We start from the raw sequence: 538,981 nt of genomic DNA on the forward strand, positions 1-538,981 counted from the left end.
CACAGAATTTTAGGACTTCAGAAAAAGATCTTTTTTAAAACAAAAACTAACGTTTGACTGTCTTTGCTAGGACGGCGCTAGGCTGTAAAGTGTGTTTTTGTCTGAACACCGTAAGGTACACCTACACTGAGTATTTTACTCATATGTGCGCAAGGTTCATGTGTACTTTACTGTTCAACCTGGTGTTCAACACCGGATCAACCAGCTAGTATTAAAAAAATAAGCAAAATAATTATAGTACAAGCAATAAAAGTAGACAGATTATTTACAGCTCTGCACTCGTCAACAAGTTGGATGTGAAGCAGCAGTACGTTCCATGTCAAGGAGTTTTGGACAGGAATATATGGATACCTACATCCTGTGGATGTATTGAATGTTTTTATTCGATTTGTGTGTGCTGTTACTTAATCATTTGCTATCAACTATTGTACTACATCTGCTCGCCTGTTTAACATTGGTGGAATAGAAATTTCCTTCGAAAAGGAACACTACAAGGTGATCCAACATTTATGGTTACATACGCCCTATCAACGCTTCCTCTTCTATCTGTGATATAAAAACTGAAGGCTCATAACCCATTGGAGACTTCCACTATATATTTTTCGCTGTCTTCTTTCATATCAAAAATGCAAAAACCTGGAGGATGAGGGCGCTTACCCCTACTCCTACAATTACACTTTTGGAAGAAAAGTTGCGAAATTGAAAAACTTATCAGAGACATACATACATAGACATTTTGTGAGAACTGCCTGAGCCTGATTATGTAAGGTGGGTTGACCCATTTGTGGCTGTCACTCGCTTAGCATGATTCAATTAGTTAGCTCAGGATAATAGTGGACCACTTCTAAAAATTTCTTTAAAATTTTATGAACCAAGTGGACCGTTCTAAGGCCAGCTGGTTCGTTTTTCCAACCCAGAATGAGTTGATTAGGTAATTTGACTCGATTCATATATTATAACTTTTGCGAGGCAGGGCTATGATGAAAAAGCAAAAACATGCGCATTGCGAGCCAAAACAAAAGAAAAACACAATCATGTTGATGTTTTATATGTCTTTATCAGTTTTGTTTTGTCAAAAATATGTCAGTATTTTCTTATTACCAGTATGTCATTCAAAAAGACTTGCCCATTGAATAGAAACGCTAACTCAGTTTAGAGTCTAATTTACTAAAAAGACACATGCTTCAACAAGGATACAAGTGTTAAAACCACGGCGGTTTTTTTATTAACAACCTCGTCCTCAGGGCATCTTGTATCTTTTCTGACATCGGACGAATATGTTCGTCTCGCCGTCCTGGTTATAGAAAAGAGATAACAGGCGCTTGGAATGAGGTTGCCTTATCAGGTATATACTTTTATTTATTTCACTATAAAGAAACTTAATTTTGAAAACTAGAAAGGATTTTTCATAACTAAAAACCTTACTTTTGTGGAAATTTTAGCTCCTCTTGCAGCAAAAACAAAAAATGCAATTTTACTTCGCTAAAAAATCTATCAAATTTTGCCTAACCTGAAAAAATTCTAGATCCGCCCCTGGTCTGCATATTTTTTAGCTTTTCGCAAGAGGTTTACTTGGCCCAAACGTGCTCAATTTACCAACAGCTTATTTTAGCAGGTCTTGAAGCATTTGCAATCATAAAATTATATCACAAATCAATTCAGATCAGTAGCAGAGTAATTAGTTCATGGTTAGAATTTATTCTTATACAGAAAGTATAAGATAAAACACAATATATTTTTTATCTAAGGTATATCGTCTACTACACATAAAATGTTCGGAGAGGTAACAATTACCTTGTAGGAAGAAAACATAGGAAAAACTTAATCTTTTTCGTGCCCGGAAGCTGGTGTGTCATTTATTCACCCTTGTCTCCAGGGAAAATCCCTGGCGACGAGGGTGGTCATTTATTTATCAACGTGAGTTATCAAATTCCAGCTCAATCAATATTCTGGACCAGAAATGGGCCTGGAAATTTTTTAAGTTTATGGAAAAGAAATGTTTCTCACTTTGAAAGAGAAGTGTTTCGAACGGATTGGAAGATTTGGGAGAAAAGAAGAAAAGTGTTTTAATAAAGAAGAGAAGTGAGTCATAAGGCCCTCGTATGTAAGGGTATAAATTTTTTGTGGAAGACATAATATTTGAAAAATCTCAACTTTTGCGGATGATCAAAATTAATGCAATATGCAATGCACACGCTTCTGCAAAAAAAAAAAAAAAAAAAGAAAAGAAAATTGCAGACAAACTTTAACATATATTTAACAAATTCATATTTATTAAATTAAACACAAGCTTATGCTTGAGGTAAAATACAAGCAGTTTCGCCGAATGTAACCGTTCACGGAGGTTTTCTGATTTCATTTTTTTTTTCAACTTTAATAAAGTTTTGGGTCTCTTAAATTTTATTTCATCAACCTTGAATTTTATTTCATTAAAATTCAAACAATGGTTGCAATCAACTTCGTTCCCAAGGCTTTTTCTCTCTTTTTGATATAAGGGACAGCGAGAAAGAAATTTTGCTGTGGTTGCAATCACCCTTATAACAGCAACCAAATGATTGTAAAGGTGTTCGAGAAGTGACTTGCTATTAAATTAAATAATTATTTTATAGGTACCTTACGATAAATAATAATCATTTTTTAAAAAATGTATATATACTTTATTTTCGCGAACTAAAATTCTGTTTACTACAATTCCGATAATCTAGCCGGAGTTTTTTTCACGCAAGTTTTTTTTACCGCCACCATTTCTAGTCCTTACATTAAAAAAAACTCGAAAAACTTAGGGCATTGTAATTCAACCTTGTCCCCAGGTTGCTCGTCTTGTTGAGTGTAAATGAACAAATATAAAATATTTCGCAAAAATAAACTTTTGCAAGATTGCTTCAAAATTTCCAAAATAATTAACATTCTTAACTCGAAATTTTCCTTACAATTTGCCTATAAAATTCCTGACAATCGCTAACACATTGGACACTTTAAAAAAAAAGCTGACTTGCATGTGCGATTTATTAAAAAATAAATTTGAGCATGCTTGATCACGTGCCATCTCACGGCTCTCATGATAATGTTCATGTACAAAAAATAAGTTTTTTATCCAATTTACGACAATTTCTTTATGCGAAAATTGGTTAGAAATTCGATAATTAAAAGGTGATAGGCAGGTCGAATTTACTAAGAGAGATGAGATAAGATGGTAGGAAATCATAAAAAAAAATAAACTTTGGCAAAAATTCCTGCAAAAATTTTTCCTCGCGAAGTGAAAAATTTAAAAAAATTTTTTTGCGAAAAAAAAAGTTGCGGATCCCAAGTTATTGGGGCATTGGAAATAACCTGAGACGAGCAAACGAGTGTCATTTAATATTATAAGTCCAACAACCTCGGGTTCCCTTAAGACATATAAATTTGCCCTCAAATGTTACGTCTTGAGAGAAAAACAAGGAAGTGTATTGGTAAGAATAATGTATTTATAAACGCATTCAAAACATTACATCAATAATTCCAGTTCGTATAAATGAAGGTTATTTTGATCGTTTCATCTTTCCTAATGCCATGTATATCATCATGGACATAGAACCAGCAATGGCCACGTAAGTCACTGGCATGAGAAATCTAAAGATAATAAGAAATAGAAATACACTTTTTTGTCTTTAGTTTGTATTTGCATGGAATAGCGATTTCATAACGTGACCACCAGATCAAAATTAACTCTCTTAATCTATTAGTACTTATTAAGATTTTACAGGAAAAAAACTAATCCCTTTATCAAGATCTCACAAAATTAACAGCCAAATACGTGAATGGCAGTAGTGCTGTGCAATATATAATAAAGAATGAATCTCCATTTCACCAACAATTTATGTTATATACTTTCTTGATATGCAAGATTGTTAATTTTTAAATGATTTTAAACATGAACGTTTTACAGTGCCCACAATGTATTAAATATGTTTCCCAAATTTTACAAGCCCCAAAAACTACAAATATAGAAGGTTAAAAGTCATGCTTTTTTAAAAAAAGTAACATCCCATTAAAAAATATTCCAAATTGGAATAATTAACATGGACAAAAAATCGAGGAGGGGAAAAGTGTCTGTGCTATTTTCAGTATTTAATTTTGTGTTAGGAGATATCTAAAAGTCACTTACCTCATGTATTTTTTATCAAATGCAGTTTTTAAATGTACAGGCTCAGGACCAGTCTAAAAAAAACAAAATAATCATAAAATATCGAAGGCAAATTCAAAACACTGCTTATCCATGTACTTTATTTTCTTTGAAAATTGATCAAACTTCGAAAGTAAGCCAATTCAAAAGTAGGTCGAGAAATTATAAAAATAAGAAAAATTGGTGGACCTCAAAAATAAAGCCATTGCACTGCTCATTTCTTGTAGTGTCTGGAACATACACAGTCCGTTGTAAAAAGAAGAACCATAGATATTTTGCAAACAAAACTAATATCGAATTTCTTTTACTACTTTTACTTTTACTCTTTTTTTTAGTTTTTTAGGGGGAGGGGGTGGGCTAAATAAAGGTAGGGGGCTAAATAACTTTTGAGTTGCTGGAGTGGGGAGGGAGCTTATTAAAAGGGGGGGGGGGGGGATTAAAGAGGAATTACGTTCATTTCAGCCCACACAATGTCCTTTATCAACGCTCACTCAAATTATTGGAATGGGGTCTATCTAGATACGTAAAAAAACACAACAGGCTCTAGGAACCAGGTTTCTGATTTGACAAACTATGGTATGTGCAAAAGTCATAAACTTTCAAAGCATCACATAATCTACATTGTCTTATGTCAATACAAAAGAACATTTTTAACTTTCACTTTTGATCTGATCTAGAAATCATTTTTATTCAAAAAAGAACACAAAGCTGCCTGCTTGAACAAACATTATTTACAAAAACAGTGGGTTATTCAATTAATTCTACAAAAGCGCTGAACGATCACGTTTACTTCATAATTTGGTATACATAATTTTTTACATTTTTCTTTCATTCAGGCCGTCATTACTGCCAAAAGCAGCATATTTTAATAAAATAGCAAAAAAGAATGCAATATTTTTATGTGATATTATCGAATACATGGAATCACAGTCCCGATATTCACGCATATCAGGATTGTGATTCACATCTATATAATCATGCAATGCCTGATGCGCGCGCAAATTTGGAGGTAAAAACGTAAAGAAACTGAGTGGACACGGAGGAAAACAGTCAAAAGATGCAAAACCAACAATAAAAACGTGGGGGAAATTTAGGTTTTGACATTTATTCACAATATGTTTTAACCATGCTGTACTATACTGGCACAATTTTATTTTAACATTCACAAAAATAAAACATGCATTCAAAGACTTACTTTTTTTGTGTACCGCTGTAAGCACAGCATCTATGTGCAATCTTTGTTGTCCCTTTTGTGCTTGTTTAGCAAAGTAATTTTCAGAAACAAATTACGCAAAGTAGACAGTCTAGTCTATGCTTTGAGAAAGCGATATTTTGACTATAATTTCAACCATAACATGTGCCTTAGCCAACGGTGCTTTGCACAAGCAAGAACTATGACATAAATCTACGCAAATCAAACATTTAATGGTTTTCAATTTTTCTAAAGAAATTGGCTGTTTGTGCATTCTATAACACAGCAGTTAGTCGATCTCCCTTTTTTTGCTGTGTTAGCCATATTTTTTACAACACTAATGTTTTCGTTACCTCAATTCTTGCGCAGGTATCTTTTTAGGATATCATTACGTAATGTTATATGATGCGTGCGCAGGAAAAACTCGGAACTATGATTGAGTGTATTATGTAAAATAATTATTAAATTTGGTAATACAGTACACTCCCGATAACTCGAACCCCCAATAACTCGAACATTCGTTAAGTTAACCATTTTTCCTGTCCCCTGGACAGAAATTCCCCCGCTAACTCGAACTTCAGAAAGAAAATGAAAACAATCTCACAGTAAAAAGTGACTACTTTTCTTTCAAGAATAAAAATTGTTCTTCCAAAGTTGACAAAAAACTTTTTTTCTCCTGTAAATTGTAAAATGCACGGAACTTGTAAGCCCTCACCATTGCCAAGGTTTAATCTTGACTGTATACCTTTATTGTTAGAATAGAAAAGAAAAAAACTTTTAATAACTCGAACTATTTTCACTTATCGGCCAAAGTTCGAGTTTTCGAATGCCCTGGTAAGTCGAACATTCGATAACTCAAACTATTTTTTTGGTCCCTTGGAGGTTTGAGTTATCAGGAGTTTACTGTTAGTTTAATATAATCTAGCTTTTTGTGTGAGGTAACCTTTAAAAATGTGAACAGGTTATCACATTTGGTAGCTAGGATTTCTTCCCCTGGCTCTTTAGATACAGCGATAATATATAGCTGAAAAATTATTCTGGTGTTTTCAAGATTTTGTATTTTCAATAAAAAAAGTTATAAGGAAAACATTAAAAGATTTTAAAAATTCTCGACTTTACTGAATGAAAACGGATGTGTGAGTAAGAAAACAACAAACATTTAGCTAGCTATACATACCTGAAAAACTTTTTGCAATGCTTGAACTTTCGACATATCTGCAGCTTCTTGCTTAATTTTTGCAGTATATGCAGCACGTAGATCTGCTGACATTCCTAGCCACTAGGTAAACCTAGGATATGTTCGTTTCTCCTTTTCGTGCTACCCAAACAAATCACACAGAACGCGGTTTAGACAAAAAATAAATTTCCTGATCAATCTCTGTCCCAGGACCCTTCATTTTCTGGCTGACGAAGTTATCGCAGGGTGCAGAGTGCAAATATGGCGCGTATTATTTGAGTTCTTCTTCAAATTTAGTCACTTTTAGCACTTTGTTAATCGCACCCTTTTTCTTTAAAAAAGTTTGAAAAGGGATGCGGCACAGCAGAAAAAAAAACAAATCGGGAAAGGTGCATTTTATGTACAAACGCTTGTTTCTCTTTTCTGACAACTGTTTCGAAAGTATCCGTCTTATAAAAAACACGGCATACATTCTCTGGGCATGAGATTAAGTCATGTGAATACGAGGGGGAGTAGATGAAAGTTTATCATGTGATATCCGTGTGTCAATTCTCTACTAAGATGAGATCACACCGATCGGACTTCCGATTGTGACAAGCGAGTATAATCAGCGTAATCAAATTGAAGTAGAGATACTTTGTGTACACATAACATACTGCTTGATAGTCAGCGGGCTTTGATTCACGAGCCCTGAAATGACAGTCACAAACGAACCCAATACTCTACGTGCCGCACTCACGCTCCTAGTTCTTGGAGTCTATTAAAACTTATTGCTGATGTCTAGCCTCTCATTGAATATCTCAACTTGTGTTTGATTTCAAAAAAAAATATGTGAATCATCGAACATTTTTGAGAGCTTTGCTTAACTGATTCACGAGTGAGAGTATCTATTGTTTAATAAGCACACATTATCTGTCGCTGATCAAGGCCTCCGAGAAACCTACTATCCTTTATATATGTTTATATCAATTCCACTGCATGGCTTTTTGAAAGTTTATTCTGGCTTTGTAGTCAATCAAGACTCTTCACTTTGAAAACTACACATGATGCAATGTAACCGATGCACAAAAATGAAGCAGTTGTACCACAATTCGATTGAACAATAAACCATTTTTGTAAACAGACATGCACAGAAAACAAAGGGAAGTTGCTCAGAAAAGGTTCTTCTTCAAAAATTATGTCAAGTGTTTGATCCAGTGATCTTGACCCTTGTGAAGAAATTAAAACAGATTTTTTGGATGCCCTTGATATTTGTGATACCATTAATTTTTTTTACAAATTTCGCTGGCATGTTTCGACCTTTTCTGAACTTAAAGAATTCACGTCCTATTTTCTTCATCAATTCAATTTGCAGCAGCTTCAAGTTGCTGATCGAAATGCACGACCTCGTACCTCGAATTTGAAGCCCGCAAATCCCTGATGATCTTGTAAGTGGTACATTCGTCCTCCGGGTGGTTATACGTGTTTTAGCAGAATCTATAAATCTATCGATCTCCTTCGTCGATGTAGACGTACCACAAACTTCTTTTATCCCACGTCTCTAGCTGATTATCTTGACCTTTTTTCTTGGTGGTTCTGCTTTTAAAAGACAATTGTACAACAATTACTCAACACTTTTTATGTTAGTGAAAACCAAGCCTTAAAAACCAAGCCTTAAAAACTGTGGGACAATATTCGTGTATGGTTTTCGTCGAGTCGTAATGCTTTTCGTTGTTTCGTATCTTTCCTCGTGGCGTGGTTTTCTTTGACTCGTAATAGTTTTCGTCGTGTGTCGTATCTTTCTTCGTTGTGGTTTTCTTCTTTGCAGCGTAATGATTTTCGTCGTGGCGTATTACTCATGTTGGTGCGATCTCATGTTTCGTCGCGTCGTATGTCACTTCGTGGGGTATTTCACTTTGTGGCGAAATAGTTATGTTTTTTTACACGGAATTACTAATTTCGTGAAGCTCTTACACAATATGTTTCACTTTCTTTCTAATGGCTTTGGTCTTTCTACTGGGTAAAGCTAGCTATTGTTTTTTCATTTTCTTTTAATAAACGATACATTCTTAGCTATAGATTTAGCTAGCTAGCTATACATTTTTAGCATGCTACACTGTATAATCTATTATCTATTTTGTAGTTTAAAGGGATTCTGATGAAAATATCAAAAATCAAGTAATCTAACTACATAAACATAAATTATTACATAAAACTCTTACACAACACATAATATTTCTTCATAATCACAAATGTAAAACTAACTTAAAAATAGAATATAAATTTTAGCACTAACCTAAAGGTTTTGTTTATTTTACTACACCTTATTCATGTGACTTGGATTTCTTGTAAGCGCTACACGAATTTAGTAATTTCGTGTTGAAAAAACCATGAAAAAGTGAAATACGCCACGAAGTGAAATACGCCGCGAAGTAAAATACGCCGCAAAGTGAAATATGCCGCGACAAAACACAAATATGACTCGACGTAACGTTAAACCACCCCACAAAAAAAGATACGACGCGACAAGAACCACACCACGAAGAAAGATACGACACGACGAAAAGCATTTACGACGCAACGAAAACCATACACGAATATTGTCCCATATATAACTCCATATAAAAACAAGTCGTTTTGTCGTTGCGGTTGTTAGTTACGTCATTTAATTGCGTGGTCTTCTGCAGAAAAAGAAGTCTAAGAACGAAGTTGATTCGCGCAATTTTGTTGATAATGGCACTCCGTACATGCTTTCGATTTTCCCATTATACCGAAGTCTCCTGTTCTGTGGAATCCATAGTATTTTAGCTCCCTCATAGAAAGCTATAGAATGCAGAATAAACAGAAAAGTCCCCACACACAAAAAAGCCTGTTGGAATACAAGAATTGCAGTAGAACTGCTATTAAACAATATATCTCGTACCGGATCGTGTCGTATCGTGTCGTAATTTGTCTCAATGTTTGCTTTATTATTTGTTGTAAAAGACCTACGAGTATGACTGGGTAAAGAAGACTATTTTGATTCACACTGATGTTCTGAATCGCACTTGATGCATTTTTGGGTGAGCATTCAATGCGAAATATTAGGATACAGCTGGCTACATTGTGTCGTAGTCTCTGTTATGTTATAGATAAATTGATGTCACATACTTTTTGTTTTTTTAATTTTTTTTGTATCAGGGTTGTATATTAACATTATATTATATTAACATAGTTTTCACACACAAATGTTTATGCTTTAGTTAAGGTTTTTAGATTAGGCCCAACTGTAATAAGGCAGACTGCAGTTTGGGTCAAGTTAGCTATACATCAATATAGCAAAGGTTGCGCCTAGGTTTTCAAGCGAAAATTTGTTGGAGTCTGTTATTCTAAAAGATGCCTTGAAGCAAGACAAACAAGTATTCTTGCGGTCGGAATGTTCTCCTTCTTTGATCTCAAATGTAGGTACAAGTGGATTTGTCACTGGCAAACCTTCACGGTAGAAATCTTAATTAAACTTGATAAGACATTTTTGTGCTCTATAAATAAAAGTGATAAATGTATGCAACTCTCCATTCTACGACTTAAAGATTACCTATTTTTATATATCCTCAATATAGATGAATTCCAGCATGACGTTATTTTTGTGCTTTTTTGTGATAAGGTCTGTGGATCTGGTATTTGCGTGACATGAAAAAAGATGCTAGGATACACCTGTTCACAGTCACTACAACCATATATATTTAATTTTTCCAAAAAAATGCAAGTTAGACTTTGAACCCTCTGTTCTCGGTAATGAAGCATACAAGAAGTATTACAATGGAGAAGCTCTTTTGAGAGATTTATTGCCTATCCTAGCATTTCTTTGTTTACATTTTGGCACCATTATAAAATCCTAAACTCCCAGTACTGTCGTGTTGTAATTCGCGAATTTCCAACACACCTTGGATTTTGCATGTTTTAGAAAATTATATAATTTTGGTACAAACATGCTGATATATAAAAAAAGAACAAAACCATCTCAAGGTATACTGCAAATCTCTTAAAAGAGCCTCTCCATTTTAGCATTGTCTGCAGGCTTTGCTACAGAGAACTGGGGGTCTAACTGGCTCTACTTGCTGGAAAATTACTTAACTGTTCTAATTCCAAAATGATGTATTTGTTGAAAACAGGTCTTCTATGAATTTTTTCTCCCAGAAACATTGAGGTTTATACTATTATCAAGTTTAGATTGATACCTTCTGATTTATTTAAATCAGCTCTAACAATACCTTTGTGTGAAGAAATTGCTGAATATCTTTGCTTTGCTTAGCTACCCCATCTTTTTTCCTGCCACACAGATACCAGAGCCGAAGGAGCTTACTGTTGAAAGTGTAAACAAAGAAATTCATCTATAGGTATATATACAGTACTGGAAAAATGTTGTTTAACATCGCGCTTTGTGTATCGTGACTGTATTCTCGATACGTGATAGACCTTTTTTACTTTCAAATTGTATCTAGAGGGCTTCGCGATGCATCCGTCTCGATATCATTCTCAAAGCTATCGAGGCCATTATAATAGAACTATTTTAAACATAAGAGAGTATACAACCATGATCGTGGATGTTAAAGTATTATTATACTTCCTTTGTGTTCTATTTTTTTAACTTACACAACAATCTAGGGTATATAGCTAGCGTTAATATTTCTTTAGAAAACAATACACAGAGATTGTGTGTATATAATTAAATATTTATATTAACTATATTTCCACATGTCTGGCTGATCTTACACACTTTTGATCATCTTGTTTACGCAGCAAATGTTTTTATTTTACACATGCTTCTAATAATGATAGTCGTTAAAAAATGTACCCAGAGGCTGCATATATGGTCAAACATCCTACGTAAATATTTATTATAGCTTCTTATTTGTTACAACTCTGCCATTTGACCATAAAGCTCATACTCAGTGGGCACACTTGCGCAAGTAATCTTGACGCTCATAAACAAGATACTTTTTTAACGAATATTTATACTGGATATTTATGTCAACTAAAAACTGTTATAAATATGTGTCCAGTTAAAATAAAAAAAAACATTAAAATATAAATATATATACATAAATATTAAACCCAGTATGATGGACACAAAAATCAAGAACTGGTCAAAAAAGATTTAAGCAGAGACAAACTGGGAAAATTTAAACCAATCGATTGTACCAAAAATTATTTGTACAAAATAAAATAATAAACAAAACCAAATAAAAAAAATTGTTGTAACTCCCTTCTTCGTTATAATAAATATAATACATCATATGTTATATAATGGTGAAATAGTTGCTTTAATTTTTCAGTCTTTTTTAAAGTGGAGGAGAATAACCTGCTGTATAAAATTTCCAAATAAAACAATCTTAACCTGCTGTATAAATTTTAAAACAACACGTTATTCTGTATAACTTTTAAAACAGCAAAGAATAATTTTCAAAACAGCACACGAAAACTTCTTGCTGCATAACTACTTATTTTGCTAATTATTTATTTTTTAAGAGAAGGCTAATTATTCTTATTTTTTTACAACAATTATCTGTGTTCATGATGTGAAAATACACAAAAAATATGTTTATCGTAACACCCTCATCCGTTGTATAGACTGCTGCTAAAGTTTTTTCTTAAGTTTTGTTTAAAAAACAATAAAAGATGAAGCAGCGGTGTTTGAAACCAAAAAAAACTTTCTAACACCTACCATCGTGACACATCGAGACAGATTTTGTCAAGATACTAAATTCTCAATAGATCGCTACAATTTATTTTAATTGCTTCTTATTATTATAAACGCGGTACATCGCGTATCGAGGGAGTCAGCTCACGTTGCGCTAGATAAGGTAAACAACCTTTTCCCAGTACTGCATATATATCATATCATATACTCATGATTACCTGGTTGTTGTAGGTGCATGATAATTATGTTTTTCCTAGCCCTGACCCCAATATGAACCTGAAACTCAGAGTTAAGCCACAAGTAACTGTGTTACCTGTCATTGAATACCTGATATAGTGATCAATAAGAACTGTAAACTGTGGCACATATTCAGATGGAGTGCTTTGGTACAGGCATGCAGTATGTTGTAAATCGAGTGAAGCGCACACAACATTAAGGTGTTTCGGGTGTAATATATATAGTTTTCAAAAAATTTTATCACAACTTTAACTGAAATAAAAACAGTTTACATATTGCCCTGTCATAGTAAAAATAGTCAGCCCATATTTTTTATTTTTCAAAAAATGACCTCAGTCATTGCACCGACCTCGCGAGCTCGGTTGGCACTTAGACCTCGGATGATATTTTGCGGTACAGCTCGGGGTAATCAGTTATTATTGTATTAGAAATGATTTTAAAGTAATGTTTAATTTTTTGAAATTGTTTCAAATTGTGTGGAAATCGTTTCACTATTTTGTAAATCGTTTCATTAAAAACTAAAATCGTTTCATAATCGTTTCAAGATTGTTTTATTATATTTACTTAAAATCGTTTCACATACCATAATTCGTTTCAAAATAAATTGTATCATTATGATCGTTTCAGTATATTTATTTTAGATCTTTCAAAATTGTTTCAAGGTGTTTGTTTTACATTCTTTTACATAAAATGAATAAATAAAATTATTAATCTAATAATGGTCTCTCAATAAAACCTACGCACTGTCACTTAGGTAAATTTCTACATCGTAAAAAATCGCTTATATATAAAAAGCATTAATAAATACATAGATTTGCTTATTTTTTTGTTTATCTATTTAATTACTAAACGTAGCTTCTTTTTTATTTCATAAACTTATTCAAAACGCACTACAATGACATCCAGAATGTTTCTTTTTATGTAAATCTAAATTTTCTTGACATAAAAATGAACAAAATAATTATCACAGATTGTCTGTAAGGACGACGCATGGAATAATTTTTCTATCCTTTATAGAATTTTGTTATCTATTTATATCTCAGCAATCACAGTATGCATAATAAAATGAATTGCAGAGAAGATAGTTACCTGTGTCTTATTAATTGTATTTTTTAATTTTTTTTTTACATTTTTGTGGCCACCTGTTGTTTAAATGTAGCAAATATAAAAAAAGAAAAAAACATAATGAAAACTTAATTTTAATTTTTTTTTTTGCTGATTTTAACAGCATTTATCAATTTAGTCCTGGACACTAGGTTTTGAAATACATTCCAATAACACCGAAAAATGGTACCTGTCATACTGCTCCATTGCCAGAAGCAAATTATTTCAATATGCTCAATGTGATTGCAAAGATATTAATAGATTAGAATAACATTCAACTTTGCAGGGACGTTTTTTTTGTCACCTTGGATTAAAATGCGGCAACTTCAAAGCATTTTACAGTACTGTGAAAAGGTTTGTTAACATCGTGGTTCGTGTTTATTTCAAGTTACGCACGAACCACAATAGCCCAAGATGCGTATTTTTTTAACAATCATGGACTTCATGATCATGTTTTGTGGACTACACGAACGAAAATTAAATATTACATCATGGCTTCCACAATAGATAACTTCTATTGTAAAACAACTAAGACCGTTAGTTTATCAATTAAATCAAAAACCAATAGAAAAAAAATAAATTAACACTTGTTGTTTTAATTTTTTGTCAAAAAGATAGCTACATAATAGATTTTAATCGTTCGTAAATCAAAATGCGATGTAAAAAAACATTTCTATCGCCGCTTTTTGTCTATAAACTTTTAAAATGTGATCTTAAAAAACATTTCTATGGCCGCTTTTTGTTTATAAACTTTTAAAATACGGTCTTAAAAAACATTTCTATCGCTGCTTTTCGTTTTTAAACTTTTAAAATGCGATCTAAAAAGCATTTCTATCGCCGCTTTTCGTTTATAAACTTTTAAAGTGCGATCTAAAAAAACATTTCTATCGCCGCTTTTTGTGTATAAACTTTTAAAATGTGATCGTAAAAAACATTTCTATCGTCCCTTTTCGCTTATAAACTTTTAAAATGCGATCTAAAAAACATTTCAACACCGCTTTTCGTTTTTATAAACTTTTAAAATTCAATCTAAAAAAGTATATTGGCGCAGACAAATTTAACTTTTCTAGACAAATGACATTTCGTAAAAATACGATCGCATCCATGATGAAAAAACCAAGCAAAAACTACAAATATGCTTTTTTAACTTGATAAGACCTGAAACAAACTAATTAACTTTAATAAAAGACTTTTTTGAAAAGAATAAAAATTAAATTATACTGGCTATAAAAATCGTGGAGCTCGCGAAAATAATCGTGGGACACACAATCCTTCGTGCAGCAACCTAAATGTCTCTGTCAACCAGAGTCACCTGCCACCCCTTTACTGAAGCCACCCAAAGCTAAGCCAGTGGCAATATACACAGGTGCTTCGAGTGAACATTCAAGACTGGGTTTGCATAAAAGCAGCAGCATGCTATAGGCAATAAGAGCTTCGTTCCGTTGACTCATTTTCCAAAACTTAGAACCAACACGAGTTTATAAACTTTATAACTGCTGTGGAGGACATTTTATTCAATGCGAATATATATATATGCAGGCTTGGAATAAAAAAGTAATGTTGGTTCCAAAAAATTTGGCACTCTGTAACGAAGTAAACCACCATCTAGATGTGGCCTGGGAACACCGTAGATCAATTACCATTGACTTGTTCATTAGTAGCTACTTGTTTTTCCACGAGAATTTGTATTTTTTGTGACCTGCGAGCTTTACTTATTTCTGTGTTTTTTTGTTGTTGTTGGAGACAAGTGGGGGACGTTTAAACTCATGAACCCGAAACATGAGAACTGAGCGTCTGAGCTAGCGACTTTTTCAGTTTTAACTTTCTTGTCTTTAATAGCTTTATACTGTTGCAAAAATGAAATTAACAAAACACCTAAATATACAAAAAGCATTTAAAACGACTATACATAACAAAATGATAAAATTAATAAGTTTTTTTAAACTACAGCCAACACTATAAAGCCATAATGTACCTTCTATCCAGGTTCCTGTGAAACATTTCGCCAGTGGTGTTCATATTTTTTACACAGAACACAATGTATTTTTTTCACTTAACCTCCTCATTTTATCCAAAAAGGGAATCATGTATCAACTTTCAAAGAATCACAATGTCTAAAAATAAATTTACTTTGTAGAAGCAGCTGGAAGAAACAGTTTTGAACTTTGGTGAGGAAATGAGCAGCGTCAGTGGTAGTATCTGTTAACTATACAGTATATGTAAAAATTGACTCTTTCCACGGATAATGGTTACTCAAAAAAAGGTTGGGTAAGCGTTCAACAAATACACCGTTTTATAGTGGGATATTCTTCATGCAAAACGGCTAGCTTTCCTATAAAGATCCTTTCTACACTTTATGGGTTGTTTTTATATCTTTTGACGTATTTTTCTATGCATGTCTGAACCTGGTTGTGATAGATATTATAACTTTGCACTTATGCTTAGTATTTTGCATGTTATGTTTTATTTTCAAATATAAGAATTAGAAGAAAAGGCAAGATGATTTGTTATGTATGTCTTTATGATGGATGTATATAAGTATGTTTATTTGTTTTTTTGCATGCATTGGTAGTGTGTTCTTATTGCAAATTTTAAGAGGATTATGGGTTTGTTTCTAATAACATGTTGCGTTCTTAGATGTAAATATATATACATATATATAGCATGGTCACTTGACATGTGAGATGGCAAATATAGTTGAGGCAGAGCACCCCTACTCTTATCATGATGATGATGGGTCAGAAGTTTCATTTAAAGTTGGTGATAGATTTATTTTGTTAGCAAAATCCAGCGAAGACTGGTGGAAAGTTCAACGTACAGGTGTCTTCAATGGCAAGAGTGTTTGCTACGTTCCAGCCAGTTACATGAAAGAAATTAATGTGAATCCCAGGGGTGAACGAAATTACGGGAATCAATATGTCAATTTGGATGTCTATCGAAAGATAATTAATAAAGACTTTGATGGTCTTGCTAAGTTGGGAAATCAAACAATGGTTGTCAGCAAGCAAATCTCAGTCAATGATGCAATTAACAAAGAATATGAAGAAGAGGAGCAAAGTATTTCGGTAGGTCTATTGATCTATACTTAATAATTGTGCTTGGCCAGCAAGTTTGAAATGTGTAATAAAAGCTGTTTTATACCTAGTTATAACCTCCCTATCATCAAGTATTTGTTACCTTCATTCTTATAACTGTTGTAATATAAAAAAAACCTTGGCTATCTTATATATAGTTATGCTGTGTGGTCTCACTACCATGTGTAGCAATTAATTTTTAATTGTGTTATACCTTATATTGATAACTTTATATTCTGTTATACAACTAGGTTGTCAACTTTTATATGTTATTCTAAGCTAAGCATTGCACTATACATATCATTATGATTGCTAATACACTGGATCAGAGAGTTTTAATAATTATTTAGCTATCCTTACTGTTTCAAAAAGCAAATTTTTGGCTTCTACAATTTCCGTTGGATGTGCGTGATTGGTGTTGTATAAATACAATAAATATATATAAAAAAATAATTTTAAAGTTTGATGTCTGCATTACAGATTGAAGATGATGAAGATGATGATGCTTTTGCAAACAGCCTAGATGACATACCAGAAGATATACGAAGTTTGAATTTGAATGACTCAAGTGATGTAAGCTTTGAGGTTCATTGCATTGTTTGCTATTATTATTTAGCTTTTCAATTTTTTATTAATTTCTTTGTTTCTTACCATTATATATCTATTTTGTTTTGTGCTTGATTGTTTGTAGTTTATTTAATGTATATTTATTAAGGTGACGGTATACCTTTTGAGCATGGTTTTTTAAATCGTGACTTTTTCAGCGATAGTTAATCAAAGTTTATTCATTCATATATCACGCAAAAGCATTTTCAACCACCTATCAAATGGTATAAAAATAATTTTAAACTTTTTAACTCATAAAAAGTACAGAAACATTTAAGTCCCCGTTTTTGATTTATTTTACTTTTCTAAAAAAGATATTTTTTAACTTAAACTTTTGTCTTTAAGATGTAATATGTAGAGAATCGTTAATTTTTTAAAAAGAAAAAACAATCGCTTTTAGATAAACCCGTTGGCTCAGCACAGTAGCACTCTCCCTTTTAGATCTTCTGTAGTTTTGTAAAAGAGATTTGAAATGTAATAGATGGTATACGAAAAAAAAACACTACGAAGTGTTTTAAAGATTTTTCAAAATATCACACCTTTTAAGCATACTCATAATGATGGTGATACTTTCACACTTCCGAGGCGATGAATATTCAGATAGTTGTCCTTTTTAATTTTATTATTCGCAAAGACGTGACTGAGAATACCATAGAAATAGAATTTCCTAAGTTGTTTAATATTTTTCTTTGACTTGCAGAAACAGAACAGGACGGCATACATTTTTAGAAATGAAAGAGTTTTTTTCAGATGGCCATTTCTTTTCGGAAAGGAAGTAAAATTTATTTTTAAAAAAGTTATACTCAAGAGAATGATAAGTGTTAAAACATTCACTCTTAACTCTTATTCAATTTAAGGTGTGAAAGACTGAGCAGAAAAGAAGTTAGTTATTTGGATAAAGTCAATATTCCCCTTCGAAAAATAAATAAATAGTTTCACCATTGGGAAGATCGTTGTTTCTTTAGTATAAATGGCTAATAAAAAAAATCGATTTTTTGATACAATAAAAGTATACCGTCATCTTAATATAATTTTCTTTTTGTTTCTAGTTATCCCCTGCTACTCCAACTTCTCCCCTCTCTTTTGAAATATCTCCACGCCCAGCTCGAATGAAATCATTCACATTGCCAAAAGGATGGAAAAAATGCAATGACGACAATGGTCGTTCTTTTTATTTTAATGAAGAGAAAAAAGAATCGATGTGGAAACCCCCAAGAGCTTCACTTAAAGAAAGCAAATCACCTGGAACTGAAAAGTCCTCTGAGGTTAGTTTTGCAGTATTTACATTATTAAACTCTAAACCGTTAGTATTTAGGTGTTTATAAGCTGTGTTAAAAAAAGAAGAAGTAAAAGTTATTCTTTTTTATTTATAGCTTGCTTCAACTTTTACATACTTGGATTCTTCCAGTGATGTTAGTGTTCCTAATGGTTGGCTGGTTGAAATAGAAAAAAATACAAATGAAGCAATATTTGTAAACTCAATTACAAAGGAGAGGGTAGGAGGGTTCTTTCAATATTATACAAACCATTTGAAGTTAAATCTGTTCCCAGTAAATCTGAAATGTTTCCTTTTTGCAAAAGTTTTAAAATAACACTTACTTAGCCAAAAATACCTGTCTATTTAAAATCTTATTATTTCCTGTTTTTTAAAGATATAGTTTATTTTTTGTGTTCTTACTTGTCTTTAGTGGAAATCATGCACAGATAAAAATGGAAGGGCATATTTCTATAACTTGAATGGACCAGGGACAGTTTGGGAACTACCAGAGGTGTGCATATTAATTATACATTTTATGAATAAATAATCATGGGATGAAATACTACTGTGTTTCTTTCTTAGGTTGACAACACAGGAAAAAAATCTGCACGAAGAAAATCCTTTGATGAGTCTCTTGAGTCTATGATACGTAGAAGAACTATAAGCAATAACTCACCATCACATCGAAATTCAAAATGCCAATCTGTTGTCCTGCGATCATCTTCGAGTTTGTCTTCAGAAGAAGGGAGCAGACACAGCCCAGTCGTTTCACCTCGGATGAAAGATAAACATAATGGAGTATGTTCTTAAAGTATTTTTAGAAATTAAGTCTATTGAACTACATAATTTATATGTAAAACTGAAACGTGTTTTGCGTGCTACCTTTTTACGCCTCTACATTTATGTTAATCTAAATGCTTTCTACATACATATATGTTTTGCTATGTTGATTTCTTGAGAAATGTCAAATAAATTTTTTTAACAATTATTTTTTTTAAAAGCAACACAAATACTTGGAATTTTTTTCTATTTAGTTTATTTTTCCTATTTTGCTATTTAATTATATATGTTTTGTTCAAACTAACAATTTTTAATAATAACTGTTTGTTTATGCATGATTTTCTAGATACACCTTAACTTTCCAATCATTGTAAAGACATTTTTATTTAATAATTTCATTCAACACTAATATACGCACATGCATTATATTTACAGAACCACAAACGCTCTGATTCCAATCAGTCTTTTGAGATTATTGAAATGACCCCTGAGTTGGATTCGCTGGTAATGCTTCTTTCACTGTTTACTAATAAAATGTTTTTAACTAAAAATTGTATATACAGCTTGTGATTGTGTTGTTTTATCATAGAATGTCAACAGACCAGAAAAAGAAGGGCTGTTGTATCAGAGGAAAGTAATGGAGGGGGGCCGTCATGTAAAGAAGGCAGTCTGGCAACAAGTCTACTGTTGCAAGTATGGATCCAGCCTGGTGTTTTACAAAGACCAAAAAATGGCTTGTGCTGTAAGTAAATGGCCTATATATTTGTGTTTTTTTATCTTTTTAGCATTTACAGTTTATTTTAATGTTAAATGTCAATTTTATCTGTTTTTATATATATTTCTTCTTTCTTATATATTGATGATAATTTTATAACTCATAGAAACCTGGTTATCCCACTGGTAAACCAGAATCAAGCTTAAACCTTCTGGGTTCTGTACTTGACCATGTTTCGAAAGACAAAGCAAAAGGAAAAAAGAACGTGTTTCAGGTGATTATTTATGGATACAACAAAGTTTTTGTCTAACACATTTTTAAAATTGTTCCATTCAAATAAATTTATTTAAAAACTGATTGTAGATTTTGTGTTACATAGATTTCGTCATATGGTGGGCAAACAGTGCAGCAATTCGTTGCAGAAAGTCAAGTTGACATGGGCGAGTGGTTGACATTGGTGCTCACCACTATAAAACGATTGGTTAGTACTTGAAATGTCTATTTATTAACTTTGACTAGCTCTTTGTAAATAAAGATTTGATGCACTAGATTTTGTGTGCACTACATAAGTTAACATACATGTTGTGCACAAAATATTTTGTGCGTGCAAATTCATCTTGTGCACGCCAATTGTGTATGTAATTTTAACTTTCCAGGTCATTTATGCTAAAAAAGAATTTCTTTAATCTTCCTTATGCTTGATTTCTTTGACGCCATATAATTACTCCTGCACTACCCTGCTAATGTACATGAAAAAAAAATTGTTAGCAACAGACAGATTGATAACATGATCAAACTGTCTGTTCTGAAACAGGTGGTATAGCCCAACTTTCGGAATTTACCTAATTTATCTGCTTTTAATATGCTGTGTATTTTGATGGTGTTGTTTTCTGTACAATATCAGTGTCAAGTACAGCTGTCATGTAACTTGTGTAATACATGTGAAGCATCACATGAATTATTTCTGACAAATAACTCTTCAAAACATACTTTTTCAGGCCTAATTTAATGGGATAAGAAAGCCTATTTAAGACATTCTTGTATTTTTTCTAAACACTTTATCATATTAAGACCCTGAGTGTGATGCAGGCTTCTCAGTAACTTCTTCAATTTTTTTTTAATTGGAATCTTTTTTTAAATATCCTAATTAATTAAACTGAAAACAAGCATTCATAACCAATGTTTTAGAATAGGGTTTTACTTTGATCTGAAACCACTATTCACCGTTTGAAAAATAAATTGTATGTGTGTTCTGTGTTGAATTGTTGAATTGTTGTTCTTGAGAACTATGAGACATTGAACTATAATAATGAGCTCCATAAAATTCTCATTCAGTACCTAATAGGTGTAAATTAGAATTTCAAGATTACACTTTCTCAGCTATAACTACAGAGCCATTATGTAAGAATAGAGGAAGTGATGTCTGGATATTTTGTGCAAACGTGAAAGTCAGAAATATATGTTAAGATATTTTTGAAAAAAATTCTTGTTTGATAGATTCCAGAAAATGGCCAATTGCAGCCAAAAATAAGTTAGGCTAATAAAATGTTTGCAACTTCGAATTTACATATCAGACTGGATGTTGCTTTAGATAGTCAACTTTAAAAATTTTTTTAAATCAGATGTCTGGTTCAAATCATGAGAATTTTAACTTTAAGCTGTTTTTTAGGTCAATTTTTTCAGTGGCTATTACTTGGACATGATTGTTTTTAGATGTTTTGAAAGCTAGTAAAATAGCATCCTTAATTTCCTTTATCGTTTCGTCTTAGCACAATTAAAAAACCCATAATTGCTGCATCTCAGATTTGTTGTTTTATATTTCTTTGGTCTATCTAATTTCCATTATAAAAAAATCCATAATGCAGGTCTCTCTTCAAAGTTCAATGAGCCATTAAGTTTCTTCTTCTTTTATATTTTTGTAATGAAAGTTTACCTAGTAACCAGTGTTGTCCCTAGTAACCAGTGCTTACCAACCAAAGTTTTGCATGTTTTGCGTTTCTGGAGCATTGTGGGATGGCAGATGTTGCAACATAACACCTTTAAGAACATAAAACAAAATGTCCTCTAAACCAGTATTATAATGCCTAATTTATGGGAAGATATACAGAAAATGTCCTTTATCTTTCTTTTCTTTCTCTGATTGCGTTGTTTACTGCCTCTTATTGGATTTTGTCTTCTTTATAATTCGAAAACCCAGTATATATTTTGCAAAATGAGAACCCTAAAGGTGTCATCTTTTCTGTCCCAATGTTTTTTTTTTTTATGGCTTTATCATTTAAGATAACTGTCACTTTTAACAATGTTGTAAAGCCATTTATTCCTGCAGCTGTTGTATCATCCAACACTGCTAACAATTTTCTCTATGATGGGGTAATAACATACAAGATTCCCATACGATGAATCAGAAAATGGACCGGAACAAATGTTTGTAGTACATTATATTTTATTGTGGAAATGACTTCTACTACGTTCCGTTTTTCAATGTTAGTTAAGCAGTATTTTGAATATGAAAAATATCCAAAATGAAACAAAATCTGAAGACATCTCTTTCTGGCTCTGTTTATTTTTCTCAAGAAATAGCTCTTAATGGAAAGTTCAATCCTCCTTGTTGCCCAGACCGCTAATTTTCAAAAGTGAATTTCAACTGTGGTATATCTTACAAATAAATACACAACAGTAAACCTACTTTTTAAAATCAAATTCTTTGCTTCCGTTGTTTGTTACCCTTCTCAATTAACACTGTTTTCCTGAATTTGTGATTCCTACCAGTTTCTTTATTTCGTATGTTTTATTTTTCCAATTTAAACAGTTTCTCTACTATCACTTTTATTTTCCCTAATTAAGAATTTTTATCTATTATTGTTATTTTGGTAATTACCAGTATTAGTGTGCTAAACTAGCTGTATGGCCTGTGTAGAAATCGAGTTTAGGCAATTAAATGTAAAAAAATTAAAATAAAAAAAACATTTATGAAATAAGTTTAAAATTTTAAAATGATGCCATATAGGCAACAGTTGAGAGAAATAAGCATAAATTTTTAAAAATAAAACAAAGGATTTGTCTAAAAAAATACAAAAAGAACAGAATCAGATTTAGCAAATGTGACAACATTGGCCAACACATCCACTTTGCCAGACACAGGGAACATTCTCTATTGTTAGTATATAAGGCGATGTCAGTAAATGGCCTCTTATTAGTCAAATTTAGCTAGATTTTTCTATCAATTAGGAGAAACTACGATGTAAGTAAATGTAAACACAACATTAAAAATTAATTTAAAAATTTAGGTAGTTCTTTAAAAACTCCTTTTTCTCAATATCTCATTTGTACCCACACAAAACTCAGTCCATAGCAGATGTTTTTGCGGCTAAGATTTTGGCTAGGAGAGTGTGATCTTTGTGTAAGCAGTAACTTTCATAACCCCTCATCCCAATTGGGCCATGTAAGTTGATAGTTTTCATAAAGTGATCAGCTGATATTGAATATTTAGCTGTTACACAATTGTTTAGGGTGCAAAATACTACTCTTGTTTTATTATTTACCATGTGTTAATTCAATTTGTTTTTATTCCTAATTATCATTTTTTTTTTTTTTTTTTTTTATTTTCAAATTTTGTTTTTATTGCCAAAATAAAAGAAGTGCGTGTATGGTAAATCATGGTGAGTTTAAAATGACAAAATTCTTGTCATCAGAAATATATGCGAAAAATGATGTGTTCTGCACATGTTTTTTTTAAATGGGAGAAGTAAAGACTTAATTATGTTTCCATAGTGATGAAAAATTTAAAAATACGGTGATTAGTGGTTGCTTTGTATTTTACTTAATTAGTTGCGTGGGAGAAATCGAAAGTCCCTCTTAAAAAGCTTAGATTGTTGATCAAACTTTTGTTTCCAACTTCATGCAGAAACTAAGTGAACTATTTTTTTGTATAAAAAACTTTATAGTGTGCTTGCTGTAAATTTAGTTATATGAAGAATGCTTGTCGATTTGGCTCTGTATTTTAATTTCCTGTTGGTAGAAGTACTGCGAATTAGGAAGGCTAGTTGTGACATGTGGCTGTTTCGTATAAAAAGTTTGCCTATATTTTTCATTCTATTGCAGGCTGTGTTAATTATAACATTCTTTTGGCATTTATCGTAATTTTACTCTACTGTATAATGCTACCTAAATTGTATTTTTAAGTAATAACTATAAGCTATTAAAATACTCTATTATATTCTATGTTGTTCTTTTTTTTGATATTTTTTTATTCCTTTGCACCTAGATTTTGATCAATTTCGAAGTCTATTCACCCTTGAGGCTGTTCTTTTACATGGCCTTTTATTTTTTCAAAACAACAATACATGACAATAAGCTGTAGAAATTTATTCATGACTTGAAGGCGATCCACATACCCATAGCAGCACCATGCATAGTTTCTATGGTAAAAAAAAATTCGACTAAGTGTACCTACATAGGGAAGCCACACCTTCTAAAATCTTCGATAAAACCTTCAAAATTTGGAGGAAAATATGATTCCTCTTAAAATGTCCTAAAATTGTTTATCCTGACATGCAGTTTTTTTTATCCAAGTAATTATTTTTTACCACATTTTGGAAGAAGATTGACCAGATATGTATGCTAAAATAACTTTGTTGTTATTAGCTATATGTTCATTCCCTCTTTAAATTTTGTCAAAATCTCCTAAAATATCGAATGATTTAACCTTTTTGTGTTTTCTTCTAAATTTTGACCCCAAAGCGTCCTTAAATCTCCTACAATTTTATTTTAAATCTGCAGTTTCAATCTGTCCCTTTCTACATTTTTTATGTATATATACTTTAGTGTATATATACTTTAGTGTATATATACTTTAGTGTATATATACTTTAGTGTATATATACTTTAGTGTATATATACTTTAGTGTATATATACTTTAGTGTGTATATACTTTAGTGTGTATATACTTTAGTGTGTATATACTTTAGTGTGTATATACTTAGGTGTATATATACTTTAGTGTATATATACTTTAGTGTATATATACTTTAGTGTGTATATACTTTAGTGTATATATACTTTAGTGTGTATATACTTTAGTGTGTATATATTGTAATGTATATATACTTAGTGCATAAATACTTTAGTGCATAAATACATTAGTGTATATATACTTTAGTGTGTATATACTTTAGTGTGTATATACATTAGTGTTGTATACTTTAGTGTATATATTTTTTAAAGTATATACTTTAGTGTATATATTTTTTAAAGTATATACTTTAGTGTATATATACTGCATGTATGTTACAAACTTCATATGTACTGACATTTGTTTGTTTACATTCAAAAGCAATTGTTATAAATCCTGTTATATCACCATTTGTTTGTTATTTAAGGCGAAACTGTTTATATTTTTCTAAAAGCTTTTGGTAATATATAATATACATATAAGCTAATTGGAGCAAGTCTTAGCATGTTAAATATGTAATAGTCAAGCGTATATGAGTATATATCTCGACAAGGAGAGGATATTTCTTCTTTGTTCGCCTGTTGTAAACTTTAAATAATTTTATTTTCAAGCATGTTGTTATCAGGGCTTTGTATACTGTAGAAAGCTTTTGTTAAAGATTCAGGATCCCTTTCTTATTAGCTTTGTTACAATTCTGTGCCTGCAAGTAAATTATTGACAGAGCGTTTGTTGTAATAATATTTATTTAACTCACACATGAAGCATCCATTGTAGAAAGCAAACATGACCTCACAAAACGAAATGATTCTGTTCTTTGACAATTTCTGAATATTCTTATGAAACTTCATTTTTTTTTATTTCGAAGAATGAAAGAAAAACAAAGAATGAAAGAATTTTTTTTTAATTATAACAATGTTAAGTTTCAGTTTGCACTAAAATAGTAAGTTTCGTTCTAAAGCTTTATATAAAGAGAGGAGATTAAAGTTGTTATGCGTTGGATAAGAAAGAAAAATAAAGGAATTATTATGTTACAATATTATTGAAATGTAAAACATAGTGGTATATTCAAATTAATATGGTATTTTTTATTAGTCATTTTGTTTTTTTGGAATGATGAGTCCTTCTACCAACTCTTTCTTTATCTGATCTTTTGCTTAAACTTGTTGTCACGATTCAATCTGTCAGGCTTTTTTAATCTATTACCTTGCTCTTTATTCTGGCTAGCTTTTTGGATTAGTTTTAGATTGCTAGTCTTAAGCTATTGTTGTTAAATAATATTGTTGTTAAAGTTTAGTTAACATTCTTTGCGAGTATATATATTTTCTTATTTATTTTTATTATTTCCTGTGAGGCACTGTTTTTTTTAACCTTATTGTTCAATAATTCGTTTAAAAGAGATTTTATTTTTAAATTTGACATTCTGTTCTTTGTCAGGAAACACTCTTCCACTGATAGTTTTTTATTTTATTTCTTGTTTGTTTATTTTTTATTTTCAGCAAGCCACTCTAGACTTCATGTAACTCCTAAAAACGTTTGACAGCAGCTTTTGTAATAACTTCATTCTTAATTAGTTTTAATAATTCACAGCGTACTTATAATAAGCATCTTCTTCCGTTTTTATTTCCTTCCTGTGCTTATGAAAGAGATACTTTTTATTTTTATGAAAGCTTCATTTAAAAAAAACTCATGTGTGTTGCATGTTTTTTGTAAACACAAAATTTTCATGTTGTAACACAAACTTCTCGATGTAAACAAACTGTTTTTGAAAACAAACTTTTAAAATTTAAAATTATAACGTAAAGAAGGAAGTACTCTCGTGTTTAACTCAGTAGCATTGGTAATATTTTCAACTCATAATGTTCTGTAATGGAGAATATTGTTTATATTCAAGAGGAGCATACTATAAAAAGATGTTTAAATTGTTTGGACAAAGAGAGAAAGAATCTGCAGGACCTGTTACGTTACTAGTGTATAACTGTAACAAGGTAAGACCTAACGAACATATTTTATTTTACTAAAATTTATATTCATGTGCATTTATTTAGCCTATATTTTTAATTCTGGAGAGATATTGAGCTTATATTTATAATCCTGGATGATTGTTTAGCTAAAATTTATATATAATTCTTAGGTATTTTTCTTTTAAAAGTACAATTTTTTTATTAGTTTTCACAACCTGTTGAATTTTTCTTGTTGCAGGTGTTACACGCTATTCATCAGGATTTTAATTTTTGTTACTTAGAAGTTAATTAAGCATAATGTTTAGAAGCTATCCAATTAATAGATCATGCCAAAGCATATTATGTTTTTTAAATTTTGAAAGTGTTTGTTAAAAAGATGAAAGAAAAAAGATTGTAATAAAGGACGTAAAAATTCATAGTATTAAGATTAGTCCTAGCTAGTAAGGAAACTTTAAATTGTGTTGGAAATTATAGTTGAACTTCCTGGTAGGAAGTGATAAGGTCGCTATGAAGAAAAAATATATTTCAACTTACCAAACTAATTCTAGGATAATCCTTTTAGCAACTTTTCGCAACTTTCAGCACCAAGTAACTAAACACGTTACCACACTGATAATTTATCATTCTTATACGTAATGTGTATCTTGTATTAACTGATGCATTTAGCAATGTCACGTTCTGAATGTGTCCTGTCATGTTCTGACATATTATTTGAATGGCACCCTACACGCCTTACCAAGAAATTTTACTGAAGGTTCTGTTGTTGGTGCTATCTTAAAAAAGGGTTGTTTGAAAAATTGACAGAAGCGTAAAAATGATACCAAAAGTGTGTTTTAAGTATCTTTTAGCTAAGTAGTTTATTTAACGATGTGGTTCTTAGCTAATCATTATTATCTTTTAATATGTTATTATGTTATTATTTTTCAACTTCATAAGATTTTTAATGTCCGCGTTTTATGATGTTATTGTCAGTGTGCCGTTTTAACCCTTTTCAGTCCGGTGTTTTTCAAAAATATTTTGAATGGATGAAAAAATTCCCGAAAATCCGATTTTCCCTATTTTATGGTTAAATCCGAAAACCCCGGAAAATCGGATTAATGATGGGCTCCAATTTTAGGGGTAGTTGCGTGTAATAGCCAAAAGTTAAAGCTCTGGTATGGGAAATCAAAATTTGGCACGCTTAATATTTGAATACTAGTCGTTAGCCCGTGGAAATATCCACGGGTTCGCCTATCCTTTAAACTTACCCGTCGCAACAAAGTGGACAAAAATATATCGCATTTGATATTCGTGTTTAGGTAGCACGATTTCTAACTCAGCGGGGGGTTCCCGCAGAGACTGACAAAATACGGCTGTTATTATAGAGACGAAAACTCAGTAAATATAAAACGAATAGGGTTAAATTTGAACACAATTTGTTACCATTTTCAGGAAGAAGAAGAACCACTTCCGCCTCCACCGCCTATGATAGACGTTACCGACAATGGGTATCTTGATAATAAAGCACCGCCAAAGGTCTCCTATTCTCCACCTACAGATTTACCATTGCTTTCACCAATATCTGCTGGGGGCCGACCGACAACGCCGACGTTGCCGAAGAAACTACAGCAATCTGATAAGGAAAAAGCCAGCTTCAGAGGATTTAAGAGAACATTTTCAAAGAAAGGTAATTTTTTTTGTGTGTTAAATTGTGATTCTTTTGATCGTTATTTGTTTGTCAACACAGTAATCAGAGTCAAAAAAAAATTTAATCGGATCAAGAATTTCATTGGACATTTGCTCTCCCTTTAGTTTCCCCTTTGAATTTGTGAATAATTGCATTTCATTATTTTTGCCGAAGTCAGTTAACCTTCTTTAAATCCAAATAATGCCATTTGCGAAATTTTATAGATTTTGCGAGCAATTATTTTCGCCGTTTAGACTTTCCCGTAATTAGGAAATTATAGAAATGTCTTAATTCAAAAGCTTTGAAACAAACATGCTAATATATTGGCTGTGGTTTGTAACTGGGAAGCGATGATTAGCTACACTTTACGTTTTGGGTATTTTTTTTTCTAAAGAATTACTTTTCCGTATAATTTTGGCGTAAATGTGAAGTCAATATTTGCCTAAATTTCTCAATTTTACAGTAAATTGCTTTTTCAAAATACTATATATACAATTTTTTGCTACTATATATTAGTACTATATATTAGTACTATATATTAGTACTATATATTAGTACTATATAGTACTATATACTAGTATTATATAGTACTATATATTAGTAGTATATATTAGTATTATATAGTACTATTGACCCTGTTACTCCAGAAGTCATTGACAACGTGGCCAGAACTCATTAACCACGTGGGCAGAACTCTTTAACCACGTAGAAGCTCTAAAGAGAAAGTATATAAACAAATCAACAGAACTCCTTTGTGATCCAACATACTAAGTTTTAAGGCTCAGTTTTTACTGTGTGTTACAACAATAAAGCGAATACGTTTCTATTCAGTTTTAACGTCGAACAACAACGAAGAAGAAAAAGAAAAGAAGAAGATCAAGGACAAACTTAAAAAGTATTTGGTACGCAGACCAACCTACTCAGACTTGGAGAAAAATGGAATAATAAAAGGTGGGAGAAAGTAAAAGTGATATTTGTGTGCATTGCGTGTGTGGTGTGCGTGGTGTGTGCACGTAACGGTTGTGTTTCGTGCAGTCCATCACTCTTCGTAACAAGAGCTCTGAAAACCATGCCGAGCTGAGAATTTTCTTTGTTATTCTACCTTTATTTTATTTTTAAAACTCTTTTTTTTTGTAGATTATGTGTTTGGAGAATCTATTACTAAACTATGTGAACATGAAGATACACTCGTACCACAGTTTGTTATTCAAATTATCAGTGAAGTTGAACGAAGAGGTGTGTATTTGAGTTAAAATGATTGTTCCTATTAGAAGTATGATTCTAATCGAAATAGGAAACTGTATTTGGAGTTGATGTATATGCACTACTGTAACAATTAGTTTTTGTAATCACGGTGTAAATATTATATTTTAGGTTCTTTCATTCTTCTTTTTTTATTTGTTTAAGATACAAAAGATTTATCTACCTGTTGCAACTTTTTCAAAAAGAAACATTAACCATGCCATAAGCAAACAGTATTAAGTGATAAGTACTAAATTCTAACTAAAGGCGCTTTCATGGAATTCAAATTTTTAACAAAGTTGCTCTCAAAAACTCCTTTTTTATCTTATTATTTGTGATGCAATTCCTTCCCACTCACCTTCGAAGCCGAGTACCACGCTTAAGCTATGTTGTTGTGTTTCTAAAAAAAAACTATATATGTTCGTTAAAAAGGCACATGAATACATGCGTCTGGCGTCCATCGTCTGTTCTTTAAACTCTGTATCGAACCAATAACTTGCGGTTGACGCTGTAAAGATCTTTTATGATAACGGTATCTATAATGTTTAGGACTGGAAACAGATGGTTTGTACAGAGTATCTGGAAATCTTTCTTCCATTCAAAAACTTCGAGTAATGGTTGACCATGGTAAGTGCAATGTAAATCCAGTTGTTGCGTTGTTGCATGCTTATCAAGTTGGTGGAAAAATTGCTGTGTTTTCTGCCTAAAGGAACCGATCGGATTATACAAGCAAAAGGCAAAACTTGATTAAACTTGCTAGACCCTTTAGCCTCAAAAAGGTTTTGTCTTAACTGAAGCCTGTAAATGATATTGTCTCTTTCAGAAACGTCGACGTTTTCACAACAATACAAATTATCGAGCTTTTTGTGATATAAATGTAAAGTTTTAGGCCTGTTTTGTGAAAAACACAATTGTAGACTTTTGATCTCTAACTTTTGAGCTAATTTTGAATATGTTTTTTAAGTGAAGCTATATGCGTTGTATGTATTTTTTAGGCGAGCATGTCGATTTCAAGCAACCGGAGTGGAATGACATTCACATCCTAACTGGTTCATTAAAATTGTACTTCCGGGAGTTACCTGAACCTCTTTTTCCGTTTGCATTGTTTGATCGTTTCATAAATGCTATGAGTGAGTGACTTCGTTTTTGTGAAGAGTTTCGTTGTAGTAAGATTGCGCACAAATAAAAATATATGAACGCATTTTCTTTGTTGTGTCACAGCTTTCTTAACTTTCATGAGTGTTTGATGTCGTACTTGGCCTTGGTATGAAACCGAGGTGTACTATAACAAGTAAACAGCGAAAAAGGTTTTGTCATAACAATAACAAACGAGTACTACATAGGTGAAGTTAAAAGGGCTACGGAACGGTTGTTGATTTTCGACTTTAGTGACTTACACGAAAGTCGAGTTGACTTCAGCGGAAATCAAACTGGTTATTTTTCCGGCATGTGTGTAATTTACAGACTCGAACATATAGATATATCTAGAATTTTTATCTTCTATAGCCTTGGTCATGTTTTTATCCAGAGTGAGTCTTGGTGAAATATTTCTTTGTAATATACTTTTCGAAAAAAAAATATTAACCAGCGAGCAAAGTGCGCTGGTCTGTTCATTGCGCAAAACGCGTTTGCCAGATTTTTAATATGTGCGCGGGATATACGGAATGTGAGCCAGTTCTTAAAGCTGAAATTACGCTTAAGCTGAATTTGTCATGCAAGTCCAGAAATAAGAAACAAGTTTTTAAATCTTATGTTTCAAGCCAGTTGTTATTTGGGAGGTTTTTATTGCATGTAGTGGTAAGTGATAATATCCATCTTGTTTTATAGAAAGTCCTTTCAAAGCCGAGAAGCTGAAACTCATAAAAGCATTAATAAACGAAATGCCAAGAGAGAATCGAGAAACTTTAGAAGTTCTTATCTACCATTTGGACAAGTAGGTTATGCGTACTGTGGCGTGTTGTTAAGAGTGAATTTTCTTGTGTGATTGGAAACCCTTTATATATACTTTTTTAGACAATATGGTCCGAACTATTTAGCGTTAAATTATACTGAGCGTTGAATTTTACCTTAATTTAAATATTGACCAAAATGTCAGAAATCTTAACGGTTTTTCGTTTTTGGTAAGATCAGCTTCATCCATTTTTAATTTATTTTTTTAACGTAATAAATTTCTCTGATATTATTACCGCCCACAAATTTCGTTAAATCGCAAATTTCTCCCTTTTCCTTCAAAAAATGTGTCAACAATAAAGTATCAATTTTTTTCATTTTTAGAGTTATCCGAAACAGCGACAAAAACCGCATGCACGCTCAGAACTTAGCCATTGTGTTTGGTCCAACACTGATGTGGCCTGAACATGAATCTTTAAATATGACGATGGCCACTGTATATCAAAACCAAGTGGTTGAATTTATACTGACTGAATGTCGCCAGCTTTTTACAGGGCATGTGTAGGGAATTTTAATTGTGGAGTTGCGACACCCATACATACCTTACAAGAAAGTCTATTATGACTTCAAATTTAGCCATGTTTGTTCCAAAAGCTGACGTCTTAGCATCTTAGCATCCTATCATTCTGACGGGTCTTTGTCACGGGCAGTTACCGCTTAACGACAGGTTTATGCGTTACAACCAGTATTAAACCGACATTTGGACAGGGTCAGTTGAGTGAAGAAACTAGATCATACACTCTTTAGATGAGCAGCTGAGAAGATCCCTTCAAGCGGAATGGTAAGAAAGGAGAAGGAAATTGGAAATATGTATATATATGAGCTTTCGTACGAACATCCTTTTTTTATCCAGAATGAGTACCGTCTGATTAATAGTAAGTTGGTCGGCAATCCTTCCGTCGCCTGGTGTGGAGTTTATCATAATTCAATTATCTTTTTGTGTATATTGATTTAAATTAATTGTTTTTATCGCTGTTTTTGTATATTGTCGAAGGCGAAAATACTTTGGTAAAACTGTCGTTCCAATAATGTTTCTTTTTTCTGTGCTGTGAAATAAAACAGAGTGGAAATTAACTTGACGTATATATTTTATAGCATCTTCAACGTTGTTGGCCCTACCTAAACTTTTCTAAATAGAAGTAATTTATAATTTATTTTTTTCGTGTTTTAGAATTGTCTTTCGTGTTAGTTTCGCTTCGTTTTCGGATTCTTTCTCTATAAAAAGTTTGCAGTTGTTTCAACCTCGTACCCAGGACAGTACAATGTGATTCAGACATTTATTTTCTCAGCCTTTTACTCCGTTGGGATTTTATGCTAAGAAAAAGGCGCGTGACCCTCTGAAGATGTTAAAATGCCTAAGTCCGAGGTTGTAATAATAATTTTTTATTATTTGCACGTGTTAGATATTTTTTCTAGTTTCATGTAATTTAAATCGTGTTATTGTTTCTTGATTAGTAATTTTTGTTCGGTCGTGTTTGCGGTCCAGTTTTCCACGCGCGTCTCTCGTATAGAAACCACGGTGTTTTCATGGATTGTTTGTGTGTAAATTTTTGGAAATGTCATGTTTTATATATATATATATATAAAGATAAATATTGCAAATAACAAATATATGGTTGGTGTTTTTTTCATTTGACAACCTTAAGTTTCAATTACCCCCTGGAGGCCATGAAGAATGATCCGAAAGTGATCTTGCCAGGGGGAAGGCATTGGTAGAGGGGTTATCCAGTCACATGTTTATAAAAATACGTAAATCAAACATATTTTCCGCGCATCATTTTTATAAGTGCACATAAGAAATTAAACTCCCAATTTTGCCAATTTTTATCAATTTCGTGAAATGTTAAAATATTTTTGTTTTACAATCGAAAACTTTAGTTGTGGCGAAATTTCATCAATTTTGCATTTCAAGAAATAAAGTTTTTGCGAAATTAGAAAAGCGATGATTTGTTTTTAATCTTTAAACTCTTTAAGTAAAGTTTAAGTATCATATTACAATGTTGGGCTTAATTTTTTAACTGTTCACGAAATTCAATTCTCGGGAATTTAGCTTCTTTAGCTAAATTCCCGAATTCTTTTCTTTAGCTTATCCTGTTGTCAAAGTTTCGCGAAATATAAAAAATAAAACGTACTTTTTATTTACGAAATCGCAAACAATTAATCGCTTTGCTAATAATAGTAATATAATAATAATAATCGCTAATAACTTTTTTTATAGGTGTTTTTACAGGTTAACCTGCAAACGTTCAAAGCTACGCACAACAGTCATTTAACACTGCTAACGAAGCTGATTTCCATGAGTGTTTCGCCGTGAAAGGCTTGTGTTCTTGCCACCCCCACGCCCTACAAAATGGATCGGGGTTATTTTCCACTCCCCCCCCCCCCCCCCCCATGGATTAAACCTTCACGATAAATTCAATGCGGGTCAAAAGACCGTAGTTGAGAAATTTAAGATGGAGGAGAGATTCAGTGTGATGGAATTGAACTTTTAACTTTTTTTGTTTACTTCATGTTTTATTTTGCTGATCTCTTAAAGGTTCTATTTACAAGAGATCTGGCCGTCTGAGCGTGTTGTTTTGTGAATGATCATCATAGCTAAAACGAAAATGCTTTTATGAATGAATCAATTTGAAAGTCTTGAACTTTTAACCAATATAGCTAGACCTTTTTAAATGTTTACATTTTCTGCAGTAAGCCTTTCTGGCTCTAACTACTTAATTAGTCGAGGGTAGGCTAATTAGGGCATACCACCTATTTAGGCAACTCATTGTAGCCTAGTAGTTAAGCCATATGTAACCTAGTTAAGACATTACAATATTTAATGGCTTTTCACACATTCCTAAGAAAAAATCGCAAAAAATCTTGGTTCAGAATGGATAGTCTACGCGACCATGATTCCAAAATTGTCACTCGTGCCTCGATATGTTCGCGCGCAAGTAAGAATTATGTTGAAATAAAATATATAACCCAATTAGGTTAAGTGTCGCCTATTTAGGTGAACACTGCCATGTTTTTGTCTGCCATATTAATTTTTTCCCTGCGGCGTGAATGGCTGAAATCCATTATTTAAAACAACAAATAGTGCCACACAAGGTTTGGGCCATAGGTTACCAATGCGCGATGCAAATAAAACAATAATTGGTCAAAATTATCTGCAAAGTGGACAGATTTGATTCACATAATATTGTATTGCGAAACACAATGATTTCGGCGTATTTACCACAGAAAGTTTATTTTTGCCTAGTTAGACTACAGGTAGCTTAATTAAACTAGATCACGTCGCCTAACTAAACGACTCGCCTAATAGGTCATGCCGCCTAATTAGGTGTTTACCCTGACGTTCTATATAATCAACGTAGTAAACGCGTTTTTCTTGCTTTGATAACCCTTGTATAACTCCTTGGTTTCCACTCTCTTAAAAAAATGACATCAGCTTCAAAAAACATAGTTTTTATTTTTAGCCTTCTATACAGAAGAGAGGGTGCTGATAAGCCGCAAACGCCCGACTATATACGGGCGAGTTTGGGCGACTTTTCAAATAAAATTGGAGGTTGGCCCCGAAACCACCTGCACTTTCTTGAACTCGCCCGGAACATTCCCGAAATGCAATTCCTTGTAACAAACCATGCGGACGATAGTTGGGAAGAAGACACTTGAAGGGAAAGGAGTTAATAAAGTTTATATATAAGTTATTTATAAAGTAAACTTTATCAAAAACCATCAAAAACAGTTCTTTCAAGAACTTATAGTAAGTTTATTTTAATTTTTATAGTTTTTTTGAATCATATTAGTGTCTGTTGTTTTTCTTTCTTGGGCATTGTTCGTGCCTATGCAGGTTTTTTCGGGCGAATACTTGAACTTTTTTCAAAACGCCCAACTCACCCAAAAACACCCGCACTTTTTACGGCGTATGCGGCTTATCGTATACAGAAATATCCGCTTTTACTAAAAGTAGGAACCAGCTGTAACCAGCAGTATTTTGAAGTAACCAACAGAGAACCGGCTATTTTTTTAAGTAAGGGGTCGTCTACAAATTTCATATGATATTTTATACTAATATATACGAATTTAATTGCTTTTATTTCGTATAAAAAACGTATACAATTCGTATGGTGTTAAATAGTTATATGATTTTTAAAAAATCTAATACGAATTTTATATGATTTTCATACGAATTTTCATACGAATTATATTTTCTTTCATACGAATTGTCATTCGAATTATATTCTCTTATTTATACGAATTTTCATACGAATTATATTTCGTTTTTCAACTTTTAACATGCGATCTAAAAAACATTTCTATTGCTGTTTTTCGTTTTTAAACTTTTAAAATGCGATCTAAAAAAACATTTCTATTGCCAGTTGTCGTTTTTAAACTTTTAAAATGCGATCTAAAAAAACATTTCTATCACCGCTTTTCGTTTTTAAACTTTTAAAATGCGATCTAAAAAAACATTTCTATCGCCGTTTTTGGTTTTAAAACTTTTAAAATGCGATCTAAAAAAATATTTTATTTTGAAACTCATATACGAATTTAATACAATGTCAAACAATTTTCTTTTTTTTAAAACCATACGCATCTAATTAAAATCTCATACAAATTTTTTGTTAAACTCGTACAAATTTAACTCACACGAATTTAATTTAAAACTTATACGAATTTAATTTAAAACTCATACGAATTTTTTTAAACTCATACGAATTTAATTTAAAATTCATACGAATTTAATTTAAAACTCATACGAATTTAATTAAAAACTCATACAAATTTTATACGAATTTAGAAAAATTTCATACGAATTTAATTACTGTATGGCAAAAGAAAATTCGTATAGCATATACAAATTTTTTTGATACGAATTGCTACGAATTTTGTAGATGACCCCTAACCACAACAGAACGACCAGTTAAATAGATAAAACGAAATAAACGCAACCACCGCTTCAAATGCGAAACATTTTATAATGTGCACAACAGTTCATGACTTATTTTACTGAAATGTTTATGTCTGGTGTGACTTGGGCTTTATGCAACAGTTGATTGAAAGACAGAAGGCTTTTTGAAAAAAACATGTGCTGACTGTATTAGTATTTTAAATTAACAAAAACAAAATTAACAAAAACAAAATTAATATTAAATAACGAACTAACATCTGAATTGTAAACCAAATATAACAAGTCATCTGAGACATCTTCTGATAGACACAGGGTTTGAATTAGCAGCTTGCAATTCGCAATTTGCGAATCGCAAATGCCATTTTTGCGAAACACTTTAAGAAGAAAATGATAAAGTTTTAAATCGAATATTTTTAAGTGGCGATAGATGCTTTTTTAGGTTGCATTTTAAAAACTTAAGAACAAAGACGGTTATAGAAAAGCTTTTTTAGATCGCATTATAAAAATTTAAGAACAAAAATTGGCGATAAAAATACTTTTTAGACCGTGTTTTAAAATCTTAAGAACGAAAAGCGGCAATAGAAATGCTGTTTTAGATTTATTTTAAAAGTTTAAGAACAAAGAACAGCGATAGAAATGCTGTTTTAGATCGCATTTTAAAAGTTTAAGAATGAAAAACGGCAAAAGAAAAGCTTTTTTAGAACTCGTTTTAAAAACGTAAAAAACAAATAACGGCAATAGAAAAATGATAATTGATCTAAGGTGTTCCCAGGCCACATCTAGATGGTGGTTTACTTCGTACAGAGTGCCGAAATTTTTGCGAACCGACTTTAATATTCTAATTCAAACCCTGAAAAAGTTAAAGTTCAAATGAATTGAATAAATTAATAAACTGCACAGTTTGAAGTCATCGAGCGTGAGAGATACCTCTACTGCCATTGTATCCACTGTTGATGGAATCCATATTAAATTTTAGTTTATTTCTTGCAACGATTACACACTTCCTTCAGCGCTTCCAAAAGTTTATTCCTCTTAATCAGGTTATGTAGTTAACCGAAGGATTTTTTATTTTGCAATTCGTGTTTTGTAAACCAAATATAACGAAAAACGCTATGCAGAGGAGGTCCATAACGAGACATTTTTTCTTTTTGGAGACAAAGTAAAGTTCGAATAAATTGAATAAACTGATAAATGTTGTGGAAAAACATCGTGGCATCGGGAAAAAAATATACGTTTGTTTTTCTGACATAGTTTGTTAGTATAATATTAAATATTGAGACAATGTACCGAAAGGAACACAGAATCTGTTAGCTGTTTCCATTATTGCCTTTAGCCGAAATAAATAAATAAATAACTGAAGTTAATTAATTATTGCGAATTCCGCGAATTTTATTCATATTTTCAAAAATTAATCTTCGCGGAATAAAATAAAAGTAGCTAGTTAGCAACGGCATAAAGTATCAGAAAAAAGCCCTGGCAACTAAGATGCCCTTTTATTTATCAAATTTGGTAGTTTTAAGGTCATGAAGTGTTGTGCATAAAATCAGAACACCTTGGGCCGCTGTTGCTGTCTTATCTGGAGTAAACTAATCATAAATGCTGGTTCTGTTGTGGTTACTTAAAAAACAACTGGTTCTCTGTTGGCTACTTTATAGTACTGGTGGTTCTCTGGTGGTTACTTGGAAATACTACTGGTTACTGCTGGTTACTACTGGTTTCTACTTTTTGTATTTACAAGAAATATCTTGTGTAATAAATAATTGCTGAAGCATATAGTACCAGAAAAAAAAATAACTTCAAAAGGCCTTAACAGAAAAGATGATGAATACAATAGGCAAAAGCCCTAATACAAGCCTCTGCGACTTCGAGAGGCTTCAGTATTTTTTTCAGCACTAGTTTAGTTTCAGGCCATTTCTTAAATAAAACTATGTCAGAGGTACAAAAAGCAACCGCTAAAAAAATTAAGAGTGCCATGGTGTACGAAAAATCGCACATGAAGTGAAATTTACAAGTGTGATGTGAATATTTGCAAGTGTGTTTTACACTTTAATTATTCTTTGTTTTCCATAACATATGTTATTTAAGCTGTATAGAAATGTTGTTTGAATACTAAGGAATCGTCTTCAAGATTGCTTCAATTCGTATAATATTTTATTTGAATTGATCTCTATACGATTTTAGAAAGTGAAATACAGACGTGGATCGTTTAAAAATCATAAAAACGACATCATAGAAAGCAAAGAGATCGATGTAGATCATTTAAACATCATGAAAACGGGATCGTAGATGGGGAAAAGATTGATGTAAATCGTGTAAAAATCATAAAACAGCATTGTAGAAAGCGAAAATATCGCTGTAGATCGTTTACATATCACAAAAGCTTTTTTCATCACTTTATAGCTAATATTTTAGAAAAAGAAAAATTTCACAAGTGCGAAAAAAGCGCTCATAAATTTTTTTACGAGTGTGCAGGCGAGTGCGCGTGCGATCGCACTTGTCTCAAGGAATGGCCTGTAGTTTTGAAATTTCTACACAAAGCCACAGCATTTTGAATATTCTCTCAAGAAAATTCCCTTGTTGTGAGCATGTCTCACTATAGTAACCACTAGTCACTGGCATTTTCAGCTACAGTGGTCACAACATTTGTTAGTATCATGTTGTCTACCTTCATGTGATGATCCTGTTATGGCCAATCATCTAGGGCATTGAGACAACAAAGTTTTAGTAGTCTTTATTGATTCTTATACGGTGCTCTTTGTTTGTGAAAATAAATAATTGTAAAATTATGGAACAATATCACAGTGGGAATTGATTTAGCATTTTTTTTCTAAATTTTATCCCTTTTGGCCAAGTCGGCTCTGGTTACCCACACAGAAGTTTGAACCGGTTACATATTTCTATCTGTTTCTAAGTTATTTGGCCTTAAAAAGTTGTAAGTGCAATTCATTGGCTTTACTAGACGTCCATCTAATGTAATAATGCTGTGACATAAATATCAAAATAACTAATTTATTGTTTATCTAATAGACATTATTTTTAGGGGAAAAAGTGTAATCCATTTTGCCTCTCACAAATGCACCAAAGTAATGTATATATTATAAGTGATAATAAAGATGTCAGAGACCTGTTAATTCTCCTTGTTGTTTTTACTCAATTTTTTATTATATAGTCATTAAACTTGTAGCTATCAACATGATATATTTCAATAATGCTATATGTAGCTCTGAAAATTTAGATAATGTATAAATTATAAATGGCTCGTTCCAATTCCTGGGAAGTGTTATGGTCACCAAATAACCCAAACAAGTTCATAAGATATAATACTAGTGATGTGAGCAGTGATGTTTGCTTATACCAACTGTATCAAAGCCAGGTATGCATACAGCTGTAAAAGTATTTATGTTTCATTGCAAATGTGACCAAGAACTACTAGCTTCTTTGCACTCTCGACTTATTATTTAATCTCAAGGTCTTATTGTATGTCTAAATAGCTCATGGGTTTCTGATTAACATTAAACATTGCTCTTATATTCTTCAATTTGTTGACTTTTGATCATTTAATTTTGTTTTCCGTAATTATTTTCTTAAAATATAATTTTTATATATACTTAATGTTTTAATTAAATGTGAAAATGTATTATAATTCTAATTCAATTAGTTTTTGCATCAGCTATTCCACTATTTTCTAAATCATTTTTTTTTTTACATTTTATTTCTCGTAAAAATCCATAACACATTTGTGATGACTCATTATTATGTGTTTATTACAATTTTCAGGGAAAGGTGATTTAATTTGTATAATTTCATTTTTTCTAGGAGTTGCTGCCCTCAAATATCAGTAAAACTCAAGGTAAAATTGCTTAATTACTCCTTAAAATATATGAACTTTATAATGCAAGGAAAATTTAATCCAGTTGTTAAAAGCTCATTTGTAAAAGCTAATTTGTAGTTCCCCTTAATGTGCACTTTTTAACTTATCATGAAAGCTCAAATAATAAACGCCCATACTAAAAATATTAGGGGCTATTTCTTCTTTCACACACAAAATTTGTTTCCGCATGCTCCAAGTGCTCCATTTATCATTTATTTAGTAATTTGGGGCAGTTATATCGAATCTGGATGAACTCCTGCAAGAACAGTTCACTTGGAGCATTTAGAGCACCCAGTACTATAATAACTGGACTTACTACAGTCAAAGCTTTCTTGCTCTGAAAATACATTTCTTTGGTCACATTTTTTGTTTTTTTTATGAAATCCTTGCAGTAAGAAACTATTTGGAATAATTTGCACTTCTTAAAAACTGTGTGAACATTTATGAAGCAAGTGAAGCAGAAGTGTACCAAAGCAAGAATATCAAAAAAATTTATATTCTGCTTCACCTGTGTGACGCAACGCACGCAAGAAATGTTTTAAAGATGCAAGAGAAAAATGTCTTTTAAACTGAAAAACAGCAGGTTGAACAACAAGAGGACAACTGTATGATATTTTTTTTTAATAATTAAAAAATGAAAAGCTATATATTATATGTTAAAAGCTATAAAAAACAATTTCTGGGGTAGAATGTCTTCGTAGAATTTCGTTAACCCGTCGCATCTGTTGTGAGGAGATTGAAACTTTGGTCACAATAATGTATATGAACATTTATATTTAACAAACAGATAAGGAGATATACGCATTTAAAAATTTTGCTGACGTCAGCAAAGACCTGGCAAAATACATAAGTTATTTTTAGAAAATGATATACACATTGCCTTCATTGTATAGATCTTAAAACGCTGATCAAGAATATGTATAGGATCATGTACTTTTGACAAATGCTTGTAGAGACATTGGGGTTTTAAAGGCTTTTGACGTCATCAACTCGTTCATTTCAAAACGTATTTGGAGACACAAGTTTACGAAAGTTACCCAAGTTGGTCCAAAGGGTGTCCCTAGTTACCCATGCGGTGAAAAATCACTGACATCACCACCCTGTTTTATAGTTATTTGGCCTGGTAGTTGTGGATTGCATGGCTTCATTTATTTTAATTTAAGCTATTGACCCTACTATGTTCATGTTATTGACTTATTGACGGTGCCGTAACATCAGAAAATTTTAACATTTGAGACATAATTTTTTTGGCTACATCAAAGGAAAAAAAACACATCCACTTTGCCTGTTGCAAACAGACAGAAGACAGACAGACACAGTCTTCTATAATTATAAGAGATATTGTTTGTCCCACAATTAGTTACAAAGTTTAATTAGTGACTCCACCGATCTGTATATGAGTTGAAATTTCTGTCTGTAGATTTTATTATGTCAACGTCACACGCGCACTGTTGGTGCAGAATTTTTGAAGTGTGCAATCCACCACACATCTACCTCAAATTTTTTGAAATGGCCTGAATTTCTGTGGATTTTTTAATGGGTTGAGGACAAGTGCATAGTAATGCTTATAGTAAGGTAGCATAGTAAGGTTTAATATATGGGCAATGTAAACTTAATTTTATTTACTTTAGTTGTAAAACTTGCTGAATCTATCTATGTATGTCCTGTAGCAGCGTATTCTGAGTTTTCTTCGGTCAAGGTCAGTAAATACAGAAGTAATAGTTATATATTACCCATTGATGATGCAAAGCGTGCAGAAAGAAAGTAAAGAACATTACACTTGTTTCGTTACATAATGAATGTATTAATTTAAACCGTAATCATATTTTTATTTTAGTCAATAGCATGGTGTCCTCGCAAAGATCTTGCTGACTACTGCATTTTAGCTGTTGGTCTCTCCAATGGCCGTGTTTCTGTTCTAAAGTATGTATAGGAAAACTAATTTTTTGTCTGTTTAGGATTTGACAAAGCATTTAAGCATTAAGTCAGTAATATGTGATTTTTTCGAGAGTACGTACAAGTTTTCAATTGTACCCCACATTCCTAAGGACATGTTTCAAGAAAATTCTGGTTTGAGGTGTTTACTCATTCATGTTTCGGCAAAATTGGCCTAGTTTTTAATTACTTATTGGGTTTTGAGAATATATATCTCCATTAATATATAGTATATATCTGTAACAGTAGCCATTAAAATTAACATTGGCATTCGCCACTGCCGACATAATTGCCAACGTAAAATGCCCTAATTGCATCTGCAAAAAAATAGCTGATGTAATTCTGTTGTGAAATTTTTAAAAAACAACTCATTTTCAACATCAACGAAGAAAAAATTTAACAAAGAATTATTTTGATTTTGTCCGACTTTTAAAAATATGTGCTTGTGTATATTTCTGGTTTCATTTTTTTTAAAACAAACTGTTTAGTTGGTGTCGTATTATTCTTTGGATTATTAAAGCCTTTGTGGTTAATTTTTAAACCACATTTTCTCTGCCGAAATATGAAAACTGGCATACATTTTTCTTGAATTCCTTATCCTAAAAGAAACCAGGTCTGCACATGGGAATGCACACAGTATTCGAGGGGTGGTTTATTTCATTTGAAACTGATTAATTGTGGTATTGTTTGAGCTACTCCCACTCATTGCGACTGAACAATAATTACAATCGATTTTCAGTAAGTTAGGTCATTATCACTAACTTAAATCATTCAACTACGGAAATACCGTGGTGCCATTCGATTCATAATAGTAATCAAAAAAAATGTATATCGTATTAAAAAGAAGTCTAGAAGTTTTTTCTCCCGCAGGACACAGCAGGCAATAAGTCAGCCCTGCCCTCGGTTTTGTGAGGAGAGATGTTCTGCGAAGACTCTATAAACTAAGTCTCCTGTACAGTTCTGCTTCGTGTTGAACTGTACACCAGTACAGTTAAACATGAAGCATGAAGCATTTTCGAAGCATGTCACCAGCGACTTCTGCGATATACATCTTAATTCCCTAATCTTCAGTTTGTAAATAGCACGTGCACAATGTACTTTCTAATGAGTTCATCTCGAAACATTGAAAGCCAGTTAGCAGTGAACTATTAACTTAAAAAAATACACCACCAGGAAGGTATAGGTCAATGGGACTTGTACTCCATTTCCATTTGTCATCGTCTTAGAAGATCAATACTTCGAATTCATGTGAGGTCTAGCCCCAATACAAGGTAAATGAAAAAAAAAGTTGAAATGTATCTCATGTTGGCAGTTTTATTGTCGGCGTAAAAAAATTCTAATTTTAAGGGCTGTCTGTAGGAACGCTGTTTAAAAACATAATTCTTTTCAAATGCTTACATTGGGTGTATCATTTTAAAATAATGTAATGTCATTGAAAGATTACACCTAAATTTACAGTAGCTGAAGTATAATTTTCTGCAGGCTCTGAACACAGGCAAACTTCCTCCCCTGTTTATACCACAATTGTGCAAGATTGTATTCTGTTGTCTTCCAAATTTTATTTTCTGATAAAAATTGTGAGACACTAGCTACATCAGTAACTCTTATTATTCTATTACTTTTAATTTTACTAAATATGATGACAAAGATACAAACACACGAAGGGGAGGGTAAAAAATATTTCCATGATTTTGTTAGCATTTTAGATAGCATTTTCAGTAGAGTAGAATCACCCTTGCATGTGTTACAACACAATAGTGCGCAGATTTTTCTTAGCTATATGATAAATCCAAGGCCTAAACCACACGTCTAATTTTTAAATTCTCAAATATCATTCTTGAATAAAGTGACTGACTATGTTTAATTGCTGAGCCTGTAAAAATCTCAAAAAATTTGGGAAAGTATATTACTTGCATGTCAAAATGTCCACACCAGTATGTCAATATTGAATTTCCACTGAATATACTACTGCTATTTTCATTTTATTTAGTGTTGGATCAGAGGTACCTTCTAACACATCGTTATTACTGAACCAGGAATTTTGTATGTCCTTTTCTTTATAATACATTCACGGTAGATATAGGTTTATGTGCACCAAAAGAAGTAACTGCTGGTTCTTTTGCTTAAATTTTATGTGATATTTTAATTTAAATCAAAAAATGTTAAATAATTTACTGCAGCAAAACAATACATTATTATGCTTTACTCTACTTTAATCAGAAAGGTTTAGATTTATACTACGTAAAAATCCTTGTTTGTGAATGAAATATTGGCCTGGTATAGAAAACAGAAATTTCGTCAGTTTGATAGTATGCTGAATTTCATGCATTCCATAACCCCTAATTTGTCTTTGCTTTTATCTGGAACAGATGGTGCAGTAGCTGTGTTGTCAGTCAGTCAGAACTTCAATCTTTTTTTCTCTGTTCAATGACAAGCGATCACAATCTTATGAAAATTTCACCTGTAATTTGTAATATTATTTTCCTATGAAAATTTAGCTAATTATCTGCCATTAAAATGTATGTGGACAGATACAATGGAAAGGTTTTCCTGTAAGACTGGGATTGCATAACTCCTAATTACGAATTATTATCCTTATATATTTTTGTTCAATTTTAGCACCAAAAGCCGAAAGGACTTGTCATGAAATCGCTTGGAGTGAAGATGAGCCAAACTTGGTAAGCTGGATGCTCTTTCAGTGTTTTTTTTTTGTAAACTAATAAAAATTAGAAAGAATTGTTCTTATTTTGATGTTGAATAAAAAAATTATTAATATTATTGTGTCAAGTACATTAATTCTTCTTAAACTTTTATTTTGTTAATGCAGCTGGCTGTAGGCTTGGACAAAACAAGATACGATAATTCATTATTAGTTTGGGATGTTGAAGCCAAGTCAAGTATGTAGTTTATATTTCAATACACATGGTTTTCCTTATTTTATTCAGTATATATACATCTAACGATTTTATAAAATGAAGGTAACCAATCAAACAATTTTATGGATTAATTTAGAAAATTATTTTAAGCATCGGCAGCTTCTACGTGTCACACTACACACTGCATTAGTATAAGCATACTGTGTTCTTTTGTATAAAAGCATGTTTTTTCATAAAAAATACAATCTATCTATGGTGAAGCCCTTTCACTATATAGAAGGAATATAACGACACAATTACCAAGCACCTTTATACTTTTGTCTCCCTCATTTTGAAATCTGTTGATAAGTAAAGAAATAAGTTTAGACTGAGCATTTTAGTTTTAAATAATAGAACTGCATTTTAAAAACGTTTTTGTTTTTCTGCTATTATGTGTGGCTGACCAAGCTGTAAACAGGACTGCTTGTTTCAAAACTCTTCTCAAAACCTCCTAAATTTCCTCGAAATGTGGATTTTTAAACAACTTTCTCAAATCTCCTCAATTTTAATTTTACAACCTGTCACATGTTTTTATTTTCAAAATGCATAGAAATGTTTCATGAGTACAACAGTAAAATTTATTCAAATGTTGTCAATTTTTTTTGGAAATGTATGAAAATTTCCTAAAATCTCCTCATTTTTACATAATAAAACATCTGGAAAAAAGTTGAACATTCTCATCAGAAGTCCTCAAATATGACTCTACAAAAAGAATAGCAACCTTGTGCGAAATGTAAATGATAACTAGTTTATTCTTATGTAGGTATTACTCAATCTCCAGGCTTTGATTCAAGGTAACCATTTTTTTCATGTGTTGTGATGTATAATTTCTTATCTTTTGTTAGCCACAGCTCTTTTGAAATTCACTCAGAGGAATTAACAAATAATTCAAATTGATATCATTAATCTAACTATAACTATTTGGAGTATACATTTTCTAGTCAGATATATAGCTACAACCCTTATTTAGGGATTGTCCATTTTTAAGCTCTTTTTCAAAAGGAGCGAACAACATCATTTAGCAAGTGCTATGCAACTGGTAGGCTGGAAATTTTTTACTTTGGCAGCAGTGTGAGCCAATAACCAACGACGACGTGGTATCTTTAAAATTTAGTCCTTTTCTCAATTATTATGTCCTGAGTTGTAGTTCATTTTTTTTACCAAAAAGAAGGTAATATAATAAAGTTATATTCTCTCTGTAGATCATTTGGCAGCATACGGAAGCCTGTGTTTGAGCATGGTATGTTGCATATGTATTTCAAGTGTTGACAGTTTTTATTAGTTATCTTGCTTCTAAGCAACATCAGAAAAAATTGAAAAAAAGGACTTATACACCTTTGAAACAAGAAGAATAAAACTCACTTTGTTGATGGCACTGTTTTGTTTTAAAGTTTTTGACATTTGCAACACATTTTTTTTCAAAATGCCTGAAATTAATAATCTAGAATTCTAGCCTTAGTTGTTAATTTTTCTTAGCCCAACCAATCACAGTCTATGTTTTAAAGTGCCAATGCTGACATATATTTTGTAATAAGCTTCTAAAAATTGAGTTAAAGTTTTATTTGGCAAAGTAGTAGGTAATAGTTGTTTTCATTCAAGGGCCATTGTACTTGCAAGTATGAATTCCCTTCTTTAATAGATTATTTCGTTTAATATATACTACAGACGGTCTGATTGTACATTACCACTATCACCATGAATCATAGCTTCCATTTTTTCCATTTCCTTCCACTTGCACATATTTTGCCACTTAATTTCAGAATAATTTCCATGGTAAAACGAACAGTTTCCTAAACCTTGTTTCAAACCTAAAAGAACCTGATTTTAAAACAAAAGTCATAACTTAGGAACAATCTGTGACAAGCATTCTAAAAATCACACATTCCAGTCTGGTTGGATTTTTAAATTGTTATGAAAATTACAATTTAAAAACCTAAATTTAAAACTTGATTTATAAAATAAATGTTAATTTAAAAATTAATCAAAATTGACCCTTCTCAGCTTTATGTGAGTAATTTTTGCAAACAGAGAATAAGCAACTATTTACCAGAAAAATAGTTCAAAAAAATCGTGAAACCAAAATCTTGACGCAGTTAATTTGAATAATGACATCTTCTGGATGGTAAAAGCTGAATGTTGTTTTGAATTTGAGGACTGGAATGTGTGATTTCTAAAATGCTGAAATGTCACAGAGCCTTCAAATAAGAATTACTAACAAAATTCTTTGGGGAACGTTAAGAATTATCAAAGTTAAAGAATATTACAAAGAATAAAGAATATTACAATTTTTGGTCAACATTATGTCAAATTTAAATGAGGACATTGAGTAGAACATTGTGATATTAGATTTGTTATTGTTATTTTTTTTATGATTGTAGGTTCATCTGAGCAAACTGTATCTGTGCAATGGTTGCCACATAAAATACTAGTTGCTGGTGTGACAAAATGGCTTCGTTTATATGACATGAGAGGTGTGTTTTCTTATCGCAATTATTTAAATTAGCACTTTTTTATTTTTATTTAACTTTGGCTGATCTAAAGCATTTGTTTTCATTATCAAACTATTGTTATATCATGGAAATGTTTTGATTACCTGCGATTGTAAGCAAAGAACGACTCAGCTGTTTGTTTCAGGGAGTAATGTTTACAAATTTCTTTACAAGACAATGTGTGTTACAATAACCATACCATTTCCCCTTTTAGAAAAACAAAATGGTAGGCACAAGTGGGCCATGATACTGCAGTCTAGCTTTGTTTACAAGAAAAAGAGTCTATCTTGTTCACAAAGTTTTTTATTAACTTATAAGTAAACCAAGTTTATATTCTGCATAACTTTCTGTCTCAACAGGTAACTTGCCAAAGTATTAGAAAACATGTGAACATGTTTACCCAACAGGATAGTTCTAAACTTTGGTGCTAGCAATTTATTCCTTGGAGTTCATTTATTCTAAATATATATTACACGTGCAAATGTATACTACATTTATAATGTGATACATCTCTGTTTTTGCAAAGTGCTGATTAAATAGATTTATGTGATTGTCGATGCACAGATTGCCTCATTGTTTGTTTTCACCATGCTGTTATTTTTAAACTTTTACCTTGTGCCATCAGATCACATGAGCATTGTTCCCCGCTGCTGGTCATTATTATTATTTTTAAACATTTAGTCCCAACTCCAAAGGTTATTGCAACAACAAAGGCCTTGTATGGTATTTGTGTTGATCCTCACAATCCACAACGAATAGCATCATTTGCTGAGGTAAGGCATTGTTATCAAGTTTGAATTCCAGGTCTCAATTCCAGGTTTAGAAGCAAAGCAAAACGTACTAAATGCTCAGATTAGTTCTAGTTTCAATTGGTTGAACTTACTTCCATGTACTGTGCTCATTCATTCTTTTAACATGATTTTACTCTTATTTTTTTATGTGGTATTTTTTTAAAAATTTGTTCCATTAACGCCATTGTATCTTTTTTTTATCCTTTAGGGTCCCCAAGGTGCAGTTTTAGTTTGGGATATTCGCAACAATGAAAAACCTGTATCTTTTAAAATATGAAGCCATCTCCTTTGTTTATGTACTATTTTACAACATTTTAAAATTTTCTTCTTTTATGGCATTTGTGTGTATATAGGTTATTGCAATACTTTTAATGTATTTTGTCCTTGATAATGATTGAAAGTTGGTGACCATCAATCAATCAAAACCAGTCTCCAAAATATCCTGGTGCCCAACCAGGTATGTTGTGACATGATTTGAATACTGTTTGTGATAAGTGAAATAAAAAGAATATGAATGCAGTTCCTATGAGGAATTTCCATAGGGTGTTTTCTTCCCAAGAAAAGACTTACCAGCATAATTTGCTTTAGAAATCATTTAATCTCAGTCCTTCAAAAGGATAGCATGGCTGTGAAGTATTATGATCTTCAACACACATTGTCAGGTGAGTGGAAAACGTATGGGAATAAACTGATACGTAACTTTCTTAAAGACCTCTTTACTTTACTTTTTCTTCATTATTTTTTCATTTCATTACCTTTAAGTATTCTAATCATTTTGCTTATGTTTTATTTCTTTGAATTTTAGGTGGTGTGGTGCAATACAGCAATAGCATTGACGAGAGTGGAGACAGTATCCCATTCGAAAGAAATGCTCAATGTATATAAAACATCAGTATATCATATCTTTACTTTTTCTCTTTGATTCTGTGTTTTAATCCTGCACAATGCCTTAATTACCCTAAATGATGCTAATTTGTGTAAAAAGGGTCAATATTAAACATAACATTGGCTGTGACAGTTTGATTGAGCAAGAATAACTAATAAGCTCTAGCATAACATGCACTGACTGGGTTTTGTGAGAGCACTTGTAGAGCTTAAACAAAACTTTTTTAATGAACTCTTTTCCCTTAGTACCGAAATCTGCAAAGTATAATATATCCTCATACAGTTGGCATCCTTCCATAGAAAATAAAATACTAACGGTATCAGCGACAGGTATGGTTTGTGGTTGCAACAAAATAATCTTACAACATGAGTTTTGTGGTCTTGCTAGTCAAAGTGGAGATTTGATCTTTAATCCTTATTTTCTTGTCGTAATTCAAGCATTTCGCACTTGTCTTTAGGTGGATTACATTACCTTGAAGTATTTGAACGTATCACAATGGTAAAATATTGCTTTTAATTTGTTTGCTATAAACACATGGCACTGTCGTACTTGAAAATAGAGTATGTTAGTGCTCAGTTAACAATGCCATGGGTGAAATAGGTTATATTTATGACTGACTTTCGAATAGACCTATTTCATCCATTTCCATTCCGCAAAATACACAGCCGGAATAGACCTACTAACATGAAAACAATGTTAGTTTAGAGACTGTTTTAATTTTCAGCGAAGTAATGCACATATAGTTTGTTTACCTTTATTATTTCTCAAATTTACTTGTCAAATGGGCAAATTATGAACTTTTGGTAAAAAAAGTACAACATGGCACTTATTTTATATCTATTGGGCTTATTAAAACTGCTGGTTTAAATTTTTTTTTAGTATTTAGCTAGCTAGCTAAGGTTGATTGGTTTGGATTTTATATTTAGCTACACTAGTAATAGCATTAGTTACTACTAGCTAGCTAGTTGAAGCTTTAGCCAATGTTGTTGACATATATAAACACTTTATTCTTTGTTATTGGATATCTTTTATTTTTAAAACATATGTAAATAACATTATGACTTATCCTAAGCATGTTAGGTTGTTGGTATTAGACTGAATATTGGTCTTCATAATGTTATAATATTCAACAAAATGTAATAAGAGCAATGTAATCACCCAAGATTCTTTAAAAGCTAAGAGAATTGTAGGTAAACAAACCGCTCACTATTTGTTTTAAGTCACATGGTGTTTTAATGCAATAATGTTAAGCTACTCAGCACTCCCTTAGACATGTTTAATCGATTTACCACAATAACTATAACAGATGGCCTAAGAAAGTTTAGAAAGTTTTAAATATATACAGACGGCCTTACAACTAATAAATGGCTTTGTTTTATTTTTTTGTGGATAACCCAAACAACATAACCTTACAAGTTTAACACTGTCGTTTTCAAAATAGTTGATTGAGGCCTAATCTTGCTGTCAGGTAATTCCAAAGAGATTAAGAACAATTTTAAGAAACTTGAATCAATTTTCTTAGAGAATAGAGCAACACTACACCTACGAAATATTTTAATTATGTAAATTTGTGACCTGTGATAAAAAACATTTTCGTAAGAACAGCAACATTTTCAGTTCTTTTTTCACTTTCTGAAAAAAATTGGTTTATACCAGAACCGAAAAAATAATCAATTTGTGATTAGTATTGTTGCATGTTCAAGAAATGATAAACCTACAATACTAATATGAACCTGAACAGACAAACCAAAACAATAAACAACTTGTGATTACTCTAAGTACACTGGGTTGAGCCAAAATATGTATTTATAAATGTATACTAAATGAAAAGGTTAAAGCATATGCAGGGGAGTGTGACTACAATAAAGATACATAGCTGTACAGCACATCATCCGTGAGTACATGCTAGCTATAACATCCAACCTATAACATCTGGCTATGAAAAGCTGGGTATAACATATATAAAGTATAAATAATAATTATATAAGTTACATGAAGTTTCAGTAAACTAGGTAAACATTTTATAATTTACAGTATAGAATATAAACCTTTTGTAGGAGTAAGAAATAAGATGTCTGTTGGCTAGCTAGCTATAGCTAGCTAGCCAACATTAAAGTTGCTATAAATACACACTTAATATCAATAAATATTCATAATTCTTGTCACATTACCACTAATAATACCCTCAATATAATTGTATCCACTACGATCCTTTCAATATGGCAGTTGAAAATTATAAAACCAACATTTGTTGATAACTAAGGTCAGAACAGCTAGTAAACAACTTGGCGTCCTGAACTTTATCTAAGCTAACCTCCTTTTCATGCAATGTTTTGATTTTTTGCCACCACAGCTGATCATGAAAAGGCGATATTGAAATAGGTCTATTGATCCATATTGAGTTTTTTTTGATTGATGGTTGGGTAAATTTGAATTTTCATTCTTATAGCACATCTAAAATTGGGAGTGGGAACAACCAAATACCCACTTCCTTTCTCAATCTTGATTAAATGTTGCATGAACCTTGACATAAATATGTAGTTTAACATAAAGTAGCAGTTTTAACCTCAAGTCTATGTATCTACAAAGACATACAGCCTAGAAAAAATTTGTCAATGTTTTATCCTATCAATCTAAACACCTTAGCTGTATTTCTAAATATATTGAAGAACTTCCTACAATTATTATGACATTGACAGAGTAAAAAATTGAAATTGTGAGTTATTGTGTGAATTTATTTTATAAGTTATTATTATATATTATAGAGTTGGTCGCCAACACTTGATTTAGTATGGGGTTGCGGTAAACACATGTTGATGTGTTCCAGGGATGTAAGTGATTATTATATGATCTGCTTTGACTTTAACAGACAAAAAGTATTGAAGATCTTACATTTGTTATTATTATAAATTATTATTAAAGAAAGTGTTTTTTGACTTTATGTAACAAGATTATTTTTAATTAAAGGGAACTTACACTGGTGAAGAAGAAGATATTTCTTCTGCGATGCGTCAGCGTGCCATTATGGGTTATGGTGAACCACATATTGTAATTATAAACATTTTTCTGCATGTTGAAATTACTTGTAAACCAAAACAATGTGTAATTTTTTTATATCTTAAGAAGTAGACCTCTTTTATTATTTCTTCTCAAATACCAAAAATTTATGTAAATTTTACAACTGCATCTGCTAAGTCTAATATAATTTCGCTAGTATCCAGTTTTAGCTATCTTATATACACTTTATTGTATTAATGATGATAAAAGAAACCTCAAAACAAACAAAAAATCACAAATATTCATCCGTGTTTAAAAAAAATGGATACACAACTTCAGTTTTTTTTAATAAATTAACTGCTTCTTTAACAGAACAGAAGAACTGCATGTTGTTCTGTTCTGTTGGCAAGCTGTACTCCAGGCTTTCTATGTAATCACAAACATGAAAACGAAATAAAGTCAATTACATGTTTATTTCATTCTAGATGAAAGATGAAAAAAAGTTGAAAGACGTTGTAAAGGATCCCTTTTTAGTTAAATTATGGTTATGGTTAAAACGTATCGTTTCTAAACTTAAAGAGTTATATTAAGCTACACTGGCTGTTGACCTGTTTGCAAGATCTCAATATACCAAAGTGTACCAAACCTTATCTTTCTACCACCATTGACTTGAATTAATCCTTAAGCTTTAACAAAAAGATACATGTACTGTTTGATGTTCTAAATTCGAATAAAACACAGTAAACTTTCAAATTCTATATTTTTTTTATTGTTGCTATGTTTAATTTCCGCGTATCGTAGCTTTTCTTGACCATGTAGCAGGTTCACGAAAACTGAAAGACCATGGTAAGCACATTGTGTTAGTAAAATAAGGTAAACGTTAAACTTTTAAAACGTTTAAACATTAAAAAAATTTGTACACTTTAGAGTCTAGAAAGCTCAGACGTTTTTTTGGAGTGAAAGCTATCATCAAGGGAGAATTAACCACACCTGGTAAGATAATCTATCTGTAAGTTTTAGAATAAATAATGAGGATCCAAAAGCTCTGATCAAAGCTTTTGTTAATTTTTGGCCTCAAGGTATTTAAATTAAAGAAATTTCAGAAAATTATGGTGCATAAATCGCAATATATTTGCAATATTTAGGTTTTTGTCATCTGAAAACTTTGACTATTTAACATTGATCATTGTACAGATATTTTATAAGTGAATTAATTAGAATGAGGGTGCGTTCATGTTTTATCACTTCTACAACATAACTTCAACGTCATTTCTCACTTAAAACCCAATTTTTTTGTAAATTACAAAATAGTTTTGAACATTATTTGTTGTTTGTGTTCGTTGGTTAGTTGTTTGTTTGTTTGCCAGTTGTTGTTTTGTTTATTAGTTTCTTACTTAGCATTATCTTTGCTATTCATTCATTTTTTATGTTATTTTATTTTTCATCAATCATACAACAACTAACATACATACAAACTTTCTATTAGGTATCACTTTGTTATGCCTTACCTTATAAATCCAAATACTATTATGTATTAAGTATGTGACCAGGCACTTATTCATTGTTTTTTGGTCTGGAAATTATTAAAAGATGGTACCCAAGTACAAATGTGATATGAGGGGAGTTACCTGAATTATTCAAACATTTGAAACTTTATGCAAAAAAATCGCTATAAAAATTGTTAAAGAATTAATTTGCAGATTTTTGACTTGTCAGATGAAGTCATTTTGTTCCAATATGACATTTAAATGACACGAATGACAACAATACGCACTAAATCATAGTAAATGTTAATATATCAACGTTGCAAATCTTTTTTTGATTAACATAACAGTTCATCATATCTAAACTGTGATTGTAACTGTTGTTTGAGTGGACAAATGTTAGTCTCTTTTTACTTCAGTATTTTATAACCCTATTTAGTAGGGGCTTTTTTAGGTCTTGGAAGCATTTGGGAGAATAAAATGTACACAGTCTATAGCTTCTAACAAAGTTATTTTCACAAAAAATTGGCACAACTGTAGAATTTTTGCTGACGTCTACATTTTTCTGCATGTGTCATGAACAATTTTAATGTTGGGTAAATTCTATTAGGTATGAAAACCGTTTGAGAACGTTTCAGACAATGTTTTTCCATTCTATTTCCATTTAATGTTAGTAGTATGAATGGCCGAAAAGATATTTTCTGGATTTTTGCACATAAAAATGGATAAGTATTAAAAAATTGATCGGAATAAAATCAGAAAAAACGGGGAAAATGGATTCGACTGGTGGAAAAACACTTTTTGACATATAATGTTCATTAGATCAGAATTTCTAATATTTTTTGTTTTACAGAGTTTGCTATGGTGGTTTTTAAGCAATGTCTAACATCTTTTGATGTCATCAAGATCTGGATTCAAAATGTTTGAAAAAGGTGTCAATCGTAAAAATATTAATAGTAACAAAAAATCATAACAATTGAGCAAGTAATTTCAGAAAAAATAAAATTTAAGTTTGTTGTGGGAATTTTTTTCTTCCCACACCAAATAGGATGTTTTGTTACGTAACATCCTATTTGTATAATGTAACATGATAATATGTTACCTTAAACATCCTCAATTCATAAATTAAGTTTCAGGGTCGGATCTAGGAATACCCTTGTATGACCTGGATAACAGAAACAAAACATTTTCGCCGCAGTATCACATAAACACTTCAAATAAGAAAACAAGAAGCCCTGTAGCTTTCCGTCATTAGCCTGGAAGATTCTAAAATTTATAGTAGACATTGAAAACGGAGAATAGGGTAAACAAATCATTGAGCATGCTATAATTCTTAATTATTGTTGTAACTAACCTGCAATGTTAAAATACGTCCTAATAAATAAAAAAATAAAAATAATTTTTTTACATATAATAGTATACTCTACTATTAGTAAAAACTTCAACTGGATATTTTTAAAACTGATCTTGAAAATTCTGGAAATTCCTGGATACAAATCTTGTTATGTATGAATATGACGATTTGAATATAACTTCTGAACAAGTTCAATTCCAATGAATTATTATTCAATTAATTTAGAAATAAATATGTATTAACATTTGAATATTTCAGTTTTTAGGCCTTTAAAATTTACTGTTATTGAAGATTTTTTGAAAATGTTGATGGTGCATGGTTTGATACAGCTGATCTAAAAAATAAAGTACTAACTGAGAAACATAAATACAATTTTACAATAATAAACACTAGGTTGTTCAATTATTGTCTCCTTGACCTCTCTTTGCCTCTTTGATTTGAAGAGGGAATTTATCAAAAAGATGCACACCAACGGCATGTGATGCACAAGGTATAATATATATTTCTATATATAAATACATGTGCATAGATTTAATTAAGCTGGCTTTGATAACTTTGTTAACTAAGTAACATATTAAGCAGGTGATAAATGACTTTGAAACCTGTGGACGATATATACAGAATGCATTTTGTCGAAATCGATTAATATTGAATTTAACAAATTTTATTGTTATTATCCAAATTCTTGAATTTGAATTTCTTTTTGGAGAGTCTGATTAGTTGCAGTTTTTCATTTTGAAGAAAATAATTGGTAATTTAAAGTAGCATCACAAAGTGTCATTTGGAAGTTATTTTAGTCCTCCTTTTCCGAAAAGAACAGGGGTTACAACTCCTCGTGGAAAATTTCGCAAAGCAGGACAACGTTTTTTTGTTGCTAGCGAAAAAGGCACACTAATCAGAGCATTATTTTGTGTAGCTAGCTTGATAGTTAGTGAAAGTTAGCACCAATAAAAAAGAGATCCAAATCAGCACCAAAAATTGGGATAGCTAGCTAGCTAGGCAGCACACTTTTTCCACTTGTATATAAAATAATTCTTACCTGAAAAAATACATGAATTTAAAATTTAAAAACATAGTATTTAGCTCCCTAGCTAACTAGCTACATCAATAAAGCTACTACAACATAGTTAGTGGTAATAGTAACAAAAACACATAGCTATTATAGAAACAACAAAAGATAACATTAACAACTCACTTCAACGTAATTGCACAACTATCCTTCTTTGATTTAACATACGCAGGAAGGCAGTATTCTGCATGGCAATTTCTTCCAATAAAACCAAAAGTTGTTTTTACAACACGTCAGTAGATGGCAAAACAGAATTACATTTAACCTTTTTAATTAATTCAGCGTAAATTTAAAGTAGCTCTTCAAAATTTTTGTTTTCGAAAACTAACTTCTTACGCTTTCTCAAGCTCTTGCAAGCCATGTTGAGAAAAGAAAGAATCTTCCGTGCTGTACTGATATTTATACCAAAACGTCTACAGAGAAACTATTTTGTCAGGGTTGTTCAAGATTTTCTGACTAAAAATAGGTCAGGCCCACATAGGTTGATTCTACTCCACGGTGAAAGACTTGTGGTATAACCTATAGTCAAGACTAACTATTACAGGTCAGGTCCAACATAGGTTGATCTAATTCGCGTTATGAGATAGTAACGAAAAGTCCTCAAAACAAGATGGAATTTGGATCTTCAGATTCCGGTTAAATTTGACAGAATATGATTTCGATCCTCAGAATTTTTTTACTAGGTTGCGTGACAAGATTGACCTAGTCTAAACCCGCACCTGAGTTTTGGAGTTTATTTAAATTAAATTCAGAAGTACTTTTCATGCATTTATGGCAGCTGTGTTGAACCTTCTATTGTCTTTATGTATCTTTACCCTGCACTATCTAAAGGAAAGAAATTTTAGAGACAAGAAATCATTGCGGAATATAATTTTGCAAATTATGCTTCCAAAAATATTGATTTTTGGGGAAGATATTTTTGCAAATCAAGGGTAGAAAATTTTTCCACTCTTGAAATTGCTCCAACCTCGAAATTGCTCCAACATCATTCATGGATTACTCTTTTTATTGAAACTTTCAAATTTTCAAAAAATTATGAACAGGATTGTCTGCTTGTTTTTTATTTTAATGGTTTAGTAGTTTTTAGTTCGATTTCGCGGAATTTAATTTTATGAAATCGACTTAAGTTCGCAAAAATTAATTTTTGCGAAAATTTCTTTCCTTAAGGTACCCAATAACGTAAAAACACAAATTCCTCTCTTGTAATTTGCACTGTTATACATGTTAGAGTCTCAGAAGCAGAAAGGAAACGAAAAGCATACCAAAGGAGGTAAATTACTGAATTTCACATGTTCCGTTTTCTAATCAGGTGAAATCCTTTCTACTTTTGTCTGTGTTTGTGAAAAGGGGTTGTGTGTGCGTAAAATTGTTTTTATATAATCCGATGTGTGTTACTTGAACGTTTAACAATGTGTGTAGATTATTATAGCATTTTTATCAACGGCACTACCCTGCAGACTTTGACTCGATGTAATTATAATAGAATTTTGAACTTAGGGATTGATTGAATGATATTGTTCTTGGCTGACGCTCCCAAGGTGTTACATATTGCTCAATAATGCCTAATTTCCCTAAAGATGACAGTTTTTCTTATTTTTGATATGCCTAAATACTGTATTTATAGAAAACCATTAAGTATTTTTAAAGTATTTAAAAATCTAAAACAATACCTGGTTCCTTATGATAAGTTCTAAGTGCTGAGTTGAGAATTTGAGACTGTTAAAACAGTAACCAAAAATTCAAAAGCTGCGGATAAGAACTTACTTATGTAAACAAATCATTGTGGAGTTCGAAGTTTACAACTTGTGAAACAGAAAAGTGTAAAAGCCTAGATGCTGTTGATTGAATGAGTTAAAAAAGTTAGAAATGCAGAAGAGCGTATATTCTCATTCATTGTTATGTGCTTGTATTTTTTAAAAAAACTGGACATGTTATGTATTTTACTGAAAGGAATGTATAAGTGGTAGCTTGAGTTGACACAGAATCTAAAAAATTACTTTGACAGTAAGATTATGGAATTATCTTACTTCATCATGATTGCTGTTTAAGTTAGATACGGAATTATCTTACTTCATCATGGCATCTGTACATTTTAAGCTACCATTTTTCTTTCCTGCGGTTATCTTTAGTCTTTGGCGAGCTTGTCGTTAAGAATGTTATGCAAATCGGAATAGGTAAAAGCCTCGTAATGCGGACACTAAATTGCTATTGTGGATAATTTAATTCACCTCAGCACCTTCGAAAAATAAGCATGCTCCATCCAGCCCGAGCTAAAATTTCATGTTGCTTAAAAAAATGGCATTGGATTGTAATCTTTAAAACTTGCAAAAAGCTAGTCCAATTTTCTATTGATATGTCAAATCAGCATCCTTGTTGAAAGCTCTTTTAGCATTTTTTTTAACTTGTTATTTCGAAAGTAGCGTAATGATACAGGCTTCTACCACAAAATATAAAATAGCTTTGCTTGTGTTTTTTCTTACGTTTACAATTATTGTGCAGGTCGCTTCACAAAGGCTTTTGTTGATGGTAATGTGACTGAAGATTTTGTATTTGCGAAGAGATACACAAGTGATGATAGGTAAGTGGAGAGTTTATTTATCAGCAATTGGTTGGATTGATTTCTCTGCCTTATAATCTGTCTTAGGCCTGTTGTGAAATAGTTGTAGTCTTTAAGTGCTTTGAATTATTCGATGCATTTTATTGGTGCAAGAAAACGGAGTTTATCATGGCAGAATCAAACGATTTAATGATGCCAGTCTTTAGTTGTTACACTTTTTGATTTTTGAAATCAGATTTAAGTGTTTCTAAGTTCTCATTGGATGTCTATATTTTTTTGTTGGTAATACCTTGCTTTGCAAAAGGCTTCCTATTTTCCATTTGATGAATATGTTTAAATTATGTTGAATGCAGCAGAAATATGACAACACTAGTTGTACGCCGTTAGAGAAATTCACGGTAAATTGCCCCATCGCTATTCGCAGCTACCATTTTTTACCCACAGACAGAAAAATAGTATGATCATTTATAGAATAATAAATACTACCCATTCTCCATTTTATCACTATTGCCACTTAAAAAAAAAATATTAAATCTAGTTTTAATAAATCAAAATATGAGAAATAAAAAAATGACTTGTTTTATGCTTTGTAGAAACTTAGCAATGCACCTGTGCGACTGGGATCTAAGTGAACAATCACTGTTTGAACGATTGAATAAACTGTCTGCAGATGGAGAGCCAGAAAGGGCGGCGGCTATGGCGTTATTTTCAAATAAAATGAGTTGGACTATAGATATATTAAGTGGTGTGAGCACTGGTAAAAAGAAGAAACAGAGTACTCAACAGCCTGATGCATGTAAGAAAGATTAATTCAGGTTTTATACATGTTACCATATACATACAAGAAAGATTGATCGAGATTTTATATATGTTATCATATATATATAAGAAAGATTGTTTGACATTTTATGCATGTTATCGTATATATATAAGAAAGATTGATCGAGATTTTATATATGTTATCATTATATATATAAGAAAGATTGATTGAGATTTTATATATGTTATCATATATATATATAAGAAAGATTGATCGAGATTTTATATATGTTATCATTATATATATAAGAAAGATTGATCGAGATTTTATATATGTTATCATATATACATAAGAAAGATTGATTGAGATTTTATATATGTTATCATATATATATATAAGAAAGATTGATCGAGATTTTATATATGTTATCATTATATATATAAGAAAGATTGATCGAGATTTTATATATGTTATCATTATACATAAGAAAGATTGATCGAGATTTTATATATGTTATCATTATACATAAGAAAGATTGATCGAGATTTTATATATGTTATCATTATATATATAAGAAAGATTGGTCGAGATTTTATATGTATGTTATCATATATATATAATAAAGATTGTTTGACATTTTATGCATGTTATGATATATATATAAGAAAGATTGGTCGAGATTTTATATGTATGTTATCATATATATATAAGAAAGATTGTTTGACATTTTATGCATGTTATGATATATATATAAGAAAGATTGGTCGAGATTTTATATATGTTATCATATATATATAAGAAAGATTGTTTGACATTTTATGCATGTTATGATATATATATAAGAAAGATTGGTCGAGATTTTATATATGTTATCATATATATATAAGAAAGATTGTTTGACATTTTATGCATGTTATGATATATATATATATATATATATATATATATATATATATATATATATATATATATATATATATATATATATATATATATATATATATATATATATATATATATATATATATATATATATATATATATATATATATATATATATATATATATATATATATATATATATATATATATATATATATATATATATATATATATATATATATATATATGCCATATATGAATACCTGTTTAAAATAAGAAAAACATACTTTTTGATTTCCAATTTTCTCAGAAGTCTTCTGGTAATACAGGTACGAAACTGTCGAAATCCATTATTTCCACCATTTTGTTTATTTTTAGATTCTTATTTACCTCTTGTTGCCATGGCACTATCAGGTTACTCAGACAGTAAACAAACGTTGTGGGCAGCCAACTGTAAAACGTTAAGTGCTCAAGTAAGTCGTGGTCCAACAACCCCTTTTTAACTATTGTGTTTTATTAGGGTTTTTCCTTAGCATGAGTGTATTACCAAGTACTGATGTGAATGATACAAGTTTTGAAATAAAATTTTATTCCTCTTTTAGCTAAGGAATCCATACCTTCGAGCTATATTCGCTTTTCTGACGGCAGAAGATGAAGACTTCGTACATGTCTTGGTAAGTCATCTTTTTTCCAGCAGCATAGACTCGATGACCTATTTGGGTACATTCTAAAAATACTGCTAAGACCTCGTCCTGTGGTGGAGCATCATTAGTTGTAAGCATTTCTTTGATAGTGCTTTTGTAATGTGGGATGATTTAGTCATGAAAAAAAAATTGACCAGCGATAAAAAAAACTAATTCTAATTTTCTAAAAATGATTTTGAAGGTTGTGGAGCGTTGAAGTATTTGTGGAGCTTTAGAGGATGTATGGAGCGTTGAAGTATTTGTGGAGCTTTAGAGGATGTATGGAGCTTTAGAGGATGTATGGAGCGTGGAAGTATTTGTGGAGCGTTGAAGTATTTGTGGAGCTTTAGAGGATGTATGGAGCTTTAGAGGATGTATGGAGCGTTGAAGTATTTGTGGAGCTTTAGAGGATGTATGGAGCGTTGAAGTATTTGTGGAGCGTTGAAGTATTTGTGGAGCTTTAGAGGATGTATGGAGCGTTGAAGTATTTATGGAGCTTTGGAGGATGTATGGAGCTTTAGAGGATGTATGGAGCGTTGAAGGATTTGTGGAGCTTTAGAGGATGTATGGAGGTTTAGAGGATGTATGGAGCGTTGAAGGATTTGTGGAGCTTTAGAGGATGTATGGAGCGTTGAAGTATTTTGTTGAGCGTTGAAGTATTTGTGGAGCTTTAGAGGATGTATGGAGCTTTAGAGGATGTATGGAGCTTTAGAGGATGTATGGAGCGTTGAAGTATTTATGGAGCTTTAGAGGATGTATGGAGCTTTAGGTATGTATGGAGCGTTGAAGGATTTGTGGAGTTTTAGAGGATGTATGGAGCGTTGAAGGATTTGTGGAGCTTTAGAGGATGTATGGAGCTTTAGAGGATGTATGGAGCTTTAGAGGATGTATGGAGCGTTGAAGTATTTATGGAGCTTTAGAGGATGTATGGAGCGTTGAAGGATTTGTGGAGCTTTAGAGGATGTATGGAGCTTTAGAGGATGTATGGAGCTTTAGAGGATGTATTGAGCGTTGAAGTATTTATGGAGCTTTAGAGGATGTATGGAGCGTTGAAGGATTTGTGGAGCTTTAGAGGATGTATGGAGCTTTAGAGGATGTATGGAGCTTTAGAGGATGTATGGAGCGTTGAAGTATTTATGGAGCTTTAGAGGATGTAAGGAGCTTTAGAGGATATATGGAGCGTTGAAGGATTTGTGGAGTTTTAGAGGATATATGGAGCGTTAAAGGATTTGTGGAGCGTTGAAGTATTTGTGGAGCGTTGAAGGATTTGTGGAGCTTTAAAAGATGTATGGAGCGTTGAAGGATTTTTGGAGCGTTAAAAGATTTGTGGAGCGTTGAAGGATTTGTGGAGCGTTAAAGGATTTTTGGAGCGTTGAAGGATTTGTGGAGCGTTGAAGGATTTTTGGAGCGTTGAAGGATTTGTGGAGCGTTGAAGGATTTGTGGAGCGTTGAAAGATTTGTGGAGCCTAAAAAGCTGGTTAACAAGTCATGTTTAAATTTTTAAAAACAAATATTTTCGTTCCTCGCGATATTTGCCTTTAACCTAATGATTTTCTGATTTTTATTATGCTGCATAAATTGTGATGTCATAGGTATAACAAAACTGGTCATCAGTTTTTTTAAATCTGTAAAGTAATATGCATTCAACTTTTACATATTATAAAGGTGAATCTATGAACATAAAAGTTTATTCCAAGGGTTCGTTTTATCAGGCTGTTTAACTTGGGATATGTCATAAGGACATTTTATAAGTAAACATAGATCCTACTGTTGCCTTCGGTAATCGTAAAAGAGAACTAAATTTTCCCTCTATTATTTCCTAACAAGAATTTAATCTTTTTTTAGAGTTCGGTTTTTTGTTTATTTTTGTTAATCTAACTTTATTTAACCAATAGGAAGGTAGGTTATTGTACAAGGAAAAGGGTAACTACCAATTCGATTTTAATAGTTCTTGAAGTTTTTGTATTTTATTATTCCAGCCAACCTTGTTCGTTTTAATTTTTTTTATCTTCAATTAACGGGAAACAATGTATTAAGCAAGTTATTGCTAATCTTCTTAGTGTCTTTTTGGTCATATTGTATGATTCTTTAGTAGCTAACACTTGTTTGAAATATAAAGCTAACATGGAATGATTTCTTCTCTTGAATACAGTATGTACAAACAGTAACAAAACTAAACATCTAATATGATTTGTGAGCTATTTTAAATGAAGTACGTCCCAAAAACTAGCTTCACAAAGATCTTTATAAATATATTTAACACTTGAGGTTTTCATCTCGTTTTAAAATTTCTGTCTCGTCTTTATACTGTGAGATGTACAATCTCTCTAACATGTCACTAATTTCTTTGGTATTAATTGCGAACTTTTTTCCTATTTTCACTCGTTTTCGGCATGATTCGCAATGAAAATCGAAATTCTGTCCCATCCTTTTGTTAATGTGTTTTTCTGATTTCTCGCATATTGTAAACATCGATTCCTGCAGTCCTTGATCGTGTAAGTACTTTACATAACCATCATAAGCGCGATTGTAAATATATTCTACAAAAGGTTGAACGGAATTTTTATGTTGAGAGATAACTCTCTCAAGATATTTCGCTCTTTTTGTTATTATTTCTAACTTGGTGCTATCGTGAAGTACCTCAAAGTCATAGTTTTGTAAAATTTGTTTGTTTGGGATTTTCTGTAATTCAGTCAAGCATTCGTCATCCAAGTCTTTTATATCAAATCGTTTTATTACATTCATATATTTCAAAGCTGTAATTCCTGTTTTGTTGGCCAACCTGATATGTTTAATGCATTCATCACGTAATTGGTCTATTTGGAATTCATCAGCCAATGAAAGTAAAAAGCAAAAGTTGTCATCTAAAAGAAAAATATGAACTTTATTTAATCGGCGAAAACATTTTCATAGTTGGATAATATTCTCGAAAAATATTAATCGATATCCGTTAAGAAAATATGCTTCAAATTCTTCCTCTGAACCTTAAAGGCAGTCGTTAGCTAATCATTGTTTATTGGCAATTTCAGGTCTATTTTTGTTTTGAAAAGTCAAAATTCAGTTAAAAGATATTGTCAAGTTACTGGGATCTTTCGTTGAAAGTTAACCAATTTTATTTTAAACAATATCCATGCTATAAATCTTTTCGCCATTGCTAAACTAAATTTCTTGAAATTGTTAAAAAGTTCTTTTATTCACATTTTAATTAGAATAATAAAGGAAGAATGATAGTGAGGATTTCAATGAAAACAAGGTAGCTAAAATCAGAATCAACTTCTACCTGTAATTTCTTTTCTTCTATCATAAATAACCTGCAACATTTCCACAAGCTCGTTGTATTTCTTTCCAGGAAGCTCTATACGTTTGCATGTCTTTTCTTTGAAGTCCGAATTGAACATCCGATCAAAAACGGGCGAACACAACGACAACACACACCGATGCACGTGTAGATCTTTCTCTTCCACCACCAAGACTTGATCACTGTTTTTCCATGGTTGAGTAAACTCCATTGTTACAATATTCTTCTTATTCTATCTGCATCTAGATGTGTTTGATTTTAGTATGATAAAAAAAAAGTTGAAGAATAAAAAAACCGTAGAAATTTATGGACCGTAAGAAAGCAATCAAGCGATCCTGTTGTAATTTCCATAATGGCAGATGTACAGTGAGCTTGTTGGCCGCAGTGATGATAGCTAGGAAGAATTTTTATAGGAATTTTTAAAATTTTCGGAGTTAAGTGTCCTGAGTAAAAGGAATATACACCAAGCTTTTTCAAGAGGTAGTAGCAGTAATAAGGCTAATATATGCTCGATTTCATGGAGTGGTGTTACTTTCATGCCCAACATGACAAAAATGTCGTTACGAAGTACAATACTTTGCATTCAAACCTGTGTGCATTGATGGAATTATAACCATTTTTATTTAATTTGTGTGCTGACACATATCGTGTCTCAGGATGACATGCAGGATTAGATATCTTCGCTTAGGATGTTTTTTTTGGGGTTTAAAAATATTAAAAATAGCTAATTTTTATACTTTTTATTAATAAGAATCATGTTTATAAGAATCATAAGTCTGATTTAGTTAAAATGAAGAATCACGCTAACGCTTTCTCATTTCACCTATCAAATTTTAGATACAGTGTTTATATTCACAAAATTTTCACAACTAAACGTGTTTAAAAAAGGTATTTTTATTTGTGCGTGTTTTTAGTAAGCTACGAAAGCACTATGATCTCGCGATAGAACGTATTACATAAATTTTGTTCAGTTACCAATCATCACAAACTCAAAATGTATAAATTGGTGAAGCCATAAAAAAAGGATGAAAGAATCTGTTTAAGCGAAACGTTGAGATTGAATATTTTAAGTCATTCTGAAATTGTTCTTATATTTCGAGCATCTATGCTACAACTGATTCTTCGAAACGTTCTGCGTTACTTTTTTAGGAATATCAGTAAAATTTCAGCCCTTCCATTGTTCTTATTGTCTTTATTCTCTGTCATTTCTGTTCTTATAAAATATTTTTTTTTAAAAAAGAAAAGAGTGTAGTCGTTAAAGAGTATTGGATAAGTGTAAAAAGATTACTCGGACCGATGGAACCATGTTAAATACGACACTCATAAAAATGTTTGTAAATGCAACATTTCAAAAATTACGAGGGTCGGGGGAAAGATGTATTATTATACAGAAAGTGATGTTTTTCAACATGGCTACCCACCCCTTTTATCTATTTTTGCGAAAGCACCAATTATTTCACTTGAACTATAAGTAACAAGAGAACTACGTACCACTTTTGAATTCTTTTTCACCAATAATACTTTGTATAACTTCCGCTGTGTTAAAAACTTGTCACTTCGTGTGAGAATTATAGAAAATCACGGAAAAAGGTTTTAGCGTATAGTTCAACTACACAGAACCTATTAAAAACCTTCTGCCAAAACTTCTCATGCATATTTTATCTTGAGTATAAAGACAGGTGGTCTGAAAGAACTACGCATAAAATATGTTACTTTTAATTAATGCAGAAGAAAAATTTGCATAAATTATTTAGTGTTTTTGTTCTAAATTATATTTGCTTCCAGGGAATTAATAAATAAATAAAAGATGGAAAACATGTTGTTGTTTTTCTGTTATTTTTATTGTTTTCAATAGTTATTCCCTTCTTTATTGTTTTTTTAATTACGATATATAATATTGAACAATAAAAGAACAATAGAGATATACATTTCATTTTGTTGAATGGAGCAGATTTTTTTCTTCCTTTTGCTAAATATTACAAACTGTTTTCCTTTATAACTGCGATTTTTGCCTGTTATAACTTTTTTATTGTGATCTGTAAGATAATACAGACTTTTGCACGAAAATTAGTATGGTTATACTAGGATATGGAGTTGTAAGCTCTGATAAAGGTTGAAAAAAGTTTAAGAAAAATTACCTTACTTCCCTAACTGTTGTCAGGAAAATTAAAAAAAGAATTCAAACAAAAAATTATTTTGGGACAATACAGCAGTATTACATATTCACTAAACATCTTTTAGTATCCAACGCAGACAAGAGAAAATGTATTAAAGGGCTATTTCATTTTATAGCAGACTACACCTTTCCAAATTTATTATTGTCGTTGTTGTTGTTGTTGTTGTTGTTGTTGTTGTTGTTGTTGTTGTTGTTGTTGTTGTTGTTGTTGTTGTTGTAGGTGCCGTTGTCGTTATTGTCGTTGTTGTTATTCTCTTCCCTCTTTAGCTAATATTTTTTACTCACCTACCCAGATATGGATATAACTCCATCCCCTTTTTAATAGGCTCTTAAGTTAGGCTCAGTGAAAGAATAAAAAATAAATACCTTTCATCACGTCAGCAGCAACTGCACCTCCCAACACTTGAGTTGATTAACGTTAGGAGAGTGTTTGCCTAGATGTTTGCAAAAATGATATTTGTTTTTATATTTTGTTTTCGCTTTTCTGATGTTACAGTGCTTTTTTATATGATTGAGGTTAATAAAGATGTGAGGTTAGAATAGCCCACTTATTTCCATTTATTATCTTCCGAAAAATTTGAAATTATTGGCTGTAATCTCTTGTTTTGTTTTTTGCCAGAAAGAAATATGTTTTCAAAAAAAAGCATGTTTTTTATACAAAAGTATTTTTTTCTAAATACAGCACCGACCAAGAAACCATTTTTTTAATGAAGAATAAAAAGTTGGTAGTCAATCAGCTAAAGCTGTCACCCTCTTCCATGCTGTGGCATTTATTGCCACTCTCCTTCTTGGTTTTTTATAGCACAATTCGTGTGAGTTCGCGCGAGTATTAAGGGGGATTTTCACGAATCGAATTGAACGGCGAATTCGCTTTTTAATTATCACGACAAAATAAATTAGACGCCATATTCATTGTTTACATTGGTTAACCGCGTTCTGATTGGTCTAAAACTAGCAGCGAAACCTTTAGCCGCGAAAACGTAGGAACTGTTTCTACTTTTCAGTGAAGCGAATATTTCGATGCAAAATCATAACAAACAAAACTGCGCATGCTCAGATACAATTCGCCGTCGAATTCGCCTCTCAATTTGCTTTGTGAAAATCTCCCTGTATGCATTATTCTACTTTTTTCGTATTTATTCGTGGCAGCAATTGTTGAAGCTATACCGTTAAAACAAAAATGATGGAAAACAGTTTTGACCACGTCACCGGTTTTCATATTAAAAAAAAGCAATGTGACACGCTTGTTTAACCAACCAACTACCAAGAAATTGTTTGTGGATAAAAAGACATTTTTATTGCAATTTCGAATTAAAGATGGCGAAACATTAATTCTGCATTATTTTTTTCACCAATCTTTTCTTCAACTTTTATTTCTTTCCTTAGCTAACCAACCTTTTTTTACTTTTTATTTAACAGACGGTGTATAAAAAAAATTAAAAGGTAGTTTCTGCTACAAAATAACTAATATTAATACACAAATAAATTGAAAACCTTTTTTATCCATAATATCTGGAAACTTGTATAAACAAAACTCTTTTAGTTAGCCTAGAAAAATTATTATGCGTAATTATGCGTTTGACGTCAGTGGTGGGTTGATTCTAAGGACCAAACATACCAAAAACACAACAGCCCCCCTGGAAACAAATACATGCTTTTTTTGTTTTTGAGACGAGGTAAATTTTCAACTAAAATGTCACTAAAATAGATAATGAACTGTTTACGTGGTTAATATCCGGAAATCCCTTGTTCTGAGTACAAATGCACTCACTCACCTAAACAAATATAATTAATTATTAAATTATTTAAGAGGGTAAGACGTAACCACATCGACGTTGTGCTGATCGGTTGATTGTAATTCGGGGTTTGCTATGAGGTGGATTTGAACTTTAGGGATTTGCTCTGACATTTGTTTAACGTCTAAGTTTTCATTTGGAAGAAACTAAATTTGATATCCTAGTTAACTAGGCTAGATTTTGTTTTATTTGTCTCAACTCTACATTGTTAGGCATTTTCTGTGATAACAATGCAATGATTAACGGCCTTAATTCACCAAAAATTACATCTCCTTGTAATCGCTATTTACCTTAATATCGTGTTTTACTGTCGTGAAATTGATGACATAAAAGTACGCCCACTTGAACAGTAAAAAGTACTATTACATATTTTGTGATGCGGGCAACTTCACTATGAAATTGTCGCTTCAAATGTCTGAGTTTTTTTCGTTTAACGCCGTAACGTTAGTGTAAAAAAACTTTTATCAACCTACGCCGTGCTTTTTAAGATATATTTTTTTTCAAAAACGACCGCAGCGAAAAGGTTTGACAGCTTTTAACTAATATACGTTTTTTTTGTAAGTAAGATCTGTCCTGACCTTTTCTGTTCTTATTTGTTTAACCTTTTTCAGTCTGATTTGTTCTTATTTTGTTGTCTTAATATCAAGGACATTGTTGAAGAAATCGGCTGACGTCGCTTTCAACAGACGTATTTCATCCCCATTATGTTTTTCGCTCCAAATCTCAGAAAATTAGGTAAAAATGTGGCGTTTATATTTCTGATGCAAATCTATAACCGTTTTAATGAATAATCGCGCTCATATAAATATTATATTGTAGTTACTGTAAATTCTGTAATGAACGCCAGTCATTCATTTTTGAAATTTTTATGAACGCTAAAAGCGCTACAGTGTATAATAACTTAATTTCTCGACCACTAAGTTTGTTGAATCGACGCCATTTTGAACTTGAGTACATGTTTCTGTTATCAGCAGCTATTCCAAAAATACTTACAGGAGCGATAAATTATTTATTTAAAAGTGTCTAGCTCGCTTTAAATGTGCAGATTTGCAAATTAAATTCCTTTTTTATTCAGTCTTTCGGTCTCGATTTCGAACTTGGCCACTGACTTAGACGAAAGCATATTAGATAAGCCTCATTTTCGTGTCCATTGTGTTTACAAAATAGAGAACGAAAGTAGCTGCACGAGGAAGGAAGCTCTGAAAGTTTGAAAAACAACATTGCACTGGTACTTTTTAAAAAATCATATTAAGATTTTAAATTTAATCAAACGAAGAAAAATGAAAAGAAATTATTTTAATCGAGCCGCCAGGCTGATCGAGCATGCGTATTTTTTTATTTTAATATCAAATGTTAACCTTCGATAATGTGGACCAATTAAAATCTTAGTCGGATAACATTTAAATTTCCATATTTTGTCACCATTATTCAAAAACATAATTCAGATATTTTTATGCTAGATTATTTTCGCTTTTAGTAAGTAAGTAAGTAAGTAAGTAAAATGTATTTCAAATGACAAAAAAAAATATTCATGGGGGAGTTAGCGCAAGCCAATGGGAAACACATCGCAAAGAGAAATTGGCAGTAGCTGCGAAATATGGACTGAAAGAGAAAACAAAATAAAAATAAAAATCGAAAAGGAAATAAAATGCGTGAAAAAAGAAGTGATTCGATAAACTATCAGAATAAACTATCGGACAAGCGAGCAACGGACTTATCTAGTAGATATGATTTAATATTTCTAGAAAAAATATTGAAGGAATCAGCAGTACGAAGGTTAGCTGGTAGACTGTTGAAGACTCGCGCTGCTTCATCTTTTTTTCGCTTTTAATTTAATTCCTGTGCACTGTTTTCTTTTTCGCATGAGAATGTCTTCAACAAACTTGATTATTGTTTACTTGTCCAATGTAACACAAATTTGGGTGGAAAAGCTTATCATAGTATCATTCGCGCAATTTGATTTTCTTGTAACTAGGTCGTAAATCTTAAATTCATTATTTCCCACAGGGTTAAATGTATCTCGCCTTGCTTGAAGTTAAACCTCATGCCAGAATTCGTGTGTTAAAATGAATAACCCATCATTGCATTCTAGTCCCCAGAGCTCTTTGAGATAAACATCAAAGTTTATCTGAAAGAACTCTGGAGACGAAAATACCATCATTCTTGTTTTTTACAATTTGTTAATCTTTTTATGATTTAGAAAGAATCTGGGATGGAGTTAAAAGATCGAATTGCATTTGCATGTCGCTTCCTGTCGGACGCCAAGGTAAGCGTATTTCAACGGTGCTTTTTTCTAAACTGACTTCTGGTATGACCAAACAATTAAAATATTTATTTTTAGTTAACAAATTACGTTGAAAATGTGACCACGAGTTTGATCACAAGTGGAAGCTTAGAAGGATTACTATTGACTGGCCTCACGTCTGATGGCTTAGATTTACTAGAAAACTTTATTACCAAGGTTTGTACGTTCTTTGTGTCTATACTCAGATGAAGTTCTTCTGCTGCTTTTCTGTACGCTCTCCATCGCCGTGATACAATGGAGATCGTTGGTTAATTGCACAGGAGCATTTATTTCTACTAGTCGTTAGCCCGTGGAAAAATCCACGGGTTCGCCCGTCCTTTTTATACCGCATTGCGTGCTTCTGGCTATTGCGCAGCTAAGCTACCATTTTGCGTGATGGACGGACGGACGGACGGACGTATACGGGTATTATAATATAGATTATTCAGATTTATCATTTTTTATAAGATTTGCAGTTTTTGTTTGAGCCTTATAGTCGTTAATAAATTCTTAATTGATTCTTAAAAATCGCAATTGTATTATATTGTAATTTTATTTATAACAGACTTAAAACAACTTATTTTACTCAGTACATGTGTAGAACATAAAATTTTCAATTCACTAATATCACTTTAAATATATACCTGCCTTCAAAAATAGATACTTCTCCTTTGAAAAAACATACAGGCTGTGTTAGTTTTCCTAAGAGTAGGGGCTCTTTAGGTGAATGCGACTTCTATAGGCGTGTAAATGAGTCTCAGTTAGAAATTAGTCAGGTTGCTTAGAGCATTATTAAATGGAAAACTATGCATTACTTTAGGACAATTTCTAACTTGCATAAAATCAAACTATAAATAAACAAAAAATCTTTACTGGACACAGTAAGTTAAACAGCATTTCACATTGTCCTAAAGTTTTCCAGTAAATCGATGCTCTCAGCTACCTGACTAAATGCAACTCAAGAAAAAATAAAGATTGGCATTTAAAAGCGTCGCTGTTTACATGATACTGCCCTTAAGTTAAAGTTGTCTGCGTGTGGTGACCTTGAACGGACTAATCCTTTTGTTATCTTAATCTTGGGCATGCGCAGTGATGTTTATTTTAGTTTTTTTAACTTGCCCTGCACACAGCAATGAAATGGAATGAGTTTTATTCAACGTAAAAAGTTACCTAAATAATTGATGGTCAGATAGGGAAGAGATTTGTTTGTAGTCGTTGTGTTTTTTACTTCGTGTTTATTTGTGTAACGTGTTCTTTGTGCTATATTTTACAGACCAGCGACGTACAAACAGCTATTTTGATTATTCTGCATATGAAAGTCAGTGAAGTGTTCAAAGACCCCAGGGTTTCCAGTTGGATAGAGAAGTAAGTAGTGTCTCGTCGGAAATGTGGTCTGGTCTGTCATTTAAACAAATGATATATCATACCTTTCTCTTCAGAAGTGTGTTATTCGTGTTTTCTTTGAGATGAAAATACACTTTGTTTGAGCCTATAACACATTGATAGAGGACTGAAACCATGCGACCTGAAACAGTAGAATGGTTTCTTTGAGCGCCATTATTTATGTTGTTTCATCTCTGCAAATGTTTCAAATTTTTCCATGGTGTATAAAGATTCGTAATTTTTTTATATCAGGGTTGATTTATTTCTTTTTCAGCAAACGCGTGTTTCTAACTCAAACTTTCAAAAAAGTCAAATTAATTCCGAATATTGTACTTCAAAATTTAAAGTAGAATGCCTTTGCTGACCTAGCTAAAACATGTAGAAAAAAATCTGATTTTCCTACCAGAAAGTATTACGATAATCGTGTTTGGCCTTTTTAGCGACCTTGCTGTCTCTCCTCCGCAGAGATTCATTTATCGTTGAGATTAGTTGTAAGTAGTAATCAAGTAAAATATTAATATCATTTATACTTCTTATATAGTTATCGAGACCTTCTCGACAAATGGCGACTTTGGCATGAAAGGTAGATATATAATTGCTTTCATTTATTTAACAAGGCTTTACTTTTTGTCAGAAAATGTCAAGGTGAGGCTTGTCATGTCAATGGTTTCGTGTTTCTATTGTTACTGCCTCGTTTGCATAATATATAAGTAGCCTCTATCTGACTTCTATTAACTTTTTGCTTATTTATTTGTTAGAGCACAATTTGACTCGCTTGTTCAAAATACAGACTCTCGAAAAATTCCGCAACAAATCAGCGTAACATGCACTTACTGCAGCAAGCCGGTGTCGAACAATTTTCTATCTTCCGGTAGGTATTGCATGTAGTTTCCACCACGACGTTGGAATATTGCTGGTTAATCATGTTTAAAAAAATTGTTTAAAATTTAAATGAGTTTTTAATAAAGGCTAAATTATTGTTAGTTGTTTAAAAACAGGGTAAAAAAGGTCAAATATCAACGGTTTTTTTTTATTCAATTCTCTATTCAGACAAAATCAGGAAATTTTTTTAAGTCTATATTTTTTTCGTGAATGTTTATAAGAAAAATGCGATGGGAATTATTGTGTGATCTTTTACTTAAGTTCTTTGATCCTATAGAAACTGGCAACCTTTAAACAAAAATCAGTGAACACTATGAGATTTCGGAAATTTTTTAAAAAGAATAGAAAACTTTTCAAATATCTCACGTATAAGACTTAGCTTTATATCCACTCTTGATATTCTCTTTCTCTCTGCACAGGTGGCATGCGAATGCCTCGATTCCCGCATGGTAATAGTCGACAGAATAAGGTAATGCTGCGTTGTTTTTTGAGACATAACTTATTGTCTTCCTTTGCAAACAGGTGAATCGTTTAGCGCGGAGGATAAAACTTCAGAACAGTAATTCACTTAAAACTATTCGTGCACTATTTCAAATGGTTAAGTTATTTACAGTAAGCAAAACATACTTCGTTCTGTATTAAAATTCTCGCCCTGTTGAATTATTTAGGCAATGGCTTGTCCTGGATGTAAGCAACAACTTCCACGCTGTTCTGTGTGCTTAATAAATTTGGGTTCGTTATCTTCGCATTTGCCGAAAACAGGTTGGTTAATTATTTTATTTTGAACACACGTAATTGTCTTATGGTGTTTGCAGTCGGGTGGTCGGCAGGGGAGAGGTGTGGTCTTCATTTTGGCTAATCGGTCGTTAACCCGTGGAAAGAGCCACGGCTATCTCATTGTTGTACTATTTCGTGCATTTTCAGCATATTTCGTGCGTTCCGTAGCACAGTTTATTCTGGCGCACAAATAGACAAAATATTTATAGACATTTTAGCGGAAAATTTAAGACACCATATCGTGTTTTCCCAAATAAACTCACTGAGCGTTTAAAATATTTTATGGCGGCATTTATCCGAGAGGCGCCTTTCTTACACCAATGAAAATTGAAAAAATGACTTTGAGTTATGATGCCAATATTTACAAAAGTTTAAAAACGGATTTTTTTACAGACACTGAAATTAAATTTTCTGAACGGTGTTCTTGTTTGTCTTGTTTGTTCACCAGTTTAAGCGAATATTTCATTTTTTAATAACTGGATTCATCTAACTTTTGTTTTTTGTTATTTATACCTACCTACAGGAATGAGTGCGCATGTCAAAACTCTCACTGAATATGTGTGGATAACATAAAAAAATGTACTTTTTCTTTCAGGAGCAAAACCTAAACTCGACACGATTGTGAACTCGTTTCAAACGTGGTTTACGTGGTGTCAGTTGTGCAGGCATGGCGGCCATGCGGCTCATCTTATGGAATGGTTTTCGTAAGCTCCTCTTACTTTTTGTTATATGCAATATGTTGCCTTGTCAGAGGTATATTGGTAATACCATCTCTTTTAGGGGTAATTTGGAAATATTTTCTCTCAATCTGCAAAACAATTGTCCATAAAATTACATCTGCGTAAAGAAACGAAAATTTTGCCAGAATTATAATGTCCATAAGGAAATCCATTTACCTATTTTTGATTCCCGTTGACTGTATCATATATTCTCTGTATAGTAGCTTCTGCACCTGTTTTATTTTATCCCTATCTTCTCTACTCTACTTTCTGTTAGAGAACACGTTGAATGTCCTGTCACTGGATGTGCTTGTTATTGCAACGCCCATGATAGTATTGCTATGGTTACACCAAAACAAACAGGACCGATAGACAATAGTGAAGAACGAAGATAGCGCACTTTATATTGGTATTTTTTCAAAAATGCCGAATTATCCTACAGCACAACTCAAAAGGCAAATAGTTGCGTGGGTCGTCAGGAAAAATAAAGTTGAGAATATATTTTGGAATTTGGAATAAAATTTTGCTTTTGTTTCGTACCTAAATTATGTCCCTAAATTTTTGGTATTTTGGATTTTTAATATCTAGAACAAATCCTTCGGCTCCTTGCAGTCGCTTACGTTTTATCGAATTTAAATTACGTTCTCTCGTTATTTTAAAATTTTACCAAAGCATGCATTTCGAAAAAAAAAAGCTGTAAAAACACTAGTTCTAACTAAAACAAAATTTTTGTCTATAGCTCTTGTTGGCCATTCTCCCAAAAGATTTCCTTTGTAGGTTCCGAAGTCAATTTTAACTCTTGTTTTTTTGGGGTTTTTTTTTGCATATCTTTCACTGAAATTTAGAGATGTGATTTTTTCTATTTTTTTTTTCACTTTTTCTTTATATCAGATTTTTATAAGTAACGAAATGTTCACATTTCAAAGATTTTTGTAAATACTCACTAGAGATTAGATATATTATGTTATACATGTTTAAATTTTTCTTTCCCTTATGTAAGCATGGAAAAAGCTTCAAACAGATATATATATAGTGTTTGTGTGAACATAGGGTGTTTTGCCCAAGTATTTGCCATTTTGACCCTCTCCCTCCCCCCTTCCCTTTCCCTTGTCTGTTCAAATTCGTTTTTGGCAATACCACGGTAGTAAGAAAAAAAAAGGAATCGAACATGCACAAAATAAATAGATCATTAATTTCGCAAAACTTCACAGGAACTTATTTTGCGAAAGATTTAATCCTGGGTGACTAGTAATAACAATATTGACGTAACAACTCTTGTTCTTTAAAACGCAATTGTACTTCTTTACTAATTTTTGTGACAGACGTACCTGTACTAAGCCACATGTTTTGATCAGTTTACGGCTCTATGAAGTGCTTTGTTGTTAAGAACTCAAAGTGGCGTTTAACACTGGGCCATACAGTTACTTGTGGCTTAACCCGGCGTACTAATTGATTGATCGATCAATTAGTTGGCAATTTCACGGGTATTTCCCCAAAACTAAGTATGGTAAGCGATTGTTTTAGCTTTAACCCAACCATGGTATCACGATGATTAAAGTATTTGTTCCATTTCTAAAGTTTCATTAATCAATAAAATGCAACTAGGAAATTTGGAGAAGTATTTTAGGTTTTTTTATTTTTTTTAGATGGTAAGCCTAAAATTGTTTTTAGACCAAAGTCTTAAAATTTTAAGCGATGCATTACAAACATTTGCAAACCCCCCACCCCACCCCAAAAATCCAACCTCGTCCCCAGGGTCTTGTGGCCCCTGAGCCGTTACTACGGAGAACTTCGTCAACAAGGCAAAATGCCCTGGGAACGAGATTGCCCAAAATCGTTTTGCAAAAATCCTTGATGACATTTCCTGTAGGAATTCAGTAAAATTCCATCCGTCTCATTGTTCTTGTTTTTATTTTTTAACAATTTCCAGCCTGTCTCAAAAAAATTTTACTAGGTAACAGGCTGAATTTTTTTGAAAATAAAACATGAAAGTTAAGGTTGAGAAAACAAAACAGGAAATTACCATTAGAATAATTCAAAGTAAAATTGCCATCAGTACTTGGACCTGATATTCAATGCTTTTCGTAACGAAAAAATTTATCGTATTTTGTCTTGCAGTCTTGTAGGTTGAAGAAGTATCTCTAAATATTCGTTTGCCAGGAAATTGCACAATAGAAATCTCAATTTAAATTTTTCTAACGACATTTTAAGCCTGGCTTGTTAATGAAGACGATAACGAAGACAATGACGGCGACCGACGACGACGATGATGATGATGATGATGATAATAAAGAAGATGAAAAAAATGAAGAAGGAAGAGGGAAATTAACTTTTTTTTTCACTATTATGTTATTATATATTTCGTGTTTCAACACTTTTTTACATTTTGCTTTTTGGTCACAGGAAGTGTTGCTAGAAGAAAATCTGCTTTCAACGAACTTCACTAACTTAGAATCAGACACTAACCAGAATGTATCTATGGATTATAAAAGGAAGCCTGTAACAGGCAGGGTTTTAGTTGGTTTGTGAAGTAATGTAAAATGCCAAGGATTTACTATCTCTCTGAAAAGCCATAGTTTTTATTTTCGTACCAATGTTTTTAACAGGCCTCTAGAAAAATGGTTATATGGTTTATGCTGTAATGTCAAGAAATGATTCTTTCACACCTGTGATATCTACCTTTCTGCTTGCGCCTGCATCGCGAAATAAATTATATCCGCGAAAATCGAGTTTTTTTTCTATGATGTAACACGCTGTTTTATTCGTGTGATATGAATCCTCCTCCATTCTCCACACGCTAAAAGCATAACTTAATTGTCTGTTGAAAAAGTGAAAATCGTCTACGATGGGGTGCTCGTTCACTTCGTTGCACTGTAGAACTTGTCGTAGGAAAGTTATATACATCGTGGTTAATCTCAAGGTTTGTATTTTAGACACTTTGTCTGATGGTAAAGTAGGGATAGTTTTTCTTAACGTGTTTAATGATTCGTTTAAGGCTTGAGTTCTTTGTCGTTCTCGCGAATTTGCGATAATTCTATGAGCGTTCTGGTAGCTGGATGGATACGCGACGTCCGCACGACTCGTGTTCTTCCCGTGTTTATATCGCTTTTTATCGTGTAAATCATCATTTGGGTGGTTTCGTTTTCGACGAGTTTCCGATGAAATGCAAAGTTGTTTTCGTCCTTGCATCATTCAAGGAAATCTAGTAAAATACAAAAAGAAAAGTTTACCATCAATAAGACGTCAAATCTCAACCTTGACATTCGCAAAGTGGTTTTTAAGAGTGAAGGAACATAAATGAACTTTTACGTCTGAAATTAATATCTTATTTTTAGCTCTATCACTTCCATAGAATTTACGGTGGACAAATGATATGACTATATGAAACTTCGCACAGTAAGTAATTAAAATTAACTGACAACTGATTTGCCATCAAAAAATCAATGTTGACGTCATCATTATTTTCTGACCTCATCATGTTTTCCAACAAATCCTTTTTACCATTTTTTGTCGTTTAAATATTTTTTAAAAAAAAGTATAATTAAATCCGAAAAGCTTTCTTATGAGATTCTATGGGTGACGTGTTTAGGGAAAACTCCTACAAAACGTACAAAAACCCGTCACGCCTTGACAAAACAAGACACGACTGCGTAAACCATAATGCCGAGCGGTGCTATAGCATGTACATAACGTTTTAAAACGGGTTTTTTGGCAACAAATTTTTGTTAAATACAGCTATCATCCTGGAGATTCTAATAGAGTACAGTTTGGCTCGTCTTGGTTCGACTTAAAACGGTGTGCTGAGCCGTGGAGGTAAAAAAAAGGCCTCTCTCCTTTTATACTTCTATGGCTGAGTCGAGCTGAACAAAGGCGTACGGAAGATTTTATGAATTCACTTTGGCACGGCACAGCTTATATAATGGACCTCGAATCCTTTAGAAAGGAAGCAACTGATAAGCAATATTCCAGCCTAAATTGGGTGAAAAATGTTAAAAAAGAGGAAAAAACGTAACAAAAAAGTGGACATTGAGCAAACTGTATATTTGAATGTAAGCAAAATTGCATTGAGCAAAATGCAAATTTGATCTTCCCAAGAAAATAATCAAATAGCAATGACTAAAGGAGAAGTGTTTTGCGTCACTGCGATCGAAAAAAAACGCCACCCTTTATGGAAACCCACCTTAAAGCCTGCACAAGACTTTAACAAAGAAAATGTTTCTCACTAGTACACCTGCTGTCTTCGTTCGTGTCTTCCTCTTCTTTAAGAGAACAGACAAAGTATATTCTTGTCTTTTTTCACAAAAATAACATGACGCGGGATCATTCAACCATTTATTAGCACCAGTGCTCACGACAGCTATACAGATTATAAATTTAAGATTTATAGGGAGTTATAACCAGAAAGTAAACCAAAATACGTAAATAGACAACTTAGAACCGTGTGCCCTGGAAGTTTGTATGCAGAACAACAACATTTATGGTGTGTTGACCTTTTTTCACAACGGTCAGGTATGACGTAAAAGATGTCAAAAAACAAAAACAAGGAAAAATAATAATAAAAACTCTATAAATAAATAACTTCATACCCAGTATTTTTGATCTTTGCGTGTTATTATATCTCTATGCTAGGGGTGATTCTACATACTCGTGCATTCTTCTTGTTGTAACTTTCTTTCTAATAAACGGATAAACACACCTTTCTAAATTTTTCATAACTCTTATTAGGAATTTTTTGCAACTATTTCTAATTTTAATGCCATTGCAATTCTGTCCATGTTTAGATGCCGAGAATCATGTTTCATTTGTATTTAAAATGTCTAAGATAAGGATTCCCCTAAAACTTTTAAAAAATCAGTTATCTCTAATTTAAATTGCTCGCATTCACATGCTTTTGTTTGCTTGCTGTTGTTTTTAATAGAACCTAACAGCAGTTAAAATAACATTACAGCCCATCGCAGCACTGCACTAGCAAAAACAGCCATCCTATATATTCCATTAAAAATTGAATTGCTACTTCAATTTTAGTAAAAACGCAGGTCTTTGGCCGATATAGCTAACACGATCTCCTGATAGTTTTTGTGGCAAAGTTTGCCATAAAACTTTAAGAATTGCATTGTAACTTCGATTTAAATAAAAATACAGGATTCAAATTGTAGTTACCCTATCATTCTACAACAATCACCTAAAATTTTGTCTTGAAACTTCCAAAAATTAATCGGAAGCAAAATTTAACTCGAGGTGTAAGTTTCACTGATTACACACCGATGCTGATGTATTCAGATTGGATGCCTAATATTCAGTGGAGGACTCGGAATGTCGTTATGGAGAAAGAAGGATGTAGTGTGGGTGAAGGGATGAACTACAAACAAGGATTTCATCACACACATACTTTATTTCTAATAAACTCTTTTCTGCTCAGATAGTGAAATTGATCCATGATAAAATCAAAGCTACCTGACTCAGCGTTAGTAGTGATTCATTATTATAGTCCTGAGTTAGAGCATATAGTTAACCTTTATTTAATTCTCTTGTTTAACTTTTCTACAGGAATAAGTGCGCATGTCCATTGTTCTTAATGCAAAATTACCTTACCTTAAATACCTCTGATAATCTTTAAGTCTTTGTAGACTTCGACTACATTAAAAATTCCAACTTTTGTTTCAAGTGCACTAAAAGTTAGGGCACGAGTAGCAGCAGAAGCATGTTGATTAATGTCAAATATGTTGTTGTAACAGCAACTCTGGTGACCTGGTAGGAAGGGCTCATCAGGAATAGTGCACAAGATTTATAGGTTTATAAAAGACTTGACATTTCCCTCTAGAATGGTCACACAAATGTCTAGTGTGTTAAGCTCTGGGGACACGAAAACAAATTTTCATGTGGTTGAAACAAAAATACCATTTGTTGCAACACATGAAAATGTTTCCGGGTGTCCCCTCGTTAAATTACTAGAATTTGCAACATTATTATTTATCCTAAAAGTTTTTGTTGCTGAAACAAAAAAAAAACGTACAAGCAAGATGGCAGAAATTCAAAACGTGTGCAACCAAGCAAAAGCTTTCTGATGAAGAAAAACCTTCTAAATCTTTTTCTTTGAGCTCTTTAAACAAATTATGGTAATTTCCATCAATTTGTCGGCGAAGCAACCATGGTCTTGTTCAAATAGAGCACCTTGTGTGTCTTTTCGTTTCTTGTTTTTCATCAAGAAGAAGTGCTATTGATGCTATTACCGCATTTTTTTACAACCGCCATCTTTCTTTGTGTAGCTGCATGCATATTTGTTTCATAAACTAGCATGCAACACAAGGAAAAAACCATGTGCTTGAAACAAAAAAAATTTTGGTTGCAATTGCATGAAAAATGTTTCCGTGTCCCCGAAGCCTTAAAAAGTTAAAACATGTCGCACAGAAAGTAAAATACCGAAATAAAATACCGAAATGCCTTGGCAGAACTACCATATACAGGTCATATAAAACTTTCCTTATATCAAATTAGTTATATATACATCATTGCACAAAGCTACAATCGAACTCCCCCTAAAAAAAAAATAGTTTAAAGGCTGTGTTCAAGGGCGGCGCCACAATTTCCAAAGTGGGGGGGGGGGTAGCCTGCAGGTTCTCTGATTGGCAGACACTTCTTTGCAGAAAATAAAAAACATTATTTAGCCCCTGGTGTTTCGATTCCTACTAGAATTGTGTAAACGCTCTGTTTTGCAAGTTTCAAACCATCTTCCCGTTTTCAAATACCGTATTTCCTCTAAAGAACGCCGCCCTCTAAAGAACGCCGCCCTCCAAAGAACGCCGCACTTCTATATGAAAATTTGTAATAAACGCCGCCCTCTAAAGAACGCCGCCCTCCAAAGAACGCCGCGCCTTAGATGCGGCGTTTATTAGAAAAAAAACCATTTTAATAGGGAAAGTAAAAAAAGTTGGTATTTATATGAATTTGATCTGTTTTCTTTCACAAAATTCTTCTACATCTAATGACAAATACGAATATTTAGTTTTACGCTTTAACAGTTCACCGTGAAGAATTTTAGCATGACTTTTGCTAGATGTAAAACAAATGAACTTTGCAGGTACACTCAAACCAATCTCTCGTTTTCGTTTCCCAGTAACTGTCGCATTTACATGATTATCTCCAATTTCAATAAAAAACGATATCAGCTTTGACAACGCTATTGGCAAATGTCCCACTAAGGTTTCGTTGCCGTCCATGAGTTTGTACGTTCCAATTGCATTCTTGTCCAGTTCTTGAGCCTCTACCCTCTTGTCTTCTTTGCAAACCAAAGATTCTCCTATAATGGGTGTCCATATATTTTTATAAACATGATGTCCGCGAATATTTGTAGAGAATTTAATGATGAAATACATTTCAAATGTTTTAGGAATCACTCGAGCCATGTTCTTCTCAAATCTCTGACTTCCACGTGTAGCTATCATATATTTCTTATGAGCGTGCAATCAACGATTGATAAAAATAGAACTTTTTCTTATAGAGAAAAAATTCTATTGAAAATCATTTTCCGCGCTTTTGATCTCGTCGAAAATAACACTCCCTTGGATTGTTAATAGTGTTTAAAGAAAAAGTTGACACCAGTAAACAATACTACAAGATAATTGCTCCCAATCTGTATATATCAACCTTACACACTTTTATGTTTGTAAGTGAAAGTTCATTAGAAAAATGTCGCACAACGAGGAGAAGCAGTTAATATCCCATAAAGGGGAAAAAAGAAGAAGCTTTACCTTTGAATTTAAGACAACAGTTGTTGATCACGCAATTAGTACATCAAATCGCGAAGCAGGAAGAAAGTACGGTGTCGATGAAAAAAGAGTAAGAGAATGGAGAGCGTGGAGAAGTTGAAACAAGGAGCAGCGAAAAGATTCAAACTAGAAGGAGGAGGTTGCAAAATCAAGAATCTTGATTTAGAAGAAGATCTGCTCGAATGGATACATGATAGGAGAGCTAATTCTTTGCGTGTTTCGAGAAAACTGATAATGAGAAAAGCAAAAGCAATGCACGATGAAAAAGCTGGAGATGACACTGTTGCAAAAAATAGTTTCCAGGCTAGTCGAGGTTGGTTGGAAAAGTTCATGAAACGAAATTGTCTTTCATTACGTCGTAGAACGACAACAGTTTAAAAGGATCCAGCGTATCTTGTGGACAGGTTGGTGCAGTATGTAGTACATGTCCGCCGAATGTCAAAGAAATACCAATTCAACGCCGGTTCGATTCTTGCAATGGACGAGACTGCTGTTTGGGCGGATATGACAGCACCTACAACGGTGTCACAGCGTGGCAAACGAGAAATTATGCTTAAATCGACTGGTCATGAAAAGGTCAGAATTTCTGTATGCTTGACAGCAAAGGCAGACGGAAGTAAATTTAAACCATTTATTGTTTTTGGTGGTGCAAAACGCGAATGCAAAGAACTAAATACTGAATTCAAAAATAAATGCGTAGTTGTGTCCTCAAAAAATGCATGGATGAACGAGGAACTCACCTTACACTATGTGCAAACAGTTTTAGGAAAGTTTTTCTTTAATCGACGCTTGTTAGCTTGGGATTCATTTGAATGCCACATGATGGATTCCGTGAAACAAGAATTGTCAAAAGGCAGAATTGAGAATGTCATAATTCCCGGTGGCTGCACTAAATATATACAGGCACCAGATGTCTCATGGAATAAACCATTTAAGAGTCGGATGATCGATCTTTATAACGAATGGATGGTTGAAGGTGTTCAACAGTTCACAAAAGGAGGAAACCAGAAACCTCCATCGCGACGAAAGCTAGTGCAATGGGTTTTAGACGCATGGAATGGCTTGAGCACGGAAATGATTATCAAATCTTTCAAGTCGTGTGGTTTAAATTTAGCTCTTGATGGATCAGAGGATGGACAAATCCATTGTTTTAAAGAAGGATCGTCCTGTTCATCTGGTGCTACCTTAATGAAAAAAGCAACTGAGGCATTGGAAGAAGACCAATCTTCTGACAACCCATTTGAAATTTACGATTGTGATGTAAATGAAAGCTATGAGTCCTTTCATGTTATCGACGAAGACTCGGACGGAGATAGCGACATTGACATTGTTTAATAGACTTTTCATAGCTTAATTCTTTTGTTATCTATATTTAATCTTAAAGAAAATACTTAACGTCAACTTCTGCTTTTTGTCTCACTCATGGTTTTGTAATAAACGCCGCCCTCCAAAGAACGCCGCCCTCTAAAGAACGCCGCACCTAAAAATTGCATTTTGTAAAGAACGCCGCGGCGTTCTTTAGAGGAAATACGGTAAACCCCTAATCTGACAAAAGAGACGAGGGGAAAAGACGCGTAGCGAAAGCAGCCCTGCGCGGAGCTATATTGGCAGGCGATTTGCTCACTTTTGGCCTATGCATGTTGGTGTGGTAAACAAAAACAAAGCAAACCGTACACAGCACTTTTTCTCCAGTTTTTCATAATTATTATTTTATTCTATAACATTGCGACCAATTTGATTTCATATTTTGTTTTCTTACGTGGCTAGCTAGCTGATTTTTTATTCGCTACCTTTGAACTGGCGGAAAAAGCTAGCTATATACTAGAGACAGCTGTATGTAATATATTTCTCATACAAAAACACGTATAAATTAAAATTAATATGTTTAAATAGCTAGTCTATACTATACCGTCCATATTACGTGAGATGATACTAAAAAGGAAAAGGTTTCACATGTTGTAGCTATAGGAAAACGGTTTTTCATATACTATAGGAAGCCATTTCCTAATAAACTAATACACTCAATCATAGTGCTGTGTTTTTCCTGCGCACGCAGAAATGGAGGTAACTTTTCTGCTTAGTTTGTTTACATTTTTACCTCCATTTTTGTGCGCGCATCGGGCATTACGTAATCATTTAGATGCGTGCGCAAGAAAATATCGGAACAGTGATTCCATGTATTTTTTTGATTTCAATTTTGGTTGCCCTTTTGGGAAACTGTTACCCATTCTCAAGACCATTTTACGGAATTGTGGAAAGAGGCCACATTGATTTTTTTCCTTAGGTGAAATTTTGCAGGGAAATATTCCCTTTCCATTGGTGAAAAATTTGTTGTGCACTTCTTAACCACCTAGTGTGCAGACCCATAGGTGGTTTCTCGACAAGGAAACCATTTCCTTTATTCTCGCCCGTTTGGGGAAACAGTATTTCCTAAATGGGAAACTGTTTCCCAGATGAGTAGTGGTTTTCCTTTTTGTGTCAACTCCCAAACTGATATTTATGATAAATGGCTGGAATATATTACCTGCTGACATGCCTTTTATCCTTTTCTCTATCCTTTTATAGAAAAATAGCAATGTGTAAAACAATACAGACTACCTTGCAATAGACTAAAGTATTTTGAATTATAATTTCATCTTGCACCCTGGGCCATCTTCTCTTCCATGGCTTCCTCCTTGTCAACCAGAAAAATCATAATGTTGCATAACATATACGTCACGACTAGAATCCAGATTTGAATATTATGTAATTGCCTGCATTATTATCTTGTCAAATATAACACAAACATGAATAAAAATAATTCTCAGGAGAAGAATTAAAATATTCTAATAATCAAAAAAAAATGTATATCGTATTAAAAAGAAGTCCAGAAGTTCTGTCTCCCACACGACACAGCAGGCAATAGGTCAGCCCTGCCCTCGGTTTTGTGAGAAAAGATGTTCTGCAAAGACTCTAACAATTGAGTCTCCTGTACAGTTTTGCCTCATGTTAAGCTTGGCAGTGACAAGCATTTTCAAAGCATGCCACCGGCGACTTCTGCGATATACAACCTAATGATTTCATCTCGAAACATAAAAAGCCAGTAACATTCGAAAAGAACAACAGGTGTTATTACGCAATGTAACGTATTTAATTTCTCAAAATAATTCATTTTTAAACGTGCATGTTTTTCATTCAAATTCCGAACTTTAATTCATTTTTTTCTTTGATTTTTAATATATAGTAAATAATTACTTTATGCAAATGACATTTCAGGTGCGCATTATTGAAGTGACTAAAGTGTTTTTGGTGCGCGATTGAAAACGCTGCTCCATTGTCTATATGAAAAAATGTGTATGAACCAATCACCAATCAGATTGTTATCTATTCCTAATAGTAGATAAATAATTTTTTTGGCAAAGCAAGGAATCGATCGCCGCTCAGTCTGACCACTGGTAACGTGATCCTGACGGTCAATTAACAAAATTCGGCAGTCAGTGACCGTTGACTGGCTGTTATTTTAAGCACTGCCACCATCCAGATATGTCATAATAAATAGAAATTAAGTCAGAAAAATAGTACCATTTAACATTTTGGATTTGCTAAACTAATACTAAAGTTTACTGTGAATATGTCGTTGTCATATAGCACATTCGATCGATAACTACCTTTTAAACCCTTCCTCATGTTCGCATTTCCTTTATTTGATGCTACTAATCAATTTTAAAAGCAATAAAAGATATATTAGAAACATTATAACTTGTCTCACTTTCTTTTATTTTTTAGGCTGTAGTATCCTGACTATGTAAAATTTTTGCCAAGGTAACATGCAAATTTTTGTTACGCCAGCAATCACAGCATTTGTTCTCTAAGCATTGTTTAATTGTAAAATTCAATGTAGTTTTTAGAATATGTTTCAAACAATTAACTTTTTAGATTTAGAAAATGCTACAAAAGTTTTAAACGAATATGCTAAAATCTGAAGGAAACGTTGATTGTAACACTCGCCAGTCATTTGAAAGACTTGTAATAGATAGTTATAAAAAGGTTTTACCAGCTGAATCTAAACTGTACAAACTTGGATGTAAAATAGGTAGTTAATTTTGTACTAATGTTAATCAGTATAGCAGTTGCTTTATTTCATTCCTTTTTGCTTTTTTTATGCATAATTTTTGTTTGTTTGATTTTTACTGCCATTTTGTTCTTAATCAGGTGTCTATTCGTATTGTTAAGTTAAGATCCTTGCTACTGAAGAAATCCTCAACTCAATATATTATCTTTTATCATTAGGAGCTGGTACTTTCTCAACACTATGGCTTGCTGAGTGTAAAAAAAGTGATGATCGAAATCTGTATGTTATCAAGAAGTTAGATGTTGACAAGCTCACAACAAAGGATTTAAAAAACTTGCAGGTATAATTTGAATAACTTTTAACAAAAAGTCATTGCCGATGCGCAGTGTTTTAAATAACAGTAAATGGAACATTACAGTTTATTATATTAATGATCAATCTCTTTTAATAAAAATTGTCCAATATCAGAATTCATTAAAGAATTTCCTTTATCATGTTTTCATGTAAAAGATACTATGAGAACTACACAGCTCCTGAGAAATGTGTTTCCAAAGCACATTAGGTGTGGCATGACTATTGTACGACAGGTTGCACGATATAGTTAAACATGGCATGGCAAGTGTTTTCATTGCTTTGCCAAACCAAAGTATTATTTAGGGCAATAGTCACTATAGTCACGAGAAAAATAAACTTTATTGAAAAAGAAGCCATAACGACATGTTGCTTGATGTCTTTTTTAATGCCGACAGGAATTCTCTCTTGAAAAAACATGTATATACAATTGATGAAATGTGTGCATTTATGCATGTGATTACTGGATATTACTAAAGAATTTTACTGGATATTGTTTTTTCTTATTTTTCTGCCAGAAAATAAGGAATCTTATCCAGTTTTTGTTTAGATTAGAACATTTGTCATTTGAATAAAATAGTATTAAAAAAAAGTTTGTAGTCCATATTCAATTATCCAGCCAGGAAAAGTTAGGAAATTAGGCTAAATTATGAAAAAGTTAGGCTGAATTTCCCAAAATTTCATAAATTATAATAATTACATAATTTTATAATGGTTCTGTGCTCTTCAAATAAGCATATTGAGATTGAATAATAAATTATTATGACAAAAATGAAGCAGTTGGATTTCATTTAGATTTAAAGAAAATAATTATTTTGAAAACGAGGCTATTCTTAGGAAGCTCGGCTATATGAAGGGTTTGACCGTAACTTTTAGTTGGAATTGAGGCACTTAACAAACAGAAATATTTACGAAGTTAGGTAATTTGTTATAATTTTTGCTAAGGAACTTAATAAAAATCATTTTTAGTATTGACTATAATTAGGAAATTCGGGAAAGGTCTATTATCAATTTCTGGAATTTTAAAGGCTCCTCAAGAAGTGTTGTTGCATTACCTTAAGCTGGTTTATTCATTTCACATATTATATAAAGCCTTCTTTTCCTTTTTTTAAAGGTGTTGGTTAAAAGGTCATAATGTTTTTTTCTTCTTTAGTATGAGGTACAATTGTCAAGTCAGTTAAATCATCCATATATACTTGCATTTTATTCTTCTTTTGTTGCTGATCATGGCTGCATATGGACTGTATATCCGTTTTATAATTTTGGTGAGTCGTGATATACTTTTGTTGACATTTAAAACGGTAAATTTGAAGTAGATTCACACATACTGTAAATTAACCAAAAATTAGCTAATTAGCTATGGTTACCCTGGCCAAAACCTTAAGTTTGACAATTTAAAGCCAATTAAGGTAACCCTTTTAAAACCAGAAAAATAAGTTTACATAATAAGTTACTATTTCTATTATAGTTCCTATTATAACACTCTTTTTAGCTATAATACTATTATCTTTCACCAAAAATATTCAGTTTCGATAATTCCTCTTTAAACTCAAAGCGTCATAAATAATTATTCCTGTTGAACTTCAGTGCTATATACGTGCTTGTAAAATTATGCGGGAAAAAGCTAATTATTAAAGAGAAACGTTATTAACAACTAAGATGACACTTAATGTAGAAATTTGTGACAATTTTATGCCCAAGCTCCAATTTCTAATAGGAAAATGCTATTTTTTTATTTTTTTTGGAAAAAATTTAACATATCTGATAAATTAATCAATATTAAGAAATATTTAAAAAATATTTTTATTCTAGATATTTTACTTTTACCAGCGTTTAATGCATCAGATGTGCTACCTTAGAATCTTTAAAAAAAACTAAAGCCTATTGTTAAAAAAATATCAATAAAGAAATTAACTCTGTGTACCCTTAACTTATTACACCAAAGTTAATTTTAAAACAGAAGCAGATAAAAATTCATTGGGTAGTAAAAAGTTGGAGCTTGTAAAAACTGTTTTTTTTTCTTTATGTATTATGCATTTTTAACTAAGAATTTCTGCTGCTCTAAACAATTCAAATAATAATTCAAAATCATTTTGATACATGGGCTAACATTAACACTGAGATTTTTTGGTATAGTCTAGTAGTGCATGAAATTACAATGACGTCATTAGGATGAAAAAATGAGGTCATATTTGTACGAAAGTTACTTATTTAAACAGTAAAGGTATAAAAAGATCAATTTCCAATATTGATATTTATGTCATTAAACTTTGTACATGATTAGAATATCGCATTTATAGATTTATTTAGATTTCATTTATAGACTTGATGACGTCATTTGGATTAGAATTGAACATACATGCAATAAATAATTACATAGCGTATATAATATATAATATATAATAATATATAATATATAACCAACACAAAAATTTCCTACAACACTCATATATGCATGTCAAAACTTTTTTTAAAAACACAAAATATTACCCCTGTCCAAAAAGTGCAGTACCCCTTAAATTTGCAATTTTTTTAACATTTTTTTTTTTCATTACAAGCGGTAATAAAAGTTAGGGAAATTCACAAAAGTTCAGCACTCGACTGCATGCCAAACAAAAGTTATGCCAAGTGAATTTCGGGAAATAGTAAAAGAAATTTGTACACTCAGAATACTGAGTAAATGATACAGGTGTTTGGACAGCTAAAAAAGGGTTACTGCCATTTTAAGTCACATTTGGCTAATATCGTTCTTTATTGTGGTTGCTAAAGAAATGCACACAAAAGCTTTTAGCTGGTTGTAGCCAGCTTTATTTTGACTTTGTTTCTCTGTTTTGGTGATGATTTGGTTTCAATTTAGTTTTTGATATGGATATATATTTTTTTTGAAATGTTTGATTTAAGGTTTGTAAAGTGGTAGAGTTTTTCTTTCCAATACGTATCCATGCAGCAAACGTCAAGGCTAATTAGTATATTTCGAAAGCAAAGAAGGCTTTGTCCATAACGATAAAACTACCAAAAATATAGTTTCCTATATGTCAGAGGGATTGAGTTGATAATTTACGGATATTCTTTTATTTTAAAAACATTTAATACTCAACATTTTATGGTTATTCTAATGTTTCCTGTTACAGCTAGTTATAGGTTTTGCGTATTGTTTTAGGGTCGTGCCGTGACGTAATTGCTTCTGAATTCAAAAATGGTTTACCTCTGTTGTTTGTTGGCATGGTATTAAGATTTGTTGTGTTAGCGCTTCAATACCTGCACCGGATGGGATTTCTCCACAGGTAAGAGCAGAATCAAAAAATGAACAATATATATACGTAATATATATATATGAAATTTGCACGCAGCATATATAATACATTATTTAGGGCAATGAAAATAAGTTTGGGATATCACGCATAGAATATAGAAAATTTATGTATAACATATAGAAGATAAGTTTATATACTTAGCATATGTAAATAATACTAGCCATATAGTTATCACTAATGCGTCCCGTTTTCCAATAAATTTTGTAAATAATTTAGGTGACTCTAAAATGTAAGAAAAAGGAGGTTCTGTTTTTACACAGTCAGGCTAAATTGTATTTTCTCTATAAACAAATCCATAAAATTGACTCAATTGGAAAATATAATGACTCATTCCGAATAGTAAATTTGCCAGAGTTTTTGTCAAAACTACCAAATCCACCAAATTTTATTTCGGAAAAAATAAGGTAAAGGCTGTTCTTATAAAAATATGTACATAATGTATATTTAATACATATATACATAATGTGTATATGTATTAAAATATAGTAACAAGTAAAGCACATTGCGGTGATACACAAAATAAAAATACAGAAACAATTTAATAGGTCAACGCATAACTAACTACCCTATTCTGACATTCTTTGCGTGAATAAAAATTGGTAAAATTTGATTAAAAGATAAAATTTGAGAGAATCAAAGATCTCCACAAAATTTAAAAAACCATACTCACTTAATAATATTGAGTTAATCAAATATTTACTTGATCATCATTTTTTGTATATCAGACACGTAGACAGGACATATCAAAATCGTTTTAAAAATGAAGTCAAAATTCCTCTCGGAGCCGACTCTGGAAAAAAAATTCTCCTGTAAAATAGAAACGCTATAATACCTGTGATCTGCTAAATATGTACAATTATGTAGTGTGGGACATAATATATATAATATTTTTATGTAGCATATAGAACATGAGTTTTCAATTATCTGTCAGTAGCAGATAATGTATATAAAAATATTGTTTAAAGCAGACAAAGAGTTCCAAAGTAATACATTGTATCTGAAATTATATTTGGTCATTTATCTAATAACAAACAAAAACAAAATTGTTTGCAAAGTGGAAATTTTAAACCGTGTCTTCTATCTTAATCTGATAATTCTTTGTTTTTTGTATTATCTTTTAGAGCCGTTAATGCTAGTCATATTTTATTAAATTCCGATAATACCGTTTGTTTATCGGGTCTTCGGCACTGTCTAATGATGCCAGATGACGGATCAAATGCTCACGACTTTCCTGATAATGCCATCCAAGTTCTACCCTGGGTGGCCCCAGAAGTTCTTCAACAGGTATGTTCAATGTTTTGATGTGTCCACATTTGGTATTTTGTTGAGTTTGCGTGTAAGCAATTTATTTGAACTGTTATTTACCTCTCAATTGGATTTGAGCTTAAGTTGGAAATGGGAAATAATGGTTTTGAATATTAATTTGGAGTTTATTATAAAAAAAAGCAAAGATTGTGATGTAAGATTTTTAGACCAGAATATTGAAAAGACTTTTGAACGAATGGGTAAATTAGGCTATTTAAAGTTGAAAGAGTATTGGGTTATAAAATTTGTAAACATGTTTAGTTTGGAAGTTATATTATTGGTATTTAACGAGTGACTTATGCACATAGTAAGTTTTCACTGAAGAAATTAAACATTGTGCGCGTAGTGTTTTTGGTGACACGCCATTCTATATTCTAAAAATTTATATTCACTTTCCTGTAACTTTTGCTTACCTTAAAAGAATTCATTTTCTTGTAATGGAATCAAATTAAAAATGTTAAAGTATATATGTATTAAAAGGGGATAATTAGGCAATATTTTTCTGAGAGATATCATAGGAAGGAAGATAGGAAGTAGCGTGAATGTAAGAAGTTTATTTTCTTCATCCTCATCTTCGCAACAATTAATTCTTTAAAAAATCCCGAAATTTTCTTAGCGCCAAAATTGTTTCTGTTAAGATGCTATTATGCGTAAATGAGAGTACACAGGAAAATTACTCCAAATGAATCTATAAAAAAAGAAGAAGCATGGTGGCGCTTCTTCCATAACCGATATTAAGATCAAATTAGATTGTTTTATGAAGCTTGTATAGCAAGTGAAAATATACGTAACCTCTGGTCAAGTTTGAAAAAAACCCCAAAAAACTAAGCGTAACTTCACACTGAACTTTATGAGCTACAAGAGACTTGAAAGAAACCAGAATAGAGAATGGGGTTTTAAAAAGGAATCTATCACTTTAACCGCGAAACTTTTTTTGAAAATTTAAATGTTGGCTAATATGTTGCTCTCCTGCGCAAACAGTACAAACATGAACAAGCAAAAACACGAGTTTTAAAAATACAAGCATCTAATGCTTAGAGAAAATATATTATACTTATAAAAAAAAAACATACTATGTATTGGTTCTTTATAATTCTTCTGCTTTTACTTTTCCTAAATATCTCTTTCTCAGAACCTAACTGGATACAATGACCGTTCGGACATCTACAGTCTTGGCATCACTGCAGTTGAATTGGTTACTGGAACCATACCTTACAGCAAACTACGACCAACGGAGGTAATGTTTTAATTCAGAGGTTAAATTTGACTTTGTGAAGGCCAAGGCTAGGAATTACGATACGAGGAGATTGAAGTAAAGTGTTGCTTTTAGTTTGATAAAGTCAGAGTGGGTTTTTGTATATGGTTAATAGGAATCTTAGATAATGATGTTGAAGCGATGTTGAAGAGCTCAAAAAGTTCTTTAATAAGCCTTTTAAACATTTTTGGAATATCTTTTTAAAATATACACGTTTGAGATTTTAACTTAAATTTTGATTTAGTTGCATAAATTAGGATGTAATAATGTTCCAGGAACTGTAGATAATTTTGACTATAAAACTTTGCACATTTTAAAACAATGTCATTACCAATAATATTGTCAGGCTTGTTGATCAAATTATTTTTGTAAAAACTTCTTTACTTTCAGTTATACAGCGTGGCCACTCACACTGGAAAAACTGAAAAATAGTCGAATTAAAAATTGGTGCTTTTTGTCATTCTCAGTATAGTGAAAAAAGATATCCTTCAATATACTGGAAATTTATACTTGTAAGAATCTTTGATTCAATATGTGAAAAGATTTTCCAACTCAACAATTAGATAGTTCGACTATTCAGTTTGATAACACCAATATTTTATTTCTTTGATATCATCAAGTACACCATTAGAAAAATGAGAAAAAAATTCTGGGAATTAACTTTTCAGAATTAATTTTTTTGTATTATACCTGTTCTTTCTTATTCATTGTGTTATTGAAGCTCTTCACAGTTTTTTCATTGAAATTCTTGCTGAAAAAATGTCAGAAATATCCTGGAAAACTCCTGGAATTGACTTTTTTAAATTTAATGGCCAACCTGTGGCTATTAGAAACTAGGAAACACACTTATATATCTTGGAAGAGGTGAATGCAAAATAATGAGACTTCCTCATGTTGTTAGACATCAACATCACACTTGGTAATTTGACAATACCGGATTTTCTCTGTGAAAGCTACAATTTTAGTGTATGCGATATCAATTAATGATTCAAATTGCCATCCTGGGCGCTAATTAATTTTTTGATTTTTTGCATGGACGCTTAATCAAGTGGGACAATTAAAAAGACTAATGGTACAGTATTCTATAAGGCGTTTCCTTGTAAATGGAACGCTCACTAAGATAAGGGCGGTTATTGCGCTTTGAGACTTTTACATGCGAGTGGGGCGCTTAAAAGATGTGTTCTACTTTGAGTCATTTTAGTACTTAAAAACTGAAAAAATATATTTAAGAAGTTACTGGAATATACTGGAATTTCGAGTCAACCACCCTGCTGTAATTTGTGACCTGGAAAGCTCTGCTAAACTTTAAAACATTATCTTTAAAAGTGAAGAAAAAAAATGCATCGTATGGAAAGAATTTTTTTTCGCGAATGATGAGAATCACAACAACATGATGAAGAGAGCACCATAAATGTAAATGTTTGCTATTATTAGATTTTACTGCAGAAGATTCGCGGTGTTATTCCGCAACTCCCAGATAAAGCGACCATTGAAGAATTACATGGCGATTTCAGCAATTCACAGTCGTCATTGGATGGTCTGCAACAAACCAACGATATGTTGTTCTCTCCACAAATTACTGCAGCCCCTTCTAAGAAAGTCAGGAATCTTCACCAGGTAAGTTGCATTTCTACGTTTGGACGATGTGTCATATCTCCTCATTTTTTTCATCTTATTCTTTTTATTTTAGTTTGTCGAAGTTTGTTTACAAGCTGATGCTAGTTCAAGGTAATCTTTTTGCAGATGGCATCCACCTTTTCCAAACTCCATTTTCAACCCCGTCTGACACCCTACATGAATATGTAGGGTGTCAGACGGGGTTGAAAAGACAATATGTGTCTTTTCGTCATATTAAAATAGTTATGCTGATAATGAATCTTTCTTATTTATAAGTCTACATCAAGTGATATCGGATTGTAAAGAATATCTATATATTCTATCTCAGCCAACAGCATAATTAATATGAAAATAATATTTCGCTTTCCTACATTTTTTATTCGGTTTTAGGCCGTCAGCAAGTCAACTGAAACAGTCTTCTTACATTAGAAATGTAGGTATACAAAACCACCTCCTAATTATGAACGTAGCATCCTCTACAGCATCTCCAAATTATACATTTCGCACCCCCTGCAGCACCACCTAATTATCAAGTTAGCATCCCCTACAGCACCCCCCTCCCCCAATATTATCAAGTTAGCATCCCCTACAGCACCCCCCCCCCCAATATTATCCAGTTAGCACCCCCTACAGAACCTCCTAATTATCAATTTAGCATCCCCTACAGCACCCTCTAATTATACAGTTAGCACCCCCTACAGCACCACCTAATTATCCATTTAGCACCCCCTGCAGCATCCCTAATTATCCAGTTAGTAACCCTACAGCACCCTATAATTATCAAGTTAGGCGGAATTCTCCTTTCTTTCTAATGGCGCCATTATTTTGTCTCTCATAGTATAAGGAAACGAGGGAAACTATTTTATTTTTTTATTTTTTAGGACATTACCTTAAAAAATTTATGTCTGAAATTTATTATTGGCTATTAAATTCACTTCCCTTCTTGCGTTGTACCAGTGTTAATTTCTTCTTATAGGTGAAGAGAAAGATGAAGGATAAAGATTGTCAGGCCTTCACAGATTTGTTAAAACCGCTAACGCCTATTAATGAATTCATAAGCGACACTGAAAATAAAGGTACTTTCGTTTTATGCGTTTAAAAAATTTGTCATGAAAGCGGATGATTATTTTTGGCGAGCATTTCGCAAATTGTGTGCTAGTTTATTACCAATATAGATAGACATAGATAAACTTTGAATTTCATAAAACGCCTAAAAAAATTGTTAAGGTCCGTACTTTTAAAATTGGAACCCTTCTGAAGGAAGTTAAATTTTTTACCTAATATTTATACATTTGAGGTTGTTTTGAGAACAAAAACAAGAAGCAAGAAATTCTAATTTTTATTTTTGATTCTCTTAAATTACACGTCTTTTTTTTTATAAGAAACACGATTTTAAGAAACATTAGGCTTAAATTGCGGACTAAGTAAAGCAAAAAGACAACATTTTTTTCGTGAAAGGTATATAAAGTTTAGTATTAAACCAAAAATACATGTAGCAGCTTGGCTGATCAAGTGAAAGATATTTCGATCACAATCTTCCTGATCTACTTCCATCTCTTCTAATGAGCTTTTGTATTCTCCTTCAACTACAAGTGAACACTACAAAAACGTCCCCGTGTGAAATTTAAGATGAACAAGACGTATGATATACGCAAACAACCTCGCGAATAATGTTTGCAAAAAGCTGTCTATCAAATTGGGATTTTTGTTACGAAGTTAGACACGACATATTTTACTATTCAGATACGCAATAATATTTGTTACACACTTATTTTTCAAAATTGATTTGTGAGACCTTCCTGAACGGAAAATTCCTCGAACTTTTAATTTTCGATGGGTCCGTCTTGGGTGAACCGACTGACAGGAAGAAGAAAGACCACAAACCCACAAACCCCAAAATTTGCGAAATTCATTAATTCAGTTAATTCTGCCTACATTCACTTTTAAAAAGTTTGGTGGAAACATCTTTATTTACTAGTTAGTTAAACAAGTGTTTTGAACACTTGTCTTATCTTTTTAAAAAAGAAAAAATAGTTACCAAGATGAGATTCGAACACACGACGACTCCCGTGTCGGTGCTCAGAGAGGCAAAAATTTCCATTCTTGTAGGACACATTTGCGTTTTAATACAAGCTCACGAGCTTGTAATTAATTTTAAGAAACATATTTCAGGCTTAAAGAATAAAAATATTAAGAAACAGGTAGACTTAACTCAAATTTCAATTTTCTTATGAAAAAAGACGTGAAAAACAGCTACAGCTCGACTGTTTTCATTCGCGAAAAAATGGAACTTAAGGCCCAAGACAACTAAGCAATGTGCATCTGACGAGCTTTTTGTGTTGTCTTTAGGATTAGAGAATGAGATGGAAATTTTAGAGAAAGTACCCAATGTTACTCTATGCGATGAAACCAGGTGGAATTTTTGAATGGAGCATGATGCTATCTCTCAAGTCGTGGAACGTTACAGATATCTGGCCCACCAGAGCATGCCCGCGCTTTGCCGGTCGATTGTCTTTGTGGTGAAAACAAAGTTTCGTGAGGATCCAATTTTTTGTTTGTATCAAACAATTTATGTACATTTTATGAAATTGTTATTTGTTGTATATTTTAACAGAATTGGAAAAAAAAAGAACCTTCACTCCAATTTGAATCAGTTTTCTCGAATACAGTTTTCTCGAATACAGTTTAATTATTGATATACATTGTTTTTACTCCATTTGGACTTTTAGTTAGCGTCTCGATAAATTTTATTTTTCTCGCAGTTTCCTAAATGACTGTCAGGAAAATCAAGCGAAACTTTACCACACCATCTGGACCTAAAAAAGCTATCTCTTATAGATGTCCGCTACTTGAGGTACATTCCTTCGGAGGCAAGGTGTGTCAGGAGCCTAAAGACAATTACGCTTCTAAAAAATAAAACAGACTTAAATATTTCTGCGAGGTTTCGATTTTATAGCCTAAAGATTTCAAAAGTTAAAGAATCTATAAAAATATAGAGAAAAATTCTAACAAAATTTTTTTTTACGTGCCTTATTGTTGGATGTGTCCGCTTTAAAGAGGTCAGTTTTAGGGAATGATATAAATCGGGACATTGAAATTACGCTCGCACTATAGGGGTGTTCGCTGTAACGTGTCCCCTAATTTATAACACTGGCATTTATAGTCACAGGCTAGGGAATAAAACTGTAACCGAATTTTCTTTACACGACATACTCTTTCCTAAATCCGATAGATTTCTTAAACAGCCTGGTGTAACACACCTTGACATAGATAGAGATGAAACACAGAAGCAGAAGTACTGAAAATGATTGCCGCATAACTGTTTTTGCGTTAACTGCAATAATGTCTGAAAATCGTAAAAAAAATTATTTAAACTAAAAATCTGTTAAAGTTGTCGAATTAAATTTACAATTAATTTTCCTCGTGTTTTGTAAAATACAGCTACAGTGCTTATTGGTGTAAGGAAAACAAAAGAGGACAGAAAGGAGAGAAAAATTAATGCAGGACATTAAAGTAAGAAACAAAATCTTTGTGGCAGAAAATTAAGGCGGGAAAATTGTAATCGATAATTACCTGCAACAGTCAGTCCAGTCAGCATTTAAAGCTCTTCCAGCCTTTTTTTAAAATAGGATCGTCCAGACCTTGGATGAGCTATCTTCCATGTCAGTTCAGGGAAAGGAGTTTGCAGACAGGTTCGAGAATCCTATCAAATTTCTTAAGGAAGGTTAACTACAAGCAGTGGCACATTAAGACAAGTTACCAAATTCCAAAGTTCGCTCCCACAAGTATTGATTAGAATGCTTACTGCGGACCTAGGACTTAGAAGCTAAGGTTATATTTTAGACCATGAAAAATATGCTATTGTTGCTGGCGTCAGCTTGGCCTTTGTGGACCCCTGACGTTGATCATTCCGTGAAGCGGACATGTTAGAAAGTGAGACTGGCGCTGCTTACCTGATCTACGAATATGAAGAAATGGCGCTTTCGCAGCTGTTTGCCAACTTTTTAAAAATGGCTGACAAAGTATTCAATTTTTTGGTGAAAGATTGTAGTTATCATAAAAAAGTGAGTAAAAACATTAAAACGGCATAGGAATATAATTTCATCATAATTTACTATTTCGTAATAAATAAATTTACAATAATTCACAAAATCGCCGCCATTCAGAGCAGCTACGTGCCCCTAAAGTGTACTAATTTCCTGTTTATTTCGCGTATGTAAACCAACTTAGTGATCAATCACGAAATTACTCGATTAACAAAAAAAAGACGTTTCGGTTTATTTTGCATCAAGTTGATATAATTGCTTTAAGTTGTGACAATTTATCGCTCTTTAACCATTTGTAAAAATGTGTAGAAAGTCCCAAAAAGAACTTGTCATTTGCAAGAATCAGCGAATTACGAACAAAACACAGGCGAAAATTAATAAACTTAAGGTATGCTGTACGTCAAAATGAACAACTTCGAGTAACGGTAACGCTATACAAACCAAACTGTCAACAAAACTGTAGAAATGAGTATAAAAACATTAGTATGTCCACCCTGTAAAAATTACTTACCAATTTACGAACACTAGTAAAAAAAGTAATTTATAGAAATGATTTAAGACAGCAAGCCCGATATGGAAGTTAACTCCCTAAGATCGACAACCCGGGACAAAATATATTGACAAAGTGGGTGAAATTTCTAACATCTTCCAAAGATATTTCTATGATGCGAGCTTTTAATCCATGTTGGATTATTTGGTTTATTTAAAAATCTTACATGATATAATTTTTTCCGACCTCAACAAGCCACATTTTTTTAATTTTTCGGCCTTCACTGGCCAGCAGTTTGGTTAAATATTGTGGAAGTGTGCCCTATACATCTGATGAAGATCTAATAGCCTGTCTTTGTTTTCAAATACATAAGGCCGTTAAAATTTTGCGTTTCTAAAAATTTAACGAAATAATCTTCATATATATTATATTTATAATATATTTCTATATTTTCTTTGCATTTTATGTATAGAGATTAGCAACTTTGAGGCGAGAATTTGAATATGGTAGAAAACATCTGTTTCCGTCAAGTTTATCGCTTGACTTTTCTTCGAATTAGCACGTAGTCGCCAATTTTAACGGCCTTTTTGATGCTGAAAATCTTACCACGTCAACCAATAAAAACTGGTGATGTACCTGCTGTGAGAAATTAATCACAACCACGAGGAAGTACACCGCGCGAAAATTTGACTAACCATTACACAGGATTTTCCCAGACAAATAAACTATCCATTAAAGGGGAACTTGACTAGCGAAATGTCCGACATTTGGCTGCTATTTCGTCGTAACAAATAACGCGGTGTGGCAGCTCTGGAGGCTTGTATATGAACATCTGCGCGAGTAGACGCGGGTGTTAAAAGAAAGTTTGATCTTCTCTCGTCACTTTCCGGCGCTTCTACGTCGTCTACGTCGGCTTCTGTCGTTAAGTCGGTATGTAACGGCACGTCGACATCTAACGACGATTCATCGACATTCGACGTTACGCTATCTTGCGGATGTAACAAGTTTAATGTTTCTCTTTTCTCATTTATAGTTTGGAATTTTCTTCTAAGTCTGGGACTGTCAAAGAATTCTTTGGAAAGCATGGCGCTTCCACGGCGCCTGTGTTCAGGATGTTGTTTACAATAATGGCGGAGAAAGGATCTTGCGGACCGTGCTCCACTCTATAAGGAAAAAAAATGGATGTAGGAAGAAAAAGAAAGCAATTGGACAACTTGATTAAGTAGATGTAAAAACAATTGTTTGTTTGCTTTAGTTTGTTTCTTGTTTCCACCTTATTCGTGCTCATTTACGCGCGTCAAAATTCTCGCGTTTAATTATCGTGCTTACTAATTTTCGCGCGAAACGTTTTGCGTGGAAATTCTATACTAAATTTTATGCACTAACAAAAAATTTTGCGCGCTTGGGGGAAAAATTAGTACAAATAGGTTATGTATACAGAGTTCGAGTCTGTGTTATAGTTAGTAGCACGATACGGTATGTCCTTTGTGTGTGTTTCTTTTTGGTCAATATAAATTAGTCTAATGCCATTTCGTCCAAGCTTTTATTAAAGAGAAACCCAGACTTAGAAGGGAACTTGTTAACTAAATACGGAAATTTATGAATACCTCCAGCAGAAATGTTTTATCCAGCTCTTCCAAATAAAAATCGTTCGCTTCAATGTAATCTGTATCGATACCAATAGTACGTTCAATATCCCGATCCTGTGAAAATCCACACAAAAAAGAAATAAAAAACACATCATGAAAAATGTGCTTGCGTGAATGTCTTACCATGATGAAAAGACGTTTCTTTACAAAACATTTAAATATAATTTTACTCAATAGCTGCGAATTTTCAGCGTACAGGTGGAAATCAAGTCCCGTTTCGCTAATTGTAACTTTTTCAAGACGGCAAAATTAAACACTTGCACAAATTCTTATTAGACAGGAAAAAAGAAACAGAGTTGGGGCTGTGTTAACAGTTATTACAGAAAGAAACGTAATACTCAGTTCAATCGATTTCCAATCTATATAATAACACACACCTCTACATAATTTCGTTTTACATTGATTGCCAACGCAGTCTAAAATAACGGGAAAAACCATTTAAGGGACTACACTGAAAAAAATAGCGCTCAAAGTAAGAACAACGATGAAATTTGACTAAAGCACTATGAAATAATTTCAAATGAGACTTCCGTTTGAACTTCTAAGCGGAAACATACATGTAAATTTGATTGGTAGTACAATGTTACTGGTTAAATTTTATTCCCTAACTTTTGAGTCTGACGTCAAATTTGATGTCTACCGAATGAAAGAGATAAACGAGGCGAACAAATAACCACCTGATACCTCAAGGAGTGTTAGCGAGATAAATTTTTGTCATTAAAATCTTGCTAAAATATACCTTAGTTCTAAAGTCCGGAATAGCGAAAATCTACCGTATAATTTAACAAAAATTTTTTTTTTTTGCGAAAACAAAATTCTTTAAAAATAATCATCTCAAATTGAAAAAAAAAGAAAAGAAAAGATTTGACTCGCAAAAATATATTTACGCAAAATTTTCTCTCCATGAGGTATGCCGAATTTCGGTATTTTAGAAGTTTATAGACGATTGAAAAATTATTTCAGTAAAAAATATTACCTGCAAAGTGGCAATGAAATCACCTAGAGTCCGAATTTCTTTTCTTGTGTAACCCAAAAATCGCGTTTGTATGTTTACCCCTTTCTTCTCGACGAAAGACATGAGTTCTTGAAATGTGATCTAAAACCGAAAGCATATTCTGAAGTGAATTTCCACTCAAAAGCAAATTGGATTGCAACGGAACAAGAAAAATACTAAAATTTGATCGCTAATGCTAATTATTCTTTTGTTTTTATAATTTTTCCCGTTCCTGCCTGCGAGAAAAGTTAAAATGATTAAAAGTTTTGGTTCGGACCGGAACGGAAAATTTTATTGACCAATTAAATTCCAGATACCTTAATAGGCAAGACAAAAAACAAGTAGGGATGAAACGAGGTAATCATGAAACATCCATTATTTTTTGGAACGGTCCAAAAACTTTTGTTTATCTTAAATGGAGAAAAGAAATAAGCGATTAAGAAAGCGAGGTTTGGCACCAAATTTAATTCAGGTTTATTGTTCTCCAATGTCAGTATGTTCCACAAATTCAACAAAAAGAGTGTCCGTAAATCGCAGCAACAGTAGCTTCTATAATATCACAATTTAAAAAAAATTTGATTATTCAATGTCTGAGCCGCAAGATTTTCTCTTTGAAATTAGATAATCATAAAATTGAGCATACATTAGCATACCTAAAAATACACTGTCGATTTTTAGAAAGCTGAATAGAATTTAAAAACTCATAGTAAAACCTAATGGCTAAAAATTGTTAATTTGTATTAAAGAAAGAGCGATTCCGGAAATGTGTGCATGTGAAAATCTGATGCCCGGATACGTTTAATGGGCGAATCCATGGATTGTACCACGAAATAACAACTAGTTGAATTGTGGTTCCCCTTGAAATAGCAACACATCACACTTATAACTACTCTATACTAACCTCGCCATCATTATCTGTATCCAGTTCTCTGAACGCTTGCTCGATGTCTGCATCACCAAATAATAAAGAGCGATCTTCAGCTGTAAATTCTTTTGACTGAAAAAATCACAACATAGATCGAGCAAAATAAACGAGCAAAATAACTGGAAAATTAAGTGGGAAAATTAGCGAGCAAAAGTGGCGAGCAAAAGATACAGGCGATCAATGACATTTTACACAATATTTAACAACGTTTTTGGAAATAAATCGACCAAAGTCATGTTCACACAAACGAGAACTAAAAACACACGTACCACCTCAAAAACCTTTCGTAACTCCTTTAAACTTACTATACCATCCAAGTCAAAATGCAGGAGATGAAGTTCCTAAAACATAACCATATCTAACTGGAATTTTTAGAGAAAATTGTGTGTCGACGCAAAAAACACAAACTTGGATTAATAATATTCGAATTATGTGCGTAATTAATTTTTCGCAGCAAATTCAAGTTTTAAAATGGTTTCTTTTGTTTTATATGTTTGCTTTTAATCAATCACTTTAGTCCCTATAATAATGCTTGCTCAAAATGGTTGCCATAACACTATTCGTGGTAAGGGTGCACGAAATATGTAAGACGGGCGAATTTCTATTGAATTTTTTGTTCTAAAATATGTACCTAGAGGGGGGGGAGGGGGGACAGTAGATTTTTCCACGAACTAACAATAGTTATAAAAAAGACTGTGACACACACGTGATCTTTTAATATTCAAACAAAAAATATTTTTTGTAAACATATAAACAGAAAGAAAGCCTTCACCCTGCAACACATGCTTTCTACTTAAGCGTGCCAATTATATGCATTTGACAGATGAAAAGATAGCCTGTTCCTGTTCTTTTTAAACTTAATTTACAATGATATCTTCCCCATGTACGCTATAATGCACAGAACTTGTTCTATAAATACTGGATCAAGCGCCTGTTTTTTTGTTGTATGTATTGAAAGTAAACAAGACAAATGGTAGAAAATAAGGATCAATTATTGCAGTTGTTTTTTTGCTGATCAAAATGAAAGTTTTTTTTATAATAACGCCGCACGCCCTATTATTATCTTATTATTAATATTCATACTCATTTAGGAGGCAAAACCAATGTCAGCTTCACAGTCTATCCCGTTAATAGATTTTTTCAGATAGATTATTTCATCAACTGATTCATTCACTATACTGGCCTATTTTTTTTTATCCACTGTCATTCTTATATAAAAATGCTCTACTTTCTCACCTTCATAAATCGTCCAACTGCACTGACAACAGCTTGATGTTCTTGAGTTGCTTCAGCTTGACTAATTCTCAATTTGCGACGTTTTCTGAAAAATCAAACACAAACATTGTAACGCTTCGATTATAAGTGGAATGTCTAGTACACTTAATTAGATAAAAACTTTATCACACGTATTTTCTTATTACCAATGTATTATTAGTGACAAGCTGCTAATTATTCTAATTATGCGATCAAAGAGTCTGCTAATTATGCGGTTTAAAGAGCCGAACCCACTTTTCATAATGAATCCAATACATGGCCGTCATTTGACAAGGTGTAAAATATGCAGTCAAACATAAAATGAGCTTCCTTTCACACACTTTATAGGACGAAACATTCGCGGGTTAGAAAAAATTGCAAAATTATGAGAACATTTGCAATAGGCGTAGGCGTTGATGTTTAAGGAGATGTTAAAATAGTTTGAAAAGTTTCAATAAAATGTCATCAACGGTATAAAAAACACATGAATGTGAATCGATTCAAAGAGTTGATTAACAAATAGTGCACGAAAACTTAAACAATAAGGATGAAAGTGATATAAAGGATTTCTTTAATCTCATAAAAAGAAAATCAAAAATAAATAAAAATTCGCAAGAATAACTTTCGCGAATAAGCTATTTCAATATCTTTTGAGAAGAATTAACTTTCGCGAAGAGTCTATTTCCACATCTTTTGAGCGAATGAAACTTCGGGGCCCGAACTTTCGTAAACTAAGCCGAAAAAAAGCTTTCTTCCTTTAAAGTACATAGTATATAAGAAGCGTGTTTGGGAGGCTCGAGAAAGCATCGACATTTTGGTAGTGATACAAAAAGAATAAATGACCTGACAACTCACCGGTATAGTTTTGAGTTTGGTGGAGGAGGTGGTTCATTTCCAATACGCTGTGCCAACTTGGTTTTCATTAGTTCAGTTTCAGTATGGGAATACTAAAAAATAAACATTCAACTATCATATAAATTAAGGATAAAGGGAACTCCTGAAGAAAAATTTTTTTATCGGTTGCGATGTTAATAAAGATGTATCGAAATATTAACTGTGTGATAAAAAACATACAGTAGATTTTTTTCGGATCTTGGCCAAATTTGCGAAATTATGAGATTCTCTGAAAGTAATACCCGCAATAATCCAAATGGCAAAAATTCGTTAAATTTTTACCTTAGAGTACTTTAGAGTAAAAAGAAACGCAATGTTATGCACTGGAGCACTGGTGCAAAATCATAAAGATGAAAATTCATAAAAATTCATACACTCAAAATACACTCAAAAATCATTGTTCAATCAGTAATTTAGGTCTCTGGGCCTAAGTTTATTTAAATTATTATCTTTAAATTTAAAAAAAGGCCTAGGTCCAGTAAAAGAGCCTAAGTTCATTGACACTGCAGCTCAGAAGGGCTTAAGTCCATTTTAATAATATTCAAATATATTCAAATTTACCTACACAACCTTACTATGTAAACGTAACGGACTTAAAGACCTTTTAAAAAGAGAAATATAAAGATTTTTTTGGACTTGGCCCACTTACTTACAAAATACCTTTGTTCTTTAATGTGCTAAGACGAATACTATTTAAAAATCAACTCAAAAGAAATTATATCAAACATACGTAATCGAAAAACAACAAGGAGAGTAAAAAATTGAAGAGGGATTTTAACAAAACAAAAAAAAGGTTTTTTGACTTTTTCTCAAAATCAATAAAATGGACTAAGGCCTTTTTGAAATTAAAGGTTTTTTAACTCGAGCCTTTTGAAAATTAAAGCCAAGTGAACTCAGACCTTTTTTAAACTAATGGGGGAAATATACATTCCATACCATCTTGGTTGTCAAGTAATTAATAAATTTGCACTAACCAACATAATACCGATTGTACGATGATTCCAATTGCCAAATCTTTCATTCTTTGCGAACAACTTCGCGTAGTTATCAAGAGGCTGTAACTTTTTAAAGAAAGTATCTTGCGGATCCATCGACAACCACCAACCTATCACAAACATGCGTGATAAACACAACTGTTTACTACACTTCCCATGATAGCATAAAACGGGTTGATTATACTTTAAAGGTATTCTAGAGTACCGAAAAATCATTTATTATTTTAATTTATTATTTTTCGAGATAAGAAAAGTATTTAAGTGATTTGAAACAACATTGGGTCGCTTTTGCATGATTTTTATCAACTTGGAATTGACAAAGCATATTAGAATGTAAGAAGTCTAAAGAAGAGAATCACAAACGCTATGCATTGCAGTAACATGTCACAAAACGCAAAGAAATGTTTTTCAGAATATTTATGTATTATATTTCTGACTGCCCCTTTATAGAAGTGGAGAGCCCTTTTCAAAAAAAAATTGATAATCTTCAACCCCCTCTTCCAGCGGTTATTTGGTACTCCCCAGCGCATTTTTAGTCCTTAAGCACTTTTTTTAGTCCTTAAGCATTTCTGCTACAAATCTGACCCAACAGCTCTCTATTATAACCACCTCCCCAACTTCTTCATTTACAACAACTCAACTAACTACTTTGACTTCAGCTAATATTTTCACTTAGACTAGTATCATCAACAAGCTAATATCTAAAGAACGAGGCCCTCTTTCTTACCACTAATTGTCGCAGTCTTAGTTGTATTTTCCTGGTTCCCTTAACTCATTATACATAAAGAAAAGCAAACTCTAAATAACATCTATACTTTCACAATATTCTCTGGAATTACTGTAACCTTACACCTAAAAAATTGAATGAACCAAGCTCTTAGTCGTTTTCTATGATAATGCGCACATCAAATTATTACTACCTGCGCCCTCTAGTCAGACTTCACATGGCCATCTCTACATATAAAATACTCCCTTCTTGCATGTACAACTGCAAATTATAACTACAGTTAATGTAATCTAGTCTGATGTAATTTTTTATCAACAAACTTTCAAAGACAATTATAAACAATGCGGTACTTGAACTGTAATCAGATGGATACCAACTTTATTTCTACACTTTTTACTTCAGATCATCTGACTTCACTTCTAGCAGCATCTGTTAAGATTACATAAAATTGGCCAAATAAATATTCTTATAACGCTATTCTTACAAAGTTGTTAGCTTGCCAAAACCTGACCGACCCAACCAAAAAAAAAACAAAAAAAACTTTAATTTAAAGATAACCAAAAAAAATCAGCTCATGCACCAAATGACTTAACATTTTAGGCCATGGCAAGCCAACATTCTTAGGAATAGCCTTAACTGATAAGTTTAACCATTTTTTGAAAATTTATTGTTGCATTTCTTATGCTGTGATAGAAAAGAGTAACACACGTTTTGTACGAATGTGGATAACTATGAAAAAACCACATACCATCGAATGCATGAATAGGGTAATTACACAGTAGTCCACCATCTACATATACATCTGTATTTTCTTCGTTAAGTTTGTATCGCACACTTTGAAAAACACCTGAAATCCAAATAATGCACCATTATAAATAAGTTTAAATAACTTCTTAAAACTTTGGAAATTTGAAAAAACAAGGTACGATGACAAAAAAATTAGTCATGGCGTTTGGCAAAATTATTACCTGGTAATGCTGTTGACATTCTTACAGCTGTACGTATTGGAGTATTGGGTGTTGTTTTTGGATGAAAATATTCAGTAGACATCTGACTTAAATTTGTCACCACCACACAAAGTTCTCGTCCATACTGCTGCATAACCTAAATAATAACATAGAATATCTAAAAGAATATCTTAGATTGTATCGCAGTTGGCTTGCAGTCGAGAATTATTAGTGGAAAGATATATATGTATGTAGGAAGTAGGGAGCTGAAGCTAAAGTTTGGTTACTGACGTGGATGTTAATTTTTTAGAGTATGAGCATTACAAACAAAGAAAAGCACAGTTTTTCTTCTTATTGAGTGATTTCATATGCTTTAGTATACAATAAGGTTTGGCACCAAGAGGATGGGTTACATTTTCATTAGCATGTGCTAACAGCTCATGATATGGGGTGTATATTTGAGTTTAAGTCTGGTTTTACTGGCAAATAAAAGCAAGCATTGTTTCAGCACCAATTGCAAATGACAAATTAAATTTTTTTTGTTTTACTTGTCGAAACGTGATGTCTGCATTTCCAGTTTGTTCTTTTAATTGTTCGCCAAACCATTTCAACATTTTATTGCCAGGATTCCATCCAAAACCACTCAGTAAATTTGGTAGCAGACTGCAATAACCACATTTATGATCTAAAAGAAAAAAATTATAATAAAAAATATTATTAGAACTAAATCTGTTTTGACCTAGAACAAGTTGTAAGATATATTTAACTCAGGAAATGTCTTGAAACTGAAATCTGTAAAACACTGCGAGGGGAAACAATATATATTATTTAGTATCAAAGTTTTGTTGAACTTTCTTTGCATTGAATAATAAAAAAGAGCAAAAGATTTATTACACCTAAGAAAAATATATAGGAAAAACCTAACATATTTGTAGGGAACTTACCAACTAAAACCTTTCGAAGATCAGTTTCCATAAATTCTTTTAATTCATTTGCAGTAAATCCAACAGCAAATAAAGCAGCAGTGATGGCTCCAACACTTGCTCCTGCAACACCTATTATCTTCCGTGTAATTCCTGCTTCTTCCAATACCTATTCACAATAATCACTGCATATATATAACACATAAAAATGTGAAGTGTGTATACTTGTATTAATAAAAGGAAAAAGTAGCTATTTAGCAGGAATCCAGTAATATCAGCAAAGGTACAGAGCTATACCTTTTGTTGGATTATGACTGAACATTTCTAAGTCATAATATGTACTACAAATCAATGCAAATTATCTTTTGAGTATGGATTGTTATAGCGTTTAGTCGTAATTCAAAATGGTAGCTCTACACCGTACACTGTATATGATCATCTTAAGTCATTGCATATATAAGCCATTGCATTATACTAATTATCTACAGTTCGATGTCTTTTTGTGTTAAGTTTATATTTTGATATAACTTATAACTTGGTAGCTAAATTACTTGATAATGATTAGGAAAAATTGATTCCTTTTATTGCACCTAGGACTGAACCAGTAACCATTTTACAGCGGACTGGTTAGGGTATATCCCAGACCCCTACAAATTTTAAATGTTCTTGTGCAAAGAAAGCAACACTATATTTTTTCGAACAACAGTTCAACCTCTCCACAATAGAAGCAACATGTAAAAATTCCTGACATCAAAATATTTGAAGTAGTCATTTTTTTCATTGTACTTTTGCCAAAGTACAATTTTTTAAGGAATTTAGCTTTAGTTTTATGTTACGAGAAGGGAAGAAATAAACCTGAAAGAAAAAAATTGTGGATAAAAAGAATTATTATTTATGAATTTGATTGTTAAACAAGTACAGTTATTTGCAATTTTTTAAATCATTTGGCTCCTTTATAATTTTCCTGTAAAATTGACATAGCATTACTTTTGAAATAATTCTGCAATTTTAATAAAAATTAGAGCAAATTATTTATTTAACATATTGCAAAATCTCAAGGATTTATTTGCAAACTCAAATTCTGCAAACTTTCTTACCTAATAAAGTATTTCTATAAAAATGTGGCTACAAAAAAACGAACAAAAAAAAAATGACAAAAAAATGGCATTTAAATTTTATAAATTGCAATTCAAAATTTTTAGAATCAAAATTATTGAAATTTTCTGAAAACACTTTCTCAGAACATTTCTTTATAATAATAGCAGTGAAAATAGCTACACACCTTGAGTGCGCCGACATAGGCCATTCCCTTATTTCCTCCTCCTTCGAAAACTAAATTGGTAAATGGAAAATCATAATTCTTCAAAATATCCTCATCAACAGCTTGTTTATCATCATTTATAGTAGCTAGCAACCTTGAACTAGATAATGAACCGATAGTGCTTCCAATCGTTCCTGCAAACAGCATCTCAGAGTTAACTTCGCCGCTAATTCTTGCATTGCTTTCATTTATGGGACTAGTAATTTTAGGATATGTATCTAACTTCATGAATTCCTTAACTGCGGTTGCCTCCACAGTATTTTCTTGTTTGCCATATCCATTACTGACAATTATCCTATTTTTTTGATGTATATCTGGAAAGATATTTTTTTCTTCATAAACATCTTTAACAACACCATTTTTGTTGGTGTGCGAGTGAATTTTTGCTTTTTGCTTTTTATGGAATATGCAGGTAAAACAACCCATCACTGAATAAAAGAAAAACAAAAACTCATCTGGCCATGCTTGATATGTTATTTAGACTATTTGCTTTATCCTGAAAATAAAGTTATGTAAAAATGCATTATACATGTACTAGCATTGTACAATATAAAATTGTTCAAATTTTCTCTAAATTAGAAATATTTATAAACAGTTCATGCATATATTTGCATACTCATGTTAAGTCTAAAAATACAACAATTTTATTCTAAGCACAAATTCCATCATCTATAAGGAACAATTAAATGTATATGTATGAAAAAAATTAAAACATCTACAACTTTAAAAAGGTGTACAAAAAGAACAATTTATTATATTCACATATTTATACTCTTGAGATACACAGTACAGAACTAAAGCAATAAATCAAATTGTCTTGAAGAAGCATTGAATTTTTTAACATGAAAACTTGGATACTGACATAACTAAAAAAGAGCTATATACAATCCTTGACCAAAATATTGATACAGTGGCACTTTTTCAGCCACTTGGCAAAAAGTGTTAATTCAGTTACTTTAGGTAGACAGCATTCAAATTGCACTTGTCTGACTTCAACACACCTGTTCTACGGAATAGTTTAGCAGAACTTCTTTGTGTTCGAAAGATCTTTTGAAGGAACAGTTTTGATTATGTTCTTTATATATACAAGATGAGCATATGTATAGAGGATAATAACAAAAATGTGTTTTTACAACATTAGTAGGTATATCACTGCACAACATAATACCAAAAGCAAATACACTTTTAAAGATTTGCGATTTAATACCTAGTTTTTAAAAAACACATTAATTTGCCTTATTTTTTCTCTAAAAAGTGCAATTTTATGGAACTTAATTTTTCCTGTTCTGCAAAAATTTAGTCCTTTCAATGTATATATCTTTAGGGTTAATTAAAAAAACAACTTCACTGCTCGCTGCATTTTACAAATTTGACATACACAAAAAAATACAGGTGTGCCACATGTTTGATATGCATTGATTTTAAATACTGTGGTATAATAAGATATTTAAAAATAATATTTATTTAAGGAAACTTGCGTAACCCAATAACCACTGGGGAAAAGCCAGATTGTTTTTCCTGTTCTCTCCCCTCTCCACTGAACTGGTTTCTTGGGAGTATTTGATTGAGTTGGTCCACTTAAATTTTTTAGACTTTTTCTAAAATTTAATTAGAAAAAGTACTCTACAAATATTTTCTTAATTAGGAACAATGTTTTTGCTCCTTTGGTAGTTAATTTCAACAGGAAGATCAAAATTTGTCACATTTTAAATAATTAAAATATCCATCTGTTTATACATTCTGTGAATAATTATTGAGGTTCATTAATCACCAAGTTATATATTGACTATAAACATGAGTTTGCAAATAAGTGTCAATACGGTTGATCAGAAGTTATAGAAGAGGGCACAATCTTCTCTTCAATCCTCCTGGAATAATGGGTTATCTAAAAGAAATATAGCAAAAAGTCAGTGACCCGTGAAAAAAACCCTAGGGTTCACCTGTCCTTTTCAAAACAAATTGCATTTAGCATGACAGACAGACGTATATGGGTATTATAATATAAATTATAATATAGATGAGGTTAATACCTTCACTATGATTTTGTGAGAGAAAAATCTTATATATGCTGGATTGTTAGATTTAAAAGGGAACTGGAAAAGCACATAATCAACCTCAACATGAATGCAACATACTTGACTTCTTTCCCCAATCAATCACATGAGACAGATGAGATTTTCTGAGCGTCAAGTAATGATTACAGTTAAAATGCCTAATTGTCAGGTGGATCTCAACGAGCATTAAGTTTGTTTCTAAGTACACAACTCAGAACAGCAATCATATATACATGTCCTGGGTGTCAGGTACGCTTTCAAGATTACAGTGATTTGTATCAATACATTACTTGCCTAAACGGCTGACAAAGGAGGCCCAGCATACCTATTAATTATTAAATAATTTTGGGTTGTACTTTAAGATCATGTATATAGAAGTAATTAAACTCTGTTGGAAAAAGTGTAAAATGATTATACATAGATAGCCGCTTCTAGACAACTTTCTGTGTGATGTAGTGTTTTGCATTGCAATGGGCATGCACATGCACACACATTGTCATGTAGAAAATTTAAACAACAGATCTTGGTAATTAAAGAATTTTTTTTTTAAATGGAATAATGGTACCTAAAAAAAGCTACAAAAAAAAGCTACAAACCGTTTTACACTGCATGGTCCTGCTTTTTACCTAGATACTGAAATTTGCATGCATAACTATCACTAAGAAGAGCTCAACAACATCTGCAACCTTTTGTAAAGTTTTGAAGTAAACATTAGCAAGTCATCATCATACATAAATTTTTTTTAACTGAAAATGTATAACAAAAGGCGTAGAGAAGAAATGCCGTACAAACTTAGCTAGCTAGCTATAAGCATTTATGACAGGTTTATTTTTTAAAATAAATGTGATAAAAAAAGCCATAAAAGCCAATAATCAAAGCTAGCTAGCTGAAAAAAACTGTTGCTTTTTTGGAAACAATAATGATTTTTGGCAATCTAACTGAAAAACTGTATCTATGTATTCTAAAAATCCTAGCAAACTAGGATAGTTACCTTGCTTGACAAAATATTTTGTTGTTGTTATGATCAGTCGACTCCGTCTACCATCTTTATTGTTTTCAGATTTATCAACAACAAATTGCAGAATTTTTTTGGCGCAGACGTACCCCGTACGTACCCTCCGTCGCAGACGATCAAAATAGGGGTTTATGTTACTTAAGAAGGTAAATGAATACTCTTCCCCCACACATAGAGCCTGTAAATGATAGGAGCCGATTGCTAGTGGCAAAAGTAACTTAAACGTTTACGATTCTTACAAATCTACCAGAAAATTTGAAACAGGTTATGGTGAAATAGTGTACATCGCTTATGTATCGCATAGAAGGTATTTTGCCACACACGCCTGTATTTCTCATATTTAGCATAATCATCGGTATCATCACCATCTGGACAAAAACGCCCACTTTTTTAGCTATTATATATATGAAACAACCTTCCTTTCTTTCGCCACCATTATTGCAGTAGTCGGGACTAATATTTCGAATAACGCTGCTTGATGAGAAAAAACTGCGTTTGGTCGTGATATTTGCAATCAGTGGAGGTCGATAAATCTGCATGCAGTCCGCTGTTTAAGGTAGTCGTCAGATGAATACATCTATTGGCGGAAATAATTACCAACGCCTCACGTTTTGCTAAAATCTGGTCGTACCCATCTTATTTCTATCGCAAAGTTCGAAATGAAATTTGTTATTAGGGGATGTGAACCATCCCTCCGAGATATGTAGGCGAGCTGGTGTTTTTAGATTCGATGCGATTACCTGCTAATTGCTGAGAGATTTCCAAAACGGTGCTCCTTTGTAAGGTGGTTCCTTTTTTCCCGACTTCTTTTATACACTTTTACTTATTTTCAGTAAAATTATTGCTGTAGGCGGGACATAAATATAGAGAAATATAAAATTATTTCAAAGCTACACAATCTCGTCCCAAGGAATTTTTGAGCTGCGTTTTTTGATACATATGATGATGTTCGTCTCGTCGCTTGATATGCCAAAAGAGACAACTGGTCCTGGGAACGAGGTTGGGGTCAAATGCAGATGGTTTCTGAATTTACGATGGGCTAATAGGACTGGCGGGACAGACTTGTGTGACAGAATTTGGAATGTATACTTTTGGTCACCACTTGGCTTGTGAAAAACTGAAAGTATATTTTCCAAAAATCACTGTTTTGCTTTAATCTAAATTCAGTAAATAGTACGGAATAAACGGTGGCAAAAGTTTAATAATTGGGGGAAGGCTTTTAATAATTGAGGGTGTGGAAGCAGAAAATATAAATATTTCAGAGAAACATTTAAAGTTTTTTCAGCTATGACATGCAACTACGGCGTAACACCGTTCTTGATTCTCTTCTTCAGACTTCCTGCTTTTTGATATGCTGTGTCAATTTAAATAAAAACATTCATTTGACTTACTGCTTCAAAAAAGCTCAATACATTTCTCAACTCAATGAGATAAATAAGTAGGAGGGGTTTGGCATAAACGCAAAGGGTTTGGAATTAACAATCGATGGCGTGGACGATTATTCGGTGCGCTAGATCATATTAAATATACGCTTTTTTGTTTTTATAAGAGACATCCTATAAGCAACACGAGGTAAAATATATAAAAAAGAAACAACTTTGAACAACATCCAGCCTAGAATGAGAAACTAAAAAGTCTCATCCAAAATTTTATGTTGCTTTTAAAAAAAGCGGTTTCTTTTTTTGTTTTTTTTTTCATACTACTAAATTTTCTGTGGCGTCTTCTTTAATGTGATTGACTTTTATAACAAGCTGAAATGATATACTTGATTTATCAGATTACTTTTTTAAAATAAACAACCAAACAAATATAATTGTTTTACACCCTAACGGTTAAACATGGAAGGCCTCCCCTTTTCAGGTGTTCATTATATAAATGTCGTTCAGAAATGATTATTCTTCCTAAGTGTATGCTATAAGTTTTGATATTTTTGCACCATATAACTGTGCTATAAGCTCAACAACTCTTTCTCCATGAGAATCCCTTTCACAAATTATATAAGTTTATTTTTAATTGCACCATTTAAAAAAAAAAAAAATAATTATTATCCTTTTTCTTTGCGGTACACCAATATCCCGACAGCGATATCAGAACGTCTGAAATGGTTTGTATGGTTTACGAAAATACCAACGTTGTAATCAACTTCAAATAACAAAGCATACATGCTTCTAGTTGTGGCTTGATTATCTTAGGAGATATAAGATCGTGCACTAAGATACAATAAACCTGCCTATCGCCAACAGAAAAAAAATTGTGATTGAAAGAGAATGTCGTCTTTAAGGTTAGTGTGGAGAATATAACGAAATCTTACACCATTACAAACAATGAGTACAGACACTCAAAATCATTGTAGGCGTATACAGGCTATACGGCATTTCTCCATGAGGTTGATAATCAGCGAGATGCATTAGGCTGAATACTAGGTTTAAAAAATTGATTAAAATTGCCCGATGCTGAACAGTAGGCTGGGGTTCATAAAGTTTTTCGTATGACTTAATCCATACAAATTATAGCCGGACTCTTTTTTTATTTAAAGCTGAATCTTCTGGTCCTATCGAAACACTGTATAATGCGTACTCACAGCTCTGTGACGTACAACCCTTACTGCCCCCATATTAGACATATTTCCTGAGATATACAAACCGTGCCGTCCATCTAAAAGGGTTTCTTTGAAGGTTTGTTACACCATGAATAGTGTCTTGAAGATTGTATATGTACTCAAGTGAGTCATAGAAATATGAAGAGAGATAAACCGAACATTGTAGCAGTGACAAAGTAGCTAGCTAGAAATAAAGTTAGAAATATTCGCAAGTTAACAGGTTCTGATTGAAATTGTTATAGAAAAGAAACAGTTAAACCTGTTGGTTTGAACACACAAGATGGTATGAACATTTACCTCTGCAAGAAAAAGAGGAACATGAAATAGCCTTCATAAGATGAGTAATATTACGCTGAATAAATGCAATTTTTTTGCCATTATAACTACCGTAAATGCTTAATCAGGCGCCCACTCTCGCACAAGCGTCCCTCCCGAATAAACGCCCATCCTTTTTTTGTAATTTTTTAATAAGCGCCTCTCTGGAAAAGGTGCTCAGGGCTGTTATTTGATTATATTACTAAAGTCAAAGGGGAATTTTATTTGAATATTTTGGAAACTAGAAAAAAAATTTCTTCTTAAAATTATTTAGACTTTTCACAGTTCGCTATTAAGAACACTTATCATTTTTTATACATACATTTACGCTCAAGAACTCGATTTACTTCCCCTCTAAGCGCCCACCCTAAGCGTCAAAATTTTATTCGAGCATATGCGGTATGTATTCTATTTTAGAAATGAATGAGCAACAAATTCTTTTGTTTATTCCATGTATTCTTGCTTCTTTTCTAGATGTTATTGACATTTGAGACGACTATTCCAAAATTTTATATGGTCGTTTCTAAAAAACCACCAACGTAAAACGTACCACTGATAAAATCCAAAATGAGACACTTCCAATAACAACCTCTATATGAAAAAACTGCTTTTTCTACCTGCCTGGGTGAGCGCAAAACTCCAGAAGTAAACCAACTACAACTTCTTTATATGCATATTATAAAAAGCTATGCAAATGTATGTTTTCGATACTTTCAAATTTAGCTTCAATAAGTTACAAGGAGGAATCATTTGTGTAATTTAAACAATCTAAATGTCTCAAGAGATAACTTCTACTGTAATATCTTTCTTTTTGTTCATCGTTTCTCAAACTTTCAAAGCTTTTTATTGGGTAAAAGTTACTTGATTATATCACCTTCGCTGATTAGTTTATCCTTTAAAATAATTTGGCATATCGATATATCGATTATACTTTGCCAGCTTTATTTATTAAAGCAAGGTTCTATAAAAATTCTCTGTACAGGGAAAGTAATACACTTTATTCAAAATATATTTATTTGAGCAAACTGAAGTTCCTAGCTAGCAGCAATGCAACATTTCAACATTTCTTCACCTAAAACAAAGAGAAAATGCAGAGTTCACTATTGACTTTCTACTCATTTGCCACCAAGCTAACTACAAGCTTTGTCAAAATATGTTGAGACGAGACAAGAACTTAGATTTACTCATTTTAAACTCCTCAAGTCTAAACTGTTAAAGTGTGCTAATTATTGCTTACATCAGCATGGCTTTTTTTGAGGACCTACGTGTGTGCAAAAGTAACAACTTTGCAGCCTGCCGAAACTTTGCCTCAATCTCACCTTACTTACAAACACTTTAGGCTTATTTTCTTCGTGTTTGTCGTTTAATTTCGAGAAAAACCTAGCCTCACTGCAAACGTTACTTCACTACCCAATGGATAAAAAAAGTTTCGGGAAAGTGAGTTCAGGGGAATAAAAAATTGCCAAGCTGTCCTCGTGTTATATATTGTTTATTAAGAGCCGAAAAAAGGCTAAAACTGAATACACATTCCTGCAGATTGTGTGAAAAGAGATAAGGTTGGAGATAAGGTTGTTTCACAGAAAATAAGGAACAAGATTTCGTTTTGATATAGACGATTTCCGTGCGCCAAAATACTTTGATTTTGCATTGGAAACTATGCACATGCGCACGCATTTTAGTAGGTGGAAAATATAAACCACAGGAATTAAAGAAATGCATTTCGAAAATAATTATTCGCATAAATTAGTAAAAATTTTTAAAATTTTAAAAAAATAAGAAGGATATTGTCACCAGCCTTTTGCATATTTCTAAAAACAAATAAAAGAAAGTCTTGTCACATAGAACAGAAGAATATCTTTTTACATTTATATTGTTTTGATACAAAATATATATTCTACTACGAAATGTACACACAGAAATATACAACTGTTTATACCTTGATGTCATATGTTTCGCCTACTTTTTAATAGTACGTGTCAAATGACAAAAATAAATACTCGCACAAGAAAAGTAATTATCTGAGAAGTGATAAAACAGAAAGATTTTCTTGTCTAGCTTGCGCTGATACCCTAAGTTTGAATTCACAAAATCTATGCGCAGTAACTTTTGCGCAGATTTAGTATAGTTAGGGTAGGATATTTCAATGCCCTTCAAGACATGGCAAAAAAATATGTCAATTAACTTATCTAATATAATATACATATTTACAAAAACTTTTTCTTTTTTTCAAATATATTAAATAAAGCCTGGGTGTTTTTTGTTTTTTGGCAGATAAACAGCGATTCTTCGGAACTATAATCACATGCACAATTTTTCACCCAGCCTATTGAAGCATCAGGGACGGAGCTCTCTTTTTTTTGTTTCTTTATAAGCAGCAAAAATTATTTTATCACAACATCTTTGCGTGTGGTTCCAAATCACATTACTTTCGCGCCTTTTGTAGCAGCAAGTGTAGCAAATACGATATCGCTGCGCCACGATGTTGGCAACCACAGTAGTACATTCTTTTTGAAAGAAATATATCCAATTCTCTTGTCATACTTTCACATTATAGAACACTTTGGATTGGGCTTTCCATTAGCTTCTCTTATGCGAACATCTTTCGGTATTTTGCTCGCTTGACCAGTCGCTAACAAAGCAGCAACACGAAATATTTTATCAACTTTGACATTGTTTTCGTCTGTTTTGCAAGAGCACTCGATGTACGCGTGAGCTCCTATCGATTTAGCTACAAGCATTCCCTAAAAAAAAACGCAAATTGCAAATCAAATTCCGTTCTAAGGAAGGAGAGCGGTGTAAAACAAGAACATCGAAAAATCGTCAAACAGGTGCATCGAATCAATCCGATGCACAACACTGTCTCTCTATAATAAGTACGTGTTTTGTCTGTCGGTTAAAAGCGTGTCGTGCTAATCACGCATGAAATCTTTACGCTACAAATAACAAATGCATAGTCGCATCGACTTGCTACGGCCAAAGAACTAGTCTATTATAGTATTAGGCCGTATTATTCGTGCGTAATAACCAAATGTTGCTACAGAATGCACGAATTTGTTACAGACGCACGAAATTTGACGGCGAATTCCTATGGATTTTTTTCTGGGGGTTACAACTAGTTTTTAATAAAGTTCGAAAAATATAGCTTAGTACCTGTGGACAGGCGATTGAATATTTTCCATGAGTGATTTTTGTTTCCACTTTCAAATCTAACTTGCAACCAACCAGTATGACAGGTTTATCTCCATTACAGCTTCTCACCTCTGGAAGCCACTAAAAATGAAACATAGAAACAATACAATTAACAAAGTATATTGACTTTTATTTCCCAGATTGACATAGATGTAAAAAAGGGCATAGGAGGAAGATACAAAAAAAAACATAATCTCTTTTAAAGGCTGCTGCATTAGATACTTGGTAAGTATAATAAGAAATTCACCAGAATACAGGTGTGCTCTGAATTCAGCAAAGTTAGCTACCTTTTTCTGCACATTCTCTAAACTGAGTGGCTTGTCAATATCAAAGCAAATAACGAACGCTGCAACTTCGGTGAAAGATAATGGACGGATGTGGTCAAACTCTGAAGAACCTATAAAATGCAATTAAAAATACTATATCAACTAACTGTTACTAACCAAATTCGTGCCCAGAGCTTGTTAAGTTTTTTATAGTTGGGCCGAGGTTAGTTATTGACGTTTTTATTGATTTATTGTGTTGTGTGGAAAAAAGATTGTACCTGAAGTGTCCCATATGTTTAACTTGATGTCATTGTTTTGGTCAGAAACGATTTCCGCTGATCCTGAATCAAACACAGTTGGCACGTAATCCTAAATACGATAGGAGAACAACATTAATAAGTTATATCATCATTATTATTTAGTTTCGTCGTTCTTTAGTTTTTATTATTATAATTGTTGTTTTTTCAATGTGTTGCTAAAACAAGGCTACGCAGAAACGTACACTTGACACTCAAGGCTAATTTTAAATACTTATTTTAAAAAATGTCATATTGGCAGTAAAAACCAATTAGAATTTCAAAGAAATTGGGATAACAAAGACAAATATTGTGGCGGTGAATGGTCTAAAAATAATAGCCAGTTGACAGCTCTATAGCTACAGATCTAATCGATATCGATTTAGATTCTGCTTTAAATGACATCACATTTTCAAGTCACGACATGGCTACACTTACCTTGACAAAATCAGACTTAAATGATTGTAAAAATAAGCTAGACACACCAAAAATTTCTTATCTCGGAAAACCACTATACATAAAAACCCTTCTCTTACTTTTGAAACATATTTCGTTTCCAGTGTAATTTATACATTTTTTTTTGAAACAGATTATCTCACCTCGGAAAAGGTTCTCCTTGTGTGTCTTCTGAGTAAGGACGATTTTCCACACTTTGAATCGCCCAACAAAACAATTTTATGAGGTTTACTCTCTACTATTTCTTCTCTCATGACTAATGAAATCAATTTGAAAGCTGGCTTTTATAATGTGTGATCAATTTGTGATTGGTAATCAAAGTTGTGACGTCACGATCAACAACAAATCAGAAATTAGATTTTTTTTGCTTAATTATTCAGCTATGGAATAAAAATAATTAAGTTATTAATAGATAAATAAATAAACAATGCTCTCCTACGTAATTTTTTTCTAATCATTACAAGCAATCTTAACAAAAAACTCGACGACGGAGAACATATCGTAAGAGCAGGAAATAGGGTGTGTGTTTGATCGTATGCCTACATGACGCTGCAGTCAAATACTTGCGTAAAACCTGCACAAACAATAGACCGCCACGCAGTTAAGACGCCATATTTGTTCTGCTGGATAACGTCAATGTAACGTTGCACGAATTTTTAACCTCGATCCTAAGATCTGTTGTCTTTTTTTGGTTTAATACCATCCCATCCTAAAACCGAAGTACTGAAGTATTTATGCCGCAAAGAAGCCCTTCTAATCAGTCTGTCGCGCTTAAAGAGTTATTTAATGATCCTTCTTGAAAGAAAACCCCACCATCTGGCAAAAGATGATGGGGTTTTCTTTTTTAAAAAAATTACATTTTTATGAGTGCAATCCACAAACATATTGGCAAATGCGTTCGCACTTATCTAACCATAACGACTGAAATATATTGTTATTGTTTTTCTTTTAAATGAGCTCTCTGTTGCAGAGATGTTTTGTGCGACAAAAACAGAGATAAGAAACAAACAATACTTTTTCGTTTCATAACAAATAAAAATTAATATCAATTTATTTGTTTTTATTATGTAATACCACCCACTAACACCCACTAACACCCACTTTAGTACCATCATTCTACTATGAAATGCAAGTTTTCTAGAAATATGTGACTGAAAGTATAAGTATTGCCTACACTAACTAGTAAACTGGTGACGAAATTGCACTAGTGAAACTAAAAATGACAGGGAAACTTTTAAAATACATTTCAGAGTTGTATTGACACGTTTGTATCATTTACGAGCATTTTAAATCAACTGAAATGTCAATGTATAAAGTGTGGAGAGTAATTCTATTTTTGCGTTTATATATATAAATATACATATACATATATATTTAGATATATATTTAGATATATATACATATATACTTGTTACCTTATGTATACCCCAACTTATTATCTTTCATTTATCTTTGACAGACAGGTTTTAGTAAATCGTCGAAAAATGAACGTTAAAGGAGGTGCAGTGGTCACTCTTGCTTGATAATAAAATCTGATGTTTATACCACATAATTAAGGTAACGGTCCAAACTGTAATAATTTAAAAGTCATTTGTGTAATCAACAAAATAGTTTTAATTATTGCTTCAATTTGACTTCTTACATGACCAAAGCTATGCTACGACGAAATCATTCACTTGCATAAAGTTAAGGAAGTTCGTTACTTCCAATGTTTTTGTATCTACGGTATGACCTATTCATCTCTACGATAACAAACAATATCAGGAATTAAGTAAGTTATCTTCAATGAAGATTGCTGATTGTTTTAATTACACATAGCTAGTGTGACATTAAAGAAATTTTAATTTTACGTAACTGTTTTTGTTAGAAATAACCTTAAAGCAAAACAGGATAGAATTTTAATTGGATGCTTATAGTTGCATGTACAAAATTAAAGTGTAGCTAGGCCTAAAATTTAACCAATGAAAAGCCTAAAAAGGATACGTAATAGAGTTCTATCTATGGTAAACATGAAAGTTAACTTCTTTTTTTAATTTAAACACTTGCCACGGAAGTGTATATAAATTTTGGCATTGTGTGTGTACAAAAAATATTGTGATGAACAATTCTTATTTGAAGTAAATAACAACGTTCAAAAAACAGAGTTTTTAAAATAAAAATTATCTACGAAATATTTAGCTTTCAAACCCCCCTACTTCTATCAATTCCAAAAGATAATTTATTAAGTAAACCAAGATTTATATATAGTAAATATAAAAATAACAAACAATAACAGCCATTGTAGTAAAAATTTAATGTAAAGCATCATTCTGTTCTTCAAAGCCATACAATAAAACTTTACTTCTCTTTTATGTTAGAGCACCTCCTCACGAGCCATCACACGTGAAAACAGAAAACCACTTTCAATGAAAACACACCACAAATTTATATCAATATCAAAAATATTACTTCTCTCTTAACCAAATCTTTCTGATTATTCTTTCTGACAACAGCTATTGTTCATATCTGTGTCACGTGAGTCCCGTGTTGCTAATTACCCGTCAACAGCATGGCTTTAGTGAACTTTATGGTTAATCGAATTGTCTGTAACGCAATATTCAATTAGTCATAGGGTTGGTTTCTACAAACGATGGCATAAATTCCATCATTGTGATTTGATCATGCCAACCATTATATAAAAACGCGCCAGACCACGTTTTCAATTTGGAAACCACGTTTTTTGGGACGGCTTATTTTTTTCCAGCAAGAAAATTCATTTTGTGTGGTCAAGAGATTTGTTACTTCAAAATTGTGTAATTAGTTTTACACCTCTGATGTGATATTTTTAACACTTTTTTTTGTCCTATGGGAAATGAAGCTATTCCAAATATTAGAAAATTTTCAATAACAAAAAAAATCAAATGAAGTTTAATGGCATATTGGACTTGAACATTTTCGCTGGAGATTGCGGATGTAAAGTGTCTAAATATAGTACAACACTAAATCTCCGTTTGTGGGTTTTTATAAGAACAAAGATATATAAGAATAAACAGCTCACGGCGTTAAAGTTTGAGAGGATAAGTAAGGATAAGTTTTGATTGACACAAAACAATTTCTTTTTTTTTAAAGTTAAAAGTTATATTTTTTTGAAGTAAAATGATAAAATGTGTAGTATTGCCTTAAAACTTTTATTTTTAAGAATTTTTCATGTAATCTAATGACGCTAATAATTCCAGAGTCTTACATAAAAAACGTATAAACAAAAACAAAATCTTTAAACCAAAGAAACCAGCTTCACTGAAATTATTTCTGATGACATCACTAATTATGTGTCTGAGAACAATTCACGTGACAATACACATAATTAGCATTGTTAATATCGTAATTATGCTGAGAACATGCCTCATTCGGATTAATATTTCGCATTACTCATTTCGTTACTAAAAATAAAACACCAACCAAATTCCATATCATGTTATACTTAACGAGTCGATGTGTGTTCCCTTTGAATGCTATGGCAATATAATTATGCTAATCAAAATCTTGTCAAAATAATACCTTTTTTTCTTCCTTTGTTTTTATCGTGAATGTAAAGATATAATACTAACCTGGTGATGATACTGGGTGCATGCATCTGGCAGGACTAGTAAGAGTGTCTCGCTGACAACAGACATTGAAAGCTCCTCCCTCAGCCTTGATTTGGTGTACTAACTTATGGTTTATTTAACGTCGTAACGTTGACAATTTAACCCTTTTTATATTGGTCTTGGTGGTATCAAACCTCCTTGAGGTGTGGTTTTAACCACGTCAAAAAACTTTTGGATAGCTTAAGCCATGTTGATGAAACTTGACAGGAATGTAGCATAGCATAAAAAGAAATTGATTGGTGGAGATAAAAATTTGATGACTCATGATATAACTCATTTTTTCTGAGTAAAAACAATGGAACCTCGTTGAATAACACGGTTGCCATGGGAACTACAAAGATTTCAAAAAGTTTTCCAAAAAAATTGCCAAAGGGAAAAAAAATAAACGTCACTAAGTTTAGCACTATTCGAGCAGTGTGTTAGGAAGAACTGAGTTGTTATGGAATCCCCCAGGTTTAAAAGGGCAAATAGTGAAGAGCCAGGGGTTTGAATCTCATCCGTGCAGGAATAGTAATAATACTTGTTAGGCTACAATTCATTTGTTTTAATTTCATCTTGTTAAGAGATCTAAAGTTTTTTAAGATAACATAAATTATATTCTATTAAACGTAAAACTAAAAAAATACTCACATGAGCCAGCTTGATACTTTTTTTTACAAATCCTTGTGACTTGTGAGCATTTTAAAATTATCTTATGTAATCATTCTTTCTAAATGAGTGAAGCATGATTTTCCCTATGATTTTGTTTTTTAAGATGATGTTTTTGTTTTTCTGCAAAGTCAGCAACTTTTGACACCCACTTAAAAGGAGTAGTAGCTACGCATCCAACATCTTTTTGATGACGTGTGTACATATCTGTATTTACAATTTTGCTTGTGATGAAAAATTTATCTTATGGTAGGCGAATTTAATTGCAAAAAAAATTTAGAACAGTGTAGATGAAAATCTAGTGATAATCCCTCTTGCACAATCCTTCACTAAAAGATGGAGACAATGGTATTTTTTAGCCATTTTGAAAAGTTGCCGAAGGCAACTAATCGCGAATTCTCCACAGCCAGTACAGTGCGAAAGTACTATTTTTACAGATGCATGACTTTAATAGAGACTTAGTGTTTATTAGAGCATTTTCGGTATAACTTTAAATCAGTAAAAGTTGACGCAAAATTGAGACAGCAAAAAAGAAGTGTTTATAAAGTGCTACATCAAAATAAAATATGATGAAGCATTACACGTGCCGCCATTTGCGGTTACATCAAGTTGTCGTAATGTCATGTGATAATTTAACAACATAAAACCAATTTTCCTCCAGCAGCAGATGCATTAGGTAAATCAATTTCATCATCTTATTGGTCATGTGAGTACAACTTGATTTGAAAAGAATTTCCTGTATTATTTTTTTACGAGGGAAATTAAGGTTTTTTTTACGTGGATTACGTAATCCTAATAAAATTTTCAATTTCACAGAATCAAACAGATGGCCAAATTTTTTCCCTTCGTTGATAATTTGAAACCAATAACTTTGTCCATTTGCAACTTTTTAAGTAATGGTTCCACCGGCTGGTGGATTAATAAGTAGAAACGTATTGAAACACCTTTGGCGCTTTTTCAAAATTTCTAACACGTGTTATATTTTAAAATTTCAGTAAAACGCAAACTTTTAATATTCTCTATCCAGACTCCAGTTTTCTTCACAGTTTAGACGCTGTGTTTTGCTAATTTAGAAGTCCAAACATTTTTTAGACGATTTATAAATAGAAAATTGGATGACCAAGTATTTTTTGTTGATCTCTAAGAGAATCAACCTTCTTAAATACAACGTTGCGTACAGCTTGTAATATTTTTAATTTGTTCTATAATTTTTATCGACGCTTCAGATGGCCATTCCACTAGTATTCATATATAGTATAACCTTTTAAAACGTGTATTTGACGTGTGTTTGACGTGGCGTCATCGTAAGAAAGTGCCGGAAAAAATACATCCATAGCAACTAAAAAAAGCATTGAACATGTAGTGAACTTTCTATATTACATTTCAATTTTACGAATTAAATTATGTCCCTCCTTTTTTAGAAACTCATAAAACCCTTCAATATAAGGAACTCTTATATCTATAACCTTTACGGACACTACTTGTAACTTTAGGGTTCCTTACATTGCGTACAAGATTTTTCTAACAGGGCTGGCCATTATTTCTCCATAGTTCTATTGTTTTTGACCAGAAACAAGGTAGTTTCACGTTTAAAAAAAACAACTTAGGCAGGTACACATAAAATCGTTAAATTTAGCATGTACCATTTACTGACACGTGTCATGTAAGCGTGACACGAAACAAGTTGCGAAAAAAAAAACAATGCGTGGGAGAGTAAGAGAGAGTAAAAGGATAGCATTACGTCATGTCATCAATGACAAAGTATCCTGACAAATTATTTTACTATATTGATATTTCTTCCCTTAATATCTGAAAATGAAAATGATAATTTTCTTACCAGAGTACAAACTGCAAATTAAACTTTTTCTTGTGTCTTATTTCTGTTGAGTAAACGGTACTTTAGCGTTCACAAGTAAAGCCTCATATAATACCCTTTAAAATACCGAAGCATTAGTCACAAACGCGTCCGGTTAATTATAATACAGCAATCTTTGCACGTAAGATCTAAAATAATTATCTCCAGTCGTTCTTTATATATCTCTTTAAACACATTCTCTATGTTTTGATAATAAATCATTTGTTCGTCCCATATTTTCCCACCATTACATCAAATGAATATATCGAAAGGACATTGGGAAATGCTATAGTATTGACCATACACAATTCTTTCATACAACAATCTCCTGAATTAGTTGAAAGAAAGAAATTAATTATTAGAAGTATTCGAACTGGAGAGGAGTGCTCCTTTAACTGCGTGCGCTAGACAATATTGACACAAGAAAAATGATCTTTTATTTGTTCATGCCATTGTAATGGTGAGAAAAGGGAATATCGTATTGTCAGTTTTAAGCTTGTGCTGTTGCGATACAAAATAGTTTTAACAAGTTTTTGACAACTTCGTGACGTTTGTGCGAATCTAAAAGCGTGCGGATGAAAAATTTAACACTCGTCAACTTCCTATATTTCTGTCCAGATGTAATGTGTCGCACATTATTGCTGATGTCAGCTTAAAGATTTTAATTTTAGCAATTTTATTCAAACTGAAATTAGGTCTTCAGAACATTGCTTTTATACGAAGAATTGTGATTCTTAATTTAAGATCTTCAATATACATGAATATTAGCTATATATTAGTATTATGTATTATGCATTATATACCATTTGAAATTAAATGTATGGTGATCTACAGGAACCCAAAAGACTTTGGACGTGGTTCTGTAGTTCTTAAAGTGTTCTTAAATTTCACGATTTCCATCATCTTATGGAAGATTCTTTATGAATAACACACAGTATTTTATTGTATCGTGCGATTTGAGAATAAATATTTTAAAGTAGATACCAAACGTAAACAGTTCTCTGCTTTACGCTAAAAACGTGTATACGAGATCTAGTTGAAATCACGCGTCAAGTTGCTTCAACAGAGCCACTTTTTGTGTATACAACCAAATCCATTGAAATATGATATTATATCTTTCTTTCGTTGTTGTTTTTTTCTTATATATAAACTAGTTTAATTTCTTAAAACAAAAAATTTATGGCGAAAAGCTGGTTTTTCAGTTTCCTAAAGGTAAAAAAAAACTAGAACAAGTGTCTCTTTAAATTCGAGCGCCATTAAGCTTTCATATTATCATGGATTTCACCAGTATTGGATTTCGATAAAATGACACCCTTGTTGTCCATAAAAAAAATTCGAAGTTGTTGTGTCCAAAAATACTGACATCAAATTCTTTACGTTTTGCCCTCCATAAAAAAATTACTTTTATGAATATAAAGCCTATGAAGTCGTAAGGTTAACTATCACGTACCTAACAGCATCCTCGAATCATCTCACCATCACATAAGTTTTTCTTGTCATAAAAAATTCTCACGTTCAGGTATAAAGCTCTTTTTTATAAATAATATCTATTTTTATAAACTGCAGCGCTATATAAAGCTACCACTTTTTCTTATTAAAAATCAAATAAAAGATTGAGCAGAAGATAATTAAAGCTATACCTTGACACCTCCGTGTCATAGTGGTGGATTATAAAAGACTCTTCACCGTAGATGTTATTTTCCAATGTCTCCAGCTTGTTTACTTAGCGCGCACAGATGTTATTTACATATAATAGATTTTCAGACTTCACACATTTAGAGAAGTGTTTTTTAGTTGCACTTGCCAATCTTGAGATTAAAACTATTTTTGTCAATGTTAAAAAGACTTTTCTAATGACTCTTATGTAGCTATGCTTATTAGTACAACCCGGAGTTGAGAAAAATATAAGATGCGACAAAAATCAGGTCACCTCTGACGTCATTTATAAAGTGCAGAATTGACTTGGCAAGAAGGAAGCGATCTTATCCTTTTTTATAGATAATGTTCGTAGACAATACAAAGAAACCAGGTTGTTATACTACAATTAAGTAATTGCCAACATCGAGATGCATCGATTAAGCTTTTATTTAATCTTTAATCCTAACTATTCGGGCTGGGGGAGGAGGAAGGAAGGTGGAAGAAGGCCAGAGGAAGAAGAAGGCAGGGCAAAAAGCCCTGTACCAGGATTTTTGTAACTTTTGATCACCTTGCAGAATCCACTTCAAATTTACAATCGCTGAGTTTTAATCTATATGGCGTTGACTAATAAGTAAATAAATAAATAAACCTGTGCCTATTTTCTAAGTATTATTATTACAATGGATGAGCGAAAACACACCCGAAACAAAGCTGAAATTTCTCAAAATGGTCTTCTTTTTTTGTATGCTATGCCATCTAGAACAGAGAGCCCAAAGTCAAACATGCATGTGTATCAATGCCAATATAAATAATTTCACATAATTTGGGCCTTTTAATATAACGTCATTTTTTCTAAATTTTTGCTGACGTCAGCATTGAACTACGTGACCAACCATAAGGATGTCATCTTAGTTTCTGTCAATTCAATTAACTTTGAAAGTAAGCTTTGTGTAGAAGCTAGGGAGGTAAGACTTTAAAAACAAATGAAAAATAACAAGCACCACACTCGCATTCAAATATTATTCGTGCAAGTAGGCACCTAAAAGTTTCTTGCTTCTATTTTTAAACAGCTGTTTTTGTTTTTGTTTTTGTTCCCTGCGACAGACGCAAAGCTTTTAACCAGATTAGTGATTAGCATTTCAACACTTTGGCAGCTGTAAAATTGGATTTCTGAGTATGTACTTTCCTGATGCTAATGATCCCAGATTAAATTTGAAGTAAATAAGTGAGCTTATATTAATAACGAATACAATATAGTCTGTAACTACAACAAAAACAACAATAAAAACATTAGAAACAATTAATAACAACATTAAACAACAAACACGGTCACAACAACGAATGACGACAACAACAACCGCAATGACGACAAAAACAACGACAACGGCGACAACATACACTTTCTTTTGAAAATATAGCCACGTTTAAAATACGGTATTTTTATGAAAGTGTATATCTAGTGATAGCAACAACCAAACTTGAAGTTAAAAGAAAGGACCCACCTTCGTGCAGCGCAATTGCAAACATAAGATCATGATCAACTTTTCTTTTCTACAACACACTTTTGTTTGTCTTTTTTATTCAATATTCAACTTTTTTTATATCTTTCTTTTTTTCGGGTTTTCGTTTCAAAAATTCTTACAACAGCAGCAGATGTTTTAATGTGAAATCTTTTAAAATAAAAACTCGGATTTTCTCGTTTTTAATTACAAATTTTGTTAAATGAACTGAAGAGAAAAACCAATATGGTGTAACCATGGCAACGTGCTTTCTTGTTGCTAAACCTTTTTGACATTTAAGAATTAGAATCGTCTGAAAGCCTGTTTAAATTTCTTATTTAGATCATAACAAGAAGCCCTGGGGGCTCTAAGAATTTCCGCTCGCTACCAAAATATTTGATGAAAACCTGCTAATTCGTTGTGTTATTGTGCCAAACATTCGAAGGGGTTTGGTGCATGAACCTCTGAAGATAAAGCACACCAGTGACATTATATCTTACAACAAACGCAAACAAAACGAAACATGTCATAATAAACTCACATTTTAAAAGAAATTGCTAACAAAAAATACAGCCTATCATTCATGGCTGAAAGTCTTGCGATTGAAACGTTTATGGTCTTAAACGGCATTAGTTGACAAAAAATCAATGTGTGACCATCATTTTTAGCATACTTTTTTATTAACTGTGTCAATTTTTGTCGAAAATAAAGCAGTTTTAATTTTTGGATAAATTTTGGCCTGAAATGACATTTAGGTGACAAAAAATCAACCTTTTGTACCATCATCATTTTCAGCATACTTTACTTGTTAACTGTACCAGATTTAGCCGAAAATGAAGATGTTTTAATTTTTGGACCAATTTTGGCCTAAAATGGCATTTAGGTGACAAAAATCAAAATTTTGATGTCACCATTATGTTCAGCATACTTTTTTTGTTAACTTTGCCAATTTTTGTTGAAAATGAAGTAGTTTTAATTTTTGGACCAATTTTGGCCTAAAATGGCATTTAAGGTGGCAAAAAACCAAAATTTTGATGTCACCATCATGTTCACCATACTTTTTTTGTTAATTGTGCCAAAATTTGTCAAAAATAAAGTAGGTTTAATTTTTGGACCAATTTTGGCCTAAAATAACATTTAGGTAACAAGAAATCAAAGTTTTGATGTCACCATCATGTTCACCATACTTTTTTTGTTAATTGTGCCAAAATTTGTCAAAAATAAAGTAGGTTTAATTTTTGGACCAATTTTGGCCTAAAATAACATTTAGGTAACAAGAAATCAAAGTTTTGATGTCACCATCATGTTCAGCATACTTTATTTGTTTACTGTGCCAAATTTTGTTAAAAATAAATTAGTTTTAATTTTTGGACCAATTTTGGCCTGAAATGACATTTAGGTAAGAAGAAATCAAAATTTTGATGTCACCATCTTGTTCAGCATACTTTATTTGTTAACTGTTCCAAATTTTGTTGAAAATAAAGTAGTTCTAATTTTTGGACCAATTTTGGCCTAAAATGACATTTAGGTGACAAAAATCAAAATTATTATGTCACCATTATGTTCAGCGTACTTTTTTTGTTAACTGTGCCAAATTTTGTCGAAAACAAATACCAATTTTAGCCTGAAACGTCAATACGAGACTTCCCAGTAGTTAAGGAGCTTGAGTACGAAGTTTACATCTGTGACGGACCAACGTGAAATCCCAGGGTCGATTTTTTCTCAAAAAATGCTCCGAAAGAAAAAAACGACGGTTTTAAAGAATTTCCTACGCCTTTGGGCGCGGAAATTCAATTAAGTCTTTACAAACATTTGTCTGTTAGTTTCATTCTTTTAAAATTTCCCGCTAAAAATCAACAGTGAAAATTTGTGGGCCAAAACATTTTTGGACCAAAATTTTTCCTCAGCCTTAAGGTTGCTAAAATTGAGGAACCGACTTTTATTTTTCCAAGTGTCACGTTAACGTTTTATTTGAAAACAATATTGCAAAAGTTGAAAAATAATCACTCTCAGACACACATAAGGGCGTTGTAGGAGGCACCCCCCCCTTCTATGTTCGCCTTCCGGTTCATCGAAATGAGGAACAACTGTCTAACAATAGTTAAATTGTTACGCGCCACGTAGCTTTTCATCAGTAAAGCTAGAGCAAAATTTGTGAGTTTTCTGGGTTTTTTAAAAATTTCAAAAATTCTTGTGCATGAAAAGGTTAACAAGCACAAACGCAAGATGCAAATTAACCACAATACTGCAGCAGTGTAACAACACATTGCATTTAACCTTGTGAAACCAAAAGCCGAAACGGAGAAAAAATGTTTTGTAACAATGGTCATTGTCACCAAGGAGGTGCACAAATTCAATTTTTATATGTTGAAAGTTTCAATTATCATTTTAAACAATAATTAATACATGATCAAATGCTCAATGACAATATTTATTAACAATGACTGGAAAAATACTAGTTTATTTGAACCCGAAAGTTATATTTTGTTGTTTCTTTAAATATAATCCTCAAAATAATAAATGAAAAATACAAAAAACAACTCACCACTCTATCGTTACCTCCGATAACTCGTCAAGCTCCATTTGAAAAAGCGTGCACGTCAGAGATTTATATTCCTTTTTGTCTAATTGCTTGTGGCTTCAATAATGACATTCAAAAACCTATAATGTCCGATTGCACTGATTTGATTGCTGGTAATTACGCCGCATGTCATTCATGCGTTTCTGTAAAGCAAAACAATATTTATCTGTTCTTAAGACTCCCAACTTTCTTTTTGTTGAAACGAAAGCCTCTAGCTCTTCTCAAACAGAAATACGTATTTCGGAGGTCGTATTGTATTAAAAAGTACACGTGTATTTTTTACATATTTATTTTATTTCTAAGGCTTATCCTGCAAACTAGGACAAACTAACAGATTTAAAAGTTTAAGGTTTTCCGGAGCTGCATGAACGCAAGATTGGGAGGGTGGAATATCAGTGCGATATCAGTAAATTTTGACGAAATACACGTTTTTTTTATAAGCAACATCTTGTAAGCAACATAGGGATTACGACAAACGTGATTAAAAGAAAAGTTTGATTTCGATCTTGCTACATTTGGTCGTCCTGTCAACAAGCAACATCTAAACAACAGTTAAGCCTGTAAAATATAGAAACTTGTGTCTCAGCTAAAATTTTATGTTGCTTATAAAAAAAGAGTGCATTAATATTCTTTTGCTGGGCGCTGTATTGTATTTCGTTTACGGTTATAGAATAATGCATTCGTGAAACACATTTACCTAACCTGGATCCCAGTACCTACCGCAAAGGATGGCCTGGAACAATCTCGACTCTTTTTGGACTTTTATTAAAATCCAGGATAACCTTAGGTTTTACCTCAAAGGATTTTAGGGACGAGAATGTATTTTTTAAATTTCTTTGAACATGCGTTGTAGTGTGATACATTTATCAATTTAGGCCTAATAATCTTGTTACGTTTGAACCTCTTAACCGACTCCTCAATTTGTTGTTGAATGACGCTTAGTCACGTGACTTTGCAACCCCCATCAGTCATCCTAATTAGGTACCAGCTATTACTATGTTGTAAACCACGAAGACACTCACGTTTTTCGCACCCCTTTGATGGCACCTGTACACGTGCAAGACAGCTATTAAGATGCGGTAAAAATGAGCACATTTTATCAGGGTATTATTGATCATATTCCGACAGACTGCGCTTTAAATAACGATTTCATATAATTATATGTGGTTTGTTTTGGGTGATTAAAATGTTGTTTCCGCCCATAAAACAGGTAATTTACTTCTGTTATGATCAAAGTTTCTTTTCATTAATCAGATTAACGATACAATGAAAGATTTATTCATTTCGAATGGCTTACCAGTTTGTATACAAAATGTCTTGAAGCATTTTGATAACACTACTCTAAGCAATTTTGCGTCAAATACGACAATGCAAATAAATTTCTAAACATTCATATACTATTTTCGAGTTACTCTGATTGGCTAAAGAATCGGGGCAAAGTTATTCACTAAAATAAAAAATTGAATTTTTTCTCTAAGTTTGGTTTTGCGTAAGAATGATACAATTCCATTGTACAACTCTCCACCTTTATGTGCTGCTTTGTTGTTACAATGTCATCATGTTGTTAAAATGCAATGTTTCTACTGTATTTCATGGTAATGACATTTTCTTTTGCGGATACTGTATCAATCCGAAACAGTTACTAGCTCGCTCCTGGATTCTAGAAATTAATTTGCTTTAAGAACTATCTTCTTGACGTAACCACATCGTTAGCTTGCAATTTGGTTGACCTTAATGCCGTTATTGTGAAAAATTTCCATAGTTTCGAAACTTTCCGCTGACGTTTTGTAGTTTCCCTAATGCGTTTCAAGAAATTAACTATCGGCCAATGACGAAATGTCTGTCGAATACACAATACAGTGAGTCGAATTGTGTAATTTCGTAAAAATTAAAGAGTATTAAAAGTAGTGATTGCATGGTTTGTAAACTATTTTCATCGAGAAACACAGTTGAAAACTAAAAATTTAGTAAAAAGTTACAAATAGAGACAACTATTTTCATTTCAAAGACATCATATTCAACAATTACTAAATTTTCCTATTTGTAGCCATTTTTACAAAATTAGTGCCCTTATATTCCGGTCACTTCTGTGTTTTAGTATCTTAATAACGACGATAACCATGACTGTCCGCGTCATCATCAGACTCGGACAAGATGGAATAATAAACAACAGAAAATGTAAAGAGTATAAAATTGCATGATGTTCTTAAAAAATAAGAACCAGTTTTTATAATTAATTTTTTAATTTTTTTATAGTGAGTTGGAAAACAATACAATCATTATTAACTGTCATAGAGAATACGTATCAGCTTCTACAAACCACAATGTTCTATGTAACTACTTTCATTAGTTTTATTTTTTATATTTTCTAGCAGCTAATACTTTCTTGATGGTTCCAGGACAACTTTTATTTGGTGCAGCTTTTATATGAGCCCACACAAATACTTTAATAATATCTTTCTAAATAAAAAACGCACTACATCTAAAAATTGCACAAATTTTGAAGCTGCTCGCTAGCTGTCTTAACAACGATGCTAAGATTAATACTAACATAGTTAAATAAAATACAATGACCACAATATTAATATTCTTTATATCATTTAATAGTTAGTTAAAGTTTTTACTTTATATTTCTCTTTCTTGTTATAAGACCATGATGGTATAAATTCTTTTATACATCCATATTATAACTAGATCCAGATCTGTGCAACTGACGTCATTCACAAAAAAACATCTCTTGTTGATATTCTGCAATTTTTGTCTATGTTTACTTAAACAGCATCACTATCCTCATATTCATCATCATCGTCATCATCATCATTACTTTTGAAAACGTGATCATCGCTATAGCCGTATGCTTCTCCATTGATTGTAATACTAGCTGCTATGGAAGAAGTTATATATCAGTATTAAATATTGGTTACAAAATTGAAAATAAACAAAGCTGAAGCATAAATAATACAAAATTTGGATATTAAGAGCGCTAGATTCTAATTCTCTCTTCTCTCTTTGATAAACGGAATCTCTAGTAGGCGGCACCTCTAATTAGGGCGACAATTTCATTTTCACTTAAAAATAACCCTTTCAGTCCTAAGGGTTTTTTTTCTCTATTCCTGCGCAATATTATCACATTTTTACCATAAATTACCATAATTAAATTGTTCCAAATTAAGCAATTGGTAATCTTTTTTGGCCCCCAAAAATCACCCTTTTTCATCAGACAATTTACTACTAAATGTTTTAAAAAAATTATATATGCATAATTATTTCAGGTCACGTGGTCAAAAATGGCAGGTATTTTTTGGGGAAAATTATAAAAATCTTAATTCATCAACTGCTGGCACGCAACTTCCTTCTTCGTACTCCCATTCATTACCTACATCATTTTTATCGTCATCACCTTTCCCAAGTCAACATCAGCATCACTATCATTTAATATAAGTTCAAGAATTTCATCAATGTGTCTAAATTTGCCATTTTGAGTTTCTGTAAAAATGCATTGCAAAATCCTATGGACACGCGGTTTTTTCTCTAATAATGTTATAAACCATTTAATATAAAAAGAGAAAATAAATTAGTTTACTTTCCAAACAGTGTCATCATATTTTAACCGGTTCCTGGATAACATGTCCCCTGTTACATTGCAAGCTATATTTATAGCTATAAGTCTACAAGCCTTAAGTTCTTACATCGTTCGCGCTTAAAGTTATTCTGTAATGAAAAGACTTCGTAGTCGACGCAAAAATAAGTTACTCACGTTCATTTTTTGTGTTCTTCCTCTGCAACATTTTCATACTACTTGTATATTTCTTTTGGCGCGTTAAACCACCGAATATTCCTTTCCATACCTTTCTTGCTTCCACGTTGAATACAACAAACATGAGAAAAATAAAGAAGCCTTGAAACGAGGATAAAATGCAGAACAGCCACTGAAATACATCTCGTAAATCACCAACAGCTAAAACACCGAATATCCAACTCAAACCCAATACAATGATCACTGCGAAAGATGATTTCGCTCGTTTTGCGTTTATCATTTGACGATCTTGGATGGAATCTTTTAGTAATTTATCTCCCGTTGTGATCCCTTTTATAACAGGAACAAAGATGGCGCAATTGATCACCAACACCACACATACTGGCAGAAGTAAGGTGTAGTAGAAGGCGACTCCTTGCACAATACAACTAGTAAGAACGAAGGATGTCTTTTAAAAGAAGTACTGCGATGGAGGTTAACAAGATTTAGCAACAACTTTTAAAAGCTATGCCTTTTAAGTCAAACACAATTTGGGATATGATCCTCAGTAGAAATACTGACATGTACAAACAAATTGAGTTGAACCAAAGTCAGTCTTTAAGTAACATTTTGCCACTTAAAGTCAAAAAGTTTAAAGAGCTATCACTGGAGTATTTTTTTTACTTCACGGTCACAAACTGAATAAGAAGACCGTAACGTAGATAGGTAAATAATCTTTTTTTTTTCGTAACAAGAGGCAGTTTGTAAAGTAATTAGCTAGCTGAGATATTCATGCATTAACAAAGTTACCAACTTGATGCTATCGCTTAGCTAATTTAAAAACAAAAGAATAAGACACTCGTATTTTTCTTTGTTAGATCACAACTTCCAATTATTAAGATAGAAAAATACTTACAATTGAGTATGGTAACCAGGTCTAAAGTTTGCACGTGTTAGATATCCAGTCACACCCACTATTACAAGAGGAATACCTAAAAGAAAACATTCCAGATAGCAGTCGCTGTCCAATGCAACTTTGCAAATTTCGTAAATTTTTGAGGAATTTTTTAATATTGGTTTCAAAAAGGTTGGTAAGATTGGTAAATTCACTTTGTTTACCCTTTTTTCTAAGCAAATATTAAGCTACTAAAGAAATTAAAAACGCGCAAGTAGAGAGATTTGCATGTCAAGAACAACTGCCAATATTACAAGCTTAACCCTTTCATTTCTTGCCACGGGAGGGTGTCTTGGTTGTAATTTTGTCCACATCTATCCTGTTGCATCTATCAAAATATTCCACATTTATTCACGAATAATTTTTGTGATATTCCTTAACAGCAAGTCAAACCTCTTACCCCATGCATAGAGACACATCCATTTAAAGAATCTAGCGTCATTGCCACGTGTGAATACTTTTACTATCGTTCGATACAAGTTTAACGCTTCCACCAGCATCCATGAAAACGAGGTTAAGGTGAAGTAATGCAGCAAACTTGCTATTATATGGCAAAGAGCTGCGTGTTTCGTTTGGTTGATACCCGCAACAAATACGATGAATAAAAACATCAGTGACACGCATAAACATATCAAGATTTTGGCGGGAATCTTTTTGCGTAGTTTGCTAAAAAAAAGACAATAATCAAAATAAATTATAAAAATTATCAAGGATTGATCATATACAAGGCAAGCTCTTTTTACCCTTAGGCTTCGAAAAACGCACATTTGATTCAAAACAAAGCCAAAATACCGACACGTCTATTAGCGATAAATCATGACCCATTTGTGTAACATCAAAGCATAGGCCCATATAAAAAAAAAATTAGCTTTTTCTTTTAGTTTTCTTGAAAAAAAGCTTCGGGGTCTAAAGGTTTAAACCCATGTCCATTTTGTTCCATTTTTGCCCCACTTTTAGTTTTTTTATTTCGCAATGTTCACACAATAGTCTGTGAAATCACTTTGGAAACTTAACATACAAAAAGATTTCAACGTTGCGCAAATCGTAAAGGCAATAAGTGTGTAAAAAACAGAACACTAAACACTTACGCAAAGCAGACAAATGTTATCAAAGTTAATCCCAATCCAAGTATAGAAACTAAGCAGCCCACAAAACTATATACTCTTAACTCGGTTGGGTTTTCATATTGTTGTAACGGATCAAGCAACAAAGCAAAGTTGGTTAGATGGTTGCATTTGCATGTTACAATACCATCAGCAGATGTACTGGCCTTGTAGCAACCTTCTCTTGACCATGTAGCGTATGAAGAATTTACTAAGAAAACAATGTGGAGATTCTGATGCACGTTGAACAACTACTGTATATAATGGATTTTATATTTTATGTATGGCTAATTTACAAGTTTAAAAATTTCATCGCAGTTATTTTTTGGGTGCTTTAACTTAGTGTAGATATTTACAGCTACAGTAGTCTCTCTGTTTAAAAGTTAAACAAACAAACAAACAAACAAACAAACAAACAAACAAACAAACAAACAAACAAACAAAACAAACGCATACCTATTTTCCAAAATCGGCATGATATATCTCCTTCTCCGTTTCCTTTTCTTTTTAACTTTATTACCACAGGTTCTTTTAAATTTTTGATTTTATTCCCTACTATAGTAGCGGAGATGATACTACTTTGTATGTCAACATTTCTATGAAACAATGTTTGGTCTCGTAAAACGTAAAAATAGGCTTGTGTGTCTTCTTTAATGTTTTTTACGGCGGACGAAGGTACGGAGATTGATTCAACGTTCTTTTTATCGTTATTGAAGGAACCAATCATATCAGTTTCGGAAGAAACAGAAAACTTCACTTCTTTTTTATCAACCTTGGTCACACCAAATGTTATATCTTTCTTAGCAACAACCATAAAACGTTGACCTTTTTTTAAGTTAAAGGAGCTGCCCAGGGTGTTAACTTGCTGGAGTAATACAGACGCTGAATCAGAATTCAATTCTTTTTGCTGTTGTAGCAAGGAATCAATAACCGTCAATATATTTCCAGCAACCTGAAGCAACATAATCAATTACCCATTGATGTAGTGGAAAAAGATGATTTTTTTAATAGACTATAAAAGCATGTGGAAAAACGATGATGCAAGCAGGATAACTTGACCACGCAATAAGGTTACAAAACTCATAAACGCGTCTGGGGCGAGTTTTTTGTTTAAAAAGACAAAGAAAGGGGTTTTTGGTGGGTGATAATCAGGACAGCAATGGTTAACTGACCACGTGACAAGTTCAAACTTGTAAGTTACCTGTTCGTCGGATCCGATTAATTTGAACATCTTGCTTATCAATCCAGTGATCATTTTGATTTGCTTCTCTTTGATTGGACCACGATTCTTTTTGGAAGCGATTTTCGCAAGAGAGCTGGATACTTTTAAAATATTGCTTTGGTTCACAGTAATCTAAAAGTAAGGGAAGAAGTTTAACTCAAAGCTTGTGCATTATTTACATAATAACAAACCATATTTCATAGGTCTTTTATTGGTTAAAAAACACTATTTTAACTTTAATTGCTTTCCTCCATGTTTGACATCGCAAGCAGAATGTGAGTTTGTGAGGTATTTAATTGAACTAATGAACCATATTCATGTTCTTAGTAAAAAAGACGAGATTTTTAAAATAAAGATATTTTGAAACATTTCCAACAAATCCAACGAAATATTTTCTTTTCAATTAGTATTTTCGTCGGAAGTAATTTATTACAGAGATTGTAGATAGTGAATTAACTCTGCAAAAAACGTGAAGATGCTTATCAAATAAGACAAAATGAAATCCTACCCTTTCAAGGTTGTTTAAATCCAAATCTTTGGGTGCACATTTACTTAAGTCTAATTTAGACCAGTATGCACCTTTAAACTTGTCATACAAACAAAACCTTTCGAAATTATTTTTTCCATGTAAGCCACCATATATGCAAGTGCGGACAACTTTTTCGAGAGCTTTCGTTTTTGGAAATTCATATTTTCCTCTGCTATTAGCATCACCAACAAGTTGAACTTCACAATATCCTAAAAAATTCTTCAGCGCTATAGTAGTTATCATGGGATAAGAGCCAATATAATGAGAGTCAACAATGTAATGACAAGGTAAATCATGTGAGAGGTGGTTGAGGGGGGAGGTGGAGAGATATATCATGCGGGGCGGAGGGCTTTTGAAACTGACAAAATTACACCGTACCTTCGGCTTTGACTATCACTGGTTCGTCTGTTTCTACAGAAGGAGCTGTAAAATAAAATATGTTTGAAATCGCTAATAAATAGCTACTTCGTGTTAAACCTTCACGAAATTTCGATAGCGAGAAGTATGTAAAACGTACGAACCTGTGGATTTTTCCACGAGTAACGACTAATTTCTTAGTATTATTATAAACTAGTCGTTGCCCGTGGAAAAATCCACGGGTTCGCCCGTCCTTTATGTTTACCCGTCGCAACAAAGCGGATAAAAATATATCGCATTTGACATTCGTGTTTCCGTAACATAATTTTCTAACTCAGCGGGGGTTCCGCGCAGAGACAGACAGACGGAATACGGCTATTATAATAGAGATTGACCTACAAATGTTGTATTTGTATCAATCTAGTGTATAGCGTACCTGGTGTGCTTTCCAACTTGGTTTGCACTGTCAATGCACGTGTTTTGTGACAGTCTCCTAAAACAAGATAGCACCGAAATAGTATTTCCTGTAAAAATACAGAAATCTTTTTCCCATTTTGTCCGTTATCTCCCATGCATTCCACAGTAAGGCAACAACATTTTTTAGTTTTTATTTAAATTTTAGTACTATTTATGTTTTTTAACAGATTCTTAATTCAGTGATGGTAAAATATAAATTTTTAAAGCTGATTTCTAAGGCTCGCAACTTCTTGTCCTAAAGCTCTTTAAATTAAACATACCAGGCTTATCTAAAAGGAGTTTTGACAAAAAAATGATGCCACGTAGCACTGAGCATGTATCTAGACTACATTAGTAATGGAAAACATAACGGTCTATCATAACGTTGAAAATTTTTCAGAAGGTTTTTTTTTTCAAATCGTACAACTCAACAGTTTCTTAAAGCTTTGGAAGTGCCTGGAATCTTTGAGCTGGTTGCCTAATAAAAAGCATTCACCAGGAGTTACTGTTTACTAGACTGGACGTTTATTTCTTGAGTTACTGGCTTTCCCATATAAGCAGCACTGTAATTTGAGGCACAAGTTGCCATGACTTTTTAATCACTTTGTACTGGCTGTTGCGTACAAGATGCTTCGTTTTTTAAAAGAGATCAACCTTATGTTGCTTAAAAGATGTTGCTTATAAAAAAGCGTGTATTGTCTAAGGCATCAATTCGCGAAGGCGTTAATACACGTTTTCTTCGTAAGTAAGAATGATAAAAATCAGATCAGGCTGAAATATTCTTAAATTTTATCAATTTACAGGCTGAGATTATTCTGTGTATGAAGTTAGAAACCAGTTAGAAGATGTAGAGACAGACTTGCACGTGGAAATTGAAGAACCCGACCCATTTGGTGGTGGATGCTTTATTAGTTCTGATGCGCAGTTGAAAAAAAAGCTCCATAATAATTCTATCTTTGAAAAATCAGCATGCTTAATAAAGTCTTAATTTTTGCGTTAATCCCAGCCTGATATTCTTTTAAAAGATATTCTAAAGCGCGTATGGTCACATACCTTTTAAATAAGAAAATAGTGTATAACATATCATTTTTTTAACAAAAAGATTAATAATAATAAAGTTTTATGGAGCATTTACACTTACTGGGGTTTGGTTCACGAAAGCATGATTTACACTTGGCAACATAAAAATACGATTTCGGTCGACAACATTCCCAATTCTGTTTACCATTCGAGCATTGAATAAAACATTTTGGATGGTCTGGCCATGTGTAGTTACCGTCGGGTTTTGCAGTCTTGTTTCTATAGTGACATAGGCGGGTTGCTAAGAGTGAAAAACAAACAAACAAATGAATTAACTGTAGGAGGAAAACGAAAGTATTGGACTTTTCGTATTAAACATTACTTACTGGATAGTGTCGGAACTTCATCTATCTGTAACGAATGTTCTTTCGTCACATGTGTTTTAGCCGGTGAAGCTTTTTGCAGCGTCATTTTTTCGTCGGTAGTTATGCCCATTGACGTGGATGTGCCGCTATTTTCCGTCAAAAGAAATGTTTGGGTTGGTGTTTTTCTTGAACTTTTTACTGGAGAAGCTTCCGTCGTATTTTGTTCCGTTTGTGTCGACAGCTTTTTTATCGGTAAGTTGGTTTTTGTGTCCGTTGTTGGTATGATTGTCTCCAAGGCCTTTGTTTCTGTTGCCGTCGTTTCTGCACCCATCGTTTCTGAGTCCGTTGTTTCTGCAGTCATCGCTTCTGTTGTTGTTGTTGTTGTTGTTTTTGCTGTTTTAGTTGTAGTTGTAGCTGCTAATGCTATTCTGTTGATCAATATTTCATCATTTGCTTCAGTTGACGAGCTGGTTTCAGTAGAAGAACTTCTGCCAAGGAAGTCAATGCCAGTTGTGTTAGATAAAGCAAACTTTCCGGTTGTTGTATTGGAAGTGACGACTAAATTTGATGTTGTAGGTAGGACTGACTTCCATGCTGTGAAAACAAGATAAACTATCCCTGCTAATATACAGACAAAATCATTATTTTCTTTATTTTTTAAATAAGGAACAAAAGCGTCAAACGGTCAAACGGTGACGAACTTTGAATTTGTTGTCTTATCTCAACATATTGCGCCACAATTGTGGGTACAATACTATGAAAGGGCTGATAAGATATTTCAATGCATATACAATATGAAGACATGTAGCGTTTTAAATTTTGGTTCAAACTGCCTTAAGTTTTTCAGGCTTTATAAAAAAAGAAAAAAATGGCTCACATCATTTTATTTCATTCATTTCCACATATAATGTAACATAAAATAATTATGTTCTCAGAAGTTTTCCAGGTTTTAAAAACCTTGCAATAGCTCTCTTACCGTTTTTCGCCTCACATGTGTACGTTATTACGATACTGTTGTTGAACATACCACATGTATCATCTATCTCTGCAGATCTTGTTATTCTACACTGAATCTTCCTATCACAAGTTTTGATCATGAACTCGTGAAAAGCTAATAACGCGCTGCATTTGTTATTACTTTCATTATTGCTGGAGCATTTGAATGGCGTTATCTTAACAAGATTGCCGTCCCAACATAATAAGATAAATTTTCGGGAGCAGACATTTCCTACAACATAAAGATTTTAAAATACATTTAAAGATATCTGAACTTGCAATCAGAATTACCGTAATGCAAATAACTCTTTCAAAAGAGACTAGGCACAACAATGCATGTGAAAGAATTCGCGCCAAAATTATTTACGTAATGAATGTAAAGAAAGAATTATTTTTAAGTGCAAATATATTTACGCATTACCTGTTATTTCTGTTGATATTGATTCGAGAAGTGCTAAAATACAGATAGAGAAGTTACCAATGAAATAATAACGAGGAAATGCCGCAATTTATCACGATTTTATTCACGATTTTTAAATCGTTTTGATGTTTTCACTAGAACTGTATTTCGCTTTTTTTTCAATCCAATTTTTTCAAGGATCTGCATTTTAAAATAACGTAGCCAGCTAACGCCACCCTTACTGCAACATGTGAACCTGCGACGGAAAAAGGTGGTCAAACCCCATTAGTACAAAAATCGGTGATAAAGTGACCAAGTGATTTTTGGTTATTTGACAAATATTTTGTACCTCTATGATTCCAGACTTCACCTTAAAATTGTTAGCAACTGTGTTTAACGTCTATTACTGCTACTACTCTTTTTAATAGAAAACTCTGCAATGTAACCAAATTAGGTTGTAAAATGGAAAATACATTGTTTTAGCTAACTTTGATATTATTACACTAGCTCGCAGATGCTAGGGTATTCAAATACAGCTGTCCGCCCCAAAATGGAAATTTTTGCCTCTCTGAGCACCGACACGGGATTAGTCGTGTGTTCGAATCTCATCTTGGTAACTATTTTTACTTTTTTTTTTCTTTTTACTATCTCGCCTGCGAGGATGTGTTTCCAACTCGTAACTAACTAACCAAATGGTCAATTGAAACGTCACAAATTTAAACTTCATACCTAAACTCTCTAAGTACTTAGAAGTCATCGGCCAAAATTGGTATTTGTTTTCGACAAAATTTGGCACAGTTAACAAAAAGAAATAATGCTGAACATAATAGTGACATCGAAATTTTGCTTTTTGTCACCTAAATGTCATTTTAGGCCAAAATTGGTCCGAAAATTAAAATTACTTTATTTTCAACAAAGTTTGGCAAAGTTAACCAAAAAAGTATGCTGAACATGATAGTGACATCAAAATGTTAACTTTCAACCATGAATGATAGGCTGTAATTTTTCTTTTTTCTAGTAATTTGTTTTTTTTTAACCAAAGCTATTTCCTTTTTCGAACAATTAAGATCGTATATTATTTTTCTTTATTTTGCTTTTTCTCACTAAGTGACTTTCTTATAACCCGTTTTTTTTTTTTTTTTTTTTTTTTTTTTTTTGGGGGGGGGGGGGAGGGTTTACTGAATTTCAAAAATTTTAGGTGGAGCTTGTGGTCTTTCTTCTTCCTGTCAGTCAGCATACTCCAGCTTCGTAACAGAAATCACAATTTCATAGACAGCTTTTTATAAACTTTGTTGGCGAGCTAGTTTACGTATATTATACGTCTTGTTGTTATTATTGAGAAGTTGTTGGGAACATAATGAAAACAAATAACACTCGAATAATAAGAACAGTAGGCTCGGCCTCTAAAGTCCTACTAAAAACTGCGTATTCAGTTATGTAATATTCGCCCTCTAATTGAAAACGAGACTTAAAGCGAATGGCAAAAAGTTTCGAGCTGTCAAATTATTAACTCCAGAGAAGCATTTTCTCAAAACAAACTGTGTCCAACATTTAAATTCACATCAATATGATGCCACTTAATACGATTTTAAATTCAAAAATTTAAAGTATAAATATAAAAATTATATATATATATACCAAGCTTGGTGGAAATAATCAACATCAGCAGAAGTTTCATTCTGTGGTATCAATTTCCTCGGTTTACATGAACGGCGGCAACTTTAAAAAAGCTTTGTCGTAAAAAAAATATTTCACGTCGATATTAAATCTTCAAATTAATGAAATATTTACCTACTTGCCACTGTGTATAACCCCCTTGCAAACCGTACGCCTTAGTAGAAAAAATGCCCAACGCGTTTTTATTCAGGGGGATATATATTCTCAAACATTAATATTTATAAACTGAAGAGTGCAAAAAAACCAAGTGAGCAACAACTCGTGGTTAAACAGTGTTGAATAGACTGACATAATTAATGAATGTGTTTGCATAATTAATAAAAAGTTGGAGCATGATAGTATACGATGGTACGAGGTTTGACGTCATTTTACATGACTCACTTTGAAGTTTTGTTTTGTTTTTGTCATTTTAATATACGTTATTTTATAGGCAATCCACTTTTTATAGTATCAGAACGTCTAAATTTCAGCAGAAGCTGGACGTGCTTATTTTTTTACACTTTTTAATCTCAAATGTTCTTTTTTGTGATCTTCAAAAAAAATTTGTGCGAAATTAAATAGATAGATAGATAAGATATATTTCGCAGTTAAAAAAGAATACAATTAGGTTACTAAAATTATAAATACATTGGCCGGAGCAAGTAGAAGACGTGGACCGTTTTATCATCAAGCCCCGTTGGTTGAGCTATTTACAGCTTACAATGTGTTAAAAATTTAAAAATATTGAATTAAATTAGGATAAACGATTAAAAATATTGAGCTACATCATTTTCAATTTTGAGCATGAGATTCTTTGATACCTTTTTAAATTGTTCTAAACCAATATTCATTTGACAATTATTGTCTAAAATTCTCTTCCACAATAGTGGTCCTTTATTTTTTATGGAATAGATTCTCAATTTCGGAGTAGTTTTTGGTATAACAAAGTTATCTTTCGAGTACCTTGTGTCATACTTAAATGAATGTTAAATGAGGGAAATTTGTCAGCAAATGCTAACGGACATGAAGCGATTTTTATCTTAAACATAAAGAGTATATTTTGATAAGAATGGGAATTTGAAGTCAGATATAAAGATGGTGACGAAGGTTTTCTGATTGGAAGAAATGATGGTATTAAAATTCTGATGTAAAAGTATACATTTTAATTTCGCAGACTACAATATATGAGATCCATTACTAAAAGTTAAGCAGGTACTAATAGGAGATTATATACGTGACTAGTCGTTGCCCGTGGAAAAATCCACGGGTTCGCCCGTCCATTATATCTTCTCGTCGCAACAAAGTGGATAAAAATATATCGCATTAGGTATTGGTGCGCATTATAAAAATTTCGTGATTTCGTTACGGGACGCGGCTCTCGCGGACACACAGACAAAATACGGCTATTATTAAAGAGACGTTTGGGTTGTTTATTTAACCTCTTATGTATAAAGTTTTTGGAAAGGTTTAAGATATTTGGGCTTAACTCATGCACTACCTTTGTCACTGCATTGTTACCGGTGGTGTTCATGAATGTTTTGTTTGTTATCCTTTACAACAAATATAGCAAAGATCCTCGGTTTCTCAGTAGACGCATGGACGTGCCTTGATAAACTTTTATCTGAATATATACGCCATCCAGAGAGTTTACTGAGAACAAGTACGGTGTGTTATAAAAAAGGGTCCCTTACTACGAAGTATCAACTACATTGTTATTGAAAATTATTAGTTATTATTTATCTATTTATTTATGTAAATAGCGTAATTTTGACAATGTTAGTTGATATTAAAAGGTTTTCTCGTCACTCGTAACACTTCTTTACATTTCGCCAGATACTAAAGAAACCATTGAAGGTATTTTATTTCTATACAGTTAGCTCCTGGTAATTCGAAAACCGGATTACTCGAACTTTCATTATCTCAACCCATTTTCTTGGGTCCCTTGAACTTGTTAATACTTTCTTCTTTCTTATAAAAAATTCCGGCCTGCTCGAATCTCGAATAACTCGAACATTCGAACATTGGACCCATTCTTCGACTTGGACTTTTTACTGGAGAAAAGAAAATCAAAGACTACATAAATGTCAGATTTTAAATTTTTTTAATTTTTATTAATGTAATACAGATAGATAATGTTGTCTGTAAAGGAAAATTCAATTTACAAGGGACTTGCATGCCTTTTTCATAGCCAATGGACCTCTTCCAGGTAACTTTAACTCAAACTATAATTTCATTTTAGACTAAATTCGACTTAACAGAAGCTTCGTTTAACTCAAACATTCGTTAAGTTGAACTATTTTCCTCGGTCCCATAGAGGTTCGAGTTACCGGGAGTTAACTGTACCTGTTTTTTTGGGGCATGTTTATTGTTCGGCTGTACGTGTTTAGTACTTAACATTTTCCATATAAAAATACTGTTGTTGTTTTCAACGTGTCTTATACACCCATCTTTAGTGTTTCCATTAAAAAGACACTTTCTGTAGGAAGAAGAAATTTTTTCTTTAACAAAATTTTCTAAAAACAAAAGTGTTCTAAAATCTTAAAATTTAGGAGTGAACAATCTACTATACGTGGGCGGACCACGTTTTTCTAAGTATTCTTTCAACTTGCCAGCATTTCTCACTCTTTCATTGTAACTTTTAAGTACAGGATATTTATCGATAAAGTTTTCGTATTTCTTTAAGTTGTATGGCAACTGCAGCGTCTCGATACTGTTGACGATCATAACATCTCCCAGTGTCAACTGAAAAAAAAATATTAATTGGTATTAGGGGGAAAATCGTCAGTCAGCACAATATTTCATCACCACTTAAGGAATATAAAAGATATTTATGGAATATTTGTATATGATTACGGTCTTCTTCTAGATTTTTTTTTTTTTTTTTTTTTAAAGGAATGTTAAATCTCTCTTAATAAAAGCATGTACAGTAATAAATAAAAGTAATAAATTTATTTATATATTATATAAAAACGAGTTAAAAATTTTTCGTGAAGATGATGTAGACTAAAAAGATTCGAGAAGGAGATAGCTGCGAGAACGATCGATATCTTCTATATAAAATGTTTTTTAGAATACACTGTGTCCTTATTGTGGGCGTCATAAAGACCAAAGAAGTGTTGCATAGGAGGCTGACTGGAAAATAGAGGTCCAATCCCTTCAAAGGCTATAATCTATCGATGGGTGCATTTGATGTTTTTTGTAAGCTCTGGGCACATAAAATAAATAACTAACGACCGCTTTTCACCGAAAATGGTCGTAACGATGGACGTAAAAAAAAGTTAAATATGTTAAAAATATTGAAATTAATGTTAATATTAAATCTGAAAATCTAAAAAAGGCATATATTGGGGAAAAATTTTAGCTGTCTTTTATTAACGAATATTTGAAAAATTGCCCGTTATGGTGGTGTGTTTCTTATAAACAACATATCCGCTAAATAGAATTCCATCATTAAGTTTTTAATAATTATTTTTTTAATAACACAACTTGAGATTTTATTGCAGTATGATTGTCTAACCTGCTGCCAAATTACCTCCGCAAACTTTTTAAACTTGTTAGCTTTTGGTGTTTCTGTGAAATTAATTTTATAAAGAAAAGTATATTCTACAAGGTAAGTGAAAAGAGAAAAAAAAGAATAAAAGAAATAACAAGAAAAATAAAATAATTTTCCCAAAACAGGTATTTTAAGGCCGCCCAATATTTGCTTTTTAGTATGCGCGTTAGATTTTTTTTTTAACTGCGACGCGTGTTTTAAAGCTGCTTCCTATTACGGTTTATGACTGTAGCTCCCAACATTTGAATGTCGTCGCTCAATATGCTCAATTTCCATTACATTAAAGATGGCAGCGTCTTCTGAATTTTCATTGGTCGTTAAATTTGACCAATTGTAAACGCTTGGAGGTTGACTCGTCTTAACTTCAAAGAGTGCCAAAATACAGGTGTTACAGTCAGAAAAAATTGCGCATGCTCAGATAGGAGCTTGACTGCTAGAACGCCGTAGCCAACAACTCTAATAACCTAGAGATTTTAAGCATCGACATACAAAGTGATTTATTAGGAAATTGCTCTTCATGAAAGCCATGCGAAGAAGATAGTAGAGAAGAAATATACTTACATTGTTTCCAACCAAGAAACTTTTTCCATCATTGTTTTTCTTCAAAAACGTTTCCAGCAATTTAAATGCTCGTGGAAGGTAGTTGTCAAATAGATTTTCCAATTGCTTGTTCTACGTGAAGAAAATAGTCAATTGAAAAAGTGGAATGTATAATGCTAGGTACAATCAGGCATTATCACACTTCAGTCTGAATTTGTTTCGTAATCTCTATTTTCTATTCTCTTATACATTTAACTGACGATAGGGAATATTCAGGGTTTTGGAAAAAGGTGAATCAGGTTAAATGACATTGACTTGCTTTGTCTCGTTTACTGATTTTTACAATTAAGTGTCTTGATAATCCTTCCGACTTTGTCTAAATTCCGCTATTACTATTATATGAGATTCTATACACGCAGTTAGCTATCCATGTAAAGGTTTTTCTGTGAAGGCCAGCACTTGTTACTTACATTTTAAAATATTTTTTTATAACTTCGATTTATACAACCTGTATTTTTTTACACAATCTGTATTTTTTGTAAAACCTGTATTTTTTATATACAACCTGTATTTTTTATACAACCTGTGTTTTTTATATAACCTGTATTTTTTATACAACCTGTATTTTTTATACAACCTGTATTTTTTACCTTCTCCTCCTCCGTGTTTTTCCAGAAGTATGCGCCCAATGATTGTTCTTGCGAGTGTTTCAATGTGTCCAACACCTGATCGATAATTGCTTTCTCTTGATTGGTGGAGCCATATAAATCATACGCATTTGCCAGATATCGCGTAATGCTATGAGATTGGCAAATTACCTCATCATCAACCTCGAGGGAAGGAAGTTGTCCCATGGGAAACAATTTATCTAGTAAATAAAAATATTATTAGTGAGGTATCTTTCACTTAAAAAGATTGAAGCTGTATTATGTATAAATAAGAGTTTCTGACCGCATAGCATAAATGAGCCATTCTCAACTCTATCACCCAAACCCTCTCTTTTAATTTCGTCACAAAAATTTGGAGTCAATGTTAAGAATCTGTTTTATCATAAATTGTTTACTTACCGTTTTCTTTTATCGAGGGAACGTCAGTAAAGCCGTATCTCTTATCTTCATACTCAACACCAGCAACTGCGAAAAGCATTCGAATAGGCTCGCCACGAGCTGGTAAGTCGAAGTAGTGAAGAGTGTATTTTGGCGCCATTTTGTAAATGAATACTCTACGAAAAACAAAACATTGATTTCTCTAGTGTAAACGCTAGGTGCGTAATTATCCTGCATAAAAACACTTTCGAGTCTCCAATCACTTTATTATTATTATTATTGAAATTATTTACTCGGGATAGCCTCTTCAGTTCCTATTTGTATTCCTATCCACGAGGGTCCTGCGAAGGAGGTCCTAGCGCATTTAGATTCCCCATTTGAACTACGAAAGGCGTGCAAGCACAACAAGATCTCCCGCACTGGAAGCGACTGTTTTACAGTGCCCCCCCCCCTCCGCAATATTAATATTTAAAGTTCATGCCATTCAGGTTTATACAATTTTTTTTTTGAATTTCGTTTATTAAGTAGATTTACTTCAATTGGATTACACACATACCCGCCCGTCATGATAGGAGATCCGATCAGGGTGAACCAATATCAGTAGAGAATGGTAAAAGGGTGTGATGTGTTGAACATTTATCTACCTGTATACGCCTACCGCTAACAAGTCACATGTAGCGTAGGGACCACGGATCGAGCACTGCACTCTACTGATTAGTATATTAGCGACGCATAAATAGCTTCACTTCAATTTGTTCTTGTTTTTTTTCTATATTTTCAGCGTTCTTTATTTATTTTCTAGTACATTCTGAAGTACAAGTTATGCTAAGTCGCAATAATTGATTCTTCAAAACTTCTGCCTTGACAGTGCTGTAGGAAGCTGGGGGCAAGTACAACAAGACGTATGATATACGCAAACAACCTCGCCAAAAAAGTGTATAAAAAGCTTAAGTTAGACACGACATATTTTGCTATTCGGATAGGCAATAATATTGATAGAAAATTTCTCGAAATTTCAATTTTCGTTAGGTCAGTCTGTAAACATGTCCTCGCGGGCGAGATAGTAAAAAGAAAAAAAAAGTAAAAATAGTTACCAAGATGAGATTCGAACACACGACTACTCCCGTGTCGGTGCTCAGAGAGGCAAAAATTTCCATTCTTGTAGGACACATTTGCGTTTTAATACAAGCTCACGAGCTTGTAATAAATTTTTTTTAAAGGCGGTTTTGTCGCCCCTTAAAAAGCCAATTCGTAGCGTTGATTTTATTGCAAACTAAAATAGATTTCAAAACAAACTTTCTTCCTACGGCACTGTGAAAGTTGTATTTATCCAAGTCGTTGTTTCTTGTTGTTGTTGTCGGTAAAATTTTAACCTTACCATTTTTTTCTTACTTTGTTCTTATTTGTAAGCCTTCATCATTGTTTTGTTTCTATTTTTAAGCTTTTTTTGGAACTTTACATAATTTTGATACGAAGTCCTAAAAGACTTGAAATATGACGTCGAAAAATAAGCAAAAACATTCAAGAAAAGCTGCAATCTCTCAACAGAACATTCTAGCACTTTTTGTGGGTTTCGCGCCATAAAAGAGGGTTCAAAGTCCAATTTACCTCACTGCCAAAAATTAAAGATGGTATGCTAATTCTGAAATCGCGTGCCTGTCGCAGAAATATGAAAATAAAATATATCGTATTTGTTTGTTTTTTAAAAAACGTACTTGCATATAAATATTAAACTTTTCGTTAGGTGTTTTATTTGCACAGGATAGCACAGCAGAGAGGACCTCTAAAAAGTTGCCCTGGGTTTTTATTTCCCTTGGTTTTACCCAACATAAATAGGAATGACGTTTTTATCGTTAAATGTTTTAAAAAGAAAAAAAGAAAATTATACATTTGTTTTTCTTACTTCTAGTTGTCGCGTGTCTCTACTGCTCTCTTGTAAATGTGCTTAAGGAATGTTACATATCAAGTATTTCAACAAATAAGATTCAGGTTTACCCTGGTTTACATTTTCGTTCATGAATCAAAAGGTTACACTGCAGCTAAGTGTTTATACAAGTTAAAATGCGTGGAAACCGGGCCTTACAGTCAGCACTTATTCTGTTCATTCAAGATATCATTAAGATTAATTGATCACATTTTTGCACAGCTTTGCAATACTCGTAACTATCTCGGAGAAAATAAGAGACCAGCAGAGAAGATCCAAGCCGAAAAATATAAATAAGTCCAACCACAACCTCGTTCCCAGCGCCTGTTGTCTCTTTGCTCTAACCGGGACGGCGAGACTAACATGGCCCTGGAGGAGTCTCGTCACGTGACCCTCAAATGGACAGGTTTTCTGGGTGTAAAATTTAATGAGATTTGTCTCAATAAACCAAAGTTTTATATATAGCGTTGCAGAGGTAAGCGATCTTGGCGTTTGACGTCACAGATATGTGCGACGAGCGTGTTTTTATTTCTCTCCATACGCTGCGATGACAAACTGCTTGCATATTGCTCGTGATTGTTTTCCACATGTATAAATATACAATCATGTTATTTAGGCTGCTGTTTGCTTGAAATTCAAGCAGTTTAGTTATGTGTATTTTACTGAATCTATTGGTTACCAACCACTGGGTTGCAAAATTTCGTTGATTTTCTAAGGTGCAAAAATGGCTAGCTATATATAATCTTTAAATAATAATGTGGTTCTAGGTGTCTGAATGAAGGTAGCTAGGCAGAAATTTAATAATTCCATAACAACTTTTAAGTTAATAACTTTGTTTAATTCTTTGAGCTAGGTTTAATAAAGGCGGATTTCCACCAGTGCGAATCTTTCTATCGCTCTAAAATTACACAAAATTTTAGTGCGACAGGAGTTCTACGCTGCAAATCAACCTCGAACCCAGGGCCTGTAGCGTTTTTTGATATGAGGATGAAACGCGTACGAGGCCCTGGTACAACAGACTTACTCAACCAATGAGAATGCGTATACGGCTTTTTTAAATTATGCTAAAAAGATAATAAATGCAGAAGTATTTTTTGCAAGCACAGCATTTTATAGTAACAACAAATATGGCGATGAGCATTACGCAGATTTTTTGGTAACTTGTTTATGAAGAAAATATTTATTAATTCACGTTATTTTTGACTTTCCTTGCATCGTTACAAATTTATCGGTGCTGTTCACAATTTTTAAACATTATTTTTGTTGTTTCACTGATGGGAAAAAGGCAGCTGACAAGTCAAATGGAATGGTGCGATGAACATCTGTCCTAATTGCGTTTAAACAAGTGATTACAATGACAATTGAAGATTTTTCGTCTTTGTTTCTCATGACATCTGGTAACAGTTGAAAAATTAAAGATTTCCCATATCCTGTTGGAAACACCCCAATGACATCCTGTCCTCTTACTATGGACTCCAAGCACTTGACTTGTTTGGGTTTAAAGTTAAGGTCAGGAAAATTTCGACACTCCAGAGATCTTTGAATTTTCTCCAAAATTGCGAAGGGTTCCATCGCATCATCTGTTATTTTTGACGTAGATGTAAAATTTAGAAATTCTATTCTATAATATTTAAAATAAGAATAATAATAAACATTTAAAGTGGCTATCCCAGAAAATCACAAAAACCTATAGTTAGTGGATTGTTTCCACTATACAATACTATATGTATCATACACCACAAAATGACTAGAAAGCCATTAAGGGTTGTATTTACTCTGTAATTTTACAGTGTAGCTATAGGTAGCGCTGGCTAAAGTACCCTCCCGCCACTAGAACACCATCTTCGATCGAAAACGTCACGCATACATTACGTTTCTCTGCATGCTTAATTTTGGGCGAATTTCAGTCTGTTGTACCAGGGCCTCGTACGCGTTTCATCCTCATATCAAAAAACGCTACAGGCCCTGGGTTCGAGGTTGGCTGCAAATAAGTTTCAGTTCGATAGCATGCCAATACAAATTATTTTTTGTGCGAAATTTTCTTATGTGAACACACACATTTCAAGATGGCAGACAGTTCAGAAGAAGAAGAAGCTGTAGATGCCTTAATAGTCATTAGAAGTATAAGGAAAAAGAGACGAAGAAAATCGCCATTTTCTTGGGTTCGTCAAATTTATAGAGAAAGAGAATTGAAAGGAGTGTATAATCAACTGCTTCAAGAAATGAAATTGCACGATAGAGAATTTTACTTTAGGTATCTAGTAAATTTTAGTTCCAAGATTGCTTCCTTTTGATAGTTATGGAGAGCATTTCTATTATTTCTTTCTTTGAAACTTTATTTAATATTTTATTTCATAGATTTCTTCAAATGTCTCCTGATAGATTCGAACATTTATTGTCTCTGGTAGGTCCATCAATCCAAAAAAGAGACACAAATTTTCGAAATTCAATTCCTGCAGCTGAACGCTTGGCTCTTACTTTACGTTATCTTGCCTCAGGAGATTCTCAACAATCTCTATCATTCAACTTTCGCATTAGCGCGAGTGCTATTTCACGAATTCTGTCTGAGACAGCTGCAGCAATTTGGGAGAACCTAAGCGAATATGTAAGACCCCCTATGTCCAAAGAAGAGTGGTTAAGAATCGAAAATGAATTCGAAGACACGTGGAATTTCACACATTGTATAGGGGCAATCGATGGGAATCATATTGCCATGGAAAACCCTCCCAATTCAGGATCGCTCTATTACAATTACAAGGGGTTCTACAGCATCATACTATTAGCAGTCTGTGATACTAAGTACAACTTCATTCTCGTAGATGTAGGACAATATGGAAGTAACAACGACTGTGGTGTCTTATCAAAGAGTCAAATTGGAATGCAACTGGAAAATCAATCCCTTCAAATCCCACCACCTACGTCACTAGCTGGATGTAAATTTGACCCATTACGTTATTTTCTAGTTGGAGATGAAGCTTTCCCCTTAAAGAAAAATATGATGCGCCCATATCCTGGCAAGCTGAACGAGCCTGAGAGAGTATATAACTATCGCCTCTCTCGTGCCAGGCGTGTTATTGAAAATGCGTTCGGCTTATTGCGGGCTAGATGGAGAATATTTAGCCACCCAATAAAAGCATCGGTAAAAATGTTGAAAATTTTACGCTCGGAGCAATTGCTTTACACAATTACTTACGCCAAACTGAAGCCGCAATGTATTGTCCAAATGGTTTTGTTGATAGCACAGACACGAATGGGGAGATTACGCCTGGGGAATGGAGAAGACAGGTGGGGCAGAACGAAGGATGTCTTTATGACTTATGTAATGTACAGAAATGCGGGAAGCAATCTAGGATTTTGTGAATAGTGAAGAGGGTGCTGTTGAATGGCAGTACCGACATGTAAGGCGTACATAAATATTTTGAAAAGACCTTTTACAATGTTGTATTTACAGTTTTGTTTTATGCAAAAAAAAACTATTGTTTTTCATTTAACAAATTTGTGTAATACCCTTTATGATCGGTTTTATCTTCATGCAATGGCTGCTGTTGCTGGTATACGGGACTTCCATAGGCGTTGAAATGGAGAGAATTACCAAAACTAGGAGTTGAGGGTGGGGACATCATGTGTAGCTGTCGTTTAGGCTGCGACCCATTCCAAGCCTCCATTTGACATTCATAGATTGCGGTTTGAATTTTGTGCTTTAGCATAATCTTGCTTCGCCCAGATACTTGTCTTAATTCTTCAGCAACCATTTCCCCAAACAGGCCATCTGCGTCCTTTTTAGCACTACCACGTTGAGTTGCTTTCAATGCAAAAGCCTCGCCGATGCTCTTCAAAGCAAACGTTTCTGTTTCTTCTTTCGTACTCTTACGCCCGCTCCTCTTTGTTGAAGTAACAGATGGTGGATCAATAGTTGTCATCTTGGCCAAACTTGGTGATTTTGTAGCAGGGTCATTCTCGTTATTTAAATAATCTTCAACCGCTGCCTCCGAATAAGAATCAATATCTTCCTCATCCTCCGGAGCCGCTATATTTGATTTTGTGTCTCTCATTTGATAATGCTTATCAAGCCAAGATAAAAAAGAGTATTCTTTCAAATCTTTGACACATGATTCAACGTCAGCCAAACCTGATCCCGATGCAGATTTCTTTTTTAGGTTATTCTTTTTCTTGCTGTGTCTTTTTTTCAAGTTGTCCCATCTTCGAATAGCTTCACCTTAAAACAGTTGAATTTAAAAACATTTTTTTTCCAAATAAGTAATAGAACAAGCTGAATACGCTCAAGTTTTAACAGCGCAAAAATGTAGCGCATTGAACTGACAAACAAGATAAACTTTACCCTCTTCACATCCTAACTCCTCCTCAACATTCTTCCAAGCATTTGCCACTCGATCTTTTTCTCGATACTCTTTGCAACTTTTGTCGTACAGACATGAAAAATTTCGAACAGCCTCTGCTAAATATTTATCTTCCCTTAAGTCGCACCTATTTGTTTTTCCCATTTTATAAAAACTTTTTTTACAACACTGCTCGGTTCACAACACATATGAAACTATTTCTTGTACTCAACACGTGTAAGCATGTGCTGAAGTTAAATTTCAATAGAATCTATTCAATTTTTTTAAATGGACATTCGGTATTTCTTTGAAGTTGCACTTTTGGGCGAAAACTCAGAGCGATAAATATCAAAACTTTTTGATAATTGTCGCTCTGACTATCGCACTGAAATTGGGCGATTAGAGCAAAAAAAGTGTCGCTCTGCAATTTCCACTAGTGTGAAAAAAGATCAATGGGTCAAAAAAGCCAGAGCGATAAGAGAATTCGCACTGATGGAAATCCAGCTTAAATGTGCATTGAATGATAAAATGGCTCTGATGGCTAACCTTCTGGCTTTTTATATATTTTATATTAACTAAAACATATAAAGTAATAAAACATGCTTGCTAACCACAACCTGTTATGAAAAAGTTCAAACATGTGATATATACATTTTTAAAAAAACACACATTTGTAAAAAAATGTTTTGCTTATAAAGAATATGGACGACACCGTGTCTCTCAGCTAGTACTTTTATGTAACGCCATTCTCTGCATTAAGCTACAAATCAAACCTTGCCACTTGGAAACAAGTTGATTTTCTTTTCATTTAGCCTTAACTTGATATAGTTTGTTAGGTATAGTGTGCTAGTTAGCTACTTTCCTAGTTATTGAACTTTGTCAGCTATTAAAATATTTCTTTGTAATCAGTATCACTTTATGATGGCTTTTCTTGTACTCTCATTGCTTAGTAATGATTTTTATTAAATTTTCCACTTTGAACAAAACATGACACAGCTCCTCCCCCATTTTAATACGAACAGCTTCTTTTGCATTTATGCAATAATTATGTGACACATGCGCACCAATCAAGTTTCATATGAGACCAGCCTCTTCTAGGGCCATGTTCATATCGAAAACTCCCACTTTTGTTTGAAAACTTTCACGCATCACGAATCCTACACTCTGAATTACATGTGTTTCCAAAAAGGTTGTAACGGTGACTGTGCAACAAAATTTAGGCCATTGGAAACCAATTTAAAGTAAAATAAAAACTCGTGATAGGATTGGTAAATAGAAGCCGTCCGACCTGCTAGTTTATAAAAATTAGGAAACCATTTTTTATTTTAGTCAACAAGTCAAAACAACAGAAACATGTTAACGCCTTCGGGGAGAATTTACTTAGATAAAAATTATTATTGGGACATGTTATGATCGTCAACAGTATCGAGACACTGCAGTAACAATACGAAAACTTTATCGATAAATATTCTGTACAAAGTTACAATGAAAGAGTAAGAAGTACTGGTAATTTAAAACAGTATTTAAAAAAAACGTGGTTCGCCCACATACACTAGGTTGATAACGCCCAAATTTTGATTTATATATTATTTTTTTATGTGTAATCTTTGCCTGTTTGTAAATTTAATAAATACAATTTTCCTGAAAAACCTTTTTGTTTTCGATGTAAACACTAATACAATACCAAAACAATAAAGCAGCGCTCCAACTTGGAACATCTTTACTGAATGTTATCAAGAGTAAATTGCTGAACGAACTCTTTAGAAATAATTCATTCCATCTTCAAAAAAGCAAAGATAGTTTTTAAGTAAGTCCTGGGAAAGATTTCTCTACACTTGATTTCCCGCCACTGAATATTTACTTGTTTAATCATGTTTTCGACATATAACACAGGGTGAGAGACATTAATATAAATATGAGCCGTAAACATATATATGCCTTGTAGGGAAATTTTCTGACAATTGTTTTATACCCTTAAAATTCTTTTTCTAAGATTTCTGTTGAAAGAACGTATAATTTCAGCCTCGAGTTAAGAAACATTGTGTTTCTTATCAAAAAATACGTGTGTATGTTTTGTTGAACTTATATATAAGTCGTTATATATGGCTTGTAAAACGTATATATATAAGATTTGTTTATAACATAAATGTCGCTACAGACAACACCATTGAATAATTTTAAATTATTAATATTATCCAAATCATTTCCAGTGTCTCTTTTTTGTAGAGACTAGGTAAAAAAAAAGAAACTGGAAACAAGACGACTGTGTCTCTTCTAGAAGATTCTAGAGAGTGTCGTCAAATTTTTCCCCGTGACCTGATTAAGATTTTGTGGAAACTTTTTTATTTGGTAGTTTATAATTAAGACGACATCTTGCGAGAGAAACGCTGTACCCCGCTTTTTTAAAAAGAAGCAAAAGAAGTGTATAAAGATAAATTTGTGGAAAATAAAGTAAGAAGTACGTGTACATTTGTTCCTGAGAATCCTGAAAGTATTTCTGCATTGGAAATATGATTTTTTGTAACTTATAAAAAGTTGTTTATCAAATCTCCAAACTTAGAACCTGGATTTTATTTAATGAAATCGTGAGAATTTGCTAAAGAAAAAAGATTTAAAATTCATTACACTTGATAGACATCCTTTTTAATGCAGAAATCCCTAACACATGTTTATAAGAACATTTACCTTTTATGGATTATTATTATTATTATTATTATTATTATTATTATTATTATTATTATTATTATTATTATTATTATTATTATTATTATTATTATTATTATTATTATTATTATTATTATTATTATTATTATTTTATTAGTAGTACTATTCTAACATTAGTAGTACTATTCTAACATAGTAGTACTATTCTACCTTTTAGTAGTACTATTCTAACAGAGTAGTATTATTCTATCAGCAGGACTATTCTAACATAAAGTAGTATTATTCTAACCTGTTGTGATAATAAGACCTCTCCGTCATCCATTTCAAAAGGGTAACTTTGACAGATTGTGAAGTACAAAATTGTGCCCTGAATTGTTTCTGGATCTGAATTAATGTCTGCTGTCGACATAATTTGGAATAGTAAACAAAAAAATGTGTTTTTTTCACCTAAGTATCGCTTTAAGCACTAATTGGTCGAAATAATTGAAAATGATTTTTTAGACAAAGATAAGCACAGCAAAAAAAAAGTATGCCGAACATGATGATGGCATTAAAAACTCCTTTTTTGTAACCTAAGTACCGCTTTCAGCAAAGTTTAAAAATCATTTTTCTTTTTTTCACAAATTATGCAGGAAACATAAACACAACAGACCTATATAAGTGTCACCTATCTTGAATTGTGATGTGTGGTTCTAATAGACCATTGTACTTATTCAGGTATTAGTTTTTAGGAGGTCACAGGAACACTGTTTGAAAAGAAAATTTTGTTTTTAAACATAGCAGTTGTAGGCTCTTTATTGGATGAATTGCTTGTGATTTTTTCAGGATTTATGTACTTTTTCACGGAGAATAAACTTTGTTATTTGGTGGGAAAATGGCGAAAAACGATGCGACAGACATATGAATTGCATAGAAGAAAGGGCTAGCGGTGCAATTTTTTTTTTTTTTTAGTCTGATAAACCAACTTGTTTTTCTAAAAAAAATGTTTTTTTAGAAAGAGAGAATTGGTTTGTCTATTTACAAGTAAAAATAATAGCCACACCACGTAATTAACACCAGCCCTATAATATTAATAAAGTACGTTAAGAGGATATGGACAGTATTGGGGTTTTGGGTTTAGAATTGAAAAGATAATTAGAAATTCAATCATAACGGTTAATGAAATAAATAAGCGTTGCTGCAACAAAAATTTATTTGTACCACAAAGCCACTAAAACAAAATATTTTTTAAACAGGGGTAAACATAAAAAGCATTAGTTCTTAATCGTTACTATTTGAATAGTATGTGACGCAAACTGAACTGGACCTAAATGTGGAAAGAACTTATTGTTTCCTTTCGTAATTAAGTCTTGTACGCGGTTGAGCAAATAAGTATTTTTCCAGCAATTCGGAACCTTCCAAGCTTTCTAAAACTCTATACTCTGTAATTGGCCTAAATCTTATTATTTTAGCACATTTGCTTGCAACTCTTTAATGTCACTACTTGAAAACATTTTTCTTCATGTATTGGATTTTTTCGCCTCGACCTCGCTGTCGGATAAGGTGTCATCGAAGTTATCGTGATGTTCAGGATCTACTTCTATTATTTCTCTTCCAGAATGTTTGGTATGGTGAAAATCTACATCACTTACATCGTTGGCGTTATCGTCGGCTTCAGTGTTTAGATCAAAGTATGTCTATAATATCTAATGTGTTTAAACAGAGGATGACACCTTTCCTGCACAGACAATTTATAATAAATTCTTTGTACGATGTTTCGACGTCTTTTTGGATACACTTTTTTACACACATTTGATTTTGCCATGCATTTTAGGCGAAAGGAACCGAGTGCTAAAAACTTCACAACTTTAGTAAAGGAGATCACTTTGTATTTTTCAATGCATATTAAACACAATCGTTGAACATACAAAACATACATATCGTATCACCTTTCCATTTATCTTACGTCAATGCAAGCTCTACCTAGCATACTTAAGGATTAGCTAACCCAACAACCCTGAATTTCTTAGTAGCTCATTTTTTTCATTTTGGAATTCAAGGTTAAAAAACGCCCTGGGGCGTTAATGTTTTTCTGCAGTCACACCCATTTACGACCAAAAATACACGAAATATCTCATTAAAAAATTGAATCAACCTTTTCGGACGTTTTGTCTGGCACCTGAGTAAATCGATAAATAGTGATTAAATAGTTGAATGTCATTAAAGTATCAAAATAATACTTTATTTGAATAATTTTAAACAAATCTTGATAAAAATATCTGTCGAACAATAGATCTTCTTTTTAAAAATATGCTGACGTCAGCAAGAAGTAATGCTGATAGCAATCATTTAAGGCATGGATTTTAATTTTCATATGACAGACATAATTTATACCAAGTGCGCGAGTCAAAAAACGCAAAATCAAGGGAAAAAACTTTAGCGAATGACACCCTTCAATTATTTTCGCGGGAAAAAATTTCGCGATCTGTCATTTCTATAATTTTTTCGTAAGAATTATCTTTTGCGATGGGCGGTGGTGTCGACAGCATTTGTCCTATTTTTGTTTCTTGTCTTTCAGTGAAGTACATGTTTCTACAAAAAAAATTAGCTACACAGCAAAAAAATTCGTGAGGATTAACTTTCTCGAATAGGCTGTGTCAACATATTTTGCGGGAATAAACTTTCGCGATTGGGGCCATAAATTTCTTTCGCTAAAGTTACTTTCTTTGAAGTAACATCATTTCTGCTTAGAAATAAATTACTAGATCTAAATTTTAACATTCTGTTTAAAGTTTCTGACAGCCAAATTAAAGTTGCTTAACAACATATCTTCGTTTTTTCATATTTCGTATTGCCCGAAAATGCAATTTTTCCTGATTTTTGGGTAAAATCCGAAAAAATCCTGTTAACCACGTGTGAAAACTTTCTAGAATGATTTTTGTTAATAAAAAAAAGTTATGTTGTTAGTCACAAGTTTTAAGTATCATCATAGCGAAAGTTATTATATTTTACGGATCTTGAGGACCTCATAGAAATTTAGGGGTATTTAATATTTAAGGCTCTGGGAGGTATGTGACCTAAATATTTGGTAGGCAGGTGTCTAATAGATAAATACGAAAACTCATAAAGTATCATAGCTATGCTTCATAGCAAAAAAAGAGGGGGAAAGGGTGTTAAAAAGAGGGGGGGGCGGTGTTAGTCAGGGAGCGAACCGAATAGTGTTAATCCCAAAACTGACTGAAATGACACAAACAGCCATGCGAATACCTAAAAACTATTCTGAATGCTTACTTGATTGAATGAAGTTTTTTTTCTTAAGAAATATCATTGATAGTTAGTTCTAAATAACAAAATCACGTTGTCTTCAAACAGGGCTCTGTAACAAAAAAGGGTAAAAATTCATATAACTGATATAGAAAACGTAGCCGCAAAATAGCGCTAGCTGATCACGTGGCATTGTAACTTAGATTGTCGATTATTCTCCTGTCTCTGAACTCATCTGCAAAATAAGCTACACCTCCATTGCATAGCTTAACAGAGAAATATTACTGTACAAACTTTCGATTTTTTGAGTAGTATTATTCTAACATTAGAGATAAATGCGTCGCAGCAGGTACCTGTAAGGAAAAATAATATAAAAAAAAGTTTATCATTATACAGCTGCAGTCATGTTACTTCTATTTCCAACATTATTTTTTAATTATTTTACTATATTTCAACGTAGGAAGAATTTTCGCTGAAATGTTGAAACTTGCTTCCGTGATTTTGAGCATCGAGTAAGCTGAGATATGTTTTACTTGAATTTTCGGCAAATTGAAAAATAATAACAATAAAACAAAAGAGACTCCAAATCTTTATTGTAGTGTTAAAGGACATTTAAAACTTACCCCAAAAAATATAATCTGAGCGTGAAAGGGATTATGGGTAAGAATTTATTGCCAATTTAATGTAGTAGTACTATTCTAACATAGTATTAATTTTTTAGCGTTTAAATAAATTTTAGACAAATTCCCTTGGTATATGAAATAAATAACTTATAAGTACACCATATATGAAAGGTTACCACTTTTAATCAAATAGAAAGAAAATTATGGCAATTTAAATTTCATGATAGAATAGTACTACTCAATAAATATAATTATTATTATTATTATTATTATTATTATTATTATTATTATTATTATTATTATTATTATTATTATTATTATTATTATTATTATTATTATTATTATTATTATTATTATTATTATTATTATTATTATTATTATTATTATTATTATTATTATTATTATTATTATTATTATTATTATTATTATTATTGAAATCACTTAGCCTCTTCAGTTCCTATTGGTACTGCTATCAACAAGGGGTCCTAGTGCATTTAAATCTTCCATTTGAGCTACGAAAGTCGTGTAAGCACAACAATCGCTCAACTAGACAACCGCATATGGATTTATAAGCTAACTACAGTGGGAAAAGTTTCTAAATTGCTTGGTGCATGCGACATGTTGATATTTTAAAGATCGATTTTAACCTGAATGACAATTGGTTGCTAAGTATGTGTTACATTCTTTGTCAAAATATGTGGTAAAATTCAAATAGTAGATTTCTCTCTTTATTCCTTGACTTACTTACAGCGTAAAATTCAATTTTAACACTTTTTAAGATCTTAGTGTTTTTAATTACAGACCGGTTTTTGTCTAAATGGTAATTTACAGATCTAAATAAATTTCAGCCACATCAAATATCACCCCCATTATAAATAAATATAAATATAATTTTCTTATGATTGATTGGTCTGTAAATAACACAAATGCTCACAAATGCTATTTTTAGAAAATGGTCTATTTTACCCAAATTTTGATGATATTTTGAAATTTAAGGTGTACTTAAGACACATGGTCTCTGTTCACTAAATTGAGAATAAATAGCTCTACTTAAATCCTGACAAAATTTTTTATGTTTGTGTTAAAGCGGTTAAAATAGCAAGTGAATTTGAGTGTCAGAGCTATCTGCCTAAGCCATTTTGTAGTAGAAATCCTCTGTTGATGATAATGATACTGCGATCTCTACTTTCTTAAAATGATGGGGAGTGGGAGCAAACGAAAATTTTATTTTTGAAACTAAATCTATTCAAATATTAAGAAAAGTAGAAACGGAAATGGTCAAACCCGGCCGAAGGGTTTTTCTTTTCATTGATTCAAAAATAGGTTGTATTTTTTTTAAGAAAACTTCAAGGGAATATGGAAAGCAAAAAAAAAGAATAGACAGTTCATCTAAATATAACGAAAATTTTACTCCTTTTTTGGATTTTTTAGCGTTAAAATATGCATTGCAATCATCATTTGGACATATATGCCCACCTTGCTGATAACTTTCAACAAGAATGTGCAGAGCATGCTTTCGCACTGTTGCTGTTTAATCATTGCGAAGAATGTAGATTTCGTTTCTGCTCTGACTATTTCCAGCATGAAAGCAGCAGCACAAACCCACCGATGATTTCACTTCGTCAAAGTTGGACTCTTCAAAAAAACCTGCAAAGAAAAGTTCGAAATATCTTGTCGGAGGAGAAAGTACGCAAAAATAAGTCAGCAATGGTCATGCAACATATAAAGCCTGTCATATCTAATTTAATTAACCTAGATGACCGCTGTGGTACGGATTTAAGAAAAGATACAATCTACCTGACACCAGACGAATATAAAGTCCGCTTGATTACCTCAGTACAAATTCAAGATAGTGTCGTGCATAATATGGTATTCTAATTCATGTTTATGATTATTTAGCTAGGGAGAGAGGTTGCGACGGGGCGCATTGTGCCGCCTTTTCCTACCCATTGTTGTCTTTTTCCATAACTTCTTACATGCTTCTTAGCGTAATGCTTCGAATAAACGCACTCATTCAATTACTCGCCCCCTCCATTAAACGCTCCTCGTGTTATAAGGTTGTCAATAAAATCGTTGTTTTCTTGTACATTACTTGCAAGTTTTTTGATTCCAGATTCATTCGCTTAAAATTTATCAATCTCGGATGTAAGAGCTTTAAAACAAATAGATCTAAAAACCGTTATTATAATACATTTTGCGCAGAAGAAGACTTACCCGTGCAAATTTGAGGTGGCAAAATTAAATATGGTACTAGTCTACAGACTATTTACACAAAGAGTCACTGAGTGAATACACCCGCATTGCAGTTGTTAAAGGGGTTCTTATATCATTTACAAAAATACCGCTCCGTCAGCAATTTACGCGCGAAAATGTCTGTTGAGTAAAATGGCTGAATATGTGATTATGTAGTAAAACAACAACACAGTTGCTGGTAAGGAAACCGGGAAGTCCGCTTCCTTTTGCTTCTGCTAGCTATATCTATATCTCATGTCCTTTTATTACCATTATATAGACTCCGGAGGGTCATGTGGAACTTTATACCCCAGGAGGACCAATCATGGCAAGTGAAGTGCTTCGCAATTTGTTTCCTGAAAGTATGGCAAGATACGAAGGTAACGTAAAAACTTAATAAGAAATAACGTTTGTGTCCTTTTACACTCTGAAACGTAAAATGTATTCGTTATCCTAAAGAGAAATCACAGAAACCAACGCTTTGTTGGAGTGGGAATGACAAAAATACAGTCACATGCTGCTGATTAATGTTTCCGATATAATTGTTGTTTAGGTGTAAGCCCTGCAGTTAACATGATATTCAATACAGCTGAGTTACCACGCATAAATGTTGATATAACTGCATCTGTTACAGCGAGGGGTATCAACCTAAGTAATTTCGGATGGCAGCCAGCAAAACTACCTCAGTGGATTGTGGAAAAAATACGAAACACAGACCTGTATTGTGAACCAAACAGAGGTATGTGGTATGTTTCTACTGCACCCGTTGAGAAGCTGTTAATGAAAATTATAGATTACGATAACGGTTGCCGACGAATATGTTACAAGCTTCTGAAAGCGGATTTGCAAAATTGGAAACAACAATCAGGAGATGAATTGGCTGGCATAGACAAAATGTTTTTTAAGGTACGATTTAGCTATCCAACTGTTATACTGCAGCAGGTTACGTTATAAGACATCACATAATTCGAGCACGCGTTTCCCCTTGTTTATTATCAGTCTTTGTTTTTTGTTTAGCATATATTATTTTGCATGAACGAAACATATAAATGGGAATGGTCTAACAACTGCTTGTATGAATGCTATTCTGCTGTGCTATGTGAAGTGAAGAAGTCTTTTGGAATTGGCATCCTGCCCAACTACTTCAGAAAAACAGAAAATCTTTTAAAAAACACAGACGGCGGAGTTCTTTTAAAAGTGGCTGACTTGGCTCGTCGAAGAAGAAACAAACTGTTAGCCCCATGTCATTTGTTAATGTCTTCTTTCATTCGTTAAGTGTCGTCCATCATTTGTTAGTGTCGTCTGTCATTTTTAGTGTCGTCCGTCATTTGTCAATGTTGTCCGTCATTTGTTAGTGTTATGCGTCATTTCTTAGTGTCGTCCGTCATTTGTTACGCCGTCTGTCCCTTTGTAAGTGCCATCCGTTATTTTCAGTACCTCCATCATTTCTTGGTACTGCTTGTTATTTGTTATACCGCCCATCTATTATTAGTGTCGTCCATCATTTGTTAATACCGTTCGTCATTTGCCATTACTGTATGCTACATGTTCAGTAACTGTATTTTCAGCCTCGATCTTTCACCGATTTGCATATGGAAGAATTTATGGTGTCCTGGGGTCTAGGTTGTCATTTACTCTTCCCGCACATTTATTTCAATGTGGCGTTGCCTATTACTTTCTTTTTTTATTTCTAACCTAAATGTAATCGTTTTATTGTGTAAAATTATAAAATTAAGATGTAAGTAGGAATATATTTGCTGTGAAAACATATAGTCTAAAGGTGCTCAAATGTGGTTGAGCGGGAGACGGCTACTATGTTTTCATTTTTTTCATTCGTTTTTATTTTTAACATTAAAGTAATTGTATTGTATTAGTAGTATTATAAAGAATTTTTCTGTGAAAAACTTTTTTATTCTCCATCCCTAAGCTCTTTGGGGGAACCGACGTTTTATCCCAAAAAGCTCTGGAGACAAGAATGTGTCTTGTTTTTACACTAAATTTCACGCAAACGGACGAGATATGGCAAATTCATACACTCTGCTTCTCTGTAGAAATTTTAGTCCTTTCATTTCTGTTCCAACTATCAATAGCTTATTAACAGCCTTCGTGCAATGTGAAAATCGTCCTTTTTTCCTAGGTACACATATATATTTTTAGGCAACTTGATTTTCAACTACTTGCGGTGCTCAATATCAGAGTATGGCTAATAAATTACTTGTGTTCATTCACAGTTTTTGATTTTAGTTCAAATTTTTTAAAGCCAAGATTTAAAGGACATGTTCTATTACAAGACTGTAGCAACTTAGCGGTCCAACATTTTATCAATCGTTGTTAGTGTTGGGGAAATTTACGCAGAGGTTGCGTTTTTCCCCAATCCGAGGGTGAAAATGTCAAAATTTCCCTGTAGTACGTTTGTCCGAGACTTGTCTCTCGTATACATTTACGCACTACATTTAAATGGTAAATTTTTAAATTCCTTGACCCCCACCCCTTCTTTCCATTGAAATGAAAGTTGTTGTGCCTTCTACGGCCAGACTATAAACGATGCAAAAAGAAGGTACGCAAGGTAAGAATGGGCAGCTCAAAAAATATTTATCTCATATCAAATATCGCTAAAACTAAAATCTCTGTAGAATCTTTTAGATTTTAGAAATATTGCATCTGCTTGTCTATACAAAAATTACGTGTACAAGAAAAATGTGTACAAATTATATATATGCAAAAAATATGTGTACAAAAAACGTGTGTATTGGGGTTGTGTATAACATACCAGCATGCAGTATGTGCCTGCTAACAGAGTTTTCATTTACGGAAGAGATGGTGGTGGATTTAAATGTGGACCTTTTATTAACCCACAATAACATAAGGAAAACTTCCCATATATTTCTTCACGTTACCGTCCTAATTACTGCGCACTTACCTTGTGTCCAAAACTTTACCGTCACCTTTGTGATATGTCGTATAAAATTAGCTACGGGGAAAGTATATAAAAACTATACGGCAACGTGCGTAGAATTATAACGTTAACCAACCTCGTTCCCAGCGCCTCCTTGGGTACGAGGTTGGTTTAAATATCAGTATCATCGCAGATTGTTCCTTGATAAAGAAACGGGAATATAGGCTTTGTGATTATCGGCCTTGTCACAACAGCGCTGCGCAGGGGTATTTTTTTACGTGTCCCAAAACCTAAACGTGATAGTCCTAATGCTGTTCCAGGGTCTGACTTGTCTGTAATCGCGGGCAAAAATTTGGTGAATTTTAGCCAACTTGCGAATGTTTGTTACGAAAAAACATGGTAATTCGCAAGTTACTGCTGACAAAATGCAATAACTTCTCAATGTTTTGCCGGTCAATTTTCTCCCAACATCCTAAATTAACTGCACATCTCATGCGCCGCTTGAACGTACTGATTTGAGGCTTCGTATATTTTTACAGACATTATTTTCCAACCTCACAACATTGAGAAAGTTTTCTTAACCGGTATACTTCTTTTTATAAAATATACACCGAACAGAAAACAACAAGTTTGATTTTCTATTTAAATTTAAAATTTACCACGTACTAGAAACATATATATATCGAAAAACAGTTATTTAACTTTCTTCTGCCAAACGGTTGGCTTTTTCGACAACATCGTCTATATTCCCAACCATATAAAACGCAATTTCTGGTAAATGGTCCATTTCGCCGGACAAAATTTTCTTGAAACCATCGATCGATTCCTGAAAGTAAGGATAAGACTTTACTAAATGCATAAGATGACAATCTCAGGAAAAATGCAAAGAAAAAGCCAGCTAGTAGGCCTTTTGGCCTAAAATATTCAGAAAGCGAAAAACAAATTTAGTCCAAACAGCAGGACGAATTGAAAAGAAGAAATACCTGTAGCGTAACGAGTTTTCCAGCATGACCAGTGAAAACTTCAGCAACTTGGAAAGGTTGCGAGAGGAACCTTTGTATTTTACGGGCACGTGCTACAGTGTTCTTATCTTCTTCTGATAATTCGTCCATACCCAAAATGGCGATGATATCTTGAAGTGACTTGTGGTCCTAGATTATAAAATAGAAGAAATTACAACTAAAACGAAACCAAAAAAGAGAACGACATTAAATACAAATAAAAACAAACACAATATGGAGTTGCTAAAGAAAACAGTATAATAGAAGTCATTACATCGTACGCTTGAACTTGATTATGGATTAGAATATGTGCAAATGTTTTCATAGACATGAATTGAAGATTACGCAATCTTTTTTTTTATAAAACAAAATTGGCATTCGAGGGCTGGCATAACCGTCTCACTTTTTATTCTAACACATAAAAATTTAGAATATGAATATCCATCGTGTTTCAGCTATAGAATTAAAAACTCTATTTTCATAAAGAATTCGGCGGCCCTATTGCACTAACGTACCTGCAGGATTTTTTGTACAGAACGAGCAATATCATAATGCTCTTGACCAACTACATTTGGATCTAAAATTCGAGAGTTGGAATCCAGAGGATCCACAGCAGGGTAGATACCCAATTCTGCAATACCACGAGACAATACAGTGTTAGCATCCAAGTGAGCAAACGTTGTGGCTGGGGCAGGATCTGTCAAATCATCAGCTGGTACGTAGATGGCTTGTACTGATGTGATGGAACCCTTTCGTGTTGTTGTAATACGTTCCTGCATACTACCCATGTCAGTAGCCAAAGTGGGTTGGTATCCTACAGCTGATGGAATACGACCCAGTAACGCTGATACCTATAAATTACACACAAAGGTTTTTAACATCCATAATTCTAATCAAACATTTTCAGTTTCAATGACAACATGCAGTGTGAAACTTGCTACATACCCACAATGGCATTTCACATGCTTTACGTAAACACAATTATTATTTTTCATACCTCTGAACCAGCTTGCGTAAATCTAAAGATGTTATCGATAAATAGCAACACGTCTTGTCCTTCTACATCACGGAAATATTCGGCAATTGTCAATCCAGTCAAGGCGACTCGAGCTCTTGCACCTGGTGGTTCGTTCATTTGTCCATATACAAGGGCGACTTTAGAGCTATCATCGTTGAGATTGATAACACCGGTTTCCATAAACTCGTGGTACAAATCGTTTCCTTCACGAGTACGTTCACCAACGCCAGCAAATACTGAATAACCACCATGGGCTTTTGCAACGTTGTTAATCAGTTCCATGATCAGGACAGTTTTGCCAACTCCAGCACCACCAAACAGACCTAAGACAAAAAAAACCCAGCTTTTGAATAAAATGTCAAAACCAAATAAAAAATCTAGCAATGAAGACGAAGTACCCTTGGGTACAGCGATATCTAATCTGGATTCACATAACCCAAGAAAATCACAATTAACATATAAAAATAAAAAAAAATAGAACCTACCGATTTTACCCCCTTTAGCATAAGGTGCTAATAAATCCACAACTTTTATTCCAGTCTCCAAGATTTCTTGCTGGACACTCATTTCTACAAATTCTGGTGCTTCTGTGTGAATTGGAGCTTTGGATTTTGTGACAATAGGACCTCTCTCATCAATGGGCTCACCAATAACGTTCATAATTCGTCCTAAAGTTTCTGGTCCCACAGGAATACTAATAGGATCACCCATATCTATAACAGATTGTCCACGAACAAGGCCCTCTGTACCATCCATAGCAATTGTCCGAACAACATTTTCTCCTGCAAGTGGGAATTAAAAGATGATTTGCTGTACCTTGTTATAAGAATGTTAAAATCCACCACAAAAGGTGATAGAATTGTTAAAAGCTCTTATACAAAGCTTAGTTTTACACAATAATTACAAAAATATATTAAAAAGTTAAGCATACCTAAATGCTGGGCTACTTCTAATACTAATCTAGAATCACGACCTTGTACTTCTAATGCGTTAAGAATTGGTGGTAAACCATTATCAAACTGGACATCTACAACAGCACCAATTACTGCTACAATGTGACCAACAAAACCACCAGCTGAAGCAACTTTAGTACTGCCAGACTCTGCTTTCTTGGCAGCTGCAGCAGCTTTACTTGGTGTATCAGTAGAAAGTAATCTTTGACCTACAAAAAAATGACCAAGAAAAATGTTAACAAATATGTTAATAGTAAAATAAACAGGTATGCTCATGAACGTTATTTATAATACACTGTGCACTTATGAAATTTAATAAGAATATTGATCTTTTTCTTCAGAGTCTTCAGAATTAACAATGTTGTCAAGTGGTGTTTATTAAACTTTTCTTTACATTGTTTTTTAAACCAATATCATAGGTGGATCTGTGTATGGTGAAAATAAAATTATAGAATTTTGGAACAATATCACAGTGGATGATTGAGCTTTGACAGCATTTTGACAACACCACAGGTATTGAAAATGACGTCACACTCATAAAATAGGCCATTTTCCCCATTTTTAATATATACTTTAATTTCTGATGTGTTACTGATGCTATGACTTTGATTCTCAATAGACTTGTAAACTGTGTACCAAAATATGATTCAATATTTAAAATAATAATTTTAATGATGTTATTGGGATCAATAATCACATCATATCTGCAAGAAAGTTTGCTATTTCAAGAATACAGATAAAAAGCTCCGTTTCTCCAGAAATATTGACACTTATGTCATTCAAAGTTGGTGCAGCATATGTAGGGAAACAAAGTAACAACATTATTGGGACCAGAAATGATGTTACTCCTGTTGGATTAAAATTTCTTTCAAATCTGGTATTTAATTTATCCCTAGAACCCAATTTTTAACCACCAGTGACCAACATACATGTAGTAAATATTTATATAACAAATATAACATTTTATAACACTCTTATCATTAATATGTCAACGCTTCTAAAAATTCACAAAAATTGACTCGTCTAAAAAATGCAATACCCTCTGCAAAGTATAAAACTTTCCAAAACTGATTTTTTTTCATCATGAAGCCAATTAAAAGTCACTTGATATCCGACTGACAAAAGTTATGTCTACTCAAACAGCCATGCACAAAGAACTGCACAACGGTCTCATCAATATCCGGAAAGATTAGGAAACAGAGATTATGTCTGGTTGGACATCTCAGTAAGCACTTATAACTTGGGCAATATTTTGTGCTACAGTCTAGGATAATCGATTATTTGCAAAAGCCATCAGAAAACAATATTCAAAAATGTCATAGTTCATAAATTTTGTATTTTCACTGGGAAATATCAACAGTTTCATAGACAAATTTTGAGTTTCTGATTTCCAGATAAGTCCTAGAGTATTTAATGCTCATTTTGAGCTACGCAGACCCAATTAGGGCCTGCGTTCTACTAGACAACTCCCGGCAACATCCAACGGCCCACACAATGTGCCATCTCCCCAATTTTCCTCACATGGCTTCGGTTAACCCAAGGCTATGGTAACATTCACATTCAGAGCATCTTGTTTATATTTAGTAAGACTTGGTTGGCTTTCTTAAGATCAAATTGTTGAAATCAAAGATGTTTATATTTAGCTAGCTAGCTAGCTAATCTTAGCTTTATCACAAGACTGGGTGCTATTTATACATCATCATCATTCTCGGCTTAACGTCCGTTTTCTAAGCAGAACCTATCCTGCAAGTAACACTTCTTCCAACACCTTCACTGCTCAACATATCACCTAAGTAACAGAAGTTCTCAACTATCTCTAACGAGCCACTATTGTACATCATTGAAGCTGGAAATACTTCATTTTCTATAATCTCACCTTTGCAACCCTTGCATACAAACTGAATGTCAGCTCTTAACCTTCTACCAATACTACTGCACTTCTTATGTACCCAATGCTTGCAAGTCTGACAAAAAAATGAGTTACTATCAACCCATTTCCTGCAAACTTAACAAGGCCACTTTCCAACTACAAGGTTGCTGCAATGCTACTAATCATGACTTTAGACTTTGCTGTGTTCACCCTTAGCCCTTTCTCTTCTAGTCCTTTCTTTCACTTCTCAAATTTTTTAACTAATTCTTCCACAATTTGCAAGAAACACAAACCCGTAGACTCTGAATGACGTTTGAGCTGACATTCAGCCTGTTGACTCTGTATGGCTCTAAAAGCAACTTTTCATATATTTGTCAGGCCTTAAAATTTCTGGAGTCTAGGGAAACGATCCATCGTTACCGTGATTATTTGCGGAAACGATATGTTAACAAGTGGAGAACCATTTCATAATCACCCTAGTTGGTGAAAAGACCTACTCCATATTATAATATAAATATATATATATAATATAAAATTATTATAATTTGAAATATTGTATAAAGGAAACGATTAATCGTTACTGTCTTTATTGATTCGCGGAAACGTTGCAATCGTTTCCACCAAACTTCCAGGCCTTTCTACAAGCTCGTGAGCGTGTATTAAAACGCAAATGTGTCCTATAAGAATGGCATTTTTTGCCTCTCTGAGCACAGACACAGGAGTAGTCGTGTGTTTGAATCTCATCTTGGTAACTATTTTTACTTTTTTTTAATCTTTCTCGCCTGTGAGGATGTGTTTCCAACTCGTAACTAAGTAAGTAACGAAATGGTCAATTCCAACGTCACAGATTTAAACGTACCGTACCTAAACTCTTTAAGTACTTAGAAGCCATCTAAATGTTTCAGGCCAAAATTGGTATTTGTTTTCAACACATTTAACAAAAAAATTATGCTGAACATAATAGTGACATTATAATTTTGGTCACCTAAATGTCATTTTAGGCAAAAATTGGTCCGAAAATTAAAACTACTTTATTTTCGACAAATTTTGGCAAAGTTAACAAAAAAAGTATGCTGAACATGATGGTGACATCAAAATGTTAATTCTTTAATAGTGAGATAGTTCAGGCAGCGCCTGCATCTTGTGTATTTTTTAAAAAAATAAGTGTTGAAAAGCTTTATTTAACTAACTGGTAAAGTAAAGGTGTTTGCACTAAGGTTTTTCAAAGTGAATGTAGGCATAGTTAAGGTCTGCCCAAATCCTGGAAAGTAGTCTGAAACGCTCCACCATATATAAATAATGACAAGAACGAAATTCTTTTCGCTACGCTATGACACGCCAACATAGTGAAATATGATTTCGGAAACACTCCAAAAAAAACGTAAATTTTTCGAATCCCTGCTTGTTATTTGTCTCCACGCCATAAGTGTACAGGATAATTTTTTAATAGTGAGATAGTTCAGGCAGCGCCTGCATCTTGTGTATTTTTTAAAAAAATAAGTGTTGAAAAGCTTTATTTAACTAACTGGTAAAGTAAAGGTGTTTGCACTTAAGTTTTTCAAAGTGAATGTAGGCATAGTTAAGGTCTGCCCAAATCCTGGAAAGTAGTCTGAAACGCTCCACCATATATAAATAATGACAAGAACGAAATTCTTTTCGCTACGCTATGACACGCCAACATAGTGAAATATGATTTCGGAAACACTCCAAAAAAAACGTAAATTTTTCGATTCCCTGCTTATTATTTGTCTCCACGCCATAAGTGTACAGGATTCTTTTTATCGAAGTTTGCTGTTTGTGACAGTTCTGGTAATATGGTTTTTTTTAACTAAAGGTATTTTCTTTTTCGAACAGTTAAGATCGCATAATATTTTTCTTTATTTTGCTTTTTCTCACTGAGTGACTTTCTTATACCCCGTTTTTTTTTTGTTTTTTTTTTTTTTTGGGGGGGGGGGGGTTACTGAATTACTGAATTTCGAAAATTTTAGGTGGAGCTTGTGGTCTTTTTTCTTCCTGTCAGTCAGTTTACTCCAGACTGATCTAACGAAAATTGAAATTTCGAGAAGATCTCACAAATCAATTTTGAAAAATAACTGCGTACTGCATAACAAATATTATTGCCTATATGAATAGCAAAATATGGCGTGTCTAACTTCGTAACAGGAATCACAATTTGATAGACAGCTTTGTGTAAACTTTATTCGCGAGGTTGTTTACGTATATCATATGTCTTGTTGTCACTAGGACCAAAAGTGACCCTTGGACGATTTTGGACTGTTTAATATTTCATCTACATCCTCTAAATTGCCTTAAATGCCAAAGTAATGTGTTTTATTCAGTTAATAAACAAACTTAGAGCAAACAGTGAGGCTCTAAAGCCATTTCAGAACAGCAATAAAATGAAATTATTTTCATTCCAGATATTTAACCCAACCTATGGACCATAAAAAAAGGTGTTTTCTTAACTACATTCCGTAGATATCTGGAATGAAAATAATTTCATTTTATTGCTGTTCTGAAATGGCTTTAGAGCCTCATTGTGGCGCCGTAGATTAGTGGTTATAGCTTTCGTACTCTGTGCGGGAGACCGGGGTTCGATTCCTCTTGACGGCGATTCAACATGGGCGAGTGAATGTTACCATAGCCCCGGGTTAACCCAAGCCATGTGAGGGAAATTGGGGAGATGGCACACTGTGTGAGCCGTTGGATGTTGCCGGGAGTTGTCTAGTAGAGCGTGGGCCCTACTAATTGGGTCTGCGTAGCTCAAAATGAGCATTAAATACTCTAGGACTCTCCATCTAAGCCATGGCCCCTCCTGGAAATAATAGACAGGGTATATCCCTCGATATTTGTGAGGCTAGCCATGTAAAATATGCACATCTATCTATCTATCTATCTAGATACTGTGGAAGACATTCATCTAAATGATAATTTTTTACAGAATATGAAAATCTTATTTCGTTCTTGAGATATTCTATTTTAACTGAGGGGGTAAATCGAATCATTTTCTTCCTAACATTTTTAGACGGTGCCGGCGATAAGCCGCAAACACCCGCATATATAAGGGCTAGTTCGGACCATTTTTTTGAATTAAATTAGCTGTTGTCCTCCGAAGCATAATCGAAATGCAATTCATTGTAACATACCACGCAGACGATAGTTGGAAGAAGGCGCTTGAAGAGGAACTTTGCTACCATATAGTAAGTTTATTTTAATTTTTATAGTTTTTTGAATCATTAGCATCTGTGTTTCATCTTTGTTCAGGTATTGTTCGTCTATTTTCAGATTTTTTGGGTATGCGAAATACATTTTCTTTTTTGAACGGGAAGTAAAAAATAATAATAAATATTTTAAAAAAATTAAATGAACTACTTCATGCGTTGGTAAAGATACAAGCAGGCGGCCGACAGTAAACGGAGGTATGATAACCTTGTCGCCTTGCACTAAAACATTTTAAAGCAAACTATATTAAGGAAAAACTAATACTTACAGTTAGCAACACATGCAGGAAGTAGTCTATATGAAGTTTTTTGTGCAGATTGGCCCAAAAAGGCGCGTTTTGTGGCTTCCCTGCTGAATCTTCTTACTGCTTGTCGTAACATCTTGTCTGCAGCTAACAGAGACGGTCCACCAAGTGCAATGGACATGAGCATCCGCGATAACTGTCCTACGCATGCGTATGGTGTGAGGGACAAAAAATGCATGGCTTAACACACTTTGAAAGCCAACCTAGTTCCCAAAGTTAAAAACAACTTAGTTCCCTGTAGGATAAAAACGTTACTATCACATTTTGCTTTGACAACTTTTTTTCCTTCAAGGAAAAAAACTGACCTTTTTTCTGTCTTATTTTAATAGATACTAAGCATATATTATATGCTTAGTATCTATTAAGTATTTGTGTCAGGCTAAGATCAAGGACATAATAGATAGTCAGTAAAATCTATGGTAAAATGGACCTTGTGCATGCTTGCTCAAAACAAAACATTGTATTGTGGCAAAGATGGCAGCCAAGCGCGAAATTATTTTTTTCTGTTGTAGTGAATGCTTTCTCTAACTCTTTTTTATTACGAATATGACTTTGTTTATTTGGCCAGAAACTCTGAAAGGAAAAACAATCATCTGCAATCCAATCAATCAATGTACCTAAGGTATCTAAGGGATTTATGCAGAAGGACAGGCCATCTCATAAGTAGAGTATAATACATGGAGTTCACATGTTTTATGTCAAGTCAAGTGTTTTTTTTAAATAAATCTTTTTTTTGTATGCCCTGACTGTGTCATTAAGGATATAACATAAATGGTGCATTAACTTATGTGAAACAAGTAGTTAAATTTCAGAATTGTGGTTTAATTACCATTGGTTACATTCAAGTTTCATGTTTTTCCTGCATGCGCAGAAATGGAGGTATATAACGTGTCGGAGCAAGATAGATAGATAGATGTGCTTATTTTACATGGCTAGCCTCACAAATATTGAGGGATATATCCTGGTGGAGGGCCATGTTTGGGGAGTCCTGGAGTATTTAATGCTCTCTTCGAGCTCCGCTAACTCGATTAGGGTCAGCGCTCTGCCAGACACCTCCCTGCCACATCCAGCGGCCCACACAGCGCGTCATCTACCCAATTTCCCTCACATGGCTTGGGTTAACCCGGGGCTACGGTAATATCCAATTGCCCATATTGAATTAAAGAGGGAAATCTAATAGACTTTTTCCCAAATGATGTTGAAAAAACAAAGGTAATTTTAAAAGCCCTTGTTAATCAGCATGAGTGTGTTGAACATGAGAAAAGTTAATGGAAAAAGTATCTTTGATAGTGTCAGGAAGGCTATTATGAGCTAAGTTGTGCAGAAAAATAATATTTTGCATAGAGATTATGTCGGGAAACTTACAGTACAGTCCAGATGTAAGCGTACGCGTACGCTCAAGTTTCACACCTTTTTCTCCGAGGCGGTAGTTGTTTGTCTTTTGTTCTTATTAATTATCTTGCGAGTCTTGTAAGTCATTAACTTGCGCGTAATAAACAAAAGATCATCGAAGGAAAAATAGCTTATTATAACTGCGCGTAACTATTGTTAAATAGTGTTAACATAACTATTCCCAATAGCATAATTGCAAATGTTATCAACCCTATCAATGTGACACGAAGAGCCATTGTTTAATATTTTTATTAAACAAAGGTTTTGCGTGGAAACTAAATAAACTAGCGAGAAGGCATTGTTGGTTGCGCGGGTTAAATAAAGCTTTTAAGAGATAGAAATTATTATATTTTAACAAAGATTGAAACTTTAATTTTAATAGAAATGTTTTTTTAGATTGCATTTTAAAACTTTAAAAACGAAAAACGGCGATAGAAATGTTTTTTTTAGATCGCATTTTAAAATTTTAAAAACAAAAAACGGCGATAGAAAAGCTTTTTAGATCGTATTTTTAAAGTTTAAAAACGAAAAACGGCGATAGAAATGTTTTTTAGATCGTATTTTTAAAGTTTAAAAACGAAAAACGGCGATAGAAATGTTTTTTTAGATCGCATTTTAAAAGTTTAAAAACGAAAAACGGCGATAGAAATGTTTTTTTAGAAACTAAAAACGGCGATAGAAATGTTTTTTAGATCGCATTTTAAAAGTATAAAAACGAAAAACGGCGATAGAATTGTTTTTTTAGATCGCATTTTAAAAGTTTTAAAACGGAAAACGGCGATAGAAATGTTTTTTTTAGATCGCATTTTAAAAGTTAAAAACAAAAAACGGCTATAGAAAAGATTCGTTATATCACATTTTAAAAGTTTAATAACGAAGAGCGGCGATAGAAATGATTTTTTAGAAAGTTACAGAACGAAGAACGGCGATAGGAAAGCTTCGTTAGATAGTGTTTTAAGTATTTAAAATGTTATCAACTTTATCAATGTGACATGGCGATCCATTGTTTGATAGTTTTATAAAATAAAAGATTTGCGCGAAAACTAAATAGACAGCGAGATGCATTGTTTAAATCTTTTAAGAGATAGAGCTGTTGCGCTGAAAAAAAACAAAGACAATGTTTTTAACAATAAAATGTAGGTGATACTATAAAACGTCAAAAGTTATATTTTTAGATTTTTTCTTTCTTCGGTATTAAAATTTAATTTGTTTTTGAAATCTTATCGCGAAGGGAAAAGTCCCGAACGTAGGGTTTTCCCGTTTGCGTTGCTAAACGTTGCTTTTTATAAAAAGAACTTTAAAGTTTCGCATGTTAAAAAATATGTTTCGACGATAAAGAAATATTACTAAAAGTTTTAAAAGTAGCATTAGTTTTTTTTTAAATATTTAGATCATTGCATTTCTTGTTTTTTAAAAGAGCTTGTGTTTTTTAAATATATCAGATTAAAATCGCGTTACTATAATTAGTTTCGTTGTTAAAAAAAAATTAAAATTCAATGGCCTTCGCGTTTAATTTTTTCTCGCGCAGAGTATTGTTTTAAAACAATGTTTCTTGCTATGCTTTTGTTTTTAACACGAAGCAATTATTCTCGCGCAATTTGAAAGGAACTCGCTATCCTATTGTTTTTTTTAATGAAAGCAATTATTTTTGCAAGTTGAGCGTACGCGTACGCTTACATCTGGACTGTACTGTAGAAGTCCGAGATTGGAGTAAAGTGAACTGTGTGGTGTGTAGGGAGTTCCAAAAGAAATGAGTCGGATAGCATGATTTTGGAGAATTTCAATACGATGTGTATACGATGTGCGTGGCTATTTGCTGCTGGTATATTTGTTAGTTTATTTTTTTTATTATTGCGTTGCTGCGTTGCAGAGTTTTATAGTCTTAATTTTTTTACGGAGGGTATTCTATAGTTTAGCCAACGTGTCTGCTTAGTTTGTTTACATTTTTTACCTCCATTTCTGCGTGCACATCCAGCATTACGTAATCACTTAGATGCCCGTGCAAGTAAATATCAGGACTGCGATTCCATGTATTGGGTTAATTTAATATAAAAAAGAAGAACATGCCTTCTGAGAGTAAACCACAAACCTTATCCTCTTAGCAATTTTTTTCATAAACTTCCCAAGAAAATGCCTTGTTTTAATGATTAAGGTCATATGCAGAGTTTAACAGACAAAGTAATTATAAATTTTCTCATTGTATACCAAGAAAATTTTCCTACATTTTTAATATCATTCCCATCATATAGACATTTCTTCAACCCAGAATAAAAGTAAACCACATAATAAACTTATTGATAACATTCGAAAATTCTTTTAAATTTTGATTTAAGTGTGTATTTCATTAAAGAAAATAAGTGGCAACTTTTAGTAAAATTGATAAGGTAAGCCTCAATTTCTACCTTTTTATTGATTTTTGTGGTCAAATTAAAGATTTTTAGTAAGAAGTTGATCTGCAAGTAAAGTAAAACCAACAAAAATGGCTTTACTCTGGCCTTAAATTAGAAAGATAAGATAAATCAGGCCTGAAAATAAATTATTCAGAGTTTATTTATTTAGATTTTACCTATTTATGCTTCCCCTTCAAAATGGTTGCACGGTGCTTTATTTTAGAAATTCCTGCAGAAGACAATATTTACAACCTTTGTGTTTGGTTGCACGCATCTTAATTTCGGAATTAAGGCAGATCCCCAAATCTTATTAAGCTCCCAACCTGGCATTTAACAGTAGCTCACCATTTACTTGTGTGACTCGGCTAGTACATAATATTGATCTAACTATTAATATAAAATTCTGTAATTTCTTGGGAAAACACCATGGTTTAAGAGAAGTTGTTATTAATTTTTATATATACAAAATCTTTTTAAGCTGCTGACATAATTTTTTTTTTACCTTTTTATTGAATTTGATCAACCTTAACCATTTTCTAGCTCAATCACAAGTTTGCATTTGATTTTGGTTATTTTAAGGGAAATTATCCCAAAAAAGTCATGTTTGGGCTGTTTTTAAAAACCTCACAAACTTTTGTAACTGATTGTATCTGTTTTATGCATATGATGTACCTTTTGCCTTTTTAGTTATTAAAAGAAAATATGATTCACATGTGTTTTGTATCCGTTGCAATTGCAATCATATTTTCTGTTGTTATACGATGGGTGATAAAGAAAACTGCACATGATAAGCATTTGCTTCGTCATGTAGATGAGTTCATTGGAAATTTCATATCTGCTGTTTTTATGCTGGAGCTTTTTGTCATCTCTTCAAAACGTGGATCAAACTCAATGGAATCAGTTGTATGTGGATTTATTCATCTATTTTTTAAGCACATCTATTTTATGAACAAGAAGTTATATGGCACCCCTTTATCATTTGTGGACATTTTTTATTCTAACCGTAGAAAAAGGTTGTTTTCAGTTTTCGAGGTGATATCCATCATTGCGACACAGATTATAAGTCTCTTGGCTGGTCAGCGTTTTGCGAAAATTATTTGGTCCTTGTCTAAAGATGACTTTCACACAGTTGCATTAGAAGGTGTCTGCAGCTCCACACTTTCTCCATCCTTTACATGGCAATATGCTTTCAGTATTGAGGCTGCTGGTATATTTATTTGCACCACGATTGACTTTTTTACTCCTGTGGTATTGAAACCACTGGTAAGAAGCTGTGTCACGCTAACATTGCTGTGGAATTATGGTCATGTGTCTGGCCTGTGGATGAATCCAGTTTTGGCCACGTTGTTTACCTTTCGATGCAAAGGTCATAGCAGTGATTGGCAGCATGTGATGGTGTATTGGGTTGGACCAACTATTTCATTTTTTCTTGCATGGGAGCTCAAATTGCTGTTGGATTCAGTTTCTGTAAATAAAGAAGTAAGTGCACCCATAGAGACAGTCCCAGTATCAATCAACAGTCGTCCAAACAGAAAAAATGAATAATCTCTATAAGGCGACTCCAATTTAATTAGTTATTCTACGGGCCCGACCGACCCTAATTTTCACGAAAACAAAATAATATCAAGCAAAAACGTTTTAAAGAAAAAAACATGAAAAAAAACACAAACAATTTCTCATCCCATCTCGTGAAAATATAACGAGCATAGAAGATATGTTACTTTAGGACCACCATTGGTAAGACAACTGGAAGTTTATTCTTTGTTCATGGTAATTTGTTGCAATAAAACTAGCATGGTAAGGGGACGTTAAGCCGAGAATGATGATGATGAAAACTAAAATGTGAGGTGCGCTAATTTTGTAATTACAAAAATAGATACATGGTTACACAAAAGTTTAAATTTTTATGTGATTTATAAGAAAAATTAGCTACTTTCGCTAAAATAGTTATAATACAAGTGAAAAACAAGACAGATTATTGTCATAACACACTCCATCGTTATGATTAATATATTTGTTTAAAATTACGCTAGCTAAACTGTAATACAGCAAGAGTTTGGTCAATACCATTTAGGAAAAATAATTAAAACAAGATAGAATACCCTTGTCGTAACACCCTCCTCCGTTATAAATTTAAAAAAAGATTTTAACGCTGTGAAAGACTTCAAATATTCTCAACTAAACAACCATAGTCCGAAAAAGAATTTGCACTTAAATTAGATTTTCCTATAAAACTGCGCAAAAAACATTAAAAGAACACTAAAATTGTTTGTTTTATTATTTTAAGTAGGAGAAGAATAACTTGCTGTATAAGTTTCCAAACAGCGCAAGTATAACTTGCTGCATATATTTCAAAACAATACAAGTATATTCTATACAACTTTTAAAACAGCACAAGAATAATTCTTGCTGTATAACTTTCAAAACAACACAAGAAAAATTATTGCTGCATAACTTTTAAAAACAAGTTTTTGATCATGCAAGTATTTTTATCTTTTCACCTTGAGAACTAGTTACATATTTTTTAGTGAGACAAATTATTATTATTCGAAAATACATAAAAAAATTGTTGTTGTAACACCCTCCTCCATTGTTATTTTTTATTATTTTTTTGTTGTTCCGACTATACATTCTCAATAAAATTATTTTTATTTTGTTGACAGACTGTAAGTTACTATCAACTTTGCCCGTAGAACAACTAATTAAATTGGAATTGCCCAATATTTATTTGATGTTTTATTATATATTATATGTATATCAAGAATTTCTTAGCTTACAAGGAACCTGTCAAGTACCTGCCAATAAGCATGTTGCGAAAAGAAAACAGAATCCATTATTTTGAAACTTTACTAAATTATATCTCATTTTACATTTGTGTAAAATGAGATATAATTTGTGCAGACCATATATCCGAGAAATTAATTCCATCTTTTTATATTACTTAATTTGAATATCACGATTAAGTAGAAAAAAAATTTAAGGTACTTTTTAAGCCTGTAAAATAATTATTTTTAAAGCTTATAAAAGTGATTTGTAACTTTTTATCATATTCATGCAAAAATAAAGTAATTTATGTAGCAATACAATGTTATTTAAAAATGTTCCATCTTGTTTTTAAATGACTGTAATCCTGTGTAATCTCTAGTCATCTGAAAACTACAAACAAATCTTAAAAATCACCAACCTTTCCCTTAGGTTATTTTGTCAAGAGGCATTTATTAGAGATTTATAATATTAGTTTAATCTCAGTTTTTAGTTTTTAAATTCAACTTTAAAAATTTTGTTTCTCTTCTTTTGCTTAATGTAAAAATGATTGTATATTTTATTGAATAATAAACAAAAATAAATGTATCAACACTAGTTATTGAAAAAAAAAAGTAGAAAAATGTATAACTGTTTTTGTCTTGCCTTCTACCTCCAAACCTGTGTAATGTTACACACAATGAATTTTCTCATAATTGGATTAAAGTTTCATTTTGTGTGAATTAGTTTTTAAAGTTTTAATCTTTTACTGAAAACTGTTGTATTTTAAAGAGACTAACATTCTTTCTTCAATAAAATTTAAAGCAGTATTTTTGTTTAAGTTAGAAATAGAACTTGAACTTTTAGATTAATTTTTCCTAAAATTTAAGTTGCAGGACCTACTCAGTTTCGACAAGTAATCTATGGAAAAGAGAAAACTATTTATCTCTAATTTTGAAAACAAAAGAAAGCCTGTGTGTATTCCACAAAGGTATGTTTGAACACTTCACAATATTTTCACATAGAGAAAATAGTCATTTTTGTAGTGGGAAAACCAAAATAATATTTTTTTAAAACAACCTTGAGAAATATCAATTTTGGAGGTTCAATTTTTTCAGGCTATATCATTACAATGAGTGAATTTTTTTGAAGACGATGTATATAATAGTAGCACATATACCTTTAATTACAAAGTTGAGTCTGTACTCAGTACCACTTTCTGTGCAGTGTTGTCAAACTGTTTGAAGCTATCTACTGACTGTCAATTTGTGCAGCAGACAAGCATGTTAGAGCAATGCTATACACATCTCTAGCAGGTAACGTATATTATTCAGTTACTATCAGAGGAAAGAATACCCAGCTGTTAGGCTGGAATCCTTTAAGGACGTTAAAACTTTCTGTTACAAACTATATGGATACAGCAGGGTTAGTTTCATGTTACTGTTGAATCAGTGATTCTGCTGAAAAATTGATCATATTTAAACAGGATCTGCTATAACGTAATCTTCTGAAAAATACAATCTTGAAAAAAAATTTCTGTGGGTCAGCCTTTCATGGTATACTGTTTTAAAATTGTGTATAATTATGCTTTTTTTCAGATGTAAAATACTAAATGTTTTGATAAATGGATGTTGTGCCTATTAATAATCAGGTTGTGCATTTAGCATCTGCAATATCAGAAGCAGACAATGAAAGTATTCCTGTGCTGCTACTTAAAACTCAAGGTAAAAATTTAAATCTATTTCTTCTAAACCTTGATACTAACTTTATATGATTCAATAAAGTCTATCGTGACCTTACATTAGGTGGTGCAAAAGTGTGCACAAATTAATTCGAACCTATGCAAAAGATGTTTGAAAAATACGATATAATTATAGGACCATAAACAAATTTGTTTGTCCCCTTTACTTAAGACGTTAAGATTATGCGAACTGACCATGATGAAATTGAACATCAAATGAACCATGTGTTTTGTGAAGGATTCAGATTTTTTTTTAAATGAATTTTGAAACTGGTATGAGAAAGGGGGGTCATTGTACTTTTCTTTATAAGAACTTGAGCCTCAGATTTTGCAAAAACACATGACCAACATAAGAACAGCCTCAAGTTCATGTCGTTGTTTTCAATAATAGCTACTCAAGTTTAAATTATGCCGTAAAATGTAAGCCATTTAAAGTATTATATTTTCTTTCTGTCTCCAGTAAAGAACACCAATTCTCTCTCATGTTACTGATGAAAATTCAGCTCTATTATACCATAAAAACATTATTTTTTTCATATAATCACATGCATTTTAGAGAAATGAGAAAGAAAAAAGCCCGTAATACAAAATCAAGTTGAATTCTCAAGAAGTGTGTTCTTACTGTTTTGAACAAAATTTTTAAAAGGGGCAAAATAAATGTATCAGAAATATGCTTAAAAAGCGAGAAAAGCCAGCCTCAGGTTAAATTTTACTGGTTCTTAAGACATGTATAGTTACATTTCACCAAAAAGTTTATTTGACAACCTGAAGGATAATTGGAGCTGATAATAGTCCAGCTCCAATTATCTTTTTATCAATTCTGTTTTATAAAAAACTTTTAAATTTTTTTGTGTCTCAAAATGCTTATTATTAGGCTTAATGGGAAGTAAACAGATTATATGGATGGTTTAAAGTAAAATATGATTATTTTTGGCACTTTTATTCTTTTTTATTTTTATTCTAAGACATTGTTATGATTACGGGCACTGAAAATTATGGTGACGGTATACCTTTATTGTATCAAAAAATCAATTATTTTTTTAATAGCGATTTATAAAAGAAACAATGATCTTCCCAATGGTGAAACTATTTATTTATTTTTCGAAGGGGAATATTGACTTCATCGCCACGGAAGTGTGAAAGTATCACCATCATTATGAGTATGCCTGAAAGGTGTGATATTTTAAAAAACTTTTTCGTAGTGTTTTTTTCGTATACCATCTTCAAATCATCATTTCAAATCTCTTTTACAAAACTACAGAAGATCTACAAGGGAGAGTGCTACTAAGCTGTAGCCAACGTGTTTATCTAAAAGCGATTTTTTTTTATTTTTAAAAAATCAACGATTCTCTAGATATTACATCTTAAAGGCGAAAGTTTCGGTTAAAAAATGGCTTTTTTAGAAAAAGTAACTTTGGGGACTTTTTGGAAAATAATTAAAAAATCATTTTTACATACATCTTTCACGATTCTATAGAACATCGAATGAGATTTGGAAACGAAGTAGTTTTGTTCACTTTTTTGAAGGCGGGGGTGTTTTAGAAGTGTCTCTGTACATTTCACGAGTTTCAAATTATTTTTGTACCATTTGATAGGTGGTTGAAAATGCTTTTTGGTGATGTATGAATGAATAAACTTTGATTAACTATCGCTGAAAAATTTGCGATTTAAAAAACCATGCTCAAAAGATATACCTTCACCTTAACCTGCATTAAATCAAGGCTTTATAAATATAATATATTTTTGTGTGGTTTAATCAGGCAAACATTTTATTTTTATGTTAGTGATGAACTCAGATAGATTGACCAGATGATGTGTGTACATAGTTGAATCTATCATAGCACATTCGTATTTTTCATTCTCAACAGAGAATGTTTCGCCCCGATCGGACCTCGATTATGACGGGCAAAAATAATACATATTGCGGATTTTATTTTTAGTTTATTAAAGTATAGTACTTTTTGTTACCTATTTACACGTTTTTTTGTTTTAATTTACATGTTTTAAAGTGTAATTTTATTTTTTTCAAGACATAATCCTACTTGAGAAGAATGATTCCAAACGGTATTTAGCATTAATATCTGAACTTTGGAAGTATGAATTTCCTGGGATGATTGTGACAGGTATACACATTTGTATTTTTAAAATCGAGTGACATCTACATTTGAAATGACATAAGAATATCATCTCGTTTTGGGTCTAAAATGGGAACATGAACTAAAAAACTAATATTTATGTTACTTTAATTGACAATTATTTTGTATGAGACGACTATTGGTATAAGAAAGTTTATTTTTCCCTTTGGTCCTGTTCAGAGAGAGGATATAAAAATTTTTGGTCAGGAAAAGCGTTATTCACCATCATATTTGCTTTCCTTGACTAAAGTTGAGTTTCGGGTGGAGAGAAAAATTTCGGATTCACCTTTATATTTGCTTTCCTTGACTAAAGTTGGGTTTCGGGTGGAGAGAAAAATTTCGGATTCACCATTATATTTGCTTTCCTTGACTAAGGTTGGGTTTCGGGTGGAGAGAAAAATTTCGGATTCACCACTATATTTGCTTTCCTTGACTAAAGTTGGGTTTCGGGTGGAGAGAAAAATTTCGGATTCACCATTATATTTGCTTTCCTTGGCTAAAGTTGGGCTTCGGGTGGAGAGAAAAATTTCGGATTCTTTAGAAAGAAAACATAGCTGTGTATTTCCTTCCTTTGTATCTTTCCTACTCCTGTAATCATCAAACCTTATTAGTTAATATGAAAACTAGTCGATTGATTTTAAGTAGTAACAAAAAATGGACATTTCAATGAAACTTAGGCTGGTAGTAAAGTTCTCAGGAGATTCGTAGTATAGGTAAAAGTACTCAGAGAAAGTTATTAAACTTTAATCACTCCATCTTCCAAATTAGTCACTTTTCTCTTTTTCCCCATTATTAAGGTATTTTACACTATGTTCTCCTCCTATATCTCTGGGTGATAATTTATTTAGGTAAAATATGATGTGGCTGATAAATAACTCCTCCTAAACTTTTAACCAAAGAGAACTACATAACGTATAAGTTTTCCTTTAATTTTATCTTTTCTAAAAAAGAGGGGAAATGTTTTGGTTCCACACAGTGTTGCTGTTTTTTTAAGTCTTTATTTTTATATTCAGCCTTAAAACAGGACTTCAATCGAATTTCTGGATCATGGCTTACCGCATGCCAGTTATCATCCATCGCAGTCGAGTGTTGTATCGGAGCAACGTCAGATTTAGAAAATTTGAAAAAGCAATTCCTTCCAAATCTTACGTACACAATGTTGCAAGTAATGAGTAAAATTGTAAATGAATATAATAAAGCTGAAAAGGTCAGTTTATATTTCCATTTTTAAGTTAAATTAAATTTTTCTGTGTGGAAATATGTCATTTTTTACAATAATTCAGGAGAATTGTTTTTGTAGACTTTTTATAATTGTTCGAATTTTTTTTTTTACCATTTTTAATTTTTTTAATTTCTGATTAGCTGTTTAAAGCCAATGCCTTGGATAATTTAACACTAATGGCAACATCTTTAAAGAAAGTAATGGAACACTACGTATTCACTACAATTACAGGTAAATATTCATGTTTGCAAGTAGGGTTTACAATGTCAGTACTGCCAGTCGATAACAACAAGTAGGTACTAAGCAACCAATAAAGCATCGTGAGAATCAAAAAGACCATTCAGCATTAGCAACATAATGTCTAGCCCAAAAATGTGTTTGCTTATATAAGAAAAAACAATGTTTTAATTTATCTACAACTAATTAAGTTTATTTGCTTTTATTTTTTATCTTTAGTCCTGTCCTCAAAACATTTTATGCAACTACTAATGACTGAAGATGAAAAACTTGCACTGTTTTGTTTGGCTTTGTTGAAGAACATTCTTGTCATCAACAGGTCTTTTGTAATTTTAATATTTTATTAATTTATATATAAGCTAGTCTATTTTTTATTTTTAACCTCTTCAGATTTATGCTCAAGGTTGCTAAAAATTTGATGTCTATTATTTAAGATTTTCAAAGTTCTTTTTATGGAACGTTTTTGTAGGTTGCCTGTCAGATTATCAATTTTCAGGTTGTTTAGATTTCACACAAATCCAACCCTCGCTATTTAGTTGCTTATAATTCTGGATTTTTTTTACCTTTTATTGTTCTTTTTCCGATCTTTTTTATTCAGGAATGTTTTGGATCATGTTGTCGAAAGTCGTTCGCACAGTACTGTGGATGAGTTGGCTTACAAAATATCATCCACAGAATCTCCGCAGTTAGCTCAGTAAGTTTGTGCTTCCATACGTAAAGAGAAATCACAGACAACGTAAACATTAAAAAATCGTAAATTTATGAAAGATTAATTTTTTAGTTTTCATTTATCTTCAGCTTTTTGTAAGTGCAGATGAAGAAAATTGTGTGTCTCGGCCTTATTTTTGTCATCTTTTTTATACCCTTAAATTTAAAGTCCAGTGGAAAAGAGTAGAACTGGCAATTCAGAACTTGTTCAACATATTCGACCTAGTGGAGATCGGGCACAAATTTCTGTTACTGTAACACTTTGGATTTTTTTTACAAAAGCCTTTAATTGTTCTGGTTAGCTGTATAAGATTTGGAGTTCTCCCAGGCTGAACATAATCTGTGGATAATACGTTCTAAAATAGTGTTTATATTTATTTGTTTATTTTTATTTTTAGAGTATCTGTGTCATTACTTCTAACAGTTATGGATGTACACCCTCCGTTGTTGGAGTTGCTTTCTTCAAAACGTTACCGGTTCGTGTTAAGAGTGTGTTATCATAGTTTTTTGCAGCTTTTTTCATAATTATACAACCTCCTGCATAAGGCCACAATTATGCAAGAGTAAGTAATAATGCACAAAAAAATTATTCACCCAAAAGAAAAATAGAACATGGTGTTTTGTATTTTGTCGACACTATCGCATAAAGACTAATCATTGCTTATAACCATTGAACTATGATAGTATAAAGCTTAATTATCACCTCCTTTCGATATCAAAATGTTAGACAGGGATGACGTAAGGCTTAGGGTACAAGAAACACCTTTTTACCCGTGCTGAGAATAATATTGATTTATGTTTTGTAGACTGCAAAATAAAGGTACACATTTTCTGAAAGCCAGATAATTTTCCTATCGAGTAGTTTTATTTTTTGTTATAAAATAATAAACTGGGAAGACGTAACAGATTATTGAACACCTGTTTCAAATTGGCATTTGAAATGGTATTCAAATTTACTTAAGTACTAAAACGGTCTCGGTTTTGCTTTTTAAGGTTCAAAATTTAGAAAATTTAAATCTAGTTCAAAATTTTTGTCGACAAGTAGATTTTTGTGCCTCTCCGTTGAATTTTTTCCTCTTTACACTATTATAAAATCTTAACAATTTATTTCAAAGAAAAAAAGACACCTTTTGGGAGCTCAGAACATTAATATTTTAGATGCAAAATCAAATTTTTTTGCCTCCAAATTCCAATAATTTTTATCCTCTTGTTAGAGAACTCAGTCATCATAGAATAGTATGAATGCTTCTATACTGTGTTTTCAATTGTCCCAACCCAAAACCATGTCTCATCCTTCATAATTTTCCGTATCATTACACTACGAAACTGAGCTTAACCGTTCTCACTTACAAGGGAATTATATAGAAAGGATTTTGAGCATTTTTAACAAATTCATAAAAATTTAAATTCTAGTGGTTTCAAGATTTATTTAAACAAATGGAAAAATCAAGGCTTCGACTTTGATCTAAATCGCCTTGTGAAAATTTTGGATTCACAATCTGAATATCAAGTAGCTTCCACTGTGAGTTGGTTTTCAATTTCTTTACATTTTGTTGGTCTATTATTATATGTTTATGTTTGTTTATTTGTGTGTGTGTGTGTTTTTGCGAAATTGCTTATTATTGCTTAAATTGGTGTCTTTCTATTTTAGAAATTCAACAATGCCGCCATTATGATTCAGTCTGTTTATCGTGGGTATCTTCTTCGCGAACGCTTGAAGCGAGCTGCAGCCGCAATATCATCATTTCAAAGGCACTACCGTCTAAAGAAGAAGAAGCAGGCGAGATTAAAAGAAAAACAACAGTTGGAAAAACTGAAGCATGATTATGCGGAGTCTAATCGCAGAAAGGAATTTGTTGGTTCAAGAACGAAACAGTTAAAAGTACACTTTTATATGTATTTATATTCTGATAATTTTCCCTGTGATTACAAATCATTAGGCCGTTGTAACATTACGGTCCATGAATATTTTCATAACAAAGGACTGAACTCGACCATTATTATGAAAGGAAAACCATAACAACATTTTATTCATTCTCTCATTTATACGTGCAGTCAGTTTGTTTTTCAACTTTTGACAGTGAGAGAATTTTTATGTAAGATTATACGCCGTATTTACTGCCTCTAAAATTACAAATTTAACTAAACTTTTCATTTTTTAGATAATTGAGAATATTCCTGCTAAAACTGTTACCAAATTTTTTAACGAACTTGAGGAAAGATCGGCTACAAAATTACAAGCAGCATGGAGAGGTTACCGTGCACGAATGTTGGTGAAGACACATAAACCTGAATTAAAAAGATTTAAAGCTGCTGCAGTGATACAGAGACAGGTAGCTTCTATATTTTCCTGCAAGTAGGAGGGGGATGGGGAAAAAAGTGTATTTTTTCGTTTCCCCTTATATTTTTTATGATTTACTAAATTTTTTGTTATTTACTTAGTGATTTATCTTTACCAAATTGTCGCATTATGCTTTGTAAAAAAATTACTGCAGGACTGGTTTTAATGACAGGTTGCACTACGAAACAAAAATCTGAATGCGACATGATCATGTTTTGATCAATCACTGTATGTGTTTTTACTTTAAGGTACGCAAATGGTTGGGATATCGAAGAAAACAGAAAGACGCATTGGTAGATCTTATACCGTCTGGTTTAACAGACGAGCGGAAAGTGCAATTGCAAAGTGTCATCTCTAACATTCGAGAAAGATTTCCTGTATGTTTGTATCATCTTGTGTGCTTTATTGGCAAATAGTCCCTCTAAATGCAAAGTGATTATTTCATTTTACTCTTTAGACAACAGCACGTAGTGATAAAGACTTGAATGAACTTCATGAGAAAGTTAGTTAGTTTTAATCACTTTGAGTATTTGATGTTGTGACTTGGTTCACAATGACTTAATTCAAGATAAAATGTAGCTGAATAGAATATTTCAATTTTTGATGTTTAACCTGATTTTTACTGCTTGACTTAACGCAAATTTGAAGGTTTATAATGTTCTTTTCGTATGCTACTTCGCATGCTTGCTAGAAAAAAGAGTTTTCTCCTTGAGCACAACATTGATAAACCAGCCCCTTCCTGGTTTAGGTAATGACGTCAGCCTAATGCTCTCTGTCAGATCTGTCCAAAATGCTTCTTAGTTTTTTTCAATCTCCATGAATACGTGAAGGCTCTGCAGAAAAAAAAAATTAAATCTGTTTACTCTGTTTTTCATTGGGTTGATATTTCGTTGCTTCCGTTACGTTGTGACAGATATATTGAAACATGTTGATGTCACGAATGAATTTATATTTGTAAAATTTTTGTTTGCAGGCGTTTGGAATGTTAAATGCACATGTGATGACTTTAAGAAAAAATCGACGTCACGACGAACACAAAAAAGCATTGCTGGCACAACTATCTATCCAAACACGTCAGATGTCTATTTTACCATCACTAAACAACGTCGAGTCGATTAATTTAGAACAGTATGTTTCCCATTCTACGCCCATAATGGTAGCTGCGCGGGAAAAACATTTAGATACGATGAACGAATTGCAAAAGCCCTGGTGGAAAAAAATCGACTCCGGTGGTGAAGAGCATGAAGAACGTTTGCCATATGAAACTGAATACTTACTAGAGAATGAAAAATTATTTTGATACTTCCGTTGTGATTTCTAATATATTACTTGAATATTATTTAAATTTCATATTACAAGCATAGTTCATGCAATGTATCATCTGTTTTAATGTTTGTAGATCATTATTATACAAGCTACTGATTTGTTTGTATGAATACGTCTTCGTTAAAATGGTAATTATGTTTTAAAAACTTAATTGAAATACTTGCCGGCTCGTGCAAAAAATTTGATATGACTTCGATAATTGGTATTATCATATGATTGAATTTTTCTCGCACTTTGATTGGCCAATCTACACGAAATATATGATATATTGTTATTTACTAACAAAAAAATTATTCCAAAATATTAAATTTTCTCAATTAAACAATTTTGATGAACCAAGTATTCACAGTTGAATTATCCTTTTAAAACCAGTGCTCTTAACCACACTGAGAGGGGTCACGTTTATACATTATGTCTTGAAAGAACTCTTTACTATTGAGAAGAAAAAATTATGATCCATGACTGAAACTGTATAATTTACAATGATTTCTGCTCGGTTTATATTAAATTTTTTAGTTCTTGTACATTTGTAACATGTTAAAGTAACAAAGGACATAAAATCTGAAAAAATATTTTGAATATTAACTATTTCTCATGTTTAATATATTTGTTTTCATTTTTAAATTGTTATGTTATAATTACCTAACTTGGTGAAGAAGAAAGGTAAAACTTATTTGATGTATAGGTTGAAAAAGTTGTTTTTTGTTTTTGGGATAAATTATTTAGCAGTTCGTATTTTCATGTCCTAATTTTAAATTTTATAGAAGTAAAATTAAAGAATTATACCACGTATTAAATATTCGCGATCCTATTTGTCTCGACACATCCCAGCAGGTCTAATTTTCAATAAGACAGGTTGTTGTTAATCATTTCCTACCATCCTCTATCTATAATGCTTTCGCGCCACGTTTTTTATTCATTCGTATTTCTTAGTTTCCTCAAATAATTATTTTTTAACAAAATTAACTTGAGACACGTAAAAAAGTGTAAATTTCTTTCTTATCCGTGTCTCGATTGCACACAAGGATAACTGTGCTAGCCTCATCAAAATGTACAAACGATGTGTAATGTAAGGCCTAGACTGGATCTCCATATATATACCGTAAACAGACCATTTATTCTGATTTATTGCGTTCCCTATAGTCCTGTTCCGAATTGTAAACTAAATTCGGAAATTTATTTAGTTAAGCTTTCATATCGCAGCATGTCAGGATGGCCGAGTGGTTAAGGCGTTGGACTTAAGTTCCAATGGACGAATGTCCGCGTGGGTTCGAACCCCACTTCTGACAAAATTGTACTTTTCTCTTTTTTTACACTATTATTTGCAACGGAATATTTGCATTTCAAAACAATTCAATTCGTTTATAAATACCAGAAACAACTTTTTTCGGGACAAAAAAGTTTGGTGCGCGGAACCGTCTCTTAACGCTTTAAAATAAACCTTACTAAAAATTCTGTTTTTGAAAAGTATCGTTCTTTTTCCAACGCGAATATCGCCCGCTATTGTTTGCAACATCCACCACAAGATCAATATCATTTGTTTGCCTTTTTATCAAAAACCAAAAAAAGGGAACGTGGCTGTTTTGTTGTGAAAATTAATTATAAAATCAAATATCATCGGTAATTCATGTTAGTTTTAATTTTTTAGCGAAAATTAAATAATAAGCCCGTACAAGTGCACGAAAATTAAATTGAACAACTTACTGAGGTTTAACGGGGTCCACTAAAATAAATGCGGAAATTTTAACTCGTGCGAAAATTTCTATGGTATTAAACCTTCAAGTATTAAAAATGGGATCCATGTTTTGGGCTTGAATAAAAAAATTAATTTGCTAAGGAAAATACCAACTATAATTAAAAACAATAATGCAGGGCCATATCGAGTTTTTTAATCTTTACATTGGAAGCGATTTATGTTAATAGAAGATTTAGGTCGCGCTTTTGTAACATTTACGGTTCTTTTATGTTATATGCTTTTTGTGAACACCAATGTAAATGTAAAATTTAAACAAGTTGTCCAATGGAAAGCTTCTCTTATCAGGTAACTGTATAAATTACAGGGAGAAAAACAACACGATGACAACTGGTTAAAATGTTCACCGTTCTTTGCAAATCAATGCTTTACTTTTTTTCAAAAAACTTTGTTTCAGATGAATGCGGAATTACCACATTTTTTTAAACTAGGACCAGTATTCGCAGCCTTTTAATTTTATATTTTACCCTAACACTTTGCAATTTTCCTTTAAATTCAGCATAAATATAAGGTTCACTTTTAGACAGTAATTTAAGTAAATTTTTAGTAACCTTTACTTCTGCAATTTAAATAAAAATTTGCACATTCACAATTTCGCAGTTCTAAAGGCCCTATTCGCAAACCTAAATTTCTCCCACAATTTCTTCCTCAATTTCTTCCCTTAAGTCATATTTTTCGAATCTAATAGCATATTCTATTCATTTAAAAAGCCTTCGTGTTTGTGGCCAAAAACCTTCGCCAATAAGGTACCCTTTTGCCGTAAATGTAGGAACCCGATCATTTTAAAAAAAAAATTCTGTAAGCATTAATTTTTGCAAACGTTCTTCCCCCAATATTCAGGGAACATAAAATTATTTTTTTTGGAAAAAATATTTCCTAACATAACAAAAGAAATGTACACATGTGTTGTTTGCAAAACTGCCAGTCAAAATTATTTTCTACTAATGAATGACTAAATGTCCATTTGACACTTAACGTTTATTCTCTTTACTTTCTTTACTCTGAAATCACAAATCACACGCAAGCATCCTGTTGAAAGTTTAAAACAAAAATGGATGCTTAAACCCCCTCCATTCTCTCAGTTTTTCAATTTAGGACTCTTCACAAAAAAAGCTAAAAAAGTTTCAGGTACAAAACTTCCTAATTTTAAACCTCAGCAGGTCCCTGAACCCCCATACAAAAACAAATAATATATTTAGAAAAAAAATAGAATAAAAAAGAAATCTGGTGAAGTTTAATGTTTAAAGGGTAATTTCATTAAAGATCTTAAGTACACAAAAATTTTCTTTCATCATCAGAATCCATTGATAAATATTATGCATCTGATACTTCTTTTTGTTGCTTTGAAACTTCAAACTTGTCATGCATTTCTTTTTTACGCTTTTGTGTTCTCACCCACTGTCTGTAATCACTTAAGGACTTTATTGTCTCTCCATAATAATCATCCTCAAATTTGGAATCAGCACCAAACCTATATTGATCTAATCGTTTTAAAAAGTCAACATCTCTTTCCTGGAGATCGTGTGCAGCTTGTTTGTTCATGGTTTTCCAAAAAAGTTTAAACGCATTTGTTCCAACTACGTAACCAACTCCAGCAGCAACAACACCACTAACCCCAGAGAACACAAGAGGGTCCAACCCCAAAATCAACTGGACATTCTCTGGTGTTGCATCAAACATGTCAGGGTACATATATGCCATGGTTAATGAAGCAGCTGTCATACCGCAAAAAGCAAATGGAATTCCAGCTATGCGCTGTTTTGTTCTTATCGAGCGTTTTAATTTTTGATACTCATCAAAACTGAGATTAAATTGCTTGGGAACTGACGTGTTTGCCTGAAGGGACGTCGAACTGACATGAAAGCCACGTTTTTTTCTTTCACGACTCGTAGTTGAAATAGAACATACCAATGGTAAACCAAAACGTTGATGAATTTGTTTTAATGCAAAAAATCTGGATGTATGTGATGTTAAGGTGGATGCCATATTCTGTTTACTAATTCCTGTGACAACAACATGTAGAATATAAGTACATAAAGAAACAAGCATAAAATTTTGCATATATATGAAAAATAATGGACAATTCAGCCCTTAAGAAACATTGCATCTTAATGGCACAAAAGTTTTACATAAAGTAGGCTTTTGAAAATACCAAAAAGTTTTACTTAGACCAAGAAATACTTTTTTTTTACAGTTGCCAGCCATTTTTATTATTTTTTTTAGAATTCTTGCCATGGAACTTCTACCACTTCTGCCATGGAATTTCAAGATTTTTTCTAACATGACTTTTCCCAAAGACATCTTTGTTCACACAACAATAACAAAACAAAGAACAAACACTTAAGAAACTGCTTCAGATCATGCCTGTTGTCTTCAGTGTTAGTAACATTTTTAATAGGTTCTTTCAAAACAAGAGAAGAAGTAAACCTGTCTCTGTAAGAGTAAAAAAACCATATCAATATTAAAGAAAATGATGTTGGACTTATATTATGTAGCTAAAAAAGTTAGTTACCGTATTTTCCGGTATATAACCAGTGGGTTATATGTTGATTTTTACAACTTTTACTGATGGTGTTATATGTGATGCGGGTTATATGATAAGTTTTATTTTTCAGTCGTTTATTGTGAGATTTAAAGTTTATACATTTACTGGTGCAAGCAAGTCAAGGTTTCCTTTTTTTAACAGGATCTTTTGTGCGCTGTCTTTCGTTTATTTGTAGTACTAACAACCTTATAAAATTGCACAGACTGAAACAAATCAGATATAGCGCAACTCAGACAGTATATGTGGGGGTCTGGGAAGAAAGTAGGGTACACAAAAGATTAACAAAACTGCATCCGCGATTCTACACATAGTCCCCTAACTTCACCAAGGTGAAGTAAGGTTACTACACAGTGAAATTGCTTTACATTTCTATTGCTTGCCAGTGCCCCTATTACGACCTTTCTCCAAAACACAACTCTGGAGATAATTTTTTTCTTTTGTGTTGAATTTAATTCTAATCTAGTTATATCTTTGCAATCACATTGAGCACATTGAAATGATTTGCTTCTGGTAATAGAGCAGTGTTATTGACATGTATGGGCAGTGAAGGAGGTGTTGGAAGAAGTGTTACTTGCAGGATAGGTTCTGCTTGGAAAAAGTTCAGAGAGTTACCTCCTTTGTTGGCTAGCAGAGTCTTGTCAATTGAGGTAAAAGATAGGTTGTATGAGGCCTGTGTAAGAAGTGTTATGTTGTACGGTAGTGAGACATGAACAGTGAAGCAGGAAGATCTTGACCGTTTAGAAAGGAATGATATGAGAATGGTTAGGTGGATGTGTAACGCCAGTCTGAGAGACCGAAAGAGTTCAGATGAGCTAAGAAGCAGGCTAAGTATCCCTAGAATTAAAGATGTTATGCAGATTAGAAGATTGAATTGGCTGAGACACTTGGAAAGAATGGAGGGGGAAAATTGGGTAAGAAAGTGAAGAGACTTGATAGTTCCTGGGGGAAAACCCAGAGGCAGAACGAGAAAGACTTCGCAGGTTATAAAGACAGACTTGATACAAAGGAAATTGAGTTTAGATCTAACACAGTCTAGATCAGATTGGAAGAAGGTCATTAATATACCCCGACACATGCAACTATACCTCTCTCCATTTCTGCAATTTATTTTATCATGCACATTGTGATTGCTGAGATAGAAATGGATAACAAAATTCTGTAAATATTAGAAAAGAATGTTCTGTACATCGCTGCTACAGACAACCTGTGATAATTATTATGTTATTATTATTTTGGCAATCAGAGACAAGGAAGTTAAAACTGAGAGAGTCGCTAGTTCAGACACTTGGTTCTCATGTTATAGGGTTCACGAGTTTAAACGTCCCCCACTTGTCCCCAGCATGAAAAAAGAAACAAACGGAAAAAGTAACCACACAAACATGTTTATAAAATGATTTGAGTAAGTAAAAAAATTTTCTTAATACGATGCAGGTTATACGAAGGTGCGGGTAAGTAAAACTCACAGATTAAAAGTTTATGCGGGTTATACGAAGGTGCAGGCTATCTAATAGCATCGTGTTTGTAACTAAAAAGCTCAGCTGCAGGTTATAAGATGTGCGGGTGATATACCAGAAAATACAGTAACAAGTCTTTTTTAATTTTTTAAAAAGCTCTTTTAGTTCTCAAGATATACACATTTAAAGAATTTCAGATTTAATTATGTTGCATAAATTATGTCATATTTCAGTAATAGCAAATTTTGACTTTTTCTGTCATCAGTGAGTTTAGACTTGTTAAGGGATGTGCATTCGAACTTTATCAATGCATAGATAAAAATTTTCGCCAAAATGACACTGGTTTGCTCACTCGAGGCCTCTTAATTTTTTGTTGATGACTCCATAACTTGAGATCTGCATGTCCTATATGTGAGGAAACATATATATAGGGCCTATACAAGCTTACCCGAAAAATTTTATTGCAAACCATTTGGAGATCCAGAGTTATTGGGTCATTGGAAAAAATATAAAAAGGCTTGGGATGAGCAAGAAATTCTTTAAATGTGAACATCTTGAGAACAAAAGGAGCTTTTTAAAAAATTAAAAAGTCTTTTTAAGCTTTACAATAAAGTCCAACATAGTTTTATACCTTGGGTTCCCTTTAAAGAATCTAAAAACACTGAATTATTTGGGCTAATGTCTGGCTTTAATAAGTTAAACTTCAAACGCATTAAAAATACATTGTAAATAAAATACCTAAATCCAATTCACCACCTTTTTTTACACAAAATTAATTTTTTACACTTCGGTCAAACGTTTTTCAGCAACATAGTGAAAAATGCTTCCAAAAATGCCTTTTTGGAGTAGTTTAGCATGCCAAACTATACCTCTTTTTCTTTTATAGACTCACATTTTTAATTTTAAATCATCGAACAGCGAATAGAACAGTCAGGGTAAACACTTAATTAGGCGATTAGGGCATACCACCGACTCATTGTAGCCTAGTTAGGCCATATGTAACCTAGTGAAGCCATTACAATATTTAATGGCTTTTCACACATTCCTAAGAAAAAATCGCAAAAAATCTTTGTTCAGAATGGATAGTCTACGCGGCCATGATTCCAAAATTGTCACTCGTGCCTTGATATGTTTGCGCGCAAGTAAGAATTATGTTAAAATGAAATATATAACCTAATTAGGTTAAGTGTCGCCTAAGGTGAACACTGCCACGTTTTTGTCCACCATATTAATTTTTTCCCTGCGGCGTGAATGGCTGAAATCCATTATTTAAAACAAGAAATAGTGCCACACAAGATTTGAGCCATAAGTTACCAATGCGCGATGCAAATAAGACAATAATTGGTCAAAATTATCTGCAAAGTGGACAGATTTGATTCAAATATATATTTTATTGCAAAACGCAATGATTTCGACGTATTTACAACAGAAAGTTTATGTTCGCCTAGTTAGACTACGGGTAGCCTAATTAAACTACATCACGTCGCCTAACTAAACGACTCGCCTAATTAGGTCATGCTGCCTAATTAGGTGTTTACCCTGACTGTAGAAGGGCACTTTTACATATAGTATAGTGTATTCTGACAATAATTTCAGGTTACAACAACCTCTAGGGTCAGCTCATAATAAATAGATAAAAAAACAACAAAAAAAAACAAAAAAAAAACAGAAAATAAAAATAATTAAATAATAAACTCCCTGGACGCCGTAGATTAGTGGTTATAGCTCTCGTACTCTGTGCGGGAGAGACCAGGGTTCGATTCCTCTTGACGGCGATTCAACATGGGCGAGTGAATGTTACCATAGCCCCGGGTTAACCCAAGCCATGTGAGGGAAATTGGGAAGATGGCACACTGTGTGGGGCGTTGGATGTTGCCGGGAGTTGTCTAGTAGAGCGCGGGCCCTAATTGGGTCTGCTTCGCTCAAAAATGAGCATTAAATACTCTAGGACTCTCCATCTAAGCCATGGCCCCTCCTGGAAATAATAGACAGGGTATATCCCTCGATATTTGTGAGGCTAGCCATGTAAAATATGCACATCTATCTATCTATCTACAAGAATGGAAGCTCGGTAAAGAACATGGATAAGATTTGAATACATATGGTTGTGTGTGTGTGGAAAGATGAGACTGGTGTGTGCTGTCTTTTGTTTCTTTATAGGGTGGCATGAACAATAAAATTTCTAGCCACTAAAAGAACATGTTGTGAGACTAATTATTTACTCCAGAAATGAGAAATATGCATATAGCCCTTTCTTTTTTTTTAATACTGAGGAAAGAACTGTAGCTTAAGGTAGCTAAAGGGGTAGCTAGCTATAGCACTGGGGTCTCTTGGCTATCAAACGTCTATCATTGTCACTCTAAATCCTTTTTTAACGTTCCCTTAATTTGTGGAGTAAATGAATAAAGTAGAGCACAACATATGGAACTGAAATGTCCGTTTCTCCTCAAGAAAACGGTAGAACGATGTAGCTAGACATTAAAACATTTAGGAAAAACTTTGAAACTCAAAATGTCCTGGTTGACATGCTTACCCCACGTTTGCTTCTTTGCTGCCATGCGCCATCTTTTGTCTCGCTGTGCCTTCAAACGAGGATGCGCCGATGCGCGCACTGTACCCTTGGGCGTACCCCTTTTTATCGCAAGTTAAGGGTCAGCAGCACGAGAGTCACACAGTGGGGCCTGACATGTTACGGCAATCAATGAATGAGCCCCATGGTTTCTTTTTGTTATTTTTCTTTGGAATATGTTTTTTCTAAAACTTACTATCCAGCAAAAAAAGGGGATGCGTCGACTCGGATGTAGCGAATGATCTTTATCTAAACCCTGACCTTTAACGCATTGTATTTTCCTCGTAGGCATCTCAAACTATTTTTTGGTTCTGTGCATTTCAGTTATTGTGGAAGTAGCGTAGGAAGAAAGAGGTAACTGCATCGAGAAAACATATACGATTTGTTTTCAGTGTTCAACACGTACAAATCTAAACCAAACCCATAGAAATCCCATTTATCAAATATAATAACGTATTGATTTGTGAATAGATGTTAAACAGCGCAAAATATTCTAACTACCCAATTGTTCTACACATATTGACTGAAATTTTCGCAGGACAAAAATTGCTAGTTCTTCTGCAATGTTACAGTGGTCAATTATATTCTTTATTGAGCCATGCCATCTCATAAAAACACATAAAAACGAAAAAACGAAGTATTTGTTTTTCTGCAAAAACTTCCCTGCATAAGTAACAAACGCAATCTGACACCATATTATACCGAGTTAAAAAAAGGTTAAGTTTATTTACACTGAACAATACGAAAGTGTCAAACAAAACTTGTAGAACACGAGTGACTTACACGAAATAGATATATCAAATGCTCCGCTTTAAACTGAAAGTTCTGATGGAAATAAATAATTACAATTGTCGACAACTTTATTTGAAAAATTTTGTCCCCTGTCGCATGTATGGCTTAAAATGCACGATGTTAACCAGTACGAAATCATACACATGGTCACATCTTTTCATTTTTTTGAAACATACGCGTCTTCTGGCAACAACTGTATGTGTCAACAGCCTCTAAAATGTCGGCCATAACTCGAAGTGTAACGTTCAAAGAGACGGGTGTTGATTATGTTCTTTCTCAGTTCTTGGAGAAGAAAAGACCATCTAATTTTCCCATTTTTGCATAGCTTTCGGCTGATTAGCGGGATCAAAATGTTCCCCCGTGCTTCCTTTAACACCTACATCCATTGTGGAGGATCCAGATTCCGAAGCCTTCGCAAATCTGTTGTATCCAGACTAAAAAAATCAATAACTAATCAATAATAGGCAATCAATAATAGTCAAAGTCACCCACTTTCCTCATTACATAATAACCACTAACACGTTCTACATGGTGACGCAAAGAACAACTTTCCACTGGTTTCATTATTACTCAGAGTTTAAGGAACAATGCATGAAAAGTTTACTTATAAGTCCTTTTTCGCCAACTTATTACGCGGTCTATTACGTGACGTTACCTCAAAACATAACGAAATAATCTTTTTAAAGGATGGAAATAAAACTTCGGAAGAGACGATATCACCTGCATATAGAAGCATGTGCAGTTGATTTCGTTTTTTTTTGTTGTTGATTTTTTACAAGGAATTGAAATCATAACGACGTGATTATAAAAAATAGTTTTAATGGTGAGGTCTAACATGTAATCAAATGTATTGAATGTAAAGAAAAAGTGGTTGATGGAATTTAACACATGAAGAAATTGGCAAACACTGAGGTAAGCACGTTTGCACTTAACACAAATAAACAAATAATAATAACAACAACAATGGCTACAACAACAACATTAACAACAACATCAACAACAACATTAACAACAACAACAACATCAACAACAACGTCAACAACAACAGCAATAAAAACAATAACAACAACAACAAGAACGACTGCAACGAAATATCAACATGAATTGATTACCTTAAATGCTGACTTTAAGTTCGCAAGTCGACTATTTCCCAGGGTAGAGGCCGACATTGAATACGATGTTAACAACGATCTAGACGGTCGTTTGCCGGCAGAATTTCCAACGGTTAATTCTTCTTCGTCTGCTAGAGATACCTTTGGAAATAAAAGTTGGAAAATAAGATTTGATTTTTTGTTGTTGTGAGAAAAATGTAAGCCTAGTTTTTAAGGTTTTGAAAATTCTTTAAATATCCAGATGATCTAAACTGCTATTATTATTATTCTGAATATTTATACAGGGTATAGCCACTTCAGTGTTGGAAACAGTGTTATCAATGTGGGTCCTGTGCTCGGAATGTATACATTCAGAATACACACCGGCAATACCTACCCAATTTCCCTCACATGGCACGGGTTGAGCCGCAGCTGTGGTAAAGGTTGTTTAGTTGCACAAGAGAATAGAGTATTTACATTGTTAACGTGATAAGTTTTGTCTTAGCAAAAAAGTCTAATCTTCTCATTCAGCACACAACGTAAATATTCTGAGGTTTCAACTCGAGTATTATATTTCGTTCTAGCATGAGCCAATTAAATTTTTTTTATTTTTTTTTTCTCAAATATTTAAATTGGAAAAATACACTTTAACTTCAGCAAGAAAAAACCAGCCAACAAAAAACAAACATACCTCATCATTGCCACCACTCGGCTCCTCATGACCTAACCCTGGCCGATCACGTGGTTTGAACTCTTTATTTGCAGCTTTTTTATTTTGCCGAGCACGTGTTTTGCGGAACCATGGGTTCTAAAACATTACGAAAATTAGTAGGATATACGCTAAAAACTTGATCGCGTTTTGTGGAGTTTTATGTAAAAAGGAAGTTGAGAGGGTAATAACAAAGAAAATGAACAGCGAGGGATATTTTACACTGCTTGCCTTTTTTAAGACGGTAGATATGGCTTGCGAAAAAAAATATCTTAGAAGAATTTAGGCGGTTTCGGTGTCCACATTTAGAAGAAGACACAAAATAAAACGCATAAAAACATTTCATATAGATTTTGCCGAAATTTTAGAAGGTAATAAAGAGACACATTAACACTAGTAATCAAACATTTCGTTCCCAGAGACCAACAAGTTAATTATATTAACCTGATATGTAGTAATCATGTAAATATAATTCATTGCTTTATACTGACCAGCATTGGCAGTTGGATAAAGCCTCGTTAATTATTTTTAACTTTTAAATCGATAATTTCAAAGTTTTACGTTATTTAAGAAATTTATGGAGTTGTGACCAAGAAGTGTACAAAACTAGAAAAAAATAAAACATCTAATTACCTTCATCGCTAAATCCAACAATTCATTAGGGACTCTTTGATTCGCTCCTTCCTACGACGAAAATGTACGAAATAAAATGAACACGGTCTAAATTGTAAAGTAAACACTTATTTTTCGACCAACCAGAATTTTATTGAATAAAATAATAAGATGTATTTTCTCTTTTTAATTTAGTAGTTTTCTTCTCACGCAAAAGCTAGCTTTGTAATATTGGAGATTTCACGAAAAGATTTTTGGTGAGAATATTAATTTTTAATTGTTTTTTTGCGTAAAACGAACGCGGCTGCAAAATAGAAAAAAAAGATTAGTTAGTGCAAGAAAAAATCCAAAATTAACTTCATAATCCACAACGATTACTTAGATCGAAGTGTGATGCTATTGAAGTATGCTTATATTAACCAATCAGAACACACAGATAAATGCATGGAACATCAATGTTTCTCTTTTCGCACTTTGTACTGTACAACATCTGTTAACGGAAAGAACGATACGTCTAGTGACGTCATTGACGAGAAAATTACATATCACAAAACAGAACAAAACTAATAAGCTTTATCGAAGGTGTTACGTCTTCATCCAAACGATGTTGAGATCTTATTCGAGAACTGTAAAACTTACTTATTAACCAGTGTAGATAGCATAAAATTAGAAAGTCTTAAACGCGACAAAGACGGCGACGAAAACAACGACGAGGACGATGGTAACTATAGCAACGAAAAATATTGACAGCAGGAGAATTGCGACCTATTTTCAACTTTTAAAAATGAACTAATCACAATAGACAATTAGGAAAAATACTCAAATGGATTTACGACATATTTTTAACAAGAAAAATCTCGCTATTATAATTTACAAAAAGTTATAACTGCTCATCATAATTATTCACAAATAAAAAAACCCGTGACAATTCTACTCTTATTGATGATTTTTTTTCTCTTTTCCAATTTAGTTGTTTAAATCCCAGCTAAGCGAGAGATTTGTGTCTGTGTGGAATAAATTGGAACAAATTTGACCAACATTCGGTCCGTACTTTGTTTATTTCCGTCTACCTCCTCCTCTTTCCTTTACACCAACAATAACATGTAGCCGATAGATGGTTTTTTAATGAAATATTGAAGTGCGAAATAAAGTTAACACATTAATCTATCACGTGGTTAAAAAACAAAAATATCAAGCATATGGAAAAACTTTGCAAACTAGCGAATGGCCACCTTTTCTTCACAACTATCTTCTGATTCAATTTTGCTTTCCTTCGAAAATAAAAATGTGAAGAAAAAAATAGACGAGTTGGTAAGTAAACTTTTGATTTGCTTATTTATTTGACATACTTATACATTACTACGTCTTGTTGATCCTCGATAAATCCATGTTCTTGTGAAAATTTTATTTAGTTATAAATTTTTCAGCACTTTCAGTAAAAACAGTTCTCGTGAGATTTGCATATTGTCGTGTCCAGACCTGATTTTCATTGGTCTCCTTGATGACGGCAGGATTACACATAATCAAATTCTGTATGACGTCCTCAAGTCATACAGAAAATAATTTTTTACCGCCAGTATTAAATATACAGTCAAAAACAAATCACACGAATCACAAAAACGAAACACAAAATACAAAACACTATCTAGATCAATAAGGCGCATTGGGCAAGATAAAAAATTTATGTTTATGAAAAAGAATAACAAACACAGTGAAACGTATTTACAAAATGATAAAAAAAAATTTATCATGCACATTCAACAAAGAGAAAAACATCTCTCTAGTTAAGTCTCTAGACAGCCATAAAGTATTTACTAGAAGAAACCATTTAAATTATCTTTGTTTTGTAAATAATATATCGAATTAAAGCATTGAATATCAACTAAAAATATGTACGCAAGTATTATACGTTTTGTCTCCATGAAATCCCAATACTGTGACAGACATGCACGAGGTTTATTATTTACAAAACGAAAACTACGCGGAGTCTGTATAATTCTACTTGTTATTCGAAATAGTTACGTTTGCTTGTCGGAATAGTTGCATCTGCTCGTCGAAACAGATGCAGTTGCTTCTTGAAACAATTGTAGTTATCTGTCGAAACAATTACGTTTTAGTGTCGCAACAGTTACGTTTGCTTGTAGGAACAGTTACGCGGGTAGTTCTTCGTAAATACTTATTTAATTTTCGGTATTTTGTTTTTGCGTGGAAATAATTAGTCTGTTTACAACATTATGCCATCTCATATCATGACAAACATTCTACAATTTCCGAAAAGAAAAAAAACGCGATAAGAAGGTTACGGTAGCGCGCAAAAACACCACTTGATGTAATCATACGTGCTACTTTATTGTTTTAGATAAACGAAATAAAAAGACTCAGAAAAACGAACTGGATTTAACAAATAGGAACACAAAAAAACTTTAGTGAGTATGAGCTGTGTCTACATATGGCCACACGTGAGTGGAAATTTCGGTCAAATTGCACTCGTTATTCTTACCTGTGTTGCTATGACAATTTCTATACCTGGCAACATCTTAACCGGTTTTATTGTCATCCGAAATGAAACGTTACGAAACGAACCCGCGTATCTATTGATATGCTCAGTGTGTTTAGCAGACATTATCGTGTCTACGATAACTCAACCATTTTTTATCGCTACCATGCTTTTGGGAACGCGAAAATCGTGCAACCTTGATAATACGTACTTCTCCTTTGCTTGGGTCTCTTCAGTATCATCAGCACTAGGCGTAATAACAATCACATTCGATCGCTACCTTTACATCGTCCATCCTCTACACTACCGAACATACATGACACAACGTCGCGCCATTATGATGATAACCGTTGTATGGGCGATCGCCATTATGTTTGGCACGCTTCCACTGTTATGGCACAACTCCTTGGTACTTCACACAATCACACTAGTTGTGCTTGTTGTGATATCTGTTTTCATGGCTTACACTTACGGGCGAGTATACATAAAACTGAGAACTACCAAGGAACCACCAACACTAAACACTGCGTCGAAAAAGCGGAAATTAAAAAGCCAGAATCAAGCCACTCGAACAGTTTTACTTGTCGTTTTGGCATTTTTTGGATGTTGGTATCCATGGAGTATCATAAGTTTCGTGATCGCCCTACACGATGCTATGCCAGGCTTGCAGTCGTACGCAGTTAATTCGTATGTGTTGAAGTTACATTGGATTTCGCTTACTTTTGGCTACTTTAACAGCGCTCTTAATGTTTTTATTTACAGTCGAAAAAATACAGTGCTACGTTCCGCAATAGCAAAATACTTGCGCTGCAATAGCGTTCGAGCAGAATCGAATCTCGCCGAACACAAGTCTCCGAAAAAAGACGATACGACAAAGCCGCGCGCAGCTAGTGCTTTTAGCATATTTCTTAAAGACGAGAAAACAAAACAACCTAATCGTAAAGATAAAAGAGACATAGTGATGATCAATGATATACATTGTGCCACTCAAATCGTTGAGTTCACGTCACGGATGGCGAAATCTCAAATCAATCAGATGCCGGCGATAAATCTTAGAAAGAAGGAAACATATATATGGCCGACAAAAATGACAACATATAATTTTAATCATAAACGACGTTCTGAGACAATGATCACAGTCTTGTCTCTAAGTTAGAATGTGGTTTCATTGCACACACCGATATAGAATTACACGTGGAAAAGGTGGGGTGAACAGAGTGTATGAAATCTTTAAGCACTTGAGTCTTTACACAGAGAAATAAAATATATATAAATGAACAACACTTACCAAGTTTCTGACTAGATCAGCAGCAAAATGAGTATCTTGCGCTGTGATTAGCGTGTATGCAATACCCTTTCCACCTAGAATGAAATAGCAAATATGTTATTTTTTTATCTTAAACCACCCTCACTTTATAAAACAACAGTATCTGAACTTCCAACTAAAAAAATATATGTAATTTTTAGTTGATTTGTTGCTTAACAATAAAACCTTTTTCGGACCAATCTGCTAATCCAAGCTAATCAGAAATAATACAACAACAAAATAATTGGGTTAAGGTTAGATAATATTCACAAAATTCTGATGCTTAGAAAAATTCACTAAGTTATTCCGTATCTCAGGTTTTCGTTTGACAAAAAAATTTACCATGTGTATACAACGTTGTTTAGCACTAAGCATGAGAGCGGAGGAAAATAATGCTCGCAACTGATTAACATTTGGACATAATACAATCCTTTGCGCATGCGCACATACCTGCTCTTCCTGTCCTTCCAATCCTGTGTGTATGCGTGGTAATGTCTCTTGCTACGTCATAATTGACCACAGTTTTTATTGATGGAATGTCAAGACCACGTGCTAAGAAATCATGGAAATACATGTAAGAATTGAACCCCAACGAAGTCAGATACTTCAGGGCACAAGAAGAACACTAATAGGAAAATTGTTTTTCTGAAGTCAATTAGGTCCTGAAATATCACAGTCCTTCTTACCGTTTCATTTTGGAAGAAAGGCATAACTGTCGTACACCTTTTCAACAAAAAGCTAGAAACACACATCACTGTAAAAGCAATTTTGTCACTCCATCTGGCTTAAAAAACTGACCGGGGTTGTGCATAACAAATAATGTACGATTGTAATGGATATTTTAGTTTAGATCGCGATTAAATAATGGTTCAATTTATCCACAGAAAAACAGATTGTTACGTTTAAGCAAACCTAACAATCTGTTTTTCTAGGGATAAAATTGAAACACACATAAAACTAGAATGAGATTAGCGATGTTACATACCTTACTTGTATCAATTTAACAGCGGTATTAATTTACCCTTTTTTAAATTATCCTTTTTCGCGCGAAACAAGGAAATGTGGTTATTTTCGTGAAAGATTTATGAAATATGGTTATTCCTGTGAAAGATGTATAAAAGGACCTAACAAGTGGTGAATCCAAAATGAGTGTGAAAGATAAATGAATCGATTTTTATATCATCGTTCTGGATCTGTTTTGTTCGTGAATTTTATATTTAGAAGACGTTTGTGTTACATGAAAAGAAAAAAAAACATTATATTTCTTACTTAATTCATAAATAATTATACATAATATACAATATATATCTTAAATATTTTATTTTTCAAGTTTTAAGTGCGCGAAAATTTAGGCGCGCGAAAATTTGGGTGCGTGAAAATTTAAGCCGCGCGAAAATCAACACTAGCGCGAAAATTAATACAGTTGCAAAAAGGTAACTCGATGGAAACTTCATGTTGACAGAAGCTCTTACATCAGACGATAAAATTTCTTCAATTTACTTCGGATTTACCTTGATTGCTATGCAAATTTATTAAGTCTAAAATACTGGCTACACAGTCAGATCAAAATATGACGTCATACCTGCAACATCAGTGGCCACCAAGATTGGAAACTCTCTGTTTTTAAATTTCTTTAAAATATCGTTTCGCTCAAACTGATCAAAATCACCATGAATAAGACCCACTAAAACAAAAGAAAATACATTTTATGAGAAGAAGAGAAAAACTTTTGAAGGATTTAGCATAGCGAAATCAATACACTACTTGTGGCTGAGGCTAGATGCTCTTATTTTTTTTAAAAGAATTGAACCTAAAATTGTTATCGTGTTCTTAAATAAATATAATACAATAACTGTATGTGCAAAAAACGAAAACTTTCCTATTACATGAAACAAAAGAAACGTCTCATTGTCAACATTAATGGTTACATCTATTTGTGACACCAAACTTTTGTTTTATTTTGGTTTTAAAAAAAATTGTAACCAAAGACCGGCTTCTTTTTTGGTTTAAAAAGAGAAAACTATTTTCCTGACATTTTGCTTTTTGTATAAAATCAAACTAAATGCACCCACGTTGATGTCCGTTCTCTTTTAAATTCTTTGCAACTTCTTCACTGTTGGTTTTCTTTGTAACGAAGATTAAAACACTTCCTCCTGCAAAGAAAAGTTGAATTCATACAGAAGTCCCTGATAGAGACTTTACGACACAAGAACTGAAACTATCTGTAATGCGGTGTTGTCAATGACTTTTTTGAAACCCCTTGTATAAATTAAACGAAAGCGACAACGTGAAACTAAAATCAAAACAACACGGCTACTGTCAAAATTGAAAAATTAAACTTATATTTATATATTTATTTATTGCCCACTTTTATCAGTAGTATTTTTATATCACATTTCTACTTCAGTAAAATCTTCTTCGTTTAACCCACAACCTTAAGATGGTTCGCTTCAAGTCAAAGGGAGGGTTACCCTGATCTGCATAATATTCCCTACGTCGTAGACGACACAAAAATAAAACAACAAAAACAAATTAACAGCAGCAACAACAATAACAACAACAACAATAACAACAACAACAACGACAACAACAAGAACAACAAGAGCAGCATCAATAACATTTACCTGAAGTGAATTCAACAACGTGACTAAGCAACCACGTCCACTTTTCGTGTCCGTTCCTCATCACTTCCACGGCTTGTACAACATCCTCGTTCGCCTATGTTAAGAAAATCACCTTACATTCAGCTTCGTTGTAAAAAAAATCTTTAAGCATAATAGGAATGGTGAGCTTCTACCTGTGTAAAGTTCTCACACATTCATGATCTTAAACAGAGTTGGATTTAAATCTTACAAGTACCCCATGCTTAGACTGAACAGCTTAGTGGTAATATTTTTAAAATTAAAACAATCTTCCAACTTTTTTTTCAAAAAAACATGCTGAAGCATACACAAATGCACGCCACATGGCATTACAAACCTCTCCAAGTTCTCCCACGACTATACGAACTGGATCGGATAAAACATCCCGACAAAGCCACTCAATCTTTTTTTTCATGGTTGCACTAAAAAGTAAACCTAAAATTGAAAACAAACAAATTAGGCTGTTCTAACCAACAGTCTAATCTTCACAAGCAAAAAAATCTAGTCAAAACAATAATATAAATAACAATATAATTTTCAGGATAGATAGAACAAGACAAAGTATATTATTATGAGAAAAACATCTCAAAGTAAATTTAGTTTAATATTACATGAGATGTGTTAAAGTTCTTATTCCAAGATAACAATAATACACTGTGAATTCCAAATGCTTTAATCCTCACTCTCGCTCTGACTCAAAACTACATTTGGTAAAGCATACATCCAGGCTGGAGAAAGTTTAATTCTTTTCTAACGCTAAACTTGATAAACAATGCAGTTGTAACACTCGTCCCAAAAAGAACCTGGATATCTTCAAAAAATAAATGCATTTTAAATGTTTTTGAATTTTTACAAAAATCTTTTTACATGTTTGAAAAAAGAGTTATACTTTCTCCAGGATGAATAGATGTGAAATAAATAAAATATCTTTTTTTATTTATTTTTTATTTATTATTTTAAGAAATTAAACTTACATTGGCGATCCGGTCTAACATTGGTTGCAATTGAACGAACTTGTGGCTCTAAAGTTAAGTTAAAAGAATTAAAAATATATTAGTTTATTGCAAACTTGACTACAGATTAACAAGAAGCATTGGGAAATAGGTTGTTCTTTTGACTGACATAAACCTTTATTAAGAAACCTGTGCACAAAAATTAAAAATAAATGGCAGTTACCAAAACCCATATCAAACATCCGGTCGGCTTCATCAAACACTAGATATGTCACTCTAAGAAAATTGGTTGCCTTTGCTTTGATCAAATCAATTAGTCGCCCCTGAAAGATGGCATAAAACAAACCAGTAATTATTAATATGCACATACATCCTTAAGAAAATAAAACCGTCAAAAAAGGTAAGTCCAGCACATCACTTACTGGAGTACAAACTGCTATTTCAGCACCTTGTTGGAGTGCCTTTGTTTGTTCCCATTTGCTCCCTCCACCATAGCATGCAACAGACTAAAATTAACAAGAATTTTTTCCATTTGAAGTAATAACATTTTTGACATAAATACATTTTTATTAAAAACTACAGTATTTTTATTACTGCTGGAGATGCAGAGAGGTTTGTCTCAAGAAAAATTTTTTTCCCTCATATTTGCAGAATTTTTTTCACAAATTAATTTCACTGTAGAATCCTTCTTATGCATTTTAAATTCTTAAACAAATGTAGTTTTAATGGATAATTTGGTTATTAATAGATTATATTCGTGTCTCAACAAATAAGGCAACGTGACTTGAAATTCCTTTTTGTCTTCAAGATGAAAAAATTAATGCAACTAGAAAAGACATACCCGCAAATTATAACATTTTCCAAATCGTTTACACTCTGAGTGAATTTGCTGACACAGCTCACGAGTTGGTGCACATATGAGTGCTATTGGACCGTCTCCTGGTTTTAATTCTGCTTGTGCCATTACATGGACTAACATTGGCCACACAAATGCAGCTGTCTTTCCACTTCCAGTTTTGGCAATGCCAATAATATCTCGACCACTCAGTGCAACAGGTACTGCCTGTACAAAAAATGCATGCTATAGCAACTAACCAAATTAAAAGCATGCTGCAAATGAATTAAAATTAATAAACATATAGTGGAGCTTTGCAAGGAATGTGATAAAAATTTCCTCAGCCAAAATTTTGACTTCTTCTCTCTTCAAACATTCCGGTGTGGTATGAAAAAGCATTCCAGCATCTAGCAATCCTATAATGCTCTTAATATAAAACAATAGCATCAAGATTGTTTGTGCATTAAATGACATAATTGTACTTAAATAATTTACCTGATATAAAAATTTTAACAATATTTTCAGGTGAAGGCATACAAGGTTCATAATCACCAGTAAACAGCATAAAATTACAAAAAATCTATATAACAGATTTTTCTAAGCAACTTCCAGTGTTTACATATGATATAAAATGTTTTTCTTAAAAAAATTAATCAAAATTTTATCTACCTGAGCTTGAATAGGAGTAGGTGTTGAATATTCAGATTTCCTTATAACACCCATCAGATGTGAATCGAAACCAAAATGAGCAAAACTTATAGCTGGCCTCACTGGTCCAAAACCGCTCACCTACATTACAACAGTTTTATAAAACATTTCAACAATTTATTAAGCAACCATAGGATATGTTTGGAAAAATTCTATTTACAACCAGAAGTAAAGCCACCTATATCTGAAAGTTCGTTTACCATCATTTCACAGCTTTAAACAGAAATGCCAGATGCTTACGTGGATATTTCCCCCCATTCTATCGTTCATGGAGATAATAAAACAAATGTTGTATTATTTGCCTTATTGGTGGTTTTTGAGTTATAAAATTGTTTTCCTTGCTGCAAACTAGTTGATGACTGATAAACAAACTTTTAAATATCAATTAGTCTATGGTCTGAGGGTAAAAATCATCAGCACCTTAATACTAATTTTACGTCTCAACTCTGCAACTGATGCTTCAGGCAATGTACTTATTTCCATATGTTCCTCGTAGAAATTGCGTTCAAAAGATGGATAATCAATCTGTAAAAAAACACATGTGAAAAATAAAGCTACATAATTGATTTTTAGATGCAGGTTGAAATAAAATGGGTACATACCTCAAAGTGATCCACTGGAGGCAATGGCACAATAATCTATACATAAAATGCAAAATATATATAAAGAAATGATTAAAAACACAAAACAAATATGCATCTTTCATAAAATGTCAATGCAAATTTGCAGAATTAGATAGCATTATATATATTGCAAGATCTTCAAGAAAAAATTGATACCTACAAGAAATCAATAATTTTCATAATAAAGATGAAAAAATAGTCTTAACTTAATGAACAGCTGCTAGTTAATAAGCCTATGGACAAAGTTTTGGTCTGACAAATTTTTGGTCTGGGAGCCATTTTGACCAAAATTAATTTGAGCTATTAATATGAGACGTATATTTGGACCTGTGTTTTTAAAAAATATTGATATAAAAAAAATTGGTAAACTGAACAAAAATATTTATTACCTTTGACCTCTCTGGTGCAATAGGATTTCCATCACTATCGTATTCAATCTCGTCTTCATCTTCAGGATAGGGTATGAGTGGAATATCTTTACGAGCATTGAAATATGATTCCTGGTCATCCTCCTCATCAAATGCCATGTGCTTTTCATTCTTCTTTCTAAAAAATATATTTACCTTAAGAATGAGCACAGATTATGCATACATTATTGCAATGCATAGCATTGAACACCAATCTTCTGCAACAACTACATAGTGGAGTGAAGGCATTCAAGATAAAATAACTCCATATGATTTCATCCATAGAAATATGGTAAAAAAGGCTGCAGTCAGGCAAATAATCATTCGTTCACAATCAAACAAATAAATGATTACGCTAGCGGTAAATAATAATGCTTAAAAGTTTGTTATCAAGATTTTTTATTAAATAAAAAATCGATCTAAAAGTTGTTTATTCTCATTGCAAAAGCCTAAAGTAACAAAATTGTATCATGAAATATACAAGAGAGATAACTAGTAAAAAGAATTATTGTTTCAATACAATAACTTAGAATAAATAAAAATCTCCTAATAAAACAACAAAATAAAGCATCTGTAATGAAGATTTTTCCCTTACTTTTCAGGATAAACAAACTATTTACTTGTTCCAGACACTTTATTTGACCTATTTAGCACACCCTACATTATTATGGGCTTTCTTACTTTATGCTTACACTAAAAGCTAAAAGGTGAAACAAACACCCCTTGCATTAAACACGTTTCTCCCTTTAGTTAGAATTTGCAACACAAAAAAAAAAATGCCCAATTTCCAATTTCTAATATAACTTATATTCTGTGTGAAAGGCAACAACAATCCATCAAATTTGATCCATGTATCAGAATAGTATAAATGCATATTTCTATCCTTGGGCCTTGGTCGCGTGGAAGGAAACTTTAATAATAATTACTGTACTATAATTTTTGTTTTATGTATACTTTAACGGCACAGTTTTCTTTTTTAGGGAAAATACGCACAAAAGATGCAATCCACATTGGCCATGGATACTGAGAAAGTTTTTAATCCACTACTGGTCACAAGTCGGTCGATGTCAAATACAAAGATTTTTGAAGAACATGAAATATGTTTTATAGAATATATCATGCGATGTACCACTATACCACACACCAATATACCAAATTACTCCAATACTGTTGTTTTTTCTGTTCTAATTTATTGTTAGGAAGATATGCAAAGAGATATAAAATACAGTAGCACACGAAAACTACATGGAACATTAAAAAAGAAGAGTAATTTTAGAGAACAAAGGCTTACCGAGATGATTTTAACTCGGCTTCCTCTTTCTCAAGGGTTTCCTAAAAACATAAGCAATCAACATAATGTAGTGTAAACAAAATAAACAGTGAATGGTTGAAACTAAACTAGACAAGTATAATTAAATTAGTGTGTTTTCATAAATATATGTTGTTTTAGAAGATTTATTGCGTATTCATGCAATACTTATCACAAAAACATGCTATTACCCAGAATACAACAACAGAACCTAAAAAGTATACTTAACAAAATAAAGGATCAAATGAAAAAAATTCATGTTTTTTAATATACAAAACACATAGTATAAACTTATTTTCTGATTTTACATAAAATACATTAATCCACAAGTTCAAAAAACGAAAACTGATAAATTTTATTAAAAGTATATACTCATTTGTGAAATATATAATGAAGATATTTTAGATTTCATATGCATGTTTCACTAACATTCAAAATTTGAATAAAGTATTTTACCTCCACACCTGCCATAAATTTATCAAGTTCATCTTCATCGCTGGATTCCTCAACTTTTCGTTGAGGTTCAGGACTGTCAGCACCTTTTTGGTACATACAATCATCATCTATAGTTATCTTTTTAGGTGGTGGAACATTGATCGGTCTTGTTGGCATCACTTCGTCATCAACATCCCAACGACTAAAAAAGCAATCTGAAGTGAATGAAGTTAATCAAAATTTCTAAATTCGTTTAAGTAACTAACCAGACACATATGGGAAATTAATTCCAGCATGTAAAGCGTTATTCATTCCTCTTGCTAAAAAACAATCATACGTTTTCTTTCTTTTTTTCTTTGGCTTTACTGGTTCAGGCTCAGACTCCTCGGTTGTAGGATTCAAAGGATCATATAAATCATCCTCAGTAAAATTAGCACCAGATGCCTGTAAATATTTTTTTTCACTGTCATCAGTACGAAATTTTGGTAAAGATGATTCAGAAGAAGAAACGAATTGCTGAAATGGTGCAGCTTTTCTTGAATCTGCAGAATCTTTCTTCAAAGAAAACCCAGAAAAACCGAGTGGTTTAAATTTATTACGATTCATTTTTAAAACTAAAATTAAACAATCATAACATAAAGAAAGCAGCTCACAAAAATCATTGTTATAAGTCAATTTGCTAACACATCTGGTAAAGAAGTAATAGATTCCTCAGACGTAATACACAACAAGGCTTGATAAATCTTAGTACGTCTCCTTGTGTACATTGTATGTTACTTAGGTGCGTTAGTGTGTACCTAAGTAACATACAAGCACCTTCATGCACCTCAAAAACTTATAGGCACATGCTCATGCCATTTATGCACCTAACTATACATGCATATAGCAAAGTAGACATGTCTCACAGCACCTCAATATTAATTGTGTTAATTTTTATTTCTAATAAAACATTTACAATCCATTTTAAAAAATGCAAAATACATTTTCAATAAAGTTTATATCTGGCTTATCAACTTTGAAAAGACAAGAGAAGGTATAGGATCAAAAATAAATAGACATATTTGACAATTGAACTTTTAAAGCAGCTTGAAATTGACAATATTGATTTTTATGTACACAGACTCACCCATGTTGTGCAATGTGCATGCCAGGTGCCCACACACAAGTGTGTACATAATTCCTGAAGCCCTGATCTTTTCTTTCTAAACAGTCAAGATCTTTCTGTTTCACTGCCCATGTGCACAACACAGGGCTTTTTACAGAGGCCTCGTACAACCTATACATATAAGTTGCTTAAAATGTTGTCACCTGCTAAGTTGCTTAAGATGTTGTCACCTAGTGTGACGTGATTTTAAATAATACTAAAAGTCAATTTTTTGGACTGTGCATTAATATATTAAAAACCCCTCTGAGTTAGTTCTTAATGAGCAATCCAGTGAAAAAATACTTATCGAGGCCAAAACAACTTTTAAGTGCTGCAAGATAGGGACAAAATAACGCAAGTACCACAATTTTTTTGTAACATATGCATCAGGGCTTTAAAAATTCAAAATCTCTTGGTACACGTCTTTTTGTATACCTCTAGTATGATCAGGTACACGAGTGTGTACCCTAAATTTTTGTACACCTCAAAACCTTGTAGTCATTAGTAAAACACATGCCATATTTAATTCTTGTCCCAATAGAAAATTTGCAAATGTGAATCTGTGACGCGCAAGATCAAATCATGTTGCTAGGGTCGCGAAAAAGAGAGAAGGACCAGGGATTCACAAGCCTACCAATAAGAAAATAATAAAACGCTGGTTTATCAACAATGAGAAGAGAAGATACAGGATGATGATTAAATAGAAATGTGATTTCATTGATGGAAACCACATACAATTTCAATGCTTAGTTTAATGGGGTTTTTTTTGTACAAAAGTAAGCACTTTACCCAATGCCATTTAGATTTCCACAAGGTGTAACCAAATTTGGGCCTCAAAAGTAGGGAAAATTGGTCAATTTTTAGGTAAAAAGGTCAGAGAGGTGGTTTCAGGCTATAATTTTTCGCTAAATGTAAAAAAAATCTGCAAAACTGGTACATGATGCATAGAATTTATGAACTACAGTACAGTCTGAATGTAATCTACCGCGTACACGCTAATATCACACCTTTGCGTGGAGGACGGCAGTCGTTTGTCTTTTGTTATAATTAAATCCCTTAAGCGTTTTACAAGTTTATATTTGCGTGTTAAAAAACAATGCGCTCGCGAAGAAATATCGGAGCAATTATATTTCTCCTAATAGCGAGATGCATTGTGTAAATGTATTGATAAGCTATTCCCTTAAGTATTAGCGTGAAGTAATTAAATAATGAAAATCTTTCGTGAAGTTTTATAATACATTGCACGAGAATGTATTGTTGATTTAATTACTTAAAAAGATTCCAGCGCGTTTAATCTAAGCAACATACGAGAAGCATTGTTCACAACTATTAAATGCCTCTTTTCGTTTTTAAACTTTTAAAATGCGATTTAAAAAATATTTCTATCGCCGCTATTCGTTTTTAAACTTTTAAAAAGGGATCTAAAAAAACATTTCTATCGCCGCTTTTTGATTTTAAACTTTTAAAAAGCGATCTAAAAAAACATTTCTATAGCCGCTTTTCATTTATAAACTTTTAAAATGCGATCTAAAAAAACATTTCTATCGCCGCTTTTCGTTTATAAACTATTAAAATGCGATCTAAAAAAAATTTCTATCACCGCTTTTCAATTTTAAACTTTTAAAAAGCGATCTAAAAAAACATTTCTATAGCCGCTTTTCGTTTATAAACTTTTAAAATGCGATCTAAAAAAACATTTCTATCGCCGCTTTTCAATTTTAAACTTTTAAAATGCGATCTTAAAAAAACATTTAATTACTGCAATTAAAATTTTCAAAAGAGTTCGCGCAAAATAGATTGCTAAAATTAATCTTGCAACCTATTATGATTAAACAATCGATCGCGTGGGGTCATTGTTTATCAGGGAGGCAATTATTTTCGTAAAAAACAAAAGCTATCCCAATGTTATTGTTCTGTGTAACTATTCATCCGAGTTTCGCGTCCGCGGTAGATTACATTCAGACTGTACTGTATACAACAGAATCCGTATAAAATGAAAGTATATGCAATCTAATTTTATGATTTATATAATTTCAAACATAAAACCCAGAAATTTGTTAAAAATGGCCCGGAAAGGTCCTAAAAGAACAAATATTCAAACAATCATAAAATCTTAACTGATAACCAAAATCGAACAAAATTTTCAAAAAATATCTAAAACCATAGTATCTTTAACATAAGTAAAAATCTAGTAATATTGGAAACCTCACTTTCTTTCCTTATTGAGTATTGCCTTATTCTTACAGAAAATGGCTCTTAAACATTGAACTTTGTGAGATTTACTTCCATTTTAAAAGTAGCATGAAATTGACAGCATCGACTTTTATGTGCACCTTAGATAAAGGTTTAGGTGCACACTAGGCTCTTACAAAATTAAGATGTCCAAATGAGTCCAACGCTATATTTTAATAAAAAACAACAGTATTCCTGTCCCAAATGGTATATAGTATATATATATACTCCACCACACATAGTAAGATTCACTGGTCTGGAGGTCATTAAACATTGAATAGATTTTTAGTGTTGTTTTCTGGTTTTCAATAATTTTACTGCTCATATTTTTATAATATCAATAACATTTAATCAATTTGAACATAATAAGAAACATTCAACCTAAGTGAAAGTTGTCTTACGCAGCACAAAAAGTACTAAGTTTTACTCTGAAATGTTGGTGAACTTTATTACAACCAAATGTCTTGTTCCAAGTAATGCAAAGTCTGAGTTGGTTGGTTGGACGGTCAAAGTTTCCCCCAAGAAAAGCCTGCATTCAAATATAAAACATAGTTTCCGATTGCAGTAAAGAATCAAAGCCTTATCTTAGCCTTATCTACCTTTTCCCAGCTATTCAGGTCCATTCAGGGAGTTGTAAGTGTAAGGAGAGAGGTACAAATATATGAAAGGCAAAAACAATAGAGTATAAATAAGGTATGCACGATATAGCTACCTCACGTATTGGAACTATAGCTAGCCTAGATAGCTACATCACAATGAGTTGCACATGATTATCCAGCTCACAGAAATGCCAGCCATGCAAGCATAACTATCCGAAGACCGCCTAACCTTTTGCCGCAAATATACCAGCTTTGAAGATACAACGCGTTTTTTGTAACTGTTGTGAATTCAATACTGGTGTTGTTAACAAATTTCTTAAAATCGACAGTGACCGTTCCGACCCTTCGTAACCCTGTGACCCCGGACGTTTGTACCCCAAGGTCGCCATAAAATTTCGTACAACAAAAATTATGTTGTAACGGTACTAGATGTGCATATTTACATGGCTAGCGTCACTAATATCGAGAGATATACCCTGCCTATTATTTCCAGGAGGGACCATGGCTTAGACGGAGAGTCCTAGAGTATTTAATGCTCATTTTGAGCAACGCAGATCCAATTAGGGCCGTGCTCTACTAGACAACTCCCGGCAACATCCAACGGCCCACATAGTGTGCCATCTCCCCAATTCCCCTCACATGGCTTGGGTTAATCCGGGGCTATGGTAGCAATCACTCGCTCATGTTAGAATTTTGACTGAACTGTAGAATTACCGAAGAGGAACAACGGAAGATATAGTTAAGTATTCTTATATTAATAAAAAGTCCGCAAAAGCATGGAAAAATAAAAAAACATAAAGGCGATCTTTTAAATAACACGGCAAAAGGATGACACCTTATAGATAGATAGATGTGCATGTTTTATATGATTAGCCTCACAAATATAGAGGGACATACCCTGTCTATTATTTTCATGAGAGATCATGGCTTATATGAGGAGTTCTAGAGTATTTAATGCTCATTTTGAGCTACGCAGACCGAATTAGGGTTTTCGCTTTACCAGACAATAATAATAATACTAACAATAATAATAATAAAAATAATAATGAATATTTTTAATGGGATGCCCAGAAGGATCCGTGCAACATCCAACAGCCTACACAAGGTGCCATCTCCCCCAATTTCATCCACATGGCTTGGGTTAAACCAGGGAGAGCTATGGTAACATTTACCCCCCTCCCTCCCCTTCCCCTCCATATTGCTACGCCCAAAAGATGTCAAAACCGTCTCTTGCATAATGTGCGAGAGTTATAACCACTTAGATACGCGCCACAAATGAATATAAATAACAAAGTAGCATCGTCCTGTCCTGAAATTTACATTTTTTTGGTCATTTTTTATCATTAAGATTTGCTATTTCAAATGGCAAAGACATCTCTACGAAGAAAACTCTCAACTCCTATTTCTTGATGCTAGGGTTAAGTGGAGCAGTGACAATTCGATATCCATAAATGCGTACCGGAGATCAACATATATATACCAATAGAACCACTTTGAATTACATTTTAAAATTTGTTAGTAAGAAAATATTGTAAAAGCACATCAAAATATCGTTAGTGATGCGGATGATTTTTGTTACTAAAATTAAAAGTATCATAAATTTACAAAGAACAAGAAGATAAATAAAAGAAACAAACAGCAAAAGAATGTACAACTGTTTTTGTCTCCCTTTAAGTCCCCCCGAAAATCTTCCTAGTATGAAAGGCTTTGTTGGATTCACCCCCTAACACTAACATAAGATGCTATTCAAACGACTGATTTCATTTGAGTGAGTCCTTTGAGATTTGCTTTAGTACGCACCTATTGCAGTCTTAGCTACGTCTATCTTTTAATTATTTTTAGGGGACACTAAAATTACTAGACAGTTTTATAAGAAATATATATTTTGATTAAAAATTACATAACTTTTTTTTAATAACTTGTACACTTAGCATACTAAAAACTCACAAGAGTAGCAAAGCTCTGATAAATCTCTTAATAATAGATAATGAGTGGGCACGCAAAAAATCAAGTTAGATCTTTTATACTTAAGCACGAAAAAGATTTTAGCATCTTTCGTATTTGCAATAACATTTGCACTTCCTAATTTATGATAACTTGTTTCGAAGACTTTCCTTGTTCGAAATATTGTGTCAGGTCTCCACAAAACCATAACTTTTCCATGTTGTTATCATAGCCTTCTATATGGATATGATACAAACCCTAAAATATATTATGGAAGATATTGTTTCGGTGTGTCTGTTCAACATTTATATTATTGTTGAAAGTTTATCATATCTTAAACATAACAGTTTAAACTGCCATTTAAGAAATGATAAAACATCAACAATGACCTAAAATATACGTTAAAATATTTAATTGTGGAAAAAAATTTATAGTCACTTGACTTTTGCAAACCTGTGTTGTGCTAAGACAAAGCAAAATTCGGTTAAAGGTAGAATACAATCTTTACTGTTTCTTTACCGTCTTAAATTACGTAGGCAAAAAACAATAGAATTTACTAATCAAAACGCGTAGTCAGCATTCTGACCACATAAAAATCGTTTGAGACCCAGCGTAATTTTTCACACTTTAAGTATTCCGAATTAAGGTAAGAAAATTTATGCTGGGTCTCCTGGCTACATTATGTGACAAAATCAACATTTTGATGTAACTGTTATGTTCAGCCCCCTTTTTTTTGTTTACTTTGCCAAACTTAATTCCTGGTGCTTAGCGGCATTTATGTAAAGCAAAATCACCATTTTGGTGTCTGTGAAACGACAGGAATTTTATTGAAGCGCTCACAGTGCGATTTTCCACTTTGGTTCAGAGGATTACATAAACAGTTCACCAGTCCATTTTCTTCACTAGAGCTCATTGAGATAAAACCTCAAGGTCTATCTCATAAAGCTCTTGAGTCGAGAATGTTTAAAACTGCTCTCCTACGAGATACTATTTTGTTTTTGCTTTTTTTCAATTAGTGAGTATTTTTGACCTGATGACACATTGTTCAGATTAAGAAAGTGAAACCATACAATGGAAATACGCTCACTGCGTCTACGCCCACTACGAATAAACGCCCTCTTTAAATAAATACCACCTGAACTTAGTAGCTTCTGTTCCTGAACCTGAAACTCTATTTTAGCTAGAAAGATGAGAGAGTCTTTAGTAGTACTAGTTGTGATTTTTATTTTATGTGGTTACTAATTCCACAAACAATAGGTAAATTGTTTTGTTTAATAATAATAATTGTCAGTCTTCGTGTATCAGGGTATCTTTAGAAGAAACCATCCCTGTTGCTGCTAAAAAACGATAATTGGTCCAAAGGACACCCCCTCACATAAACATACTCGTGAAAATTACGTTATTGTTGGCGGTTTGTTATTCGTTAAACGTTAACCGCTTCTTTTGATAAAAAAACTCACATCAGTCAGCCATGACGGAATTGGAAACTTCAAAGTAGGAATTTGCAAATGATAATTTTTATAATCCCCAGGTTGGATAGGACAGGTTCCATTGAAACCAAAATCAAGAAACATCTCGCATGGCATCGGATTGATACTAAAACAAATAAAGGTTACTTCGTGTGAGGTCATTTTTAATAAGCTTTAAGATATTTACTTGTTTTGTATACACTTGCTCCTTCCAAAAAACGTTTTTATCAGCACGTTCTGGTTTGATCGTTCGTTTGGCTGTCTCATTCTCAATCTTCCCTTACCTACTATTAGACGTCTACAAAAGTACAATTACCTTATTCCACGAAGTCAACGCGACCATGTTTTAAATGGCCGTACGCAGCTTCATTCCGCATCCCCCGGCAGATTAAATAATTTACTGACGAACGATTAATGGGTTTTACAATGGGCTAATATCTAGTTACGACCAGGAAAAGTATATTTTGAAAGTGTGTGTATAATAAAATGGATTATTCCAAGTTCCATGTACGCCTTGTTTAAATAATATGTTACAAAATAACACAAAATCCAAAGTACTGTGGTGTATTCATTTTCATTTTTTCAGTTTGCGTTAATTTCATGGCTGATAGCATGAAGTAAGGCAGGACGTTGCTTCTACTTTACAAACAATTTTCTTTAAACAAAGTACCACCTTTCTATGCACGTTCTAGTCATTTCGTCTTTTTTTTCTCAATTTGATTATTAATATATTTACACTAAAACACTTTTATCATCAAATAAAACAGATCAGATTGTTTAGAAACCAAGGCGAAAAAATACCACAGAATACAATAATCACCAAAACAGAAACTTACCAAGTTCCAAGCTTTCCAATGCAAGGCAATGTCCACCATTCCTTTCCGAAACGTTTCTTCATTACATGCTTAACTTGAAATTCGCTTGGAAATGTTTCATTAACTAATGCTCCACCTATTATATTTATTGGCTTCCCAAGAATGACAACCAATGGATCAGGAAAGGTGAAGTACATCAAAACTGGTACATTGTTATCTGCAAAATATAAAAAACAAAAAGCAAGTAGCTTAAGGTAAAACCACCAAGACTGTACTTATGTCCTTATTATTATTATTATTATTATTATTATTATTATTATTATTAACGTTATTTACCCAAAATAGCCACTACTTGTTCTGTTGCCAATAAGAGTCCTGCGAACCGGGTACTAGTGCATTTAAAGCTTCCATTTAAGCTATAGCACCCGTGCAAGCAAAGAAACATCCCAGCTAGACATTAACTTAAGAAGGAATCTCATTCTCATGCTGAACGTTAAGCAGAACCAGTCGATTCAGACTTCATAGTTTCTGGCATGACTAGGCCAGGGATTGAACCGACTACATTTTGCACCGAAGAACGCTCTACTACAAGTCCACCAGTCTATTTATAGTATACTAGTCGTTAGCCCGTGAAAAATCCACGGGTTCGCCCGTCCTTTTTATACCGCATTGCGTGCTTCTCGCTACTTGCGCAGCTAAGCTATTATTTTGCGTGACAGACAGAGAGACGTATACGGGTATTATAATATAGATTGTGACAACTTGGTTGCTGTTTCTTTGGTTTTTCCAAAACGAAGGCTTACACCAATGGTCTTTTTCTGACGTTGGGTTAACTGCTATGTGCAATTTGTCTCAACTGTTAGCTATCTTTAAATATTCGACACACACTCGAGAAGTAATTGGACTACATATCAATGACCTTTCATGGTCAGCGTTATACAGAATCTCCTTGTTAATGTTAAAGAAGCAAAAACTACTTATTGTTTTGAGACTTTTAAGGGGTTTCATTTTTAAACGCAGACAACGAGGTACTTACCGCAATTTTTAAACTCAGCATTTTCGGCGTAGTGCATTCCACTACTGATGAAAAAAACGAAGATCCAAAGATGTCTCAAATTAAGCATTTTCTTTTTGTTGCTTTGCAATAGAGAAAGTAATAAAAAGTGTTATTTCCGTTCCGTTCGTTTAGCAACGTAATGAAGAGAAATATGGAAACACAAACAGTATAAATTGTTTGTTCTCTGTATCATGTTTCAACAAAAAGCTACACGCAGTACTTGGCTGCTTAGAAATCTTTTTTACAGGTCAATGATTTTTACCCATATAAGGGAATATGTGATTTCACATCAATGGATCATAATCTAAAAGCCAAGTAAAACCAACACATTTAGAGCCGTATTTCATTTTTATTTGATCAGCTTGCTTAGCTATAACTTTCTGTGGTCACATGAGATGTATTACTGCCGATGTTTATAAAATGTCAAACGTCAAATTATATCGGTCACTCTTTTCATGTTTAAGTAAAACATTATTTTTGTTTGTTCCTACGTAGGCAGGACACCTTTTTGTGTCATGTTAACATCACCTGTGTATTGTCACGTTAGTCATAAAAACAAAGTGTACTTGCAACATGACTCCAGTGTATATTGTAACGTTGATTTATCGCCTTTGCAGAAGGTCAATTAACTATCAATCACCACGATCACGAGACAAGTATATTATTACACATATCATCATTATGGCTTTTTTACATAAATAAAATATTCATCATGTCAAAGAAATCCTCTAATTTTATTTTGGAAACAAACTTACGTAATAAGTAAGAAATCAACCGAGTATGTACATACTGGCTATCTGGAAGTCATCCGTTGAAACCACTGCGAGTGGCAATAGGGCTACTTTAAGTATAAAAACTTTCAAGGACAGAAACTTACGTGCATGAAATAGCACTAAATTTTCGCGAATCAATGCTATTAAAAATTTGTCGAGCATTATGACTTTTGCGAATAACATGCAATACTGATAAAACCTGAACAGGGTTGGAAGAAGATTTTCTTTCAAAATTTAAATTAAATTTTCCACTCTTTGCACATTGCACTTACGAGTTAGATCGAACCATCATTTCGACGCGTGTGGTGTGGACGTGTGAAATTTTCTTGAGTTTTCTGAGAAGCTATCTTAAGTAGAATATTAAACGGCTCTCTTTGAAAGTCTTGCAAAAAATTTACGCGACTCTTGAGCTAGAGGCTGTTTGCTCTTCTCCGGTGTTGTTTTCTGATCGCACAATCGACGTAAAACACTTTCTCACTTCTGTTAATCTTGAAAACAGGATACAAGTGTTGAAGAAGGAGTTCAAACTAAGGGAATAATAAGATGTAAACAATAATATGGTCAATGTTTTAGGATTAATGTCATCGTCAGCCATTATGGTAATGTAAAAATGAATATTCATATATATTGAGGAAAAGGAAAAATAAGATATTAAAATCAATGTGATTGTCCGGTTAGCATATTTGCTGTAATGTGATTGGTTGGAGGTTGTCTGCCTTTTTCGAATATTTTTCGTTAATTTCTTTACGTGGTAGAGTAAATGGACTTGCATAATGACACCAGTTGATATAATTGTCAAGCCAAGTCCAAAGATCATGTAAAACGAATTTCCTTTATAATAATATTTCCTAGGAATATCTTGAAGATAATTGTTGTAAATTTCTACACCTGCAAACATGATAAATACAACAGAAGCTGGAATAATGAACCAAACCACGCGAAGCGAAATGTTGTGCACTATGGTTAGATATCGATCGATAGCAAAAACCAAGGTCACACTTATTGAAATAAGTAAAGGGATTTTCCACAGACATACCAACATGACACATGCAAACTCGTTTGCAGTTAACCACTTGAATGAAAGATAAGCTCCTACTGAAATACCCCCAACACTCAAATCTGAAAGAGTTAGTGCAATAAGGAGTTTATTAGGCTTCCCTTTTGTTCTTTTTGCCTTATACAACCCAAGTAAAAACATCAAATTGATAGTAACGATACCAAACATAAGAATAATTGTCAATATTTGTTGAATCGTGTAGCCGGTATCTGTTAATAACCAAGCATTGGCTGTAACAAGGCAATTCCTTTGGAGTCTGGACATATTTTTGTTCATTGTAGCAATGCTGTCCTATTGTGCTGATAACCAAAGATTTTAGTGTGTGAGCTGAAACAACAGATCTAAAAGAGAGTTCTCTCTAATGAACTCCAGTAATAGCACTTTTGTATAACGCTGGGAATCGGAATTTCTGTAAACCCGACATGGAAATGTGAATGGTTTCATTGGATAACACAGGAAGAATGTAAAATATAAATGGTATTGTTATGTTTTAATGGTTTCTTTTATTATTTAGGATCAAAATCTTTAAAACTGTACCTATATTTAAGAATATTTTTTCCCTAAGAGTTGCAACTAGAACAGCTCGCGTGATGAGGTTACATAAATAGATATGAAAATATGAAAGACATGTTTAATGACATGGAATAATTGTCTATCGTCTGCTCTGTTACATAATTGGTTAAGAATAGGTCACAATAAAGTTTGATCACTTTGACCTTAGATGACACGACATGTAGATAATGAGCAGAGCTGCTCCTAACAATAAAAAACTTTAATGGACTTCCGGAATTATTTAAAAGTTGTTCAGATGCCAGTATGATGAAGAAGCGTTCAGTAAAATTTAAGGGTTCCTAAAACTCCTGCATTTCATACACAGAGATTCTTGTCTTTTTAACATTCGAGGCCAGCAACGAAGAAACTTGTTAGCCGCCAAGTAAGCACTAACGGCTCTGACATCAGGAAAGAAACCCAGGGACGAGTTTTATATAAGACTGATTGCCACAAAACATTCTTGGCTGCGCTTTCTAACATTTTGGCATTGCTGCTAAATATGTATAATCTTCGTAATAAAAATAGCAAAATTTTCGAAATATTAATTCTTCAAATACAGACGTTGCCAACCGGAAGCAATCTCTAATGATCTTTTCCAGATACTAAACATTTGAAATTGCGTTCTAAAATTTTAAAATATGGAAATACTTTTAAATACGCTGTAAACATGGTAACAATACGAAACAAACATACACACCTCTTGATAGTGATTTAAAACTTACTGTATTCAAAAATGATAGAAAATATGATTTCTTCATGCAAGTCAGGTTCCAAGCAAACGAATCTAATGTTAGACTTTTCCATAAATGCTATTGCCAAAAAATGTTTGAATAGTACCAGGTTAATTCGTATTAGTAACGCTTTAATATGTGTTCAGACATTTCTTGAGGATGATTTGCTAATATCGTAATGTCAAGATGTCGATACCGACTGGTAGCCTTGTGGTAGAGCGATTGCTTCCAGTGCGCGAGGTCTTATGTTAAAAACACGGCCGAGTTATACCAGAGACTATAAAAGTGTGAATCTATCCTTTCTGCTTAGCGTTTAGCATAAATATAGATTGATATTTTTGGCAGTTGTCTGTTTAAGCGGCTGTTGTGCTTGTACGCCTTTTATAGTTTAAATGGAAGCTTTAGATGCACTATAGCAGTACCAATGGGATCTAAAGAGGTTATCCTGGATAAACAATTTCAATTATAATAATAATAACATACCAGACATAGATGTAAAAAATAATTTTTGTTGTTTGCGTCGATTTCATAAAAAAATGTTCCTTTTTTGGTAGTAAACTTTGCATGGCTTCGACATTTAAAGTACTACCATTTTGACCATAGTCAGAAAGCACAGGGTAAAAAGGTCGAGAAGAAAGATATGTTCGTGAAAACTTGAAATTTTTATTTCTTTTTTTATAAGTTGAAATTTCAACTTTGGTCGTAAAGCTTTTTATAGTTTTCGTTGTAAGTCTAAAGCAACAAAAACATAAAATTGGTTTATCAGAAAAAAAAAATTCAGTTCTTTTTCGCCATATTTATTTTTGCAGAATACTTCGAGTAATATCAAGTAAACTTGTCAGAAATTTGCCCGCCATACATATATCGCGTTTGCTATTCCGGGATTACATAGCATGACTTTTTTCTTTCGCGCCCTTCATTTATATAAGAAGGATTAGGCGTTAAGGTTTTAGTGGCATTGAGTTTGCTCACAGTGTATATTTCATGTTTTCATTTTTTTAAAAAACCCGCAACAATTGTAGGCAAAGCATAAACCTCAAAGCTCTGCATTTGTGTTCGATCTATTAAATGAAAAATATCTTAATTGTTTTTGTTCATACGTAGGTGTGGCGTGGTCATGTTAGCACGGTCCAGTCCCCGGGGAGGAGACCAAAACGCACTTAAGAGAGAAGAACGTACTGATGTTAGTAGCAGCGCACATGTAAATATATGATATTAGTAACGTAATCCAAAATATATAATCCTTATTTTATAAAAGTAGTTTATACTGTGTAACGTGACATAGATGCTACTTTAGCTGATAGATTCGTCAAGAGAACAACATCTAATACTCCGAAACAGAACTTTAATCCATTACCAATCGACATAATCAATGTAATGTGGCAAACATTAAATAAACTTAATGACTCATCCTCAAATGCAATGTGAAGTTATATAGGATATCTATTTTATTGGGATTTTGAATGTACATGCCTATCAGGGAATTACATAAAACTGAGAAGTTATAATTGTCCCTCCTGGAAAAAACAAGGCCCAGAAATCGTGACTCAATCAACCACGCTACCAGTAAAAGAAGCATAATTTATTTAAAAATAGACTATTTAAGAAACCCTATTTAAGAAAAGAATTCGGGAAGATTTCAATCTCGTCCCCAGAGCTTCTTTTTCCCTTTCTGATATGCGTGCTGGCGCGAACAGCCACATATCAGAAAGAGAAAAAGAAGCCCTGGGAACAAGATTGGGAAGATTTAAATTTGTAAGTTGAACCGTTTTAGCTTAGTGGTAATTGCTTAGTAGCTTAATGGTTATAACTCTACCACTTTGTGCGGGAGACCGGGGTTCGTTTCCCCTTGGCGGTAATTCAATATGGGCGAGTGAATGTTAACATAGCCCTGGGTTAACCCAAGCCGTGTGAGGGAAATTGGGGAGATGGTACATTGTGTGGGCTGTGGAATTTTACATGGAGTTGTCTAATGACCCTAATTGGATCTGCATAGCTCAAAATGAGCACTCTCTTTCATTCAAAAAAGATCGTGTTTGATGCATTCAGAAATATCAAAAAACAAAATTACAATTTAAATGTAACTAATAGACTACAAGAAAATAATATTAATAAAATGAAATGTTAATAATTACAAGGCGTGCGAAAAATAAAAATTATAACTCCATTTTTTTACCACTGTGGAAATCGACTTTTTCGCCATTTTTGTCCACGCTTGCTGGTTTCTCTGCAAAATCAGGAATGTCTGTGGACGCCGCTAAACAATCTAAATGCAGAGAATAAAAACAATTATTTTCCTAGACCGGATCCAGTCGGTATTAAAAGTTGACAGCTACTGATAGCTACCATTTTTGTCTGACAGAAAGTATACCTATGCTTCTTGCCTACATATCGTTCTTAAGGTATTTTTCCACTTCGTGAGAGTGCCACTGACTGTACACAGAGGTAGATTTTATAAAACATGACTTGAAAGATGTTTTGATAAAAAACATGTTTCATGCATTAAATGCATTATCAAATAAATAAATAAAGTCAATAAACATAAAAAAAAAATAAAGTGGAATATACCATGTTGTTTTGGATTCAAAACTCTTTCGGCACAAAGAAATTCTAATGGGTCATCTTTAGGTTTGTGTATGTACCAATCCATTATATCGTCCTCGTATTCTTCAATCATTTGATTGCACTAAAAACGTGTTAAACTGAATCACACATGGTTTCCCTTTGAACACGCCTAGTTTTAAGTTTCTAGTTTTAAAAACGTTCGGCAAATTACACACTTGCTGGTATTATAACCAAGGTTTTGCGTAGGATAAGGGTTGGTTTTAAATTTTTAAAATGTGCTGAACATATTCTTGAATCTTTTCCAGGTTCAAATAACTTAGTTTTTAAGCCTGGCTTTAAGCGATTGACAAGGTTGACCCAGATCTTTCTGGAAGCTTGATCTTTTTTGATAGTTGGAAACGGTGTCAATGAAAATAACTCACACAAAATCCACATTTTTGTTGTCTGGTGTACTTCACAAAAACTTTCCTTTTTTAGCTTGTAGCTATCATTGAAGCAATTTCCTACTGCACAATGTAACCCTATTCCACCAACAACAGTGAAAACATACGCGAATGCTCTATTGTTTTGGTGCATTGATATAAATCACACTGTTTGTTAGAGGAAATAAAAATATAGTACAACCGAAAAAAGAGTGAACAGAAAACAACAAATAAATAAATAAACAAGCAAAAAACAACAAACGAACGAACGAACGAACGAATGGTTACCTGGAAATACATTCTGCTTATTTCAAACGTTGGGTCCTCCACCATAGATTCAGGGGCATCTAACTTTAGTTTTAACCCACTTGTTCCCATCATGTCTTCCAACTGTTGTCTAAACATGCTTTTCACTAAGCAAAAAAAGTTAAATTCCCGATAAACTACCGCTCTTGTTCGCTCGAAAAATACTGTAATATATAAATTTATTTCATTATATCTGCATATGACACCATCGTGAGATGAACTGTCTTGGCTAATCCCTACTTTACATCTAGAGCTCCTTTTATTTACCAAATAGATGAGAGAATAATTGTTATAATTTGAGCGAATGCAGCAAAAAAAAGGTTCAGACAGATTTCTTGAGGTTAACATTTGCCGAAAAGGTCCAAAAATAACATATTTTTTTTTTGTACAATAATAACTACGGACCTGAGCAATGAAAACTTTAAAAGTCGGAAAGCCCTATTAGCAGGACAAGAATGTTTTTCGTGGAATAACTCTAGGTCAAATATTTATACGCAAATCTTTGAAACGCAAAGCCCAGACAGATTTTCTATGCAGGATGATATTCTAATTAGTGGACGAGAGAAGAAAAGTAGTTGAAAATTATTTTATCATGCTTTAAATTTTTCAAAAAAAAACATGTAGTATTTTTTCATGAAACAATTTTTTTTTTATTTTTTATAATTTATTAAAAATACAGAAGAAAAAAATATTCCCAGGCGTTTAGGGCGTCAAACTGTGACATACTCCTTTCCTCCGCCCGCCCACCACGTTTGCGCCTCCCCTTTTGAATTAGCACAGCCAGTACTAATAAGGGATATTGACGGTCAAAAAAACAGTGAAGCTCAATAATCTATGTTTCCAATCAAAAAAGAAGCGATCTTTCGCGTGTTATCGCTTGTCGTAGCTAATTGCTGGAAAAGTTTTAAAAAACCAGCGCACTCTTTTTTTTCTGCAATTCGAACTCAACAAAAAAAAGCGAGAACAATCTAGGGACGAGATGTTATAACTAAAAAAGAGTCATAACGGGCCACTTTTATTGTGTAACATTGTGTAATATAACATTGTAACGTGAAGTACGTTGAATGAGCACTAACCAAGTGCTCACTCTGATTTTCTGATGTTTGACTAATATGTTACATGTTTAACTCTGTTTTAATCTTCGCTACAACAAGAAAAAATATTAGTTAACTTACCTCCTTTTAAATATGGAAAATCAGGCCCAGCAATTGATCGATATTGTTCCACATTTTTACATACTTTTTCCAAAATGTCCATTAACCTCAGCTCGCTAAATATGAAAACACATTTTTTCAGTTACATGGACAATAAGTTACGGCAAAGAGACTTCATTCTTAACACTTAGCGTAATACATCAGCGAGCGGGTTTCCATCCGTGGTACTAAAAGTGGAAGCCGCAGACGAACACACTATATACTCCGTTCACCTTTTGCGCAAATGCATCGAAAGGTGGGCAGAGTTAGCTGTGTGTCCTCTTACATTCACGTGATATCGAGCCTTGCGTATGTCTTTGTAGTCATGTAGCTATCAAACTGTTTGAGTCCCTATCCAAAGAGCAGAGGGTCAATCAATTTTAGTTCCTCTTTTCCACCTGCAACCCTCTTAGTAAACACAAACAAACAAACAAACAAACAAAAGCAAACAAACACGGAAATAACCACGCTCAGATTTCTACAGAAGCTTTGTTCAAACCGACAGCAGTGTATGGTAGTATAAAGTGCGCCTTTAACAATCGCAACAATGACAACAAACAACAAACAACGACAATGACGACAATAACAACAATAACAACAAAAATAAAAACGAATACACGACGCCGATAACAACAACAACAACAACAACAGAACAACAACAACAACAACAACAGCAAAAATACTAACGAAGTCTTGTAGTCAATTTTCTTTCCATTTCTTTCGTCAATTTTTTCTTCTCCGTCCAGACGATTTGTTAGCCACAAGCTTTCTTTCACATCTTTAGTTTTGTTGACTTCGATAGATAATTCTTGTGCAAGCACACGACACACTGTTAAGAAAAATAAGTTACCGGAGTCAAGAAACGTCGAAGGGCACAAAAACCAGAAAGAACTTATAATTCTTCCTCAAATAACCCAAGGCGGATCTTGATCAAAATATGTTAAGGCATGACTGCAAAGTTCTATATTCATTTTCACAAGTAATTATATCGGCTGTTTCGATATTAGATCAACGCATTTGGACAAATCCCACTTCTAATCAAATGTGGCTAAAAAGCTGTCCTTGTTTCAACAATTTTTTCTGCAGGCCATCAAGTCGCGGAATTAACCTGTTCGTTTTGCGCAGTGTACGACTTGACATTCATTAAAGATATGATCTTTGTCAGTAAATAGGAAAGGATCCATTAAAAAGCTCTACATTGATAGAAACAAATTTTACCTTGGCATTTTGTAGGTCTTTTATGAGCGTTTTTGGAGTATTCAACTAATTTTGGATGTCTTGGTTTTTTCTCTTCTGAATTTTCTTCTTCTTTTTTCGTATAAACAGCATAAAGAAATAAGAACAACACAACAATATATTTTTGTATCTCCATCTTGATGTGGAATGTCTGCGGGGTGAAACAATCCTCTGTGATTTATTGAATGTTACTACACTCTTTTGAATTCGATTGGATATTTTTTAAAATTAAAACTATCAAATGCTCAGTGAATTTTGAAAACAAAAAACATGCAGCGAGTGAGTTCTGCACAAAGATCACGCTGATCAACTCGTGCGTCGCATACTTTTAACTCGAAATTCGAGTGTTTGTTTTGTTTGTTAGTTTACGATCCACTGCGTCGCAAGTTACACTCACGTGCGTAATATGCAAGCCAGATCTATCATAGTTTAAAACAAAAATCCCTTCGATTAATCATATGTTATGAGCGACTAAATCAATATAATTTTAATCGATACACATTTTGTAAATAAAACGCATGCGCGAGATAAAAATGTTGACACAACTGAGCAAAGTGAACACGTGTACACAAAACACGATTATTGACAGACAAAAAATGTTAGATTATGTTATCACTCACAGAAAAAATATTACCACTTATAGAGTTTCCTATGAGAATATCTTTACAGAATGAATTGTCGTAAAATTATCAGGCTGCTAAGTATTAGTTTTATAACCAGTCAAATATTTCAACTGACGTCAGCAAATATAGATGAAAAATACATTGAAGTAGATGGGATTAAGGTGCTGCGGGAAGATTTCGAAAGTGCACAAAGAGAAAGGGAAAAAAACGAAAAACGCAAAAGATCTGAGCCAACAAATAATTTTGATTTAGAAAATATCTTAGAGTCAAAAGAAAGTTTACGTTATTCAAAGAAATTGCCGAAATATTGTCACGGTAGGCAGCCTCTTTCCCAGATCTCATTTTATCCAATGTTATGGCTTTATTTTTTGTTTTCTTATTTTTCAAAATTTAAAATTTAAATTGGAGAAATTATATTAGCAACAAACAACTCGTCGCCAGGACTCTTTTACAACTATATGCTGATAGGAGCTCTTACAATTCCAGACATAACTTTTCTTGCCAAAGGCCGTTTTTTGGCTATTTAAGGAGCCAAACGGGCTGCTAAAGTTGTACTTCTTTTAAGGTGTGTAGGCCAAGTAATCAACGTTGAAACTCCCTAGATGCACTTTTAACAAAATCCGCTAACGTCAGCGAAAAATATCATTTAGGATGTAACCAAAACCAAAGATCTGAACCCCTTTTACTTAAAAAAAAAATACAAAGGGCGCTGGGGAAGAGTTTGCATAGTTTTTTGCATAGTTTTTGATAGTTTTTTTGCCCTCATTTGCAATAACGTATATCCGGGATTGTAGTACGGAGCTATCCTGCAATCTGCTTGCAGAAGAGATCTGGGGACGAGGTTGAACAACAAATTTCGTGCAGGTTTTGATTACAAAAAAATTGAACTCACTTATTATGGGAACGATTTGAAAGGAAAGTTTAGCAACATCAATATTTCTTTTTTTTTAGTGTGTAGATTATTCGCAGAAGACTTTATATCATACCTCAAAGAACATGGAGTAGTAAAGAACGATTCGGACACTGCTGTATATAGCTACGAGTATGTATCCAGTGTATAACGAAAAGAAAAGACAAACTTTTGTATTTATCAACCTGCTTGTCTCAACACATAGTTATTTGTTTTTATAAAAAAAGTGAAACTTTTGCATCCATTACTTTATGCACCCTACTTCATGCAACTGAGGAATAAAAAGACTTTTTTGTACAGAGACTCTCAGTTTAAGCATCTAAAAATCAGCGTGGAAAACTCTTTGGAATTAGAAAAAAAAAATCCATTATTATTCGTAAAATTTGCCAGGGCTTCATTTTCATTGCTTTACGATACATCTCGCGGGATGTTGTCGAACTTGCATGTGACCAGGTAACATTTCGTCCGTTACGAAATAGAGAAGTCGAAAGTGTGATAGTGGTCATACATACCCAAAGAAAGAATATGATTACCTAAATTTCTCATTATTTTTATTTTAGTGAACACTTTGCGTACGAAGCTTTTGAACATGTTTGTAATGGTATGAAAGGCTATAGAGTGACGAGACTTGAACAATTTCGTTACACCAAAGGACGTAAGAAAAAACATATCATTAATTTCGGCGAATTTTTATTTTTTGCCAAAAAAAGTTTAGAATAGTCTCCGCAGTGAAACTTTTTAGCTCCTTAATTTCAGACCTTGTAGGGGGATCTTGAGAACAGATTTAAAAAAAAAGATTATTACACCTTTCGTAATGATTTGGTAGCCCTTCCCCCAAGGGTAGACGTACGAAAAATTTTTTTTCTTTCTGCATTAACTCCGCTTAAAAAATTAATCCTGGTTAACGATTAATTCAAATTTTTAGCCTCTCTTCTGCGTCAAGTGTACAACGAAGCACAAAGAGGATCAAAAATTAAAAAATGGGTTTACAATACTCCTGAAGAAGATATCGACGATCCAACTGGTGAAATACGACGATTGACAGAGAAGGTAAAACTATTATCATAAATTAAACTTTTGTATTGCTAATTCAAACTGTTCTTAATGTGATTTGACCATTGGCAATACTTCCATAGATTGAGAATGTCGAGCGATAAAAAAACGCGGGATGACCCGAGGGAGGCGCTGCGCATAAATTATATGCATAAATTAAGTATAAATTATAATTTTGTTTTTTTTTAGTGTAAACGGCTGACGAAAAATTTCAGACGGACGTTATTACTCTGGTTTCAGCATCAAGAACATGATTTAATTGAATGGTTTTGCAAACATATCTACTTGAAAAATAAAAATCAAAGTAAGTTAGACATCAATCATTATCTTTGTTTACATTTAAATAAATACGGAACAATACGAAAGAATTAAAAAATATAATTAAAAAAAACACGACCAACCGTAACAACATTTGTTCATATCGCACTGATGAAAGGACTTAATTCCGTCACCGAACAGGCCAATATTGGTTGACCCCAGGGCTTCTTTTTCGCTTTCTGATATGTGGCTGCGCGCCAGAGTTTCGTTATTAGTTACCAGGCAAAACGCAAAGTCAGGTTTCACATGCAAATTTTTGTTATTTTAGAATGTTTGACACATAAAAAACTTGATCAGGAGAAACAAGTGACGAAAGAAAATAATACAAAAGATGAACTGTAGCAATAAAGAAATAACGATCCTTACTGCGCATGCGCTGAATTTAGATCATCACACGAATAAACACCACAATAAGAAACAAATTTGAAACGAAAAAGTCAAGAAAAAACACTGATTATCAATATATTCACATATATTTAATAAAATATAGTTGTAAAAAAACTATAAGAATATATAATGTATAGATTTAAAAAAATTATCTTTCACTGAATAAACTCGTGAGAACTGGAAGCAGTCAAGAAATTTAGGAACGCATAATCCAATGCTAGCGTACTAAGCTCCACTTGTTTTTTAATATTGCACCAAAGTTGGCAAATTACTTGTCACAGTGATATGACTTTGCGATCAAGAATATGGTGTAATACATTGCAGATATACCCTGTCATACAATGATCTGATATTTTTCTTTTACTACTTTTACCTGAAGATATTTTTATGAGTCAATCTCTAGGTCTATGGAAACAATGATTTCCGATGTTTTTTACGAGTTTATAAAAAATTCTCAAAAATCACAAAAAAAATTGAAACAAAACAAAACAATTTGGCTTTAAAGCGAATATACATTCACTAATGCTGGAAGTACAATACGCAGACTTGTATAATTTAGTCCCCTATGACGCAGTAATTATTTCGTCCCGGCGACACAGTCATCATTTAGGCCTCAGTGACACAGTCATCCACAATAACAAGCAACACGGTCACCGACCTTATTAAACACAGTTCAGCAAACACAAGAGATTATTAGCAGGATCGTAAATTTGAGTAAATATTTTTCAAAAACCAAAAAAAGAAAATTTCGATATAAATTTTTCTTTTTTTATCACTTCCTCTAATACGTCCAATTTCCGATTAATCTAAAATAGCGAGAAAACAGTAATCTCACAAGTTATACATCAGTTGATGTTCGGCTCAAATATGCCGGGACATCACATAGGAGAAATTTAAACACACAAAAAAAAGAATGCTGTTTTTTTTCTTGAGATATCTTACCTGCAGTATTCCGTTCGTATACGCCTCATTACAACTCGTCCAAACCAGGCATGGGATACTGACTAGCAAATTTGTTTACTTCTTCACGAAGAGATTTTATTTTAGATTGTATTTCAGAATTAGAAGCTGATACCTCTTTGAAATCTTTTAAAGTTTCTAAACATGAAGAAATTCATAATAGTAGGTTAAATTTAAAACCCTTTGAAAAAGTTTTGACCAGCATTGAAACCGACGGTTTCTGTTTTTCTTGGAAGCAATTCCAATTTTTATTTTAGCCTCAGTTGGCATAGGGAAAATTTTGATTTCAGCTTTAGGAGATGCGAAGAAGGTATGAAGGTATGAACTTTACACTTGTTATTTTTGCTCTTTATGAATTTGTAATTAGTGAAGGCTACATTTTTGATTACAACGCATCTATTGCTTAGCTTCCCAAATTTTTTACCCAAATCTCAGCCTTGGCCCTTAGCTACCAACTCGCTTGTTGATGAAAAAAAGAAACAAACAAAACATGTATCCAGTGTCCAATTCTTTATGATGACTTACTTGACTTATCTTGGACGTCTAATGCAATCTCAACACCTTTGTCCAGCATTTTAATTACTTTTTTGAACTCTTCTTCTTTGAAGTTTCGTGACGTCATAGCAGGTGCACCTACATTGAAAAAAAATAAGAAGCTAACAAAATTTTTGTTTTGGCGACTTACAGAGTGCGCTTCAGGATTGCTTTTCTCATTATTGGCGGGTTACTTTGAGTCAAAAAAATTCCCTCCCAGAGGCCCCCCCCCCAATAGTGGCACTTGTATCCTCGCGAATAGAAATATTTAGGGAAAAAATGGCATATTTAAATCTATCAGCAACAATAAAATAAGACAGAGAAATAAAAATATCATTTGATTATCAGTTTAGGATTAATTGTATTTTAAAGTTTTGAACTTTATAAGAGTTTGACTGAGGTTGGACTGTACCTTCTCGGGGCTATACAAAATTACCGAAGGAAAATTAGGTTAAGAAGATTTGAGCAACATATTTTCTAGTATAAGTTAACAACGACAAGATTAACAGTCACACATACGTACCTAACCGTAAGCCGCTCGGCTTCATCGCGCTCTTATCACCAGGGACTGTGTTTTTATTTGCTGTGATGTAGGCCATATCTAACACGTGCTCAACACGTGCTCCGTCAATTCCCTGAACAAAAATAGAGATTGTAGTACAGGTTACTGAATGAATGTTCACATGATAACATACTCAAAGCTGTTTTACCAATTCAAGCTGCAGCTTTTTATTTTATTTTAGTTTTTTAAACGTGCAATGATTTTGATGCGTTATACGCACACAGACACCAAAGTACAATAAAGAAAAATGTAAAAGTAAGTAACTATGAGGCAAAAAGTGACAGAACTACACAGAAAATTTCAATTTTTTTTACGATTTTTCTCAAAGATGGATATTTACCGATGCAAAATGTGTTGAATGATGTATAAAACATTGTTGAAGGCAAAATGAAAAATTTTTTTAAGACCTGGCAGACGCAGAAGGTGTGAAGGTATTCAAATACTCACTTTTGGTCTCAAATCAACCAACACAAGATGAGTGTCTGTCCCTCCTGAAACCAAAACAAAACAAAAAAATCAAAACATTAATAATAACAAACCCTTTCAAAAGAGAATGAATCGCAACTTTAAAGTTTCTAAGAGAATAAAACTTACCAGACACGATATCGTAGCCTCTAGTAGTTAGTTCGGTTGCCATGGTTTTAGCATTTTTCATTGTCTGTAACTGATACTCCCGGAACTGTGAAGTAGTGGCCTTCAAAAAAAGAATAGCTCAATATCACTCAGGAAGCAATATGATCGACGTTGTTATTTTACAATCGTGCGTTACAAAGAATGACGTACAATCGATGTCGTCATCTTGGCCGTATGTTGTACGGGTGATGTACAATCTACAATCCACGTCATCTTGATGTCGTACGTTATACTGAATGACGAAGTGGACGAACCTGTTTAAGTGCCACCCCAACACCCGCCATGGAATGGTTGTGTGGGCCACCCTGTAGGCCAGGAAACACAGCTTCGTTTATCCGCTTATCCAAGTCGTACATTATTTCTTAAAAGATGTAGAAAAGAATGTCCTTTTAATTGTAGAATTTTCACTTCTATTATTTCCATGGTATTTTTAAGTTTACATTCACTCACTTACCTTTTCCCTTTTTATTAACAGAACGAACCCCTTTCCGATAAAATATCAATGAATGCCTAAAAAGTACGAAAGTATTTGAAAAAAAAATAAAATCAAGATGTGTAGTTACAGACGCCATTATGAAGTTTAGCAGGTTTTAAATTTCGCTGTTTGCCGACTCCTTTCGTGTTCTGTGTACACCAAATAACATACCGAACACCACGTAAGCTTTTATGTGTAGTTGTAGTGACTACGTCAGCATGATCGAAAGGACTAGGAACGACCTGCAAAAAAAACATCAATGAGAAGACTACATTAACGACAGTTGCTATGGCGACAGAAAACACATCATATAGCTAACAGTAGTAATGACGATAGTAGTTGGCATCATAACGTCAAAGATTTTACCGCATATACGGCAACAACCCACCCCCCTTACCCCTCACTTATCTTTGTTACTCACCCCTGCAGCAACAAGACCACTAATATGAGCCATGTCAGCCAGCAGGTAGGCGTTCGACCTTGAGCATATCTACGAAAAGAAGGTGAAACAAAAACAGTGAATATGAGAAAAAGCCGCATCTTGGAAGTCAAGTAGTTATCAACACGATAATTTTCACAACAAAACTATGTGACAGCTATTCAACAGCCAAAAAAAGTAATTTCAAACCTCTTTAAATCTTTTATAGTCAATTAATCTTGAGTATGCGCTTGTGCCAGCAATAATTATTTTCGGACGATATAATGAAGCTAGCGACTCTAACTGGTCGTAATTTATCAGCCCGGTGTCTTCCTAAAAACAAATATCAGGTGACCTGTCGGTAGCTCGACGTAACATTTGTTAGCAATTGTGCAATTCGGATTTCCGCTTACAAAATGACACGCGTATCGTACGAAAACAAGTTGATGTAATTGGGCAAGCTTAATCTTTTTGGTCGGTAAGTTGGATTTAATTTAACTTTTTTTCGTATTAGGCTTATCACAAAATCAAACAAACAAAAGAATGTTAAGAATAGTTATCTTTTAAACCAATCATTGAAAACCAAAATAATACGTTGCGTTACGATACGATACGATACGTTTTTTTTGTGTGGAAATCCAGCTTTAAAGTAAAAACACATGAGTAAAGTCCTAATACGCAGTCATTGGATCACCTGTTCCATTTAACATTATGAGGCAATGAAATTGAAGAAAAGAATTTAGCTTTAAAAAATTCATAACACAGCTGTCCGAATTGATTAGAAAACAAGGTTAAAAACTAAATTTTGCTAAAAATGTACCAAGGTTATCATGCTCAAAATGAGTTTTATACAGAATTTGTAAAAGTTCACAGCAAGATATACATTATTATTTTTGTTTCGCGCAGAAATTACATCGAGATTTTGCGAAGAAAACAAAAAGCAAGGGTAGAAAATGAAGAGTTCTTCCTTATTTCCATTATTATTTATTGTTTTCACGCACGTGCTAGCAACGTGGCCAATCATTAACATTCGAAGAAGATTTAAAATCGAAACAGACGAACGAAACATCAAAAAACTTATTGAAGCATTAGAAGACGATTTTACCCATACCTGGATGTACCAAGATCTTTACAGCACACCTGATCAACTTGGCGTGACAGAAGAACGCGTGGAAAAAGCGCTCTCTAATGTGGGAAACGAACAGCGCCTAAATAACTTACTATTAAGAGCTTTACAAGGAGAAGAAGTGAAGCTAGTTATAATAGGAGGCTCGATATCGAAAGGGGCGCCGTTCTCTGAAGAAGGAAAGGGGAACATGGTGTATTTTAACGCAATCGAAGATTGGTGGAACAAAGTGATTGGTTCAGTTACACAATCCAGCATGTCTTCTGACAGCATCGCAATTGGTGGGGTAGGAACGGATTATTTTTCGTACTGTCTTCATACACACCTGGAAGAAGACAACAAAGCGAAACTTATACTATGGGAGCTTTCAGCTAACGACAGAGGGAGGTACGACAGCGCGCCCTTTCCACCAGGACAACCGTTGGAACAATTTACACGAAATGTGTTAACGCGAGTATCCAAGCCTACGCTGATGTACATACATTTCTTTCGAGGTCAGGACTACATGGGAGGGCAATGCAAGAATTGCGAAGACGAAGGTGGCGACACGATCGCAAGTCATTACAATATCACGTCGTTAAGTTGGAGAAATTTCGTTCGCGACAGCATGGTGGCTAAAGAACCTCTCTTCCTTGAAAAAAGTATATTCGCTGATGATAAACTTCATCCTAGTATATTAGGGCACGCACAGATGGCATACTTGATCATAAACCATTTGAAAAAAACATTTTTAAAATTTCTTAAGCAGAGTGCGTTGGATATTACGCGGAAATCAAAACAAGGAGTGGTCAATGAGGATGACATCGACCTGCCTGATATCATGTATCAAGACACATCAGCAGGAAAACCACTTTGTTTTACCTACTTCAAATATAATTCGAACGAACCAAAGGAAAGTTTATTAGTAGAATATAAAAAACAAGATGGCTACCGATTTAACATCTTTAAACAATTTAAAATACGGGAAGATAAATTAGGCGGAATGCAAACCAAGCTGGCACAGAAAGAACTTCAAGTTGCATTTGATCTACCAACAAACTATTCAAAGCTTGCAATTATTACACATGGCGGTACAGGAGGGGCGCAAATATCGCTAGATCGTTTTACGCCAGTATTGGTAGAAACAGATAACTACACCATGGGGACTAAGCTCCAGGTGATTAGAAAAGACTTGAAAACAGGAAAGCATGTTTTGAATGTGAAGTCGATGAACAATGGGTTTGCATTGTGTGGAATTGCTGTGATATGATAGGAAAATATGAGAGGTGCACAAAAATATCCGGACGCTTTTACATGTATAATAACGTAGATCAGTTAAAAATGTTTTATAACACAATAACCAATAAAATGTTTACGTAATAAATTCGCAATGTATACAAAAATAAAAAAAATGATCCGGCATGCATTCAGATTTTATTAGTAGTTTTGTGTATTAAAACAAAAAATTATACAGAAGATGAGCAACTTTACCAATTCAGCGTCATGCAGAAAATGAGCAATTATACGTCGCCAAAAATTATGTTTGCACAGGCCTCCTTAATGTAGGACGTAAGATAGGAACGTAGATACAAACGAAAAGGGGAACGCAATGTTTTCAGCCCTTTAATATCAGGAGTATAAAATGCACCTATGGGGAAAGAAGATGAAGAATCGCAAAGCGTAGCAAAAAACTCTGTGAAAGTGACACCATTATTTAGTATTGTGTGGTTCAAAGAAGTTATTATGAAGAATTATATACTCCTCTTATTTACACTACCCTATTTTTATTGCGAACTAATCCACAAATCATCACTTAAAAATACTATTGATAGTCCACAAGAATATCAAGACAAAATAAAAAAGTTAATTGAAGAACTTGATACAGATTTTACAAAATATTGGACATATAAAGATTTATTTAACAAGCCTGAACACCTGGGTGTCTCATCTGAACGTGTCCAGAGAGCGTTAAAAAATTTAGGAAACGAGAAACGCCTGAAGAGGTTGCTCATAAAAGCATTGAACGGAGAAAAAATCAGACTGGTCACTATTGGTGGCTCTATTACCAAAGGAGCTCCGTTCGCTGAAAAAGGGAACGGTTATAGAGTGTATTTTAATGCAATACGTAATTGGTGGAACAGAATATTCACTCCTTTAACCAGATCGAGGATGGCTTCTAGAAGCATTTCCATTGGTGGTGTAGGGACTGATTATTTTTCGTATTGCTTGAACACACATTTACGTGAAGACGAAAAACCTAAGTTAATCTTATGGGAACTGTCAGCGAACGACAGAGGACGATACGACGATAAACCGTTTCCCACGGGGCAACCTTTAGAACAATTCACACGAAATGTTTTGAATCGCATCTCACAACCGGCATTGCTGTATATACATTTCTTCCGCGGTCACGATTATTTGGACGGTAAGTGCAAAAATTTAGAAGGTGAAGGTGGAGACGTGGTGGCAAGACACTACAACATTGCGTCGATTAGTTGGCGCAACTTTGTTTGTCAAAGTATGAAAGACAGAGTTGAACTTTTCCTTGCCAAGAACACGTTCTCCTATGACCAACTGCATCCAAGCATCTTGGGTCATGCTCAGATGGCATTTCTCATCATAAACCATCTAAAGAACAGCTTCCTCCGCATGTTGAAATCGCATGCTTTAAACGTTCCTTCTCTAGCATTATTCCAGCAACAGACATTTATACAAGGTGATATAACATTGCCAAAACCACTCTACCATGAGACCACATTCAATAAACCATTATGCTTCACATATTTCCGATATAACGACTACGAACCAAACAATACGCTGGCAGTAAATATCATAAGACACGATGATTTCAAATTAAACATATTTAAAAAATTCAAAATACGGACTGACAAACTAGGAGGAATGCAAACATATCTCGCAGAACAGTTATTACAAGTCGCAATCCAATTACCTGCTCCCTACGCACGTTTAGTTGCTATAACACATGCGGGGACAGGCAACGGACAAGTATGGTTGGATCAAGATACACCTGTTCTTATAAACAGTGACAAATATACAATGGGATCCAAAGTGGATTTAATCACAACGAATGTCAACGCTGGTAATCATACTTTGAATGTGCTGTCTATGAAAAATGGATTTGCATTCTGTGGAATCGCTGTCTTATGAAAATGTGTAACATTGGTTGTTTTTCATCATTTACTATATTTTTCCTACAGCACTTTTGAAATTCTAGCTATATATCTTATTCTTAACAGTTTTGGCGCGTGTTAATTTTCGCGCAGTCTCGCGAAAAAGTTTGTTAGTACTCGAAATTTAGCACAGAAATTACACGCAAAATGTTTTGTCCAAAAATTAATACGCACGAGAATATTTTTTTAAGAAGCAAACTGATCATTGAAAAGAGTTGTTATTCTAATTTTTACTATTTTTTCCTTGCTAATTGTGGGGTAATTTGAACCTGCGCAAAACTAAATACGCGGGAAGGACGTTCCTATTGTTATTGCGCGAAAATTAATGCGCGCGGTTATAAGCTTTTCACTGCGAGAAAATTAGCACGAATAAGGTACAATAACATTAATAAATGATTTTTAATCATAATAAATTTTAAATCTTAAATGCTTTTTCGGGATACCCAGGCGATAAAAATTATTTCCCAGTTCACAAAAAAATCGTTTTCTTTCTTACGTCTAGTCTGTATGGCATCGATTCGAAATACTTCGAAGTTGCTGAAACTCTTTTGGTGTCTGTCATAAAACCATGCGATAAACTAAAAAAACGGCAGTGTGATCGCATGGAAGAAATATAAAATAAAGACTGGAGTATAGATTCTATCTTACTGTCCTCCATGCGGCAGATCTAATCCCATGATTCTGTCATGGACATTTAATAAGCCAGTGTACACAGAAAAATTCGCTGGAACTCCTATAAAGTAAATAAATTTTTAAGCGCAACCCATTTTTATTGTCAGAAGTTTTCGCAGAAAAAAAATTTCGCGGTTTCGTTTTTTTTTTTAAAAAAATCACACAATTAGATTCCACGAAATATCAAGTTTTTTTGCATACCGCAATAATAAACTACGCAAAACATTTACACCGCGAAATTTTATTGCGTGAAAATTGAAAGTTTTAACCAGGAAAATAAATTTCGCAATATTCTTCATCTTTTTTTACCCGATCATGACATCACTTAAAAGAGTAAAAGGTAGTAGTACTAAAAAAAATTAGGGAAAATTTCTAACTCTATTTTGTTAAAATATAATTTTTTAAAAAAGGTGAAAATTAATTCCGATAAAATGCAAAACTTTCGTGGTTTTTTCAAATCACACAATTTTCTTCCTGTAAAAATTTCTGACATCGCGGTGCATTAGTCAAAATAAATTTTTACATTCATCAAGAACACACATCAGTAATTTTGTGTGTGTGTGTGTGTGTGTTGCCGTGTCATATGTCATAGCACACCTCTGCTCGTAAAAGCTTGCGTAAACAGCACCTCGTCTAGTAATAGGTGTTCATTATTAAAAGGAAAATTTTACAATAAGCCCTTAGTGCCTAAATAGTGCCCACACATGGGAAAAACGGGTACTCGGATACACAAAACTGCTTTTCATTACACAGCATTTACATACATACGCAGATAATCATAAAACAAACTGAAATCGATTTGGATTTTGATTTACTCAGATATTTCTCTGAAATTTGCATTAACCCTAACCCTAAACAGGGAAGAAACGGTACCTGCTCCTGATGACGGCCGTTTTGGCAAGCCGATCATTCTCGTTGTTTCGGCAGTCTACACCTATCGTTTTTCTTCCGTTCTGTTTCATTCCATTTTGAGTAAAAATACTTTTACTTTAATTGCATAACGTTAAGGCGCGCTAATTTTTACAATTTCCAAACGTTGATAATTTGTTTTTTTGAACAAACGGGTTGCTGGACGAAAAGAAACGCAATAACTCGTTTACCTACAGGCACTATTTCCGCAACTTTATACTATAAATACAATAAGCCTTTAGTGCCTAAATAGTGCCCACACATGGGAAAAAAGGGTACTTCTCTGAAATTTGCATTATAAAAAAAGAAAACAAAAATGAATTAAACAAAAACTTTTTAAATCTTTCCAGGGATCGACACACGGTCGTACAGTTAAAAGACCGGTTTTTTGACATAAAATATACTTACCAGAGTACACTTGCACATTTACACCCCAATCATCTGGATTTAACCGGAAAGCTTCTAGAGCTCTTTTCTGGACCAGCTCTTCAATTTCATCGATCACTTCATTTCCACCATAATATCTAGAATAACATAAAGAATGAAAAACCTTCCAGCAAGAGCAGAGTAACATAGCAACAAGAAAATAACAATACCTTGCACCGGGGTATCCTTCTGAATATTTGTTATTTAAACAACTTCCCATTGCTTCTATGGCTGCTCTGCTGCAAAAATTCTAAAACATATATTTTAAAATACTATCTAAAACTGGTATCTGTTTAATCGCATGCTAAAACCAAATCAAGTTTTTGCAATATGACACATTGTGAATATAATAATTACTTTTAATATATTCAACTTTATACATATTCAGGACAGCGATTACATTGAAATCTCTATATATAAGTATAGCTACAGTAAAAAAAAAGCCTAAAAGTGTTCCTCATTTCCACCATAAAAAACATATACAACAAAAATTGAAAAAAATTCTAACTGTAAGCAAATTTATTTTAGTAAATTTATATTAGTAAATTTATATTAGTAAATTTGATTCAAATCATGCTTTAAACATACAGTTAACTCCTGGTAACTCAAAACTCCAGGGGACCAAGGAAAATGTTTCGACTTGAAGAATATTTGAGTTAAACAAAGCTCCTGTTAAGTCGAATTTTGTCAAAAATGATATTATAGATTGCGTTAAAGCGATAAAGTTTAAGGGACCCAGATTATGAAAGTTTGAGTTATCCAGTGTTAGAGTTACCTGGACATAACTGTATGGCTCGTTTTAACAACATATCCCTTCTCTTTGCAGAAAACATGAGAATTTGGAATGTGAAGTATGGTAATAAACACGTACTAAAAAAGAAAGGGTTTTTATTAAACATATATACCTCTGATGCTATCAATTCCAATCCTTCAACTTGACGTCGTTTTTCCCTTCTTATTAAGTTATACATTTCTGGGTCATCGTCTTTAAGAGATTCGTTTCCTGTCCATGCCTGTGAAACATGTCGACTTACTGACAAACAACGTTTTGAGTGCACATTCTAAAAAATTCCAAGATTGTAAAATCAAAATTAATTCACAAGAGTAAAATGAGTCAGCTTAGACATTGCTGTTCTTAATTGGGCAAATCCTGTCTTCTAAACCTGTTTAAGGCGTAAAATCTCTGTCTGGTTTTGCAGGGCATCCTTATGGTTTTTACTGCAGGTTGTTAAAATATAACCTATATTTTCTTCACGTGTCTAATTTATCCGAAATTGAGAAAGGCTTTTACAGTTACATATTTTTTCTTGTATTACATTGGTATATACATTGGTAATCAACACTCAAACAAGGATGAAAACATCCTACCTTTAACCCAGACTTTCACCTTTATCAGAAGAACATTTAAAAAAAGTCACTGCCAATCAAAGGGAAAAAGCCAGAGTGCTAGAGGCTAGAGGGTGTGCTGGTTGCTATTTTTTATATAAGAGTGTTTAACCCAACCCTCCACTTGATACTGAAACCAACAAATTTTATAAATCTTGTGAAATCAATGAGAAAGAAAAGAAGTGCCAGTACAACGAACATGTGGTGAATAGATAGATGTGCATATTTTACATGGCTAGCCTCACAAATATCGAGGGATATACCCTGTCTATTATTTGCAGGGGGGGGGGGGGGGCATGGCGTAGATGGAGAGTCCTAGAGTATTTAATTCTCATTTTGAGCTACGCAGACCCAATTAGAGCCCGCGCTCTACTAGACAACTCCCGGCAACATCCAACGGCCCACACAGTGTGCCATCTTCCCAATTTCCCTCACATGGCTTGGGTTAACCCGGGGCTATGGTAACATTCACTAGCCCATGTTGAATCACCGTCAAGAGGAATCGAACCCCGGTCTCCCGCACAGAGTACGAGAGCTATAACCACTAATCTACGGCACCACAATATCGAGCATGACAGTTTCATGCCAGTTGTGTTTGCTTCCTGGTGGAATGGATAGAGATTGTTGCTTGTTCTTGAAACAATTAGGTGAGATTGAAAGTGCCTGTGAGTGTGATACACTTTGTTACAAATTATACTTACATTCTTTCCTCATAATAATTCAAGCAAAATAAAATCAAAATTTTTTTTTTTAGTCCTCTTAAATAAACGATTGGTTATAATTTAATAATGTATGCTCATAATTATTGCATCATAAATCAGAAGTAGTAATAAATTTAGAATATAAAAGTTATAAAACATTTTATGGACCACCATTTGACTGATACAAACTAGCCACCACCATCTCTCTGTGCCAAAAATAACTAATAAATAACAAAACTTTTTGGAAAATGTTTATTCATCATTCTAGGTTATTATTACAATAAAGTTTGTGATAGAGCTATGTTTAATAGTTGTATTTACTAACTTATCCTTGTATGGCATTTGGGTCGGCAATTGCAGAGTACCAACCTAAATTAAGTACAAAGGCTAAACTGCCTTTGTACTTTACACTAATGACCGCAAAAATGTTGTTGACGCTTTTTCTAGTTTTTTTCCAATGAATGAGTTGTTATGATGAACATAAAGCAATTAAATTCTTTTGCAGTAATGTTAAGAACCATTTACAAATTCTTACTCATATACATATATAAAAAAAATTAAGTCAAAGTCCCTTGATTGGAAATATCAAGTAGAAAAATATAGCCACACGCTATATATACCCAAATTGAATGGAAGGGTTAGCATTGGAATTTCAGGAAATCCGAAGGGGTTGCATGGACTAAACTGTTTGTAGAGAACACTTAATGCAATTAAATTATTATTTTGCATACTAGCTACAGTGAAAAAGAAACTTGATTCAGGAAATAAAAAATATAAAAACAATCAATAATGATAAAAATAACCAAATAAATACCTTCAAAAGAGTGCTACTTAATCTACTGTATTGTTTAAGCAAAGCAGCCATTTTTGTGTTAGTTAACTATAGGAAAAATATGTGGAATTAATAAAAAGATAAATATCAGAGACAATTACACACAAATCTGCTTTATCTGATCTGCAACATCATCCATCCATCCATATATGTCATGTCTCTTTCTTTCTTTTTACAAAACCTCAGCGGTGGAGGCCTGTAAACAACAAGACACGCGCGGGTGTATGCCGTGGGCGCTAAAGTTGGGGGCGGGGCCCCAGCCAGCCAATATATCGCAAAGTTGGGATAGTGATGGGGCAATGTAAAAATTTTACTGTTTTAATACACGAACTTACTGACCGCGCCAATCACATTTAGCATTTTCTCCTGCCCCCAAGGCATCTTTATATTTTGTTTGACTCAGCCGTATTAGAAAAATGCATTCAGTACTGGTAAGTTGAAGAAGAACACAAATTATCGGGTAGTAATAATGGCTTATTAACCGTTTAGCCGGACTATACAGGAAAATATAGACCGAGGTCATGACATCATGGACCGAACGCAGTGAGGTCCATGCGAGTGACAGACAGACAGCAAGCTCGGTCTATACACTTTTGACCTCGGGTAATATTTCTCGGTATAGATAGACAAAACAGTTTGTATTGTATTAACATAGACTGGTCACGTGAAAAAATACCAATCAAATTTTCCGAGAACTCGAATAAACATAAACATTCGAAAATACTCAACAGTGGGGTAATAATTCAAAATGTCAAACCGTCTTAGAATGAAACCGTTTCATCTTTATATCAAAAACCTACAGCGCTGGGTTTGAGGTTGATCAAAAATCAACTTTTGCATTGTGAACCTTAGTGAAAGTTCTGCAATTTAGAGTTGTTAATGAAACTAGGTCGACAACAAACAGTGCGGCGAAAATGTGTTACAGGTTACAACGAGTTATTTCCCTACGTAGTCTATTCACACTTGTATATCCAGATAGTCTGTGAATGGAAAACAGCTCGAAAAGTATAGATCCAGAGCAGTGTAGTATCACGTTGGCTGTCACAAAACGTAAACACACTGCAAAGATTCTTTAGTCTTTTAAAAAGATTTCACCATCACGTAAATTGCATATCCTTCCCAAGTATTTTCATCTTCTTTTAGATTTTGCATAATACGCACGAAAAACAAAAAATAATTATGTTCTACTGGACTCTTTTTATCTTAAGCGCTCTTCATGTCGGATAAATGTTTTGATCACTTGCCGGATTTTCTCTCATACCCTGTCTTTGCCTTGCACTATCTCCATCTTAAGCAAATTTACCTTGCTCTTGTGAGTTTAAGATAGAGAGAGTTCATAGTAATATAATAAACCAGTTATTAGGCCGTCGAAAATGCACGGAAATCGAGAAAAATGCCTCATATTTGTTATTTGTAGCCTTAAGATTTTGTGCGTATGTAGCACGAGCTGCTTTTATCCGAGAGAAAAAACATGGATATTATTATAGAAAGTCATCGTTTACCGCCCGTCCTTTATATAGACTAGTCGTTAGCCCGTGGATAAATTCACGGGTTCGCCCGTTCTTTATATATCGTATTTCGTGTTTTCGCAGAGTGATGTTTTTCTTGCGGACAGAATACGGCTATTATTAATATAGAGATTAAGGTAGTGATGCAAATACGGATAGTGTAGTTAAAAAATAAAACGAGTAAAATTAATTTTAAATAAGTCATATTTACTCATTAAAAAGTAATAAATTCTAAATTTACAGTCATAAGGATTTCACTTCACGTACATAAAAAGGGTTTGAGGTCAAATTTCTTTGTTAAAAATATTGACTAAATGGTCAAACTTGTTGTTAGTTCAGGCGCAAGATAAATTTTAACAGGACAATACTCCTCAGAGATGCTTAGGATATGTTTACACGCAAAAAGTTTAAGATGCGCAAGACAGGTCACATTTTATTTTATTTTTTCACGAAACTAAACAGACAACAAACAAAATATATTCTGAAAAGAAGAAATTTCTGGAAAACTACTATTTAAGAGGGTAAAATGTGACCAGGCTGACCATATTCTTATTGGTTGATTCTAAGTCGAGGTTTTCTCAGAGAGATTTTGTGTCAATTGATGAATTTGGTTGGGAGATTTGCAATGAGGCATTGTTTGCGTCTAAGCTTTCGTACGAAAGAAACTGAATTTTGATATTCTCGAAAAATGCTTAGTTTACTAGGCTAGCATTATGCATGACAAAATAACAAAAATGGTCTACAAATGTCACGTTCTCCTAAGCTTGTCGTTACTAAAAATTAGTACCGCAAAATGATATTTTACTTGAAATCAAAGATGTACGAAAGTAAACACGCTTGCAGCAGCAGTCGAACTTTAAATAAATTTTGAAAAATATTTCCCAACTGAATATCCAAATTTCATAGTTCTGTTATTTGTACACTTCCAGTTTTACTTTTTTCATTTCGAGTGAGCAGCTTCGGTGACGGCTGAAATTTGAATGTTAATAAAATACACAATGGCGCTCTTTTTATTTGCTCTGTTGTCATGGAGTCGTGTAAACACTAATGTCAACACTTTACGCAATATAAAGAAAAGTAAATGACTTGGAAATGTGAAGAAAGATGAGACAAATATAGTACTCACTTTGGTTTGCACAGAAGTTGTCGAAGGTCTATAAAATAATCAATATGAATAAATAAACACATTAGATTCTGTTTGGGAAAGAGGATCAGACGATCTTAAACAATACCCTATGGTAAGCTACTACTTCTACCATTTTTTTTTAATTTTTTTTAGCTGTGAAGAGGTCTACTATAACGACTGGTCGCTAACTCGTGGCTAAAATCAACGGCCCACGCTACACAATCTTCTCATCAGAGTTTTACCCGCATACACTTAGTCAAGGGTAGCGACCTGGCTACCATTTTAAGCAGAATACTCAAGCTCGACCCCAGCACCTTTTACCGTGGTGGCGAAAAGAACGATCAAAAAGCGCAGTGTCGTCAAGAAGCAAATAATCCTAACAAAGAGGTTCCAGAATACTGTTATTATTAATATAGAGAAAAAAAATAAAAATAAAAAATAAAATTGAGCATGCTGAAAATAAATAAATAATACTTCTTTAATTACGAACTCGCAAGGGGCAAGGAAGTTTCTTCGAGAAAGAATGTTAGGGAAATAAGCAGCAAGGTGCCAAAAAAGGTTTTTTAAAATAAGGAAATGTTGACTGAGAGTATATCGTACTCTTCAGGATATAATGACAATGACAGAAAAGTAAAAATATAAGATTGGACTAATACTACCTTTTATTGGTCCCAGCTTTCACAGGAACGCTTTGTGTTCTTGGTAGATTCATTTGTTCAACACTTGACTGATGTACAAGCGGAGAGTTTGAAGCAAGAGGTTTTCTTGACTTCTTATTATGAGGAGAAGAAGCAGGCGAATTTCGTTTTGAAAAGACATCGTCAACAGATACATTAGATTCTGTTCTGTTTGCGCGGTTAACGTCTATACAGGTGGAGGTTTTACGCAGATCGTCAGACGTGACACTGGCGGTGGTTGTGGACCCAATTAACGCAGTCGTTGTCATGGAATAGCGATTAGATTTTGATCTCCACACGTTTGCACCTATAATGAGCAAATTTATTGTTATCAAAATTTTTCTGTTTTATTTCATCCAAACCGAGAGTCTAATCTTATACCTAATACTTAATTAAATCACATCTTGGAGGGGCATAAGGCCGTTAAGTCATTTCCCGCCAATGGGTCATAACCACAGCTTTTAGGCGGAAATAATGTTTTCGCGAAATAACAATATATGTTAAATAATGTTTTCGCGAAATAACAATTTATGTTTAATATATTGAGCCCTCTGTAACACACAATCTTTTGGTAAATCTTTTCTAATGTCAACGAATATAAGCTAAAATTAAAAGCTGCAACTCGTACCGTAGAACAACTGCGGCTTTAATACTCGCATTTGTTCAATTCGATTGGTTCCCTGATCTCCATCGTCATAATGCACGTAATATTTTTTTCCATCAATTTTTGTTATGCGGCCAGGGAGGAGAGCAGATAATCCGGACCAATGAGCAATGACACGCGTTCCTACGTCGAGTTCTTCCAGTTTTGGATCCATATCATACACTAAGGCTGTTTCATCAGTCCTAAAGTAGACGAAGGTCGCTAAGTGAAAGGCTGTTATTGAAGTCGTTACTGAATAGTATCGTCCATGCATATAACAAAACATTTTGTGATAATTAAAGTATCTGATTTGTTAAATTCATTTGGATTATTAAGAATGAGTGTGCGTGCGTGGAATATACTTAGAAAATATTGATTTTGGTTTTGTCAGAATTTAATAAAATCTTTGCTTACCGATCGTGAATTATAGTATCGCCATTTTCAAATTTGATATGAACTTTATCTTTCAGTGCTGTAACCTCTCCTTTGTAATAATCGCCGTTAATCGCTCGTGCCCAAACAATCGCACCATATCGAATGTAACCTTTAAATTAAGAAAAAGAAAAAACTTTAGCATACAAAAACTGCTTTTTAACGAGGAAAAATGTATGCAAATGTTACTAACCAATAGTTGACCTCTGAGTTATTCTTTCACTTCTTGTTCTAAAACAAACGATGTGAAGAATGCATTAACCCTTTCACTCCCAGATTGCCACAGGGTTGGTAATCTTGGTTACAATTTTGAAGAAACTATATCTCTATATCTAGGGACGCAGTGAAACTTGTGAAATACTTTTTTCCAAAATGCACGACTTTCCCGGACAGAAATAGTTAAAATGGTGGTATCTAGTACTGTGTTTTATAAAAGATTGCTTCAGAAAGAGTTTTCACAGTGCAAAACATCACTGGAGCTGAAACACTGCTGTTTGTATGAAGAAAATCGGGAATTAGTTTTTTGCAGAACAAAAATATTTACCTTTTGAAAAGCAATGTTCGTCTCGTATTAACAGCATCTTCTTTTTTGACTTGCGATAACGTTCGCCCTCTGTAAGATATGACAATATTACATGAACAGCATTTATAGAAGCAACGAAGTAGCGAACAAGCGAAGTAGCGAACGAACGAACGAACGAACGAACGAACGAACGAACGAGCAAGCGAACGAACGAACGAACGAGCGAAGTAACGAACGAACGAACGAACGAGGGAAGTAACGAACAAACGAACAAACAAACGAACGAACGAACGAGTAAACCCACCTGTATGTGAATGTTGAACTGCGTCTTAGTGGTGCAAATGTTTTCTTTTTTGGTGCTTCTGAAGTAGCAAGTAATCTAAATGACACAAAACAAATTGTTTTTAACAGTGTCATATACATTGCCATATGAAACATTAGAAATTTAAAATCTAATAATCTGTTTAATTTTGTCATTCTTTTGAAGGAGTGGAGAAGAGAATTTTGCCAACTTACCTGAAGAACGTGTGGTACTCGATTGCACATTTCCACAGATGTTTACTTGCTCGAGGAGTTGGTAACACATAACGCAGTTCATGTTTTTCATGCTATAAATATCAATAAACACTTTTCGCTTTCATAAAAAATCTGTAACATGAACATTCGGCTGTGACAAAATGGAGTAATATATCATCTTAAACTCACATTAATTTCATTGGCAATGATATCTAACAAAAATTCGGATTGTTGAAATTTTATATCTGCAATGCTTTTCCTAAAAAAATAGAATAAAAAAACTGCAACTAAAAATAAAACAGCCAAGAAAAAAAGAGAAAAGGAGAGAAGAGGAGAGGAACTAACGATAGAATAAACAACAACACCAACAAGTACAAAAAACAACACAAACATACCAAAAATAGGATCCTTTCTCCATATCACCTTCCATGATCACGATAGCTTGTGGAGTTAAACATATCTTGTAGTCTCTATTATCTGAACCCTGTGTGAAGAAGATATTCTAACTACGTACAGCGTAAACTAATGAATGGAGACCAGTTAAGGATTTGAAAACATAGACTTAGTTTTTTTCGAAAGGTTCGCAATCTTCTGGCAGAAATTTAATTAAGGATGTTACAAATTGTAAACTAATGTCCAAGAGATAAAATCAAATTAAATTTAAAAGAAAGAAATATAAAAAGAGACACTGACTGATGAAGTATGAGCCAGTAAGTTCACTTGACTTACTTTAACAGCATGCCTGTCCATTCCATAATACCTGAGTCTGCAAGCGATCGCGAGATATTCCTTCTCGCATTCTGCAGGATTTTTTCCACTGAAAATGAAAAATGGTTTTAATCATTAACTCGCATATTATTGAATGGGTACTTTGAGAAAACACAGAAATATAGACGAAATGACGTTCAAAACATTTCCGAATTATTACCTGACATAGGTTAGGTACAGGTACATGTTAGGTACATGTTTTCCTTTGTCAAAATTATCATTATTAAAACACTTACCATAAAGTACGATGTTTTCTTTCAATACTACGATCTAAGTCTTCATTCTAAATAAGTAATTACAAATAGGTACTAACATAGATACTCTCAAATACTAATATGGATACTCTCAGATACTAATATGGATACTCTCAGATACTAATATGGATACTATCAGATGCTAATGTGGATACTATCAGATGCTAAAATGGTTACTCCAAAATAGATGCTATCAGATGGTAACATGAATATCTCAGATGCTAAAATTGATGTTATCAGATGTTAAAATGGGTACTATCAGATGCTAAAATGGTTACTCCAAAATAGATGCTATCAGATGGTAACATGAATGCTCTCAGATGCTAAAATTAATGTTATCAGATGTTAAAATGGGTACTCTCAGATGCTAAAATTGATGCTATCAGATGCTAATATGTATACTTCCAGATGTTAACATGGTTACTATCAGATGCTTTATAGGATACTCTCAGATGCTACAATGGATGATATCAGATGCTAAAATTGATACTCTAAGGTGGTAACATGGATGCTCTCAGATGCTAAAATGAATGTTATCAGATGCTAAAATTAATACTAACAGATACTAATATGGATAATCTTAGATGCTAAAATTGATACTAACATGTGCTAATAATACAGATGCTAACATTACACTGTCAGATGCTGAAAAGCATACTAAGGAATGGTGAAATAGGTGCTACAAGCTAACACGATGAGATACTATTTTAACAAGTCCGAATAACTCATAAACTATTTTTAAGGTTTAACGATTTCACATTAGGCGACTGTATTTCGAGCCTGAGATGTTCGAAATTAGTTCATGTTTGTATTCACTCAAAAGCTCTTTTCCAAAATATGCAAATTTAATTGCTTTCATCAATTTAATCTAGAGAATCTCGGGCGTCATTGGGAGTTACAGCTATTGAAAACTATATTACCCACAAATACGAGCCGTAGCGAATGAGTTAAACTTCTTTGATCATTGAAGGGATCTATCAAATTCAAGTTTACCTGATCTGGGAATAGTTTAAACTCTGACACATAATTTCCGATATGCAAGGTGTTATCGTAATCTCCCAGTTCCGCTGAAATATAATCAAGTTTGCGAAAATTAGAACCAAATAAATAGCAAAGGTGATTTAATTTAAAATAGAGGAAAAGAAAAAAGCGCAGCAAATGCGATAGTCAAATAATTTTAAAATTAGAGAAAACATGCCAAATTAACCAAATGGTTAATTTATCTTGCTCTCTCAATACAAGGAAACAGTGGCTAAATTTCCCCCCAAACATAATTTTTTGAGAAAACAGTTGTTAGTCGTCATCTATTATCACGACTCACATTGAATGGCCAGACCACCTAATTCAATGGATTGTTTTGAAGTTGGACGAAATCTACAATAAACAAGAAATACAGAATAACATATTTTATCTAGTTAACACCTATCCTACCTATCCTACCAAAACCTTCCTCTAAAAACGCCTTTCGTTGTGCGAGAAGCTAATAAGAGGAAGTACAGTATTCAAATGAAATTCTGAAAAACAAGTAAACAAACAATGAGAAAAAAAAAAAGTAAGATACCTTCCCCGCAATATATCTTGCTTTATTTGTAGAAAAAATTGGTACCTAGACATAAAATTATCCATACGTTTTCACTTCGCAGCAGTTCTAAAAACATACAAATTTAAACAGACCACATACCTAGTAAGTTCTTCGTGTAGTGTTTGAGGATTTGGTGCATAAAATTTCACTCGAAAATGTAGTGTGTATGGGGGTCCAACTAAAATAGAAAAAAATAAAGATTTTCGTGCGTACTTGTAAACTAACAAAGTTTTAATATTTGATAATAATTAAACTGTAGCTATTGACAAGCTAGTAAAACATTTCCACTGTGTCCATACCATTGTTACTGGTTGCAAACTTCTACAAACACTTTGGCGTTTTTTGTCACGGAAAAATTTTTGTAGGCTATCGTATTTTTTCAAAGTGGCCGAACCTAGTAACATCGGAAGATTATCGGATGTTGGTACAAAGGTGTGACGCGATTGTTGAAATACAAACAGACTGGTGCGCACAGAATGACAATTTTACGTCGACTAGGCCTATTCGAATTTTATGGTTTTTTTGTGTTTTTAAAGCACTGCCAGTCAGTCCAGCATGCATTGTTTTGGATGACAGTGATATCTTCCAAAACAGTGACATATTTTTATAAAATTGGTTACTACATAATTTTTTACCAAATTTTTTGTGATTACGAATTCTTTATTTTTATATTAAGCACAATATGAATTCAAAAATGGTCTACACATCCTTAACGAATTTGAACAAAATAATTGCCATTGATAAGGCTGTCCATCTAATGTTTACCAGTCAATACTGCACACTGAAGAAGAAGTCCTTTGAATTGATATGTTGGTGACTGTAAAACTTGTTAACAAAAGAGAAATAACTTACTGACAACTTGTCGTTTTATCTTTTTCATTGGATCAAGCCAATGCTAAAAATAACCAAAATATTAATCAAAATATCAGGATATTTAGTTCTGAAGTAATGTCTGTAACATTTTACAAAATACTGATTTACGTTTAGTAATGGATATTTTTCAACTATAAGTTCTTTTTCATACTGGTATAGTTAAAAAAGTAACACAATTCTGTTTCCTGTTTACGATATATCTTCTGGTAAAATTAAAGTCGCTTTAGAGAAAGAGGAAATCTTACTGGAACTTGTTTAGTATCCATGAACTGTAACGCAAAGTAATCTTTCTCCACCAAATCCAAATGCATCAGAACTCTTCGAAGAAGCTCACTTCCTAAGGCACCTTTCTAAAGAAAAAAGTAGATTCGTTCATGACATGCTGGACAAGAAGACATGGACAATACACAACAACAAAAGCTATGTTACACTTAATAGGTAGTTATTGTTACTTTTAGTTCACAGTATAATACAAAGAAAATTCATGCATTAAATATTCATAGATATAGTGTGCTGATTTGCACTGGTAACTCCTGAATAGAGTGTAATGAATTTCACTGGTACTCGAATTAGCACAAAAGATTTACATTTCAATGTTAATTCTGATATTATAAATCTATTTTTCCGCCATAACATTCATTTCACAGAAAACTTAACGATTTTTAGTTAGTTTCTCAACTAACATGTGTCCATATAAAGAACAGTATACTGTATCTGATACGCGGTTCTATTTTTTGCGACATGATGATCTTGTAGATGGTTATAACTTGTAAGCAATATATATGTTTTAGAAAGGAAATTATCTTCAAAAATATTGAATTTCTTAACAAAATGAACATTGTCACTTTACTCTCGGCGGAAAAAATACTTTACAAAGTTTGTTAGAAAATTTTTTTACATCATTTTATTATCATAAGCAATTTAACTCAATCAAGTGAAAGACAAGAACTTCATACCTTTAAATTAACTGATATATCTGTACCATCGAGCAACATCACCTTGCATGGTAATTTATTCTTTACATCTACAGGTTGTGGTGTGTGAGATTTGGTTTTCCTTCGAAATGTTGTTCGTAAGGTTCTTCGTAATCCATCAAATACCATTTTGGATTTTCACATGAATGATTGTGTAGGAAGTATTTGAAACAGGACCTGTTTAAATACAATTGGAATCTGAAGATGAATGTACATAGATGGAATACCAGTTTTGTGGAAAAAATTTTCATACGGACACTATGAACACATAATCAGGAAGAATATATACTAATATCGCTTGAAAAAATATTGTAAAACACATTATCAAAATTAAATTATAGATTCATAGCAATTTTTTTTTCTCTGACACGAAAAAACCCCCAAAATCTCGCGAAATAAAACATAAAACACAAAAACTTGTTATAAATATTTTATCGACTTCAATTTAAAATCTTTCCATGACGCTTGCAAGGCAGAAGACTTTTGTTACAGTTATTAAAACTTCAATTACCGTAAACGGTTGCATCATTAAAAACTAATTATAATAATTAGTGAACAATAGCTACTCCATAAAAAAACCGATGACTACATCGAAATAAAAACTACCCGATGTTGCGTTGGACTGGAAACACGAAATTTCTTATTTCCTCAAAATGCACGAGTGTTTTATGGTGGGAGATCAGAAATATGTTAAAGATATGATTTTTTCTAATAACTAATGGACAGTTTTTTTTTCCTGTCTCATATTTTGTTCATTGTCATATCCACTGCCCTTTCCTGCAAAAATAGAAATGGCTAGAAGGAAGGGTGTGACACCGGTGTTAATGAGTGTAGTTGATAATTCAATCTACAAGAATAGCAAATAATAAATCTCTCTGCTATCATGAATGATGTTATTTCTTTTCACGCATATATGTAACTTGAAATTTTGGCTGCAAAATTCCACAACTTTTGATTAGAACAGGAAGAAAGTAAAAAGTGGTTTGGCAGTGATTTTTATAAATGACCAATTATATAAAAACTGGTTGGTTAGCTGCTAAAACTTGAAGGAAATTCCAAGACTAATCTTTTTTTCTGGACAACATATGAAATAATTTCATTATTTTTACGTAAAAATTTAAGGAAATATCTGTTTTTTTAATGTATAAAAGAGAAGAACATTTAAAACCGTATACTGTATTCTCCGCAGAAAGCTTATAATGTAATTATGTATTTCAAAGCATTTTAAGAAAACCACAGAGGGCTTTTGTAAATTTGGATCTCTGAACTGTGCCAATAAAACCACTACGGAGGAGAGACAAAAACTTTTAATTGATATTTATGATTTATTTATTTATTTTACACACACTAAAATTTACATACAATTAAAATATAAAAACATAAAATTTATAATATAAAAATAATGACGTAATCACAAGTGCAACCATAGCAACTAACCGAAGCACGATGAATCCGATTTAAATATATTTCCAGAATTTTCTCCCGAACTTGACATTTGTAGACATTAGTGAAACTCTTACAAGTGTGAGAATAATTATTGACAGTGCGTTGAAAAGAATAATTACACCAGTGAATTAATATAAAAATACGTAAAATTGAAAAAAGTAAAACATTAAAAATTAACATTTTCCGTCAAAGCTAAAGATGTTGTTAGAAAACTAAAATACAAACAAATTTCGAGATTTTCTAACACGTACAAAAATTGCCATAGAATACTTAATATGATATTGGTCACCTACAAAAAAAGTCGTGTCAAACCAAACTCATATATTTTACACTCAAAATCTGTCGTGGAATTTTTCTTAGCGATGCTAACCTCGTATCATCAATGACAATCACAAAAGAATAAAAACAAAAAAGTGTAATACAACGGAAACTGTGCTTACGTAAAAATTCAAAATGACATGAAATTTTAAATTGATATAAATAACTTCTTTGCTTTATACAATAAACTACTCAAAATCACGAATCATGATGCGCGAGTTGAAACGTTAAATATGTCGCTCCGTTTGCATATTTGCCGGACGATTAGTCATCATTACCTAAATGCACACGCAATCCAACGCAGTGCTTGTTAGCAAAAACACCTTCGACCCTGTACTGTGCCATCAGTTTATCAATAGTTACTGTGAACGTATATTACCAGGACCAGATTCATTAAGTATCACAGGTCTGTAATTTGATAGCCGTTTCCTGTTTTTGATTTGTGCACGAATCTTGCGTTCAATGGTGGAGTATCATTTTGCAATACCTAAAACATCACAAGAAAATGTTACAGGGGCGAAATTACGAAGTGCCAAATACAGAAAACAAACAAACAAACAAATAAACTAACAATAAAAACAAACATTAAAAATGTCATACCTCTTTTTGGTCCAATGAAAAGGCTCTAGTTGGCCTATAATCAATCAAAAAAGGAAACATTAAAAACTTCCAAAACAATAAACTTATAAGAACCTCTCGCGCCATTTATTATGCACCGACATTCATAGCTGTCGTTGTAAATAATTATTTCACGTCTTTCAACAGAGTGGAACAATCCCAACTTATAAAACGTACCCTTTTACGACATTGTTGTTATTTGTAGAAGCACTTTGAGTTCTTTGAATGTTGTTTTGATCACTGGCTTTTAAATCAGCTTTCCATTTTTGATTCACTGCTCTTGAGTTGGAGTCTGCATGCGGCAAAGAAGGAGATGATGACCCTTTTGTTTTGCGTGGTTTGCTACTACGAGGAGAACCACGAGGAGAGCTTCGATTCGGGAAAACATCATCATCGCCTTCCGATATATGACGTCGATTATTTTTTAGTTTATTTAAGTCTGCGCTCACTGAGACTTTGTTGTGGTCGTCGGAAATACTGTTACTTGTGGTCGAACCAATCAGTGCTGTTGTCTTCATGGAATATTTCTTTTGAAGTTTTGATCTACCTGAACCAGGACCTAAACAAACACAAATTTATGCCATACAAAAACAAACAAAAAATGATATAAAGACGACGAGTATGAACCATAAACATATAAAGAAATTTAAAGAAAAGAAAAAAATACAGTAGTTAATGGACACTGATTGTTTTTGATATTGTACTGTGGAAATGGAAATAACTATTCAAACCACAATAAAATTATCAATACGTGAACACATTCAATTGTGTGAGGATATAAAAATAATAAATATATACCGAAAAACAATGGAGGCTTCAGTATTCTCATTTGCTCGATTCGATTTGTACCTCGATCTCCATCGTCATAGAGCACATGGTATTTATTACCATCAATTTTGGTGATATTTCCAGGAAGGAAGGCTGACAGTCCTGACCAATGACCAATCACACGTGTGCCGATCTTGAGTTCATTCGGATTAGGGTCCATATCAAAAACTAGAGCATTTTCGTCAGATCTAAAAAAATAACAAGAAGCCCTCTAAGAATTTCCGCTCGCTACCAAAATGTTTGATGAAAACCTGCTAATTCGTTGTGTTATATTGTGCTAAACATTTGAGGAGGTTTGGTGCATGAACCTCTGAAGATAAAGCACACAAGTGACATTATATCTTACAACAAACGCAAACAAAACGAAACGTGTCATAATAAACTCAATAAATTGCTAACAAAAAATACAGCCTAACATTCATGGTAAGTCTTGCGATTGAAACGTTTATGGTCTTAAACGGCATTTAGTTGACAGAAATCCAAAATTTTGCTGTGACCATCATTTTCAGCATACTTTTTTTATTAACTGTGCCAATTTTTGTCGAAAATAAAACAGTTTTAATTTTTGGTTAAATTTTGGCCTAAAATGACATTTAGGTGACAAAAATCAAACTTTTGTACCATCATCATTTTCAGCATACTTTATTTGTTAACTGTGCCAGATTTAGCCGAAAATAAAATGGTTTTAATTTTTGGATCAATTTTGGCCTAAAATGGCATTTAGGTGACAAAAATCAAAATTTCGATGTCACCATTATGTTCACCATACTTTTTTTGTTAACTTTGCCAATTTTTGTTGAAAATGAAGTAGTTTTAATTTTTGGACCAATTTTGTCCTAAAATAACATTTAAGGTGGCAAAAAATCAAAATTATTATGTCACCATTATGTTCAGCATACTTTTTTTGTTAACTGTGCCAAATTTTGTTGAAAACAATTACTAATTTTGTCCTGAAACATCATTTAGATGAGTTCCCAGTAGTTGGGGAGCTTGGGTGCGAAGTTTACATCTGTGACGGAGGAACGTGTAATCCCAGGGCCGATTTTTTCTTAAAAAATGCTCCAAAAGAAAAAAACGACGGTTTTAAAGAATTTCCTACGCCTTCGGGCGCGGAAATTCAATAAATTAATTAACCTAGCTACGTCAAATGGAAAGGTATTGAAAAATAAAATGTTGTCTGTGTGCAGGGAAATCTGTATGCTAACTCTTTCTATTTCTATAAATCTTTTTATTTCTATAAATTGGGGTTTTTTTAAGCGCCAGAAAATTATTAACAGAGGGAAAATTTACGCGATAATTAAATTACCGGGGTTTTAAATAAGGCGAATTTTCAACATTCGCGTTATTTACTTGCTTTCTTATTTTCGTGTAATAAATTATAACAAAAAAACACATGTCATTTTTTACAACAAATGAATCGAACACATTTGCTTACCGATCGTGAGATATGGTGTCGCCATTTTCAAATTTGATATGAACTTTATCGGTGAGAGCTGTCACCTCACCTTTATAATAATCGCCATTAATCGCTCGTGCCCAAACGTGAGAACCAATTCGTATATAACCTAAAAATTTGAAACCATGTTAGTATTATTGCATATTAGCACCACATTAGTAACAAAAAAGGGGTAAGTAAAAAAATTAGGGAGGGGGGGCGAAGTAGAACATTAGGCTGATTACAATTTCCGCGTTTTCTTGATGTTAACTACAAACCACATACCTATGGTTGATCTCTGTGCATATCTTTCACTTCTCGTTCTAAATGTCATTCAGAAAGTGATTGTAATATAAACAAAGTTGACGGAGGATTTAATTTGGAAGCAAAAAAACATTCATTCTTACGCATCCTCGCGCTAGGTATAAAGAGAATTCAAACCTTTTTATTAGCATAGACTTCCTTCCGTTGACAGCATTGTCTTTTTGTGCCTGAGCCAACGTCCGTCCACTAAAATTGCAAAACAAACGTGCATAACCGAAAGCAAGCCATTATTAGCAAAGACAACAGAATCCATACAAAACAACAAAATGTACCTGTATCCAAATCTGGAATTTCGTCTGAAGAGACTTGACTTTCTCTCTGGGGGTTCCTTGGCTGTTATTAATCTAAATTGAAAGTAAGTTGGACAAAAACATTACCAAACCTTTTATACTTGCTAGTAACTGTCATAAAATGAGATTGTAGGAAAATCACAGCATATCAATGGTAAGTAGAACATGCTCTAACTGTCTTAAGAAATGGGATGAATTATTCTACAAGAAAAAACTTCAAACTTAGTTTAACACCAAAACAGATAACATCTTTGCTGTGCCCTTGCGAGCTCTTCATCTATTTCTTAACAGCAGGAAATATACGTGACATAAAGATTGAAACAACTTCGCAAAATTACCTAAAGAAGGTGTGATACTCGATTGCACACTTCCATAAATGTTTACTTGCATGAGGTGTTGGCAACAGGTAACGATATTCCTGTGTCTCGCTCTAAAATATAAATAGGCATAAACACACGTTCAGGTCAAATATATGCAATAATAACCACAAAAGAGAAAAAAGTATGAAATTACCTCGCTTGTACGAGCACACATGATAAACCTCGCTTGCTTGAATGTTATATTGGTGATGCTTTTCCTAAATATATATAGCTGATTAAAAAAAATATGAACTAACATATATCCAGTTAAAGGTTACAGTCCAAACTATTTGCTCACGCAGGCAGAAGGGTTCCTAAATTAAAGTGAACATTGTTGCCAAGTGTAGTGACAGGTGGGAAAAAAGATAATAATGGCCACTGTGTATAAAACATACAAAATTTGCAAATTTGCAACACTGGATTTAATTGAAAGATTAAAAGGCTTAAAATAATTTTATAGTTTTACAGCTGCCTATACTGCTGATGTAAGCAAAGAGAAATATTTTGCAGCATGGTTTCCAGCCATTCTTAGAAGATGGGGGGGGGTATAATGGGGGGGGGGTATAATGAATTTTCCTTGTGGATTCCTAGAAATCTAGAGTCTAGATTCTGTGTACATTATATAAAAACATCTTCACAACAAAGCTTCAAGAATAGTCAACAAAAATTGAAAACAGGTATCACATTTTTTTTCTGTTATCAAAAGATACTAGACATTTCGAATAAACATTGAGAAAAACAAAGGAAATTTTGGCACTGTGAAAACGTTTTTTTTTTTTTTTTGAAAAGGAAAATCGCAAACTAATCACCTGACAATGATTTACTTCACACGTTATTTGCAACAGAAAAGATTTTTACGATAACTTTATCACAAACAACCTACCACACATGAAAACCCAACTTTTGATCTCCCTTTAAAACAACAATACCATGTGGTGTTAAACCAATTACATATTCTTTATTATCTTCACCCTGTAAAAATGTGTTTTCAGTGCTTAAAGACAACTTTATAAAAGGGAATTAAAAGCTTTCATCATCATTATCATCATCATCATCATCATCATCATTATCATCATCATCAACATTCTCGCCTTAACGTTCGTTTTCCATGCTAGCATGGGTTGGACGGGGTATATTAATGCCCCTCTTCCAATCTGATCTAGACTGTGTTAGATCAATTCATTGAAATGTTTCAGTAAGATGTTTTTACAAACTGTTAAACATAGTCTCACTTACGGTCACAACATGGCGATCCATACCATAATACTCTAAACCTCGGGCGATTGCAAGATAGTTCACCTCACATTCTGCAGGATTCATCCCACTACAAAATAAAAAAACTTTATAGTAATTAACACTTTGGAAATCTGCTATCCACTTTAACTGCAGATGTTATCTAAATGCAGTCGTTTGCTTGAATGCTGTCACATGGACATTTTTCAAAAACAATTTGTAAATTGCAAAACAAAACTAGGCTAAGTACTCTGTGAATACCTAAAGTATGTTATGTTTGACTTAAAAAAATTTGGGAATACTTTTTTAATTTCACAAAACTAAGTACAAAAATTTTTTCCCCTTAAAGCTGTCTCATTCATTAAGGAGAATATTACAACAGAATGTTACAATAAACTATAGAGTCTTTTGATTTTTCATTTTCAACAAAAAACCCATCCCCGTAGAGGAACAAGATAATGAACAGCAACATAAATACTCGAAAAAATCAGTCCAACTTACGATACAAGTCGATGCTTCTTTTCTATAGCATGTTCCAATTCAGTACTCTAAAATAAAATTTGTCTTTCAGTAAAGTAAACTGTTATCACTTCACTTAAAATTAACATGATTCAGCTGAAGAAAAAAAATCAAGCAAAAATATACTAAACTTACTTGATCTGGAACTAGTCTGAATTCAGACACATAATTTCCAACATGTATAGTGTTATCAAAATCTCCAAGTTCAGCTATAAAAAACATTTAGAAAATATTATTACATTTGTGTTTACGATCGGATCAGTCACAAAATCTTATCTTGATCACACTTGGCGAACATGAAAAACAATAAGGTGGATTTACAAACTTACATTGGACTGAAAATGCTCCTAAGTCAATTGATTGCTTCATTGTAGGACGAAGCCTTTAATGTACAAGGAAAATATTACGATAAGTTTATAATACATATTTCAGGACATAGAATTTTTTTAAAAAAACTTACTTTCCCTGACGTACGTCTTGTTTTATTTGTGAAAAAAAATGATATCTAAAAAGACAAGCATAAACTGTAAAACCATTTCTTGCTAATGTGATGAGTTTTTCAAATGTGCTTTAATCTTTTAATATAAAAAAAACACTAACTACATCTAGTTCCAAATTTTTAACCACATTTTATACTATGGATGTCATAAAAATCAGCGTACTTGCAGGGTTACAGAAATTAGGTACAGGCTTATATCCGTATTGTTACAAAATGCACAAAGAAGGCACACTTAAAATCTCTCACAAATTTTGTTAATGTTACTGACTGTACAATAAATTGACCAGAAAATTCCAATTGTATTATACTTCATTTAAAAAAATCACATGATCGCTTAATGTTTGTTTCCATCCAGTTTAAAAGAAACACATTCATGTAAATGTTTTTTAATCAATACGATTGAACAAACTTACCTGGTAAGTTCCTCTGTTAATAAGTGAGGGTCTGGTGCATAGAACTTTACACGAAAATGTAGCGTGTACGGTGGTCCAACTATAATTATAAGTATACAATGCTAGTGAACATAAGAATAGCAAAAGTATTATAGCTTTACTCTTCTTCTATAGAACTTGGAGTTTCTAGTTTAATTAATGCTTCTAATGATTTCATAACATCATAAACCATTGGGTTCCAAAGCAAAAGGTCTTGTTCACCTAGGAAATTGGATCAACTTCGGCTACCTTATATATATGAAAGGCCTCAATTTTACTTGTGCATTGCTAAGTTATCTGCCAGTGCAATGCAATGAATTTGGTAACTTTTAATAACCTCAATTGCGTTGTGTTGATATTTTTGTGAGTAAATTGGGGGTAACTAACATTGTAAGTCTATCCCTACCTATGAAATCTTGCAAAAAACTTACTAGTAACTTGTTTCTTTACTTTCTTTGTTGGATCAAGCCAATGCTAAACAAAAAAGCTATATTATCAGCATTAAAACTGATTGTACCATGAAATAAAAGCCATACGTCTGTGCCTCTTGACCCTGTATTATGTAGTACAAAACCAAAACCAACCATTATCTGTTTAATTTTGCATTGACGGATTTCCACAGAGCAAATTGGACGGCAAATTTGCCAACAAAAATGTATCTGAGCATGCGAACTATTATTTGTTTTGATTTTGTTTAAAAGTAGAAACAGTTCCTACTTTTTTTGCTGTAAACTTTAAAATAGACTGTTAAATTTTTTCAAATTGGTCACAATTTTTGTTTTTCACGTAAATCAAAACACGTTTTTCACAGCTAATTTGTTGTTGAATTCGCTCTATTTATAATTCACCTTGTGAAAATTGTCCTTAAAACATAAGCATTCTTATGAAAGTGATAGAAATCACAGTTACCAAAAGGAAACTCAGAACCATTTTCAGAAACTTCTGTAACTTTGCAAAACAAGTTTATTGTTGCTTGTTGCTCGTAAAAGATGGTCTTAGGTAATCTACTTTTTGTGCGGTATGAAAATCTTTTTTTGTTTAAATATTCACTGCCATTTTAAGAGCAGTTTTGAGAATAGTAGAAGAACTTGTGATAGGACTGCACTTAAACAAGTAAAATATAAATGTAAACATGTTAAAAAGAATAAAATCTTACTGGCACTTGTTTCGCATCCATGAATTGCAATCCAAAGTAATCTTTCTCTACCAAATCCAAATGTAAATACACTCGTTTCAATAAATCTTTACCTAATGCATCTCTCTGAAGAAATTGTTACAAAAAAATCATAAAATTATAACTGCGGATCATACATATGCCTAGGCATCAGACATTTTGAGGCACATGGAGGAAGTAGAAAAACTTCTTTATTAGGGCAAAATATTCTCAGTTTTCCTCGTAAGAAAGAATAAAAGTCAAAAAATTTTATACTCTGTAAACATCATTTTTAAATCTGAGTAGTATCTTTTACCTGTAGATTGATAGAAACATCTGTGCCATCTAGCAGAGCTATGTTACATGGTAATAACTTCTTGCCATCAACAGAATATGGTGCTCCACCTTTCTTTGACTTCCTTCGAAATGTATTACGTAAACTTTTTCTCAAACCATCAAATACCATCTTTAAAATTTATTATGTTCTTTAAAATTATTTTTCTGTTAAATTAACAAGTAAGAGAAAAAATAAAAACAAAATTCACTGTATTACATTCAACACAGTAGTTTTCAGAAAATTTATGGTGGAAATAGAAAAACTTCATAAGATGAAACTAAACTTGAACTCGTAAATATCACAGTTTACACACCTTTCATATGGCTAAGTAAACATTATCAACAATAAACAAAAACGTTTAATACCATTACAACTTTTTTTTCACTTTTACAAAATACTGTGATTGCATTATCACGTTAAGATATCTAAACCATGATAATAAGGATTAAAATCTAAAGAAAATAAACTTAATTGTATTTCAATACAAATACAAAACAAACACACAAAACAGCAATTAGACTTCCTTCATCAAAACACATGACATCACAAGTAAACAAAAGTAAAATAATTTATCCATGATTCCGTACTAAACATAGTAAAAGTTTATTGGCAAGGAAAATCAAACACAGGAACTAATGTTTATTGATGTAAGATGTCGTACAAAGAGGCAATGTTTTATGTTTATGTTGCTTTTTGTTTAATAACAACAAAATTCATCAATAGATTTCCTAAGTATTACGCAAAACAAATAAACGTAAAATTCGTCACAGTCTAGTAAAAGTCAAGTATACTACACACGAAATAAATTTAAAGAAAATGCTTTAAATGAACTTCTATTTTACTTTCATGCATACAGTTTTAAAATATTTAGAAATTATCAACAGTAAAGATTATTCAACTGCATTGCACCTTTCATCCTAATTGAAACCAAACCTTCAACTCCACTGAGAAACCTTTAATTCTAAAGTTATTCAACAAGCAAATTTATTACACACCTTGTACATTTTTTATCACTTGAACAAAAAATTATTTTTAAACACATAGACATCGATTATTTTGCAATTATTTTAAACTTATGGACTTGTCAAAAAGAATGGCAAACAAGAAAAAGAACATTGAAAGGAAATTGATTGTGGTGTCTACAAATGCAGAACACTTAATTAATTAATCATTATTGTCATTGTTAAAAGATTTTTTTTTTACAATATATACTAAAAGTTTATTATTTTTTACATATTTATACCACATACAACTTCACTAGAAACAATTTCACTTTAAACAGTAGAATTTATATTGGGATACAACTGAGTGTTCAAACTAAGTTCTATTCTATTATTTCTTATTGCATTTATTTCCATAAAAATTACAATATTATTAACATGAACAACCTCTTGAATTACATTTTAAAAAAATCGATTTTTTGCACTTCACCCCAAACATTCTTAGCTATATAAAAAACACCCCAATAATAGTTAGTCACTGTGGGGAGTGGTGCTATGGGGTGAATAGTATTTAGTTCATTTATACCATTCATACTATCATTTATATGCTACTTCTTGCCTCAGACAAATTATTTAGCAATTGTTTAAATTTTTATCAATTCTCAGGGGAATTGTTTAAATTTGGCTTTGCTTATAAAAAAATGCAGTGCAATAATGAACTAAATTGACTAACATACACCAACATCTTACTCATATATATATATTAAGTTATAAATAATTCTGAGTTATGATTTTAATTAACACTAATTGGATTACATTTAGCAGTCTTTATACTTGGCAAGAACGCAACTAAATCTAAATCCTTTTAACACTACACGGTCATAAAACTTGCATTTTTAAACACTAAAGGGAAAGCACTAACAACAATGATACAAACCTTCTACAAAGGAAATTTAAAAAGTAAAAAAAAAGTAAAAAAATAAATAAATAAATAAAAAATATAATATAATACATTATTGCACCAGTTAGGATTCCTGGGGATGAGATTGCAACATGCTTGACTAAAAAGTAGTTTTTTGCTGCAAACAGTCTAAAGTCTTGGTAATCACTTTTATGAAAAAATGTTACTCTTATAACATCGCAAGACACAAATATATATTTCCGTGTGAAGTATAAAAACAAGCTAAGTTAATAAAAGCAAAGCTGTCTGTAAAAGTGACAAAGAATCCTATTTTGTGAGTAAAACACATAATCCTTTTATTAAAAGTTTAAAAAAACATGATCAGTAACAGTTACTTTGTCAGTAACAAATCTAACAGACCGTTATTAACATTATGTATATACGCTATCAGTCTAAAAATTGTCTGTCTCCCTTGACAACTTAAGTACTTTTCCACTTATTGAACTCTTCACTATTTTATATATACTATATATAATATTAAGATATAAATTGTAATTTTTTTAATCTGACAGCAGATAGCACAACTAAAATTACATCACTAAACTGAAAACTTTTAACTGCAAAGTAATTTTGAAATAAAAATAAAACTTTGACAAATAAAGTATGATTGGAATGAAGAGAATGAAGAGAATAATTAAAAGTAATATCCGTAATATAATATTACAACTTATTACAACTATACTTTCATCACATCATATCAGCAGAATGCTTCAACATAAAATACCATTATTGGGAAAATAAAGTAGGCTGTTTTCTAATCTTTTTTTTCTTCATCAGTAGCACTAAATGAATGATTAGCTGAAGAAATTGAATTGATGATGGCAATGAAAAGAATATTTTGTATACATAAATTGTTTCAGCTAATTAAATAACTTATGAACGTCAGGCAATGATGTTACAAATATGTCAAGCATGCACTTTTTGATATAATGCGAATTGTTTGTTTGTTATTTTTGTTGATGTGATATACATTTTATTGCGTGACACAACGTTTTAATTTAGAAAATAAATAAAAATGTTACAGACCACAACAGGAGATAATCTTTAGCATCCAAAACCATGTTCTGAAAAAAACAAAGGGCAAACACAGTTATATATCTACCATAACAAGACTGCAACTATATCGTAAAATAAAAAAGCTCTGAAGAATGAATTAAAAAAGTGGTATTTTCTGTAAATATTTAAACATACAGTACAGTAATAAATAAATACGCCCATTACTTTTTCACATAAAAACTACTTGTCAAACAAATTATTCAGCACAGATATTCTCATTTAAAATTAAAAAAGACTTATGAATAATTTTATCAAAAATCAATTGTCATTGTTTAAACCTGTTCTTTTGTCAATAGAAAGCCTGGTCTAATAAGCTATATATGTGAAAGCCACAAAAATCATGCAATAAACACATGTGATATTTAAAAAGATTATTTGAGCATTTTATATATTGAGTATGTAATTAAAGTATCAATAAAACAAGATGTTTATCTTATAAATTTATTATATATTTATTTATTATCAATTTATGTTTATATTATGTATTTATTTATAAATACATCAGAATGAATCATAGAGGCTATCAAATCAGTTAGTACAAAATACCCCTTTTTTATACTCTCATCAGTCGTATGCCAATAAAAAAGAAAAAAAAACTTTTGCCAACAACAATTATTGTGATTGTTAAAAAAGGTCCCATTCCACCCGTTTTGGAACAGAAGACTCTCATTTTGGAACGAATAGCTGTATATACACCTGTTTAGAAGTATGTCCTCCTGTATAAGTAACAGTAAAAAATCCCTTGAAACATCTATTGCTACTTCCCTAGTTCTATTCAGTTTTAGTTTACCCCTCCTTTGTTTACCATTTCTGTTGGTTGATATCGGTTACTTTAATGTGGAACTTAGTAAGGAAGCATATTTTCTTGGTTGATTTATTTTAATGAATTAGCTCTAAGGATTTTTCACAAGAACAGAATTTTGTGAATTTGTCGAAAATTTGTAAAAACCACAAAAATTGCTTCTCCTAAAGTTACAGTATGGTTTTGCCAAGTCTACTCTGTCAAAAAACATCGATGTGGTCACAAAACGCAATATTTCAAGAGCATGTATCATTTAGGATTTGCAGGTTAAGTGTGTCCACTACATAATAATGATTTTATAATTTTGTATCTATGTATATTTATATATTCTGAAATTACAGTATCCTATTATTATGGTGGTGTGTGTGTTTATAGAACTTTGGGTTTAAAAGGTATGAATATACAAAAAATTATTTGTTAAAAGGCATTGACCATACACTCAAATTCCAAACATACCAACCAGCGCCAAAAACGTCAATTTTGTGAACTGCAAAACTTAACATTCACTAATATAGCTATCCGTAAAAACTAGTCTGTGGCCTGTGGATATAATCCATGGGTTCAACTATCCTTTATTTACCCCATTTCGTGTGTCTTGCTACTGTGGTTATTATTTTGCATGACAGACAGACGTATACAGTTATTATAATATACATAATGGATTATATTAATATCTGAATGGTTAAGTTCATTCACAGTCATGTTTCCAAAGTGCTGGCTGCTAGCTCGCTAGTCTCCAAACAATAACAAAAATTTGAAAGAAATGAAATATGCAACTAGCTAAAGGAAATATATAGCTGAAAATTGCTGTCAGGTTTTATTTTAGATTTTCATTTTTTCTCAAACAGCTCTTAGAAGTTAAATTGTCACGAAAGAAATGTCAAATTTAAAAAAATCACCCACAAACAACAAATTGCTGTTTCTTATAGGATATAACTGGGTTACCCCTTTTTCCCCTTTGCCCCCCACAGGCCTAACGCCTTTTTCTTAAAAAGAGTAAACAAAGCACAATAAAAGTTATCTATAGCTAGATAGCTAGCTATTTTGAAGAACTGGCAGAGCCCAGAGCAGACTCAGTGAAAGGTTTTGGACAAAACAAACCTGGTCCAGATAAACAGCAAAAACGAGCTTAACATTTGCATTTTGTGAGCCAAGCCAACGTTTTAGCTAGATAGCTGGCATTTAGGCATACCTAGACTATTGGCATTTTTAGCCGTGTTAGCTGGCTAAGCTAAAGCTTAGCAAGGTAAGAGATACCCTTCCTTATAGCTACCTAGCTATAGTCAGCAAGCTAGTTATAGTTACCTAGCTATGTGTCCAGCCATACAATCCAATCATGACACATTTTTGTGGTCGTAGCTAGCTAGCTAGCTATAAATCAAAAGTACATTACTGGATGATTTCCGTTGCTAGCTAGCTAGCTGGCTAACTTGTCAGCCAAGGAATACTCGTTGTGAAGAAGCAAATTAGCGACTTTTTGTAAATAGACAATGTCAACTTTGCTTTTTATACCCGTCCCCCAGCAACAGAAATTCACAAGGAATTGTGCAAAAAATAATTTTACTGTTTTAACGCTAAAACATACACAATACTTACATTTTTTCTAACTTTTGCTAGCTTGCAGAATTTGCTTTGCAAAAATATTCCTCCCCGGCGGGGAATCGAACCCCGGTCTCCCGCGTGACAGGCGGGGATACTTACCACTATACTACCGAGGACAGATTACATGTGCTGTTAGTAGTATATTATAACTATTCTTATTTAGAGAGTTTTGAGGTGAAAATTGGAAAAGGTAACCGGGTATTCTAGTGGCGAATTAATGTGTCTCCAGTCTCCGCAACCATGGCCTCACATATTAAATGCCCTTTAAAATAAACGCCTATTTCAGTCTCCCGCCTTTGCGCCCCTGGTTACTACGGCGTGCAACTTAGAATGTTTTTACTTGGATTCATAAAATAGGAAAATATATGATCATATTGACGATGAGAATTTTTGGTATTGTAAAAACTAGCCCGGCGGTAGGACCTCTCTTTGCAACACACTAGAACTTCCTTTGTCTCCTACGAAGCCGTTCCGTCCGAATACCAAAGGCGTAGATGAGCCTTGGGGACGTTGTTGAGCCAATTCTCATCCCTGATTAGTAAGCTCACTGGTTTAGAAGTAATTCAATATTCCAACAAGTGTTTATAAGAAAGCAACAGTAGGCCTCCAGAATGTTAAAAGTCATGCAAATATAAATTAACCATATTGATCATACTACTGAATTTACATTTAGGTTGATTTTTCGTCTCGTCAGTAAATTTTTATCTCGGAACACCACACAAAAGTGTGGTTTCACAAAAAACGAGTATTAAGATATTTTGGAATCGTTTATTCTGTTCTCAAAGCTTCATCTAAGAGGTTTGGTGACAACGATAGGGATCCTTAACTTATTATTTGTATTTACTTTATGCTTTTTTAGTTTGTTTGTTTGCTTGATGTTTCATTGCAGGTAAGCGTTCACATATTCCGTAATCAAGTAGAGGGGAGGGGGGGGGGGGGAGGGATAATCGAAATTGCTTACGCTTGATTATGGGGGAGGGGGAGGGGTAAAGTGGTTTGATGACATAAGCAAATACAAAAAATTAACAGCATGGGGGAGTAGAAATTAGGCAAAAAATTGAATACGTAATATGCGAACGCTCCCTATGCATATGGCTACACATAACTTGGAGCTGATGCTAGTAAAAAAATAATTTTCGATTTCTTATTTATATTTGTATATAAACATTCTACATTCTAGTCAAAAGAATATCAAATTAAAAAAAAAACACGAAAAAAACAACTCGTGTTATAAAAATAGAAAATGAAATTCAGAAAAAAATTAATCACAAAAAAGGGTAAACAATTCTTTATAAAAATTAAAAATAAATAATATAAACGGAAGAAAAAACAGAAGAGAGATTTTCTTTCAAAAGTTAAAAGTCTTTTTAAACATTGACAAAGTATTTTTACTGTTCTTTAACTGTATCACAGGTAGAAAAATTATGAAAATCTCAGCAGTCGAGCCACATACATTAACACGACGAAATATAATATTGTAAACATTAGCAAGCAGGATTACGCCATATCTACCAAATTGTCAAAGATTGATTCATTATAGGGAAAATCAGTACTATTCAAAACTTTAACTTCAGTAATTTTTTAGATTTAGAACACAATATTTCGACATGCAACTTTCATGCATATTTTTTTAAAAAATTAATTTTCTTTTAAAATTAAGAAACTTAATTAAGATAACTTCCGAACCATCCTTTTGTTGCATTTACTGAAGAAACGCGAGGTTATTCATAACCAACTCAAGTAACTCTCTTTAGAAACGGTCTGCAGTTAAGAGCGAACTCTTGCGGTGATCTTTTGTATTGCACATGTTGACATTCGGGATATTCATATCCCGGGCAATACTGATCACGAAAGAGTAGAGTTTTTCTCTCGATTTTTCCCCGAAGGGGTACCAAAGGTTAGGCTGGCCTGAAATAGTTTATTTGTGACTTAAACAAAACGGAATGTTCCGCTAACGTTCCTGCCATGTCTATTTTATTTAGAAGTAATATATTCCAATAAAAATTTCTGGTCCTAGATTTTAATCAATAAATATATATCAAACATTAGCTGTAAAAATAAACAGATGAGTAAAAGAAACCTCACTTCAATATACGAACTAAAATGAAACACTGGAGCGCCAAATTAAAAAACTCACCAGTGTCTCAAAGTAGGTCAGGTTAAAATACTTGCACCCACATTCAGTAAGTGTACATTAAAAATTACAAATCACCGATACATTCATTTTTATACAAAGAGTAAAAATATTATTTTTATGAAAACACGTACATCGTCACAAAAATACTCTACACAGACAAACACCAGTGAAAACGTACCATTCACCATATCAAACTCACATGAGAGAATCACTACTTGTATTGCTGCTCTGAGAATCCGGTGATAACATTGGCTCTGGTGACGTTAAATTATCGTCGTCGCCGATTAACTGAAGCGACTGCCGTAAAGCTGCACTTTTGCGACGGGCGCTTTTTACGATTTCATTAATATAAGCTTTCATTAATTTTGCTATTTCGACCACCTACAAAAAGAAAAAAAGTGTTAGGATCTTGTAAAAGCATACAACGGCGGCTATTTTAAATTTGTTCCCAAAGCATCAGGCAACATGAGATCAGGAAACATCAAGCACAATACTATATATTTTCTGTTAATAAATACTTTCTTCAACTACGAACAGTATTTTATTATTGTGTCCTAACAACGAAACAAAAGCAATTTCCGTACCTTCTCTGTCTCGAAAGTTATTGGACTCCTCCCTTGAACAACAATTCGATAAACGTTCGGCTGCGGTGCACCAAACGATAATATACTGAAACAATGAAAAGAAAAAACATACTGGTTAAGTGAAGAACGCAAGAAATAGTAAACGTTTTAGGTTAATAATGCTGAAAATTTATCATGCAGAAAATGGTAACTACACTACAACAACAACATTTTGTACAACAACAAAATAAACTTACTCTTCGTAATTATACGTTGCTATGGGACGTGTTTCATCACGCCTGTATATAGCAACATTATTGAAGCTAACACCGAGCGATAATTCTGGTATCATTGTTGGATCTTTTGACTAAAAAAAAAAAGAAAATATTAAACTGCATGATTAGAGAAAATTTATTATAAATGTAATGAAATAAAGATGAAAGCTTAACAATATTTCTAAAAATAGTAAATAAAAAGTATGATGACCTGATGCATGACTTTTAGGGAGGCTATGTATCTTCATCATTCTCAGAGAATTGAAATTTCTTTCTAGCTAATTTAACAGTTAGCAAGGAGATCGATGTAAAAACTGTTTTTCATGAAAATAAATTATGCAATCGAAGACTATCGATAAATAAATAAATAAATAAAACTTAGGAAATTGCATGTTTTATTTAGTCTCGGGTAATTATTTTAGAAGATTTGTCCAACTGGCGAACAAAATTATTTATTCTTTTTTACAATTTAACTAATTTTTGACGTTCTTCTGCAAAAATTAATATTCGTAAAATGGTCTAAAAACCATCTTCAATGAGAGGTAACCCGCGAATTGATTTTTTTGACCTGCAAAAATTAAATACCGACAAAACTCGCAGTAATAATACCGCATATTCCTCCAACCATCATTCAAAATGTTTAATTAAGTTCCCTAATTACGCTGCAATAAAAAACTAGATATTATCTTTTATAGGGAGGTTGTTTCAAGCTATGATATTTATTACTCACAGTAACGTTAAACATAGTGGAACCAAAACCGTGCCAGTTTTTTACAATAGACATATATTCAACCTGTGCATCGTCTGGTGGCGTTCCCTGTAACAAAACAAGAATAAAATAAATATAAAGTAATATATAAAGACCAGGTGACGTTTCAAAAGAGAATTTGTGATTGCATCACTATAATCTTCCCATTTTTTTTTTAGGTTTATATATGTGTGATACCACGAATATTGAAAGTAAGATAGGTGAAAAACTTTAAACGGAATATTTCTGCTTTTTTAAAAAAAGTTTTTTGTATACTTTAGGCATAAAAGTTCGGGTCTTCAAGGGTTAAGAGAGATGATTGTAAAAATTGACAAGATGTCAACATCATACCTGCAACTCCTTCCACTTCGACATGACATTACTTTTGATAGCTGAAAGCTCCTCTTCAACATCGTATTTTGGTTGCTCCGACATTTCTTCCTCCGCTACACAAAACAAACAAAATACGAAACTCAATATTTATTTTTCAAATCCCTGACTTTTAGTCGCTTGCAGGCCGTTTCTTAGTGTCCCTAATCTATCTGATCGAAATGGCTACGCGCTGCTTTATTTCAGCACCTCCCGGAGAGTGATTCATTATGTTGCCGGAATTTTTGCACATTCTAACGAACAGTGACACATTAGTTTACTTTTTCATTCCCTCCAAATTTTATAATATGTACGCCAAAATAGAAATACTAGTTACAAAACGCAGTTGCGCACATACATACCTTTAAACGGCGATATAGCCTTCCTTATCGTTCCCTATAAAGTTAAAAAAAAAGTCGTAGATATACAGCTGCGATACGTGTGGTGCTTAAAATTATCAATAAACATTCGTATCTTGTATGATCAATTTTAGCCAACCGGATTAGATACAAAGGAAGTAGCACTTTCCTTTAAAAACCTGATGAAATCTATGATGAAACTGCAGAGTGAACAAGTTTATTGCTGTTAAAAAGTTGCGTTCGTATTGAAACTTCGCAAATTAATATGCGAGCTTACTTCAAACTAAAGAGAACATTACAACTAACAGAGCCATGACCAAAAAAATTACAGGAGCTGAAATAAGTACAGTGCCGCCCTTTTAAAATTTGCTATTCATATCAACCCTGATAACTATTTATAAATTTATGCACACATTATGATGTTGTGCGATTTCTAATTAATCGTTACAACATAATTTATCCAATATGATATAAACCAGCCGTTTCGACAGGAAGTTCTACGGCGTATTACTGATTTATTACAGTCCTATACGGGACGGGAAAAGAAAAATATGAATGTAAAAAATGAGTTCAAGTTTGTAAACACTGATCTTATGAAACCTAAATGAAATGTAAAAATCAATAAAAACAATTTTTTATTTATTTCGTTTTTTAAAATAAATTTTAGCCTGTTGAAACTCCTTGTAAGCAAATACAAATCTAGCTTCATAAAGTTTCAGATCACATAAAAATAAATAACAAACAACCGTTGTAGCTTGGTGAAACTTGGTACCCTTCCGCGCTTCACTAATCTCGATAGTAAAAACAGCGACAAAAAAGAAGTTCATTTTAAAGTTCTACCGGCTAAAGCCGTAGAACAATAATTCAAAAAGAGGTTCTTACAAAATTGAATAAAAAAAATAATAAAATTAAATCCTCATTTTTAAGCACATTATTTCACAACATATGTAGCGTCTTTGATGTGACGGTCATGATGTGACGGTCAAGATTTGACAGTAGCTATTGCGCTTATAACTTCTGAGTTCCAGCTTGACAAGGTTTACCACGGAAAAGATCTTTCCAGTAAAAAAAAAGTGAAAAAATTCTTACTACTCACCCTTATGGTACCATAATCTTTCTTCGGCGCCGGCTTATTTTCTTGCGCTGCTTTCTTTCTTATTTTTGCAACAGGGAAGACCGTGCGTATTTCTTTGTCACTAGAAGAAATAATTTTGCCGTTACAACAAAGACACTTGTTGTTTCCATGTCACTATGGAAACAAACTTACATCCAAGTTCCAACTATGTAATCTCCTTCGTTGTATTGCAATCGGAGAGCAGCCAGCTTACATAGAGTTAACTCTGGTAGAAGATATCTGCCGCGGAGAACATTCTCGCAAGTCTACGAAATAAGAAAATACTATCTTGTACTGCCAGAAACATTATCGTTTTACATTTCACTAAAATAAGTTTTTAATACTATGATCAACCTGACAAACAACAACAAAGGCAACAACGACGACAGCAACAACAAAAACAACAACAAAAACAACAACAACATTATCAGTCTTTCTCACTGGGAACCTTTCTGGTGTATTGCTTATGTTCAAAGCGAAAACATAATGGCGGAACTTTGTTGCGAAAACATATTACGGGCCAGCTTAAAAATGCCAAGGTATTGGAAAGTAGATAATAATAAGAAAAACATAATGAAAAGAATAACATAATTAGAAAATAACAAAATTATAAGAATAATATGCAATAGCTGTCACACAATGTGGAAAAAAATCGGAAATATTGAGTTTTTTTATGTTTCACGAGACCTTAGGTGAGTGAGTGAAACATACGAGAATTGAAAAATGAAAAAAAATAACGATAATTTTCGAGAACATTGCGATAACTTGTTATCATATAAATTGAGCGTAAATTACAGGTATACTCGGTAGATCATGGTTCAATCTTAGTCATGGTTCAATAGCGATGAAAGTTATTGCAAGATAGAAAATAAAAAATATAGCATGTAGATTAGCTAATCGACACAAACTCAACCATTAGATGAATAGCATTTTGCAAAAAGATTATACCTGTTCAAATAAAAAGTTTCCAGCGATGGAATCTTCAGACACGCGTTCAGGGTGTAAAAAGCAAAATATTTTGAAGAAGAGTTGCCATTTGTGTCGCTTGGTTTTGTTAACATCTATTGCTTTATACCTAAACATGAAAATAAATAAATAAATAAATAAATAAATAAATAAATAAATAAATAAATAAATAAATAAATAAATAAATAAATAAAAAAAACAAGTCGATTCCAACACAAATACAAGCAACTGTACTTAGATTGATAAGCATTTTTAGTATAAACAAAATTTACGACACAAAATGGAACTAACATGGGTGACACAATTTATAATTTTTTTTCCAAGGTTTTCATGCTCTTAAATTTTTATTTCATTTTCTGCTAAGCAATCATTAATGAACTTAATCCATCAAATTCAACTCAAGTAGAGGGTCAAAAGTTGGTTCCTTGTAAAAACAATACGTCTACGTATGTACCCAAAAATTTAATTAGGGCGACCTGACAACGATAACAGAACACGCCCGTTTATTGCTAAGATCAGTTTTTTCTAGCCAGAATGTAATTCTAAAACTTGAGCCTCGATTGGGGGCTGAAAAAGAGACCCAGTTGGTTTATGTTGAGCACCGTTGAGTAATCCAACTTATTCACTTTCAAAACATTGGGCAAGTGTCATGACAACATAGCCTGCAGGAGTTAAGACGGTGCGACTATGGGGCAGTTTTTGGCCAATCATTTCTGTTCCCTATCGTATAAGATTTATGTATTGCAATTACTTGAAGTACCTTTCAAATTTGGCTAATACATCCGTAATTATCTGTCTATCTTCTATACTCTTCTCATTGCTCGGCCCACACCTCTCGAAGAGTGCGAAGATAAGGTTGGTTTGTTTAATCTTCATCCCTTTACATAAAGTTTTCACAACCTCGCCACTTGTTGTAGAAGAGTCAATTGTGATCTGACAGGACCCTCCTCCGTAGCAATAAACGGTAGCAGTGATTTTTCTGCGACCTAATAATGTGATGATTTCCTCCCTGGATGGAGGGAACTCTCTCACGCGTGTTCTCTTTAACGCATCCAAAGCGAAATCACCGAACTTCGATATTTCTGTATCTGGACATTGATCACGCAGTCTAAATATAAAATGACATCGTCACATCATTCTGCTTCGTCAGCACTTTGTTAACACAAATCTAAATTTAACAATCTAGTGTTGCATACCTCTTTAGATGAAATCTTAAAAATCTGAGTATTTTTCTTGATGGTAGGAATGTACAGCACATGCAAACTAAAACCTGAAAGGTAAGAAAATAAATGTCAGTTTTTGTGGTTTCCATTTTCGTAAATAGAACATTTTCCTATTCTTTTAACGCTAAATATCGAGTTTATATCAGAGTAGTCAAGGGTAACACTTATTATAGTTCAAAGAGGATCAAATCTCCATTAACTAGTGTCTTTTGTGAAAAATGTCTCACTTATTGTAAAATTTGTCGAGAAGCCAAAAAAAAAAGAAAGAAAAATGACGTCAGAAAGGGCATATCTAACCTGCATGTGTCTTAGTCCTGATAAACTGTTCGGGTCTTCCAAACCAGTCGTCTGTTTAATAAGTTGGCAATAAATCTGAAAAAAAAGTGAGATAATACAAAGGTCCTGTGTTTAACCATGGTGAATATTTATATCTGAAAACGAGATCCTATAACTTTCCAGCACTTTCTAGCCAAGTTGACTCCAGTTATCGGACAAAATTACAAAGCCCTTTCTCTCCAACCACAACAACTTTTCACTTTAAACTTTAAATTACATTCTTTTTTCTTCTCTATTCAATCAATCCTGCACTGTTAAACTAATACCAGACACAATATATTACCTCGTCTCTCAGTTCTTTCATATCGTGACAAGTTTGTAGTATACCCTAAAAAACATGTTGATATTACCATACACTCTCCAAAAAAGTTTCGTTCAGCTTGGCAGTTGGGTTGCGATAAACAAAATTTGAAAAGTTTTAAGTAAAGAAAATAATAAAGTAGGCAGAATTTTCCCTTATTGAACAAAATTTTGGCTAAACCACATTATACTGCTGAAAGTTATCACAGTGCTATAAGTTTAAGATAAAACTAATCAAAATAAAATAGGAAGTATATACAAGTATTATTGAAGATATTATTTCGGTTTCTCTGTTCAGTATTCATATTACTGTGGGAAATTTATCATTTCTTAAAGACATGATAAACTTTAAAAATTCCACATTAATACCAGTGCTGATAAGCCTACACTAACAAATGACACTCGATGCTGTTGTTAACCATTATAAGATGCAGTGGTAAAGAGTTTTGAAGGAAATTTGACATTAGAGAAACTTTAGATGACAACAAACCTGCGTGACTGCAATAGGATCAGCGACATTCTCAAGTTCTTGAAGTGATATAAATATACGCAACGCCTCTTCATAAAACGTTCCGTAATCCTTGTTCTGAGCACCTTGAAGAAGAAGAAAAAGAAACCGCAGGCTGTCAATATAATCTATACGATTTATACCAAATGTATTTTCTAAGTATGAAATCAGCGACTCTGTGGAAATGATGAAATGTGTATCTTTTTTACATATATTGGTGCAGTAAAACTGGTCAAAGCCAGCGCTCAGCATTAAAAACATTTTGTGGTTCTACAAGTGAATGATAAGTTCACACTAAGATATAAATTCTTCTGTATAGCATAAACCTACCCTATGAAGACACACATAACAAAGTTTTCTTAAGTTATTGAACTCCTTACGTTGAGAGAGGGAGTGGCCATAAGGCAGAGGTAATAACGGCATCTTGATTGGTTGCTTCGTGCAGTTCAGTAGAGGATGGACTCGATATATTCTACCAATGACAGCTTCACTGTTTGCATCCTATACCATAGAAAAATACATTATATACATATCCAATAACCGTACTAGGCTGATTTCCACTTAGGCTTTTTGCGCTATAGCAGAAAATGCAGTTCAATGGAAATGAACCTTTAAGTCTACTAGTACAATTACAAAGTTTCTATGAAGTTATTGCGATACTTCAGTGTATGAATGTGTTAAGTATATGAATGTGTTATGATCTTTTTATAAGCGTTTAATACACGAAAACAATTATCGTGCCTGAAAACTTTGAAAAATATGATTTGGTTTGAAATTTAGAAAATAATTTGGTTTTTAAAAAAACTGCCAGCTTAAACCTAATTGTTTATTTCAGGCCTAACGATTTTTTGTGTCTCTTTTTTTCACGCCCACCCTTCTGATTATAATTCGTTGCATATGCACTCTATTTTACACAAAATTATATACCTATTTTGTAAGATTTTCCTAGCAGTATATGACCTTTTCTCAACAGGAACTAAAAGCTTAACACATATCTGTAAATAAACATTATATTTCCCTACCATGACGTCGCTGATGAGTTTCTGGTATGGTGTCTCAACTGTTACTTTGTTGTCAATAACCTAAAGTAGGAAATTAGCAATGTTACCAAATTGTTTGTGCCAATTTTCCCTTACTACTTATAATACACGTAATTATTTTTAACGCTGAACATTTTTCACATTGATTTGATATCATGAAATACAGCAGCAAGACAGGTCTGATAAAAATATCAACTAACGCATCTTAAACCGAAGTAAGCATTATGTGAAGCATTCGGGACAAGGTTTCGATTACTTACTTCTTGTATAGCAGTGTGCCATCTTACAGCGTCTTCTGATGATGAGGTGATTAAGTTATAAGAACGTTTGCGACCATTTACAACAAACTCCCATTGACCTAAAAATACAAGAAGTTGTACAGAAAGCTTGATTATAATGGCAAATCATACAGAAATTAAACAAGGACTGAGCAATTAATGTCTTACAGTAAATAAAAAATACAGACTGCATATAAATTGATTTATTAGTACAATCAAGTGGATAACAATGTGATCTTGAATTTGATAAACAGTGCATATTAATATTTAGATCCAACAAATAAAATTCGTTAGAATTTTCATAAAGAGCAAACAATCTTATCCTTTCTGCAGTGTATTATCATAAAAATAAGAAGAGAATTAACTTATCATTATTGGCATGTATATTTTTACCTGTCTCTTTGGCTTTCGCATCGTCAGCAGGTGGAGGTGGTATAATGGTGCATAAGCTGTAAAACGCAACAGTAAAAAAATGTACTAAAATAGTCTATGGTCTTTGGACAACAACACAGGTCCTTCATACACCGCGTTTCGTGTTTCTAGCTACTGTGGTACCATATTACGCAGAGACAAACAGACAGACAACGATTATTGTAGGCTATTGTAGGCAGCTGAAAAAACCCATTGGGGTTTTACAGGAAAGCAATAACAAAAATTTCAGTCAATCAAGTTTAACTGTAAATTACAGATTAAGCACCAAGTGACCAAATAAGTGCCCAGTGACCAATAAATGCTTAGTGACCAAATAAGTACCCAGTGACCAATAAGTGCCTAGTAACCAAATAAGTGCCCAGTGACCAAATAAGTGCCCAGTGACCAATAAGTGCCAAGTAACCAAATAAGTGCCTAGTGACCAAATAAGTGCCCAGTGACCAATAAGTGCCAAGTAACCAAATAAGTGCCTAGTGACCAAATAAGTCCAATTAAGCGCCCACCTTTTGATCAAAAGTTTTAATTTAGTGTTTAAAATTTAAATGACCCTCCCCCCAGGGCGATTAACCAGTCATTTATAGTATCTCTCAACATAATCTCCAGCAACTACGTTCAATCATATTAAAGCTAGAAAAATAAAGTCATTTGTAATCCATACCTGTTCAGGACGATGGATCCCAGTTTAGGAGAATTCTTATCGGTGGATTTAAAGTAGTCGAGTGAGTTGGAATTTAAAATAAACCACCTATCAAAAGAAGCAAACATTAATAAGATTCATTGCATATTTTTTCAACAGCATGTTATTACTGATAATCTGAAAATATACCATACCTTCGTTTATCTCTTCCTTGATCTGTTGGGGCTTTCTTTAGCAGCCAACCTTTCAAAATATGTCATATGTGTCAATATACGTCGTATAATGAGCTATACTTGTTGTTAAATATTTTATAAAAATGTAACCAATATTGTAGAATGTGAAAACATTGAAATCATAAATCTACTAGACTGCAGAAATCATGATAAACATATCTCTGTGTAGGAATGAAATATCTTTTGTCTACAGTTCCTAAAAGGTTATATTAAATTCAACAAGTAGCTGATAATACATTATACCTTTCTCAATAGCTATTGTGGTTCCTTCTTCAAATTGTTTTTCTTTACTTTGATTCAGTGCTGAAAACAGACATGAATTTAAAATCTCAAAAGTTTAATGTAAACAGGCTGGCAGAAGAGTCATTCACAAAGCACTATACATACCCTCTGCCCACTGTTCAACCTCTCCAACTTTGTCTGCAGTGAAACTGTAAACACGATTTGCAGTGATGATACTAAATCCATTTTGTCTGTTGTAAAAAAAAAAGAGTACAGCGAATTACTAAATCTCCCAATAAAAAAATCGCCTCGCCATCAATATTGCAAAGGACATGCGTTACTTGCAAATAAAGTTGCAAGTGAAGAAGTGGTCAGTGAAGTTAATTCCGTTATACAAAAAACAAAACAAGATTATTTAATGATTCTCTTATACCTTAAAACTGTCTAAATAATAAACATATGGTTTGTGTGAAAATCGTGCAAGTAACGTTCCAATATGGTGAAAATGCAACAGAACACAGTGGTGGATCATAAACGCAACAGGTTACATGCATATCTATGTGCTAACGTGTTGTTTAACGTTCTTCATTAATAAATTTTATTTTTATTTAGTCTAGACATTTTAAGAGACCTGAAAATACAAATTTCCCACCTAAGAAAAGTATTTAGGGGTTTTATACATTAGGGTTTTTAGAAATTTATGGAACCAAATCACTGTCTTGATAGCATAACAAGTAAAACAGAAAAGTGTTTAGGTGGTTGTTATTGCGTTAAATGTTATATTGAAAGAGATAGGTATTAGTGACGACTTACCTGACGGATTTGCGACGGAGAGTAGCAGTGGGATAATCTAAGACTCTTTAAATAATAAATATTTAGTAATTAGTAAATGAGAGAGAAAATGCTGGAAGTTACATGTGCGGGCAGGAATAATAAATCCACATTCGCCAAAAGAGCTCTTTCTCAGTGATGCTGTGTTAGTTAACTATTATTTACGATAAAGAGAAATTTAGTAAGATTGTAAATTTAAGCTTAAAAATCCAAATTATATTAATTTTTCCTTTCTTGTTTGCAAAGAAAAACAAAACAAAGCACTGATAAACAAAGACCGCGACAAGAGCAAAGCATTGGCTATAAGTTAGTATATCATGTTTTATGCAAACATATTAATTTTATGATGTATTGTTAATGTAAAGAAAATGGCAGCCAGGTGATGTAGCTCCTACCTGCTTTTTAATGTGCCTCGTCCTCGGATAGATCCAGTTGACATCTTTCGTTTTCCATCGTTCATTACACGTGATATCGAATCATAAGAATCAAGCGAGTAAGCAGAGAGGTATTGTGAGCCTGTCTCGTTAGGCCTGTGTTTAGGTCTTCAGGAGATAAAAAAGGTTGACGAATAATAACAAGTTTACATTTTAATAGTACGGCTTAATAAAGTGTTAATTTATACAATTTTTTTGGTTATATTTTTAATTGAAATTTAGCAGTTATTTTACAACCTGTAGGTTGTTGAACATGCAAAAATAAAAATAGTGTACATAAAACATGCAGGATACATGCAGTGCGTGCATAAATCTAATGCTATGTCCCCAACATGGTGCATAAATAGTGTAACATACATAGAGTACTGATACACATGTTGACCTAAATAACATACCTGTCCTCATATACATCAACTGATATGCTCTCAATAACAATAGTATCTATAGTACCCTATAAAAAGATAAAAAAAAAATAAAAAGTCAACTTATATTACCTGATGTTAAAAACCTTACATTCTCGTGTGGGAGAATAAAGTTTGGTATTACCACAATTAGGCCATCACATTTGGAGCAGGGTTTTTAATTACTTTCAGTACTCTAACGAATGCTAAAATGAGTAACAGAATCTGTAGAAAATAAATGATGGCAGCGGAGATGAACTAACAAATTCTCGTGTGAAAAACGCCTTCTTTATTCCAAAAAGGGTTTGCTTTGGGGATGATATAATTTCTAAGTGGTCAAATGATGGATTGTAAAACAACGTAAGCATCACATACCACAGCATTTCTTATATTCGCTGACTCCTCTTTCATTTCTTTCAACTCAAGTTCATTAGCTCTGTGCACACGATTTAATATACTAAACCAATCACTAGAATAAAGATCAAGTTGTTTTTTTATCAGGTGTTCGTTACTTGATCATTGGTTGCTATTGCATTTATTTATCTTTGTTAAAGAGAAGGCTTACTTCCAGTCTTGTGGACTTTCAGTAGTAAAATGGTATGTCCTTTCTGGCATGATAATACTAAGTGCATTATCTTTCTGACTGCTATCCACAATTTGTCTAAATATGAACAAAGATATTTGACATGAAGAAGAGGTTATTACATCAAAATACTCATCAATGCAACTTTATTTTTATTCTGTCCTACCTACAGCTACGCAAGTCAATAGTTCCCAATGTTTTCGCACCATCTTGGTCACTATCATGATACGTGAGGAGTGTGTCTTTAAGTACAAACCAACGTCGTTTCCAGTTACGTCTGTTAAAAAAAAAAAAAAAATATTTTTTCCTGTATTACCCTGATTTGGTAATAAAGAAAAAAATATTTATGTGTTTTATTGACAATGTAATCAAGGACAGTTCTCAGTACACAGCACAAGGATAGACGCCAATTTTTATTGAATTTTTCCCTTCTTGATTTTTTTAATTTGTACGAATTTTTAAGGTTCTTAAACACAGACACAAGGGACACAAAGACAAAAAACAAGACCTAAAGTGACATTGAAATATTCATTAATTTTCATGCTAAGGGTAAAATATAATCATTGGAGGTAGGGTAAATATAAACGTCGGATTGACTTTGACGCTTAGTGTAGAAAGAACCGAAATGGGTAATAAACATACCTTGAAAGTGTGCCAGTCCCACCTCCTTTCTTCATGAGCCATCCACTCTTTAATGCTTTCTAAATAATAAGAAAAAAACATTTTTAAAACCACAACAAAACAGATTGTGTATGTTTTTCATAAAGAACAGAAAAACAGACCTGTCTTCCTCTGAACCACATAAGAGTATCATCTTTCAATACACACCAATGCCTCTTCGCAGTGTTCATTAAGCCACCTGCATAAATGCAAATTTATTACTAAACAAACACAGAGATTCATCTTAGGTAGCATTTGCAAAACCAGATTTTAAATCAAAAAGGGTAGATAAAAAGTTTCTGAAGACAATCACATCGTTTGTGTCAAGTTATAGTTTACTGGAACAGTCATTGAATATACGAAAATACAAAAAAGGTTAAAACAAAAACAAATAAGTTAAAATTCACTGGAGAACTTCAAATCTTACATAAGTTCATGCTAATACCTTTTATTCAATTTTAACTTATTAAGCAAAACATGGACAGTTAAACTTAAAAATATTTTTTACCAACATGGAAGCGATTTCTGCAGTGTGTATTACAGAAAACTATATGCTGAAAACATTAATATTCACAACACAAGCATATCGAAACTTTTAAAATCTTATGACAAGCTTATGCTTGTATCTCTACTTTTATTGAAGCTGCATGCACAATTATCTTGTGCTCGTACCTGTGCTTACATTTGCCATGGAGATGCCAGAAAAAATTAAGAAAGTTTGAAGGAATACTTATATTTCTAATTTATATTTCTCAAAAGAAGAACAAAAAATGTTAAATCAATTTAATACAAATGTTGGTAAAACTTGCCTTTCAATGAGAGGTATCCTTCCATCGTAGCACGATCAGAAATTGCCATATCTTCGCCAAAGCTAATGATGCGGGAAACATTATCGTCATCAAAGTCTTCATCATCATCCATAGCTTCCTCAAACTAAGGAAAAAAAAAATTTCATCATCAGAACACACATTAAACAATTTCCTAAGTGTTTCTACAATGTTGAAAAGTAAGGTTTAAAATATTCAAAGAAAAAAGAAAAAATATTTCACCAAAAAAGGGTAAATTTTTTTATTTTATTTTTTGGTAATTTAATAAGTTGCTTTCGAATATAAAAGATCAAAATACTATTGCATCATCAGAGAAGCAGGTATATCAGAAAAGCAGGTATATCAGAGAAACAGGTATATCAGGAAAGCAGGAATATCAGAAAAGTAGGAATAAAGAGGCAGGAATACTATGGTATACGTGCCTGTAACTGTGCATCAAGCTCTGCCATTTCACGAAGAGCATCTTCAGTTGCTTCTCTGTCTAGTCTTTCTTCTTCTTCTTGTTTTTTCAACTCATCCTCTTCTTTATTCAACCTAAAAAAGCTTTTCTGTTACTACAACGGCCTAAATACTTTTAAAAAAATCAGTTTTGGAGTTTTTATATGCAATACTGTTTAAAAGGAAGAAATATAACAATTGTTTCCTGCACTTTGGTAAAGTTGTAAGAAAGTCAACACAGATTTTTTTTTACATTTTCAATGTCTGAAAAAAATATAAATATGTGCCTAGCTTCTTCTTCCTCCTTTATTCTTTGTTCTTCTTCAGCCTAGAAACAATATTGAAAGTTAAAGTTATATAGTAAATAATAAAAAAACTAATAAAAAGTGAAGCCATCTATACGCACCTTTAACCTTGCTTCTTCTTCTAATCTCTTCCTCTCATCTTCTATACGTATTTGTTCTTCAAGTTCTCTTAATTTAGCAATTTCTGCTTGTCTCTGCAGCTCTTCTTTCACACGTTGTTCTTCTTCCTGTTCTCGTTTTAACCTTTCCTCTTCTTCAATCTAAACAAACAGTTTTAATTAAAAACGATAACTATAACAATGTTATTATTAATATTTATGCACCTAACATGCTTTGGAAGTTAACGATAACTCACAGTTGTTTTGGTCAAAAGAAATATTTTTCATTCTTTGCCAAATACTGAAGCTAAAATGATGGAACATAATAGATCACTAAAATCTGCAAACTACCTTTTTTCGGAGCTCTTCCAATTCTTTAGTTTTTCGTTCTTGCTCCAAACGTTCCAGCTCTCTAAAAAATATTTTATTTTATTAAGTAATGTATAATGCAATCCAAAATTAAAATACTGTTTGGAAGAAAATACAAACTTTCGTTTTTCTTCTTCTCTCCTTCTCTCTTCTTCTTTTCGTCGTTCCTCTTCAATACGTTTCTGTTCCAACATGTCAGCATACAATTTACGTGCTTGTCGTCCACGTTCATACTAAAGTAAAATCAATTATAAATTATAAAAGTCTTAAGAAAAATTATAGTACTGAATTAAATAAAAGAAAATAACAACTGACCCTCTGCAACATAACAGCTGCATTCTTTTTTTGTATAAATTTTGTCTTGTAAAAGTGACCCTACCGGATAAAAATGTATAGGGCAGTTGTAATGAAACAGAAAACAACAATCATTTTTACTTTCATGGAAACATAAACAAATCATGGCCACTTTGAGAGAACAGTCTACAATGAATACACCGACTTACTTTGTACATCTTTTGTATCAACACTATAGCCAATTTGGTTTTTACAAATTTTTTACGAATTAAAAAGCCAAATATTTGATTAAGTATAACACGACCAGCCAGTTTGATATTTTTAGTGCGGTGAATTTCTATCTCGGCTTCGAGTTTATCTTTGAGAAAAATCTAAAGCAAAAAAGAATATCCAAGTGAAAAAAATAGACTGTCAATCATAAATTCTCTTCCTTTTGGTCAAAACTTCTAACAGATACTTTTTAAGTCCAGTTTTGCTAGCCGACAAAAAGATTTGTGATATTTTGTTTCAAAAAATTTTACTCTTACAAATAGAAAACTTAATTAATTTGCACCCTTCCAAAAGATGTTTTTGTGAACTTAACCAAGAATTTAATGCTTTCTTATAAAAATAAAGTTTTCTCACGAAAAAAAGGTAACCCCATAAATAATGTAAAACCTTGTTTAGATACAAATTCAAACTAGTCTGATAATGCAAGAACAACACAAGAACAACAGTTTTTGTAACAGACTTACTTTTGTTTTTCCAGATCTGTGGAGGTCCCTTCTTGGATCAAACTGTGTCAGGATAACAACACAATTATCTTTTGCATCAACTAACATTTTTTGTTTAGCTTTGTAAAACAAAGCCTTGTACCTAAAAATAAATTATTTTGGAGCTTTGTTTTCAAAAATAAAAAGTGAAATCCACGTATCAAAGAGTAAGAGTTCTTGCAGACCAAGGTTTTACATGACATGTACTTCAAAATAGACTTTTTAGCCTTTTGGCTATTTGAAAGAGATTTTGCCTGCATAACAAACAGCTGATTTTCTTTTACTCTGCTTTTTGGTAATGTTTGCAAAGAGCACGTGTCTGCAATACCATCCCAACTATCATCACTGCTCCAAACTGTTTTATAGGTCATAATTAAAAAAGGAAATTTAAGAAATCATCCACATAGAGCTTACCTTTGCATAAAATCTTCATATGTTCTTCTCACAGGAAAGCCAGCTTTCCTGATTTTTACTGTTTCTAACATTCCAGAATATTTAAGCTGACTCAGCACCAAATCAGATTCAAAGGATTCTTTAACCTAAAAGAAGTTAGGAAAAATTATCATCATTCTGAGCTGTTTCTCCTACACACTGCTGCCAAATATGGAACAAAATTGTCCTTTTTTCACCTTTTAGCTACAGGCTGCATAGTAATAATTATCAAATGTTTATAAACTCTTTAATTGTTTCTGGCAGAAATAAGTGAAATAAAGTTATTCATTTAGTACGTTTATATATTAATCTTACTAAAAATATAGAACTGGTTTCTAACTTGTCCTGTGCATATTAAAAAATGTTGAGCATGGAAAAGACAAGAATTATTCTGTTGCCTCAGACACTGTATTTAACATTCTAGGTAACACATTATGTATCAATTGGTATTTACTATAAATAAGAACAAACAAAATCCACTATAAAATACAAAGCGTGGCGTATGTAAAATCTTTTATTGTCAAGTAAAATATATAATAAAGCTATATATAATAAATAATATAAATTATATATTTTACCAGACGATACAAGATGTTGTTTACAGAAAGCTTTTTAAATTGTTTTAAAATTTTTACTCTGGTAAAGAAAACAGTTTTAACAATTTTTATTTACCTTCGCTCCATTTGGTTTGATGCACCTCACAAAGTATGGGTTAGCGTTGTTTAACGTTGACATCAGAGAAAACAAAGAAGACTGTAAAAAGAACAAAAAAATCAATTCAGAGCAGAGAAGATTGCAACAACATAAAGTAAATTATAAAAAATATTTAAAATTTCAAGTTATAACAAAAATGAGATAATAACAGACAATTTATCAATTGCAGGCCATATATTTCAGTCACTTTATTCACTGAAAAGTCTTAGTAAGACAAAACAAAACATAATGGCACAGATTCACAAAATAATTTTTATTATTAACATTAATGCACACAATATACTATACTAGTTGATAAGCCCGTAGAATCTCCACTTAGGAAGAAGCACAATGAAAAAGGTCTGTTGTTTGAATTTTGATGATGTCAGCCATATCACATTTTTTTTTTAAAAAAATGGTTTACCTGTTTCTTCTATTATGTAGAGCTTGAAATGCTAATCAAGAATGCTTTTGATAAAGAGTTGAAGAGATATTGGAATTTATAAGTTTTTTTTTTAGTCATCAATCTGACTGTTATACATCGGGCGGGTTAATCAAGCTTTAGAAAATTGGTCCCACTTTGGTCCCTAGTTACCCCTGTGGGAAATGACGTTAGTTATAAAGATACTATGACGTTATAGTTATAAAGATACTAACTTTAATAATGTTACTGACGTCAATCTTTGTAATAACGTCAAAACTTTGTAAATGGCAAAAAAAAAATTACAGGTAATTTTTTATGGATGTTGTTAAAGAAAACAAGAAGCCCTGGGGGCTCTAAGAATTTCCGCGCGCTACGAAAATATTTGATGAAAACCTGCTAATTTGTTGTGTTATTGTGCCAAACATTCGAAGGGGTTTGGTGCATGAACCTCCGAAGATAAAGCACACCAGTGACATTATATCTTACAACAAACGCAAACAAAACGAAGCGTGTCATAATAAACTCACATTTTAAAAGAGATTGCTAACAAAAAATACAGCTTATCATTCATGGTTGAGAGTCTTGCGATTGAAACGTTTATGGTCTTAAACGGCATTAGTTGACAAAAAATTAAAATTTTGACTAACTTTCAAAATTTTGAATTACTTTTTTTATTAACTGTGTCAATTTTTGTCGAAAATAAAACATTTTAATTTTTATATAAATTTTGACCTGAAATGACATTTAGGTTACAAAAAATCAAACTTTTGTACCATCATCATTTTCAGCATACTTTATTTGTTAACTGTGCCAATTTTTGTTGAAAATGAAGTACTCTTAATTTTTGGACCAATTTTGGCCTAAAATGACATTTAAGGTGGCAAAAAACAATATTTTGATGTCACCATCATGTTCACCATAATTTTTTTGTTAATTGTGCCAAAATTTGTCAAAAATAAAGTAGTTTTAATTTTTGGACCAATTTTAGCCTAAAATGACATTTAAGGTGGCAAAAAATCAAAATTTTGATGTCACCATCATGTTCAGCATACTTTATTTGTTTACTGTGCCAAATTTTGTTGAAAATAAAGTAGTTCTAATTTTTTGACCAATTTTGGCCTAAAATGACATTTAGGTGACAAAAATCAAAATTATTATGTCACCATTATGTTCAGCATACTTTTTTTGTTAACTGTGCCAAATTTTGTCGAAAACAAATACCAATTTTGGCCTGAAGCGTCAATACTAAACTTCCCAGTAGTTAAGGAGCTTGGGTACGAAGTTTGCATCTGTGTCCGTCGACGTGAAATCCCAGGGTCGATTTTTTCTCAAAAAATGCTCCAAAAGAAAAAAACGACGGTTTTAAAGAATTTCCTACGCCTTCGGGCGCGGAAATTCAAAAATGTAAAAAATATAATCTACTTTGCAAAAGTCACAGAGAGACAAAGTTTTTGTATATTATGTAAGACTAGTCAATAAGACCTGTGGAAAAATACCACTTAGGCAAAAAAGAAACAGAAAAGCTCTGTCATTTGAATTTTGATTACACTAGCAATGACCTGTCAATGTAAAGCAATTTTTTCCCATAATTTTTTATAACAGTTACCTGCATTGTGCAGAGCTTGAAACACTGATCAAAATAATGTATATGATTGCACGGTTTTGATCAGAGGTTCAGCTACATCAAGGGAAAGTAAACACAATCACTTTGCCGGCCACAGATGGAGGGACACAGTTTTTGTATTAATATAGGAGATAATACGAACCTTGAATTGAGAACTGACAGTAGCTTTTTTAGGTTTCTTAGCTCTTTTGACATTGGCTGCTGCCGTTGCTGTAGCTTCCTCAGCTTTCTTCATTGTATCAAACATGTCGTAAATAAAATCTGACCTGTAAGTAAACATGAAAATAAATATTTATCGTGCAAAAGGAGCAGTTAAATTGCAGTCTAAGAGAACTTATTCAAAGTTCTTGATTGGCAGATTCTTAATCCATCAGGTTTTTCTAGTTCTCTCAACTTAGGATAGTGTAACTTGTTTTCTAAATCTAGAGATGATTACCTGCTTTCTGTTAACACACTGAGCAAGTCTTCACGGAATGTATCACGATTCTTTTCCAAGAAGCCGTTAGATTCATAAAACACCTACAACAATGGTGCGAATTTTACATGATTACTTTCCACATAACTTGCTGTGATTGCTGTGGAGAAAATCTGTCCCTAACCTTATTTAGTATGGCACAAGAGTTTTCAATGCATGCAGTACATGTTATTATGTTGAGCAAGAAACTTGAAGTTGATTTATGATTAAAGAATTATATTACATAATATAATATAGTCAAGCCCAAAACAAGGTTTATGTCACCATTTTGCTACAAGAAAAGCTCTGTTTAGAAAATGCTTTAGACTTTACAGTATAGTAATATTTAAAATATGGTGCTTATTTTAAACTGAAAGAACAAACCTCCCCAGCATAGTGACGAATTCCAAATCTGGTATCAGCAACTCTTGGTTTAATATAAAATGGGTTAGCCTGTCAAAAAAGAAGAGCTAGCAATAGAATTTTAAAATCTCAATAAATGTTTGGACCATTTGAAATTAGAATGTTACATACAGCGTGATTTTCATGCAACTTTCGAAGTAATGATTCGTCCGTTCCCTTGGGAAAATGACTTTCCTCGTCAATCAGTGAAAGCAAACCAAGTTTCTAAATCAGGTACACAATTACTTTATAAAGGTTGGAACAAAAAAAAGTGTAAACAGCTTTTACAAACTCGCACCTTTTCAACAAGATCCAAACACTCTCCATTATCATTCCAATCAATGTCGGTCCATTCAAGTCCTTCCCTGCGAAAAATTAAATGATTTAATTAATTAATTATATCGCCAAAGTGTTAAATAGGTTTTATTTTGCTACATAATTCTAAATTCAAAAATTTTGGTTTGCTTTTGCAATCAAACTAAATTAACGTTACAATGTTGTTTGAAATTTTACCTCCACACACCTTCCAGAGTCGTGCTTCGGAAGACTCTTATAGATTAACAATTCTTTTTTTTTATTCTTGTTTCTGGCAGAAAGGCAAAAGCGCCCTCACAACAATTTAAAATATGGCATAAAAACCTTTGAAAGGGAATTCATGGATGTAACACAAAGACTACTAGTCACACTGGACAAGTATTACAAAAGAATAAACATACCTATTGTATTCAAGCTGTTCCAAGGAGAAAATATGCTTATTAAAATATTCCTGCAATTTCTCGTTTGCAAAATTAATGTTAAACTGCTCAAATCTGTTTATCTATAAAGAAAAAATTATACCCAACATTATTATTTTAACCAGGAACTGGGTGATTATAGAACTGACTTGAATTGAACCACTGCATTAGGCTTAGGCAATTTAATTAGTTGTTTTACAGGCAGCAAAGATAATTTTTGAGTTTGTCAGTTTGCAAAATTAAAACAATTATAAGAAAATATAGAGTCTTCACACAGAATTTTTTTTTGAACGTGCGACTTTAAAACATTAAATTTATGGAGCTGAACTTCTTTACCACCAACATGGCACAATGAATTCTGTTTTGGTGTTGGAAACACATTATTGCAAGTTTTAAGTTCACGTGAGAATATAATATTTTTTTGAACCTGTAAAAACAACAAATTAACAAATACCATTTTGTGACTACAAATTAAAATTCCTAACCACTTGGCCACATTACCTTCAAATAATTAGCACACACTTAGATTTTAATACCAATGCTAGCATTGTTATTTTTTTATATTTAAAGCCACATTTTTTTGACAACCAGGTTACAGTGGATTGATAAGGATTATTAAAATGGCCTACTTTCATTTAAAAAAAAAACTATTTTAAGACAAAACAACACAACCACATCATTTTGAAATATTTGTAAAATTTAAAAGAACCCTGATACAGTTAAGATGCAACAAAAGAAGCATAATGCTTAATAACTCAAAGTTATTTTAATATAAAATAGCACGCACCTTGAAGTTTTCAAATCCAAAAATATCCAAGACCCCAACTGAAAAAAAATCTTTACATCCCCTGAGTCTGTTATTAATCTTGTGTATTAACCATTTGAAACATGCTTGATATAATGCCATTGCAACTGAATCTCTTGAATCGACTGCCTGCTCAACAGTTAGGGGACTCATAATTTTCTCTCCACGTAAAACCATGCTTTTTTGAGTTAGTGCATCATTTAAGTCGTACAAATCAACTTGTAGCAGGTTTGATAAATTCTCAAGAACTATAACAGAATCCACAAATTTAAATGTTTAGCTATAAATAAACACTAAATGTGAAAATTTATGGTTTTCATTAAAAATAAGAAATTATGAAGACTGTAGCTTAGAATATAATTTAATGAAAGGAACTTTTGTGTAAGTTTGACTTGCAAAAATGTTTTTGAGAAGAAAATGGCAGTTTGCAAAAGTTTACCGATGAACCGATGATTTTTTCTGTAGTTCCAATTTGCAATTAAATTTAATATTTCTTTTAATGATGCTAAACACTTTGCAAAATATTTTTTTTAAATAGCCATAACAAAGTTAATTAAAAGATAATTTTCATTAAATATTATCAATACAAAACTCTTATAAACAATAAAAAATTAAAACACAAAGTACAATTTACCATTTTTATCTTCCACTTGTGCTCCACCAGTAGTCATAAATTCAATATTTCCCAATTGTAAAATACTTGATAACACTAGCATTACGTTTTGAATTTGCTCAGTGGATAAGCCAAGTATTTCCATAGCATTCTAAAACAGATTTTTCCCTCTTTGTATCATAAAAAGTAAAATTCTATGTCAGACAAATTATCTTCAGTAGAGAAAAATTTGGATTTGCCTTTTTGTTTTGATCCTTCATTAAAGCAATAAGAAGGTCGACTACTAATGCAAACATTCATAAAAGACTACCAACGCAAACATTCATGGTGTTTACCAAGTAAAACATCTAAGCAAAACAAATCTTTCCCTAATTTTAACTTTATCTATTTTCAAAGTTGCCTATAATGCATCGCATAAAGTTAAAAAAAATTGCATACCACAACGTTTTGGTAGTCCTGCACATCGTTAATGGAAGCGTCAGAAATACATCCACTTTGACTTAAGTAGTAGTACTTTTCAGGTGGATATAAATGGTACAACGCTAAACCACAAAATAAAAATAACATCATTTTTTCATAAACTTTGTACCACTAGTGAGATAAGTTTTATTACCTGATGAAAATCATCAGAAAAAATGTAATAAATAGTGATACGCAAGAGCCCACAATCTAATAAAAGACACAATAAAACCAAACTGCTGTATTACATCCAACATTGTAAATACGTATATACCATAATGGCTTGATCAAATGTGTTGAATAGTAATTAAAATATAATTTATTCAAAGTTGGAACTTATTTAGAAGGTTATTCTTAATCAACTTTTTGCCACATGAAATTCATAAATAGTCATTAGATTGTGAAAAACTCCAAGGCAGATTGCTCTACATTCTACACATTTCTTGCATCACTATTCCTTGAATCCTTACCATCTGTTTACACAAGTAACGAAATTTACCTGGATGGGAGTTATTACTTAATTATAGGTGCATTTTTAATGAGGTTTTTGATTACAAAACCTAACATTTTTTAACTAGCTCACAAAGAGACAAACAAACAGCAAATAATATAATATAGATTAAAATTGAGCCTGTTTAAAAGAAAAGAAAAAAGCATTTTTACAACCCTCTTTTTAAGGTTTAACAAAGCATTACAATGGTTGACTTATGAACTTTTAAAACAGTTACAAAGCATCATCAAGAACAAACGCTGACTGATCTGCCAAAGAGCAACACTTACAATCTTATTAATTAGGCAACAATTACCTCTAGATTCTGTTGGAGTTCCTGCACACAGTGCATAAAAAATATGAAAATTTCTTTCATTTGGATTTTGACGCACAACTCGGTTCTAAAGTTTAAAACAAATATCTGTATCTATTAAAAATATAATTGAAAAATATATTGAGAGTAAGCAGGGTTCTGTTGAATCAGAAAAAGAAGAAATAGCGAAAAAAGATTGACACGTCTGCAAGCTTTTGTCAACGTTGAAATCAAATGATTATGATTTTGTGTGATCAGGCCAAGCAGTAATTTTTTCGTTGTTTTGTCTATTCTTGCTTAAAAATACATTTTTGAAAACAAGCAGGAAAATATATGAATACTGACCTTCTCCAGTAAGTCTGTTTACTTAGTTAAAGAAAGTAGTTATAAAGTATTAAAAAAACATTTCGAATTTGTCACAATTGTGGCATTAGAAGCTCTTAGAGACTGCAATATATTTTTTATCTTAAGAGTTTTAATAAGTGAATTTTAAAATATAATCTGAATTTGCTTTTTCTTGCATGTAAGCTGTGTACGCGATTTTATCATTGATATTATTAAATAAAAGAAATACGTAGCTATGGCTTCTATCATTAAATTTTCTTGTATTTTCATTTTTACACAATAGTAGGCAACAAAGAGAATATAAATCTAAGTTTTCTACAGAATGGAAAATTCTTAAAGAATCTACAGGAAAAATCATGCAGCAAAGTATCAAAATCCTGGCAATACTTATCTCAATGGAAAAAAAGCATATAGAAAAGATACAATCAACAATAACACCACCATTTATGTTTCCACTGTTTGAAAAGCTAAGCTCCATATACTTTCCAAAACGACTTGAATTGTTATTGTATACTGTTTTTGCATTACCAAATGCTTCTAAGATAGGACTAAACATAAAAAAATGAAACGTCTAAAGCTTGGTTCCCTCTACAGTTTGAGTGTATTTTAAAGGTGCTCTCAATAATAAGTTACACAACAATGTGAACGTTGAGGCGTTTTAAAATTCTTTAGGTACAACCTGTCACAAAACCAAATATCAAAAACTGATTTGATATTGCGTTGGAAGGTGCTGACAAATGCAGAAAGAGTTTTTACACATTTTGAAACACATTTTTACATTTTCAAGAACACATCTTTATAGTCGCGTTCTTTAGTATCCAGTAATCTTTGATATATCCAGAAAGAAACAATGATTTAGTGTTTTTGTGTGTTTTTGTTAAAACACACAAAAAGTGAAAATCTGCAAGTTTTGTTTTTTGTTTTAACTTAAACTCTTTTGGGTTTTAAATTAAACTGCAGTAGAAACCAAGCTTAAGAGAAAAGTTGCTAAATTCATAGTTATATGGAGCTTTTAGTTGCATATAATAATATTGACAATCAACTATTTAGTACATCTTATTGTGAAGAGTCCTACCTGCTTTGTAAGATTGCTTCTTCCACTTTTACACCTTCCACGACAGAGTTTTGCTTTTCCAAAGAATACCTACTCATCTCAGATAAAAAACGTAGGATATGTTTCGTAGACTCAGTTTTTCCTGCACCAGATTCTCCACTAAAAAAAAAAAAAAAAACTAAAGTGAAACCAACAGTTTGTAGTTAACTACAAAAATTATTTTGAACTGTAATGCTTACAAAGCGCAGCAAAAAATTTACAAAGAATAGTGAGTTCATAACAGGTTGTGGTAAAAAATACAGGAAACCTTTTTTGTTTTCAGTGTAAATGAAAATCAATTAGAATTTTCAAGGGTAGGCAGCATTAATATGGCAGTTTAGCTGTCCAAATAACAGCTGAGTTATTTATTTAGTGTTTCATGTATACAATTTTTTTTGCTACTTCTTGAATATAGGGTCTTTAACACGTATGAAAATGATTCTGACTTATTATCTAAATTGCTGAATCAACAGAAATTTTCTGGTTGAAAATGTACAATAAACAAAAAAAACATCTTCTTTTTTCTTATGGGCTTTGGGTTAACCATGCTGAAAGGGTATGCAGAGTTTTTTTGTTTGCTCATATTTCTCTGAAAAAAACTTTTGTTGTTTTAAAAAATTTGTAAGTAGCATTCCCTGTTGCATCAACCGATGTTGAAAAAAATAATAATCTAGATAAAAAATATTTCTATACACTTTTTCATAACAGACTGGAATTTTTAAAGAAAAACGAAAATAAGTCGTAAGTTGGAATTTACCCAGTGCAGTACTATAAAAACCTTCATAAAATTCTACTTTTTAAAAGGGTTACTGCTACTTAAAGGGAACCCATGGTATAAAATGATGTTGTCAGCAAAAAATTAAGAGGCCAACGTCATTTTACACCTCGAGTTCCCTCTAACTCTCTAATTAAGTATTCCACTAAGCACCAAATTTTACCTGATTAAAACACATTGATTGCCACCTTTTCTCCACATTGCATAATATGCTTCATTGGCGATAGCATATATATGTGGTGGCATATCTCCCAAATATTTATTATTGTATGAATTGATAACATCATTTTCATATAGTCCAGAGATGATTTTGTATGGATTGACAGCAACTAATATAGACCCAATGTGCGTCTACAATTTGAATGAAAAAAGTTAGGATTAGAAAAAACTAGGTGGGAAAATAGTCTTATTTGCACATTGTAAAGAAAATTGTTCGTTTAAAATGAGAACCACACAAAAACTGTGTAAAAAAAGAACTTACATATATCTGACTATTTTGGTATCGTTGATTTAAGTTATAAAGAATGGCAGCTTCATGCATGTCTCCCAATTTCGCCATATCTTCAACTCCATCAATGCTTGATTGGTGCATTGGTGCAGCGACTTGTCGATTGATACTTGTAAAGGGGAAATCATGTTTCTAAAATAAAAAAAAAACAATTATGATTGAGATCAATTTTCTATTTGGCTATTATTGTTTACATGTTTACATGTGCACAGCATAACAAGAACAATGTACAAGCCATTATGAATGTTTAGAAATCTAACAAAATGAAACAAAACCCTTATTCTTATAAAACACAAAACAAAGAAAAAAACAGCCACAACTATAGTAAAATCACTTGGTGTGCTGCATTTTTTATTTTTTTTTATTTTAGGTTAAGATCAAATCAAAAGCTGACTCCAACTTACTTGGCTGCAACACTTTGCAGATCTAACTCTACTAATAATTTTTAGCCTATTTTATGCCACCTACATCCAAATCCAGTATAAAAACTATGGCTTTTAATTTATCTGTGCTATGTAACTAAGTTAGTACTAGATCTCTCAGTTAATATAAATGGAATAAAGCCACTGATATATTGTCTGTTTCCCTGTGCAACTATGTAGACTTGTTTCATCTGTGTTTTATCAGTGCCCAACTTCACACAGGTGAAGAATCATGGGTGGGTAGGTATCATTTGTAAATGGCGGTAACCAACTAAGAAGGGGCTGTGTTGATGATATCTTAATATGAGTCAGGCGTTGAATTCTTTACAATAAAACAAAAATGATTATTGACCCCAGGATAGGTAATCAATATGTTTGTTATAAAGGTATCATCACCAGGATTATAAAAGATCTTACAATCAAGACAACTTTAAAACAAAACCTCAAATTCTATGTACAGGGGCAAAGGAGTTGTACTTTACTTTTTCAATTTTTTTTCGTAATTTCAATATTTTGGGATAGCTTGCCCAAGCAAAATTATTAAAAATTTTGAAATGCGATTTATCGAGCAGGTGGCCTATGCTTAATAATAACATAACATATTTTTATGAAAAAAAATTAGCAGTTTTTGTTTGACGAAGAGAAAATCACAAAAAGTGACAAACCAATACACTCCTTCATAAATGGAGGGGAGTAATAAAAAAACCAACCTCGTCCTTTATTAGAACCCTCCGAATCATCCGTGAAATGAATGAATTTGCAGTACAATATATACAATTGAGAAATCAAAATGTGGTCATGGCCAAAAAAACAAATTCAAATCATCAAAAAAATTAGCAAAAACATTAACATGTTAAGAGTAGTCGAACTTTTGGCATAAGTCAAAAAAAAATAAAAATTTTTATGCTTGAGGTCTAATTACACAATCTAAAATGGGAGAAATATTGATAGGTTTACTTTAAAGAACAGGACCAAGCACAAATAAGTAATATAAACCATGCAATAGCACAGAAATTTGTTGCTACGATTTGATTTTACATTGCATGTCTTATTTAGGTTTTACATTGGATATTTCCAAACAAATTTTTTTTTGCCAAAAACACTGTACATTAATTTCCCTTTAATAAAAGGTTTGTTTTTAAAAACATCATCATGATATATACAAAAAAAACATTTGCAATAGATGTGGACAGAGTTCATTTTCTTAAAAAATTTAATCTCAAAAGAGCAAGAAACTTTACTTAAAACACTTATGAGTCAGACTAAAGTTAATATAAAATATTAATTTATTATACCTTTGTAAATTATATATATATATTTTATATGCCTCAAAAATATCTTTGAAAATAAAATAACATACATTTATTCGTGGAAAACTGAATAATTGAAAATAATTTTCACAAAAGCATCTTCATAGGGCTTGACAAAAAAATACCTGTATATCTTAATCTTTTGAGTGACATGCAACAAATTTTTATACATAAGTTTGAACTGATCAGTGTAAAAAATGTTTTAATCAACATGATATACATATATATATACAATTTAAATTTCGAAGATGATAAAATATAATAAATAAATAAAATTTGAATAAATATATTTTAAAACATTCGTTTTAAAATATATTTATTCAAATTTAAAAAAAAAAATTTATGTTAACCCTTGTGGTTCGGATGGGTTTTTCCGACCGCAGTGATTTCAGACGAAGCACTTTTTTGATTTTTTTATTACTTTTAGTTGTCAAGTTGAATATCTCAGCTTCTAGAAACATTCACAAGTTCATTAAGGGCTGAAATTGTAGGCAATTAATTGGAGAAAAATTTATCATAATATTTTTTTTCCAAATTCGAATTAAAAATTGCCCCCTCGAAAAAACAGAAAATTTTCTTTAAATTCTCAAGTAAAACAGTCAAATTTATACTACAAAAAAGAGTCCCAAGGGATTTTGCACGGATTATCAATTTAAGATACCAGAGTTTACACCAGTTCATATAATTAAAACATAGATATAAATTTTCTTAAGCAATTATTGTTAACAATTGGAACAAAAAACATCATATTCTACTGTTACACAACTCATAATTTTTAACTATTGTCAAAATCAAACATTTAGAAACCTTTCAATACAGATATCAACATAATTCTTATAACTATTTTGCTTCGGTGCCTTTTTTTCGTCTGTCAAATTTTCTATCTCTTATAGAGCAAAACTTACAGGTTCTTTGGATTGTTTTCTTTTTGAGAAGTTCTGGGACTTGAATTTTTGTAATGAAATGTCTTCCAGACAATCTCTCAAATCCTTCAGTCATGAAGTTGTTATCCTCATTCATTGCCCGCCTTGGTTTACAAGCTGCTGTATCACTGCAATCTGAATTCAGTGTGAGACGATGTGCAAGCTTTACCAATCTGTTAGTTATATTCCTTCCAAAGAAAATAGCCATTGACCATACATACATTCAAAAGTCTGAAAAATACTTTTTTCCACCACTTGATAGTATAACACGAGAAATATGAGTATTTCAACAGTTGATCGTTGGAGTCGACTCTGGCCATGTACTTGTTATACTTGATCATCAGCAGCGGTTTTTTAATCGGATCTTGTGTTGTTCAATCTTTTTTCCCAGTGTCTGTAGGATGTGAATTATATACGGTAGAGATGAGAGTAACAACCTTTCTGTCATATATCTTAGCTAGACAAGTTTGATTACCGTACAACATTATGTTCTTATCTCCCTTCTGTTTCAATTTTACTACTTGGATTGAATTTGGGGTATTTTTTTGATTCAAGCGAAGTGTCCCAACCGCTCCAGTTTGTTTTGACTTCAACGTAAAAAAGAGATAAGGAAACCTGTAAAGTTATCCATAAAGATAAAATAGTTCTTCTCAAAGTAATCCTTAGACATATGAATGACCAAGTCATGCGTCTTCCCAAATTGAGTTTCGACATAATCAGAAACCCTGGTATACAATTGAAATTTCAGGCAATAACTGTTACTTGAGTCCACCAATTTAAAAGTTTTTACATGATACTTGTCTATCTTGCTAGGGTTATAACATCAGAAATGGATTCGTCCTTTAAACAGTATGCATCCTTCGTCAATAGATATATTTTGTCGTGGTGACCAAACCTCGCTGAAACGTTTAGTCACATACTCATAAAACATACCCTGTTTTTTACACGGATCATATCCAGGTTGACCTCTATTGATATAGGTATCATTGTCGCAGAGATGTAGGAAAGAAAATTTATTGAAGAACCTGTCACATGACATTACTTTCCTTGGGAACGGTGTTTCATAGATATTGTCAGTGGTCCAGTAAGATTTTACAATGTCTTTTTGACAATACCCAAATAAAATGTCAATGCAATAAATAATTTTAGGTCATCTACTGTCATCCCTTCCTTAGGCCACTGTCGGAATCTGGACTTCTGAGGAAGTTTATCACATGCTTTGGTTCATCAATATATCTTTTAGTGTACCTGTTTGTCTGTTCTGTTATTTTTTGTAGCACATGGTCGGTCATAAATATTGACAAAAATACAACTCGTGAGCATCCTCTGGGATATCAACAAGAAATGGCCCCTGTTGTACAAAATCACCTATCCAATTTAAGTTTGTATCACCCTGGTTCCATAAAAACCATTCCAGCCAACAGGAGCGTTTGCATCTTGATTAACTGGATCTTGCTGAACTGGATCAAGATCTTGGTCAACTTAATCAATAACATCATGATCATTAGCAGCAGTTTGAACAACGTCAACAGCAGGATTTTGATATATTATAGTCTACTAAAGGTATATCATCTTCATTTTCAGAAATTATATTGATATCAGAATCAGTCTAGATCAGATTGGAAGTGGGTCATTAATATACCCCGTCCAACCCATGCTAGCATGGAAAACAGACGTTAAGCCGAGAATGGTGATGATGATGATGATAAATCGAATCCAGCATCAACATCCAGATTATTATCGTTATTTCTAACTTTATCTCTTATGGTGTACTTCCCGTGAATGTTATTCGCCATTTTTTTTGGAGAAAATTTTTGCTTCAAGATTTTTGCATTAATTAATCAAAAAAATAAAGTTAATAATGATAACTTATTCAGATAAGGTCCTAATCCACTCAGAATAACCGCATATATTATCCCATCGTCTTTTTTTACTGGAGCTGCATCCCGTATATATACGGGATCCGCACCACAAGGGTTAAACAATACCTTTTCAAAAAAACTTGTTTTTTTACATCGCCCTTACAATTGAATGAGGAATTTAAGGCATTCAGCAGGATCTGCGTTTTTCATAATCCCTCGAAAAACGAATACAAAACATTTTCTAGTTAATTCCTTTACATCAGTTATACAGTACAGTCTGAATGTAATCTACCGCGTACACGCTAATATCACACCTTTACGTGGAGGACGGCAGTCGTTTGTCTTTTGTTATAATTAAATCCCTTGAGCGTTTTGCGAGTTTATATTTGCGTGTTAAAAAACAATGCGCTCGGGAAGAAATATCGGAGCAATTATATTTTTTCTAATAGCGAGATGCATTGTGTAAATGTATTGATAAGCTATTCCCTTAAGTATTAGCGTGAAGTAACTAAATAATAAAAATCTTTCGTGAAGTTTATAATACATTGCGCGAGAATGTATTGTTAATTTAATTACTTAAAAAAATTTCAGCGCGTTTAATCTAAGAAGCATACGGGAAGCATTGTTCACAACTATTAAATGCCGCTTTTCGTTTTTAAACTTTTAAAATGCGATTTAAAAAAACATTTCTATCGCCGCTGTTCGTTTTAAAACTTTTATAATGCGATCTAAAAAAATATTTCTATCGCCGCTTTTCGTTTTTAAACTTTTAAAATGTGATCTAAAAAATATTTCTATCGCCGCTTTTCGATTTTAAACTTTTAAAATGCGATCTAAAAAAACATTTCTATCGCTGCTATTTGTTTTTAAACTTTTAAAATGCGATCTAAAAAACATTTCTATCGCCGCTTTTCGATTTTAAACTTTTAAAATGCGATCTAAAAAAACATTTCTATCGCTGCTATTTGTTTTTAAACTTTTAAAAAGCGATCCAAAAAAACATTTCTATCGCCGCTTTTCGATTTTAAACTTTTAAAATGCGATCTAAAAAAACATTTCTATCGCCGCTTTTCGTTTTTAAACTTTTAAAATGCGATCTAAAAAACATTTCTATCGCCGCTTTTCGATTTTAAACTTTTAAAATGCGATCTAAAAAAACATTTCTATCGCTGCTATTTGTTTTTAAACTTTTAAAAAGCGATCCAAAAAAACATTTCTATCGCCGCTATTCGTTTTTAAACTTTTAAAATGCGATCTAAAAAAAACATTTCTATCGCCAATATTCGTTTTTAACTTTTAAAATGCAATCTAAAAAAACATATCTATCGCCGTTTTTCGATTATAAACTTTTGAAATGTGATCTAAAAAAAAACGCTTAATTACTGCAATTAAAATTTTCAAAAGAGTTCGCGCAAAATAGATTGCTAAAATTGATCTTGCAACCTATTGTGATTAAACAATTGATCGCGTGGGGTCATTGTTTATCAGCGAGGCAATTATTTTCTTAAAAAAACAAAAGCTATTGTTCTGTGTAACTATTCATGCGAGTTTCGCATCCGCGGTAGATTACATTCAGACTGTACCGTATCTTATTCATCAGTTTAAATATATCCAAATGTAAAGTCTAGCATTCTCAGTAGCTATTAATGGATAATTCCCAATTAAAGTTTATCCTGAAATTCCAAGTTCATTAACTGTACACTGAAATATGGGACTTATAAAACACACTTCATACAAATTGCAAGGGAATAAGATTTTATAATACCTTAAACCAATACCTTTGAAAAGATTCCTATTTAAGATTTAACAGCTCCTAATTTCCTTTCTGAAATATAACCTGCTTATAAACTAGAAATGCATGGTATGGGAATAATTAATAACTAAATAAATATATTTTGTGCAATAGCAATGAAGAAAAACCATTTTTTAAGTTGGCAGATATAATATTACCTTCCCAGTTTCTGCGGTAAAAGTAATTTGTCCGTTTTTATTTTCTGTAACAACAGCTGCTTGCCAATCATCTTCAACTAACAGCCATACCTTTGTACCCTAAAATATGAAAAAATGACTAACTTAATAAAATCATGCCTGAAATTAAAAACAAGAGCACACTATTTTTCGAACACATTTCAGGAAGCCTATTAGATTTAAGCACAAAAAGTAGGTACCGATTACCAAGATTTACTGAATCTCCTTTTAAAAAACACCAACAAATAATCAACAGCTTTCAAAATCACTAATTTTTATTTACATGCCATTTGGATAAAAATACAACACCTAATAAACAAAGGTCATGCAATTTAAAATAACATGTACATGCTCGCTTATTTCAGGCATGTTTTTTATAAAAAAATTTATTCCATAAGAAATTGACTAGTATATCACACTTAAAACACTTGTGTAATTTATGTGTGCTCTTCCCATAGAAAGCGAACTTCAAGACAGAAACAATTAAGAACACAGATCCACTGGAATAGAGAAAACAGGTGGTGTTACTTGACTATATAGGTTATAGTTATATCAGAAAAGTGTATTTTAAAAGAATTCATTTTTATTTTTACTTAACTACTTTAAGAAAAAAGCGTACCTCATAATAAATGCTACATTTCAAATTGAATGCATATTGGTAACACAACAATTCCAAATACTATCATGTCATATATTATTCAATGACAATGACTAAACAGATAAGTGGTAATATTTTTAAAGCTAAGTCCAAATACTGATGTCATCTAATAGTTATATTCGTAATCACTTAATTTTGGTATATCCCCCAAAAAAACCCAACAGTACCCAGCTTTGACAATGTGACATAGCAGGTGGCCAAAAATCACACTAAATGACAAAAAGTATAACATGTCCATAATGTTCTTCTGTACTAACTATATGGTACAAATTTTTCTTTGCCTAAACTTTCAAACATTTCTTTGATTGAGACTTTAGCTTTGCCTTCCTCGTGTTTATTCATTGTTCAAACTGAAACACCCCTCCTGGATTATGATTTTTATATATGTTTGAAAATACGCTACTTAAAATCTTCTGCAAGACTTTCCCTAAAATAGTCAATACCATTTAGAAAAAATAATAAAAACAAGGTAGAATACGCTTGTAGTAACACCCTCCCCTGTTATGAATTTTAAATTATAATTTTAATGCAGACCATTTTGTGAGAGGTGTGTGATTGCATACGCACGCCCCCACACATGCGCAGAATTGTTTAGGCATGCAATTAATCGCACATGCAAATCTCTATTTTCCTTATGTCTGTGATAGCTTTCTGAAATTATCGACATTACGAAAAAAGCGAAGTATGATTGTTAGAGAATGATTTAATAAGGCTTTGGAACCCTTATCATTAAATTAAATATTTTTTATGTGCGTAGAAAATCGCGTAGTTAAAAATACATGTTTTTATAAGTTTGCTAATTCTTTTCATTTAAAGAGAAAAATTAATAACAAGAAAGCAAGAGATGCCACTAATAATAATTTTTTTAGATCTTTTACACGTAAAGTTTTCTTGGCATAAAAAGGAACAAAATGATGATTATTAAAGTCGTCTGTAAAAATGACGTACAGAGATTTTTTTCTTGTTTTTATAATTTTATTATCCATTTTCATCTTAGCAATCATACCGTGTATAATAAATTGAGTGGAAGTTAATGGGAAAAACAAAGTTTCATGTTCCTCATTAATTGTATTTTTTAAATTTTTATCACATTTTCCTGTGGCCACCTGTTGTTTTAAATCAGCGAAAGGAAAGAAGAAAGAAAAGGAAAGAATTGAACTTAATTTTAACTTTTTTTACTGTTTTTAATAGCATATATCAATTCAGTCCTGGGCACTAGGTTGTAAAATACTAAAAATGATACCTCCCATACTGCTTTATTACTAGAACAAATCATTTCAATATGCCCAATGTAATTGCAAAGATATAAATAGATTAAAATAACATTCAACACAAAAGAAAAGTTGATCTCTAGAATCGTGTTTTAGAGAGAGTGAGAAAATCGTTATTGGGAGAGAAAAATAAGGCATGTTAGTGAAGTAGGTCATAAGTATTGGGTTTTTCAATAAACTTTGTTCAGATTAAATTTTAAATGTGTGTAATTTATGTCATTTGTTACAAACAGGGTTCGAATTAGAAAAGTAAAGTTGGTTCGCAAAAATTTCGGCACTCTGTAACAAAGTAAACCCATATCTAGATGTGGCTGGGAATACCGTAGAGCAATTACCATTGGCTTGTTCATTAGTAGCTTTTTGTTTTTTGATGAGAATTTGTATTTTTTTGTGACCTGCAAGCTTTTTTTTTACCTGCGTTTTTTTTTGTTGTGGTTGGAGTCAAGTGGGGGACGTTCAAACTTGTGAACACTAAACACAAGAACTGAGCGTCTGAACTAGTGACTCTCTCTGTTTTAACTTTCTTGTCTCCGATAGCCAAAATAATGTTGCAAAAATATAAGTTTTTTTATAGCATGCTGTAAGAAAATATTCAAAATGTAATCAATGTTTAAAGGTTTTTAACTAGTTTCAGTGAACATTACAACACAAGTTAATTACAGTATACTGATTAAAGTTGCTTTCACAAAAAATACATTTGTTTCAAACATGAGTCTTGTAAAATGCTGTTTACAGTACTGTCCAGATGAAAGCGTGCTTGTACACTCAACTTGCAAAAATAATTGCTTTCATTCAAAAACACAATAGTAGAGTGAGTTCCTTTGAAATCATGTGAAAATAATTGCTTCGTGTTAAATTTTTAAACTGCGATATAAAAAAGCATTTCTATCGCCGATTTTTGTTCATATTTTAAAATGCGATTTAACAAAGCTTTCCTATCACCGTTCTTCGCTCTTAAATTTTTAAAATGCAATCTAAAAAAGCATTTCTATCGCCGCTTAAAAATATTCGATTCACAATTTTATCATTTTCTTCACAAAAATGGCATTTCGATTGGCAAATTGCGAATTGCGAACTGCTAATTCGAACCCTGAAAAATATTGTTAAAGGAATACAGCAAATATATCTTCCGCTTAGTAAGGTTTTTGTGATTTTATAATTTAAGCTTTATACATTTATATTCGTCTTTTAGAGAAATAAAGTTAAAAAATAACTAAAACAAAATAAATAAAAAAAATCTTTGATAGTAACGAAATATTATGTTAGTAAGGAATTTCCTGATTCATCCTTAGCATTGTAATGTTAAATATCATTATTAGCCGTGCTTCAACTTTCTGCAATTTAACTTATATTAAATATTATTTGTCCCACAAGTAGTGAACTTTGGTGGAACTTGCTGATTGTATGTTTATCACGCTAAAAAATAGCCCCTGTGTGGTGTATGGGGGTAAAGGAATTTTGTTCTTGCGTTTGCTTCTTGAAAATTTTTTTTTTCAGACTGCATGCGCACTTCACGCGTGAAATTATTGAGCCGTGCGGTTCATCGCACACCTACCTAAAATCTTACGAAATAGCCTGTTGCGAAAGACTTTGAATATTGTCAACGAAACTATTAGTTTATAAGACTGCACAAAAAAGAACACTAAAATTGTCCTGTTTTTTTATTATTTTAAGTGGGAAAAGAATAACTTCTGTATAAATTTTGGAACAGCTAAGTATAACTTAGTGTATAACTTTCAAACCAACACAAGAATATTTTGTATAACAGCACAAGAATAATTCTACCTGCAAAACTTTCAAAACAACAAAATAATAATTCTTGCTGTTAACTTTTAAAAAAGTTTTTGAGCATGCAAGTATTTTTATCTTTTCACCTTGTCAGCTAATGCTTCTGTGTATAATCAAAATAATAATTACTTTTCTGCTCAAAATTCAACTATTTTCAATTTTAAATTTCTTCGCCATTATTTTTGCACATGATAAAAATAGGGTGATTTACCATGAACGTAGAATCATTTACAACTGACCAGGAGAATTTGCATATTTTATTTTGAAAAGCTAAATGCATAGTTAGCTAATGCATTTTAATTTTAAGATTAAAAAACGCCGTTACTTATAAATTAACTTTGCAGTGGACTGTTTTACAGCTTCTAGCTATAATAAAATGTTAGTGAATAGATTTTTTTGTGTCCATGCTTTGTTTTTCATGCCAATGCCATGCTACATTTATCTGGTGATTATATATGTTCGTGCTATTTTGTGTGTCCTGTGCCGTCTATTGTACTCGTCCAAGGGTGGTCTTATTCTTATCTTTGCTTCTGCTATTAGGTAAGATCTCCCTTTAAAAATAGTTTGTTTTTTTTCTCTTCATATTACCAATTTATTTAATTATTTGAACTGTACAGCAATTTTTGATTAATAAAATTATCTTATCTTATCTTATTATTTTATCTGACTAGCAAAAAATTGGAAGAATTAGCTACAACTAAATAATTTGGCTTTTTTTAACCAGCCAACATCTGCATAATATCAAATCATTAACATTGAACTTGGAAAGAGAGTAACAGGGAGAAAATTATGAATTGAAACTTCCAACTAAAAAGATTAGTTTGATTGATTGGTTTATTTACTTGTTAGTGATTTATTTTAATGTAGACAAGATCTTTAGAACAGGGATTTCATCCACGCAATAATGGTTAGTTTATATTTATTTATACCAAAAAAAGACAGCCTAAATTCACCCAATGGACAAACAGCTAGTTGATTAACCATAAGTAAAAATCTTACCACAACAAATGTATTATCCATATTTTTTATAATATAAGATTATTCAAAATCTCCTCCTTGGATTTGATGACTTTTCCTTCCTAAGATGTATATCTGCCAGTGGATATGATCTTCCTTCCCCTAGATCACTCCTTTGGCTGACATCTTGAAAATAAATAACAAATTCCAAATATTTTAGCAAAAAACAAGACCGGGCCTGACATACGCGTGATGAGTAAACAGATCGCTGCGTAATCCCTTTATCTGTTTACCCTTTTCTAACAAAATAGCATATATTTATTTTAAATGTAGCAAAGCTTGACATGATAAGCGACATTTTTTACGATGAGTTACTTTCTAAGCAGAAAAAATACTAGAAAATCTACTAATGACAGTCTACACCTCGACTTTACTGGAAAGACAAACTCGCCTTATGTATGCAAACACTTGATAATCAACACAGCCCTACTATAATTTGGCCAATTGAAATATTTGTTGGACAATTTAAAGATTCAGAACGAGGAACGATCCGGTACCTTTGCGCAATAGCGACAAAAGCACTAAACCAGCCTTATATAACACCGCCGCACCGTCGAAAATTCTTTTTTACTGCGGGTCTCTCATTTCCATCGATTACGCCCACGGATCTCGAAATGTGTGACGGTAAAAAAATTGATGTAAAATCTTCCACTTGGTATTAAAGCATGGCTTTTTGTTTATATTTTGCCATATTATTTTAATTTCTCATAAAAGAAGGAATTATGTTAAAAGTTTTGACGTTTTTTTGTTTTTCAATTTGGGTCACGTGGTTGCTCAGACACACCCTTAAAGCAGGGCGTTTTATTTACGACCAGATACCCCAAAATTTACGCGTTTTTCTTAATTCTATGAAAACTTCAAGCGAACAGGAGGTATAGGAGGTTTAAATTTTCATATTAGTAACGCCAATAATAGTCGTGGGCGTTTCTGATTGGCGTAAAAATTACCTGAAGTTAGTGATAGGGGGTAGTGATTTCCAAATTTGGGCAAATTCATTTTTTATGGATTTAGAATGCTATATCGGTTTCTTTTCACAGTACATTAACGAATATTAACAGTATACCTTTGTTTGTATTTATTTACCTGTGAATAATTTATTCTATAAGGATAATATTATTATGACGTTGTAGTCAAATACTTCAAATTTTGAAGTGCTTTAAAAATTAGGATCTTCTTACACGTTGAACTATAAGTATTATTTACGCATACGCAGGTCGACCTTACCTCAAGAACATGAGTCAAATATAAATCTAAGAAGTTACGCCAGTACAGTAGTTAGAAAAGATACAAGATGTCCTGGGGACGAGGTTGACGCCAGTAATATTCGATATTTCAAGACATTTATTTTGCAATTAGGTCTAACGAAACATTAAGTTGTACAGTCTCTTTCCCAGGGATTATGGGTTTTGTAAAATATGAGAGAAGACGGCAAAAAGGCCTGGTGAGATAAAAAAAAGGTACAAGTTTTAAAGGGCTGTGCAAAATGCGTCAGTAGTAATGCAATGAACTATAAAAATAACATTGTAACTTTTATGAGTTAAAGAGACAATATAGTTAGTTATACTTCTAATCTCTTATGTTAATTACGATAAGTGTGTCTGCATCGAACCTATATACTACTGAAAATACCAAACTAAGACAAAAAATTCTGCTACCCAACGGAGATCTTTTTTCCTCTCAAAAAACGCACAAATTTGAACATCCTTATCCCCAAGGTTTGTTGTCGGTCCACTCCGATGTTCAAAAGAGGCAAAAGCCCTTGGGGACGAGGCTGAAATTCAAAAAATAATCCAATTTGTTTATCGGCTACTTAAACATTACGTAACTAGATTGACGTCAATATCATTTTTATAATTAGAAGCCATTGCAAAGGCCAAATAACTTGGAAACGGGCGAAAATAACTGACGTCATCTTCTGCGTGGGTAACTAGGGACCACCTGAGACTAAAATTGGACCAGTTTTCTAAAGCTGAGTCACCCGTTTCAGAATGGATGGTTGGAAGACAGCATCAAAAAATCTTTACTCTAATATCTCGTTTATCAAAAGTACATGATCCGATACATTTCTTAATCAGCGTTTCAAGATCTTTACGATAAAGACAACGGTAAATATCTAATATAAAGTTTATGTATATTGACGTGTCTTTGCTGACGTAAGCAAAATAACTTATATCTCCTTAACCGTTCGCGGAAAGCACATGATCTTATACATTATTTTGATTAGCGTTTCTATCTTTACACAATAGAGGGCACGAGTAAACAAATTCTGAATAAAAAAAGATGTGTGTCGATTTCTTGCTGACGTAATCAAAATTCAAGTTGCAAATCTTATCTTTTTTTTATCCTGCCTAAGTGGCACCTTCGTCCCCGTTGCCTTCTTAATGAGGGATGACGGCAAAAAAAAAAATTGGCATCGTTGGGCTTTTTTTGGGCAATTTATGGTCAGAATATATAAACACGTCACACGTAATACTTTAATTTATGCGATCGGCAAGAAATTTCAAGTTCTAGCAACAGAAAATTTAAACATATTGTCACGAATACAATATACGACTGAATTTCGCGTGTACAGGCGGAACTGAATGACGAAGGTCTGGAAAACATGTTGTGTTGTTTACGAAAATGCATAACTAGCTTAGATAATTTCGAATAGAATCTTTTTTGTCTTTTTTACTATCAAAGGGACTGACTGCAGAGTGGGGCAATATAAAAGCGAATCTTCACGGGACGATTTTTACGACGATCGTCATCAATACTCGAATTTAGTTAGTCGCGATTTTCGTCATGACAAAAAGTTGAATTAAGTTAGGGTGGAACAGAAGTACATTTCTGTCATCCAAGAAAATCCCAAGTGGAATTGCAATTTTGATATGTTTCATTTCCTTTTAATCCTGATATCACAAGAGAGAAAAAGCCCTAAAGTAGAGTTTGCTCAACATGGGACCAACCTCGTTCCCAGCGCCTGTTGTCTGTTGTTTTTCTAAAACCAGGACGACGACCATGTTCGTAACGTCGTTCGATGTCAGAAAAGATACAAGATGCCCTGGGGACGAGGTTGAACAGGGGGCGTTTTGTAAAGCTGTTGCTGGTCGCGCAAATTTCACTGGATTTAAGGTTATGCGTCAAAACAAAGATGGCGGCTGGCAGTTATTCCACATGGTGTTTATTTTTGATTCAAACATTTTACTTGTAAGATACATTTTAAATTTACATTTTCGCCCAAACAGTAGCCAAAAACTTCAAATCTATTATTCTGCTGCTCATACCGTCCATAATTACGTAATGATTTAAAAAATCTCTTAACACACTTTCAATAAATGCATTTTAAGATTACCTTCTTAGCTGTAGCTAGCTATATAAACTGACTTGGGATGTAAAGTAATAAATATATTCTCCTGGTATAATCAAGGGAACCCTTAATTGTGCTATTTGTCAAAATATGGCACCCCATAAAAGTGTTGTATGCTGTTTAAGCGATAGCTAGCTGGCCTGCTGCTGGCTGGATGGCAGGCTGGTTAGGGGTCATCTACAAAATTCGTAGCAATTCGTATAAAAAAAATTCGTATATGCTATACGAATTTTCTTTTGCCATACAGTAATTAAATTCGTATGAAATTTTTTTAAATTCGTATAAAATTCGTATGAGTTTTAAATTAAATTCGTATGAGTTTTAAATTAAATTCGTATGAGTTTTAAATTAAATTCGTATGAGTTTTAAATTAAATTCGTATGAGATTTTAATTAGATGCGTATGGTTTTAAAAAAAAGAAAATCGTTTGACATTGTATTAAATTCGTATATGAGTTTCAAAATAAAATATTTTTTAGATCGCATTTTAAAAGTTTAAAAACGAAAAACGGCGATAGAAATGTTTTTTTAGATCGCATTTTAAAAGTTTTAAAACGAAAAACGGCGATAGAAATGTTTTTTTTAGATCGCATGTTAAAAGTTGAAAAACGAAAAACGGCGATAGAAATGTTTTTTTTAGATCGCATTTTCAAAAGTTTTAAAACGAAAAACGGCGATAGAAATGTTTTTTTTAGATCGCATGTTAAAAGTTTAAAAACGAAACACGGCGATAGAAGTGTTTTTTAGATCGCATTTTCAAAAGTTTTAAAACGAAAAACGGCGATAGAAATGTTTTTTTTAGATCGCATGTTAAAAGTTGAAAAACGAAAAACGGCGATAGAAATGTTTTTTTAGATCGCATTTTAAAAAGTTTAAAAACGAAACACGGCGATAGAAATGTTTTTTTAGATCGCATTTTAAAAGTTTAAAAACGAAAAACGGCGATAGAAATGTTTTTTTAGATCGCATTTTAAAAGTGTAAAAACGAAATATAATTCGTATGAAAATTCGTATAAAAGAGAATATAATTCGAATGACAATTCGTATGAAAGAGAATATAATTCGTATGACAATTCGTATGAAAATCGTATAAAAGAGAATATAATTCGTATGACAATTCGTATGAAAATCGTATAAAATTCGTATTAGATTTTTTAAAAATCGTATAACTATTTAACACTATACGAATTGTATACGATTTTTATACGAATTAAAAGCAATTAAATTCGTATATATTCGTATAAAATATCATACGAAATTTGTAGACGACCCCTTAGTTAGCTATACCTGACATGGAAAAACAATCTGGCAATACTTATAGAAATAATATTACTGGCAATACTTATAGAAATACTACTGATTGACAGAACAATTTGTGAATTTAAAAAACAACCACAACTTTCTGTAGCTGCAATTGTAACATTCATACAGACCATAGTTTTTAAAAAATCAAGTCTCAAGGGTACTTATGAGTACACATGATTTAACCTTGGGTGATTGCATTGGTCTTATTACAATTTGTTGCATATATAATGAAGACCAGTATTCAGCTGAATATCACCAACCCAACATGCTTACGATAGCTAAGTCATAATGCTATATACAAATGTTTTAAAAAAAAGATATATATATCCAATAACAAAGAATAAAGTGTATATATATGTATGTTAACAACATTGGTTAAATCTCCAACTAGCTAGCTAGTAGTAATCAATGCTAGTGTTAGTGTAACTATATATAAAATCGAAACCAAGTAAATATAAACCAGCAACTTTAATAAGCCCAATGGGTATAAAATAAATGCCAATTTCTTTTTTTTTACCAAAAGTTCATAATTTGCCCATTTATAACGAGTTAATTTGAGAAATAATAAAGGTAAACAAACTATGTGCATCACTTTGCTGGAAAATTTAAAAAAATCTGAACTAACCTCGTTTTCATGTTAGTATATCTATTCAGGCTGTTTTTTTTTTGAATTGATTCAATGGAAAATTTAATTTTATCAAACAATTAAAGTTAGATGAAATTTTCATCGAATAGTTTGTTAAAAAAGTTGAATTAAAGACTCCTGCATTACTACACAGACTTTTTTGACCCCCACAAAGATTGACTTGACCTGCCATTTTAAATTCTTGGTGGTCACGGTGACCACCAGGAATAAAGTAATCGTGATGCAGATCTGAAAAGACTTGAGAAAAAAACAAGATGGGCCTTATTGCAGTAACTCACTCCATCATTATGATTATTATAATATATGTGACTCATAAATATATATTTATGAGTGTTTAAATGCACACATATATAGATCTTCTTCCTACAGTACTCTGGTTTGTATTGCCCATAGTTAGTTCACCATTTACCTATGTGCCTTTTCTGGTCAGCAGCATATTTTTTGGTCAGCAGTCTTGCTAGTATTTAAGCTGCAGTTGCCTCATGGTTTTCCTTTTCAGTTCTAGCAGTTTTTCTTATGCTTATGTCTGCTGCTTATTAATCCACTTAAATCTAATCAATCAATTTGCAATCAAACCAATCTTTGGCTAATTAAACATGTATTTATCACCTATATGGATGCTGTTATATTTTATCTCACCTACTCAAACGCCAGATGGCTCAGAAGATGAAGATTCAACTTCTCAAACCTTCCAATCTGCTGCAATGTCTGTCGCTCTTGAGGAATCGTCCACACTCAAAAAGAAACGTATCCCAAAATGTCCTGGCTGCAAGGCACTTCTGGCTCTACACGACTTTGGTATTCCCAGTCGTCACTGTCCAGGTCGTCGTTCTAGCGCTACCAACACTGTCACATCAGCTGCTTCAGCACTTTCCTCAACTATCGCTAATAACCCAATGTCTTCAATCCAAAGATCTTCGCCTCTGCAGTCTCACCTAAACAACCCAAACAAATCTTCTTCACCGTCTCAGCTAGCTGCTCTTCGAAATCAGCTGGCTGTCTTAGAACAGGAAGAGCTATCCCTAAGGGAAAGTTTACAAACAGAAGAGCAACACCTTCTCAATCAGATTGCTGCTCGACAATCAGAATTAGCTAGGCTTCGCTCAGCTTCTTCCAGAAATGACTGCCCAGCACAAATTTTAAGCACTTCCCCGTTGCATCAAACTGTAAATCCAACCAATCGTGTCCAAGACAATCTCCGCCCTTCACCCCTTGACGTACAACCGCCATCTTGTTTTGCTTCCTTGCTTGCTCCGCAACAGTCCGCCAATTTGTTGACCAATCGCACTGTCTTGTCACAACAACAAACACGCTCCCTATCGGATGTTTTTCGCCAGCAAGAAGACCGTAGTTCAGAATTGTTTCTGCGCCCTGCACTTTCTTCAAACACTGGAAATGGTAAGCCACTTCGTATAGTCGATTTTGTGTCTCGGCTTCGTCCTGTGGAGCAGGAGAAAGTTATTTCTACTGATCCTGGTTCTCAAACTACGCTAATGTTGGCCATTGGAAATAAGAAGCCAAGACTGGAATCTCTTTCCATGGAACAATATAACATAGCTAATTTGAGAATTTTTTATGAATTATTGTCTTCTGCCAGATTGCCAACCTCGTCCGATTTACGTGACTATTTGTCTTATTCCATTAAGATCTTAGAGTTGGCTAGAAAGTACACCTGGGAGTCTGTGCTAAAGTATGACGATGAATATCGAATTCTTCAGCACACATATGGCTATCCATGGAGCTTTGACAATAGCCATTTGCATGAAGTGATGCTTATACCTCGTTGGGCCTCCCCTCCTGTCTGTAACCCTTCCAGTACCTTAAGTAAGGGAAATTCAGGTTCACCTGCCTCAGGATCGTCTTCAGGGTTTCCTACACATACTTCTTCCGGTGTGGAAATATGTCGTAATTTTAACCGCCAAAAAGGTTGCCAGAAAACAGAATGTAAATTCACCCACGTCTGCAACCGCAAAATTGGTAATCAGGCTTGTGGCAAACCTCATTCTGGACAAAACCACAATTCTGACAATTGACTACCTTCAGAATTTCGCACTCCTCTTAATGTTGACTTATGGACCAATGAACTGGCTGAAGACCCAGATCGTGACTTCCTCCTTAATGGAATTCACTGTGGTTTTCAGCTTCTTCCTAAGGACTCTGATTTATTGCCTGCCGAAATGAATAACTACTTTTCTGTTACCAGTCCTACAGCTCATATGAAAGTAGAAGCTACTCTGCTGGATGAACTTAAAACTGGTAACTATGTTCTTACTCAATGTAAACCTACCATTGTCAGTGCTCTTGGGGCTGTCCCCAAACCTGACTCTGATGAGTTACGCATTATACATGACTGTTCCATGCCAGTTGGAAAGGGTGTCAATACATACATTGATATTGAAAAACAAAAATTTCAAACTATTGATGATGCCTGTGCTATGATCAAACAGGGATATTTTATGGCCAAGGTTGATTTACGCCATGCATATCGGTCAGTACCTGTTCATCCATCAAACTATGCTGCGCTTGGTCTAAAATGGCGGTTTTCTGGAAGCACTCGATACTCATATCTTGTCGATACTCGACTTCCTTTTGGAGGTCGAAGTGCTCCTGGAATATTTCATCGCCTTACACAATCTGTTCGTCGTATGATGCTAAGACGAGGTTTTCCTCTCGTTATTGTCTACCTAGATGATTTTCTTGTTATTGGCCGAACACAGACTGAATGTTATGAGGCCTATAACACACTCTGTAAATTACTTGTTGCACTAGGGTTTCAGCTTAGCCCTGCTAAGTTGGTCCCTCCATGCCAGCAACTTACTTTTCTTGGAATTCTGCTTGACACTGTGTCACTTACCCTTTCTCTTCCACCTGCTAAACTGGATGCATTGAGGGAAGTAGTGTCACATTTTTTAACCAAGCAGAGAGCCTCTAAGAAAGAGTTGCAACGTCTTGCTGGTCGCCTAAATTGGGCTTGTAAAGTCGTGTATGGTGGTAGAACGTTCTTGAGACGTGTCCTGGATCTGATGAACACCTTGTCTTCCTCTGCCTCGAAGTGTCGCTTGACGCTCGAATTTCACAGGGATATAGCTTGGTGGGATCAGTTCTTGGGTGTGTTTAATGGACAATGCGATTTCTATGACCAAAGACCTATTACCAGTCTGCAAACTGATGCTTGCTCTGACGCTGTTGGTGCCTTTTTTGAGGGTGATTGGTTCTATTCTCATCTAAGGGTAGACCATTCCCCTCTTGCCTCTTTGCATATTAATTTTAAGGAAGCCCTGTGTGTAGTTCTTTCTGCTATTCGCTGGGCTCCCACTTGGCAGAACAAAACTATCCATGTCTTCTGCGATAATACTGCTGCTGTTGCTATGCTTAATAAAGGAACTACCCATCACCCTGTTATGATGGACTATTTACGTCAGTTGTTTTGGTTATCGGCTACCTTCAATTTTCGTTTGAAGGCTTTCCATGTAGCTGGTGCTCAGAATGTCCTTGCTGACGACATATCACGTCTTCATTCAAGACAACACTTATTATCATTTTTGCACTTTTTGCAGCTCAACTCACTAACTTCAGTCTGTGATATGGTTGCCATCAATCATATGTCTGCCTATTCATATTATTTTCTCATTGGTAAGTATACCATCTGTGGTAGCTAATTTTTGTATTCTCCTTCCTCTAGAGTTGCCCCCCTTCGTTTCGGAGTTGGTTCACGACGTTGTCCTTTTTCGGCAGGCCACCTATGCTGAGAATACAAAAAAGAGCTATCGCACGCATCGCAAGGCTTATGAATGTTTTTGTAGCCAGATGTCTTCGCCACTTGTGCCTGCCTCCACAGATTTTTTATGCCTATATATTGCCCATCTGGCTAGGTTTTTACTACCACAATCAGTTTGTATGTATCTAAATTTTGTTGGCCTTCTACATCTTGAGATGGGATATGCTAATCCTCTAACCAACAATTGGACACTATCCACAGTTTTAAAAGGTATGAAGCGTATGCTTGGTGTTCCGGCCAAGCCACGTCTTCCTATTACCACTGCTCTTCTTTTTGGTATTCGTTCTCGCCTTAACCTAAATTGTAGCTTTCATGCTTCATTTTGGGCTGTTTGTTTAGTTTCATTTTTTGGTCTGTTCCGTAAGTCACATTTATTGCCGGCATCTTCTACGATATTTAATCCCCTCAAACAACTAGTTCGGTCTGATTTTACTTTTCATGATGACCATATTCTCGTTCTAGTTAGATGGAGTAAGACCATCCAACTGGGACAGCGCACAATTACTGTTCCACTGGTGGCTATTCCTTCTTCTCCTCTTTGTCCAGTTCGGGCTATTTTGCATGCTTTTTCTCTCACTCCAGGTGTTCTGCCTGATGCTCAAGCCTTTTGTTGGCGCAAATCCTCGATGCTACCCAACTCTATATTGACATATCGGACTTTCATGTCCGTTATGAAAAAAGTGTTGACAGAGTTAGGGTGTTCTACCTCCCAATATGGTACCCACTCGTTTCGCCGTGGGGGGGCCACCTTTGCTTTAGAGGCAGGCGTTCCCCTGGATGTCATATCCTTATTGGGGGACTGGAAATCTGATAGTATGTTTCTTTACCTTCACATGCCCCTTGCTCAGCGGTTTTCTGCCCAACGACTTATGGCATCACACCTTGCATGACATATTTTATTTTATTTTATTTTCTACTACTACTTTGGATTTGGACTCTATGTTTTCACATATTTTACGTTGTGAGCTATGCTATGTATATATATATTTTGTTCACGCTTATTAATATTATATAGAGATGTGTTATTACCTTGGCTTTGTTGTTGCTTATATTATATATGTGTTCTACTTTCATTTCATGCTTGTATATATTTTCAGCTATTACTATATATAAATGTTTTGTAACTTTTGTCCTATCTACAGCAATAGAACTGTACTCTACAATGATGAGTTTTTATGTGTGAGTTTAAGTGACTCATAAATATATATTTATGAGTGTTTAAATGCACACATATATAGATCTTCTTCCTACAGTACTCTGGTTTGTATTGCCCATAGTTAGTTCACCATTTACCTATGTGCCTTTTCTGGTCAGCAGCATATTTTTTGGTCAGCAGTCTTGCTAGTATTTAAGCTGCAGTTGCCTCATGGTTTTCCTTTTCAGTTCTAGCAGTTTTTCTTCCTCCTCCCTCCCTGCTGCTATTATATATACCTCTATGTTTTCACATATTTTACGTTGTGAGCTATGCTATGTATATATATATTTTGTTCACGCTTATTAATATTATATAGAGATGTGTTATTACCTTGGCTTTGTTGTTGCTTATATTATATATGTGTTCTACTTTCATTTCATGCTTGTATATATTTTCAGCTATTACTATATATAAATGTTTTGTAACTTTTGTCCTATCTACAGCAATAGAACTGTACTCTACAATGATGAGTTTTTATGTGTGAGTTTAACATATATTATATAATGGTGAAATACATTTGCTAGCTAAAATGTAAATGCAACTGAACTATCGCTTAAATAGTCTGCTTTATAGGAAAAATAATAAAAAAATACTTCGCAGAATATGATATGTCATTAAACTTTATTACTTTGAACTAATACCTAAGAGGCTTTTATTTTCAATAAGTTTTAACAATGAAACTCGCAGTTATGAGAAAATAATTACAGTATTGTTTTATCGCAAAGCTTTTGTTAAATCACTCCCGACATAACTCTCGCTAAGATCATTAAAGTAATTATGATAAACAAAAGATTAAAAAGCTTCTGACTTGCAGGAAAAGGTTTGTATAGCGTGTACGCGGAAGGTTACATTCAGACTGTACTGTATATACTTGCATTTTATGTCTCCATGTAAGTTGTTCACCAAACTGATAACTGCCCAGTTTTTTTGTTAAATTTATGCATCTTTTTCAACTGTTTAAAGATAAAAATGGGAAAATCACAAAAAAAGAAACAGAAATCTGCAGATTTTCAAAAAGTTAAATTCAAAGTTGGTAAAAGGAAGCCAGTTGGTACAAATGTGACAGACACTTCCTTCAAAACGTCATCAATAAACATTGCTTCCCAGTTGAAAAAAAGTGAGGAACCTACAAACAAACGGAATCTTTCTTTGAAGGTATATATTACAATACAGTCCAGTACAGTACACTTTGGAACATGGTAAGGACCAAACAAAATAATAAATTTGAATAAATGTGTGTTTGAATTAAACAGAGGAAAACGGAAATTTGAATTTTATAAAGCCAGGGACTTGGAAATTTTTTTAGCATAGCAGATGTTTGAATTAATTTTTGTAGTTACAAACTTCGTGAGGAGATTGGTCAGGTTTATTTTGAAAAATGACTAAAATATAAATATTTTTCTGTGTTGTAATTTGAGTAGTATTTTGGTTGTAATAAGTTTCTGTATATTAGGATTTGTTGGTGCAGTTAAATCATTATAACACCACAGTACGCCACAATGCTTTACTTGGTTTACAAGATTTATTTCGTACCCATTCAGATGTTATGCATAATCAGTTAAGTGTGTGGATTACAAAGGTATGAAGTAATAATAGTTTCTTGTTTAAAATCACTCAGATACTATAAGTTAAACATACAGATTACAATTTTGTGTCAAAAACTGTATGTTGTGGTTTTCAAAATGATAAAAGCCAAATTTATTACCTTCTCTATAGAAATATCAGTGATATAATTATATTTTGCCCTGGTTACAAATAAATTTGGTCATTTCTAATTGAAATTTAGTCATTGTTGTCTATGTGCATCTAAATAAATTTGAAATATATTCATTTGAATTTTATTTCGTGTATAGCAAAATTAAATTTATTTTATCAGGCTTATAAGAAAGCCCTTAGACATTTGTTAAATGATAATGAGGTCCTAAACCAGTGATAGAGGCTGTGACTGACTTTCCATTCAAATTTAAACAATAAAGCAATCAATGAAGCCAAAGATCGAGCTAAAAAGTGGCAGAGAAATGACAGAGAGTTTTTATTTTGTGGATGTTTAATTTTTTACAATATTTACAATTTTTTTTTAATTATCAACTTCAAAATGTACTGAAGATTGATGTTAATAAGCTTAAAATACGTTCGCATAATTTATTTTACACAATGTTTACATAAAGACTCTATCTTGTTTAGGTTTTGGGCAAAATTACTGATACAGATTCTGCCATTCGCCACGCATTACATACATGCTTAGTATTTGCGTTTAATAATCTCAAAGATCACGAAGTCTCCCGGTTTTTAAAGATCATTATTGCTCATGTCTGCTGTGGCATGACACATATCAACACTGGCATACAGATTGACTCCCTAAATATTTTAGATTTAATTCTGGATCATTTTCCTGTTGAATTTGTGCCCTACAGTAATAAAGTATTGAGTAACTTCATGGATTTGATTTCAAAACAGAGCTCAAAAGAAACAAAGGCAACACAAACATTAAAAGGTTCTAAAGTTAAAGGTATACCAAGCATTGTAAATCGAGAATTGTCTATAGATGTTCAAGGACAGATGTCATCATTAAAAGCACGTAGTAAAATATTGGAGAAGCTTCACAAAATACTTAGAGTTTTGTGGACAAATCAATTTCATGAAAAAGTGCAACAGACTAATTTCGATGCACTTCAAAAGGACATCACCATCAGTGAGGAAAAGGCAACGTATGTTCGTCTTTACAAATATGCCATAACACCCCCTCCAACATGTGAGGCTGACTTAGAATCTTGGGTGGAATTTGATATTGATAACGAGTCAACGATGGGCTATAGCTTAACTGAATTTAGAAATTTTATTCAAAATGTGTTCCCTATACTTTTAAATTGTTGGGTTGAATATGAACCTGGTCAGCTTTCTTCTGGTCTTGCTGATTCAAACTCACTCAGGTCATCGCTTCCTGGAATGAAAGCTGTTATAGACATTATAGATATCTTAATGCAATTGTTACGTCAGAACACAAACGAGGCAGATGTTTTCTTGATACACCAAGGCTTTTTCAAAGACTTTTCGTCTCACTTTCTGCATTACTTTGCATTACCATTACATTTCGCTACAACAAAATCAACATTGAAGAGTATAAAGCAAGCTAAGCCTGATATGCTTCAGCAATTTGCAATTGACTTTAATTTTGTTATGGCTAGAATTTTATGCATTATTATCATTCAGACAGATAACAACTCAGAAATTAACACGAAGTATGAGTCAAAATTAAATATCCGCTATATCAAGCAATTAGTCACTTTTGTTACAGATATTCTTGATTCAAATATTTTGCTGTCCGTTGAAAAAATTGAAGAGTTAATTAATATCACCAAAAATTTATTTGACATGAAGAGCAGTTACATCAAAGGTATATTATAATTATTAATTGCTATGGTGGATTTCATTATTTTAATATTATTTGCTCAGAGGGTAATAATTAACAACTAAATAACTTACTTTTATTAAATTGTGACCAAGTTCTTTGGCAGAAAACATGCCATCGATAAGAAGCAACTGTTTATATAGTTAAGGACATGCATGAAACACCCAAATTGTTTTTTTAGTCTAATTTTTAAATCATTGAAAACTTTATAATGAATAACATAAAAAAATTAACAGTAAAAAGATGAAAAGGGGAAATATAAAAGAACAATTTTTTTTCTTAGTTCTTTTTGATAAAATTTAATTTGTTTACAAAAATCTTTGTATCTCAAACAGTTATGAATATGGAGAAAAAACTAAAATATTAATGATCTATATGCACACTAAAAGATGCCTGTTTTTTTTAAAAAGAAATGAATTGTTAAGATTTGACAGTGTGAAGGTAAAAAAGTACAACAGAGAAGCACAAAAAGCAACTTTTAAATATAAATTCAGAACTAAAACCTTCAAGCAAAACCCAAACACCACTTTATTACCAAAGTGGAATAGATTTGAATAGTGTAATTTTTCTGCAATTAGTTTTAAATGCCTGTACCTTCTAGGGTTGAGAGTCAGCAACTCAATAAAGGTGTTCAATAATTTTTTGCATTTTCCCAGTTATAATTTTTTGCCAAAATAACTATTTTTGATAGAAAATTTCACTGGCTATGATACATTTAAATACTTTATCCTGAAATTTTTTTTAGTTTTTTTAGTGATCAAGAACTTATTACACAGCATGCAGTACTAAGTGCAAAAGCAAAATTTAAAGGCTGGTTTTGTTGTCAGAATTAAATGAGGTTTTGTAAGATTCACTGTTTTTTACAAATTTTCAGGAGAATTGATCAACTGTTCTCTCATACTGAAGAAGATTTTAAAGTTGTATAAAAAAGCATCTGTGTCTTCACCATGGAAAATTCCACTTGTCCGCTTTTTAAATCACTTGCTGTCTTCACCACAAACATTTTTGTGAGTTTTTAACTAGATATTCACTCAAAGTTTATGTGGGCTTATTATGTTTGTCAAATTAATATGCCACTGATGATGGTCATGCCAAAAGGTATGTGGCTTGGATTCAGGGTTTAAAAAATCGTAAATTTGCAAAAACTTTTTAACTGCAGCAAAGAAAAATTCCTTGCAGCTGTGTGCAGGCAGCACTGTCATTGATTCCTGGTTATTGGTATTTCTATTGCAACAATGGTGATAAAGACGGATACAAGCAATTGATTAACTATTAAATGATCACAAGTAGACGCTTTTGTTTTTCTAATTGTAAACTGCAATGTCACCTCACCCTAAGGTTGATAGGTTACCTTTATTATCTACTTCATTATTTTTTTTTTTGTCTTTTCACAGAAATAGCATTTCATGTCTGAAACAGTGTCGTGAATTTACGGAGGTGATCCTAAGTGACATCTGGTGCTTACCTGCCACTTCAAGAGAGTTAATAAATGAATCTGTTGCATTCATGAAAATGGTTATGGTGAAACGGATTGCGAGCAATGAAGCCACTGTTATATTAAGTAATAGTATTGTAAATATAACAGGTAAGTTTTGGTTTTATTAAAAATTATTATCACCAATATCAACCTTATCTAAAATTTACTTAAAACATTTGTTTCAGGCGCTGCACATTGTTTTAGTTGTAAAAACAATAAATTCGTAAAAACAAGTTAATACACTGTATGTAATTTTCACCTAACTCCTGTGGCAACATGTATTTTTACTACAATAATTTTACATGTATTTATTATTGTGAATACTGAAATGAATTGATTTTTCAAGTGACAAAAACTGGGTAAGAAAAGGAATAAGGTTTGAATAGAGGTATAAACTCCAGACCAAAACGCCAGACCAAAACCTGCTCAAGTAATACAAATTGGAGGAAACCCAAGGGATAACATTTCGTTAATAATAAAACCTTTAGGAACTGATCTACAATTTTTCTCTAAACCCTCAAGCAAATTTAAAATTACAGAGAGGTCAACAAATATTAGAGGGGATTTGGTAAGAGTAAACTACTAGGGCTATTATGACTATTCTGTGGCAAAGTTAGAATCTATATAATCATTTACAAAGAAAACTGTGACAATAGAAAGTCTTAATAATTTTTAGTACCAACACGACATCATAACTTATCCTTAAGTTTTATAAAAATGTGCATGTTTTATGAACTAAAAAAGCTTTTTCAATGGTTTTAAAAAAGATTTGAAAATCAACTTTGGAGCTCTAAAAATTAAGGTTTGAAAAAAGCAGTACCTTTAAATTAGGTTGAGCGTAAATAATGATTTTTTAAGGTTTTATTAGAACTAATGGGTAATCTGTGGATTAATCCACTGGTTTGCATCCTTTATTTACCGCATTTTGTGTGTCTCACTACTGCAGTTACCATTTTACATGACAGATAGACATACAGGTATTATAATATAGATAATCAAAATTTGAATAATATTTAGATTTAACCACTGGCTGGTTTGTGGATGTGTCACTCACAACACAAAAATTGATTGTCGAAACAGTGTACAGTTTTCCAGAACTGCCACGCAAACTTTTGAACAACTTTGTTTATTTGTGTCACAGCTACAAAGTTGACATGGAGACACGAAAATATATTATTTCTATTATTGTTTGTTGGTAAGTCATCCTTTGCTCCGTACACATGTCTCAAGCAGGTAATGTAACAGGAACTCCTCGTTACTTGTGCTTGCTCACTATTCCCGAGCAAAAACTTCGTCAAGTTTTTAATTTCTAAGCAGGTATATTTGCCTGATTATTAAAAAATAAATCAAATTATATTCAACATCAGCAACTCTAATTTTTTCAATTTGAAGACCTTTTTGTGGAAGTTGTGTTAAGATGCTCGGTTTTATTATACGGCAAACTATTAGTACTTTGTGTCTGAGCTTGTTAAATCTTTTTTAACATTGGAAAGGTGTATAACAGGTTTACAAATCCGTATGTAAGTCGTGGTCGAATTACACAATGACCAGGGTAGTCAATAATGTTTTTCATAATTTGATTGTGATTTAGGTAGAGTAACTCAAATTTTGCCAAAATTTCTGTCATCGTCACTCAAAAAAGCCTTAGTGGACTTCTATTTCTGTTAAGCTCTTATAACAACAGTCTGTACAAAGTGCTCGAAGAAAGATACCTCTAAGAATGTAATCAAATATAAACTGTTTTCAGCAACTAACCATTACTTTTGGTCTATGTGATAAATCCACCGTTACGCCCACAATTTTAATTGTTTTAAAAACAAGTTTTGTTTTCCTAAAAACCTGTTAATGATATTTTCCGTCATTATACGTGTTCGTTTTTAGTGGTAAAAAGAATATCCCATCCATCAAAGGAGAAACCTTAATCAGTTTTTTGCTGAGTGTTATCATAGGTGAAGCAACCTTTTTTATATTATTGGCTCTAAAGTTAATTTATTAATTTAGCTTTGTAGTTTTAATAAAGATTGTTAAATGTGAGTGTGGTTTACTAGCTGAATCAGGTGATAGTTGACAGCAGAATAGCTCATTTTTTCTCTTGATCAAGCGACTTACAACTTAGACCGCTTAGATGAAATTCTTTTTTAATGTACACGATAACACAGCAATTATTTTGGACAGAATAACAGTTCGCAGACAAATTTTCAATTTTTAATGCTTATGCATTATAATAATATATTTTGACTGCATCATTCTCTTTCAGGCTATTCAACTGAAGAGTTGCAAAGGTTTAACGCAGCCAATCCCAACGCTATTAGGTTTTTAAACATTTCTTGTTTACAATGTTGAATGTTAAGTATAATTTATCACATATCACCGTATAAAAGTCTCGCCAATATAATCTTTTAGTTGGAGCATATTGAATGTTATTCCAAGAGATATGAGAGACATTCCAGTAGATGTGAGTATACAAACAATTTTTTTGTACAAGTAATCCTGCACATTATCTTCACTAGTTCAGCAAAGATGATGGATAAGTGAGACTTGAACCCACAACCCTCCGCCTCCCTTTTTTGTGTTTAAGGCGTGTACTGATATATAATTGTTTAAGGGATTTAATTATTTCAGGTGGCGCATTCAGCGCCCTAAATACGGTATTTAAGCCTATTTGACGTTGTAGATCGGCTTTAAATTTGATTGCAGAGCAGGAAGATTAGTTAGAGAAACGCTATAGCTACTTATTCCTGCCAATAAATATATAATTTACAATAAGGCGATGAAATAAGTCATCGGAAATAATTCGAAGGACTTTACTGTTAAGTTTTTACGTTTTAGTTTGCTATAAGCCAATTTGAGCAATTTGAAGGGTATCAACAGTTATGGCCGATCTTGGTGCCAGCCATTGGAAGGCTATTAGTAAGTACACTCACTTCTTATGTCATAATTTTTTCTGCTAATTACAACTAGTAATGTTCTGCAAACGATTGCTCTTAATTTGTTTAAATGAAATTTTGTTTTTAATCTGATATCGAAGCAGATATTGATGATAAAAATTCATGGCTGTATAGTTTTTAATGCATTTTTAATCAGATAATTGTAATGAATATGCGAATTAATCGGACGGTAATTTTCTAGTTTTTGTAAAAATTGTAACATTATTTTATATTCTAGATGAAAGTAAGATGCTTACCAACCACCGCTGCAGTTGGTCTCGTCAAACTTCTAGAAAAGTAAACGTTTGCTTTGCTCTTTTTTCATAGATGTAGTACCGTAAATGACGGATTAAGCGCCCCGTGCCCAATAAGCGTCCCTGGAAAATAAATACCTCTGGGCAAGGGAAAAATTTGTATATAAACGCTCATTCTCTAAGCCCCCGGGCGCCTAATCCGTCATTTACGGTATTGTAAGCGATATATATCTTTGTAGGTATACAATACCTTAAATATGCTTTTTTCGTTTTGCCCTCAGATCAGCAAAATGGTGGAAATCTGAGGATAAAGATACATCTGAAATCAACCAAGTAGCAGATTTGATATCTTCATTCCTACTCTATTCAGTATCTGCTACGTATAAGTCAGTTGCGCCAGATCAAGAACTGTTCAGTCCGTCTAATCAAAACATGTTAAACATGGAAGAGGAAGTTACCATGTGCTGTATCAACTTACTCACCACCAATGATGAACTGCTCAGATTGCTATTGAAGAAATGGATTCATACCTTAGGAGGTATATAACTTGCACCTTTTCTAATTAGTGATTCAAAAACATTTTTGCTAGTTATGTTTTGAGGAAAAAGCAAATTTTTTTAGGCGCATGCAACGCAACTTGTTGCATGCATGAAAACCACGGTGTCGCGCGAAGAGGGGGGATTTTTTAAATCATCACCTCTCTATTGTCGGAAAAACGCATTGAAATTCGATTAAAATGAACGTAAAAAGGGCGAAGAAACAATATTGTTAGTTTCTATGCTCTTTTTAAAAAACATTTACGGAAGTGTAATCTGGTTTGACATCGTATATGTCATCTGCAATACAGTTGAAGTTAATCCAGTGGAGTTAGTTTTCTGCTCATCGTGTGTTTCTAGTTGTTTTTTTATTCCTGTGTTAAAAACTCCTACCTGAAATGATCGACTTAAATATGTCTATCAATGTCACCTTTTTCAATCTCAGAGTACAAGATGAACACATGCTGTGTGAATTCTATTATTGAAGTTCTTGTTGCATTGCTTCAAGATGTGAACATGCAGTTTGTATTGATCGACATGAAGCCCAATCTTTACTCAATTGTGGATTCTTTCTCTAAAGTAAGTAGTCGTTTTGTGCGTATTTGTGTATGTTAGTTGAAAGCTAATTTACATTCGCTTCAGAAACCACAGTTTTTTAAAAATATATCAAAGTGTATACAGCCTTCAGTGTTTCTAATACTGCCAAAGTCAAGTTACTAAAAATAGAAATTTATGCGGATTGCGTTTACATCAGATTTTAATTTATACGGATTCAACATGAAAGGAATAAAAAAATGATGCCGGCAACGAAACCACATCTGTTCGCACACTCACATCACACAGAAGAAATCCTCGACCCTAGAACTTTTGTCTCTTATTGCTTTTCTTATATTTTCAATTTCGCATCCCATGCGGGAGTTTTATTGAAAAAGGGTTATAGCTAGTTTGCTAGCTCACTATACAGTATAGCATTAAAACCACAAAATGATATAAAACTTCTAGGTATATATTAATTGAACGCAATGCACGTGAAACAATAAAAGCAACACTGTGTGTTAGCTGGCTAGCTCCAGGTGTGCAATTAAAACAAAAAACGAGAAAGTACTACTTATACAAAAGTACTAAAAACTTCGACATAATACGAAGGGGATAAGTTAAAAATCTTTAGGGTGTTACCAGATGAATACCAATAAAAAGTTCCCCTATAAAAGTACTCCGTTTGCGTTTAAATCCGGATACTTTCTTTGAATTCGTCCAAGTACTCAAGTGTAAACGCAGTATTAATTTCCTGTTCATTTGAGCTTGAAATGTTTTGAAATTGTTTCTCATACATCATACTCTTCCCTTTTTCTTCTGCTCTAAGTTTTTCAACCTTTCTATAGAACTAACCTCCCACAAGGTGTAATTTCGGTAAAGGGTTTAGATTTTCTCACGAAATATTAAGAAACAGCAGCACTAAGGAAGGCGAATACTTTATTCTGCCATTTATGACGCAACATTTTTATGGCTAACGTTCCTATACTACACAGAAGACAAACGTCTACCATGTTTGTTTACATTTTTATTTTTATTTTTTTATTAAAATTTCGAAACCAAATTTAGTATTGTATCTTTTTTTTCGCGTTTCTTATTTTGTCCGAGGATGTTTCGCATTTCTTTCATATATCGGCTTCGTTATTTTCCTCATTTGTTTCGGAATTTAAACCTCGTGTTATCATATCACTGTTGGTATTTACATTTGCAACTTATATGATGTACCTGCACAATCTCGTCTTCTGTGATGAAATTTTTTTCTTTTAGATGAACACAATCATTCCTGAGCAAGCTTCGCTTCTTCACCAGCTGAAAATACACCTGTCTTTGTTATGAAAATACAAATCATAGACAGCGCCAGGTTTTTTAGTCATGTTACGAAAATGATAAACTGCAAATTACTCGTCAATAATTTTAAACTGACAGGCTGCGAAAACTTTACCTTGGCAGATGGTAAGTCCAGGTAAATTACCAGACCCACTGTGGACGAACGAGTGCGCTCTTCGATCGGAAAAAACTCACTCTTATTTTTACCTATTATTAAGGGAATATGATCTATAGTGTTCGGTAGTTTTGTTATTTTTTGTTGTTGTTTTGTATAACGTATTTTTGTAATATTTTCTTGTTAAGTGTATAAAAGCGTCACTTAAAGTTGTTGTTACTAAATCTCATACCTCCTGTCAGCAATGACAAAAGTTCTACACCTCAACCAATTATGTCAAAGCTACTCAGAATCTTGACTAAATAGCAAAGAAAAGCTGTCCAGCCTTTAATAAAGTCGACGGTTCAGTCTGAGTTAGTCTTTGTTCTAAGCAACGTAACTGCACAAAAAATAGGGCTCTTATGAACGAGAGTTCTGTTGGGAGGATTTCCTTGCAAATGCAGGTTCGTTTTTTTTCGGGTAAAACTTTTTTAAGAAGTCAAAAGAATATTTGTTGTTATACAATGTCTGTGGTTTCATCTTCGCACTTGTTTAGCTAATGAACGTGGAATGTGCGTTGTCCAAACAATAAGCTTCATCGGATTGTGGTTTTTTTTTAATCATTGTTATAAGTAAGTACTGATTTCCATTTTTTGATGTTACTATTCATAATCATTCTTATTTTCAAAATCTTAAACTAATCTGTGGCAAATCTTTAGACATTTTTTAATACCTTTGGCGGGTGATAAAGTAGTTTTTTTATAAATTAAAAAATTAGGAGAAATATTTCGAAAATAAAATTTAATTTTCGCAGGCACTAACTTTCAAAAAGTTCGCATATTTTGCGAGAATCTTTTGCGAAAGGAGAATTTGATCACATTTTATTTTTTTTCATTTTGTACCGCTTTTGGTACTTTTCTTCAAGAGACAAAATAATGACTACTGAAGTTGAAATTCACATTTGTCTTATACGTAGTGCGAGGTAAATGAGAAAAAAGAAAATTATTTTTTCAAAAAGACAAAGAAATAAAAAAATTTAATACCGACTTTTTTCAACAATTTTCGCTGGAACTAATTTTGGCGACATTGACAAAAACTCGCGAAATTCGCTAAAATTAATTCTTGTAAGATATTTTTACGAAAGCATTGGGCTGAATATCCACTTGAACAGATATTCTTGAAGGAAATTATGGATTTAATGCGTATCAACTTAGTCCCATGGTCTCGTGGCACGAGTCGTTATTACGAAGCCGTTATTAAATTCATTAAAAAGGCAAAATGGCCTGGAAAAGAGGTTTAATTTAGATTTAATATAGTATAATGTAACGAACAAAAACCGCGCGAAATGTTTTGCAATAGGACTAAGGCCAAGATGTCATAAATTGCATTGTAAAATTTGGGAAATATTCAGACTTTCTAACTTCGCGGAAATTAATTAAGGAAAAATTTAATTTTGTGAATAAAAATTGGTCAGTGGTGTTTCAAGATGTCTGAGAGAGAAATGTTGAAACATAGGGGCCACCCAAGTATCACAATCTTTTGCGTTTTTAATTCTCGCGTATATTCTAACTTCGTGCCCGCTTTCTTAGTCCTCTCTGTCATAATATAGCAAAAAGAAAGTGGAAATGAAGTTGTGAATAACAGAAATACTCTACTCCGTCAATTTTTTTCTACATCAAAAAAACTTCCCTTTAATTACAATTGTAATACTTCTTCATCTCTTTAATGTCTCCATCGCTCAGTTTGTCTCGTTGACCTATTTGAACTCCCTTTTTCTTTGGCTCGATTGTGTGTTGCCAGGGCCATTTTGAAAATGCACTTTTGTCGTAATGCATGATGGAATTGTAATCATACGGAAGAGCAAGGTCTTGCACTTCGGAACGTTTGTATTTTCGAAAGTTTACAGCAGCTCCTAGATAACAACAAAAAAAGGTTTCCTTGCAAAACTTTAATTCAGTTTTAAAGTTGCTAAGCAGTGATTAAGCATAATATTCAAATTTTATAAGATTTGAGCTATACGCTTGTCAGATTTAGACTGTGACGTAGAAAATAAGGATTCTTCACAGTGCATCGCTTTTCTAGGACCAGGTAGTAGACGGTTTGCTTTGTGTAGTGTCTCAACGGAAAGTACTAACCACTTTGAATGTTACCATATTTAATGGTGACGTAATCATCCCGATCAGGTCGACTTTGCTCATGATAAAATCCAAGTGCATGTCCTATCTCATGGATAACGATACCAGTTTTTCTGCAAAACTTTCCCAATGATAATGGTTGACTGCCTCCTGTTCGACCAACATGTGAATAACATCTAAATAAAGAATTAAGAAAGTAAGAAATTTTTTTAAAAAATTTTAAACTTCGTAATCTGTCTTTTAAATTCTGAGGTTTTCTCATATTTCTTCCGACATAGTTTATTTACACGTTATATTAAAATACTTGAGTACAGTCAATATCTTTTTAACAGCAGGTCAAAAGATAGGTCTCGTTCCCATGGATGCTTGCCTTTTTCATCTGCAGGTCGGCAGCTCGTGAAGTAAGTGATTGCGGCCCTGATATCAGGTACAAACCATAGGGACGAAGATAAAAGTTTGGATACATTTAAAAATCTATGTTATATTTCAGAAGTGTTCTATTAACAACATTGTCCACTAGAGGTGCAAGGGCTCAGAAGTAATTTTCTTTGTGCAAGTTAGAAATACCTCCGACACATACCGTATCCCAATAGAAAGTAAACAAAAAATCTTCAAAAAAGATCTTCCGATGTTTAGAAACACGTTTGTGAAAATTCTTACTTTCCAAATCCATCATCAATAAATCGGATATAATCTCTTTGATCTGTTCTTGGAACGAAACGTATGCACGTATTCTTCTCCCATTCTTGCATTGCTTTTTTGATAGCTTTTTCTGCACCAGAGAAAAAGCATCCCCAAAAATGTTTCGAACATTCTAGAAGAGCGGTAAGTGTTGGTTACAAACATAAGAATCTCACCAGACAGTAGAAACTTTAGTTAAAGAGGGAGAAAATTTTGTCCTGCAGCTCCCAACTTTCTTCCCAAGACCTTTTTATTGCTATTTGGTAGCAGAGATTGTGCAAACATAAATCAGCAAAAAATATGGGGGGACGAGGTGCTGGAATTCCTTGGGAAAGAGGTGCTAAAATTCCTTTCTCCAATCAAAGAATGCTATGGACAAAAGAAGGACAAAGAAAAGTGATACTGTTGCGGAACCAATAATGTTTGCTAAAATATAAATGAATTGCAGGGAGGTTTATTACATTCTCCCTTATATGTTCTTACTTAAGCCTTTTGATATGACGTATGGGACGACTCCACCAGGCCATCGGTATTGACTTTTAGCAGTCACTTTTTCAGCGAACGGTTGACCAGGTATTCTTTTTCTTTCTTTAACTTTTGGCGCAACATCTCCACCATCAAGCGCTATGTTGATTTTACTCATTGGTAATATCATGTCTCCCTCGAATACATAGCCGCCATATTTGGCTAAAAAGTAAAACACAATTACAATTCTGAAAATCTTCCCAATCTAGCTAGTTTATTGCTTGCACTTACGAGAAGAAACATTTAACATTTTTAAACATAGATTGAAAGCTAGTTTCATCGACATTTCATCAATTTGTAAAGTTTTAAGATCGTCGAGTCGTAAATGAATAAACGTAAGAGTAAGCTTTCGTCGCAAACGTGAATATCTCACAAAAATAAACTTCTCTGTATCTCTTCAGGAATAAAAGGACTTCCACGAATGCTCGCTGAAATAGATTGCTTTGCGCAATTCGCTAGTTGCATGTTAATTCCATCTAAATTTTTTGATAAGTAAGTCAGTAACGGGAACTTTTACCGTCCTTGGGGATTCAATCCTAACGGCTAGGTCTTTCTCCCCTCCAACTGTAACTATGTTATTTTACTGCCAGAGATACCTTTAACTTGCCTGCCTGCCACACAAGCCAGTTCGGGGCCAGTAGATGGCATTAAATGGACTGTAAACACTGCATTTAAAGTGCGCCGAATTAAGAATCGAAGTTGAAACCTTATAAATACAAATCGAATGCGCTACAACAAACAGGTTTGTAGTGATTCTAAAGTGGCATAGTGACAGTGTCGTATTTTTTCATTTGACAACAGTGAACTAAACTGATCAGCAGCAGTTGTTAGTGAAGGCTTTTTAAAGCAAAACAAATGTCAACAAAAAATATTACCTTGAAAAGTTGGTTTTCCTTCGCTGGTTGGAACTAAAGCTATCACAAGAAACAAGGCAAGGTATCTTCCAATCATGATTACTCACAGCTAGTGGAAAAAGTGCTTTGCTTTAGATAGTTGATTTTAAAGAATTATATCAAACTTGTTTCCAGACTTCTTTGCCTTGCTATACTTCTTGTGGTCAAAGAAACCGATATCAAGATTCGGCGGGATGTATGTTATAAGATAATATTATTTTTTCAGATTTTTAATGAAAACATGTTTTTGGGTCACGAAGGAGTGTAAAAATAAATTTCGTTACCAGGACTCTTATACACATTTGATTTTTACAACTACGGGAGGTCCGGAGAGGGAACCAACGAAGTCAACAAAGTTATATTTTCTTACACAACGCGGATAAATACAAATGAATAATGCGAAACGAGTTAAAGCCAACGTAACTAGCTGTGGCATATGACTGTTTAATCTTTCATATTTTTGTGACACTTCCGTTGACGTGTGTCATAGCAGAGTTAAAGGGGAATGTTATATCCGTATCAATTCACGTCTTAATCTCCTGTCAAGCACACGTTTTCTCGAGTAACAGATAACAACTGATTTCTATCGATTCTGTTTCACCTTTTTTAGAGTTGTATAAGTTAATATCGCAATTTTTCATGCACGGTTTGAACACGGGTGGTTCGAAGCGGAATCTAAGAGTTAGCGCATGCGCGGGTTTTTAACGACATCCGTGGAGGAATAATGGCGGCCGGCATCAAACTACGTAGTCAAAACAAACCAAGAGCAAGTTTAAATCTATTGTTATCCTCCCATCTAATATTCCAATAGATCTAATTTAGCCGTAAACGAACATGTGATAAGTCAACGAAGAGGCTCAGCGAAACATTTTTGTTGTAGTGGAGCTAGGTACGAGGAACAAGACTACTCAAGTAGATGAAAGAAAAAATCAAGATTTTTGCTTATTTGCGTTACGTTGCTAACGTCAAGGTAATTAACTTGTTATTCAGAGTTTTCTAGGGCTGTAGAAAAGTTATTTTACATCAAGGACACATGGCCCTAAGAGAAAAATACAACTTTGAAGTGCTTTCAGTTTTTTTTAATCAGAAAATGACTTTTGAAGTAGGCATATTTTTCACAGTTTCACGATAACTATCAAATACGTATGAAAGCTTCAATATCGTTTAACTAAGCCAATGTGGCATTACTGTGTTATAAATTTGCTAGAAACTGGTTAACACAAGGTTGGTTAACATAAAATATTTATATATATACATGCTAGGTAGGCGACAAAATACAGTCACATCCACTTAACAGCTAGTAGAAAATTCTGTCACTACTCTTCCTCGCCTTTTGTAAATTTACGCTTTTTAGCTGCTGGCTTCAAGTCTTGAGCTTCTGGATTTGTTGTCAAAAGGTGCTGTTTCATAATGTATTTGAGCCTGTCAACTGGGTTTTTGATGTTTGAATAATTTATTCTCATACGATGCAAATCGTGGTGAATAGATTCTCCACCTTGTTCACCATAAAAACCTAAGCCCGTTCTCCACTTGTTTACAAAATCCAATACATGGTCTTCTAGTATGTGCAGCTTTGGACTGATGTATATTGAAGGCCAATTAACTCTTAAATAACACATGAACTGATTGATAGATGTCTCTAAAAGTTGGTTAAACAAATTTTATAAATTGACTTTTCTACTTTTAAGCATTTCATAAAAATCAAACTTGCATATTTTACCTAAATTTGATAACATTTCTTGGGTCATAATACATGAAGAATTGAATATTGAGTGACACGAACCATACAGCTTGAACAGTTGTTCAAACTTCTTGCATGTTTCTTGACACTCCAGATATAAAACTTGATCATCACATTGATTCTGTACAATTTCAGGAATACGATCACATAAATACTTTATGTTGCCATCCTATAATATTGTCTACTGTTTGTTGTAAACCAATTTGTGAAATTATACTTATGCATAATACAATTTCATATTTTTCGTTTACTTTATCTTGTTTCAATACAAATTGTATAGCATTGTATTGAAACAAGATAAAGTAAACGAAAATTTTTATAAATTGCAAAAATAAATCTAACCTTGAGCATTTTATGACAATGGTTGCCAATAAAGCTTTTTCCGTGGTACGCCTGCCTCTCAACACCAAGCTCCTGCAGTGTATCGTCTAGGGATGATACGCAAGGACCAGATCCAATTTCCAATTGGTACTTTTCTTTGAATGCTTTTATGCTTCTATGTTTCTCCTTCAGTTCAAATTCTAAGTTATCCAACTCTGGTTTGTAGTTTTTTTCAAACTCATCCTTGGTAATTTGTTTAGATATAACCATCCAGTTCATATGTTCCTGCTGGTTATCATACTCGTCCTCCAATTCTTTTGACTCATTTTGTAAATTGCTAAATATATACATATATATATACATATATATATAGATATGTTATAAAGAAATGCAGCCCAAGATATGATTGGAAGTAGTATTAATAATAATAAAAATCTAGTAAGGTGTACATACATTAAAATTCTCATATTTGCCATAAACTCTGCAAATTTAATATTAATTTCACCATCAGTAGTTTGAGCATGAATTGTGGCAATTCTTAAATCAACTTCTTGACAGTAGCTTTCCAAGTTGTTGAACATTTTTAAATATATCCCAAGTGTTAGGTGGAGCCCTGGTATAGCCACCTATATAAAAAGTAATAAAAAATAGGTTTGCTGAATTTTCATAACATTGCACGAAGTACATTATACTTACTTGTTCTAGGGGGATGTTAAAGAAGCAATCATGTATCACATTTTGATAGTGTTTGGCGTTTTTCACTAACGATCCATTGTCACGAAATCGCTGCAGGTTTGTGTTCAAACTGTCCAAGCTACGTTTTGGAAAAGATCCACGAATAAATTTTGGGATGCAAAGTTGGTCAGTCTTTATGCTGCACCAGAGACAACAGTGACGGCCTGTAAAATTTAAAACACTAAGGTAATTTTATAGATAGATTTTATTTTATATAAGACACATTGTATTATTGATATATAATATACACATAATTTTTTTAAGGAATCTGAAGTGATATGTGCCCAAAGAAGGAACTTTTGAAGCTATTTTTGTTTTTCCTTAATGTGAAATTTGATATTTATTTTAATTTAATAAAACATGTCATTACCATTTGCCCCACTAATTCCATACATAGCACATAAATACTCGTAATCTCCATACATAAAGAGACGGATCTTCAAATTATTCCACTTCTGTTTTTGTAGAATCCTAATTTGTGGTTTAAATCTTTCTAAGCAGATTCTTAAATTTGTCACGGAATCCTTTGCCTCAAATATGCTGAAGATGGTCGTATTTTCTTTGCGATTAGGGTTTCTAATATTTGCCACTTGATAGCTCATTTTGAAACTGTTATCACCATGGTCACCACCAATTTTAACATGTATTTCATCATCCGGTATAAATGAGTGATGAACTAATTGATTATTTTTACTCAGTTCTGTTAACCGGTTTAATATATGACCTACAACATTGTAAAGGTATACCCAAGGCTTGGGATCTACAACAAGCTGCTTATTACTACTACTAAATTTTCGAGTTAGAGGAGCTAGCTCAGCAACAAGCCCTTTCCCTATCCACTTGTCTGCAACCTGTCTTGTTGTTTTTTCAGATGCAAGTTTGATGTCAAAAGTGGCAAGCCATCGGGAAATATTTCGCATAAGGTTCCATGGCAAATTCAAGGTGGCTTTCATGGCGGCAGCAGTCTCAGCTGGAATGGAGACATGATGGATTTCTGCGATTATTTGTTTTCGCTGCTCCTTGTCACATTTTTTCATGATCGCAGCTGTTTGTTTCACAAATGCATCATTTGAATTTCCTGAAATCATGTTGATTATATTTTTAGCTGTTTTGCTCCGATCAGATAAGCTTCTTTTACTACTTTCATTTGATAACTTTCTTGGCATGCTGATCGGTGTAACCGTTATTGGCTAAAATAAAGAAATGTTTTTTATTTTTAGTCTTTGTTAGATATATAATATATATATATATAGTAGAAATATGAATAATTTTCAGGTAAATGCAGAAAAATATGTATATTCTAAATGTTTATTTATATACCTGTGGTCCTTTTGTAGCAAATTGAATTGTTTGATTCGGTAGTTTTGACTGTTTAATTTTGATACCAACCAAATGTGTCATGCATTTTTCAATAATTGTCGGTACAGGCTTAGACGGACTTAGCTTTAAAATGTCGTTGGGTGTCATCAATTCTGGCTCAATGGTTTTTTTCGGCCTTCCACCTTTTTTAGATTTTATAGGCCGTCCCCCTTTAGATTTAATTTTCGAGAAATTTGATGCACTGCCTTCTTTCCATCTTACTGGGCATTTTGATGTTTTTGTGCCCCGCAAATTACAATTTTGCATTGTGCAGTAACATTTATTACAAAATTTTGGTGGATGTATTTTGTTTACATCTTGCTCAAAGTCCTCCTGAAATGCTGACTGAAGGCCAGAAAGGTTTTCCTTTACAAGATAGGAAACTCTTCCATTCAAAATATTTCCACATATGCGACAAAGTTTGGTTAGATCTGTATGTTCTGCCATTCTATAGCTATAATTATTCTAAAAAATAATATTATGTAACCAGTTTAATCGTTGCCTTTCCAATTATATTTTTTAACTTAGTCAAAAGCTTTTTGCAAACATAAAGTTTCACATTTCATGACCATAAGCTTTTTTTCCTGTCTGTGCCACCATTTTAAAAATTTGAATTTTGTTCAACTTTGATGACAAATATTTTTCAGAAAAAAACTGAAAGCAGTATGGAACTTTAAAAAATAGAAAGTATAATCCTTGGGCTTTCGTAACATATAAGTTTGATTAGGTGAAAAACTCTATATAACGTTATAGCCGACCTGTTAGCTAGGTCACTTTTTGACTCGACATTTACCGTCTCGTCTTATTTACGTTTGTTGCGCTTGGAAACGACAACAAAATTGTTTTTTGATTTTTTCCACAGCATCTGAAGACCTTAGATGCTAGTTAAATAGATTTACATAAGGCCACGCGAGAGTAAAATTTCTGTTATCGACATTAGAAGTTGTGCCTTTATCAGCAACTTTGTTACAAAATTTTGGAAGCTCGCCCCAGACTCCCGGCAAATGCGCTTAAATTCCATTGTACGGCCGTTTGAATCACCCGTGTGAAAGCAACAACTTCTCTGAAAATTTGATAAATTCCCCGTTCCCTCTATACGGCTAATTCGCAATGCATTATGGTAGTTGTATTCCGCGAAAACGTAAACAAACCATTCGTAGTAACAAAAATGGCCGAACAAGTACACTTCATCCTTAATTCTACTCAAAACCAAAGCGATATACAAAATTCTAATCAAGACAACAGTTTTTTTCAAAACTTGGGCTCTCCTGCAAGCATTGGCTCAAACTTTTCATCAAGTTCAAGCTTTTTATTGCAAGCTAAAAGTAAAGGAGGAGGGATAACTTGCTGTGTACCTCTCTGTCAAAACAACTCAAAGAAGAATCCAGACTTATCTTTTTATGTCATTCCTAAAGACTCAGAGCTTCGAAAGAAATGGCTTTTTATGATCAGTAGAAAGGATTTTGTACCTTCTACATCGCATAGAGTTTGCTCTGTTCATTTCACTGGTGGAAAGAAGACATATATGAACAATGTTCCCACAATAGTCCCAAAAACTATCAAACCAACAGCTAGCAAACCAAGAAAAACTCTCAACAGTACAAACTGTAAATTGCAACTATTTTCTCCTGTGAGGGCTACGACAAATGACATTGCTGCAGAATTATCTGTGGAGGAAGAGTTAAAACAAGAGTTGGAAAAATTGAGAGCCGAAATTAGTTGTATGAGAATTCATGAAAAGGAACTTGATCAAACTATTGAAAAACAACAAGCCACTATAAGTGACATAGCATTTTCAATTGACCGGTTTAAACACAATGAAGCACACTTTAAGTTTTATACCGGATTCGAATCTTATAAATTATTCAAAGCAGTTTTAGAATATTTACAACCAGCTGCAAATAAACTAATATATTGGGGTTCAAATACTAACACTGAAAATACAAAAAATATAAACTCTACAAAACGAGGCCGATCACGATCATTGAGCGCAGAAGAAGAATTCTTTATGATACTGGTTCGAATTCGATGTGGACTTTTGTTAGAAGATATGGCTGTTCGATTTAATATGTCGACAAGTCACATAAGCAGAATATTGATTACATGGACAGATTTTTTACATTCACAATTCCGTATGCTTCCAATATGGGCTTCAAAAGAAACAGTACAAAATAGAATGCCGAAATGTTTTCAAAAAAGTTACCCAAATACCCGTGTCATATTAGATTGTACAGAAGTATTTGTGGAAATGCCTACGTCATATCGCACACAGTCCAGTACCTTTTCAAATTACAAACACCATAATACAGCAAAAGGATTAGTCGGAATAGCTCCTGATGGATCAGTGACATTTGTCTCTGATTTGTATGGTGGACGCTTTTCGGATAAACGAATAACAAAAGATAGTGGTATATACGATTTGCTAGAGCCTGGGGATTCTGTGATGGCTGATAGAGGATTTGAGCTCGAGGAAGATTTACCTGATGGAGTAACATTAAATATTCCACCATTTTTAGATGGAAAACCTCAGCTAAGTTTATTAGAGGAAAACGAAACTAGAAGAATAGCATCTGTACGTGTACATGTCGAACGAGCAATCGAACGTATAAAAAATTACCGAATTTTACAAACAGTTTTCAAACTATCAATGGCTGCTGAACTCAATAAGATATGGGTTATTTGTTGTTATTTAGTTAATTTTTTACCACAGTTGGTACCAGATGTAAATACGAATGACTAAAAATTATAAACTTTCGTACACTATATATATATATATACTAGATCATGAAATATAAAGACAAAACAATATTGTGAGGAAACAATTTTATTTACTCACACTGTTGTTCTGTAATGTTGCTGTGCATGAAAGTGAAATAAAAGTGTGTTAGCTCAGGCAAAGTAATTCTGTTCCATTTTTCCTTTTGAAAAACTATTGTTTCCACATGTCGGTCAACTTTTGTATAAACAATAAAATCAATTTCATTGACTTGTGTTACTGCCATCACACCTTGACATTGGTGAAAATAATTATGTCTTTCTTTGAGTTTTGGCTTGCCATTCGATATTTGTAAAAAAAAATTTTTATCTTTGCATGCGTCAGAAATAGAGCAATCCTTTTTTGAATATGGGCACTTCACCTCAATCAATCGAGCATTCCCATTCAAAGTTGTTGCGCCATCAGGACTTGCACCTAACCACGGCCATTTTGGATTAATAACGAAACCACATTTTTCGACTTCAATATTTTTCTCGGTTTGATACCAGTTTAGAGCATTAACTTCTCTAAGCCCATTTGCAGGCCTCTGATGTAAAGTTTTTATTTTTATTTAGACATTTTTGTAATATGCTTTTTGGATGTATATTTTTTCTTCTATTTATAATAGATCCAAAATTGGATGATGTTATGCGTTTCTTTCTTTCTGTGTACCACATATCACATTTATACTGAGTACATGTGGATTTTTCTATGTCTCGAACTTGTTCGGCATTGACATGAATGAAATTGTTTACAAATGACTTTTGCTCATCTGATAACTCTGCTATTTCTGGTTCAAAGTCAAGAGCCTGCAAAAATAAATTAACTGTCGGACGTAATTCAACTGTTTCACTGTTTGTCTGTTCAAAATTAAATTCTTTTATAGATGTGTCATAAAATGATGATGGTTTATAGTCATTTCCTTGTAATAAATATGCCATTGAAGTTCCTTGCCCTATTTCAAATAAGTCTGTCGCTAATTTTTTGACTTTTTCGGTTGAGGGCTCATGTGCAAACAGTGGTGTAGAACAAAATTTTCTATTTCCTGTGACCAACGGTCTTTTGCGACTTTCATTTGTGTCTTTCGTAAGGTCTGCTTTCTCGAATGCCATTGCAGAAAATTTTATTGGTGCAGAATTTGCACTTTCTCCAGGTACATGCCATTTTTGTAACAAATCTGTGCATGTCTTGTCATCAGGGACAATTTTTAAGTCCAACTGTTTGTATTCAACCAATTGAAATAGAACTGCTGCGACATGCTTACAGCATCCTCCTGCTCCAGCTTTACATAAACATTTCGCATACAAAATATCACCACTTCTTTGACACAGGTGGACATAAACAGAATATTTTTCTCTTTTCATGGAAGCAGCTACAAAACATTTCACAAGAAAAGTTAATTTTTCAGCCATAACATTACTTTTAACTCTCACTTTCTTCACGTAGCTCTCCTTGAATAGTTGGTATCCAAGAATTTTATGCTTTGTAGCACCCTTCGGCTTGCTATCACAGCTATTTCCAAGAACTAAATATTTGTGAATTTTCTCCTGGGTGATCGAAGGCATAGCTGCAAGATCAGTTGACCATTGACTTATATCTTCGTGTGTTCTTTCCTCCACTTCTTCGTCCCTCTCGGCATTTGTTAATTCTTTAAAAACAGGTCTTGGTACCACACAAGAGCTTTGAGAAAAGCTAGGCCCAAGATCTGTAGAGCTTAAAATTATATCTAAATCTGTATCCTTATTTATTACTTCCATTTCGACTTCTTTCACTCCTAAAACCTCACTAACTAACAATATTTAAATGTTTACATCAATAACACGGGTTTTGGATAAGGGAGATAATGATTTTCTTGAGGAGATTTGAAAATTATCACAAACAATAACGGCTTTTTGTTATTATCGCCACAATAAAAAGAATGCTGTTATTTATTTACAAACTCTCGCTTCTGGGAGGGAAAACTGTAGAATACAACTACCATAATGCATTGCGAATTAGCCGTATAGAGGGAACGGGGAATTACCCCTACCAAAACTTGTAATAATAAAATTATGAAATAATTCAGAAACACAGGCTACTAGACTCTTTTGCTTTGGTTTCCTATACCAAAGAAACAAACGAACGGACAAACAAAACAAATAAAAACATAAACAACTAAATAAATAAATAAAAGTAGTTATACAAACGTAGGTATTTTCTCTACTAATTTTATCACACATATGTACAAAATAAATTAGCTTTTTAAAAAAAATAGTAAATCAAAAATATCAATATAAAAATCAAAATCAAATAAAATTAAAAATCGAAGAAAAAAGAAAGGATAGGAAGAAGATTCGGATGCACTGAAGTGACAAAACACTGTCAAGATAAGATCCTGTGTTTTTTTATGAAACAGCTTACATTGTAAGCTCTTCTCTTCAATCTTCTCCACATCTTACGTGTACTCCTTAACGTGATCAGTATACCCTATTTCCACTTGCTGTTCTGTTAAGTGAGTGTGTCATGGTGTTAAAGGGTACATACGGGTTGGTAAGCGTGACAGTTTTCGCCAGTGGTGACCGATGTGAATGAGCAGAAGTGTTTTCAGGATATGTGGAAAATCGTCTAAAACGAAAACGAAAATGCATATATTATGTTTAAAATTTTGATTTTTTATAATTCAAAATTATATGTATTATTTTTAAATTTTGAATTTTTGTGGTTCAAAAACTTTATCCCAGCTTTATGATAGGTGTAAAAAGCTCTGATAGAGATTTATTTTTGTGAGCTTCTATTGGCCCATAATTGTCACGTGATAGAAAGACATGTTTTTACAGCATTGGATAGCGTCTTTAAAAGGCGGAGGAGGTAGGACCAATCACCCACCACATTGATTAACTCCGAAGAAGAAGTGTAGAGAAATTTCAAGCACTATATCGAGATGTTTCATTGCGTTTCGTAAAAAAGAACAAAAACGCAGAACAAAAACCAAAACTAACGTATGCATCTTACGAGTGTGTTCGAGCAGTTGACTCCGCACGAGGTTGCTTCTCTCGACTAAGGACATCACGTGACATAGCCCATGCAACACATCCAGTGTAACCAGGTATATATGGTTTTCTAAATAAAGTATTATATACACAAGTCATTTTATACTAGCCTACTTTGCTTTTAACAATACTTGAACTGATCTCATCAAGAATAAAATATTCAGGCAAATGGTTTTAACAACCTTGAAAAACTTTTGAATGGAAATTTAGTCGCTCTCCATTGAATTGGATTAGTTTTTACGTGAATTTAATTTTTAAAATGATTCCAATGTTATTACCTTTTAACATTACTTTCAATGTTATAAATAAGTTTTATTATTTTGGACAGAATTTAGCAACACGGTTGCTATGGCAACTCTAAAAATAGAATTTCAAAAAATTTCCTATAAAAAGTTGCCAAAATAGAAAAATAATAAAGTCACTAGGTCTCCTTTTGAAGCAGTACTTTAGGAATCTATATCACATTACCCGTATATGTCTGTCCGTCATGTAAAATTGTACCGAGAGTAAAAGCAAGACACACGAAATGCAGTGAAAAAGACGGTCGAACCCGTGGATTGTTGCACGGCTTATTACAATAAAATAGTGAGCCTAATAGTTAAAAAAATTCACAAACTTTTTACATATACCTCGATGTTTCTTGATATTTCGGCAACTGTGTCCTCACTACAGTGGCAGGTGTAAATACTTCATTCTCTATATCTTTCTCACCCATTCCACTAATGCTTCCCCTATTAAAAAAAATCTTACGAGTAAAAAACATTCCACAATACTAGACCATCGAAACCAGCTTTTAAATAGCCGGCAAAAATAATTTTGTTAGGATACTTGTATCAGCGAGAAAATCGCTGTGATTCTTAGGTTTTTATAAGCAACACAAAATTTTGGGTGACATACAATGTTTCTTAAGTTTGTAGCCAATCAAGATTGGCCAAAAAATCGCGAGACTAATCCCTCTAAAGTAGTATATAATCGAGAATAGGACACATACTGGTAATTCGGGATCTGATTAGATTTTTTCGCAATGCTGCAACTGAAAAACAAATAAAAAAATTAAATTATTTACAACCAATACATTGTTATTCATGTAATTATGTAACCAGATCCATTTCTGTTTACTATGAGCGCCGAAAAGATGTTGAAATACAACACAAATGCAAGTGCTAAAAATATCTTTCATCGATTTAACTAATCATATACCGCATAAGATTCAGTTAATGAATTATATTGCACCAAAAAAAATTCTCACAATGCAATTGGTCGCTTGACAAAATAGCCATCTCTAGATTGACAGATGTCCCACTGTTGATTGCAACGCTAAAACAGATGGTAAAGCTTGCAGATTTACAAAGATTAGCATAACAAGCGTTACTATGGAAATGGTGCACATTTATTTTTGTTTAAATAAAATACCTGAAAAGATTCTGTTTTTCTATTATACTTTCTGCGCTGCCCATAAAGATCTCGTGTGTCATGACGAGAAGGTGGCAGGGGCGGAGTTCTTGATGGAGAAAGAATATTCTTCCAGTTAACACCTTCATATAACCTAAACAACACAAATAATGTGTAAATTGTTTTAAAATCACATTTGATAGAATTCTGTCGTTAAAATGCATTCTTGCATATATATTTCTTTTTTAGCTTTTAAGTGTGCAGAAACATTCATCACCTCTGCGTTGTTGTTTTATAAAATTGTTCCATGGTGACACGATGTAATTTTTCCTCATCATTTTTCAGATTATCAATAATCTTTGCATCACTGATCTAAAGATAAAACCATCAAAATTCATGCATTACATGGACATTTAGACAAACTTTTCTGTATTGTTTTACAGATACTCCACAAAAGGCAAGAATCACCTTTTTCTCAGCTGGTGATATTGAAGAAGTTGGTGCATAATCATCATACAGTTCTTCTTCTAAAAGGTCCAAAAAAATTGAAATTATAATACGATGATGATTTTTTAATTTTTATGCAATTTTTATGGCACAATTTAGAAAAGTTAGTATCAACTTAGCCCGTGGAAAATCTTACTGGGGAACACCTGCGTGCCTAATTCCTGTGTCGTTATTAAATGCAACCTTGGCCACCTATTAACCCAAAATAATGAAATTCACTTGAACGGAAGTTATTACTATGATCAAAGGTGCAATTATAATTTTTTTATTACAAATCCTCGGATTTTAAATTATTTCACAGGTAGACAAGCAGACAGACATATTTTTTTACCTTCCCTATCTAATTCCCAAGGTGATTTACACCTTTCAACCAGCTCTTTATCCTCCAGCGTAAGTTTTTCAACAAATTTGGAAACTTCTTTTGGTCGTATTTCTTCTTCCTGATTGACTAATGGCAAATGCGGTTGATAAACATCATATGTTGCTTCACCACCAGGACTTGGGAAATGACTAAAACATGTGAATATACAAAAAAAATATTCATTGAATATATATTTAGACATTATATATGGAATGGGTTAATTAAAAGCTGCATATACTTGCCTATTGACAGATATCCAACAACGAAATATCTGCCTTGCTTTATCTCAGAAATTAATTTATCTATATATAAATCAAGATTTATATACCATGTGTGGCTACTTATCTGAATAGGGGCACTTATTTAAGTCAATTCAGTTCCAACACGTTTATTAACAACAACAAAAAATCCATGTGCCAAAAAATAAAATCAACTATCAAATAACTACAGGCTAAGGCTAATGATACTACTGTTCTGGAATTTGACATTTTTAAACTTGCTACATATCAGGTTAACTTACTTTATTACCTTTTGTTAACTTTCCATTAAATGTCTGCATTCTGTATGCGTTTTACTAACAATAGTTATATACTCAGTTAGTAAAGGTTATCAATCATTCTACTCTAACAGCACTTCTTTCTTCTTTGTACTATCCTAAGTATTACAAAAACAGTATATATAAAACTTGTAGGAAATAGATATTTTGGAAGTTCATTATTTGTTTAATCTAGTTTAAAGTTAATTCATCTTTACATTATGCTAGTGAATAAAATCACAAATGTTGTTACAAAGAAGTTAAACTATGATGGCATCTTGCAAATTTATAATATTATGCTACTACCATCTGTGTAGTTATTACTCTAAATATCTCTTTTACCAGAAATAACAGCTCTCGCAAAGACTAGCCCAATCCTGAGAAATGAGAAACTAGCTGAGTTCCACAAAATGTTTGTCTAGCTGAGTAGTATTACATCTCACATAGAAAACAATGTTATCTTTCTTATTATTTGCAGTAAAAAATAACCAAAATAAGATATATATATATATAAAATACATAAAAAAGATTTTTTTTATAAATTATGCGTTTATAAATGTATTCTATTTATTGTAATTAGTTATTGCAACGTTGCACAAGTGTTACTTTTCATTAATATACTTAAAAAGAGGTGCTTTCTTGACAAAAACGTACCTTATTGTTTCAACAAGAGGAGTTTGTGCTTGCATTTTAATATAAGGTAGTTCTTTTTCTACTTTTGCATGTTTCATGGTGCTCATCAAAGTATCCAAAAATTCATCTTTTTGAGACGACTTTCTCTGATATGCAGTTAACAAGCATTTCTTGCATGTTTGGATAGAGTAGATTGTTTTGCCATAAACATCGAATGAGTGTTGAAGATGTGAACATGTGGACATACTTTAAATTTCTTAAATAAAAGTACATAAATACAAGTTTTTCATCTTTTACCTATCATCTCGCATGCAAGATATTTCGAATGTAAATTTGCACAATTTATTCATTTTCAGGAAGATTTTCTTGGTACATGACCTACAAAAATCACACATCAGATATTTTAATGGAACATTTGCTATCAATACCATGTACCAATTATTGTATTGTGTATAATTATATTATATGTATTATAATCAGAACAAAACTTAGCGTAAACCGTTTTTCTAAAAAGAGAAAAACTCATGAAAAGCGTGTTTCCAAATAATTTTCATGGAAACTATCTTTTTCAACACTAAAAAAAAATGACAAATTTAATTCCTGCAAAAATTAATCCCCATAAGGTACTAAATCTTCACTAATACATAAAAATACATGGCAAGGTGGGGATTAAAGTTCTTAATAAAGCCATTACTTTTAGTAGTTTTTTGTACAGTTACAACAAACCAATACATCAAAATCCCAAAAATTACATTATTTTTCAACATAAAACACAATTTCGAAAAGGAACACTGTCAGTGGTACGAGATAGCAACACCTAACACTTCATCAATATTAGACACTGATACAAAAATGCAACAAATTTGTGCTTGTTCTTTTAAAGCTGAGTTGATCAAAATAATAAAAAAGCAGGGTTACAGTACATGATTTTGATAAAACAGTAGCTAATTGTTAGTAATTTATCATTGGTTATCTTTGTCATTTCAATATCCTTAACCTATAAAGAAAAACCTTTATTTACTAAAGAAATTTTCAAGACAAAATTTTCTGAGAGTACTTAAATAATCATACTAAGAAATTCTTAGTAGTCTTAGTATATTAGTAACATAGAGCGATCTCTCTCACGCACAAAAAGATGGGATAATAGCTGAACCAATAACTGCTCTCCCAGTTTCACATAAAAGTTTTTCTAGCTGAGCGATTTTGATTTCCAAACTCAGTACCTACTCTTAAGTATCTAGCTAGCTAGCTAGAGGTACTTCAACCTTAAAAAAGAGGCTTTATCTCTGAGAAACAAATACGACCTTAAAATTATTTGAAGATATGTCCACCATTCAGGATGGAACTATAATCATGAATAAAACTCCTATCTAGCAGCGGTACGAAAAGCGAAAAGACCTGTTGTGTCCAGCGTTGTGTAATGATGGCTGCTTCATGTTCATTTCTCTTTCACTCGCTGTCCCAACTGCCTGCATTGTGTTTCAACGTGCAATATTAAAAGTATCCGAGAAAGTCATATAAACAAATTTTAGGGCCGCGGTTTAGGTCGTATCCATGCAACACTTCAAACTCAAGTAAAGGGCCCAGCGCAGAGACCAAACTGACCAAGGGACTCTCTCCATGAGCGGTGAAAAGGCCTTACTGGAAGGGGGGGGGGCGTAATCGAGTATTTAAATATGCCATAGGGATGTTTTTATAAGAAAAATTAAGGGTGACCACTCGTTTCCAAAAAGTATATTCCATAGATCTTTGTAAGTATTAATTCTCTCGTCTCCAAGGTCTTTGGCCGCTCAGATCCCTTTTACGGACCAATCATTTATTCACAACATATAAATGGTTGCAAAGCGGAAATACTTTGATACTTTTGATAAGTCGATATTTGCAGGTTTCTGGCTAACTACTTTGAAAATTTAATTGCGTTTACCTGGAAAATTACGAGATCTTGGAAATTTATGTCGATTCGGATAAACAGTTAGATGTGCATATTTTACATGGCTAGCCTCACAAATATCGGAGATATACCTTATCTCCAGAAGTAGCCTTGACTTAGATGGGGAGTCCTGAAGTATGTAATGTTAATTTTAAGTTACAAAGACTAAATTAAGGTCTGCCCAATTAGGGTTCGGCATATCTCAAGAAAAGTCTGATTTTCGCTAATTATCACTAGACATCAAGCTCTAGCACGAAATCCAATTGAACATTTCCCTAATCTTCATTTTTTAAGAAACTGCACCACTTTCACTGGTTTTTATAGTTTCATCGAACTTTGATAGAACTGTTACTTGACACACGTACACATTCGGTCGGCTATCTAATTGCCATCATTCTTGTTTAGTGGTGAAGAGTAAGGGCAAGAGTAACGTGAAATTGTTACGTTGCGACGTAGCTTAGTGTTCATCTCTTGCACTTTGTGCGGGAGGCGGGATTCGATTACACTTAACAAATTAATATGGCTAACTGAACTCTAGCCCTAGCTTAACCTAAGCCATGTGAGGGAAATTAGAGAGATGGCACAATGTGTGGGTTGTTGGATGTTGCAGGGAGTTGTCTTTGTTGATCTCTTTTTTGTGTACCCCTGGGACGGCGAAAAAGCGTAGCACAGAGACAAGATGCCCTGGGACGAGGTTGCTTCCGTAAGCATTTGAAAAGTGTGAATGAAAAAAGAAACTACCACTCGACTTATGAACACATCAATGTTATAACATGATTTACTCAAAATCGCATTCTTTTGAATGGTATCAAAAATGCACCTCCCCAAGTTTGGCCCATTTAAAAAAGAAAACTGGTTCGGCACAATTTTTTGAGTTCCTCTTTCTATGGAAGTACGTTCATAACTATTTTATTGCGTCAAGTGATGGAACTGTTGAAGAGGATAAAAAAACACAACGTTTACTGCTATTTACTTCAAAATTTTTTGTTAAACTAGATAGTAAAATTAGAAGGCCTCTTGAAAATGGGAAAATGAATCCACAAAAATTTAACCCCCGGGAAAACCAAACCCAGGGGCACGAAAGACTACTTTCGAACCAAAAGGCGCCCTATGGTGTCACTTTTTCACTTTCAAGATGGCTGCTTCAACATGGCACACGCTAAACATTTCCGCAGACTTTCTTCCTTTTTAACTTTTAAAGTTAGCATTATATATATATTGTTTTTGGTCTCTTAATACACTAATTGACTGATAGAAAAATTTAAATATGTTTAATATATGAGATTGTGTAAGTTAAATTCGCGAAAAGTCAAAATGAGAGGACCAGGTGTGGTTTTTGCTGTGTTTGGGATGAGTCATGTCATTTTTTTCCTGAGTTTGTTTGCTTGTGAAGTCATCTTTGTTTAAGCATAATTTTTTATGGTTTGTTTTGTGGGACTAAGATTTTACATAACCAGACCAAACAAGGCATTTCCCTGTCCTGTTTTCTATTGTTTTATCATCTTTTCTGGTAAAATCTTTAGGCCATACTTGGTAATTCCAGAACTGTACATAAAGTCTCGGATAAGAGATCGCAATTCAAACAGCAGTTTAAAAGGCTTGTTGCATGGGAAAGTAACAGAAATTCAAAATCTACTAATCTATAATCTCTATTATAAGTTATCTCTGACTGAATAAACCGTTAATGCACATTTCTGTCACAAGAATCGGTTGACATGAACTCTGTGTTAGTAAGTTTACGTAAGGTTCTAATATAAAACATCAGTGTTTTACTATAATCTGAAAGTATATATATATTTTTTTAATTTTAAAATAGATTCATGCCTTTTCAGTTGAAATTTGGAGGACTTTTTTGAAATGCCGAACTCGCCTGAAAATGCCCTTTAATTTCTCCAACGTTTTCTGGCAAGTCTTTGCCCTTATCTTTTAAGGTTAGGCAGATGTCACAAGTACTTGGTGTTACAATGTGGTCTGTGATATTTGAATCTTTTTCAGAATCTTCTGTCTGAACATCATCCATTCCATCTACATCTTTGTTTTTGCAGTTTTCATGAACCTCTTCTGGTCGCATCTAAAAGGAGCATGGAACCTTAAAAAAAGATTTGTTTATGGTAGGCCAGTCAATGCATAGCAGTAGTAAACATTAATATTATGCAGGTTGTCACCTTTACCAGTGTAGAAATACATCATCTAAGAAAGCTGTTGCGCATAGAAAATCAATAGAAGAAACACATTGTGTGGCAGGAAACAACACACTTGCTAAATGGATCTTGTTGTGCAACATTGGAAGCATAGAGTTTTAACAAAATGTCAGCCTCTTTGTGATCATGAGACATCATGTGTTGCTTAAGCACAATGTTGATTCAGTGCTGATGACTTATACATCTGACCAGTTACCGGTTTTCATTGCCTTATTTTCTTGTTTTATCACATACGCGTTTACTAATAAAAAAATTTTTTTCAAGATAATTCAAGGCTGCTCAATCATTGCATTCAAGGTCATACATATGGCAAAATATAAAAGAATGAGGCAATCTTGCTTCTTACAAGTCTACACAGAGCCTGTTCTTGTCCCTTAAGGGTCAGTACTAAATGGAAAAATGTTGATTATTATGGCTAAGCTAAGCTAACATCAATAATATGTTAATGTCTTCTGGCCGACCCACATATGGTACTAAAAAACTAGTGGGTGGTATTTTGTTTTTGAATGCTAATATGGTATTCTTTTACTTCTTTTCAATTATATCCATCAAGCAGCTTCTTAATTTTTGTAACTTCTATGCCTAAAAAATGTTAAGGGACATCTCCATCAGCGCTGGAGACGAGGTAGAGGAGGCCTACGTTATATTTGGAACTAAAAATGAATTTACTTATGACACTCGAGTCAACTGACTGACTAAGTGACTTATTTCTGTCATTTTTTACACATGATGTGCTATACTTACTCTTCTATTCCCAACAATTTTACACTGTTGAAACAGCGCCCATACAGTGTTCCTGATGTCATCCTATTTCTGATGTCTATACTATGTATTATATGAACATTGTTTCAATGTCATGTTCCGTTTGGGATACATAATTTCTAATATAGATGTGAATTTTTATCTTTTTTATTTTATTTGTTTTCGTACTTTTTCAAATTTTTAATATTTCATCAGGATGTTATTATTAGCAATGCTGTGAGTATTTAAATACTTATCCTGTATAAAGATTGTTTAAAATAAAAAAATGTATTTTTGTTGTTATAGTATAGACCTTGTAATATTGTCATGTCTGATGAAGAGGAACACAGCTTAGATAGCTTTTTCGCAAAGAAAGATAAAAGTAAAAAGCCCAAGAAAAAAAAGAAAGTCAAATCTAGTGAAACCACAGAAACTCAGTCTGAAACACAAATCAGAAAATCCCAGGTATAACTTAAAATAAGTTGTGTACCATCACAGCAATGTGGAAATTTCTTGATAATCCTGAAATTATTTTTCCAGGAAAGTATTTTAACAAAAATTTTAAGGAAAGAGCGATTACTTTTGCTCACACAAAAACTTGTCCAATTCTGAGAAATATGAAACTAGCTGAGCTATTAATTGCTCCCCCAATTCCAAAAAAAGATTGTCTGACTGAGCAATATCAATTTATCTCTCATGGAGATCAATGTTATTGCAGTATAAAATACCAAAATATATATAAAAAGATAAGATAACATAGATAAAAAATACTGTGTTAAAATATGTGTTTATAAACTTATTTATTCAGATTGCTCGCCCAGTCTAAATAATTGTAACCTTGGGGGAGCGATTTATTGCTCTGATGTGTTTTTCTTATTGATAGGCTTGAATTTAACTCTTTACTCTTAATACTGGTAAAGTTTAAATCAATGTGCCTTAACAGGTCAAAAATTGAGAGAAAAGAAATTTATGTGGCTGTAAACATAATAAGTAAATCAAAGTCTTTAAATGTGAATATCTTAAAAACAAAAAGATCTTTTTAACATCACTTAACTTATTTTGTTTGTTCCCTTTCAGAGTTTTGTTATTAAAATGTGAGCTTCAGGTTTTCTATAGGCTAGTTTCTTATTAAAAAGGTACAGTATGAAAATTTTCCAATTGTAATTCTAGGTTGATGATTGGGCGGATTTTGAAGAAGAAAAAGAAAAAGATTACTCCAGCTTAAAGATACAAGACTTACAAATAATGTAAAGAAATCTTTGTATTTCATTTTTCATTTTTTCTTTAGCAAAGAATTATAAGGTTTATAAGAAAAATGGGGATCAGAAAAAGAATTATAGAACAGATTAGTTGTGAAGATTCAATAAAGGGTGCTAGATTCTGTCTCTAAAGTTAGTTGTTTTGGGTAGTTTCAAACTGGTTCTACTTTCTATTGTGGACATGCACTTTTACACCTTTAACTTTCCATATCCCAAACAAAACAAATTTCACTATTGTCCTGTGTTGATAATGTTAGATTGTGTTACAACATAAAAAACTTTCTGAATGCCTTAGTTGCACCACATTTAGTTTGTTTTTTCTTTGTTTATTATTACCATATATGGATTTTTTTTGGACCTACCTGGGGCAGGTGAGGTCCTATAAATGACCTGTGTCTGTCCGTCTGTCACCAGCTTTTTAGGATTGGATCATTAGTTTGTCTGTTTTTTTGCACAAAGATAGAGAACAATAGATCCTCAGATGTGACAAAAAAAAAATCTTATCAGCTCAAAAATGGCGAATTTATGCTCAAATGAGATAACCCAGTTCAAAAATACGTTTTTTATGAAATATCTTAGGATTGGGTCATCTTTTTTTTCTGATTATTTTGCACAATGATTGATAAAGTCATTTTTCTTAGATAAATCTTATGTGCAAAACAGTGAAAGCTGTCCTAAAATATGGTTTTTAGGACATTTCTCTGGATTGGATCATTAGTTTATTTTGATTTTTGTGCAAAGATAAGAACTATATATTTACCCTAATGTAATGAAGTTATTTGTTTAAAATGTTTTTGCTTGCCCAGAAAATTGTTTTGGGGCAAAATAGTCGAAATGGTTAAAATTATGGATTTTAAACTTTTCTTGGGATTGGATTATTAATTATTTTCCTGATGTTTTATTAGGTCATTGGAAGTTTTGCATGTTTTTTTAAAAAAAGGCTGATAAAATATAGCAGCAGTTAGCAATAGTTGTGTAAAAGTATGACACGTATATGCTGAAAGTGATAATCATTGTACTCTTACAAGTTTTTTAACATCATCTTTGAATGCTTACACATTCTTAGGGAGGAGAATGCAAAAGAAGAATTGGAAGAAGTGAATTGTGATGATGATGACGAAGACACAGGTTTTTGGTTAATTTATTTTCCTGTCTAGCATGTTGTTCTAGGTCTAAGTTAATTATTTTAGCCAATTTAAAAACCGGAGATTTTGTAATCAAAAACTTATAATTGCACCTATAATCATAGTATTTACCTCCTTCAAGTATATTTTGTTAGTATTAGAAAACATTTTTATGGGTATGCATAAAAATGAATAAACTTTTTTCCCTGCATGATTTGGAAAAAAGGAATTATTTTGCTTTACAATACCAGTTGTTCATTACTTGTTTGTTAGATATGCACAAATTTCAGCTAACAGGATGACACCTGCAATAAATAGGTGTAATAGAAAAGAGTCAAAAATAGTCAAGTTATCACATACCGTAATGATCTGATTAAGCGCCCAGCATTTTTTAAGCGCCCCCTCAAATAAACGTGCAGGTAAATTCCTCAAAGTTTTATAAGCTCCCAGCTCTTATTAAGCGCCCCCCCCCCCCCTTAAATAAGCGCCCACCTGATAAAAGGGGCGGGTGCTTATTCGAATACTACCTTGAGAAACTAGGCGCTTATTTGAAAATTTTACTTTGTTATATTGAGTATAAAAAAACACATATTTTATGTTTTGAACATCTTTTCAATATTACACTAATAGGGAATTTCTATACAATCCTTTCTATGTTTCTATGTCTCAAAACCCTAGAAAGACTAAACTTCATTTTGTTACATCTTTTGTTCAGTTTTATTTTTTAGGAAAAAAAACAGATTGAAAATTACCGTTGTCTTTAATTTGTACAAAATTAGGAAAAATTTATAAGCGCCCAGCATTTTTTAAGCTTCCCCCTCACAAGCGCCCATGCAAAAAATCAAAAAAATTACAAAGTGCTTATTTGGATCATTACGGTAGTTTTGTCAATTGGCATTGTTAAATCAATTTTTTAAATTAAATTTTATTAAATAAAGTTTTTTCTTTCGTTTGCAAACAACACATTTTCATCACATCACATTTTTTAAGAACGAAGTGTAAAACTAATATTGTGGAGCTGACACATCTGCCTACCAAGCATTTTTTTATATGAACAACCCATAAAGCTGGTTTCATCATTTTCCACAAGGTATACATTGTCTTGTTTTGTTTAGAGAAAAAAACTGCTGAACAAACGATATGGAACGTGCAAACAACTGCTCCATCAACACACCATACAGGTAACATGTTGAGTAATAAAAATGAATTTTATTTCAATCAACACAACAAGAGTGATTGCGTCTTCTATGTGGAAGTTTAGTTGTTTTGAGCAATGGAGGCAAGAAAATTATAACACTTAGGTGTTGTATTCTTTAGAATAGGGAAGACACATATTAGCACTATTACGCCATTCTTCAGCCTGCAAGGTACATAATCTTCTGTGGATAATGTAGGCCCAACCAGCATGTGGCAGGTTGTGTAAGTGTGATACCAAAATGAAAATTTGGTGACGTTTGTATAGAAAGTCAGGTGAAGAGAGGTTTGAGTAACAATATTGAGTGTTAAAAGTAAGAGATATAAGCTGGCTTGGATACTATGTAGTTTGGTTACAGTGTGGTAGATATTATTGTTGTGAAATAAAAGAAAGAAGAACGTAGGTAACGACATTGCTGCTGTGTTGTTGTGAACAGGTGTCATACAGATCCTGGAAAATCCAGAAAATTATTTGTTTAAGTCAGGTGAGGCCTTGAATAGCCTGGGATTTTTTTTCATAGTCAGGGAAAGCTCAGATAATTCTGTTATTTGCTGTTGTGTAAAATTTTGTTCAGAGCACTGTTTCTGATTTTATATTTGTCATAGAGAAAATTATTTATAACAGTCATGGAAATCTTTCATCCTTCACATTTTTAAATCTTATTTCTGTTAAAAAATTCAGTTTCTCGCGTTAAAATTTTTGCATAATGGCAATATGTATGTATTTTGCACTTTGTATAAATTTTCGCGCAATTTTAACTTAATTGTAAATATAAATGCGTTTCTTTATGTAAACTGTACAATTATATTTTCGCGCGTATTAATGTTCGCGCAAAATGTTTACACATAATTTTAGTATTAAATTTTGTGCAAAAACCAATATTTTTGTGCAAATACGCGAGAACGATCTTTAAAAATAATTCTTAAAAGTGATCAGGGAAAAGGAATTAAGAAAAAGTAGGGAAATTTTATTTGGACACTTTTGAAATGAACTATATGATATATTCAAGGAATTTCACAGTTCTCTCAATTTATACCCCATAATGGCGTCTGAGTAACTAAAAGTTTTTTTTGATGCGTACTTATAGTAGTTATTTTGTTTGTTACGAGCAAATAAGATGGTTGTTTATTTGAAGTTTTTAAAAGAGTATTTAGGTTTTGATCAAAATCAATTATGTTAGCTTATAATTTCATCTTGAAAAATGCAAGTGGGTACAAGTTAAGGCTTGGGCACAAGCAGTCTTTCTCATGTGCAGTGGAGTCTGTTCCGTTGCATGTCCCTGAAAAAAATTCTTGTGTAATCAAGGCTTATCTTATTAAGAAGGTCGTGCAGGATCTTAAGAAAGAAGTGGAAGATTATAGAATAAATACATATAGTTTTCTTGTTAGTGCATGCACTTATGTGCTGGTTTCTTTCATGTATGTACCTATAGCTTGTCTCAGTGCTAATATGGCTCGTATATAACGGTTGTTTTGATATCTGTACATATTGACCGTCTCAGTATTGGTACACAAATCTTTGTAAAATTGCTAGTCGAAAAGGCCTGTTAAAAGTTCCATTTATGCAGGAAAACAATGGAAAAATAGGTTATTTCAGTCATCAATGCGGATACAAAAAAATGTCAAGATTTGTTTATCCTTTGCCTGTAACATCTGGAGCTTTAAACGATGAACGTATAAGGATATACAAGGGTTTAATTTTGCTGACAGCTACACGGACCACAATATGAAAACGTTTTGTACCTGTTTTTTGTGTAATTTGTATACCCGTTGCCTTCATCGTATAGATCTTGAAACGCTGATCAAGAAAATATATAAGCGGTTAGAAATATTGGGGTTTAAAGGTTTTTTTTGATGACATCATATTTATCTATTTATCGAATTGGTTTCTGTTTTCTAAGAAATTCAGAAGTTACTGGGGTACCATATATCTTGTTATTAAAAAGTATATTTCTTTAGAACCTGTGGAGCAAATCACCACGCCCAACGTTGTGAGTGGTAAATATGTACCCCCTTCATTAAAACGATCCAATATGATGGGGCAACCAGTAAAGAGAAGACCCGGTGTCCCACCGGATATTAAAAGTCAAAGTGCTTTCCCAACTTTGGGCGCAGCAAATGAAGATCTTGGGTAAATATGTATTTGTGTTAAAAACGCTTTCTGTATAAGCAACATCTGTAACATGAGGCTGAAATCCTTTAAAGCTTATCTCCCACTTGAAAACAAGTTGATTTCATATGAAAGAACTTGGGAAGTTGTGTAGGAATCTTTTTATTTTTTGAAAAATCTTTATTGGTTTTCAAGATTGTTGAATGAAAAGTTCCACTAATTATGCATGACTAATTATGCATAAGTGAGGTTGTATATTTAACGGTTTTACCAAGATATGTTGATGTAAATTATGTTTTCAGCCATTTATATTTGGAGCACATTAAAATGGATATTAATATATTATATATTAATTCATTACAATTATAATGAATAAAAGCAATTATCTTTCAGCATCAGGAAGATTATGTCATAATTTTGCATAATTAGTGAATCTTCCAAGTCCAAAATCTTTCACAGTTCTTTCACATGAAACCACTTGTTTTCAAGTGGAAGGTTAGCTTTAAACAACAAACTAACTTGTAAGCAACAGCTAGCCTGTCAATAACAACAGGGTTAAGAACAGCAATAGTAAGCGAGACAATCCTTGTTTTCAAAATAAGTTTCATACGGCAAAATTGATTAAAAAAAAAGCGCAGCAGTTAAGTAACAGTTGAAGCTGTAAAAGAGAGAAACTTTATGTAACATTGACCCTTACTTCCATTTGCTGTTGCTTATACAAAAACGTGTATTCCTTTCATCATTTTACAATAAGACCTGCATACAGATTGTACTTGAAACGTGTTAGATTTGGGTCTTACGTTAAACGATTGTGCCAATACATTATTCAAAGGCGTTTTTTGTTGTTTTTTTTGTTTGTAGAACTGGTAAAACACCTAGTGATTTTGAAGTTGTGAAACGTGGTGTACGATCAAATGATGCACGTTTAGACGATACAAAACCGAATTTGGATCTTGGAAATCGTTACGACGGTCTGCGTAGCTGAAACATATATAACGCAACTCGGACATGATTTAGCTTCAGTGTAAACAAGGAAGGAAGTTTGAAGATGTTCAATCCGGTAGTTGGGGTATGTCAAATGAATGGATAAACATTTCTGAGCGATAAAGAAATGATTGAATTAGTAAAAAAAAAATCAGTTATATATCTTTTTTATTTAACTAAGTAGCTATGTAATGTTTAATACAATATTTGGGTCATTCTTATTTTTTTTAAAAAAATAGACTTATTCTAGCGTTCAGATTATCTGGTACAACCTCAGAAGTTTTCGCGAGCCTATTTTTTATAACGCACTATTAATGAGAATTGGAATTCATAATGTCAAATTGTTTGTTATGATTTCGTAATGATGAAGAAATTCTGTTAAATCTCTTGATTTCTTTGTTGTTGTTGTCGTTTTTAATTAAATTAGGGATTTCTTTTTAGTCCTTTTAAATTCACGCGGGATTTTTTATGATTACATGACAACTTATGTGTATGGTTAGTAGCAGCATCCAACACATCCTCATTGCAAAGTAAAACCATAACATTAGAAATACAATCTCCAAATTATTTGCCGCAATGATGACATATTTCGTTTTCTCATCCGGTTTTCTCTATTCAAGACGTGCGTTAATGGTTAAATTTAAAGATTAGTAAAAATCTTTTGTTTTTAAGCTGTTCCGCTTACTCGAGCTGGACAATTTGCACATTTTAAAATGAATTTTAACATTTGCTTATTTGGATCTCACAACCTCTAATATTTCAAGGCTTTGTCTTTTTGTAAAAGCGACCTCGTCCGTTAAGATATTCCCTTTAAAGAAAGCTACGGATCAAAGTTCTTAAGAAATTGATTTATTCTTAACGTTGCATAGAGCTGGAAAATCAAATTGCTGATGTTTGAGGGTACCTAATTTCGCGGATCAAAAAATATTACATTTCAAGGGTATCGAAATTTGCGGTAAAAATGTTATGAGGTAAAAATGTTATCTAATATTGTTAACCTTTTCTTAACGAAACATTCACAAAAACACAATCTTAATGACCGCAATTCGATAATTCTTTTACTTGTAAATAAAAATGCTTAACCTTTTTTCTCATTTTAATTTTTGTGATTTTTTCGTGGGTGTTAATATTTTTCGCAAATGCTATGTTAAAGAAACTTTGCAACAACCTAAGCTTTATATTTGGACGGTCGTCCAAATATACAATGCCTAACAAGTCCTGGGGACGATGTTTACTTTGCAAGTACAGTTGACTCCCTCTAATTCGAATCTCTATAATTCAAATATTTCTATAATTTGAACGAGTGCTCAGTCACCGTCAGTTTTCCTTAAGAAACTCTTATACTAAACTTTCTATAATTCGAACAGTTTTTTAGTCCCTTCAGCACGATTCTCTCCTTAATTCGAATTTTAGTGTGTTAACAGGGCTTAGACAAATTCGAATGCTTTTCTAAAGTTTTCTAAATTGTCTTTCGAACGTTATTTTTTAAAACGTTGGTCTTTCTACGTTTTTCACTTCTTAATTAAAAATGGCCAAGAGACAAGATGAAAATGGACATTCTGATAGCAAAGGTCCAACAGCAAAACACTTGGTGATGCAACTCGTATTGTCGAAAGAGATTGTCTCTCCAATGTAAAGCAATCAAATATTCAACAGTTTTTCAAATACAGTTTCTGTTTTGTGTAAACTACGAAAATAAAGATTGAATGAAACTTGAATTGTGTTTTCTTGATATTGAAATTAACGTAATTTCTCTCTGTAATTCGAATTTTCACTCTCTGAAGCTGCAAGTTCGAATTACAGAAACTTTCTATAATTTGAATCTCTCTATAATTCGAACTAAAATTTTTCCCCGTGGGAATTTGAATTAGGGAGAGTAAACTGTACTTAATTTCGCGGGATTTTCTCAATACCCGTGAAATTTCATACGGTTAGGTAATGCGTTCCTTAGTGTAAAAGCAATGTTTCAATTAAATTGGTTATTAGGTTGTGAGTATGCAAAAAAAAATCAAGAAAATTTTTAACCACAATGTCTTTACTAGTAATAATCACTGCTCCTAAAGTTTCTCCACGGTCATGTGTTATATTTATACGCGCTTTTTCTAATACACCCAGTTGTCTAAGCCAATTTTGTTCCCAGTACTGTTACCGACGCTATGCTGCCGTCAGATACACAGAAAGTGCACTGATGCGCAACGCAGCGAGACTTGTGAATTACTCTTTTCTAAAATGCACGATTTTCGACACTGAAAGGGTTAAAGAATAAATACATAGTTCAGTCGGTAAAGGAACAGCATCTAAGCATCAGCGAAGCAACTCAAAAATGAAAACACCTAACCAAAAACGGAGTAACTTCAAACATTTTAAGAAATTACTTACAAAGAATAGCTTATGCGTGCATTGTATCCAGTACAAAAACAAAATCCATGCAAAAGAAATTCACAAATTCTACCTTCTTTTTGAAAAGAAACTTTAACTCAAATTTTATTCATCTAACTTTTGTATCCTCTCGGACGTTGAAAAATAGCAAAAACCGCAACCTCGTCCCCAGGTTTTTTTTTTGCCTTTTTAACATTGAGGCCGTCTAGTAAGCGCTAGCGGCTTTGACATCAGGCAACAAACCCTGGGGATGAGGATACAAATACCGGCGAAATAAATTAGTCGAAAAAGATTAGTCGAAAAAAGTGGAGAAAAAAAGTCAGTAAAATATTTTGGCCGGTTTATTTTTGACAGATAAAGTAGCAAGACATACCCAACCTCGTCCCCAGGGTCTTGTAGCCCCAGAGCCGTTATTACGGACTGGCCGCTATCAACTTCATCAACAAGGTAAAATGCTAGGGGAACGAGGTTGCAACATACCCACTAAATAAAACATACAATTACAAAACTGTTAATGTCAATTCCGCTGTCTTCCATTCCAAGTTTGTTTTACACAACACTTTATGTCTTCACGAATACAATGAAAAGTAAGGAAAAAATGATAAATGCACTACCACAAACCCTCACACCGCCTAAAAAAGAAAACATGAAGTTTGTTATTAATAAAATTTTGCGTTATTTTTTTTTGTCAAAGAAGAGTTTTTATTTCTTATCACATTTTACTGTTTACACCCTTTTTATAAACAATAAAAAATCATTGTCAAGGCTTGATGATTCTTAGCAACCACGTCCCCAGAGCATCTTGTATCTTTTCTAACATCAGGACGGCGATACGAACATGGTCGTTGTCCCGGTTTTAAAAAAGAGACAAAAGACGCTGGGAACGAGGTTGGTTTCTTAGGTGTCTCGTTTTCTCTGTTTTAGCTGTTGCTTACTTGCTGCTTGTTGGCTATTTACTTCGAAAGAACATATTCACGTGATTCACGAGATTGCTCAGTTAGAAGCTGGTCCGTCAACCCAAATCAAACAAGAAAAGTCTCAGAAACTAGCCCCTAGGCATAATTTATCAGAGAGCTAAAAAGAATGGCTGGATACAAGTCAAGTTTACCGCAAAAACTAATCTACGTGAAAATTCTCCATAAATAATTTTTTTTTCTCGTTCTCAAAGAAGTGGCGTACAAATTCAACCTCGTCCCTATTTATAATGTTACGTCCTGATATAAACACCTAAAAATTCCTAGGGAAGAGGTTGTTACAGACTCAGTATTTGGCGTACAATTTTTAAACAGAGTGTCACATTTTAGAAACGGTACAGATAACCCACCACTTCACTTGTTATTTGTACATGCACCGACTCAAAATTTAAAACTGTTTGCAGTGGACATATCACCTTAAGGTTGGCTATTTGGCTACCATGCTCTTCAAAAATTATTGGAATAAAAGCTTAATTTCAATGACCATACTCACAATAATGATTTGCGGTGTTCACATACTTTTGCTGACGTCAGCATGGTCTATATTCTCGATTTCCTAGATCTTCGCGGGCCGTCGCGTTTATTTCTCCATTATGCAAACATAGCATAAACTACGACTACCGCGTTTTTAACGTTCCGTACCCGACCTATACATCAATAGAACTTTTGCAGCACTTCAGTCACGAAGCATTCGTCAGGCGATATCGTTATTAAAAAATGAACAGAATTGTAGATTCAGATATTGGAACGATGTAATATCGGTATAGCAGCTTTTCCTTCATTTTGTGATACAATCCGCATTTATATAGACGAACGTCCCCTTTGCGCATACAAAAACTTCTGCAGTTTATTGATTGTGCAGTATTGCTTAGTTAGAGGTGTGCAGTGACTTTACAACACAACCTCGGCCCCAAAAAATTTTACCGTGTCAATAATTTCGTTAGTAAAATGCACCGTGGGGGAGAATTTGATAATCCTGGGACCGAGGTTGATTATAATCAAAAGCAAGTTTTACTTACTGTTTGTACTCTGGCCAGGTTCCCACGCTGGATCTGAGTAAAAGTTTGAACATTCAGGAAAACCAGATGGTGGCGTAGCTGCGCGATCTTCAGCTTCAGAAAGAACCATCGCCATTCCATTTAGAGAATGCACTTCAATGTGACAATGCATAAACCACCTTCCTGGATTGTCTGATCGTATTCTGATAACAGCGTAGCCTCCAGTTGGTATAATCAGTGTATCTTTGCGTGGTGGATTTTTCAAATTCAATCCAGGTACTTTTCCATATTGCCAAGATTCATTTTTCCATCTTGCGTCGTTACAATACAGTTTAGATCCATTACATTTGATGTCAGCCGATAGTTGTTCTCTATCTTTCAGTAGCGCTCCAGTCGTTCTATTTTGTGGGAAGTAATCCATTTTCAGCACATAGAAACTGTGCCCGTGTAGATGTATGGGATGTGACCATCCAGCACCCTTGCCAACATTCAGCCACACCATCTGAATCGTCTTGCCGTACTCTACCTTCAATTCATAATGGCAGTCGCAGATTTTATCTTCGCCGCAATCTTTATTTTTACACTCGTATTCTCCAACCCCTTTTCCTCGTCGTGTGAGCGAATTGATGCCTGGAAACAAAAATTTCCTCCCATTGACCGCACCGGGCGTGATCGAATTTTCACCGGGAAAGGCGAAATTTAGGAAATGTTCTTCACTGTCATTTTTAATAAACGATGGCACTTTGTCATTGCTGTTGGCGTTTTGTAAATCTGACATTAAAATGCAATTGATGTTTTCACCTTCAGGAAAGTAGCGAAAAGGACAATTGATGACGTCACAGGGAGAGCTGCTTGAGCATGCCCTCCTGACTGATGTTGGTTCACTGGCCCTCGCTCCACTATATCGCAGAATAGCTTTGGATGTGTGTTCTACCTCACCTTTCTATTAATAAAAACAACAATTTAAAGAAATGTCTTGTGTTACCAAAATATAAAAAAATTGTATATTTTAAAATAATGCTACAATTCCAAGCATTCAATCAATGATATAAAAGAAAAATTGGCACTCTAAAATTATTAAATTAAACGTATCTTCGAGATATAGCTATGGAAATATGGAAAGCAAATAAAGGTGTTTAAACCTCCTCTTGACATTTTTAACATCCTTACTTACGCACTTCCTGCGATCTTTGTCCCCAGGATCTTTTGACCCTTAAGCCGTTATAACAGAGCCGTTATAATGATTATCATAAGGGCAAAAGGCTCTTGGAACAAGATTGTACTTGTTCCGCAAAACAACAACAACAATATTTTACCAACCTGGATAACTTCGATGCTGTCAGAACGTATCCAATAGTTACCGTCAGATTTATCAGCTTTGAGAAGAAAATCAAATCTTTCTCCTGGGTTTATAATAAAAGATTCGACAACCCTGGGTTTTAAGTCATATCCATCTGAAGCCATTACGGTTAAGTCGTGTTGATCAACAGATATGCGAAGTGGATAGATCGTACCGGTGTGAATCACTCGAAATCTGTAGCTCTTGCCAGGTGTTACATTGTACATAGTTAGTGGTGTTTCCGTCTCCTTTCCTTAAATCCATAAACTGGCATTTAAAATAATTCTTGAAAAAGACAACCCCAAATCAGAGTAGTTTACCGGGAAATGAGGTCCCTATTAAAGCAAATTCAAACTATCGTACTCACAGAACATAAGAAATGGTAGAGGAAAAAGGACTTAAAGTTACGTGTAAAATTATCGTGTTTTTTTTACGCATCATTAATTTCCGATTTGCCTGCATTGAAACAGCTCTGTGTATTATAATACCCGTATACGTCTGTCTGTCACGCAAAATGTTAATCGCAGTAGCGAGACATACGAAATGCGGTAAATAAAGGACGGGCAACAAAGTGGATTTATTCACGGGTCACAGACTAGTGTGTGTTATCATGCTATAGTGGTCAATTTTTAAAAAGTGGAGAAAATTCATTTTTTTGTGTTTTAATTTTCTAATGTTTTCAAAGGTGGAGAAAAAACATCGTGGAAATAACAGAATAATCTTTAGCATGGTTCACTTACTTGTGTCAGGGTCCATGTATCTTCCTTTTCCCTCAATTAATCCGCTAACCCAGGGTACATCAGAAAACATTCCACCATCCAAAGTTTTTGTCGTTTCATATCTTCTGTTCTTTCGAAAGTTGCCGTACATCATTTTCATGTAGACCTTTCAAGTAGACAATAAAAAATTAACACAAACAAACAAACAAACAAGATAAATAAAGAATTGACAAAACACGTTATGAAAGCCCAATAATAATAGTGCACATGCGCTAGTTAGAATTTGGGCTATAAGTCAATTTTGGACTAAACTTTAAAGAATAGCAACCTTTATCCCATGTTTATTTTCTCTTTATTTTAAAGGGGTAGACTGATACCTTATTTAAAAAGTAAAAATCAGTAGGATTAAGGTTGAAACAACGGGAAAGAAAACATATTATCGGGGATATTAAAACAGAGTTCGTTAAAATAAATAAACTAACTAATAAATTTCTTGATAAAAAATGTTGTGGACAATTTTAAAATTTTATTCACAGGGGAAAAAGTTTATTTGAAATGAATACTTTAGTCACGATACTATAGCACCCTCGTCCCAAGGGTTTTTCGCCTTTTTGATTTCAAAACTTAATATAAAAATGCAAAAATAACCTGGGGACGAGGGTTGATGTTATAGATGTGTAGAGACCTTGCGAAACGAGAGCGAGGGCTCTGCAATGACGTTCCTTATAATAAAAGTCACGTGGAAAAGATTGATTATGACTAACTGAACAAAAGCAACGACGGGAAAAAAGCAAAAAAGAATATGGCTCCTTTTGAATACTGCAAAAAATACGAAATTGACAAAAAATTGAGAAAAAGCCAAATAACAAATAAGACTTATAAAGATGCTTGTTTTCGCGTTTTTGCTTGCTTTTAACAGTAGTTCATATGCGATTTTTAACTCTTTAAAATAATCTAACGCTTTGCTCATAAATTAAAATGGTTCTTATAGTCCAATAAAGAAAGAACAGTAGATTTGTTTTTGGAATAACTACCCTAATTTAGCATGCGTATTATACAAAATATAATTTCTGTCGTAGATGGACACGTTTTTCTTTCGTTGTCTCTATTCATTTATAATTTATCTCAGTAACACACCACAAAAGCTTCCCCCCCCTGTTACTGTAGTTAAAAGTATAAAAAAAATGCTGAAAAATAGCTTGAACTAAAGTTTGAATTTGTTTCAGAATCCTTAACATCACTATCAACGCTCAGCACAGTAACACGGGTACGCTAGTAAGTGAGTAACAGGAAGTTTTTTCGCGTTTGGGAATCCATCCTCCTCTCTGACTGCAACTATGTTACATTACCACCAAAGATACATATACAGAAAATAGCTTGAACTAAAGTTTAAATTTGTTTGAGAACCCTTAACATCACCATCAACGCTCAGCACAGTAACACGGGTACGCTAGTAAGTGAGTAACGGGAAGTTTTTTCGCGTTTGGGAATCCATCCTCTTCTCTGACTGCAACTATGTTACATTACCGCCAGAGATACATATACCACTGCCCTAACTTGCTTGCCTGCCACACAAACATGTTAGCGGTCAGTAGATGGGATCAAATGGGCTGACAACACTACATTTAAAGTGCGCCGAAGGACTCGAACCTGAAACCTTGATTACAAACTGAATGCGCTACCACTACACCATCTCCTCATTATACATACCTCTTCAGAAGTATAGTGATGCCAGTCCATGACTGTCATAATCATGTCTTCTGGAGGTTTCACACCTGCTTTGGGTTTTTCTTTTATGATGAAAGCACCAAACACACCATTTGTTCTTTGTGCACCAACATGGCTGTGATACCAGAAAGTACCCTTTGGTGAAGCCTAATAAGAACAATAATTAATAGTAAAGTGATAATAGTGATCATCTAATCTAATTCATTATTGTTACCAGGACGAGGCGTTGTACTAAGTTATATCAAAAGGCGGAAGTTCGATTTAATTTTTTAGCGCGTACTCTCCAGGCGTACGAATCAATGTGCTCGATATTCGATCATGATGTAATTTCATGATTTCAACCAATGAATTTGCTTCATTGGAAGCCATTTTAAGTTTGTTTGCGCATTTCAGTTTCCTGCCGCTCGAGAAGTGCTTAAGTACTACGTGCTTCACGATGGAAGTAGGCTTTCGCCTAAAATTTCTGATAAATTTAAATTGCTCCGGGTATGGTTGTTTACTTAATAAGAATTTTTGAAAATAATCAGTCCATAACTCAGTTCTCCTTTTATCACGTTTCAAGTTATTGGACATTGCTCAAATTGATGGAAATGGTTCCAACGATCTTGGTAAATCTTTTTAAATAAAAAATTATGTCATAACTAAAGTATGAAACTTGTTTATGTTTATGGGCGAAAAATTATATTTTGTGGAAAATTCTTCTTCGTGTCAAAAATCTTTTTGTTTTTACGTTTATCTTCACTAAAAAGCGTTCAGCTGCGAAATTTAAATTCTACGAAACCTATAGCGTGTAAAATTATGCATCTCGTTTTCCAATAAAATATTAATAAAAAAAAATGCTGAGTTGTCAGAAATTTGCTTTTTTATTAAGAAGAAAAATATCATTATTTTTTTTTTTCAAAATTTTAGAACTTACTTGTTATAAAAAACGCATACAAATAAGAAAATTCTGGTGTCAGTTGGGGAGGGAGTTGTCGGCGTTGGACCTCCAGCGACAAAATATTCCAGACGAAATTGTCAATAAAACATAAATTGATACGTAACACGATCCAAAAATAAATCATTCATCTAGATTATGATGGGTATTAACCTTTAAATTTTTACTATTTGCTGTTACCTTGAATTTGTAGGGAAAGTATTGCAGAAAGTATTCCAGCTCCGATAGGGCACTGTGTAATATATCCAACACCATCCATGAAGTCTGTGTTCCTTTGATGCAAGCCATGCCAATGAATTGTTACTGCATCACTCAAAAGATAGTTGTGGACGTTCACTGTGACAGTTTGGTCTTCGTACACAACCAGAGCTGGTCCTGGTATGGTTTCGTTGACTGCTATCACCATTCTGTTCACTCCATCCACAGTTACTACTTGGTCAACTGGTACCTAAGTTGACAATTGACAGAAAATAATATAAAGGAAAATTTAAAGGAAATTTGTGGATGATGTTAATAGATAGTGGGTTTTATTTAAAATCATGGAAAGGAAGTATGACGGAAGCTATTTTATATTGAGAAAAATATTTTATCAAGAACATACTTGATTATATATACTTACATTGAGAGTCTTATTTGAAGGCCATTCGTCAAATTTAAATAACTCTCCTTTCAGTCCTTTGACCAGATTTTTCCCATATATCATTGTCAGTTTTTCTTGGATGAATAAAGTGAATTCACACTTTTCTCTCTCTGGCGAACATTCATACGTCTTCTGCGATGATACAGCGGATGATAACGCAATTAGAAATACGCACAAACGCATATCTTTTTTCCCTCGGAACCAATCTAAAATAGTTAAAAATATTTATTTGTATTAAATAACCTATCCTTTGGAAAAGCTAATAGGACTCTGGAAAGAATGTTTTTAATGCACCGTTTATACGGTGTATGACTTCAAATTTCAGCGAAGTAAACCCTTAGTACCAAGAAGAAAAAGTTTAGAAAATCAGAAACGTTAATAAGCCATTTTTGACAGCATGTCAATTTCGACAAATTTTCACACGCTCAGAAAACATTTAAAGTAATTCTCCTGCTTAAAATAAAACAGAAGGTTCTAATTAAAACGTGTTTAAGGTTTGGGGCGGATTGCTTTATCCATTTCAGAGAAAGTAGACTTACATGAAATATGCCAGTTAGAATGGGGTTAAATACACCCCAGTAACAGAAATAATTACAGCTTTAGATTTTAGATTTTGCAGCTCAATTTTTTTTCAATAAATTTTCATAAATCAGCAATTAAAGTTGTATTATAAAAACGTTCATGAATGATCGTTCTTAAAAGTTTTCTTTTTCGTAAAGGCTGAGTTAGAACTTTTTGACGGAGGACCATGTGTAATACCGAAAGAACTAGTTTTAGTAGAATTAGCTTTTAATAAACCTTGCAAGTTGCTTTTTTATGTAAAATTTTATGGGCGGGAATGTATGTAATATAACAAAAGACTGATTTTTGTTGATATACAGTTTGTTAATTGACTACAGAGAAATCTAGTAAAAACAGAAACAATGTGTTTCTATCCATTAAAACAATTTTTTTCAATGGTTGTAAATGTAGTTTGAAATATCTGTGTAATGAGAAAGTGCAGAGATAATTGGAGGTGAAGTAGTAAGTATGTGTACGTCGACGTGCCAATTTTTCACGTTTTTAACATTATAACCTGGCACCAGCCAGGTTATAATGTTAAAAACGTGAAAACGTGACAAACATGCTACCTCACTCATCACAAAGTTTTAAAGGAAAATATAAAAATTCGCTAGCCTCAGCTAGCTACGTCCATTTAGTATACAGCTAATATTTTGTGGTGGATTTTTCTTTTAGCATTTTCGTGGGGTTTTTTTCGTGCACTATTTTTCACTCTCCACGCTTTATCACATTGTTTTAAATTCAAACAAGACGTATGATATACGCAAACAACCTCGCCAAAAAGTTTATAAAAAGCTGAAGTTAGACACGATGTATTTTGCTATTCGGATAGGCAATAATATTGATAGAAAATTTCTCGAAATTTCAATTTTCGTTAGGTCAGTCTGTAAACACGTCCTCGCGGGCGAGATAGTAAAAAGAAAAAAAAAGTAAAAATAGTTACCAAGATGAGATTCGAACACACGACTACTCCCGTGTCGGTGCTCAGAGAGGCAAAAATTTCCATTCTTGTAGGACACATTTGCGTTTTAATACAAGCTCACGAGCTTGTAACAAACTCTGTTCAACTCGCCGTTTCAACCATTCCGTATATCCTCAGCCTGTACCAAGGCTAATGCATAGCAGTCTCGTCAAAATATCATAGGCGTAGAAGACCCCTGGCGACGGGGTTGGAATTTCTTTGGAATAAATTTCTTTTTAGGTTTTGAATTTAAACTATTACTTCTAAATTTTTCCAATTTTCACTTGGAAATCACCCAGTTTTGATACTTCGACTAATGACATTTTCTTGTTTGTTGCCGCAAAGTTTATTTTCTTACTCAAATTTCTTTTCTACCTACCGCGAAGGAGGGTTGTTGTTCGCTTTTGTTCTCCCTTTAGATGACAGTTAGCACGTTTTAGTATTCGTAAGAATCTTTTTACACTCTTCAATATTTTCTGGACTACGAAATCGTTTTTATTAGATTTTTGTCAAACACATGCTCAATTTTTGTCACATAAAACGTAGTAAGAAAAAGTTACTATGCGAAAAAGAATGGATGTCACCATAAACAAGTTTAATGAAATTTTAGAAAAGATTGTAAACGTTTTAAAGAAGACATGAACGCATTCTTAAAGTATAAATATATTTCTCAATTCGTATTTTTAATGCTTTCTATAAGTCAGTTGAGCTAAATCACCTTTTAAAATTACTTTTAGTTCCTATAGACATTTGCATTAATTTTGTTCGTGGTAATTTCGTGATCGGTAATTTTGTGCCTTTATATTTACTTTTAATTAAATGTTAAAGCTCGCTTGAATATTGCTGATGAACTCTTAAACCTATTTGACTTTTATAGCGGCGTAAAAAATCGTAGTAAGTGGAAGCGCAGAATTTTTTTATCATTAGACGATTTTTTTGTTTTGATTTCTGTAAAAACATCTATTTTTTGCAAATTTTATCCTATCTTATATTATTATTTGAAACCACATTTGAAAAACAAGTTTCAGCTGACAAGGAATTTATTTGGCAGAACAATAAATCGGCGATGAAAGTAGTTGTTATAACACGAGTATTCATCATTTTGACACAGTCGTTGCTTTATGCGCAACCTTACAAGGAATGCCATCCCGATAAAAAGACATGCGAATATTGGCTGGTAGTGAAAGAAAAATTTACAATGATATACAAAAAAGATTTGGTTTATGCTGCAGACGGCAAATTGTATAAGTACGACGAGCATCCGTCAAATTATACGACAGAGGTTGGTCACCTCGTCTTTCTAGACTTTCCCTTATTGTAAAATCAATGTCTCATAGCGTATTCTTGCAACCGCAAGCATAGTAACCATATCAGTAAAAAAATCTGTAAAAAGAGATCAAATTTTAAATATTAGAGCTCGCCTGATCAGTGGTGATAAACTCAAGACTATTCGAGTATAACAGCGGCATAAAACAGTATTCTCAACTAGATTCAACTTCTTATTGAGCCTTTTTACTTGTTTTATTCTTTACGGGGTCTGGGGACGAGTTTGAGTCGTCAAAATAGAGTTGGGCGTTATTTGCTTGAAACCTTTTGACTGAAGACTGGTTGTTTGGATTGCCTTATTAGAAAATAATTATTTGGACAGACAAATATTGACATAAATAAGATTACCGAAATCGCAAATCATTCATAACAATATACAAAATTACAAAATTGTACCATGGCAAATCGCACGTTATTTCATAGAAAAACTTTGTTTCCAGGACTTCCACCACACCCATGCTCTAAATTATCAAGTTCCTTTCCACGATTTCAAGTCTTTTGTGTAAAATTCAGAGGTGAAAGCGTCTGAAAGCACTATGTGAAAGTAGCCCTTGACAACAAAATCTAGGACGAACAGCTTTGTCCACAGGCTTTTTCTACGCCTTTGGTATTCTGACGGAACGGCTCCTTTTAAAAACAATAAAAGCGCAAAAGAACCCTGGGCCGAGGTTGTGAGGCAAGGTTACAATATTATGAAACATGGAGGAGATGGCGTATTTTAATAAATATTTGACTCCAATACTTTTTTTTATTTTGCATTAAATGTTTACAATAGAGTCAGTTATTTTTACCGACGTCACAATTCTACGCAAATAAAAAAACGAATGACTCATTTTGAGACGAGATTTTTGAGATCGTAGCAAGTGGAGAGATAATTTGCGTCGACAGAAGCACTGATTTATTTGTTATTAGACGATTCTTTTGTTTTGCTTTCTGTAAAAACATCTATATTTTTGCAAATTTTCATCTTGTCTTATATTGTTATTTAAAATCACATTTGAAAAATAAGTTTCAGCTGACAAGGAATTTATTTGGCAGAACAATAAATCGGCGATGAAAGCAGTCGTTATAACACGAGTATTTATCATTTTGACACAGTCGTTGCTTTATGCGCAACCTTACAAGGAATGCCATCCCGATAAAAAGACATGCGAATATTGGCTGGTAGTGAAAGAAAAATTAACAATGATATACAAAAAAGATTTGGTTTACGCTGCAGACGGCAAATTGTATAAGTACGACGAGCATCCGTCAAATTATACGACAGAGGTTGGTCTCCTGGTCTTTCCAGACTCGCCCTTATTGTAAAATCAATGTCTCATAGCGTATTCTCGAAACCGCGAGCATAGTACGATATCACTTAAAAAAAATTGATAAAAAAAAACAAATTTTACTGACTAAAGTTTTTGACAGACTTTTGTTTACCGACAAATCATTTTTAACGACTTCATTTTTTTGCTGACTAAGTGTTTTGTCGATTTTTGCTTTTCCTTTTTTTCAATCCATTAGAAATTCAAGAAAAAGGGAATAGAAACGCTGGATATTTTCAATTCTTATTTCTTAGTTTGAATTTTGAAATTGGCAGGCGGCGACTACGTTGATAAAATTTTTTCGGTCAAAAAGTAAGTCTACGCCGGTGGCTAATATTTTTACAGATAGGGTAGCATTATTTCAGACATGTGGCACAGCGATGCAATGAGATGCAATGTCATACTATACGCTTTGCTGTAAGGTAAATATATAAAAAATAAGATTTCGGGCTGAATTTTTGAAAGCTGAAATTAAACAAATATAAAAGAAATAGTTAAAAGGTAAGCTAAGGAATACATGTTAAAGATAGAAGAAGAAGAATAACACTTACACTTACGTTTTCGTTTCGTGCTTGTAAAGTATTAAACAGAGTTATAAAAGCTGACATAAAACGAACTTTCCTAGACAAACGCAACGTGGATAAAATCTTTCTAATCAATTCTAACAAAAGATTAAAATTAAAAGAATACAGGAAAGGTCCTTGGAATTTTGTACTTTCACTATCTCAATACATTCTATTAATTCAATACAATGGAGATAATATATGGCTTTCTGAAGAAGATAAAAACTGTCTTACTTAAAAAGGTTAAAAAATAAAAGCGCTAGAAAGATACAAAATTTGATGCCAATTTTAAAACACAGAGGGCTAAACAAAATCTGTATTTTTATGCAGTTGCTTTGGTAACTAAGTTCATTATAATCTACTTGGTATTACCAACTTAGGTACCAGTTGACCAAGTGGTAACTGTGGATGGAGTGAACAGAATGGTAATAGCTGTCAACGAAACTATACCAGGACCAGCTCTGGTTGTGTACGAAGACCAGATACTTATCATTCATGTGAAAAATCTTCTTTTGAGTGATGCAGTAACAATTCATTGGCATGGCTTACATCAGAAAGATACTCCATTCATGGACGGAGTGGGATATATCACACAATGCCCTATTGGAGCTGGTCAAACTTTTTCATACAGATTTAAGGTATGGACCATCGAAAGATGTTGTTGTTGTCTTCATGCTTTTTCACTTTCACTCATACCTACAATCTTGTACAGAAGTGTTAAGACAAAGACATTTTTTATCCTATTCATACTTAAAGTTTTCCACTCGCATACCCTAGCACTCCTGTTTAACGAATTAAATTCAAGAAATAATTCAAATAGTCGCGGTGCCTTAAAGACCTCAAATTTGGAAAATGGTCATGCTGACGTAAGCAACAATTAGCACATTTTAAGAATTGTATTTGTCTAAATAACCTGGGATCCTAAGCCTACTCTAAATATTAACATGAGCTTTGACAAGTTGAAATTGCGAAATTTCGCTGTCTTGACTAAGCGTATTTTGATCGCAGTGAACAGAAGGTACTAACGTAAAAAAAGAAGCTTTTCACGTAAAGCTATCCTGATATGAAAATTTGATGTAATTTGCAATGCATTATACTTCTTATCTTTTTATTTCCTTCGAATATCGAGCACATTGATTCGTGCGCCTGAAGAGTACGCGCTAAAAGATTAAATTGAACTTCTGCCTTTTGATATAACTTAGTGCAACGCCTCGTCCTGGTAACAATAATGTATTATATTAGATGATCGCCATTATCACTTTACTATTAATTACTGTTCTTATTAGGCTTCACCAAAGGGTACTTTCTGGTATCACAGCCATGTTGGTGCACAAAGAACAAATGGTGTGTTTGGTGCTTTCATCATAAAAGAAAAACCAAAAGCCGGCGTGAAACCTCCAGAAGATATGATTATGACAGTCATGGACTGGCATCACCATAGCTCTGAAGAGGTAAAGTTTGCACTGCCTAGGCTCTTCACTTGTTTTGAAACATAACTTTTACATCGCCTTGACCTTACCAAAAAATTCTGAAATATTACTTCTAGAAATGAATGAGGCGCGGTTGGATTTCTTTTTTCTTTTCTCTTCTCTATTTTTGCAGTATAGTTGGCAATCCTATGAAAATCTCCGAGAAATTTGTTGGAAACTTGTTTGGAAAAATGAATATTTTTGAAATACATCTCGTTCCGATAAAAACCAAAAAAGCTCAACAACATTTCATGAGGTGGTTGTTATATTGCTTCAAAATAGAAAAAAGGGAATTCATTGCATCTAGACTTACAGCAACCACAAAAACCTTTTTCGATAGGTTTACATCAAAATGGTTTATGGTAATTTCATTGGAAGAAAGAAATATCAAACAACCAAAACTTTGGATGGTGGAATGTTTTCTGGTGTGCCCTGGGTTAGTGGATTAATTGAGGGTAAAGGAAGATACATGGATCCGAAAACAGGTAAAAATCAATTGTAGAGAGTCATATTTGCCTTTGCGTTATAAAATTTATGTAAAGCAAACATATTTTGTCCATGACAGTTTATCAGTAAACTGTCATGGACAAAAAATGTTTGCTTGAAAATGTTTTAAAATGTAACTCATTAAAAAAAACACGATCATTCTGGGTCCAAATAGCTCCCTAAACTCCAAAACGAAAATTAACCCAGTATTGCTCCGAGATAGCAAAAAAAAATTTTTTTTGTTTCTAACTGCAAACAAAAGAGCACCTCAAAACGATCTATATTATCTAAAAGATTTCTGGATACAAGTTTGCCTATGTTTATTTTTTTGCAACCACCTCGCCCCAACTGATGGGTTTGACATAAAATCAGAATTAATACTCTGTCAAACCCAACCCGTTCCCAGGTTTTTTTAGGTTTTTATATTGGGATGGAATTGTAGACTGTCATTTGATTTGATGAAAAGAATCAACCGCCCTACATCAATGACAAAAAAAGAGATTACGGGCTTCTCAAATCGTAACCCAGTTGCAGCTTCGTGTTCAGGAAAATTGTAATCTTAGGCGTTGTTAAACTTTCTTGGTTTAATTGTTTCACAAGGGGTTATTTGCCATTAATAGCCAAGATACAAGTATTTCTTAGGATTAAAATTCTCCCTAGCTCTTATTAGTATTTTAGTTCTTCAAAGAGAAACTAAAGGTCGCACGAAGTATCTCGTTTACGAAAACATCCATCCTGTCATCTCCTAAATTTTCTGTTAAATATACATTTTTGGTTTTTTTCTCATTATAAAATCAGCCAAAAACCCAGATGTATTTTCAAAAAACACTTTATTTTAAAATACAAAATTGCTCGAAGCTTTTCGTAACAGTGTCATTATCAAGTGGTAATGTAACATTGATAATGTAACATTACCACTTGATATTATTAATACTTGATACTATTTTTAAATTACGTTTTTTTTCGAAAATATATATGGTTTTATTCTAATTATAATTTTAAATACATTTTCCAGGTAAAACAATCGAAGCCCCTTTAACCAAATACAAAGTAAAACAAGGTCAATCATACAGATTTCGAGTGATTCACACCGGTACGATCTATCCACTTCGCATATCTGTTGATCAACACGACTTAACCGTAATGGCTTCAGATGGATATGACTTAAAACCCAGGGTTGTCGAATCTTTCATTATAAACCCAGGAGAAAGATTTGATTTTCTTCTCAAAGCTGATAAATCTGACGGTAACTATTGGATACGAGCCAACAGCATGGAGGTAAAGGAAATGGTTTTTTATCAAGTTACCAAAAATAACTGCACGAGGCTATCAAACGGGTAAAAAACAAGTGGTGCCAATAAGTGAAAGCTTGTACTACTAAAAGTTCACTTACGACATTTAGAAATTCCCATTTTTATTCCCAATACATATTGCACGCGATTTTAATCGCAAGACCATGAAAAATCAACAGGTTCAGCGGTCCTTAGTTCTTCGCCGGTCGTATATATCTTCTTCTTCTTGTTTGTTTATATTTTTTCTGATACACGAAAATCAATATAAAAGACCCGTGTATTTTTGAATGCACTCTATGTAGTTTTTACAAGCTCGTGAGCTTGTATTAAAACGCAAATGTGTCCTACAAGAATGGAAATTTTTGCCTCTCTGAGCACCGACACGGAAGTAGTCGTGTGTTCGAATCTCATCTTGGTAACTATTTTTACTTTTTTTTTCTTTTTACTATCTCGCCCGCGAGGACGTGTTTACAGACTGACCTAACGAAAATTGAAAATTCGAGAAATTTTTTATCAATATTATTACCTATCCGAATAGCAAAATATGTCGTGTCTAACTTCAGCTTTTTATACACTTTTTTGGCGAGGTTGTTTGCGTATATCATACGTCTTGTTTTTTCTTATTTATAATAATAAATACTAAATCAATTCAAGAGAGGAGGAGAGCTGAATTTGGCCGTTTGGAATCATAGATGTATTATAGAACTTAGACATCACATGAATTTAGACACAACATGAATTATTAAAGATATTTAATTCAAGCTTCGCATTTTATTTTATATTTCAGGCTGACGTTGCGAACCACACAGCTAAAGCTATTCTTCATTATGATGGCGCTACAGATGTTGAACCCTCCACCACACGACGCCAATGTACCAACGCATCTTCGTGTGACGTCATCAACTGTCCATTTCGCTATTTTCCTAAGAGATATTATATCAATTGTCATTTAATATCAGACTTGCAGCAGAAAACTGAAGACGATCCTGCTCCTGAGTTTCGTGATGACAGCGAAGAACATTTTCTCAATTTTGCTTTCCCAGGCACAACTGTCACCCCTGGTGCTGTTAATGGAAGAAAGTTTGAGTTTCCTGGTGTCAACTCGCTTACTCAAACTAATGATATAGGTGATTATGATTGTGATAAACATGACTGTGGCGAAGATAAAGTTTGTTATTGTCATTACGAATTGAAAATACCATTCAATAAGACAATTCAAATGATATGGCTCAATGTGGGAAGTAGGGGCTGGGTGGGGTCATCCCATCCATTTGCATGGCCACAGTTTTTATGTATTAAAAATGGCGTATGCGGAACAAAATAGAACAACTGGGAAACTACTGGAAAAAGGAAGATTGAAATCACCTGATATCGCATGCGATGGCGTCAAAAACTTTTGTAACGATGCAAAATGGAAAAATAAAACTTGGAAAAATGGAAACGTACCTGGATTGAATTTGAAAAATCCTCCACGCAAAGATACTTTGATTATACCAACTGGAGGCTACGCTGTTGTTAGAATAAGATCAGACAATCCAGGAAAATGGTTCATGCATTGTCACATTGAAGTGCACGCCCTTGACGGAATGGCAATGGTGTTAAAAGAGGCCGAAGAAAAATTTCCAACACCGCCTAAAGGTTTCCCTATTTGTCAGAACTTTTACGACGATCAATCAAGAAATATAAATTATCTACCAGAGAAAGGTATGTCTTTTTACAACCCTTGTCCTTAAGGCTCCTTTGTGCGCATCACTCCGTCAGTCCGTCTTTTGCACCAAGTAATAACAATGCACAAAACAACAAGGCTTTATATCTGACGTCACTAATAGTAAAGTCAACCATAGCACAAACTCGGTCACGGTATTTATTGGTCCCCTAAGAACCCGTAGGACGAGGTTCAGCCATTACCGTAAGAAAGACAGTAAATATTTAGCATTGTGATCTTTCTAGTAACACGTCCTGTCAATTTTTTGTCACTTTCTAACAATCCAGCAATAACAATAACAATATTTCTAACAATATGTAAACCCACTACCTAGTTTGATTTTAATTACAATGCCCCAACTTTTCTAACAATTGTTAGCTCGCCGGCCGGCCAACCTTAAAAAACAGATTTTCGTTTTAGGAACGGCAAAGAACGACGACTGCAAATACGACACAAAGATAATAGCCGTCGCCGTTGCATTGGCTGTATTGGTTGCTATCCAACTCGTTGTTATTGTTCTTCTATGCTGCAAAAAATCTGAAACAAAATCGCATGATGACGTCAGCATGCACTACCGCAACAACAATACCAAAAAGTAAAAACGAACCGAGAAATACCTTTCTTTCTACACGTTGCTGTGAGATTATGGTATTCTATATGAATTAGTATCATTTGACAACACTTCATTCATATTTTTAGCGTTTTTACGAAAGTCCATGTAGGCATGTTTTATAAAGGGCCTCGTACGCGTTTCATCCTCATATCAAAAAACGCTACAGGCCCTGGGATCGAGGTTGAATAAGAATAATTTTTAGAAGATAAGAAACTCTTCTATGGCTATCCTCGTTTCCAGGGCTTTTTGCGTTTTTGATAAGAAGAAAGGCGAAAATTTCTCTCATAATATTATTATTACTATTGCATCATGAGCAGGTATGGTGTCAGTTACATATTGACAAACTACGTGCATGTATGATTGTCCGTGTGGACACCACAAGAGCGGACAATTTGCTATGCTCTCGATTGCGAAATGAAGTGCATCATACACAGTAGATAAAAAATTTGAATGTCAAAATAAAAAGGTAATCTCGTCATAACCGACAAAACTTCAGTAACAAAAATATTTGTAAAATCTGTTTTGATCAAATATTTTGTCTCCATGTCAGCAAATAATAACTTAAAACGGTATTCTTAGAAATTAACGTAATACGTAATCTAGTTATCCCGAACTTTCTGTCTGTTATTTGATCCCTTCAGCACGAACCCCGTTTAAAATCTCAAAATTTTTCCCCGATTAGAAATTTTTCAATTTATTTATTTTAATCAAATCTTTTAAGCGGAGGTTGAATCCGGAACTTATTTGTTGTCGATATCTATAATACCTTAAAAGCCTAAATTTTTGTCGGTTGACAAAAATAAGAGCGATGATATATCGTATTGACTCGATTATTCCCGCAGCAGGATTAGTGTTTCAACGTTAGAAATAAAGACGGATCTACTAAAGAGGTGAGAACATTAGAGAAACGGGATTATTTTTTCATAGCATGAGAATCAGGATATTAGAGAAACCGGATTATTTTTTCATAGCATGAGAATCAGGATATTAGAGAAACGGGATTATTTTTGCATAGCATGAGAATCAGGATATTAGAGAAACCGGATTATTTTTTCACAGCGTGAGAATCAGAGTATTATTATTTTCAACGAAAGAACTCAGTAAATTATCACAGATGTGCGATATGTAAAAATATATAAAAAGACATGTAGGCTTTGCACAAATCTGTTCTGTAAAATAACAATTTTTAACTTTTGATTTAAATTCTAACAATTTAATTCTAAAATTGCTGTAGGATCCTATTCACACTGTCATGCAACAGAAATATCGGAAAATATAGGTACGGTATAAACTCAATCGAAATATACAGCAATTTTATTCTCTCACAATTTTGCTTTTACAAAAATCGCAAACAAAAGCGTGATGATTCAAGTTGCTTCTTGTTCACTTTTCAAGAAAAGCGATGATTTTATTTTCCACTAAAAAAATACAAGGAAATAAGAAGCTCGATTGAAGCCATTTAGTGAAAAAAACTATCCAAATACAATAATTTTATGATCGATAACAAAGTCTTCTTGAAGATAAACTCTTCTCCTATGATGTCATTATACCCTCTCCTTCTGTGGCGATATACAAATCTCCCTTTAAAATGTGCACGCTCCTATCATCTTCGATTCTTTTTCTCGATTTCTTTCCTCAAATTGTCTAAAAATCGCCTCAATACTCGGGTGGCCATCATTGATGAGGAGTGCTGACCTCGATTATGCATTTGTTGTTGAGCCTCTTTTGTTGTAGTAAATTTGTCCAAGGATTTTTGACCTAAAGTGCAAGTAATTTAAAAGAAAATGTTTTGGTAGTTTGGAATAGTGTAAAATTTTACCAAGATCAAAACAAGTATACTAAAGCTACATTTCTTGACATTTTACCAATAGGACACGTTTTTAACCGCAGTTACCAGATATTCTTAAGGCTGAAACAATAAACTGGGGGTCTACTGTTGGCCCAGTTGCTTTTCCTGACATCACTTCTAGCTTCCAGCCTGAATATTGAAGAACACATTCTCTACTAGAGTGTGTTGTTAGGTGGATATTTTTTAATTTCTGATAACAGTCAAGAAAATAGGGTCAGGCTTTTCAAGCTCTCATAATAACTTTGCATAAAGTTTTTCATAATGGTATCATAATGGCAGGGTATCAATTGTTAGGAGCGGAAGGGCGTGATACATAATACAAAAACGAACTGATGAAGGGAAAGAAGAAGAGCGTAAAACTCAAAATTTTTTACAGAACAACAATTTAGGGAAGACCACTGACTTTCATTCTAGAGAAATTCAGAGATTTGGCAAAATTTTTTCCACATAAAATTTTGGATTTCACCATTTTTTTTTTTATGTCCATCTTTTTGATTTTGATTTTTTCATCGCATAAATTAATTCAGTAACTGTTACATATTTTGTCCCATAAATTATCTGTCAGGGTTCTTAGCCAAACCTTAGAAATAAATTCCCTGATGTTTTTAAAGCATGGCCAGAATCAGTTACTTTTCACTTCTTTTTAAAAGCAAATTCGGAATTATTTTAAAAGAGTCAGTTGGTTCGACAAAAGCAGAAATTTCCATGGCAAAAAAATATGGTGAACAGCTTTAATAGCATGAAAACTAAAAACAGCCAAGTTTTTCTTTAACTCTTCAGAGTTTCAAGGACCTTCCAGGGGTAGTAGCAACCCTGCATGCTAAGTCATTTTTCCTGATTTATTCATCTAAGTGGAATAAACAAAGGACCAACTCGGACAAAAGTTAGGAGAAAACCGGAGCGTTGCCACTCTTTCAATAAAGTCAAATTTGAGGAGATTTAAAGATTTTCAATATTTTTGTGGGGAAAATTAGCGCAATTTTCAAACAAAAGGAGCATTTTTGAGCACATTTTTCATTTTTTTTTAAAGAAGTTGAGAAAGGTAACGCTACAAGTGAAGAACAAATGTAACTATGTAGCATTTCTAAATTTTAAAAACTCTACTTTTGCAGGAGATTTGAGGAGTTTTCAGAGGACTTTTCAAAATTGACAAGAAGAGGGAAATTTTGAGAAGGCATGGCAAGCAATGCTCAACAAAATTACTCACCAGCATGTGTAGCTTTGATGTAAGTTTGATGTGTAAGTTCAGCAAGACGACGAATCACGTAACTGTTTGCCAACTAAAAAAAATCCTTGATCACTCTTTGTTTTGGTATAAAGAACTAGTATTTTAAAGTAAAATTTATATTGGTTAACCAGTTGCAAAAATAATATCAAAGTTGCAGTATTTAATAGGTCTTTTATTAGGACTTTTATGTTTTTTTAAGGCAATGTGCAAAGAATTAGATAGATACAAATTTGACAATAATAAAAAATGATTAAAATTTACATAAAATGATAACTTGATGTGCTGATCCTGGACTACTAGAATACTGCCTAACCACGAATAATATATATGTATATGATTTTATTTTCAACGCTGTCTAAAACTTTTTGTTTTGTGTGTTTACTTTTGGCTGCTCTATATTTATGATCATGGACAATCACACCAATCAGAATTTTATATTTTGCAGTTATGTTAGGTGAAAGAAGAAATGATCACGAGCAAAAATAACTTTCAGCAACCTTGAGTGAAAATTGCAAGGAAGTTAATATCTGTCTAGATTCTTTTATTTAAAAATTTAGTCTCAGGTTGTTCTTATTTTGGCTTAAATTTTGTTCTAATTTTTTGCAAAATCTGAGACCTGTGGTCTTATTTAATTGTTTTCATAAAAGTGCGGACGTCAACTTTTTTAATGTGATAAAAATCATATTTTTAGCTATATTTGAAATGTGAAAAATGATCAGATTGAGAGAAAAGTTGTGACATATGGGCAGACGAACAGACGACCCTAATTCATAGGTGACTTTACTATAGCATATGACCAATAACTGATTTAATCCTCAAAATATAAAACCTTTAAATAAGAAAGTGTTACCAAAGGCAGGTGTAAGGTTTACAATACATGAAACCATAATGATTGTGTTAAATAACTTATGCAAATAACAATAACTTGGAAATAAAAATAAGGTCAAAAACACACAAGAGATTAATGAAGAAAAGACACAATATACTTGAAATACATACCCTGCCCACTAATTCCTCATTTGCCAAGAATCTAAACAAAGTCCATTAATTTATAATGTGAAAAAAGAATGCAATAAAAAAGCAAGGGTGGGAGAATACTAACCTGGCCAATGTTCTTAATGGCATGTCATCTACTTGTTATCCTAGTTTTCACGTTAATTTCTTTATTCTAAAAGAAGATATGTTATATATGGTAAAGTATTGGCAAGTTTGTGAGTATCAATTTGAAATAAAAATGTGAACCAATGGAGGCACTTTAAACATGATCTTGAATGTTAGCTACATAATATAGTAGGTAAACCAACTGCAATTTGACTTTTCATAAATAAAGGCTACATTTTATGGCCTGTTGATTTTTCACATTTTTTCTGCACTAGCACGAAAAAATTGCACAAAACGAAAGCATTATAACACGAGTATTAGGAAGCTAAAAATACTTTTTAGGGAAGATTGAGGAAAACTGTTTTTAAATAGCACTTTTAAGAATTTTTATGATTGCTGACACCAAAAAAAACTATATATACTATTTCCTACTCTAAAAAGCCTATTTTAACAAGAATTACTTTATATATATATATATACCCCTCAGTGGCTCCCAGTAGAAAAAATCTGAAACCTGTGTAAAAGCTGAAAGATTATTCTGGACACTGCCACTATAAATATACATTTATTATTATTATAAGGGCCTCAATTAACTACGTTTTCTCTTAAGTTGTCCTGCACCTTTTCTCAGGAATATTGCTTTGCTGTAAAAACCATGAGCTTTTTTAACGTTTGCATTTCTCAGGGTAAGCCCTTTTTGCTTTAACAAGTGCATGTCAGACAAAAAGATATGGGTGCTAGTAGTAGTATTTATTCCGTGTGAGATAACTGTATATATTACATTAAATAAATACCTACGGGGAGACCATCAGATAGTATAAATACTAATGTAGGTGATGGCCACCTATATAAGATCAAACGATTGCAATAAGCAGTATGACACTACAAAAAAAAAATTTTTTAGTAAAATCTTTTTTATGCAGTGGAGAGATTAGTGTTATAGCAATCCAGAATATAAGATTTGCAGATTTTTTTTAGTTGTTTTAGAGTGAGAGATGATAATTATTAAAACCCACTAACCTTTTGTTTTCTATAAGACTTTTTAATGAAATCCAACAGCTTCTCTTGCTTTCTAATATTCTTCCTTGCTCAATAATACTTTCATCCAATACTCATATGCAATCTTTCTTGTATAACCCAACACCTTCAGCTATATTTACGGGGTCAGTGATATTGTCTTACTCTTTGTTCTATATGATAATAAATACATGTTAACAAGAGAGGCTAGGTCATATTGGTGAAAGTGTTGTAGGATATTGTTCCAATTAATAATAGATTGGTAACGGATAGATTTGAGACCAAATGAGGTAGTCCTAACAGAAGGTCTAGCTAGAAGTTTAATGGATTTACTTCTTGTCGAATGATTAGATGAATGGCAGACCAATTTAAAAATATCCCAAATATTACCTGGAGAATGCAGATTTATAATATTAAAGTTAAAATAATGTTGAGAAATTTTATAAGATCTGAAAGAGTAAGAATATTAAGATTAAGAAAAATAGGATTTGATGGTGAGTTAAAATTAGAAAAAGTAATGATTCGAAGAGCAGCTTTTTCATCATCATCATATCATCATTATTCTCGACTTAACGTCCGTTTTCTATGCTAGCATGGGTTGGACGGGGTATATTAATGACCCTCTCCATTTCATTTTTTGTAAGCGAAAAATTCTACACGACTTTGAAGTGAGACCCCACACTTGCGGACTATAAGAAATATGAGAAGAAAAAAATGCATGGTAAATTGAAAGTAGGATATCCTTAGGCACATAATATCTTAGTTTGCAATGAGCTCCATCTGTTTTTCTTAATTTATTGCCAATATAAGAGCAGGAGGTTATAAGGACAGACTTGAAACAGAGGAAGTTGAGTTTAGATCTAACACAGTCTAGATCAGATTGGAAGAGGGTCATTAATATACCCCGTCCAACCCATGCTAGCATGGGAAACGGACGTTAAGCCGAGAATGATGATGATGATGATGATGAGATATGTGAAAATCTAGGTGAGGTGAGGTCCTTTTCAGTCTGTTTCTTCACACAAAGGTATCATTACGACTTTATGCAACATATGTCCATGAGAAGTTATTCATCTACACTTGATAATTGTTTAAAGCCTCAACAATGTTTTCGTAGAAAGAAATGGGCTTAAAAAGACCTCTTTGCAGCAAGCTCCCACATCCCACATCCTTCTGCTTGCCACACAGTTATTAGAGCCAGAAGGGCTTACCGCGAAAAAAGCAAACATTCAAAAAGGCTAATGTATAAAAATTAAAAAATCTTCAAACTTACAATAAAACCTGTTCTAATAATCATATAGTACTTAAAATTTCATATTTTTTCCCAAAAAGTTAGGTTATTATTTTGTCTATAAAAATTCCAAAAAGTTGGCTTTGTACCCACTTTCTTTATCTCTCCTGTTATTTCTCGATTTTCCGTTTGCCAGATGCGAAAGACAGAATAAATGTCCAAATTTGCAAATTTTTGAAATAAAATAAATATATAGTTTGCAGTATCAAATAATGCATAAAACACACATATCTTTTATGCTCAAATTAATTTTACAAACTCGATGTTCTTTTGACAAAATTTAAATTTGTTTGCACAATTCTCTTACAAGGAAGAAAATTTGTCCATTAATTTATTTATTGACCTTTTATGGGTGGTAAGTGGGAATTTTCTTCTTATAAATTTACTTAATATTATTAGTAAATTTTGCTTGCAACATGCGACAATGCTTCGCAACCTTTTTTAATTTCCAGTTTTCTTTGAAAGATTTTTATTTTCTCTTTAAAAATATTTGCTGCTGCAGTAAAAAATATGCCCTTCCCCCGTGGTTTTACGCAATGACTTATAACCTAAGCGTCGCATTTCTATTTTTTCTTTTAAAAAATTCGGTCACCCCCCAATATAAAAAATACGGTTCCCATAGTTAAAATAGCCGGCCTATTTAAAAAATTCGGTTCTCCCTATTCAGTGTGACATGTAAAAGATACGGTTCCCCATATTTAAAAAATTTGGTTTCCCTATTTAGAAAAAATGCTGTTTGTCCCGTGAACTTATCCTGAGGGTTGTGTTAGGCGCTCAACGATATCCATATCATAATTACGGCAGGAAAGTGCTCATACTCAGTCTAACATTAATAAACCAGCCGTTTCAACAGGAAGTTCTACGGCGTATTACTGATTTATTACAGTCCTATACGGGACGGAAAAAGAAAAATATGAAAGTGGAAAAATAAGTTCAAGTTTGTAAACACCACTTTTTTGAAAACTAAATGAAAAGAATTTTAGCCTGGTAAAACTCTTTGGAAGAAAATACAAATTATTATTATTATTCCGAATATTTATACAGGGTATAGCCACTTCAGTGTTAAAAACACTGTTATCAATGTGGATCCTGTGTTCGAAATGTGAGTATACACCGGCATTACCTACCCAATTTCCCTCGCATGGCATGGGTTGACCCGTAATTGTAGTAAAGACACTTTAAACATGCCCGCGCTGTGGACCGAACCACGGACCTTGTGATTACGAAGCGAACTCATAACCACAAGGCACTACAATCTAGCTTTATAAAATTTTAGATCACGAAAAAAATAACAAACGACCATTGTAGCTTGTTGAAACTGGCAAAACCAACTAAAATTAAAATATTAATTCAAAATGATTTATTTGTAAAAATAATAGGTTTTTGTACCTTCTGTACCGTTCAACAGGGTAGTTCTGTTATTAACACTCCAAAAACTAATAATTAACGTACCGCTACGCTAGACTAGGTACCCTTCCGTGCTTCACTAGTCTCAATAGCAAAAACGGCGACAAAAAAAGAAGCCCATTTTAAAATTATGCCGGCTAAAGCCGTATAGAACAAAAACATCATTTTACCAGTTGCGCTTGTGATTGAGATTTTGTAGACGTTTCGTAATTACGAATCTCTTGAAAAAAGGATAAATGATTACCAAAGTAGTAATTTTATTGACCTTTAAAAACGAGATTCAAGGACTGTACGACGAATGTGAAATAATTCCTTCCTGGTTTTCAGGACAGTACTTGACCACATGATTCAATATCGGGTATCGCGGTACTTGACAACAACGTTGACAGCACCCCATAGTTCGTATTCATGTCGATGACGAATTTTGGGAACTTATGGAGGAACTTATTGCTTTTTAAATTTAAAAATTTAAATTTAAAATAACAGCAAAAAAAACATACTTGTTCGATTATTTCCTAATTGCACTCGTAAACGTGCGATTACATGTACTAATTTTTTAAATGAAAATTATCTTTATGACTGAACACATTATTTTTAAGAACTTCTTTATTTAATACAAAATTCCTCTTCTACAGGCTCGAAAAAGGCTGTATCGATGAAAAAAATTCCCAGTTCCGCGGTGCGTTTTTTTTAGATTGTTTTAAACATTATAAAAGATGATAATTATGAAATCGATAAAGAAGAACTTTTAAAATTTATGGAATCTAACATGGGCCTGTTACGTAACTATATTCACTCCAAACAGTTTACATCTCACAACAGATACGATTAGTAATATAAATTTTACAAGCGTAGAACTACACGAAATCACTTATCAATTCATTGCTGCAGAATGGCATGGCTTCAACTTATCACCTAGGCAGAATTATTCAGTTGATTTGCGAATGGGTTTGGTAAGCTTTGTAATTGAAAAATTTGTGGAGAATCTTGGTAAGATTTTTATATAACACATACTTTTGTAAAATAAATAGGGTGTTAAATGTAAATTGAATGTTATCTGCCGGAAATTCTTTATGCGGTTTTTGGTTTCTTCTAGGTGACATGAAGTCGACTAACAGAACTTTTTACAGAAGCGGTCGATGATAGTTACAATATTGTGTTGAAGGATCTCGTATTTGACAATATCCCGACTAAGTTTCTCACTGAGCCATTCACCGTTTTGATTTTGAAGCTTCTGATGAAATTAAAAATCATTACCGCAACCTATTCCGTCAGGTTAATTCTATTTGTGCAGTTTGCTATGGAAACACAACATTCCTGTTGAAATAGGATAAATTGCCACCGTAAGCACAAATTGAGAAGCTTAAGCGCATTTGCTATGCACAATAGTTGCCCCATGCTCCTGGTATTCTGACATAGAAATGCACAGACTGGCAAAATCAGAGCGCTTAGTAAAAATTGATCCTCCACTCCATGCGCCATACTGTCCTGGTGAGGCTGCCACATTGACTTTATTTGAAGATGCAAGCGTAGATAGTTCCTTCTTTAACCGTTCACCGAAACCTGGACACATTGTTGTGCCCCCTGATAGAACAACATTGCTATAAAGCTGGTCACGAATACCAGCATCACTATCCGATATGGTATTGTTTACCAATTCATGGATACCTGGACAATCCCTTTCGACAAGCCCTTCTACAAGCCCTTCAAACAAACCTGAACAATTCATTTCTATAAGAGATGGTTTAAACAAGGCTTCTGGACATTTAAAACGCATTTCGTTGATTTTTATCATTTAACCATCAGGTAGTTCAAAACTACGTTCTAAATCTTTATTGGCGGTAGACTTTTTTAATTCTTCTTCGTAATCCAGCGCAATGTAAGTGAGTTTTTCTTTTATTTCGCGTACCATATAAAATACTTGACCTGCAATAATATGATTATCTAACAGAAATCTCCACAAATAGTGAGTAAGGGCACGGCCAGTCAGACGGGTTTGGCGTGTGGAAGATCTAATGGGTTTCCCTTCATGTATGGCAACACTGGTTGACAAACCAGCACCACAATCTAAAACAGTTCCCGTTGTTGAATTGGAAGCAAGTAAAGATAGCACAGCTTGATTGGCAACATACAAAGCCTTTACATTGAACTTTTCAAACATGATCTAAATGACATAAAAAGATTGTGTTATACAGATTATGTCAAATAATTATCTATGCTGGATATTTATGATGGCGTTAATGGCATATCCGTTTGCAGGTCCATAGTAAGCGACAGTTTCATAGGAGAAGGAGGAGCATCGCTTATGAATTTTTCTGTGTGGTAGCAGCTCACAACGTTCATTCATTTATTTATTTTCCCTATTTACATGTAGTACTTGGTGTGAGTAATTTGAGAAAATAAACAAATACAATAGACCTATGCCATCCTAAAATTATCTATCAAAATGTAGAACAAATTACCTAATTTCGTAAATATTTCTGTTTCTTAATTGGCAGCTGAAAGTTACGGTCAAACCCTTCATATGGCCGAGCTTTCTAAGAACAGCCTCGTTTTTTAAATAATTATTATTAAAGTCCAACCTGAATATTATATTGCTCCAAAAACTTTAGTTTTGTCATGATAATTTGATATTCTATCTAAATATCCTTATTTAAAGGGGATAGAACCATTATAAAATTTTTGATGACGTCATAATTATTATAAGTTATAAAATTTGGAAAAGGTGTATTCCTAATTATCGTTAAGTTTTAAATCCAAAACCTTGGATATAGCATCTACGAATTGGAATTCAAGGTAATACAAAATCTCTTGAATTTATTTGGAGGTGCTCTGTTTTTAAACGTTTTATGGCCGGTCATAAATCTAAATCGGTCTTTCTTTCAGTAAATTAAAGTTCCTTAAATGGTAACACACTTCGCGTATCTTAAATATATTGTTTATAAAGCTAAATGATTAATTATGAAAAACTTTGAAAACTTTTTTTAACAAGTTAGGAATGTTACGTTCGCAGATATAAATTGTGCCGTTAAACGTGAAATCTGTTACTAAGCATAAGACACTGACTCCAATGACTGATGTTAATGACTGACTTAATAAAAGTGCCATTACATTCTAGAAATAAAGGAGTCTTACTATTCAATGGGGTAAATTTTCTTCTAACAGAAACGTAATGGTTTCTCCATTATACCTAACTAATTAGAATTCTTGTTCACGATTTTAATGTAGTTTTATGAATCTGAATACGTTACCATGGCTACAGTATGTAGCCGAAAAGTAATAAAAAGATATACCGTTGCATTTATATTGTGCATTTTGACATCAAAACATCAGGCAATATGTAACTTACTTGTGTGATTTTCTCCCTGTTTACTGTTGTATTTAAAGGTGCTTCAGTAAGAAGAATAGAGTGCTCTTCCGGCTTCACAGAAAGCTCGTTGTAGAACGTATGCTGCCAAAGCTGAAAAAAATAGTTTTTTAATCCTCAAATCTGTGATACTATATCTTATAAATCTGTCAGTAAAAATGTGAAAGTTCAACCCACTGAAATAAAATGTTTTTATATATTTCTAACATGAACTGAATATTCTTCTTTGTTCCACATTTTACCTAGATGATCTGACACGTCTAAATTAATTTTACGGTGGCCCATGAAAAAATCCGTAACAGAACGCAGCTTTTACAGACACACAGACAGACAGGATACAGCTTTTATTAATGAGACTAGTTGTTATCCCATAAAAATGCATGGGCTTGCCCATCCTTTATATCGCATTTCGGTCTCCTTGCAGGACTAGTTGTTACCTGTGAAAAAACCCACGGTGTTGCCCGTCCTTTATGCATTGCATATTCCGTGTTTCCGTATCACAATGTTTACTTCGTGCACAAACAGATTGAATACGGCTATTATTAAAGATAGTCGGTGGCTCTTGGAAAAATCCATGGGTTCGCTCGTCTTTTTAATACCTCATCGCGTGTGTCTTGCTACTTGCAGTATTCTTTTGCGTCACAGACAGGCACACAGACGTATACAGGTATTACAAAATAGAAGGTGGGAAACCCTGCATCGAACCGCCCGGTTAAGCCACAAGTAAAGGTGTGACCCTGCGTTGAACACTCTGTGGAGCGGTTTAATAACAGGCATGAACTGGCCACACGATCAGGTATAGGTATGTTATAAATCAAGTAAAGCGCATACACCACCATTATAGTGTTGCAAGTGTAACATATTTAAATAGAAATATAACTTTCAGCAACGATACCTCAAATAACAACATAATTTACAACCAATTGTTACCCCATCATAGCAAAAACGATCGTTCAATATTATTTTATTTTGCGAAATGACAGACAGACAGACACACGCACAGTCTCTGTGTTATTATAGAGATTACACCTTGAGTACGCAGTTTTTGTTTTATGGCAATCTTGTTTCCTTTCACTCCCATTCTACACATGATGTATATACATCAAGTATCTATGTTTATAAAACACATTTATTTAGGCCAAAACACGAATAGAGAGGCTTAGTGTCGAAAAATGATGACTTAATGTAAGTTATAAAATGTAAATACACAATCACAGCGTTTTTGTCACAATTCCTGTTCTAATAAAATTACTCTTACAGCTTCCATATCATCCCAATTTCTGATCATACCATGTTCAATAGGATACTTTGAATGCAATATACCACGTTTACAATGAGCTTCTTCTCCCACATAAACATCTTTAATTGGACCTATCATAACTTCAGGATAACGCAGACGGCCAACAACAGCAGGAAAGGTAACGTTCGGCGTAACTTCACCACCGAAACCTGCTTTACAGAGATAACTTCCAGCATCGATGACTATTGCCATAATTTGCGATAATTTATTCTACAGAAATAAACAATATTTAGAACTGTCAGGTTGACCATTAGCCTAGTTAACTAAGCTTTCTTCTTCGAGTTGATAAAATGAGTTTCTCTCAAACAAAAGCTTAGACGCGAACGAATGACTCAGCGGGAACCCCGAGTTTAAATTGAACAATGTAACTAATCGCTTCGGAGGCATTTTATTTTATCCGTGAGTTGTTTACCAGGCTTGGCCAAATCTGACTCTGGTAAAAACTTTGTAGAATACTAATGTTTGTTAGGGTGAGTGAAACCACTCGCTGGGATATTCGGAATGAAAAGGGCTTTCTCCGATAATAATCACGCGAGCAGAGAACAATAGAATTAGCCAATCAAAAAGCGCGGCGAGATTTTAGCCCATGTTATGTTTGTTTTGATTTTGCATCGAACTGCGCATGCTCAGATGCAATTCGTCGTCGAATTCGCCGTTCAATTCGCTTCGTGAAAATCCCCCTTTGGTCTAGTCCTGGTATCCCAACAGCATCGACACGGTCGGTAGAACTAATTGCAGCAATCAATAGTAAAAATTAGGTCGGTTATATCCCCTACATTTCTTTTACCTTCTTTGTTTTGTTTTCAAGAGTGAAGGCGCTAGCACTTTTGGTTTTGAAACAGCCATATTTGTTTACAAAGAGCCTTGGTTTATTAATTATGCAAAAATTATGCAAAAAATATAAGCTATATTTTTACACCACATTAGAAATGTCGAAGCACTTGGATTGGTTCTGTGTTGTTGTTTTTAGTCACCAGAGCATTTTGAGCAGTTGGAGCATGCAGATTTGAACCTCAGGTATGAAAGAAATAGCCCCTTAATTGTCTTTTTAACTTTCATAGGGTGCATTCCATTTCACGACTTGACACAAAACTGACACAGCAAGCTAAACCAGCTTACCTTACTCAAAGTGCATACATGTTCACAAAATGGAATGAGCTATGGAAGATTCGCAACATTTTCAAAAAATGCAATGCGAGGGTTTGATAAATTATCTTGACTTCACATTTTCCGTAATTTAGGCAAATATGGCGAATGCGCGACGGCAACAAATGATGATCGCATCCGTTCTTTTGCATGAAGAAATGGGGGAAAATTCTTCCTTGATGAATTTTTTGAATTAATGATTTCTTTAATTCAAGTGTTATTATTCTATACGTTAAGATTTAGTAAGACAAGTGAAATGTTTTGAAAATGTTGTGCCAAGGTGGTTTATTGTAACTAGTTTGCAATTAAATGTTTTAACCCCCGAGTTGCATATTTGAAACGTGTTTTTAGGTACCAACCAAATATATTAAAAATGCATTTTCGCATGACACGTGAATCGGTGGAAAAACTTACCGGATTGTTATTTCTGCATATATTATGAAGAAATATTTTTTTTTCACCTTTCCCGAATTTATATTTTGTAAAATATTGTGTGCATGAAAACGAGGCAAATCTTGTTAAACATTATTTGCATTCATACAAACATGGATGAAGACAATACTATGAGAGATATTTTGCTTAATAAAATTGAGGAAAATATAAATTTAGTCTTCGATGAAACTCAAGAAAAAGCGTGGGGGAAAACATGGAGGGAATGCTACCTTTACAATAAAAGAAATTAATATGCATCGACAAAATATTGATAAACAGGTGTGGCAATTATTAGGACTTTGGAGCGTGGCAGAAAGTTTGGGGTAAACGATACATATCTGCTGATAGCATTTTCACATCAACAACTACATTTGCTTTTTATGTCAAAGCAAGATGTAAAGCAAGCATGAAAAAGGAATGTCGAGACATTGAAGTATGTCTTGACAACGTGAATGGCACAGTAGTATCAGCTGTGTGTACTTGTCCTGCAGGACAAAGCTTATATTGTAATCACATAATGGCATTATTACTTGAGCTAGCATGACTATCCATTAAATGGTTTAAACAAAATTCCAGAAGAAATCTCGTGCACAAACAAGACCAGACAATGGGGTGTACCAAGTGAAAACAGAATTTTTAAAGACCCAGTTATGCTCAGCCATGTAAAAAGTAATGCTGACAAAAAGGTAACCATACAACGTTATACGGCCCTAGAATTAATTATAGCTTGTGTAACATAAATCCAAGAATATTAAAACTACAAGAAGATATGCTTATGGTTAACAGACAGGGTGGTTTTACTCATTGTATTAACAGTGCACGAAAAATATGGGAACTTTCTTGTCGGATCTACATTGTCACACCACTTTCTACCTTTAGAACATAACATCAAGGTTGTTACTAATATTAATATATGAAATACTTCAAATAAATCAAAACATAACTAAACACCTATGAGTTTATTGATGTAAATTCTGTATTAATCCCAAAAGATTGAATCAACATTACACACACCTAGCCGTTCAATAAAGTCGTTTATAGTATCATCAATTAGTTTTTCTTTTAACATTGAATTCTCAGTTTTAATAGTTTCTAATTCATCAGGAGTGAAAAACCAGATTGTTCTTCAGTGATCTCAGCAGAATGAGATGAAGAACTTCCTTATATGCTTTCAGAATCTGTTTCGACTACTACTGGAAGTGCTCTTTTTTTCGGACTTTTCCTTTTTTGTATTGTATTATTTTGTTTGAAGGTAAATATATTTAGCACAGAGTCATTGATTAATGTTTTCCGTCTAGAGCCAAAACCCAATTTGACACGGTGTACTTCAAAGTGGAATTCGCATACTTTTGTGTTCTTATTTACTGTGAACACATCGCTACCTCTTCTTCTACGATATCTTGAAATGGTGCGTACCCATTGTTTTCTTAAAATGAAAACGTTCCAATGCCTGTTTAACTCTGGGTTTATTAAGAGTAGAACTTTTGCATAACGGTACGCAACAAAAGTTACCATAACCTGCAATTTGCTGCTCCTTAGGTCGAGACGTCGATATACCTGGATAGATTAAATTATGATCAATTTCTTGCTGACTGACTAGATAGATGTGCATATTTTACATGGCTAGCCTCACAGGATATACCCTCAGGATATACCCTGTCCATTATTTCCAGGAGGGGCCATGACTGAGATGGAGAGTCCTAGAGTATTTAATGCTCATTTTGAGCTACGCAGACCCCATTAGCGCCTGCGCTCTACTAGGCAACTCCCGGCAACATCCAACGGCCCACACAGTGTGCCATCTTCCCAATTTCCTTCATATGGCTTGGGATAACCCGGAGCTATGGTAACATTCACTCGCCCATATTGAATCACCGTCAAGAGGAATCGAATCCCGGTCTCCCGCACAGAGTACGAGAGCACTAATCTACGGCGCCACGAAAACACAGCTGGTGAGTGTGATACTTTTATGCGTTGTGAATGATCTTTTGTGTATTTTTCTAAAGAAATGCAGGTGTTTCTTAACGAAACTACTTATTATGTATTTAAAAACATACTTTTCATGTAAGTATAAAAGAACAGAATCAATTCCTGACAGTAAAAATTTCAAAGCTAAAGGAAATTAGGGTAATAAAGTGAAAGAAAAATTGCAAGGTCATCAACACAGCAATAAAATAAATGAGGACGTATCAGATCCTAAACGTATATGGAAAACCTGTTCCTGATAAAGAGAACAAGGAAGTTCCATCTTCAAGGTCTACTAACACCATGGAATAATGGCCCTAAAAATATTTTCAACACTTTTAACTCCTTCCTTGCTACTATTGGCAGTACCCTTGCTCTAAAATTCCTTTCTGACACATCTGACGTCAACATAAAAAGCAATGACTTTACCTTTAAAAAGATTGACCAAAATATTATGTTTGTTTGATAAATAGTAAGAGTATCTCTTATCTCTCCTCTTTTCAAATCTGATGATCCTAGTGTATCCTTCCGGTTGTTATAAAACTGTCCATGACCAAATGCTCTTTTCACACAGAATGAAGCTCCTCGGGTGAAGATGCTGCTGATGATCAAGATATTATCCAGGAGGGAAATGAATCAGAAGTAGAAGATTCAAAGGAATCAGAAACAGCGTGATTACGTACGCGAGCAAGAACAAGAGGTGGTTACAAACGAAGAGAAGTAAAGACCTTACCAATGGTATACAACATGATCAAGGAGGAACATCTGTAACGAATAATGAAGGAAGAACACTTGCATTAACATAGACCGAGAAATTAGACAAAGAACGAGAATAAGCTCTTTGGTAAAGAAGAATCAAATAAAGTTCAAAAATTCCCATTCAAGGAAAAGACGGAATTGAAGATCAATATGCCAAGCAGAGAGAAACTGGACTTTTTCGAACTGTTCTTTACTGACGAGCTTATTGATTTTTTTTTAAAAAAAACAGTATGCTGATCAAGAGATTGACAGACGTTTCCAGGACTGCTTAGGGAGGTTTAAAATCTTAAAAATAAGTTCTGCAAAATAAACTAAGTTCTGCTTGTTGTTCAGAAACACCTCGTAATTATTTTCCTTTTATCAAGTAGAACGCATTTGTCGTCGTAGAGGAGAAATGTAACTGCTACCCCTTGATTTATCTAACCAACATGACAACCTCCCAGGTTTTTTTGCCTTTTTTCCATAATTTTACGGCGTCCTAAGATGGTCAATAAAACAAATATTAGGTTTACTAATTTTAGTGTACGTCAAGTGGTCTGTTGTTATCACACTAGTGATCACAAAAATCATTTTATTGTTAAATTAATATTTACAAAGCTTATCAAAAACGTTCACAAATAAATTAAAATATGTTTGATTTGATCATCCAATAATTATAAATTAGTAGCATTATAAATTACAAAAATAAAATATCCAAATCTCTAACACCAAGTGTAATATAAAATTTACAGAAATTATAAATATGTACAATCTGTGTCGGTACCTGTTAAATTCTTTTAACACAATCAAGGTTTTCAATCCTTTTTTTATTTTTTTAGCTGCTTTCAAGATTTGGTATAATTCCTGCCAACGCCCAGGTTCTTAGACCTAAAGACCTACAAATTGGGAATGTAAACATTTATACCAATAGAGAAAAAATATTAGACATATGAGCCACTACGATGCAAAGTATATAAATAGATAAAAATGTTTTTGAAAATCTATATTATAATACCCGTATAGGTCTGTCCGTCCGTCCGTCAGTCTGTCTGTCACGCAAAATGGTAGCTTAGCTGCGCAGGTAGCAAGACGCACGCAATGCGGTATAAAAAGGACGGGCGAACCCGTGGATTTTTCCACGGGCTAACGACTAGTATTATATATTTTACGGTTTTCAAGGTCGGCTATTCTAATTTCGAAGTTTTTAATGTCTCGTAGACATCCTTTTATAGGGTAAAAGCTAATTCTATATAAGTACAGCAAAACAGAAAATTAACTCTACAGAAACGATTCAATAGATGGATATACTATTGCTGGTGAAACTTAATTAGCACCCCTTTTCATCCCGCAAAACAAAAACAACCAAAGATAGCAACAAGCGTATTAACACAATGAAGTAAGGTTTTTCGAAGCTTTTTTTGATTTATTGTCATATATCAACAAATAAGTATGTTCAGATCTATGTTATAATACCCGTCTGTCCGTCTGTCACGCAAAATGGTACCGCAAGTACCTAAAAGCACGCAATGCGGTCTAAAAAGAACGGGCGAACCCGTGCATTTTTCCACGGGCCACTAGTATCAACAATTAAGTATGTTCAGAAAACGGCATAGGTATGCATGTGTCAGCAAAATACTAAATACTAATAGCGTTTGGAACTTCTTCAGGGTCGAGGTAAGAATAGGGTACAGTCATGGTTTTGTTTCTTTCTTTGATTTTTGCACTGATTTCTTTTAATTCTGTTCGAAATCTAAAAAAAAAACCAAAAAAAACGCGATGATAACAAAATTATGGCTGTAAAGCCATGTAGCCATCCAAGTATAACAATAAATTACATAACCATAAACACACAGAATCTGCTACATGAAAAATTACTTTGGATGTTGACTTTTAGCTATGAAACAATATTCAGGTTTAGTCACAATTATTCTCAGTGTGTGGTATCAAGAAAATACCACAATCATAATAATTATGCAGTTAAACATTCGCATCGCAAAAAGATGAAGCGACAGACTCAAAACAAAACATTTACGTAACAGACACCTTACAGCCTATAGCTGACAAAATAAAAGCACGCTAACACCCTGGCTATAGAGAGGGTCCATTGTACTCACTAAAACCAAATTTTATGCACGCACGCAATGCAGTTTGGCGCCAAAGAATAAACCGCAAAATATTAAACATCAGTATTGACGCGAAATATCTTTTCTAACCTTTCAACAGCTTCAACTGCCTTTGGTTCATATTGATATTGTACTTCGAAATCACCGAGTCCATTTGTACCTCGATCACTCAAAATCTTGGTAACTACCATAATATTTAATGTTGTATCTTTGTTAGGAAGGTGATAGATAATATCTTGCTCAGTGAGAGCAGTCTAAATGAAAGAAAGTAAAGGCGATGTTATTCAACATTGTTTTGATTAACTTAGTTTAAATATATAACAATGCCCAGGATGTCATTCCGGGTGTAATCTAAAATTCGAAAATAGGGGTCGTTGAATCGGAAAGAGAATTTCACCAGAAGGCGGTTTGAGGAATAGTAAATCTTATTATTTTAAAATTTCGATAAAATCGGTTACAAGTCTAGCTTCTCCAATGAATTTTGAAATTCTGGATAAATTTCAATTGGAAAAAACTCTAAGTTGCATGACGAAATTTTCAAGCAGCACCAAGAATAGACTAAAAAACGCATACCTTATTCGTGGGTATTTTACCACTCAGTTGCGCAGGATAATTCGGTGGGAAGGCATACTCGTCATATTGACAAAAGTTTGCAGCCGCATGCCCAACACTGCTTAAAAAGATAATCGAGACAATTGTCTTGATTAAATCGTCCAATTTTTCGAATTTACCATCACCGAAGACACCCTTAGAAAAGAAAAGAAAGTCAGATATTACTTCATAGTTCGGAAGAAAAAAAAAATACAAAACCTGCATCAAAATTGTAAAGTTGAAAACACAGTAAAAAAGACCCGAAAAATCCGATAAACTGCAGGATGGTCACAACAATAAAATTATATAAATTTTGAGGTGAAAATTTAACATTAAAAACGTGTGAAAACAATTTCATAATTTAGGAGATTTTGACGAAGGTTTAAGAGGAAATGTAGAGTTACTATTAATAAATCCTTTTCAACTACAACCAGCGTGGTCACACTTCATAAAGTCTCCTAAATAACCTAATTGAGCCCGAGGTTTTTAAAAAAACCCTGAATTGTTAACCTTGACACACAAAATCGTTACTTCAACTAATATTTCAACACAAATTCTTTTGTTTGTAATATCGGCTGATTCGTTATCGATAAAAGAGGCCCGATGTATGTTTTATTTTGCAACACTGTTCGTTTTGTTACGGTCAGTTTTGACATGATCACACACTACACGGGAGGTCTTCGCCGCAAGTTAACAAACTGTTGATGTTAAAAACTCAACACGCTTTTTAATAACCAACAGGATGGTATCTTATAAAAGCCGAAGAAATTGCTACGCAACAGCCACCCTTAAGCGAGTAAATATATAAAAAAACTCACGGGAAATTACGTCTTGCTTATAAAAAAGCCCTTAGAGAATCTATACCTTGATTCCCGCACCATAAACTTCGTCTGTAAGTGCTGCACCAAATGCTTTTATTTCGAAATCACCATTCAACTTTTCCGGGGTGTCTATGATAAATTAAAATTCAATCATTCATTCATTTATTCATTCACACTTTAAAATCAAACGCAATAACAAATTGCTAAATTATATTTTCTGTCACAAATATTTTTTATGAAATTTCTATTAGTCGCGATAGTAATACTCACAATCTAGTTCAAAAGATTATTCGTAAAAAATAGATACCTCCTAGCTCTTACCAAAAGATATTTTAACACTAGATGATTTTTTAACTATGTAATTTTTGCATATATATACGCATACGTTTTAAGTTTATATACCTGATGATGCAAGCACACAAAAATCTTCATTTTCAAAAATTTAATAAATTTATATTTCAACATGTCATATTAACATTTTAACACGTTTTATAGGTATTTCTGTGGAAGGAGGCCCCAAGTGAATTAAAAATATTAATCAACCAAAGTAAGAAACAAAATAGAAAACGAAATAAAAAGTAACAAACGGGATATACCATAAATATTGGTGAGAATCTCAGTGACATAATCTACGAGAGCGTTATGAATCATGAGGGAATCATCTCGGTACATGTATGACGGTAGAGATGAAGTATCACCCACCTATAAAAAGGTGTAATAAGAGACGTGTTAGGTGGACTGATGTATATTCGTATCTGCATTGACTGGACTAAAAAGACCTAAAACATTTAACGCAATGTTTATTGAAAGCAGAAATTATATTATTAAGTGCCGCCCTCTTACCCTGTTGTGCCCTAGTTGTTCAAGGGAGTTCCCCTACAATAAAGTTACGGGGATTTCTAATAAATATATTATTACTTGTTCGAATAAACTTAATTGCAACACCAACAATCGAGTATTTTGTTGTTCCATGACATCAAAACTTTGACACAAAACAAAAATGAAAACAAATTCTGTTACAAATTTTAGTAACTCTTTATCTTATGACCTTATATGTAAAAAAATGAGATCAAAAGTCTTTAGAAGTTCTACTTGCAAAGAACAAGAAGCAACGATTCCCACATACAAGAAAAACGACTGCTCTTACCCCTCTGACTTCAAGATCTTTTGGTAACCACCCATCAACATCCAATCTCCAGTTTTTCCACCTGCAAAAAGATACATAGTTGTTGCATCAAACACAATTTTGAATATTCACTCACTTAACTTCATGTCCCTTGATAAATACACTCCAACTCACGTTCTTTTTAATATTTCAAATAAACCGCATACACCCATTGTCATGGTAACATCGATCCAACCGTCTGGGGCGAGTAATTTTTGCACAGCTAAGCTAAATATTAAGAGAAGGTGTCACAGACAATTTGGATAAATCATGTTTCTATGTTACGACAAACTTCAAAAGACAAAATAACAAAAGACCAAGGAAAGTTCATTTTTTTTTTGTCAGAATTATTTAAAATAACAGCGAAAAACATCAAGATGAGGCCTGTGCACTAAGTTTGCAGAAACATTACTTTTAACATTATTTTATTTATGACTTCAAATTTATATTTACTTGTCAACGGGTGAAAGTTTGAACACGTTTTTTATATAAGAAACCAATTTATAAGGAACTGACTAATTGCCTTTTAAAAAATAAGAAAATTTAACAAGTTGCACAAAATGTAAAAAAGTAAGAAATTCTTTCCACACGTCTCTCATTAATCACCACAGAAAAAACTTCATTTTATACTATGAGGAATGGCATTTTAGTATTATTACCTGATACAACAGACATAATTTTAAGGCTGATCTCCATTAGACGAATTTTTGTCGCTCGGACTCTATCCGAGTGGACAAGCGACTATTTAATCTCCATATGCCATAGCGAGGTAAAGATGAGCACCAAATGATTAAAGTGGAAACATGAATATAATTCTTATTTTTTTGCAGAAAAATATTTTAGCACATTTTTGGAGCATAATGTTTATTATTTTAAATCTGATTGGCTGTCAAAGGTTTGTGACGACAAAAATCGCTAACGATCGCTGAAAAAGTTCGAACTGTTTCAACTCCTTTGGCGATCCCAGCGAACAGCTCATGTTACGCAATTTTACGTAAACAAACCTTATGCGCATGCTCACATCCCAATCGCTAGAGCCCGAGCGACCAAAATTCGCTTAATAGAGTTCAGCCTTTAGATAATAAATAAAAAACAAAAAAGGCATTATTTCATCTTTTCTTGTATGTATGTTGATAAAAGTTTCTTTGTTGAGTTAAAATCATTTAATCGAATATCTCTCCTACAGACCCCGTTTAAAATTAAGAAACTTTTTCAGAAACTACTAGTAAAATGACCTCAGAATTTGAGAAGCTTTACGAGTTCGCTTGGTTTCTTATAAGAAAAAAAAGTAGTCCTATTGTACATGGGGGATTGAGAAGCTATCAGGACATCAATTGAAGAAAATTATTTGTCACAAAATGTTTTCGTCAGGAAAGGCGACGAAATACTTTGATGTATATACGGAAACTTTCCCTGGCTAATATTCTGTTTTTCATGGAAAGGTACCTACATCTATCATTTTCAAACATTTCTCTGGAAGAAAAGAACATTTAATTTCAAAGTATATGATGTCCCAATTTGACCTACTTGTTTATCGCGATAAGGTAAAGAAAATGCGGTGCGAGCAAGCGAAACACGGGGTGCGATGGCGACAGACTGCGATGCACAGCGACACACATCGACTCGACCACAAGATGAGTAAAACCTAGAGAAAAAGAGAAATGAAACAAAAAAAAACAAATAAACAAATAAGAAAACAAACAAACAAAACGGTTTACGCTATTTACTCCTTCTGATACAGTTTGAACTATATTAATAGATACGTTTACTCAACAGTCAATTTATGACTCCGACATAAAAAGTCCGTAAAAAATGACTGTAATGTTGATAAAACAGAACTCCTAATTCAACATACTGTTAAACTGAGTGACTTACAGCAGTTTTCGGCAGTACGAGAGATTTTGAAATTTTGCTATTACATGTTGAAATAAATCAACTCACCAAGATGTGTGCAAGCTTGATGGAGAGCACAATCAGCATTATTGAAATACATTTTAGCCAACATCCATGTGTAGGGTGGATCATTGGGAAGAAAAATCTAAAAATTCAAAATAACAATAAGTTATATTTCCGAGACTTTTCATTGCGTCATAGAGATGAGGCTTTCGTAACTCTCAACAAATGATCCGGCGCATAGATACAAGGTTTTGAAACCCAAAAAATTGTTACTCTAGGACAAAATAATACGTTTTAAAGGGTTTGCAATGAAAAATTTGATTCAAAGGAAGAAGAAAATGTTAAAATGTTTTAACAACCGTTTATTATTTTTTTTGGTACATTAAAAATTTTTTTTAAAAAAAAATCGCTGAACAAGCAAATGTTTCTCTGTCGTTTTTATTCACAAGAATGTTTTTTATGTCAATATTGTCCGTATTGATATACGTGGAAGGAACTAGCGGAATTTGTGAGAATGATTTACATGACAACTGTCCATTGTTGTTATGTTTCCTCCACTTGAACAGTAGTAACAATTACAACAAAAGAGCATGTAGGGAATGATCGACATGCAGGAAATGATCAACATGCAGGGAATGATCAACGTGCAGGGAATGATCAACAAGTAGGGATGATCAACATAAGGAAATGATCAACATGGAGGAAATGATCAACATGCAGGGAATGATCAACTTGCAGGGAATGATCAACATGCAGGGATTGATCAAAATAGGCAAATAACTCTAAGACCATTGACAGCAAAACATATTAAATAGCTTTATGGCAAATCGTGATTTACTAAATTATATTTCGCTGTACGCATTATTTGAATCTAGCTGTACAACAAGCAAAGTGAATGTCGCGCACAAGATTTGTTCAGAGGCACATAAGATAATGTTGGTTAACCCAGGGGCGGCGCAACTAGGGAAGGGGTCTGGAGGGCGGGGGCTTCAGCGCCCTCTGGACTCCAGCTGTTTCGGCAACTCGCTTCACTCGTTGATTGTCACTAAAATCTTAAAATCTCCCACTTTGCCTAAGCCCCCCACTTTTGAAATTGTGGCGCTGCCTCTGTAACCTGTAGAAGAATATACGCTTTTTTTATTTTAAATACCAAAATTCTAACTACGCTGGTCATTATTCTTATTTCTCTATCTAAACAATAGCCCTATTGTTTTTGCTTACAAATCCTAGCCTTATATTCTTATAAAGCATCTTATTATTAATAAAAGCGTGAATCACGTAACTTTAAAAGAACCTTAGATTCAAAATCTACATAATGCTTTGAGCGTCTCCCAGTCCGACATTACAAGGATGTAACGCGATCGCAAAGCAAAACCATATTATTACAGGGTTAGCTATATTATGATAGAACATGTGTGGTACATAAAAAATCAAGCAAACATCCCTCGTGTACTTTTTAGATATTTTTAAAAGCAATTCTCTTCAGTCGGAAGGTTAACTATTATTAAATTGAGACGATCACAAATCACTTTGCTCATTAAATCTATTAAGGACATCCGCAGTTTCATAATTAGACACCCTTCTACACATTTGTAAACATACGGCTTGAATGTTGTTCATAACTGCTTTTCATATGAAACGATAGAGTAGCAGTTTTGACTGATAAAGGACGATGAACATAGATCATAAACACATCTCAACACAAGAATAACTTCAGCATGTTATGATCGTATAAAAGTATGGCACATATGGATACAGCTACACTGTTTTTATTACTGATATTAAACGCAATCCATAAAGGTGATAATTTTCTATTTTTATTTAACTTTTCTATATTTTTAAAAGTAACTAGTGGTCGGACAAATGTGGCATATTTTTCATTTGAATGAGACAAAGGTACAACTTGGAATAAACAGGCTGAGAAAAAAATGTGAACAATTGCTTCTCTTTTTGTTGTTACGTACATATAGTATAGAGTGTAACACAGAACGTTTGTGAATTCTGCTTCTCACCAAATAGTTCCGAACCGAAGGACCACCTTTTTACTGATAGTAGTCAAGTCTTAACAACATTGGCACTTGATCTTTTGCATGTTACAAAAAGCATAACGCTATTCCCAGGTAAACTTTTAACTAAACTAAGTGTCTGCGACACAACCGGTAGGAATAGGGATTCGAAATTTTTCTCTCATATTTTATAATTATTCTCTTCAGAATGAATATTAAAAAATGTACGTTTTTAAAGCGCATTCATTAAGGTTCACATTTTCTAGGTTCTTCACTTGTATAACAAGCAAATGTGATTTTTTTATCTTCAGGAAAATAATGCTTTCAAGGTTTGTATCGACAAGATGGATAACAAAGAAGAGCCTTTATGAACAATTATGAACGCCCTAAAACAGCGTTGCCACTGTTTTTTCAAATTTTTAACGCTTTTGGGGTATTTTCACAAAAAAATTGAGGAGATTTAAGGGCATAGAGAATATTTGAGGAGATTTTAGAGATATGTCAGGGATAAATTAATTCTGTGCCTATATAACATTTCTATGCATTTTTAAATAAAAAAATAAAATAAAGAACGGTTACAAACTTAACACTGAGGAGAATTGAGGAGAAAGTTGTTGAGAATATATTTTAGAAGAGATTTTCAAAAGACTTGCAAAACTTGCGAGAACTTGGAAGATCTAAGAAGAAGTGACAACCAACTTTGGCGAATTTTAATGTGTGTTTTTTATAATAACTTTACGATGATTTGTATAAGAAGCAAATGTGGAGGGGTTTTTATATTTAGGAAAATTATTTAAACTGTTTCCTTTTTCTTTTTAGCACTCAACTGCACAATAACAACAGAAACTTCAACAATCACCAAACAAGTTGGTGACACAGTAACTCTGCAATGGAAGGTGGAAAGACAACATGGCATCAATTTTCAATCAATCGAATGTAAAAATCAAAACGCTTTGATAGCAACTGGAACTTCTAGCTCATTTAATGTGAACAAATTTCTAAATGATGACGACCTTAAAAAAAGACTAAATTTAAATAGAATTCGCACAACTTATAGCATTGAGATTTCATCACTAACTAAAAAAGAATCCAGTATATATGAATGTTCCATCCTATGCACATCTGATAGGGGACATTATTACACAACACCAATACAACTAAATGTAAAAAGTATGTCCTCTTTGGTCGTGTTTACTTTTTCAATGCAAATATTGAAAAACTGTAGGGAGTTATTTTTACCCTGGTACACTTTGCAACAAAATGAAATAATGTCACACCATGACAGCTAGTGTAAAATTTAAGGAGACTTTACCAAGGATAATTCCTATAGGTTCTCTCAACAATGTTGCAATGAATATAGAGAACTTAAATGTACAAAAGAATTTCATGTCACAATCATAATAGTGGAGTTGACATCTCGATTCTGCTTTAGATCACAAAACAGTAAATGAGCCCAATATAATCGGAGGTAACCACACTGTAAATGGTGAGGAAACAAAGAAAGGAGATGACATACAAACGAAGACGAAAGAAAAAAAGCAACTTTACATGTGGATTGGAATAGTTGCAACATTTCTCTTTGTTGTCATCATCATTTCTGTCATCGTCTGCTTCAAGAAAAAACGTAAGTCGATACTTTTAGTTCATTGGTGAGTATCTGATTTAAGGGGTAATGTTATATCTTTCTATAAAGTTCAAATAAGTAAGAATGATAAGTCACAAATCTTCGAATTTATATATAAAAAAGCAAAAATCATGCTGAAGCTTGTCGATCAAACCTAATCAAGGGTTTGTTTAGTCGAACAAATTTCTAGTAATTACCCTCAAATGTGCTTATAAGCGATTTAATAAGTGATTTACTCATAATGTTTGTACAAGCCCTTCACATCATCGCAAAAATATGCTCCATTAAGACTGTTTAAGTATCACTGAGTAGAAGATAAAGAAGAAAGTCGGGCGGCTAAAGAACTGTGAAGCAATTTGCTCAAAATATTTAACAAGGAACTTAGGAATTAAATCAAAATTGTTTTTTTAAAGCGAAAGATTAAAGAAGTTGAAAATTACTCTCTGTGAGAGTAATACTGGAGATCGTAGACTAACTTGCGAAAACGTAAAAAAAACATTTTAATGCTCTTCTTTAGCAAGTCATAGAGAAAATAATTGATAGAATTTTGTTAAAAAAGACTTGAAGGGTATCAAAAGATATACGAAAGAAAAATTGAAGAAGACAACTACAAGATACAAAATTAAATTGGAGGTTGGAGAATATCATGCAGCCATTCATTTTATCCTTATTCAGAAAAACTGTTCCACAGTTGAAAAGAATAATTCTTATAAAAACAATTAGGGATTAGAACCGTAGACTCTAGTTTAAACATTAACCTTGATTATTGATATTTTTAATTTAATAAAAAAGCAATTCGGAATAATTAAAACTATTTTTAAATTTTCTGGCACTAGAATTAAAACTTATTAGTCACGTAATAAATTACTCCGTTCCTAGTTACACACAAACAACACAGTTTTCCATGAAAATTAAGAAATGATGAGACACTGAAAAGCCAATTTAAAACTTAACATGTGGTTAAATATAATTATGTCATGGCTGTCTACGCCATTACGTCACAAGCCCTCCTCCTGTTAAATCTTTTTTCATCTAGCTACGGTTAAAGTTTCAATAAATGCAATCTTCGTGTTATAAAACTTGCAACTTTTAAACAAGACATGATTTATAAAAGAAAAGTATTTTCAGGCAACGTGACTTTTTCGTAGTAGCAACAACGAACATTTTTTTTCTGAAGATATCTCACAGACCATACACAGACGTTTACACACTAACCACTTATTTCAACAAAAGTTCTGAAAACACGTACAACTTTGTCTTTTCGCTATCAGCTGAAGTTCATTGGATGTCACATTTATTGAAAAAATAGGTCAAGTACCAGTACCAAGAAAATTCCAACAATCATGTCCTTTCTACTCCTACCATTTTCTACAAACCTGAATTTTCCCCCCACTTCCTCAACCCTAATTTCCATTACTGTTAAATATTCTGATTTCTTTTTGTTATAGTGTATAAGATAAAGAAATTTACACCAGAGGAAAAGAAAGACAGCTCTACACATAAAGTTACGTTACTTAATGGTAATATGTTTGTCGTCAATTCTTTTTATCTATATTAAAATACTGTCAGATGCATTTTTTTAGCAACTGTTGACCTGGTAGTTAAGTTGCTAAAAAAAACTTAATAGAAAAGTTGCTCATTGGTTGCTTAGAAGAAAAAAAAGATTCCAATATTATGAAACCCCTGACTAAAATTATTGGTGTTTAATTACAATAATTTGATTTAATGTCAAAATTTACACTTATTACCGAGGCTGATTAATTATTTGACTTAAAATCTGGGAAATGGGGCTGTTTATTATTATCTTTACTATGATTCCGAATATTTATACAGGATAGCCACTTTTTATTGAAGTGGATCCTGTGTTCTGAATGTATACATTAGGTATACACCGACATTAGCTACCCAATTTTCCTTAAATGACAATGGTTGACCCGTAGCTGTGGTAAAGTTACATGCTTATCATAACTGCGCTGTGGTCAAAACCACAGAGAGTGACCACACGAAGCAAACTCCATAACCAATAGACTACACGCCACAAATGGGTATATACGATTACTGTAGGTGGCAGAAAAAGAAGTTTCACAATGTTAAAAATCACAGTAGCTAAGATACAATGATTTAAAACTGCAGCCAAAAAATAATTTGTTGCTTTTATCAAGTATTGTTTAAACTAAACTTTGGCAGAACTCTACAGGTTTTAGTACAGTTGCTTATAAAATAGTTACTTATAAAAAAATACATGTATTCTGTCTATACGTAAGCCAAAATGGTATCTCAAGTAGTAGGAAGATTAAATAAAAATTAACTAGAGTACATGCCATAAGAAACTACCTAAGTGCAAATGAAACATCCTCTAACTTAAATTAAGAACAAGTTGAGAACATCTTTGTATGGCGTCTATGAAAATTGCTTAGAAATAAAACAAATTTATCAACCTGTAAATTACATATTCACTTTCAAGTTATGGTAATATTTGACATTTAAAAACCTCCTGAGGTTGCTCCTGTTGTTATTTTAAGGATGTCTTTAGACTGAAAAAACGGGTACCAGTTAAACGGTTATGATTTTTGTGGATTAAAAAATATGTGACATTTCACAGCTGTTAATTTTCAAGGATAACTATGTGCAAGAACATTTGTGTGTATTATTTTTGCGAGTCTTTTTTAAAAGAAACAGTTACAGAGGCGATCTTTGATATGGTTTTTTTTCAAGTTGTTGATGATTTGTTATGTGGGATTGAAATTACCCTGTTATACTCTCAACGATAAAGTTTTTCGAAATTTATATAAAAAAAGTTTTTCCTTTTTTATTAATTCCGTTATTGGTATCTTAGAGAACAATTGTGCATTTAGGTAGCCTTTTAACATGGACCCGATATGAGATTTGGAATAAAATTGTGTTTACTTCAAGTTTTTCACATTGGGATTGTGTGAGCTCCACATGCACCATAACTTTGTACACGTGTGCAATAACTTTTTGCGCATGCGCAATAGCTTTGTGGAAATGTGCAAGTTTGGTTTTTAGGTAAATCGTGTTTAAATAAATATTTTGAGGGTTAAATAAAATTAACACCGAAATTATGTAAACATTTGTAAAGACTACACAAGAGACTTAAATAAAATTTTCATAACACTTCATGCAAAGGCTGGAAATTAATACATGCGATTATTAGTAGCCTTAGCTTTCATGGCGCCTGCAAACTGGTAGTAGATTCTAACCATGGTATAAGTTGTTTACTGTTAACTCAAATAAAATGAAATTTTTTTATAGGTCAAAAGACAAAAACAGAAGATTTTGAAGAAGCACAATATGCAGACTTGTTGACAGAACCACAACAAGAAACATACACTGACTTAAATTTGAAGTCTGCTTTGTGGCCATCACATGAATACGAATACGTCAAAACAGTTCAAAATTCAAAGAAACTTGATAAAAAATCTACTGTTGTCTACGAGTATATTGATCCAAGCTTTCAACTCAAGTTGCCCAAACATTATGTATGAATATCAATACCAAAATAACAACCATAGCAGAAATGGATGAGTTATTAAGAGCCAACGCCCCCTATGACAGTAGACAAGAATAACCAAGAGATAAAAATTCCACTTTTCAAACTCAACAGTCTTATCATATAAAAAATAAAATGGACTATAAAGAACTAAAACTATTTTTGTAATATTATGTTATAAATAAGACAATCAAAATCACGCTACACCCTTGCAACACAACTGACTATATTTATTCATTATAATTCAGTGTTATTTATTCTATTAACAAGTTATTACCAATAAAAGTCCCTCTTTTCTCGTGTATTTGCAGAATTTGGCTAATGATATGTGCACACTGAAAAAAAGATGCTGGGTTTGAAATTTTTCAGTTGTCAGTAAAATTTAATAAAACTCCCCTTAATCCCTACTAGCATCTTAAATTTATTTATTTATTTATGTGTCATTGGAAGTTTTATATTTTTATCATGAAAATGTTCTGAATTAAATACATTTGCTTTGAAAGCAGTATTTGTTAATAAAGTTGTAATTATTATGAATATTAAAGTGATAAATATGTCATCCAAAGGCAGTGGTTATTTCACAGTCTGGTGGCCAAACAACTCAAATTCTTCAATGAGAACTTACAAAGTGCAAAAATTTGCCAGTACTGCGTGAAAGGAGAGAAATAAACACAGGAATTAATACAAAGGGCTAGATTTAATACTAGAACTAAGCCAGCAAAGGTCAGGTTAAATAAATTGGAAGGGATGCAAATTTTTTAAATAAATGGAGTGTAGGTTAAAATTGAAATGGGGAATTCGTTTTAAGGAATGTTAATAGTAAAAAGGGAACTAAAAATAAGATTACTATGTTTTAGTACAACCCATTCAGTCTATGGCACCCTTAAAAATATATTAGATGCATAAAACTATTGTTACAATTTGTAGGAAATCATCATGATACGCAATGAGTCTGTGTGAATGTATATGTAGAAGGATGCACATAATTAAATCGGAGAAACTGTATACAGACCTGTTGGCTATATACACCTGTTATTAATGGACATGTTACAATTGCAGTAAAACTAACATGTTATTTGTTAATCAAACGTTTGTTGATCCGCTTTATATTTATTTCATTTGTGTTTTCATAGGTATTTTCATGTGAATTTAACCCTAAGTTAAGTGCGTACTTGCAAGGGTAATTTTTTCCTGCGAAAAAACGAAATTGCATTGGAAAGGGAAATATGTTAATTTTTTAGAAAAACTTGTTACCAAAGCAATTTTTTATTTTATTTTAAAGAAAATCAAAACAAAAAGAATAGAAACATGTTATATTTGCTACAAAACGCCATATTTTCCATATGTGGGAAGACACAAACTCCCTTATTCTTAGATTTACTAGTTCTGTAGTTAAATAGAACAATAGTGTAGCATAAGAGAAGTTGTTGATTTGAAACTGCTCGATCCATTCATTTTTTCACAGTCATTGAAAAGTTACATTGCGTGTTTGATGATTTCCTCAATGTTGGTATATTGGTTAGTTTCTACTTTTCTATATCACAGGACAACAACTCAATCTTTTATCAAAACGCATGTTGAAAATGACAAAGTTGATGTTAGTCTTAGCCAAGTCTTGTTGAACAAAACAAGACAAAAAAGAAGTAGAAAATCTTACTGGGTTGTCTTCGGATGGAGTTTGCTGTAGCTGAATAGCTATGGGCAGTAAATCTCCATTCTTCTTTGCATGAAACAATGCCATTGCTGGACATACCTGTGAAAAGAAAAATGCTCTGTATAAATAAGCATAAATTGGCTTTGTATAAAAACAGGACACAAAAATACATCTCATTAAACTGGCAGCCTAATTAAAGGGCCCTCTAAAATCTACATGGTACAAAATGCTCATAAAAACGCACCTCAATTAATTACTTTTTCTGCATGCACATGGGGAGAAAATAATATTTTTTTAAATAATTATTTCCCATCAAATTTGTAAAAAGATACCTGTTTGGGCAGTAAATGCATGCACCTGCAAGGTTGCAACTGTACGTCTTGGATATATAAATTGAATATTACTACTATCCTTACAAATGAGTGCTCACAACATGAAAAAAAAGTTTGATACTACAATTTTTGGTATTATTGCAAAAAGATTCAGAATTGCTCCTGAATGCAACAATGAAATATAATAAAAAAGGACGAATAAGTTACAGTAAGTATAAACAAACTATAAAGAAAAATATAAAAACGTCCTTAAAAATATCATCTCATGATGAATCAATCAGATGATCTTTATACCATGTCCAGTGTAAATTATAAGATAAATTGTTAGCCCTTGCGTCATTAAACCAGATGAAAAGAATGGAGAACAGTTATGAATCAATGGAGAAATTATTAGTCCTTTCTGCTTCCACTTTACAATGGTTTTATTTAACATCATAGTATAGGTCTTACAAATCTGGAATCTTTGCAAGTCAAATTTTCCAGTATCTTAAGGTTAACAATATACAACTCTTTCCCAGAAACTGCTTCTTCAAGTTTTAATCCATCCAAAAACGGTTCCACCAAGTCATCTGTTACTGGAAAACTAAAGTAAAAAAAAAAGATTATCAAGCAAATCTAGCGCACTATCACAGCTAGCTATACTATAAGCAGGTCTCCCACATAAGAAATAATTAGAGCTTTGTACTAAACTAGTCAATAAGCTTATGGAACAATCCACTTATGCAGAAGAACAATGGAAAAAATATAGGTTCTTTTAGGGGTTTTGCTGATGCTATCAGTAGAGCTTGAAACACTGATGAGAAAAATGTACAGGAACATCTACTTTTAACCAAGTGTTACAAAGATAGTGGTGTTTGAGGTGTTTTGATGGCGTCTTCAACCATCTCGAAAAAAAGATTCAGGGACGGAAGTTTAGGAAGATTAGTGGTGGCGCCGTAGATTAGTGGTTATAGCTTTCGTACTCTGTGCGGGAGACCGGGGTTCGATTCCTCTTGACGGAGATTCATCATGGGCGAGTGAATGTAACCATACCCCCTGGGTAACCCAAGCCATGTAAGGGAAATTAGGAAAATGGCACACAATGTGGGCCATTGGATGTATCCGGGAGTTGTCTAGTAGAGCGCGGGCTCTAATGGGGTCTCCATCTAAGCCATGTCCTCTCCTGGAAATAATAGACAGGGTATATCCCTCGATATTTGTGAGACTAGCCATGTAAAATATGCACATCTATCTATCTATCTAAAAATTATAATTGCATTGTAACATGAAAACAATGCTATTGACGTTGTGATGTTGGTTGGTTAACATTTTGAGACATGTATGAAAGGAAAACGGACACTTCCATTTGCATATTTCACACAGACTTTGTTAATATAAGAGTTTATTTTATTGATACACTGCTGTATTAAATAGCAATCTTTCTTAATCTAACCACCACAACCAGCAGAAAATATGTTATTTGTGTATAATACAAAGTTGATAAAGATTTTCTCAGTAACTTATAAGGATAATATTTTTAGTGGTCGAAATCTGCCAAAATCTACCAAAATTTCAACAATTCTTTTCTCTAAATGTTCTCTAAATTGTGCAGTGTTTTACATAAAGTTAAAGCTATCATTCCTTATTTTTTTGTGAGCATTCTATAAATATGCGAAGATCATTCAGTAAAGTTAATGGTAGTCACGGTTATTATGTGTGCAGTTTATATTACTTCTAGACATTTAAGAAAGAACAGGAATGTACAGTTACTTTTGAAACATGAAAAAAAGGGCAGATTAATAAATACTTGATTATCGCTCAAATTTTTCCTCGAGATCAAGTCGTCGCAGTAACATGTTCCATTAGAACTACTGCATATTTTTGAGCATAGGCAGTGGCAAAGTGTCTGATTGTTTGATGTCAACATCTTACAAGACTTTACCTGTTTTTAAAGGAGGACCTGAGATTTGATGAATATGTTTGTGCATTGAAGTTTTTTTACTAAGAAATATGACAAAATGGTGGATTAAATTAAAATCAAGATTGTAATCAACAATATATTGTTTTACTGTTATTATGAATGTTTTTCTTTATAAATTCAGGGATTATCTCTTAAATCTTACATCACTGAAATTATAACCTGTTACATAACGTAACATCTCCAACAAAAGCTAATTAGAGGTGATTGGTATTAGTTGGTTGAACACATATCACCCTAAGAAACAACTGAGTTGACCGTGATGAACAAGGGAAAATTCGTCAGTGGAGGATTATGGGATAATCGAGATGTCACTATGGCTAAAAAACTCACAAGTAGATATAAACTTATATAGACTATAATTTTCACAAACCTGTTCCATTATTTAAAATAAAGTCTGATTCAAACATAATGGTATCGTTAATCTTAATGGTGCTTGTGCAATTATAACAAAAATCTGTGAATGCTATGTTATGGGTAATGTGAGTGATCAGTTAAAGATTCTTTGTTACAAGGTTAGGCATAACAACCAGTTATTTTGCATGACTTCTAAATATTCCACAGTCCCTGTATCATTACAGTTAGCTATACTTCCATTATCATACGTTATATCCTACAATGACGCTACAATGATGGGTGCTTGCACGATCAAATAACAACTATGTTTGTAATGCATCCTATTTATTGGATTTATTGAAGAGTTATGCACAAGTGAATTTATAATCCAAAATCTGACAAATCTGACAAATCAGTCAGTAAAGTCACACTTCAGAAGCTGAAGATTCTTAATCATGGGAAGCCTGAAATCCGAAAACTATGGTAAGAGGACCAAAGAAGTTGACATTGTTATCTCTTTTCTGAAAAGGTTTTAAATTATTGTATTGTAAATATAGAACTTTAATGTGTTACACATTTTGAATTTTAGATCCATAAGCGTAGTTAAAAAAAACACTTTGACAACTAGGCTTTCTTGTGTTACGCTATAACACTGTATGCACATACTTCTCAGGAATTTCTGTACACAACTGGATAAGAGTAGGATTGCAACCACGAAGACGTTGCTGACCAAAACTTGCATCAGACTTCCAGTTATAGTATCCCTGAAAAAAAAAGAAAAAGAGGGTAAAAACCTTTACAATTTATAATTTATTAAGGCAAATTAACTTAAAATATAATAACTATTAACACTTTTGCAATTCTTAAGAAGGCACTATGTTTATAAACTAGTTTTCTGCTCAGTATTAACGCAGTCTAGATTATGTTATAAAACATATACATTAGATATTACTCAGCTAGTTATCCTTTAATTTTCCCAACAATTTACACTTTTTTATGCTAAGGCACGTAAAATTCATTATTAGACAGGAAAAAAAGTCAAGCACTGACTTATTTTTATTTTTAGAATTGGTTGTTTAGTATTTCGAAACAAATAAGCAAAGTTATTTACTTTGCCTCAATAGCTGTTATTTTTTAGATGTTCTTTTATTATTTCTTATATTACCTTAATTTTAGAAATAACATTTGATAATAATGCTATAAATCATTAATTAAGTCTTATGTAATCAGTGCTCAATTCACAGTAGCAATGAGTTTGAAAATAAAAATAAAAATTAAAAAATGTTTGCTTCAAAAATTTCAAGATGGACAAAATCAGATGGAGATAAAGCTAACTGCACTCTCTCACTAAGAGAAGCCATGATGTAGCAGACTAGAAAATGAAACTGTGTTAAAAGTTGCAGTTTCAACTATAAAGTTTCTTACATACGGTATACCAAAAGAGCCTTTATAAACATCTAACATGTCATCCAAGTTACTCCATTTGTTTGTCGTCAACAACTTTGTGAATTTTTTTTGTGCAAGAAACTTCACCTTCTTACCAACAATATCCCACTAAAAACAAAGAAAACAACTGGAAAAAAGTTTCAAAATTTTATATATTATATATGTTTTGCAAAGTTATCCTCTAAATTGATTAGGAAATAGCAGTATCCTGCTACCCTACTCAGCTAAAGGATCAAATAAAAAAAACAAGTTGTATGGATGTGTGTTAGCAGAATAAAAAACTCAATGAATTATAAAAAATAGCACGCCCTAATATTCTTGCATACAATAATCGAACAACTTAATTTGAAAAGAAATGAACACAAAAACAATTAGATTCTGATTTTTGCCCAGGCATTAAACAAACAAAACATCAACTCAGAAAATACACAGACGATGCAAAATCTCACTGGGTCACTTTTCAGCAAAAATACAAACAAAATTGTGAAAATGCTAAGAAAATTAGCTCATAAGCTTTTTGCATTATAGCAGTAAATGCACTCCAATAGTAAAAAGCCCTTAGCCTTTTCTGTATGGCAAATTTGATAAAAAAATTAATCAAAATAGAGTTAAACGAATGCCAGAATTAAAAACAAATATACACACATTTCAACATATGGAAATACTTTATTAAATTGCATAAACAAACAAATCACTAAGCAATGTGGGTTACTGAAGTTTTTATCACAAAAGAATAGGTAACTACTCTATTACACAACTAAAATATCACCGTAAAAACAGGATTAAAGATGACAAACTGAACACACAACAAATTCTAACATACCGATAAAATTTTATTTTTATCATTTTACAGAGAACAAAAATGGATTTATGCTTCTGTGATATTTGCAATTTTACTGACCTTGTAGTCATTACTAAAGTGTTCTTCAACAGGACAAGTTTTGACCTATAAACAAAATACAAAACTACAATCCCAGACAAAATAAGTTGCAAAATGTGTTTTTTCAGTGAAAAGTCAGTGTTTTTTGTGCCCTGACAGATAGAAACAATACTGATACAAGGAAGGGGAGAGAAACACTATTTGCCACTATATTTTGTCTGTGATAATAGATAAACTACAAGTGTAGGTGTGAAGATACAAAACCAATTCAATTACATAAAAAAAAATTAAAATAGATTTAAGATATTCTTACAATCCCTTTACCTTACTTGATGTATAGCACAACAACTCATTTTACGCATTTAAGCAAATAAAAAATAAAACAAACATACTCCCTTTGGTATACCAGGAATACTGTCTGCAAACATGTACTTTGTTTTTTTCTCATCCAGTTCCCAGCTGCGTTGAATTTTACGTGGATCAAACTGTGGCAGAACAGAGTCATACTGTAGTAATAAATATTTTCGGTTAGGTTCAATCCATCTGTTGCAAGGAAACACCAAAATAGGGTCAAGTCCTGAATGAATATTGTTTATTATCTTTTTGTTTTTCTCAATAGTTTTTTCCTCACTGTCGATGTTATTGTTATTAACTATGTTTTGTTTTTCATCTTCATTACAAATGCAATTATTCGGTGTTTTCTCTTTTTCAGATTTCTCAGAGTTACTTTTCATAGCATATTGTTTAATTTTAATTGTTTCGACAAACCAGTCATCACCAATCCCTTTCTTATCCCTCCATAGTTGAATACTTCGGATTTTACCAAGATTTGGCACATTTCTTATCTTAAATAGATCAACACTTCCTTTCTCAAAATCATTTCGCCATCTAACATCCAACAGAAGATCACGTGATTTTCCCTCGTTTTCATCAATTAAAACACAGTACACATTACTGTCAGTACCAGCACCCTTAACATCTCCAGTTTTTATAATAATTTCAAAATCGATGCTCTTTTTAGATAATGCTACACCCATTTGTATTCAATTTTTCTAAAGATGAGAAATAATAACAAAAACAAATTTTCTATAGTACAACATATTTACACCTATGAATATATTCACACTTTTACTGTCTCACTTTAAATTACTTTGAATGAAAAAGATAACATCTTAAAACTATCTATAACAAGAAAAACAAAAAAAACAGAGAAGAAAAGAACAAGAACACTAAAAAATCCAATTCAATATAAACAAACAGAAATTATATGCCCACAAATCACCAATTGTTGGAAAGAACTTGCAATAAAAAATTTATATATAATGTAGAGTTTGCAACTTCTAATTAAAGTTAATTTATTTAATAAGTCTAAAATTTACTCTCGTGAGAATAAAAAATAATTTATATTTTATCATTTTGTCTTTTTTAATCATTACTTTCTTCACAAAAATGTTGCTATGATACAATAACATCAAGTACAGTAATATTTGATTAGCAATATGACAAAGGCAAACAGTTCACACTATTGAGTGATTTATTGACAAAATTGATTCAAATCTCATTGGCAATTAGTATTCTCCACAAAACACAAAATTTTATTACATAACTTTACACAAATTTTCTGTAGGAAATGTTGTCAAGTTGTTTACACTTTAACATTAATAACATTACTCAAAATCTGCCAAAATTCCCAAATTCTAAATTGGATTAAATATGATCAAATTACACATATTAGTTAACCAAAAACCACATCATCAGCAATTTATTGTTGACGGGTTTTTGGGCTAATTTCAAGGGCTGATTAGCAAAAAAAATTATTTTTTTTATGCTGGAGGGAGGTGGTGACTGACCAGGTATGATAGAGAGGATTATTTAAGAAAAGGGAAATGGCAAGTAGCTCTGAATGTAGTGGAGAATTTTTATATTTGAACATTTTCTTCAGTTTGATGGTTTCTTCTTTAAGACTAGCATGTTCTTCAACTCCTGGTTCATTTTCTCTTTGGTACATTCTTTTTTCTGAAATAAATTCTTGAACCTTAAGCTTGTGCTTCAATTGAAGACAACAGCGATTCTTTAAAGAGCAGTTTTAAAAGTATCTCTCAATTCAAAGTTGTTTATGCATATTTTTATATTTATGTTAATGTCAGTTTTGACTGCCACACATGTGAATAGTTATACGGAAAACACATATCGTACAAAGCTTAAAACTCCCTGTATTCGTTCTAAAATAACAAGAAAATGTCCTCTAGAAGCTTATAAATCTCTGTATTTCTTTCTGAAATAACAAGAAAATATCTTGGTTTAAAAATTACTGTAGTTGTTATAAAATGATAAGAAACATCCCAATGTAGCTTAAAAAATCGGTATATTTTCTTATAAAGTAACAAGGAAATGTCCCCAAAGAGCTTAAGAATCGGCGTATTTAGTTTGTTAAATGACAAGTAAACAACCTACAAGTGTAAAAACAGGTGTAAAAAAGAAAAAACTTTTAAAGATGAATTCTGAACCACCAAAATCAATGAATGAAGAAACTGGACCATCTATTGATTCTACAATTCTTGAAGAGCGAATTGCAACTCCTAGACTGAGAATTGCAAGCCGAATGGAATCGCTTAAACGAGAGTTACATGGTGGTGAAAAGAATGAAGTATCATCTTTAGAGCCAGAAAAAGAACCCTTTCTAAAAGTAGACAGCAAATAGAACAATCATACCAGAGATTATCAAAATTGATTTCTAATGGAACAGAATTGGTGTCAAGTGTAGAAGTTGCCTGTGATGCACGTGAGACAACAATGCGTATACAACACGATGAAGATAGAATTAAAAGAATTGAAATGCTTGAGGCGGAAGTTGAAGTAGCAGCAAAAACTTTCGATGAGATCACAAAGGAATGGGAATGCCACACCTTAGATGTCAAAACAGCATTTCTTCAAGATAACTCGATTGTTAGAGAAGTAACTGTAAAGCCCCCAAAGGAAGCAAACGTAATAGGGGTTCTTTGGAAGTTAAATAAAGTAGTATATGGCCTTGCTGATTCTTCAAGAGCTTGGTATTTACGATTAAAGGAACAGTTAATTGGTTTGTGAATGAAAATTTCTTTATTTGATGAGGCTTTATTTTAATGGGTTCAAGATTACTGTTGTCAAGGATTGATCGTAATACATGTTGATGATTTTCTTCAAGTAAAAATCAATGCATCCATTAGAAAAATATTTCGGGTTGGGTCAGAGAATTGTAGTAATTTTAAATATGTTGGAGTCAACATACAACAATTCAATAGTTCTATTGAGTATGACAAAAGCAAATATGTGGCAAGCATGGAACAGGTTGAGATTCAAAGCACTAAAAACAAGCATCAAGAACTCTCACATAGAGAGCAATCTAAGTTTCGATGTATTTGTGGTCAATTAAATTGGGTATCATCTCAATCAAGGCCAGATATTTCTTTTGATGTTTGTCAGTTTAGCACAAAGTTAAACAGTGCAAATGTTGATGATGTTATGAGAGCTAATAAATTGGTAAAGAAGTTGAAATTGAATCCTGATATTAGCCTAAAATTTTGGAAGTTGAAACCTCCATTACAATTAATCTTGTACACTGACGCCTCATTTGGAAATCTACACGACGGAAGCTCTCAAAGTGGAATTTTCTTTCTTAAAGGTGTTGAGAACACCATGACACCTATCACATGGCAGTAAAAAAAGATTAAGAGAGTTGTGCGTATAGCACACTTGCAGCAGCGGTATTGATGTATGTATCTGGGTGAAAAATGTAATAATGGAAATTTTGAAGACAGATCTAGAAGGTATCTTGTGCTACACAGATAACAAATCTTTGTATGAAGCTGCACATTCAACAAAAGCTTTAGAAGATAAGCGATTAGGAGTTGATATGGCTTTTCTCAGACAGAACATCAATCAAAGGGAAGTCATATTATAGTGGACTCCCACCAAACATCAGTTAGCAGATGTGTTAACAAAGCAAGGGGCAAATAGTACACTTCTACTGAATGTGCTACAAAATGGTCATGATGAGTATTAGTGACCAATCAAATGTTGTGTTTTCAAAATGTTTTATTTTAAAGTTTTTTTTGAGTTTTATTTTTCAGAATTCATTGCTGAAACACCACTTAGCACTTGGCATCACACAACTAAGGACCGAAAAAGAATAGTCTTCGGGAATTGATCAAGATTTGTATAGTAGAGGGCATTGGTGAAAAGCCAATTTCTCCCCAGGACCACTATACTAAGCGAGTATGAGTCGCTATAAATTCCTCCCATAGCTGCATAAACTGAACAACGTGCAGAAAAGAAAATAGAGGGAGATTGTTAATCTTCCATTCTAGGCGATTACTAATAAGAATCAATTGGTGGTGGGGTTTACTTGTGTTAAACCAATCTTGCTGGTGAAATCAAAGTGTTTAGAATAGTGGTGTTATACTGTGTTGTGTATTCGTTCTAAAATAACAAGAAAATATCTTCTAGAAGCTTACAAATTGCTGTATTTCTTTCTGAAATAACAAGAAAATATCTTGTGTTGGTTTAAAAATAGCTGTAAAATAGTTGTTATAAAATGATAAGAAACATCCCAGTGTAGCTTAAAAATCAGTATATTTTCTTATAAAGTAACAAGAAAATGTCCCCAAGGAGCTTAAGAATTGGCCTAAGTTTGTTAAATGACAAGTAAACAACCTTACAAAGCTTAAAGATCACCATATTTCTTTCTGAAACAATGAGAAAACATCCCCTAGAAACCATTGAAACTACTATCTTTATTTGTAGTAAAAAAGTTTGAAAAGTGTCCGTTCAATTAAAAATATATAAATTTCAATAGCTTTCGTGATCGTAAGCACTTTTAAACAATAGCTTACATGTTACATGAAAGAACAGAAGGCTTCATCATATGTTATTGTTATGGTTCGCACCTACTTGATATGAGACTTTCTGTGCTTATGAGCAGCTCTTTAATTCAGTGACAAAGTTAAATTCATTCTACTTTTGGCTGATTGTTTTACTCTCTAGCAATGACATTTATATACCTTTTTTCTGGAACAAAAGAACTTCAGTATTTTAATAGATAAATGTTCACCACTTTAAAAAGAGGAAAATAGCTGAAGCCATGTATATTCACGATAAGAGTCCCACGCTTAATGTACAGGAATTGTCTGTTCCATTAAAATTGTTTTAGGATAAATATTATTTATTATCAACAAGGGGAGTGCATTTGTGCTCCGCGCGGTGGACGTTACCCTTACCAACGGTATATAATTTAAATACTCTTGGGTTTGCCGCTATGTGTTATATGTTTTGTTAAGTATTGTTTTATACGTCCTCTGTGTATTATGTAGTTGTTGAAAATTATATTTAAAAAAAACTTGTAAGATAATTATAACAATTTACGTTGATAATGTCTTGTAGTAACAAGACGAAATATCCGTTAAATTAAATAAAAAATATGTCACCATCAATCAAACTTCTCGTACTTATTTTTATTGTGAAGTCATATGCCCGAATTAAAATATTTAATTATTATCTCTATAATAATAGCCGTATTCCGTCTGTCTGTATTTGTGCAGACCCCTCCCCCCTCCCCCTGTGTTAAAAAAAATCATGTTGCGGAAACACGAATATCAAATGCGATATATTTTTATCCCCTTTGTTACGGCGGGTAAATTAAGTGGACGGGCGAACCCGTGGATTTTTTCACAGGCTAACGACTAGTATTATTATAAGTTTCACCAAGGATGGCCACTTTAGTTCCTATTGGTTTGTTATCAACAAGGGACCCCAGTGCATTTAAAGCTCCTATTCAAGCCACGAAAGCCATGCAAGCACCAAAACCACCCAACTAAGCAACCACCGAAGATACTACCTTTTTTTAACCCTAAGAAAAATCAATTTATTTTTTAGACACTGGCATGACTAACTTGGGTTGAATCCACAACCTGCACTAGAAATAAACAAGTAAGGCAAATAATGATGTACTGTTGCTCTATAGCTTTACTCATGAGGGTGGTACAAGTTTGCCAGATTTTATTTACCGTTTTTTATCTGCAGTGACAATATTGTACATTCCGAATCACATCAGTCAAGGCCATTTGTCACACGCAGTTGGTTAGGAATTAGCCTTGTTTTTAATTGTCAGTGTTCAGAAATGTTGAAATGCAGGAATGCTAAGCGCAAGGCACATAAATAATAACTTTTTTTAAAAAGTGGGCAAATTGAACCATTTTATGCTAACATGAACAAACAGGGGGTATGGCAAACGTAAACTTAACCGAACAAGTACAAGGTATAAAAAGATGAATTTGCTTTCATTACTTTTGTTGGAAGAATGATATTAACTTAAGTTTTATACTTTAATAGCTAGCTAGCTAGTTATAGAGTCAGGAGCAGCACGAACGCTAAAGATGGCGGATCATGTATACAACAACTTTCACCTGAGGATGTTCGTACAAAATTCCTGAGGGTTCAAACCACAATGAAAAAATACAAGACTAATTTTTGCAAAACTGAAAAGACATATATAAATAGATAAACATATGCTTACTTGACTGAGTAAAATTTTAGGTATGATCAAACTAATAATACAGTACAGTCCAGAAATAAGCGTACGCGTACGCTCAAGTTTCACACCTTTTTCTCGGAGGCGGTAGTTGTTTGTCTTTTGTTCTTATTAATTATCTTGCGAGTCTTGTAAGTCATTAACTTGCGCGTAATAAACAAAAGATTATTGAAGAAAAAATAGCTTATTATAACTGCGCGTAACTATTGTTAAATAGTGTTAACATAACTATTCCCAATAGCATAATTGCAAATGTTATCAACTCTATCAATGTGACACGAAGAGCCATTGTTTAATATGTTTATTAAACAAAAGTTTTGCATGGAAACTAAATAAACTAGCGAGAGAAGGCATTGTTGGTTGCGCGGGTTAAATAAAGCTTTTAAGCGATAGAAATTATTATAGTTTAACAAATATTAAAACTTTAATTTTGATAGAAAAGCTATTTTAGATCGCATTTTAAAAGTTTAAAAACGAAAAAGGGCGATAGAAATGTTTTTTTAGATCGCATTTTTAAAGTTTATAAACGAAAAGCGGCGATAGAAATGTTTTTTTAGATCGCATTTTAAAAGTTTAAAAACGAAAAACGGCGGTAGAAATGTTTTTTAGATCGCATTTTAAAAGTTTAAAAAGAAAAAACGGCGATAGAAAAGATTCGTTATATCACATTTTAAAAGTTTAAAAACGAAAAACGGCGATAGAAATTTTTTTTTTTTAGATCTCATTTTAAAAGTTTAAGAACGAAAAACGGCGATAGAAATGTTTTCTTAGATCGCATTTTAAAAGTTTAAAAACGGAAAACGGCAATAGTAATTTTTTTTTTTAGATCGCATTTTAAAAGTTTAAAAACGAAAAGCGGCGATAGAAATGTTTTTTTAGATCGCATTTTAAAAGTTTAAAAACAAAAAACGGCTATAGAAAAGCTTCGTTATATCACATTTTAAAAGTTTAATAACGAAGACGGGCGTTAGAAATGATTTTTTAGAAAGTTAAAGAACGAACAATAGCGATAGGAAAGCTTCGTTAGATAGTGTTTTAAGTATTTAAAATGTTATCAACTCTATCAATGTGACACGGCGAGCCATTGTTTGATAGTTTTATAAAATAAAAGATTTGCGCGAAAACTAAATAGACAGCGAGATGCATTGTTTAAATCTTTTAAGAGATAGAGCTGTTGCGCGCTAGAAAAAAAAAAAAGACAATGTTTTTAACAATAAAATGTAGCGTGATACTATAAAACGTCAAAAGTTATATTTTTAGATTTTTTTTTTCTTCGGTATTAAAATTTAATTTGTTTTCGAAATGTTATTGCGAAGGGAAAAGTCCCGAACGTAGGATTTTTCCGTTTGCGTTGCTAAACGTTGCTTTTTATAAAAAGAACTTTTAAAAGTTTCGCATGTTAAAAAATATGTTTCGACGATAAAGAAATATTACTAAAAGTTTTAAAAGTAGCATTAGTTTTTTTTAAAATATTTAGATCACTGGATTTGTTGTATTTTAAAAGAGTTTGTGTTTTTTAAATAAATCGAGATTAAAATCGCGTTACTATAATTAGTTTCGTTGTTTAAAAAAAATAAAAATTCAATGGCCTTCGCGTTTAATTTATTCTCGCGCAGAGTATTTTTTTTAAACAATGTTTCTTGCTATGCTTTTGTTTTTAACACGAAGCAATTATTTTCGCGCAATTTGAAAGGAACTCGCTATCCTATTGTTTTTTTAATGAAAGCAATTATTTTTGCAAGTTGAGCGTACGCGTACGCTTACATCTGGACTGTACTGTACATATTTAAAACAGATTCTTTCTTGATGAAAAAACCACGTCGCCTTCTTGTAGATCGACGTTTACACTAATTTGGATGTTCCATCAGTTTTAGAACGTGTACCAACTTTTGTATCATGAGTTAAATATATATCCTGATTCGTCTGCAAAGTCTTATCGAAATCGTTAATGACTTTCATGTATCTGATGGGATGCAGTCGTTGTTCCACCCCAATCTCACCTGATTAGGGGTTATCATATCTTAAATTTGGACTTGATGTCTCGACAAGCCAAAGGAAGATTGTTAATATTTGACAATCTTGAGTTGCATAAAAGCATTATTATGAACTTATAATGCTTGCTTATTAATAATAAAATTGATTAGATTGACTATTATAAACTTAAACTTAAATAAAAATTCTTGCAGCCTTTTTAGAGCATTTAAAGCTTCAACTGTTTCTCAATAAAAGTTGCGGAAGAAGCAAAATGCTAGCCACTTTAAGAGGGTGCTGATAAGCCGCAAACGCCCGAATATATAATGAACTGTGAATGTATTGAATAAAACGCGAAAGAATTAGTACAAACTTTGGGAAGAGTGCACAAGCAATCACACACGCCTACGCTATGTTTTTAGCTAGGTATATTATACATGCAAGCAAGATCAAACCATCAAGTAAATGTAGCAAATAAGTCATTTAGATGAAAAGTAAAACTTTTAATTTCATTAACTTCAACCTTAAAAGTCTTGCATAAATACAATCATACCTAGGTAACTAAACTGACAATGCGATAACAGCCTTGAAAAGAGCAGGCAATAACACAACACAAAATACCATGCGTTTTCACGAGTAACTAAGATCAAAATGTAAATAAAGTAATTGCCTTATTGATTAAGGAACTTTAAATTTAAATTAATTGTGACTATGACTTTTAGTTCAGCATTGTCTTGATTGTCCATGTCTGTACAATTAAAAGTAAAGGTCTAACTTAATAGTAATCGAGCGCATAAATTTGAACATTTCACTCCCATCACAAAATACAGTCGAAACTTAACTACCTGTGTTGTTGATCGCCTACATTCTTTTTTTTGCCACTATGATCCTGCTTGAAATCAACAACAATGTTGTAGAAGAAGCTTTAAGATCTCGATTTGCTGGGTAAGTAATTTAGATAGAGTACGAACACTGCTCATATTTTAATTTGATATTGTAAAACTATTGATATTTTAATAAACGAAAGAGGCAATTTTCTCTATCAGAATTATCTTGTTTAGGGTTTTTCGTCATAAAATATTAGGTTTTTCTTATTGTGCATGATGTATGCCTGGTTGGAGTAAAATTATGACAAAGAGATTTCAGCAAACAAACAAGCAAAACTTGGGTACAATTGATCTGAACGACATCGAGAACAACTATATAAGAAACAACTTTTTTTTATTATTATATATTTTGTGAATGAAAAATGCAGTTATCATTTCAAGAATTTCTTAAAGAAAACAAAATCAATAGAAATAGAAAGGGTTGCAGAGCAGTTGCAGGATCCCTTAGCTTTGTAAAAAATTAATTTTAGTGAGACAAACAAGTGCATATATCTGTCTTTTCTTGACATGGCATTTTTGTGCTCTATAAATGAAAGTGATAAATGTATTTAACACTCCCCCCCCCCCCCACAATGCAAAGAATACCTATTATCCTCAAAATAGCTATATACATACAGTACTGGAATCAGGACGCCTAACATCGTGAGCGTGTATCATGAGGGACATGAACGATCCGCAATCCTATCGTGACCATCACGATGAAAACGAAGAGCTTTGTGATAGTCGCGATGTATAAAAAATAACGATTATAGCGATCGTCACTATTAATCGTGATTGTCATGATGTATCGTGAATAAAATTAAAAATATTAAACAATAGATGTGTATACCTAATCTTGTGTCTTTGTTTTGTTTTTTTTTAAATTTAAAAATTCTTTTGCATCTTGTATTTTTATTAGAAATTAGATTTTTGAAGTAAGGTGACTCCAACCTATGCGCGAAGTAGATAGTAGTTTACCTTCTGTCGGTCAGCGAAATAAAAATAAATTATCCAGAATGTGTAAGTGGTTGGAACAACAACAAAATAAAAAATAACAACGGAGGAGGGTGTTACGACAAGCATATTTTTCTATGTATGTTTTGCTTGCATTAGCGAATGTTAAATTAGCGAATGTCCTATTTAATGAAAGTTCATGGAAAAATAAGAATGTATTGTCGGAACAACAAAAAAAAAATAATAATAAAATAACAACGGAGGAGGGTTTAACGACAACAGAAAGTTATTATTTTCCCATAAAACACAAAATTTATTTTAATAAAAAAGTTAAGTGTTCTTTTAATGTTTTTGCGCAGTCTTATAAGAAAATTAAAATTTAAGTGAGTTTCACGGACTATAGTTTAGTAGACAATATTTAAAGTCTTTCGCGACATTAAAATTTTTTATTTATAATCATAACGGAGGAGGTGCTACGACATGTGTATTTTACCTTGTTTTAATTATTTTTCTAATATCATTGAAAAAGATTTAATGATATTAATTATTTTTCCTAAATGATATTGACTAAGAAATTTAATATTTTAGCAAGCAACGTAATTTTAAACATATATTAATCATAACGAAGGAGGGTGTTACGACATTCATAATCTTTTTTTTGATGAGATGGGATAAGAAAATGTCTGTTTGTTGATATTTCTATTATTTTTTTATCGTGAAAGTTAGGGTTGGGCGGGCCCATAGGACAACTAAATAAGTTAGAGTCTAAAACAAGAAAAAAGCTTACGACAACGAAAATATTTTTGATTTAAAAACAAACAAAAAACAATTATTCATATTTAATTGTGTTATTCTCTCATGTCATTAAATACATGATTTGTATAATATTTAAAGATGCATCATGATATGGATCACGAAAGTCACAATGCATCGTGAAAGTCGACCCCACGATGGATCGCGACTTTCACAATGTTAAAAAATTTTACTATCGCGACAGCATCGTGAATCGTGCGTGACGCGCATGATACGTGATCCAAGATGTTAGGTGTCCTGGTTCCAGTACTGTATATACTCATTATTACCTGTTTGTTATAGATGCAAGATAATTGTTTTTTCTAGTCCTGGCCAGTATTTGAACCTGAATCTCTCATTTGCACGAGTGCCATAGCCATTAGACCAACAGGGTATAAATACAGCCCTTAACATTAGTATATTTTTACGTCGGCAATAAAACTGCCGACGTGAGATACAAGGCAACTGATTTGCTTTGGCATTTTTTTTTTTTGTAATGAAATTTTTCAGCTAGCAAAAACTTTCCTTATTCACCTTTTATTGGGGCTAGACCTTAATATATTGATCTCCCAAGCCAAGATCAAATGGAAATGGAGTACAAGTCCTATTGACATACCTTCCTAACGGTGAACTTCGTTAAGTTAATAATTCGCTGTGAACTGGCTTTTTTATATTTCAAGATGATGAACTCATTAGCTTAGGGCAACATCAAGTTGTATATCGCAGAAGTTGCTGGTGACATGTTTCGAAAATTTAACATGAAGCAAAACTGTACAGGAGACTCTATTGTTAGAGTCTTTGTAGGACATATCTCCTCACAAAACTGAGGGTAGGGCTGACTTATTGCCGGTTGTGTGGGAGAGAGAGCTTATTATTATTATTACGAATCGAATGGCACCACAGTATTTCTGTATCTTGAATAATTTTGGTTAGTCGTATTTTAGTTAGTCACATTTTACCTCAATAGGCCAGAATGCTAATGCAAATTTTAAGGGCTGTGAATATATATACCAAACTTTGCAAGTGCATATTATATATGTTTTTGAATTTACAGCACACATTTAACTTTTTTTGTGGATGTCAAAATTTTATTTTATTTATTATATATACTATATATATACGCGGGACCTGCCAATGAAATGCATTAAAATGCCTAACACAAGTAACTGTTTTACCTGGTGTTAAACACTTGGTGGAGCAATTAATGTGAATTGTAAACTGTGCCACGCATTCAGGTGAAGCGCTTTCATACAGTTATATATGCAATATATTGTGAATCAAGTGAAGTACACACACAACAATAAGGTGTTTTGGGTGTGATATGTATTTCAAAAAAAAAAAAAAAACTGTCCTGCAAATTTTGCTGAAATAAAAAAAAGAGTTTACATGTTGTGTCTGTCATTGTAAAAACAGTCAACCAGCCTTTTTTATTTTTCACAAAATGTTCTCAGTTAAACTTCAAAAATGAATTTTAATCCAGATGAGCGCTCAGTACAAGTAAACATTTAACATTCTAGGCTTAGTGTTTAGTACACGTATACTGTGTTGCACATCCATAAGTATTCTAACTACAGTTTTAATAACGACACTGTTACCCTGTACAATTTTATTTTGTGGAACAAGTTTGTAAAATTTTTTAAATAAAAACACAGTTTAGTTTATAACCCTGTTTAACCAAAAACAATCATGCAACATTGTTCTATTTTGTGGGAAAAGTACCTGTAAAAGATCAAAAATTAATTGTGTCACAAGGCTGAGCTCTTAGTATATACATATAAACCATGTTGCTTATCCCTGTAGGCGTAATACCTTTTCCAAATGAACCTTATTGCCACTTCCAGTTGAAATAATTATTTTGTAGAATAAGTTTTAGTAGTAAGATAGACAGTAAGATAAAATATCTTATTACAAACTGGATAGAAATTTCAAAAGATTAGCAATAAAATAGGCTAGCTAGCTGGATACCTAGCCAAAGCTATAGGCTTAAAGTAAAGTCTAAAATTGCCAGAGCCAATACATTTCTGTTATGGGGCATTCCTACAGAGTGAAATTATCTCACTCATTGTTACATATATAGCTGGCTAGCTAGCTAGCTAAAAAATCTGTCTTAATGATTTTTTCTATGCGAGCATGTAGCTAGCTAATTTTATTCTACCTTTGAGTTAGTATTGTTCTTTAATATATGCTAGCTAAATTGTAGTTTTATGCTAGATAAGTTGGTAGTTTTAGTATGCCAGCCTCACTTACACCTAATACCTATATACCCTTTCTTTGTTGTCTTGAAAACGCACTTCCATCAGTTCCAACGCTATGTATTTGAGAAAAGGTCATGTGATTATTAGTAAAAGTGACCTGTGAATCATGTGGGTAAAACTGTACCCTGACTGGAAATGCCATCTAGGAGATCTTTAAAAAAGCCCTCTATCATTGTTTTAACTCGCTTAATCAACCATTTACCGGATAATAACCAGATTAAACTACTGGGAAACCCAGTCCCCGAAAGTTAAGGAAAATTTAAAATTTTGATGTGTAGTGGGGAAATCCTATAACCCTCCACCGTACTTTATAATTTACTATTAATAAGGAAATGGGCTTCGCTTTGCTAGATAGATAGATAGATGTGCATATTTTACATGGCTAGCTTCACAAATATCGAGGGATATACCCTGTCTAATATTTCCAGGAGGCTTTGATGGGAGGGCTGGAGTATTTAATGCTTTCTTTGAGCTACGCAAACTCAATTAGGGTCAGCGCTTTGCCGGACAACTCCCTGCAACATCCAACGGTCCACACAGTGTGAATCTCCCCAATTTCTCTCACATGGCTTGGGTTAACCCAGGGCTATGGTAATATTTAATTGCCCATATTGAATCGACACCCTGGTCTCCTGCACAAAGTACAAGAGTGATCATTTACATTTTTTATACAAAATTGACAATTTATATGGGATTGAGAAAGCAAGTAAAAAGCAGTAATTTAAATGTGACACACAAGTCAATTTGTATAGAACTTTTTGAAAGCAACTAATCGACTTGTGTATCATCAGTTTTAAACAACGCCATATTTTGTTCAAAATCATCAAAACACAATCATGCTAATCTTTAACAAATGCTGCCAAGTCATCTATTTCCTCACAACCAATTGAACCTATTTTTACTTTTTTAAATGTGACAGCTGCCTTAATGTCATTCTTTAATTGAGGATGCCATTGTTTCTGGGGGAAAAATTAATTAAAAACATAAGTTACCTTAATTAGGGTAGTGTTTTAAGTAGTGGTTAGGGTAGCTGCTCACTGTGTACAAGGATGGCCAATGTTGTATGGTGCAATTCCTTTAGGATAATTGCCATATGCATAACACAACCAATTTTCATAGTTTAAGGTTTGCCTCATTTCTGTGTTACTTGGCAATTAGCAAGACAACTTAATAAGGAGAAAGCTATTGAAGTACCCCATGTATTTGATTAACCCCTGGGGAAGACCAGACACTCACCTTAATTATGATGTGAATTTTATTGAACATCAGTTTGGATTGTTTTAACACAGTCCACAATATCCCCCTCTCAAAAAAAACAAAACTAATCTCACTCAAGACCTAAATAGAGTAAACCCTTTACTTCTTAACAAAGAAAAAAATTACTGGCTTTGTGGCCTAATGAAACAAATTTGTTTACTCATTTTTCATTCTTTATATGGAGGCCATTATATTGTTAGTCTTAAAGCCACAAAACTACAAACCACTGAGATGTGTAATTTCAAAAAGAAGAATTGTAAACTCGCCTGCTTGCAGTGAAGCTTGACCGTTTAGAAAGGATTCATATGAGAATAGTTAAGTGGATGTGTTAAAAGCTAAGAAAAAGGCTAGGTATACATAGCATTAAAAATGTTATTGAGATAAGAAAATTGAGTTGGTGGGCACTTGGAAAGAATGGGTAAGAAAGTGGAGAGACTTATTAGTTCCTTGGGCAAAGCCTAGAAGTAGACCAGGAAAGACTTGGCAGGAGGTAATAAGGACAGACTTGATGCATAGAAATTTGAGTTTAGATCTAACACAGTCTAGTTTAGATTGGAAGAGGGTTATTAATATACCCTGTCCAACCCTTGCTAGCATGAAAAACGGACGTTAAGCGTAAGAATAATAATTAATGACAGTGGTGCTCTAAATTTGAGTTCCCCAAAATATTGTATTCATTTTACCAATACAAAAAACATCAGACAAAAAAGCACCAATTTTGTTTCTTAAAATCCTACAGGAATTCAAAATTATAGAATTTATGTCAATATTGATTCAGCTTATGCCTTATGGTGAAATGCCTTGAAAATGTTTTGGATTTTTCAGTGGAGTGTTTGCCCCCAACCCCCCATTCCCCCTCCCCCTAAATAAATTGATTTTACACAGGCCAAATTACTTTATTGTTTATATATGTGTCACTCTACCATTTCTGACACAAAAAATGCCATAATTAGATGATTTTGGTCAGAAATTATCGAATTTAATTCATGTCAAAATTATTCACCTGGACAAAAAAATCGTTTAATGTTCTTTTCTTTTACCACAATAAAGGATTCCTTTTTTTATTTTCAGGGGTAAAGCTGATGCAATTGACATTAAAGTAGCAGGTATGAAGTTTGAAGAAATTCTACATCTATAATGCGAGAGAAGTATTTGTTCTCTTAAAAAATAAAAAAGGTAAAATAAGAATTTTAAGGTTTTTGTCATTTTTGTTTAGATTTTGATGGTTGTATATTTCATGTTGGAAATCCAGATAATGATAGGACAAAAATCATTGTAAGCACTTTTTCTATAAATAAAAACATTGTGCTTTCGGATTGCCTGTTATTATACTACTCTTAGGGTGGCTACTAATCATGGAGAGCTATTTTTTACATATAATACATTAAAACCAAAGTTTTCATAAATTGCTCTAGGAATACCTGAAACGAATAACTTTGTTTAGGACTTGAAAAGTTATATGGTGATCGATGATTTTTTGGTTTTTGACTAGAAAACTGTTTTTTCACATTTTCATTTTTTTGATTGACTGTTAATAAGTTTATATTAGTTTAACACACACTGCCGAATGTCTTAACAATTACTAAGCATAACAACTTGATTTATCCGATATCAGTCGAACTGAATAATAAAACAGCTCTCAGTAGAATTTAATAATAAAACACCTCGGAAAACATGGATTTTTGTCAAGAAATAGTGAGAAGAATTCAACAACGATTGAAAACTCTGAAAATCAAATTATTTTATTGAAAACCAATTGCCTTAGGATGGAATATATGTCCTGTTACAAAGTTTATTAACCCCGAGGATCATATCGGTTTGAGGAGATCATGTTTCATTTTAAATCATTAAATGGCATTTATAAAATTTTCTATGCTATGTTTTTTTAAATCGAAAAACTAGCTAGAGCGTTATGTATACTGAAGACTGTTGGTAATTTTAGGTGAGCATATCATTGAAGTTTTACAAAGAGTTACAGAAACATGGTGCAGACGAGGTATTGTATGATATGTAATAGATAGGCTTATGGAGTTAGTGTTTGTATAGTTTTTATATCCTCTTCCTCTTTTGCTAGTTAATTAAGCGTATATATGGTGATTATCTCACAACTGCAGAGAACGGTAAGAAAAGTTGCTTAACCCACTTTGTTAATTAAAACACCAAACGGCTTCATGCCTTCAAATTCGATAGTGCACACCGCACATTCACAGAAATAAAAAGAAACTTGTGTGACTTTCTCGACATATTCACCTATAGACAAAGCTGCAAAAAGTTTTTATCTGACACCTAATTTTGAATATTAATAAATTGGTCATAGTTCTGCTATTATTAAATTTTGAACCTTAACATTTTGGAATTTTTTCTTTACTCTCGGCACCTGTCCCATTCTTACAGAAATTAGCTCGTAGTGATAAACGTTTTAATTGATATAGTTAGACAATCCTTGTGGCTTATACTAAGTGTTTTTATAGGTTATGATATCACCCTGGTAATTGATCTAGAAAAACTGCCAACAGATAAAGGTATGTTATGCTTTAAGGCCTTTACATGAAGTTTTATTTTGGGGTGACATTTCGGACTCATGTATAGTCATAATAAATGTTTACATGCCTTCAGGCGAAATAAATATCATTTGGGTGTTATTTCATTTTGGTCTAAAGGACAAAAATGAAATTTCATTTCGCCCTTAAAATATTCATGTAAAAACGATTTACTTGAAATGAAACTATTTTTGAGGATGTTTAAAAACTAATTTATTTTATGGTATTGATACAGAAATTTCTTACCTTATTCTCAGTAAGATTACCTCCCGCTTACCTCCCGCGTTTAAAACAACTTGGTTTCTTAATGAGAGGTTGAAAAGATGCCTATGAATGTTTTTTAAGGAAAGGGACAAGCTCTAATCTTGCAATCGCATCTTGATTTTTCCTTGTCCGTTTGTTTTTAGAAGCCTTGATTAAGAAAATTGGCTTGTTAAAGCGAAACTGTTTCGCTTCAGTTTTCGAAAGTTATTTCGATCTTCTTGAGAAGCAACAGGATAGTAAGGAAACGGCTGTGATTCACTACCGTGATGACGAAACTATGTACGTGGAAGCTAAAGCAGATCGTGTCACTGTCATATTCAGCACTGTTTTCAAAGATGATGACGATGTTATCATTGGAAAAGTATTTATGCAGGTGTCATTGTGTGGATACGTGTTTTTATTTTGTTTTTATCTTGTATGTATGATGCAGGAAAAGCCACATTCGGGATAAACGTTTGATTTGATTGTCAGATATAGGTCTTGATTTTTGTCTGGCGTTTCGTTTAAAACACATCGTGGGTCTTTAAGTATCTTTATTGATTTTTTTACCAGGAATTTAAAGAAGGTCGTCGTGCAAGCCAAACAGCACCACAAGTATTGTTTAGCCATAAAGACCCACCAAGAGAATTGGAGGGAACAGACGCTGCACGTGGAGATAATATTGGATACATCACCTTCGGTATGATCACATTGTGTGCTAAATGTCGTTTCATATTCTGGCCAGATGTCCACATATTACAATAGTGCCATGTTAAGCGGTGCCATGATAAGTTGGCCCTTTTTTAGTTTATCTATTAGGCTAGAAATTTCGCTTAATTAAGCAGGATTATGGGAAATAGTTTTTTTCGCGCGTATACTTATTTCGCAAAATTTGGCCTAAATAACCGCCTGTCACGCACAAAACTATAACGGTTTTTTCCAGTGTTTCCAAAAGCCCTGTTAACTGGAAAAGAATTTTCCTGTGTTTCAGGTATTTTCTTTCCTAAAGTAGTTTATTCTGAACTAAGAAGCGTGGTGTTGAGTATAGTGTGCCACTTTAAGAAAGGGAAGTGTTTTGCGGAAGAAACTTTTTCGGTTCCACAAAAATTTCCAACTATTTTTTTAACATTTTGTTTTGTAGTAGCAACATTCTCAGAAACCATTTCGCTGAAAAAAGACATTCGCGGTGTACGATTGAGCTTACGTTTTGCGGGAATAAACTTTTCCAAAAATCGCGAAAACTGCTCCGCAAACACTTCCTTCCCTTTCACGTTCTTTGTTCTGCTCACACAATTGGTGTTATAGTTTTGGAGAAAAGACACACTAATCCGAAAGCTCGTGAAAATACCATCAACTTAATTCATACATTCCGAAACTATTTACACTATCATATCAAATGTTCAAAGGTACGTGTACAAATTTATCTTAAATACGTATTTCTTTCCCTCATGCAGAATTGAGAAGTGACATCTGCTATATACTACTGCCGTGTCCTTACTGCTGCTATAAGCATCCTAAAATCAGTTGTCATTTTCGAATAAACTGTGTGTCTTAGGCTTACCTTCACTCAAGAATGAGAGCGAAGACAGCTGACTTCATCAAGGTATTGAATCGTGCTCGACCTGAGCCTAAAACTACTGAAAAGAAAACAATGAGGTGAGTAAGAAAAAATAACTTACCAAAATCTTCTAGTGTCCCCTTTTACACCACTCCTACTTTTTGTACCCCTCTTTATAAGAGTAAGTAGGATGTCCATTCAACATTACCCTCTTATGTTCCTGATATCACTCCTATTTTCCAGCTACTTTGGGACGGTACAGATATTCTAATTAAGCTTCGACTACCCTGAAAACGTAAATTTGATACAGCCTATTGATAGGTTAGACTGTAAAAATGTCAATGCTTGATTCTATCAAAACAGATCTGAAGTTAAATCCTTGGGAATATCTTTATAAATATAAATAATTCTGACTGACTATTTAAAGCTAAAATTCCTGACATTTTTCATGACATAACATAGAACTTACCGATATTCCTGAGTTTTTGCCAAGAAATTTGAAATTGTTTCGAATTTCCAATTTCTCAGACAGAGTGAACACCTTGGTGTGAGAAGGGGAAGCGAAAAAAACAAACAAAGAGTCTTACATTAGTTCTCTCTTATAAAAATAAAATGTCTCGTATCCAGTTTATTATTATCGTTTGAAATCTTTTTTTTCTTTTTTTTTAGTGGTCGCACATTCACACGGCAGTAAAAAGATACACCCGAAGATAAAATTTACCTTCAACAAAATTGACAAGAACTGTCTTGATGAATTTTATAAATACGTTATTATTGAAAATCATTTTTGTAAATTAAATTTTGAATCCTTTGAGCTATGTGAAGCAAAAATCCTAACACTTTTTCCTAACAAATGTTTTCCAGTCAAGTTTTATACCTCTGTGGAAGTTTTGTTTCTTTTATATCTCCAGTCACAATATTTGTTAATTTTTCATTATTTTGTTTCTCGTTGTTTGTGATAAGTTTATTTGTAACAGCAGCATCTTAACATACTATAAAAACTTTTTTCTATATAAAGCTCCAATGAATTGCAAATTTTTTCTTATTACGACGTGGGTCATTTGATGTATGTCTTTCAGTCATTTCAGTGTACAACTTCTGTGTGAAAAAAGCTGCTAAACGAAATTCGCGTTGCACAAAGTATTCACGAGCAAACGCAAAAATTAGGACAAAGTTTAAAACTTTCATTTCGTCATCTCAAACTTTTTTATGTATTTTCACGTTTGGAAACGAAGTAACGTCTTTGGGATGATATCCTTCACGTCAACCTCTTTCAGGCCATCCAAATATAAAAAGCATAACAAGTCCTGGGACGAGGTTGTCTTCAGGTGTCTTCAGTTCACTAAAATAAAGGTGCCAACACGTCTTGTATCCGTTGAAATAGAGACCCCAACACGTCTTATATCCATTGAAATAGAGATACCAACACGCCCTGTATCCGTTGAAATGGCGATACCAACCAAGTCCCATTTTCCATTCTCCTCGAATAGAGTTACTGTCCTAGTTTTGTTGGTTGTCAACCTCGTCCCCTGGGCATCTTCTGACCCCGCGACGGCGATACGAACGTGTCCAATTTATTGTTTAGAAACAACAAAAGGTCTCCTGAAAACAATAAACGTTCGTAGCAATTTGTACCGTAGGGTGAGTTAAGCAGTAAAACGAAGTCAGTAATTAGTTTATTATCCATATTCAATGCTTGAACACAGTTTGTTGCACTTTCATTAGATTCCTAGAGAGAAGAATAAGGTTTTCCTGGCATGGAAAAACTGGATAAAATCTTTGATGAGCTACAAAGCGTTTTATATAGTAAGGTTTTTCCACTTTTACTTAAGTACATACGAACCAGTGATTACAATAGTCATTTTAACCATTTTATTTGCAGAAAAAAAAAAGATAAAGTACATTTATATTTAATATAGGTTAGTAGTACCCTGTTATCAGACTTAAGCAATTAGAAAAAAAATGTATGGCCTAAAATTTATCGAATACGTTATTAAATTTTAGCCGACTTGAATAAAACTGATAAAGTGTATGAATACATTAGAAATTATTCAAGTTGTAAGTCAAATTTTTGTGTGCCACTTGGTCACTTGTGTGTCCACACACAAAAAAATCGTCTTTGTGTAATATATAGTGAGATGAATTGATTATAAAGGGAAACACTTACGTTTAAAATCTATAGAACAAACTAAAGAGAAAAACGAATGCATTTTTAGGATAATATTTACATGTTTACTTTGATACAATGTTCTTTTAGAGAGAATACACGTGGAGATAGTGGCTTTCATGTTCGGTATGCGGTTCTTCGTAGAGAAGACACAATTAAGAAACACCTAAAACATGACATCGAATTATCATCTCTGTCCAAGCGTAGTACATGTACATGCCGAGGATGCAAAAGAAACGTTTTATTCCACAAACAGAAACTAATTGAACATATAAGTAACCGCCACAAAGTAGATACTCATACAGAAACTTTAACGTTCCACTCTCAAAACGAGTTTCAGCTTGGAAAGAAAAAGAAGAACTATCCAACCATGTGTACTTTTCAAAACAAAGAGGAGACTCTGCGAATCGTTAAAACATGCGTATTATGTATGTCAGAACGATGGTCAGTTAAAGCCACATCGAAAATCCAAAGAACCTTTCCGAAAATTCCTGATACAGCTCCTCCGCCATTTTACTACGAACAACTTCCTCCTCCTGTTCGTCACAGACTCGCCTTCTTGTTAAAAATTTTTGTATGGCGCAATAATTATGTAACATATCCGCGCCGATAAGGTTTCATATCGGACCAGCCTCCTCCAGGGCCATGTTCGTATCGCCGTCCCGGGGTCAGAAAAGATACAAGATGCCCTGGGGACGAGGTTGGTTGGTTGTGAAGCAACTAGCTCTTAATTAAGAATTTGAATCGCTTCGAACATAACAGTTTGTAGGTCACTAAACGTTATAATTTGCTCTGTAATCGTTGCCTTCATTACTCGTTTTACTTACTTCACCAAAGATTCTGTGACACTATTAAACGATAAACCATCTGCAGGAGAAAACATCCACTCTGTAATATATTGGAAACTAGATTGCTGAATTGAAAACTGACTTATACCTTGTAGCTACACAAGCTGGAAACCTGAATTGCTCTAAATCTTTCGCGGCCACCCTTGTACACTAGAAAATCACCGCAATATTTAAGGAAAATCATCTGTCGAGTAGTCGTGGCTTTCATCGACACAAACTGCTCTTGATACCATACATGTCATTATCCAAACATAGCACTAGAGTACTTGTACTCGCTTCTCTTGCAGTACGTTAAAAGTAATTTCAATAGTGTTGGGAATTTGTTTCGTGATATCTTTGCCCTCCAGGTCTCCAGTCGCTGTTTTTATCCAATCTTTCTGAACCCCGTTTAATAACCTTTTTCATTTGTCGAAACAATAGTCGCGTTGTTTATCTCTTGTTCCCCGTTGTTTCTCTCCCAAATCGTGGCAGTTCTCTGTGTGCCATTTCAATAGTGCTAATCAGGTTTAAAATACTTTCCCCATAGCGTGATGTTGTGATCGTGATGTTGTGATGTTATTGTAATATTTGCAACCTTTACCTTCTACTATGAAAGTCATTTTCAGTATTTTTTAACAGATTTTTCCTGTCAGCAGCGTTATAAATTTCCCGATACTCCTTTTTATTTCTGTTTACTAAAGAGAGTTAAATAGTCAACTTTGAGCGTTTTAGCTGACAGTTGTCATATTTCTTAAATTATGGAGGGGTATTAAAATGACACAGGGTGCAAAAAGTTTTAAAGAGAACTACAGAGATGTATGCACGATAAGAGATCGTGTTTACATGAAAAGTTTATTGAAAAAATCAGCTACATCATGACCATTTTTCCAAACGACATGATTAGCTTTCAAGTTCTTTCCATTGTCTTTTAAAATTCTTTTGTGCAAGGAATAATCACTTCTTGCTAAAACGTAGTCGTCTTTGGACAAAGTTAACGCAGCACAGAAATCAGCAGTTCCATCTCCAACGTAGACAATGCTTTTGTAAGATTCGCCCTTTCTCCAATCCATTCTTTCCTTATGCGTTTCTACACACACACCTTAAAATAATAACAAGTTAAAAGCAATAAACCAACACGATCTTAAATAATAAGGGGGTAGCGTCAAAGTTTTTTTTCAAACTACTTGGCTAATTAATGTTGTTTAAATTGTGCATGATAATTTTTCCGGATTTCATCCAGTCGGACAAAAAAAGCCTCATCGTGGCTTTAGATTTTATGATTTAATAGCAGTAGAAATAAAAAAGAAAAAATCAAACAAAACACACTTACCTTTACAAAAATCAATGGGACACAACTCACACATCGTATGTGGCACATCATAGGGCCTTATAAATAACTGTTCGTTTGTCCACTCAGATTCGTAGGTATATATAGTGTCAAACAAGCTACTCATATTGAATTCCCTTAGCAAAACATCGATAAAATAAGAGTTTGAATGTGATACCATGACCAGTTCAAGATTTTCTTTTTTACCTTTTAAAACATTTATTGCGTTAAGCATACCATCCAAAAGAGGTATGGTTTTGATGATATTATCTACATCCTGTTTGGAGAAGTTATTCTCATGTAATTCTTTCAACGTAAATGACATCGATTCAGCCCACCCCACTGTATTTGTGAACCAGTTTTTGGCTGAAACGCATTTCCCAACTAATGATTGTGCTCTTATTATTTCTTGGTCTGTATTTTTTGAGATAAGTGTATTATCAAAATCAAATATAATTAAATATTTTTGTTTGCCCTTATCATCAGAAGTCTGCTTCTTCTTGGTATCCATAACACAGGTGCCTAGCCCGAGAGCAATGAAATATGTGTTAACAAACAGCCAGGCCGCGAACGATATTTTACAAAATATCGTAACTTTGATACCATTATGAAAAGAAGAAAGTAAACAAAATCAAAGTTGATTTAAATCCACTGCCGTTTTTATTTATCTAAGTAAATGAAGTATTAATATAAAGAGATTGCAAGGCTTTAAATACAGATTGGCTTTATATGTTCTTCTTTTATATTAACATAATATTTAAACCCAGAATACTATTTTTTTATATACAAATTACCTTTGCTTTCGAGGGTTTTACTAGTGCCCATGCCTCTGTAACTAAATTTGCCAATTTTGCCATACTTTCCGTGTTGAACCTTTCATTTCAAAATATTCAATTTTAAATCTTGTGGTGCTGAGAACACTACCAGATAACAAGTACACATTAAGGTACATTTCGTTCGCCATTACTAGATTTAATAACGCCGTTAACCCCCTGGACAGTTCTAGGACGTTATTTAAACATTGCCATGGTTAGAAAGTTAGATGTGCATATTTTGCATGGCTAGCCTCACAAATATCGAGGCTAACACTGTCTATTATTTCCAGGAGGGGCAATGGCTTAGATGGGGTGTGCTAAAAAATTTAATGCTTGTTTGAAACTACACATAACCAATTAGGTCCTTGCTCTGCCAGACAAATCCCTGCAAAGTGGAAAGTTATATAACCACTAAGCTATGGGTTTTTTGCCTGTCTTTGTCCTTTTAAATCAATAAATTAAGAAAACGAACTCTTTGTGATTATATTGTTATTGTTATATTATTTTTGAAGCATGTTGTTAAGGGGGGTTTTCATAAAGCAAATTGTGAATGACCAATTCTGCAGCGAATAGCTGCAAAATATCTTTTTAATTTCTACGAAAAACAAAAAAAAACATGGCAAATTTTAAATATTTACTGAATGTAAAACAAGGCAGTTATTGTGCATTCTCTCCAGTGTATAATGAGTTTTCAAACAACACTAAAAATTGTTCTGATTAGTTAAAATTTTACAGTGAAATATAGTATGATTCGTCATATGCAAATAAAGTATGCAACCAATCCAGTTGTGTAAACAGGGTTGAGGAATAATTACACAAGACCAAGGTGATGCCTAGTGTGTATAAGGAAATTCCTTGGCACATAACCCACAATTAAAAAATTTCTTTGAGGTTTAATGATAATTTGATAACAAAACCAACCAAGGTATAGTGAAAAATCTATAAAACAATTGTCTCTTTTCTTTTTGCCACTTTTTGTATGCTTTACTATAAAAAATTTAGCAAATGCTATCTAGACGTGTGATGCTATCTGGAAGCTTACTAAACTATCATGTTCAAGAAATGATAAACTTTCCACGTATGAATACTGAACAGACAAACTGAAATAATATCTTCAATAACATTTGTCTTGTTCTTTACTGAATGTTTTAAACATTAAAAATTATTAAAGCTTGGTTAAAAATGGCAGCAAAAGGAAATAAATGATCCCTGGTTCCACAAACAAAAACAAAAATTTTGCCTATTGCAGTGAATACAATGTACTACGAAGCAGCCTTTCGCTTCGTTCAGTTTTAAAATGTAACCCAACAGTATATACTTGTTATAGGTTACTTTCTACGACAAAGCAATGTGTTTTTGCACTTTTACACCACTGAGGGGTTCTGTAAATTGAATTAAAAAAAAGTAGCTGCGCTTTGTTGTTTTGTGGAATTCCCTGCATTGTGTTTGCAAATATTTTGTTTTTATATAGACTGCATGAGTCAGAAAACCCAAAAACCAACACTTACTGGACAGCGGATCAAAACCCGCAAAAGGGGTAAGTGTCAATTTAGTTACATATTTACAGAAATATATGGATTTTGAAAACTTTAAATTTATATACCTCAAATGAATGCTCTTATTTTTATTCTTCTTATGGCTGATATTGTAATCTAAATAAGGCTTTGATCAGTTTGTTGCACTATTTACAGTCTTTTTCAGGAATATTTGAGTAGGTGTGCGATGATTCGCACGTGTAAATCAAGTAACGCGTGCGATGTAAAACGCATGTGCAAAGAATGGTACACATGCGTTACGGGCTCTGCGGTTATTTTTGTTGCGCATTAATTTTGCGGTAGAAAATTGGGGGACGTTTTAAATCGTAAACCCCAAACACGATGATCGAGTAGACACTGGTATAGCGACTCTCTCAATCTTAACTTCCTTTTCTACATGTCCGAAATAGTATGCATGATTATACTGTCATTTTTATATTTACTGTTTATTTTTCAGGTCATCACAAGCAAATAGGCAAAAATATGCTTTGTGTTCAAATTAAAAAAAATCATTATCCACGTGGCTTAAATAAAACTTCAAAATTCGTTCAGAAAGTTCAGCTACACCTTAACAAAATCTTTACAGAAAAAAAATTACACTGCACGTGGGTTTCGTTTTTACAGGCATAAAGAAAAAATCCATTATGTTGGGACCTGCTATGGTTTCCAATTGTTTTGTCAAATAAAGAAATTATCTACAATTAAATCCATGAAATGTCTATTCCGCCTGTAAGTGCAGTTTTGCAGACTTGCTTCATCCGTGCTCCGTCGACGTTCACCTCCGCATTAATTAAGAACCGCATGGCTGCATTTCTTGGTAAGACCTGGTTACCAAGGACGAAGGGGCCAGGCAAAAGAGATTTATGTCTACGTAGTTCTTTTAACTAAGCCAGGAGTCGGTGAATTAACTAGGATGGTCAGGTTGGCTATGAATAGGCTTGTTTGTGGATTAAAAGGACCAGGACTATTCAATAATTTCTGAGATCTAAAAGTGTCGAACCAATACGAAAATATATCGGTCGTTTTGTCTGTCGAGTCTCCCAAAATTATTTTGAGGGCTGCCATCTCACGCTACAAATTGGATTTTATAGGTTGATTTTGAAAACTCAATATTTATTTTTCAGGCGTGCGATTAATCACATGCCTAAAACCATTTAGGCATGTGCCAAGGCGTGCGCGTGCGATCGCACGCCTCTCCTGAAAAAGACTGTATTTAGGAATATTATACTTGTATAAGCTGCTTAAGTGACTCTAAGTGAAAATTAGGATTCCTAAACAAATTTTTGTATTTTTTACATGAACATACAATTCTATCAATGTATATAGATTGAATTGCCAAGATGACCTCTTGAAACTTTGATGACAACCGTATAACTATAACTTTAGTTTAGGTGGAACTTCACAGAACATCATGCATCTTTGGCATTACTGCTGTAACAATGTAAATATTAGATTTACATTATACGCATATTACATTTAATTCAATTTCTTTCTTAGATGAAAAAGAAAAGTATGATCCAACGAATTTTCGTGACCAAATTGTAGCTGGATTAAACGAAGCAAGCTCTGATTTGGAACAGGTAATCTTTAAAGTAAAATAAATGACTCCGGGACAATGACAAATTGTGTTATATAAAAATGGTTTTCATTGTTTGTTAATAGGTATAATCTTTGATCACTAGACTGACATAAGCAAAAATTGACATGTTAATCTAGCAGGCCACTTTTTATTGTAAAAATAACCTGTCTCTGAGAGTCTCTGTCGAGAGTAACGACAAAATAAGTCCATTTGCAAAGTATAATCTTTTGACAGTAATTTACCATACCAGCCGATATGGTGTAGTGGTAGACGACTTGTAATCATAAGGTTTCTGGTTCGAGTCCCCACTCCGGCGCACTTTAAATGCAGTGTTGTGTTTTGTTGGCTTGTGTGGCAGGCAAGCAAGTTAGAGCAATGCTATACATATCTCTGGCGGTAATGTAACATAGTTACAGTCGGAGGGGAGAAAGAGCCAACCGTTAGGATTGAATCCCAAGGCCTTTAAAACTTCCCGTTACTTACTTACTTACTTACCAGCTGCTTTGACTTTCAATGTTCTTTTGTGTTATTACCAGGCCTCAAAATTCCTTATACAAGCTGGAAGTAAATTGGATTACCGTCGCTATGCAGAAGCTTTGTTTGATATCCTTATAACTGGAGGGATTTTAGCACCAGGAGGTACGATCTTAACTGATAACAATGCAGCCAAGTTATGTATCTTCAACACTGACGAAGATCTGGACAGCATGCGTAACATTACGCATATGTTTGAAAGGATGATTCGTCAGTACAAGTACTTGGAGAGATCTCTAGATGACGAAATGAAGAAGGTATAAATTATGGATGATTACATATTTTTATTTTGTCGTTTTCTCCTTTCTGTCCAGACAAAAAATCAAGCTTTGCTCTAATACTAATTTTTAATAAGGTCATTGTTTTTGTCTTCCTAGGTAAATCAATGTGTATTTATTTCTTTTAGGTTGTTATGTTTATGAAAGGATTTTCTGATATCCAACGAACACGTCTGACAATTGCAACCTACTTGATGATTTCTAGTGGATTGGTTCCTCCGACATGTTTGTCGAAGATTATGAATGAGCATCTTATTAAAGATGGAATCGCTTTAGAATTTGCAAGATGTTTTTTTGCCACATGGCTAAAAGAAAAAGATTTCCAAAGTTTAATAAGTAATTTAAAAAAAGCTGAACTGGACGGAAAGTTGCTTGTACGTTTATTATATTATTTTTTTAGGAAGTTTATTTTATTGGTATTTAGTACACCTTCCTGTAAATCAACTCTGAAAAAAAACATTAACCCTTAAAAATTGGATTAATTGTAAAATATCTTATTTTTTCTCAGGGATTTCTTTTAATAGTAATTCTTAATACTTGTACCTGCCCATTAATTTCCAGGACAAAATTATATCCACCATAAAACAGCTTTTTCGTTTGTAATTTCTGAAATTTCATCATAATTTGACTCTTGCTTCATCGTATGCAAACTACATGATGCCTACTTGTTCATGTTGGAGGGTACTTTTCACAAAACCTACAGAAATTTATACTGAATTATTACAATGCTTGACTGTTTTGGTTACTTTCAGGAGTTGTTTCCTGTGCATAAAAGATCTATTGAAGCGTTTGAAACATATTTTAACGAGGCTGGTTTGACACCTGTTGTTGAATTCCAAGTAAGTCAATACCTGTTTTTATCTAGATTGCATAACAATGGTTTGCTTTCTCAAATACAATTTATTTTGTGAGCATAGGGTGTATTGGCCTACTAAATGTTTATTCCGTTTTCACAGAATAATAGCATCTTTTGGCGACCTTTAAATTTTCAAACGCATCCAAATGTAGGATATGAATATGTATGTAGGATTGCTGTTCTGATCTATGTTTCAAAAGGTTTCTTATGCTCTCATAGTTCAGGCTGGAATTATACTTCCATTTTATGCTTGATTTGAGGAGATTTGCCACACTCGGGATGCATACGAAGGCTATGATTATAAAAAAGAGTATACTAGTCAAAGGTTTCTATACGTGAATTAGAAAGTAATTAATAAGATCACCCTATAATAGATTTTTGTTGTTTGTTGCGTTTGTGTTTTCAAATAATCATTTCCATGCTAACGTTTATAGAGAAACCAATACACCAGGACTGCCACGAAAGAGCTGAAACAAAAATTGAAGAAACTGTTCGAAAATGATGTCAGTGCGAAAGAGGTAAGAGTGGCTATAATTCCTTAATATACAATGTGAGAAGAACAGTTGTTGAATATCAACTCATTTTTGATCACTTTCACACGCGATAGCGAAGTGACCTATGAATTAGGGTCCTTCCATCTGTCCGTACGTCCAGTTTTTCTCTGGATCTGCTCATTAGAAAGTGGCATGTTTCAATTTTTTTTAAAAAAATTCATAATAGCTCCGTTTTAAGATTAAACCTCAATTTAAAAGCAAAACAGAACAAAAATTTCCTTTCTTTCAGACATCTACGAAACCATTGTGGCTATACGTGTATTTATTTTTTTGTTTTAGTTGATCACTGTTACGAAGGAATGCACAGAAAAACACAACTTAAAAGATACCGAAGTCTGCTTATTAGTATGTGGTGTTGTTTTTCTTCTTTCGTCAATTATTTTGTACAACAAGCCTTTAACCTGTGAAATATTCCAGTTCTCCCGCGGCAAGTCACAGATATCATCTTTGGCTGAAGGACAGATAACGCGTATTATAGTATAGATCATTAAGATTTGACCATCCAACAACTTGCTTTTATTATTACTGTCATTTTTTTCTTTAGCTTTGGTCTTCTATTATGAAAGCTGTAGAATGGAACAAAAAAGAGGACCTTCTTGCTGACCAAGCATTACGTCACTTGAGAACATACGCCTTAGCATTGCAAACATTCGCCAGCAGTCCGAAAATTGAGTTGATCTTGCTGCAAAAGATACAGGAATACTGTTACGACAATATGAACTTCATGAAGCTCTTTCAAAAAATTGTGATGATGCTGTATAAAAGTAAGAATGTCTATACACCTTCTATACACCCTGCATACACCCTATATACACCCTGCCTGCATCCTGTATTCATCCTGCAAACAACCTGTATAAAAGTAAGAATGTCTATATACCTTCCATACACCCTGCATACACCCTATATACACCCTGCCTGCATCCTGTATTCATCCTGCAAACAACCTGTATACACCCTGGATGCACCCACTTCAAGGTGTCTTCAAACACTTCAGGTTTTAAGACCTGTGGTGATAGACCAACACTTACCTTACCACAGTCATGAAAAATCCAGAATTGTTCTAGAATTCATAGAATTTTTGCTAGAATTGATTTGGGAGGTAATCTGATTGAGTTAAATTTTGCAAATGGAATTTTAAATTCTTTTTTCTGCTGAAAATTTGGCATGTTTATCCATTTTATATGTTTTGTCCTGAACTCGTTCTTAAATCTGACACATTTGTGTTAGAAAAAAAAAGGAAAATGCCCTGAAATGTCTTAAAATTTGAACTGTGATTTTCTGTGATCACCATGTAAACTTTAAATGTATCGTTTCTATTTTGTTGATATTTAGCCGACGTTCTTGGTGAAGATGCTATTATTCAGTGGTATAAAACTGAACACACGCCGAAAGGGAAAAGCGTGTTTTTAAACCAAATGGAAAAAATGGTTACGTGGTTACAGAACGCTGAAGAAGAGTCATCAGAAGAAGAGGATGAAGAAGAAGGCGAATAAATATCAAATATGATATACGAATATTGATGGACTGTCTCATATTGCGCCCTTATTATACTGACATTTCATACATTTTTCGTATATATATTTTTATTTAAAATTTTTATGTCTTTCGTGTAATTTGTTAGTGTCGTCATGTGCATGGGAAACAATAAAAGTTACAGGTTTTTAAGTCCTTTCTCTTTTATTGCCATCTATCAGGGTTTTCCCCTCTGTCGGAAAGGCAGGAACTATCAGGAATCTTTAAAATGTAGTCAAAATGTTGCAAGTTCTTCACCATTTCAGAAAATGTCAGGAATTTTTGGTTTAAATCGGGCAATCCGAATTATTTTCATTTTCTAAATATTGACAAGGATTACATTTCAGAGATATTTTTAGATATGTAGTTTGGTCCAAATGTAGGGGTGTTTTGGGAATTTCGTCAAGAAGTACCTGGAAAATAATGAGTTCATACTGAGTGAATCTTGTCTACAATTCTGTTCTAAATTTTTTTTCTTGAAAACGGTGGGCATTGACAAACAATAACAATAACTTGTTGCAGTAACTTGTTGCAAAGCTGTGTTTACATTTACGAGAAGATGCAGTAACTTGTTGCAAACCTGTGTTTACATTCACGAGAAGATGCAGTAACTTGTTGCAAACCTGTGTTTACATTCACGAGAAGATGCAGTAACTTGTTGCAAAGCTGTGTTTACATTCACGAGAAGATGCAGTAACTTGTTGCAAAGCTGTGTTTACATTCACGAGAAGATGCAGTAACTTGTTGTAAAGCTGTGTTTACATTCACGAGAAGATGTTTTACATAAACGGTCGGTAATTATTAATATTGGATAGACACCAGTCTATCCAATATTAATAATTACCGACCGTTCATGTAAAAAAACATCTCGTGAATGTAAACACAGCTACACAGAAGAGTAAGAACTACATGCGTAATGTCAGGTTTATGCAAAGTGGGAATAAACCGAAACTGAGTAACTGTTCATTACTGTAAATTTCCGATTAAGCGCCCCCTCTCGAATTAAGCGCCCCCTCTCGAATAAGCGCCTCTCTCAACCTAAACCAACTATTCACACGATATGCTATTCAGATGTTAAGCAAAATTGTTTATCTACTGATTCAAGCAATAAATATATGTTCCTATTGCAAAATGTTTTGCACGAGTGGCTAAGTTTAGAAACGCACGCACTTGGACTAGGGCACTCGTTCACAGTTGCCGTTTCAAAAAATAAAGAAATCGATTTCTTAAAATTACTGCGCTTCACTGCCTGAAAGTAAAAATCTGATATACATCAATTTCGTCCCCTTGGGTCTTCGTCCAGTCAGCACACACGTTTCTTTTGACCTACTAGTACCAGATCCCAATATACTGAAATGTGCAGTATTTGTGGCCCACTATGACAATATCTAAGTATCAAAATCAAAGCAAATATAATTATCAGAGTTTCAGTCTTCATAACAGCTCTAAAATTGACCTTAAGGTAGGTAAAAATTAGTGGTTGGTTATAAATAAGGAAAAGTTTACGCTTGTTCCAAGGCCTTTCTGTTATTATGATATGGGAAAGGGAGAAGGGTAGAGATACCATATTGCAAAAAAAAATGAACCAACAAAGTTATTTGGTTCTATTGTTATAAATTAGTTAAATAATTCTTTATTGAGCGCTCGCACTAATCACGAAACGAACGAAAATATAGGGTAATGCTCTTTCTCACAGGAGTACAGTGAAATCTCTCTATAGCGGACACCATCGGGACCTCAAAAAAGTTTCCGATATAGACAGGTGTCCGCTACATAGAGGTTCTACCCAAAATTAGCTCAAATTTCTTTAAAACCTATCCCGGGGCTATTAGGGCGTATTGAAATCGAGCATAAAGTGTATCAAAGACTGGTTTTGGGAGAAGAAGGGCAGTGAAGACAATACATTGAAGTTAAGCTACCTTTCTTTCAAAACAAGCTCAAAACTTGACAAAAATCATTGAGATATTGCCTTGTGTTTGCAAAGCCAATTTATATCTTCCACTTTGTCAATGACTTCTATAATTAGGGCAGTTAGAGTTTCATCATTTTTGATCCCTTATTACTCTATGGAAATTATAGTGACTGGGAAATGGCTAACCGCGAAGGTGGATACGGCCTGGAAATTCCTGCAAATTTTCGATTTAATGGCCTTGAAAAAGCCATAAACTGGCTGAAAGATAACATAAAGAAGATTAAAGAATTATTAGATAGCAATGTAAAACATTGTATTAAGTAAATATAAACAAATTCTTTACAAAGATTGAGTTGTATGACCCATTCTTAAGCCTGACCGCTGTAGAGAGGTCAGTTCCAGGGGGTAATGTCAATCTGGACCTTGAAATGATGTCCGCTATGAGGAGGTTTCACTGTATTTCAATAAACCACTTGGCTCTTAAAACATTCCCAATGTTCAGATTCTTAATGCAATCTTTCTGTTAAAAAAATAGTGCAATGTAATGTTAGTTGCCATGAATATTAATCAATATTTCTTAAGCATTTTAAAATACCTAGGTCCGGGGAGAATATAATTTAAAAAGAATGAATCATCGTAATTGCTTGCTGCGTGTTTCAAAGAAATCACAATTGGCTATGTTGCAGCTTTTATCTCAATAGAAACATTTGACAAAGTTGTTTTTCTTTACATGAGAGAGATATAATTTAAAAGTGTTGAAGAGTGCGTACAAGACGTTTTATTTAGATAGGAACGCGCGCAAAAAATCAGAATACGAATTAGCAAAAGAAGTACCTTGCAGTGGGTTTTAAAAGGTGGATTTAACATCGCAGCAATGACTACCATATTTTTATTGATCCAAATGTGCCAGCTATTGTTGATGATGTTATTTTTATTTTTGCTTCTGGCGTCTGTACAGAGTTTGTCAAAACTAAAGAAAGCTGCTAATAACTGAGACTCAAAATTTTCTAAAAACATATGAAAAAAATTTCAATCAATGTGTATTTAAATGGATGTTAGGAGATCAGAAGCCGTTCAAAAGAAGTTTCCTGTACTGCAGAACATCGAAGGTGGAGAGAGTTTTTTAAAATGCATGTAAATATTTCACGAACATGTAATTATCTACTGTAAATATATTTTCGAGATCAACAGTGTTTCTGTGTTTTTTTTACCATTTCTTTGATACCGGAAAATTAAATTTTATATACTCGAGCTGTCCCGACAAAATAGTACCTTATCGGTAAAAAAAGAGTCGGCATAAATAAAAAGTCAGCAAAAACACCCTCGTCCCCAGGGTTTTTTGTCTTCTTGATATGAGAGAAGAAGGCAAAAAACTCTGGGAACGAGGGTGGGCAAAATAGTTAGTCACTTGGACAAAATTTAAAGGGGAAGTTCGGTCAAAAATTATGTTTTCATAATTAATAGTCATAAAAAACGGATACCATAATTCTTTTCAAGTGAAACCCCCTTTTTACTGAAATAATCTGTGTTGATCACGCGTAAAAACACCTCCGTATGACCCCTTTACATTTTAACGAAAGCAGGGTCGAGTATGAATTAAAACTTCTTCGCCGCCAAAGGAAGTTTCCAGAAAGCTCGTCGTTTCATCAACAACATTTTCGAGTAATGGCATCATTTCTATTTCATCCGCATTCTCATCGACATGAACAATCTCGTTCAGGATTTTTTAAGCCACAGTATTGCTGCCTTTGTTGGGTGTAGTATACTCTGTAAACCCAATAGCTCGCAGACGGTTTGCGCCTAACTTTGTTACTATCGCCCCAGAAGATCGCAACTCGCCGCTCTTTGTTGTAATCTCTAAACTATCATAAAGAAGTTGATTCCCTCGTACCTCAAAATCATCATAATGTATTTCATTTGGCTCCCCTAGTGTCTCCTCAAGATGTTTGTAAAGATCTTTGATCTTTAAGCTCTTCTCTCTCGCTTACTTTGGGGCCCCCCACCTGCATCTGTCGTCCTGCAGGTGTTAACGTCGAGCTGGTCAACATCATCAATATTGCCCGCACGTGTAAAACCGCCGTCATCTTCATATATTGGATTAACAGGCATCTAATAATAAACTAGCTATGAGTAATATATTTGGAAAAGCACTGCATCCATTTGGAACTAACTGGCACCAATATAAAACGTACTATCGTGAACAATGTCAGCAAAAGTCTGGTACAGAACCTGAAAATTGTACTTAATGGTTATGAAATTCAAAGTAATAACGATTACAGAGTGTTTGCCGTCTATCGCGATTTCTGGCTATCGAAATTTGAACGTGAAAATACCCTGATCCAGGAAGGGATCAACCCAAATGATGGTACAAGCCACGCCCTACTGGTAAAAGCTACTAATCATGCGGGTAATAATGAAGAAAAAGCGAACGCTGCAGCTTATGGTAATACCTTTTGTATACCCCTCGGAAAAATGTTTGAAATAGTCAGAGACCAACCCTTCTATCAATCTGGCCTACACGACAGATTGCAAATCGTATTTTGCACCGTATGGGGATGTCATTAAGGATGGGGGTACAGCAGTTTTAGGGTCTACTACAGCCAAAGCAGCAGATGCTACTTACAAAATCACTTATATTGCACTGGAATATGATAAAGTAAATCACGAGGGCCTTGCAGGTGCTATGTTGCATCACGGTATAGTCAATTCGTTCTCCCTTTTGAAAAAGTATTGCGCAGTAAGATTACCTTCAAAAAAGAGGATACCAGTTATATTTTACAAATCGATACTCCTGCCAAGAGTTTGAAGGGAGTGCTATTACTGTTTGTAGACCCATCAAAAGTTAAACCTTACTCCGGCGCTAACGAAGTCTTCTACAATCCCAATATTGAAAAAATATCAATCACTGTCGTGGGCGAACCCAATGAGTGGTATTCGCACGCGATGCTTCCAAAAGACCATTTTAAACAAATTGTGAATCTTTTCGGCAATCATAATTCGGACATTACTATAGGTCAGTTCATGACTGAGAGATATGCACTGTTCGTTGATTTTCGATCATCTCCTGATCATCGTTTGCACGGTCCAGGAGACCTCTTCAAGGCTTGAGAGACGGCATCACTCTGCATATGACATAGAAAGCGGAGGGGACTGGAGATATTCGCTGTTATATCTACTTGCTGAGTGACCCCCAGTTGAACATCTTAAAAGGTAGGGTTCACAGTGTTGAATATTGAAATAAATGAACTTAAAAATTGTCAAGGAACCTCATAATTCAATCTTTACAGGCCCGACAAGTTGTGGGAAAACACAGCGTGTTTCTCCTTGAAGGTGAGTGCAAGAAACGTTTTCATAATATAGTCATCATCTGCCCAACTATACGATGGAGCAGCACGTACCTAGAGAGACCCTCGCCTTGGAAAGATGATTACGTTTTTCTGATTAATCCTAAGAACAACTTTTTGAATGGATTGAAAAATTATCGTCACTGCTAGCTGGTGAGGAAACCCTGTTCATTATCGATGATATGATAGCAAATGAAAATCTCGATTGGATGGTGGTTTAACGGATCGAATTGGCCCACAAAACAGCGCCTACAAGTATCAACTCAGCAGTCTCCCCGCTACAGGGACACCCAGCCAACACAGTTTCACTGACGGAAGGCGGTCTTTTTTAGTAGTAGTCCATTGGAGGTGCCCCTTAAAAACAATTCTTGTGCATGAACAATAAATTAGTTTTTTAAAAAATGTCTCTTGTATTCCAGGAATCCTTTAACGCGCAAGATCCGCGGAAAGATAATGTGATTATAATTTATCGCAAACATAGCAAGCAGGACGACGACTTTCATCTTCATCTGCCATACTATTGTGCAAGTATTTAGAGAGGCGCCATACCAAAAAAACGACGATGGTTCCGTGACAATTTTCCGAACTATGAAGAAATTGTTGTTACAGATAATCCTAACTGTATACACGCCTTCAACAGATTTGAAAAGGATGTGGAGCGATATCAATGTAATTTTAGACTGATTGATCTTACTCGGGATGATTTGTATGATTTAGGTGTTCCGGCACTGAAGGACTAAATATTTCATTTTTGTCTTGGAGCGGCGTCCAAGATAAAAAACTTCGGATTCCATAAAAATTACAAGATAAAAGATATCTCTTTTAATTCAGCGTTAAATTGTCGAGCAGTTCAACTTTAATGGAAAAGAAATTCGAGCTGTAAATGTTAAGGGTGAAGGTCAATGCCTCGTTGCGTTTGATGTTTACAAGGCTGTAGGCTATGACAGAGATAATGGCAAGAAAGGCATTCGAATTTTAATTCCAGAGAAATACAAGGACGGGCTCAGAAGCGTGAAACCGTCGGATTATAATGGGAAAAATATTTCCCCATTGCATCCTAATACAGTTTCATTGACGGAATTCGGAATTTATTGTTCTTTGTTGCGCTGCAAAAAGCCGGAAGCAGAACACTTTATGGAGTGGGCCGTAGAAGAGGTATTGCCCGGCGAGGTGCGAAAGCTTGCTGGGATTGTTGAGGAAAAAAACGCGGCCATCTAAGAAAGAACTGTAGCCATTGCGATCCTTGAAAAAAAGAGATACTCAAGCTGCAGCTCCGCTTCAGGAAATCGAGCAACTCCAACTGCGTTATGTTCTACACCGATTTCAAATTGACACCGTGCTATATGTGGTAGATAAGAATGATCCTCGCGAGCATGGAAATAAAGGCAGACATAACCACTATTTGATGCGATGTCAACGCAAAAACCTCACAAAAATGCTAAATGGTTTAAGAGTAAAATACCCTAATATGATTGTGAGGGAACCAGAATGCGACAATCCCAATGCTGTTCATGTCTGGTGCTGATTCAAAGAAGATACTCTTGGTACCGACAATTTTTGCATTAATCGCTTTACGCTACCCGATGACGATATACAGGAGTTGTTCGAAGGGCTGTTTTGGCCGATAATAAATACTACTCAATTTTTCGACATCCTCCTTTTTTTTTGACATGTTCTTTTATTATATGTCAAAACGTGTATTTTGGTATACCAGTCGATCTTTTCCTGTCTGTCACGCATCCATTGGGCTTGGACAGCCTGTAGTTGTTCAATAGCTTTATCAAGCCTCTTGCGTTCCTCCTCACCATGCCCCGAGAGTTTACTGAATAAGAAATTATTGCCTGAAAGAGCCAGGGCATTAATTGTTGCACCAGCCACAGGAACTCCAATAGTTGCCATTTATTTATTTATACGTAATTGTTGCCTTTTCCATTAGCACCCGATGCACATTTTATTCTGCTGCCCATTTGAACTTGAAATTGTCTAAGGGATAATAGTGATTACATTGTATGCATTTCTTACTCTCTTCCATGTTCTTTTGTGTTTGTCTATATGACAAACACAAAATTTACTGGACATTATTATTATTTATATTTTAGGGATGATACTCGCGGGTATCCATCCTTTTTTGACCGCCATTTCACAGCTTGCTCTTCCTGCAGCAAAGTATGCTGTCGTTTTCATCACATCTTCCATGTCCATTTTGACAGAGGGTCGTGTAATTTCTAGAAATTTCTTACCCGCAAGGACATATCCAAAGGTAAAACCGAGATCTAATACTGTCTCATATAACATATCAATTAAGTCTTTCTCACGAGGCGTAACGTTTGTCATTTTATTATATGGGTTTAATTCATTTTAAAAATGTGAATTTTTTGATTTTTACCTTTTCTTCAACAGAAGGCGGCTGCTCCGACGATTTCTCGGGCTGATTCTGTTGCTGTATTCCGAATTTTTTTAAAAATTTACAATAGAAGGCAAACCCTCCCATTATAACAATAATACCAACCGCTGCCGTTCCTCCTAGAACTGCAGTAGTACTGGACCCAGTACTTGATGAACTAATTGGTACAGTACTTGATATTGAACTGTCTTCAGAACTGTGTTTAAGTTCTTCCTTCCTCTTTTTCATTAATGCAGCTAGTTTGTGGCTTTGTACTACTCGACCTGGATTCTTTACTGGTTTTGTAATTATATGCTGTTCTGTGCCCTGTTGTGTACTGTCGCTCATTTATTTTAGAGAGGATAGACCTTTCAATCACACTATTCTCATAAACCCATTTTGAATCCTAGGTATAATCCCACATCGCGCCTGAGATTTGAATTGTGCAATGCCTTGATTATATTTTTCGCGTATTCCAAAAGCTATTTTTGACATATTATTCCCCATTATCTTCTCGGTCCTCGACGGTTTTATTTGTTTTTGTTTTGGACAAAATTTTAACATGATTCACGCTGTGTGCAACAACCAGTAATATCGCACATGTTATGCAACATTACCTACAACATTGGTGTACATGCAAATCGCATGTGAAGACACTGCCTTGGCCGTTTTTTCTCCCTTCTCATGGATTTCACGTTGAACATAGTCAGAATAGGCCTTTTCGATTGCATCGTCTGGCGCCTTGTCCACGAAGGCCTCGGTACATTTTTTTGGTAATAGATGCCCCTTGCTTTCACGTATGGCATCCTTCAAAACTTGACGTTTGTCCACGACTTTTTCAGGTTAATTCCAAGATGGAGTATCTACTTCATCAAATATATTTGCAAGCTCGGTCATTTTATTTATTATATATCGAAATTTTTAAAAAAACATTAATACAATTATATACAGTAAAATTATTGCAATACGTAAACAAACTTCCATTTATTGTCTAGTGTGCTGATCAAGCACTTTAGATTACACTCTACCGCTAACTCTATTCAGAGATACATCGATGACCTTTCGTCTGGTTAGCCGTAACCCTTATGGGCTTCATGTTAGTCTAGTATAGTCTTTTCAATTATTCTTCCTTATCAGTATATTCTCCATTCTCCCTATACTTTACGGGAACCTTGTGATTGAACTACCACTGGCCTTGGTTTCCCCAGTTCATACCGCCTCTAAACTGTGCCTGGATATGTTTCATGAATGTAACAATATTGCATCCTATATATTCCTGGGAATATATCTCTGTATCATACCTTAAAGCAGCGTGTATTCTGGCTAGAATTAGCATATGTAGCTACCCAGAACGATCGCATATAGGGGACTGCCTTCTTTGTTTTTTGTGCGAGCATTTGTTGCGTTATTTTGACGTCTTGTCGATATCCAAGTATTTAATGCACATCTTAGTCCATTGTCCGTTACGTTTGTTGACCCTGAACTTTTCTAAATATAGAGAGTGTTGACATTGTGAGCATTTTCTTTTCATGTCTTTTGTGTATGCCTATATCACAGACACAAAGAATTATTGGACGCGCTAGAAAATTTAAAACACAAGCAGAGAGGTATGTATACCGTCGACGTGCACAACTCTCTTATCGTAGAACGCTGGAAGCCGTAGCTTACCTTTCTCATAAGTTATCATCCCTTGATCATAAACTCTAAACCCTATGTTTTGCGCAGTGTCGAACCTTCCCTTCAATTTGCTCATGTGCCTAGATCAAGTCATTGGATCCTGCATCTTTGACATCCCTTTTGCACGGAAACTTGGTGCCCTCTTTCCCTTCGACAAAATAGCACTTGGCTGTCAATGCAATCATTCTAAAACCTATAAATTCAGGCTTAAACAGACCTCCTGTCCTATTCGAGTAATCGTCTGTCACCAACCAGTGTTCCACATCTTTGTCGTACTCCTTGAGCAGCTCACTGCGCACCAGAGATAGCAAAATACATGCTATCTGTATCCATGTAGATATACTCAAAATTTTGACGACCCACGTACTTATCCGAAAAATCGTAGTATAATTCAATTTCTTGCAAGGTTTAACGCGCTTATATTTTAAAAATTGGTTGATCGCTGTCACTTGTAAACCATGATCCAGGTACCATTTTAACAGAGGTGCATAGTTTTCAGCTTTCATCACACCTTGGAGGAAAGAATACGGAAGGAGAAACAACTTCATTTCTGTACGTTTTAAATGTATTGAATTTTCTATTGTTTTTAATTTCAAAAGAATCAGTGCGTGAGGTGCTCGACCGAGTCTTTTTCGCAAAAAATTGATCAAATTCCATATTCTCCTTTAATAGGGGCTAACTTTATTCTATTGAAATCTGACTGTAACACGCTGCAGGCACGTGATATTTGTATGGAAAGTGTGCCTAATATAAGACGGTAAACAATGCTGTTAAAAACTTCAACAATACGTTTGGAAATAAGCGTTTAACCATGATAATAACCTATTTTTGCAGGCTTGAGTATACCACTTTGATCATGAAAAACAATATAGATAGATATGCGCCGGACGAGTGCCGACAAAATGTGTGCTGGATTAATGTTTATTCTAACTAAAGAAATAACTTCTTATAACAGAACGTCGTTTTAAAACGAGATATAAACTTTTTCTTTTTGTTTACAAAAGTGTCGAGCATGTGCTTCTTCACTAATTATGTTAACATAAGAACAAAAGAAATTTTACCGATTTCAATATGGCTTCTTGTTTTGATAATATTATCAAATTCATTATCAAATTATGTAATTGTTTTTATAACCAATCATAGTTGCGAATTGTTATTCACGAATAATTTAGTCACACAACCGCCAAAATTTCAAATTAAGTTTTTATACAGACACCTGCTAAAACCTCACGCAGTGTTTCAATAGATTTAAAAGAGTTGTTTCTCCTTCCGTATTCCTTCCTCCAAGATCACACCCAACAACTTATGTGTACCAGGAATACGTTTACGGCCCATAGATTTTAAATAATCGTGCATGTGCTCCGGAATGGCTTCATCGAGTATTTCTTTCACCACAAACAGTGGAGATATTTCACTAAAATTTTCACGCAGATTTTTAGGCACCTCAATATCAACTTGGTTTTCAACGTTATGCGGTGATCTAGGCAATTTTGAGCAATTTTTCTTTACCGCAGGGAAAGTCATACATCTGTGTGCTAGGATACAGCATGTCTGCGTCTATCCCTAGGATTGTTTGGCACTGTTTGGCGTCCTTGCTTTGTAGGGCGCGCATCTTCACATTTTAACTTGGAGTCCTCGTAGTACTCTCGGGCTAATTCAAGAGCTGGTCTTGTAAGGAACTCTGTCCCACGTACTACGTTGGTCCTCTTTTTTACCGCTAAATATCTCCAGAAGCATAGATTATCTGTTCTTTCATCCATACCATCCATAGCGTAGATGCACCTCTTTTTTCGCAACCAGTCTGAAAGGGGTCCGCATCCTAACAGAGGCTCACGTGTGCTTATAATCTTAATCTGTACATGATAAAAGATGATTTTTCCTTCATATGCTCCTGGGGTCTCGATGGTTCTGACCGGTGGTAAATACTCCTTACTCCAAAATTCACCATCCTCCAGATCAAGACGCTCCAGCTCACATGCCTCTATGAATGCTTCAATCTCTGCGATGGTTGATAGCGACCCGGAGCTGCCCTTACTTTTGTGATATAAAGACACACCACCTCCACCTTGGTGAATATCACAGCTGAAACTGTAAACAACATTTATTCGCATGTCTATATAAGATGTGACTTTATCCATGATAGTATGCGTAATAAATTTTTACATGGACAAATCTGGCACAGTTTTTTTTTGAATTAGGGGATTTCCCTGATTCAGTTTGCGCATGATGACGCCACATTCTGTCATACTCTGTTGACGGTTTTGCGCATGTGCAGATGTTTGTCAGATTATGTGAAATTATTTCGGATTTAGCGGAGTTTCCGAATTTAGTTGGCGCATGCGCAGTTGGGGGGTCACAGGGAGAGATATTTTAGAAAAGTCAGGTGTACAAGGTGTGTTTTTTAGTGATATATTTATACTGTTAACAGTTTGATAAAAGTGTGCCGAAACGTATAGATTAAAATCTCTGCAAAGAATCTCATCTCAATTCTAAATACAGCCTTTTCAAAGTTTGGTTATCCAGAAACATTAATTACAAACAATGGACCACCTTTTCGGTCAAATGAAATCAAACGATACATGAAAATATAAGGGATCAAACATAGAAGGGTGATCCCGTTATGGCCACATGCTAACAGTGAAATTGAACGATTTATGCTACCTCTAACGAAAATTATATGTACGGCACACGTCGAACATAGACCGTATATTGAAGAGGTAGAAGCGTTTCTCATGGCTTACCGAGTAACTCCTCACGTTGCTACAAATATACTTCCGGCAGACATAATATTTAACCGAAAAATACGATATTCATTTCCTGACGCTAATTCCAGTATAGACAAGTTTAGGGATGAAAAACTTACTCACAACGATCAACAATCAAAAGAACGCTTGAAAAGGTATCGAGACAATCGCAATCAAGCGAGACACAGAAATTACAAGTGGGAGATCGTGTACTCGTTAAACAGAAGAGGAAAAATAAACCTACACCGCCATATAACCCAATCCCATACTGGGTCATCGACACAAGAGATATGATGATCAATCCCGGAGGAAGCCAAGGAACAACCGATTGATATTGACTTTGAAGATGAAGAACAAGATGGAGGAAACCATGGTGGCGACTGTCCTGACCTTGAAGTCGAACAAACCACCAATTGCAACAACAAGAACATACGACGACCAAGGAAGTTTCTCGGAAAACGTATCCGCGACGTATCAGACCGCCAAACGAATGGAGAAAGTATTAGACTACACATAGAACATGTACATACATAGACAGACTTGCAAGGTGTGAACAACTCTTTTTTACAAAATTGTTCTGTTTTTTAGTTTTGTTCTTTTTCGGCAGAGGGGAAGATGTGATATTGGGGACTCTACGATGGAGAGTTACTTATTATTATATAACCTATTTTGTTAGAATATATGTGACAAGAAACAAAATAGATGTGTTTACAATAATTACCAATAAAGGAAGTTGTTTTTCTTACCACATGTTAATAAAAGTCAAACAACCTCGTTTTCAGCGCCTTTTATCATTTTAATTTCAAAATCAAAAAAAAAAAGAAAAGAAAAATAACAACGGACGCCTGGAAACGAGGTTGCAAATTCAATAGAATTACGCGTTCTTTTAAAAGATCTACTTATTTTTCGAGCTTCTTCACCTCTCAGGCGACTTAAGGCCAGTTCAAAATATGGTATTTCTTGACGCGCAGCTCCAGGTAAAAATCTATAGGAAAACGTTTTTTTTACGATTTTCTACAACTTCAGGACATGTAAGAAAAAGACGTTTCAGTTGATTTGCTCAGTTATTTGTCGAGATATTCTGAGAAGAAAAAAAGAGGTATTTCAGATGTGGAGGTCTAGTAGCCGTGCCATACGCGTGTACCGTTTATCTTAATAATAAGGGGAACACTTTAGAGTTCAGCGTTATTTTCTTCTCATTTATGTAGTTTTTCTCAAACTTTTTTTGTTGTTGTTGCTAACAGAGTTCTACACGACCACAAGGAACCGTTAGCTTGAAAGTATTAAAAGAAGTATTCTGGAATGTTTCCATTTTGTAGCAAAATTCTTGTTCAGCGTATTCTCGATTATGAAAGCAGTTCTTATTATGTTCTTTTTTTATGGAAAATTTAAAACTCGTGTTTCTATAATTACAAGCTCGTGAGCTTGTATTAAAACGCAAATGTGTCCTACAAGAATGGAAATTTTTGCCTCTCTGAGCACCGACACGGGAGTCGTCGTGTGTTCGAATCTCATCTTGGTAACTATTTTTACTTTTTTTTTCTTTTTTCTTTTTTAAAAAGATAGACAAGTGTTCAAAACACTTGTTTAACTAACTAGTAAATAAAGGTGTTTCCACCAAACTTTTTAAAAGTGAATGTAGGCAGAATTAACTGAATTTATGAATTTCGCAAATTTTGGGGTTTGTGGGTTTGTGGCCTTTCTTTTTCCTGTCAGTCGGTTCACCCAAGACGGACCCATCGAAAATTAAAAGTTCGAGGAATTTTCCGTTCAGGAAGGTCTCACAAATCAATTTTGAAAAATAAGTGTGTAACAAATATTATTGCGTATCTGAATAGTAAAATATGTCGTGTCTAACTTCGTAACAAAAATCCTAATTTGATAGACAGCTTTTTGTAAACTTTATTCGCGAGGTTGTTTGCGTATATCATACGTCTTGTTTTTATTTTAAACAACTAATTTAGGTAACAACTAGCTAATTCAACTTTAAGTTAAATAACCAACCTGTTGCCAAAGCATCCTGTATCTTCTGTATAAAAAAGAGACAACATGCGCTGGGAACAAGGTTATTAAATAACAAAATTATATAAATTTTTTTTTTTTGAGTGAGAAAAGTATTATATACAATATTCATTTGATTCACCTTCCTTCAAAGATGCAAAAAAGAGGAGGTAAATAAACACGTGTTAGGATTATTTTGAAGTGCATGTTATGGTAGTAACATTCTTTTTATGCACTCGTTTTTTCTTTCATGTTGATATCCGAAACTTCGTATCGTTGTTCTTTAGCGTAGAAGAGAAAATTGTACGTTATTGCAGCTAATACACCTCCAAGCATAGGACCAGCCCAGTATATCTAAAATATATAGCAAAGAATGTTAATCTCATGCGAACAGAAACCTTTCATCCAAAAAAAACTCAGCTTGTTGATGACTTTGTTTCAGCAAAATCGAATTCTTACCCAATGATCATCCCATATATTCATGACAACCGCTGGTCCAAAAGAACGCGCCGGATTTATGCCGCATCCAGTAAACGGGATCTGAAAAAGTTGTATCGGAAAAAATTGCAATGAAAGATCATAATTTCATTGCCACATTTTTCTTTTATAAGAATATGCTTTAAAAGAATACAGGCTGGCATTTCAGATTAAAGACAATAGGTTATTGTACAATGGAGAAATCAAAATAAATAATGACCAGCCTTGTTAGAATTTGGGAATTATAATAAAAAGAACGCTTGTATAATAACAATATAAGCGGGTTTAGAATTAAAATTTTTTTCAACCTTGGCCCCAGGGTCCCTTGAGCCGTTACTACGGAGTGGTCACAACTTTTTACAAGGAAAAACGCCATGGAACGAGGTTGCATATTTCCCCATCACCCCACTCTCCTCCCTCTAAAGGTCCGTTCATTTCCTTTTTTTTACATGGATATGCTTTCTGTATTGTTAATATACCTCAAAGAAGGATGTTTTAAAATACAATCTCTCAAAATTTCCCAGGATGGCAAGTAAGATTGTGAAAAATAGAAATATACGTACCAAGCACACATGGCATACCCAAATAACAACACCAATACCCAATGTTGTTCCATATGCTTCTACTTTCTTTTTCGGATCAGTTATGGAGAACACAAAAAATACGAGCAAGAAAGTGAAGAGCAGTTCCATGCCAAATCCTTGTCCGACTTTAACATCTTTATGTAAACTTGTAACACCAAGTGAATCTTGCCATTTGTAAGGTGTACATGCGTAGGTTAGAGCAGATCCTGCAATTCCTAGAAAAATGAAAGCTCAACTAAATCTCTGCTTTTTCTACCATTGCATTATGATGGACAACGCCCATCCTCGCCCTAGCAATTTTTTGAAGTAGTCTGAATTGATAATAGGACAAGCTAAACGATACCGTGTTCTTTACCGGTCAGAAAGAAAAAAATGAATTTCTACCCAGTTAATTTACAATCCTGCATTTTCGGAATTTCTGTTGTTCTCATATGCGTAGTTCATGTTAAATGATCTGTGTCAAATTTTAGTAGGAGGAAACAAAGGAAAGAACAAACGAACGCTTTTATACACATGTAAAACCTCATTAACATCACGATTTTTTTATCTTTCCTTTCCAGGGTCTTTTTTCGATTTTTGATATCGAAGATATCGCCCCATCTTTTTTGCATCTTTCTGTAGTGAAGTGGTTAAATCAAGGGAAAAAAACCTTGTATCGTATTCATCAAAACCGAATCATCAGAAAATGAAGAAACCGTATCGTAGAAAAAAAACCTGATCTTATATATTTTACAAAATTACACTTGTAAAATATCTTTGATGCTATATTTATTTGTAGAATATAGGTTTGCTAAGGATATACAACGTTTGTGGTAACGCCCAGCCCCCGCCCCCGCCCCCGCCCCCGCCCTAGCACTTATTCTAAATAGTCTGAATTAAAAATAGGATATCGGCCCATCTTCTTCGCGCAATTTCCTGCTATATCAAAAAGTGAAAGATGTCCCTGGAAATGAGGTTGTGTTACATTCACTCTCTTCCAGAGAAACATGAAATTTAATTAAAAGACGGAAAAGAAGTATTTCTAAATGTCAATTTGTAATCAGTAATTCTTACAATAGAATGTGTAATTAAATTGTTATGACATTTTACGTTCAAAATAATCACGTAATTGTGTTTCCATAGGAACATGACCACAGATAAAAAACTTTTTCTTACATGAGCTAAATAAGGGGTCAGGTGAGTTACGAAGAGACACGTAGCTACGATCTCTGTTAGCATAATAGAAATGGCGTGACTTTAAACCATGTATCACAAAATAGATTTCTTTGTGCATAATCATACTATTATCCAGTTTGCCAGTTGCTAAACCTTTTTCAGACCAGAAGCGTTTATTGAGTTTCATGGCTATGATAAAGCTTCTTTCTGAGGGTTTTTTTGTAAACTTAGGTTTCAACTAAAAAGATTGATTTATGTGCGAAGGACAATGCACTTACCTCCAACACATTGAGCCACGATGTAAAGTAAGCCTTTTATGATGGAGATTCTTCCTCCAACAATCATACCAAGTGACACAGCAGGATTTAAATGTCCTCCACTAACATGACCAAATGCTTGAGCGAGCGAGGCGATAGACAACCCTATTCCTATTCCAATTTCAACATTGTTTGATGAAACCGATACTGGTGAATTTCCCCAACTTAAAGCAACTGATGTTACACAAAGTAAGAAAAAGATGCATCCAACAAACTCAGCAGCGACTGCTCTCCAAAATGAAATTGATTTGATTTCATCCAATCCTAACGTGATAGTCATTACGACTTAGGTGCGCGTTCGCACTGAATAAGCATTGGCACTGGCATTTCACAAAAACACCAATTCGAGATAATTACAGTAATTAAACATTAAGAAAGAATTTTGTAACAATTCTATTGATAAAATTACATTGGTATGGTGATGCATTAACGAACCTTTCACCCTCGTTCCAAAGGATTTCTGATATAAAAAAGCACAAATCCCTGGAAACGAAGGTGAGAACGTTTATGATTAATTTCTTACGTCATTGATCGGAGGGATCGATAAAAAGACAAAAAGTAAAAAAATGAATTTTTTTTCTTGTGTGAATTAAATTTTGCGAATTGAAGATGATAAATTTTTAGGACGCATTTTCATTTTTGTGATTAAAGATATAAAGCAATTCACGTCTATTTGTGTTTTCAAATTTTTTATGACAACAGTTACCTTAATGATCCGATTAAGCGCCCAACATTTTTTAAGCGCCCGCCTCGAATAACTGCCCAGGTAATTTCCTCAAAGTTCAATAAGCGCCCAACACTTGTTAGGCTCTCCTCCCTCGAATAAGCGCTCACCTGATAAAAGGGCGTTAACTATCTTGAGAAAGCAAATCTAAAAAAACAAGAAGGACTAAAAAACTTCATTTTGTTACATCTTTTATTCAGTTTTACTTTTCAGTAAAAAGAAAAAAAAAAGAAGATTACCGTTGTCTTTATTTTGTACAAAATTGAGAAAAATTTATAAGCGCCTAGTTTTTTTAAGCGTCCACCTCGATTAAACGCCCATGCACAATGAGTAGTTATCAATAATGGATGCAAAATCAAATCAGTTGATCCGCACACATTCTATGAACATGCCAGTGGTAGGTAATGAACTTCCCAGAAATATGCGATTAACTACGAATCCAAAATAATTTAACAGGAAACGAACTTATTTTACTGACACTGTGCTCGCTAGAGTACTGACTACAAAATAGACTTTGTCTTTCTTTTCTTCTTATTTTTGACATATTATTATTATTTCTGTTTCTTGGGTTTGTGATTTTATGGATGCTATTAGGAAAATATGACATTTTTGACACCAACAACAAGCCAAATAGCAGTTTTACCACTTTAGGCAAGTTTTTGACCGTTAATGTTTATCAAAACTACGCGCATGGATTGAGCGAAACCAATTTTCTTAATGTTAAATTATCTTTCCGGAAAGTGATGCAAATTTTCGAAAAATAAACTAAAGCCGAGACACCGAGTTAAAAATGGGTTCCGCTTAAACACTAGATCATACTATTGTCTGTAACGACAGAAGAAATTATAAGACATTGATTTGATCTTGAAAGTTCCTGTTTCGTGAAGTTTTCGTTATTAAATAACAAAAAATAAATAGTTTATAAAGTTTTTTTCTTTTCAAATTTTTGATTTGTGGAGCGTCAAAAGTGAACAAGAAACAGCTTGAAATATCGCGCCCTTGCTGGCACCTTTCGTGAAAGCAAGACTGCGAGAGAATAAAGTTCTGGTATATTTCGATTGAGTTTATACTATGCCTTCATTTTCCAATATTGCTGCTACGTGACAGTGCGAGTATGATCTTACATCAATTTCGAAGGTATACATGTTAGAATTTCAATCAAAAGTTGTTATTTTACAGAACAGATTTGTGCAAAAGCCTACATGTCTTTTTATATATTTTTACATATCGCACATCTGTGATAATTTACTGAATTTCTTTCGTTGAAAATAATAATACTCTGATTCTCACGCTGTGAAAAAATAATCCGGTTTCTCTAATATCCTGATTCTCACGCTGTGAAAAATAATCCGGTTTCTCTAATATCTTGATTCTCATGCTATGAAAAAATAATCCCGTTTCTCTAATGTTCTCAACTCTCTAGTAGATCCGTCTATATTTTTAAGGTTGAAACCTTAATCCTGCTGCGGGAAGTATATTATCGGTCTAACCTATGTCGACCAACGATATAACAGTATTCTATCAAAACTAAAAAAAGCTCTGCAAGTTCCATTACATTCTATATTCAATGTTTCCTTACAGCAGAGACATTTCCTGAAAAATTAAAAACTGCAAGAGTTCTATCGGATGTTGCTTATGTTGTATCTTCCAAAACATTGTTTTGGAAGATACAACATAAGCAACATCCGATGTTGCTTATGTTGTATCTTCCAAAACAATGTTTTGGAAGATACAGCATAAGCATTCTTTCTGATTCTCACGTAACAGCTTCTTTCAACCCAGAAGTAACTAAACAATCGCTAAGTTCTCTATTACTAATAGAGGGCCTAAAATATGGAACAACTTCCTTAACAACGACATGAAAAATCTTTTAACACATACCTAAACGGAAACTAAAACGGAAACTATGAACTACATCTCTTTTAAATAAAAATAATTAAATCGCACGACATCCGTATCTCCTTGCTAACCTTTTATAGAAGGGTTAGGGGCTTGGTGATAAGACTACGGCAGTCTTACTCTTACCCCTGCCATTTTTAGCTACTAGCTGCAGCTAAAGGATATGCAATCACATATTTCTAGATTCTACAAGCAGCTATAATTTTGTATTTAGTTTTATGTATGTCTGGCATCAGGTCTTAATATATAAAAGTAGTCGTTAGCCCGTGGAAAAATTCACGGGTTGGCACGTCCTTTTTATAACGCATCACGTGCGTCTCGCTACTTGCGCAGCTAAGCTACCATTTTGCGTGACAGACAGACAGACAGACGTATACGGGTATTATAATATAGAGTATTTGTTAGCCCGTGGAAAAATCCACGGGTTCGCCTGTCGCAGCTAAGCTACCATTTTGCGTGACAGACAAACGGATGGACATACGTATACGGGCATTATAATATAGATAGTCATTAACCCGTGGAAAAATCCACGGGGTCGCCCGTCCCTTATATATCGCATTTCGTGTTTCCGTGACAGAAGGACAAACAGACGCACGAACAGACAGACGGAATACGGCTATTATTAAAGAGATTTTCACTACAAGATGATTGGCTAGATCGTTTGCATTTTCTTAAAAGATTTACTTTAAAAAATATTTTGACACATTTTGAATGCGTGCGAGATGACACGATAGCATATCAATTTTTATTCTGTTTTTTTTTTCTATCAACTTTTGCTTTTGTTTATTGAATTAAGTCAAGTTTACAACAGTTGTCTCTTTACTTGAAAATATAAAAGCAAGGGAAAATCAAATTTCTCCACTCACAAATGTATATAAATTAACGAGAGAATATATGCACACAATGTTTTTTTTAGCTTCTCCTGGTAGTTCTGTTTGTTTAACAAGGGGAGAGAACTTTCCATGAAGAAGATGTTATTTCCCCTCGATTTCAGTATATTCTAAGTCGGAAAACTTTATTTGCTTCCAAAAGTGTGCCATATTTATTTACGTCTTTTGAGAAGACGCATTAAATGTAAAATCAATGTGCCGTATTCCAAATTTCGAATAATTATGCGCGGGAACTGAAAATCTTTACAATAACAAAACAAGAAAAATTACAATAACAAAAAAAGTAAGTGAGTAAGTAAGTAAGTAAGTAGGTAACGGGTAGTTTTAACGTCATTGGGGATTCCATTCTAATGGTTGGCTCTTCCTCCCCTCTGATTGTAACTATGTTCCGCTAGAGATACGCATAAAGTTGCTCTAACTTGCTTGCCTGCCATACAAGCCGATTAGCGGTCAGTAGATGGCACCAGATGGGCCGACAACACTACATTTAAAGTGCGCCGGAGTGGGGACTCGAACCTGAAACCTTATAATTACAAGCCGAATGCGCTACCACTACACCATATCTCTAATTCAAATAAAATAAGATCACTATTTCTATCTTCCTAAAGGTAGGTTTCCATACGACTGCATTTTATGCTCGAGCGCAAAAATCTGACGAATTTTTCTCTCTCGAGTTAGACGTAAATGGTAATTATTTTTTCGCTCAAGAGAAAAGGTGCTCATTCAGATTAAAATTGCTGCCGTAAACAGAAAATATGTTTTGTTACGGAATTTGAAATTAATCACAACTTTTGTTTATATCTCCCCTGTTAGTAATGAAAAACTCGAAAAGATCATCAGAAAAGAATGTCGGTAAGGAGACATTTCCAGAAAAGAAGGGAACCAAAGGGTTGTACAATGTATTAGATACAAACTCAATCTTATTTGACCGTTAACGTCTGATATTATTCTGTACACCAAATCAACACAGAACAGAAAAAAATAACATATAATAGAAAAACATTTTTGGTTGTTCACTTTATTTGATGAAACTCCAGTGGAAGGGGGGATGGGGAGGGGGGCTGAGCCATAGTATGAGAGTTTAAGTTTTAAGTGAAAATCAACGAGGGAAGCAAGTTGCCGAAACAGCTGGGGTCCAGGGGCAAAACGCAATTTTAGAGTCCTAAAACACGTAAATCGCATTACTTAGTGAGATAGCCTGCAGATTCTCTGGTTGGAGGATAGAGACACTTATTGGCAGAAAATAAAAAATTATTACTTAGCAAAAAGTGGGTGGCGCTGCTCCTGCACTCTAAAGACACTTTTGCATTTCTAAACTTATTAAATTTTTTCTATTCATTTGGAATGGAATGCATACTTGATTAAATAGTGAAAATTTTGGGGGGTTGGTGATAAGATTACTACAGTCTTCTTCTTGCTCCTACCATTTTTAACTACTTGAGCTGCATACCTGAGGATAGCAATCACATATTTCTAGATTCTACAATATAACTGCTATAGTTTTGGATTCATTTTTACGAAAAAATGCAAATTATTTAACAACGAAATAACAGTACCAATAAAAAATATTTTATCTTTCTTAAATCAGCAATATCGTTTTCTTCCTTTAAGGCACGTTTTGGTGCCACTATTGTGAAGTCTTATTATCTGTCTGTCTGTCTGTCTGTCTGTCTGTCTGTCTGTCTGTCTGTCTGTCTGTCTGTCTGTCTGTCTGTCTGTCTGTCTGTCTGTCTGTCTGTCTGTCTGTCTGTCTGTCTGTCTGTCTGTCTGTCTGTCTGTCTGTCTGTCTGTCTGTCTGTTTGTCTGTCTGCCTGTCTGTCTGTCTGTCTGTCTGTCTGTCTGTCTGTCTGTCTGTCTGTCTGTCTGTCTGTCTGTCTGTCTGTCTGTCTGTCTGTCTGTCTGTCTGTCTGTCTGTCTGTCTGTCTGTCTGTCTGTCTGTCTGTCTGTCTGTCTGTCTGTCTGTCTGTCTGTCTGTCTGTCGGTCTGTCACGCAAAATGGTAGCTTTGCTGCGCGAGGAGCAAGACGCACGCAGTGCGGTATAAAAAGGACGGGCGAACCCGTGGATATAAGTATTTATCTTTCTGATGAGCACTTTTTTAAAATTTTGTCATACATAATTAAAAAAAAACTAAACGTTGAAGGTATAAAGATATATACTATTTTTTATAAATAAACTGTTAATAAATCAACTAAACACAGCGTTATTGCAAGCACCCAAGCTTTTTCTTCTTTTTTTCTTTTATAGGAGGAGAGGAGGGGTGGGTTTACTATAATACTAGGCATCACCATGCAATGCAACAGGAAGATCTGAGAAATTTTAACCCCCTGGAATAAATAAAGACACATCCTCTGCTTAAGTACGTCCTGTATTAGCTGTAGGTTAAATATAATTAGAAGAATCAATTCCGTTATTTTGCACGGCATCAGGTTTTATGAGATCTACGGAGAATTAAAATTACCGAGACATAATAAGTGAGCAATCAAAAAATTCAAAAAACATGTAAAACATTTTCACTTCACTACCTAAAAAAAAATATTAAAGAAAATAATAATAAAATAATGTTACAAAGAGATACATTTTTTAAGCAGAAGAGTTTCTTTTTAGCGGTACATCTGTAGCAACGTATGCTGTGTCGTTTTTATCCTCTTTGAAAAAGATGAACGTATATGCAAGTGCGGCAAGAACACCACCAAGCATCGGCCCAGCCCAGTAAATCTAAAATATATACACTAGATTTTATTCTTCTACTTTCACTTTGTTTACTAAAAGAGTGCTCGATAAAAAGAAACAGAAAAGAAACAAAAAGACAATTTTTAGATTCAATACTAGAGTTTCATGCTTTCGTTTTCCTCGGTTAATAATAATTATTAGCCTGTCTTCATGGGAAAATGTAGACCTCTGTCACTCGCATGGCCCTCACTGCGTTCGGTCCATGGCGTCATGACTTCGGTCTATATTTTCCCGTATAGACCGGCTAAACGGTCAATAAGTCATTTATTACCCACTGATTATTTCATAACCATTAAATGAAAAAAAAGGTTTTAGAGTCCAGGGGTCTTTACCAAAAACAAGGCCTAGGTGGAAACCACGCAACTTTCCTTATATTTCGAACGTACACAGACATTCGATCCACAACTCGTTCAAAAATAAACTATACAAAATAACTCTTAACAATAGAATATTTCAAAACAGTTTTAAAATTCAATTCCTTGTCGTTTCGCTGGTGGAGTGTTCGTAATAAAATTAAATGTACAATTGTTAAAATTTCCTCCGGAAAAAAATGAAGAGAGGGTTGATGAAGACTGCGTGGAACTGGAAGTATTAAGAGCTGTCGATTGGTTATGTACGTCAAGTTGGTTATTATTTGAGCTCAAGATTTTTGACATTTTTTAACGGTGAGTGGTACTAGCCGATTTGTAAATTTTGTGACCATTGTGTTGAGCTACATAAACTTCGGGGACATTTGCATCCAAAAGCTTTCCAATCAATATTTTTCTTACCGAATGATTAGCCACCTTTCTGCCTGTAAGCCCGTGTTATTTAGAACTTAAAAATTCTCTTGTGTGTGTTCAGTTCTTCTGGTGGTATGAGATGAGGTGGTCTATATTCTTGAATGCTTCGACAATACTTAACAAAAGTGTTTGCTGCACACGTATTACAATATTTTGTAGCTTTTGACTATTGTCCTGCTATGAATTCGTCTATTTCATTTAAATCGTCAAATAAAACTATCGTCTACCAGACGAAAACAAGGAGTAATTGACATTTTTCTATCACTTTAAATTAACTTTCCTGTTTTGTTTTTTGTCATATAGACTGGTCACGTGAAAAAAAACCAATCAAATTTTCCGACGTTCGAATGAACGTAAATACTTAAAAATACTCAACAGTGGGGTAATAAATTGACATATAACCTGTAAGAACAATACAAAGTCATCAAAAGGCAATGCAATGGTATCTATATAAAAAGTGGCGTCGATTTGCCCCTAGTCTTTAGTATCAATTTGAAAAAGTTTGTACTTATTAATGATATATTTATGTTGTTTTTACAGGTTATATGTCATTTTATATGTGGCAAGGTCATGTTGAAGAGGGTGTACTAAGCATTGTGCAAATTCGTTAATCATATATTTTTATAGAAAAAAAAGAACAGCAAGAACAAAAAGACAAAAATAAACAACAAACCCAATGATCTTTCCATGAATCCATGACTACAGCTGGCCCGAATGAACGTGCGGGATTTATTCCACATCCAGTGAACGGAATCTAAATCAAAAAATTATGCTTGTGAAAACACTTGTAAGATAAAAATATCTTGGATTGCAGCTCAATATCCAAATATCTATAATACAGACTTTTAGTAACACATTTTTTACCTCTATACAACTGGAATGGTTTAAAACAGAATACCATGACGCAGGGAAACTTTGTTCAAATTATATAGATACCTACCAAGCACACATGGCATACCCAGATAACAACGCCAATACCCAATGTTGTTCCATAAGCTTCAACTTTCTTTTTCGGATCAGTGATGGAGAACACAAAAAATACGAGCAAGAAAGTGAAGAGCAGTTCCATGCCAAATCCTTGTCCGACTTTAACATCTGCATGTAAACTTGTAACACCAAGTGAATCTTGCCATTTATATGGTGTACATGCGTAGGTTAAAGCAGAGCCTACAATTCCTAAAAAAAGATAAACCTAACTATTTTATTTTGTTAATATTTCTTTATAACTGCACACATAAATAACATGTCAAATCATGTTTTCTCCATTTTTCCGTCATAGTCGATATTGAAGTCACAAACAGAATTCTACCATAAATACCACAATTAAAAATTTAGAAAAAAAATTCGCGCGTCTTTCAACTAATTTTGTATTTCAGTTCGTCCCATAAAATTCCTAAAAATTTCCAACACAGAATTGGCCTGTGACAGATTTGACAGTACAGAAAATAGGATTAGAAGCCATGGGAGAACATTTAATTCAGCCCCAAATATTTAAAACTGTCATAACGCAGAAGCAAAATTGATATTAGAAATTAGCAGATTATTCTCATTTCATCTATCTTTTACGGATGGTTACAGACTAAATTTTTAATTGAGTTTATAAATTTATGGCGCCTTAGTTTAGTGTTTATAACTTCAGCACGTTGTACAGGAGATCGGGGTTCGTTTCCCCTTGGCGGCGATCCAATATGGGCGAGTGAATGTTACCATAGCTTTTGGTTGAGCGAAATTTGGAAGATGACACACTGTGTGGACCATTGGATGTTCATGGAGATTATCTGGTAAAGCGCAGACCCTAACTATGTTTGCGTAGCTTAAAATGAGCATTAAATACTCCAGGACTTCCCATCTAAGACATGGCCCCTCCTGGAAATAATAAACAAGGTATATCTCTCGAGATTTTGTCTGAGTTAGAACAATACAGGGGAGCGATATAAAATCTGGACATCTATTTATCTATGTCTTCAACTTATTAGACACGGTTTGCAAGGAAACATGATTTCAGAAATGTTCCAAAATTAAAAATACCATATTCATGGACCTAATATAAAGGGAGAGTGAACCTGTGCTAGGGTTGTTTTTTTTCTCCCTAAGGGGATGATTTTTATTTCTGTTTTGTTTTATTTTTGTAACCATAGACTCACTAATATCCATTTTGATTTCCATAATTTTAATTTTAGTTGTTTTAGGATATTCCTACTCAGACATTCCAGTGAGGATGGAACTAACGACCTTTCGCCTGGGTCAATCGCTTTGCTGATTAAATTGCTGATCCCGTAAGAAACAGAAATAATAGGAGTCTCGGAGACTATCATTTAAACTTTGGCAGAAAAATTTAATTCTGCGGAAACAAAATTTGTTTGTGTTAGTTTTGGACCTCAAATATCGTATTAAAAAATTGCCAGGGGGTGCACATTTATAATTTTGCTTAGCTAAATTATTTTTATTTACTGAAGTTGTTTAATTGTGGATTCTTACGTTTTAAGTCAGATTACTTAACGCCATTTGATACTAATATAGTTTACGCCAAAGGGCGTTTACCAAATACATACACTAAATAATAGATCCAAGGTATTGCTTTACTGACAGACATTTAGTCCAAGTTATTGTCAGATATTTATGACATATTATCGAACCTTTGTCCCCGACACTTTTCTCGACCCCTATCATACAACCTGGCCTGAGCAACGTTTAATATGAATAACTAAAAAGTTTGAAGAGTTATCAAGTTATCAAAGTTATATCTCTTCCGTAATTAATTCATTAGTTCTTTAGCAATTTTTAGAGATAAGATCTTATAAAACAGACCGCACAAATTTTGTGTATTGGGAAATTATCGGTACCTTTTTTATCAGTCTGACATGAAATTACATAATTTATGTCAATTCCCAGATCCCGTAAGAAGTATATATATTTACGCTTAAAAACCTCGTGCATGACGTATTTTTAATAACGTTATAAAGATTTGTTCTATCATCATATTAAAAACATGGTACCGAGGCTGATTCAAAAGTGAGATTAGTAACTGTGACAACAGCTGAAAAAATCATTAGCGCGTACTAATTAGAAACAGGTAATAGGGTTTATAAAGATCATTATCGGTGAAATTCTTTACTAATTTGCGTCGTTAATAACAAGTCTCAATCACGGCATTGGGTAAACAAGTTGGGAATATTTTTCGCACGCACAAGAGCTACATTTAAATATTTTATTCTCAAACTAAGCTGTAGGTAAGCTGTCGAGTGTGGTATTGAAGTCTAGCAGTTAAAACATGTAGTTCCTAGGATGGAAATACTACTTTAATTGGAGAAACTTTCGCGAGAAAAAATTCGCGAAATTTTTTGGATAAACTTTCGCGAATGAACAAACCCGCAAATTTTGCGAGATAAACTTTCGCGGACAAGAATTTTTCAGTTAGAAAAAACTTCAAAATTCTTAGCATAATTGAAAATGTTATAAATTTTGTGCGTTTTTGGTGAAAAATGATAAAATAGCTTACTGGATAAACTTTTGCGAATGAAAAAATTGGGAAACTTTCGCGAGATAAAGTTTCACGAATGAAGAAACTCGCATATTTTCGCGAAAATGGCGAAAAATCGCGAATTCGCGAAAGTATCTATTGCGAAAGTTTCTCCAATGAAAGTAGCTTAACTATGTGAATCGTTTTTTGTACCTTCAGTTGAGCAGTTGACATGTCCTCATGGCTTTTAAATGGCAAGGATGTAAAGCGTGTTAACAAGAGATAGTTTCAAGGAGCATCGTTGACACCTCATACTTTATACTACCTCTGTTTTTATATGTTTTGAAATGCACTTACCTCCAATACATTGAGCCACGATGTAAAGTAAGCCTTTTATGATGGAGATTCTTCCTCCAACAATCATACCAAGTGACACAGCAGGATTTAAATGTCCTCCACTAACATGACCAAATGCTTGAGCGAGCGAGGCGATAGACAACCCGATTCCTATTCCAATTTCAACATTGTTTGATGAAACCGATACTGGTGAATTTCCCCAACTTAAAGCAACTGATGTTACACAAAGTAAGAAAAAGATGCATCCAACAAACTCAGCAGCGACTGCTCTCCAAAATGAAGTTCTTTTGATCTCATCCAAACCTACCTCGATAGCCATTATTTCGTAAGTAACACCCTCTCTTACGAAATGTGATGTTTTCAACTTTGTGTGAGATGTTTAAATCATTTAAATATTTTTTGTTGTTGACTGAGCTAAAACAATACATTGTCCTTTTTAAGAGATAATTATATCGGAGAGTAATAGAAAGATAATAAATTGATTTAGTTTCAGATACTGTGAATACTTGTTTTATATACCCCCCTATTATATACCCTAGTGACTATTTAATACTTTATTTATTTAAGTTGGCCAGGGGGTGTTTTATATAGAATTCCGTAGCGGCTTAAAATCTTATCTATGTTCTGTACCATGATCAGGTAAATCCATCAGTATCAAATTTTGTATCCAGACTCCTTTGCGCCTTTCACTAAAACCCGATCTATAATAAGTGTATGCTTTTCTCCACTAATTAGTTCCTAACTGACTGCGTTTTTATTTGTACCTAGTACTCTGGTAAAGGAAAACCTGAACATTGTATGAGTACCACAAGATTGTTAAAATCCAGCAACTTCGTCTCAAGAGCTCCTTAAGTTTTTTTATATAAAAACAGAACGTTGTCTAAATATAAAAAAGCTAACAAGCACTGGGGACGAGGTTAGGAATTCGAGTAATAGGAACTGCTAAAATATAAAAATATATTAGATGAAAGGTTTCTTCCCTTCACACGGTTTGACTTTTATCGATTTGTTTCTTGAATTATTTCTGTTGACCGAGAGTGAATGTGTTAAACTCATCGACGACCTGGGACGTGCAGAAATTAAGTTCTCAGTTCTCATAGTTGGGCGTAAAGCTTCCTATCAGTAAATTTGAAACAACAAATTTACGTTTTTTTTTAATATACAAGTTATCAGATTTTAAAATTTATTTCATACTGTACTATACCAATAGTGCAATTTTTACATTTTTCGTTGCACACAAATAAGTTACATGTATCGCTTCAAAAATTTTTAAAGAAACAAAACAAAACAAAAAATAACCGCGGGTTTTTTTTCACAGAATAACAAGCTTCTAATGCTAACACTTCTAAATTTTATTGGTAGAGCAAAAGTGAGGTAAAAATGGCAATGAAGGAGGGTCGTACATATCAATCTGTATGGTTTCTTCCATGACATCGTTTAGAACCTGAAGAGGCTAAATATACCAGCAATATTTGTGCTCATAAGAAATCATTTTTTAACTCAAAGGGGAAGAGTGATAGTGATCTTTATAATAACATCTACGCTGTTTCTCCATTTAATGGCTCGAGCTCCTTACACTCCTCTTTTTGCGAGCATTCTTCATCCTTTACGAAGAAAATTAATTTATAGATAATAGCAGCAGCTGCACCGCCAACCATTGGTCCAGCCCAATAAACCTAAAAAGAGGAATTTGAGGGTGTTTAGAAGTTAATAAAAAGTGGAATAGAGCTCAAGAAGTGTAATTTTTATTTCTAATATATAATCTACTTTCTTACTTACCCAATGATTATCCCACATGTTCATTACTACAGCTGGTCCGAATGATCGAGCCGGATTAATACCACAACTTGTGTAGGGAATCTAAAAATAAATCATTTCAAATTTACATGTGGATGGATATCTCGCTTCAGTTTCTGTTTTTGTTAAAAAAATATGACTGCTATAAGGAGCAATAAAAATTCCGTTGAAGGATTATTACAATGAAGTCTTTTATCTAGAATACTCCATATCTCAATCTCATTCCCAGCGCGTGTTGTCTCTTTTTTATACCAGGACGGCAAGACAAACTATCTCTGCGCTGATGTCAGAAAAGATACAAGATGCCCTGAAGTCCTATCAAACAAATATCTCGGTCCCTTGCCGGATCTCTCTCTCTCTATTAATATTACACGTCTTTTCTATACCGAGAACTTTCTCTACTTCGTACAAACTCTGATGCTTTGCCAATCAAGAGAGGGAGAGTACACTGCGAGAGTACACATAACCTTCTTAGACGGTCATACTGTATCACACTTTATTTGTTTTGTGCTTATATCCATTTGATTGATTCGCATCATCTTCAACGTAGATGGAGTTACGTGATAGAAACAGTTATCAAATTGTTATAGTTATTTTGCAAAATTGAAAACAAAGTACTAACCAAACAAACATGGCAGACTGTAATGACGATCCCGATTCCCAGGGTGGTTCCATAAGGTTCGACTTTCTTTTTCGCATCAGTGATGGAGAACACAAAGAACACAAGTAAGAAGGTAAATAGAAATTCCAATCCAAAGCCTTGGCCTGGAGAAATTTCTTTGTTTAAACCAGTCACTCCAAGTGACTCACGACGTCCTTTCGGAGTGAGACCATACGTAAGGGCTGCGCCAATAATAGCTAGATTAATAGAACGAAACTGCAAAAGTGGGGAGGAGACATTAGTATGAAGCGACCAAACAAAGTGTTTCTTAGGAGCTCGATGACATATAACGCCTGCTCTTATTGGCGTAACATGTCCAGCGTTTAAAGGGCTAACGCTAGAAGAATGAGATAATTAAAAATACGCCAAATATAACTGATGTAACTCATGACGGATAGTAGTTGCTATTAGAAACAAACAAACATACCTCCAATACATTGAGCCACGATGTAAAGTAAGCCTTTTATGATGGAGATTCTTCCACCAACAATCATACCAAGTGACACAGCAGGATTTAAATGTCCTCCACTAACATGACCAAATGCTTGGGCAAGCGAGGCGATAGCTAAACCGATTCCTATTCCAATTTCAACATTGTTTGATGAAACCGATGCTGGTGAATTTCCCCAACTTAAAGCAACTGATGTTACACAAAGTAAGAAAAAGATGCATCCAACAAACTCAGCAGCGACTGCTCTCCAAAACTCCAAAGATTTAATTTTGTCGAAGCCTGATTCGATCTGCATCGTAGGAAATCTTTTTCGAACAGAACACAAGTACAAGATGACCCTGCAAAAAAGTGTGTTAGATTCGAATACAAACTTTCAGTACGCCCTTTTTTCTTGTTTTGTTATTATTGTCGAGCATAATAAATTTCATTGATCATGGGATTAAATCTTTTATATATAGTTGATAATTATTAATGAAATGAAGAATAAAAAAGAAAACATAATCGATTAGTTCGTTGTGATTTTTCTTTTGTGCGGAAATTTTATCAAATTGGCGCCATCTGTTTAGAAGAACAGGATAGATGAAGCTCCAACCTTGTCCAGGGCTTGTTCGTATCGATGTGAGAAAGGATACAAGATGCCCTGGGTACGAGGTTAAAGCAACTGATGCTGGACAAAGGTAACAAAGGACGAGGTTGTACAACTCGGATATACAAGCTGGTTGACCTGGAAAAATCAGAAGTTTTTTTTTAGAGACCACTATAAGTAATATGCAAAATTACCATTGTGATTTTTGACAACATATATCGAGCATGCGCGTTACGAACATATACATTTTATATGTAGCCTTAATTGTATTTGCAAGCAAAAGAAAAAAAAAGCCAGGTATTTTTCATTTGATCAATTCGTGTTCTCGTTTTCAATGTATTTTCATTGTGGTTTTCCACTTTTTAAATTATTTATATTTTCTTTCATTTCTTTTCTTTTAAAAGCTTTATTTATTTATATCTTATTTCTCAAAGTAACTCATGCTTCCCCACTCGGTTCCAATTTCCTATTCGATTGTTCTAAGCTTGTAGCGAAAAAAGAAACAAAAATAAATATCTTGGAGTTCTACTTACACGAATTTTTTTTCTGAACTTTTTTGAGAATTTGAGAAAGTTTAGGGGAGACAAAATTTCAAAAAAGTCAACTCATAATGATTAGTATAGCTAGCCTGCATTTTTTTTTCTTCTACTTCTTTCACTTTTTCCCGAACGTCAACAGATTGACTGAACTAATATTGACAGGACAAAAAAAATTACTAGCACTACGATCATAGACAAAAGCTGTAGCCTCGATTATTTTTGCGCATAATTACAACGTCACATGTAGCAGAATGGTGGTGGTGGAGTAGGATTGAAGGGGTGCACTAAACCAGTTTTTAATTAGTCAAACAAAAAAATAAGTTATGGTTTGCGAAAACTTATTTATTGGACTTTGTAAGTCTAAAAATTTCGCGAAAATTAAATTTCACACATTTTACGTAAAAAAGAACTTGATTACATTTTTCCCTAATTTTTCCCTTTTTAAATTCACGTATCTATTAGTGTTTTGTAATTGTTGCAAGAATAAATTTTTGCGAACTTTCCGAATAGCGATATTGCCGATAATTTTTGCGAATTTCTTGAAAAACGTATTACAATGTTTAGTTTTTTTAAAAATAATAATAATTTCAGTTAGATGTTTTAATTCTGAGAAAAGAAAATAGAAAGGTCTCCCGCATCAAAACTCTTGTGCCAAAGCAGGCACGTTCACGTCTTTCAGCCTTGAATAACTTTATTATACAGAAAATTATGCTGATCAACTTGCGTTTTATACTCGTTGAACTTTGAAGAATCTTACACTCAATAACTCACCTGTGAAACCACTTTCCACGATTTTAAAACTGACTCATTCTTATTTCTCCCTGTCAAAAAATATCTTAATCACGCACTTAATTATTTATTGTTTATTTCTAAGTATTGTTTTTGAATTGTATATTTAAATTAGTTACAAAACTTTTAAATATTTACATGCATCATAATTTCCTTTCCAAACTTCCAGTGTGTTTTTTTTTTAAATACACTATTTATGAGAATTACACCATTCAAATCTACCAAAATTTAAGAAAAAAAATCAAGTCATGCATGCTCAGGCTAACCTCGATTCTAGGGTGTGTTGTATTTTCTCCAACCTCGTTCCCACGCGTTTTCTCTTTTTGATGAATTTTAAAAGGTTTACTCCGTAATAACGGCTTAAGGGTCACAAGACCTTGGGAACGAGGTTGGTATTTTCTCCTTATTTAGTAAAGGCCCATGGATCAAGTTTGCGTTGAGGCAGTTCGTTGGTTAAACCTACCGAGTTTGTTACCTGTTTTTGTGATGAGTGATCACACAGAAGTGGTTTTCGGTATGTGAATTTTATTAAAACTATTGAGGAAGGTAGAATACTATTTTTAACTACAAATTGAACATTTTTAGAACCAAATTTTTGAATTGTAGGAAAAGAATTAGCTTACACAGCTTAAAAATTTTATATAGTACGGAGTGTGTGATATTTCTTATTAAAGAACTCTGACAATTTTTTAAAAATACGTAAATTTGATTGGTACCCAGGTTATTTTACATATACATTATATTTACATCAGGAGATTGGTAAGTAGGTTGCTTATACACATATATAATGTATGTACATGAGGAGAATGGCAAGCAAGTTGCTTATAAACACTCAAGGAGATTGGTAAGCAGGTTGCAAATACTCACAAATATACTATATGCACACGAGGCGATTGATAAGCGGTTTTCTTATACACACACGAGGAGAATAGTGAGCAGGTAGCAAATACTCACAAATACACTATATGTACACGAGGCGATTGGTAAGTGGTTTGATTATGCACATACATACACACTGTATGTACACGTGGAGATTGGTAATTAGGTTGCTTGCCCTAATGTACACTTTACACTTACCGGACTTGGTTGTTGTATATATTTTTGTCTTTTCGTTGTATTTATTTACTTTCAGCGAATGCTCCAACCGTACATAAATCTTTTGATCCTGCCAAAATGTCGCCCGAATTTGTCGTGTAAGTGCTTTCATTAGGAACAAATCTATGTAATTTTGACATTTATAGATACTAGTATTCCGTGTTAAGTTCATTTATTTGCGCAATTGAAGCCTTGTCTAATTATGGGGCTTATATAATACAACGGAAACTTTGTAAACAGTTCATTGAAATTTTATTATCATTTCTACACATTTATGCATATCTACACCCTCGTCCCAAAATTGTTTTGCCTTGTGCCTCTCTTATATTAAAAAGCCAAAAAAACCTGGGGACGAGGGTGTACATATCTACAATTAGTTTAAAAAATCAGACCTATTGCCGTGACATAAAACTAGCACCCTCGTCTCCAGGGTTTTTTGCTGTTTTGATATGAGAGACGTCTTCTCCTATTTTAAAAACGCAAAAAACCCTAAGGACAAAGGTGATGAAACTAGTGCAACTATTATTTTTGGAATAATTTAATTTCTGCTTCTTTTTCTTCCTTCATGCAGACACATCTTCTCGTAAAGGTTTCAGCTCTGTAATATCATTACTGTCATTATTTTTTTCATCATCAACGTAAAGAAAGTTGTCGTAAACAAGAGGTGCAACTGCTCCTCCAACCATTGGTCCAACCCAGTATACCTAAAACATATGAAGGGAATGTTCCTTCACATAAGCGTCCAACTTCTTTTTTTGAAAATTTAACTGACTGCTTTTCAAAAAAGGGGTCTATTTAAGATTTATCTTTTTAATAAGCCATATAAAGTAAGGAAAAAATAGGTTTATCTAACTGTCATCGCTAAATATCCTTTAAAGCTACTTTCTATGTTTCTCCTTGATATACTAAATTATTATTTGTAAACTTTTAGAAATATTCTTTAGTTCAACATTTGAAACTTTGGGGATTGTCTCGACGATTTATAAAAATTTGAGAGCAATATTAGATCTTAAATTTTAAAATCATTCTCGTATCGATAGATTTTTTTTTCGAGTTTTATCCCTGCGCTAGGGTTAAGGATGAATTAAATAAATAGTGAGGATATATCGTGAAACAAACTTTTTTTCGTACATGCGCAGTAGATGGATGCCAATGAGCAAGCAAAATGACTAAAAGCTTTTATTTGCCTTACTCACCCAATGGTCTTTCCAGTCATTTAATATAAGCGCTGGTCCGAATGATCGAGCTGGATTAATTGAACTTCCGGTGTAGGGAATCTAAAGAATGGAACGTAAAATATAAGCAAAAATAAAGCGGAACTCACATCAATATACGGAATATATACGGATCTCTCTAATAATACCAGTAGTTGTTAAAAATTGCTGCCAAATTTCTCCTTTGTACTAAGGTTGCACGAAATATGTACATCCAAGTGTATTTTCCCACAGGTTAGCAATTAGTATGTGTATGAATTGTTAAAAAGTTTTTTATTGGTATGTTGATATACACTACACTTGAAATAAAGATGTGTGCAACCATTTTGAATAGACATATAACAGGAATTATTAATAACTTGTCGGTAGCCTGGGGGTTTCCCGTTCTTTATTCACCGCATTTTGTGTGTCTCGCTACTTGAGGTACCATTTTGGCGCACGAACATTCAGACAACTGCTATTATTAAAGAATCTATTCGTTGGCCCGTGGATAAATCGTCCTTTATATACCACATTTTGTGTGTCCCCCTACTTGAGGTAACATTTTGCGCAGAGACGGACAAAATACAGCTATTATTGTAGAGATAAATTAGTGTACACAACGCTTGAGTGCTAACTGTAGAGTACGTTCGGATGTATTTTTGAAATTGCAGCCAAAGCCTGAAATGTGTTTGATCTTAATCTTAGAAAAAAAGTCTCCGGAGAATAAAAATTGATCTCACTTTGATATAACCGAATAATTTTTTTCCAGCTTAAGCCTATGAATACATTACAAAAGAATAGAGTATCCTTTGCAAGAAAAAATATTATGCGTATCATTTTTGTTGTTGTTTACTCACCAAAGCAAAATGTGCTACCGTAACGACAATACCAATACCAAGAGTGATTCCATAAGGTTCAACTTTCTTTTTCTCATCAGTGATGGAGAACACAAAAAATACGAGTAGAAATGTAAACAGGAGTTCCAATCCAAAAGCTTGTCCTGAAGTTATATCTTTGTTTACCCTGGTAACACCAATTTTCTGCTCAAGTTCAACTGACATAAGACCGTACGTTAATGCTGAGCCGGCAACAGCTAAATAAACACAGTCATAAATATTATACTTCTTAAAAATAGGGGAGAATTGCTTAGACGTGCTAGTTATTAGAAAGTTAAACTCAATAGCATAACTCTTGCAACACTCTTCATTCGTATTTTTAATTGAGCCAATATTAATCGAAAACGTCATTAAAATGGCAGCTGTAACCATAGTAATAACCCCTTTCATGTTTATAGGCAATCAGCAATGCACGAAAAAGCAATGCGGATAATATGTACGACGCGCGATCGCCTGTGGAATCTTTCACGGGTTACCTTAAGGGAAGAAAAGTTTGTGGAAGTAAAGATTGTGGGATTAAAGATTGCGAATTCATGGTTGAAAAATATCATAAATTGGTTTGGGGGTGAATTTGTGATAGAATCATGAAATTGCGGAATTTAAAATTGTGAATTAAACCATAAATTTTTCTCAAAAAAATGCATCACAATTTTTTTTATCTTGGTTATTAAAATTTGTTCTTTAAAAATTTCTTTCGATGAAAATAATTAAGGGGATTCCCCTGTAAACCTTCATCATATAGCAGAAATAACTTGTCTTTTTCTTGGAAATCGACAAAATTAGATTCTAAATTTTTTTCTTCTTCGAAATTTGGAAGAAAAGATTGCGAATGGCGTAAATTTTCAAGGGATTGTGACAAAAAAGATTCCGCAATTTTTTCGTCCGCAACATCGTCTTTAATAATTTCTTCCCCTAACCCTATTCGGTCCAGGGTTTTTCGAACAAATTATAACCGGGGGGGCTGCTAAAAATTCAATTACTTTAGTTCTAGACGGAAACTCTACATTCTGTTTGATGTTTCTAAAAGCTATATAAAAGTTATTTAACATTTTTTCAGGTTTTTACATAGATCGCATAAAAAGTTGTCAAAAATTGCCCGAAAATCCGTTTTTTTCACAATTTTCGGGTAAAATCCAAAAAAATCGGGAAATCGGACTAATAACTTGTCCAAAACATGGAAAACGATTCTTCTTGATGAAACAAAGTTGTGTTGTAAGTTTCAAGTTCAAAGGATAATTTTAACAAGAGTTATTATATTTTCCCCAATATAATAAGGGTTTCATAGAGATTTTTAGGGGTAGTTTCGAGTAATAGCCAATATCAAAGCCTCTGAAAGGCATAGTGCGAAAATTTTGCATGCAGGTGTCCCGGACCGAATAGGGTTAAGGTATGTGAACCAATTTTCAAATGTTTGATCACTCTCTCAGTGACGACAAAAATAGAAATAATGTGCTATATCATGCTTCCTACATACAACATCACAGAAGCAAGAGCTTTACAGCTCGTGGAAAGCATGGTTTTTAAGTAGGCTAGGAGTCGGACGTAGCTTTAAGAGTCAAGACACATAAATGAATGAATGTATTTTTCCTTACCTGTCGGTTCCCACGATCCCAGACCTCTAAAATACTGACAACTATGTGCACAGGCCTCCAAAACGTTCAAGCTTTTAAAAACAAAATGTGATATCCAGTATTAAAACGGGTGGAGATTTTAGAAAAATAATTTTAAAATCACATCAAAGATTGTCAATAAGCACGTACAACGCAATATCAATTTCATGAATAAACTCAACAGTTAATCTATCTCACTTATCTCACTTTTCAACTGTGTTTTCATTTTTGTTTTTCGCTTTTCTTTTTAGCTCGTTTTAATCGCATTTGTGATGGTGACGGAGTTTGACGTGCTGTAATTGATCCACCGCGGGGCTTTATTGTACATTTTAAATTTTCTTAATAAAATGTTCTTACTATGCCGAAACAACAATTTTCACGTGTTGTGTTTATGCTGTAACGCAGTGATATTTATAGAACATAATCCGTATTTGAATTATGACCTCTAGCTTTTGGCGGGAAAGAAATAGGTCTGGTTCATGTCTTCCTTTTTTTTAAGAAATATACTTTCTAGGTTCAGCCTGAAGGTGTCTTATCTTTAATGGAGACTTTCTGAAAATTGACGGAGTCGGACTCATGTTTTATGCTTCTAGAATAATTTTTAACAAGATTCCCAATATCTTGCGAGTTAGCAGTTGAAAATACCTATAATCTGAGCGTCAACTTAAAGAATATTTATAAATAATAAATAATAATAACAAATGTCTTCCTTATAAAGCCTCTTATTCAATCGCTGGCTTCGATTTTATTTATAAAATTGCGGACTTTTTTACACTATTACACAATCCTCAATATTACTCCCAACGTTGTCACAAATAGTAAGGCACCGAAAGGGCATTTCGCTTCTCCTATGTTTTGAGATTTTGCGTGGCTTTACTGTAATATTTGAAACGGACTCTTTATTTATCGCTGAACTAATTCGTTCGAAGACTTGTGTCTTCCAGGAGACCGTGTTGCAAGCGGAAAGTTGCCGATATTCTGCCGTTTAAAGATAACTGACTGGTAGACTTGTTGTAGAGATTCTGTCTTTTTGTGCGGAAGGTCGCGGGTTCAATCCTCGGCCGAGTCATGCGAGGGACTATAAAATTGTGAAAAAATCGTTTCTGCTTAACGCTAGGTAGTAGTCTGAGTGGCTGTTGTGCTTGCACGCCTTCCGTAGCTTAAGTAGGAGCTTTAAGTAAACCCTCTTAGCAGGACCCTTATTGATAACAGACATTTCACAAACAAGTTGCAAAATGATTTGATTTGCTTACCTCCAGCACATTGCGCCACGATATAAAGTAAGCCTTTTATGATGGAGATTCTCCCTCCAACAATCATACCAAGTGACACAGCAGGATTTAAATGTCCTCCACTAACATGACCAAATGCTTGGGCAAGCGAGGCGATAGCTAATCCAACTCCCAATGCAATACCAACATAGTTACCAATAGTAACCATATTTGTCACGCAAAGCAGAAAAAACATGCATCCGAGATATTCAGCAAACACAGCTCTCCATAGCTTTTGACTTGATAATTCATTTAAGCCTGTATCTATGTTCATCACCAATTGCTAAACGGGCGCATAAACGGAAAATTTGAAAAAACTGTATTCTAAAAAAAATTAGTATAGCATTTGAAAATAAGTTTTCATGTAAGGTTACATTCAAAGTTTACCAGTTATTCAAATCTCGCTTTATGTCGTGCAAAAGAAAAGTCTGAGTAAAGACATAATGATCAAGGCTTACCAAAGATGACAGACTTTTTTTTTTTGATTACCAGTATCCAAACAAATAAATTTTGCCAAACATATTTCACCGAACATATTTTACTAAACATATAACATAAACATGTTTTCCCATCTAAACAATGTTAAGAAGGAAAGACCCTATAAACGCATACGTAATTCGTACGTATTTGTCATTCCTATTCTCACAAAAAATAAACAAGAGAAGGGTACTTCAAACCAGGGAAGAAGACGTTAAATCAGGGAAGAAGACGTTAAATCAGGAAAGAAGACGTTAAATCAGGGAAGGAGACGTTAAACCAGGAAAGAAGACGTTAAATCAAGGAGAGAAGACGCTAAATCAGGGAAGGAAACGTTAAATCAGGGAAGAAGACGTTAAATCAGGAAAGAAGACGTTAAATCAGGGAAAGAAAATGTTAAATCAGGGAAAAAGACGTTAAATTAGGGAAGAAGACGTTAAATCAGGGAAGAAGACGTTAAATTAGGGAAGAAGACGTTAAATTAGGGAAGAAGACGTTAACTCAGGGAAGAAGACGTTAAATCAGGAAAGAAGACGTTAAATCAGGGAAGAAGACGTTAAATTAGGGAAAAAGACGTTAAATTAGGGAAGAAGACGTTAAATCAGGGAAGAAGACGTTAAACCAGGGAAGAAGACGTTAAATCAGGAAAGAAGACGTTAAATCAGGAAAGAAGACGTTAAATTAGGGAAGAAGACGTTAAATCAGGGAAGAAGACGTTAAATTAGGGAAGAAGACGTTAAATCAGGGAAGAAGACGTTAAATCAGGGAAGAAGACGTTAAATTAAGGAAAGGGACGTTAAACTAGGAAAGAATACATAAGTGTTCGACTTTCTCAAACAGACTCCGTTATAGTCACTTTTCAAATAACTCACATATGAACCTAAAGCCAATATCTAATATCTGTTTAACTTCTGTTTAAACTGGAACGATATTTTCCTTGGTTTATTTGTCTCTCACCCTAATGTCAGCTACATGTCGTCGAGTTAAGATACTATGATTTAAAAAGAAGGTATCAACAGCGCAAACAGATGAAATAAAAACAGTTAAATCGTCTTAAGGCTAAATTATGATATCTGGATTATCCGATTACATCAATCTAATTTAAAAAGAAATCACACTGTTTCTTTAAACAACGCTTAAAGATTTTTGTTTGCATCGAAATATTGATGTACACATGAATGTAATTCATTATTAGCTGACAAAAAATACATTCAAAATGACAACTTCCTTATCATCGGTAAAATGGTTAAAGTACTTAGTTATGCAACTGCACAACAAGCAACGCGTGAAAACAGGACTAATCCGAGCGTGCAGTTTCGCTCATTGAATGCAACCTCGTTCCCAAAGGCTTTTGACTTTTTAGCATCGGGACTGGCGGCGAAAAAACTTGTTTAGCCGTCAAGTGAGCGCAAGCGGCTTTGACATAGGCAACAATCCCTGGGGACGAGATGCATTGATTAAGCGTGCGCGCTATTCGGACGGAAGAAAATTGGTGTAGATTTATTTTCACGATAACCCATAAAATTTCGCTCAAAATCAGCGTGGATTCAATTTGGACAAGTAAGGTTTTCTTAAATACCTTGTTGGAAGGAATTTTCACGACAAAAAAGTTTATTGTTGTTGCAGTAATTTTTTTTCGAATAAGTTTATTTTAGGTTTTTTGCGGGGATTGAATTTTGCGGATTCGAACATTTTTTTTATTTTATTCTGGTATTAGCACTTTTTGAAAAATTCTATAACTTCACCAAAATATTAAGACAATGTTACTTTTTTGATCATTTTGCAATTCGGTAAAAAGTATCATCATCTCGCGAATAATACTTTTCCAGACGCGCAAGTTTAAATTGCACCGGTCAGTACTTTCCAAGGCGTCCGTTTTACAGCATAATCCTCGCCAGGACCCACAAAGGTTGCGAAACCTGAGAAAAATGGCCAAATTGACGTCAGCAACACTTCTATTTCACCAAATAAATCAAGACCCGAAGTTCTAACTCGGCTGTAAACATTGGCAAGTGATTTTTAACAAGATTAGATTGCCTAAACAACCTTGCATAAACAATCTACATATTTACTTGTGAGACAAACTTTAAATATTTACCACCTTGTCTGAACATATGTTGACATATATCGGCTTGTAGTATGATTACGTTGCCATGTTTTATATCCTAATTATACTTTCTTTATAACATTACAACTTAAGCTTGCCGTCCGAGATTGTCAGAAAGAGAAAAAGACCCCTGGGGACGTAACAATACAACACAACCTCGCCGTTCAAGATTGTCAAAAAGAGAAAAAGACCCCTGGGGATGTAACCTTACAACAGAACCTTCCAGTCCGAGATTGTTATAAAGAGAAAAATACCCCTGGGGACGTTACCTTACAACACAACCTCGCCGTCTGAGTTTGTCAGAAAGAACTCCTGGGTACGTAACGTTACAACATATTACCAAAGTAGGGTGCGTCTGCATTATTTTCTTGTTGTAGAACTTAATTTTAACTGCGAGCTTTTCTTGAAAACTACAAACATAAAAAGCAGTTTATTTCGCTCATTTCGAAAAGGGGGACAATTCATCGGCAAGGGAAGAGTTATTTCAGAAAAAAAATAAACAAAACTTCCATGAGGAAAGATTTGCAAGGGAAAGTTTCTCGTCTTGTTGTGAATAAAGTTATCCTGCAAAGATAACATTATTCCCAAGAGAATACCAATACACATACGATAAGTAGAACAAACAATTACCCCTAACATTATATTATTCCAATAAATCAAAACAAACATACACTACCCGTCTTCAACAACTTGTCAAACCAAACGCTGCCCACATAATGTTATCGATTCTTCAACAAATCAAGTCATTTAAACATTTCCTGCGAAAGTTCCGGTATCATTTGTAGAAGTGAAGTAATATTCCTTCCACTGCTCTCCTTTGCAGACAAGCATAACAATCTGTAAAGCTTCCAAGATAAATTTATTGACCCCAGCGGTGGAGAACTTAATTCGCATTCTCATCACTGTACGTAACTTCTTATCTTGTTTCGTTCCCTTTTATTTATATTACATTTACACTAGTGAAAAGTTGAGTATACACACAGTTTGTTTTGTCTTCTGTAATATACATTCGTAAAAAGCACAGACTCTCTCGCTTTAAATTTATCTCTTTGCTATTTTAATAAGATTAAATCCAGCGAGATTATCAAGTAAAGACCTCCCACACAAGGTGAAAATTAGTACAGAAAAGTGTTAGTAGTGTAAACATACCTATATTCTAATGTAATAGGGGTGTTGTTAAGCAAGCGCATTGAAAAACCATTAAAAATGTCATTAATTAATTGAATCATCACTTAACAGAAACATGTGTGTGCCACTTGTACAAAACTTAGACGATGACCCAAACGGTCATAAACTATGTTCATGACGACACCATATTAGACCAGAACAAATTTGGAACTCTGTTTCGACCTATTGTTAACGAAATCTTTGACCTTTTTAAACTGTATTTAAAATATGACTCACCCAAAGTAACTATATTACGAATTGTGCAAAGTATTTACCTTTAATTTATGTACCATTACTTGACCAAAGAATCTTTTATGGCTTTCCAAAGTACTGTGACTCACCTAAAGGCTTCTTTTCATTTATAGCCGCAACTCCCAACGTTTAATATCTATTAAAGCTTAGTATGGTTTAGTATGTGGTGAACACATGGCCTTTGGAAGCTGCCTTAAAGTGCCTCTATGAAATTTTTTCCCCGAAGTACATACTTTTAGCAAGTGATGTGTACTTACTATTAGTATTTTCACATCATGAATTATTGTTGTTGCTGTTGTTGTTGTTGTCGTCGTTGTCGTTGTTGTCGTTGTTGTCGTTGTTGTCATCGTTGTCATCGTTGTCGTCGTTGTCGTCGTTGTCGTCGTTGTCGTCGTTGTCGTTGTTGTCGTTGTAGTTGTTGTTGTCGCTGTCGTTGTTTTTGCTGTCTGTTATCGTTGTTGTTGTTGTTGCTATTGTTGTTATTATTGTTGTTTAGAACTATAATAACGAGAAAAATAAAAACTTAACATTTTTGCTTGTTCCGTAATTAAAACACGTTTTCGTAAGAACTCGAGAAGAGTACATAAATCTACAATAAGTAGGTCGTTTACAAAATATTGTCTTGATATAGATAGTAAATTTGCTCTTGTTTCAACACACCAGGTACATCTTTGATCGATACGCTATGTGTCTTCTTTCTCTTCTCAGCAACTGATTTTACTAAATTCTTTTTATAACAAATCCATCGTCGCTCCGTTATGTATTTTTCATATGCTTCTTGAAATGTCAATAGACTTTGCAAATATGTTGATTTCATTTCTTCCAGCACACGTCCGCCATTATGGCGCGAAAATGCTATCGTGCCAATTTGAACAACTTCAACCTAAAATATTCAAAACTAGCCGTGAGCTAAAAATTCTCGGGAATTCACACGCGTCACAATTCGCAGCCGCCATCTTTGGTTCATACACAGACAACGAGTATGAGGACAGCGTGATTGGATATGAATAGGTTTTGATATTAGATTCAGAAAGATAAAAAAAATTGATGTTTCGGGTACGAAGTGTTTATTTCTAGCAACAATATACAGATAGCCCTGCTATCCCATTTGATTGAAAAAACAATGTAAAGCTACCCTTACCATTCGCTGTATTGTAACAATAATGTAAACCTACCCTCCCAACACTGATAACATACAGTCCTTCTAAACTTTCACCGACATTGAAGAAATCTCCATCAGATAATTCTCTAACCATAAAATACCGCGTTTCCAAGACGTCGGCCTGTTTTGAACAACGTCTTTTAGTTACCAATTGAACGTCGTTATTACACGGCATATATTCGTTACTATAGCTACTAAGACGTTTAAATGTATCGACAGAATTTGTTTCATTACCAGTTTTCAACGGTGGTAACGTATACTTGTATTTCTTTTTCGACACGAACTTTTTGAGTAAATCAATCCTCCGCACAACAGAGCAGTGTCCTGACGCGATGAAAAACACACGATCATTTCGCAGCTTTTTTTCGCTAACTATCACCTGAAATAAGACATTGAAATGTAAACAGACACCCTCACACCTTGTAACGAAGAATTTAGATACGTGTAAAACAAAGACTGGAATTAACAAAGAAAACAGCAGCCAAAAAAGAATTTTAATAAAGACTCTACGGTTGACAAAAATCAAGTAGCATTCTCGCCCTCAGAGTTCTTTGAGGTGAAACCTAGAGATATGGGAACAAGAATGACCAAGAAGGTTATACCTTCACTTATTATGAGTTTTCATACACAAAAGAAGCATTTATTTAAAAAAATTCATAGTCATATCACTTACGCTGTTTGGAGGGTAGTTCTTCATTTTAGAGTGTCCATTTACAAGTTTTAGTTCCCTGGTTGTCCATCCTTGAAAAACTGGGTGAGAACTTAATAAATTAACACGAATCTCCCACTCTCGCTGGTGGCTAGTATGTAGCACCTAAATGAAAAAAGTCATTTTTCTACGCCATGATGCGTTATTTGTGTTTTACGACATTAATTCCGCCACCACCGCCCATTTCATGCCCTTTTTTTCCCGAACACTTTCTTGTAATAATTTAGTACGGGCGAAGCACCGACAACATTACACAAACTATAAATAAAAAAAAAATTTAGATAAAACTTAGTGTCGTTATTATATTTTGAGTCAGTGGTTTTCACATACTGAAATAAATAAAAAAGCGCGAGTGTCCTTTCATTTAATTTTGTTTTATTAAACTCAAAAAATTTATTTGATCGCGTGAGCATGTTTATCCAAATCACACACTACCCTAACTAACTGTGAGAACGAATCAAACCAACCAATTAAAATTTTTTTTAACCTTTTGTCAATCAATTTGTACAAAAAAATACTTTACGTGCTCAGAGTAAAATATTTCTTAACTCAACTTCTTTACCTCATCAAAATCAGGTTTGTCCACTCTTAAGAATTCTGATGTCCCTCGGCACAATATGGAAGCAGCTCTTTTGGTGTTGTGAAGTAATGCCAGTTCACCAAACGAATCCCCGGCCTGTAACTCCCCAACTCGCTATAATAACAAAGCAAATATAGGAGGCAATAAAGAAAATTTTAAAATACTATTTTAACGTATCTGACAACGAACAAGGATATTGTCATCATATCCATGTTGTCGGAAAAAATCACCGGACACATTTATTTCAAGAGAATTTTATCTCTACCAAACGCTATCTGTAACAAAACTTCACACCATTTTCACTATAGCTTTACAAAATTTCTGTGTGGAAAATATTTTTTAGCAGCTACACTTTTGTAGCAATAAATTTCGTCATCAGATAGCGTGAGCTTACCTGCGGGCGGACTGGGAAAAACGTTGGGAAATGAGGACCAAGCGCAAATGAAAATGCTTTAAAAGATGAGTGAAAACAAGGAAAAGGGAGAAATAACACTGCATTTTATTCAATTAATTTTATTCAGTTGTTGAAGCCATTTCAATGTAGAGGGTTTTTTTTAGCAGAGAATGATGTTGTCAATTTTCAAGTGTTTGAATGACATCGAATGTTTTGTCACATTTCAGAATCAAACGGATTGTAAAACACACGAAATTAAACTGGAAAGTGGCGATGCTATGTATTGCTGCAAAGATTCAATCTCGTATCAAAAGGTAGTCACTTCTGTAACTATAACTAGTCGGGGTCTGTGGAAAACTCCACGGTTTCGCCCGTCCTTTTTATACCGCATTGCGTGTGTCTCGCTTTTGCAGTTACCATTATGCGCAGAGACAGACAGACGACAGCTATTATTATTATTAAGTCGTTGCCCGTGGAAAAATCCACGGGTTCGCCCGTCCATTATATTTACCCGTGGCAACAAAGTGTATAAAAATATATCGCATTTGATATTCGTGTTTCCTTAACATCATTTTTTAACTGAGCGAGGGGTCCGCGCAGAGACAGACAGACGACGGCTATTATTATAGAGATAGAGACCACAGAATCTATTCTGTAGTTGTAGTTGTAGAAGGATCTTTTTTGTCTAAGAGACGCGGAGAACGAATCAGTAAACACGCTGTGTCTGTGAATGCACAAAAAAAAGGCTGACGATAACAAAGACTTAAAAGTTGACATATCCCTGATGCGTTTGTGGAAGTAATTCAACAACTGATGGTCATCTGGAAAGTGTTAAAATTAAGTTCCATTATTAACAGAAAAAAATCGCGCTGCGCTAGAAATGAACATGGGTCTCTGGTGGTGGAATTGAAATTCTGTGTATTTATTACTTATTATGGCGCCAAGGTGTGAAAAATAAAAACAGTACGAAAAAGATTAAAGAGTGTAAGAATAGATTGATCGTGTACAAAAATTGTTAGTTTGTTTTTCTTTTTCTAGTAGTTAAAAGTGTGGGTTCTTACGCGGGTGGGCTTATCTGCAGGCGGAGAAATACGCTAGTAAAAGGAGCAAGCTTATACGCGGGGGGGGGGGGGGGGGGGCTTATATGCGGGTGGCTTATACGCGGGTGGGCTTATCTGCGGTATTTTACGGTAATCATGTTACTTTAATTTAATGTAACTTTTGCTACACAGGCAAGTTGTTATCAACAACTTGTAGCCATTGAATCAATCTCGACCCCAGAAGCACAGCGCCAAAAAGAGACACAAAGCCCTGGGATGAGGTTGTAATAGAATCTGATAATGTAGCTACAAGAACGTTGGTATGACTTACTTGTGTGTAGTGTTCGTTGATAAAGGGATCGAACTCTATCCTTTCAACTATCACAGCTCCCGACACGATGAAATAAAACGAACTTCCAGGATGACCTACAAAAGAAGCAGGGACATTTTCGACCAAAGGATTTACCTTTATCAATAAAATGTAAAATATGGTGAGTAAAGTTGTTGTGAGTAACTTAGGATGACAGGAAGCGACTCTCCTCTTTTATCAACATGTTGATCATGACATAATGAACCATATCCATGGCCAAGCAGTACGGTAGTTATGTTTGAAATGTGACGTATTTAGATATCTTTTTAGCAGAGAGGTATTACGCATGTGCGATTCTTAAAGTCATTCTTTCAAACCTTATCACTTAGGAATAAAAAAAGATCAGAAATGTGATTTGCCAGCTTTTAAATAACGTGAGGTACCTTGTTTAATGATAAGCCTTCCATCTTCAAATTTATCGTAATAAATCACTCTTGCCAATTCTTGCTTCACAAACAACGGATATCGATCGAAACATTTTAGTCGATACACTATCTTCTGAATTAACTTGACTTCCTGGTCAGTACGGACACTTGATGGTTTGGATAAAATCTCAATGGATTGTGGTGAAAGTTTTCCACACGTTTGAATATCCGATCTGAAAGCTAAAACAAAAAACATAGGTTGCCCCATATGTTGCTATATTTTATTTTATCATACACTTGGAAAGAATAGAATAATTGGGTAGGAAAGTGTAGGACCTTGACAGTTCCTGGAACGAAGCACAGGCGTAAACCCTAAAAAACTTGGCAGAAATTAGTACGTGTAGACTTGCCGTAGAGAAATTTGAGTTTGGTAGCTAACACAGACTGGATCAGATAAAAGGAAGGTCATATACCATGCTCAATCAATTCTAGCATAGAAAGCGACCGTTAGATGGTGATGGATGATGATGATGATGACGATGAAGGTAGTGATGATGATAACACCGTCTCAACTGTTGCTTACTTGTTGCTTATTAAGACAAAATCCACCTTTTTGATTCGTTAGTCAATCGCAATTAAACTTTTGGAAAATTTTGGAAACTTCTGTTGTTTTTTCCGTACCTGTTTCCGTACCCCCTTTTTTTACTTAGCCACTTTAGGGTGGGCTGTTGTTATCAAGGTGCTTCGTCTTTTAAAGGTTCGAGATTTATGAAATAAAACTGTACAGAGAATATGAATTTTTTTTAAAAAAAAACATCAAATTATGCGTAAGCAAAAATTCCTTTTCTTACCATTAAGATTGAATCTTAGCTTCTCTCCTCTGTCGGTTTTAAACCCATCTTGTTCTTTTTGAGTTTTGTTGGCAGCTTCTTTAGCCCATATCGTGTTGGTTAATATCATACGAACGAGGCGTTTAAAGCGATTATTTTTTCCTTGAATAGGCTGCTCTGGGATTTCATCCTTTTTCCCGCCGTTTTGTTTTATTGACAATTCAGCGTCCATTGCCTCATAATTGCAAGGGCTTGCCAACATGAGGTCGCGATTGCTTGGTTCATGCTCAGCCGGGCACGGAGAAGTGTTACACGATTCATCAGACATAATAAATTTAAAGAAATCTACCCTGTATATATTTTTATTATCTTTTTTTTTTGCAGCCGTGTTTTAGAATGTTGAGTGAACTTTGTGACGTCAAATATTTCATACACCTGCACATACACGACGTCACGAATTGGGCACGCTAACATTACGTGTTGTCAAAAGTCTGGGTAACGCAAGCGGGTTACCTGCCTGTCATAATTGGCTTAGTATCCCTCCTGACAATGGACACGCTATGTGTATATGTGTTTGTGAGGGACAATGTGGATATACACTTTTTCCTCTCTAAGATAAGCGAAAAAATGTCTGAATTGGTAATCGGCAAATCAGGCTACGAAATGTTAATTTGACGTCAATAATTTAATTGAAATTAATGAAGTCATGAACCTCGTCCCAAGGCATATTGTATCTTTTCTGACATCGGAACGGCGATACGAAAATGTTTGTCTCGCCATCCCGGAAAAGACAAAAGGCGCTTGGAACGAGGTTGTGAAGCCATCACATTACACTTTTAAGTTTGAGATCAAATGACTTGACAACAAGTGGGGAAATTAAAATATTCTCCCAGTTGGTAACTTGGAACCAACTAGGACTAAAACTGGTCCTGTTTCGAGAAAATGGGGTGTCACCAGAAGAAACGTTAGAAACTAATATCTCCTTGACCGTTCGTTGAAATCAAATAATCCTTTCCATTACTTTGATTATTGTTAGAGTTACGGAAGTCATACAAGCGAAGCAAAATAATTGCTAAAATAAACAACCTCCAAAGATGTCAATTTTATTCTCATGTTGAACGGTAAACAGAAAGGATGAATTCATATTTATCTAGTCTCTGGCATGACCCCAGTGGTTTTTCAACCACGACCTTCCGCCCTGAAAGCGAATGCTCTACCACAATGCTATTGAAAGGTTTATACTATTTCCTCTGTTTATTTCAGATATTGCCATTAACGAATATAGTGTTGTGTTGGGACGTTGCGTTTCAGTGCAACTAAGACAGATAGATGTGCATATTTTAGATGGCTAGCCTCACAAATATCGAGGAATATACCCTGTCTATTATTTCCAGGAGCTGCCATGGCTTGGATGGAAAGTCCTAGAGTATTTAATGCTCATTTTGAGCTACGCAGACCCAATTAGGTTCCGCTTTCTGCCAGACAACTCCCTGTAGCATTCAACGGCCACACACTACTCCATCTTCCCATATTTTAAATCGCAGCCAAGGAGAATGGAACCGCGGTCTCCCGCAGAAAGTGCGAAAGTTGTAACAACAACGTGCGAAAGTTATAACCACTAAGCTACGGCGACACAAAGATGTAATAATTACTAGGTCAGTATTGATTTCATTGGATAGAGTATCTACAAAATACATGTATAACATATTTACAAAACAGTTTTATATCTGATTACAATACCACCCGAAGAACGAGAACATTCACGAGGATAACACAGAAATGATAAAACCAGTCGGGTTTAACGTTGCTCGCCAAGCTGGTATCGAGTGTTAGTTCATCCATATTTAACTCGTCCAACTCGTAATCACCATGGTGAGGACTTGAGTTGCAGCGGTCGAACTGGCAGCAAGTAAAACAATCACGTGATCCGTCTACAAAATAGAAATAAACTTTTTTGTTATCATTGTTAGGTAAAACAATAGAAGCACATATTTTTTTCTGGCTAAACGAATCGTATACCTTAAGTGAATTCTATTTTCGCTTGAAATAAATCTTGCTATTTTATTCGGTTTAAATTCGCTAAAGTAAGTCCGCATGAAATATTTAAAGACTGCTGCGAAATTAAATACACGCTAAATGTTAAAATATCGATTGTCCGCGAAATTTAATTGTAAATCAATCTTGTCCCTATTGGCCTTTTGATTCTTTTTTCATTGAAATATCAAGGCTGATTCGAAATATGGAACAGGTACATTTTCTTAACTTTCTCTTATCATGTCACTGTGAACACGTGGTCATTTGTATTTTATTTTTTCACCGTATTGCATCCGCGAAAAATTAAAAAAAACGTTTACCCGCGAAATATAGTTCACGCGAAATATATACTATAGAAATTAAATCCACGCTAAGGGCCGTAAATATGGCGTCTGAGACTATTAAACACACTTAAAGTATTTACAGATATGTTAAATTACCTTTGCAGGGGAACGCACGTGCTGTGCTACATCGCTTGTGATCCGCACATCCCATTTGGTACGTAACGACACCATGTTTTTTTACGGATTTACTGAAGCAAATATTATTCAAACCATTCTTACATGACTTTAAAGTGGATCTCCGCACGCACTGTGAATATGTTGAATTTCTGCGGCAGTGGTGGCACTGTGGGTATATATCATGTTTGGGGTGTTTTAAGGAACCAAGTTGAAAGCCCAATCCGTGATCTTTTGGGTTAACATTGTACGTGGGTACAAAATGGGAAACTAATTCTCGATGTCGTGCAACTCGATCTTTAGCGTCCGCGTCATCATCTTCATCTGTATACGTCATACCAGCTGGTTTCATCACATTCGTATTATGTCTCCCTTTTCCTAGTTTTTCTTTCTTGATTCCTTTTACGACGGTGTTGTTGGCTTTTTTAGATACAGTATCATTTGCGACTGTGTCTTTTACGTCATGAATCTTCTTAGCGTTTTCTTTAATTTCTTTATTGATTTTTTTATCTTTTTCTAACTTGGCGAGTCTTTGCGCCTCTTCTTCTTTTGCAGTCTGTGTGTCATTTTTCGCTGAGGCCGGCTGCGCGTTTTCTTTTGTTGAGTTCTTCAGATTCTTCGTTTTTTTCTCCTCCATTTTTTTCACCTCGACAGTTTGAGTATCTTTGGCTAATTCTTTTTCTTCCTCGCTTTTCATGCCTTTGTTTTCTTCTTTCTCCTTCTCGTTCCCACTTTCTTTCGTCTGGTTAGAAATTTTTTCTTTTTCAACCTTTTTCTCTTCCTCTTTGCCATCACCAGAAGAATTATTCTTGTCAACTTCCACCTCTGGGTTTTGGCTATCACCTGTCTTTTTCAACGTAACAGTGTTGTCCTTCACGCTAGCGGTGTTGTTGTTTTTTTCGGCTACCGTATTATTTGCTTGAAACAAAGGCACGTTTTTGTCAACTTTTACATTGGTTTCCTTCTCTGTTGGAGTACCTTGATACTGTGGGACGTGTAAATTCATTTCAGCCTCACTTTGAGACGGCCTCGGGTTCGGGTTAAGTACATCTTTCTTTAACGCAGTTTGTTTCACGTTTTGTATGGCGTGTTTTTTACTCGTGTGTTTGACTCGAGATCTTTTATCTCCGCTTGTTTTGTTTTGCGTCATCGTTGCGTTGTTTACCGCTGTTGGTATGGAAACATTTTTGGCCGAGCTTTTATCTTCCATCTTGCTCTCCGGTCCAGTTATCTTTTTGTTCTCCGTTTCGGTCCCATTCTTCTTATATTCGGTGTAATCAGTGTTTTTATTTTCAGTTTTATGTTGTTTCCCCTTTTCCGTATTTTCATCGGTATCGTTAAAATGCTTATGACTTTCTTTATATTCCGTGGTAGCATTTCTACGAGCAGCTTTGTTGCTAACGTCAATGACGGTGTTGTTGTTTACGTCAGTGACGGTGTTATTGCTAACATCAGTGACAGTCTTGTTGCTAACGTCAGTGACGGTGTTATTGCTAACGTCAGTGACGGTGTTGTTGCTTAGTTGTTGCATTAAGTTAGCGTCACTTGGTTTGATGTCTTTTTTGCTCTCCTTTTTAACGTCATCTCCAACGCCGAGCGCTTTCGGGTCAAATTGAAAGAATGATATAGTGTAGCTATGCGGCTCCTCATCGTCGTTTTCACATGTCACCAAAACAAACAGCTGTGATGCTAAAAGTTAACAATACGAACACTTATGGTATGTTGGAAAGACATTATGTAAAGATTTAGTTCCTAGAATAGACATATCACAGGACCGTTCATTAAGTTGCTATTTTCTAAAGGTGGGTTTCCACTTAAACGAAAATGATCAAACTGATAGTATCGGTCAACAAAAGTAGGAAACAATCCTGCTTTTGTATCAATCGATATCAATTAATTCGACTAATTTCAATTACATGGAAACACAGCTTCACAACATTTTTTTTATCTTACCTGCAATAATTGTTGCAACGTATATCCAGATCTTCATCTTTCTAAAAAACAAATTACAGAACCATTGTTTAGTAATTTACATCAGACAGTGTAATGTAAAAAAACGCAGATTTGTTGGTTTGTTCAGTGTAAACTGAGCCTCAAGTGTTTCGAACAAAGCGTTTGTTTGTATTGTTAAAATGAACGATTTTGATGGGGCAAATTTAACACACCCAAGCCACTTTTAAAGAAACACTTGAGATATCAATCTCAAATATTTTTTAAATGTTTTTGCTATGCAGGGAATTTGCACTAATTTTTTTTTTTAAATTTGATTTTAAGTGCATTGAACGTGATTCTTGTTTTACCGTATTTACCGTAACTTAAGCAACAGTTACACGGAACTGAAAAAAGTACTGCTTATAAAAATCCTAGTAATATACATCCAATGCATTTTAATTCTTTCGTCTCTTTTATTTTCTTGCAATTCATAAAAACTTGATAAAACTCAAATGCAACGCGGGCTGTGAAGCCTAGATAGAACCAAAACATCATTGCATAAACCGCACATGGACTTGTTACCTTTCGTTTTCAGCTAAAAGCCATGTCGCCTGTGCGAAATATAAAACGCAGTTAACTAATTCTTTATTTAAGACCGCATAAAAACATCCAATTATTCTTCGGCGTAATATAACAGATCGTGCATATTCTTATATGTTACTTGTTTTCTACAAAAAACTTTCAAGTTTAAGCTTTGAGACAATTTTAATCTCTGCATTTGAGAATTTAGATTATCTATGTTTCCGCTGAGATGTTTACCACCCCACCAAAACCCACCCTGTTCTGAGTTGAATAGCACCCCAATGGAATCATGCTGTGCGTAGTGGGAAGTTCAATAGACTGACTGATTTAAAAAAAGAAACAAAGTTATCGTATCATCTCATGAAGTAAAGACTCATTTTCAGGATACTCAAGCTCGTAAAGAAATAAATCTTTCTTACCCCTCTTTGCATACTACTATGGCACTTCTTGTCAAGTTTTAAATTCCATCTCTTTTTCCAGCACCGTTCTAGTCGCCTACGCAAAAATAGCATTTCGTTTTTGAATTAATCGGCGCAACGCTTCAGTAAACAAAGTTACTCATGCGGAACAAGCCTCATGCAAGCAGATGTTCGAAGCAGTTCTCAAACTTCGAGCAGAGAAAAAATTAGAAACAAAATCAAATAAACAATATCTTACTGAAATTTTAGTTTTAGACTAAATTTCGCAGAATTGGTGACATTCAGGAAAGGACTTATTTTAAACAGAAAAGTTAAAAAGCTTGAAAACTTTCGCAAACAGTTTGGCGTCTTTTCGCGCGTTTTTGTAAACACATAAGATTTTGCAGGTTGGAAGCAACAGGCGCATTAAGCTTGCAAACAATGCTAGATACACGCTGTTAATATCAGACTGAAAAGTGTTGGTATCAGACTGGTTGTTTGAAAATAAAACTATGGCGAGGAAAGAAGCGTTGCTTTTACATCGTGCGTTTCTTTTAAAGTTGTGAGTTTTCTTTTATCTCACAACAATGAAGGGAGTAGGAGATTTGTTTGTGATAGCGAATAATCAGGACAACAGGACGTTGGAATGTTAAAGGAAGCACAAGTTGACTTTTTTTGCATTGCACAGATTGTTTTAAAAAAGTATTGCAATTTAAGTTTGGTTTCCAATAACAAATAAAAGCAAATATGACGGAAACGACGATTATCTTTCTGGTTATTAACGATGTAACATTTAGTCCAAAGTCCCGGTCTTCACCGAGCAAACATTTAAGAGAGTTTCTTTGCTTTGTTATACAGCGCATCGACCACTCCACCCATCCTTTGTATAATTTCTAACGTATTCTCGTACGTCTTATCGGTCGATTTTTCATCAAAGATGACTAACACGCCAGAACCTTGATCCAGTATACCTACGTTAAGAATATACAATCATAAAATAATAAAATAAACAGTTGCAACATGTGAAATATTTTACCCAAAATGATATTAAGGGTATGGCGGAGTTAGAATTGCCATAATGGTCATTTGTTTCTTTTCATCACGGTCTTTATTAGGTCTAAATAGCGCTACCTAGCTCCTAGTGGAAACCCTGCTGTAAGCTTTTTTGCCTTCAAGAAATAATTTGAACAAATGATTTACTGACAAACAAGCGAAAGTGAAACAAAGACATAAAATTTAAATCTTCTCCACATACACAAACTCTAGCATTGTTTCGCTAGTGAAATCAGTTTCTATGACTTCCAGTAGACAGGGCACACTGACAATTATGCAGTACGGATAAGTATTTTCATAAAAAATCACATGCCTTTTAATTTCTGATCCAATATCATTTGTGACAATTTCCTTTCGACAGTTGGCTAAACAAAAGTAAACGAACGTGGAGAAAAGTAAATGAAAGTAAACAAACATAAAAAAAATAAAGTAATGGCTGAATGAAAACTTTGCATACTAACCTGAGGTAAAGTTATTAACTCGGCGATATGTGAAACCTACAAAGTTAAAAATAAGACGTTGTCATTGGTGGAACGCTAAGAATAGGATTTTGTGATTGGATGAACAAAATTTATTAGTTATCTACTGATAATTACATAAAATATAATCTCACCTCCACCCTGGAGAATGGTTCGATAAGACGGCACAAGTTTTGTTCCAAAAGATTATCGTACAATTTGTTGAAGTGTCTCTAAAAAATTTGAAGTAAAATATACAAATCAAACAAGGTAAATGACAATGAAGAGGTAAGCTATAAAAAAAGCGCATTTATTGTTGACATAGCGCGGTATTAAATTTAGATAGGTAGAACCGGACACTGTCACAACGTTATCCCTACCTTATTGTTTTCGTTATCTTATCATTTCATGTGTATTATTTTGTTAACTATGGCCAACAAAGCAGTTGAAGTATATAAGTCATCATGAGGAATATATATTCAAAAACAGTTGTGACGTTTGGTTTTATATTTCTTAGTACCTTCAAAACATTACTTAATTCATGTTTTATAATGAAAAGATAACTAAGAATGTGATTATAACATTTCTCCCTCTAATTATAAACCTCTTTAAATTTGCTGTGCACATATATGCTAATATTAAACGGCGAAAAATGGATTTCAGACAGAACTAAAATTTTTTATATCTTTATTTTGTTTATTGCTACTTGATGCTAAAAATGCACGAAATAGCTATGCCCTCGAATGTGCCATGAACGATAATCCGAGGACCAGAAAATGCACGAGGGGAAAGCCAGCGGGCTAGTACATGACACAATTCTCCACCACACACACAAAATAAATTGAATGTAAAATATTTAAAAAGATATAAATTATAATGCCCGTATACGTCTGTCCGTCCGTCCGTCTGTCTGTCACGCAAAATGGTAGCTTAGCTGCGAACCCGTAGATCTTTCCACGGGCTAACGACTAGTATATTGTAAATAAACCACTTTTCTCAAACAAATACTGCACGGGAGCAAAGGTTGCGAAATTTAGACAGGTGAATAAAAATATGGGGTGGCAAAAAAACGTAAATATGGAAAGCAGAATTGCGGTGTTGCAACTACCTCGGAGTAACGAAAAAGCAACGACGAACTGACCTGAATGATTGGATCCTCTGTGAGTTCTTTTTTGTATTTGTTTAAAGTCTACAAAGAGAATAAATAACAAGATAAAAAAAGTACAAAATACTACATCAAATACAAAATGGCGCTAAATAACATTTATATGATAAGCACCGAAACAAAACAAAACAAAACAAACAAACAACAACAAAAAAAACAGTGTATAAAAGTAGAGAAAAAAGACATACATCTTGAAATTCGAGTAGTGATCGATTATGACTTGCAGTTGCTATACATTTCATAGCTTCAATATCCTGCCCAGCATATCGCAACGCCAGTTTTCCACTGATAATAGACTGCACATCGTCCGGACTGGAAATAAACACAGATATGTGCGTACAAAAAGACATGCATAAAAACGACACATGCGAGACGATATATACGGCGATGACAAGAAATAGATTAAGAAGTGGAGTTTTAAAAATGACGTTTAATGGATAACTTTAATGGATAAGTTTATTTAAGCAGAATTTAAATTCATACACATTCAAAACAATGTGCTAACATGACGACTACAAACAACAACGCACAGAAAATTTTAATTAATACTTACAAATATAGAAAAAAAGTAATATGACAAAGAGAAATTGGAAACGGTATAGAAAAAGGTATTGAAATCTATGAGAAGGACAAGGAAAGCAATTGCTCCAACTTGGTAATTCGTTGCACGCGTTTCAAAAAATAATGTCAGACCCAGTCTACCTGTTTAACATGATTTTGCTCAACAGCATATACTTTAATGCGATGATAGCTCTTGAGTTATCGATTGAATCATAACCCTGGAAATAGTAGAAAAATAGTCTTGAGTTAAATGTGTGATCCAGCTCGTAAGGTTATTATAAAATCCAGTTAGTAAGAAAATCAACAAAAAAAGTCAACATTTAATGTGTTTTTCTTCTCTATAATAATAGCCGTATTTTGTCTGCCTGTCCGCAAGAGAAGTTTTGTGCAACGGGCACATGCAATACCGTGTAATTTAAAGGCGGACAGTGTGTTTATATTTTCTTCAGAAAGCCAAATTACATTTGAAATCATAAATACCCCAGAATATAGTGGGTAGGTACATAAAAGCGTTTACATAATGGTTAAAGATAGGTCAAATTTTCAGTGATGGCCAAGTGAAAAATCCATCTAACCAAGTTAGAACTTGTGTAGGCTATTAATTAATACATGGAAGTGTATATTGAACACAAATAATAAAAATAAAAGTCAAACTCACTTCGAACGCTTCATAGAAATAGGAGTAAGCTGTTTTAAAATCATTCTCTTCGCCATGTAGAATTCCAGACTGTAAATCCAATGCAGCCTGGAAGAAATTAATATTATTATTACTTATTATTTATCCAGGGTAACCTCGCCAGTGTTTCAAATCTCTATTATCAATGAGCTTCCGTCATTTTAAATACGTTCATGACGTCACAAATAAGCGTTATGTAAAAGTTACCTGTAATTTTGGAGGACAGTATATGCCACTTGCAGTTGTACGTGCAGATGTTAGAGCAGCCCTAGAATATATACATTTATATACGTACCTCAACAAGAACAAAGACACTAACAATCTCATACACGATACATAAATGTTTCATTAAGAATAAATTCAGAAATATTTCAGTGTAGGTATGCACAACTTTGATTTAAAATATCTGTATTATATTCTCTCCTGTTGGACACATGTAAAAAGCTGCAATAAACTAGATAACACCATGAAACCATACCTTGATTTTGGAACGTTTCCTAGTGCATGATAAGTACGACTTTCAAATAGTTGAACTTCCATTAATAACGCCTTATCATCTAATTTTTTTAATTCTTTGTTTAATCTGGAACCTAATATAAAAATAAAGATAATGTATTGTCCACAAGAGGATTTTATGCCTCAAATTATTATTATGAAGGCGTTAGAGGTAATATATACCAGGAAAAAAATTAAAATGACACAACTTACCAAGACTTAATGCTTCTGTGTATGATTTTGAATCTATATATAGTGCAACAAGACGAGCCTGTAAAAATAAAATTTATGCAGACATTATTATAGGATTGTATCTATAAAGTCTCTTCTTTTTATAGCAAAAAAAGATTTCACTCTCTTGTTCTACGTCCAAGAAATTGTTCAGTAACTTGTGAATTCAAGATTGAGAGAGTGCACAGTACAAAACTAAAATGTCACCAAATTCATATTGATGTCAAGTTTTTTGTGGAAAACTTTTTCAAACAGGTCAAACTAAATAAAAAATGCGAAATAGTTTTCAATTTAATTTATTTGCAAAGTAGAATTAAAATTATATAATAAATCTATATCTATAGCATCATTTGTTTCGCAGCAACTACACTATACCTCTAAAGCTTGTGTAAGAAATGTCCGTTTTTCTTCTTTTGCCCATTCTATGCATTCCTGACAGAGTTGAATCTAATTTATTAAATGCATAAATAATTAACAACTACAATCAACATAAACAAAACAAAGAAATTTAAATAACAATAGTAATAAACATCTCACAGCGCCTTCATTGTGTACTTCCACATTGTGTGTTTCCAAAAATAGGTCCAGTAAATCGCGCACAAGTTTAGCTGCTTTTGCCTTTGACACACATTGTAAAAATGGGCGAGTTTGTTTGATTAAATTTTCAAGTCCTTGAAACAAAGAAGTTTATTAACTTGAATCAAAAATAGACACCACAACATAATTCCTCACTAGTAAACATACAACAACAACGTACACACCTTGTATATTACCAGCTTTTGAGTACAAAGAGCCTAATTTCATAATGGCGTTTTCCTTTTCTTTAACTTCATTTTCCTTTGCAGGGTCTATATCTCGTTTCACTAGAAAACAAAAGTGAGTAAAAAACTAGAATAAACGCCTTTAAATTTCACACACATAAGTTTAACTAGCCAACATATTTTATTTAGCAATTTCGAATTTGTTCTTCATAGTGAGTACGAGTATTTTTGGTAAGAGAGATAGAAGTATTCCTACATATACTTTTTCAAATAGACTGTTGTAAAGCTGTATACATTTTATTATTATTAAAAGTTGACATTAGATTATGTTGTGTAAACAATTGACTGAGGAAATTATCTAAGAGTTACTATAGGTAAAAACTTGGCTATAACTGGGTAGTTTCAAATTACATTTATTTAAAAAAATGAATGACAAGAACTCGTACTCTGTGTGCAAAAAAATACAATAAATGGGGTGTTTGTTCTTAAAAATAGTATAGCTTTTCTTCATAGTTGTTAATAAGTACTTCGTAGGTATCATCATCTAACTTATCAGCACCAACTAGAGCAATGCGGAGAATTCGATCGAACGATTTAACAGGAAGTCTATTTCTTTGCTTTGTGTGAACTATAACTTAAGTACGGAGAATCCTCGTCCAACATTAGCGGTACTGGGTGGAATTAGTAGGGTAACTTAAAGATTTGCATAATCTCTGTATACTGCTCATTATTAACAAATATTGATCAATAAAATTGTGATTACCAACCTTGTCGCCAAGGCTGCATTGATTTTGGTCCACTAGCCTACGTTCACAGACGTAGCGTTGAGTCTATAACATGGACTGAAACTATTGTCCATTCGATTTATTTTAAAATGGCCGAGTGAGTGAAGATGATGATAGGCTCATAAATTCAAAACATTCAAATGTTACGAATGTGATCGTAGTACATCACATCCAAGCAGTTTAATCGTTTTGAGGGATTGCAAATTTGCTGAAGAAAAACATACTACTTAGAGCTTATATTTACTTAATTTACTAGTTTTAAATTTGCTGAAGAAAAACATACTACTTAGAGCTTATATTTACTTAATTTACTAGTTTTTTTTCTTAGCATTTTTTATTTTTTTGGGATAAGAATTTGGGATCCTATACCGGTAAACAGGTAGCAAAACCTCTCTGGATACATCAGTGTCAATAATATGATTATGATACTTAAGGTAAGGGGACACAGAGGATATTTTCATGTGCGCTATGCAACATGTTTCATAGCATGCGTATAAAAATGTATTTAACACCATTTCTTATTTGCTGCAGAATGGTCTTATGAAAAACTTTGATTTAAATGTTCTTACCTCTTGAAGCATGGATGATCGGAGGGAATGGAAAGTTTTTTGAGGTTATCAGAGCAGTATACACCATTGAGTTTACTAACCAGATCTTGCTTTATAACTATGCATCACTACTACCCCATAATGCAGGATGTGTTTTATAAAAGTTGATTAAAATTGTCTTTTCCTCATCAGATACCTTTTTCCTTATTGTCTGACATTTTAGCTTTTTCTTATATCTTCTCTTTTCACTTGATATTTGACTTCTCCAGAAAAGAAATGTTTACAGTTTCTTGCATTTTCATTGCTCAATTACACTTTGACTCAAATAGTTTTGCATAATATTTGTTGTATGATATAGGCACACAAAGCACAAATGTGCCCAACATTAACTTTGTCCCGGGACATGTTGAAGAAGGTGGAGACATGAGCAACAACTATACCACAAAATGTAAACAAATATTGTCCCTGGAGCACTGGAATAAAATAGATTCAGATCTATTTTGTGCCTGGAGTTGCAATGCAAAACTTTTTTCTTGCTTTATTGTAGTAAAAAGTAGATAGGATACAAGCTATTTTTGTGATGTTGCATAGCACAAGCATGAAAATGTCCTTCATGCCCCCTTAGCTTCACAGATTTTTAAATTTATCTATTAGATTTATTTATCTATTTATACTTATTTATTAGGCACCTGCATGTCAAATTTTTAGGTCCCATACCTCTCACAGCATTAGATATTGGCTATTACGTGAAATAACCCTATGAAACCCTTTCGTAAGGATTGTCATTAGAACAAAAACTTTCAACATATAACTTAATTCATCATGAGAAATCACACTGTAAATTAATTGGCTTTCCTAAATTTTTCAAAATTCACCAGAAAATCGAGAAATATTATAGCAATTTTCCAGGCAAATTATATTAAAAACAGAAAATCTGATATAAATAACTTTTATTTGGCTGTCAGAAACTTTAAACATAATATGCTAACATAACCAAAAATTTACAACTGCCAACTTTTTTCCTTCATGACGTACTACACCAATATGCTAATTGGATTCTACTTGGACAAGCCTTTCAAAAGTTATGGAGGCGGAGTAATAATATGTTTGAAAAACCTTGGACTGAATACAGTACCGCTTGAATGTAACTTTACATGTACGTGAGTTTTACGACCTTAACAGTCTCATGTCTACATAAAGAACATTCACATATCTTTTGTTTATACATGAACTTAATTGCTTTCTATTGTTATTGTCGTGTTCGAGTCAGAACAATAAGATTTGATGAATCCTTTTGTTGTCACATGTAACAAGCATGTTATTGTTTAAAAGTGTTAAAGATCACGAAGGCTATTGAAATGTTTTTCGTTCTTAAACTTTTGAAACACGATCTAACGAAGCTTATCACAGTTTTTTGTACTTTTAAATTTAAATTTTAAATTTTATTTTCTTTCGTTGATCTCTTAACGACTATAGCAATTAAATACAACAATGGGACACGCACAGTTCACATGAGCTAATTAAATTTCGCGGACAAGACATGAACTCTATTGTTTTCAACATGCAAAAATAGCTCATGTGTTTAACAATAGGTTAACAATAACAACGGAAGTTCTGACGCTACCGAAAGCTCATGCGAAGGTGATAACTATCACATACATGTAGAGTTACAGTCGAGCGGTACTGTGGGTTAAATTACCTATAAGAGTTTCTAATGCCTTAGTGAGCAAAAAATAAGTTATTATGACACATTTTATGAATTGCATAAAAAACATATTGCCTTGTAGTTAGCAAAACATGATTCAGGGCCAACAGAGCTGTGAGTCACAAAAGAATTCACTACACCATGCTTACTCTATACACACAGAGAGATTCCTGTGGTCGGAATGTTCTCCTTTGTGCTCTCCTTTGACAAAGTGGACTTTTCAGAGTCAAACCTTCATAGTGGAAACCTTAATTAAACAGAATTTAAATGGCAAAAATTAAGCAGTATAAAAAAACATATTAAAGATTTGACTAGCTACAAAAAACTCTGGCCTGTTGACGCGAAACCCGTCCGCACAAGGATAACCAATCTAGGTGGTATCTGCATGAAAAATTTAATCAGCAAAAAGAGAAGGGAAATTTCACCTCAAGAAGCGATTCGGCTGTTAAGTAGGATGTATTTGATGTAGTTTATTTAAAGTCATGCTAGCACATTTAAAAGTTCTCCCCCTGACTGCAAAAGTTGCAGGATAGTTATTTTTTCAAAAATACATTTAAAAAGATGTGTCACTGTGAAAATTACATTTCATCCTTGAAAAATACAAGCTTACCTATAGTAGTAAGTATATACAATGCCTTTTCTGGATGGGATTCTAGAAAACTTTCAGCAGAGGATACTGACACTGCTGCAGCCGCCATTTTGCTTAGTCCGCAAAATTAAACCTGCAACTACCATCAGTCCTTCATAAAGAAGTCATGTGGCCACGAATAACACTGTCTTGGCCACTTCCCCCTTGTTTTTCGCTCCCCCTCCCCCAAAAAAGTTCTACAGCAGGGACTTGAAAAATTCAGTGAATTATGAAACACGTTTTAAATTTGAGATTATTTTTGAAGATGTGGTGTATCTTCAAAACAGTGCTATCTGCGTACACGTAGTGTAGTGGGTCCGCGGCTCCCAGTTCTGGGAACCGCGGTGTTCCAATCCATCCCGCTCACTGCTTGGCAGTTGTTATTGATGAACAAAGTAGTTCTTCTTCAATACACGCATTATTCTCGCTCGTCATGATCAGAGGTCTGATCGGGGTGAAGCATTGTCTGTTGAGAATGAAATACAGATGTGCTATGATAAATATTCACCTATACATATTTTTTATTGCCTTATTCAAATCCGTAGGGTTTACCATAACCGCGATTGTAAGGAAGAGATATTCAAGCTCCACGGAGTAACACAGAGGATAAAGTTGTGTTTCAAAGATGGGAGAATGTTAGTTAGTGTGCGGAAAAACAATTCAAGAGCCTGTAGGTACTGCGTTTGTACTTCGCGTGATCTAAATTTGAATATGAATTATGACGGTTAGCTAGTGCAAAGGACAGTTCGTCACTAAATATTATACTGTGTATTATCTCGTTGTTTAAATGTTATTACAGGGAAAGCGAATTGAGCACGAAGTTTGATCCACGACTGGGGCGTATTTTCCACCAAACTAGTAGTGTTGCGAGGCACCAAATCATCACCACACGAAACTGATAAACTAGGAACCAAATCGATGCCGTTTTTAATATCCTCGCGAAATGGATACAGGTTGATTTTTCTATTATAAGTAACCAACTTTTATAACTGCTGACTGGTCGCCTTCCTAAAAATTAAAAACTTTTATTAGTTGTAAAAATGTAAGATGTTTAAGTCAAAAACTTACAAATCTTTACATATTTCTCCCATTAATCGGACGAACACAACAGAGCAAAAACATCAATTTTTTCAAACACGAATAAGAGAAGCATTATTTTACCAACCCCTTAAAAATAAAGAAGGTTGCTCAGAAGATTATTGTAGTAAAAAGACCTTACAATTAAAGAAACTTTTACTTAAAGGCTGTTTAATTGGTTTCTTATAAAAACCTGTATATGCCATGGGGATCAAAGTTTGGAAAATTCATCAGGTGTTGAGCAACTTCGTTCCCAGGGCACTTGTTGATAAAGTTGATAGCGGTGAAAATTATTGTTGGCCACTCCGAAATAACGGCTCAGGGGTCACAAGACCCTGGGACGAGGATGGGTGTGTTGAGAATATTCTTCTCGCGCACTTTTCTCTCCCCGGCAAATTTTTTCTGACAAGATATGGCGTAAGTCATGAAGTCTTGACCGAGTTTGTTTATCCGGACCACTGAGAAAGCAGCAAAGATTTTTTGTTGTCCAGTTTGTTCTTTTCTGGAGATAATGTTTTTGGATCTCAAACATTCTAGTTAGCTATATAAACTAACACGCATGCCGTTATTCCTTATTGCATGTTCCTCTGCTTTTATTTTGTTTGTTTCGTCCACCCTTACTGTGTGTCTAATGTAGCTAGCTAGCTAGCTAGCTAGACTCTAGAGCCACCACTCTAGCTAGGATAGATATGTGCATATTTTACATGGCTAGCCTCACAATTATTGAGGGATATACCCTGTCTATTATTTCCATAAGGGGCCATGGGTTTTTGATGGAGCGTTCTGGAGTATTTAATGCTCTCTTTGAGCTACGCAAACCCAATCAGTCAGGGATTAGTCTACAATAGCCTATTTAGGCGATTTATCTCTTCTAATTAGGCAATTAACATGGTTTTTGCTGCCTATCACTGTTCTCTTGCATAGTCGCAATGATTTTATTAGCTAAAAACATTCTGTAGAACCTCCTTTTGATGGCCCAAATATATTTTTCTTTATTATTTGTGCAGTCGGAAGATTTGGCGTTTAGTTTGTTTTCGATTAAGAACGCATGCGCTTTGTTACAGCTTCTTTGTTTTACGACCACGTTTGCTTCAGGAAATAGGCTAAATTTCCCAGGTGCATATTTTCAACATTTTCAGCAAAGTCTAAATAGACTATTTCTTGTCTAATTAGACGATCCAAAGACTTTTAATGTATAATTTTTAATCCCATAAAGCAAAAACTATAAAAAACTTTGCTTGAACGAAGATAATGTAATGAGCAACAAAACTTCGAAAAAAGATGGCGCAACGAGACGTGGTTGTCAAGGTTATCGTAATAGAAAAAAATGCATCTCCTAAATAGGAGATGATCTCCTAACTAGTCTATAGAAAAACTCCTAACTGAGCTACTATCCTACTATCCTGATAGCCTAGTTTGTGGTTATCCCTGACTGCCAATTAGGGTCAGCGCTCTGCCAGACAACTCCCTGCAACATCCAAGGGGCCGTCGACAAACAGTCAGGCAAAATTCTATGTAACAACGAATTAGCTGTTAATAGACGAAAACTAACGTAGGGGAAATAGACTTGCCGTTAAGGGGCAGGGAAGGGGGGGGGTCCGAGTTGAGCGGCCAATTTGCCGTTAACGGAGACGAAAACTGTTTCCAACGGCCCATACAGTGTGCTAGTTCCCCCAAATTGCCTTACATTAATCTCTGGCAATGTGTATTCACTAAGATAAGCCGCAACAGGGTGGTACAACACCAAGAAATAAAAGAAAACAACTATTTTTTGTAAAAACAGTGAGTTTGTGCCATTGTATGCTATCATATACAAAGACAATTTTACTTCACCACGTACCCTTATTGGCCCTTAAATATAGACCTTGTTATATCTAGTATATCTAGTATACAAGTAATGCATGTAGCATGTATCAAAAGTTAAAAATCTTGAAAAATGTCAAGCATTTTCTTAAGAAATGAAAAGATTTCATAAAGATGTCACAAAAGTGACCTTATATAAAAAGTTGGTGAAGTGCTATCTACAAATTCTGTTCCAATTTAGCTCCTCAAAAAACTGCTGGGTTATTATAAATGAGCAGAAGTATTAATAAAAGCAAAAACTATCAAAATAAATTTTTTTAGTAAAATTTATATATATATATATATATATAATTTTAACTGTTAGATAAATGTATAGTGTTAAATATTGTAAATAAAGAACCATGAGATGATTGTATTAAAACCAGGTGAGTTTCATTTAGACTAGAAAATTTTTTCTAATTACGTTATGTTGGCTGTAAGGACCAAAAATATAATTTTACCACTACCACAAACTTTGATCTGTTCCTTAGTGTAAAGAACATAAAATTGCTTTTCGGGAAAGAAACTTTTCTGGGAAGAAACTTTTGTGTTATTAAAGTCACCACAAAATTCTGGGAATTAACTTTCATGACTAAGCCTTTGGAGAAATTTTCTAGGGATTATAGATTTTTGCACTTTGCGATTTTAACATTAAAAATAAAAATTTGTGCTATATATATTTTAGAATATATTTTGACTAAATGTTTACGATGTGTGTGTGTGTTTGTTTTGCAGGAATAAAATTTCTTCATTTTAGGCTTACTGCTTATTTAATGCTAAGATTATATGCTTTATGCTTAATTTTTAGAGATTTTTGTTCAGCCTAAGAATGCCTATAAAGGTTATTTACGTATATAATTACAGAAAAAAGTATATTAAGTCGACACCCTGAAAAAAGTTTTGTGTAACCAATTTTAACCAAAAATAAGTTAATATGAAAGCTAAACATGAATTAGATCATGCAAATGGTTCATTGTAAATAACAGTGTGTATTGTTTTTTAACATAGGTGAACCAACGCCAGATTTATCTTCTTCTGACTTAGAAAACAATAAGTCATCATCTCAGAACAGTAGATGTGGAAGTGCTAATCGCGTTGAAAGTTTTCTTCCAAAAATAAAACGCAAAGGTATGATAAGTGAGCTGTTGGTGTTTTTTTATATAAAAACGTATTGATGAAAATAACCTAAATTCAAATTAATGCAATAATGTTTTAAATTTCTTGCATAGATGACATATCAGCACATTTAGCAGACACTTTGCATGAGTCAGCCATCAATTTGACATCCGAAATGGAATTGTCTGAAAGAAATAGTAAAAAAATTCCTGAGAAATCAATGGTGGAAGTTTCACCAACACAGAGGGCTCCTCTGGAACTTTCAGCACAAGTGAGTAATTTTTGATTATGTCCATTCAGTTATGTATTTTGTAAAGTGATTTTAAAATCTTTTGCTAACTGTAATGATCAGTATTAGTTTAATTAAACTTACAGTATGAGAAAAAAAAGAGATTTTTTGAAAGTATAATATTTTGCGAAGTTGTCAAGTCCTAATAATTTGCCAAAATTAAATTTTGGCAAAAATTTGATGACATTTTGTTTCTCAATTTACACCATTTTTTAAGGGCTTTTTAAATTGGCATAAATTGTTTTTCTAAAAAGAAAAAATAATCCAAATTTTGCGGGAATTATTGTTTGAGAATTTTGCAAATATCGAGTTTCCAATGTTTTTTGACAGAACTAATTTTTGCGAAAATTAACAAAAACTCGAAAAACGCGAAAAAGATAATTAACGTTGTGCGAGCTGTTTCCAGGAATCTAACGACTAATTGTGAATTTCTAGGTAACATCCTGCACTAACTTGCTTATGCATATGTTACGTTAAAGCGAGATTTTAATATACAGTAAAATATGAGCGTTAATCAAACAGATTGCGTTCTCTAAAATTTCGTGTTTCTTGAGAAGTTTCTCAAAAATGATTGTGTATCATTGCTTAAATTCGTATGCCCTTGATGTAAATTTTGTAAAACAGCTCCTGCAACCACAGTGTTATGTCACCATTGCTGCACTTTTTTATTTCTCCTTTTCTGTAGCATTCTGTTGTTTTTAGAACATGGACTTTTTTGATTAAATTTCTTCTTTAGTTTTTAGACGCAGTCATGTCTAAAGATTACAAGTCAGCCAAACTATTGTGCTCGCAGAGTAAGCCACTGTTCAATTTTCTTTTTAGCAAAACATTACTTTTAAGTTTTAATTTTTCTTACTTTTTCGTTGTTTCGTTTGATATGCCAATTAAAAAAAGAAAAAAGAAAATAGGTCGAATAATTTTTGTTGAATAATGTGTTTAGCATTGCATGAGAACCTCTCCGGATTTGTGAGAAAATCCCTCTCTATGGTACACTAATTTTTATATTCCATAAAGAAATTATTAACTTAAGAGATCCAAAATAGTACGTGCTTGTTTGATGCATATTGACATAACAGGGTAACTCGGGACCTAAAAACCTCAAAATCTTTAAATACTCATCATTTTCTAAAGAAGAATCTCGAAAACCTTGAAATTTTAAAAATATGTACTGTCTTGCACTTTGCAGCCTTTAAATTACTTTTCTTTTCAAAGTCTGAAGTTTTGTGATACTGAAGTTTTGTGACATTTGCCTTGATTTAACCTTGTGTTCTAAGAACCTTAAAATATATTGTATGGTAGCCTTTACTGGTCATACCGAGAATCACCGGATGGTATGTATCTCTCAGTTTTAGCCATCGAACCTCACAACCAAACCTGCAGAGAATTTGAATGTGTTTTGAATGAAGCTCTAACTCTTGGTATGTTTTTTTCTTTCATAAAAATAAAACGTATAGTGCAAAAAAAGAAGTTTAAAACAAGCAACAATTTTTGGGCTGCGCAATAAAGAGAATTAATTAAATCTCCTTGAAGTAAATAAACCGCCCGACTTAGATAGCCTTCTAGCGTACGTGTTTGTTGGTGATGATGCTTTTAGCTTCAAAATTACATAATGAAGCCCTAACTTTTCCCAAATTTACCACTGGAACAAAAATTATTTATCGACTTTTCTCGAGCAAGAAAAGTGATTGAAAATTCTTTCGTCATTGCTTCGGCTAGTTTTCTTGTACTTTACCATGCAATGCATAGACACGTAAAAACTGACACATCGATTACAAAATCAGTCATGGCTCTACATAATTTTTTATTGTCAGTAAAAAATTAAAATACAATTAGAATTATTGTCCTAACTATTAAACAACTACTCCAAGAATTATTTTAATAAGGGGGCGGTAGACTGGGAATTAGGCAATTATCGTTAACAGAACAAGTTCATAAAACAAACGACGTTTCTGCTTTAGTGTTTTTTTTTTAAAAAAATACTTTTAAAATTCTTCCCCGTACTCTGATTTAAAAAGTTTTCTTATTTTGTCTTCTTATATACCACTTCTGCCAAATTTGCATCTCTTAGAAGATTCGGACTCCAGCGAAGAAGAAACAGATGAAAGTGATTCTGATTTTGAAGAAGAAGAAGAAGAAGAGGAAGAGGGAGAAGTATGTGAAACTTCAGGAGAAAGTGATGCTGAAGATGGAGATGATGATGATGATGATGATGACGATGACGATCTAACAGCTGAAGAAGTTAACAAATTAAATCTCTTAGTTGGAGGTATCAACATTGTAAAAAAAGAAAGATAACTTGTGTTGCCTTCTATGTTTTCATTTGGACATGGTTTTGACGATAAAACTAAGTTCGGATCGATACATAATTTGAATTTTAACATTTTTGATCAGAAGTTGTTTGGGTGTATAATATTGAAAAGTAATATATATTTAAAAGAAGAATTTTTTTCAAACTTGTAAATAAAAAATCGTTGAGAAAGTTTTTTTTAAAAGATTGAAAGCAGATCTACACTGGGTTGATATTATTAAGGCTCCTGACATTAAAAATTTTACCTTGACTGGAGTGACTTAAAATTCAAGCTTTCTAAAATGGGATGTCAACTCAGGGGATGGAGGAAGGGTGTCTAATATTTTGAAAAAAATGGTCAAAATTTGAGAACAATCGCAAATTCGCGAAAAGAAAATCGCGAAATTTGATCTACTTTAATGCATGAAAATTTGCGGTTTTATCAAAAATTCGTATTTTGCTGCATTTTAATTATGAGGTTTAAGAAAAAAAAGCTGCTCAAAATAGAAGTAACAAGGCGTTGTTTAGAAAGAAGTTTTCAATTATATTTCCTTTAAAGCAATCATTCTCCCTAAATATTGCCTATATTATTGAACATCTTTGCAAAAAACTCCGAATTTTTGGTGTATTTTAATTTAGCGGATTTTTTTGTGCATTTTAACTTACCGAAAAAAACTATTTTTCGCGGCATTTTAATTTCGCAGTTGAGTTTTACATTTATTTTTTGCGGCATTTATATTTCGCGGTTTTCTAAATTCGAAAGTACTTTCCTTCTTTCCTTTTCTTCTGATTCATCTACAATCCCTCCATCTCTCACAAAAATTATTGAGATTGCAATTAATAACCTGTGACTTAGTTTTGTATCATGGCTCCCCCTGCCCCCCATCCCCCCACCCCTCCTACCTCAATATTGATAACACACGAGCAGAACGAGTGTAGCAAAGCCAAACTAGGCCAACATTGCATATAGGGTAAAGGGAATGGATCTCAGAATTCTTGCGAAGGATTTTAGTCAGGTAAAATAAACTCAGTTTTTTTTCTTTTTGATATTTTTTTAATGAGGGAAGGTACAAAAAGAGACAAATCAGAACGTTCCAGTCACATTCCTACTTAAGCTTGACCCGTTTCTCTTTCTTTTCTGTGAAAGCTTATAGGGCAATAGCGAAAATTAAACAGCTATCCTTTCTACTGATTCACCTGGCACTTATGCAATATGTGAATTTTAATTTGAGTAATCTTTACATGTGTCCTAAAAATACCCTTCAAAATTGGTATAAATTTAGTGAAAAAAACTGTCATCAAATCCTTTTTACGCGATATTTAATTCCTGTAAATTATTAGCATTTAATTTTTTTCTTGTTTACTGTCAGAGATAATTTAAACATTGAGAGTTGTTCTAAAAGGATTTTCTAAGTTTAAAAGTTCGACAGTTAAAAAATGTCTGGAAAATATAAGATATGTCTAAAAAATGAGGAGTCAACATTGAATGGACTCAGTGCTTTAAAAGCCGTATAATGTCCCTGCGTGTGAAGGAAAGGTGTTTCGCTATATAGAAGAAGTTTTGCGGTAAATTCTAGCTACAGTAAAAAAAGGGTTTTGCTACGAGTTTGACCGTGTTTTGTCACAGTCAGGTGCCCGCTATATAAAGATTACAGCAAATCTTTTTTGCGAAGAATCGACAAAACAATTCCCATTTGCTTTAAAAACAATTCCCAACTGCTTTAAAGTGTTTTTTTAGAAAACTTTTATCGGTTACAACACACGCTTTTTTTACAAGAATATCTGAATTTTAATCAGGTTAGTAATTCTTCATATTCTTTAAATGACATGTTCATGTGAACGTATGTTAATATTTTTAAGAAACATATACATGGTCGTTCAGCATATATATTTTTATGGTAATATTTCGACCTCCTTCTTACTTATCTATTGTTTTCAACCTCGTGCCCAGGACTTGCTAGTCTTTTTATACTTAAATGGCCTGAGCCTGTGCAAATAAAAAAGCCTAACAAGACCTGGGTAGGTTGCATTCTTCTAACCAGCAGAGCTATTGTTTTTACCTGAATCCCAGTATTATAAAAAAGGAGCGTGTAGAACAAGAAGCCAAAGCTGCTTTAAAAATCACTCGTTTCATTACGAATTTTATAATAAAGAAATTGCGAGAGATTTAATCAGACACTAGCTGCAGGAAAGAAAAAATAACTTAAAAACTGGCCTAATTTAAAGAAATATGGAATATTAACCCATCTAGCCTAAGATGTTAGTTTTTAATTTTTAATGATATGTCACACAAAATCAACATTATCATTTCCAACGTAATTTTTTTTAATATGATAAATTTTGTCTAAACGAAATAGCTTTAGATCAATCTTAGGAGGCCAAAATAATATTACGGTGTCATCATCGACTGCAGCCTTGCTGTAAAGGGTTTCGATTCAAACCCAGGCTGAGTAATGCCAGAGCATAATAAGTGTGGACCTATTCCTCTGCTTTGCGTTTAGCATGACCAGTTTAGCAATTGCTGTCCATCCACAGCTTTTGTAGCTCAAATAGAAGCTTTTAATGCACATAAAAAATCACGAATTTAATATCTTTCGTAAAGTAAATTAAAGCACTATTTAAAAGAATGACCATGACCATGACATGACCATGTTTTCTACAAGATAGGTTAATCCTGTTTTTTTAAGAAAATACGATAAACAAATGTCAACAGTTCTTGCTAACAAAAAAATCTTTTTTTTCCATTTCATCCGCGTCTTGTCCAGACGGGTTTCACAGCCCGTAAAGGTTAGCCAGCTTTGTAGACAACAAGCAATCAGCACCATTATCCACTTTGACACCTTGTTCAGTCTCATAGAATTAATTTCCAGCAAGTATGAGAAATTCAATGCGGTTAAAATCATATCAACGTATCTTTGACAGGTACACAACACCGTTACCCACATCCAGCATGTCACGCTCTTTAAAAGTAGATTTTTAATCTGGATATAGTGTATGGATACCATCAATCACTATCACTTGAGTCACTCAGACGAAGATCGTCATCTATAAAAAAAAACACAATTCAAGAGAATTTACCAAATGTGTCCTAAAAAGTATTTTAAATGCTAAATTCAAAACCTTCTACGAACCATAAAAAATACACAACAGTGCGTGTTAGTTACACACTTTAAAACTATTTATGACGTGGTGAGTAAAGTGGCAAGTAGCAAATTGAAACAAAGAAAAGAAGAGAAATCCACAATACATCAAAAGTTATTTTACTGGGAGAAAATTTCTGGGACAGGACCAACTCCTAAATATTTTTATTTTGCCGAGATTAAATTTCACGGATCAGCCTATTTTGGATTTTTCGCGGCGATATAATTTCACGGATTTAGTGTTAATTGATGGACTTGCCATCCTTTATCCAACATACATTTTCCTTATGGTATATTCAACTGAACACTGAACACTATGAACATAGGATATACCAACACAGTTCCTTTGTCGTTGTTTGCGGTAAAAAAAGTTTTCCGCAGGAATTTTTTTTACTATCGTGAATGGAAACATTGTCCAAGGGACTTATTTTCCCAAATATTTTGGAAAACCCGCAAAAAACATTGAACATTTTCTCTCTGCGAACGTTTCTTACAATAAAGAACTAATTACAACGTATAAGACAATTAAAGTTACGAGCATGTTACAAAGAACTTACCTAATGTACTACCGAATGGTCTTGTTGGTAGAGACTCTGTGGTATGTTGCGGCGGTTTAGCGGCAGATTGTGGCGGCGGTGGCGGTTCGTACGACTTGGTTGAGAACTAATTATCGGAAAAGAGAATTAGTAAATTTCTACATCAATTTGCTCCAGCCCTAGAGTCTGACCACTGGGGAAAAATGGTAAAAAATCAAAACCCTTTGTAAAAACTAGGTTGTTTCGAACTGGTCATTGGATATAGGATATAGGACTTTTTTCAGTGAGACAAGGGAAACAATAAAAATAATATTGATAATTTCTTTAGAAATTTTCATATGATCAACTTACTGGGTCTTCGTGCACAGCGTTGTTTTCTTCAGTTGTACTGTCACTGTCGCTTTCTGAACTTGATGAATCAGATGTACTCGTTGTACTCATGTCTCTTGCTTTCACCTAGAAAGAAATAAAACAAAAAGCCGGGTGGTTAAAGAAATGTGGAACTGTTTTGCTCGTGGTGTAAACGTGACCCCTTTTTAAAAAACGTCACCTGCCTTTGTAAACGGTACATAGTAACGTTTTTATGCGGGTCCGATAAGCGAATCGGTTTGCCATGCATCCCGTTTGTAAACGCGACACAAGTACGCAATTCCAAAAATTTTTAGGCCTGTTTTGAAGTCGCACGTCTCAATTGTGAACAGAGCTCCACTTCATGTTTTCTAAGAGACATTAACATTAAAAAGCTACCAAACAAGTCAATAAGCTCAAACCCCGCATATTCCGAAGAATGGTGTGTAATAAACGGAGCACTCAAAAGGTCAAGGTGGAAGAAATCATTCACATTTTAGAACCACATAGACGTCTAGACAACGTGTTATGGAAATTACTTTTTTATGATAAATTTGCTACTTTTTTTTTAAATTTTCTTAAAAAAAATTTCCTTCAGCAAAATTTAAGGATATAGCTAGCTAGCTAGCTAGCTAGTTTAAAAACTTTTGAAGTTCATTTTATTAGAAAACTTAAGTTGAAAGCAGGGTATGTGCTTATATGGAATAAGTCATGGATATCCAATGTATGTAGGGAGCTTTTCTGTCATTTACACTTAAATTTGGATACCCAATATTACATTTAAGATGATTTAAGATTAAGGTTGTTTTTGTCCTCAGTGATCATAAACTATTTCACCGCCATTAGCTTTCCTGTATTCGCTAAAGTCGACTGACGATTTTTAAAGTACTTCGTGGGGAAAGAAATTGGGCTTTCCAACCATTAAGAAAACTTCTTAAATAATTTTTTTCCCTAACATGTAAATTGCCTTGGATTTCCACGAACTTACGGCTTGTAATATAAACGGTCATAAAATCAAAAAAGGGAGACATACCCCGGGTATATTCGAATAAGACGTAGACTGTACGTTTGTCTTAGCAGGCGAATTATTATTGCTTTTTTGTTGTGTTGTGGAAGTTGATGAAGATGGAGGGAACTGTTTATTTCCAGACGGTGTGCTAGATGACGTCGTCGTGATAGGCGTCGTATGTGATGACGTGTTTGATGACGATGCATTTGCTTTTGTTGGGTGTTTGCTTGGTAGTGGTAATGACGGCTTTTTAACCTCCGCCGATCTAACAGATGAAAACATGGACGCTGAATCAACAGTTTTATAACCACTTCAATTAGAGAAAAAACTGCGAAAAATTTTAGGTTAAAAACCCGCGAAATTTTCGGCATTCTAAATATGTTTCATCTCAGGGTGCCCACCATAATTTTATCTCTCATTTGTAGGAGATTGTAAGAGATTGTAGGTAAATTTTCCGGTCATTTGCATGATTACACGGTCAAAAACTAACAAAAAAGTAGGAGATTGTAGGAAACTCTTTTCAAACTTTCGCTTAAAAAGTTGCTAATTTTGTATAATATTACTTTAACAGGTCCTGCTAAACAAAAATAGGATTATTAAAACTTAGGAGGAAAACCAATTATGTCCCAAAAATACAAAAAGCAATAAGGTAAGAATATGTCTATTTGATGGTCCAAAGAAATGTTAAAAACAAAATTTTAGTTAAATGAAAATCTAAACAAGTGGGAGTTTGTATGAGAAATTATATTTTCAGGTAGTTTTGTATGTGATTGTAAGAGAATATGGGAGATTTGTTATTTTGTAGGAGATTGTATGAATTTGTATTAGGGTGGGCACCCTACACCTGACAAAAAGGGAACAGCATACAATCTATATTACCTGTTTGATCGACTCTTTTTCAGTGGTATATTGGAAGACAAACGTTCCAATGTTATTTCCTAGGAAGAGAAATATATTTTCGGACAGAGATTATGTCCTGCATCAAATCCAATTGTAAACAAGTACACGAACTTAAGATGCTGCCAAAGAAATAAAAGAAATCAGTAAAAAACACGAGGAATTTCGTGGTCAAATTACATACCCCAGTGTCTTTATCTATAATTAGAATGCATTCTTTTGTGCACGGTTTCTTTCCACCTTTATATGTCATTGTACCAGAATCCTAGAAAATCGTGGGGAGTATTTAGGGTTGGTAAACTTTTTATAAATGCAAATCAATGCGCATTTTCAGGAAACGTTAAATTTATTTTTTATTTTTGTATTGAAAGTCGCAGATAAACCGTTTTTGACAGAATAACGTGTGTCCAAAACATTAAAACAAACACACAAAAAGTTAAAAGATTTAAATAAAATCTGTGCTATGTTGGTACTGAATGCTTCATCTGGTCCGGAGGAATTCGGAATGTAGTTTAAAGTATGATGGTGGAGTATATTACTTGAATTATTTATGTTATTTTGCCCAAAAATGGTTTGGTCGGAATAAAATAATTTTTTTCAAAAAAAATCTTAACACTCCTCTTTAAAAAAAAGACATAACGATAGATTTAATATCACCAACTTGACAAGAAAAAAAATTCATTCAAAATTTTCACATTTACATCACACTTGATGGGCCTGGGGAAGTGTTCCTGGCCTAACTGAACTAACTACTTTTTCCAAATTCTTTTATATTAAAAAGACATACAAATGAGATGTTCACAGTCTGTATGGCAAAGCAAATTTTCTAGTTTTAAATGCACTAAACAATAACAAAAACACTAGCGAAGACATATTTATGCGTAGGAATAAAAATACACACCTTGTTTGGAATATCAACAGTACATTCATTATTTGAACCAATTCGAAATTCCACTGGACGATTTGTGTCAATAGATGCTGGCTTGAAATCATCTTAAAAAATACACTTCTTAATGAAAGTATCAGCTCTCAGACCAGTCCAACAGTTCTTTTTGGTTTAAAACAGTAATTTATTTTACCTAATATATCCCTTAAAATAAGTAAATTTTGTAGAACTACTTCAATGATGCCGAATTATGCTAGTATGTATCCACATTACTTTAAAATATCTAACAGGTTAAAATAACACTTCAACCTAATGTATCCACATTACTCTAAAATACCTAACAGGTTAAAATAAAACTTCAACCTATGAATGACTGTTCTCTATATTTCCCACTGTTTTTTTTTTCACAAACAAGTTTTTTATTAAAAGACCTGATCGCATCATGATGGAAATTATAGGGCTGTAAAACCTTTCATGACAAGAAAACCGAAACACGAATACACAAACCTTACATCTTATTGTGTGATATGATTCTGTAGGTCTCCTGGCAGCTTGGAAACTTGAACCAATCTTCATTGGGTATTCTTTTCCATCAACCAAACCATGGTTTAAGGAAGACATTGTTTTTAAAATATATACAACTTTCTGTGAAAAAGGAAAACTGATAGAAAAATGAAACTTCATAATAAGGTAAACCTAAAGATACAGCAATACCCAACAAGAAAAACTTCTGATACCAAGCTGGCACAGGACTTTAAGACTGCGTTTAATGGTTAAAATATACAATCTGCATAACCCGGTTTCAATGCAATTAGTAGAATGACAGAATCAAGACGTTTGTGATAGCCAAACAACAAGACAATATTGACTTGACTAAAAACCTAGTCATTTTTTCTAAAAAAACTTATATAACTTATAAAGCAAAAACTTTAAACGAAAAAATGCAGTTAACACTAGTGGAAATATTAGAAGACTAAAACTGCTCCAAAGAAGTTTTTATTTACATGCGTTTGGTGTTTGATTTTTGCTGAATTGGATAAGGGAGAGTAGAAGTACATTCGAAAAAGGGGGTTTCTTGACATAAGAAATAACAAAGCGTCTTTTCTTGGTAACCTGTAATAAACCTTTACCGTGGTTTAAAATAAAAAAACTTCAAATTTCAAACAGAGTTGGAATAAATTAAAAGCATTTTAAAGTTTATCAGTTAACACAACTTGAATAAAAAAGGGAAAGTTAGAATCTAACGTGAAAATAATGCAGTTAACTGGCCATAACGAAAACATCAAAAGATATTTCACAAACTTGTTACATACAAAAACATTAATGCATATAAAAAATAAGATGGTATCATATAAAATGTTACAAAATAAATTAGTTTGCAAAATTAGGTTAGTAATGTTTTCTTAAGGTTTTAAGATAAGCTGAGAATACTTTGATTGTTTACAAATTCCAACATTTAAAAAGGATGTAAGTGACATGAAATTTAATGGATGAAAAATAGTGCTAAAGTAAATGGTCTTTCTGTCCGTCTAACTAGCTATTAAGAATGTCTCTACCTATTTTAATAAATTAACAAAAACATACAAACATAAAACATAAACACATGCCGACTATATTCACTTAATGCAATGCCAAGTAATTCTTGAGTTACGTAGTAGAAAAAAGACATCAATCTGCTAACTAAGCTAAAAGATGTTGCTTTCATCGGATTAAGAAAGATTTTCTGAATATTTTCAACAATAATGAAATTTTACAGAGAACATGGACAAATTTAAACACAGTGATCTGACTATACAATTTCTATGAATCATTTTTTTTTTATAAATTTCTCATATATATAAAACTTTAAAATATAAACTATTATAAAACTACTGTATATAAATTTGAATCATTTCACCTTTCATCGTAACTCCCGCTAAAACTGTGATGGAAACCGCTTGTTGTTTCGCGTGAAAAATTATTTGTGGGTGGGAGTGGTACAATTGTGTACTCTGACAATCGTTTTGAAATGTCTATTTCTATTCCGTCATCACTGCTGTCATCCTGGTAAGTCCCACTCACACTGCTCTCTACCTTAGAGGTTTGGGAGAAACTCATGGAATCATCAACATATGCTTCTGCTGGTAACTTTGGAAGAATATCGTAACTGTCTAATAATAAATCTATCACATCACTCTCGTTTCCATGCCAACTAACAGAGCGTCGATGGACTAATGTAGGGCTGGGCAAGGGCATATCAACATTGTCGTCAGGTAGGCAGAGTTGGCCACCTGGGAGAACATGAGCAGTAGCAGTCATTCTTGTGTTAAAGTTTGAGGCTCCTAAAAACATCAATAAATATAGAATTAACAAAGATGTAAATGAAATACTTTTCAGATGGCAGAAATAAAAATTGAGATAATTTTAGTGGGATCAAAAGACTTCGTTGGGAACAGATAGTTTCTCAACATCATGCGTATTTTATTTGCATTTCAAATATTTACATATGATATATGTTCCTTAAAAATATCAGTTAACAAGATAATTAGTATAAGGACATATATACCTGAAGAAAAATCTGTAACGTCTCGGTCAGTTTTAACTATGGATGGACGAAAATCATCCCCTAAGTATTGAGACCAGCCCTTACCACCATGCTCTTCGCAGGAAGACATATTCTTCTTCTTCATGGAATAAATGCAATCAGAGCTAAGGGTTTTCTTTAAATTTAACGTTTTCGTGTAACTATGTTCATATTCCTGGGTTGCTTGAGTTTCCTTTTCCTTTGCTTTTTGTTCTCTATCCTTCTGCAACATTATAATTTTGTCTCTAATATTGCTCAACAATGGGCAGTGTTCGAGACGTCGTTCCATTTGTTCAACTGGTAAATCAGTTTGGAGAAATAAATGAAGTGCAGGATCTGACAAAAACGGGTTTACTTCCACAACACTAAGAAGAAGTAGCAACAATCAGCACATTGTTGATAAAATATATTATGGACCATTGGTTATCATGAAATTTACTCGTAGAAATTAAAAGTATCGTCTTACTTGTTCATGAAACTTTGAAGACCAAACTGTCTCTGTAACAAAAATGGATCCTTGAATCTACCAAAGTATCTCTTTCCTGGTAAAGAAGGTGCAGTCCTATAAAACATTGGGCAAAAGATTGTCAAGAAATAGCCAAATCAGCGTTTTTCACAGGTACGTTTAGAGTTGTAGCTTAAAAAAATTAATTGCAAACTGACCTGCAAATACCTAGCTGTGGAGTTGTGACAAGCAAAGAAAGATGCTCTGTTTTGATATATTGCTAATCATGTATATTTATATCAGTATATTGATTTTTAAATGCACATCCCGTAAAGGTCTAACATTGCTTATGACAAAAAATGTCAACACTTATCCCTTAATATAATAACACGATTTATTATGCTGCATAAATTAAAAAATCATTAATAGCAAACACTATTTATGCCTTAAATTTACGCGCATAATTTTTTTAAAATTTTTTTGTTTATTTGTATTTGGGGTGAATCGATCCAAATTATGTTTAGACTTTTTTATAACACCCAGGCCTATCAATAAAGGGAGAGTGATTGCTCGTGCTCACGGAAAGACTTGCCCAATTCTAAGAAATAAGAAACTAGCTGAGCCATAAATTGCTCTCCCAATTCCACAAAATTTTTAACATTGTTTCAGCTGCAGTATTAGGACCAAAATATTGCTAATGATAAAAATGATAATTAAATAAAACTACCAGGGAGATTTTACAGGACAATACACCAAGGTGTTTGACAATTTTTAGGATTTCTGACTATAAAATAATGAATATTTAGAGGTGTGTTAAAACACTCTCACAGTTAGAGCTAGACGATAATTGTAAACAGTAAAATATACGTATGGCTTTTGCAACATTTGTTACAGAAAGCCATTAAAATCAAGGAAAGAGAAGAAAAAGGCTTACGACATCATCACATCATTTATACCCAGACGATTTTTCAACCAAACAAATTCTGAATATCGACGTCTGACTTGTGACTCTTTAATTGCAAATTCAGGATGGTTGGTCTAAACAAAAAATGGAATGTAGAAAGTACAACACAAAATAGGATAGAAACAGGTAACTTCCATTAATAGCAGTTAGTTAGCTTTTCTCAATTAGAGTTCAAAAAATTAAATTAAAGAACTCTTAATTTAAGCATATCAACCATCCTCACAATTAATACTCTTTGTTTGTCTGTTATAGAATAGCATTATCTAGATTATGTGCGACAGACGAATAATAAGATAAACAGGAAAACAGGAACAAGACAGTAAAAAAGGAAGAGTTACTTGTCTTGTCAATTGAGGTAAAAAGTTCTTTGTTTGAGGCCTGTGAGTGAGACATGGGCAGTGAAGCAGGCAGATCTTAACCGTTTAAAAAGGAATGATATGAGAATGGTTAGTTGGATGTGTAACACCAGCCTTCAAGACAAAACAAGTTTAGATGAGCTTAAGCATCACGCTATAGGTAGAGTTGGTTGGGACACTTGGAAAGAATGGAGGAGGATAATTGGGTAAGAAAGTGTAGAAACTTAAAAGTTCTTGGTGCAAGCCCAGAGGTAGACCAAGAAGAGTTGGCAGAAGGTAATAAGGACAGATTTGATGCAGAGGAATTTAACTTTAGAGTCAACACGAATTTGAGTTTAGATCTAACACAGTCTAGATCAGATTGAAAGAGGGTTATTAATATATACCCTGTCCAACCTATGCTAGCATGAAAAAGAATGTTGAGCCAAGAATGATGATGGCTAATTTATCATCCTGCTTTTATGGACTGGCAGATTTTTAAGAAGTAGCACACTTTCTAATTAAAACGAAACTTATATGTTAGTTCCAGAGTTGAAGTAGTTACAAAGCTATATATACTTTTTATATCTTCATATTTTATAAAAACCGCATTACTATAGCTTCACCATCATAATTTTTATATTGCTATTTTGCTGCTTTTGACATATATTTACACAATGAGTGTTGGCTTATTTTTTGTTTTCAATTTATATATAGTCAAAATTGATGGAGGTGAAAATCAAACCATCAAATACCAGCCTATTAATGCATATCTTGTGACAGCACTGTTGAGACACATATAGCCCTGAAAGATTGTTGTTACACATAAAATAAAGATTTATAAAAAAAGCCTGTACACAAAGCTATAAATGACAAGGTGCATATTTTAAAATTTATTTTGAGTATATTTAGCCCTCCCACAAAGTGTTTTTTAAGAACGAAAATACGCATGTCTAAAAACTTTGTGAAACAAAACAAAACTTTTAAAGAGGAAATACAGTAAAAAAAATCAACGGAAATTATATTCACAGGCGTAAAGTGCTGCAGTAAAGGATACAGTAGTTTATTGAAGTTAAAAAGTGGTCGACAATAATGTGGATAAATTTTTTAAACAAATTCCCTTGAAAAACAAACATATATAAATTGAAATAGGGACTCCAATTACGACTAGCTCATGGGTTGGAAATTCCTGGTCGTAAATATTACTGAAATTTGTATTACGTTATTTCATTACACTAAAACAGCAGCCCAATGTGGTGTACATGGACAAGGAATTTTGTTCATATATTTTATCAATTTTCTTTCACAATTTCTATTTATATTAGGATCACTTGTGGTAATAAAATTAATGAAGGTTTGGGCATGCTTTTATTTAAATAAGTGCCCTTCCTCCCTCCCAATGGCAAATTTTCCAAATAATTAACCTATTTATTTAAAATACAGGGTGCTAATTTAACAGGATCTAATTCAATAGGATAATTAAAACCACCACTGAAGGTATATATACAGAGTTTTCTATGAAAAATCATCTATAGTGTACCTAGCAGAAATAATAATATACCATAGCCGAATTCCCGTGGAAGAATCCACTGAATCTCTCATTAAACCGATGTAAGGGATACCAAACAAAAACATACAACACAGTAATTTGAATTTTCAAAACTCACATTTCAACCTCGACCTTGGGCTCTTTGTCTCTTTTATAATGGGATGGCAAAAAGAAAAAAACCCCTGGGATCGAGGTTGCTCACAATCTGCATTATTCTATGTTTATTAACGCTGAAACAAAACGTCTAAAAATATAAGCATGTGCAACAAAAAAATAATAAAAAAAGGCGTCTAACAACCGTTACATAAAAAGCGAAGTACGCTAAAACTATATACTTGCTTTGCCATTCCAGAAGTACACCAGGAAAAAAAGGATACCAAACATTAAAAAAAAATCCAACATTTTTTGTTAAGTCATATTAAATCAGCTATTCAGTCTGTTGCACACAGCAAACTCTCCGAAGTTATACTCAAAATATAAGAAATTAATAGTTAAAAACACATAAAAGAGAAACAAAGAACTTGAATCATTTTGTATGTTGTAATATTTCAATCCAAAATGTTAAAAGAGCAGTTTGCTTTACAGACCCAAACTTATAATCAAGAAAATCACTCATAAAATCAAAGAAGATAACAATGCAGCGTTTTCGAATTTAAGAATTAAATATATTTCAAACGGCAACGTAACAGATGTAAACATTGATTTAAGTTTAGGTTTTATGCTTAGGTTTTTTAAACAGACATCAACACTGAATCACATAGTCTGTAGTGTTAAAAACAGTAACAATGGAAAAATTACTTTTTACAGTTTATGTAAATTCTTCTTTAGGATATACACACTGTTTTTATAAGAATAGTGTGTTATAGTTTCAGCCTGATGTTCTTTTTTGACAAATGCTATCCTCATTATTCTCAATATGTTCTTAGCATGACTATGTCCTGAAAATATATAATGCCTTAATAAAATAAAGCATGCTATAAGTTATTATAGCTAGCTAATGGCAATTTCTACTACATGTAACGGCCTATTGCTTGGACACAAAAAAGTTCAGTTCGTTTGATATACAATAAAAAAAGTAAACTTGTAATCAATTTTGTGTGTCATACAAATGTTCATATTTAAAACAAAATATCAAGCTTAGACATATTCCTAGAATATTTTAAACTTCTCACCCATTTTTCAGAATATATAGCTATATCTTGCAAAATAAGGGCTTAAAGAAAATATTTTCCGGCGCAAGACACAACAACAAACTTAATATTTAAGGGAAAATTTAGCTCTGCAAGAAACAGCTAAAATATTGTTATACAGTACTGTGAACCTTTTCACAGTACTGTATAACAATATTTTAGCCGTGTTGTTATGTTAACATTGTGGTTCGTGTTTATTTCATGTAACGCATGAACCACGATAGCTCACGATGCGTATTTTTTTAACAATCGTGGACCTCACGATCATGTTTCATAGACTACACAAACAAAAATTAAACATTACACCGTGGAATCCACGATAGATAACTTCTATTGTAAAACAACAAAGACCGTATTAGTTTATCAAAATCAAAAACCGACGGCAAAAAAAAAAATTAACACTTGTTGTTTTAATTGGTTGTCATAAAGCTAGCTACATAATAGATTTTAATCCTTCGTGAATCAAAATGCGGTGTAAAAAACAATCCTATCGCCGCTTTTCGTTTATAAACTTTTAAAGTGCGATCTAAAAAACATTTCTATTGCTGCTTTTCGTTTATAAACTTTTAAAATGCAATCTAAAAAACATTTCTATCGCCGCTTTTCGTTCATAAACTTTTAAAATGCAATCTTAGAAAACATTTCTATCGCCGCTCTTCGTTTTTAAACTTTTAAAATGCAATCTAAAAAAGCATTTCTATCACCACAGACAAATTTAACTTTTCTAGACAAATGAAATTTCGTAAAAATACGATCGCGTCGATGACGAAAAAGTATACACCAAGCAAAAACTACGAATATGCTTTATTAACTTGATAAAACCTGAAACAAACAAATTAACTTTAATGAAAGACTTTTTGAAAAGAAAAATAATTAAATTATACTGGCTATAAAAATTGTGGAGCTCGCGAAAATAATCGTGGGACACACGATCCTTTATGGAGATAATAATATTAGTGTGGTGGCCACGATAGAATGTTTGAATGTTTGTTATACACAAAGACCACGATTTTATCGTGGTTTGTGTGCCCCACGCTTGTACACGAACACGATGTTAAGAAACCTTTTCACAGTACTGTACACACAAATTCATTTCTCTCCTAAATAATCTAAACAACCCACCCTTTTTTTCTTCCGCTTCCTCAGTAGTAGGTAGCTTGCTAGTGTTCTCTGGATGAAAGTTCAATCAGTTTTTTACTTCGACTACTAAACTTCATAAATTGGATTACAATTACTTGATAAATTTTCAATCACTTCTCTTGTAATGTTATATCTTCGTATATTTTTTATTTTTTCAAAAAAAGTATTTCTAACTAACAACACCGACTTCAATCAACAACAACAGTTTCTTCTTTTATATTTTAGACTCAAATTACATTCATATTCGAATTCGATAGATTTTTTATAAAAGGAAGCAAACTCGGTCCCAGAACACAAAAATGAGGTTTAAGGTAAGTGAGTAAATATTGCTTGAATAACTTTTTTTCAGGATTACTTTAAAAAAGAGACAACCTTCTTCGCTTCGGTTTTCTTTTTTAGTTGATAAACAACTTGTTTCCATTAGATATGCGCGTACATTGTAAAATTATTCTATCTATAACGACCAACGGCGCTTTTAAAACAAAAAAACATATAAAATCATTTAAAAATAAATTAAAAATTAGTTTTAATAAAATAATAAAAAGAGTTTTATTTTTTAAAGTAAAAAGAAAAGAGAATTAAATGTTTAAATAGTAACCCCCTGTTTTGCGGGGTTTTTTAACTTAGTAAATTTTAGCGTAACGTCACGTCATAAGAATATTTTGTGTGTCGTGGACTCGCATGGTCACTCACACAAGCATATTATCATATAGATACAAAAAAGGTTATACCTTTACATGAACTTCATAATCTGTGTAAAGAGCTCTGCCATCCTTAATGTGTGTTCGTGGATGTAACACGTATATGTCTAAAAACTAATAAATAAATAAATTTTAATATAAAAAGTAAGTTGATCAGAGTGAAATCTACAAAGATGAAACAAAGAAATCAAAGAACTTAAAGCCAGGTTTAAAAATGTTGCAGCACAAACACTATACCTTGTTATACAAACGGTCATTTCCAACAAGGTTGTCTTCATTAGAAAACATATGCCAATTCATAAATGAATCCATCATCGTGGCAACTAATGTTACACACACCTTTATATTGAATACTTTTTACATATATTTAATATTGAATCTATATTTAGAAAATAAGCATTACAGATCTTTCAGTAACAGACAAGCACCTTCTTACACAATTTTAGGCAATATTTTAGCAAGAACTAACTAAGCAATTTGAAATTTTATAACGAAAACTTTTCCCAAATGTAGTATTTATGTTATTTTTAGCCTGGAATTTCAAATATGTCAGGAATTCAGCATGGAAACTTTATAAAATAGTCTAAATGATAACATTTGCCTCTTATATAGCTAGCTAAAATATAGGGTGGTGGCTAGCTTGTATTGGTGAAAGTAGGTTGTCGAAATATTTTTCCGACCCCGGTACTAAGTGATGTAGTGTATGAAGTAATGCACCTTTGGCGTGCGAGAAACTTTGCACCATGTGAGGTAGTCAAAATATAGGAAGGAAAGTAAATTCATAAATATCTCGATTTTTTAATATATATTTAAATTTTTGTCTTTGTTACATTAAACTTTGAAATATTTTCAATGCAGCAGTATAATGGGTGAGTTTTATGTAATCTTTTATTGATTATACATTATTAAAAATATTATTTTCTTTAAAATTATCAAGCGATCCTGATGTATTTTTAAACATCATTCCTAGCTGAAAAAGTTGGAGCAAGTGTTTTCAACGAATCAAATATTTCTCAGAAGATCGAATCCAAAGAAAAAGAGTTGTTCCGATATTCAAGCTATAAAGATTTCAATGAAGCTTTAAATGTGTAAGAAGTAAAAATGAAAACAATTTATACTATTTCATCAGAAACGAAAGAATTCAATCATTATCGTAAGTTCTAACACTTTTAATCAACTCGTTTTCTGTATGAGCAAGTACAAATAGGTGCTCTATTGTTCAACAAAACATTTTATTTGAAATGTTATCTGCTGTGCTAAATTCACAATGATGTGCATGCAACATTTTTAAAGAAATGAATTATATTCTAACTTTAAACCTACGCATTACATATTGAGAGTCGCTACACGATGTATTGCAATGTTAACCCATAAAGACGACAGTCTCCCTATAATTTTTTAATGGCATCCCTTATGTGTGGCTCGGTACAAAGAAGTATCAATGCCATCAGGGAAAAGACAAAGGTGTGTCTATAAAATCAGATTACAAAAAGAGGTGTGAAGAAAAACTCAGTGGTGGCCATCCCGAATGCGTGAAAACAAGGAAACTAGCACAACAGACCAAAAAACTGGACTGTCCTGTTACATTTAACATGGAAAAGTTGTTTTTATTCCCAGAACTCAAAATTAAGAATGATACTAAATGGAACAGGACAGTAGCCTCTAAGAAATTAAGGAGCGCTTTGGAAAATTACCAATCTAAACACTCCAAATCTTGAGTATGTGACAACATTCCCAACAGGTATGCTTTTGCGTCATTGTGAATTTCCTTTACTGACTATTAATTAACACTACATATCTCTTACATAATCACACTTTTATTATTTATTATCATTAAAAGGCTACTGAGGACACTGGATTTAAGTCATCTCCCAAACTGTTCAGCTAATTTGAGTAGCAACAGACAAGCAACTTAAAGGGTCTATCAGCCAACTTTACCAAAATGAAATGCAAACCAAGATATTTCATCTTAATTTTTCTGGCTGGTTCTTTTTACTATACGTATTATTTTAGTACAGTATAGCTACAAAGGGTCATTTGTCTATGTAAGTTTTCTACAGTAAAATAATAGACATTTACTCGCAGCATAGAAGTTTTTAGAGTAAAAACGAAGCTTACACACCAAGCAAAAAACCAAAAAAAGAAGGTAAGGAGCAGGCTTGTTCTGCCCGGATAATGAACATTGGCCCGATTAAGTACGGCAGCTTGCACCGGTTAAGAACAGGGCAGAAAATACATAATCAGGGCAACATAATCAGGACAGGCCGGCTTATTACTCAAAAAATATTATTTGGCACTTATAAAAGGGACATATAATCAGGGCAGGCCAGTTTATATACGACAGTGTAATATTATTTCTCATTTATTATTGAACGAACATAATCGGGGCAGGCCGACATGACACAGACAAATATTATTCGAGACTTATAGAACGAACGTAATCGGGGCCGACCGGCGTATGTATGGCATTTTTCTATTATTTCTCACTTATTATAGAACACACATAATCGGGGAAGGCCGGCTTATGTATGACAGTCAAACATTATTCCAGACTTATAGAACAAATATAATCGGGGCCGACCGCTTTTATATCATTCGTCATCACTTCTCTGACAAGCGAATAGCCCTGGTGGCAAAGTTGTTGTTGCTCTCAAATGAAACAAAATTTCGCGGCAAATACTAAATTTTGGGATTCGCAAGTTTAATAACTTTTCACCAAACTTAATTCCCGCAAAAAAAATAATTTAGGTTCCGTGAAATTTAG

General features: G+C 33.3%; 48 protein-coding genes, 2 long non-coding RNA genes, 2 other non-coding genes and 1 pseudogene across 79 annotated transcripts; 20 read left to right on the plus strand and 33 right to left on the minus strand.

Annotated features, from left to right (window-relative positions):
* The first annotated feature begins 16,075 nt into the window (after positions 1-16,075).
* LOC130621474 (rho GTPase-activating protein 15-like) lies at positions 16,076-33,346 on the plus strand. 3 transcript variants are annotated; one of them, XM_057436762.1, is made up of 17 exons: positions 16,082-16,596; positions 17,086-17,190; positions 18,261-18,476; positions 18,585-18,707; positions 18,900-18,980; positions 19,052-19,267; positions 19,685-19,753; positions 19,839-19,991; positions 20,131-20,238; positions 20,344-20,445; positions 28,309-28,543; positions 29,375-29,494; positions 29,681-29,779; positions 30,335-30,412; positions 30,781-30,915; positions 31,613-31,718; positions 32,060-33,346. In XM_057436762.1, exons 1-17 carry the CDS (start codon positions 16,216-16,218, stop codon positions 32,238-32,240), a joined length of 2,508 nt encoding a protein of 835 aa, XP_057292745.1. In that variant the 5' UTR covers positions 16,082-16,215; the 3' UTR covers positions 32,241-33,346. The 3 variants fall into 3 exon arrangements, with proteins under 3 accessions (XP_057292747.1, XP_057292745.1, XP_057292746.1); XM_057436763.1 differs by having other exon boundaries at positions 16,100-16,596; positions 17,086-17,178; XM_057436764.1 differs by lacking the exon at positions 19,685-19,753 and having other exon boundaries at positions 16,076-16,596.
* On the minus strand, positions 18,271-24,713 carry LOC130621476 (uncharacterized). Its single transcript, XR_008980857.1, has 2 exons — positions 22,651-24,713; positions 18,271-19,241 (listed from the first exon to the last, which is right to left on the minus strand). It is a non-coding gene; the product is annotated as an uncharacterized LOC130621476 (long non-coding RNA).
* Positions 33,347-39,867: 6,521 nt separating the features above from the next.
* LOC130621480 (GATOR complex protein MIOS-A-like) lies at positions 39,868-75,589 on the plus strand. 2 transcript variants are annotated; one of them, XM_057436769.1, is made up of 36 exons: positions 39,868-40,005; positions 40,449-40,482; positions 42,135-42,202; positions 42,341-42,426; positions 44,429-44,481; positions 45,058-45,116; positions 45,266-45,335; positions 46,117-46,147; positions 46,556-46,593; positions 47,732-47,824; positions 48,524-48,615; positions 48,842-48,892; positions 49,035-49,090; positions 49,222-49,295; positions 49,439-49,510; positions 49,765-49,848; positions 49,977-50,017; positions 52,285-52,350; positions 52,487-52,567; positions 53,002-53,074; positions 53,339-53,362; positions 53,444-53,509; positions 57,652-57,693; positions 58,923-59,001; positions 59,574-59,776; positions 61,001-61,095; positions 61,225-61,296; positions 70,776-70,841; positions 70,917-71,036; positions 72,133-72,224; positions 72,784-72,825; positions 73,001-73,113; positions 73,544-73,593; positions 73,793-73,886; positions 74,497-74,605; positions 74,898-75,589. In XM_057436769.1, the coding sequence occupies exons 1-36, from the start codon at positions 39,886-39,888 to the stop codon at positions 75,013-75,015; spliced, it is 2,727 nt and encodes a 908-aa protein (XP_057292752.1). In that variant the 5' UTR covers positions 39,868-39,885; the 3' UTR covers positions 75,016-75,589. The 2 variants fall into 2 exon arrangements, with proteins under 2 accessions (XP_057292752.1, XP_057292753.1); XM_057436770.1 differs by lacking the exon at positions 57,652-57,693.
* On the minus strand, positions 63,431-66,267 carry LOC130621482 (BTB and MATH domain-containing protein 38-like). The gene is made up of 3 exons (XM_057436771.1): positions 66,095-66,267; positions 64,586-64,845; positions 63,431-64,169 (listed from the first exon to the last, which is right to left on the minus strand). Exons 2-3 carry the CDS (start codon positions 64,812-64,814, stop codon positions 63,562-63,564), a joined length of 837 nt encoding a protein of 278 aa, XP_057292754.1. The 5' UTR covers positions 64,815-64,845; positions 66,095-66,267; the 3' UTR covers positions 63,431-63,561.
* A 1,402-nt stretch (positions 75,590-76,991) lies between the features above and the next one.
* On the minus strand, positions 76,992-77,868 carry LOC130621483 (twist-related protein-like). The gene has a single exon (XM_057436772.1). The coding sequence runs from the start codon at positions 77,810-77,812 to the stop codon at positions 77,252-77,254; it is 561 nt and encodes a 186-aa protein (XP_057292755.1). The 5' UTR covers positions 77,813-77,868; the 3' UTR covers positions 76,992-77,251.
* A 6,176-nt stretch (positions 77,869-84,044) lies between these two features.
* LOC130621551 (STE20-related kinase adapter protein alpha-like) lies at positions 84,045-96,923 on the plus strand. Its single transcript, XM_057436854.1, has 13 exons — positions 84,045-84,219; positions 86,152-86,187; positions 86,302-86,458; positions 86,656-86,777; positions 87,942-88,053; positions 89,949-90,072; positions 91,224-91,386; positions 92,540-92,644; positions 94,097-94,279; positions 94,353-94,390; positions 94,670-94,712; positions 95,256-95,355; positions 96,629-96,923. The coding sequence occupies exons 3-13, from the start codon at positions 86,335-86,337 to the stop codon at positions 96,703-96,705; spliced, it is 1,191 nt and encodes a 396-aa protein (XP_057292837.1). The 5' UTR covers positions 84,045-84,219; positions 86,152-86,187; positions 86,302-86,334; the 3' UTR covers positions 96,706-96,923.
* Positions 96,924-98,356: 1,433 nt separating this feature from the next.
* Positions 98,357-109,959, minus strand: LOC130621550 (uncharacterized). Its single transcript, XM_057436853.1, has 14 exons — positions 109,406-109,959; positions 108,145-108,292; positions 107,749-107,885; positions 107,222-107,357; positions 107,002-107,100; positions 105,506-105,636; positions 104,493-104,584; positions 103,620-103,704; positions 102,653-102,724; positions 102,360-102,455; positions 101,441-101,560; positions 100,842-100,880; positions 100,423-100,518; positions 98,357-99,978 (listed from the first exon to the last, which is right to left on the minus strand). Exons 1-14 carry the CDS (start codon positions 109,868-109,870, stop codon positions 99,541-99,543), a joined length of 2,154 nt encoding a protein of 717 aa, XP_057292836.1. The 5' UTR covers positions 109,871-109,959; the 3' UTR covers positions 98,357-99,540.
* A 7,252-nt stretch (positions 109,960-117,211) lies between these two features.
* On the minus strand, positions 117,212-129,056 carry LOC130621970 (uncharacterized). Of its 3 annotated transcripts, none has more exons than XM_057437358.1 (6): positions 128,904-129,056; positions 119,778-120,014; positions 119,161-119,251; positions 118,904-119,013; positions 118,578-118,697; positions 117,212-118,168 (listed from the first exon to the last, which is right to left on the minus strand). In XM_057437358.1, the coding sequence occupies exons 2-6, from the start codon at positions 119,886-119,888 to the stop codon at positions 117,971-117,973; spliced, it is 630 nt and encodes a 209-aa protein (XP_057293341.1). In that variant the 5' UTR covers positions 119,889-120,014; positions 128,904-129,056; the 3' UTR covers positions 117,212-117,970. The 3 variants fall into 3 exon arrangements, with proteins under 3 accessions (XP_057293341.1, XP_057293340.1, XP_057293342.1); XM_057437357.1 differs by lacking the exon at positions 128,904-129,056 and adding an exon at positions 127,214-127,366; XM_057437359.1 differs by lacking the exon at positions 128,904-129,056 and adding an exon at positions 123,891-124,017.
* A 4,906-nt stretch (positions 129,057-133,962) lies between these two features.
* On the minus strand, positions 133,963-144,373 carry LOC130622122 (adhesion G-protein coupled receptor G6-like). 2 transcript variants are annotated; one of them, XM_057437527.1, is made up of 15 exons: positions 144,259-144,373; positions 142,642-142,674; positions 142,201-142,452; positions 141,246-141,818; positions 140,981-141,160; positions 139,820-139,876; positions 139,405-139,449; positions 139,006-139,235; positions 138,477-138,629; positions 137,732-138,227; positions 137,261-137,486; positions 136,573-136,838; positions 136,134-136,209; positions 135,239-135,666; positions 133,963-134,362 (listed from the first exon to the last, which is right to left on the minus strand). In XM_057437527.1, the coding sequence occupies exons 1-15, from the start codon at positions 144,296-144,298 to the stop codon at positions 134,253-134,255; spliced, it is 3,165 nt and encodes a 1,054-aa protein (XP_057293510.1). In that variant the 5' UTR covers positions 144,299-144,373; the 3' UTR covers positions 133,963-134,252. The 2 variants fall into 2 exon arrangements, with proteins under 2 accessions (XP_057293510.1, XP_057293509.1); XM_057437526.1 differs by having other exon boundaries at positions 133,963-134,365.
* Positions 144,374-146,360: 1,987 nt separating this feature from the next.
* Positions 146,361-151,432, minus strand: LOC130622353 (glutathione S-transferase 1-like). 2 transcript variants are annotated; one of them, XM_057437811.1, is made up of 5 exons: positions 151,319-151,432; positions 149,437-149,591; positions 149,020-149,237; positions 148,391-148,501; positions 146,361-147,018 (listed from the first exon to the last, which is right to left on the minus strand). In XM_057437811.1, exons 2-5 carry the CDS (start codon positions 149,573-149,575, stop codon positions 146,815-146,817), a joined length of 672 nt encoding a protein of 223 aa, XP_057293794.1. In that variant the 5' UTR covers positions 149,576-149,591; positions 151,319-151,432; the 3' UTR covers positions 146,361-146,814. The 2 variants fall into 2 exon arrangements, with proteins under 2 accessions (XP_057293794.1, XP_057293795.1); XM_057437812.1 differs by having other exon boundaries at positions 151,304-151,351.
* A 1,973-nt stretch (positions 151,433-153,405) lies between these two features.
* LOC130621346 (uncharacterized) lies at positions 153,406-154,703 on the plus strand. The gene is made up of 2 exons (XM_057436639.1): positions 153,406-153,593; positions 153,698-154,703. Exons 1-2 carry the CDS (start codon positions 153,406-153,408, stop codon positions 154,701-154,703), a joined length of 1,194 nt encoding a protein of 397 aa, XP_057292622.1.
* Positions 154,704-157,996: 3,293 nt separating this feature from the next.
* On the plus strand, positions 157,997-166,342 carry LOC130622131 (uncharacterized). Of its 8 annotated transcripts, none has more exons than XM_057437538.1 (6): positions 158,033-158,134; positions 159,938-160,010; positions 163,638-164,075; positions 164,719-164,818; positions 164,992-165,344; positions 165,456-166,342. In XM_057437538.1, the coding sequence occupies exons 3-6, from the start codon at positions 163,647-163,649 to the stop codon at positions 165,711-165,713; spliced, it is 1,140 nt and encodes a 379-aa protein (XP_057293521.1). In that variant the 5' UTR covers positions 158,033-158,134; positions 159,938-160,010; positions 163,638-163,646; the 3' UTR covers positions 165,714-166,342. The 8 variants fall into 8 exon arrangements, with proteins under 8 accessions (XP_057293518.1, XP_057293524.1, XP_057293525.1 ...); XM_057437537.1 differs by having other exon boundaries at positions 158,038-158,127; positions 159,166-160,010; XM_057437539.1 differs by having other exon boundaries at positions 158,042-158,127.
* A 1,621-nt stretch (positions 166,343-167,963) lies between these two features.
* On the minus strand, positions 167,964-175,838 carry LOC130621910 (ATP synthase subunit beta, mitochondrial). Its single transcript, XM_057437279.1, has 7 exons — positions 175,667-175,838; positions 170,285-170,515; positions 169,839-170,135; positions 169,333-169,676; positions 168,851-169,186; positions 168,318-168,485; positions 167,964-168,160 (listed from the first exon to the last, which is right to left on the minus strand). Exons 1-7 carry the CDS (start codon positions 175,827-175,829, stop codon positions 168,032-168,034), a joined length of 1,668 nt encoding a protein of 555 aa, XP_057293262.1. The 5' UTR covers positions 175,830-175,838; the 3' UTR covers positions 167,964-168,031.
* A 4,139-nt stretch (positions 175,839-179,977) lies between these two features.
* LOC130622655 (uncharacterized) lies at positions 179,978-183,602 on the plus strand. Its single transcript, XM_057438144.1, has 2 exons — positions 179,978-180,387; positions 180,492-183,602. Exons 1-2 carry the CDS (start codon positions 180,296-180,298, stop codon positions 181,027-181,029), a joined length of 630 nt encoding a protein of 209 aa, XP_057294127.1. The 5' UTR covers positions 179,978-180,295; the 3' UTR covers positions 181,030-183,602.
* A 163-nt stretch (positions 183,603-183,765) lies between these two features.
* Positions 183,766-192,560, plus strand: LOC130622650 (IQ calmodulin-binding motif-containing protein 1-like). The gene is made up of 13 exons (XM_057438138.1): positions 183,766-183,950; positions 185,998-186,090; positions 187,116-187,309; positions 187,465-187,555; positions 187,781-187,880; positions 188,160-188,255; positions 188,668-188,745; positions 189,683-189,791; positions 189,921-190,151; positions 190,432-190,602; positions 190,859-190,987; positions 191,068-191,112; positions 191,584-192,560. The coding sequence occupies exons 1-13, from the start codon at positions 183,851-183,853 to the stop codon at positions 191,908-191,910; spliced, it is 1,764 nt and encodes a 587-aa protein (XP_057294121.1). The 5' UTR covers positions 183,766-183,850; the 3' UTR covers positions 191,911-192,560.
* Positions 192,561-193,142: 582 nt separating this feature from the next.
* Trnal-uaa (transfer RNA leucine (anticodon UAA)) lies at positions 193,143-193,225 on the plus strand. Its single transcript has one exon. It is a non-coding gene; the product is annotated as a tRNA-Leu (tRNA).
* A 1,639-nt stretch (positions 193,226-194,864) lies between these two features.
* On the minus strand, positions 194,865-200,399 carry LOC130622654 (uncharacterized). The gene is made up of 2 exons (XM_057438143.1): positions 200,222-200,399; positions 194,865-195,692 (listed from the first exon to the last, which is right to left on the minus strand). The coding sequence occupies exons 1-2, from the start codon at positions 200,244-200,246 to the stop codon at positions 195,004-195,006; spliced, it is 714 nt and encodes a 237-aa protein (XP_057294126.1). The 5' UTR covers positions 200,247-200,399; the 3' UTR covers positions 194,865-195,003.
* Positions 200,400-200,620: 221 nt separating this feature from the next.
* On the minus strand, positions 200,621-219,396 carry LOC130622649 (ATP-dependent RNA helicase DDX42-like). Of its 2 annotated transcripts, none has more exons than XM_057438137.1 (21): positions 219,265-219,396; positions 215,198-215,378; positions 214,724-214,764; positions 213,415-213,571; positions 213,005-213,040; positions 212,823-212,927; positions 212,364-212,483; positions 211,701-211,922; positions 211,282-211,365; positions 211,083-211,182; positions 210,881-210,928; positions 210,244-210,341; positions 209,889-209,982; positions 209,337-209,417; positions 208,847-208,948; positions 207,715-207,816; positions 207,247-207,320; positions 203,483-203,533; positions 202,832-202,948; positions 202,162-202,302; positions 200,621-201,483 (listed from the first exon to the last, which is right to left on the minus strand). In XM_057438137.1, the coding sequence occupies exons 2-21, from the start codon at positions 215,351-215,353 to the stop codon at positions 201,352-201,354; spliced, it is 2,061 nt and encodes a 686-aa protein (XP_057294120.1). In that variant the 5' UTR covers positions 215,354-215,378; positions 219,265-219,396; the 3' UTR covers positions 200,621-201,351. The 2 variants fall into 2 exon arrangements, with proteins under 2 accessions (XP_057294120.1, XP_057294119.1); XM_057438136.1 differs by lacking the exon at positions 219,265-219,396 and adding an exon at positions 215,514-215,993.
* On the plus strand, positions 201,807-207,705 carry LOC130622651 (adrenocorticotropic hormone receptor-like). 3 transcript variants are annotated; one of them, XM_057438139.1, is made up of 2 exons: positions 201,807-201,961; positions 205,821-207,705. In XM_057438139.1, exon 2 carries the CDS (start codon positions 205,894-205,896, stop codon positions 207,112-207,114), a length of 1,221 nt encoding a protein of 406 aa, XP_057294122.1. In that variant the 5' UTR covers positions 201,807-201,961; positions 205,821-205,893; the 3' UTR covers positions 207,115-207,705. The 3 variants fall into 3 exon arrangements, with proteins under 3 accessions (XP_057294122.1, XP_057294124.1, XP_057294123.1); XM_057438141.1 differs by lacking the exon at positions 201,807-201,961 and adding an exon at positions 203,520-203,718; XM_057438140.1 differs by lacking the exon at positions 201,807-201,961 and adding an exon at positions 204,185-204,772.
* A 1,617-nt stretch (positions 219,397-221,013) lies between the features above and the next one.
* On the minus strand, positions 221,014-226,634 carry LOC130622653 (ganglioside GM2 activator-like). Of its 2 annotated transcripts, XM_057438142.1 has the most exons (4): positions 224,416-224,613; positions 223,401-223,596; positions 222,556-222,691; positions 221,014-221,353 (listed from the first exon to the last, which is right to left on the minus strand). In XM_057438142.1, the coding sequence occupies exons 1-4, from the start codon at positions 224,501-224,503 to the stop codon at positions 221,234-221,236; spliced, it is 540 nt and encodes a 179-aa protein (XP_057294125.1). In that variant the 5' UTR covers positions 224,504-224,613; the 3' UTR covers positions 221,014-221,233. The 2 variants fall into 2 exon arrangements, 1 of the variants encoding a protein (XP_057294125.1); XR_008981093.1 differs by lacking the exons at positions 221,014-221,353; positions 222,556-222,691 and having other exon boundaries at positions 223,489-223,596; positions 224,416-226,634.
* A 2,902-nt stretch (positions 226,635-229,536) lies between these two features.
* LOC130622725 (protein canopy 4-like) lies at positions 229,537-233,750 on the minus strand. Its single transcript, XM_057438221.1, has 6 exons — positions 233,254-233,750; positions 232,723-232,864; positions 232,018-232,112; positions 230,825-230,949; positions 230,118-230,235; positions 229,537-229,815 (listed from the first exon to the last, which is right to left on the minus strand). Exons 1-6 carry the CDS (start codon positions 233,405-233,407, stop codon positions 229,706-229,708), a joined length of 744 nt encoding a protein of 247 aa, XP_057294204.1. The 5' UTR covers positions 233,408-233,750; the 3' UTR covers positions 229,537-229,705.
* A 123-nt stretch (positions 233,751-233,873) lies between these two features.
* LOC130622724 (protein canopy 4-like) lies at positions 233,874-236,645 on the plus strand. Its single transcript, XM_057438220.1, has 6 exons — positions 233,874-234,209; positions 234,846-234,936; positions 235,365-235,459; positions 235,730-235,854; positions 236,047-236,161; positions 236,444-236,645. Exons 1-6 carry the CDS (start codon positions 233,942-233,944, stop codon positions 236,515-236,517), a joined length of 768 nt encoding a protein of 255 aa, XP_057294203.1. The 5' UTR covers positions 233,874-233,941; the 3' UTR covers positions 236,518-236,645.
* LOC130622722 (serine hydroxymethyltransferase, mitochondrial-like) lies at positions 236,630-249,504 on the minus strand. Its single transcript, XM_057438218.1, has 17 exons — positions 249,349-249,504; positions 247,353-247,508; positions 246,618-246,697; positions 246,430-246,545; positions 245,089-245,173; positions 244,937-245,018; positions 240,355-240,477; positions 240,148-240,216; positions 239,898-239,968; positions 239,706-239,761; positions 239,506-239,612; positions 239,213-239,312; positions 239,066-239,109; positions 238,580-238,691; positions 238,048-238,155; positions 237,505-237,660; positions 236,630-237,368 (listed from the first exon to the last, which is right to left on the minus strand). The coding sequence occupies exons 1-16, from the start codon at positions 249,397-249,399 to the stop codon at positions 237,533-237,535; spliced, it is 1,488 nt and encodes a 495-aa protein (XP_057294201.1). The 5' UTR covers positions 249,400-249,504; the 3' UTR covers positions 236,630-237,368; positions 237,505-237,532.
* Positions 240,958-242,535, plus strand: LOC130622723 (uncharacterized). Its single transcript, XM_057438219.1, has one exon. It carries the CDS (start codon positions 241,098-241,100, stop codon positions 242,517-242,519), a length of 1,422 nt encoding a protein of 473 aa, XP_057294202.1. The 5' UTR covers positions 240,958-241,097; the 3' UTR covers positions 242,520-242,535.
* LOC130622720 (uncharacterized) lies at positions 242,900-244,489 on the plus strand. Its single transcript, XM_057438217.1, has one exon. The coding sequence runs from the start codon at positions 242,900-242,902 to the stop codon at positions 244,415-244,417; it is 1,518 nt and encodes a 505-aa protein (XP_057294200.1). The 3' UTR covers positions 244,418-244,489.
* A 1,556-nt stretch (positions 249,505-251,060) lies between the features above and the next one.
* LOC130622719 (band 4.1-like protein 5) lies at positions 251,061-259,445 on the minus strand. The gene is made up of 20 exons (XM_057438216.1): positions 259,225-259,445; positions 258,514-258,618; positions 258,248-258,290; positions 257,495-257,573; positions 257,375-257,419; positions 257,135-257,187; positions 256,807-256,880; positions 255,796-255,842; positions 255,521-255,608; positions 255,187-255,275; positions 254,981-255,050; positions 254,792-254,883; positions 254,580-254,654; positions 254,297-254,365; positions 253,946-253,983; positions 253,735-253,864; positions 253,306-253,523; positions 252,660-252,984; positions 252,001-252,028; positions 251,061-251,843 (listed from the first exon to the last, which is right to left on the minus strand). The coding sequence occupies exons 1-20, from the start codon at positions 259,369-259,371 to the stop codon at positions 251,775-251,777; spliced, it is 1,884 nt and encodes a 627-aa protein (XP_057294199.1). The 5' UTR covers positions 259,372-259,445; the 3' UTR covers positions 251,061-251,774.
* A 1,102-nt stretch (positions 259,446-260,547) lies between these two features.
* On the minus strand, positions 260,548-269,226 carry LOC130622718 (band 4.1-like protein 5). The gene is made up of 20 exons (XM_057438215.1): positions 269,012-269,226; positions 268,699-268,803; positions 267,974-268,016; positions 267,525-267,603; positions 267,073-267,117; positions 266,942-266,994; positions 266,748-266,821; positions 266,595-266,641; positions 266,097-266,184; positions 265,744-265,832; positions 265,015-265,078; positions 264,840-264,931; positions 264,484-264,555; positions 264,329-264,397; positions 264,173-264,210; positions 263,888-264,017; positions 262,423-262,640; positions 261,802-262,183; positions 261,607-261,640; positions 260,548-261,493 (listed from the first exon to the last, which is right to left on the minus strand). The coding sequence occupies exons 1-20, from the start codon at positions 269,159-269,161 to the stop codon at positions 261,407-261,409; spliced, it is 1,959 nt and encodes a 652-aa protein (XP_057294198.1). The 5' UTR covers positions 269,162-269,226; the 3' UTR covers positions 260,548-261,406.
* A 5,212-nt stretch (positions 269,227-274,438) lies between these two features.
* On the minus strand, positions 274,439-274,510 carry Trnad-guc (transfer RNA aspartic acid (anticodon GUC)). The gene has a single exon. It is a non-coding gene; the product is annotated as a tRNA-Asp (tRNA).
* Positions 274,511-275,529: 1,019 nt separating this feature from the next.
* Positions 275,530-313,650, minus strand: LOC130621424 (unconventional myosin-X-like). Of its 3 annotated transcripts, XM_057436707.1 has the most exons (58): positions 313,492-313,650; positions 308,758-308,856; positions 302,264-302,422; positions 301,946-302,133; positions 300,990-301,127; positions 300,338-300,462; positions 299,915-299,928; positions 299,573-299,657; positions 298,746-298,849; positions 298,329-298,458; positions 297,677-297,942; positions 296,872-296,972; positions 296,454-296,520; positions 296,288-296,380; positions 296,138-296,206; positions 295,736-295,818; positions 295,442-295,565; positions 293,231-293,311; positions 292,541-292,665; positions 292,109-292,229; positions 291,584-291,745; positions 291,396-291,455; positions 291,201-291,313; positions 291,063-291,123; positions 290,715-290,873; positions 290,596-290,636; positions 290,293-290,404; positions 289,853-289,976; positions 289,166-289,242; positions 289,026-289,084; positions 288,550-288,660; positions 288,366-288,461; positions 288,176-288,269; positions 287,795-287,850; positions 287,361-287,507; positions 286,948-286,992; positions 286,300-286,385; positions 286,156-286,215; positions 285,874-285,922; positions 285,701-285,787; positions 285,004-285,059; positions 284,593-284,690; positions 284,315-284,374; positions 283,673-283,793; positions 283,275-283,378; positions 282,768-282,812; positions 282,446-282,520; positions 282,122-282,195; positions 281,686-282,033; positions 280,908-281,034; positions 280,113-280,225; positions 279,942-280,041; positions 278,849-278,882; positions 278,469-278,563; positions 278,100-278,186; positions 277,352-277,461; positions 277,116-277,200; positions 275,530-276,912 (listed from the first exon to the last, which is right to left on the minus strand). In XM_057436707.1, exons 1-58 carry the CDS (start codon positions 313,510-313,512, stop codon positions 276,727-276,729), a joined length of 5,910 nt encoding a protein of 1,969 aa, XP_057292690.1. In that variant the 5' UTR covers positions 313,513-313,650; the 3' UTR covers positions 275,530-276,726. The 3 variants fall into 3 exon arrangements, with proteins under 3 accessions (XP_057292690.1, XP_057292691.1, XP_057292692.1); XM_057436708.1 differs by lacking the exon at positions 286,948-286,992; XM_057436709.1 differs by lacking the exons at positions 286,948-286,992; positions 287,361-287,507.
* Positions 313,651-324,441: 10,791 nt separating this feature from the next.
* On the plus strand, positions 324,442-334,562 carry LOC130621552 (testis-expressed protein 10 homolog). The gene is made up of 14 exons (XM_057436855.1): positions 324,442-324,936; positions 325,235-325,360; positions 325,966-327,175; positions 328,065-328,197; positions 328,585-328,775; positions 329,685-329,862; positions 330,549-330,616; positions 330,925-330,979; positions 331,071-331,122; positions 331,497-331,577; positions 331,833-331,891; positions 332,130-332,386; positions 332,830-332,963; positions 334,185-334,562. Exons 1-14 carry the CDS (start codon positions 324,751-324,753, stop codon positions 334,251-334,253), a joined length of 2,799 nt encoding a protein of 932 aa, XP_057292838.1. The 5' UTR covers positions 324,442-324,750; the 3' UTR covers positions 334,254-334,562.
* A 1,423-nt stretch (positions 334,563-335,985) lies between these two features.
* Positions 335,986-338,746, minus strand: LOC130621453 (bone morphogenetic protein 1-like). The gene is made up of 5 exons (XM_057436740.1): positions 338,555-338,746; positions 337,638-337,841; positions 337,134-337,287; positions 336,474-336,649; positions 335,986-336,250 (listed from the first exon to the last, which is right to left on the minus strand). Exons 1-5 carry the CDS (start codon positions 338,628-338,630, stop codon positions 336,030-336,032), a joined length of 831 nt encoding a protein of 276 aa, XP_057292723.1. The 5' UTR covers positions 338,631-338,746; the 3' UTR covers positions 335,986-336,029.
* Positions 338,747-339,401: 655 nt separating this feature from the next.
* LOC130621454 (uncharacterized) lies at positions 339,402-341,393 on the plus strand. Its single transcript, XR_008980852.1, has 2 exons — positions 339,402-339,542; positions 339,927-341,393. It is a non-coding gene; the product is annotated as an uncharacterized LOC130621454 (long non-coding RNA).
* Positions 339,441-341,221, minus strand: LOC130621452 (uncharacterized). The gene is made up of 4 exons (XM_057436739.1): positions 341,088-341,221; positions 340,656-340,971; positions 340,293-340,482; positions 339,441-340,211 (listed from the first exon to the last, which is right to left on the minus strand). The coding sequence occupies exons 1-4, from the start codon at positions 341,213-341,215 to the stop codon at positions 339,889-339,891; spliced, it is 957 nt and encodes a 318-aa protein (XP_057292722.1). The 5' UTR covers positions 341,216-341,221; the 3' UTR covers positions 339,441-339,888.
* A 3,343-nt stretch (positions 341,394-344,736) lies between the features above and the next one.
* LOC130621347 (uncharacterized) lies at positions 344,737-345,468 on the plus strand. The gene has a single exon (XM_057436640.1). It carries the CDS (start codon positions 344,737-344,739, stop codon positions 345,466-345,468), a length of 732 nt encoding a protein of 243 aa, XP_057292623.1.
* A 2,149-nt stretch (positions 345,469-347,617) lies between these two features.
* Positions 347,618-352,219, minus strand: LOC130621451 (uncharacterized). The gene is made up of 10 exons (XM_057436738.1): positions 351,962-352,219; positions 350,743-350,921; positions 350,373-350,431; positions 350,182-350,276; positions 349,926-350,058; positions 349,762-349,829; positions 349,504-349,545; positions 349,142-349,243; positions 348,475-348,582; positions 347,618-348,087 (listed from the first exon to the last, which is right to left on the minus strand). Exons 1-10 carry the CDS (start codon positions 352,183-352,185, stop codon positions 347,940-347,942), a joined length of 1,158 nt encoding a protein of 385 aa, XP_057292721.1. The 5' UTR covers positions 352,186-352,219; the 3' UTR covers positions 347,618-347,939.
* A 4,875-nt stretch (positions 352,220-357,094) lies between these two features.
* LOC130622159 (protein CDV3 homolog) lies at positions 357,095-363,874 on the plus strand. Its single transcript, XM_057437572.1, has 6 exons — positions 357,095-357,277; positions 357,983-358,059; positions 359,138-359,199; positions 360,311-360,376; positions 362,349-362,520; positions 363,361-363,874. The coding sequence occupies exons 1-6, from the start codon at positions 357,140-357,142 to the stop codon at positions 363,482-363,484; spliced, it is 639 nt and encodes a 212-aa protein (XP_057293555.1). The 5' UTR covers positions 357,095-357,139; the 3' UTR covers positions 363,485-363,874.
* Positions 363,875-365,430: 1,556 nt separating this feature from the next.
* Positions 365,431-378,014, minus strand: LOC130621834 (uncharacterized). The gene is given in 9 exon segments (XM_057437186.1): positions 365,431-366,494; positions 367,856-368,777; positions 369,155-369,426; positions 369,914-370,058; positions 371,603-371,767; positions 372,738-372,761; positions 372,763-373,005; positions 373,177-373,403; positions 377,907-378,014. Coding segments are annotated over 8 exon segments (2,046 nt in total). The 5' UTR covers positions 373,381-373,403; positions 377,907-378,014; the 3' UTR covers positions 365,431-366,423.
* On the plus strand, positions 375,658-384,543 carry LOC130621837 (uncharacterized). The gene is given in 8 exon segments (XM_057437189.1): positions 375,658-377,314; positions 378,299-378,556; positions 379,205-379,369; positions 379,728-379,872; positions 380,889-381,151; positions 381,953-382,481; positions 382,483-382,869; positions 383,291-384,543. Coding segments are annotated over 8 exon segments (2,142 nt in total). The 5' UTR covers positions 375,658-377,098; the 3' UTR covers positions 383,470-384,543.
* Positions 384,544-384,631: 88 nt separating this feature from the next.
* Positions 384,632-388,867, minus strand: LOC130621836 (uncharacterized). 2 transcript variants are annotated; one of them, XM_057437188.1, is made up of 6 exons: positions 388,682-388,867; positions 388,460-388,543; positions 387,663-387,728; positions 387,560-387,590; positions 386,540-386,612; positions 384,632-385,241 (listed from the first exon to the last, which is right to left on the minus strand). In XM_057437188.1, the coding sequence occupies exons 3-6, from the start codon at positions 387,683-387,685 to the stop codon at positions 385,087-385,089; spliced, it is 282 nt and encodes a 93-aa protein (XP_057293171.1). In that variant the 5' UTR covers positions 387,686-387,728; positions 388,460-388,543; positions 388,682-388,867; the 3' UTR covers positions 384,632-385,086. The 2 variants fall into 2 exon arrangements, with proteins under 2 accessions (XP_057293171.1, XP_057293170.1); XM_057437187.1 differs by lacking the exon at positions 388,460-388,543 and having other exon boundaries at positions 388,682-388,866.
* Positions 388,868-392,091: 3,224 nt separating this feature from the next.
* On the minus strand, positions 392,092-396,138 carry LOC130621348 (uncharacterized; annotated as a pseudogene).
* Positions 396,139-400,902: 4,764 nt separating this feature from the next.
* Positions 400,903-421,943, minus strand: LOC130622682 (polyunsaturated fatty acid 5-lipoxygenase-like). Its single transcript, XM_057438173.1, has 15 exons — positions 421,059-421,943; positions 420,688-420,732; positions 419,766-419,894; positions 419,007-419,104; positions 416,498-416,630; positions 415,719-415,814; positions 406,966-407,062; positions 406,552-406,669; positions 405,160-405,252; positions 405,007-405,067; positions 404,456-404,561; positions 403,903-403,988; positions 403,021-403,194; positions 402,538-402,701; positions 400,903-402,074 (listed from the first exon to the last, which is right to left on the minus strand). Exons 1-15 carry the CDS (start codon positions 421,701-421,703, stop codon positions 401,960-401,962), a joined length of 2,160 nt encoding a protein of 719 aa, XP_057294156.1. The 5' UTR covers positions 421,704-421,943; the 3' UTR covers positions 400,903-401,959.
* An 8,044-nt stretch (positions 421,944-429,987) lies between these two features.
* On the plus strand, positions 429,988-440,691 carry LOC130622685 (actin-related protein 2/3 complex subunit 2-like). Its single transcript, XM_057438175.1, has 11 exons — positions 429,988-430,147; positions 436,398-436,432; positions 436,543-436,601; positions 437,269-437,322; positions 437,401-437,446; positions 437,798-437,848; positions 438,274-438,503; positions 438,683-438,809; positions 439,415-439,515; positions 439,665-439,765; positions 440,337-440,691. The coding sequence occupies exons 1-11, from the start codon at positions 430,086-430,088 to the stop codon at positions 440,359-440,361; spliced, it is 891 nt and encodes a 296-aa protein (XP_057294158.1). The 5' UTR covers positions 429,988-430,085; the 3' UTR covers positions 440,362-440,691.
* A 2,785-nt stretch (positions 440,692-443,476) lies between these two features.
* Positions 443,477-444,707, minus strand: LOC130622686 (pyridoxal phosphate phosphatase PHOSPHO2-like). Its single transcript, XM_057438176.1, has 2 exons — positions 443,992-444,707; positions 443,477-443,760 (listed from the first exon to the last, which is right to left on the minus strand). Exons 1-2 carry the CDS (start codon positions 444,497-444,499, stop codon positions 443,501-443,503), a joined length of 768 nt encoding a protein of 255 aa, XP_057294159.1. The 5' UTR covers positions 444,500-444,707; the 3' UTR covers positions 443,477-443,500.
* Positions 444,708-444,829: 122 nt separating this feature from the next.
* On the plus strand, positions 444,830-451,804 carry LOC130622683 (eIF5-mimic protein 1-like). The gene is made up of 10 exons (XM_057438174.1): positions 444,830-444,934; positions 446,275-446,340; positions 447,836-447,918; positions 448,454-448,708; positions 448,858-449,103; positions 449,482-449,568; positions 450,020-450,103; positions 450,419-450,484; positions 450,684-450,903; positions 451,472-451,804. Exons 2-10 carry the CDS (start codon positions 446,280-446,282, stop codon positions 451,630-451,632), a joined length of 1,263 nt encoding a protein of 420 aa, XP_057294157.1. The 5' UTR covers positions 444,830-444,934; positions 446,275-446,279; the 3' UTR covers positions 451,633-451,804.
* A 13,852-nt stretch (positions 451,805-465,656) lies between these two features.
* Positions 465,657-469,507, minus strand: LOC130621944 (aquaporin-4-like). Its single transcript, XM_057437314.1, has 4 exons — positions 468,207-469,507; positions 466,753-466,988; positions 466,172-466,252; positions 465,657-466,066 (listed from the first exon to the last, which is right to left on the minus strand). The coding sequence occupies exons 1-4, from the start codon at positions 468,523-468,525 to the stop codon at positions 465,941-465,943; spliced, it is 762 nt and encodes a 253-aa protein (XP_057293297.1). The 5' UTR covers positions 468,526-469,507; the 3' UTR covers positions 465,657-465,940.
* Positions 469,508-473,815: 4,308 nt separating this feature from the next.
* Positions 473,816-479,519, minus strand: LOC130621945 (aquaporin-4-like). Its single transcript, XM_057437315.1, has 4 exons — positions 479,090-479,519; positions 476,213-476,448; positions 475,946-476,026; positions 473,816-474,475 (listed from the first exon to the last, which is right to left on the minus strand). Exons 1-4 carry the CDS (start codon positions 479,406-479,408, stop codon positions 474,341-474,343), a joined length of 771 nt encoding a protein of 256 aa, XP_057293298.1. The 5' UTR covers positions 479,409-479,519; the 3' UTR covers positions 473,816-474,340.
* A 736-nt stretch (positions 479,520-480,255) lies between these two features.
* On the minus strand, positions 480,256-483,944 carry LOC130621946 (aquaporin AQPAe.a-like). 2 transcript variants are annotated; one of them, XM_057437317.1, is made up of 5 exons: positions 483,895-483,944; positions 481,975-482,336; positions 481,509-481,744; positions 480,869-480,949; positions 480,256-480,765 (listed from the first exon to the last, which is right to left on the minus strand). In XM_057437317.1, the coding sequence occupies exons 2-5, from the start codon at positions 482,291-482,293 to the stop codon at positions 480,628-480,630; spliced, it is 774 nt and encodes a 257-aa protein (XP_057293300.1). In that variant the 5' UTR covers positions 482,294-482,336; positions 483,895-483,944; the 3' UTR covers positions 480,256-480,627. The 2 variants fall into 2 exon arrangements, with proteins under 2 accessions (XP_057293300.1, XP_057293299.1); XM_057437316.1 differs by lacking the exon at positions 483,895-483,944 and having other exon boundaries at positions 481,975-482,944.
* A 1,292-nt stretch (positions 483,945-485,236) lies between these two features.
* Positions 485,237-493,351, minus strand: LOC130621948 (aquaporin AQPAe.a-like). Of its 2 annotated transcripts, none has more exons than XM_057437319.1 (5): positions 493,241-493,351; positions 489,963-490,304; positions 487,061-487,296; positions 486,204-486,284; positions 485,237-485,711 (listed from the first exon to the last, which is right to left on the minus strand). In XM_057437319.1, the coding sequence occupies exons 2-5, from the start codon at positions 490,252-490,254 to the stop codon at positions 485,571-485,573; spliced, it is 750 nt and encodes a 249-aa protein (XP_057293302.1). In that variant the 5' UTR covers positions 490,255-490,304; positions 493,241-493,351; the 3' UTR covers positions 485,237-485,570. The 2 variants fall into 2 exon arrangements, with proteins under 2 accessions (XP_057293302.1, XP_057293301.1); XM_057437318.1 differs by lacking the exon at positions 493,241-493,351 and adding an exon at positions 490,439-491,916.
* A 1,168-nt stretch (positions 493,352-494,519) lies between these two features.
* On the minus strand, positions 494,520-498,946 carry LOC130621349 (uncharacterized). Its single transcript, XM_057436641.1, has 5 exons — positions 498,622-498,946; positions 498,196-498,294; positions 496,417-496,544; positions 495,815-495,959; positions 494,520-495,685 (listed from the first exon to the last, which is right to left on the minus strand). The coding sequence occupies exons 1-5, from the start codon at positions 498,869-498,871 to the stop codon at positions 495,057-495,059; spliced, it is 1,251 nt and encodes a 416-aa protein (XP_057292624.1). The 5' UTR covers positions 498,872-498,946; the 3' UTR covers positions 494,520-495,056.
* Positions 498,947-501,081: 2,135 nt separating this feature from the next.
* LOC130621957 (putative uncharacterized protein DDB_G0271982) lies at positions 501,082-504,974 on the minus strand. Of its 2 annotated transcripts, none has more exons than XM_057437341.1 (4): positions 504,859-504,974; positions 503,879-503,919; positions 501,908-503,614; positions 501,082-501,364 (listed from the first exon to the last, which is right to left on the minus strand). In XM_057437341.1, exons 2-4 carry the CDS (start codon positions 503,913-503,915, stop codon positions 501,165-501,167), a joined length of 1,944 nt encoding a protein of 647 aa, XP_057293324.1. In that variant the 5' UTR covers positions 503,916-503,919; positions 504,859-504,974; the 3' UTR covers positions 501,082-501,164. The 2 variants fall into 2 exon arrangements, with proteins under 2 accessions (XP_057293324.1, XP_057293325.1); XM_057437342.1 differs by lacking the exon at positions 504,859-504,974 and adding an exon at positions 504,440-504,665.
* A 611-nt stretch (positions 504,975-505,585) lies between these two features.
* LOC130621958 (26S proteasome non-ATPase regulatory subunit 11A-like) lies at positions 505,586-514,044 on the minus strand. Its single transcript, XM_057437343.1, has 15 exons — positions 513,886-514,044; positions 510,238-510,339; positions 510,014-510,147; positions 509,852-509,923; positions 509,459-509,516; positions 509,229-509,340; positions 508,958-509,018; positions 508,733-508,819; positions 508,216-508,292; positions 507,702-507,825; positions 507,490-507,537; positions 506,504-506,581; positions 506,352-506,387; positions 506,204-506,255; positions 505,586-505,808 (listed from the first exon to the last, which is right to left on the minus strand). The coding sequence occupies exons 1-15, from the start codon at positions 513,971-513,973 to the stop codon at positions 505,666-505,668; spliced, it is 1,272 nt and encodes a 423-aa protein (XP_057293326.1). The 5' UTR covers positions 513,974-514,044; the 3' UTR covers positions 505,586-505,665.
* Positions 514,045-517,056: 3,012 nt separating this feature from the next.
* On the plus strand, positions 517,057-520,736 carry LOC130621782 (acidic leucine-rich nuclear phosphoprotein 32 family member E-like). 3 transcript variants are annotated; one of them, XM_057437128.1, is made up of 6 exons: positions 517,057-517,208; positions 517,831-517,950; positions 518,052-518,209; positions 518,964-519,021; positions 519,574-519,645; positions 520,296-520,736. In XM_057437128.1, the coding sequence occupies exons 1-6, from the start codon at positions 517,190-517,192 to the stop codon at positions 520,520-520,522; spliced, it is 654 nt and encodes a 217-aa protein (XP_057293111.1). In that variant the 5' UTR covers positions 517,057-517,189; the 3' UTR covers positions 520,523-520,736. The 3 variants fall into 3 exon arrangements, with proteins under 3 accessions (XP_057293111.1, XP_057293112.1, XP_057293113.1); XM_057437129.1 differs by having other exon boundaries at positions 520,299-520,736; XM_057437130.1 differs by lacking the exon at positions 519,574-519,645.
* Positions 520,737-523,088: 2,352 nt separating this feature from the next.
* On the minus strand, positions 523,089-536,616 carry LOC130621781 (ELL-associated factor 1-like). Of its 2 annotated transcripts, none has more exons than XM_057437127.1 (8): positions 527,843-527,989; positions 527,346-527,437; positions 526,629-526,709; positions 526,427-526,485; positions 525,572-525,812; positions 524,542-524,646; positions 524,212-524,317; positions 523,089-523,559 (listed from the first exon to the last, which is right to left on the minus strand). In XM_057437127.1, exons 1-8 carry the CDS (start codon positions 527,949-527,951, stop codon positions 523,519-523,521), a joined length of 834 nt encoding a protein of 277 aa, XP_057293110.1. In that variant the 5' UTR covers positions 527,952-527,989; the 3' UTR covers positions 523,089-523,518. The 2 variants fall into 2 exon arrangements, 1 of the variants encoding a protein (XP_057293110.1); XR_008980927.1 differs by lacking the exons at positions 523,089-523,559; positions 524,212-524,317; positions 524,542-524,646; positions 525,572-525,812; positions 526,427-526,485 and adding exons at positions 529,876-530,258; positions 530,360-530,455; positions 531,273-531,376; positions 536,248-536,331; positions 536,455-536,616 and having other exon boundaries at positions 526,628-526,709; positions 527,843-529,651.
* Positions 536,617-538,981: the final 2,365 nt, after the last annotated feature.

The sequence above is a fragment of the Hydractinia symbiolongicarpus genome, chromosome 12 (genome assembly GCF_029227915.1).
Source record: "Hydractinia symbiolongicarpus strain clone_291-10 chromosome 12, HSymV2.1, whole genome shotgun sequence".
Classification (NCBI taxonomy): Eukaryota; Metazoa; Cnidaria; class Hydrozoa; order Anthoathecata; family Hydractiniidae; genus Hydractinia; species Hydractinia symbiolongicarpus.

Excerpts from the sequence above, each read along its gene's own strand:
- LOC130621474 (XM_057436762.1), top strand. The coding sequence starts at position 16,216 with ATGGCAAATATAGTTGAGGCAGAGCACCCCTACTCTTATCATGATGAT. Across the intron at positions 18,981-19,051 it reads CAGTTTGGGAACTACCAGAG|GTTGACAACACAGGAAAAAA; the intron begins GTGTGCATATTA and ends TTTCTTTCTTAG. Across the intron at positions 31,719-32,059 it reads CTTATCTACCATTTGGACAA|AGTTATCCGAAACAGCGACA; the intron begins GTAGGTTATGCG and ends TTTCATTTTTAG.
- LOC130622651 (XM_057438139.1), top strand. The coding sequence starts at position 205,894 with ATGAGCTGTGTCTACATATGGCCACACGTGAGTGGAAATTTCGGTCAA.
- LOC130621836 (XM_057437188.1), bottom strand. The coding sequence starts at position 387,685 with ATGCCATTAAGAACATTGGCCAG. Across the intron at positions 387,591-387,662 it reads CCATTAAGAACATTGGCCAG|ATTCTTGGCAAATGAGGAAT; the intron begins GTTAGTATTCTC and ends GACTTTGTTTAG. Across the intron at positions 385,242-386,539 it reads CATCAAAGCTACACATGCTG|GTCAAAAATCCTTGGACAAA; the intron begins GTGAGTAATTTT and ends CTTGCACTTTAG.
- LOC130622686 (XM_057438176.1), bottom strand. The coding sequence starts at position 444,499 with ATGGATACCAAGAAGAAGCAGACTTCTGATGATAAGGGCAAACAAAAA. Across the intron at positions 443,761-443,991 it reads TCCCATTGATTTTTGTAAAG|GTGTGTGTGTAGAAACGCAT; the intron begins GTAAGTGTGTTT and ends TATTATTTTAAG.
- LOC130622159 (XM_057437572.1), top strand. The coding sequence starts at position 357,140 with ATGTCTGATGAAGAGGAACACAGCTTAGATAGCTTTTTCGCAAAGAAA. Across the intron at positions 357,278-357,982 it reads CACAAATCAGAAAATCCCAG|GTTGATGATTGGGCGGATTT; the intron begins GTATAACTTAAA and ends TTGTAATTCTAG. Across the intron at positions 358,060-359,137 it reads ATACAAGACTTACAAATAAT|GGAGGAGAATGCAAAAGAAG; the intron begins GTAAAGAAATCT and ends ACACATTCTTAG.
- LOC130621781 (XM_057437127.1), bottom strand. The coding sequence starts at position 527,951 with ATGTCTTCCTTAAACCATGGTTTGGTTGATGGAAAAGAATACCCAATG. Across the intron at positions 525,813-526,426 it reads AAAAAGAGTCGATCAAACAG|ATCGGCGGAGGTTAAAAAGC; the intron begins GTAATATAGATT and ends TTCATCTGTTAG. Across the intron at positions 524,647-525,571 it reads CTTATTCGAATATACCCGGG|GTGAAAGCAAGAGACATGAG; the intron begins GTATGTCTCCCT and ends ATTTCTTTCTAG.
- LOC130622722 (XM_057438218.1), bottom strand. The coding sequence starts at position 249,399 with ATGGCTGCTTTGCTTAAACAATACAGTAGATTAAGTAGCACTCTTTTG. Across the intron at positions 247,509-249,348 it reads TAAGTAGCACTCTTTTGAAG|AATGTGCACTCAAAACGTTG; the intron begins GTATTTATTTGG and ends GGAATTTTTTAG. Across the intron at positions 245,019-245,088 it reads GATCTGCCGCATGGAGGACA|TTTATCGCATGGTTTTATGA; the intron begins GTAAGATAGAAT and ends CCGTTTTTTTAG.
- LOC130621782 (XM_057437128.1), top strand. Across the intron at positions 517,951-518,051 it reads TCCAAAAATAAAACGCAAAG|ATGACATATCAGCACATTTA; the intron begins GTATGATAAGTG and ends TTTCTTGCATAG. Across the intron at positions 518,210-518,963 it reads CTCTGGAACTTTCAGCACAA|TTTTTAGACGCAGTCATGTC; the intron begins GTGAGTAATTTT and ends TTTCTTCTTTAG.
- LOC130622683 (XM_057438174.1), top strand. The coding sequence starts at position 446,280 with ATGAGTCAGAAAACCCAAAAACCAACACTTACTGGACAGCGGATCAAA. Across the intron at positions 449,569-450,019 it reads CACCTGTTGTTGAATTCCAA|AGAAACCAATACACCAGGAC; the intron begins GTAAGTCAATAC and ends TAACGTTTATAG. Across the intron at positions 450,485-450,683 it reads ATACCGAAGTCTGCTTATTA|CTTTGGTCTTCTATTATGAA; the intron begins GTATGTGGTGTT and ends TTTTTTCTTTAG.
- LOC130621424 (XM_057436707.1), bottom strand. The coding sequence starts at position 313,512 with ATGGATAATACATTTGTTGTG. Across the intron at positions 296,521-296,871 it reads GAACAGCTTGAATACAATAG|GGAAGGACTTGAATGGACCG; the intron begins GTATGTTTATTC and ends AATTTTTCGCAG. Across the intron at positions 286,216-286,299 it reads GGTTGAACAGTGGGCAGAGG|CACTGAATCAAAGTAAAGAA; the intron begins GTATGTATAGTG and ends GTCTGTTTTCAG.
- LOC130622682 (XM_057438173.1), bottom strand. The coding sequence starts at position 421,703 with ATGGGTGTAGCATTATCTAAAAAGAGCATCGATTTTGAAATTATTATA. Across the intron at positions 419,105-419,765 it reads GCTCTTTTGGTATACCGTAT|GGATACTATAACTGGAAGTC; the intron begins GTAAGAAACTTT and ends TTTTTTTTTCAG. Across the intron at positions 402,075-402,537 it reads GCAGTTGAAGCTGTTGAAAG|ATTTCGAACAGAATTAAAAG; the intron begins GTTAGAAAAGAT and ends TTTTTTTTTTAG.
- LOC130622653 (XM_057438142.1), bottom strand. The coding sequence starts at position 224,503 with ATGCTTAATTTGAGACATCTTTGGATCTTCGTTTTTTTCATCAGTAGT. Across the intron at positions 223,597-224,415 it reads TGCTGAGTTTAAAAATTGCG|ATAACAATGTACCAGTTTTG; the intron begins GTAAGTACCTCG and ends TATATTTTGCAG. Across the intron at positions 222,692-223,400 it reads ATTGGAAAGCTTGGAACTTG|TATCAATCCGATGCCATGCG; the intron begins GTAAGTTTCTGT and ends TATTTGTTTTAG.
- LOC130621453 (XM_057436740.1), bottom strand. The coding sequence starts at position 338,630 with ATGATTGGAAGATACCTTGCCTTGTTTCTTGTGATAGCTTTAGTTCCA. Across the intron at positions 337,288-337,637 it reads CGTCATATCAAAAGGCTTAA|AATGTTCGAAACATTTTTGG; the intron begins GTAAGAACATAT and ends CCGCTCTTCTAG. Across the intron at positions 336,650-337,133 it reads ATTGATGATGGATTTGGAAA|ATGTTATTCACATGTTGGTC; the intron begins GTAAGAATTTTC and ends TTCTTTATTTAG.
- LOC130622353 (XM_057437811.1), bottom strand. The coding sequence starts at position 149,575 with ATGGCGCCAAAATACACTCTTCACTACTTCGACTTACCAGCTCGTGGC. Across the intron at positions 148,502-149,019 it reads AAAACACGGAGGAGGAGAAG|AACAAGCAATTGGAAAATCT; the intron begins GTAAAAAATACA and ends TTCTTCACGTAG. Across the intron at positions 147,019-148,390 it reads GTTTCTTGGTTGGAAACAAT|TTGACACTGGGAGATGTTAT; the intron begins GTAAGTATATTT and ends TTTTTTTTTCAG.
- LOC130622655 (XM_057438144.1), top strand. The coding sequence starts at position 180,296 with ATGAGTTCATTGGAAATTTCATATCTGCTGTTTTTATGCTGGAGCTTT. Across the intron at positions 180,388-180,491 it reads CAAACTCAATGGAATCAGTT|AAAAAGGTTGTTTTCAGTTT; the intron begins GTATGTGGATTT and ends TTCTAACCGTAG.
- LOC130621958 (XM_057437343.1), bottom strand. The coding sequence starts at position 513,973 with ATGGCGGCTGCAGCAGTGTCAGTATCCTCTGCTGAAAGTTTTCTAGAA. Across the intron at positions 509,924-510,013 it reads AAGTACACAATGAAGGCGCT|ATTCAACTCTGTCAGGAATG; the intron begins GTGAGATGTTTA and ends TTAATAAATTAG. Across the intron at positions 506,388-506,503 it reads AACCATTCTCCAGGGTGGAG|GTTTCACATATCGCCGAGTT; the intron begins GTGAGATTATAT and ends TTAACTTTGTAG.
- LOC130621483 (XM_057436772.1), bottom strand. The coding sequence starts at position 77,812 with ATGATGCAAGGACGAAAACAACTTTGCATTTCATCGGAAACTCGTCGA.
- LOC130621452 (XM_057436739.1), bottom strand. The coding sequence starts at position 341,215 with ATGTTCAACAACTTGGAAAGCTACTGTCAAGAAGTTGATTTAAGAATT. Across the intron at positions 340,972-341,087 it reads GCAAATATGAGAATTTTAAT|CAATTTACAAAATGAGTCAA; the intron begins GTATGTACACCT and ends GTATATATTTAG. Across the intron at positions 340,483-340,655 it reads ATTGTCATAAAATGCTCAAG|GATGGCAACATAAAGTATTT; the intron begins GTTAGATTTATT and ends ACAATATTATAG.
- LOC130622654 (XM_057438143.1), bottom strand. The coding sequence starts at position 200,246 with ATGGCAGCAAAGAAGCAAACGTGGG. Across the intron at positions 195,693-200,221 it reads AGCAAAGAAGCAAACGTGGG|GAATTAGTAAACAGAATATG; the intron begins GTAAGCATGTCA and ends TTGTTGTCACAG.
- LOC130622122 (XM_057437526.1), bottom strand. The coding sequence starts at position 144,298 with ATGAAACTTCTGCTGATGTTGATTATTTCCACCAAGCTTG. Across the intron at positions 139,236-139,404 it reads AGTGATAGTCAAAGCCGAAG|GATATTGTGAAGTTCAACTT; the intron begins GTACGGTGTAAT and ends AGAATTTTTTAG. Across the intron at positions 136,210-136,572 it reads GATGTGTCTCTATGCATGGG|GTATTCCTCTTGTAATAGTG; the intron begins GTAAGAGGTTTG and ends GTTTTCTTTTAG.
- LOC130621451 (XM_057436738.1), bottom strand. The coding sequence starts at position 352,185 with ATGTCCACATGTTCACATCTTCAACACTCATTCGATGTTTATGGCAAA. Across the intron at positions 350,432-350,742 it reads TTGGGAATTAGATAGGGAAG|AAGAAGAACTGTATGATGAT; the intron begins GTAAAAAAATAT and ends TGGACCTTTTAG. Across the intron at positions 348,583-349,141 it reads AAATATCAAGAAACATCGAG|AAAACCATATATACCTGGTT; the intron begins GTATATGTAAAA and ends TACTTTATTTAG.
- LOC130622650 (XM_057438138.1), top strand. The coding sequence starts at position 183,851 with ATGGATGTTGTGCCTATTAATAATCAGGTTGTGCATTTAGCATCTGCA. Across the intron at positions 187,310-187,464 it reads AATATAATAAAGCTGAAAAG|CTGTTTAAAGCCAATGCCTT; the intron begins GTCAGTTTATAT and ends ATTTCTGATTAG. Across the intron at positions 190,152-190,431 it reads CAAGAACGAAACAGTTAAAA|ATAATTGAGAATATTCCTGC; the intron begins GTACACTTTTAT and ends TTCATTTTTTAG.
- LOC130621349 (XM_057436641.1), bottom strand. The coding sequence starts at position 498,871 with ATGGGGCAACCTATGTTTTTTGTTTTAGCTTTCAGATCGGATATTCAA. Across the intron at positions 496,545-498,195 it reads CGAACACTACACACAAGTAA|TTGGGGAGTTACAGGCCGGG; the intron begins GTCATACCAACG and ends TATTATAGCGAG. Across the intron at positions 495,686-495,814 it reads CTACCCTCCAAACAGCGTAA|GGCGAGAATGCTACTTGATT; the intron begins GTGATATGACTA and ends AAGAACTCTGAG.
- LOC130622649 (XM_057438136.1), bottom strand. The coding sequence starts at position 215,782 with ATGAATCGTAATAAATTTAAACCACTCGGTTTTTCTGGGTTTTCTTTG. Across the intron at positions 211,923-212,363 it reads CTACTCCTATTCAAGCTCAG|GCAGTACCTGTTGCACTGAG; the intron begins GTAGATAAAATT and ends TTTTTTGTACAG. Across the intron at positions 202,303-202,831 it reads CGAGTGGTGGCAATGATGAG|GTATCTCTAGCAGACGAAGA; the intron begins GTATGTTTGTTT and ends TTATTTCCAAAG.
- LOC130621480 (XM_057436769.1), top strand. The coding sequence starts at position 39,886 with ATGGCTCGTTCCAATTCCTGGGAAGTGTTATGGTCACCAAATAACCCA. Across the intron at positions 71,037-72,132 it reads TAGAAAACTTTATTACCAAG|ACCAGCGACGTACAAACAGC; the intron begins GTTTGTACGTTC and ends TATATTTTACAG. Across the intron at positions 74,606-74,897 it reads CATCTTATGGAATGGTTTTC|AGAACACGTTGAATGTCCTG; the intron begins GTAAGCTCCTCT and ends ACTTTCTGTTAG.
- LOC130621552 (XM_057436855.1), top strand. The coding sequence starts at position 324,751 with ATGGGAAAATCACAAAAAAAGAAACAGAAATCTGCAGATTTTCAAAAA. Across the intron at positions 325,361-325,965 it reads TAAGTGTGTGGATTACAAAG|GTTTTGGGCAAAATTACTGA; the intron begins GTATGAAGTAAT and ends TATCTTGTTTAG. Across the intron at positions 329,863-330,548 it reads ATTTCTATTATTGTTTGTTG|TGGTAAAAAGAATATCCCAT; the intron begins GTAAGTCATCCT and ends GTTCGTTTTTAG.
- LOC130621945 (XM_057437315.1), bottom strand. The coding sequence starts at position 479,408 with ATGGCTATCGAGGTAGGTTTGGATGAGATCAAAAGAACTTCATTTTGG. Across the intron at positions 476,027-476,212 it reads GGGTATGCCATGTGTGCTTG|ATTCCGTTCACTGGATGTGG; the intron begins GTAGGTATCTAT and ends TTTTTGATTTAG. Across the intron at positions 474,476-475,945 it reads ATTCATGGAAAGATCATTGG|ATTTACTGGGCTGGGCCGAT; the intron begins GTTTGTTGTTTA and ends TATATATTTTAG.
- LOC130621944 (XM_057437314.1), bottom strand. The coding sequence starts at position 468,525 with ATGACTATCACGTTAGGATTGGATGAAATCAAATCAATTTCATTTTGG. Across the intron at positions 466,989-468,206 it reads CGTGGCTCAATGTGTTGGAG|GAATTGCAGGATCTGCTCTA; the intron begins GTAAGTGCATTG and ends TCATTTTTCTAG. Across the intron at positions 466,253-466,752 it reads GGGTATGCCATGTGTGCTTG|ATCCCGTTTACTGGATGCGG; the intron begins GTACGTATATTT and ends CAACTTTTTCAG.
- LOC130621948 (XM_057437319.1), bottom strand. The coding sequence starts at position 490,254 with ATGAACATAGATACAGGCTTAAATGAATTATCAAGTCAAAAGCTATGG. Across the intron at positions 487,297-489,962 it reads CGTGGCGCAATGTGCTGGAG|CTGTTGCCGGCTCAGCATTA; the intron begins GTAAGCAAATCA and ends GTGTTTATTTAG. Across the intron at positions 486,285-487,060 it reads CGGTAGCACATTTTGCTTTG|ATTCCCTACACCGGAAGTTC; the intron begins GTGAGTAAACAA and ends TCCATTCTTTAG.
- LOC130621482 (XM_057436771.1), bottom strand. The coding sequence starts at position 64,814 with ATGGAGTTTACTCAACCATGGAAAAACAGTGATCAAGTCTTGGTGGTG. Across the intron at positions 64,170-64,585 it reads TAGAAGAAAAGAAATTACAG|ATGACAACTTTTGCTTTTTA; the intron begins GTAGAAGTTGAT and ends TTTTTCTTTTAG.
- LOC130621957 (XM_057437341.1), bottom strand. The coding sequence starts at position 503,915 with ATGAAGATCTGGATATACGTTGCAACAATTATTGCAG. Across the intron at positions 503,615-503,878 it reads CGTTGCAACAATTATTGCAG|CATCACAGCTGTTTGTTTTG; the intron begins GTAAGATAAAAA and ends GTTAACTTTTAG. Across the intron at positions 501,365-501,907 it reads ACGTGCGTTCCCCTGCAAAG|ACGGATCACGTGATTGTTTT; the intron begins GTAATTTAACAT and ends TCTATTTTGTAG.
- LOC130622685 (XM_057438175.1), top strand. The coding sequence starts at position 430,086 with ATGATCCTGCTTGAAATCAACAACAATGTTGTAGAAGAAGCTTTAAGA. Across the intron at positions 437,323-437,400 it reads AGAAACATGGTGCAGACGAG|TTAATTAAGCGTATATATGG; the intron begins GTATTGTATGAT and ends CTCTTTTGCTAG. Across the intron at positions 437,849-438,273 it reads AAAACTGCCAACAGATAAAG|AAGCCTTGATTAAGAAAATT; the intron begins GTATGTTATGCT and ends GTTTGTTTTTAG.
- LOC130621550 (XM_057436853.1), bottom strand. The coding sequence starts at position 109,870 with ATGGGTTGTTTTACCTGCATATTCCATAAAAAGCAAAAAGCAAAAATT. Across the intron at positions 107,886-108,144 it reads TCTTCGAAAGGTTTTAGTTG|ATCATAAATGTGGTTATTGC; the intron begins GTAAGTTCCCTA and ends TTTTTCTTTTAG. Across the intron at positions 102,456-102,652 it reads TACGAAAGGTTTTTGAGGTG|TCAAAAGAATTTACAGCTGA; the intron begins GTACGTGTGTTT and ends TGATTTTTTCAG.
- LOC130621946 (XM_057437317.1), bottom strand. The coding sequence starts at position 482,293 with ATGCAGATCGAATCAGGCTTCGACAAAATTAAATCTTTGGAGTTTTGG. Across the intron at positions 481,745-481,974 it reads CGTGGCTCAATGTATTGGAG|CTATTATTGGCGCAGCCCTT; the intron begins GTATGTTTGTTT and ends CTATTAATCTAG. Across the intron at positions 480,766-480,868 it reads ACATGTGGGATAATCATTGG|GTTTATTGGGCTGGACCAAT; the intron begins GTAAGTAAGAAA and ends TCCTCTTTTTAG.
- LOC130621551 (XM_057436854.1), top strand. The coding sequence starts at position 86,335 with ATGCTAAAATCTGAAGGAAACGTTGATTGTAACACTCGCCAGTCATTT. Across the intron at positions 86,459-86,655 it reads CAAACTTGGATGTAAAATAG|GAGCTGGTACTTTCTCAACA; the intron begins GTAGTTAATTTT and ends TTTTATCATTAG. Across the intron at positions 86,778-87,941 it reads AGGATTTAAAAAACTTGCAG|TATGAGGTACAATTGTCAAG; the intron begins GTATAATTTGAA and ends TTTCTTCTTTAG.
- LOC130621910 (XM_057437279.1), bottom strand. The coding sequence starts at position 175,829 with ATGCTCATGTCCATTGCACTTGGTGGACCGTCTCTGTTAGCTGCAGAC. Across the intron at positions 169,677-169,838 it reads TGCTAAAGGGGGTAAAATCG|GTCTGTTTGGTGGTGCTGGA; the intron begins GTAGGTTCTATT and ends TTTTTGTCTTAG. Across the intron at positions 168,486-168,850 it reads CTGTACAAAAAATCCTGCAG|GACCACAAGTCACTTCAAGA; the intron begins GTACGTTAGTGC and ends TTTATAATCTAG.
- LOC130622131 (XM_057437535.1), top strand. The coding sequence starts at position 163,647 with ATGCATTGCAATCATCATTTGGACATATATGCCCACCTTGCTGATAAC. Across the intron at positions 164,076-164,718 it reads ATAGTGTCGTGCATAATATG|ACTCCGGAGGGTCATGTGGA; the intron begins GTATTCTAATTC and ends ACCATTATATAG. Across the intron at positions 165,345-165,455 it reads TAGACAAAATGTTTTTTAAG|CATATATTATTTTGCATGAA; the intron begins GTACGATTTAGC and ends TTTTTTGTTTAG.
- LOC130622725 (XM_057438221.1), bottom strand. The coding sequence starts at position 233,407 with ATGGAGATACAAAAATATATTGTTGTGTTGTTCTTATTTCTTTATGCT. Across the intron at positions 232,113-232,722 it reads AAAATTGACTACAAGACTTC|CGAGCTGAGGTTAATGGACA; the intron begins GTTAGTATTTTT and ends TTTCATATTTAG. Across the intron at positions 230,950-232,017 it reads TTTTCCATATTTAAAAGGAG|TGAAAAGCATGTTTAGACAA; the intron begins GTAAGTTAACTA and ends TTTTTTGCTTAG.
- LOC130621347 (XM_057436640.1), top strand. The coding sequence starts at position 344,737 with ATGATACTGGTTCGAATTCGATGTGGACTTTTGTTAGAAGATATGGCT.
- LOC130622724 (XM_057438220.1), top strand. The coding sequence starts at position 233,942 with ATGAATTGTCGTAAAATTATCAGGCTGCTAAGTATTAGTTTTATAACC. Across the intron at positions 234,210-234,845 it reads ATTGCCGAAATATTGTCACG|TGTGTAGATTATTCGCAGAA; the intron begins GTAGGCAGCCTC and ends CTTTTTTTTTAG. Across the intron at positions 234,937-235,364 it reads ACTGCTGTATATAGCTACGA|TGAACACTTTGCGTACGAAG; the intron begins GTATGTATCCAG and ends TTTTTATTTTAG.
- LOC130622718 (XM_057438215.1), bottom strand. The coding sequence starts at position 269,161 with ATGGTATTTGATGGTTTGAGAAAAAGTTTACGTAATACATTTCGAAGG. Across the intron at positions 267,118-267,524 it reads TTAACAGAGGAACTTACCAG|ATATCATTTTTTTTCACAAA; the intron begins GTAAGTTTGTTC and ends TTGTCTTTTTAG. Across the intron at positions 264,556-264,839 it reads GAGTATCACACCTTCTTTAG|ATTAATAACAGCCAAGGAAC; the intron begins GTAATTTTGCGA and ends CTTTCAATTTAG.
- LOC130621970 (XM_057437358.1), bottom strand. The coding sequence starts at position 119,888 with ATGAGAGAAGAAATAGTAGAGAGTAAACCTCATAAAATTGTTTTGTTG. Across the intron at positions 119,252-119,777 it reads CAAGGAGAACCTTTTCCGAG|GATTACGTGCCAACTGTGTT; the intron begins GTGAGATAATCT and ends TATCGTATTTAG. Across the intron at positions 119,014-119,160 it reads AAACATATGGGACACTTCAG|GTTCTTCAGAGTTTGACCAC; the intron begins GTACAATCTTTT and ends TGCATTTTATAG.
- LOC130622723 (XM_057438219.1), top strand. The coding sequence starts at position 241,098 with ATGAAGAGTTCTTCCTTATTTCCATTATTATTTATTGTTTTCACGCAC.
- LOC130622719 (XM_057438216.1), bottom strand. The coding sequence starts at position 259,371 with ATGGTATTTGATGGATTACGAAGAACCTTACGAACAACATTTCGAAGG. Across the intron at positions 257,420-257,494 it reads CTACACGAAGAACTTACTAG|GTACCAATTTTTTCTACAAA; the intron begins GTATGTGGTCTG and ends TTTTATGTCTAG. Across the intron at positions 251,844-252,000 it reads CAACTTCTGTGCAAACCAAA|CCGTCACCGAAGCTGCTCAC; the intron begins GTGAGTACTATA and ends TTCAAATTTCAG.
- LOC130622720 (XM_057438217.1), top strand. The coding sequence starts at position 242,900 with ATGGGGAAAGAAGATGAAGAATCGCAAAGCGTAGCAAAAAACTCTGTG.
- LOC130621346 (XM_057436639.1), top strand. The coding sequence starts at position 153,406 with ATGGCAGACAGTTCAGAAGAAGAAGAAGCTGTAGATGCCTTAATAGTC. Across the intron at positions 153,594-153,697 it reads GATAGAGAATTTTACTTTAG|ATTTCTTCAAATGTCTCCTG; the intron begins GTATCTAGTAAA and ends TTTATTTCATAG.